This window comes from Cupressus sempervirens, chromosome 11 (assembly GCF_028749045.1).
Source record: "Cupressus sempervirens isolate cs-2001-9-10 chromosome 11, ASM2874904v1, whole genome shotgun sequence".
NCBI lineage: Eukaryota > Viridiplantae > Streptophyta > Pinopsida > Cupressales > Cupressaceae > Cupressus > Cupressus sempervirens.
The window spans coordinates 668818800-669395515 of NC_143128.1; positions in this window are offsets into that span (position 1 = coordinate 668818800).

The window sequence follows — 576716 nt, forward strand, 5'->3', positions numbered from 1 at the left end:
GCTTTAATGACGCTATAATGGTTAACGTTAATAAGATTATACATTAGATGTAGATTGTGTTATTCTCATAGATCTAATAGATTGTTGGATTACGTATGAGTTATTGAAAGCCAAATTAAAATCAATATAATGTTTAATATTATGTAAAACGAAACAAATGTCAAAATCAATTTAATAATGAATGTGCAAATTTAACGACCTATTTATACTCATTGACTTTAAACTTAAAAGGGATGTCAGGACATTGTTAGGAGACCTCATATCTGTTTTTCATTTGACCTATACTTTAACGGGTGCAAATTAACTTATCAACTTAGTGGTGTTATTTGTCTTTAAAAAAAAAGAAAATTTGTGTGTTTTTGCCCTCATGGGTTTGGGCATGACATTTTGGTATCAGAGCCTAGGTTTCAACACTAGGAACCTTAAACCATGGTGCTTCCTAAATTTAACTCAAACTTTTATTTGTGTAGATGCCGCCTGTTACTCGTAACCGGCGAGGCAGAGGTCGTAAGACTAGGGGTCGTAGAGTGGGACAGGAGGATGGACCACCACCACCTCCACCACCACTGAACCCGAACCAGGACATTATAGATGCACTTCAGACCTTGATCGGTGTAGTTTAGCAAAGAGTGGTACCTATAGTTTAGCCAGTTCAGCAGATTCCAGTAGTGGAAGCAGAGGGACCCGGAGGAGGCGGGCCCAGAGTCAGAGAGAGGACTAGGAGTCCCCCACCGAGACAGATAGAGGGTCAGGGTGATCATGAGGAAGAGTCCATACACCAGAGAGGACCCCCTTTTGACAGACCTCCTAGACATGTAGGGGATGACATCAGGGAATTGATTCGACTCGGACCACCATTGTTCACCGGTACCACTAAGGGTTCAGTAGCAGAGGCATGGTTGCAGAGCTTACAGCGGTGCTTTGGGTTACGCCCTTATGGGAGTAATCTAAAAGCACGCCTAGCAGTTCATTAGTTGAGAGGGGATGCACGTCTAGATTTAACCACGGTTGACTTGAGTTGACTAGTTTCGAAAAGAATTTTGAAATAATTAAACAAAATTATTTAATTAAATCGAGTACTTACTTCTAATTAATTAAACAAAGTTATTTAATTAAATGAGAAGCCATTCCTAATTAATTAAATGAAGTTATTTAATTAAATAAGAAAAGTGTCTCTAATTAATTAAAGATTACTTAATTAAATAGAAAAAGTAATTATGAGGGCATATCTGATTTTATTAAATTAAATATCTCAACAAAATCACTCTTCAGTTCAAAAAGGGAAATTTCCAGTTCACTATTGATAAAAAATGAGTTAAATCAGTTAACTCCTTTTTTCGACTCAAATTGAATCAGTTAACTCCTTATTTTACTCAAATTAAATCTGTTAACTCCCTTTAATTTGGAAATCTCCCTTTATGACTAAACTTCACCTTTAATCCTGACCGCTGATTGAAATCAATCTCAACCGTTGATGAATTCCAGGAAAGTCTATTTAAGAGACCTTCATCTCTTCATTTTGAAAGGTTGAATGAGAATTTGCATCAAATTGTTGCTAGAATTTGTCATGCCCAAACTACGAGGGCAAAAACACACAATTTTTTTTTAAAAATGATTAATAATTAAACATGCTCTAAGTTTGAAATGAAAGTGATAGTAGTTTTAGTAAAGGTTCTCTCCATTATGTCTTAAGATTATAAACATGACGGCGATTACATCGTTAAGATATTGAAGCTTTTGTTATAAGATTGATATTGATAAACTTATGTTCTTACATTTCTGATACAACATTATAGTAAAAGTTATATATAAAAAAAAATCAAATCTAAATTAACGATTATATCCATAATACCTAACAATTGAATGAATTGAAATCGAAACTAACTTACATCTATAATTTTTAAATTAAGACTAATAGATTTCTTATTATAACCATTACTTAATTAATATTAGATCTACTATAGATTTTAAATTACTAAAAGAAACTTTCTAAATTTAATACTTTTTATAAGCAACCAAACTAATCTACTAACTAACACTAACAAAATACAAGCAACTAAACTAAACTAATTTTAAACTAAAACTTTTTGAGTTAACATATATCTTTAAAACAATTAACATTAAAACAACATATTAATCAATTAACTAAAATTATTAATATTTAACAAATAACAAACAATAACATAAAACTTTAATAAATTAACTAACTTAAATACTAACATGCTAAAAACTAAAACAAATATTAACTTAACTACTTACTAACAAAAAAAATAGTAATTTAACTTAACATATACTAACTTCCCTATCTAACTCTACTTCTAACTAATCTAAAATTTTAACCACTAACTTATTTAAAGCATTAAATAAAACACAAATTAAAATTAACAATATACAACTAACATACTAACAACTAAGCTTATTAACCACTAACCTAACCACTAACTCTATCCTATACTACCTATACTCTACCCCCCCCCCCCCTACACCCCTACTCTACTCCCCAAATGGGGGCTTCCCAAAGGTTGGGTGCACTGCCCAACCTCACTGACCCTGCATAAATGGTACCCCACTTTCCATCCATGCAAGGACAAGCCCCAAGTTTTGCGCTCAGCAAGATACGGAGGAGATTTCCAAAAGTTTAAAAAAACTACTTGATTGCCATGTCTTTTAAAAAACTTTAATACAACAACCTCCATCCAAAGCAATGAGGTGAGTGTTGAGCTAAGGAACGGAGATGGGACATGGGGGGGCAGGGTGATGTCACCCCCCCCATGTACACTTCGACTTGCTAAACCATTCAAAACAAAAAAAACATTTTTAAAGCATTATTTTTAAAAAAGACGCCCATGGGAAGATGGAAAGGTATTTAAGACAAAAGATTATTAGGTAGCTTAGGATATTTAGTTTTTTTTTTTTGTTTTTTTTTGTTTTTAACATAAAGAATTTATAAGGAAATTATATCATTAAACAAAGATATATATGAATATAAATTTGAAGAATCTTTGAGAATATTCTCTGTTGTCCAAAACCATTAAAATGAGTCTCCCATACAAAAGACATAGAGTTTTTACTCTCTTAAACATTTTTTTTTTCTAAGTATAGATTAACAAAGCAAATGAATATATTTTTTTTCTTAAGGTGTATATATATATTTTTTAAAGATGTATATATTTATGGAATGGATTTAAACCATGGATTTATTGATTTCTCTAACAACTTGAATTGAACTATAAATCATAATTATTATTATTTTTTTCCTCAACATAGTTTTCATTTTGAACATATAAGAAACTTGAAAATTTTGCTAAATTTAAACCAACATCATTACATCTTATTTTGATATGCATCCATCTAATTTAAAATTATGATTAAATCACAAGACAAGCAATTATATTCAACACCAATTTTATTAGCAAACCTGATTCAAGGGATCGACGGGAAAGAATCAGGAAGAAAACCCGACTTCGTTGCCAATCTAACAAAGTTTGAAATACCAATTTACATAGGATATCAATCCCAAATTTCAACAACATAATTGAATTTTCTTCATGACCCTCATCAAGGGATTTATAATGTTTTCTGCAACACATTACTAGAACCATGGATGGAACAGAATCTGATCAGGTGACAACAAGCATGTCCAAGAAACAATTCAAACGTGTATATTCCTACAAGTTTTTCACAAAGGGATTCACAATGAATCAAAACTAGGAAAAGGTGGATTCTTCCAACCAGGAGAAGTCAAGCACAACACCAAATAGATGCCCAATCAAGGCTATATACCAAGAACTTCCGTTCGTCTATTTCAACATACCATAATCATACAAGGTTTGTGCTGACAGGTAGGGCCCCATAACACCCTACCCTTTCTCCCTCTTCTCATCCTGAGAAGAGACTCTACACTGGTTGGAGTCTGACTAAATAGACCTTTCCCAAAATTGGTCACTTCTGCCCTCTCCAAGAGTGAGTAATACCCAAACACCCATGCAAAAAAAATCTCAAAATTGCAAACATAAACATGAAAGGAAATCATCCAAAATAAACATAGTTTTCAAAGCTTCCCAACATACCCACAAACATAAAAACATTGAAACAACAACAAGGTAGCATAAGCATGAAACAAGAATGAAATCTGAACAAGGGAGATAAGAATTCCAACCTTCACAAAGAGGTAATGGCAATGAACAAGTTTGAGTAGAGCTTCCCTTTCCTTGCTTCAATCTTCAAGAACTCCTCTCTAAATGTAGAGATTGGGTAACAACCTAAACTAGTCCAATGAAGGCCTCTAAATAAGCCTCCAACTCAACCACCCAAAAGGAGTAATAACTACTTCCACCCACTAGCAATTCTAGAAACTTCTAACTCAACCTACACTATGATTAAACCCTAAGTGGAGATGAGGTGAGGTAACCCAAGATAACCACTTGCAATTTTCGCACAAAGGTAAAATGAGACTTTTTGAGTGATCTCCAAAGTCAACAAAGGGGGCTTAGGGGTTGGAAAAGACCCCCAACCCATACCTATACCCCTTGGGTATAATTATTTCATGTTTTAAAGCCTTAGGAATAGGTTTAGAGCCACACAAAGGCTAGGAAATAATTAGGACCAACTAATAACTCTAAAAAAAATAGATAAGTACTAATCCGAATTAAGGGTGACTAAACTTGATTAAGAACTCAATTAGCAAACTGACACTAACTTAAACAGACTTAGGTCCATGGGTTACACAACTAACCCTAAACAGCATACAGAAGAACATAACTAATTAACGAGTGTCAAGCGACACTAAGAGAACATAATTACGAACACTAACATTTACTAAACATAGAAAGATACATACATACATCTCACAATACAATACGTGAATTACGAACAACAAGGTAAAATTAGCACATAGAGATCATTTCTGTTCCTCCGTCGGTTTCCTCGACTAAAATATCTGCACACTCATTGCACACATCATTAGTCCCCAAAATCACATGTACACATATACGTATCAGAAATTCACATAAATTGAACCATACATCAATCAGGGTTTCTTCCATCCTACTTAATTCTTAACCATTAAAAATCTCTTAAATTTAAGTATCAATCGTACATTTACCGATTTCATCAACATACATATACATAAAACATTAAATGACAAACATCAATATATCTGAAAGTAACATCACATAGCATGAAATAATATAATATGTTCTAACTATCAGATAATGTCTCGACATCTCGAGTCGTGAGTGTGAAAATGATAAAATAACAACTAAGGCTACAAAGGGTCAGGGCGAGGCCTCACAGAATTGATACTCACATTTGCTCATATTCACATACGCAAAGATCAAGTTTGACGAAAAGTTGATCAGATTTAACGACGGCTAACTTGAGTTGACTACTTTCGAAAAGAATTTTGAAATAATTAAACAAAATTATTCAATTAAATGGAGTACTTACTTCTAATTAATTAAACAAAGTTATTTAATTAAATGAGAAGTCATTCCTAATTAATTAAATGAAGTTATTTAATTAAATAAGAAAAGTGTCTCTAATTAATTAAAGATTATTTAATTAAATAGAAAAAGTAATTATGAGAGCATATCTCATTTTATTAAATTAAATATCTCAACAAAATCTCTCTTCAGTTCAAAAAGGGAAATTTCCAGTTCACTATTGATCAAAAATTAGTTAAATCTGTTAACTCCCTTTATGACTGAACTTCACCTTTAATCCTGACCGTTAATTGAAATCGATCTCAACTCTTGATGAATTCCAGGAAAGTCTATTTAAGAGACCCTCATTTCTTCATTTTGAAAGGTTGAATGAGAATTTGCATCAAATTGTTGCTGGAATTCGTACTCGCAATTGCTCATATTCACATACACAAAGGTCAAGTTTGACAAAAAATTGACCAAATTTAACCACGGTTGAATTGAGTTGACTAGTTTCGAATTGAATTTTGAAATAATTAAATAAAATTATTTAATTAAATGGAGTACTTACTTCTAATTAATTAAACAAAGTTATTTAATTAAATGAGAAGCCATTCCTAATTAATTAAATGAAGTTATTTAATTAAATAAGAAAAGTGTCTCAAATTAATTAAAGATTACTTAATTAAATAGAAAACGTAATTATGAGAGCATATCTCATTTTATTAAATTAAATATCTCAACAAAATCTCTCTTCAATTCAAAAAGGGAAATTTCGAGTTCACTATTGATCAAAAATGAGTTAATTCAGTTAACTCCTTTTTCTACTCAAATTGAATCAGTTAACTCCTTATTTTACTCAAATTAAATCTTTTAACTCGCTTTAATTTGGAAATCTTGCTTTATGACTGAACTTCAACTTATATCCTGACCGTTGATTGAAATCGATCTCAACCGTAGATGAATTATAGGAAAGTCTATTTAAGAGACCCTAATATCTTCATTTTGAAAATTTGAATGAGAATTTGCATCAAATTGTTGCTGGAATTCATACCAATAGTTGCTCATATTCACATACGCAAAGATCAACTTTGACCAAAAGTTGACCAGATTTAACCACGGTTGACTTGAGCTTACTAGTTTCGAAAAGAATTTTGAAATAATTAAACAAAATTATTTAATTAAATGGAGTACTTACTTCTAATTAATTAAAAAAAGTTATTTAATTAAATGAGAACCCATTCCTAGTTAATTAAATGAAGTTATTTAATTAAATAAGAAAAGTGTCTCTGATTAATTAAAGATTATTTAATTAAATAGAAAAAGTAATTATGAGAGCATATCTCATTTTATTAAATTAAATATATCAACAAAATCTCTCTTCAGTTCAAAATGGAAAATTTTCATTTCACTATTGATCAAAAAGGAGTTAAATCTGTTAACTCCCTTTAATTTGGAAATCTCCCTTTATGACTGAACTTCACCTTTAATCCTGACCGTTGATTGAAATCGATCTCAACTCTTGATGAATTTCAGGAAAGTCTATTTAAGAGACCCTCATCTCTTCATTTTGAAAGGTTGAATGAGAATTTGCATCGAGTTTTTTCTGGAATTCATACTCACATTTGCTCATATTCACATACGCAAAGATCAAGTTTGACCAAAAGTTGACCAAATTTAACCACGGTTGACTTGAGTTACCTAGTTTCGAAAAGAATTTTGAAATAATTAAACAAAATTATTTAATTAAATGGAGTACTTACTTCTAATTAATTAAACAAAGTTATTTAATTAAATTAGAACCCATTCCTAATTAATTAAATGAAGTTATTTAATTAAATAAGCAAAGTGTCTCTAATTAATTAAAGATTATTTAATTAAATAGAAAAAGTAATTATGAGAGCATATAACATTTTATTAAATTAAATATCTGAACAAAATATCTCTTCAGTTCAAAAAGAGAAATTTTCAGTTCACTATTGATAAAAAATGAGTTAAACCAGTTAACTCCTTTTTCTACTTAAATTGAATCTGTTAACTCCTTATTTGATTCAAATTAAATATGTTAACTCCCTTTAATTTGGAAATCTCCCTTTATGACTGAACTTCACCTTTAATCCTGACCATTGATTGAAATTGATCTCAACCGTTGACAAATTCCATGAAAGTCTATTTAAGAGGCCCTCATCTCTTCATTTTAAAAGGTTGAATGGGAATTTGCATCAAATTGTTGCTGGAATTCATACTCACATTTGCTCATATTCACATACGCAAAGATCAAGTTTGACCAAAAGTTGACCAGATTTAACCACGGTTGACTTGAGCTGACTAGTTTCGAAAAAAATTTTAAAATAATTAAATGAAATTATTTAGTTAAATGGAGTACTTACTTCTAATTAATTAAACAAAGTTATTTAATTAAATGAGAAGGCATTCCTAATTAATTAAATGAAGTTATTTAATTAAATAAGAAAAGTGTCTCAAATTTATTAAAAATCACTTAATTAAATAGAAAAAGTAATTATGAGAGCATATCTCATTTTATTAAATTAAATATCTCAACAAAATCTCTCTTCAGTTCAAAAAGGAAAATTTTCAATTCGCTATTGATAAAAAATGAGTTAAATCAGTTAACTCCTTTTTCTACTCAAATTGAATCAGTTAACTCCTTATTTTACTCAAATTAAATATGTTAACTCCCTTTAATTTGGAAATCTCCTTTTATGACTGAACTTCACCTTTAATCCTGAACGTTGATTTAAATCGATCTCAACCATTGATGAATTTCAGGAAAGTCTATTTAAGAGACCCTCATCTCTTCATTTTGAAAGGTTGAATGAGAATTTGCATCGAATTGTTGCTGAAATTCATACTCACATTTGGTCGTATTCACATACGCAAAAATCAAGTTTGACCAAATGTTGACCAGATTTAACCACAGTTGACTTGAGTTGACTAGTTTCGAAAAGAATTTTGAAATAATTAAACAAAATTATTTAATTAAATGGAGTACTTACTTCTAATTAATTAAACAAAGTTATTTAATTAAATGAGAATCCATTCCTAATTAATTAAATGAAGTTATTTAATTAAATAAGAAAAATGTCTCTAATTAAATAAAGATTACTTAATTAAATAGAAAAAGTAATTATTAGAGCATATCTCATTTTATTAAATTAAATATCTCAACAAAACCTCTCTTCAGTTCAAAAAGGGAAATTTCCAGTTCACTATTGATCAAAAATGAGTTAAATCAGTTAACTCCTTTTTCTACTCAAATTGACTCAGTTAACTCCTTATTTTACTCAAATTAAATCTGTTAACTCCCTTTAATTTAGAAATCTCGCTTTATGACTGAACTTCACCTTTAATCCTGTCCATTGATTGAAATCGATCTCAACCGTTGATGAATTCTAGGAAAGTCTATTTAAGAGACCCTCATCTCTTCATTTTGAAAGGTTGAATGAGAATTTGCATCGAATTAGTACTGGAATTCATACTCATATTTGCTCATATTCACATACGCAAAGATCAAGTTTGATTAAAAGTTGACCAGATTTAACCACGGTTGACTTTAGTTGACTGGTTTCAAAAAGAATTTTGAAATAATTAAACAAAATTATTTAATTAAATGGAGTACTTACTTCTAATTAATTAAACAAAGTTATTTAATTAAATGACAAGCCATTCCTAATTAATTAAATGAAGTTATTTAATTAAATAAGAAAAGTGTCTCTAATTAATTAAAGATTACTTAATTAAATAGAAAAAGTAATTATGAGAGCATATCTCATTTTATTAAATTAAATATCTCAACAAAACCTCTGTTCAGTTCAAAAAGAGAAATTTCCATTTCACTATTGATCAAAAATGAGTTAACTCAGTTAACTCCTTTTTCTACTCAAATTGAATCAGTTAACTCCTTATTTTACTCAAATTAAATCTATTAACTCGATTTAATTTGAAAATCTTCCTTTATGGCTGAACTTCACCTTTAATCCTGACCGTTGATTGAAATCGATATCAACCGTTGATGAATTCCAGGAAAGTCTATTTAAGAGACCGTCATCTCTTCATTTTGAAAGGTTGAATGAGAATTTGCATCAAATTGTTGCTAGAATTCATACTCACATTTGCTCATATTCACATACGCAAAGATCAAGTTTGACCAAAAGTTGACCAGATTTAACCACGGTAGACTTGAGTTGACTAGTTTCGATAAGAATTTTGAAATAATTAAATGAAAGTATTTAATTAAATGGAGTACTTACTTCTAATTAATTAAACAAGGTTATTTAATTAAATGAGAAGCCATTCCTAATTAATTAAATGAAGTTATTTAATTAAATAAGAAAAGTGTCTCAAATTTATTAAAAATCACTTAATTAAATAGAAAAAGTAATTATGAGAGCATATCTCATTTTATTAAATTAAATATCTCAACAAAATCTCTCTTCAGTTCAAAAAGGAAAATTTTCAATTCGCTATTGATAAAAAATGAGTTAAATCAGTTAACTCCTTTTTCTACTCAAATTGAATCAGTTAACTCCTTATTTTACTCAAATTAAATATGTTAACTCCCTTTAATTTGGAAATCTCCTTTTATGACTGAACTTCACCTTTAATCCTGAACGTTGATTTAAATCGATCTCAACCATTGATGAATTTCAGGAAAGTCTATTTAAGAGACCCTCATCTCTTCATTTTGAAAGGTTGAATGAGAATTTGCATCGAATTGTTGCTGAAATTCATACTCACATTTGGTCATATTCACATACGCAAAAATCAAGTTTGACCAAATGTTGACCAGATTTAACCACAGTTGACTTGAGTTGACTAGTTTCGAAAAGAATTTTGAAATAATTAAACAAAATTATTTAATTAAATGGAGTACTTACTTCTAATTAATTAAACAAAGTTATTTAATTAAATGAGAATCCATTCCTAATTAATTAAATAAAGTTATTTAATTAAATAAGAAAAGTGTCTCTAATTAAATAAAGATTACTTAATTAAATAGAAAAAGTAATTATGAGAGCATATCTCATTTTATTAAATTAAATATCTCAACAAAATCTCTCTTCAGTTCAAAAAGGGAAATTTCTAGTTCACTATTGTTCAAAAATGAGTTAAATCAGTTAACTCCTTTTTCTACTCAAATTGAATCAGTTAACTCTTTATTTTACTCAAATTAAATCTGTTAACTCCCTTTAATTTGAAAATCTTCGTTTATGACTGAACTTCACTTTTAATCCTGACCATTGATTAAAATCGATATCAACCATTGATGAATTTCAGGAAAGTCTATTTAAGGGACCCTCATCTCTTCATTTTGAAAGGTTGAATGAGAATTTGCATCGAATTGTTGCTGGAATTCATACTCACATTTGCTCATATTCACATACGCAAAGATCAAGTTTGACCAAAAGTTGACCAGATTTAACCACGGTTGACTAGTTTCGAAAAGAATTTTGAAATAACTAAATGAAATTATTTAATTAAATGGAGTACTTACTTCTAATTAATTAAACAAAGTTATTTAATTAAATGAGAAGTCATTCCTAATTAATTAATTGAAGTTATTTAATTAAATAAGAAAAGTGTCTCTAATTAATTAAATATTATTTAATTAAATAGAAAAAGTAATTATGAGAGCATATCTCATTTTATTAAATTAAATATCTCAACAAAATCTCTCTTCAGTTCAAAAAGGGAAATTTTCAATTCACTATTGACAAAAAATGAGTAAAATGAGTTATCTCCTTTTTCTACTCAAATTGAATCAGTTAACTCCTTATTTTACTCAAATTAAATCAGGTAACTCCCTTTAATTTGGAAATCTCCCTTTATGACTGAACTCCACCTTTCATCCTCACCGTTGACATTAACGGAAGCAATAGCATTGTCCATCTGAAAGTAAACATAACATAAATAACAGATTACATTCTTTAAGATTCCTTAACATTGAATTGCATACATGAATCCATCTAGTACAACATCCACATGAAATAGTAATGATAAGGCCAATGTTTATACATTACATTTCAAATGCTCATTCATCCATTGTACATGTCACAGGGTATGACAAGCTCAAAAATATACATACATAGAATAAGGTACATCATCCTATTCTAATCCATGATACATCAAAGTAGAGATAATCACATGATACAACATCATAGAGAACGTATACATCCATCATAAAGATCAAACATAATAAACTAAGTGCACGGTTCCTCCCAACCGTTAATAGCATCATTAGACCATCATGGATCTTAGCCATCCCTCCGTGCGTAACATTTCAAATCCTCGAAGAGATCATCGGTATTAACATAGTAGGAATGTCACTCCTAATATATACAACATCATATGTAAAAAGTAATCTAACATGCAAATAAAAGCCTAAGATAACATCATCTAACATATGCTAATCATCAATGAAAAAGGATACATATCCACCATCATGAAGGACGCATCAACCATGATGTCTCAATGAATCTCAAAATGATAAGAGTGAAAAAGACACTACCACCTGACCACGTGGTACCAAAGTGGTCCACTCGCACTATGCTAAGGAGATAATCTCAAGTCCCAAACAAGTCCAGGAATCCTAAAAGTATACTAACTCAAAGGTTCCAAACACAAAATATGACATCTAATCCCAGAGGCACACAATGACATGTAGGAACCTACTATGCATGCGGAAAAGTGTCATCGCAATTATCACGTACAAGTTATCCTGGAAGTTAGGTAAACTCCACGGATCCATACTGATTTCATGCGGCCAATAGTATCCTCTCATACTGACGAGGCATACTACGAAATGCAAGGTCACAACCATGCGTCTCACTACTCCCATCCTAGCCTGTACAACCACTGAAGGCATGGGCAAGAAAAAAAATCTTATCTTTTTAAGTTCATTTTATTAGTATTAGGTGTGAATGTTATCACTTATTAATCCAACTTACAATGAGTTACCCTGGCAGCCTCTTAGGGCTCCGGCTCCCATTGCAAGCCACTTCCCGTCACTACATGCAGATATCCTACCCTAATGCTCATAGACTCATAAATCTCAAAATCACAAAAGATAATCCATAATAAAATCATCAAATATGCATAAAAGCATCAAATCTCCATGAGAAAACATCCATAGAAAATCATGAACAGAACAACTCTCTATTGGCAACTGAATTATCACTGATAATCAAATATCTAATGGTTCTCAATAATCAAAATATATATCTCAATCATACTGATCGAAGACTCCAAAAATGGTTGAGTCAAACATGTCACAACATGACATCATCAAGAACAAATCCACATCTCAGTCCCATCATGGCGACTAGAAAATAATCAAGGATAACTGATCGATGACCAAAATAATGGTTAGGTCAAGAGTCTCATACACAAGAATCTCAGCTATAATAATCAGTAATCACATCCAATACATAGAGCATTCCATCACAAACTATGGTTGGGTTTATAAAGATCGAGATTAAAACATCATCATGACATCACAATCACATAACCCCCTGTATATGAGCAATGTTAGTATGCTAATAGAAACCAAATTTAAATAAAACTTCTACAAACTAAAAAAATTTCATAAACTTCAAGATAGACTAAGATGAGCTCTCAATTAAGAATATGAGCCATTAATGGACTCTCTCAATAAGAAGCTCTCTTGTTGAGTGGCTTTGTCTAAATAGATATGATGTATGCTCAAGCTTATGCTTCAAAAAGGGCTTCAAATGGAGTTGGAATTTGGGTGTGAGTGTATGGTTTTGATGTAAAATGGCTTCTTAAAATGACATTATGACTTTACTTCATGGATTGTGTTAAAATGGCTTGGGAGAGGATTCCTTAAATAGGCAAAGGGCTTGAGGGATCAAGGGCTAGGATGTAAGGATGGGAAAAAGCTTATGGAAGGCTCAAATTGCATGAGAGGAGAGCACATAGATTGTGCTTCCTTACAGCCAATCAGGGAGTGACACATGTCACAGGGTGAGAGAATGGAGGAAAGGGAAAGGATGAGTCAACAAAGGAGACTCAAGGGATAAAATCTTCATAAAGACCCTCATAATGGCTTGTAAGAGCAATAAAAGGGCTTGGAAGAGTCATTTATGGCCTAGTGGGCTTCATAAAGTTTTATGGTTGAGATATTTTGAGGGAGATGAGAGCAATTTTGACTTGGGCTTGATTAGGAGGGTTTTAAGCTTGCTTAGGATTGTGCAAATGATTAGAGGATGGATTAGGATGGTTTAGAACTAGCTTAGGGATAGGCAAGTGGATGGCATTTAATGAGGGTGGGTGAAGGAGGAGATATTTGTTAACTTTGGCTTTGGGTTAGTAAGTTTTAATCCATGTTTAGAGAATGTGACAAGGTTAGGAGGGGATTAGGATTAGGTTTAAAGACATCTTCTAGAAGAGTCTAGACTTTGGATGAGGATAAAGACTTTCTAGAATAGTCTAGAACTTCCTAGGATGAGGATGAAGACTTTTTAGAAGAGTCTAGAACTTCTTAGGATGAGGATGAATTATATTTTTAAAAAATAAATAAAGTTTTATTTATTTCAAGGGTTTGGGTTGAGGAGATATTTATTAAAACTTTTTTAATAAACATGAGGATTAATATTTAATCTTAATTAAATATTTTGAGTTGGGATTAGGGGTAGGAAATGATGGGATTAGCCTTTAATCAAAATTAAAGAAGGATTAGAAGATTTTGGAAGAGGTTAGTGGTCTTAAAGAAATTGGCCAAGTTTTGGGCAAAAAATAAATTTTTTATTTATTTTGGGTTTTTTGGTCAATTTATTAATTAAATAATTAATAAATAAGGAAATAATGTTTAAATAAGATTTAAACATTTTTGGGAGGGATTCCTTAATTAAATATTTTTAATTAAGATAAAGGGATTTAATGGCATAAAAATAAATAAATAAATTAAAAAATTAATTAATTAATAAATGATGATGTCATCAGAAATTTTTTAGAAAATAAAAATACTTTATTTTCTAAAGGTTTCTAGGTGTCTACACCCCCAAGCCTCTGGTAGACGTCCTATACTGGTCAGTTCACTAGTCAACCCAAAACCCAAAACAATAGCATAAAGAATACACAATGTAAACACATGTTTTTGTTTTGCTAAGTTTTCAAATTTGAATTTAAAAGTCTCTGTTTACGTTTTTCCAAATTATATTAAGTGGAGAAATTTCACGCTTTTCCTAACTCATGTATTTGGTTGATAGATAAAAGTTTCTTCCCAAAACTATTAGACTCAATTTTCTAATTGATCTAATAATATTTTGTTTATATAACATTGTTTGAAAATTGACACTCTCAATGAATCAAAACTTCGATTATATATTCTAATAACTAATCTTAATTAAACTGAGTTTAATTAAATTAATTATTAATATCTCTTCATAATTGACAAGCTCAATATCAATATTTTAAATCATTAAAAGAGTGATCCATTAATTTAGAACTTTATAATACTCATTTATAATTAATTATATATACTAATATACTTACACACACACACACACACACACACACACACACATATTTATTTATATTTATATATATATATATACATACATAAATATATATATATATATATATATATATATATAATAACATTTAATAATTAATGATATTGCAACAAAATCGAGATTCATATCCAAATCTCATATGAAATAACGTTGCAAATAAAACTTTATATAATTTAAAATCAAACTCAAATTGCAATGCGATTTTAAAATCACGCGGCCCAATTCATCTGCACTGTAGGTACACTGCGGATCGCAGGTACACTGCAGTCGCAGGTACCCTGCGATCTCGCAGGCCTGCAGTGGGTGGGGTATATAATACCTACCCAACACCATATATATATATTTTTTTTTAAACACAATTTTCAATAACATTTTTTATAAAAATGTTCCCATGTGATATGAAATACTATTAACATGAAACTCTATCGCGATTTGACATTCGATTATTATATAAATAAATAAATATATGTATATATATACATATGTATGTATATATATATATATATATATATATATATATATATATATATATATGTATATATATGTGTATATATATATACATGCAAAGTTTATCACCATCATAGCACATACATATATATATATATATATGTATATAATGATATATACGTATATGTGTATGCAGATTCAAGAATATACACAGTTTACTTAGAAATTCTAATTTTCGAAATTTTTCTTTAAATCTTTGATCTTCAAATTTATCCAATAAATAATCTAATGGGTTTGGCTATGAATTTAAACCCTAGCCCCATTTTCTTCAAGATCTATGCATATAAAGATTTCCACATTCAATTGCCCATATTGAGAATGCATACAATAAAAATATGAAATTCTTTAGAAGACATATGGAAGACACGAAGAAGACATGGAATGCAAGATGCGAAAATAGCATAAATAAAATCACAAGAATCTACCCAGATTCCGATGCTAATTCGCTCTTCCTCAGAAAACTCGCAGAGCAAGCTCCCTTCTTCAGAATTCTCAAATCCTCCAATGCTCCAATTGTACTCCAAACGCTATGTCTAAGCTTCTAGTGATGCCTGAATATAAAGAGCTCTCAGGAAACCTCTAGAATGTTTCTAGAAATAGCTGGAAGGTGTCACCAACTAAGCGTGGGTCTTTTCCAACCTTTTCGATGAGCCATAGGGTTGTAGACACCATGTGCTTAATTGATGCACTAACCCCCATGTTGTTGACACATGAGAAATAGAGAAGTGCATTAATTCCCATGCAAGCTTATAACTCCAATCCACTTTTTATATAATTTCTATTTAAATATTTATAACTTTTATTTTAATTTTTGTAACTTTTATTTTTATTTTTTTATAACTTTTATTATTATTATTTGTTTATTACTTTATTATTATTTTATAATTATTATTAATTTCTAATTTCTAATTTTCTTTTATTTAATTCTTTTCTCTCAATTAATTCTCATTTAATTAATTATACTCAAAATATCAAAGATAATGATATTTTATTAATTTTTTCCAAAATAATTAATTTATTAATTAAATTTATTTATTAAGGCTTAATTAATAGAAAATTCACCATAGACCTCCAAGATAAAATATGAAAACCCATCATAGAACAAATCATACAAAATCAGTCTAAAGGGTTAAAAATTATGAAATATGTCATCCAACACATTCGGTGGGTACTCAACTCTGATACTTGTCCTAACCCACTAGGACAAATGGTTTAAGGGTTTGAGATTTGGACTTGAGAATTTATCTCCCTTCTCTTATCATTGAGATAGTATAATAGGGTACGCTCATCCTGGCAATTCAGGAAAGTCGATACCCAGTACCTGCAACCTACAGAAAAACCATGCATGTACATACAATATATAATGCTAAGCTAAACAGACAATGGAAAGAAGTGGTGCATCGTGTAGATCCTGACTAAGCAGGTGACTACAACTCCCTTCCTTAACCACATCAGAAACGTCATACAACATGAAAACACGCACACCATACACATGCAAGTATGAGGTAAGTATCTATAATAAAACACATAAGATAATAACCATCCATCTAATCATCAATAATAACTGAAAATAGTATAATGATCATCATGTATGCATGAAATGTAAAATCTAAATGATCTCATCATATAACCACTGAATCCATCACATAATGTCTGAGAGTGTCAAAACAATACCACTAATCCATCAACATAAAACTAGTCTATCATAATCTGATAATAATAACAATGTCCAGAAAAGATGTGAATGAGGGTAGGCACTACATCCACCCCCCCTTGGGTTAGGCTTACTCCTGGAAGCCTACAAATAAGTAGGGATATAACTCCCTCAATCTAGCTGCATCCTCCCAAGTAGCTGAAGAATCATCAGTAGGGTCCCATTGGACCCTTACCTGCTTGATGGTTCGACCTCTGAGGGTCAACCCCCACTGCTCCAGAATACGAACCGGCTCCAAAGCCAGTTGCCTATCCTCTACCTGCAATGCATTCCAATCAAGAACATGCACAATATCAGGAATATACTGCCTAAGCACTAAAACATGAAAAAAATCATGAATGCGAGCTAGGCTGGGTGGTAGAGCAAGATGGTAAGCAACCGGGCCAATCCTCTCCAAAATCTCGAATGGTCCCACAAAACAAGGTGCTAGCTTAGAACCCGTTCCATATCGAATCGGACGCTTTCGCGGTCTCACTCTCAAGAAAACCTTATCTCCCACAGCAAACTGCTTATCAGTCCTATGAGCATCGACATACTTCTTCTGCATATCCTGTGCCATAGTCAAATGCTCACAAATATGCACTACCTGTTGCTACATATCATGAACATCTTAGGACCCAACAGGATGCGATCCTCAAGACTGTCCCAACTCAATGGTGTACGATAAGGATGTCCATATAATGCCTGAAATGGAACCATACCAATAGAACTATGATACCCGTTGTTGTAAGAAAACTCCACTAGATAGAGATAATCCTCCTAATGTGTCTGCCTATCCATCATATACATCCGTAACATATCCTCCAAAACTTGGTTCACCCTCTTTGTCTAACCATCAGTCTTTGGATGAGATGCCAAACTAAAGTTTAACTGCGCTCCAAGCTCATGCTGTAGCCATGTACAGAATACATATGTGAATATAGGATCCCTGTCAGAAATGATCTTTCTAGGAATACCATGTAATCTCACAATATCATGCATGAAGATATTAGCTACAAAAGTTGTTGTGTAAGAAGACCTGATCGGTGACAAATGTGCCACCTTAGTCAACTGATGAATAGTAACCATGATAACATCATGACGTCGAACTATCATAGGTAATCCTACAATAAAATCCATGGAGATGATATCCCACTTCCAAGAAGGAATGAGATTAGGCTACAAAAGTCCAGCCAAGTGCTGATGTTCTGCCTTAACTCTCTGACACTCAAGGCACCTAGCCAAAAATCAGCAATATCTCGCTTCATCCCAGACCAATAGAACAAATGTCTCAAATCAGCATGCATCTTCTTGACACCTGGATGTGCTGAGTAAGGTGTACGATGGGCTTCTGCCAGTATCAAGGTGTGAAGCTCATCCAAAAATGACACATAAATCCTCCCCAAATGTCTCAAAAGACCATTTGACTCTCAAACATAACCTACAAACTTACCTTCCAAAGATCTTCCTGAATCTATCTCTCTACACACTTCTTGATACCAGGAATCTGTAGGAAGTGCCTGAAGAATCCGACTCCTCAAATCCACTCTAAGAATCATCGATGATAACACATGTCTCCTGCGACTCAAAGCATTCGCCACCACATTCTCTTTACCCTGAATGTACTTAACCTCAAAATCATACTCGCATAGAAACTCCATCCATCGCCTCTGGCAAGCATTCAAATTAGGCCGAGTAAAAATGTACTGAAGATTACGATGATCGCTGTGTAGCTCAAATCTGTGCCCCAACAAGAAATGTCTCCACCTCGTCAAAGCATGAACTACTGCTGCTAACTCAAGATCATGTGTAGGATAATTTAACTCATGATCCTTGAGCTTGCATGATTCATACGCAATCACCCGTCCATTCTGCATCAACACTGCCCCAATCCCTTCAAGAGAAGCATCTGTACATACCATGAAATCACCTTCTGGATCTAGTATAGCTAGAATCGGTGCACTAGTCAAAAGCTCCTTGAGCTTCTGGAAAGCTTCCTCACATTTCTCTATCCATATGAACTTCTTTCCTTTCCTTTGAAGAGAAGTGATAGGATGTGCTATCCTAGAGAAGTTCTAGACAAATCTGTGATAATAACCAGCTAAACCCATGAAACTACGAATTTTTGACACATTAGTCGGTGTAGGCCATTTTATTATCGCCTGAATCTTTGCAGGATCCACTGAAATACCATCACCTAAAATAACATGCCCTAAATACTGAATCTCCAATTTGAAGAATTCACACTTAGCTGCATTAGCATAAAGTTGATTGTCCCTCAAACACTGCAATACCAACCACAGGTGTTCCTCATGCTCCTTCTGCGTCTTAGAATATATCAATATGTCATCAAGAAACACAAGTACAAACCTGTCAAGATATGATCGAAAAACACCATTCATCAAACTCATGAAAATCAATGGAGCATTAGTCAATCCAAAAGGTACCACTGTGAACTCATAATGCCCATAACGAGTTCGAAAAGTAGTCTTTTGAATATCTGCTTCCTTAATGTGAAGCCGGTGGTATCCTGACTTAAGATCAATCTTGGAGAATACCATAGCTCCCTTGATCTGATCAAATAAGTCATCAATCCTAGGTAAAGGATACTTGTTCTTAATAGTCACCTTATTCAACTGTTTGTAGTCAATGCAAAGGCGTAAAGAACCATCTTTCTTCTTCACAAAGAGCACTGGAGCTCCCCATGGTGATACACTAGGTCGAATGCTCCCTTTGGCCAGAAGTTCCTCTAACTGAAGACTTAGCTAACCCAATTCCTGAGTAGTCATGCGATAAGGAGCTTTAGAGATAGGCTCCGCTCTAGGAATCAGATCAATACTAAAATCAATATTCCTCTTAGGAGGCATGCCTGGAATCTCACTTGGAAAAATATCTGCGTACTCCTGCAAAATCGGGTGATCCAAAGTCTTCCTCACAAGATCTTCCTCATCAAGATCATTTACCATAGTAGCAAATATCTGACATCCCTTACAAAAACTTTGCTTCATTTGCATAGCAGAAATCATCTGCAGAGATATAGGCCTCGGTATCCCAACTATCTTCACATCATTCCCTTGGTCATCTTGGCACATAATAATCTTCTTCCTATAATCTATACCGGCTTTATGAGATCCAAGCCAGTCCATGCCTAGAACCACATCATAGGAACCAAGGGGTATGACTCAAAGATCCACTGCCGTATCAAAGCTTCCTAAGCTAAGCCTACACTTATGAACTACAAAATCTGTCGAAACCTTAATGCCTGAGGCTAGTTCCACTTGCCAACCACGATCTTGCTTCACCGCATCTAGCTTACACTTAGAAACTATAGATGGTGAAATAAATGAATCTGTAGCTCCTGAATCAAACAATACTGAAAGAGATATACCTCTAATAGCTCCTGTAGTCTCAACCACTGTTCCCTGGTGATCTGCCTGACACTGATCAACTGCTGCAAATACTCTATGAGCTCTACCGGCATCACCAACTGTAGGCTCTGAAACTGTAGGCCTAGGTCCTAAAAATTGAGGTGCTCACTAAAGATACTGAGCTGCATAATGCCCAATCTAACCACATGAAAAATATTTCATATTTCTGTCGGAACCTCTTCCCATAGGTGGTACATCTGATTGCTAATGACTGTTCCTGCTCACAAAAGACTGGCTACTCTGAGCTGGTTGATTGGTCTGATTCTGTCTATTGCATTGAGCATTGCAGTTGTTCTTGGTGCTAGAACCTTTACCACCACCTTGAGCTTAAGAATTTGAGCCCTTCTATTGCTGTGTCTGTTGAGATTATTGCTAATACTGTTTCCCCTTAGAGAAAGAGAACTTCTTGTTACCACCTAAATTAAAGTTGCCTTTAGATCCTGATGCTGCTGACGCTCCTACAAAACCACCTTGACCAAGGTTGAAACTTTGCTCAACAAGGATAGCTTGATGCACCACATCCTTGAGGGTTTTTGGCTCAAATACCTTAACTCTCCCAATAATACAGTTATTCAAACCCCTAATAAAGTGTTGTGTCAACTAAGCTAAATTTTCACTAAACCCTGAAAAAGGCATAATCTCATAAAACTTACGCTCATACTTGGTCACTGACAAAGTGTACTGTCTGAGATTATGAAATTCATTAGCCCTTTGTTGTTTCTATTCCTCTAGTAGGAATCGTTCACAAAAACTCTCTAGGAATAACTCCCAAGTAACACTACTCATATCAATTCCCAACTTCTTCTCCTCAAATGTCCACCAAGTGGCCCCAAAATTCTCTAAATTAGTGATCGCAAACCTTGCCTTAACATTTTTGTCGAAATCCTGCATGGCAAAAATCCTATCGAGAGAAATAAGCCACTGCTCGGCCACATAACCAAAACCTTGCCCATTAAAAGGCTTAACCTTGGATCTTGAAAGATCCTTCATCTGAGTGGACACAATGGACCTCTGACGATCCTTCCGAGAACTTCTAGATCTGGGTCTATGCTCTTGTTCTGTCTGATGCATTTTAGGCTTTTCTTGAATAGGAGGTAGACATTCTAGAATAGTCTACATCATTTGTCTCAAATTGACCTCTTCAGACTTAGCTTGGTCCTCTCTATGGCTCTCTTCCTACTGTCTACTAGAGTGTTCTTCCCTGCTCTCTACACGAGCCGATCCCTCATGGGCAGACTCATGGGCACTGATAGTTCTGCCATGACCACGGCCTCTACCATGGCCTCTAACAGAAGACCTAGTCCCAGATACCATCCTACAATAGTACAAAGTACTATTAAAATCACATGTTGCCATAGACTATGTTTAGTTCTATGTTTAGGTTTAATTAAAATTTCTAGTTTTGAACCTAAGTGTTGAAGTATGAAAAATATTCAAGTAACAGTTTGAGTCCTGTTTCAGTTCACCTAGTTCAAGTTTGGAGAGTTACACTTAATAGTTCAAAGTTCTAGTTGTTCCAAAATACCAAGAGATCCCAATGTAGAAACTCGGGCTCTGATACCAAATGTAATGCCCTGCCAAGGGATCCAAAGAATTAACCTAGAATTTCACTAACATTTTTTTTTCCATAGAAGTAAACATCACATATAACTTATGCACATTAACGGAAGCAATAGCATTGTCCATCTGAAAGTAAACACAACATAAATAACAGATTACATTCTTTAAGATCCCTTAACATTGAATTACATACATGAATCCATCTAGTACAACATCCACATGAAATAATAATGATAAGGCCAATATTTATACATTACATTTCAAATACTCATTCATCCACTATACATGTCACAGGGTATGACAAGCTCAAAAATATACATACATAGAATAAGGAACATCCTATTCTAATCCATGATACATCAAAGTAGAGATAATCACATGATACAACATCATAGAGAACGTATACATCCATCATAAAGATCAATCATAATAAACTAAGTGCACGGTTCCTCCCAACCGTTAATAGCATCATTAGACCATCGTGGATCCTAGCCATCCCTCTGTGCGTAACATTCCAAATCACTGAAGAGATCATTGGTATTAACATAGTAGGAATGTCACTCCTAATATATACAACATAATATGTAGAAAGTAATCTAACATGAAAATAAAAGCATAAGAAAACATCATCTAACATATGCTAATCATCAATGAAAAAGGATACATATCCACCATCATGAAGGACGCATCAACCATGATGTCTCAATGAATCTCAAAATGATAAGAGTGGAAAATACACTACCACCTGACCGCGTGGTACCAAAGTGGTCCACTCCCACCGTGCTAAGGAGATAATCTCAAGTCCCAAACAAGCTATCAAAATCACATAGCACATATCTCTATAAGTCCAAGAATCCTAAAAGTATAATAACTCAAAGGTACCAAACACAAAATCTGACATCTAATCCCAGAGGCACACAATGACATGTAGGAACCTACTATGCAAGCGAGAAAGTGTCATCACAATTATCACGTACAAGTTACCCTGGCAGTTAGCTAAACTCCATGGGTCCATACTGATTTCATGCGGCCACTAGTATCCTTTCATACTGACAAGGCATACTACGGAATGCAAGGTCGCAACCATGCATCTCACTACTCCCATCCTAGCCTATACAAGCACTCAAGGCATGGGCGAGAACAAAACTCTTATCTTTTTAGGTTTATTTTGTTAGTATTAGGTGTGAATGTTATCACTTATTAATCCGACTTACAATGAGTTACCCTAGCAGCCTCTTAGGGCCCCGAACCCCATTGCAAGCCACTTTTCGTCACTACATGCAGATATCCTACCCTAATGCTCATGTACTCATAAATCTCAAAATAACAAAAGATAATCCATAGTAAAATTATCAAATATGCATAAAAGCATCAAATCTCCATGAGCAAACATCCATAGAAAATCATGAACACAACAACTCTCTATTGGCAACTGAAGTATCACTGATAATCAAATATCCAATTTTTCTCAATAATCAAAATATATATCTCAATCATACTGATCGAAGGCTCCAAAAATGGTTGAGTCAAACATGTCACAACATTACATCATCAAGAATAAATCCACATCTCAGTCCCATCATGGCGACTAGAAAACAATCAAGGATAACTGATCAATGACCAAAATAATAGTTAGGTCAAGAGTCTCATACACAAGAATCTCCACTATAACAATCAGTAATCACATCCAATACATAGAGCATTCCATCACAAACCATGGTTGGGTTTATAAAGATCGAAATTAAAACATCATCATGACATCACAATCACATAACCCCCAAGCCTCTGGTAGACATCCTATAATGGTCAACACTACTAAACCCAAAACCCAAAACAATAGCATAAAGAATACACACTGTAAACACATATTTTAGTTTTGCTAAGTTTTCAAATTTGAATTTAAAAGTCTCTGTTTACATTTTTCCAAATTATATTAAGTGGAGAATTATATTAAGTTATTTAATTAAATGAGAAGCCATTCCTAATTAATTAAATGAAGTTATTTAATTAAATAAGAAAAGTGTCTCTAATTAATTAAAAATTATTTAATTAAATAGAAAAAGTAATTATGAGAGCATATGTCATTTTATTAAATTAAATATCTCAACAAAATTTCTCTTCAGTTCAAAAAGGGAAATTTTCAGTTCACTATTGATTAAAAATGAGTTAAATGAGTTAACTCCTTTTTCTACTCAAATTGAATCAGTTAACTCCTTATTTTACTCAAATTAAATCTGTTAACTCCCTTTAATTTGGAAATCTCCCTTTATGACTGAACTTCACCTTTAATCCTAACCGATGATTGAAATCGATCTCAACTATTGATGAATTCCAGAAAAGTCCATTTAAGAGACCCTCATCTCTTCATTTTGAAAGGTTGAATGAGAATTTGCATCAAATTTTTGCTGGAATTCATACTCACATTTGCTCATATTCACATACGCAAAGATCAAGTTTGACCAAAAGTTGACCAGATTTAACCACAGTTAACTTGAGTTGACTAGTTTCGAAAAGAATTTTGAAATAATTAAACGTAATCATTTAATTACATGAAGTACTTACTTCTAATTAATTAAACAAAGTTATTTAATTAAATGAGAAGCCATTACTAATTAATTAAATGAAGTTATTTAATTAAATAAGAAAAGTGTCTCTAATTAATTAAAGATTACTTAATTAAATAGAAAAAGTAATTATGAGAGCATATCTCATTTTATTAAATTAAATATCTCAACAAAATCACTCTTCAGTTCAAAAAAGGAAATTTGAAGTTCACTATTGATGAAAATGAGTTAAATCAGTTAGCTCCTTTTTCCACTCAAATTGAATAAGTTAACTCCTTATTTTACACAAATTAAAATTGTTAACTTCCTTTAATTTTGAAATCTCCCTTTATGACTTAACTTCACCTTTAATCCTAACCGCTGATTGAAATCGATCTCAACCATTGATGAATTCCAGGAAAGTCTATTTAAGAGACCCTCATCTCTTCATTTTAAAAGGTTGAATGAGAATTTGCATCGAATTGTTGCTGGAATTCATACTCACATTTGCTCATATTCACATACGCAAAGATCAAGTTTGACCAAAGGTTGACCAGATTTAACCATGGTTGACTTGAGTTGACTTGTTTCGAAAAGAATTTTTAAATAATTAAAAGAAATTATACAATTAAATGAAGTACTTACTTCTAATTAATTAAACAAAGTTATTTAATTAAATGACAAGCCATTCCAAATTAATTAAATGAAGTTATTTAATTAAATAAGAAAATTGTCTCTAATTAATTAAAGATTATTTAATTAAATAGAAAAAGTAATTATGAGAGCATATCTCATTTTATTAAATTAAATATCTCAACAAACTCTCTCTTCAGTTCAAAAAGGGAAATTTCCAGTTCACTATTGATCAAAAATGAGTTAAATGAGTTAACTCCTTCTTCTACTCAAATTGAATCAGTTAACTCCTTATTTTACTCAAATTAAATCTGTTAACTCCCTTTAATTTTGAAATAGCCCTTTATGACTGAACTTCACCTTTAATCCTGACTGCTGATTGAAATCGATCTCAACTGTTGATGAATTCAAGGAAAGTCTATTTAACAGACCCTCATATCTTCATTTTGAAAGGTTGAACGAGAATTTGCATCGAATTGTTGCTGGAATTCATACTCACATTTGCTCATATTCACATACGCAAAGATCAAGTTTGACCAAAAGTTGACCAAATGTAACCACGGTTGACTTGAGTTGACTAGTTTCGAAAAATATTTTTAAATAATTAAACAAAATTATTTAATTAAATGGAGTACTTACTTCTAATTAATTAAACAAAGTTATTTAATTAAATGAGAAGCCATTCCTAATTAATTAAATGAAGTTATTTAATTAAATAAGAAAAGTGTCTCTAATTAATTAAAGATTACTTAATTAAATATAAAAAGCAATTATGAAAGCATATCTCATTTTATTAAATTAAATATCTCAACAAAATCTCTCTTCAGTTCAAAAAGAGAAATTTTATAGTTCACTATTGATCAAAAATGAGTTAAATCAGTTAACTCCTTTTTCTACTCAAATTGAATCAGTCAACTCCTTATTTTACTCAAATTAAATCTATTAACTCCCTTTAATTTGGAAATCTCCTTTTATGACTGAACTTAACCTGTAGTCCTGACCACTGATTGAAATCGATGTCAACCATTGATGAATTTCAGGAAAGTCTTTTTAAGAGACCCTCATCTCTTCATTTTGAAAGGTTAAATGAGAATTTGCATCGAATTGTTACTAGAATTCATACTCACATTTGTTCATATTCACACACGCAAAGATCAAGTTTGACCAAAAGTTGACCAGATTTAACCACGATTGACTTGAGTTGACTAGTTTCAAATTTTTTTAAAAATAATTAAACAAAATTATTTAATTAAATGGAGTATTTACTTCTAATTAATTAAACAAAGTTATTTAATTAAATGAGAAGCCATTCCTAATTAATTAAATGAAGTTATTTAATTAAATAAGAAAAGTGTCTCTAAATAATTAAAGATTACTTAATTAAATAAAAAAAGTAATTATGAGAGCATATCTCATTTTATTAAATATAATATCTCAACAAAATCTCTCTTCAGTTCAAAAACGGAAATTTCCAATACACTATTGATCAAAAATGAGTTAAATCAGTTAACTCCCTTTTCTACTCAAATTGAATCAGTTAAATCCTTATTTTACTCAATTAAATCTATTGACTCCATTTAATTTGGAAATGTCCCTTTATGATTGAACTTCACCTTTAATCATGACCGCTGATTGAAATCGATCTCAACCGTTGATTTATTCCAAGAAAGTCTATTGAAGAGACCCTCATCTCTTCATTTTGAAAGTTTGAATGAGAATTTGCATCAAATTGTTGTCGTAATTCATACTCACATTTTCTTATATTCACATACGCAAAGATCAAGTTTGAGCAAAAGTTGACCGAATTTAACCACGGTTCACTTGAGTTGACTAGTTTCGAAAAGAATTTTGAAATAATTAAATGAAATTATTTAATTAAATGAAGTACTTACTTCTAATTAATTAAACAAAGTTATTTAATCAAATGAGAAGCCATTCCTAATTAATTAAATGAAGTTATTTAATTAAATAAGAAAAGTGTCTCTAATTAATTAAAGATTACTTAATTAAATAGAAAAAGTAATTATGAGAGCATATCTCATTTTACTAAATTAAATATCTCAACAAAATCACTCTTCAGTTTAAAAAAGAAAATTTTCAGTTCACTATTGATCAAAAATGTGTTAAATTAGTTAACTCCTTTTTCTAATCAAATTGAATCATTTAACTCCTTATTTTACTCAAATCAAATCTATTAACTCCCTTTAATTTGGAGATCTCCATTTATGACTGAACTTCAAATTTAATCCTGACTGCTGATTGAAAACGATCTCAACCGTTGATGAATTCCAGGAAAGTCTATTGAAGAGACCCTCATCTCTTCATTTTGAAAGGTTGAATGAGAATTTGCATCGAATTTTTGTTGGAATTCATACTCACATTTGCTCATATTCACATATGCAAAGATCAAGATTGACCAAAAGTTGACCAGATTTAACCATGGTTGACTTGAGTTGACTAGTTTCGAAAAGAATTTTGAAATAATTAAATGAAATTATTTAATTAAATGGAGTACTTACTTCTAATTAATTAAACAAAGTTATTTAATTAAATGAGAAGCCATTCCTAATTAATTAAATGAAGTTATTTAATTAAATAAGAAAATTGTCTCTAATTAATTAAAGATTGGTTAATTAAATAGAAAAAGTATTTATGAGAGCATATCTCATTTTATTAAATTAAATATCTCAACAAAATCTCTCTTCAGTTCAAAAAGGGAAATTTTATAGTTCACTATTGATCAAAAATGAGTTAAATCAGTTAACTCCTTTTTCTACTCAAATTGAATCAGTTAACTCCTTATTTTACTCAAATTAAATTTTGTTAACTCCCTTTAATTTGGAAATCTCCCTTTATGACTGAACTTCACCTTTAATCCTAACCGATGATTGAAATCGATCTCAACTATTGATGAATTCCAGAAAAGTCCATTTAAGAGACCCTCATCTCTTCATTTTGAAAGGTTGAATGAGAATTTGCATCAAATTTTTGCTGGAATTCATACTCACATTTGCTCATATTCACATACGCAAAGATCAAGTTTGACCAAAAGTTGACCAAATTTAACCACAGTTAACTTGAGTTGACTAGTTTCGAAAAGAATTTTGAAATAATTAAACGTAATCATTTAATTAAATGAAGTACTTACTTCTAATTAATTAAACAAAGTTATTTAATTAAATGAGAAGCCATTACTAATTAATCAAATGAAGTTATTTAATTAAATAAGAAAAGTGTCTCTAATTAATTAAAGATTACTTAATTAAATAGAAAAAGTAATTATGAGAGCATATCTCATTTTATTAAATTAAATATCTCAACAAAATCACTCTTCAGTTCAAAAAAGGAAATTTGAAGTTCACTATTGATGAAAATGAGTTAAATCAGTTAGCTCCTTTTTCCACTCAAATTGAATAAGTTAACTCCTTATTTTACACAAATTAAAATTGTTAACTTCCTTTAATTTTGAAATCTTCCTTTATGACTTAACTTCACCTTTAATCCTAACCGCTGATTGAAATCGATCTCAACCATTGATGAATTCCAGGAAAGTCTATTTAAGAGACCCTCATCTCTTCATTTTGAAAGGTTGAATGAGAATTTGCATCGAATTGTTGCTGGAATTCATACTCACATTTGCTCATATTCACATACGCAAAGATCAAGTTTGACCAAAGGTTGACCAGATTTAACCACGGTTGACTTGAGTTGACTTGTTTCAAAAAGAATTTTCAAATAATTAAAAGAAATTATACAATTAAATGGAGTACTTACTTCTAATTAATTAAACAAAGTTATTTAATTAAATGACAAGCCATTCCAAATTAATTAAATGAAGTTATTTAATTAAATAAGAAAATTGTCTCTAATTAATTAAAGATTATTTAATTAAATAGAAAAAGTAATTATGAGAGCATATCTCATTTTATTAAATTAAATATCTCAACAAAATCTCTCTTCAGTTCAAAAAGGGAAATTTCCAGTTCACTATTGATCAAAAATGAGTTAAATGAGTTAACTCCTTCTTCTACTCAAATTGAATCAGTTAACTCCTTATTTTACTCAAATTAAATCTGTTAACTCCCTTTAATTTTGAAATAGCCCTTTATGACTGAACTTCACCTTTAATCCTGACTGCTGATTGAAATCGATCTCAACTGTTGATGAATTCAAGGAAAGTCTATTTAACAGACCCTCATATCTTCATTTTGAAAGGTTGAATGAGAATTTGCATCGAATTGTTGCTGGAATTCATACTCACATTTGCTCATATTCACATACGCAAAGATCAAGTTTGACCAAAAGTTGACCAAATTTAACCACGGTTGACTTGAGTTGACTAGTTTCGAAAAATATTTTTAAATAATTAAACAAAATTATTTAATTAAATGGAGTACTTACTTCTAATTAATTAAACAAAGTTATTTAATTAAATGAGAAGCCATTCCTAATTAATTAAATGAAGTTATTTAATTAAATAAGAAAAGTGTCTCTAATTAATTAAAGATTACTTAATTAAATATAAAAAGCAATTATGACAGCATATCTCATTTTATTAAATTAAATATCTCAACAAAATCTCTCTTCAGTTCAAAAAGGGAAATTTTATAGTTCACTATTGATCAAAAATGAGTTAAATCAGTTAACTCCTTTTTCTACTCAAATTGAATCAGTTAACTCCTTATTTTACTCAAATTAAATCTATTAACTCCCTTTAATTTGGAAATCTCCTTTTATGACTGAACTTCACCTGTAGTCCTGACCACTAATTGAAATCGATGTCAACCATTGATGAATTTCAGGAAAGTCTTTTTAAGAGACCCTCATCTCTTCATTTTGAAAGGTTAAATGAGAATTTGCATCGAATTGTTACTGGAATTCATACTCACATTTGTTCATATTCACACACGCAAAGATCAAGTTTGACCAAAAGTTGACCAGATTTAACCACGATTGACTTGAGTTGACTAGTTTCAAATTTTTTTAAAAATAATTAAACAAAATTATTTAATTAAATGGAGTATTTACTTCTAATTAATTAAACAAAGTTATTTAATTAAATGAGAAGCCATTCCTAATTAATTAAATGAAGTTATTTAATTAAATAAGAAAAGTGTCTCTAAATAATTAAAGATTACTTAATTAAATAAAAAAAGTAATTATGAGAGCATATCTCATTTTATTAAATATAATATCTCAAAAAAATCTCTCTTCAGTTCAAAAACGGAAATTTCCAATACACTATTGATCAAAAATGAGTTAAATCAGTTAACTCCCTTTTCTACTCAAATTGAATCAGTTAAATCCTTATTTTACTCAATTAAATCTGTTGACTCCATTTAATTTGGAAATGTCCCTTTATGATTGAACTTCACCTTTAATCATGACCGCTGATTGAAATCGATCTCAACCGTTGATTTATTCCAAGAAAGTCTATTGAAGAGACCTTCATCTCTTCATTTTGAAAGTTTGAATGAGAATTTGCATCAAATTGTTGTTGTAATTCACACTCACATTTGCTTATATTCACATACGCAAAGATCAAGTTTGAGCAAAAGTTGACCGAATTTAACCACGGTTCACTTGAGTTGACTAGTTTCGAAAAGAATTTTGAAATAATTAAATGAAATTATTTAATTAAATGGAGTACTTACTTCTAATTAATTAAACAAAGTTATTTAATCAAATGAGAAGCCATTCCTAATTAATTAAATGAAGTTATTTAATTAAATAAGAAAAGTGTCTCTAATTAATTAAAGATTACTTAATTAAATAGAAAAAGTAATTATGAGAGCATATCTCATTTTACTAAATTAAATATCTCAACAAAATCACTCTTCAGTTTAAAAAAGAAAATTTTCAGTTCACTATTGATCAAAAATGTGTTAAATTAGTTAACTCCTTTTTCTAATCAAATTGAATCATTTAACTCCTTATTTTACTCAAATCAAATCTATTAACTCCCTTTAATTTGGAGATCTCCATTTATGACTGAACTTCAAATTTAATCCTGACTGCTGATTGAAAACGATCTCAACCGTTGATGAATTCCAGGAAAGTCTATTGAAGAGACCCTCATCTCTTCATTTTGAAAGGTTGAATGAGAATTTGCATCGAATTTTTGTTGGAATTCATACTCACATTTGCTCATATTCACATATGCAAAGATCAAGATTGACCAAAAGTTGACCAGATTTAACCATGATTGAGTTGAGTTGACTAGTTTCAAAAAGAATTTTGAAATAATTAAATAAAATTATTTAATTAAATGGAGTACTTACTTCTAATTAATTAAACAAAGTTATTTAATTAAATGAGAAGCCATTCCTAATTAATTAAGTGAAGTTATTTAATTAAATAAGAAAATTGTCTCTAATTAATTAAAGATTGGTTAATTAAGTAGAAAAAGTATTTATGAGAGCATATCTCATTTTATTAAATTAAATATCTCAACAAAATCTCTCTTCAGTTCAAAAAGGGAAATTTTATAGTTCACTATTGATCAAAAATGAGTTAAATGAGTTAACTCCTTTTTCTACTCAAATTGAATCAGTTAACTCCTTATTTTACTCAAATTAAATTTTGTTAACTCCCTTTAATTTGGAAATCTCCCTTTATGACTGCACTTCACCTTTAATCTTGACCGCTGATTGAAATCCATCTCAACCGTTGATTAATTCCAAGAAAGTCTATTTAAGAGACCCTCATCTCTTCATTTTGAAAGGTTGAATGAGAATTTGCATCGAATTGTTGTTGGAATTCATACTCACATTTGCTCATATTCACATACGCAAAGATCAAGTTTGACCAAAAGTTGACTAGATTTAACCACGGTTGACTTGAGTTGACTAGTTTCGAAAACAATTTTGAAATAATTAAATGAAATTATTTGATTAAATGGATTACTTACTTCTAATTAATTAAACAAACTTATTTAATTAAATGAGAAGCCATTCCTAATTAATTAAATGAAGCTATTTAATTAAATAAGGAAAAGTGTCTCTAATTAATTAAAGATTACTTAATTAAATAGAAAAAGTAATTATGAGAGCATATCTCATTTTATTCAATTAAATATCTCAACAAAATCTCTCTTCAGTTCAAAAAGGGAATTTTTTAGTTCACTATTGATCAAAAATGAGTTAAATTAGTTAACTCCTTTTTCTACTCAAATTGAATTAGTTAACTCCTTATTTTATTTAAATTAAAATTGTTAACTCCCTTGATTTTGGAAATCTCCCTTTATGACTAAACTTCACATTTAATCCTAACCGCTGATTGAAATCGATCTCAACCATTGATGAATTTTAGGAAAGTCTATTTAAGAGACCCTCATCTCTTCATTTTGAAAGGTTGAATGAGAATTTGCATCGAATTGTTGCTAGAATTCATAGTCACATTTGCTCATATTCACATACGCAAAGATCAAGTTGTTACCCTGATAATGGTTTTTGACAATTGAGTGCCAACACACTTAATCACATTCTACAACATGTAAGCCGAGTACACCATGTAAGCCAAGCCACGACATAAGCCGAGTCAGGAAGGTATTCAGGTGCCGAGCAACTTTCAAATGCCGAGTGAAGATCAAGTTCAGAGTAAAGTTTAGATGGCGAGCAAAGTTTAGATTTCGAGTGAAGAACAGATGCCGAGTGATACAATTTTTTTGTAAGTGCTGAGTAATCTAGAAAATAGTGTGTGTCGAGCATCAGGAATGCTTCAAGAGCCAAGTAAGTCAGGATATCAGCATAGGAATTTGTACTTGCACATATTATGATTTAAATCATTTTTTACAGTCGCCATGAGGTAAATCTCGAAGGATTTAATGATAAGATCAAATCTTTTATCCTTCCTATGCAATCTACATGCAGCTAATAACAAAAATGATAAAAGCATGCAACCAATAGAAGAAGTGCAAACAATAAGCAAAAAATGAAGATTGAATATGGATCGTAGATCCATGCCTAACCCTAAATCCTCAAAAGTCTTTATAATGAAGATGAAATTTCATTTGTAAATATATATGATAATGAGTGGATGGGCAAGGGTATGAAAGGAAATCTATTTTTAGAAGTGAAAGTTATCAGATCACAAAGGATCAAGATCAGACAAAGTGGAACAGAGCCTGCATTCAGCAATCAAGGATTGTAATTAGTCAGGTTTATTGTGCCTAATACTTTCTAGCAATTGTTTTAGAATAAAAATCCTATGGTGTTAGGTTAGCTTAATAGCTATTTTGATAAATCCTTTAACTACGTGATAAAATCCTTTAATAAGGTAACACTTCATGTTAAGTGTTTGAAAGCCTCTAACCAGGTCACTACTGACATAGTGTAAAGCCTTTAACAGGGCAGACCATCAGAAGTGGTTAAACAATATTGCTGCAGTAATTTTTTGTGGATATCATCCCCACCCCAATTTTACCTTCTTATTCCTGGAGGGTTTCTGGGTTACCAAATTCCAGTGTTAAGTGTTATTGATGCATGTGTTTAGCTTCATGTTTACCTAATGTACTTACATGCATGCAATTTACTTTCACCTAAAAGTTTTATTGGATAAAGTGTGGTACTTCTGATTCACCCCCCCCCCCCTCTCAAAAGTACTCTTTCCATATTTGAATATTCCAACAATTGGTATCAGAGCGTCCAGGTTCTCACAAGGGAAAGCCTAACAGCTTGAAGGAAAAGATCTAAAGATGGAAGCTTTCAAACTTGGAAAGATCATTGAAAATCAGGTGATAGATGTACAACTTGCTCTGCATAGCTTGGAGGAATTTAGAAACAAGTTGAGAAACTCATTAAAAAAGAGGAAGGATCTGGCCATAGCTGAGAATGATATACACTACAAGGAGATTGATACCACCAACCTATTTTCCAACAAAGATACCAAAGAGTTTGATGCAGCAATAGCAGAACTGATGGAGAAAAACAAAATTCAAGCAGAGGAGATAAGATCTCTCAAGATGGAACATGAATCACAGGCCATAATGATATGTGAAATCACTGAACAAAAGAAAAGAGCAGTCGAAGATAAAGTCATGATGGAAAATGACAAAAGAAATCTTGCAAACAGACTTGAAGAAAAATGTACTGAATTGACAAGGATCTCAAACATGCAGATGGATACACTTGCTCAAATGATGAACCTTCATCATGAAATCAATGTGAAAGATATTGAGATCTCTACTTTGAAGATGTAGAATGCAAAAATGCAGAGTGAATTGAACAGAGAAAAAGAGGTAGCAGAGAATCTCAACAAATCAAGTGAAGCAATCAAGTATTTTGAACAGTTGCTGAAATCACCAAAACCTGCCCATGATACATTAGGACTAGGATACAATAGAATTGAAGTTGGAGAATCATCAAAGAATGTTGAACAAAGAAGTGATAAAGGTAAGAATTCAAAACACACTTGTCATTACTTTAATAAGAAGGGGTATACAACTAATGTGTGCAGGAGCAGAAGATTCAATCAATCAAATATACCCAAAAGTTTCTATCACAAGTGCAACATGTAAGGACATATGACACAAAATTGTAGATCTAATGTCACAAGGACTCAAAGATTTGATGGACATTGTTATAATTGCAAAAAGTATGGACATAGGGCATTTGAATGCAGATCAAAACCTATGTGGACATCAAATCAACTAGCAAAAATAGAAGGGAATGAAAGTAATCATCATTGGGATTACAACACCGGGTAAAGTTGTCATTATTGTGAAGAATATGGACATATACCGTAGAACTGCATGAGAACACATTTCAGAGGGAACTACAAAAGATGGTTGAATCAAACTACATGTTTCAGTTGTCTAAAAATTGGTCATATCAGCAGAAACTGTCCTACAAGATCAAAGGCACCCAACACTGAAGAAAATAAGGGAAAAGAAAAGGTTGATGTCGAAAAGATAAGGGAGAAAATGAGTAAGACTTGGAAAAAGAAGGAAGAGTGCAACACATCAAGTGAAGGGATCACTTCACCCAATGGGTTAAGTGATCACACTTCATCAAACTAAGTATGAGAAGTCTATAGGACTGATATACAAAGCTATATCATACATCAGTCCCAAGACAAAGAAGCTAAAGCAAGGTATAAATCTACATGAAACGAGATGTCAAGACAAAAACTAAATGTTGATGTTGAGCTGCCTTTGGATACCGAGTTAAACTCAAACAAATGCCGAACTCCCAACAATGACCGAGCTGATAACTGATGCTGAGTTGGATAACTCTAACGGAAGTCGAGTAAAGAGGAAATGTAGTGGATGCTGAGTTAGGTTAAAATTTCTTCAGAAGCCGAGTTGGCAGTTGAGCATTCAATGCGATAAAATTCGGGTATATTATCATGATTTCAATCAATTTTTTGCATCGTGATCAAGAAGCAAAGGAGAAGAAAGAGAGCTAAGCGACTTCATAGTAAGAATCCAATATTTCAAGCAAATTGCAAACTCATTCAACACATTTTTCATCGATCTAAAGGTATTTTCGTTTGTGCCAAGCTACGTAGTTTCATATTCATTCACTGTATAAACCTTAGTTCGCAATAATGGCATCAAGTTCAAAGAAAACCTAAGAAAAAGAGTCATTTGAAGTCCAGTTAGTTTCAAATGAAATGAAGCAACCTGATTTTTGCCCTATTCCCGAAGTTGCCTACAAAAATGACCCAGCTGGAGCTCTCTCCCACATTCCCCCAAAAGTTGTAATGGTTCAAGATGTGAGGAAATGTTACAATTGCAAAATTGGCACCATAGGAGACTTAGAAATTCATAATGGATATGATAAACTATGTGAAAACAAAGTACTGAAAAATGAGTTTTCAATAGTAGAAAGAAAAGGATTGACGAAAACCCTAGCATTTTCGACTGTTTTCAAAACAGAATGGATACGGATAATTTTGAGCTGAATACATGACGAAGCTTTTTGGTTAGAGTCAGGGCTAGTAAAGTTTACCAAGAAAAATGTTCATAGGGTTACTGGTATTCCAACCCTAGATTAGCCAAAGACCTTGTAAAGTGACAAAAGGGAAATAATAGAGAAAAATACAGGTGCAAAATGGAACAATAGAGGAATGACTATCGACACAGTCACAGATCCCCTACTAGACTTTGCTGTGAGAATTATCTCACACAAATTCTATCAATCAAGCAGGTTAAACAGTGTACCTTGTATAGCAATTGATGCTACATACAAGATAATCAATAGAGATCACACTTATGATCTGGCAGAGCTCATGTTTCAACAGATTAATGAAAATCTGGGAGCTATAAGGAAAAGCAAGGGAGCTCAATGCAAATTTGGATCAGTTTTGATGTGTATGTTCTTCTATCTGATGAAAGAATTTCCTTCTATAGGGAAAGTAAAATGGAATCCAGATAAAATGATTGTTGAACAAATTAATGAATATATAGAGCAAATGGGAGAAAATTTGGATACCTTGATGACAAGCTATTTTGAGGATTTCAAGAAATCCATGAAGCAAAGGTCAAGGATACCAGCTTCATTAGTAGAAAAGCATACTAATGACATATGTTTCTTAGTTGACATAGATTTCACTTACATTCAAGTAGTAATACCAAGGGTAAGATGGCTAAGGCCATTTGGATATGAAATCAATATTGATGAGGCATCAGCAGCAATAACTACATTATTGGCAGAGGAAGGAGATAAAAATGCACCAAATTTTGGCACTTATGATGTGGTAAGATCAAAAATAAACATGGAATTAAAAACTACTTCTATATTTAAGAAGAAAGATAAATTAATTAAGAAGATCAAGAAGAAGTTTGGCAAAGAAATTGAGGCTGAGGCAGAAGAAGAAGAAGATGACAGTGATGATGAGGATGAGCAGGAACAAGGGCCAATAGAACTAACCTAAGGTCTTGGAGAAGAAAAGGAGGAAGGTGTAGAGGAAGAAGAAGCCAAGGAAGCACCAACTGAAGCCCAGCCAAAGAAGAGAAAGGAAACAGAACAGCCTTCAGCCAAGCCCAGAACGAAGAAAGTTGTCACTCCATCACCTCAAAAGCCAACAACATGAGCATCAACAAGAGCCTCTACTCAAAAGGCTAAAGAGGAATTTGCCAAGAAGAAACAAGTCAAGGAATCACAAGAAGAGCTGAGGAAAAGAAGAAGGTATGTGGCTCAACCTGACACTAATGAAGAAGAGCAAATAGAAAAGGTAAGCAATTCATCAGTTAATATCCTATGTAAAAGGATTGCAAGTGGTGACTTGAATAATTTAAATAAAGTTGATTTTAGTAAATTTAATAAAGAAGAACAAAATAAGATAGAAGAAACAGTGTATGGAATGATGGAACAGTTCAAGTACACCCCACTTGAACTAGATGTTCAATTGCCAAAGGAGCTGTCAAAAATTATAGAAGACAGATGGCATTTTTGTCTAAAAATGGAGAAAGAGATGAGGGAATCAACCCTAGCCAGTATATTGCTGGATTTGACTAAGGAACAAGTAAAGAATGCAGTCAAAAGGCATAATAACAGCTTTACACCCAAATACAGGGCATTCTTTATACTTCAAAATAGGATAGAAGAAATTGTTCAAAGAATAATGAAATCATGGAAGAATCTATACAAAAAGGTTGAAGATATTCTTTAAGAAGAATACAAGGAAGAAGCTGTTGTTCTAGTAGAAGAGAGGAGGAAAAGAAGAGAAGAGAGGACAGTAGTAGAAAAAGGAGAAGAAGAGAAGAAAGTGGAAGTAGAAAAGAAGGAAGAAGAAGAGAAGAAGGAAGAAGAAAAGAAAGATGGAGAGGAGGAAGACACACAAAAATAGGATGAAATGGCAATAGTTGAGCAAGAGCAGCAACCAGATCAGAGTGTGCAAGACACACAATTGCCACCCCCTAGCCCTCCTCAAGCATCGATCTCACCTATAGACACTGTAACTATTGTTGATGTTACTGATACTTCTGATCAGAATATCAATCCATTAACTATAGAAGATATTAAGAGAATTCTTGACCAATCAACACAACAAGCTTTATTATGTTTAGATCCAATTTTGGTCAGTTTGGATGAGCTGCAAAAACTAGTAGAAAGTACAGTTAAAGATAAGGTGAATACACAAGAAGCACCTTCTATCGCAACTACTAGTAGTCAATTTGAAATACCAACTAGTATAGTTGATGCTGCAAGACAAAAGCAAAGTGTAGCTGTAGAAAAAGGAACAGGACAAAAAGAACGAACAGAATAAATAGGACAGACTATTACATCTAATCCTACAACACAAACACAAGGTGCACTTCCATAGATAACAATAATTGATCATGGTAGACAGAAGGAGGAGGAAATAGTAAAAACCCCTAAAGAATAGGAGGCAATTCAAACATTAATAAATTTTCCTACCTCGGGAACTCCTTCACACTAGCCATTACAAATTTTAGTACCATCATCTAGTACTGCCAGAGTTGCAAGGGTACTTCACTACGGAGACCCTGAATTAGATGAAGAGATAGTCATACCGAGCTATGACTCAAAATCAATAACCATTGATCAAATCAATGAGGTACAGGATATACTAAATAGAAGGAAAAGGCAGGAAATACTCAGGAAAGAGTATAAAAATAAGGAAACACTTTATGAGATCAAGGACATCATTATGGATGCCTTCAGTTTGCAATCACCAGATGAGTCGAAGCACATCACAGAGCAACTAACAGATATTGTTCACCAGGTGACAAATGAAGACCTAGAAACCAATGCAAAACTTATGGAATGGTCAGAAAGAAAATTTCAAGGGAAAGTGAATGAGAAAATATCAAGACAAATCGCACTTTCACAAGTAGAATTAGCAAAGCTTATTGATAAGGTGAAGAAGGTACTTGAGAATATATTCTCACTATATAAAAAGTTGTGTGATTTTTCATACTTGACACAAAAAACTAGCCAAAAGATACTGATCTTGGAAAGAAATTTAAACATTTCAAGCATGCAACTACCAAGTGATCCAACTCAAAGTGAGAAGCATTTTGCTCAATCACTTCACACTCACAAAGAAATAGTTGTCTTAACAGCAGATGAGGCTAATATTAAAGCCAAAGTAATACAGCTCCAATCCTCCACTACCCCACATTTAGAGATACTCCATAAAGAGCAAGTATATGCTGAAAATGTACTCAAGAAAGATCCAAATCTTTCTACATTAGATGGACTTATTCAACTTGCTACCAAGACTGCTATCCAGCATAAGTCATTAGAAATAACTTTGAACAATTGGGATGCAGCTCTCAGAATGATTATGGAGGTAAATAGCACATTTTTGGCTAAATATGGTCTTAACCCTTAAACACTCTTTGACATAAGTGTCAAAAAAGGGGAGATATATTTTGTAAAGGGGGAGATATAGATTAATAAGGGGAGAATAGATACAAAGGAGGAGCATTGATATACAAATAATATACAGATAAGGCACAATCAACTCAGGGGGAGTTACAAAATTTTTGAGGTATACATTGCCAAGTACAAATTTTGATCAAGTTTTCTTTAACACTCTGTATATACCAAACAGATTAGTTATTGTACTCATAAGGATGGTTAAGTGTTTTTGTCACTCATGTCAAAGCGGGAGATTGTTACCCTCATAATGGTTTTTGACAATTGAGTGCCAACACACTTAATCACATGCTACACCATGTAAGCTGAGTACACTATGTAAGTCGAGCCACAACATAAACTGAGTCAGGAAGGTATTCAACTGCCGAGAAACTTTCAGATGCCGAGTGAAGATCAGCTGTCGAGTAAAGTTTAGATGCCGCGCAAAGTTTAGATGCCAAGTGAAGAACAGATGTCGAGTGATATCAAGTGCCGAGTAGCATAAAGTGCTGAGTAGCATAAAGTGTCGAGTAATTCAAAAAAAAACATGTGCCGAGCATCAGGAATGCTTCAGGAGCCAAGTAAGTCAGGATATCAGCATAGGAATCTGTACTTGCACATATTATGATGTAAATCATTTTTACAGCCGACATGAGGTAAATCTCGAAGGATTTAATGATAAGATCAAATCTTTTATCCTTCCTATGCAATCTACATGTAGCTAATAACAAAAATGATAAAAGCATGCAACCAATAGAAGAAGTGCAAACAATAAGAGAAAAATGAAGATTGAATATGGATCGTAGACCCATACCTAACCCTAACTCCTCAAAAGTCTTTATAAGGAAGACAAAATTTCATTTGTAAATATATATGATAATGAGTGGATGGACGAGGGTATGAAAGGAAATCTATTTTTAGAAGCGAAAGTTATCAGATCACAAAGGATCAAGATCAGACAAAGTGGAACAAAGCCTGCATTCAGCAATCAAGGATTGTAATCAGTCAGGTTTATTGTGCCTAATACTTTCTAGCAATTGTATTAGAATAAAAATCCTATGGTGTTAGGTTAGCTTAATAGCTATTCTGATAAATCCTTTAACTAGGTGATAAAATCCTTTAATAGGGTAACACTTCATGTTAAGTGTTTGAAAGCCTCTAACCAAATCACTATTGACATAGTGTAAAGCCTTTAACAGGGCAGACCATCAGAAGTGGTTAAACAATATTGCTACAATAATTTTTTGTGAGTATCATCCCAACCTCTGTTTTACCTTCTTATTCTTAGAGGGTTTCTGGGTTACCAAATTCTAGTGTTAAGTGTTATTGATGCATGTGTTTAGCTTCATGTTTACCTAATGTACTTACATGCATGCAATTTACTTTCACCTAAAAGTTTTATTGGATAAAGTGTGGTACTTCTAATTCACCCCCCCCACCCCCTCCTCAAAAGTACTCTTTCCATATTTGAATATTCCAACATAAGTTTGACCAAAAGTTGACCAGATTTAACCACGGTTCACTTGAGTTGACGAGTTTCAAAAAAAAAATTGAAATAATTAAATGAAATTATTTAATTAAATGGAGTACTTACTTCTAATTAATTAAACAAAGTTATTTAATTAAATGAGAAGCCATTCCTAATTAATTAAATGAAGTTATTTAATTAAATAAGAAATGTGTCTCTAATTAATTAAAGATTATTTAATTAAATAGAAAAAGTAATTATGAGAGCATATCTCATTTTATTAAATTAAATATCTCAACAAAATCACTCTTCAGTTCAAAAAGGGAAATTTCTAGTTCACTATTGATAAAAAATGAGTTAAATCAATTAACTCCTTTTTCTACTCAAATTGAATCAGTTAACTCATTATTTTACTCAAATTAAATCTGTTAAGTCCCATTAATTTGGAAATCTCCCTTTATGACTGAACTTCACCTTTAATCCTGACCGCTGATTGAAATCGATCTCAACCGTTGATGAATTCCAAGAAAGTCTATTTAAGAGACCCTCATCTGTTCATTTTGAAAGGTTGAATGAGAATTTGCATCGAATTGTTGCTGGAATTCATACTCACAATTGCTCATATTCAGACATGTAAAGATCAAGTTTGACCAAAAGTTGACCAAATTTAACCTCGATTGACTTGAGTTGACTAGTTTCGAAATGTTTTTTGAAATAATTAAATGAAATTATTTAATTAAATGGAATACTTGCATCTAATTAATTAAACAAAGTTATTTAATTAAATGAGAAGCCATTCCTAATTAATTAAATGAAGTTAATTAATTATATAAGAAAAGTGTCTCTAATTAATTAAAGATTACTTAATCAAATAGAAAAAGAAATTAGCAGAGCATATCTCATTTTATTGAATTAAATATCTCCACAAAAACACTCTTCAGTTCAAAAGGGGAAATTTGTAGTTCACTATTGATCAAAAATGAGTTAAATCAGTTAACTCCTTTTTCTACTCAAATTGAATCAATCAACTCCTTATTTTACATAAATTAAACCTGTTAACTCCCTTTAATCTGGAAATCTCTGTTTATGACTGAACTTTAGCTTTAATCCTGACCGTTGATTGAAATCGATCTTAACCATTAATGAATTTTAGGAAAGTCTATTTAAGAGACCCTCATCTCTTCATTTTGAAAGGTTGAATGAGAAATTGCATCGAATTGTTGCTGGAATTCATACTCACATTTTCTCATATTCACATGCGCAAAGATCAAGTTTGACCAAAAGTTGACAAGATTTAACCACGGTTGACTTGAGTTGACTAGTTTTGAAAAGAATTTTCAAAAAATTAAATGAAATTATTTAATTAAATGGAGTACTTACTTCTAATTAATTAAACAAATTTATTTAATTAAATGAGAAGTCATTCCTAATTAATTAAATGAAGTTATTTAATTAAATAAGAAAAGTGTCTCTAATTAATTAAAGATTACTTAATTAAATAGAAAAAGTAATTATGAGAGCATATCTCATTTTATTAAATTAAATATCTTAACAAAATCTCTTTTCAGTTTAAAAAGGGAAATTTCAAGTTCAGTATTGATAAAAAATGAGTTAAATTAGTTAACTCCTTTTTCTACTCAAATAGAATTAGTTAACTCCTTATTTTACTAAAATTAAATCTGTTAACTCCCTTTAATTTGGAAACCTCCCTTTATGACTAAACTTCACCTTTAATCCCGATCGTTGATTGAAATCGATCTCAACCGTTGATGAACTCCAAGAAAGTCTATTTAAGAGACCCTCATCTCTTCATTTTGAAAGGTTGAATGAAAATTTGCATCAAATTGTTGCTGGAATTCATACTCACATTTGCTCATATTCACATACGCAAAGATCAAGTTTGACCAAAAGTTTACCAGATTTCACCACGGTTGACTTGAGTTGACTAGTTTCGAAAAGAATTTTGAAATAATTAAACGAAATTATTCAATTAAATTGAGTACTTACTTCTAATTAATTAAAAAAAGTTATTTAATTAAATGAGAAGCCATTCCTAATTAATTAAATGAAGTTATTTAATTAAATAAGAACAGTGTCTCTAATTAATTAAAGATTACTTAATTAAATAGAAAAAGTAATTATGAGAGCATATCTCATTTTATTAAATTAAATATCTCAACAAAATCTCTCTTCAGTTCAAAAAGGGAAATTTCCAGTTCACTATTGATAAAAAATAAGTTAAATCAGTTAACTTCTTTTTCTACTCAAATTGAATCAATTAACTCCTTATTTTACTCAAATTAAATCTGTTAACTCCCTTTAAATTTGAAATGTCCCTTTATGACTGAACTTCACCTTTAATCCTGACCGTTGATTGAAATCGATCTCAACCATTGATGAATTCCAGGAAAGTCTATTTAAGAGACCCTCATCTCTTCATTTTGAAAGGTTGAATGAGAGTTTGCACCAAATTTTTGCTAGAATTCATACTCACATTTGCTCATATTCAGATCAAGTTTGACCAAAAGTTGACCAGATTTAACCACGGTTGACTTGAGTTGACTAGTTTCGAAAAGAATTTTGAAATAATTAAACGAAATTATTTAATTAAATGGAGTACTTACTTCTAATTAATTAAACAAAGTTATTTAATTAAATGAGAAGCCATTCCTAATTAATTAAATGAAGTTATTTAATTAAATAAGAAAAGTGTCTCTAATTAATAAAAGATTACTTAATTAAATAGAAAAAGTAATTATGAGACCATATCTCATTTTATTAAATTAAATATCTCAACAAAATCTCTCTTCAGTTCAAAAGGGAAAATTTCCAGTTCACTATTGATCAAAAATAAGTTAAATCAGTTAACTCCTTTTTCTACTCAAATTGAATCAGTTAACTCTTTATTTTACTCAAATAAAATCTGTTAACTCCCTTTAATTTGGAAATCTCCCTTTATAACTGAACATCACCTTTAATCCTGACCGTCGATTGAAATCAATCTCAACCATTGAAGAATTTCAGGAAAGTCTATTTAAGAGACCCTCATCTCTTCATTTTGAAAGGTTGAATGAGAATTTGCATCGAATTGTTGCTAGAATTCATACTCACATTTGCTCATATTCACATACGCAAAGATCAAGTTTGACCAAAAGTTGACTAGATTTAACCACAGTTGACTTGAGTTGACTAGTTTCGAAATTTTTTTTGAAATAATTAAACGAAATTATTTAATTTAATGGAGTACTTACTTCTAATTAATTAAACAAAGTTATTTAATTAAATGAGAACCCATTGTTAATTAATTAAATGAAGTTATTTAATTAAATAAGAAAAGTGTCTCTAATTAATTAAAGATTATTTAATTAAATTAAAAAAGTAATAATGAGAGCAATCTCATTTTATTAAATTAAATATCTCAACAAAATCTCTCTTCAGTTCAAAAGGGGAAATTTCCAGTTCACTATTGATAAAAAATGAGTTAAATCAGTTAACTCCTTTTTCTACTCAAATTGAATCAAATAACTCCTTATTTTAGTCAAATTAAATCTGTTAACTCCCTTTAATTTGAAAATCTCTCTTTATGACTAAACTTCAACTTTAATCCTGACCGTTGAATGAAATCCATTTCAACCGTTGATGAATTTCAGGAAAGTCTATTTAAGAGACCCTCGTCTCTTCATTTTGAAAGGTTGAACGAGAATTTACATCGAATTGTTACTGAAATTCATACACACATATGCTTATATTCACATACACAAAGATCAAGTTTTACCAAAAGTTGACTAGATTTAACCACGGTTGACTTGAGTTGACTAGTTTCGAAAAAAAAATTGAAATAATTAAACAAAATTATTTAAATGAATGGAGTACATACACCTAATTAATTAAACAAAGTTCTTTAATTAAATGAGAAGCCATTCCTAATTAATTAAATGAAGTTATTTAATTAAATAAGAAAAGTTTCTCTAATTAATTAACGATTATTTAATTAAATAGAAAAAGTAATTATGAGAGCATATCTCATTTTATTAAATTAAATATCTCAACAAAATCTCTCTTCAGTTCAAAAAGGAAAATTTCCAGTTCACTATTGATAAAAAATGAGTTAAATCAGTTAACTCCTTTTTCTACTCAAATTGAATCAACTAACTCCTTATTTTACTCAAATTAAATTCCGTTAACTCCCTTTAAATTCGAAATCTCCCTTTGTGACTGAACCTCACCTTTAATCCTGACCGTTGATTGAAAGCGATCTAAACCGTTGATGAATTTCAGGAAAGTCTATTTAAGAGATGCTCATCTTTTTATTTTGAAAAGTTGAATGAGAATTTGCATCGAATTGTTGCTGAAATTCATACTCACATTTGGTCATATTCACATACGCAAATATCAAGTTTGACCAAAAGTTGACCAGATTTAACCACGGTTGACTTGAGTTGACTAGTTTCAAGAAAAAATTAAAATAATTAATCAAAATTATTTAATTAAATGTAGTGATTACTTCTAATTAATAAAACAAAGTTATTTAATTAAATGAGAAGCCATTCCTAATTAATTAAATGAAGTTATTTAATTAAATAAGAAAAGTGTCTCTAATTAATTAAAGATTATTTAATTAAATAGAAAAAGTAATTATGAGAGCATATCTCATTTTATTAAATTAAATATCTCAACAAAATCTCTCTTCAGTTCAAAAAGGAAAATTTCCAATTCACTATTGATAAAAAATGAGTTAAATCAGTTAACTCCTTTTCCTACTCAAATTGAATCAGTTAACTCTTTATTTTACTCAAATTAAATCTGTTAACTCCCTTAAATTTGGAAATCTCCCTTTATGACTGAACTTCACCTTTTAATCCTAATCGTTGATTGAAATCGATCTCAACCGTTGATAAATTTCAGGAAAGTCTATTTAATAGACCTTCATCTCTTCATTTTGAAAGGTTGAATAAGAATTTGTATCGAATTGTTGCTGAAATTCATACTCACATTTGCTCATATTCACATACACAAAGATCGAGTTTGACTAAAAGTTCACCAGATTTAACCACGGTTGACTTGAGTTGACGATTTTCGAAAAGAATTTTGTAATAATTAAACAAAATTATTTAATTAAATGGAGTGCTTGTTTCTAATTAATCAAACAAAGTTATTTAATTAAATGAGAAGCCATTCCTAATTAATTAAATGAAGTTATTTAATTAAATAAGAAAAGTGTCTCTAATTAATTAAAGATTATTTAATTATATAGAAAAAGTAATTATGAGAGCATATCTCATTTTATTAAATTAAATATCTCAACAAAATCTCTCTTCAGTTCAAAAAGGGAAATTTTCAGTTCACTATTGATGAAAAATAAGTTAAATCAGTTAATTCATTTTTCTACTCAAATTGAATCAGTTAACTCCTTATTTTACTCAAATTAAATATGTTAAGTCCCTTTAATTTGGAAATCTCCCATTATGACTAAACTTCACCTTTAATCTTGACCATTGATTGAAATCGATCTCAACCATTGATGAATTCCAGGAAAGTCTTTTTAAAAGACCCTCATCTCTTCATTTTGAAAGGTTGAAAGAGAATTTGCATCGAATTGTTACTGGAATTCATACTCACATTTGCTCATATTCACATACGCAAAGATCAAGTTTGACCAAAAGTTGACCAGATTTAACTACGGTTGACTTGAGTTGACTAGTTTCAAATTTTTTTATGAAATAATTATATGGATATATTTAATTAAATGGAGTACTTACTTCTAATTTATTAAACAAAGTTATTTAATTAAATGAGAAGCCATTCCTATTTAATTAAATGATGTTATTTAATTAAACAAGAAAACTGTCTCTAATTAATTAAAGATTATTTAATTAAATAGAAAAAGTAATTATGAGAGCATATTTCATTTTATTAAATTAAATATCTCAACAAAATCTCTCTTCAGTTGAAAAAGGGAAATTTCTAGCTCACTGTTGATCAAAAATGAGTTCAATGAGTTAACTCCTTTTTCTACTCAAATTGAATTAGTTAACTCGTTATTTTAGTCAAATTAAATCTGTTAACTCCCTTTAATTTGGAAATCTCCCTTTATGACTGAACTTCACCTTTAGTCCCGATCGTTGATTGAAATCGATCTCAACCGTTGATGAATTCCAGGAAAGTCTATTTAAGAGACCCTCATCTCTTCATTTTGAAAGGTTGAATGAGAATTTGCATCGAATTGTTGCTGGAATTCATACTCACATTTGCTCATATTCGCATATGCAAAGATCAAGTTTGATTAAAAGTTGACCAGATTTAACCACGGCTGACTACAGTTGACTAGTTTGGAAAAGAATTTTGAAATAATTAAATGAAATTATTTAATTTAATGGAGTACTTACTTCAAATTAATTAAACAATGTTATTTAATCAAATGAGAAGCCATTCCTAATTAATTAAATCAAGTTATTTAATTAAATAAGAAAAGTATCTGTAATCAATGAAAGATTATTTAATTAAATAGAAAAAGTAATTATGAGAGCATATCTCATTTTATTAAATTAAATATCTCGACAAAGTCTCTCTGTAGTTCAAAAAGGGAAATTTCCAGTTCACTATTGATCAGAAATGAGTTAAATCAGTTAACTCCTTTTTCTACTTAGATTGAATCAGTTAACTCCTTATTTTACTCAAATTAAATCTGTTAACTCCCTTTAATTTGAAAATCTCCCTTTATGACTGAACTTCAACTTTAATCCTGACCGTTGATTGAAATCGATCTCAACCGTTGATGAATTCTAAAAAAGTCTATTTAAGAGACACTCATCTCTTCATTTTGAAAGGTTGAATGAGAATTTGCATCGAATTGTTGTTGGAATTCATACTTACATTTGCTCATATTCACATACGCAAAGATCAAGTTTGACCAAAAGTTGACTAGATTTAGCCACGGTTGACTTGAGTTGACAAGTTTCGAAAAAAAATTTGAAATAATTAAACGAAATTCTTTAATTAAATGGAGGACTTACTTCTAATTAATTAAACAAACTTATTTAATTAAATGAGAACCCATTCCTAATTAATTAAATGAAGTTATTTAATTAAATAAGAAAAGTGTCTCTAATTAATTAAAGTTTATTTAATTAAATAGAAAAAGTAATTATGAGAGCATATCTCATTTTATTAAAGTAAATATCTCGACAAAATCTCTCTTCAGTTCAGAAAGGAAAAATTCCAGTTCACTATTGATAAAAAATGAGTTAAATCAGTTACCTCCTTTTTTTACTCAAATTGAATCAGTTAAGTCTTTATTTTACTTAAATTAAATCTGTTAACTCCCTTTAATTTGGAAATCTCCCTTTATGACTGAACTTCACCTTTAATCTTGACCGTTGATTGAAATCGATCTCAACCATTGATGAATTCTAGGAAAGTCTATTTAAGAGACCCTCATCTCTTCATTTTGAAAGGTTGAATGAGAATTTGCATCGAATTGTTGTTGGAATTCATACTCACATTTGCTCATATTCACATACGCAAAGATCAACTTTCATCAAAAGTTGACCAGATTTAACCACGGTTGACTTGAGTTGACTAGTTTCAAAAAAAATCTTGAGATAATTAAACAAAATTATTTAATTAAATGGAGTACTTACTTTTAGTTAATTAAACAAAGTTATTTAATTAAATGAGAAGCCATTCCTAATTAATTAAATGTAGTTATTTAATTAAATAAGAAAAGTGTCTCTAATTAATTAAAGATTATGTAATTAAATAGAAAAAGTAATCATGAGAGCATATCTCATTTTATTAAATTAAATATTTTGAAAAAATCTCTATTCAGTTCAAAAAGGGAAATTTCCAATTCACTATTGATCAAAAATGAGTTAAATCAGTTAACTTCTTTTTCTACACAAATTGAATCGGTTAACTCATTATTTTACTCAAATTAAATCTGTTAACTCCCTTTAATTTTGAAATCTCCCTTTATGACTGAACTTCACTTTTAATCCTGACCATTGATTGAAATCGATCTCATCCATTGATGAATTCTAAGAAAGTCTATTTAAGAGACCCTTATCTCTACATTTTGAAAGGTTGAATGAGAATTTGCATCCACTTGTTGCTAGAATTCATAGTCACAGTTGTTTATATTCACATACGCAAAGATCAAGTTTGACCAAAAGTTGACCAGATTGAACCACGGTTGACTTGAGTTGTCTAGTTTCGAAAAGAATTTTGAAATAATTAATCAAAATTATTTATTTAAATGGAGTACTTACTTCTAATTAATTGAATAAAATTATTTAAATAAATGAGAAGCCATTCCTAATTAATTAAATGAAGTTATTTAATTAAATAAAAAAAGTGTCTCTAATTAATTAAAGATTATTTAATTAAGTAGAAAAGGTAATTATGAGAGCAAATATCATTTTATAAAATTAAATATCTCAACAAAATCTCACTTCAGCTCAAAAAGGGAAATTTCCAGTTCACTATTGATTAAAAATGAGTTAAATTAGTTAACTCCTTTTTCTACTCAAATTGAATCAGCTAACTCCTTATTTAACTCAAATTACATTTGTTAGCTCCCTTTAATTTGGAAATCTTCCTTTATGACTGAAATTCACATTTAATCCTGACCGTTGATTGAAATCGATCTCAACCGTTGATGAATTTCAGAAAAGTCTATTTAAGAGACCCTCATCTCTTCATTTTGAAAGGTTGAGTAAGAATTTGTATCTAATTGTTGCTAGAATTCATACTCACATTTGCTCATATTCACATACGCAAAGATCGAGTTTGACCAAAAGTTGACCAGATTTAACCACAGTTGACTTGAGTTGACTAGTTTCAAAAAGAATTTTGAAATAATTAAACAAAATTATTTAATTAAATGGAGTACTTACTTCTAATTAATTAAACAAAGTTATTTAATCAAATGAGAAGCCATTCCTAATTAATTAAATGAAGTTATTGAATTAAATAAGAAAAGTGTCTCTAATTAATTAAAGATTATTTAATTAAATAGAAAAAGTAATTATGAGAGCATATTTAATTTTACTAAATTAAATATCTCGACAAAATCTCTCTTCAGTTCAAAAAGGGAAATTTCCAGTTCACTATTGATCAAAAATGATTTAAATCAATTAACTCCTTTTTCTACTCAAATTGAATTAGTTAACTTCTTATTTTACTCAAATTAAATCTGTTAACCCCCTTTAATTTGGAAATCTCCCTTTATGACTGAACTTCACCTTTGATCTTGACCGTTGATTGAAATCAATCTCAATCGTTGATGAATTCCAGGAATGTCTATTTAAGAGACCGTCATCTCTTCATTTTGAAAGGTTGAATGAGAATTTGCATTAAATTGTTGCTGGAATTCATACTCACATTTGCTCATATTCACAAACGCAAAGATCAAGTTTGACCAAAATTTGACCAGATTTAACCACGGTTGACTTGAGTTGACTAGTTTCAAATTTTTTTTTGAAATAACTAAACGAAATTAGTTAATTAAATGGAGTACTTACTTCTAATTAATTAAATAGAGTTATTTAATTAAATGAGAAACCATTCCTAAATAATTAAATGAAGTTATTTAATTAAATAAGAAAAGTGTCTTTAATTAATTAAAGATTATTTAATTAAATAGAAAAAGTAATTATGACTGCATATCTCATTTTATTAAATTAAATATCTCAACAAAATCTCTCTTCAGTTCAAAAAGGGAAATATTTAGTTCACTATTGATCAAAAATGAGTTAAATCAGTTAACTCCTTTTTCTATTCAAATTGAATTAATTAACTCCTTACTTTACTCAAACTAAATCTGTTAACTCCCTTTAATTTGGAAATCTTCCTTTATGACTGAACTTCACCTTTAATCCTGACCGTTGATCAAAATAGATCCCAACCATTCATCAATTCTAGGAAAGTCCATTTAAGAGACCCTCGTCTCTTCATTTTGAAAGGTTGAATGAGAATTTGCATCGAATTGTTGCTAGAATTCATACTCACATTTGCTCATATTCACATACGCAAAGATCAAGTTTGACCAAAAGTTGACTAGATTTAACCATAGTTGACATGAGTTGACTAGTTTTGAAAATAAAATTGAAATAATTAAACAAAATTATTTAATTAAATTGAGTACTTACTTCTAATTAATTAAACAAAGATATTTAATTAAATGAGAAGCCATTCCTAATTAATTAAACAATGTTATTTAATTAAAAGAGAAGTCATTCCTAATTAATTAAATGAAGTTATTTAATTAAATAAGAAAAGTGTCCCTAATTAATTAAAGATTATTTAATTAAATAGAAAAAGTAATTACGTAAACATATCTCATTTTATTAAATTAAATATCTCAACAAAATCTCTCTTCAGTTCAAAAAGGGAAATTTCCAGTTCACTATTGATCAAAAATGAGTTAAATCAATTAACTCATTTTTCTACTCAAACTGAATCAATTAACTTCTTATTTTACTCAAATTAAATTTGTTAACTCCCTTTAATTTGAAAATCTCCCTTTATGACTGAACTTCACCTTTAATCCTGACCGTTGATTGAAATCGATCTCAACCATTGATGAATTTCAGGAACGTCTATTTAAGAGACCCTCATCTCTTCATTTTGAAAGGTTGAATGAGAATTTGTATCAAATTTTTGCTAGAATTCATAATAACATTTGCTCATATTCACATACACAAAGATCAAGTTTGACCAAAAGTTCACCAGATTCAACCATAGTTGACTTGAGTTGACTAGTTTTGAATTTTTTTTTTGAAATAATTAAACAAAATTATTTAATTAAATGGAGTACTTACTTCTAATTAATTAAAAAAAGATATTTAATTAAATGAGAAGCCATTCCTAATTAATTAAACAATGTTATTTAATTAAACGAGAAGTCATTTCTAATTAATTTAATGAAGTTATTTAATTAAATAAGAAAAGTGTCTCTAATTAATTAAGGATTATTTAATTAAATAGAAAAAGTAATTACGAGAGCATATCTCATTTTATTAAATTAAATATCTCAACAAAATCTCTCTTCAGTTCAAAAAGGGAAATTTCCAGTTCACTATTGATATAAAATGTGTCAAATCAGTTAACTCCTTTTTCTACTCAAATTGAATCAATTAACTCCTTATTTTACTCAAATTAAATTTGTTAACTTCCTTTAATTTAAAAATCTCCCTTTATGATTGAACTTCGCCTTTAATCCTGACCGTTGATTGAAATCGATCTCAACCATTGATGAATTCTAGGAAAGTCTATTTAAGAGACCCTCATCTCTTCATTTTGAAAGGTTGAATGAGAATTTGCATCGAATTGTTGCTAGAATTCATACTCACATTTGCTCATATTCACATACGCAAAGATCAAGTTTGATCAAAAGTTGACCAGATTTAACCACGGTTGACTTGAGTTGACTAGTTTCAAAAAGAATTTTGAAATAATTAAACGAAATTATTTAATTAAATGGAGTACTTAATTCTAATTAATTAAACAAAGTTATTTAAGTAAATGAGAAGCCATTCCTAATTAATTAAATAAAGTAATTTAATTAAATAAGAAAAGTGTCTCTAATTAATTAAAGATTATTTAATTAAATAGAAAAAGTAATTATGAGAACATATCTCATTTTATTAAATTAAATATCTCAACAAAATCTCTCTTCAGTTCAAAAAGGGAAATATTCAGTTCACTATTGATAAAAAATGAGTTAAATCAGTTAACTCCTTTTTCTATTCAATTTGAATCAGTTAACTTCTTATTTTACTCAAATTAAATATGTTAACTCTCTTTAATTTGGAAATCTTCTTTTATGACTGAACTTCACCTTTAATCCTGACCGTTGATTGAAATCGATCTCAACCATTGATAAATTCAAGGAAAGTCTATTTAAAAGACCCTCATCTCTTCATTTTGAAAGGTTGAATGAGAATTTGCATCGAATTGTTGTTAGAATTTATACACACATTTGCTCATATTCACATACGCAAAGATTAAGTTTGACCAAAAGTTGACCAGATTTAACCACAATTGACTTGAGTTGACTAGTTTAAAAAAAATTCTAGAGATAATTAAACGAAATTATTTAATTAAATGGCGTACTTACTTATAATTAATTAAACAAATTTATTTAATTAAATGAGAAGCCATTCCTAATTAATTAAATGAAGTTATTTAATTAAATAAGAAAAGTGTCTCTAATTAATTAAAGATTATGTGATTAAATAGAAAAAGTAATTATGAGAGCATATCTCAATTTATTAAATTAAATATCTCGACAAAATCTCTCTTCAGTTCAAAAAGGGAAATTTTCAATTCACTATGGATCAAAAAGGAGTTAAATCAGTTAACTTCTTTTTCTACACAAATTGAATCAGTTAACTCCTTATTTTACTCAAATTAAATATGTTAACTCCCTTTAATTTGGAAATCTCCCTTTATGACTGAACTTCACCTTTAATCCTGACCATTGATTGAAATCGATCTCAACCATTGATGAATTCCAAGAAAGTCTATTTAAGAGTCCCTTATCTCTTCATTTTGAAAGGTTGAATGAGAATTTGCATCGAATTGTTGCTGGAATTCATAGTCACAATTGCTCATATTCACATACGCAAAGATTAAGTTTGACCAAAAGTTGACCAGATTTAACCACAATTGACTTGAGTTGACTAGTTTAAAAAAAATTCTAGAGATAATTAAACGAAATTATTTAATTAAATGGAGTACTTACTTCTAATTAATTGAATAAAGTTATTTAATTAAATGAGAAGCCATTTCTAATTAATTAAATGAAGTTATTTAATTAAATAAAAAAGGTGTCTCTAATTAATTAAAGATTATTTAATAAAGTAGAAAAGGTAATTATGAGAGCAAATCTCATTTTATGAAATGAAATATCTCAACAAAATCTCTTTTCAGCTCAAGAAGGAAAATTTTCAGTTCACTATTGATAAAAAATGAGTTAAATCAGTTAACTCCTTTTTCTACTCAAATTGAATCAGTTAACTCTTTATTTTACTCAAATTACATTTGTTAGCTCCCTTTAATTTGAAAATCTTCCTTTATGACTGAACTTCACATTTAATCCTGACCGTTGATTGAAATCGATCTCAACCGTTGATGAATTTCAAGAAAGTCTATTTAAGAGACCCTCATCTCTTCATTTTGAAAGGTTGAGTGAGAATTTACATCGAATTGTTGTTGGAATTCATACTCACATTTTCTCATATTCACATACACAAAGATCAAGTTTGACCAAAAGTTGATCAGATTTAACCACAGTTGACCTAAGTTAACTAGTTTCGAAAAGAATTTTGAAATAATTAAACGAAATTATTTAATTAAATGGAGTACTTACTTCTAATTCATTAAACAATTTTATTTAATTAAATGAGAAGCCATTCCTTATTAATGAAATGAAGTTATTTAATTAAATAAAAAAAGTGTCTCTAATTAATCAAAGATTATTTAATTAAATAGAAAAAGTAATTATGAGAGCATATCTCATTTTATTAAATTAAATATCTCAAGAAAATATCTCTTCAATTCAAAAAGGGAAATTTCTAGTTCACTATTGATCAAAAATGAGTTAAATCAGTTGACTCCTTTTTCTACTCAAATTGAATAAGTTAACTCTTTATTTTACTCAATTTAAATTTGTTAATTCCCTTTAATTTGGAAATCTCCCTTTATGTCAAAACTTCACCTTTAATAATGACTGTTGATTGAAATCGATCTCAACCGTTGATGAATTCTAGGAAAGTCTATTTAAGAGTCCCTCGTCTCTTCATTTTGAAAGGTTGAATGAGAATTTGCATCGAATTGTTGATGGAATTCATACTTACATTTGCTCATATTCACATACGCAAAGATCAAGTTTGACCAAAAGTTGACCAGATTTAACCACGATTGACTTGAGATGACTAGTTTCGAAAAGAATTTTGAAATAATTAAACAAAATTATTTAATTAAATGGAGTACTTACTTCTAATTAATTAAAAAAAGTCATTTAATTAAATGAGAAGCCATTCCTAATTAATTAAATGAGGTTATTTAGTTAAATAAGAAAAGTGTCTCTAATTAATTAAAGATTATTTAATTAAATAGAAAAAGTAATTATGAGAGCATATCTCATTTTACTAAATTAAATATCTCAACAAAATCTCTCTTCAGTTCAAAAAGAGAAATTTTCAATTCACTATTGATAAAAATGAGTTAAATCAGTTAACTCTTTTTTCTACTCAAATTGAATCAGTTAACTCCTTATTTTACTTAAATTAAATCTACTAACTCTCTTTAATTTGGAAATCTCCCTTTATGAATGAACTTCGCCTTTAATCCTGACCGTTGATTGAAATCGATCTCAACTGTTGATGAATTCTAGTGAAGTCTATTTAAGAGACCCTCATCTCTTCATTTTGAAAGGTTGAATGAGAATTTGCATCGAATTGTTGTTGGAATTCATACTCACATTTGCTCATATTCACATACGCAAAGATCAAGTTTGACCAAAAGTTGACCAGATTGAACCACGGTTGACTTGAGTTGACTAGTTTCGAAAAGAATTTTGAAATAATTAAACAAAATTATTTAATTAAATGGAGTACTTACTTCTAATTAATTAAACAAAGTTATTTGATTAAATTAAAAGCCATTCTTAATTAATTAAATGAAGTTATTTAATTAAATTAAAAAAAGTGTGCCTAATTAATTAAATATTATTTAATTAAATAAAAAAAGTAAATATGAGAGCATGTCTTATTTTATTAAATTAAATACCTCAAAAAAATCTCTCTTCAGTTCAAAAAGGAAAATTTCTAGTTCACTATTGATAAAAAATGAGTTAAATCAGTTAACCACTTTTTCTACTCAAATTGAATCATTTAACACCTTACTTTACTCAAATTAAATCTGTTAACTCCCATTAATTTGCAAATCTCCCTTTACGACTGAACTTCACCTTTAATCCTGACCGTTGATTGAAATCAATCTCAACCGTTGATGAATTTTAGGAAAGTCTATTTAAGAGACCCCCATCTCTTCATTTTGAAATGTTGAATGAGAATTTGCATCAAAATTTTTTTGGAATTCATACTCATATTTGCTCATATTCACATATGCAAAGATCAAGCTTGACCAAAAGTTGACCATATTTAACCACGGTTGACTTGAGTTGACTAGTTTCAAAAAGAATTTTGAAATAATTAAACAAAATTATTTAATTAAATGGAGTACTTACTTCTAATTAATTAAAGTAAGTTATTTAATTAAATGAGAAGCTATTTCTAATTAATTAAATGAAGTTATTTAATAAAATAAGAAAAGTGTCTCTAATTAATTAAAGATTATTTAATTAAATAGAAAAAGTAATTATGAGGGCATATCTCATTTTATTAAATAAAATATCTTAACAAAACCTCTCTTCAATTCAAAAAGGGAAATTTTCAGTTCACTATTGATCAATAATGAGTTAAATCAGTTAACTCGTTTTTCTACTCAAAATGAATCAATTAACTCCTTATTTTACTCAAATTAAATTTGTTAGCTCAGTTTAATTTGAAAATCTTCCTTTATGACTGAACTTCACCTTTAATCCTGACCGTTGATTAAAATCGATCTCAACCCTTGATGAATTCCAAGAAAGTCTATTTAAGAGACCCTCATCTCTTCATTTTGAAAGGTTGAATGAGAATTTGCATCAAATTGTTGTAGGAATTCATACTCGCATTTGCTCATATTCACATACGCAAAGATCAAGTTTGACCAAAATTTGACCAGATTTAACCACGGTTGACTTGAGTTGACTAGTTTCGAAAAGAATTTTGAAATAATTAAATGAAATTATTTAATTAAATGGAGTACTTACTTCTAATTTATTAAACAAAGTTATTTAATTAAATGAGAAGCTATTCTTGATTAATTAAATGAAATTATTTAATTAAATAAGAAAATTGTCGCTAATTAATTAAATATTATTTAATTAAATAGGGAAAGTAATTATGAGAGCATATCTCATTTTATTAAATTTAATATCTCCACAAAATCTCTCTTCAGTTCAAAAAGGGAAATTTCCAGTTCACTATTGATCAAAAATGAGTTAAATCAGCTAACTCCTTTTTCTACTCAAATTGAATCAGTTAACTCCTTATTTTACTCAAATTTAATCTGTTAACTCCCTTTAATTTGAAAATCTCCCTTTATGACTGAACTTCACCTTTAATCCTGACCGTTGATTGAAATCGATCTCAACCGTTGATGAATTCCAAGAAAGTCTATTTAAGAGACCCTCTTCTCTTCATTTTGAAAGGTTGAATGAGAATTTGCATCGAATTGTTGCTGGAATTCATACTCACATTTGCTCATATTCACATACGCAAAGATCAAGTTTGACCAAAGGGTGACCAAATTTAACCACGGTTGACTTGAGTTGACTAGTTTCAAAAATAATTTTGAAATAATTAAACAAAATTATTTAATTAAATGGAGTACTTACTTCTAATTAATTAAACAAAGTTATTTAATTAAATGAAAAGCCATTCCTAATTAATTAAATGAAGTTATTTAATTTCTGAGGCCTCACCCAATTCCTCATAGTACCAATGAGATAATTGCATTACGGTGATTTTAATCCTATGTTTGATACATTTTTAAGACTGTAGGGTTATGTCATTTTAATATCTGCATTTTGATGATCCGCAATTACCTCTGCATATTATGACCTAATTGATACATTTAATGATTCTATTTCATGTTGTAAGCTATTGACATTGCTTTAATAGAAATTGAATGGTAGAAATGCTTGTAATATGAGAAGGTAATGTTGAAGTTGAAATTAGAGTTAAAAGATAAATTTGCTTATGCACTGAGACCTAACCCGCATACCTAGGGATTCAATAGTTATGGATTCAGCATCTTGTCATAGAATATGAAGTTATTCATAATATTAAATTGACCATGTTATGTTGGTAAGTAAAGTTTAGTTTTATAGTATTTTGAACATTTTAAATGGAAATTGTTAGAAGAAGTAATGTAATTATAAGGAATGAAGTATGGAACTCAAATGTCGAATGTGATATGTAAGTTTTGATATTTTAATATTTTGAAGGTTATATTTGAAATGATTAAGAAAGGGAAAGTTAATTTGAGATGATGAAATATATGCAAATCTAATGTTGAATGAGATAATGATTTATTTTACATATGCTTATATGATTTTCTTGGACTACTGACGCTCGAGTTTAATGTGCAAGAATTTGACCATGGGTTAAAGGGGAATTAAGGCTCAAACTACTACAAACATGACATAACCAAGGTTGAATCAGTGGAAAAGATTCAAACCTAATTGTAATGTGTTTTATTTCATATATGTGAATTGTATGTGTGCGTAGTAGCCTAGTTCATGTATTATTGTAAAACAAGTCATTTTTTTTAATATAATGTGATATTTTGTGTGTGTCACTTGACACTTGTGCTCATTATGTGATATGACATGTTATTCGTCAATGGATCATGTGGCCACCTTATTTCGTGATAAATGTCTCAATTGAGGAATTTGATTATTGCCTTAGTCAATAAAAGGACAAGGTCATCACCTTGGGGAATTTGAAATTTGAATCACCTAGCTTTGGGAGGGTCATAAAGTAACTTTAAGGTAAGTTGGGATTAAAATTAACCCCACCCATATTAGTACTATAGGCTAGGGAGCTATTAATGACCTCTAGGGTGTCTAGTGGACCTAGGAGACCCCATGAAAATGACATTCTTTATGGAATCCGAAAATGAGAAGGATATATATATAGAGGTATGGCTAAATGAGAAACCACTTGGCCACTCTCTAATTTTAGAGACAATTAGGTTTTGGAGGGAGAGGAGGGGAGCTCTACTGCAACTATCCTTACCCTAGCTTGGACCAAGGTTGGTATCTCAAGCTTGCTTCCTTTCCTTTTTCTTTCTTTTAGCATGGTTAAGCCAATCTGCAAGTGTGGAGTTTATCAATGGAGTATGCATTGCATTGCATTGTGGAGTAGCAATCATGTGAGTGTTTGAATGGTGTTCATTCCATGTAGATTAGTGTGACACCATTGTGCATCTTGTTGTATTGTATGGAGTATTGTGAGTATGAGGTTTGGATTTCCTTTATTTCCTTGTTGCATTATGGGTGTTGATATTGTGTTGTGATAATGTGATGTGCTCTTGAAAATCTGTTGTTTTATTGCTACTTGGTTTTGTTTTCTTGTTGTGCTTGAGTGTTCTTATGGGTGTGGGACTTACACTCACCCTTGTGGGAAGGGAAGAGAAGTCCGAGGTGAATGGGCAGCAGTTGGATTACATAGTTGAGGACCTTGGAGTATGGGCTCCATTGTATGCCATTGTCATATTCATATTTTGCCTTGGGGGAGGATAAGAAAAAAAAAAAAAAAATGGTGAGGAAGGAAGTAACTGAAGTATGGGTTTGTAGGAAGCTAAAGCTGTTGGTTGTGTGTGGTGGAGGATGTTGTGTTGGTAGTGTGTGTGGTGGAAGATGTTTATGAAGCCCCGAAAGGGCATGATATTATGAAGCCCCGAAAGGGCCTTGTATTTTGTTGATTTAGCCCCAAAAGGGCATGAGTTTTATGGCAAATATGATATGAAATGGTAAACCTCCTTGTGTTTCCACCTTCACCCTATGTTCAAGGGTTCAATGGTGAGCCTTTGTGAAATATCCTTGGGATGGGATTTGTTGCAGTTTTGTTATGTGGTGTATATGTTTCTTACAACTGTGTATGTGGATTTTATTTGAGCCTTGTTCCCCTAGCATGGGGGTGGTCTCTTTGAGGCCTATGGTTGGGTGGAAAGCACCCATGGTCCTTGTTGTTTTGTTGTGATGCATTTGCAAGTTCTTAGAGAAAAATCTTGGAAACTTGGAGTCCTTGTTATCTTCCATGTGCATAGGAGGAGAAGACAATATTGCATTGAGATGAGATAGAGAGAAAAACTCCATTTTGTTATGTGAGCCTAAATGTATTGTAAGAGAAAGCTACTGTCTTGGTTTGATTGTCAATGGAAAGGTTGTGAGTGCTCATGTGTAGTAAAAGTATTTTCCATTGTGTATATTATGATATGTTGACTTCACCACCTTTTTGTGTATCATGAGGGTATCACTGAAGATAATTCATTGTAATAATATTGTTGTTTTATTGGATGGTAACACCAATCATAGATCCAAATTACTTGATGCTCTTGAGTGGAATGCAAAAGAAATTTGATATCATAGAAGAGATAATTTTCTTAGGAAGGATTATCCTGGTGGATTGCTATTATCATTTTAGTTCCATTGTTTACCAATTGTGAATGTACATTCAAATCTAGATTTGCATAAGAAAATAATGTTGGGAAAATGGTTTCTAAATTTCATAATTCATAGATAGGGATAATCTAGATAACTTTATATAAAGTCTTGTCATGAAATGTTGAGTTATTTGATTAAGTTAATGTTTTGAATGCTAAATGAATCACAATTTTAAAACTATACTTTGTTTATAATTATCTCCTAATTATCCTTGCAATAACTTACCTTGAATATCCTAGATTATAGAAGAAGAAAATCAAGTGATGATATAAAATATACAAGACTTAAGACATAAGCTTGCTGTAGGTGCACATTTTATCCTTTGGAAAATGTATGAGAAAGAAAAATAAATCTCTTCTCTTAATACAGACATTAAAATATTCAAGAGTATTCCTTAGACTCCTAGGACCCTATAACCTATAAAGCATATTTTAACATAATAAACTAACCATCATATTAATTGCATTAGAAGGGACCTCATATGAGACACATAACTCGAGTCAACACCCTATCAAATAAAAAGAAACTTTTTTTTAAAAAATATATACAATGCTCATGTTAAACAAACCTAAACTAGCACCAAGTAATATTTTAAACAAGACATAGCATGACAAACAACCTACTATATTATCTACCCTAGGCTAGCATGGGTTGGTGAATGATAAAACAATATAATATGCTATGGAGACCAAGGTATTTAATTTCTCTGACATGACCAAGACTTATTTCATCCACCTATTCCCTACGCGCTTTGTGCCTTCAAATATTATATTGGAATATTGTGCAAGTTTATGACATAATTCTAACAAGAGGGAATGGCTTCCATTTTGTCCTTGATGCCTTGATTTTCCTTCAAAGAAGTTATGGCATTTTATATGTCTTTCTTCACCCACCTAATTAAGACTAGGATAAACTCCATGCTGCCAACAATATGGGTCCAAGTAGCAAGTCGATTTAACATGGGAGTTCAAAATGCATATCTTCTAGTTCAAAATTAATAAGATTTGACTCATGGAAAAGGCACCTATGCTTGTCTTGGCCAAAACTTTGGTAAGTGAGTCTACCATGGAGGGAAACTCAAGGAATTTGCTTGGTCTATGGGTAAGTGAAGAAGATTATGGGGTAGTAGCACATGGGTAGTAAGGTGATTTGGAACTTTGCTAGAGAAAAATTATTTCATCTTCTTAAAAGAAATGTGAGTGGGGTCACGTTAATGGACTATGACTAATAGGGTATTTTAGATAGATGGATAGTTAATATGTTCATATACATTCATTTTTTTACCTTAGTATTAGTAAGGATAGATCATCTTTTAAAATCATTCTTTTATGATATATGTAGATATAAATGAATTGATCATTCTTTTCACTACAATTTCAATTGTAGTAGGTATTGACCCTAATATTAAAATGTGATGTCGCTTGCATTAGAGATATAATATGAATAATAAATAGATAATTCGATCTTAATAACTATGTCAATGAAAGATGTACGTTGGGATATGAAAAAAATAAAAATATACATCCATTGATTTTGGGAACATTTTAAATACTCTAGAAAAGTGTTAATTATGTATATATTGTTATTTGAATCGATTGCCTAGAGTAGCATAGTTGGCATCAAAGTTGATGATAGTTCTAATGGATGGTTAATCGAGGGTTACATGCATTGAAGAAATGTTAACTCATATCACAAATTAGTAAAGATGACATTGAAATGTGCAGTACAGATTGAAGTAGTAGGTATGAGTATTCTCTTTCCAAACCCTGGGTCCATAGATGTCAGAGGGATGTCCAACTCAGTGATGATATAATTGTAACACACATATGTCTTTTGGACGTTATTTAGGCTTATGAAATTAATTAATTAAGAATAATAATAATAATAATAATTTTAAAAATAAAAAAAATTGTGCTTAATGTACATTTAGGGTAAATTTAGGGCATGACATAATTAAAGAAGAAAAGTGTCTCTAATTAATTAAAGATTATTTAATTAAATAGAAAAAGTAATTATGAGAGCATATCTCATTTTATTAAATTAAATATATGAACAAAATATCTCTTCAATTCAAAAAGGGAAATTTCCAGTTCACTATTGATAAAAAATGAGTTAAATTAGTTAACTCCTTTCTCTACACAAATTGAATCAGTTAACTCCTTATTTTACTCAAATTAAATCTGTTAACTCCCTTTAATTTGGAAATCTCCCTTTATGACTGAACTTCACCTCTAATCCTGACTGTTGATTGAAATCGATCTCAACCGTTGATGAATTCCAGGAAAGTCTATTTAAGAGACCCTCATCTCTTCATTTTGAAAGGTTGAATGAGAATTTGCATCAAATTGTTGCTGGAATTCATACCCACATTTGCTCATATTCACATACGCAGAGATCAAGTTTGATCAAACGTTGACCAGATTTAACCATAATTGACTTGAGTTGACTAGTTTCAATTTTTTTTTAAAAACAATTAAACAAAATTATTTAATTAAATGGAGTACTTACTTCTAAATAATTAATCAAAGTTATTTAATTAAATAAGAAGCCATTCCTAATTAATTAAATGAAGTTATTTAATTAAATAAGAAAAGTGTCTCCAATTAATTAAAGATTACTTAATTAAATAGAAAAAGTAATTATCAGAGCATATCTCATTTTATTAAATTAAATATATCAAAAAAATCTCTCTTCAGATCAAAAACGGAAATTTCCAGTTAACCATTGATCAAAAATGAGTTAAATCAGTTAACTCCTTTTTCTACTCAAATTGAATCAGTTAACTCCTTATTTTACTCAAATTAAATCTATTAACTCCCTTTAATTTGGAAATCTCCCTTTATGACTGAACTTCAACTTTAATCCTGATTGTTGATTGAAATCAATCCCAACCATTGATGAATCCTAGGAAAGACTATTTAAGAGACCCTCATCTCTTCATTTTGAAAGGTTGAATGAGAATTTGCATCGAATTGTTGCTGGAATTCATACTCACGTTTGTTCATATTCACATACGTAGAGATCAAGTTTGACCAAAAGCTGACCAGATTTAACCACAATTGACTTGAGATGACTAGTTTTAAAAAGAATTTTGAAATAATTAAACAAAATTATTTAATTAAATGGAGGACTTACTTCTAATTAATTACAAAAAGTTATTTAATTAAATGAGAAGCCATTCCTAATTAATTAAATGAAGTCATTTAATTAAACAAGAAAAGTATCTCTAATTAATTAAAGATTATTTAATTAAATAGAAAAAGTAATTATGAGAGCATATCTCATTTTATTAAATTAAATATCTCAACAAAATCTCTCTTCAGTTCAAAAAGAGAAATTTTCAGTTCACTATTGATCAAAAATGAGTTCAATCAGTTAACTCCTTTTTCTTCTCAAATTGAATCAGTTAACTCTTTATTTTACTCAAATTAAATCTATTAACTTCCTTTAATTTGAAAATCTCCCTTTATGACTGAACTTCACCATTAATCTTGACCGTTGATTAGAATCGATCTCAACCGTTGATGAATTTCAGGAAAGTCTATTTAAGAGACCCTCATCTCTTCATTTTGAAAGGTTGAATGAGAATATGCATCGAATTGTTGCCGCAATTCATACTCACATTTACTCATATTCACATACGCAAAGATCAAGTTTGAAAAAAAGTTGACCAGATTTAACCACGGTTGACTTGAGTTGACTAGTTTCAAAAATAATTTTGAAATAATTAAACGAATTTATTTAATTAAATGGAGTACTTACTTCTAATTAATTAAAAAATTATATTTAATTAAATGAGAAGCCATTCCTAATTAATTAAATGAAGTTATTTAATTAAATAAGAAAAGTGTCTCTAATTAATTAAAGATTATTTAATTAAATAGAAAAAGTAATTATGACAGCATATCTCATTTTATTAAATTAAATATCTCAACAAAATCTCTCTTCAGTTCGAAAAGGGAAATTTTCAGTTCACTATTGATGAAAAATGAGTTAAATGAGTTAACTCCTTTTTCTACTCAAATTGAATCAGTTAACTCCTTATTTTACTAAAATTAAATCTGTTAACTCCCTTTAATTTGAAAATCTCCCTTTATGACTGAACTTCACCTTTAATATTGACCGTTGATTGAAATCGATCTCAACCGTTGATGAATTGCAAGAAAGTCTGTTTAAGAGACCCTCATCTCTTCATTTTGAAAGGTTCAATGAGAATTTGCATCGTATTGTTGCTGGAATTCATACTTCCATTTGCTCATATTCACCTATGCAAAGATCAAGTTTGACCAAAAGTTGACCAGATTTAACCACGGTTGACTTGAGTTGACTAATTTCAAAAAGAATTTTGAAATAATTAAATGAAATTATTTAATTAAATGGGGTACTTACTTATAATTAATTAAACAAAGCTATTTAATTAAATGAGAAGCCATTCCTAATTAATTAAATGAAGTTATTTAATTAAATAAGAAATTTTTTTCTAATTAATTAAAGATTATTTAATTAAATAGAAAAAGTAATTATGAGAGCATATCTAATTTTATTAAATTAAATATCTCAACAAAATCTCGCTTTAGTTCAAAGAGGGAAATTTCAAGTTCACTATTGATAAAAAATGAGTTAAATCGAATAACTCCTTTTTCTACTCAAATTGAATCAGTTAACTCCTTATTTTACTCAAATTAAATCTGTTAACTACGTTTAATTTGGAAATCTCCCTTTATGATTGAACTTCACCTTTAATCTTGACCGCTGATTGAAATCGATCTCAACCGTTGACGAATTCCAAGAAAGTCTATTTAAGAGACCCTCATCTCTTCATTTGAAAGGTTGAATGAGAATTTGCATCGAATTGTTGTCGAAATTCATACTCACATTTGCTCATATTCACATACGCAAAGATCAAGTTTGACCAAAAGTTGACCAGATTTAACCACGGGTGACTTGAGTTGACTAGTTTCGAAAAGAATTTTGGTATAATTAAACGAAATTATTTAATTAAATGGAGTACTTACTTCTAATTAATTAATTAAAGTTATTTAATTAAATGAGAAGCCATTCCTAATTAATTAAATGAAGTTATTTAATTAAATAAGAAAAGTGTCTCTAATTAATTAAAGATTACTTAATTAAGTAAAAAAATTAATTATGAGAGCATATCTAATTTTATTAAATTAAATATCTCAACAAAATCTCTCTTTAGTTCAAAATGAGAAATTTCGAGTTCACTATTGATAAAAAATGAGTTAAATCAGTTAACTCCTTTTTCTACTCAAATTGAATTAGTTAACTCCTTATTTTACTCAAATTATATCTGTTAACTCCCTTTAATTTGGAAATCTCCCTTTATGACTGAACTTCACCTTTAATCTTGACCATTGATTGAAATTGATCTCAACCCTTGATGAAATCCAGGAAAGTCTATTTAAGAGACCCTTATCTCTTCATTTTGAAAGGTTGAACGAGAATTTGCATCGAATTGTTGCTGGAATTCATACTCACATTTGCTCATATTCACATACGCAAAGATCAAATTTGACCAAAAGTTGACCAGATTTAACCACAGTTGACTTGAGTTGACTAGTGTCGAAAAGAATTTTGAAATAATTAAACAAAATTATTTAATTAAATGGAGTACTTACTTCTAATTATTTAAACAAAGTTGTTTAATTAGATGAGAAGTCATTCCTAGTTAATTAAATTAAGTTATTTAATTAAATAAGAAAAGTGTCCCTAATTAATTAAAGATTATTTAATTAAATAGAAAAAGTAATTATCAGAGCACATCTCATTTTATTAAATTAAATATCTCAAGAAAATCTCTCTTCAGTTCAAAAAGGGAAATTTCCAGTTCACTATTGGTAAAAAATGAGTTAAATCAGTTAACTCCTTTTTCTACACAAATTTAATCAGTTAACTCTTTATTTTACTCAAACTAAATCTGTTAACTCCCTTTAATTTGGAAATCTCCCTTTATGATTGAACTTCACCTTTAATCCTAACCGTTGATTGAAATCGATCTCAACCGTTAATGAATTCCAGGAAAGTCTATTTAAGAGACCCTCATCTCTTCATTTTGAAAGGTTGAATGAGAATTTGCATCGAATTGTTGCTAAAATTCATACTCGCATTTTCTCATATTGACATACGTAGAGATCAAGTTTGACCAAAAGTTGATCAGATTTAACCATGATTGAATTGAATAAACTAGTTTTAAAATTTTTTTTAAAATATTCAAATGAAATTATTTAATTAAATAGAGTACTTAATTCTAATTAATTAAACAAAGTTATTTAATTAAATGAGAAGCCATTCCTAATTAATTAAATGAAGTTATTTAATTAAATAAGAAAAGTGTCTCTAATTAATTAAAGTTTACTTAATTAAATAGAAAAAGTAATTATGAGAGCATATCTCATTTTATTAAATTATATATCTCAACAAAATCTCTCTTTAGTTCAAAAAGGGAAATTTCTAGTTCACTATTGATAAAAAATGAGTTAAATCAGTTAACTCCTTTTTCTACTCAAATTGAATCAGTTAACTCCTTATTTTACTCAAATTAAATCTGTTAACTCCCTTTAATTTGAAAATCTCCCTTTATGACCAAACTTCACCGTTAATCCTGACCATTGATTGAAATTAATCCCAACCATTGATGAATTCTAGGAAAGTCTATTTAAGAGACCCTAATCTCTTCATTTTGAAAAGTTGAATAAGAATTTGCATCGAATTGTTGCTAAAATTCACACTCACATTTGTTCATATTCACATACGTAGAGATCAAGTTTGACCAAAAGTTGACCAGATTTAACCATGGTTGACTTGAGTTGACTAGTTTTGAAAAGAATTTTGAAATAATTAAACAAAATTATTTAATTAAATGGAGTACTTGCTTGTAATTAATTAAACAAAGTTCTTTAATTAAATGAGAGGCCATTCCTAATTAATTAAATGAAGTTATTTAATTAAATAAGAAAAGTGTCTCTAATTATTTAAAGATTATTTAATTTAACAGAAAAAGTAATTATGAGAGCATATCTCATTTTATTAAATTATATATCTCAACAAAATCTCTCTTCAGTTCAAAAATGGAAATTTTCAGTTCACTATTGATCAAAAATGAGTTAAATTAGTTAACTCTTTTTTCTACTCAAATTGAATCAGTTAACTCCTTATTTTACTCAAATTAAATCTATTAACTCCCTTTAATTTGTAAATCTTCCTTTATGACTGAACTTCACCTCTAATCCAGACCGTTGATTGAAATCAATCTCAACTGTTGATGAATTTTAGGAAAGTCTATTCAAGAGACCCTCATCTCTTCATTTTGAAAGGTTGAATGAGAATTTGCATCGAATTGTTGCTGAAATTCATACTCACATTGGCTCATATTCACATACGCAGAGATCAAGTTTGATGAAAAGTTGACTAGATTTAACCATGGTTGACTTGAGCTGACTAGTTTCGAAAAGAATTTTAAAATAATTAAATGAAATTATTTAATTAAATGGAGTACTTACTTCTAATTAATTAAAAAAAGTTATTTAATTAAATAAGAAGCCATTCCTAATTAATTAAATAAAGTTATTTATTTAAATAAGAAAAGTGTCTCTAATTAATTAAAGATTATTTAATAAAATAGAAAATGTAATTATGAGAGCATATTTCATTTTATTAAATTAAATATCTCAACAAAATCTCTCTTCAGTTCAAAAAGGGAAATTTCCTGTTCACTATTGATAAAAAATGAGTTAAATCAGTTAACTCCTTTTTCTACTCAAATTGAATCAATTAACTCCTTATTTTACTCAAATTAAATATGTTAACTCTCTTTAACTTGGAAATCTCCTTTTATGACTGATCTTCACCTTTAATTCTGACCGTTGATTGAAATCGATCTGAACCGTTGATGAATTTCAAGAAAGTCTATTTAAGAGACCCTCATCTCTTCATTTTGAAAGGTTGAATGAGAATTTGCATCGAATTGTTGCTAGAATTCATACTCACATTTGCTCATATTCACATAGGCAAAGATCAAGTTTGACCAAAAGTTGACCAGATTTAACCACGGTTGACTTGAGTTGACTAGTTTCGAAAAGAATTTTGAAATAATTAAATGAAATTATTCAATTAAATGGAGTACTTACTTCTAATTAATTAAACAAAGTTGTTTAATTAAATGAGAAGTCATTCCTAATTAATTAAATGAAGTTATTTAATTAAATAAAATAAGTGTCCCTAATTAATTAAAGATTATATAATTAAATAGAAAAAGTAATTATCAGAGCACATCTCATTTTATTAAATTAAATATCTCAACAAAATCTCTCTTCAGTTCAAAAAGGGAAATTTCCAGTTCACTATTAATAAAAAATGAGTTAAATCAGTTAACTCCTTTTTCTACTCAAATTGAATCAATTAACTCCTTATTTTACTCAAATTAAATCTGTTAACTCCCTTTAATTTGGAAATCTCCCTTTATGACTGAACTTCACATTTAATCCTGACCGTTGATTGAAATCGATCTCAACCGTTGATGAATTCCAAGAAAGTCTATTTAAAAGACCCTCATCTCTTGATTTTAAAAGGTTGAATGAGAATTTGCATCAAATTGTTGATGGAATTCATACTCACATTTGCTCATACTCACATATGCAGAGATCAAGTTTGACCAAAAGTTGACCAGACTTAACTACGGTTGACTTGAGTTGACTAGTTTCGAAAAGAATTTTGAAATAATTAAACGAAATTATTTAATTAAATGAAGTACTTACTTCTAATTAATTAAACAAAGTTATTTAATTAAATGAGAAGCCATTCCTAATTAATTAAATGAAGTTATTTAACTAAATAAGAAAAGTGTCTGTAATTAATTAAAGATTATTTAATTAAATAGAAAAAGTAATTATGAGAGCATATCTCATTTTATTAAATTAAATATCTCAGCAAAATCTCTCTTCAATTCAGTAAGGGAAATTTCCAGTTCACTATTGATCAAAATGAGTTAAATCAGTTAACTCCTTTTTCTACTCAAATTGAATTAGTTAACTCCTTATTTTACTTAAATTAAATCTGTTAACTCCCTTTAATTTAGAAATCTCCCTTTATGCATGAAATTCATCTTTAATCTTGACCGCTAATTGAAATTGATCTCAACCGTTGATGAAGTCCAACAAAGTCTTTTTAAGGGTCCCTCATCTCTTCATTTTGAAAGGTTGAATAAGAATTTGCATCAAATTGTTGCTGGAATTCATACTCACATTTGCTCATATTCACATAAGCAAAGATCAAGTTTGACCAAAAGTTGACTAGATTTAACCATGGTTGACTTGGGTTGACTAGTTTTGAAAAGAATTTTGAAATAATTAAATGAAATTATTTAATTAAATTGAGTACTTACTTCTAATTAATTAAACAAAGTTATTTAATTAAATGAGAAGCCATTCCTAATTAATTAAATGAAGTTATTTAATTAAATAAGAAAAGTGTCTCTAATTAATTAAAAATTATTTAATTAAATAGAAAAAGTAATTATAAGAGCATATCTCATTTTATTAAATTAAATATCTCAACAAAATCTCTCTTCAGTTGAAAAAGGAAAATTTCCAGTTCACTATTGATAAAAAATGAGTTAAATCAGTTAACTCTTTTTTCTACTCAAATTGAATTAGTTAACTACTTATTTTACTGAAAACAAATCTATTAACTCCCTTTAATTTGGAAATCTCCCTTTATGACTGAACTTCACCTTTAATCCTGACCGTTGATTGAAATCGATCTCAACTGTTGATGAATTCCAGGAAAGTCTATTTAAGAGACCCTCATCTCTTCATTTTGAAAGGTTGAATGAGAATTTGCATCGAATTGTTGCTAGAATTCATACTCACATTTGCTCATATTCAAATACGCAAAGATCAAGTTTGAACAAAAGTTGACCAGATTTGACCACGGTTGACTTGAGTTGACTAGTTTTGAATAGAATTTTTAAATAATTAAACAAAATTATTTAATTAAATGGAGTACTTACTTCTAATTAATTACACAAAGTTATTTAATTAAATGAGAAGCAATTCCTAATTAATTAAATGAAGTTATTTAATTAAATAAGAAAAGTGTCTATAATTAATTAAAGATTATTTAGTTAAATAGAAAAAGTAATTATGAGAGCATATCTCATTTTATTAAATTAAATATCTCAACAAAATCTCTCTTCAATTTAAAAAGGGAAATTTCTAGTTCACTATTGATAAAAAATGAGTTAAATCAATTAACTACTTTTTCTACTCAAATTGAATTAGTTAACTCCTTATTTTACTCAAATTAAATTTTTTAACTTACTTTAATTTAATAATCTCCCTTTATGACTGAACTTCACCTTTAATCTTGACCGTTGATTGAAATCCATCTCAACCGTTGATAAATTGTAATGCCCCGCCAAGGGATCCAAAGAATTAACTTAGAATTTCACTAAGTTTGGTAACATTTTTTTTTTTTTTTTTAAAATAACATGAAAGTAAATACCACATATAACTTATACTTAATAACAGAAGCAATAGCAATGTTCATCTGAAAGTAAACATAACATACATAACCGATTACATTCTTTAAAGATCCCTGAACGTTGAATTACATACATGAATCCATCTAGTACAATATGCACATTAAATAATAATGATAAGTCCAATGTTTAAATATTACATCTCAAATGCTCATTCATCCTCTGTACATGTCACAGGGTATGACAAGCTCAAAGAATATACATATGTAGAATAAGATACATCATCCTATTCTAATCCATGATACATCAAAGTAAAGATAATCACATGATACACATGATACATCATTGTAGAAGACATATACATCCATCATAAAGATCAAACAAAATAAACTAAGTGCACAGTTCTGCCCAACTGTTAATAGCATCATTAGACCATCATGGGCCCTAGCCATCCCTCCGTGCGTAACATCCCAAATCACCGAAGGGATCATTAGTATTAACATAGTAGGAATGTCACTCCTAACATATACAACATCTTATGTAGAAAGTAATCTAACATGCAAATATAAGCATAAGATAACATCATCTAACATATGCTAATCATCAATGAAAGGATACATATCCACCATCACGAAGGACGCATCAGCCACGATGTCTCAATGAATCTCAAATGATAAGAGTGGAAAATACACTACCACTCGACCGCATGGTACCTAAATGGTCCACTCCCACCGTGCTGAGGAGATAATCTCAAGTCCCAAACAGGCTATCCATAACACATAGCACAAATCTCTATAGTCCCGAAATCCTAAAAGTATACTAACTGAAAGGTTCCAATCATGAAACTGACATCTACTTTCCAGAGGAACACAATGACATGTAGGAACCTTCTATGCAAGCGGGAAAGTGTCATTGCATTTATCTTGTACAAGTTACCTTGGAAGTTAGCTAAACTCTACGGGTCCATACAGATCTCATGCAGCCACTAGTATCCTCTCATATTGACAAGGCATACTATGGAATGCAAGGTCGCAACCATGCATTCTCACTACTCCCATCCTAGCCTATACAAGCACTCAAGGCATGGGCGAGAACAAAAACTCTTATCTTTTTAGGTTCATTCAGTTAGTATTAGGTGTTAATGTTATCACTTATTAATCCAACTTACAATGAGTTACCCTGGTAGCCTCTTAGGGCCCCGACCCCCATTGCAAGCCACTTCCCATCACTACATGCAAATATCCTACCCTAACGCTCATGGAATCATAAATCTCAAAATCACAAAGATAATCCAAAATAAAATCTTCAAATATGCATAAAAGCATTAAATCTCCATGAGCAAGTAACCATAGAAGATCATGACCACAACAACTCTCTATTGGCAACTGAAGTATCACTGATAATCAAAGTATCCAATGGTTCTCAATAACTAAAATATATCTCAATCATACTGATCGAAGACTCCAAAAATGGTTGAGCCAAATATGTCACCACATGACATCATCAAGAATAAATCCACATTACAGTCCCATCATGGCAACTAGGAAATAACCAAGGATAACTGATCGATGACCAAAAATAATGGTTAAGTCAAGTGTCTCATACATAAGAATCTCAACTATAACAATCAGTATTCACATCCAATACATAAAGCATTCCATCACATAACCATGATTGGGTTTATAAAGATCAAGATTAAAACATCATCATGACATCACAATCACATAACCCCCTAGCCTCTGGTAGACGTCCTAAACCGGTCAACTCTAGTCAACCCAAAACCCAAAATAATAGCATAATAATACACAATGTAAACACATGTTTTGGTTTTGCTAAGTTTCCAAATTTGAATTTAAAAGTCTCAGTTTACGTTTTCCCAAATAAATATCAAGTGGAGAAGTTTCACATTTTACCTAACCCATGTGTATGTTTGATAGATAAAAGTTTCTCCATTAGACTCAATTTTCTAATTGATTTATATGACATTGTTTGAAAATTGACATTCTCAATGAATCAAAACTTCGATTATATATTCTAATAAATAATCTTAATTAAACTGAGTTCAATTAAATTAATTATTATTATCTCTTCATAATTGACAAGCTCAATATCAATATTTTAACCATTAAAAGAGTGATCCATTAATTTAGAACTTTATAATAATCATTTATAAATAATTATATATACATATATACTTATATACATATATATATATATATATACATACATAAATATATATATATATATATACACAATAACATTTAATATCTAATAACAATGCAAACGAAATTGAAATTCATAATTAAATATCATATGAGATAACGCTTCTAATAAAATAAAACTTTTGCAATTTCAAACCAACGGTGATATAATAATCACCGCCGATACAATATATAAAACCTGTGGGTTGCAGAGTACATTGCGGTCGCAGGGACACTGCAGACCGTAGGTACTCTGCGGCCGTAGTCCGTATTAATGTGGCCGCTGGCGGCGGTGAGGAAATATATTTCCCCCCCGTCCATTCAAAATTTATTATATATATATATATATATATATATATATATATATATATATATTTTTTTTTTTTTTTTTTTTAAAGTTGCATTTTATTAAAATGCACCCGTCCAATGTAATCCGCGATACAACATTTTCTTGCGGTGAAACGTATATATGAATAATGCATATATATATATATATATATGAACATATATATACACAAAATTCCAATTCTCAAAATTTTTCTATAATCCTTTGATCTCAAATTTTATCCATTAAATCATCTGATGGTTTTGGCTACAAATTCAAACCCTAGCCCCATGTTCATTCCAGATCTAAGCATATAGAATTCTCAAATAAAATTAGCTACCATATTGAGAATTGCATAAGAAATTCCTCAGAAGACAGGAATGCATGATGCAAAAATAGCATAAGAAAAATCACAAGAATCTACCCGAATTCTGATGCTAATTCGCTTTTCCTTAGAAAATCCACAGAGCAAGCTCCCTTCTTCAAAGTTATTGAGTCCTCCAATGCTCCAATTGCTCTCCACGCTCTCTCCCTAAGCTTCTATGAATGCCTAAATATGAAGAGCTCTCAAGAAACCTTTAGAATGCTTCTTGAAACCGCTGAAAGGTGTCACCAACTAAACATGGGTCTTTTCCCACCTTTTTGGTGAGTCATAGACTTGTAAACACCTTGTGCTTAATTGATGCACTAACCCCTATATTGTTGACACATGTTAATTCCCATGCAAGCTTATAACTCTAATTTTCTTTTTAAATAATTTCTATTTAAATTTTATAACTTTCATTATAATTTTTATAACTTTTATTATTATTATTTTATTTATTACTTTATTATTATTTTATAACTATTATTAATTTTAATTTCTACTTTTTTTTTATTTAATCCATTTTCCCCAATAATTCACATTTAATTAATTACAATCAAAATATCAAAGATCATGATATTTTATTAATTTTATCAAATAAATAATCTATTAATTAAATCTATTTATTAAGACTTAATTAATGAAAAATTCACCATAGACCTCCAAGATAAAATATGAAAACCCATCATAGAACAAATCATACAAAATAAATCTAAAGGGTTAAAAATCATGAAATATGTCATCCGACACATTCGGTGATTATTCAACTCTGATACTTGTCCTAACTCACTAGGACAAATGGTTTTTAGGTTTGGGATTTGGACTTGAGAATTTATCTCCCTTCTCTTATCATTGAGATAGTATAATAGGGTACGCTCATCCTGGCAATTCAGGAAAGTCGATACCCGGTACCTACAACCTGCAGAAAAACCATGCATGTACATACAATATATAATGCTAAGCTAAATAGACAATGGTAGGAAGTGGTGCATCATGTACATCCTAACTAAGCAGGTGACTACGACTCCCTTCCTGAACCACATCAGAAATGCCATACAATAAGAAAACACACACACCATACACATGCAAGTATGGGGTAAGTAACCATAATAAAACACATGAGATAATAAACCATCTAACTAATCATCATTAATAACTGAAAACAATATAATGATCATCATACATACATGAAATGTAAAGTCTAAATGATCTCATCATATATCAACTGAATCCATATCATAATATCTGATAGTGTCAAAACAACACCACTAAACCATCAACATAAATCTAGTCTGCATAGTCTGATAACAATAAGTCTAGAAAGGATGTGAACGAGGGTAGGCACTACATCCACCCCCCCTTGAATTAGGCTTACTCCTGGAAGCCTACAAACAAATAGGGATATAACTCCCTCAATCTAGCTGCATCCTCCCAAGTAGCTAAAGAATCACCAGTAGGGTCCCATTGGACCCTTACCTGATCGATGGTTCGACCCCTGAGGGTCAACTCTCACTGCTCCAAAATACGAACTAGCTCTAAAGCTAGCTGCCCATCCTCTACCTGCAACACATTCCAATCAAGAACATGCACAATATCAGGAATATACTGCCTAAGCACTGAAACATGGAAAACATCATGAATGTGAGCTAGACTGGGCGGTAGAGCAAGACGGTAAGCAACTGAGCCAATCCTCTCCAAAATCTCGAATGGTCCCACAAAGCGAGGTGCTAGCTTAGAACCCTTTTCATACCGGATCAGACTCTTTCGTGGTCGCACTCTCAAGAAAATCTTATCACCCATAGCAAACTGCTTATCAATCCTATGAGCATTGGCATACTTCTTCTGCCTATCCTGTGCTATAGTCAAATGCTCATGGATACGCACTACCTATTGCTCCATATCATGAAGCATCTCAGGACCCAATAGAATGCGATCCTCGAGGCTGTCCCAACTCAAGGGTGTACGACAAGGACGTCTGTATAATGCCTGAAATGGTGCCATGCCAATAGAACTATGATACCCATTGTTGTAAGCAAACTCCACTAGGTAGAGATAGTCCTCCCAATGTGTCTACCTATCCATCACATACATCCGTAACATATCCTTCAAAACCTGATTCACCCTCTCTATTTGACCATCAGTCTCTGGATGATATGCCAAACTGAAGTTTAACTGCGCTCCAAGCTCATGCTACAGTGATGTCCAGAATGCAGATGTGAATATAGGATCCCTATCAGAAATGATCTTGCTAGGAATACCATGTAATCTCACAATATCACGCATGAAGACATTAGCTACAGAAGCTAATGTGTAGGAAGACTTGATCGGTGAAAAATGTGCCACCTTAGTCAACCGATCAATGGTAACCATGATAGCATCATGACGTCGAACAGTCATACGTAATCCTATAATGAAATCCATGGAGATGATATCCCATTTCCAAGAAGGAATGAGGTTAGGCTGCAATAGTCCTGCCGAGTGCTGGTGTTCTGCCTTGACTCTTTAACACTCAAGACACCTAGCCACAAAATCAGCAATATCTCACTTCATCTCGGACCAAAAGAACAAACGTCTCAAATTAGCATGCATCTTCTTGACACCTAGATGTCCTGAGTAAGGTGTATGATGGGCTTCTGCCAGAATCAAGGTGCGAAGCTCATCTAGTAATGGCACATAAATCCTCCCCAAATGTCTCAAAAGACCATCTGATTCTCCAACGTAACCTGCAAACTTACCTTCCAAGGGTCTCCCTGAATCTATCTCTCTGCACACTTCCTGATACTAGGAATCCATAGGAAGTGCCTGAAGAATCTAACTCCTCAAATCCACACTAAGAGTCATCGATGTTACCACATGTCTCCTGCGACTCAAAGCATCTGCCACCACATTCTCCTTTCCTTGAATGTACTTAACCTCAAAATCATACTCACATAAAAATTTCATCCATCGTCTCTGGCGAGCATTCAAATTAATCTGAGTAAAAATATACTGAAGACTACGATGATCACTATGTAGCTCAAATCTGTGCCCCAACAAGAAATGTCTCCACCTTGTCAAAGCATGAACTACTGCTACTAACTCAAGATCATGTGTAGGGTAATTTAACTCATGATCCTTGAGCTTGCATGATTCATACGCAATCACCCATCCATTCTGCATCAACACTGCTCCAATTCCTTCAAGAGAAGCATCTGTACACACCATGAAATCACCCTCTGGATTAGGTACGACTAAAATAGGTGCACTAGTCAAAAGCTCCTTGATCCTCTGAAATGCTTCCTCACATTTCTCTGTCCACACAAACTTCATACCTTTCCTCTGAAGAGAAGTGATAGGATGCTATCCTAGAGAAGTTCTGGACAAATTTGCGATAATAACCAGCGAAACCCATGAAACTACGAATCTTTGACACATTAGTCGAGGTAGGCCAATCTATTATCGCCTGATTCTTTGCAAGATCCACTGAAATACCATCACCTAATATAGCATGCCCTAAATAATGAATCTCCATTTTGAAGAATTCACACTTAGCAGCATTGGCGTAAAGCTGATTGCCTCTCAAACACTACAATACCAACCGCAAGTGTTCCTCATGCTCCTTCTGAATCTTAGAAAATATCAATATGTCATCAAGAAACACGAGAACAAAATTTTCAAGATATGATTGAAAAACACCATTCATCAATCTCATGAACACTGATGGAGCGTTAGTCAATCCAAAAGGTACCACTGTGAACTCATAATGCCCATAGCGAGTTCAAAAAGCGGTTTTGTGAATGTCTGCTTCCTTAATACGAAGCTGGTGGTATCCTGACTTAAGGTCAATCTTGGAGAATATTGTAGCTCTCTTGATCTAATCAAATAAGTGATCAATCCTAGGCAAAGGATACCTGTTCTTAATAGTCACCTTGTTCAACTGTTTATAGTCAATACAAAGGCGAAAAGAACCGTCTTTCTTCTTCACAAAGAGCACTGGAGCTCCCCATGGTGATACACTAGGTTGAATGCTCCCTTTGGCCAGAAGTTTCTCTAGCTAAAGACGTAGCTCGCCCAGTTCCTGAGTAGTCATATGATAAGGAGCTTTAGAGATAGGCTCCGCTCCAAGAATTAGATCAATGCTAAAATCAATGTCCCTCTTTGGAGGCATGCCTGGAATCTCACTTGGAAAGACATGTGTGTACTCCTGTAAAATTGGGTGATCTAAAGTCTTCCTCACAGGATCTTCCTCATCAAGATCATTTACCATAACAGCAAATATCTGACATCCCTTACGGAAACTTCACTTTAATTGCATAGCAGAAATCATCCGCAGAGATATAGGCCTTGGTATCCCAACTATCTTCACATCATTCCCTTGGTCATCTTGGCACAAAATAATCTTCTTCCTACAATCTATACTGGCTCTATGAGATCCAAGCCAGTCCATGCCCAGAACCACATCATAGGAACCAAGGGGTATGACTCGAAGATCCACTGTCATATCAAAGATCCCTAAGCTAGGCCTACACTTATGAACTACAGAATCTATGGAGACCTTAATCCCTGAGGCTAGTTCCACTTGCCAACCATGATCTTGCTTCACCACATCCAGCTTATGCTTAGAAACTATAGATGGTGAAATAAATGAATCTTTAGCTCCTGAATCAAAAAATACTGAAAGAGATATACCTCGAATAGAACCTGTGGTCTCAACCACTATTCCTTGATGATCTGCCTGACACTGATCAACTGTTGCAAAAACTTTATGAGCTCTCACTGCATCACCAACTGTGGGTTCTGAAGCTGTAGGCCTAGGTCCTAAAAACTGAGGTGCTCACTATGGACACTGAGCGGCATAATGTCCAATCTGACCACATGAAAAACAATATGTATTCCTGCCAGATCCTCTTCCCATAGGTAGTACATTAGATTGCTGGCAACTATTCCTACTTACAAAAGACTGGCTACTCTGAACTGAATCATTGGACCAATTCTGTTTATTGCGTTGAGCATTGTGGTTGTTCTTAAAGTTAGAACCTTTGCCACCACCTTGAGCTTGAGAATTTGATCCCTTCTGCTGCTGCGTTTGCTGAGACTGCTGCTGATACTGTTTCCCCTTAGAAAAGAAAGGCTTCTTGTTACCACCTAAATTGAAGTTGCCTTTAGATCTTGATGCTGCTAGTGCTCCTACAAAATCACCTTGACCAAGGTTGACACTTTTCTCAACAAGGATTTCTCGATGTACCGTATCCTTGAGGGTTTTTGGCTCAAATATCTTAACACCCCCAATTATACGGTTATTCAAACCCCTAATAAAGTGTTGTGTCAACTGAGCTGAATTTTCACTCAACCATAAAAAAGGCATAAGCTCATAAAACTTATGCTCATACTCGTTCACTGACATAGTGTACTGCTTAAGATTATGAAACTCATCTGCCCTTTGTAGTTTCCATTCCTTTGGTAGGAATTGTTCATGGAAACTCTCTAAGAATAGTTCCCACGTGACACTGCTCATATCGATTCCTAGCTTCTTCTCCTTAATCGTCCACCAAGTGGCCCCAAAATTCTCTAAATTAGTGATAGAAAATCTTGCTTTAACATTGCTATCAAAATCTTGCATGGCAAAAATCCTGTCGAGGAAAATCAGCCATTGCTCGGCCACATAACCAGAACCTTGCCCATTGAAAGGCTTGACCTTGGATCTTTAAAGATCCTTCATCTGAGTGGACACAATAGACCTCTGACGATCCTTCCGAGGACTTCTAGATCTAGGTCTATGCTCTTGTTCTATCTAATGCACTTTAGGCTATTCTTGAATAGGAGGTAGACATTCTAAAATAGTCTGCATCATCTGTCTCAAACCAACCTCTTTAGACTCAGCTTGGTCCTCTCTATGGCTCTCTTCCTGCTGCTTATTAGAGTGCTCTTCCCTACTCTCTACACGAGTCGATCCCTCATGGGAAGACTCATGGGCACTGACAGCTCTGCCATGACCACAACCTCTTCCTTGGCCTCTACCATGGCCTCTAACAAAAGACCCAGTCCCAGACACCATCTTACAATAGAACAAGGTACTACTACAATGAAAAGACACATGTTTGCAATAGACTAAGTTCAATTCTATGTTTAGGTTTAAGTAAAATCTCCAGTTTTGAAAACTAAGTGTTGAAGTATGAAAAATATTCAAGTAATAGTTCAGGTTCTGTTTCAGTTCACCTAGTTTCAAGTTGAAGAGATACACTTAATAGTTCACAATTCTAGTTGTTCCAAATTTCCCAGAGCTCCCAATGTAGAAACTCGGGCTCTGATACCAAATGTAATGCCACCCCAAGGGATCCAAAGAATTAACCTAAAATTTCACTAAGTTTGGTAACATTTAAAAAAAAAAAAAAAACATGAAAGTAAATACCACACATAACTTGTACTTAATAACAGAAGCAATATCAATGTCCATCTAAAAGTAAATATAACATACATAACCGATTACATTCTTTAAAGATCCCTTAACGTTGAATTACATACATGAATCCATCTAGTACAACATCCACATGAAATAATAATGATAAGTCCAATGTTTAAATATTACATTTCAAATGCTCATTCATCCTCTGTACATGTCACAGGGTATGACAAGCTCAAAGAATATACATATGTAGAATAAGGTACATCATCCTATTCTAATCCATGATACATAAAAGTAAAGATAATCACATGATACACATGATACATCATCATAGAAGACATATACATCCATCATAAAGATCAAACAAAATAAACTAAGTGCACGGTTCCTCCCAACCGTTAATAGCATCATTAGACCATGGTGGAACCTAGCCATCCATGTATATGTATAAATTATATATATATATATATATATATATATATATATGCAAATTTAAAAATATGAACATATATATACACAAAATTCCAATTCTCATAATTTTTCTATAATTCTTTGATCTCAAATTTTATCCATTAAATCATCTGATGGTTTTGGCTACAAATTCAAACCCTAGCCCCGTGTTCATTCTAGATCTAAGCATATAGAATTCTCAAATAAAATTAACTACCATATTGAGAATTGCATAGGAAATTCCTCATAAGACATATGGAAGACACAAAGAAGACAGGAATGCATGATGCGGAAATAGCATAAGAAAAATCACAAGAATCTACCTAGATTCTGATACTAATTCGCTTTTCCTCAAAAAACCCATAGAGCAAGCTCCCTTCTTCAAAGTTCTTGAGTCCTCCAATGCTCCAATTTCTCTCCACGCTCTCTCCCTAAGCTTCTACGAATGCCTGAATATGAAGAGCTCTCAAGAAACCGTTGGAATGCTTCTTGAAACCGTTGAAAGGTGTCACCAACTAAGCATGGGTCTTTTCCCACCTTCTTGGTGAGTCATAGAGTTGTAGACACCTTGTGCTTAATTGATGCACTAACCCCCGTGTTGTTGATACATCTTAATTCCCATCCAAGCTTATAACTCCAATTTACTTTTTAAATAATTTCTATTTAAATTTTATAACTTTCGTTATAATTTTTATAACTTTTATTATTATTATTTTATTTATTACTTTATTATTATTTTATAACTATTATTAATTTTAATTTCTAGTTTTCTTTTATTTAATTCCTTTTTTGCCAATAATTCACATTTAATTAATTACAATCAAAATATCAAAGATCATGATATTTTATTAATTTTCTCAAATAAATAGTTTATTAATTAAATCTATATATTAAGACTTAATCAATGAAAAATTCACCATAGACCTCCAAGATAAAATATGAAAACCCATCATAGAAGAAATCATACAAAATAAATCTAAAGGGTTAAAAATCATGAAATATGTCATCCGACACATTCGGTGGGTATTCAACTCTGATACTTGTCCTAACTCACTAGGACAAATAGTTTTTAGGTTTGGAATTTGGACTTGAGAATTTATCTCCCTTCTCTTATCATTGAGATAGTATAATAGGGTACGCTCATTCTGGCAATTTAGGAAAGTTGATACTCGTAACCTGCAACCTACAAAAAGACCATGCATGTACATACAATATATAATGCTAAGCTAAACAGACAATGCCAGGATGTGGTGCATCGTGTAGATCCTGACTAAGCAGGTGACTACAACTCCCTTCCTTAACCACATCAGAAATGCCATACAATAAAAAAACACGCAGACCATACACATGCAAGTATGGGGTAAGTAACCATAATAAAACACATGACATAATAAACCATCGAACTAATCATCATTAATAACTGAAAACAATGTAATGATAATCATACATACATGAAATGTAAAGTATAAATGATCTCATCATATATCAACTGAATCCATATCATAATATCTGATAGTGTCAAAACAACACCACTAAACTATCAACATAAAACTAGTCTACATAGTCTGATAACAGTAAGTCTAGAAAGGATGTGAACGAGGGTAGGCACTACATAAATTCTAGGAAAGTCTATTTAAGAGACCCTTATCTCTTCATTTTGAAAGGTTGAATGAAAATTTACATCGAATTGTTGCTGGAATTCATACTCACATTTGCTCATATTCACATACGCAAAGATAAAGTTTGACCAAAAGTTGACCAGATTTAAACACGGTTGACTTGAGTTGACTAGTTTCAAAAAGAATTTTGAAATAATTAAACGAAATTATTTAATTAAATTGAGTACTTACTTCTAATTAATTAAAGAAAGTTATTTAATTAAATGAGAAGCCATTCCTAATTAATTAAATGAAGTTATTTAATTAAATAAGAAAAGTGTCTCTAATTAATTAAAGATTATTTAATTAAATAGAAAAAGTAATTATGAGAGCATATCTCATTTTATTAAATTAAATATCTCAACAAAATTTCTTTTTAGTTCAAAAAGGGAAATTTCGTATTCACTATTGATCAAAAATGAGTTAAATTAGTTAACTCCTTTATCTACTCAAATTGAATCAGTTAACTCTTTATTTTACTCAAATTAAATCTGTTAACTCCCTTTAATTTGAAAATCTCCCTTTATGACTGAACTTCACCTTTAATCATGACCGCTGATTGAAATCGATCTCAACCATTGATGAATTTCAGGAAAGTCTATTTAAGAGACCCTCGTCTCTTCATTTTCAAAGCCTAAATGAGAATTTGCATCAAATTTTTGCTAGAATTCATACTCACATTTGCTCATATTCACATACACAAAGATCAAGTTTGACCAAAAGTTGATCAGATTTAACCACAGTTGACTTGAGTTGACTAGTTTCAAAAAAAAAATTGAAATAATTAAACGAAATCATTTAACTAAATGGAGTACTTACTTCTAATTAATTAAAAAAGGTTATTTAATTAAATGAGAAGCCATTCCTAATTAATTAAATGAAGTTATTTAATTAAATAAGAAAAGTGTCTCTAACTAATTAAAGATTACTTAATTAAATTGAAAAAGTAATTATGAGAGCATATCTCATTTTATTAAATTAAATATCTCAACAAAACCTCACTTTAGTTCAAAAAGGGAAATTTCCAGTTCACTATTGATAAAAAATGAGTTAAATCAGTTAACTCCTTTTTCTACTCAAATTGAATCAATTAACTAGTTATTTTACTCAAATTAAATCTATTAACTCGCTTTAATTTGGAAATCTCTCTTTATGACTGAACTTTACCTTTAATCGTGACCGTTGATTGAAATCGATCTCAACCGTTGATGAATTTTAGTAAAGTCTATTTAAGAGACCCTCATCTCTTCATTTTGAAAGGTTGAATGAGAATTTGCATCGAATGGTTGCTGAAATTCATACTCACATTTGCTCATATTCACATACGCCAAGTTCAACTTTGACCAAAAGTTCACCAGATTTAACCATGGTTGACTTGAGTTGAGGAGTTTCGAAAATAAAATTGAAATAATTAATCGAAATTATTTAATTAAATGGAGTACTTACTTCTAATTAATTAAAAGAAGTTATTTAATTAAATGAGAAGCCACTCCTAATTAATTAAATGAAGTTATTTAATTAAATAAGAAAAGTGTCTCTAATTAATTAAACATTATTTAATTAAATAGAAAAAGATATTATGAGAGCATATCTCATTTTATTAAATTAAATATCTCAACAAAATCTCTCTTAAGTTCAAAAAGGGAAATTTCCTGTTCACTATTGATCAAAAATGAGTTAAATCAATTAACTCCTTTTTTTACTTAAATTGAATCAATTAACTCCTTATTTTACTCAAATTAAATTTGTTAACTCCCTTTAATTTGGAAATCTCTCTTTATGACTGAACTTCACCTTTAATCCTGACCGTTGATTGAAATCGATCTCAACTGTTGATGAATTTTAGGAAAGTCTATTTAAGAGACCCTCATCTCTTCATTTTGAAAGGTTGAATGAGAATTTCCATCGAATTGTTGCTGAAATTCATACTCACATTTGCTCATATTCACGTACGCCAAGTTCAAGTTTGACCAAAAGTTGACCAGATTTAACCACGGTTGACTTGAGTTGAGGAGTTTCGAAAAAAATTTTGAAATAATTAATCGAAATTATTTAATTCAATGGAGTACTTACTTCTAATTAATTAAAATAAGTTATTTAATTAAATGAGAAGCCACTCCTACTTAATTAAATGAAGTTATTTAATTAAATAAGAAAAGTGTCCTTAATTAATTAAAGATTATTTAATTAACTAGAAAAAGAAATTATGAGAGCATATCTCATTTTATTAAATTAAATATCACAACAAAATCTCTCTTTAGTTCAAAAAAGGAAATTTCCAGTTCACTATTGATAAAAAATGAGTTAAATGAGTTAACTATCTTTTCTACTCAAATTGAATCAGTTAACTCCTTATTTTACTCAAATTAAATCTGTTAACTCCCTTTAATCTGAAAATTTCCTTTTATGACTGAACTTCACCTTTAATTCTGACCACTGATTGAAATCGATCTCAACCGTTGATGAATTTTAGAAAAGTATATTTGAGAGACCCTCATCTCTTCATTTTGAAAGGTTGAATGAGAATTTGCATCGAATTGTTGCTGGAATTCATACTCACATTTTCTCATATTCACATACGCAAAGATCAAGTTTGACCAAAAGTTGACCAGATTTAGCCACATTAGACTTCAGTTGACTACTTTTAAAAAGAATTTTGAAATAATTAAATGAAATTATTTAACTAAATGGAGTGCTTACTTCTAATTAATTAAACAAAGTTATTTAATTAAATATGAAAAGTGTCTCTAATTAATTAAAGATTACTTAATTAAATAGAAAAAGTAATTATGAGAGCATATCTCATTTTATAAAATTAAATATCTCAACAAAATCTCTCTTCAGTTCAAAAAGGGAAATTTCCTGTTCACTATTGATCAAAAATGAGTTAAATCAGTTAACTCCTTTTTCTACTCAAATTGAATCAGTTAACTCCTTATTTTATTCAAATTAATTCTGTTAACATCCTTTAATTTAGAAATCTTCCTTTATGACTGAACTTCACCTTTAATCCTAACCGCTGATTGAAATCGATCTCAACCATCGATGAATTTCAGGAAAGTCTATTTAAGAAACCCTCATCTCTATATTTTTAAAGGTTGAATGAGAATTTTCATCGAATTGTTGCTGGAATTCATACTCACATTTGCTCATATTCACATATGCAAAGATCAAGTTTGACCAAAAGTTGACCAGATTTAACCACAGTTGACTTGAGTTGACTAGTTTCCAAAATAATTTTGAAATAATTATACAAAATTATTTAATTACATGTATTACTTACTTCTAATTAATTAAACAAAGTTATTTAATTAAATGAGAAGCCATTCCTAACTAATTAAATTAAGTTATTTAATTAAATCAGAAAAGTGTCTCTAATTAATTAAAGATTATTTAATTAAATGTAGTGCCTACCCTCGTTCACATCTTTTCTAGACTCATTGTTGCTATTATTATCAGACTTTGATTGACTAGTATTATGTTGATGGATTAGTGGTATTTTTTTAAGACTATCAGACATTATGTTATGGATTCAGTGGTTATATGATGTGATCATTTAGAGTTTACATTTCATGCATACATGATGATCATTATATTATTTTCAGTTATTAATGATGATTATTTAGATGATTTATTATCTGATTTATTTCAGTATGGATACTTATCTCATACTTGCATGTGTATGGTGTGTGTGTTTTCTTATTGTATGGTGTTTCTGATGTGGTTAAGGAAGGGAGTTGTAGTTACCTGCTTAGTCGAGATTTACACGATGCACCACTTTCTGCCATTGTCTGTTTAGCTTAGCATAATATATTGTACGTACATGCATGATTTTTTTGTAGGTTGCAGGTACCGGGTATTGACTTCCCTGAATTGCCAGGATGAGCGTACCCTGTTACACTATCTCAATGATAAGAGAAGGGAGATAAATTCTCAAGTCCAAATCCCAAACTCTAAAACCATTTGTCCTAGTGAGTTAGGACAAGTATCAGAGTTGAATACCCACCGAATGTGTCGAATGACATATTTTATGATTTTTAACCCTTTAGACTGAATTTGTATGATTTGTTCTATGATGGGTTTTCATATTTTATCTTGGAGGTCTATGGTGAATTGTTTATTAATTAAGTCTTAATAAATAGATTTAATTAATAAATTATTTATTTGAGAAAATTAATATTAAATATCATGATCTTTGATATTTTGACTATAATTAATTAAATGAGAATTAATTGAGGAAAAAAAAATTAAATAAAAGAAAATTAGAAATTAAAATTAATAATAATTATAAAATAATCATAAAGTAATAAATAAATAATAATAAAATTTATAAAAATTAAAATAAAAGTTATAAAAAATTAAAATGAAAGTTATAAAATTTAAATAAGAATTATTTAAAAAGTAAATTGGAGTTATAAGCTTGTATGGGAATTAACACATTTTCTATTTCTCTTGAATCAACAACACGGGGGTTAGTGCATCAATTAAGCACATGGTGTCTACAACCCTATGGCTCATCTTGAAGGTTGGAAAAGACCCATGCTTAGTTGGTGACACCTTCTAGCTATTTTTAGAAGCATTCTAGAGATTTCCTGAGAGCTCTTTATATTCAGGCATCCCTAGAAGCTTGGATATAGCGTTTGGAGTGCAATTGGAGCATTGGAGGATTCGAGAGTTCTGAAGAAGGGAGCTTGCTCTACGAGTTTTCTAAGGAAAAGCGATTTAGCATCAGAATCCGGGTAGATTCTTGTGATTTTACTTATGCTAGTTCCGCATCTTGCTTTCCCTGTCTTCTTCGTGTCTTCCATATGTCTTCTGAGGAATTTCATATTTTTATTGTATGCATTTTCAATTTGGGCATATAAATTTATTTGAGAATTTTATATGCATAGATCAAAAAGGAAAACGGGGCTAGGGTTGAAATTCATAGTCAAACCCATTAGAATTAATTATTGGAAATTTTGGAGATCAAATGTCTATGGGGGAATTCTGAAAATTAGAGGTTTTTAATAAACTATGTATATACATGTTTATATTGGTCAAGTTTGCATACAGAAAACATTTATATATATATGCTATAAAACTTGATTAAAGTCTACGAATGCATATATACAAATACATACATAGATATTTATATATATATACTAAACAAGGGCATTTTATTATTCAATTTTGAACTGTGTCAATCGAGAAACGTTTTATTAAAAACGTTATATTTTATTAAGAATTCGCATCACGATTTATCTCTGCGAAAAGCGTTTTAAAAAAATGTTGTTTAAAGAAAAAAATAAATAAATAAATATGTTTGGGTGGGTACGTACCCCCCCCACCTTTATCTATCCACCGATATTTATATTGGTGGGTCGCAGGGTACCTGCAATGCAGTGTACCCGCGACAAAAGAACTGCCATACGGTAGTGGTGGCAGGGTACCTACGAATGCAGGGTACCCGCGATGGGTATGATCGGACGTCATCAGCGGCGATTCAAATATATCAATTGCTTTCGGCTTTGGTTATAAATTGTGATCGATTTTTATATAATTTTAAAAAAAGTTATTGTCAATTGATAATAATATATAAATATATATTTATGTATGTATGCATATATATATATATATATACATATATATATATATATATATATATATATATATATGTATGTATGTATGTATGTATGTATGTATGTATGTATGTATGTATGTATGTATGTATGTATATATAATTATTTTATTTAAAATGATTTATATAGATTGATCATTTTGTAAAGATAAAAGATTAAAAGAATATGATTAATAATTATAATGAGGAGATAATAATAATTAACTTAATTTAGTTAATTAAGGTTAATTATTAGAACGTGATATAAGTTTTGATGTATGCAAATTTTGTTCAATGGAAATGTCATTTTTCAAACAAAGTTTATATGAATAAAATATTATTAGATCAATTAGAAAATTGAGTCTAATGGAAAAAATTTTTATCTATCAAACAAATACATGGGTTAGGTAAAACGTGAAATTTCTCCACTTGATATAGTTTGGAAAACGTAAACCGAGACTTTTGCATTTGAATTCAAAATTGAAAACTTAGCAAAACTAAAACATGTGTTTACATTGTGTATTCTTTATGCTATTGTTTTGGGTTTTGGGTTGACTAGTGTTGACCAGTTATAGGACGTCTACCAGAGGCTTGAGGGTTTTGTGATTGTGATGTCATGAAGATGTTTTAATCACGATCTTTATAAACCCAACCATGGTTATGTGATAGAATGCTTTATGTATTGGATGTGAATACTGATTGTTATAGTTGAGATTTTTTATTTATGAGACATTTGACTTAACCATTAATTTTTTATTTGCTCATATTCACATACGCAAAGATCAAGTTTGACCAAAAGTTGACCAGGTTTAACCACGGTTGACTTGAGTTGACTAGTTTCAATTTTTTTTTGAAATAATTAAACAAAATTATTTAATTAAATGGAGTGCTTACTTCAAATTAATTTTAAAAACTTATTTAATTAAATGAGAAGCCATTCCTAATTAATTAAATGAAGTTATTTAATTAAATAAGAGAAATGTCTCTAATTAATTAAAGATTACCTAATTAAATAGAAAAAATAATTATGAGAGCATATCTCATTTTATTAAATTAAATATCTCAACAAAATCTCTCTTCAGTTCAAAAAGTGAAATTTTCAGTTCACTATTAATCAAAAATGAGTTAAATCAATTAACTCCTTTTTCTACTCAAATTGAATCAGTTAACTCCTTAATTTACTCAAATTGAATCTGTTCACTCACTTTAATTTTAAAATCTCCCTTTATGACTGAACTTCACCTTTAATCATGACCGTTGATTAAAATCGATCTCAACCGTCGATGAATTTCAGGAAAGTCTATTTAAGAGACCCTCATCTCTTCATTTTGAAAAGTTGAATGAGAATTTGCATCGAATTGTTGCTCGAATTCATACTCACATTTGCTCATATTCACATACGCAAAGATCAAGTTTGACCAAAAATTGACCAGATTTAACCACGGTTGACTTGAGTTGACTAGTTTTGAAAAGAATTTTAAAATAATTAAATGAAATTATTTAATTAAATGGAGTACTTACTTCTAATTAATTAAACAAAATTATTTAATTAAATGAGAAGCCATTCCTAATTAATTAAACGAAGTTATTTAATTAAATAAGAAAAGTGTCTCTAATTAATTAAAGATTATTTAATTAAATAGAAAAAGTAATTATGAGATCATATCTCATTTTATTAAATTAAATATCTCAACAAAATCTCTCTTCAGTTCAAAAAGGGAAATTTCCAGTTCACTATTGATCAAAAACGAGTTAAATAAATTAACTCATTTTTCTACTCAAATTGAATCAGTTAACTCCTTATTTTACTCAAATTAAATCTGTTAACTCCCTTTAATTTGGAAATCTCCCTTTATGACTAAACTTCACCTTTAATCCTGATTGTTGATTGAAATTGATCTCAACCGTTGATGAATTCCAAGAAACTATATTTAAGAGACCCTCATCTCTTCATTTTGAAAGGTTGAATGAGAATTTGCATCAAATTGTTGCTGGAATTCATACTCATATTTGCTCATATTCACATACGTAAAGATCAAGTTTGACAAAAAGTTGACCAAATTTAACTATGGTTGACTTGAGTTGACTAGTTTCAAAAAGAATTTTGAAATAATTAAATGAAATTATTTAATTAAATGGAATACTTACTTCTAATTAATTAAACGAAGTTATTTCATTAAATGAGAAGCCATTCCTAATTAATTAAATGAAGTTATTTAATTAAATAAGAAAAGTGTCTCTAATTAATTAAAGATTATTTAATTAAATAGAAAAAGTAATTATGAGAGCATATCGAATTTTATTAAATTAAATATCTCAAAAAAATCTCTATTCAGTTCAAATAGAGAAATTTCTAGTTCACTATTGATCCAAAATGAGTTAAATTGGTTAACTCCTTTTTCTACTCAAATTGAATCAGTTAACTACTTAGTTTACTCAAATTAAATCTGTTAACTCCTTTTAATTTGGAAATCTCCCTTTATGACTGAACTTCACCTTTAAGCCTGACCGTTGATTGAAATCAATCTCAACCATTGATGAATTCCAAGAAAGTCTATTTAAAAGACCTCATCTCTTCATTTTGAAAGGTTGAATGAGAATTTGCATCGAATTGTTGCTGAAATTCATACTCACATTTATTCATATTCACATACGCAAAGATCAAATTTGACAAAAATTTAACCATATTTAACCACGGTTGACTTGAGTTGACTAGTTTCAAAAAGAATTTTGAAATAATTAAACAAAATTATTTAATTAAATGGAGTACTTACTTCTAATTAATTAAACAAAGTTATTTAATTAAATAGGAAGTCATTCCTAATTAATTAAATGAAGTTATTTAATTAAATAAGAAAAGTGTCTCTAATTAATTAAAGATTACTTAATTAAATAGAAAAAGTAATTATGAGAGCATATCTCATTTTATTAAATTAAACTTATCAACAAAATCTCTCTTCAGTTCAAAAAGGGAAATTTCCAGTTCACTATTGATAAAAAATGAGTTAAATCAGTTAACTCCTTTTTCTACTGAAATTGAATCAGTTAACTCTTTATTTTACTCAAATTAAATCTGTTAACTCCCTTTAATTTGGAAATCTCCTTTTATGATTGAACTTCACCTTTAATCCTAACCGTTGATTGAAATTGATCTCAACCGTTGATGAATTTCAGGAAATTCTACTTAAGAGACCCTCATCTCTTCATTTTGAAGGATTGAATGAGAATTTGCATCAAATTATTGCTGGAATTCATACTCACATTTGCTCATATTCACATACGCAAAGATCAAATTTGACCAAAAGTTGACCATATTTAACCACGGTTGATTTGAGTTGACTAGTTTCGAAAAGAATTTTGAAATAATTAAACGAAATTATTTAATTAAATGGAGTACTTACTTCTAATCAATTAAATAAAGTTATTTAATAAAATGAGAAGCCATTTCTAATTAATTAAATGAAGCTATTTAATTAAATAAGAAAAGTGTCTCTAATTAATTAAAGATTACTTAATTAAATAGAAAAAGTAATTATGAGAGCATATCTCATTTTATTAAATTAAAGATCTCAACAAAATCTCTCTTCAGTTCAAAAAGGGAAATTTCCAGTTCACTATTTGTAAAAAATGAGTTAAATCAATTAACTCCTTTTTCTACTCAAATTGAATGAGTTAACTCCTTATTTTACTCAAATTAAATCTGTTAAATCCCTTTAATTTGGAAATCTCCCTTTATGACTGAACTTCACCTTTAATACTGACCGTTGATTGAAATCGATCTCAACCGTTGATGAATTCCAAGAAAGTCTATTTAAGAGACCCTCATCTCTTCATTTTGAAAGGTTGAATAAAAATTTGCATCGAATTGTTGCTAGAATTCATATTCACATTTGCTCATATTCACATACGCAAAGATCAGGTTTGACCAAAAGTTGACCAGATTTAACCACGGTTGACTTGAGTTGACTAGTTTCGAAAAGAATTTTGAAATAATTAAAAGAATTATTTAATTAAATGGAGTACTTACTTCTAATTAATTAAACAAAGTTATTTAATTAAATGAGTAGCCATTCTTAATTAGTTAGATGAAGGTATTTAATTAAATAAGAAAAGTGTCTCTAATTAATTAAAGATTCCTTAATTAAATAGTAAAAGTAATTATGAGAGCATATCTCATTTTATTAAATTAAATATCTCATTAAAATATCTCTTCAGTTCAAAAAAGGAAATTTTTAGTTCACTATTGATCAAAAATGAGTTAAATCAGTTCACTCCTTTTTTTACTCAAATTGAATCAGTTAACTCCTTATTTTACTCAAATTAAATCTGTTAACTCCTTTTAATTTGGAAATCTTCCTTTATGACTCAAGTTTACGTTTAATCCTGACCGTTGACTAAAATCGATCTCAACCGTTGATGAATTCCAGGAAAGTCTATTTAAGAGACTCTCATCTCTTCATTTTGAAAGGTTGAATGAGAATTTGCATCGAATTGTTGCTGGAATTCATACTCACATTTGCTCATATTAACGTACACAAAGATCAAGTTTGACCAAAAGTTGACCAGATTTAACCACGGTTGACTTGAGTTGACTAGTTTCGAAAAGAATTTTGAAATAATTAAACGAAATTATTTAATTAAATGAAGTACTTACTTCTAATTAATTAAACAAAGTTATTTAATTAAATGAGAAGCCATTCCTAATTAATTAAATGAAGTTATTTAATTAAATAAGAAAAGTGTCTCTAATTAATTAAAGATTATTTAATTAAATAGAAAAAGTAATTATGAGAGCATATCTCATTTTATTAAATTAAATATCTTAACAAAATCTCTCTATAGTTCAAAAAGGGAAATTTTCACTTCACTATTGATCAAATCTGAATTAAATCAGTTGACTCCTTTTTCTACTCAAATTGAATCAGTTAACTCCTTATTTTACTCAAATTAAAATCTATCTCAACCGTTGATGAATTCTAGGAAAGATTATTTAAGAGACCCTCATCTCTTCATTTTGAAAGGTTGAATGATAATTTGCATCAAATTATTGTTGGAATTCATACTCACATTTGCTCATATTCACATACGCAAAGATCAAGTTTGATCAAAAGTTGACCATATTTAACTACGGTTGACTTGAGTTGACTAGTTTCAAAAAGAATTTTGAAATAATTAAACAAAATTATTTAATTAAATGGAGTACATACTTCTAATTAATTAAACATAGTTATTTAAATAAATGAGAAGCCATTCTTAATTAATTAAATGAAGTTATTTAATCAAATAAAAAAAGTATCTCTAATTAATTAAAGCTTATTTAATTAAATTGAAAAAGTAATTATGAGAGCATATTTCATTTTATTAAATTAAATATCTTAACAAAATCTCTCTTCAGTTCAAAAAGGAAAATTTCCAGTTCACTATTGATCAAAAATGAGTTAAATCATTTGACTACTTTTTCTACTCAAATTGAATCATTTAACTCCTTATTTTACTCAAATTAAATCCGTTAGCTCCCTTTAATTTGAAAATCTCTATTTATGACTGAACTTCACCTTTAATCCTAACTGTTGATTGAAATCGATCTCAACTATTGATGAATTCTAAGAAAGTTTATTTAAGAGACCCTTATCTCTTCATTTTGAAAGGTTGAATGAGAATTTGCATCAAATTGTTGCTGGAATTCATACTTACATTTGCTCATATTCACATACGCAAAGATCAAGTTTGACCAAAAGTTGACCAGATTTAACTACGGTTGACTTGAGTTGACTAGTTTCGAATTTTTTTTTGAAATAATTAATCAAAATTATTTAATTAAATGGAGTACTTACTTCTAATTAATTAAACAAAGTTATTTAAATAAATGAGAAGCCATTCTTAATTAATTAAATGAAGTTATTTAATCAAATAAGAAAAGTATCTCTAATTAATTAAAGCTTATTAAATTAAATAGAAAAAGTAATTATGAGAGCATATCTCTTTTTATTAAATTAAATATCTTAACAAAATCTCTCTATAGTTCAAAAAGAAAAATTTCTAGTTCACTATTGATTAAAAATGAGTTAAATCAGTTGACTCCTTTTTCTACTCGAATTGAATCAGTTAACTCCTTATTTTTCTCAAATTAAATCCGTTACCTCCCTTTAATTTAAAAATCTCCATTTATGACTGAACTTCACCTTTAATCCTGACTGTTGATTGAAATCGATCTCAACTGTTGATGAATTCTAGCAAAGTCTATTTAAGAGACCCTTATCTCTTCATTTTGAAAGGTTGAATGAGAATTTGCATCGAATTGTTGTTGGAATTCATAGTCACATTTGCTCATATTCACATACGCAAAGATCAAGTTTGACCAAAAGTTGACCAAATTTAACCACGGTTGACTTGAGTTGATTAGTTTCGAAAACAATTTTGAAATTATTAAAAGAAATTATTTAATTAAATGGAGTACTTACTTCTAGTTAATCAAACAAAGTTATTTAATTAAATGAGAAGTCATTCCTAATTAATTAAATGAAGTTATTTAATTAAATAGAAAAAGTAATTATGAGAGGATATCTCATTTTATTAAATTAAATATCTCAACAAAATCTCTCTTCAGTTCAAAAAGGGAAATTTCTATTTCACTATTGATCAAAAATGAGTTAAATCAGTTGACTCCTTTTTCTACTCAAATTGAATCAGTTAACTCTTTATTTTACTCAAATTAAATCTGTTAACTCCCTTTAATTTGGAAATCTCCCTTTATGACTGAACTTCACCTTTAATTCCGACCATTGATTGAAATCGATCTCAACTGTTGATGAATTCCAGGAAAGGCTATTTAAGAGACCCTCATCTCTTCATTTTAAAAGGTTGAATGAGAATTTGCATTGAATTGTTGCTGCAATTCATACTCACATATGCAAAGATCAAGTTTGACCAAAAGTTGACCAGATTTAACCACAGTTGACTTGAGTTGACTAATTTTTAAATAATTAAATAAAATTATTTAATTAAATGGAGTACTTACTTCTAATTAATTAAACAAAGTTATTTGATTAAATGAGAAGCCATTCCTAATTAATTAAACGAAGTTATTTAATAAAATAAGAAAAGTGTCTCTAATTAATTAAAGACTATTTAATTAAATAGAAAAAGTAATTATAAGAGCTTATCTTATTTTATTAAATTAAATATCTCAATAAAATCTCTCTTCAGTTCAAAAAGGGAAATTTTCAGTTCACTATTGATCAAAAATGAGTTAAATTTGTTGACTGCTTTTTCTACTCAAATTGAATCAGTTAACTCCTTATTTTACTCAAATTAAATCTGTTAACTCCCTTTAATTTGGAAATCCCCCTTTATGACTAAACTTCACCTTTAATTCCGACCATTGATTGAAATCGATCTCAACCGTTGATGAATTCTAGGAAAGGCTATTTAAGAGACCCTCATCTCTTCATTTTGAAAGGTTGAATGAGAATTTGTATCGAATTGTTGCTGGAATTCATACTCACATTTGCTCATATTCGAATACACAAAGATCAAGTTTGACCAAAAGTTGACCAGATTTAACAATGGTTGACTTGAGTTGACTAGTTTCGAAAAGAATTTTGAAAAAATTAAACAAAATTATTTAATTCAATAGAGTACTTACTTATAATTAATTAAATAAAGTTATTTAATTAAATGAGAAGCCATTCCTAATTAATTAAATGAAGTTATTTAATTAAATAAGAAAATTATCTCTAATTAATTAACGATTATTTAATTAAATAGAAAAAGTAATTATGAGAGCATATCTTATTTTATTAAATTAAATATCTCAACAAAATCTCTCTTCAGTTCAAAAAGGGAAATTTTGAGTTCACTATTGATAAAAAATGAATTAAATCAGTTGACTCCATTTTCTACTCAAATTGAATCAGTTAACTCCTTATTTTACTCAAATTACATTTGTTAACTCCCTTTAATTTGGAAATCTTCCTTTATGAGTTAACCTCACCTTTAATCCTGACCGTTGATTAAAATCTATCTCAACCGTTGATGAATTTTAGGAAAGTCTATTTAAGAGACCCTCATCTCTTCATTTTGAAAAGTTGAATGAGAATTTGCACCGAATTGTTGCTGGAATTCATACTCACATTTGCTCATATTCGAATACACAAAGATCAAGTTTGACCAAAAGTTGACCAGACTTAACCATGGTTGACTTGAGTTGACTAGTTTCGAAAATAATTTTAAAATAATTAAACGAAATAATTTAATTAAATAGAGTACTTACTTCTAATTAATTAAACAAAGTTATTTAAATAAATGAGAAGCCATTCTTAATTAATTAAATGATGTTATTTAATTAAATAAGAAAAGTGTCTCTATTTAATTAAAGATTATTTAATTAAATAGAAAAAGTAATTATGAGAGCTTATCTAATTTTATTAAATTAAATATCTCAACAAAATCTCTCTTCAGTTCAAAAAGGGAAATTTCCATTTCACTATTGATAAAAAATGAATTAAATCAGTTGACTCTTTTTTCTACTCAAATTGAATCAGTTAACTCCTTATTTTACTCAAATTAAATTTGTTAACTCCCTTTAATTTGGAAATCTCCCTTTACGACTAAACTTCACCTTTAATCCTAACCGTTGATTGAAATCGATCTCAACTATTGATGAATTCTAGGAAAGTCTTTTTAAAAGACCCTCATCTCTTCATTTTGAAAGGTTGAATGAGAATTTGCATCGAATTGTTGCTAGAATTCATACTCACATTTGCTCATATTCACATACGCAAAGATCAAGTTTGACGAAAAGTTGACCAGATTTAACCACGGTTGACTTGAGTTGACTAGTTTCGAAAAGAATTTTGAAATAATTAAATAAAATTATTTAATTAAATGGAGTACTTACTTCTAATTAATTAAACAAAGTTATTTAATTAAATGAGAAGCCATCCCTAATTAATTAAATGAAGTTATTTAATTAAATTAAAAAACTGTCTCTAATTAATTAAAGATTATTTAATTAAATAAAAAAAGTACTTAGGAGACCATAACTCATTTTATTAAATTAAGTATCTCAACAAAATCTCTCTTCAATTCAAAAAGGGAAATTTCCAGTTCACTATTAATTAAAAATGAGTTAAATCAGTTGACTATTTTTTCTACTCAAATTGAATTAGTTAACTCCTTATTTTACTCAAATTAAATCTGTTAACTACCTTTAATTTGGAAATCTCCCTTTATGACTGAACTTCACCTTTAATCCTGACCGTTGATTGAAATCGATCTCAACCGTTGATGAATTTCAGGAAAGTCTATTTAAGAGACCCTCATCTCTTCATTTTGAAAGGTTGAATGAGAATTTCTATCGAATTGTTGTAGAAATTCATGCTCACATTTGCTCATATTCACATACGCAAAGATCAAGTTTGACCAAAATTTGACCAGATTTAACCACGGTTTACTTGAGTTGACTAGTTTCGAAAAGAATTTTGAAATAATTAAACGAAATTATTCAATTAAATGGAGTACTTACTTTTAATTAATTAAACAAATTTATTTAATTAAATGAGAAGACATTCCTAATTAATTAAATGAAGTTATTTATTTAAATAAGAAAAGTGTGTCTAATTAATTAAAGATTATTTAATTAAATAGAAAATGTAATTATGAGAGCATATTTCATTTGATTAAATTAAATATCTTAACAAAATCTCTCTTTAGTTCAAAAAGGGAAATTTCCAGTTCACTATTGATCAAAAATGAGTTAAATCAGTTGACTCCTTTTTCTACTCAAATTGAATCAGTTAACTCCTTATTTTACTCAAATTAAATCTGTTAAGTCCCTTTAATTTGGAAATCTCTATTTATGACGGAACTTCACTTTTAATACTGACTATTGATTGAAATCGATCTCAACCGTTGATGAACTTTAGGATAGTCTATTTAAGAGACCGTCATCTCTTCATTTTGAAAGGTTGAATGAGAATTTGCATTGAATTGTTGCTAGAATTCATACTCACATTTGCTCATATTCACATATGCAAAGATCAAGTTTGACCAAAAGTTGACCAAATTTAACCACGGTTTACTTGAGTTCACTAGTTTTGAAAAGAACTTTGAAATAATTAAACGAAATTATTTAATTAAATGGAGTACTTACTTCTAATTAATTAAACAAAGTTATTTAATTAAATGAGAAGCCATTCCTAATTAATTAAATCAAGTTATTTAGTTAAATAGGAAAAGTGTCTCTAATTAATCAAATATTATTTAATTAAATAGAAAAAGTAATTATGAGAGCATATCTCATTTTATTAAATTAAATATCTCAACAAAATCTCTCTTCAGTTCAAAAACGGAAATTTTTAGTTCACTATTGATCAAAAATGAGTTAAATCATTTGACTCCTTTTTCTACTCAAATTGAACCAGTTAACTTCTTATTTTACTCAAATTAAATCTGTTAACTCTTTTTAATTTCCAAATCTCCCTTTATGACTGAACTTCACCTTTAATCCTGACCGTTGATTGAAATCGATCTGAACCGTTGACGAATTCTAGGAAAGTCTATTTAAGAGACCCTCATCTCTTCATTTTGAAAGGTTGAATGACAATTTGCATCGAATTGTTGCTGGAATTCATACTCACATTTGCTCATATTTAAATACCCAAATATAAAGTTTGACCAAAAGTTGACCACATTTAACGACATTTAACCACGGTTGACTTGAGTTGACTAGTTTCGAAAAGAATTTTGAAATAATTAAACGAAATTATTTAATTAAATAGAGTACTTACTTCTAATTAATCAAACAAAGTTATTTAATTAAATGAGAAGCCATTCCTAATTAATTAAATGAAGTTATTTAATTAAATAAGAAAAGTGTCTTTAATTATTTAAAGATTATTTAATTAAATAGAAAAAGAAATTATGAGAGCATATCTCATTTTATTAAATTAAATATCTCAACAAAATCACTCTTCAGTTTAAAAGGGAAAATTTCCACTTCACTATTGATAAAAAATCTGTTAAATCAATTGACTCATTTTTCTACTTAAATTGAATCAGTTAACTCTTTATTTTACTCAAATTAAATCTGTTAACTCTTTTTAATTTGAAAATCTCCCTTTATGACTAAACTTCACCTTTAATCCTGACCGTTGATTGAAATCGATTCCAACCGTTGATGAATTCGAGGAAAGTCTATTTAAGAGACCCTCTTCTCTTCATTTTGAAAGGTTGAATGAGAATTTGCATCAAATTGTTTCTGGAATTCATACTCACATTTGCTCAGATTCACATACGCAGAGATCAAGTTTGACCAAAAGTTGACCAAATTTAACGACGGTTGACTTGAGTTGACTAGTTTAAAAAAAAATTTGAAATAATTAAACGAAATTATTTAATTAAATGGAGTACTTACTTTTAATTACTTAAACAAAGTTATTTAATTAAATGAGAAGCCATTCCTAAATAATTAAATGAAGTTATTTAATTAAATAAGAAAAGTGTCTCTAATTAATTAAAAATTATTTAATTAAATAGAAAAAGTAATTATGAGAGCATATCTCATTTTATTAAATTAAATATCTGTAGTGCCTACCCTCCTTCAGATCCTTTCTGGACATTGATGATATTATTATTAGACTTTGATGGACTAGTTTTCTATTGATGGTTTAGTGGTATTGTTTTGACACTATCAGATATTATGATATGGATTCCATTGATATATGATGAGATTATTTAGACTTTAAATTTCATGTATGTATGATGATCATTACATTTATTTCATGTATGTATGATGATCATTAAATTAAATATCTCAACAAAATCTCTCTTCAGTTTAAAAGAGAAAATTTCCAGTTCACTATTGATAAAAAATGAGTTAAATCAATTGACTCATTTTTTTACTTAAATTGAATCAGTTAACTCTTTATTTTACTCAAATTAAATCTTTTAACTCTTTTTAATTTGGAAATCTCCCTTTATGACTAAACTTCACCTTTAATCCTGACCGTTGATTGAAATCGATCTCAACTGTTGATGAATTTCAGGAAAGTTTATTTAAGAGACTCTCATCTCTTCATTTTGAAAGGTTGAATGAGAATTTGGATCGAATTGTTGCTGGAATTCATACTCACATTTGCTCATATTCACATACGCAAAGATCAAGTTTGACCAAAAGTTGACCAAATTTAACCACGGTTAACTTGAGTTGACTAGTTTCAGAAAAAAATTTGAAATAATTAAACAAAATTATTTAATTAAATGGAGTACTTACTTCTAATTAATTAAACAAAGTTATTTAATTAAATGAGAAGCCATTCTTAATTAATTAAATGAAGTTATTTAATTAAATAAGAAAAGTGTCTCTAATTAATTAAAGCTTATTTAATTAAATAGAAAAAGTAATTATGAGAGCATATCTCATTTTATTAAATTAAATATCTCAACAAAATCTCTCTTCAGTTCAAAAAGGGAAATTTTGAGTTCACTATTGATAAAAAATGAATTAAATCAGTTGACTCTTTTTCCTACTCAAATTGAATCAGTTAACTCCTTATTTTACTCAAATTAAATTTGTTAACTCCCTTTAATTTGCAAATCTCCCTTTATGACTGAACTTCACCTTTAATCCTGACCGTTGATTAAAATCTATCTCAATCGTTGATGAATTTTAAGAAAGTCTATTTAAGAGACCCTCATCTCTTCATTTTGAAAGGTTGAATGAGAATTTGCATTGAATTGTTGCTGGAATTCATACTCACATTTGCTCATATTCGAATACACAAAGATCAAGTTTGACCAAAAGTTGACCAAATTTAACCATGGTTGAGTTGAGTTGACTAGTTTCAAAATGAATTTTGAAATAATTAAACGAAATTATTTAATTAAATAGAGTACTTCTAATTAATTAAGCAAAGTTATTTAATTAAATTAGAAGCCATTCCTAATTAATTGAATGAAGTTATTTAATTAAATAAGAAAAGTGTCTCTATTTAATTAAATATTATTTAATTAAATAGAAAAAGTAATTATGAGAGCATATCTCATTTTATTAAATTAAATATCTCAACAAAATCTCTCTTCAGTTTAAAAGGGAAAATTTTCAGTTCACTATTGATAAAAAATGAGTTAAATCAATTGACTCATTTTTCTACTTAAATTGAATCAGTTAACTCTTTATTTTACTCAAATTAAATCTGTTAACTCTTTTTAATTTGGAAATCTCCCTTTATGACTAAACTTCACCTTTAATCCTGATCATTGATTGAAATCGATCCCAACCGTTGATGAATTTCAGGAATGTCTATTTAAGAGACCCTCATCTCTTCATTTTGAAAGTTTGAATGAAAATTTGCATTGAATTGTTTCTGGAATTCATACTCACATTTGCTCATATTCACTTACGCAAAGATCAAGTTTGACAAAAAGTTGACCCAATTTAACCACGGTTGACTTGAGTTGACTAGTTTCGAAAAAAATTTATTAATAATTAAACGAAATTATTTAATTAAATGGAGTACTTACTTCTAATTAATTAAACAAAGTTATTTAATTAAATGAGAAGCCATTCCTCATTAATTAAATGAAGTTATTTAATTAAATAAGAAAAGTGTCTCTAATTAATTAAAGATTATTTAATTAAATAGAAAAAGTAATTATGAGAGCATATCTCATTTTATTAAATTAAATATCTCAATAAAATCTCTCTTCAGTTCAAAAAGAGAAATTTCCAGTTCACTATTGATAAAAAATGAGTTAAATCAGTTGACTCCTTTTTCTACTCAAATTGAATCAGTTAACTGCTTATTTTACTCAAATTAAATCTGTTAACTCCCTTTAATTTGAAAATCTCCCTTTATGACTGAACTTCACCATTAATCCTGACCGTTGATTGAAATCGATCTCAACCGTTGATGAATTCCAGGAAAGTCTATTTAAGAGACCCTCATCTCTTCATTTTGAAAGATTGAATGAAAATTTGCATCGAATTGTTGCTGGAATTCATACTCACATTTGCTCATATTCACATACGCAAAGATCAAGTTTGACCAAAAGTTGACCAAATTTAACCACGGTTGACTTGAGTTGACTAGTTTCAAAAAAAAATTTGAAATAATTAAACAAAATTATTTAATTAAATGGAGTACTTATTTTTAATTAATTAAACAAAGTTATTTAATTAAATGAGAAGCCATTCCTAAATAATTAAATGAAGTTATTTAATTAAATAAGAAAAGTGTCTCTAATTAATTAAAAATTATTTAATTAAATAGAAAAAGTAATTATGAGAGCATATCTCATTTTATTAAATTAAATATCTGTAGTGCCTACCCTCGTTCACATCTTTTCTGGACATTGATGCTATTATTATGAGACTTTGATGGACTAGTTTTCTATTGATGGTTTAGTGGTATTGTTTTGACACTATCAGATATTATGATATGGATTCAGTTGATATATGATGAGATCATTTAGACTTTACATTTCATGTATGTATAATGATCATTACATTTATTTCAGTTATTAATGATGATTAGTTAGATGGTATATTATCTCATGTGTTTTATTATGGATATTTACCCCATACTTGCATGTGTATGGTGTGTGTGTTTTCTTATTGTATGGCGTTTCTGATGTGGTTAAGGAAGGGAGTCGTGGTCACTTGCTTAGTTGGGATCTACACGATGCACCACTTCCTGCCATTATCTGTTTAGCTTAGCATTATATATATTGTATGTACATGCATGATTTTCTTGTAGGTTGCAGGTACTGGGTATCGACTTCCCTGAATTGCCAGGATGAGCGTACCCTATTATACTATCTCAATGATAAGAGAAGGGAGATAAATTCTCAAGTCCAAATCCCAAACCCTTAAAACATTTGTCCAAGTGAGTTAGGACAAGTATCAGAGTTGAGAACCCAACGAATGTGTCAGATGACATATTTCATGATTTTTAACCCTTTAGACTGATTTTGTATGATTTGTTCTATGATGGGTTTTCATATTTTATCTTGGAGGTCTATGGTGAATTTTCCATTAATTAAGTCTTAATAAATAGATTTAATTAATAAATTAATTATTTTGGAAAAAATTAATAAAATATCACGATCTTTGATATTTTGAGTATAATTAATTAAATGAGAATTAATTGAGAGAAAAGAATTAAATAAAAGAAAATTAGAAAATAAAAATTAATAATAATAATAAAATAATAATAAAGTAATAAATAAATAAAATAATAAAAGTTACAAAAATTAAAATAAAAGTTATAAACATTTAAATAGAAATTATATAAAAAGTAAATTGGAGTTATAAGCTTGCATGGGAATTAACGCACTTTTCTATTTCTCATGTGTCAACAACACGGGGGTTAGTGCATCAATTAAGCACATGGTGTCTACAACCCTATGACTCATCTTGAAGGTTGGAAAAGACCTATGCTTAGTTGGTGACACCTTCTAGCTGTTTTCTAAAAGCATTCTAGATGTTTCCTGAAAGCTCTTTATATTGAGGCTTTCATAGAAGCTTAGACATAGCGTTTGGAGTGCAATTGGAGCATTAGAAGATTTGAGAATTCTGAAGAAGGGAGCTTGCTCTGCGGATTTTCTGAGGAAGAGCGAATTAGCATCAGAATTCGGGTAGATTCTTGTGATTTTACTTATGCTATTTCTGCATTTTGCATTCTTTGTCTTCTTCGTGTCTTCCATATGTCTTCTGAGAAATTTCATATTTTTATTGTATGCATTCTCAATACGGGCAATTGAATTTATGTGGAAATCTTTATATGCATAGATCTGAAAGAAAATGGGGCTAGGGTTTAAATTCATAACCAAACCCATTAGATTATTTATTGGATAAATTTGAAGATCAAAGATTTAAAAGAAAATTCTGAAAATTAGAATTTCTAAGTAAACTGTGTATATTCTTGAATTTGCATACACATATATGTATATATCATTATATAAATATATATATATGTATGTGCTGTGATGGTGATAAACTCTGCATGTATACACACACACACACACACACACACACATATATATATATACATATATACATATGTATACCCATATATATATACATACATACGTATATATATACATATATATTTATTTATATAATAATCGAATGTCAAATCGTGATAGAGTTTCATCTTAATAGTATTTCATATCGCATGGGAACATTTTTATAAAAAAAGTTATTGAAAATCGAGTTTAAAAAAAAAAAATATATATATATATATATATATATATATATATATATATATATATATATATATATATATATATATGATGTTGGGTGGGTATTATATACCCCACCCACCGCAGGCCTGCGAGACTGTAGTGTACCTACAATCCGCAGTGTACCTGCAGTGTGGATGTATTGGGCTGCGCAATTTTAAAATCACATTGCAATTTGAGTTTGGTTTTAAAGTTTTATTTACAACGTTATTTCATATGAGGTTTGGATATGAATCTTGATCTTGTTGCAATATCCTTAATTATTACATGTTATTATATATATATATATATATATATAAGTATATATGTATATATAATTAATTATAAATGAATATTATAAAGTTCTAAATTAATGGATCACTCTTTTAATGATTTAAAATATTGATATTGAGCTTGTCAATTATGAAGAGATATTAATAATTAATTTAATTAAACTCAGTTTAATTAAGATTAGTTATTAGAATATATAATAGAAGTTTTGATTCATTGAGAGTGTCAATTTTCAAACAATGTTATATAAACAAAATATTATTAGATCAATTGGAAAATTGAGTCTAATAGTTTTGGGGAGAAACTTTTATCTATCAAACAAATACATGGGTTAGAAAAAACGTGAAATTTCTCCACTTAATATAATTTGGAAAAACGTAAACTGAGACTTTTAAATTCAAATTTGAAAGCTTAGCAAAACCAAAACATGTGTTTACATTGTGTATTCTTTATGCTATTGTTTTGGGTTGACTAGTGTTGACCAGTATAGGACATCTACCAGAGGCTTGGGGGTTATGTGATGTGATGTCATGATGATGTTTCAATCTCGATCTTTATAAACCCAACCATGGTTATGTGATGGAATGCTCTATGTATTAGATGTGATTACTGATTGTGATAGTTGAGATTCTTGTGTATGAGACTCTTGAATTAACCATTATTTTGGTCATCGATCAGTTATCCTTGATTATTTTCTAGTCGCCATGATGGGACTGAGATGTGGATTTATTCTTGATGATGTCATGTTGTGACATGTTTGACTCAACCATTTTTGGAGTCTTCGATCAGTATGATTGAGATATATATTTTGGTTATTGAGAACTAATGGATATTTGATTATCAGTGATACTTCAATTGCCAATAGAGAGCTGTTGTGTTCATGATTTTCTATGGATGTTTGCTCATGGAGATTTGATGCTTTTATGCATATTTGATAATTTTATTATGGATTATCTTTTGTGATTTTGAGATTTATGAGTCCATGAGCATTAGGGTAGGATATCTGCATGTAGTGATGGGAAGTGGCTTGCGATGGGGGCCGAGGCCCTAAGAGGCTACCAGGGTAACTCATTGTAAGTTGGATTAATAAGTGATAACATTCACACCTAATACTAACTAAATGAATCTAAAAAGATAAGTGTTTTTTTCTCGCCCATGCCTTGAGCGCTTGTACAAGCTGGGATGGGAGTAGTGAGACACACGGTTGTGACCTTGCATTCCATAGTATGCCTCGTCAATATGAGAGGATACTAGTGGCCGCATGAAATCATTATGGACCCGTGGAGTTTAGCTAACTGCCAACATAACTTGTACGTGATAAATGCGATGACACTTTCTCGCTTGCATAGTAGGTTCCTACATGTCATTGTGTGCCTTTGGGATTAGATGTTAATTTTGTGATTGGAACTTCTGAGTTGGTATACTTTTAGGATTCCTGGACTTATGGAGATTTGTTCTATGTGATTTTGATAGCCTGTTTGGGACTTGAGATTATCTCCTCAGCACGGTGGGAGTGGACCACTTTGGTACCACGAGGTCGCGTGGTAGTGTATTTTTCACTCTTATCATTTTGAGATTCATTGAGACATCATGGTTGATTCATCCTCCATGATGGTGGATATGTATCCTTTTTCATTGATGATTAGCATATGTTAGATGATGCTATCTTATGCTTTTATTTTCATGTTAGATTACTTCTACATATGATATTGTATTTATTAGGAGTGACATTCCTACTATGTTAATACTGATGATCTCTTCGGTGATTTGGAATGTTACGCACAGAGGGATGACTAGGATCCACGATGGTCTAATGATGCTATTAACGGTTGGGAGGAATCGTGCACTTAGTTTATTATGTTTGATCTTTATGATGGATGTATATGTTCTCTATGATGTTGTATCATGTGATCATATCTACTTTGATGTATCATGGATTAGAATAGGATGATGTACCTTATTCTATGTATGTATATTTTTGAGCTTGTCATACCCTGTGACATGTATAGTGGATGAATGAGCATTTGAAATGTAATGTATAAACATTGCCCTTATCATTATTATTTCATGTGGATGTTGTACTAGATGGATTCATGTATGTAATTCACGTTAAGGGATCTTAAAGAATGTAATCTGTTATTTATGTTATGTTTACTTTCAGATGGACAATGCTATTGCTTCCTTTATTGTGCAAAAGTTATATGTGATGTTTACTATCATGAAAAGAAAAGAAAATTGTTTCTAGACTTAGTGAAATTCTAGGTTAATTCTTTGGATCCCTTGGCAGGGCATTACATTTGGTATCAGAGCCCAAGTTTCTACATTGGGAGCTCTGGGTATTTTGGAACAACTAGAACTTTGAACTATCAAGTGTATCTATTCAATTTGAAACTAGGTGAACTGAAACAGAACTTGAACTGTTACTTGTATATTTTTCATACTTCAACACTTAGTTTTCAAAATTGGAAATTTTACTTAAACCTAAACATAGAACTGAACATAGTCTATGGCAACATGTGATTTTAATAGTACTTTGGACTATTGTAGGATGGTATCTGGGACTAGGTCTTCTATTAGAGGCCATGGTAGAGGCCATGGAAGAGGTTGTGGTCATGGCAGAGCTGTCAGTGCCCATGAGTTTGCCCATGAGAGATCGGCTTGTGTACAGAGCAAGGAAGAGCACTCTAGTAGGCAGCAGGAAGAGAGCCATAGAGAGGACCAAGCTGAGTCTGAAGAGGTCGGTTTGAGACAAATGATGCAGACTATTCTAGAACATCTACCTCCTGTTCAAGAATAGCCTAAAGTGCATCAGATAGAACAAGAGCATAGACCCAGGTCTAGAAGTCCTCAGAAGGATCGTCAGAGGTCCATTGTGTCCACTCAGATGAAGGATCTTTCAAGATTCAAGGTTAAGCCTTTCAATGGGCAAGGTTCTAGTTATGTGGCCGAGCAGTGGCTTATTTCCCTCGACAAGATTTTTTCCATGCACGAGTTCAATAGCAATGTTAAGGCAAGATTTGTGATCACTAATTTAGAGAATTTTGGGACCACATGGTGGACAATTGAGGAGAAGAAGTTGGGAATCGATATGAGTAGTGTCACATGGGAACTATTCTTAGAGAGTTTCCAATAACAATTCCTACCAGAGGAATGGAAACAACAAAGGGCTGATGAATTTCATAATCTTAGATAGTACACTTTGTCAGTGACCGAGTATGAGCATAAGTTTTAGGAGCTTATGCCTTTTTTAGGGTTCAATGAAAATTTAGCTCAGTTGACACAACACTTTATTAGGGGTTTGAATAACCATATTATTGGGGGAGTTAAGGTATTTGAGCCAAAAACCTTCAAGGATGTGGTGCATCAAGCTATCCTTGTTGAGAAAAGTGTCAACCTTGGTCAAAGTGGTTTTGTAGGAGCGCCAGCGGTATCAGGATCTAAAGGCAACTTTAATTCAAGTGGTAACAAGAAGTTCTCTTTCTCTAAGGGGAAACAGTATCAGCAGCAGTCTCAATAGACACAGCAATAGAAGGGCTCAAATTCTCAAGCTCAAGGTGGTGGTAAAGGTTCTAACACCAAGAACAACCGCAATGCTCAATGCAATAGACAGAATCAGACCAATCAGCCAGCTCAGAGTAGCCAGTCTTTTGTGAGCAAGAACAGTCGCCAATAATCTAATGTACCACCTACAGGAAGAGGTTCTAACAGAAATACGAGATGTTTTTCATGTGGTCAGATTGGACATTATGTAGCTTAGTGTCCTCAATGAGCACCTCAGTTTTCAAGACCTAAACCTACAGTTTTAGAGCCTACAGTTGGTGATGCAGGTAGAGCTCATAGAGTATTTGCAGCAGTTGATCAGCGTCAGGCAGATCATCAAGGAATAGTGGTTGAGATCACAGGTGCTATTAGAGGTATATTTCTTTCAGTATTGTTTAATTCAGGAGCTATAGATTCATTTATTTCACCATCTATAGTTTCTAAGTGTAAGCTCGATGCGGTGAAGCAAGATCGTGGTTGGCAAGTGGAACTAGCCTCAGGCATTAAGGTTTCCACAGATTTTGTAGTTCATAAGTGCGGGCTTAGCTTAGGAAGCTTTGATACGGCAATGGATCTTTGAGTCATACCCCTTGGTTCCTATGATGTGGTTTTAGGCATGGACTAGCTTGGATCTCATAGAGCCAGTATAGATTGTAGGAAGAAGATCATTATGTGCCAAGATGACCAAGGGAATGACGTGTTGATAGTTGGGATACCGAGGCCTATATCTTTGTAGATGATTTTTGCTATGCAATTGAAGTGAAGTTTCCGTAAGGGATGTCAGATATTTTCTATTATGGTAAATGATCTTGATGAGAAAGATCCTATGAGGAAGAGTTTGGATCACCCTATTTTGCAAGAGTACGTGGATGTTTTTCCAAGTGAGATTTCAGGCATGCCTCCTAAAAGGGACACTGATTTTAGTATTGATCTGATTCCTGGAGCGGAGCCTATCTCTAAAGCTCCTTATCGTATGACTACATAGGAATTGGGTGAGCTATGTCTTCAACTAGAGGAACTTTTGGCCAAAGGGAGCATTCAACCTAGTGTATCACCATGGGGAGCTCTAGTGCTCTTTGTGAAGAAGAAAGATGGTTCCTTGCGCCTTTGTATCGACTATAGACAGTTGAATAAGGTGACTATTAAGAACAGGTATCATTTGCCTGGGATTGATGACTTATTTGATCAGATCAAAGGAGCTATAGTATTCTCCAAGATTGACCTTAAGTCAGGATACCACTAGCTTCGTATTAAGGAAGCAGATATTCACAACACCGCTTTTCGAACGCACTATGGGCATTATGAGTTCACAATGGTACCTTTTGGATTGACTAATGCTCCATCGGTTTTCATGAGTTTGATGAATGGTGTGTTCTGATCTTATCTAGACAGTTTTGTACTTGTGTTTCTTGATGACATATTGATATATTCTAAGACTCAGAAGGAGCATGAGGAACACCTGCGGTTGGTATTGCAGTGTTTAAGGGACAATCAGCTTTATGCTAATGCAGCTAAGTGTGAATTCTTCAAAATGGAGATTCAGTATTTAGGGCATGTCATTTCAGGAGATGGTATTTTAGTGGATCCTACAAAGATTCAGGCAATAATAGATTGGCCTACACCGACTAATGTGTCAAAAATTCATAGTTTCATGGGTTTAGCCAGTTATTATCGCAGATTTGTCTAGAACTTCTCTAGGATAGCACATCCTATCACTTCTCTTCAAAGGAAAGGAAAGAAGTTCGTATGGATAGAGAAATGCGAGGAAGCTTTCCAGAAGCTCAAGGAGCTTTTGACCAGTGCATTGATTCTAGCTGTACCGGATCTAGAAGGTGATTTCATGGTATGTACAGATGCTTCTCTTGAAGGGATTGGGGCAGTGCTGATGCAGAATGGACGGGTGATTGCGTATGAATCACGCAAGCTCAAGGATCATGAGTTAAATTATCCTACGCATGATCTTGAGTTAGCAGTAGTAGTTCATGCTTTGACAAGGTGGAGACATTTCTTGTTGGGGTACAGATTTGAGCTACACAGTGATCATTGTAGTCTTCAGTACATTTTTACTCACCTAATTTGAATGCTCACCAGAGGTGATGGATGGGGTTTCTATGCGAGTATGATTTTGAGGTTAAGTACATTCAAGGTAAGGAGAATATGGTGGCAGATGCTTTGAGTCACAAGAGACATGTGGTATCATCGATGACTCTTAGTGTGGATTTGAGGAGTCAAATTCTTCAGGCACTTCCTATGGATTCCTGGTATCAGGAAGTGTGCAGAGAGATTGATTCAGGAAGATCTTTAGAAGGTAAGTTTGCAGGCTACGTTCGAGAGTCAGATGCTCTTTTGAGACATTTGGGAAGGATTTATGTGCCATTTTTGAATGAGCTTCGCACCTTGATACTGGAAAAAGCCCATCGTGCACCTTACTCAGCGCATCCAAGTGTCAAGAAGATGCATGCTAATTTGAAACGTTTGTTCTTTTGGTCTAGGATGAAGCGAGATATTGCTAATTTTGTGGCTAGGTGCCTTGAGTGTTAGAGAGTTAAGGCAAAACATCAGCACCTGGCTGGACTTTTGCAGCCTAATCTCATTCCTTCTTGGAAGTGGGATATCATCTCCATGGATTTTATTGTAGGATTACCTATGACAGTACAGCGTCATGATGCTATCATGGTTACCATTGATCGGTTGACTAAGGTGGCACATTTCTCACTGATCAAGTCTTCCTACACAATAGCTTCTGTAGCTAATATCTTCATGCGTGATATTGTGAGATTACATGGTATTCCTAAAAAGATCATTTTTGACAGGGATCCTGTATTCACATCTGCATTCTAGACATCGCTGCAGCATGAGCTTGGAGCGCAGTTAAACTTCAGTTCGGCATATCATCCAGAGACTGATGGTCAAACAGAGAGGGTGAACTAAGTTTTGGAGGATATGTTATGGATGTATGTGATGGATAGGCAAACACATTGGGAGGATTATCTCTATCTAGTGGAGTTTTCTTACAACAACAGATATCACAGCTCTATTGGTATGGCACTATTTCAGGCATTATATGGACGCCCTTGTCATACACCATTGAGTTGGGACAATCTTGAGGATCGCATTCTGTAGGGTCTTGAGATGCTTCGTGATATGGAGCAACAAGTAGTGCGTATCCGTGAGCACTTGACTACAGCACAGGATAGGCAGAAGAAGTATGCCGATGCTCATAGGACTGATAAGCAATTTGTTGTGGGAGATAAGGTTTTCTTAAGAGTGCAACTGCGAAAGAGTCCAATTTGATACGGAAAGGGTTCTAAGCTAGCACCTCATTTTGTGGGACCATTCGAAATTCTAGAGAGGATTGGCTCGGTTGCTTACCGTCTTGCTCTATCACCCAGCCTAGCACACATTCATGATGTTTTCCATGTTTCAGTGCTTAGGCAGTATATTCTTGATATTGTGCATGTTCTTGATTGGAATGCGTTGCAGGTAGAGGACGGCTAGCTGGCTTTGGAGCCGGTTCGTATTCTAGAGCAGCGGGGGTTGACCATCAGGGGTCAAACTATCGAGCAGGTAAGGGTCTAATGGGACCCTACTAATGATTCTTCAGCTACTTGGGAGGATGCAGCCAGATTGAGGGAGTTATATCCCTATTTTTTTGTAGGCTTCCAGGAGTAAGCCTAACCCAAGGGGGGGTGGATGTAGTGCCTACCCTCGTTCACATCTTTTCTGGACATTGATGCTATTATTATCAAACTTTGACGGACTAGTTTTATGTTGATGGTTTAGTGGTATTGTTTTGACACTATCAGATATTATGATATGGATTCAGTTGATATATGATGAGATCATTTAGACTTTACATTTCATCTATGTATGATGATCATTACATTGTTTTCATTTATTAATGATGATTAGTTAGATGGTATATTATCTCATGTGTTTTATTATGGATACTTACCCCATACTTGCATGTGTATGGTGTGCGTATTTTCTTATTGTATGGCATTTCTGATGTGGTTAAGGAAGGGAGTCGTAGTCACCTACTTAGTCGGGATCTACATGATGCACCATTTCCTGCCATTGTCTGTTTAGCTTAGCATTATATATATTGTATGTACATGCATGGTTTTTCTGCAGGTTGCAGGTACTGGGTATCGACTTCCCTGAATTGCCAGGATGAGCGTACCCTATTATACTATCTCAATGATAAGAGAAGGGAGGTAAATTCTCCAGTCCAAATCCCAAACCTTTAAACCATTTTTCCAAGTGAGTTAGGACAAGTATCAGAGTTGAGTACCCACCGAATGTGTCGAATGACATATTTCATGATTTTTAACCCTTTAGACTGATTTTGTATGATTTGTTCTATGATGGGTTTTCATATTTTATCTTGGAGGTCTATGGTGAATTTTATATTAATTAAGTCTTAATAAATAGATTTAATTAATAAATTAATTGTTTTGGAGAAAATTAATAAAATATCATGATCTTTGATATTTTGAGTATAATTAATTAAATGAGAATTAATTGAGAGAAAAGAATTAAATAAAAGAAAATTAGAAATTAAAAATTAATAATAATAAAGTAATAAATAAATAAAATAATAAAAGTTACAAAAATTAAAATAAAAGTTATAAACATTTAAATAGAAATTATATAAAAAGTAAATTGGAGTTATAAGCTTGCATGGGAATTAACACACTTTTCTATTTCTCATGTGTCAACGACACGGGGGTTAGTGCATCAATTAAGAACATGGTGTCTACAACCCTATGGCTCATCTTAAAAGTTGAAAAAGACCCATGCTTAGTTGGTGACACCTTCCAGCTGTTTCTAGAAGCATTCTCGATGTTTCCTGAAAGCTCTTTATATTGAGGCATTCATAGAAGCTTAGACATAGCGTTTGGAGTGCAATTGGAGCATTGGAGGATTTGAGAATTCTGAAGAAGAGAGCTTGCTCTACAGGTTTTCTGAGGAAGAGCGAATTAGCATCAGAATTCGAGTAGATTCTTATGATTTTACCTATGCTATTTCTGCATCTTGCATTCCCTGTCTTCTTCGTGTCTTCCATATGTCTTTTGAGGAATTTCATATTTTTATTATATGCATTCTCAATATGGGCAATTGAACTTATGTGAAAATCTTTATATGCATAGATTTGAAAGAATTTTTATTGTATGCATTCTCAATATGGGCAATTGAATTTATGTGGAAATCTTTATATGCATAGATCTGAAAGAAAATGGGGCTAGAGTTTAAATTCATAACCAAACCCATTAGATTATTTATTGGATAAATTTGAAGATTAAGATTTAAAGGAAAATTCTAAAAATTAGAATTTCTAAGTAAACTGTGTATATTCTTGAATCTGCATACACATATACGTATATATCATTATATACATATATATGTATGTGCTGTGATGGTGATAAACTCTGCATGTGTATATATACACACACACACACACACACACACATATATACATATATATACCCACATATATACATACATACATACGTATATATATACATATATATATATATACATATATATACCCACATATATATACATACATACACACACACACACACACACACACACACACACACACACACACACACACACACACACACACACATATATATATATATAATAATTGAATGTCAAATTGCGATAGAGTTTCATGTTAATAGTATTTCATATCGCATGGGAACATTTTTATAAAAAAATGTTATTGAAAATCGCGTTTAAAATAATATATATATATGATGTTGGGTGGGTATTATATACCCCACCCACCGTAGGCCTGTGAGACCGTAGTGTACCTGCGATCCGCAGTGTACCTGCGGTGCGGATGTATTGGGCTGCGCGATTTTAAAATCGCATTTCGATTTGAGTTTGGTTTTAAAGTTTTATTTGCAACATTATTTCATATGAGGTTTGGATATGAATCTCAATTTTGTTGCAATATCATTCATTATTAAATGTTTTATATATATATACATACATATATATATATATATATATATATATATATATATATATATACATATATATATATGTATGTATATATATATATATATATATATACATACATATATGTGTGTGTGTGTGTGTGTGTATATATATATATATGTATATAAGTATATATGTATATATAATTAATTATAAATGAATATTATAAAGTTCTAAATTAATGGATCACTCTTTTAATGATTTAAAATATTGATATTGAGCTTGTCAATTATGAAGAGATATTAATAATTAATTTAATTAAACTCAGTTTAATTAAGATTAGTTATTAGAATATATAATTGAAGTTTTGATTCATTGAGAGTGTCAATTTTCAAACAATGTTATGGGTAAAAGCACAAACCTGTGTCACCTTTTATAAAGGAGAAGTGATATCAGAATTTAAAGTCTTCAACTTTAACGAAATAAAAGTGGCATTTGTGCTTAGAATTTGAAGATGATGTAAACTAATGAGATGTGTAAAATTGAATGAAGTTTATGTCTATAATTTTTTTTTTTAAAATTGAGTGAAAATTTTATTTATTTTTGAATTTTTAAAGTGTATTTTTTAATTTTTTTAAAATACTAAAAATATAGAGTTTTTTTCCCGTCAAACAAATATATGAAAATCTTCATATTTTGGTTTGATTTTGGAATATGTTAGATTTAACATGTATACCTGGTGCACCGAAAAATAAAAATAAAAATTTGGCTAATATTTTTGAAGTTATAACTGGTCAAAGTCAAAGTTATCAGAAATAGACAATTTTTTTCTCCTGTCAAATATTTTCCATCAAATCTACATATTTTTTTTTTAAAATTACATATTCTTGAAGAAGACTCTCTCCTCTAGTGCACCATTAAAAAAAAAAAAAAATTAACATGATTTACTATTTTTTTCTTATTTTTGAATAGACATCTTCCTGAATTTTAAGATACCTACTTGTAATATTTTTAAATTATAACATATTATTCATTATCAAAACTTTAAAAAAATTATACTATCATAATCGTGACTCCGAGAACTACTAAAGTATATTTTTAGTTTTAAAAAATACTTCAATTTAGTAGGTCAAATTGGCCTTCATGAAGAAAATGAAAGTAATGAAGAGGAAGAAATTGACAGTTCTATTGATAGAGACGAATTAGAAAGCATAAAAAATTTGATGGATTTGGATGAAGAACTACTTTTTAACCAAATTCCATCTAAACATATGATAAATGATAACACTCAAAAAGCATTGTCAAAACATGTGGGATGAATATTTCAAGGATAAAAGTATATTTGGACAGGCACAATTATTTGTCAAGTTATTTAGGAGAAGAGATATGAGACCTGTCTTAGAGTTGTTGGGTGTTGATAACAGGAAAAGCCATGCTCATAATATTAATAAAACAATAGTTGAAAATTTGCAAAATGCTTATAACAAAATTGGCAACACAACTCGAGGAGGTGATTTAAGTAATGCACGTAGAGCATTGATGACTACTATATCTAGTAGAAAATTGACACATAGAAAATAGGTATGTGCAATTTCTGATGTACTACATATATCTAGAAGAACTGTCCAGAGATACATCAAGAGGAGAAATATGCTAGATGATAACATTGAGAATAATTGGGTGACTATTTGTAGAGTTCCTCAAAAAGACAGGATTTCTGAAGAAGTAAAAAGACAAGTTATTGAATTTTGGACCACACATTCTCGTGTTTCTTCCAACAGGCATGATACTATACAAATTAAAGATCAAGAAACAGGGGCCAAAATTGAACATCCAAAACATTTCATAGATATAACTCAAAGTGAACTTTTTGAAGCATTCAAACAAGAATTTTCAAATGTCAAAATATGTCAAGGAATTTTTGAGAGTTTACGTCCTTCCTTTGTACGCATAAATAAGATGCGAGAAACTTGTTGTTGTAGAAATCATGTTGAATTTGGTCTACACTTGCAATCATTTAAAAAAAGTTATGGCAATACTTGATCCTAATATGGTCATCCCTAGCAGTACAACACAATTTGTGAGGTCCATATTATGTGATAAGTTAGAAGATTCAGATGAATTCAAAGTGCAATGCATCAAAAATCAGTGTGAAGTTTGTGCAGATTTACACAAATTTTTTCAAATTATGCAAGTTGAGAATATTAATGAATCCACACCAGTTTCATGGATGAGATATGAATATGAGACATACCAAAATAATAGAGGGGATGAATCCAGAAAAATTGTATTGAAGGAGAGTGAATTGCATTATGATAAGTTCATGGCCAAGTTTCGTCCATTGATATATCCACATATCCAACATTGTCATGGTGCACGATGGCAAGCTAAACAGTTTCGTGATTCCAAAAATTGTTTTCCACTTGGTTGTATACTTTTAATTGTAGATTTTTCTGAGAATTATACATTTGCACCTCATACAGAGCTCCAAAGCCAATATTATCATTCTGAACAAGTTGCAATATTTGTGCAAGTGACCTATAGACATGCACAATTTGAGGTGGATCAGATAGAAAGATTGGATGAAAATGAACGCATCATCATCAAAGAGGTTCATTTCTATATTAGCGATGATAAAGTTCATGACAGGAGTTATGTGGCTCATTATTTTGCAATGTTCTCTGAAGATCTCAGAAATTGAGGAATAAATGTTTCAGAGCACTGGATTTGGTCTGATGGATGTGTAGGTTAGTATACACCAAATAATTACACATTTATTTAACTTTATTTTAACTTGTATTTATTTGGACATGTCTATTTCTATTTAATATATGTACTTGGATAATTGTAGATACTTATCATGTTTCACGTTCACAGGACAATTCAAATCTACAAAAGCATTTAATTGGTTAGCAATGCAACATGCTAGAACCAATGTTAAGTTTTTATGGAATTTTTTTGAAAGTAGACACGGAAAAGGGGAGCATGATGGAGCAGGAGCATGTATAAAACGTGCACTTCGACAACATGAACTTGCAGGTAAATGTATGCATTTTTAAATGTACATGTTTAATAATCTAATAGCATATATTTTAAATTTTATATATACATGCATATTTTATGTACATACAGGGAATAGAATAGAGAGCGCAAATCAAATTGTTGAATGGTGCAAAGTTCATTTTTCTACTCGAGATACTGAATACAATAAGCATTACTTTTGGGAGGTGAAAGGTGAACTAAATTATATTTATTTTTAATGTCTTTTTCAAATCAAGTTGAGTTTTTAATTATATATTTATTTTGAAATATGACAATTAGTTTTTGTATTTGTAACAGATATAGATCGATCTAATCCTTACAATTGTCAAACGATTCCTGGAATTAGAAGTTTACATCAAGTGATGACTATAGGAAACCATAAACCTTCAGTACTTAAAGTAAGAGAGAAAACATGTTTTTGTGATGATTGCATTAAGGACAATGTAGTGAGTGCATGTGAAAATATTGAGAATGGATATGTTTCACATTGGGATTTGAAGGAGATAGTTAGAAAGCCTCCTTTTGAAGATGTTGACATTGACATTGACATTCATGATCCTGTATATTCAGCTGATTATGAGCGCATTTCTGATTTAGTTGTGGCAGGTTTGTGTGCATATATACATATATATAAATTAATATACATGTATATTTTTTTTAAAATTAATTTATATTTCTCTTTTTATATACATGCAGGAGATATTTTTGCAGTTTAAGCCTTACCAGATAAAGCAAAAAATGTGGACTATTATCTTTTAAGATGCACAAAAGCAAAACACAAGTTGCTAGAAGGAACTATAGATGATGATGAACAGTCATATCCAATTGGATAAGTTGTTATTGAAGGAACATATTATCAACAAACAAGGGTAATTGGTAGTGGTATTGAATTTATTGAATACAAGCCTGGAGAAAAGGTTTTACACTATAGCAACCATGTTATAGCGACCAAATTACAATTTGAAGTAGTACAAAGAAAAGGACGTCGTGGAAATCAAAAGTGGAAATTTCCTATTGAAGAACATGAAAAACTTCTAGAGATAATAAAAATTAGAGAGGATCCTAACAATACATTGTTTGTGGAGCTCTAGTTTACCTATGTACTTATTGTGGAGCTCTAGTTGAGTTATGCCTATATAGCTCTTATACTTTCATATTTAATATTGATAGGATATTTATTTTATATAAATTTTTGTACATTGAATAATTTATCTTGCATATGCAAAATTAGACATGTATTGTTATTTTTATTTAAATTCGACATGGATATCTCATTTAAGATCAGGTCTCTTAGGACCTCCCCTTAAGACAACCTTTTTATTATTTGTATGTATTTGTATGTGTACATATAATCTTTATATGTTCTTATATGATACATTCTTTATGTTTGTATATAATAGTTATATTAAGATTACATGTATATGTTATATGAACTATGTTACATATAATTACATGTACATTATATTTTATTAATTAAATATTGTTAATTATAGTTAATTAAGAATGTATGTCATTAAATATAGTTAATTAAGTTATTAAATATAGTTAATTTAAAGGTTAAATATAGTTAATTAAGGCATGCCATTAAATAGAGTTAATTAAGTCATTAAATAGAGTTAATTATTAAGACATTAAATAGAGTTAATTAGTAAGATATTAAATATAATTAGATTAAATATAGTTAATAGGATTAAATATAGTTAGTTATAGTTAATTAGGTTAAATATAGTTAATTATAGTTAATTAAGGCATGTCATTAAATAGAGTTAATTAAGTCATTAAATAGACTTAATTATTAAGACATTAAATATAATTAGATTTAATATAGTTAATTATAGTTAATTAAGGCATGTCATTAAATATAGTTAATACATGATCTACATTAAATATAATTAGACTAAATATAGTTAATTAAGACATGTCATTAAATATATGTTATATTGTTATGTACATTGACCATTAAAATTATATAGTTAATTACACTTAGATTAAGGCATTAAGATGAATAACTATACATATACATGTAAACTTGAATATTGAAAATATGAATAACATATAGAAACATGTGCATAACACATACATAAGTTACATAAAAAATGAAGACATCAAAAGATCAATAAAATAGATGTCTACATTAAAAGATCAATAACATACATGTGCATATATCTAGAGAATATAATGTACCCATATTAAATGTATAAAAATAGATCATGTAGATCAAATGTCTGGAAATAACATATATAAAACATCAAAATCTCCATATAAGCATGTATCTTGAAATAACATATAAAACATCATTTAGTGTCCATGATATAAACACGTATCTAGAAATACATATAAAACATCAAAGTGTCCATATAAACCATGTATCTGAAAATAACATATAAGACATCAAAGTGTCTGGATATAAAATGTATGCATATGGAAATAACATATAAAACATCAAACTATCCATATAAATATGTATCTAGACATAACATGTGTGTAGTAAAATAAAAGGCCACATATGATCTAATCAGCTACATCCCCCCTCCTGATCCTGGGGCTTGTCCTCAAAAGGGTCTATCAGCTACATCTGAACCCTGTGTCAAATGATAACAAGTAAGCCATTTAATTATGTGTACAAAAAAATTATATCAAGATCTACATGTATATAAATCAAATATATATATATATATATATATATATTGTAACATACCTGGGACTCACGACGTGTAGGATCTGTCGGCATTGTCAGCAGATCAGCAAAACGTAACATACTATCAGTCAAACCCTATAACACATACACAAACACACACATATACATTAATTTAAACATATAGACATATTATTTACTATAATAAAAATAAATCTAAACATATAGAGATATTTACCATAGCATTATGTAATGCTCTGCCGATCTGACTGATATCTGAATCATGTAATGAAAAAATAGTATCAGCATCCAAGTCAATAGTGCGGCCCTGATCTGAAAGCATGGAAGTAAATAGACCAGGCTGTATGGTGCCACTGAGATCCTGAGTAGGGGGGGTGCTGTAGGGTCCTGAGTAGCTGGGGCTGGTGCTGTAGCCTGGGCTTGTGTAGCAGTAGGAGTAGTAGAAGGTGCAGGAATGTCCTCCTGCCTCTGTGAATCCTCTGGGACTGCTGTACGTGACAAAATATGTCTAATCTGAGAGCTCATGTCATGATGTGGAATCCCTGAGACTGTAGATAATGCTCAATATGCATCTAAAAGATCAGATGCTAAATATGATGCCAAATGATGCAATGCATCCACCTCTAAGACTACAGAAATGTCTACAGGAGAAGGTATGTCTACAACTCCATAATCATCATCAATAGGTGTGCTACATGATGTAGCTGTGGGAGCGGTACCTCGAGACCATAGCATATATCGACTACATCAATTAGAAGAAATCTTGTGTAACTGTGTGGCGATGGTGGTGATGCTCGAAAAAATATGTGTCCTAATTGTGTCATCAGGAACACTCTCACCTACAGTAGCCATCTGTGGACCTCTCGGCATAACCAAAAGGTTTGGACCCACCATTTCCCGTTTGTTAACGGGCGCAGAAGTGTCCATGGGTCTAAATCTATTAGAAAGTCTCCCCTGACCCTTCCCAACATGCCGTGGATAATTTGTATAGTCAACATCATAGTGTAAATGAAATTCTACAAACAATTGTTTGCAGAAATATAGGGGGAACTCATCCTTCTGTGGCCATCTATGATGAGTAGCCAACCAACGAGGATACATCAATGGTGCAACGAGTGGATCAGTACACTTCATCGCAGAGTAGCCTCTGACTCTGCGACGATGTGCATAAGATGGAAACATGGTTTTCACAATTCCGGTGGAAACCTCAGTATCAATCTGTGTGTACTTCACAGTGCCAGTGACAGTGTGAGATAAAGAAGAATAAAATGTCTCAATGCTCATATCATCAAAATGGTTGTATGATTCAACTGTTTGAATCATACGAAATAACTCCTCTCACATCGCTATAACCTTCTTCCTATTAGGGAGGGTGGTAGAAGAGGAAAGCAAGCTATCCAAAACCTGCATAACACGAGATAATCTCGCCACTGTATCTCTAAATAACTATTGTCTATCATGGGTGGAGGTCGCTCTATGTGCTATACTAGACTCAGCACTCTGACCCCCACCACGAACACTGGCATCCCCTGAGGATGCAGGAGCACGATCCGCAGAACCGGATGCCATAGTGTATATATGAAAATAAATATGAGAATATGAATGTGAAGCTACAATCTGAGTGATAAATATCTAGAGATCTGCACATGCAATATATATACAAATATAAACATACAAGTCTATTTAAATTAAAATAATTAAAATTTAAATTTAATTTGAAACACATGTACATATAAATACACAACATTAAATGTATGGTGCTAAATGAACAATCATGTAACATACATATGTAATTTTAAAAAAATTATCTTAGAGACCATATCTAATGTACATTGTAACGTGCTCATGCAAATGTGAAAAATAAATATTCGTACATGTACATGTATATGCAATAAAAATAAAATAAAATTTCTTGATTAAATGATAACTAAGTGCACACATGTACATACATGATGAAAGGCCACACTACCCTTACTCACTCACAATCAAGAAAGCAACAATATGGAGACCAAAAAAAATGCTCCACAAGAATGCAACAATATAGAGATAGAGATGACAAAAATGCTTCACAAAACATCCATTAATACTTGAAAATTCACTACAAGAGCTTACACTTGAAAAGCTTCTATTTTTCGAACTTGATTACAAATGATAATAAGCCTTCCTTAAATAGGCACTTCTAACCTAAGACATTACAAACACAACCAATGTGGGATAAAAGGTAAATACAACTACCTTTAAATAAATATTAAATTCTCACCCAAATACAACTAAGCACCCAACAAATATTAAATACATGATTTATCCAAAATCTTCTAGAATTTCCACCTATACACCTCGATTAATGGAATGACAACTATTTTTATTATTTTCTATTTACGCCACCCATGCACCTTGAAAATAGAAATTCCTCTTTTCTCCTTTTTCCCTTATTTTATTTTTAAATTATTTTTCCTTCTATTTTCGTCACTTTCTCTCTCCTCTAGATTTTTTTTTTTTTTTTTTTTTTTTTTTTTTTTTAACTTTACATTCAACATGTCTCCCCTTTATTTTGGATGCAAGATGCTCCTGCATCAGACTCCCCGGGTCTGAAAAGATGTTCTAATAGCTGGAAGAACATCTTTCGGGATTCAGTACATAAATCCCAAACTAGTTCTTCACATATATGTCCTCCAAATCTTCAACTTGCACACTCTTTCCCTTGTTTTTCTTCTTCTCCTTTACATCCACCATAGGTGTTCTATAAGTTTGCTTCCCATGCTGATTTTCAATCTTCTCAAAATTTGCCAACTCAACTCAACTGCCAACACTCAAGTTTCTCCTACCAAGTGCTTCATTCTGCAAAGGAATCAAGGAAAACTTCCTACCACCTTTCTCAATAGTAAACACATTCCTAACACAATCATGCATAGCCCTACAATCATACTGCCAAGGTCTACCAAGTAACACATGACAACTATTCATATCCACAATATCGCACAATACTTGATCCTTATACTGCCCAATCTGAAAATCAACAAGACATTGCTCTCTCACTTCCAAAGCATGCTCACCTTGCAACCAGCCAATTCTATAAGGACAAGGATGTCTCAATCTCTTCAAACCAAGTTTTTGAACCATCTCCTCAGCAACAAGGTTATCAGTACTACCACTATCTATAATCACCTTGCAAACTTTCCCACCAGACTTACAACAAGTTTTGAACAAACTTGTCCTCTGACAAGAATCCAATGTCTTCTTACCCATTAGTACTCGCCGAGCCAACAAACTTTCTCCTTCCTCAGGCTGATTTTCCTGGACTTCAACCTCATTCACAATAGTAGCTGTCCTACCAATAGAACATTCAAAAGATCTATGCCCTTCTTGACCACACTTGAAACAATTACCTCTGAATACACCTCCACCTATCCTTCTTCTTTGTTCAATAGGTTTTGGTTCACCTTCTACTTTTGGTTTAGCTTGTACCGAACTATCTTGCTTCTCCTTCCCTCGGGAACTACCTTGATTCTTCCTCTTTAGCTTCTCCTCTACTCTCAAAGCATACTGATAAGCATCCTCAACTGTGGAAATATTTAGCATACCAACCTCATCTTGAATATTGAATCTCAAACCATTAATATACCGTGCTACCTTCTCCTTTGACAATTCTCTATGCCCAGACCGAATAGTCAACTTGTAGAACTCCTCAGTGTAATCCTTCACAGTCATATCCTTCTGTTTCAGATTCTGCAACCTCTTAAACAATTCAAGTTCATAATCAGCCGGAATGAACTTTGCCTTTAACTTGGTCACCATCAATTTCCATCTAGTGATCTTCATTTCACCTTCCTCTTCTCTATCTCTTTGCAGTTCCTTCCACCAAAGAGCAGCATGTCCCTTCAACTTAGTTTGTGCCAACCTTACTCTCAATGGATCTTCAATACCCTCAAGCTCAAAGTAGTCCTCTAATTCACCAATCCAATCAATTAGGTCTTCAAGATTCAAAGTACCTAAAAAATTAGAAACCTCCATCTTATGCTTCAACTTCAACTGAGATCCAGGTCGAGCAAACTGACTAGCCCTAATTCCAATAGGTCTCTCCTCATGATCACTTTTATCCTCACTAGTAGCTTCAAAGTCTTCAGCAACTTCGTCATATCTGTCTTCAGTACCCACATGCCTAGGTACACCACCCAAAGCACTCACAATTTCAGCAATCATGTCACTCTTTATCAATGCAATTTCTGATTTGACCTCTGCTCTTATCTTCTCTAAAATTCTTTCTTCCATCGCTTCACTAAGGTCATCATTTTCCTTGGGGTCCAATCTTCTTGGAGGCATCTTCCAAAAATTTAGCAAACCCTAAACAAATCCACCAATCTAAAAGATCAATCAACCACAAGATCAACCTTCTTTGCAAATCCTGGTGTAAACTGCCTCACGTTCGGCGATCTGTCCACACACTCAGGAACTCCCGCTCTGATACCACTTGATGAAAGGCCACACCACCCTTACTCACTCACAATCAAGAAAGCAACAATATGGAGACCAAAAAAAATGTTCCACAAGAATGCAACAATATAGAGATAGAGATGACAAAAATGCTTCACAAAACATCCATTAATACTTGAAAATTCACTACAAGAGCTTACACTTGAAAAGCTTCTATTTTTCGAACTTGATTACAAATGATAATAAGCCTTCCTTAAATAGGCACTTCTAACCCAAGACATTACAAACACAACCAATGTGGGATAAAAGGTAAATACAACTACCTTTAAATAAATATTAAATTCCCACCCAAATACAACTAAGCACCCAACAAATATTAAATACATGATTTATTCAAAATCTTCTAGAATTTCCACCTACACACCTCAGTTAATGGAATGACAACTATTTTTATTATTTTCTATTTACGCCACCCATGCACCTTGAAAATAGAAATTCCTCTTTTCTCCTTTTTCCCTTATTTTATTTTTAAATTATTTTTTCTTCTATTTTCGTCACTTTCTCTCTCCTCCAGATTTTTTTTTTTTTTTTTTTTTTCTTTTTTTAAACTTTACATTCAACATGTCTCCCCTTTATTTTGGATGCAAGATGCTCCTGCATCAATACATGCAATAAAAAAATATAATTCTTGACTAAAATCTAAATTTTGATGTAAATGCTTTGATGATTATGGCCCAGAGTGTAGATGACAATTAGGACATAGGGATAGAAAAATTTGTTACTAGATAAGTAAATGAGTTTAGTTAGCAAATGTTAATTTACAATTTAGAACTCATGACTTAATTTACTAGTTTGAATTAGAGTTAAGAATGTTAATAAAGTAAATGGGATATAGTTTTATTAAGGTTGATAGTAAGGTCAGTCTATTATGTGCTAGTTTAAACATATGAATACCTATTACAACTTATAACAGACGTAATGACCTAGTAGGAGTCCCTAGGTCCCCTTAACATATATATGAATAAAAATACCTAGAAATGTATCATGAGGTCCTATTACGACTCCTATGTCCCCTTAAGACACACATGTATGGATAACGTATTGAAAAATGCAGTTGACATAAGTGATCAAGTAATGTGTTGTTTGGTAATGTAAGACTCATTATTACCTGACAATACCTATTATGTGCTAGTAAACATATGAATACCTATTACAACCTATAACAGACGTAATGACCTAGTAGGAGTCCCTAGGTCCCCTTAACATATATATGGATAAAAATACCTAAAAATGTATCATGAGTTCGTTATGTGTCATGTGGTAATGTAAGAATCATCATTACCTAATAAGACCTATTATATCCTAATAATACATATTAAGATTTATTAGAACCTATAAAAAATAGTATGATCTATTACGACTCCTATGTCCCCTTAAGACACACATGTATGGATAACGTATTGAAAAATGCAGTTGACGTAAGTGATCAAGTAATGTGTTGTTTGGTAATGTAAGACTCATTATTACCTGACAATACCTATTATGTGCTAGTAAACATATGAATAACTATTACAACCTATAACAGATGTAATGACCTAATAGGAGTCCCTAGGTCCCCTTAACTTATGGATAAAAATACCTAAAAATGTATCATGAGGTCGTTATGTGTCATATGGTAATGTAAGAATCATCATTACCTAATAAGACCTATTATATCCTAATAATACATATTAAGATTTATTAGAACCTATAAAAAATAGTATGACCTATTACGACTCCTATGTCCCCTTAAGACACACATGTATGGATAAGGTATTGAAAAATGCAGTTGACATAAGTGATCAAGTAATGTGTTGTTTGGTAATGTAAGACTTATTATTACCTGACAATACCTATTATGTGCTAGTAAACATATGAATGTACCTATTACAACCTATAATAGACGTAATGACCTAGTAGGAGTCCCTAGGTCCCCTTAACATATAAATGGATAAAAATACCTAAAAATGTATCATGATGTCGTTATGTGTCATATGGTAATGTAAGAATCATCATTACCTAATAAGACCTATTATATCCTAATAATACATATTAAGACTTATTATCTAACCTATAAAAAATAGTATGACCTATTACAACTCCTATGTCCCCTTAAGACACACATGTATGGATAAGGTATTGGAAAACACAGTTGACATAAGTGATCAAGTAATGTGTTGTTTGGTAATGTAAGACTCATTATTACCTAACAATACCTATTATGTGCTAGTAAACATATGAATACCTATTACAACCTATAATAGATGTAATGACCTAGTAGGAGTCCCTAGGTCCCTTTAACATATATATGGATAAAAATACTTAGAAATGTATCATGAGGTCATTATGTGTCATTTGGTAATGTAAGAATCATTATTACCTAACAATAACTAGTTGTTAAAATGAACATCATCAATATCTAAGTGTGGTTCATTCTGTTAGTAGAGGGACTATCTTATGGTTAGAATGTGGTATGGGTTATGATTGTAGTTAATATAAGGTTATGTTAGAAGGTATATTTTTGTATATTTTAACCTAATGTTTTTGTATATTTTAACCTAATATTTTTTTATATTTTAACCTAATGTTTTTCTACACTTTTAACTAATGTTTTTCTATATTTTACTCTAATGTTTTTCCTAATATTTTTCTACACTTTTAATTAATGTTTTTCTACATTTTTATCTCATGTTTAACTACATTTTTGCTAACAAATTAATTTAAATACCATTCTTAAATAATCTAAATGTAATGCCCCGCTCGGGAACCCAAGAGAATTAAACCTAAGATGTTACAATGTTCACTAAACTATTTTTTTTTTAAAGTTTAAACAACATCAAATAACATTAATGTGGAAGCAATAAGAACATACATATCAAATACACATTTGCAATTACAGATACAGTTTCAATTCCTCAAGGATTCCTTTACGTTGAGTCACATTTAATAATTTTAAATTAATTAGTTTAAGTTTCAAGTACAATGTCTCATGATCATAAAGAAATAACAGATACATAATCACATAAGCAAAGCATAAGTATATCCAATACAATGATAGTACATCCACTAAATAACATCCACTGCACATGTTGCAGGGTATGTGAGAATAGATACAATACATCATAATACATGATAACATATATACATCAACTGAAAAGAAGTCTCTGAAATAAGAAATAGGAATGATAAAGTTACATCTCCTGCAATGAACATCTAATAGCTGGCAATGTGAAGGGGGACCCAAATGGTAAGAAGGCACTACCTCCCGACCGCGTGGTTACCTAGTCAGGCTTCCACTCCCACCGTGCAGGGAAGATAATGAATGATCCACATACGGCTATTAAACATAAAACATTCCTAGGCAAGGTACCCCTAATAGCCAAAACTACCTCAAAGGTAACACATACTACTCAAGAAGATAAAATAAACCAAAAGCAAGAACACTCAATCCAATACTGACACCACATAACCAAACATCATACACGAACCGAGTATAAAACAAATACCAAAATCATAAGATAAAGTCAACAAAAGATAATCACCTCAAGTCAAAAGTACAACATCCATGAATCACCAATCATCCTCAATGAAAGTAAGTAACCATAATAGACACATCCAGCAATGGATACACCACCAACAATAAGTACACCACCAGAGATACACAAAATCTACAGAGGAGACTCAGACTACATACTAGGGAGTGTCATCACATGGCTGCTTGAGTTACCCTGGACTGATCTCTTAAAAGACCCCGAACCCTCAAGCATTGAGTTACCCTAGACTGGTTACTTTGAATCCCAGACCCTCAACATCACACATATGGAAACTAGAAAGCCCTCTCAAGAAGACGAGGCACTCATCTCATTCCCATCCTTAGTCTATACAAGCACTCAAGGCATGGGTAGATCAAAAATCTCTAACTTATCTTTTTTAGTGTATTTTCCCCCCAAAAGTTTTAATTACTAGATTATCACTTATTACATAACTTGCATTAGGTTACCCTGGCACTGACCACTTTGGGTCTCGGACCCCTATGCAAGACACTCCCAAGTCACGTACCTAGACAACCTCTCCTAAGCACATAAAAACACAGTTGTGTCCCATACCACAACACTCATAATGATCAAACTTAGTTCTTTAACAGGCAACCTGATAATAAGATGGTTCTCTCATCCAAGAACACATAAAAGCTCCACAAGATAAACCTCATAAATATAATCTCAATTTGAATCACAAAACTCATCATAACAACTACCCACATAAATAGTATCAAAAAAATCCAACAAAGCCTCTGGTGTACATCCTAGACTGGTCAAGATCTAAACAACCCCAAAATTCAAAAGCATAGATAGTACAAGCAAACAGTATAATTTCATAGTTTGGGTTTGATTTGAAAGGACACAATAAGTAAAGTTTTAGTTTTTCAATGTTTGTGTTCATGTAACTAGTCTCATAGTTCAATTGATTGATAATATACTTTTGAGTTAATCTGAGGTTTCCATTTCTAGTTGAGCATATGTTTTAATCAAATAAAACCCATAGTTCACCCTTGCAAAAATATCTTGTTCCTATATCCAAATGAAACACACAATTACCCATAATTGATTTCAAGTTAAGTTCCCAAAACAACCCAAAGGTAATAATTAAATTTTCAATAATACTACGATTTTATTACAAATTAATATTACAATAATTAAGTAAAACTTATAACTTAGTTAAACAACTTTCGTTATTAACTAATTCTAATTAAATTATATTTAATTAGGTTAATAATATCCATATCAAATTTTAATCTCATGATTATAAATCACTTTGATAATAATTTAATTAAGATTTAAATTAAACATTATCATAATTTAAATCAATTAATTATATTAATAATAATAATTTATTACAACATAATTTAAATGATTAATAATAATAAATCATTAACATTTTATAAATGAAAAATTAATTAATAGTTAACACATATTAAATAACATTTAAAATTTAATAAAAACATATACTAATACTAATTAACAAATATATATATCATAAAAACTATGATTAAAACTTTATTTAAAACTTTCTAAATGTCAAACAATCTGCAAGTGATTTTAAATCGCTGTAGGGCTTAATAAAGCCACTGGCCAAGATGCCATGCGGCCACTTTACTGCCCCCCCCGATCGCAGTACCCTGTGACTTCACCATGCAAGTACACGCGAATGCCGCCGGTCGAATAGGTAAGTGGGGGGTAAGTTAGTTTAATTTAATTTTTTATTTATTTATTTTATTTTTGTATTAAGTTTTCCTTTTTGCCTTTCCCCCCATAGAATAACTCACATCATTTTATTTTTAGATTTATATAAATTTTAATCATAATTTATATATTAACACTTTTTTTTTAATATATGTATTTTAAAATTTTAATTTATTTAAATTGTGACAAAATAACCATCTAAATAAATAATCTAAAATTTTATTTTATTTTTAATAAAAATTTAATCCAAAACAATGCCCCCATCAATTATATAATTTATTTATTTATTTATTTTTATTTATTTTTATTTTTAAATAAATGATTGCCATTTAAATTTGGTAGGAGAAATTAAGTTGAACCAATCTAATTTTCAATCTACGATCAAATCTTTTCCAAGTTTAAATTTCTTAATCAAGAACAAATATTTTCATACCAGAAAAACAACACATGCAAAAGACACGGAGCAGACAGAAACTTGAAAAGCGAAAAACTACTATACAATTAAACTACGAGATCCTACCTGGATCTGATGCTAAACAGTGGCAGCTAGATAAAGATTCCTACTGCAAGTGAAAACCCTTCAAGCTACGAAAAACTTCCCTTCTTTTCCAAACCCTCTGATTTTCTCTTCAAACCTGTGTGTGCCCTGAAATTTGTGTCTGAAAAACTCCTTCCAAAAATGACCCCAAAAACCCTCTAATATAGAATTTAATTACCTTTAGGGTTTCTGTCTCCACAACTCTAAAATAATAATTATTTTATTTAATTAATTCTTCATGCACAATTAATTTCCTTTTAATTAAAATATTATTTTATTTTTCCTTCATGCACTTTAAGTGAATTGTTAAATTACTTTATTTAACTATCCACTTGACTTCTATTTTAATCAATTTATAACTTATAAATCTCATGCGCACTTAATGTGATTAAATATCTTTATTAATTTCACATGTTTAATCTTTTCAATTAATTTCTTTTATTTTCAACTCATGCATAAACCATGCGAACTATAATCTTTATGATAATTAAATATCTTTTCACTTTTAATTTCATTTTTAGAAACTTAATTGATAAAATATTTATTAACTTAAATAACAATAATATTTAGCATTTATTTTAAAATGCACTCTAAATATATTATTATTAAATTAAATAAATATAATCACGTTCTAAATTTAAACTTTAACTTTTATCTCCAATATTTAATTCTCTCTTATTTAATTACTTTCTCAATTAATTAAATATAATTAAATATTCATAATATCATAATAATTCTCCATTAAATTAAATCATTAATTTAATCTTTTAATTAGACTTAATTAATAGAAATTCATCAAAGGCTCACAAAACAACATACGCACAAAATACTCACGGGTTTAAAAAGGGTAGATAGTCTGTTACGAGTCCTCCTTGTAGGACAAGTATTATAGGCTTATGGCTAGGATTGGACCTGATCATTATCTTCCCATTCTCACCATTTGAGTATTTGTAATAGGGCACGCTCATCCTGGCAATTCAGGGAAGTCGATGCTCGATACCTGCATCCTGCATAAAATACAAGCATGTACATGTATATAATATATCTAAACTAAACAGACAATGGCAGGGAGTGGTTCATCGTGTAGATCCCAACTAGCAGGTGACTACGACTCCCTCCCTTAACCACATCAAACACGTCAGACAGAAAGATAAAATAAACATGCGCACCATACACATGCAAGTATGGGGTAAGTATCGTAAAAATCACAAGTCTAACATCAAATGCGTACATATAATAATGTATCTCTATCAATACAACATAATCATCATTAAAGACATCCTGTTAACATTTTTATGAAAGAAACCACATTTACTAATTAGGAATCATTAACACATCATTAACGTCATGTGAAATGAAATCAACAAGTATATATGTAATCCAAAACATGAAATAATATCTTAATATTACAAATCTAGTATCTCTAAACCTAATCAATGCATAAAATTAGCCTAAGGAATTTGACAATAATAACAGAAATGTGAACTAGGGGCAGGCACTACACTAAAATAATTTAAATAATTTAAACATATTAAAAAATAAATAATTTAAAGCATTCCACTCACAAAATACGTAAATAACAACTATTTTAAGTACGATTAACATCTACTAATCAAAAAATACGTTTAAAAACTATTAAAAAATAGGGAGGAAAAAACCACCAACCAGTTATGGCCGAAACCCTTAATCTGCTCTCCAAACATTCAGGAACCACAACAGTAACAATGATAGCTACAAGAGGTTTGCACCGAGTTTTATTCCGTTTCGGGGTTTTGGCCGTAACCCTTTTGGCCGAACTAGTTTCGGCTGGAACGGTACACACCACGTAGGTGCGTGAAACCGCCACGTGTGTACGGCCGGATCCGTTACAGCCGAAAGTGTTCCGGCTGAAACGGTACAAGATATCACAAAAGGTGACACAAGTTTGTGCTTTTATTACCCTTATATAAACAAAATATTATTAGATCAATTAGAAAATTGAGTCTAATAGTTTTGGGGAGAAACTTTTATCTATCAAACAAATACATGGGTTAGGAAAAACGTGAAATTTCTCCACTTAATATAATTTGGAAAAACATAAACTAAGACTTTTAAATTCAAATTTGAAAGCTTAGCAAAACCAAAACATGTGTTTACATTGTGTATTCTTTATGCTATTGTTTTGAGTTTTGGGTTGACTAGTGTTGACCAGTATAGGACGTCTACCAGAGGCTTGGGGGTTATGTGATTGTGATGTCATGATGATGTTTTAATCGTGATCTTTATAAACCCAACCATGGTTATGTGATGGAATGCTCTATGTATTGGATGTGATTACTGATTGTTATAGTTAAGATTCTTGTGTATGAGACTCTTGACCTAACCATTATTTTGGTCATCGATCAGTTATCCTTGATTATTTTTTAGTCACCATGATGGGACTGAGATGTGGATTTATTCTTGATGATGTCATGTTGTGACATGTTTGACTCAACCATTTTTGGAGTCTTCGATCAGTATGATTGAGATATATATTTTGGTTATTGAGAACCATTGGATATTTGATTATCAGTGATACTTCAGTTGCCAATAGAGAGTTGTTGTGTTCATGATTTTCTATGGATGTTTGCTCATGGAGATTTGATGCTTTTATGCATATTTGATAATTTTATTATGGATTATCTTTTGTGATTTTGAGATTTATGAGTCCATGAGCATTAGGGTAGGATATCTACATGTAGTGACGGGAAGTGGCTTGCAATGGGGGTCGGGGCCCTAAGAGGTTGCCAGGGTAACTCATTGTAAGTTGGATTAATAAGTGATAACATTCACACCTAATACTAACTGAATGAACCTAAAAAGATAAATTTTTTGTTCTCACCCATGCCTTGAGCGCTTGTACAGGCTAGGATGGGAGTAGTGAGACGCATGGTTGCGACCTTGCATTTTGTAGTATGCCTCGTCAGTATGAGAGGATACTAGTGGCCGCATGAAATTAGTATGGACCCGTGGAGTTTAGCTAACTGCCAGGGTAACTTGTACGTGATAAATGCGATGACACTTTCTCGCTTGCATAGTAGGTTCCTACATGTCATTGTGTGTCTTTGGGATTATATGTTAGTTTTTTGATTGGAACCTTTGAGTTAGTATACTTTTAGGATTCCTGGACTTATGGAGATTTGTGCTATGTGATTTTGATAGCCTATTTGGATCTTGAGATTATCTCCTCAGCACGGTGGGAGTGGACCACTTTGGTACCACGCGGTCGGGTGGTAGTGTATTTTCCACTTTTATCATTTTGAGATTCATTGAGACATCGTGGTTGATGTGTCCTTCATGATGGTGGATATGTATCTTTTTTCATTGATGATTAGCATATGTTAGATGATGCTATCTTATGCTTTTATTTGCATGTTAGATTACTTCTACATATGATGTTGTATTTATTAGGAGTGACATTCCTACTATGTTAATACCGATGATCTCTTCGGTGATTTGGAATGTTACGCACGGAAGGATGGCTAGGATCCACGATGGTCTAATGATGCTATTAATAGTTAGCAGGAACTGTGCACTTAGTTTATTATGTTTGATCTTTATGATGAATGTATATGTTCTCTATGATGTTGTATCATGTGATCATCTCCACTTTGATGTATCATGGATTAGAATAGGATGATGTACCTTATTCTATGTATGTATATTTTTGAGCTTGTCATACCCTGTGACATGTACATTGGATGAATGAGCATTTGAAATGTAATGTATAAACATTGCCCTTATCATTATTATTTCATGTGGATGTTGTACTAGATGGATTCATGTATGTAATTCACATTAAGGGATCTTAAAGAATGTAATTTGTTATTTATGTTATGTTTACCTTAAGATGGACAATGCTATTGCTTCCGTTATTTAGCAAAAGTTATATGTAACGTTTACTATCATGAAAAAAAAAAAATTTGTTTCTCAACTTAGCGAAATTCTAGGTTAATTCTTTGGATCCCTTCGCAGGGCATTACATATCTCAACAAAATCTCTCTTCAATTCAAAAAGGGAAATTTTCAGTTCACTATTGATAAAAAATGAGTTAAATAAGTTGACTCCTTTTTCTAATCATATTGAATCAGTTAACTCCTTATTTTACTCAAATTAAATCTGTTAACTCCCTTTAATTTGGAAATCTACCTTTATGACTGAACTTCACCTTTAATCCTGACCGTTGATTGAAATCGATCTCAACCATTGATGAATTCTAGGAAAGTGTATTTAAGAGACCCTCATCTCTTCATTTTGAAAGGTTGAATGAGAATTTGCATCGAATTGTTGCTAGAATTCATACTCACATTTGCTCATATTCACATACGCAAAGATCAAGTTGACCAAAAGTTGACAAAATTTAACCACGGTTGACTCGAGTTGAGTAGTTTCGAAAAGAAATGTGAAATAATTAAACGAAATTATTTAATTAAATGGAGTACTTACTTCTAATTAATTAAACAAAGTTATTTAATTAAATCAGAAGCCATTCCTAATAAATTAAATGAAGTTATATAATTAAATAAGAAAAGTGTCTCTAATTAATTAAAGATTATTTAGTTAAATAGAAAAAGTAATTATGAGAGCATATCTTATTTTATTAAATTAAATATCTCAACAAAATCTCTCTTTAGTTCAAAAAGGGAAATTTCTAGTTCACTATTGATCAAAAATGAATTAAATGAATTAACTCCTTTTTCTACTCAAATTGAATCAGTTAACTCCTTATTTTACTCAAATTAAATCTGTTAACTCACTTTAATTTAGAAATCTCCCTTTATGACTGAACTTCACCTTTAATCCTGACCGTTGATTGAAATCGATCTCAACCGTTGATGAATTCTAGAAAAGTCTATTTAAGAGACTCTCATCTCTTCATTTTGAAAAGTTGAATTAGAATTTGCATCGAATTACTGCTGGAATTCATACTCACATTTGCTCATATTCACATACGTAAAGATCAAGTTTGACCAAAAGTTGTCTAGATTTAACCATAGTTGACTTGAGTTGACTAGTTTAGAAAAGAATTTTAAAATAATTAAACAAAATTATTTAATTAAATGGAGTACTTACTTCTAATTAATTAAACAAAGTTATTTAATTAAATGAGAAGCCATTCCTAATTAATTAAATGAAGCTATTTAATTAAATAAGAAAAGTATCTCTAATTAATAAAAGATTATTTAATTAAATAGAAAAAATAATTATGAGAGCATATCTCATTTTATTAAATTAAATATCTCAACAAAATCTGTCTTCAGTTCAAAAAGGAAAATTTCTAGTTCACTATTGATAAAAAATGAGTTAAATCAGTTGACTCCTTTTTCTACTCAAATTGAATCAGTTAACTCCTTATTTTACAAAAATGAAATTTGTTAACTTCCTTTAAATTGGAAATCTCCTTTTATGACTCAACTTCACCTTTAATCCTAACCGTTGATTTAAATCGATCTCAACCATTGATGAATTCTAGGAAAGTCTATTTAAGAGACCCTCGTCTCTTCATTTTGAAAGGTCGAATGAGAATTTGCATCGAATTGTTGCTGGAATTCATACTCACATTTGCTCATATTCACATACGCAAAGATCAAGTTTGACCAAAAGTTGACCAAATTTAACCACGGTTTACTTAAATTGACTAGTTTCGAAAAAAAATTGAAATAATTAAACGAAATTATTTAATTAAATGGAGTACTTACTTCTAATTAATTAAACAAAGTTATTTAATTAAATGAGAAGCCATTCCTAATTAATTAAATGAAGTTATTTAATTAAATAAGAAAAGTGTCTCTAATTAATTAAAGATTATTTAATTGAATAGAAAAAGTAATTATGAGAGCATATCTCATTTTATTAAATTAAATATCTCAACAAAATATCTCCTTAGTTCAAAAAGGCAAATTTCTAGTTCACTATTGATAAAAAATGAGTTAAATCAGTTGACTCATTTTTCTACTCAAATTGAGTCAGTTAACTTCTTATTTTACTCAAATTAAATCTGTTAACTCCCTTTAATTTGGAAATCTCCCTTTATGACTGAATTTCACCTTTAATCCTGACCGTTGATTGAAATCGATCTCAATTGTTGATAAATTCCAGGAAAGTCTATTTAAGAGACTCTCATCTCTTCATTTTGAAAGATTGAATGAGAATTTGTATCAAATTGTTGCTAGAATTCATTCTCACATTTGCTCATATTGACATACGCAAAGATTAAGTTTGACCAGAAGTTGACCATATTTAACCACGGTTGACTTGAGTTGACTAGTTTTGAAAAGAATTTTGAAATAATTAGATGAAATTATTTAATTAAATGAATTACTTACTTATAATTAAACCAACAAAGTTATTTAATTAAATGAGAAGCCATTCCTAATTAATTAAATGAAGTTATTTAATTAAATAAGAAAAGTGCCTCTAATTAATTAAATATTATTTAATTAAATAACTTTGTTTAATTAATTAGAAGTAAGTACTCCATTTAATTAAATAATTTTGTTTAATTATTTAAAAATTCTTTTCGAAACTAGTCAACTCAAGTCAACCGTGGTTAAATCTGGTCAACTTTTGGTCAAACATTATCTTTACGTATGTGAATATGAGCAAATGTGAGTATGAATTTCAGCAACAATTCGATGCAAATTCTTATTCAACCTTTCAAAATGAAGAGATGAGGGTCTCTTAAATAGACTTTCCTAGAATTCATCAACGGTTGAGATTGATTTCAATCAACAGTAAAGATTAAAGGTGAAGTTCAATCATAAAGGGAGATTTCCAAATTAAAGGGAGTTAACGGATTTAATTTGAGTAAAATAAGGAGTTAACTAATTCAATTTGAGTAGAAAAAGGAGTTAACTGGTTTAACTCATTTTTTATCAATAGTGAACTGAAAATTTTCCTTTTTGAACTGAAGAGAGATTTTGTTGAGATATTTAATTTAATAAAATAAGATATGCTCTCATAAAATGAGATATGATCTCTTAATGACTTTTTTTATTTAATTAGATAATCTTTAATTAATTAGAGACATTTTTCTTGTTTAATTAAATAACTTCATTTAATTAATTAGGAATGTCTTCTCATTTAATTAAATAACTTTGTTTAATTAATTAGAAGTAAGTACTCCATTTAGTTAAATAATTTCGTTTAATTATTTCAAAATTCTTTTCGAAACTAGTCAACTCAAGTCAATTGTGGTTAAATTTGGTCAACTTTTAGTCAAACTTGATCTTTGCATATGTGAATATGAGAAAATGTGAGTATGAATTCCAGCAACAATTCGATGCAAATTCTCATTCAACCTTTCAAAATGAAGAGATTGGGGTCTCTTAAATAGGCTTTCTTAAAATTCATCAATGGTTGAGATCGATTTCAATCAACGGTCAGGATTAAAGGTGAAGTTCAGTCATAAAGGGAGATTTCCAAATTAAAGGGAGTTAACGGATTTAATTTGAGTAAAATAAAGAGTTAACTGATTAAATTTGAGTAGAAAAAGGAGTTAACCGATTTAACTCATTTTTGATCAATAGTGAACCTTAAATCTCCCTTTCTGAACTAAAGAGAGATTTTGTTGAGATATTTAATTTAATAAAATGAGATATGCTCTCATAATTACTTTTTCTATTTAATTAAATAATCTTTAATTAATAAGAGACACTTTTCTTATTTAATTAAATAACTTCATTTAATTAATTAGGAATGGCTTCTCATTTAATTAAATAACTTTGTTGAATTAATTAGAAGTAAGTATTCCATTTAATTATATAATTTCGTTTAATTATTTCAAAAAAAAATTTGAAACTAGTCAACTCAAGTCAACCGTGGTTAAATCTAGTCAACTTTTGGTCAAACTTGATCTTTGTGTATGTGAATATGAGAAAATTTGAGTATGAATTCCAGCAACAATTCGATGCAAATTCTCGTTCAACCTTTCAAAATGAAGAGATGAGGGTCTCTTAAATAGACTTTCCTGAAATTCATCAACGATTGAGATTGATTTCAATCAACGTTCAAGATTAAAGGTGAAGTTCAATCATAAAAGGAGATTTCCAAATTAAAGGGAGTTAATGGATTTAATTTGAGTAAAATAAAAAGTTAACTGATTCAATTTGAGTAGAAAAAGGAGTTAACCGATTTAACTCATTTTTGATCAATAGTGAACTGAAAATTTCCCTTTTTGAACTAAAGAGAGATTTTGTTGAGATATTTAATTTAATAAAATGAGATATGCTCTCATAATTACTTTTTCTATTTAATTAAATAATCTTTAATTAATTAGAGACACTTTTCTTATTTAATTAGATAACTTCATTTAATTAATTAGGAATGGCTTCTCATTCAATTAAATAATTTTGTTTAATTAATTAGAAGTAAGTAGTCCATTTAATTAAATAATTTCATTTAATTATTTAAAAATTCTTTTCGAAACTAGTCAATTCAAGTCAACCGTGGTTAAATCTGGTCAACTTTTCGTCAAACTTGATCTTTGCATATGATAATATGAGCAAATGTGAGTATGAATTCCAGCAACAATTCGATGCAAATTCTCATTCAACCTTTCAAAATGAAGAGATGAGGGTCTCTTAAATAGACTTTCCTGAAAATCATCAACGGTTAAGATCGATTTCAATCAACGGTCAGGATTAAAGGTGAAGCTCAATCATAAAGGGAGATTTCCAAATTAAAGGGAGTTAACGTATTTAATTTGAGTAAAATAAAGAGTTAAGTGATTCAATTTGATTAGAAAAAGGAGTTAACCGATTTAACTCATTTTTTATCAATAGTGAACTGAAAATTTCCCTTTTTGAACTGAAGAGAGATTTTATTGAGATATTTAATTTAATAAAATGAGATATGCTCTCATAATTACTTTTTCGATTTAATTAATTAGACACACTTTTCTTATTTAATTAAATAAATTCATTTAATTTATTAGGAATGGCTTCTTATTTAATTAAATAACTCTATTTAATTAATTAAATGTAAGTACTCCATTTAATTAAATAATTTCGTTTCATTATTTCAAAATTGTTTTTGAAACTAGTCAACTCAAGTCAACTGTGGTTAAATCTAGTCAACTTTTGGTCAAACTTGATCTTTGCGTATGTGAATATGAGCAAATGTGAATATGAATTCCAGCAACAATTCGATGCAAATTCTCATTCAACCTTTCAAAATGAAGAGATGAGGGTCTCTTATATAGACTTTCCTGAAATTCATCAATGGTTGAGATCGATTTCAATCAACGGTCAGGATTAAAGGTGAAGTTCAGTCATAAAGGGAGATTTTCAAATTAAAGGGAGTTAACGGATTTAGTTTGAGTAAAATAAGGAGTTAACTGATTCAATTTGAGTAAAAAAAGGAGTTAACTGATTTAACTCATTTTTTATCAATAGTGAATTGAAAATTTCCCTTTTTGAACTGAAGAGAGATTTTGTTGAGATATTTAATTTAATAAAATGAGATATCCTCTCATAATTACTTTTTATATTTAATTAAATAATCTTTAATTAATTATAGACACTTTTCTTATTTAATTAAATAACTTCATTTAATTAATTAGGAGTGGCTTCTCATTTAATTAAATGACTTTGTTTAATTAATTAGAAGTAAGTACTCCATTTAATTAAATAATTTTGTTTAATTATTTCAAAATTCTTTTTGAAACTATTCAACTCAAGTCAACTGTGGTTAAATATGGTCAACTTTTGGTCAAATTTGATCTTTGCGTATGTGAATATGAGCAAATGTGAGTATGAATTCTAGCAACAATTCGATGCAAATTCTCATTCAACCTTTCAAAATGAAGAGATGAGGGTCTCTTAAATAGACTTTCTTGGAATTCATCAACGGTTGAGATCGATTTCAATCAACGGTCAGGATTAAAGATGAAGTTCAATCATAAAGGGAGATTTTCAAATTAAAGGGAGTTAACAGATTTAATTTGACTAAAATAAGGAGTTAACTAATTCAATTTGAGTAGAAAAAGGAGTCAACTGATTTAACTCATTTTTGATCAATAGTGAACTTGAAATTTTCCTTTTTGAACAACATGTAATTCCACATTCACAACATCTACTTCCACATTCATATAAATTATAGGAAGTCTAAGATTGATAATATTCTTTTGTTCTAAATGCATCTTGGCAAATTAATTCTGAATGCTCAATCATCTACTGAACATTTCACATGGTATGACGATTTAAAAGGATATAAAAATGCAAAGATAATGATTCATCAATCTTATTAAATCCATGATACAAGTACATTCAAGTAATTGTAAACAAATAACGTGCATGATACATCCATTCATCACTAAGGATATAACTAACATCGTAAAAGACATCCATCTAACATAATTAATCTAAGTGTGCGGTTCCTCCCAACCGTCAATAGCATCATTAGACCATTGTGGGCCCCAGCCATCCCTCCATGCGTAACATCCCAAGTCACCGAAGAGATCATCGATATTACCAAACTAGGAATGTCACTCCTAAAACATACTACATCATACGCAGAAAGAAATCTAACATGTTACAACATATGCATGAGAAATCTAATCATATAAAATAAAGCATAAGATGATTCTACAAAGTAGATAACATCATTCATCACATGCTAATTATCAATATAAGAAACATGTCAGATATAACATTCAAGAACAAAATGAAGGTAAATGCCAGCTAAGATAACGCTGAAGGAGATAAACTCAAGACAAAATCCAAATGTCAAGAGTACATCATCCAAAAACCACAAATCATCATCAATGAAAATCAATAATCACAATAAGCATATTCAACAATAAGTACACCATTAGAGGTACACACAAACTCTACAAAGGAGACTTAGGTTACATTCTAGCGAGTGTCATCACATGGTTGCTTGAGTTACCCTGGACTGGTTTCTCAATAGACCCCGGACCCTCATGCGTTGAGTTACCCTGGACTAGTTAAAGGTGAAGTTCAGTCATAAAGGGAGATTACCAAATTAAAGGGAGTTAACGGATTTAATTTGAGTAAAATAAGGAGTTAACTGATTCAATTTGAGTAGAAAAAGGAGTTAACTCATTTAACTCATTTTTGATCAATAGTGAACTGGAAATTTCCCTTTTTGAACTGAAGAGAGATTTTTTTGAGATATTTAATTTAATAAAATGAGATATGCTCTCATAATTACTTTTTCTATTTAATTAAATAATCTTTAATTAATCAGAGACACTTTTCTTATTTAATTAAATAATTTCATTTAATTAATTAGGAATGGCTTCTCATTTAATTAAATAACTTTGTTTAATTAATTAGAAGTAAGTACTCCATTTAATTAAATAATTTTGTTTAATTATTACAAAATTCTTTTCGAAACTAGTCAACTCAAGTCAACCGTGGTTAAATCTGGTCAAACTTGATCTTTTCACATGTGAATATGAGCAAATGTGAGTATGAATTCTAGCAACAATTTGATGCAAATTCTCATTCAACCTTTCAAAATGAAGAGATGAGGGTCTCTTAAATAGATTTTCCTGAAATTCATCAACAGTTGAGATCGATTTCAATCAACGGTCAGGATAAAAGGTAAAGGGAGATTTACAAATTAAAGGGAGTTAACAGATTTAATTTGAGTAAAATAAATAGTTAACTGATTCAATTTGAGTAGAAAAAGGAGTTAACCGATTTAACTCATTTTTTATCAATAGTAAACTGGAAATTTTCCTTTTTGAACTGAAGAGAGATTTTGTTGAGATATTTAATTTAATAAAATGAGATATGCTCTCATAATTACTTTTTATATTTAATTAAATAATCTTTAATTAATTAGATACACTTTTCTTATTTAAGTAAATAACTTCATTTAATTAATTATGAATGGCTTCTCATTTAATTAAATAACTTTGTTTAATTAATTAGAAGTAAGTACTCCATTTAATTAAATAATTTCATTTAATTATTTCACAATTTTTTTCGAAACTAGTCAACTCAAGTCAACCGTGGTTAAATCTGGTCAACTTTTGGTCAAACTTGATCTTTGCGTATGTGAATATGAGCAAATGTGAGTATGAATTCCTGCAACAATTCGATGCAAATTCTCATTCAACCTTTCAAAATGAAGAGATGAGGGTCTCTTAAATAGACTTTCTTGGAATTCATCAACAGTTGAGATCGATTTCAATCAACGGTCAGGATTAAAGGTGAAGTTTAGTCATAAAGGGAGATTTTCAAATTCAAGGGAGTTAATGGATTTAATTTGAGTAAAATAAGGAGTTAACAGATTCAATTTGAGTAGAAAAAGGAGTTAACTGATTTAACTCATTTTTTACCAATAGTGAAATAAAAATTTCTCTTTTTGAACTGAAGAGAGATTTTGTTGAGATATTTAATTTAATAAAATGAGATATGCTCTCATAATTACTTTTTCTATTTAATTAAATTATCTTTAATTAATTAGAGACACTTCTCTTATTTAATTAAATAACTTCATTAAATTAATTAGGAATGGATTCTCATTTAATTAAATAACTTTGTATAATTAATTAGAAGTAAGTACTCCATTTAATTAAATAATTTTGTTTAATTATTTCAAAATTCTATTCAAAACTAGTCAACTCAAGTTAACCGTGGTTAAATCTGGTCAACTTTTTGTCAAACTTGATCTTTGCATATGTGAATATGAGCAAATGTGAGTATGAATTGCAGCAACAATTCGATGCAAATTCTCATTCAACCTCTCAAAATGAACAAATGAGGGTCTATTAAATAGAGTTTCCTGGAATTCATCAACGGTTGAGATCAATTTCAATCAACGGTCAGTATTATAGGTGAAGTTAAGTCATAAAGGGAGATTTCCAAATTAAAGGGTGTTAACGAATTTAATTTGGGTAAAATAAAGAGTTAACTAATTCAATTTGAGTAGAAAAAGGAGTTAACTGATTTAACTCATTTTTTATTAATAGTGAACTGGAAATTTTCCTTTTTGAACTAAAGATAGATTTTCTTGAGATATTTAATTTAATAAAATGAGACATGTTCTCATAATTACTTTTTCTATTTAATCAAGTAATCTTTAATTAATTAAAGACACTTTTCTTATTTAATTAAATAACTTCATTTAATTAATTAGGAATGGCTTCTCATTTAATTAAATATCTTTGTTTAATTAATTAGAAGTACTCCATTTAACTAAATAATTTTGTTTAATTATTTCAAAAAAAATTTTGAAACTCGTCAACTCAAGTCAACCGTGGTTAAATATGGTCAACTTTTGGTCAAACTTGATTTTTGCGTATGTGAATATGAGCAAATGTGAGTATGTATTCCAGCAACAATTCGATGTAAATTCTCATTCAACCTTTCAAAATAAAGAGATGAGTGTCTCTTAAATAGACTTTCGTATAATTCATCAATGGTTGAGATTGATTTCAATCAACAGTCAAGATTAAAGATGAAGTTAATTCATAAAGGGAGATTTCCAAATTAAAGGCAGTTAACAGATTTAATTTGAGTAAAATAAGGAGTTAACTGATTCAATTTGAGTAGAAAAAGGAGTTAACTGATTTAACTCATTTTTAATCAATAGTGATCTCAAAATTTCTCTTTTTGAACTGAAAGGAGAGTTTGTTGAGATATTTAATTTAATAAAATGAGATATGCTCTCATAATTACTTTTTCTATTTAATTAAATAATCTTTAATTAATTAGAGACACTTTTCTTATTTAATTAAATAACTTCATTTAATTAATTAGGAATGGCTTCTCATTTAATTAAATAATTTTGTTTAATTAATTAGAAGTAAGTACTCCATTTAAATAATTTCGTTAAATTATTTTAAAATTCTTTTCGAAACTAGTCAACTCAAGTCAACCGTGGTTAAATCTTTTCAACTTTTGGTCAAACTTGATCTTTGCGTATGTGAATATGAAAAAATGTGAGTGTGAATTCCAGCAACAATTCGATACAAATTCTCATTCAACATTTTAAAATGAAGAGATGAGGGTCTCTTAAATAGACTTTCTTGAAATTCATCAACGGTTGAGATTAATTTCAATCAACGGTCAGGATTAAAAGTGAAGTTCAGTCATAAAGGGAGATTTCCAAATTAAAGGGAGTTAACAGATTTAATTTGAGTAAAATAAGGAGTTAACAGATTCAATTTGAGTAAAAAAAGGAGTTAACTGATTTTACTCATTTTTTATCAATAGTGAACTAGAAATTTCCCTTTTTGAACTGAAGAGAGATTTTGTTGAGATATTTAATATAATAAAATGAGATATGCTCTCATAAACACTTTTTCTATTTAATTAAATAATCTTTAATTAATTAGAGACACTTTTTTTATTTAATTAAATAACTTCATTTAATTAATTAGGAATGGCTTCTCATTTAATTAAATAACTTTGTTTACTTAATTAGAAGTAAGTAGTCCATTTAATTAAATAATTTCGTTTAATTATTTCAAAACTATTTTCGAAACTAGTCAACTCAAGTCAAATGTAGTTAAATCTGGTCAATTTTTGGTCAAACTTAATCTTTGCATATGTGAATATGAGCAAATGTGAGTATAAATTCCAGTAACAATTCGATGCAAATTCTTATTCAACCTTTCAAAATGAAGAGATGAGAGTCTTCTAAATAGACTTTCTTGGAATTCATCAACGGTTGAGATTCATTTCAATCAATGGTCAGGATTAAAGGTGAAGTTCAGTCATAAAGAGAGATTTCCAAATTAAAGGGAGTTACCGAATTTAATTTGAGTAAAATAAAGAGTTAACTGATTCAATTTGAGTAGAAAAAGGAATTAACTGATTTAACTCTTTTTGATCAATAGTGAACTAGAAATTTTCCTTTTTCAACTAAAGAGAGATTTTGTTGTGATATTTAATTTAATAAAATGAGATATGCTCTCATAATTACTTTTTCTATTTAATTAAATAATTTTTAATTAATTAGAGACACTTTTCTTATTTAATTAAATAACTTCATTTAATTAATTAGGAATGGCCTCTCATTTAATTAAATAACTTTGTTTAATTAATTAGAAGTAAGTACTCCATTTAATTAAATAATTTCGTTTAATTATTTCAAAAAAATTTTCAAAACTAGTCAACCTAAGTCAATCGTGCTTAAATTTGGTCAACTTTTGGTCAAACTTGATCTTTGCGTATGTGAATATGAGCAAATGTGAGTGTGAATTGTAGCAACAATTCGATGCAAATTCTCATTCAACCTTTCAAAATGAAGAGATGAGGGTCTCTTAAATAGACTTTCTTGGAATTCATCAATGGTTGAGATCGATTTCAATCAACGGTCAGGATTAAAGATGAAGTTCAATCATAAAGGGAGATTTTCAAATTAAAGGGAGTTAACAGATTTAATTTGACTAAAATAAGGAGTTAACTGATTCAATTTGAGTAGAAAAAGGAGTAAACTGATTTAACTCATTTTTGATCAATAGTGAACTGGAAATTTTCTTTTTTGAACAACATGTACTTCCACATTCACAACATCTACTTCCACATCTACTTCCACATTCATATAAATTATAGGAAGTCTAAGATTGATAATATTCTTTTGTTCTAAATGCATCTTGGCAAATCAATTCTGAATGCTCATTCATCTACTGAACATTTCACATGGTAAGATGATTTAAAAGGCTATAAAAATGCAAAGATAATGATTCATCAATCTTATTAAATCCATGATACAAGTACATTCAAGTAATTGTAAACAAATAACGTGCATGATACATCTATTCATCACTAAGGATATAACTAACATCGTAAAAGACATCCATCTAACATAATTAATCTAAGTGCGCGGTTCCTCCCAACCGTCAATAGCATCATTAGACCATCGTGGGCCCCAGCCATCCCTCTATGCGTAACATCCCAAGTCACCGAAGAGATCATCGGTATTACCAAACAAGGAATTTCACTCCTAAAACATACTACATCATACGCAGAAAGAAATCTAACATGTTACAACATATGCATGAGAAATCTAATCATATAAAATAAAGCATAAGATGATTCTACAAAGTAGATAACATCATTTATCATATGCTAATCATCAATATAAGAAACATGTCAGATATAACATTCAAGAACAAAATGAAGGTAAATGCCAGCTAAGATAATGCTGAAGGAGATAAACTCAAGACAAAATCAAAATGTCAAGAGTACATCATCCAAAAATCACAAATCATCATCAATGAAAATCAATAATCACAATAAGCATATTCAACAATAAGTACACCATTAGAAGTACACACAAACTCTACAAAGGAGACTTAGGTTACATTCTAGCGAGTGTCATCACATGGTTGCTTGAGTTACCCTGGACTGATTTCTCAATAGACCTCGGACCCTCAAGCGTTGAGTTACCCTGGACTGGTTAAAGGTGAAGTTTAGTCATAAAGGGAGATTACCAAATTAAAGGGAGTTAACGGATTTAATTTGAGTAAAATAAGGAGTTAACTGATTCAATTTGAGTAGAAAAAGGAGTTAACCGATTTAACTCATTTTTGATCAATAGTGAACTGGAAATTTCCCTTTTTAAACTGAAGAGAGATTTTTTTGAGATATTTAATTTAATAAAATGAGATATGCTCTCATAATTACTTTTTCTATTTAATTAAATAATCTTTAATTAATTAGAGACACTTTTCTTATTTAATTAAATAACTTCATTTAATTAATTAGGAACAGCTTCTCATTTAATTAAATAACTTTGTTTAATTAATTAGAAGTAAGTACTCCATTTAATTAAATAATTTTATTTAATTATTACAAAATTCTTTTCGAAACTAGTCAACTCAAGTCAACTGTGGTTAAATCTGGTCAAACGTGATCTTTTCATATGTGAATATGAGCAAATGTGAGTATGAATTTCAGCAACAATTTGATGCAAATTCTCATTCAACCTTTCAAAATGAAGAGATGAGGGTCTCTTAAATAGATTTTCCTAAAATTCATCAACAGTTGAGATCGATTTCAATCAACGGTCAGGATAAAAGGTAAAGGGAGATTTACAAATTAAAAGGAGTTAACGGATTTAATTTGAGTAAAATAAAGAGTTAACTGATTCAATTTGAGTAGAAAAAGGAGTTAACCGATTTAACTCATTTTTGATCAATAGTAAAATGGAAATTTTCTTTTTTGAACTGAATAGAGATTTTGTTGAGATATTTAATTTAATAAAATGAGATATGCTCTCATAATTACTTTTTATATTTAATTAAATAATCTTTAATTAATTAGATACACTTTTCTTATTTAATTAAATAACTTCATTTAATTAATTATGAATGGCTTCTTATTTAATTAAATAACTTTGTTTAATTAATTAGAAGTAAGTACTCCATTTAATTAAATAATTTCATTTAATTATTTCACAATTCTTTTCGAAACTAGTCAACTCAAGTCAACCATGGTTAAATCAGGTCAACTTTTGGTCAAACTTGATCTTTGCGTATGTGAATATGAGCAAATGTGAGTATGAATTCCTGCAACAATTCGATGCAAATTCTCATTCAACCTTTCAAAATGAAGAGATGAGACTCTCTTAAATAGACTTTCTTGGAATTCATCAACAGTTGAGACCGATTTCAATCAACGGTCAGGATTAAAGGTGAAGTTCAGTCATAAAGGGAGATTTTCAAATTCAAGGGAGTTAACGGATTTAAGTTGAGTAAAATAAGGAGTTAACAGATTCAATTTGAGTAGAAAAAGGAGTTAACTGATTTAACTCATTTTTGATCAATAGTGAACTAAAGATTTTCCTTTTTGAACTGAAGAGAGATTTTGTTGAGATATTTAATTTAATAAAATGAGATATGCTCTCATAATTACTATTTCTATTTAATTAAATAATCTTTAATTAATTAGAGACACTTTTCTTATTTAATTAAATAACTTTATTAAATTAATTAGGAATGGATTCTCATTTAATTAAATAACTTTGTATAATTAATTAGAAGTAAGTACTCCATTTAAATAAATAATTTTGTTTAATTATTTCAAAATTCTTTTCGAAACTAGTCAACTCAAGTTAACCGTGGTTAAATCTGGTCAATTTTTTGTCAAACTTGATCTTTCCATATGTGAATATGAGCAAATGTGAGTATGAATTGCAGCAACAATTCAATGCAAATTCTCATTCAACCTTTCAGAATGAACAAATGAGGGTCTCTTAAATAGAGTTTCCTAGAATTCATCAACGGTTGAGATCAATTTCAATCAACGGTCAGTATTATAGGTGAAGTTTAGTCATAAAGGGAGATTTTCAAATTAAAGGGTGTTAACGGATTTAATTTGAGTAAAATAATGAGTTAACTAATTCAATTTGAGTAGAAAAAGGAGTTAACTGATTTAACTCATTTTTTATTAATAGTGAACTAAAAATTTTCCTTTTTGAACTGAAGATAGATTTTGTTGAGATATTTAATTTAATAAAATGAGACATGTTCTCATAATTACTTTTTCTATTTAATTAAATAATCTTTAATTAATTAGAGACACTTTTCTTATTTAATTAAATAACTTCATTTAATTAATTAGGAATGGCTTCTCATTTCATTAAATAACTTTGTTTAATTAATTAGAAGTAAGTACTCCATTTAATTAAATAATTTTGTTTAATTATTTCAAAAAAAATTTCAAAACTAGTCAACTCAAGTCAACCGTGGTTAAATATGGTCAATTTTTGGTCAAACTTGATTTGTGCGTATGTGAATATGAGCAAATGTGAGTATGTATTTCAGCAACAATTCGATGTAAATTCTCATTCAACCTTTCAAAATAAAGAGATGAGTGTCTCTTAAATAGACTTTCCTATAATTCATCAATGGTTGAGATTGATTTCAATCAACGGTCAAGATTAAAGGTGAAGTTAATTCATAAAGGGAGATTTCCAAATTAAAGGCAGTTAACGGATTTAATTTGAGTAAAATAAGGAGTTAACTGATTCAATTTGAGTAGAAAAAGGAGTTAACTGATTTAACTCATTTTTTATCAATAGTGATCTCAAAATTTCTCTTTTTGAACTGAAGGGAGATTTTGTTGAGATATTTAATTTAATAAAATGAGATATGCTCTCATAATTACTTTTTCTATTTAATTAAATAATCTTTAATTAATTAGAGACACTTTTCTTATTTAATTAAATAACTTCATTTAATTAATTAGGAATGGCTTCTCATTTAATTAAATAACTTTGTTTAATTAATTAGAAGTAAGTACTCCATTTAAATAATTTCGTTGAATTATTTCAAAATTCTTTTCGAAACTAGTCAACTGAAGTCAACTGTGGTTAAATCTTTTCAACTTTTGGTCAAACTTGATCTTTGCGTATGTGAATATGAGAAAATGTGAGTGTGAATTCCAGCAACAATTCGATACAAATTCTCATTCAACATTTCAAAATGAAGAGATGAGGGTCTCTTAAATAGACTTTCTTGGAATTCATCAATGGTTGAGATTAATTTCAATCAACGGTCAGGATTAAAAGTGAAGTTCCATAATAAAGGGAGATTTCCAAATTAAAAGGAGTTAACAGATTTAATTTGAGTAAAATAAGGAGTTAACAGATTCAATTTGAGTAGAAAAAGGAGTTAACTGATTTTACTCATTTTTGATCAATAGTGAACTAGAAATTTCCCTTTTTGAACTGAAGAGAGATTTTGTTGAGATATTTAATATAATAAAATGAGATATTTCAAAATTATTTTCGAAACTAATCAACTCAAGTCAAATGTAGTTAAATCTAGTCAACTTTTGGTCAAACTTGATCTTTGCATATGTGAATATGAGCAAATGTGAGTATAAATTCTAGTAACAATTCGATGCAAATTCTCATTCAACCTTTCAAAATGAAGAGATGAGAGTCTTATAAATAGACTTTCTTGGAATTCATCGACGGTTGACATTGATTTCAATCAACGGTCAGGATTAAAGGTGAAGTTCAGTCATAAAGAGAGATTTCCAAATTAAAGGGAGTTACCGAATTTAATTTGAGTAAAATAAGGAGTTAACTGATTCAATTTGAGTAGAAAAAAGAATTAACTGATTTAACTCTTTTTGATCAATAGTGAACTAGAAATATTCCTTTTTCAACTAAAGAGAGATTTTGTTGAGATATTTAATTTAATAAAATGAGATATGCTCTCATAATTACTTTTTCTATTTAATTAAATAATTTTTAATTAATTAGAGACACTTTTCTTATTTAATTAAATAACTTCATTTAATTAATTAGGAATGGCCTCTCATTTAATTAAATAACTTTGTTTAATTAATTAGAAGTAAGTACTCCATTTAATTAAATAATTTTGTTTAATTATTTGAAAATTCTTTTCAAAACTAGTCAACCTAAGTCAATCGTGCTTAAATTTGGTCAGCTTTTGGTCAAACTTGATCTTTGCGTATGTGAATATGAGCAAATGTGAGTATGAATTGCAGCAACAATTCGATGCAAATTCTCATTCAACCTTTCAAACTGAAGAGATGAGGGTCTCTTAAATAGACATTTCTGAAATTCATCAACGGTTGAGATCAATTTCAATCAACGGTGAAGATTAAAGGTGAAGTTCAGTTATAAACAGAGATTTCCAAATTAAAAGGAGTTAACTGATTTAATATGAGTAAAATAAGGAGTTAACTGATTCAATTTGAATAGAAAAAGGAGTTAGCCGATTTAACTTATTTTTTATCAATAGTGAACTGGAAATTTTCCTTTTTGAACTGAAGAGAGATTTTGTTGAGATATTTAATTTAGTAAAATGAGATATGCTCTCATAATTACTTTTTCTATTGAATTAAATAATCTTTAATTAATTAGAGACACTTTTCTTATTTAATTAAATAACTTCATTTAATTAATTAGGAATGGCTTCCCATTTAATTAAATAACTTTGTTTAATTAATTAGAAGTAAGTAGTCCATTTAGTTAAATAATTTCGTTTAATTATTTCAAAAAAAAATTTGAAACTAGTCAACTCAAGTCAACCGTGGTTAAATCTGGTCAATTTTTGGTCAAACTTGATCTTTGCATATGTGAATATGATCAAATGTGAGTATGAATTCTAACAACAATTTGATGCAAATTGTCATTCAACCTTTCAAAATGAAGGAATGACGGTCTCTTAAATAGATTTTTCTGGAATTCATCAACGGTTGAGATTGATTTCAATCAACGGTCAGTATTAAAGGTGAAGTTCAATCATAAAGGGAGATTTTCAAATTAAAGGGAGTTAACGGATTGAATTTGTGTAAAATAAAGAGTTAACTAATTTAATTTGAGTAGAAAAAGGAGTTAACCGATTTAACTCATTTTTTATCAATAGTGAACTGAAAATTTCCCTTTTTGAACTCAAGAGAGATTTTTTTGAGATATTTAATTTAATAAAATGAGATATGCTCTCATAATTACTTTTTTTATTTAATTAAATAATCTTTAATTAATTAGAGACACTTTTGTTATTTATTTAAATAACTTCATTTAATTAATTAGGAATGGATTCTCATTTAATTAAATAACTTTGCTTAATTAATTACAAGTAAGTACTCCATTTAATTAAATAATTTTGTTTAATTATTTTAAAATTGTTTTCAAAACTAGTCAACTCAAGTCAATCGTGGTTAAATCTGGTCAATATTTGGTCAAACTTGATCTTTGCATATGTGAATATGAGCAAATGTGAGTATGAATTTCAACAATATTTCAATGCAAATTCTCATTCAACCTTTCAAAATGAAGAGATGAGGGTCTCTTAAATAGACTTTCCTGAAATTCATCAATGGTTCAAATCGATTTCAATTAACGGTCATGATTAAAAGTGAAGTTCAGTCATAAAGGGAGATTTCCAAATTAAAGGGAGTTAACAAATATAATTTGAGTAAAATGAGGAAAATAAGGAGTTAACAAATTCAATTTGAGTAAAAAAAGGAGTTAACCAATTTAACTCATTTTTTATCAATAGTGAACTGAAAATTTCCCTTTTTGAACTGAAGAGAGATTTTGTTGAGATATTTAATTTAATAAAATGAGATATGCTCTCATAGTTACTTTTTCTATTTAATTAAATAACTTATTTAATTAATTAGGAATGGCTTCTCATTTAATTAAATGACTTTGTTTAATTAATTAAAAGTAAGTACTCCATTTAATAAAATAATTTCAAAAAAAAATTCGAAACTAGTAACCTTAAGTCAACCGTGGTTAAATCTGGTCAACTTTTGGTCAAACTTGATCTTTACGTATGTGAATATGAGCAAATGCGAGTATGAATTCCAGCAACAATTCGATGTAAATTCTCATTCAACCTTTCAAAATGAAGAGATGAGGATCTCTTAAATAGACTTTCCTTGAATTCATCAACAGTTGAGATCAATTTCAATCAACGGTCAGGATTAAAGGTGAAGTTCAGTCATAAAGGGAGATTTATAAATTAAAGAGAGTTAACAGATTTAATTTGAGTAAAATAAGGAGTTAACTGATTCAATTTGTGTAGAGAAAGGAGTCAACTGATTTAACTCATTTTTGATCAATAGTGAACTGAAAATTTCCCTTTTTGAACTGAAGAGAGATTTTGTCGAGATATTTTTAATTTAATAAAATTAGATATGCTCTCATAATTACTTTTTCTATTTAATTAAATAATCTTTAATTAATTAGAGACGCTTTTCTTATTTAATTAAATAGCTTCATTTAATTAATTAGGAATGGCTTCTCATTTAATTAAATAACTTTGTTTAATTAATTAGAAATAAGTACTCCATTTAATTAAATAATTTTATTTAATTATTTCAAAATTCTTTTCGAAACTAGTCAACTCAAGTCAGTCGTGGTTAAATCTGATCAGCTTTTGGTCAAAGTTGATTGTTACGTATGTGAATATTAGCAAATGTGAGTATGAATTCTAGAAACAATTCGATTCAAATTATCTTTCAACCTTTCAAAATGAAGAGATCAGGCTCTTTTAAATATACTTTCCTGAAATTCATCAACGATTGAGATCGATTTCAATCAACAATCAATATTAAAGGTGAAGTTCAGTCATAAAGGGAGATTTCGAAATTAAAGAAAGTTATCAGATTTAATTTGAGTAAAACAGGGAGTTAACTTATTCAATTTGAGTAGAGAAAGGAGTCAACTGATTTAGCTCATTTTTTATCAATAGTGAACTGGAAATTTCCCTTTTTGAACTGAAGAGAGATTTTGTTGAGATATTTAATTTAATAAAATGAGATATGCTCTTATAATTACATTTTCTATTTAATTAAATAATCTTTAATTAATTAAAGACACTTTTTCTTATTTATTTAAATAACTTCATTTAATTAACTAAGAATGGCTTCTCATTAAATTAAATAACTTTTTTTAATTAATTAGAATTAATAACTCCATTTAATTAAATAATTTCATTTAATTATTTCAAAAAAAAAATCGAAACTAATCAACTCAAGTCAATCGTGGTTAAATCTGGTCAAATTTTAATCAAACTTGATCTTTGCGTATGTGAATATGAGCAAATGTGAGTATGAACTCCAGCAACAATTCAATGCAAATTTTCATTCAACCTTTCAAAATGAAGAGATGAGGGTCTCTTAAATAGACTTTCCTCGAATTCATCAACAGTTGAGATCGATTTCAATCAGCGGTCAGGATTAAACGTGAAGTTCAGTCATAAAGGGAGATGTTCAAATTAAAGGAAGTTAACAGATTTAATTTGAGTAAAACAAGGACTTAACTGATTCAATTTGAGTAGAGAAAGGAGTCAACTGATTTAACTCATTTTTTATCAATAGTGAACTGAAAATTTCCCTTTTTGAACTAAAGAGAGATTTTGTTGAGATATTTAATTTAATAAAATGAGATATGCTCTCATAATTACTTTTCCTATTTAATTAAATAATCTTTAATTAATTAGAGACACTTTTCTTACTTAATTAAATAATTTCATTTAATTAATTAGGAATGGCTTCTCATTTAATTAAATAACTTTGCTTAATTACTTACAAGTAAGTACTGAATTTAATTTAAATAATTTTGTTTAATTATTTCAAAATTCTTTTCGAAACTAGTCAACTCAAGTCAATCGTGGTTAAATTTGGTCAACATTTGGTCAAACTTGATCTTTGCGTATGTGAATATGCGCAAATGTGAGTATGAATTCCAATAATATTTCAATGCAAATTCTCATTCAACCTTTCAAAATGAAGAGATGAAGGTCTCTTAAATAGACTTTCCTGGAATTCATCAACGGTTGAGATCGATTTCAATCAACGGTCAGGATTAAAGGTGAAGTTCAGTCATCAAGGGAGATTTTCAAATTAAAATGAGTTAACAGATTTAATTTAAGTAAAGTAAGGAGTTAACTGATTCAATTTGAGTAAAAAAAAGATTCAACTAATTTAACTCATTTTTTATCAATAGTGAACTGAAAATTTCCTTTTTTGAACTGAAGAGAGATTTTGTTGAGATATTTAATTTAATAAAATGAGATATGCTCTGATAATTACTTTTTTTATTTAGTTAAATAATCTTTAATTAATTAGAGACACTTTTCTTATTTAATTAAATAACTTCATTTAATTAATTAGGAATGGCTTCTCATTTAATTAAATAACTTTGTTTAATTAATTAAAAGTACTCCATTTAATTAAATAATTTCATTTAATTATTTCAAAATTCTTTTTGAAACTAGTCAACTCAATTCAACCGTGGTTAAATCTGGTCAACCTTGATCTTTGCGTATGTGAATATGAGCAAATGCGAGTATGAATTCCAGCAACAATTTGATGTAAATTCTCATTCAACCTTTCAAAATGAAGAGATGAGGGTCTCTTAAATAGACTTTCCTGAGATTCATCAACGGTTGAGATCGATTTCAATCAACGGTTAGGATTAAAGGTGAAGTTCAGTCATAAAGGGAGATTTCCAAATTAAAGGGAGTTGACAGATTTAATTTGAGTAAAATAAGGACTTAACTAATTCAATTTGAGTAGAAAAAGGAGTTAACTGATTTAACTCATTTTTTATCAATAGTGAACTAGAAATTTCCCATTTTCAACTGAAGAGAGATTTTGTTGAGATATTTAATTTAATAAAATGAGATATACTCTCATAATTACTTTTTCTATTTACTGAAATAATCTTTAATTAATTAGAGACACTTTTCTTATTTAATTAAATAACTTCATTTCATTAATTAGGAATGGCTTCTTATTTAATTAAATAACTTTATTTAATTAATTAGAAGCAAGTACTCCATTTAATTAAATAATTTCGTTTAATTATTTCAAAATTCTTTTCGAAACTAGTCAACTCAAGTCAACCGTGGTCAAATCTGGTCAACTTTTGGTCAAACTTGATCTTTGCATATGTGAATATGAGCAAATGCGAGTATGAATTCCAGCAACAATTCAATGCAAATTCTCATTCAACCTTTCAAAATGAAGAGATGAGGGTCTTTTAAATGGACTTTCTTAGAATTCATCAACAGTTCAGATCGATTTCAATCAACGGTCAGGATTAAAGGTGAACTTCAGTTATAAAGGGAGATTTCCAAATTAAAGGGAGTTAACAGATTTAATTTGAGTAAAATAAGGAGTTAACTGATTCACTTTGAGTAGAAAAAAGAGTTAACTCATTTAACTCATTTTTTATCAATAGTGAACTGAAAATTTGCCTTTTTGAACTAGAGAGAGATTTTTTTGAGATATTTAATTTAATAAAATGAGATATGCTGTTATAATTACTTTTGCTATTTAATTAAATAATCTTTAATTAATTAGAGACACTTTTCTTATTTAATTAAATAACTTTATTTAATTAATTAGGAATGGCTTCTCATTTTATTAAATAACTTTGTTTAATTAATTAGAAATAAGTATTCCATTTAATTAAATAATTTTGTTTAATTATTTTTTTAAAAAAAATTGAAACTAGTCAACTCAAGTCAACCGTGGTTAAATCTGGTCAACTTTTGGTCAAACTTGATATTTGCGTATGTGAATATGAGCAAATATTAGTATGAATTCCATAAACTATTCGATTCAAATTCTCATTCAACCTTTCAAAATGAAGAGATGAGGGTCTCTTAAATAGACTTTCCTAGAATTCATCAACGATTGAGATCGATTTCAATCAACGGTCAGGATTAAAGGTGAAGTTCAGTCATAAAGGGAGATTTCCAAATTAAAGGGAGTTAACAGATTTAATTTAAGTAAAATATGGAGTTAACTGATTCAATTTGAGTAGAAAAAAAGAGTTAACTAATTTAACTCATTTTTTATCAATAGTGAACTGGAAATTTCCCTTTTTGAACTGAAGAGAGATTTTTTTGAGATATTTAATTTAATAAAATGAGATATGCTTTCATAATTACTTTTTCTATTTAATTAAATAATCTTTAATTAATTAGAGACACTTTACTTATTTAATTAAATAACTTCATTTAATTAATTAGGAATAGCTTCTGATTTAATTAAATAATTTTATTTAATTAATTAGAAGTAAGTACTCCATTTAATTAAATAATTTTGTTTAATTATTTCAAAATTCTTTTCCAAACTAGTCAACTCAAGTCAACCATTGTTAAATCTGGTCAGCTTTTGGTCAAACTTGATCTTTGCGTATGTGAATGTGAGCAAATATAAGTATGAATTCTAGCAACAATTCGATGCAAATTCTCATTCAACCTTTCAAAATAAAGAGATGAGGGTCTCTTAAATAGACTTTCCTAGATTTCATCAACGGTTGAGATCGATTTCAATCAACGGTCATGATTAAAGGTGAAGTTTAGTCATAAAGGGAGATTTCCAAATTAAAAGGAGTTAACAGATTTAATTTGAGTAAAATAATGAGGTAACCGATTCAATTTGACTAGAGAAAGTAGTCAACTGATTTAATTCATTTTTGATTAATAGTGAACTTAAAATTTCCCTTTTTGAACTGAAGAGAGATTTTGTTGAGATATTTAATTTAATAAATTGAGATATGCTTTCATAATTACTTTTTCTATTTAATTAAATAATCTTTAATTAATTAGAGACACTTTTCTTATTTAATTAAATAACTTCATTTAATTAATTAGGAATGACTTCTCATTTAATTAAATAACTTTGTTTAATTAATTAGAAGTAAGTACTCCATTTAGTTAAATAAGTACATTTAATTATTTTTTAAAAAAAATTGAAACTACTCAACTCAAGTCAATCGTGGTTAAATCTGGTCAACTTTTGGTCAAACTTGATCTTTGCGTATCTGAATATGACCAAATGCGAGTATGAATTCTAGCAACAATTCGATGCAAATTCTTATTCAACCTTTCAAAATGAAGAGATGAGTGTCTCTTAAATAGACTTTCCTAGAATTCATCAACGGTTGAGATCGATTTCAATCAACGGTCAGAATTAAAGGTAAAGTTCAATCATAAATGGAGATTTTCAAATTAAAAGAAGTTAATAGACTTAATTTGAGTAAAATAAGGAGTTAACTGATTCTATTTGAGTAGGAAAAAGGAGTTAACTGATTTAACTCATTTTTTATCAATAGTGAACTAGAAATTTCTCTTTTTGAACTGAAGAGAGATTTTGTTGAGATATTTAATTTAATAAAATAAGATATGCTCTCATAATTACTTTTTCTATTTAATTAAATAATCTTTAATTAATTAGAGACACTTTTCCTATTTAATTAAATAACTTCATTTAAATAATTAGGAATGTCTTCTCATTTAATTAAATAACCTTGTTTAATTAATTAGAAGTAAGTACTCCATTTAATTAAATAATTTTGTTTAATTATTTCAAAATTCTTTTCGAAACTAGTCAATTCAAGTCAACCGTGGTTAAATCTGGTCAATTTTTGGTCAAACTTGATCTTTGCGTATGTGAATATGCGCAAATGTGAGTCTGAATTCCAGCAACAATTCGATGCAAATTCTCATTCAACCTTTCAAAATGAAGAGATGAGGGTCTCTTAAATAGACTTTTTTGAAATTCATCAATGGTTGAGATCGATTTCAATAAACGGTCAGGATTAAAGTTGAAGTTCAGTCATAAACAGAGATTTCTAAATTAAAGAGAGTTAACAGATTTAATTTGAGTAAAATAAGGAGTTAACTGATTCAATTTGAGTAGAAAAAGGAGTTAACTGAATTAACTCATTTTTGATCAATAGTGAACTGAAAATTTCCCTTTTTGAACTAAAGAGAGATTTTCTCGAAATATTTAATTTAATAAAATTAGATATGCTCTCATAATTACTTTTTCTATTTAATTAAATAATCTTTAATTAATTAGAGACACTTTTCTTATTTAATTAAATTACTTCATTTAATTAATTAGGAATGGCTTCTCATTTAATTAAATAACTTTTTTTAATTAATTAGAAATAAGTACTCCATTTAATTAAATAATTTCGTTTAATTATTGCAAATTCTTTTCGAAACTAGTCAACTCAAGTCAACCGTGGTTAAATCTGGTCATCTTTTGGTCAAACTTAATCTTTGCATATGTGAATATGACCAAATGTGAGTATGAATTCCAGCAACAATTCGATGCAAATTCTCATTCAACCTTTCAAAATGAAGAGATGAGGGTCTCTTAAATAGACTTTCCTGGAATTCATCAACGGTTGAGATCAATTTCAATCAATGGTCAAGATTAAAGGTGAAGTTCAGTCGTAAAGAGAGATTTCCAAATTAAAGGGAATTAACAGATTTAATTTGAGTAAAATAAGGAGTTAACTGATTCAATTTGAGTAGAGAAAGGAGTTAACTGATTTAACTCATTTTTGATCAATAGTGAACTGGAAATTTCCCTTTTTCAACTAAAGAGAGATTTTGTCGAGATATTTAATTTAATAAAATGAGATATGCTCTCATAATTACTTTTTCTATTTAATTTAATAATCTTTAATTAATTAGATACACTTTTCTTATTTAATTAAATAACTTCATTTAATTAATTAGGAATGACTTCTTATTTAATTAAATAACTTTGTTTAATTACGTAAAAGTAAGTACTCCATTTAATTAAATAATTTCTTTTAATTATTTCAAAATTATTTTCGAAACTAGTCAACTCAAGTCAACTGTCGTTAAATTTGGTCAACTTTTTGTCAAACTTGATCTTTGCGTATGTGAATATGAGCAAATGCGAGTATGAATTCCAGCAAAATTCGATGCAAATTCTCATTCAACCTTTCAAAATGAAGAGATGAGGGTCTCTTAAATAGACTTTCTTGGAATTCATCAACGGTTGAGATCAATTTTAATCAACGGTCAAGATTAAAGGTGAAGTTCAGTCATAAACAGAGATTTCCAAATTAAATGGAGTTAAAAGATTTACTTTGAGTAAAATAAAGAGTTAACTTATTCAATTTGAGTAGAAAAAGGAGTTAACTGATTGAACTCATTTTTGATCAATAGTGAAAAGGAAATTTTCCTTTTTGAACTGAATAGAGATTTTGTCGAGATATTTAATTTAATAAAATGAGATTTGCTCTCATAATTACTTTTTCTATTTAATTAAATAATCTTTAATTAATTAGAGACAATTTTCTTATTTAATTCAATAACTTCATTTAATTTATTAGGAATGGCTTTTCATTTAATTAAATAACCTTGTTTAATTAATTAGAAGTAAGTATTGCATTTACTTAAATAATTTTCTTTAATTATTTCAAAATTCTTTTTGAAACTAGTCAAATCAAGTCAACCGTGGTTAAATCTGGTTAGCTTTTGGTCAAACTTTATCTTTGCGTATGTGAATATGAGCAAATGTGAGTATGAATTCCAGCAACAATTCGATGCAAATTCTCATTCAACCTTTCAAAATGAAGAGATGAGGGTCTCTTAAATAGACTTTCCTAGAATTCATCAACGGTTGAGATCGATTTGAATCAATGATAAGGATTAAATGTGAAGTTCAATCATAAAGGGAGATTTCCAAATTAAAGGGAGTTAATAGATTTAATTTGACTAAAATAAGGAGTTAACTGATTCAATTTGAGTAGAAAAAGGAGTTAACTGATTTAACTAATTGTTGATCAATAGTGAACTAAAAATTTTCTTTTTTGAACTGAAGAGAGATTTTGAAGAGATATTTAATTTAATAAAATGAGATATGCTCTAATAATTACTTTTTCTATTTAATTAAATAATCTTTAATTAATTAGAAAAACTTTTCTTATTTAATTAAATAACTTCATTTAATTAATTAGGGATGGCTTCTCATTTAAGTAAATAACTTTGTTTAATTAATTAGAAGTAAGTACTCCATTTAATTAAATAATTTTGTTTAATTATTTCAAAATTCTTTTCGAAACTAGTCAACTCAAGTCAACCGAGGGTTAAATCTGGTCAACTTTTGGTCAATCTTGATCTTTGCGTATGTGAGTATGAGCAAATGTGAGTGTGAATTCCAACAACAAGTCGATGCAAATTCTCATTCAACCTTTCAAAATGAAGAGATTAGGGTCTCTTAAATAGACTTTTCTCGAATTCATCAACTGTGGTTAAATCTGGTCAACTTTTGGTCAAACTTGATCTTTGCGTATATGAATATGACCAAATGTGAGTATGAATTCTAGCAACAATTCAATTAAAATTCTCATTCAACCTTTCAAAATGAAGAGATGAGGGTCTCTTAAATAGAATTTCTTGGAATTCATCAATGGTTGAGATCGATTTCAATCAACGGTCAGGATTAAAGGTGAAGTTCAGTCATAAAGGGAGATTTCCAAATTAAAGTGAGTTAACAGATTTAATTTGAGTAAAATAAGGAGTTAACTGATTCAATTTGAGTAGAAAAAAGAGTTAACTAATTTAACTCATTTTTTATCAACAATGAACTAAAAATTCTCTTTTTGAACTGAAGAGAGATTTTGACAAGATATTTAATCTAATAAAATGAGATATGTTCTCATAATTACTTTTTTTATTTAAATAAATAATCTTTAATTAATTACGGACACTTTTCTTATTTAATTAAATAACTTCATTTAATTAATTAGGAATGACTTCTCATTTAATTAAGTAACTTTGTTTAATTAATTAGAAGTAAGTACTCTATTTAATTAAATAATTCTATTTAATTATTTTAAAATTCTTTTCGAAACTAGTCCACTCAAGTTAACCATGGTTAAATTTGGTCAACTTTTGGTCAAACTTGATCTTTGCGTATGTGAATATGACCATATGTGACTATGAATTCCAGCAACAATTCGATGCAAATTCTCATTCAACCTTTCAAAATGAAGAGATGAGGCTCTCTTAAATAGACTTTCCTGGAATTCATCAACGGTTGAGATCGATTTCAGTCAACGGTCAGGATTAAAGGTGAAGTTCAGTCATAAAGGGAGATTTCCAAATTGAAGAGAGTTAACAGAATTAATTTGAGTAAAATGAGTTAACTGATTCAATTTGAGTAGAAAAAGGAGTTAACCGATTTAACTCATTTTTTATCAATAATGAACTAGAAATTTCTCTTTTTGAGCTGAAGAGAGATTTTGTCGAGATATTTAATTTAATAAAATGAGATATGCTCTCATAATTACTTTTTCTATTTAATTAAATAATTTTTAATTAATTAGTGACACTTTTCTTATTTAATTCAATAACTTCATTTAATTAATTAGGAATGGCTTCTCATTTAATTAAATAACCTTGTTTAATTAATTAGAAGTAAGTACCCCATTTAATTAAATAATTTCGTTTAATTATTTTAAATTTTTTTTTTAAACTAGTCAACTCAAGTCAACCGTGGTTAAATCTGGTCAACTTTTGGTCAAACTTGATCTTTGTGTATGTGAATATGAGCAAATGTGAGTATGAATTCCAGCAACAATTCGATGCAAATTCTCATTCAACCTTTCAAAATGAAGAGATGAGGGTCTCTTAAATAGACTTTCTTGGAATTCATCAACGGTTGAGATCGATTTCAATCAACGGTCAGGATTAAAGGTGAAGTTCAGTCATAAAAAAAGATTTTCAAATTAAAGAGAGTTAACAGATTTAACTCATTTTTGATCAATAATGAACTGGAAATTTCCCTTTTTGAACTGAAGAGAGATTTTGTAGAGATATTTAATTTAGTAAAATTAGATATGCTCTCATAATTACTTTTTCTATTTAATTAAATAATCTTTAATTAATTAGAGACACTTTTCTTATTTAATTAAATAACTTCATTTAATTAATTAGGAATGGCTTCTCATTTAATTAAATAACTTTGTTTAATTAATTAGATGTACTTCATTTAATTAAATAATTTCGTTTAATTATTTTAAAATTCTTTTCGAAACTAGTCAACTCAAGTCAACCATGGTTAAATCTGGTCAACTTTTTGTCAAACTTGATCCTTGCGTATGTGAATATGAGAAAATGTGAGTATGAATTCCTACAACAATTCGATGCAAATTCTCATTCAACCTTTCAAAATGAAGAGATGAGGGTCTCTTAAATAGACTTTTCTTGAATTCATCAACGGTTGAGATCAATTTCAATCAACGGTCAGGATTAAAGGTTAAGTTCAGTAATAAAGGGAGATTTCCAAATTCAAGGGAGTTAACAGATTTAATTTGAGTAAAATAAGGAGTTAACTGAGTTAACTCATTTTTGATCAATAGTGAACTAAAAATTCCCTTTTTGAACTAAAGAGAGATTTTGTCGAGATATTTAATTTAATAAAATGAGATATGTTCTCATAATTACTTTTTTATTTAATTAAATAATCTTTAATTAATTACAGACACTTTTCTTATTTAATTAAATAACTTCATTTAATTAATTAGGAATGGCTTCTCATTTAATTAAATAACTTTAATTAATCAATTAGAAGTAAGTACTCCATTTAATTAAATAATTCTATTTAATTATTTCAAAATTCTTTTCGAAACTATTCAACTCAAGTCAACATTGGTTAAATTTGGTTAACTTTTGGTCAAACTTGATCTTTGCATATGTGAATATGAGCAAATGTGACTATGAATTCCAGCAACAATTCATTGCAAATTTTCATTCAACCTTTCAAAATGAAGAGATGAGGGTCTCTTAAATAGACTTTCTTGGAATTCATCAACGGTTGAGATCGATTTCAGTCAATGGTCAGGATTAAAGGTGAAGTTCAGTCATAAAGGGAGATTTCCAAATTAAATGGTGTTAACAAATTTAATTTGAGTAAAATAAAGAGTTAACTGATTCAATTTGAATAGAAAAAAGAGTTAACTAACTTAACTCATTTTTTATCAATAGTGAACTGAAAATTTCCCTTTTTAAGCTGAAAAGTGTAGTGCCTGCCCCTAGTTCGCATTTTGTTATCGTTGTTGAACTCTTTTAGAGTTAGTTTTATGTTATTGACTAGCAGCATTCTTTTGAGATTATCAGATATTGTGCTATGGATTCAGTTTATTATGTGATGAGATTACTTAGACTCTATATTTAATGTATGCATAATGATTATTTTTAGTATTCGCAATTATTGATGATGGACATTACATTGCTTTCAGTTATTAATGATGATTAGTAAGATGATTTATTATCATATGTGTTTTCTTATGGATACTTACCCCATACTTGCATGTGTATGGTGTGCATGTTTGCTTTGTGTGTTTGCTTTTGTATGGCATGTCTGATGTGGTTAAGGAAGGGAGTCATAATCACCTGCTAGTCGGGATCTACACGATGCACCACTTCTTGTCATTTCCTATTTAGTTTAGTATATATTATGCTTGTACATGCATGGTTTTTATGCAAGTTGTAGGTACCGAGTATCGACTTTCCTGAATTGCCAGGATGAGCGTACCCTATCACATTATCTCAATGATAAGAGAGGGGAGATAAATTCTCAACTCCAAATCTCAACCCTTTGAGCCATTTGTCCTAATTGGAAAATTAAGACAAGTATCTAGGTTGAGTACCCTTCGAATGCGTCAGACGATGTAATTCGTGATATAAACCTCTTGGTTTGATTTGTATTTATTTTGGCTATGATAGGTTTTTCGTATTTTTACCTTTGTGAGTCTTTGGAGTATTTTCTATTAATTAAGCCTAATTAAAAGATTTAATTAATGGTTTAATTATATAAAAAATTAATATGATATTTTAATATTTATTTTATTTAATTAATTAAAAAATTAATTAAATAAAATAATTAAATTTGAAAATAAAATAATTAAATTGGAAGATAAAAGTTATAATATTAAATTTGAAATGTGACAATATTTATTTTAATAATAATATATTTGGAGCTCATTTTTTAAATAAATAACTAAATAATATTACTATTAAAGTTAATAAATTTTTTAGCAATAAAGTTTTGAAAAATGAAATTTAAAAGTGGAAAATATATTTTAAATTATTAAAAGATTCTAAATCTCATATAATTAAAATATAAATATATTAAGATTGAAAAGTGGATATATTAAAGTTAGTGCATGAGACTTAATAAATAAATAAATTAAATTGGAAAGAGTAAAGTAAATTAGAGTTATAAGCTTGCATGGGAATTAACATGTGTCAACAACACGGGGTTTAGTGCATCAATTAAGCACAAGGTGTTTACAACTCTATGACTCATCAAAAAGGTTGGAAAAGACCCATGCTTAGTTGGTGACACCTTTCAGCGGTTTCAAGAAGCAATCCAAAAGTTTCTTGAGAGCTCTTTATATTCAGGCATTCATAGAAGCTTAGGGAGGGGGTGGAGAGCAATTGGAGCGTTGGAGGACTCAAGAACTTTGAAGAAGGGAGCTTGCTCTGCGGGTTTTCTGAGGAAAAGCGAATTAGCATCAGAATCTGGGTAGATTCTTGTGATTTATCTTATGCTATTTCTACATCATGCATTCCTGTATTCTTCGTGTCTTCCATATGTCTTCTAAGGAATTTCATATTTTTATTGTATGCATTTTCAATTTGGGCAATTAAATTTATTTGAGAATTTTATATGCATGGCTTAAAAAAAAAAAAAAAGGGTTTGGGTTCGAATTAGAATCAAATTGAAATAGATTTAAAAGTAGTTTCAAGATTTATGGCCAAATCCATTAGTGAAATTATTGGATAAATTTAGAGAACAATTACCTTTTTAAGAGAAAATTTTTAATTCATCACAAATTGCCCTGTCGCTGCCCCTTGGATAGACCCGAACTCAGTCATTCATAACTTTTTACCGTCCAATGGTTCATTAGGGAGATATGGCCGTCGTACTGAGACTGTTTTATTCAAGGACAGATATTTCTCCATTTCTCATAACCAAAAGTTCTTTATGCTTAAACTTCACAAAAATAATATATTCAAACATGGAATGAATTAAAGATATTATTGCAATTTTTCCTTATTAAAATCTTATTAATATGCATTAGTTTTATATAGTTTATTATCTAATCTAATTAAATCAAATTTAATTAAGATTAGTTAATAGTAGAAGAAGTGTAATTAATTATTAGTCAATTTAAGTAAATGGATTTTTAAATGAGAGAAAATTTTAAAAAAAAGATATTTTAATATAGTTTATATAGTGGACTTTTTATAATGTATATTGAATACTACTTAATATATATTAAACAATTTTAGAGTTGTTTAATGAAGATGATAATATTAAGAATTTTGAGATTATTTATGTTAAAATCTACAATGAGTCTTACTGGTTTGTGATAGAGATCTTTTTCAAATAACATTTATATAGAAAAAATATTATTAGAACAATTAGAAAATGGAGTCTAATGGTTGGTTTTAATATTGATTAAATAATTGTAAGATGATAATTTATATTATGTTGATTTAAATTTAGAAACTCTAAATGATATTGGATTAAGATTGAATTATTATGTTATTGGTTAATACGTTTGAATACTTTAATGGTATTAAGAGTTAGCTAATGAAGTTCTATGTAAAAGTTCTCTAAATTGATTATTTATAGTTGTGATAAGTTTATTATTTATTAATGTTTGTTGGGTCTAACAAACTATTAATAAATAGTAGTATAAATAGTTTAAATAGTTATCAACTAATACGAACAGAGTTACTCTACAGGAGATTAGTTAATGATTGAAGTATTGTAAAAGATATTAATCAAATTGAATTGGTTAATAATTTGGAAGATTATCAGTTAACTGAATCAATGTACATAGGAAAAACTTATTTGAGATAATAATACTTGGTATTGAAGATTTATTATAACTTGTTATTATTAAAATATAAATGAGAACATTGTTGCAGAGTGATGTATGTGATCATTAAAGATTTAATAATAAGATTCTCAATATAGCTTGTTATTAAATATTAACAAGTTATTATTATTGAATTATTAATATGATCATTTGAGTATTGAATTATAATTGACTTTTAACTTACATAATTCTAGTTAGTTATTAGTCAATTGATGTTAATTAGAATGTTGTTATGATTATACAATTATTAATTAAATCAATTAATGAGAGTTAATTAGATTTAATTAATAATTAAGTTATATAATAGAAATTTATTTGATATAATTCTTTTAACGAGATTGTAGATTATCTATATTGAAGTTGATAAGTCTTATTCTTATGACTTGAATTATGACTTTAGATATTGTATGGTTGTCAACGATAGTGACGATTAAATTCAAAGACTCAAACTTTAGTAATACTTAATTAAGTTTTTAATTGAAAACTAATAAGATGTTAATAGGTCATGGATGGTGTACCTATGTTAATAGATTGAGATAAATAAAATTATAATGTCTTATTCGAAGAATGATAATTGGTCCTTTTATAATATAACGAATAATGATCCTAGAAAAGTTGAAAGGTTAATCAATTAGAATATGGATCATAGATAAATTAAGAAAATTTAATGATGATCAGTTTAATGAGTAAATAGTTATCCTTAAGTTATTCTTAGAATGTAATTCTTAATAATGGAAGGATAATGCTATCGGGGAACAATTGGGTTGACTTGTAGGTCAAATGATGAAACTTAAGACACTTGAAAGTATACTTGCAAACAGAAAACTGGAAACCCCTACACATTAGTCAACTATGTGAATTTAGTAAACCAAAACATGTGTTTGCATCGTGTATTCTATATGCTCTTGTTTTGAATTTTGGGTTGACTAGTGTTGACCAGTCCTAGGTTGTTACCAGAGGCTCGGGGGTTATGAGATTGTGATGACATGTTGATCTTTACTAGTCTCAATCTTTATAAACTCAACCATGGTAATGTAATCGTGTGCTCTATGAAATGTTTGTATTTACTGATTATTATTGTTCATCAGTCTTCATGTGTGAAGCTGAGATGTATGTGTATGAGACACTTGAGCTAATCATTTTTGAGTCATCGATCAGTTATCCTTGGATTATTTTCTAGTCTCCATGATGGGACTGAAATGTTGATTTATTTATTGATGATGTCATGTTGTGACATGCTTTGACTCAACCATTTTGGAGTCTTCGATCAGTATATTTTGAGATATATTTTGGTTATTGAGAACCAATGGAAACTTATGATTATCAGTGATTGCTTCAGTTTTCAATAGAGAAATGTTGTGGTCATGATTTTTTATGGATGCTTTTCGGATGCTCATGGAGATTTGATGATTCTTATCTTGGAGGTTTGATGATTTTTATTATGGATATTTGATGCTTTTATGCATATTTGATAATTTTATTATGGATTATCTTTTGTGATTTTGAAATTTATGATTCCATGAGCTTAGGGTAGATAATCTACTTGTAGTGTCGGGAAGTGACTTGCAATGGGGGCTGGGGCCCTAAGTGGCTGCCAGGGTAACTCATTGTAAGTTTGGTTAATAAGTGATGACATTTACACAATAAATGGGGATTAAATGAACTTAAAAAGATAATTGTTTTGATGTTCTTGCCCATGCCTTGAGTGCTTGTACAGGCTAAGATGGGAGTAGTAAGAACGCATGGTTGTGACTGTGCATTCCGTAGTATGCCTCGTTAGTATGAGAGGATACTAGTGGCCGCATGAGATCAGTATGGACCCGTGGAGTTTAGCTAACTACCAGGGTAACTTGTATGTGATAAATGCGATGACACTTTCCCGCTTGCAGAGTAGGTTTCCTACATGTCATTGTGTGCCTCTGGAAATTAGATGTTGATTTTGTGTGTGTTGGAACCTTTGAGTTAGTATAATTTTAGGATTCCTAGACTATAGAAATTTGTGCTATGTGTTATGGATAGCTTGTTTGGGACTTGCGATTATCTCTTCACCACGGTGGGAGTGGACCACTTAGGTTCCATTCGATCGGGTGGTAGTGTTTTTCCACACTTATCATTTGAGATCCGTCTGAGAGACTGTAGTTGGAGCATTCTTGGTTGGTATTTATCTTCATTACGTTCTTGTAGCATTATGATTGATGATATATCTTATGATGGATGTATTTACTAGTATGTTTCTTATATTGATGATTTACATATGTTAGATGATGGTATCCTATGCTTTACTTTGTATGTTAGTAGGATGTGTTAGGAGTGACATTCCTACAATGTTAATACTGATGATCTCTTCGATAATTTGGGATGTTACGCACGGAGGGATGGCTAGGGCACACGATGGTCTAATGATGCTATTAACGGTTGGGAGGAATCGTGCACTTAGTTAGCTATGTCTGTGATTTATGGTTATCTCTTATAATGGATGTTTATATCTTTATGATGATGATGTATCATGTATGATATGTGATTTCATTTACTTTAATTGCATCATGGATTAATATTGGATGATGATGTACTTTATTTACATGGATGTATATTCTTTTAAGCCTTCATTCTGTGTGATATGTACAGTGGATGATTGAGCTAAACTAAAACATAATTACAAAAGGACACTTGTATATTGTTTAAGTACATTGGATGTATCATTGTTATTTCATAAAGATGAGATGTTAGATGAATAGTTAATTTAGATGCGATAATACGTTAAGGGATCTTTAAAGAATGTAGCCTGTTATGTATCTATGTTATGTTTATTTTCATTTAAATTGTTGCTATTGCTTTCGCAAATGTTATGAATGATTTTATCTTTCACGTTTAAAATTTATTTTTTTTGGCAAATTTAGCAAAATTCTTTGGATGCCTGGGCGGGCCATTACAAAGAGAGATTTTGTTAAGATTTTTAATTTAATAAAATGAGATTTGCTCTCATAATTACTTTTTCTATTTAATTAAATAATCTTTAATTAATTAGAGACACTTTTCTTATTTAATTAAATAACTTCATTTAAATAATTAGGAATGGCTTCTTATTTAATTAAATAACTTTGTTTAATTAATTAGAAGTAAGTACTCCATTTAATTAAATAATTTTGTTTAATTATTTCAAAATTCTTTTCGAAACTAGTCAACTCAAGTCAACCGTAGTTAAATCTGGTCAACTTTTGGTAAAACTTGATCTTTGCGTATGTGAATATGAGCAAATGTGACTATGCCTTCCAACAACAATTCGATGCAAATTCTCATTCAACCTTTCAAAATGAAGAGATGAGGGTCTCTTAAATAGACTTTCTTGAAATTCATCAACGGTTGAGATCGATTTCAATCAACGGTCAGGATTAAAGGTGAAAATCAGTAATAAAGCGAGATTTTCAAATTAAAGGGAGTTAACAGATTTAATTTGAGTAAAATAAAGAGTTAACTGATTCAATTTGAGTAGAAAAAAGAGTTAACTAATTTAACCCATTTTTGATCAATAGTGAACTGAAAATTTCCCTTTTTGAACTGAAGAGAGATTTTGTCAAGACATTTAATTTAATAAAATGAGATATGCTCTCATAATTACTTTTTCTATTTAATTAAATAATCTTTAATTAATTAGAGACACTTTTCTTATTTAATTAAATTACTTCATTTAATTAATTAGAAATGGCTTCTCATTTAATTAAATAACTTTGTTTAATTAATTAGAAATAAGTACTCCATTTAATTAAATAATTTCGTTTAATTATTGCAAAATTCTTTTCGAAACTAGTCAACTCAAGTCAACCGTGGTTAAATCTGGTCAACTTTTGGTCAAACTTGATCTTTGCGTATGTGAATATGAGCAAATGTGAGTATGAATTCCAGCAACAATTTGATACAAATTCTCATTCAACCTTTCAAAATGAAGAGATGAGGGTCTCTTAAATAGACTTTCCTAGAATTCATCAACGGTTGAGATCGATTTCAATCAATGGTCAGGATTAAAGGTGAAGTTCAGTCATAAAAGGAGATTTCAAAATTAAAGGGAGTTAACAGATTTAATTTGAGTAAAATAAGGAGTTAACTGATTCAATTTGAGTAAAAAAAAGAGTTAACTTATTTAACTCATTTTTTATCAATAGTGAACTGAAAATTTTCCTTTTTGAACTGAAGAGAGATTTTGTTGAGATATTTAATTTAATAAAATGAGATATGCTCTCATAATTACTTTTTCTATTTAATTAAATAATCTTTAATTAATTAGAGACACTTTTCTTATTTAATTAAATAACTTCATTTAATTAATTAGGAATGGTTTCTCATTTAATTAAATAACTTTGTTTAATTAATTAGAAGTAAGTACTCCATTTAATTAAATAATTTCGTTTAATTATTTTAAAATTCTTTTTGAAACTAGTCAACTCAAGTCAATCGTGGTTAAATCTGGTCAATTTTTTGTCAAACTTGATCTTTGCGTATGTGAATATGAGCAAATGTGAGTATGAATTCCAGCAACAATTCGATGCAAATTCTCATTCAACCTTTCAAAATGAAGAGATGAGGGTCTCTTAAATAGACTTTCTTGGAATTCATCAATGGTTGAGATCGATTTCAATCAACAGTCAGGATTAAAGGTGAAGTTCAGTCATAAAGGGAGATTTCCAAATTAAAGGGAGTTAATAGATTTAATTTGAGTAAAATAAGGAGTTAACTGATTTAACTCATTTTTGATCAATAATGAACTGAAAATTTTCCTTTTTGAACTGAAGAGAGATTTTGTCGAAATGTTTCATTTAATAAAATGAGATATGCTCTCATAATTATTTTTTCTATTTAATTAAATAATCTTTAATTAATTAGAGACACTTTTCTTGTTTAATTAAATAACTTCATTTAATTAATTAGGAATGGCTTCTCATTTAATTAAATAACTTTGTTTAATTAATTAGAAGTAAGTACTCCATTTAATTAAATAATTTCGTTTAATTATTTCAAAATTCTTTTCGAAACTAGTCAACTCAAGTCAACCGTGGTTAAATCTGGTCAACTTTTGGTCAAACTTGATCTTTGCGTATGTGAATATGAGCAAATGTGACTATGACTTCCAGCAACAATTTGATGCAAATTCTCATTCAACCTTTCAAAATGAAGAGATGAGGGTCTCTTAAATAGACTTTCCTAAAATTTATCAATGGTTGAGATCGATTTCAATCAACGGTCAGGATTAAAGGTGAAGTTCAGTCATAAAGGAAGATTTCCAAATTAAAGGGAGTTAACAGATTTAATTTGAGTAAAATAACGAGTTAACTGATTTGATTTGAGTAGAAAAAGGAGTTAACTTATTTAACTCATTTTTGATCAATAGTGAACTGGAAAATTCCCTTTTTGAACTGAAGAGAGATTTTGTTGAGATATTTAATTTAATAAAATGAGATATGCTCTCATAATTACTTTTTCTATTTAATTAAATAATCTTTAATTAATTAGAGACACTTTTCTTATTTAATTAAATAACTTGATTTAATTAATTAGGAATGGCTTCTCATTTAATTAAATAACTTTGTTTAATTAATTAGAAGTAAGTAGTCCATTTAATTAAATAATTTCATTTAATTATTTTAAAATTCTTTTCAAAACTAGTCAACTCAAGTCAACTGTGGTTAAATCTGGTCAACTTTTGGTCAAACTTGATCTTTGCATATGTGAATATGAGCAAATGTGAGTATGAATTCTAGCAACAATTCGATGCAAATTCTCATTCAACCTTTCAAAATCAAGAGATGAGAGTCTCTTAAATAGACTTTCCTGGAATTCATCAATGGTTGAGATTGATTTCAATCAACGGTTAGGATTAAATGTGAAGTTCAGTCATAAAGGGAGATTTCTAAATTAAAGGGAGTTAACATATTTAATTTGAGTAAAATAGGGAGTTAACTGATTCAATTTGAGTAGAAAAAGGAGTTAACTTATTTAACTCATTTTTTATCAATAGTGAACTAGAAATTTCCCTTTTTGAACTAAAGAGTGATTTTGTTGAGATATTTAATTTAATAAAATGAGATATGCTCTCATAATTACTTTTTCTATTTAATTAAATAATCTTTAATTAATTACAGACATTTTTATTATTTAATTAAATAACTTTATTTAATTAATTAAGAATGGCTTCTTATTTAAATAAATAACTTTGTTTAATTAATTAGAAGTAAGTACTCCATTTAATTAAATAATTTCATTTAATTATTTCAAAATTCTTTTCGCAACTAGTCAAGTCAAGTCAACCATGGTTAAATCTGGTCAACTTTTGGTCAAACTTGATCTTTGCGTATGTGAATATGGGCAAATGTGAGTATGAATTCCAGCAACAATTTGATGCAAATTCTCATTCAACCTTTCAAAATGAAGAGATGATGGTCTCTTAAATAGACTTTCCTAGAATTCATCAACGGTTGAGATCGATTTCAATCAACAGTCAGGATTAAAGGTGAAGTTCAGTCATAAAGGGAGATTTCCAAATTAAAGGGAGTTAATAGATTTAATTTGAGTAAAATAAGGAGTTAATTGATTCAATTTGAGTAGAAAAAAGAGTTAACTAATTTAACTCATTTTTGATCAATAGTGAACTAAAAATTTCCCTTTTTGAGCTGAAGAGAGATTTTGTTGAGATATTTAATTTAATAAAATGAGATTTGCTCTCATAATTACTTTTTCTATTTAATTAAATAATCTTTGATTAATTAGAGACACTTTTCTTATTTAATTAAATAACTTCATTTAATTAATTAGGAATGGCTTCTCATTTAATTAAATAACTTTGTTTAATTAATTAGAAGTAAGTACTCCATTTAATTAAATAATTTCGTTTAATTATTTTAAAATTCTTTTCGAAACTAGTCAACTCAAGTCAACCGTGGTTAAATCTGGTCAACTTTTGGTCAAACTTCATCTTTGCGTATGTGAATATGAGAAAATGTGACTATGAATTCTAGCAACAATTCGATGCAAATTCTCATTCAACCTTTCAAAATGAAGAGATGAGGATCTCTTAAATAGACTTTCTTGGAATTCATCAACATTTGAGATCGATTTCAATCAACTGTCAGGATTAAAGGTTAAGTTCAATCATAAAGGGAGACTTCAAAATTAAAGGGAGTTAACAGATTTAATTTGAGTAAAATAAGGAGTTAACTGATTCAATTTGAGTAAAAAAAGAGTTAACTCATTTAACTCATTTTTGATCAATAGTGAACTGAAAATTTCTCTTTTTGAACTGAAGAGAGATTTTGTCGAGATATTTAATTTAATAAAATGAGATATGCTCTCATAATTATTTTTTCTATTTAATTAAATAATCTTTAATTAATTAGAGACACTTTTCTTATTTAATTAAATAACTTCATTTAATTAATTAGGAATGGCTTCTCATTTAATTAAATAACGTTGTTTAATTAATTAGAGACACTTTTCTTATTTAATTAAATAACTTCATTTAATTAATTAGGAATGGCTTCTCATTTAATTAAATAACTTTGTTTAATTAATTAGAAGTAAGTACTCCATTTAATTAATTAATTTTGTTTAATTATTTCAAAATTCTTTTCGAAACTAGTCAAGTCAAGTCAACCGTGGTTAAATCTGGTCAACTTTTGGTCAAACTTGATCTTTGCTTATGTGTCACGCCTAATCTACGAGGGCAAAAACACACAATTTTTTTTTTTTTAAATAATTAAATTGATCTAAGTTTTGAAATGATTGATTACAGTTTAAGTAAAGGTTCTCTACATCATCTTAGTTTAAAACTCTTGTGGAGGAATGCATTGTCAGGATTTTGAAGTACTTCGTTATTAGATTGAAATCAATGTTTACTTAATTCATTATTACATTGCTTAAACAATCAAGTGAAAATTATTTTATTAACAATCCAAATGAAATTAGGTTTAGATAAATTGAAAAATCCAAATCAATAAACCCAATTTTAATCCTATATCAAAATAACCAATTAACCTTTCATACTTTATCTACTTAGAACGAACTAAAACAATTCTAATAATTAAAACCAAACCATAAATCTTAGACTTAAATTAAAGGTTACTAGTTTGAATTATACACTAGTCATAAATTTAATTTTACTAACAACTAACTAATTAAACTAACTAACGAAATCTAACATTAATCTAACCATATACAAAATGAGTGTCTAATCTTTCAATAGAACTTAACTTTACAATTTAAATAAAATTAAAACTATCTAATTAAATCATTAAATTAAATTAAAATTACAAAAGAAATATAATTATAAAATGTAAACAATAACTTAATAATTTACATGACAAGAATAAAACAATTAAATTAAAACAAACCAACTAACTTATCTTAATCTAAACTAACATCTAATACTAACTACATTTAAAACATTTAATAAAACACAGTTTTAAATAACCAATAAACTAACTAACATAAATAACTAAACTTATCTTATTTCTAACATTAAAAAAAAACATAAATTACATTTAATAAAAAACTACTAACATACTAACTAAACCTAACTCAACACTCTAAACCCTACTCCAAACTAACCCTCTACCCTAAACCCCACCTGCCAACCCTCCCACTTGGGCAGCGCTTCCCAAGGAAGTGCTTCCGAAGCACTATCCTTGGGATAGCGCTCTGCCCAATGAGATGAGCACAGACCCAAGGAGGAAGGGAGGCGCCAAACAACAAGGTCAAATGCATTGATTTAATTTAAACAACTTGCCATAAGAAAACCAACCGACGTGAGCACTCAATAAGGGATAAAGGAGATGGGTGAAACATTTATGGGGACAGGTGATGTAATCGATGGATATGATGACCATGTCAATCCCATCACCTAGGGAGAGTAGGATGGGAGCTAAGTATTAAATTTAAAAGTTAATTTGGTAAGAGTAGGATATTTAGGTAGATGATTATATATATGTTTTTTTTGAATTTCTTTTGAATTTTGAACATTAATATCTATATTTTCTTTTTATTTTGTTTTATTTCGAATTTTAAAAATAAGAATATTCTGGGGAATATTCTCTGTTACAAGGAGGCATTTAAATTTCCTCGCATACAAAAGGCAGAGAGTTTTACTCTCTTGCAACACTTTTTTTTTTTGATGAGAATTTCTAAGTATAGATTTCAAGCCATGTATTTTTTTTTTAAGGGTGTATATTTTTTTTTTGAAAGGCTTTAAACATTGATACAAAAGTTTAAGGTATATTAACACCATATTTAAGATGAACTCCTATGTAACTTGCATTTTAATAAAACAACCATAGACGTTAATTCCTTTCCTGAACATAGTTATCATTTGAACATATAAGGAACATATAAAGAACTTGAAAATTTTTTCAATCCAACTAAATCTACATCCATGATATAATTTTAATTTCCAGCATAGAAGTAAACTTGAAATTTTCCTAATTAAATCAACACCATTTCCATCTTATTTTGATGTGCATCCATCCAAAATAAAGTTTAAAAAATTACATCACATGACAAGCAATTATACTCAACACCAATTTTATTGGCAAACCTAATTCAAGGCTCAGCCGAGAAAGAATCAAGAAGAAAACTCGGCTTCATTGCCAATTACAACAAGGTTTAAAATACAATTTACAATAGGATCTCAATTCCAAATTTCAACAATTAAATCAAATTTTCTTCATGACCCTATTCAAGGTACCTATAATGTTTTCTACAACTCATTTCTAGAACCATGGAGGGAACAGAATCTGATCAGGTGACCAAAAGCATGAACAAGAACAATTCAAAACATGCATATTTATACAAGGTTTTCACAACAAGATCTACAATAAATCAACACTAGGGAAAGGTGGATTCTTCCAACTAGGAGAAGTCGAGCACAATACCAAATCAGATGCCCAATCGGGGCTATTAACCAAGAACTTCCATTCTTCCATTTAAAAATGCCATACTCATACGAGGTTTCTGCTGACGGGTAGGGGCCCATAACACCCTACCCTTTCTCCCTCTTCTCATCTTGAGAAGAGACTCTGCACTAGTTGGAGTCCAACTAAACAGACCTTTCCCAAAATTGATCACTTCTGCCCTCTCCAAGGGTGAGTAATACCAAAACACCCATGCAAGAAAAACCTCAAAATTGCAAACATAAACAAGAAAGGAAAACATTCACAATAACAAGGTTTTCAAATCTCCCCAACATACTCACAAACATACAAACATTGAAACAACAACAAAGTAGCAAAAGCATGAAACAAACATGAAAACTGAATAAGGGAGATGAGAATTTCCTACCTTCACAAAGAGGTAATGGCAAAGAACAAGTTTGAGTAGAGTTTCCACTTCCTTCCTTCAATCTTCAAAACTCCTCTCTAAATGTAGAGATTGGGTAACAACCTCCACAAGACCAAGAAGGGCCTCTAAATAGGCCTCCAACTCAACCACCCAAAGGCTCAATAACTACCCCACCCACTTGCAATTCTAGAAACTCCTAACTCAACCTACACTATGATTAAACCCTAAGTGGAGATGAGGTGAAGTAACTCAAGATAACCATGGTCAATTTTTGCACAAAGGCAAAAAGAGACATTTTGAGTGACCTCAAAAGTCAATAAAAGGGGCTTAGGGGTTGGAAAAGGCCCCTAACCCATACCCATACCCTTTGGGTATAATTATATCAAGTTTTAAGCCTTAGGAAAGAGGTTTAGAGCCAAATAAAATCTAAGAATAAAATATGACCATCTAACTACTCTAACTTTGTAGATTAAACACTAATCCAGATCAAGGGATGACTAACCTTGATTAAGAACCCAATAGCAAACTGACACCAACTAAACCAACTTGGGTCCAAAGGTTAAACAACTAACCCTAAACAACACACTAAAGCACATAAACATTTTACGAGTGTCAAGTGACACTGAAAGAACATAATTATGAACATTAACATTCACTAAACAAAGAAGATACATACATATATCTCACAAGACAATACGTGAATTACAAACAACAAGGTCTCCAAAATTAGCACAAGAAGATCAGTTATGTTCCTCTGTAGGGTTTCTCGGCTAAATATCTGCACACTCATTGCACACATCAATAGTCTCATAAAATTATATGTACATAATATATACGAATCCAAAATTCACATAAGTTAAAACATCATCAATAAGGGTTTCTTCATCCTGCTTAATTCTTAATCATTTAAAATCTCTTAAATCAAAGTCTCAATCTTACATTTACTGATTTCATCAACATACATATACATGAAACATTAAATGACAATCATCAAATATATCTGAAAGTAACATCACACAACATGAAATAATAAAGTATGTTCTAAGCATCAGATAATGTCTCGACATCTCAAGTCGTGAATATCAAAATAATAGTAATGTATCACTATGCTATGATGGGTCGGGGCAAGGCCTCACATCCTCTCCCACTAGGCATGAACTTCCTCCTAGAGTTCATAAAAAAGATATGGGTACTAAGATCGCATTTGTGCTGCATCCTCCCATGAAGCCATGATATCATCATACCAATCCCATTGGACCCTAACCTGGTCCAGCTCTCAGCCTCGAAGTGCTAGGGTCCGTCAGGCAATAATGCAGATAGGCTCTAGTGCTAGCTGTCCGTCCGACTCCACTTGTAAAGCATCCCAATCTATAATATGAGACTCATCATAAATGTATCCTCTAAGTACTGAAATATGAAACACATTGTGGATGCATGACAGGCTAGGTGGCAAAGCTAAACGGTATGCAACAGGTCCTATCCTCTCAAGGATCTCGAATGGCCCAACAAAACAGGGTGCCAACTTAGAGCCCTTTCCGAATCAAATCAGACTCTTGTGTGGTCGCACCCTCAAGAACACTCTATCACCAACCTGATACTCTCGATCTGTCCTCTTCACATTAGCATACTTCTTCTACCTATCCTGTGCCTCTCTCAAGCTTTGTCTAATCAGGGTCACCTGCTACTCCATCTCCTTTACTAACTAGGGACCAATAGATACTCGATCCTTGATCCTATCCCAACTCAAGGGTGTCCTGCACGATCTCTTATACAAGGCCTCATAAGGCGACATACCTATGGAAGAATGATGCCCATTGTTATAGGAAAACTTGACAAGATGTAGGTATTCCTCCCATTTGACCTGATGATCCATCACATACATACGTAGCATGTCCTCCAAAACTTGATTCACTCGCTCGATCTGGCCATCGATCTGAGGATGGTACATTGTACTAAAATTGAGCCTAGTGCCCAAAGCCAACTACAACTCTCTCCAAAATGAAGAAGTGAACAACGAGTCTCTATCGGAGATGATCTTACAGGGAACACCATGAAGTCTAACAATGTCTCGCAAGAACACCTGGGCTATATCTTGTGCTGTGAATGTAGTACGCATGGGTGAGAAATGGGTAACCTTGGTCAATGTGTCAACTATCACCAAAATGGCATCATGACGACGAGATGAGATAGGAAGACCAATAATAAAATACATAGATATAGTGTCCCATTTCTACACTGCAATCTCATGCCGCTGGAGAAGCCCACCAGGGTGACGATGCTCCACCTTCACCCTCTGGCACTCAAGGCATCTCGCAACCATGCTAGCAATCTGCACTCTCATGCCTGGCCAATGATACAACTCCCTCAAATCTGCATGTAACTTCTTAACACTGGGATGCGCTGCATAAGGTGCTCTGTGAGCCTCCAGTACAATGAGCTCACGCAAACCCCCAATGGAAGGTACATACATATGTCCCTTATGATGCAAAAGTCCATCGGACTCCAAAGAATACTCTGCAAACTTCCCTTCCAAGGGTCTCTAAGAAAGTACTAACTGACTAACTTCTACATAAAGCTCATCAGTTAGTAAGTGCTGTAAGATCCGCTCTCTCAAGTCAGTGCAAGTAGTCACAGATAAAAGCTCATGGCACCATCTACTTAAGGCATCTGCAACCACATTCTCCTTTCCCTTGATGTAATGAACATCAAAATCATACTCACACAGGAACTCCATCCACCTTCTTTTCCTAGCATTAAGGTTTGGCTGAGAAAATATGTACTGCAAGCTCTGGTGATCGAACTGAAGCTCGAATCTATGACCCAAAAGGAAATATCGCCATCTCACCAAGGCATGAACCATTGCCACTAGTTCTAGGTCATGAGTAGGATAATTGAGTTCATGAGTGTTCAACTTCCTAGTCTCAAAGGAAATAGGTCATCCTTCCTGCATAAGGACTGCCCCTAAACCATATAAAGATGCATTGGTGCACACCACAAAATCTGCAACAGGATCTGGTACTACAAGAATCGATGCACTCATGAGGGCTCTCTTGAGCTCTTGAAAAGCTCTATCACACTTTTTTGTCCACTTGTACTTCTTCCCCTTTTTTTCAAGAGATGTGATGGGGTGTTGCAATCTAGAGAATCCTAAAATGAAGTGTCGGTAATATCCTGTTAGCCCCATAAAGCTCCTCACTTCAGTAACACTGGTGGGTGCTGGTCAATCCATGATAGCCCTAATCTTTGATGGGTCTACTGAGACACCATCACCTGATATGACATGACCCAAATAATGTATCTCGGGTCTGAAGAATGCACACTTCAACAAGCTGCCAAACAACTGATTCTCTCTCAGCCTCTGCAATACCTGTCTCAGGTGCTCTTCATTCTCTCTCTCATTATGAGAATAAATCAGAATGTCATCAAGAAATACAACCACAAACTTATCCAAAAAGGTACAAAATACTCCATTCATGAGGCTCATGAATACAGCTGGAGCATTCATAAGGCCAAAAGGTACTACAGTGAACTCGTAGTGGCCATACCTAGTACGAAAAGCTATTTTGGGGATATCACTATCCACAATCCCCAACTGATGGTAACCCGACTTTAGGTCAATCTTTGAAAATACTCGAGCACCCTGCAACTAATCAAAGAAGTCATCGATTCTAGGAAGAGGATATCGGTTCTTGATGGTCACTTTGTTCAATTTCTGATAATCGATACACAACCTAAGTGATCCATCCTTCTTGACAAAGATCACTGGTGCACCCCAAGGTGACACACTAGGTCGAATATGCCCCTTCTCTAAGAGTTCCTCCAACTGAGCTTTTAGCTCACTAAGCTCATGAGTAGTCATCCTGTATGGTGCTCTCGAAACTAGCTTGGCTCCTGGCACTAGGTCTATATGAAAATCCACTGCTCGAGGTGGAGGCATACTACGAAGCTCTAAAGGAAACACATCTGCAAACTCCTGAAGGATTGGAAAATCATCAAGGGATGGCTCCCTCTCTGAATCTTCCTCTCTATCACTAATAGTGATAGCAAACAACTGACAACCCTTTCGCATGCATTGTCTAAGCTGCATAGCAAAAATCATATGAAGGGACACTGGCTTCTTCACTCCGAAGATCTCCCTAGAGATACCATAATAATCCACACATTCCACCCTCTTCTGTCGACAATCCATCTTGGCACTGTGGGCATAAAGCCAATCCATGCCAAGAACAACATCATAAGAACCTAGAGGGGTAATGTGTAGATCAGTCCTAGTGGACATGTCTCCAATGTGCATCTAACAACTCCGCACCAAGGAACTAACTGACACTCTGGCTCTTGAGGCTAACTCTACCTCCCAACTAACATCCTCTCTAACTGCCACTAGCCCGCAATGCTCCAGTAAAAATGGAGATATAAAAGAGTCAGTAGCCCTAGAATCAAATAAAATTGCAACCATACGGCCCTGTATAATACCTGTAGCCTCGATAACTGTGGCTTGATGCTCAGCCTAGCGGTTGTCAACCGCTGCAAAAACTCTATGGGATCTACCCATGTCACCAACTGTCGGCTCTGAAAAAGCCCTGCTCTGACCATTGGATGCCTGTCCCTACAGACACTCCCTAGCTATATGACCCATGCCACAACAAGTGTAGCATGGTCTGCGAGTATAAGATCATGCACCCTCTGACCCAGACTACTATGGGCCTCCTGACCTACTAGATCCATTGTATCCACCCCTAGAAGACTGCTAAGTCTTCACTGACTGTGACTGTGGGGCCTGTACTTTTTGATCCTACCTAAGTCCCTGTGACTTCCACTGCTTGGCGTTGGAGCCCTGATAACCCTGAGAAAGTTTCTGCTGCTGCTGCTACTAGGGTTTTGGCTACTGAGACTACTGGCCCTTAGAGGACCCTGCTGTATAGTTCTGATTCCGTTTTCAAGGGGGTTTCTTATTTGAAGAGTTTCGGTTCTGAGACCAATCCCGTGACTCCTACCTACCTCGAGTATCCTCAGCAACTAGTGCTATCTCCACTGCCTATCTAAAGGTGGTAGGGAAGGCCATCCGAACTGGTCCCTGAAGAGAGAAATTTAGCCCCATGATAAAGCGATGCACCAGTAGTTTCTCATCATAAAGGGAGATTTCCAAATTAAAGGGAGATAATAGATTTAATTTGAGTAAAATAAGGAGTTAACTGATTCAATTTGAGTAGAAAAAAGAGTTAACTCATTTAACTCATTTTTTATCAATAGTGAACTGGAAATTTCCCTTTTTGAAATGAAGAGAAATTTTGTTGAGATATTAAATTTAATAAAATGAGATATGCTCTCATAATTACTTTTTCTATTTAATTAAATAATCTTTAATTAATTAGAGACACTTTTCATATTTAATTAAATAACTTAATTTAATTAATTAGGAATGGCTTCTCATTTAATTAAATAACTTTGTTTAATTAATTAGAAGTAAGTACTCCATTTAATTAAATAATATCGTTTAATTATTTCAAAATTCTTTTCGAAACTAGTCAACTCAAGTCAATCGTGGTTAAATCTGGTCAACTTTTGATCAAACTTGATCTTTGCGTATGTGAATGTGAGAAAATGTGAGTATGAATTCCAGCAATAATTCAATTCAAATTCTCATTCAACCTTTCCAAATGAAGAGATGAGAGTCTCTTAAATAGACTTTCCTAGAATTCATCAACGGTTGAGGTCAATTTCAATCAACGGTCAGGATTAAACGTGAAGTTCAGTCATAAAGGGAGATTTCCAAGTTAAAAGGAGTTAACAGATTTAATTTGAGTAAAATAAGGAGCTAACTGATTCAATTTGAGTAGAAAAAGCAGTTAACTCATTTAACTCATTTTTTATCAATAGTGAACTGAAAATTTCCCTTTTTGAACTGAAGAGAGATTTTGTTGAGATATTTAATTTAATAAAATGAGATATGCTTTCATAATTACTTTTTTTATTTAATAAAATAATCTTTAATTAATTAGAGACACTTTTCTTATTTAATTAAATAACTTGATTTAATTAATTAGGAATGGCTTCTCATTTATTTAAATAACTTTGTTTAATTAATTAGAAGTAAGTACTCCATTTAATTAAATAATTTCGTTTAATTATTTCAAAAAAAAAATTGAAACTAGTCAACTCAAGTCAAATGTGGTTAAATCTGGTCAACTTTTGGTCAAACTTGATCTTTGCGTATGTGAATATGAGCAAATGTGAGTATGAATTCTAGCAACAATTCGATGCAAATTCTCATTCAACTTTTCAAAATGAAGAGCTGAGGGTCTCTTAAATAGACTTTCTTGGAATTCATCAACGGTTGAGATCGATTTCAATCAATGGTCAGGATTAAAGGTGAAGTTCAGTCATAAAGGGAGATTTCTAAATTAAAGGGAGTTAACGGATTTAATTTGAGTAAAATAAGGAGTTAACTGATTCAATTTGAGTAGAAAAAGGAGTTAACTGATTTAATTCATTTTTTATCAATAGTGAACTAGAAATTTCCCTTTTTGAACTGAGGAGAGATTTAGTTGAGATATTTAATTTAATAAAATGAGATATGCTCTTGTAAGTACTTTTTCTATTTAAATAAATAATCTTTAATTAGTTACAAACACTTTTCTTATTTAATTAAATAAAAATATTTAATTAATTAGGAATGGCTTCTCATTTAATTAAATAACTTTGTTTAATTAATTAGAAGTAAGTACTTTATTTAATTAAATAATTTCGTTTAATTATTTCAAAATTCTTTTCGAAACTAGTCAACTCAAGTCAACCGTGGTTAAATCTGGTCAACTTTTGGTCAAACTTGATCTTTGCGTATGTGAATATGAGCAAATGTGAGTATGAATTCCAACAACAATTCAATGCAAATACTCATTCAACCTTTCAAAATGAAAAGATGAGGGTCTCTTAAATAGACTTTCCTGAAATTCATCAACGGTTGAGACCGATTTCAATCAACGGTCAGGATTAAAGGTGAAGTTCAGTCATAAAGGGAGATTTCCAAATTAAAGGGACTTAATGAATTTAATTTGAGTAAAATAAGGAGTTAATTGATTCAATTTTAGTAGAAAAAGGAGTTAACTGATTTAACTCATTTTTTATCAATAGTGAACTAGAAATTTCCCTTTTTGAACTGAAGAGAGATTTTGTTGAGATATTTAATTTAATAAAATAAGATATGCTCTCATAATTACTTTTTCTATTTAATTAAATAATCTTTAATTAATTAGAGACACTTTTCTTATTTAATTAAATAACTTCATTTAATTAATTAGGAATGGCTTCTCATTTAATTAAATGACTTTGTTTAGTTAAATAGAAGTAAGTACTCCATTTAATTAAATAATTTCGTTTAATTATTTCAAAATTCTTTTCGAAACTAGTCAACTCAAGCCAACTGTGATTAAATCTGGTCAAGTTTTGGTCAAACTTGATCTTTGCGTATGTGAATATGAGCAAATGTGAGTATGAATTCTAGCAACAATTCGATGCAAATTCTAATTCAACCTTTCAAAATAAAAAGATGAGGGTCTCTTAAATAGATTTTTCTTGAATTCATCAACGATTGAGATCGATTTCAATCAACGGTCAGGATTAAAGGTGAAGTTCAGTCATAAAAAGAGATTTCCAAATTAAAGGGAGTTAACAGATTTAATTTGAGTAAAATAAGGAGTTAACTAATTCAATTTGAGTAGAAAAAGGAGTTAACTGATTTAACTCATTTTTTATCAATAGTGAACTAGAAATTTCCCTTTTTGAACTGAAAAGAGATTTTGTTGAGATATTTAATTTAATAAAATTAGATATGCTCTCATAATTACTTTTTCTATTTAATTAAGTAAATTTTAATTAATTGGAGACACTTTTCCTGTTTAATTTTAAATAACTTCATTTAATTAATTAGGAATGGCTTCTCATTTAATTAAATAACTTTATTTAATTAATTAGAAGTAAGTACTCCATTTACTTAAATAATTTCGTTTAATTATTTCAAAATTCTTTTCAAAACTAGTCAACTCAAGTCAACCGTGGTTAAATCTGGTCAACTTTTTGTTAAACATCATCTTTGCGTATGTGAATATAAGAAAATGTGAGTATGAATTCCGGTAACAATTCGATGCAAATTCTCGTTCAACCTTTGAAAATGAATAGATCAGGGTCTCTTAAATAGACTTTCCTGGAATTCATCAACGGTTGAGATCGATTTCAATCAACGGTCAGGATTAAAGCTGAAGTTCAGTCATAAAGGGAGATTTCCAAATTAAAAGGAGTTAACAAATTTAATTTGAGTAAAATTTTCATGCCCAAACTACGAGGCCAAAAACACACACAATTTTTTTTTGAATAATAATAATTAAAATGCTCTAAGTTTTAATATGATCTCATGCAAGAGAAGTGAAGGTTCACTATGATACATCTTAAGTTTGTAATCTTTACACCTGAATTAATCATCAATTTATCTTTCATCATTAACTCGATTAATTATTTTAACAATCAAATTTCTATTTTTAAAAGTTTTATCATATTGGTAATTTTATATACTTGTTCACAATAACTTTAAATTATTCGAAATAACTTTAGTTATTAGATCATTAATTAAACAAATTATTAATTAAGCTACTAAAATAAAAGCCATGAGACTTACCAACTTTAATTAAATCTAATTAATATTTACATCCAATGCTAACTACCTTTAAACTAAACTAATTTTAATAAAACAATTTACCAAAACAAATTAACAAAGATACTATTTAATACTAACATTTCTTATATCTAAAACTTAACTTAAATCTAGACAAAAATTTAATCGAAATTAAATTAAATCTAAACTAAATTAAATTTAAGTTTAATGTCATACTAACTTAATTTAATACTAGTCAAACAACTATCTTAAATTAAATATTAACTTAAAACGCAACTTAGTTTAGATTAAGCACTAACTAAAAACAAAATTTAACTTAAATTAGATATTGAATTCAATTTTACATATAACTAGATTGAAACTAATTAATATTCCAAAATTAATTAGTACCCTACACTAACACTATCTCAAGTTTTTTAATAAATTCTAATGAAGAAATTTCATTACTCTTAACATTAAGTTTAAAACTTTAACTTTGCTAATTTATATATATATATATATATATATATATATATATATATATATATATATATATATATATATATATATATATATATATATATATATATATATATATATATATATATATATATATATGTTGGCATTTTGTTATCATTGCTAAATTCTTTTAGAGCTAGTTTTATGTTGTTGGTTAGCAGCATTGTTTTGAGATTATCAGATATTGTGCTATGGATTGAGTTGATATGTGATGAGATTACTTAGACTCTACATTTCATGTATGTATGATTATTATTTTCAGTGTTTGCAGTTATTACTGATGATTAGTAAGATGATTTATTATCATATGTGTTTTCTTATGAATACTTACCCCATACTTGCATGTGTATGGTGTGTGTGTTTGCTTTGTGTGTTTGCTTTTGTATGGTGTGTCTGATGTGGTTAAGGAAGGGAGTCATAGTCACCTGCTAGTCGGGATCTACACGATGCACCACTTTCTGTCATTGCTTGTTTAGTTTAGTATATATTGTACTTGTACATGCATAGTTTTTATGCAGGTTACAGGTACCGGGTATCGACTTCCCTGAATTGCCAAGATGAGCATACCCTATCACATTATCTCAATGATAAGAGAGGGGAGATAAATTCTCAAGTCCAAATCCCAACCCTTTAAGCCATTTGTTCTAATTGAAAAATTAGGACAAGTATTCAAGTTGAGTACCCTCTGAATATGTCGGATGACATAATTCGTGATATTAACCCTTGATTTGATTTTGTATGTATTTTGGCTATGACAGGTTTTAATATTTTTACCTTGTGAATCTTTGATGTATTTTTTATTAATTAAGCCTAATTAAAAGATTTAATTAATAGTTTAATTTAATAAAAAATTAATATGATATTTTAATATTTATTTTATTTAATTAATTGAAAAATTAATTAAATAAAATAATTAAATTTGAAAATAAAAAGTTAAAAGTTATAATATTAAATTTGGAATGTGACAATATTTATTTTAATAATAATATATTTGGAGCTCATTTTTAAATAAATGACTAAATAATACTATTATTAAAGCTAATAAATATTTTAGCAATAAAGTTTTGGAAAATAAAATTTAAAAGTGGAAAATATATTTTAAATTATTAAAAGATTCTAAATCTCATATGATTAAAATATAAATATATTAAGATTGAAAAGTGGAGATATTAAAGTTAGTGCATGAGACTTAATAAATAAATAAATAAAATTGGAAAGAGTAAAGTAAATTGGAGTTATAAGCTTGCATGGAAATTAACATATGTCAACAACATGGGGGTTAGTGCATCAATTAAGCACAAGGTGTCTACAACTCTATGACTCATCAAAAAGGTTGGAAAAGACCCATGCTTAGTTGGTGACACCTTCCAGCTGTTCCAAGAAGCATTCCAAAAGTTTCTTGAGAGCTCTTTATATTCAGGCATTCATAGAAGCTTAGAGATATGGTGGAGAGAAATTAGAGCATGGGAGAACTCAAGAACTTTGAAGAAGGGAGCTTGCTCTGTGGGTTTTTTGAGGAAGAGTGAATTAGTATCAGAACTCGGGTAGATTCTTGTGATTTTACTTATGCTATTTCCGCATCATGCATTCCTGTCTTTATCGTGTCTGTTAGATGTGTTTGAATCTTCTTTATGATTGAATCTATGATCTGAATTAGAATCTAGATATTTTATTTGGTTGAGAAGAAAACAATAGAAAAACCTTAGATCCAATTAAGGAGAAATAATTAGATATGAATTAGGTTTGGGTTCGAATTTATATTAAATTAGAAAGACAAAATTTGGAATTAAAATAGAAATTTTATGGTGAGAATTCGAATGATTAGATGTAATCTTTCTATCAATTATATTTTTAGATGTGTATGAACAAACCCTTTTATGGTTAAATTTAGAGAACAATTATTTTAATAAAAAATTCTTAATTCATCACAAATTGTCCTGTCGTCGCCCCTTGGATAGACCCAAACTCAGTTATTCATAACTTTTTATTGTGATCGAATTTATTCGATCGCTCTAGTCAAAAGTGGCGCAACTTGGCCCTCTCCAACATATTTAAATTTCAGCCCAATCCAATGGTTCATTAGAGAGATATGGCCGTCGTACTGGGATCATTTTATTCAAGGACAGATATTTTTCCATTTTCCATAATCAAGAGTTCTTTATGCTTAAACTTCACAAAAATAATATATATCAAAGCATGAAATGAATTAAAGATATTATTGTAATCTCTCCTTATTAGAATCTTATTAGTATGCATTAGTTTTATATGGTTTATTATCTAATCTAATTAAATCAAATTTAATTAAGATTAGTTAATAGTAGAAGAAGTGTAATTAATTATTAGCCAATTTAAGTAAATAGATTTTTAAATGAGAGAAAATTAAAAGAAAAGAGATTTTAATATAATTTATATAATGGACTTTTTATAATGTATATTAAATACTATTTAATATATATAAAACAATTTTAGAGTTGTTTAATGAAGATGATAATGTTAAGAATTTGAAGATTATTCATGTTAAAATCTACAATGAGTCTTATTGGTTTGGGATAGGGATCTTTTTCAAATAACGTTTATATAGACAAAATATTATTAGAACAATTAGAAAAATGGAGTCTAATGGTTGATTTTAATATTGATTAAATAATTGTAAGATGATAATTTATATTATGTTGATATTGGATTAAGACTGAATTATTATGTTATTGGTTAACACATTTGAATACCTTAATGGAGTTAAGAGTTAGTCATATATTAACTAATGACTTTATGGAAAGATTCTATAGACCGAGTATTTATAGTTTGAGGAGTTATTATTTATTAATGTTTGTAAGGACTAGCAAACTATTAATAAATAATGGTTTAAATAGATATCAACAAATTTGATTAGAGTTAATCTAGTAGAGATTATTTATTGATTGAAGTTTCATAAAAGATAATAATTTTTGAAGTTGGATTATAATTGATTTTAATCAATTGATATTCATTGAGTTGTCAATATAATTATGCGATTGAGATTTATCTTGAAATGACTATCATTAGTACGAATTAATTAAGGAAACAATAGTATTCATAAAGAATGATGAATGTGATCTATTAATAAGATTCCCAATATAGCTTGTCTTTAAATATTAGCAAGTTATTATTATTGAACTATGAACCTGAATATTTGTGTATGGCTAACTTTTAGTTATTAGTCAACTAATATTCATTGGGTTGATAGTTTGGTTGTGAAATTATTAATTAAATCAATTAACTAGAGTTAATTGGATTTAATTAATAATTAAGTTATGTAATAGAGATTTAATTGATATAATTCTCTTAATGAGATTGTAGAAATATTGATATCAAGTTGATAGGTCTTATTCCGATGACTTGAATAACAACTTTGGATATTTTAATGGTGAAGACTTAGTAATATATAATTGAGAATGATTAGAATGATAAAAGGTCAAGGATTGTGAACCAATATTAATTGATCATTCTAATGAAGTTATAATCTCTTATTCGAAGAATGATAATTAGTCCTCTTATAATATAATGAATAATGATCTTAGAAAATTTGAAAGGTTAATCAATTAGAATTTGGATCATGGTTGAATATAGAGGACAATTTAATTAAAGGTCAATTCTTCGAATGTAATTCTTAATAACAGAAGGATAATGCTATCGAGGAACAAATGGGTTGACTTGTAGGTCAAATGATGAAACTTAAGACACTTGATAATATACTTGCAAACAGAAAACTGGAAATCCCTACACATTATTCAACTATGTGATTTTAATAAACCAAAATATGTGTCTACGTCGTGTATTCTATATGCTTCTTGTTTTGGGTTTTGGGTTAACTAGTGTTGACCAGTCCTAGGTTGTTACCAGAGGCTCGAGAGTTATGAGATGTGATGGCATGTTGATCTTATTTGGTCTCGATCTTTTAAGCCCAACCATGGTAATGTGATCGTATGCTCTACGAAATGTTTGTATTTGTTCATCAGTCTTCATGTGTGAAGCTGAGATGTATGTGTATGAGACACTTGAGCTAATCATTTTTGAGTCATCGATCAGTTATTCTTGGATTATTTTCTAGTCGCCATGATGGAACTGAAATGTGGATTTATTTCTTGATGATGTCATGTTGTGACATGTTTGACTCAACCATTTTGGAGTCTTCGATCAGTATGATTTTGAGATATTCTTGGTTTCTTATCGAGAACCAATGGACATTGTGATTTATTTTGAGATATATTTTGATTATTCAGAACTAATGGATACTAATGATTATCAGTGATGCCTTCAGTTGCCAATAGAGAACTGTTGTGGTCATAATTTTCTGTGGATGCTTTTCAGATGCTCATGGAGATTTGATGATTCTTATCTTGGAGGTTTGATGATTTTTATTATGGATATTTGATGCTTTTATGCATATTTGATGATTTTATTATGGATTATCTTTTATGATTTTGAAATTTATGATTCCATGAGCTTAGGGTAGGTAATCTACTTGTAGTGTCAGGAAGTGGCTTGCAATGGGGGCCGAGGCCCTAAGTGGCTGTCAGAGTAATTCATTGTAAGTTTGGTTAATAAGTGATAACATTTACACACTAAATGGGGATTAAATGAACCGAATAAGATAATTGTTTTAATGTTCTCACCCATGCCTTAAGTGCTTGTACACACTAGGATGTGAGTAGTGAGAACGCATGGTTGCAACCGTGCATTCTATAGTATGCCTCGTCAGTATGAGAGGATACTAGTGGCCGCATGAGATTAGTATGGACCCATGGAGTTTAGCTAACTTCCAGGGTAACTTGTACGTGATAAATGCGATGACACTTTCTCGCTTGCAGAGTAGGTTTCCTACATGTCTTTGTGCGCCTCTGGGAATTAGATGTCGATTTTGTGTGTGATTGAAACCTTTGAGTTAGTATACTTTTAGAATTTTTGGACTTATAGAGATGTATGCTTTGTGGATTGATAGCCTATTTGGGACTTGAGATCACCTCCTTAGCACGGTGGGAGTGGACCACTTAGGTTCCACACGGTTGGGTGGTAGTGTATTTTCCACTCTTATCATTTGAGATCTGTCAGAGACATCGTGGCTGGAGCATTCTTGGTTGGTATTTATCTTCATTATGTTCTTGGAGCATTATGATAGATGATATACCTTATGATGGATGTATTTGCTGGTATGTTTCCTATATTGATGATTTGCATATGTTAGATGATGGTATCATATGCTTTCCTTTGCATGATTAGTAGGATGTTTTAGGAGTGACATTCCTACTATGTTAATACCGATGATCTCTTCGGTGCTTTGGAATGTTACGCACGAAGGGATGGCTAGGATCCATGATGGTCTAATGATGCTATTAACGGTTGGGAGGAACCGTGCACTTAGTTTATTTTGTTTGATCTTTATGATGGATGTATATGTCTTCTATGATGATGTATCATGTGATTATCTCTACTTTGATGTATCATGGATTGGAATAGGATGATGTACCTTATTTCACATATGTATATTCTTTTAAGCCTTCATACCCTATGACATGTACAGTGGATGATTGAGCATTTGGAAATGTAATGTATGAACATAGGACTTATCATTATTATTCATGTGGATGTTGTACTAGATGGATTCATGTATGTTAGTTAGTTTAGATATAACTCAACGTTAAGGGATTCTTAAAGAATAAAATCGATTATGTATGTTATGTTTACTTTTAGATGGACATTACTATTGCTTCCATTATTATGTACAAGTTATATGTGGTATTTACTCTCATGTTATAAAAAAAAAAAAAAAATGTTACCAAATTTAGTGAATTCTAGGTTAATTCTTTGGATCCCTTGGCGGGGCATTACAATAATAATCACTTAAAATTAAAACTAACGATAATATAATTAAACTAAGACTAATTTCACTAAAAACCTATATTTAAAAGAAAGCATGTTTCTTAATCTTTCATAAACAATTAAACTAACTAAATAATTTAATAACATTATTAAAAACATATAAACTTACTTTAACTCTAACATAAATCCTAAAACTAAAACTAAATTAATTAACAACTAACTAATTTTAAAACTATCTAAATTTAACTATGACTCATCTTAACATATACTAAACTTATCCTAAAAACTAACACAAAAACTAACATACCTACACTAACCCTTAACTCAACCTAACACTAACCTACCTACTAACTTACCTTAATACTAACTCTACAAAGAACCTAACCTAACTAACCCCCAACACCCTACTCCCCTTACACCCTCCTCTTCCCATGCCTATCCTAGGCCTGCGCGCGCTAACCCACAATGTTGACCCTGTGTTAGCATTGTCCCCCCCACCCATCAACCCATCTTGTCATGGGTGAATGGCCGCCCAAACAAAACGCAAGCCCCAAATTTTTTTGAACCATAAAACAACTTGCCCACTACCAAAATAAACATGAGAAAAGGGATAAACAAGTGAGCGCTCCAAACAAGGAAAAAAAGAGGTGGATGGGAGATGGGGGCAGGGTGACGTCACCCCCCCCCCCCCCATGTTGATTCTGACTTGCACAAAACAACTTATTACATAGACCCTTTTTAAATATTAATTTCAAAACTGACGTCCATGGGGAGATGCATAAGCATTAAACTCTTAAAGTTTTGTAGGTAACATAGATATTTAGGATATTAGTTTTAAATTATGTTATACACCATTTCTATTATCATTATTATTTTAATTTTAATTTACAAGATTCTACAAATGATTTAAAAGAAGATATTTAAAAGAATATTCTCTATTATGAAAGGGGCATTTAAGTTATTTCCCCATACAAATTCCAGAGACTATTTGGCTCTTGGATACAACTTTTTTTTTTTTTGAAAAATTTATCTAAGTATAGAATTACAATCAATGCATGTATATATTTTTTTTGTCTAGATTTTTGTATAGAATTAAAACATGGATACAATAGTTTGAGGCATAATAGCACCATATTAATGTGATTTCTTATGCAACTTGAATTTGCAATATATCAACCATAGACATTAATTTCTTTCTTGAACATAATTATCATTTTGAACTTATAGGAAACATATGAAGAACTTGAAATTTTGCTCAATCAAACAGAATCTACATCCATGATATAATTTTTGTTTCCCACATAAAGTAAACTCAAAATTTTACTTAATTAAACCATCATCATTTCATCCTAATTCTTGATGTGCATCCATCTAAATTAAAATTATGATCGAATCACATGACAAGTAACATTACTCAATCACCATTTTTATTTGAAAACCTGATTCAAGGGCTCAGCCGGGAAAGAATCAGAAAGAAAACCTGGCTTCTTTGCCAATCCAACAAAGTTTGAAATACCAATTTACATATGATATTAATTCCAAATTTCAACAATATAAAATAATTTTCTTCATGACCCTCATCAAGGGATTTATAATGTTTTCTACAACACATCTCTAGAACCGTGGAGGAAACAAATATTTGATCGGGTGACAACCAAGCATAACCAAGAGACAATTAAACATGCATAATCATACATGGTTTACACAATAGGATTCACAATGAATCAAAACTAGGGAAAGGTGGATTCTTCCAATCAGGAGAAATCAAGCACAACACCAAACAGATGCCCAATCGGGGCTATATACCAAGAACTTCTGTTCTTCCATTTCAACATACCAAAATCATACAAAGTTTGTGCTGACAGGTAGGGGCCCATAACACCCTATCCTTTCTCCCTCTTCTCATCCTTAGAAGAGACTCTACACTGGATGGAGTCCGACTAAACAAACCTTTCCCAAAATTGGTCACTTCTGCCCTCTCCAAGGGTGAGTAATACCAAAACACCCATGCAAAAAAATCTCAAAATTGCAAGCATAAACATGAAAGGAAAATATCAAAAAAATAACATGATTTTCAAATCTTCCCAACATAGCCACAACCATACAAACATTCAAACAACAACAAGGTAGCATAAGCATAAAACAAGAATGAAATCTGAACAAGGGAGATGAGAATTCCAACCTTCACAAAGAGGTAATGGCAAATGAATAAGTTTGAGTAGAGCTCCCCTTTCCTTGCTTCAATCTTCAAGAACTCCTCTCTAAATGTAGAGATTGGGTAACAACCTCCACAAGTCTAAGAAGGGTCTCTAAATAAGCCTCAAACTCAACCACCAAAAGGAGCAATAACTATTTCCACCCACTAGCAATTCTAGAAACTCCTAACTCAACCTACACTATGGTTAAACCCTAAATGGAGATGAGGTGAGGTGACTCAAGATAGGCATGGTCAATTTTCGCACAAAGGCAAAATGAGACTTTTTGAGTGGCCTCAAAACTCAAAAAAAGGGGCTTAGGGATTGGAAAAGACCCCTAACCCATACCCATACCCTTTGGGTATAAAAATTTCATGTTTTAAGCCTTAGGAAAAAGGTTTAGAGCCAAAAAAAAGTTAGGAAATAATTAGGACCAACAAACAACTCTAACAAAATAGATTAAGCACTAATCTGAATTAAGAGATGACTAAATTCGATTAAGAACCCAATTAGCAACTAGCACTAACTTAAGGCAACTTGGGTCCAAAGGTTACACAACTAACCCTAATCAGCACACTAGAGAACATAAACAATTTACGAGTGTCAAGCGACACTAAAAGAACATAGTTACAAACACTAACATTCACTGAACACCGAAAGATACATACATACATCTCACAATACAATACGTGAATTACGAACAACAAGGTTTCCAAAATTAGCACAAAGAGATTAGTTTTGTTCCTTCGTAGGGTTTCTCGGTTGAATATTTGCACACTCATTGCACACATCAGTAGTTCTATAAAATCACATGTACATAAATGTATACATATCAGAAATTCTCATAAATTGAAACATACATCAATAAGGGTTCCTCTCATGCTATTCAATTCTTAACCATTTAAAATATCTTAAACCAAACTATTAATCCTACCTCTTACTTAATTCATCGACATACATATACATAAAACATTAAATGACAACATCAAATATCTAAAAGTGACATCACACAACATGAAATAATATAATATGTTCTAAGCATCAGATAATGTCTCGACATCTTGAGTCGTGAGTATCAAAATGATAAAGTAACATCTAAGGCTACGAAGGATCGGGGTGAGGCCTCACATCCCCCTCCACTAGGCATGAACTTCCTCCTGGAGTTCATCAAAAGATAAGGGTATAGAGATCGCATCTGCGCTGCATTCTCCCAATAAATCATAACCTCATCGCAACATTCCCCCTAGACCCTAACTTGGTCCAACACTCGACCTCGAGGAGCTAGGGTCTGTCGGACAATAATATGGATAGTCTCTAGCACTAACTAGCTGACCAAATCCACTTGAAGCCTCAATAACTGCTCCCTAATGTTCAATCTGGCAGTTGTCAATCGCTGCAAAAACTCTGTGAGACCTGTCCATGTCTCTAGCTGTCGGCTTTGAAAAAGCCCCTCTCTTACCACTGGATGACTATCCCTATGAACACTCTCTAGCTATGTGACCCATGCCTCCATAAGTATAGCATGGTCCTCGGGTATAAGATCATGCATCCTGTGATCTAGACTGCTGTGGACCTCCTGACCTGCTAGACCCACTGTAACCACCCCTGGAAGACTATTGAGTCTGTACTGACTGTGACTGTGGGGTATGTACTTTCTGATATTGCTGTGATTACCACTGCCTGGGCTTAGAGCCCTGATAACCCTGTGAGGGTACCTGCTATTGCTGAGACTGTTGGCCCTTAGAGGACCCTAGTGTATAGCTCTGATTCCCTTTCCAAGGGGGTTTCTGTCGGGTAGAATTTTGATTCTAAGACCAATCCCATGATTCCTATCTACCCCAAGTATCCTCTGCCACTAGTGCTATCTCCACTACCTGTTCAAAGGTGTTAGGGAAGGCCATCTGAACTGGACCCTGAAGTGAAAAATTCAAACCCATGATAAAGCGATGTACCGGTAGTTTCTCGTCCTTTATGTATTCCACATAAGGAAGGACCTCAAGAAACCTACTCTCATACTGAGCCACTGTAAGACCTCTCTGATAAAGAGAATGGAACTCCTCTATCTATTTCTGTCAAAAATGCTCTGACAAGTACCTCTCTCAGAACCTTTCTAGAAATGATTCCCATGTGAGGGTATCCATCCTCACTCCACCTATGATCTCCTCCTGATGCCACCAATTGGAGGCATCCCCTCTCAACTGATGAACTGCTAGGCGTGCCTTTAGATTACTCCCATAGGGTCGTAATCCAAAGCACCACTGTAGGCTCTGCAACCATGATTCTGCTACTGTCCCCTCGGTAGAACCAGTAAATAATGCTGGCCCAAGTCGGATTAATTCCCTGATATCATCTCCTACATGTCTAGGAGTTCTATCAAGTGGGGGTCTTCTCTGGTGTATTGACTCACCTTCATGCTCATCCTGCCCCTCTAACTATCTTAGTGGGGGACTTCTAGTCCTCTCTCTACCTCTGGGCCTGCTTCCATTGGGTCCCTCTGCTTCCACTACTGGGATCTGTTGAACTGGCTGAACTACAGGTACTACTCTCTGCTGAACTACACCGATCAAAGTTTGAAGTGCATCTGTAATGTCCTGATTCGAGTTCAATGGTGGTGGAAGTGGAGGTCGTGGTGGAGGTGGTCCATCCCCCTGTCCCGCTCTACCACCTCTCACCCTACAACCTCTGCCTCGTGGGTTGCTTCGAGTAACAGGAGGCATCCTACACAATTTAATGTTTAGATTAAATTTCAGAAGCATAAGGGTTTAAGGTTCCTAGTGTTGAAACATGGGCTGTGATACCAAAATGTCATGCTCAACCTACGAGGACAAAAACACACACAATTTTTTTTTGAATAATAATAATTAAAATTCTGTAAGTTTTAATCTGATCTCATGCAAGAGAAGTGAAGGTTCACTATGATACATCTTAAGTTTGTAATCTTTACACCTGAATTAATCATCAATTTATCTTTCATCATTAACTCGGTCAATTATTTTAACAATCAAATTTCTATTTTTAAAAGTTTTATCATATTTGGTAATTTTATATACTTGTTCACAATAACTTTAAATTATTCGAAATAACTTTAGTTATTAGATCATTAAGTAAACAAATTATTAATTAAGCTACTAAAATAAAATCCATGAGACTAACCAACTTTAGTTAAATCTAATTAATATTTACATCCAATGCTAACTACCTTTAAACTAAACTAATTTTAATAAAACAATTTACCGAAACAAATTAACAAAGATACTATTTAATACTAACATTTCTTATATCTAAAACATAACTTAAATCTAGACAAAAATTTAATCGAAATTAAATTAAATCTAAACTAAATTAAATTTAAGTTTAATCTCATACTAACTTAATTTAATACCAATCAAAAAACTATCTTAAAATAAATATTAACTTAAAACGCAACTTAGTTTAGATTAAGCACTAACTAAAAACAAAATTTAACTTAAATTAAATATTGAATTCAATTTTACATATAACTAGATTGAAACTAATTAATATTCCAAAATTAATTAGTACCCTACACTAACACTATCTCAAGTTTTTTAATAAATTCTAATGAAGAAATTTCATTACTCTTAACATTAAGTTTAAAACTTTAACTTTGCTATAATATATATATATATATATATATATATATATATATATATATATATATATATATATATATATATATATTTAAAAAAATAACCAAGCTACAAGATATAATAATCACTTAAAATTAAAACTAACCATAATATAATTAAACTCAGACTAATTTCACTACAAACCTATATTTAAAAGAAAGCATGTTTCTTAATATTTCATAAACAATTAAACTAACTAAATAATTTAATAACATTATTAAAAACATACAAACTTACTTTAACTCTAACATAAATCCTAAAACTAAATCTAAATTAAATAACAACTAACTAATTTTAAAACTATCTAAATTTAACTATGACTCATCTTAACATATACTAAACTTATCCTAAAAACTAACACAAAAACTAACATACCTACACTAACCCTTAACTCAACCTAACAATAACCTACCTACTAACTTACCTTAATACTAAATCTACAAAGCACATAACCTAACTAACCCGCAACAAAAATAAGGAGTTAAATGATTCAATTTGAGTAGAAAGAGGAGTTAACTAATTTAACCCATTTTTTAACAATAGTGAACTGGAAATTTCCCTTTTTGAACTAAAGAGAGATTTTGTTAAGATAATTAATTTAATAAAATGAGATATGCTCTCATAATTACTTTTTCTATTTAATTAAGTAATCTTTAATTAATTAGAGACACTTTTCTTATTTAATTAAATAACTTCATTTAATTAATTAGGAATGGCTTCTCATTTAATTAAATAACTTTGTTTAATTAATTAGAAGTAAGTACTCCATTTAATTAAATAACTTCGTTTAATTATTTTAAAATTCTTTTCGAAACTAGTCAACTCAAGTCAACCATGGTTAAACCTGGTTAACTTTTGGTCAAACTTGATCTTTGCATATGTGAATATGAGCAAATGTGAGTATGAATACCAGCAACAATTCGATGCAAATTCTCATTCAACCTTTCAAAATGAAGAGACGAGGGTCTCTTAAATAGACTTTCTTGGAATTCATCAACGGTTGAGATTGATTTCAATCAACGGTCAGGATTAAAGGTGAAGTTCAGTCATAAAGGGAGATTTCAAAATTCAAGTGAGTTAACAGATTTAATTTGAGTAAAATAAGGAGTTAATTGATTCAATTTGAGTAGAAAAAGGTGTTAACTGATTTAACTCATTTTTATCAATAGTGAACTGAAAATTTCCCTTTTTGAACAGAAGAGAGATTTTGTTGAGATATTTAATTTAATAAAATGAGACATGCTCTCATAATTAATTTTTCTATTTAAATAAATAGTCTTTAGTTAATTAGAGACACTTTTCTTATTTAATTAAATAACTTCATTTAATTAATTAGGAATGGCTTCTCATTTAATTAAATAATTTTGTTTAATTAATTACAAGCAAGTACTCCATTTAATTAAACAATTTCGTTTAATTATTTTAAAATTCTTTTCAAAACTAGTCAACTAAAGTCAACAGTGGTTAAATCTGGTCAACTTTTGGTCAAACTTGATATTTGCATATGTGAATATGAGCAAATGAGAGTATGAATTCCAGCAACAATTCGATGCAAATTCTCATTCAACCTTTCAAAATGAAGAGATGAGGGTATCTTAAATAGACTTTCGTTGAATTCATCAACGGTTGAGATCGATTTCAATCAATGGTCAGGATTAAAGGTGAAGTTCATTCATAAAGAGAGATTTTCAAATTAAAGAGAGTTAACAGATTTAATTTGAGTAAAATAAGGAGTTAACTGATTCAATTTTAGTAGATAAAGGAGTTAACTAATTTAACTCATTTTTTATCAATAGTGAACTGAAAATTTCCCTTTTTGAACTGAAGAGAGATTTTGTTGAGATATTTAATTTAATAAAATGCGATATGCTCTCATAATTACTTTTTCTATTTAATTAAGTAATCTTTAATTAGTTAGAGACACTTTTCTTATTTAATTAAATAACTTCATTTAATTAATTAAGAATGGCTTCTCATTTAATTAAATAACTTTATTTAATTAATTAGAAGTAAGTACTCCATTTAATTAAATAATTTTGTTTAATTATTTCAAAATTCTTTTCGAAACTAGTCAACTCAAGTCAACCGTGGTTAAATCTAGTCAACTTTTGGTCAAACTTGATGTTTGCATATGTGAATATGAGCAAATGTGAGTATGAATTCCAACAACAATTCGATGCAAATTTTCATTCAACCTTTCAAAATGAAGAGATGAGGGTCTCTTAAATAGACTTTCCTGAAATTCATCAATGGTTGAGATCGATTTCAATCAACGGTCAGGATTAAAAGTGAAGTTCAGTCATAAAGGGAGATTTCCAAATTAAAGGGAGTTAACATATTCAATTTGAGTAAAATAAAGAGTTAACTGATTCAATTTGAGTAGAAAAGCGAGTTAACTGATTTAACTCATTTTTTATCAATAGTGAAATAAAAATTTACCTTTTTGAACTGAAGAGAGATTTTGTTGAGATATTTAATTTAATAAAATGAGATATGCTCTCATAATTACTTTTTCTATTTAATTAAATAATCTTTAATTAATTAGAGACACTTTTCTTATTTAATTAAATAACTTCATTTAATTAATTAGGAATGGCTTCTCATTTAATTAAATAAATTTGTTTAATTAATTAGAAGTAAGTACTCCATTTAATTAAATAATTTTGCTTAATTATTTCAAAATTCTTTTTGAAATTAGTCAACTTAAGTCCACCGTGATTAAATCTGGTCAACTTTTGGTCAAACTTGATCTTTGCGTATGTGAATATGACCAATTGTGAGTATGAATTCGAAAAAAAATTCAATGCAAATTCTCATTCAACCTTTCAAAATGAAGAGATGAGGGTCTCTTAAATAGACTTTCTTGGAATTTATCAACGGTTGAGATCGATTTCAATCAACGGTCAGGATTAAAGGTGAAGTTCAATCATAAAGGAAGATTTCCAAATTAAAGTGAGTTAATAGATTTAATTTGAGTAAAATAAGGAGCTAACTGATTCAATTTGATTAGAAAAAGGAGTTAACTAATTTAACTCATTTTTTATCAATAATGAACTGAAAATTTCCCTTTTTCAACTGAAGAGAGACTTTGTTGAGATATTTAATTTAATAAAATGTGATATGCTCTCATAATTACTTTTTCTATTTAATTAAGAAATTTTTAATTAATTAGAGACACTTTTCTTATTTAATTAAATAACTTCATTTAATTAATTAGGAATGGCTTCTCATTTAAATAAATAACTTTGTTTAATTAATTAGAAGAAAGTACTCCATTTAATTAAATAATTTCATTTAATTATTTCAAAATTCTTTTCAAAACTAGTCAACTCGAGTCAATCGTGGTTAAATCTGGTCAACATTTGGTCAAACACGATCTTTGCGTATGTGAATATGAGCAAATGTGAGTATGAATTCTAGCAACAATTCGATGCAAATTCTTATTCAACCTTTCAAAATAAAGAGATGAGGGTCTCTTAAATAGACTTTCTTGAAATTCATCAATGGTTGAGATCGATTTCAATCAACGGTCATGATTAAAGGTGAAGTTTAGTCATAAAGGGAGATTTCCAAATTAAAGGGAGTTAACAGATTTAATTTGAGTAAAATAAGGAGTTAACCTATTCAATTTGAGTAGAAAAAGGAGTTAACTCATTTAACTCATTTTTTATCAATAGTGAACTAGAAATTTCCCTTTTTGAACTGAAAAGAGATTTTTTTGAGATAGTTAATTTAATAAAATGAGATATGCTCTCATAATTACTTTTTTTATTTAATTAAGTAAATTTTAATTAATTAGACACTTTTCTTATTTAATTAAATAACTTCATTTAATTAATTATAAATGGCTTCTAATTTAATTAAATAACTTTGTTTAATTAATTAGAAGTAAGTACTCCATTTAATTAAATAATTTCGTTTAATTATTTCAAAATTCTTTTCGAAACTAGTCAACTCAAGTCAACCGTGGTTAAATCTGGTCAACTTTTTGTCAAACTTGATATGAATATGAGCAAATGTGAGTATGAATTCCAACAACAATTCGATGCAAACTCTCATTCAACTTTTCAAAATGGAGAAATGAGGGTCTCTTAAATAGACTTTCCTAGAATTCATCAATGGTTGAGATCGATTTCAATCAACAGTAAGGATTAAAGGTGAAGTTCAATCATAAAGGGAGATTTCAAAATTAAAGGGACTTAACAGATTTAATTTGAGTAAAATAAGGAGTTAACTAATTCAATTTGAGTAGAAAAAAGAGTTAACTGATTTAACTCATTTTTTATCAATAGTGAACTGGAAATTTCCCTTTTTGAACTGAAGAGAGATATTGTAAGGATATTTAATTTAATAAAATGAGATATGCTCTCATAATTACTTTCTCTATCTAATTAAGTAATCTTTAATTAATTAGAGACACTTTTCTTATTTAATTAAATAACTTCGTTTAATTAATTTGGAATGGCTTCTCATTTAATTAAATAACTTTGATTAATTAATTAGAAGTAAGTACTCCATTTAATTAAATAATTTCGTTTAATTATTTCAAAACTAGTCAACTAAAGTCAACCATGGTTAAATTTGGTCAACGTTTGGTCAAACTTGATCTTTGCGTATGTGAATATGAGCAAATGTGAGTATGAATTCTAGCAACAATTCGATGCAAATTCTCATTCAACCTTTCAAAATGAAGAGATGAGGGTCTCTTAAATAGACTTTCCTGAAATTCATCAATGGTTGAAATCAATTTCAATCAACTGTCATGATTAAAGGTGAAGTTCAGTCATAAAGGGAGATTTCAAAATTAAAAGGAGTTAACAGATTTAATTTGTGTAAAATAAGGCGTTATCTGATTCAATTTGAGTTGAAAAAGGAGTTAATTTATTTAACTCATTTTTGATCAATAGTGAACTGGAAATTTCTCTTTTTGAACTGAAGAGTGATTTTGTTGAGATATTTAATTTAATAAAATGAGATATGCTCTAATAATTACTTTTTCTATTTAATTAAGTAATCTTTAATTAATTAGAGACAATTTCCTTATTTAATTAAATAACTTCATTTAATTAATTAGGAATGGCTTCTCATTTAATTAAATAACTTTGTTTAATTAATTAGAAGTAACTACTCCATTTGATTAAATAATTTCATTTAATTATTTTAAATTTTTTTTCAAAACTAGTCAGCTCAAGTCAACCGTGGTTAAATCTGGTCAACTATTGCTCAAACTTGACCTTTGCGTATGTGAATATGAGCATATGTGAGTATGAATTCTAGCAACAATTCGATGCAAATTCTCATTCAACCTTTCAAAATGAAGAGATGAGGGTCTCTTAAATAGACTTTCTTGGAATTCATCAACGGTTGAGATCGATTTCAATCAATGGTCAAGATTAAAGGTGAAGTTTAGTCATAAAGGGAGATTTCCAAATTAAAGGGAGTTAACAGATTTAATTTCTGTAAAATAAGAAGTTAACTGATTCAATTTGAGTAGAAAAAGAAGTTAACTTATTTAACTCATTTTTTATCAATAGTGGACTGGAAGTTTCCCTTTTTCAACTGAAGAGTGATTTTGTTGAGATATTTAATTTAATAAAATGAGATATGCTCTCATAATTACTTTTTCTATTTAATTAAGTAATCTCTAATTAATTAGAGACACTTTTCTTATTTAATTAAATAACTTCATGTAATTAATTAGGAATGGCTTCTCATTTAATTAAATATCTTTTATTAATTAATTAGAAGTAAGTACTCCATTTAATTAAATAATTTTGATTAATTATTTCAAAACTCTTTTCGAAACTAGTCAACTCAAGTCAATCGTGGTTAAATCTGGTCAACTTTTGGTCAAACTTGATCTTTGCGTATGTGAATATGAGCAAATGTGAGTATGAATTCCAGCAACAATTCGATGCAAATTCTCATTCAAGCTTTCAAAATGAAGAGATGAGGGTCTCTTAAATAGAGTTTCCTAGAATTCATCAACGGTTGAGATCGATTTCAATCAGCGGTCGGGATTAAAGGTGAAGTTCAGTCATAAAGGGAGATTTCCAAATTAAAGGGAGTTAACAGATTTAATTTGAGTAAAATGAGGAGTTAACTGATTCAATTTGAGTAGGAAAAATAATTAACTGATTTACCTCATTTTTTATCAATAGTGAACTGGAAATTTCTGTTTTTGAATTGAAGAGAGATTTTGTAGAGATATTTAATTGAATAAAATGAGATATGCTCTTATAATTACTTTTTCTATTTAATTAAGTAATCTTTAATTAATTAGAGACACTTTTCTTATTTAATCAAATAACTTCATTTAATTAATTAGGAATGGCTTCTCATTTAATTAAATAACTTTTTTTACTTAATTAGAAGTAAGTACTCCATTTAATTAAATAATTTCGTTTAATTATTTCAAAAATAAATTCGAAACTGGTCAACTCAAGTCAACCGTGGTTAAATTTGGTCAACTTTTGTTCAAACATGATCTTTGCTTATGTGAATATGAGCAAATGTGAGTATGAATTTCAGCAACAATACGATGTGAATTCTCACTCAACCTTTCAAAATGAAGAGATGAGGGTCTCTTAAATAGACTTTCCTGGAATTCATCAACGGTTGAGATTGATTTCAATCAGCGGTCAGGATTAAAGGTGGAGTTCCGTCATAAAGGGAGATTTTCAAATTAAAGGGAGTTAACAGATTTAATTTGAGTAAAATAAAGAGTTAACTGATTCAATTTGAGTAGAAAAAGGAATTAACTCATTTAACTCATTTTTTATCAATAGTGAACCAGAAATTTCCCTTTTTGAACTGAAGAGAGATTTTGTTCAGATGTTTAATTTAATAAATTTAGATATGCTCTCATAATTACTTTTTCTATTTAATTAAGTAATCTATAATTAATTAGAAACACTTTTCTTATTTAATTAAATAACTTCATTTAATTAATTAGGAATGACTTCTCATTTAATTAAATAACTATGTTTAATTAATTAGAAGTAAGTACTCCATTTAATTAAATAATTTTGCTTAATTATTTCAAAATTTCTTTTCGAAACTAGTCAACTCAAGTCAACCGTGGTTAAATCTGGTCAACTTTTGGTCAAACTTGATCTTTACGTATGTGAATATGAGCAAATGTGAGTATGAATTCCAGCAACAATTCGATGCATATTCCCATTCAATCTTTCAAAATGAAGAGATGAGGGTCTCTTAAATAGGCTTTCTTGAAATTCATCAACGGTTGAGATCGATTTCAATCAGCAGTCAAGATTAAAGGTGAAGTTCAGTCATAAAGGGAGATTTCCAAATTAATGGGAGTTAACAGATTTAATTTGTGCAAAATAAGGACTTACCTGATTCAAATTGAGTAGAAAAAGGAGTTAACTAATTTAACTCATTTTTTATCAATAGTGAACTAGAAATTTCCCTTTTTGAACTGAAGAGAGATTTTGTTGAGATATTTAATTTGATAAAATGAGATATGCTCTGATAATTACTTTTTCTATTTAATTAAATAATATTTAATTAATTAGAGACACTTTTCTTATTTAATTAAATAACTTCATTTAATTAATTAGGAATGGCTTCTCATTTAATTAAATAACTTAATATAATTTAGAAAAACGTAAACAGAGACTTTTAAATTCAAATTTGAAAACTTAGCAAAACCAAAACATGTGTTTACATTGTGTATTTTTTATGCTATTGTTTTGGGTTTTGGGTTGACTAGTGTTGACCAGTATAGGACGTCTACGAGAGGCTTGGGAGTTATGTGATTGTGATGTCATGATGATGTTTTAATCTCAGTTTTTATAAACCCAACCATGGTTTGTGATGGAAAACTCTATGTATTGGATGTGATTACTGATTGTTATAGTTGAGATTCTAGTGTATGAGACTCTTGACCTAACCATTATTTTGGTCATCGATCAGCTATCCTTGATTATTTTCTAGTCGCCATGATGGGACTGAGATGTGGATTTATTCTTGATGATGTCATGTTGTGACATGTTTGACTCAACCATTTTTGGAGTCTTCGATCAGTATGATTGAAATATATATTTTGGTTATTGAGAACCATTGGATATTTGATTATCGGTGATACTTTAATTGCCAATAGAGAGCTGTTGTGTTCATGATTTTCTATGGATGTTTGCTCATGGAGATTTGATGCTTTTATGCATATTTGATGATTTTATTATGGATTATCTTTTGTGATTTTGAGATTTATGAGTCCATGAGCATTAGGGTAGGATATCTATATGTAGTGACGAGAAGTGGCTTGCAATGGGGGTTGGGGCCCTAAGAGGCTGCCAGGATAACTCATTGTAAGTTGGATTAATAAGTAATAACATTCACACCTAATACTAACAAAATGAACCTAAAAAGATAAGAGTTTTGTTCTCGCCCATGTCTTGAGTGCTTGTACTGGCTAGGATGAGAGTAGTGAGATGCATGGTTGCGACCTTGCATTCCGTAGTATGCCTCGTCAGTATGAGCGGATAGTAGTGGCCACATGCAATCAGTATGAACCCATGGAGTTTAGCTAACTGCCAGGGTAACTTGTACATGATAATTGTGATGACACTTTCTCGCTTGCATAGTAGGTAGTATACTTTTAGGACTCCTGAACTTATAGAGATATGTGCTATGTGATTTTGATAGCTTGTTTGGGACTTGAGATTATCTCCTTAGAATGGTGGGAGTGGACCACTTTGGTACCACACGGTCGGGTGGTAGTGTATTTTCCACTCTTATCATTTTGAGATTCATTGAGACATTGTGGTTGATGCGTCCTTCATGACGGTGGATATGTATCCTTTTTCATTGATGATTAGCATATGTTAGATGATGTTATCTTATGCTTTTATTTGCATGTTAGATTACTTTCTACATATGATGTTGTATATATTAGGAGTGCCATTCCTACTATGTTAATACCGATGATCTCTTCGGTGTTTTGGAATGTTACGCACAGAGAGATGGATAGGATCCATGATGGTCTAATGATGCTATTAACAGTTGGGAGGAACGGAGCACTTAGTTTATTATGTTTGATCTTTATGATGGATGTATACATTCTCTATGATGTTGTATCATGTGATTAACTCTACTTTGATGTATCATGGATTAGAATAGGATGATGTACCTTATTCTATGTATGTATATTTTTTAGCTTGTCATACCCTGTGACATGTATAGTGGATAAATGAGCATTTGAAATGTAATGTATAAACATTGGCCTTATCATTATTATTTCATGTGGATGTTGTACTAGATGGATTCATGTATGTAATTCAATGTTAAGGGATCTTAAAGAATGTAATCTGTTATATATGTTATGTTTACTTTCAGATGGACAATGCTATTGCTTCCATTAATGTGCATAAGTTATATGTGATGTTTCCTTCTATGGAAAAAAAAAATGTTAGTGAAATTTTAGGTTAATTCTTTGGATCCCTTGGCAGGGCATTACATTTGGTATCAAAGCCCGAGTTTCTACATTGGGAGCTCTGGGTATTTTGGAACAACTAGAACTTTGAACTATTAAGTGTAACTTTCCAAACTTGAACTAGGTGAACTGAAACAAGACTCAAACTGTTACTTGAATATTTTTCATACTTCAACACTTAGGTTCAAAACTAGAAATTTTACTTAAACCTAAACATAGAACTGAACATAGTCTATGGCAACATGTGATTTTAATAGTGCTTTGTACTATTGTAGGATGGTATCTGGGACTAGGTCTTCTGTTAGAGGCCGTGGAAGAGGTCGTGGTCATGGCAGAACTATCAGTGCCCATGAGTCTACCCATGAGGGATTGGCTCGTGTAGAGAGCAAGGAAGAGCACTCAAGTAGACAGTAGGAAGAGAGCCATAGAGAGGACCAAGCTGAGTCTGAAGAGGTTAGTTTGAGACAAATTATGTGGACTATTCTAGAACATCTACCTCTTGTTCAAGAATAGCCTAAAGTGCATCAGATAGAACAAGAGCATAGACCCAGATCTAGAAGTCCTCGGAAGGATCGTCAGAGGTCCATTGTGTCCACTCAGATGAAGGATCTTTCAAGATCCAAGGTTAAGCCTTTTTACGGGCAAGGTTCTGGTTATGTGGCCGAGCAGTGACTTATTTCTCTCGATAGGATTTTTGCCATGCAGGAGTTCGATAGCAATGTTTAGGCAAGGTTTGCGATCACTAATTTAGAGAATTTTGGGGCCACTTGGTGGACAATTGAGGAGAAGAAGTTGGGAATCGATATGAGCAGTGTTACTTGGGAGTTATTCCTAGAGAGTTTTCGTGAATGATTCGTACCAGAGGAATGGAAGCAACAAAGGGCTGATGAATTTCATAATCTCAGACAGTACACTTTGTCAGTGACCAAGTATGAGTGTAAGTTTTATGAGCTTATGCCTTTTTTAGGGTTTAGTGACAATTCAGCTTAGTTGACACAACACTTTATTATGGGTTTGAATAACCGTATTATTGGGGGAGTTAAGGTATTTGAGCCAAAAACCCTCAAGGATGCGGTGCATCAAGCTATCCTTGTTGAGTAAAGTGTCAACCTTGGTCAAGGTGGTTTTGTAGGAGCGCCAGTGGCATCAGGATCTAAAGGCAACTTTAATTCAAGTGGTAACAAGAAGTTCTCTTTCTCTAAGGGGAAATAGTATCAGCAGCAGTCTCAACAGACACAGCAACAGAAGGGCTCAAATTCTCAAGCTCAAGGAAGTGGTAAAGGTTTTAACACCAAGAACAACTGCAATGCTCAATGCAATAGACAGAATTAGACTAATCAGCCAACTCAGAGTAGCCAGTCTTTTTTGAGCAGGAACAGTCGTCAGCAATCAAATGTACCACCTATGGGAAGAGGTTCCGGTAGAAATACGAAATGTTTTTCATTTGGTCAGATTGGACATTATGCAGCTTAGTGTCCTTAGCGAGCACCTCAATCTTCAGGACCTAGGCCTACAGTTTCAAAGCCTACATTTGGTGATGCCGATAGAGCTCATAGAGTATTTGCAGCAGTTGATCAGCGTCAGGCAGATCACCAGGGAACAGTGGTTGAGACCACAAGAGCTATTAGAGGTATATCTCTTTCAGTATTGTTTGATTTAGGAGCTACAGATTCATTTATTTCACCATCTATAGTTTCTAAGTGTAAGCTCGATGCGGTGAAGCAAGATCATGTTTGGCAAGTGGAACTAGCCTCAGGCATTAAGATTTCCATAGATTTTGTAGTTCATAAGTGTGGGCTTAGCTTAGGAAGCTTTGATACGGCAGTGGATCTTCGAGTCATACCCCTTGGTTCCTATGATGTGGTTCTAGGCATGGACTAGCTTGGATCTCATAGAGCCAGTATAGATTGTAGGAAGAAGATTATTATGTGCCAAGATGACCAAGGGAATGATGTGAAGATAGTTGGGATACCGAGGCCTATATCTCTGTGGATGATTTTTGCTATGCAAATGAAGTGAAGTTTTCGTAAGGGATGTCAGATATTTTCTATTATGGTAAATGATTTTGATGAGGAAGATCCTGTGAGGAAGACTTTGGATCACCCAATTTTTTAGGAGTACGCGGATGTTTTTCCAAGTGAGATTCCAGGCATGCCTCCTAAGAGGGACATTGATTTTAGTATTGATTTGATTCCTGGAGCAGAGCCTATCTCTAAAGCTCCTTATCACATGACTACTCAGGAATTGGGTGATCTACGTCTTCAGATAGAGGAACTTCTGGCCAAAGGGAGCAATCGACTTAGTGTATCACCATGGGGAGCTCCAATGCTCTTTGTGAAGAAGAAAGACGGTTCTTTACACCTTTGCATTGACTACAAACAGTTGAATAAGGTGACTATTAAGAACAGGTATCCTTTACCTAGTATTGATGACTTATTTGATCAGATCAAGGGAGCTACGGTATTCTCCAAGATTGATCTTAAGTCAGGATACCACCAGCTTCACATTAAGGAAGCAGATATTCACAAGACTACTTTTCAAACTCGTTATGGGCATTATGAGTTCACAGTGGTACCTTTTGGATTGACTAATGCTCCATCGATTTTCATGAGTTTGATGAATGGTGTTTTTCGATCATATCTTGACAGGTTTGTACTTGTGTTTCTTGATGACATATTGATATATTCTAAGACTCAGAAGGAGCATGAGGAACACCTGTGGTTGGTATTGCAGTGTTTGAGGGAAAATTAGCTTTATCCTAATGCAGCTAAGTGTGAATTCTTCAAATCGGAGATTCAGTATTTAGGGCATGTTATTTCAGGTGATGGTATTTCAATGGATCTTGCAAAGATTCAGGCGATAATAGAATGGCCTACACCGACTAATGTGTTAGAAATTTGTAGTTTCATGGGTTTAGCTAGTTATTATCGCAGATTTGTCTAGAACTTCTCTAGGATAGCACATCCTATCACTTCTCTTCAAAGGAAAGGAAAGAAGTTCGTATAGACAGAGAAATGTGAGGAAGCTTTCCAGAAGCTCAAGGAGCTTTTGACTAGTGCACCGATTCTAGCTGTACTGGATCCAAAAGGTGATTTCATGGTATGTGCAGATGCTTCTCTTGAAGGGATTGGGGCAGTGTTGATGCAGAATGGACGGGTGATTGCGTATGAATCACGCAAGCTCAAGGATCATTAGTTAAATTATCCTACACATGATCTTTAGTTAGTAGCAGTAGTTCATGCTTTGAAGAGGTGGAGACATTTCTTGTTGGAGCGCAGATTTGAGCTATACACTGATCATTGTAGTTTTTAGTACATTTTTACTCAGCCTAATTTGAATGCTCGCCAGAGGCGATGGATGGAGTTTCTATGTGAGTATGATTTTGAGGTTAAGTACATTCAGGGTAAGGAGAATGTGGTGGTGGATGCTTTGAGTCGCAGGAGACATGTGTTATCATCAATGACTCTTAGTGTAGATTTGAGGAGTCAAATTCTTCAGGCACTTCCTACGGATTCTTGGTATCAGGAAGTGTGTAGAGAGATAGATTCAGGAAGATCTTTGGAAGGTAAGTTTGCAGGTTACGTTCAAGAGTCAGATGGTCTTTTGAGACATTTGGGGAGGATTTATGTGCCATTTTTGGATGAGCTTTGCACCTTGATACTGGCAGAAGCCCATCGTACACCTTACTCAGCACATCCAGGTGTCAAGAAGATGCATGCTAATTTGAGATGTTTGTTCTTTTGGTCTGGGATGAAGTGAGATATTGCTGATCTTCGACTAGGTGCCTTGAGTGTCAGAGAGCTAAGGCAGAACATTAGCACCTGGCTGGACTTTTGCAGCCTAATCTCATTCCTTCTTGGAAGTGGGATATCATCTCCATGGATTTTATTGTGGGATTACCTATGATAGTTTGGTGTCATGATGTTATCATGGTTACCATTGATCGGTTGACTAAGGTGGCACATTTCTCACCGATCAGGTCTTCCTACACAGTAGATTCTGTAGCTAATATCTTCATGCGTGATATTGTGAGATTACATGGTATTCCTAGAAAGATCATTTTTGACAGGGAACCTGTATTCACAACTGCATTCTGGACATGGCTACAGCATGAGCTTGGATTGCAGTTAAACTTCAGTTCAGCATATCATCCAGAGACTGATGGTCAGACAGAGAGGGTGAACCAAGTTTTGGAGGATATGTTACGAATGTATGTGATGGATAGGCAGACACATTGGGAGGATTATCTCTATCTAGTGGAGTTTTCTTACAAGAACGGGTATCATATTTCTATTGGTATGGTGCCATTTCAGGCATTATATGGACATCCTAGTCATACACCATTGTGTTGGGACAGTCTTGAGGATCGCATCCTGTTGGGTCCTGAGATGCTTCATGATATGGAGCAACAGGTAGTGCGTATCCGTGAGCATTTGACTATGGCACAGGATAGGCAGAAGAAGTATGTTGATGCTCATAAGACTGATAAGCAGTTTGCTGTGGGAGATAATTTTTTCTTGACAGTGCGACCGTGAAAGAGTCTGATCCGATATGGAAAGGGTTCTAAGCTAGCACCTCATTTTGTGGGACCATTCAAGATTTTGGAGAGGATTGGCCTGGTTGCTTACTGTCTTGCTCTACCATCTAGCCTAGCTCGCATTCATGATGTTTTCCATGTTTCAGTGCTTAGGCAGTATATTCCTGATATTGTGCATGTTCTTGATTGGAATGTGTTGCAGGTAGAGGACGACCAGCTGGCTTTGGAGCCGATTCGTATTCTGGAACAGCGGGGGTTGACCCTCAGGGGTCAAACCATCAAACAGGTAAGGGTCCAATGGGACCCTACTGATGATTCTTCAGCTACTTGAGAGGATGCAGCTAGATTGAGGGAGTTATATCCCTACTTGTTTGTAGGCTTCCAAGAGTAAGCCTAACCCAAGGGAGGGTGGATGTAGTGCCTACCCTCGTTCACATCTTTTCTAGACATTGTTATTATTATCAGACTATGATAGACTAGTTTTATGTTGATCGATTAGTGGTATTGTTTTGACACTATCAGACATTATGTTATGGATTTAGTGGTTATATGATGAGATCATTTAGATTTTACATTTCATGCATACATGATGATCATTATACTATTTTCAGTTATTATTGATGATTAGATGGATGGTTATTATCTTATGTGTTTTATTATGGATACTTACCCCATACTTGCATGTGTATGGTGTGCGTGTTTTCATGTTGTATAGCATTTTTGATGTGGTTAAGGAAGGGAGTCGTAGTCACCTGCTTAGTCGAGATTTACACGATGCACCACTTCCTGCCATTGTCTGTTTAGCTTAGTATTTATATTGTATGTACATGCATGGTTTTTCTGTAGGTTGCAGGTACTGGGTATCGACTTCCCTGAATTGCCAAGATAAGCGTACCCTATTATACTATCTCAATGATAAGAGAAGGGAGATAAATTCTCAAGTCCAAATCCCAAACCCTTAAACCATTTGTCCTAGTGAGTTAGGACAAGTATCAGAGTTGAGTACCCATCGAATGTGTCGGATGACATATTTCATGATTTTTAACCCTTTAGACTGATTTTGTATGATTTGTTCTATGATGGGTTTTCATATTTTATCTTGGAGGTCTATGGTGAATTTTCTATTAATTAAGTCTTAATAAATAGATTTAATTAATAAATTAATTATTTTGGAGAAAATTAATAAAATATCATGATCTTTGATATTTTGAGTATAATTAATTAAATGAGAATTAATTGAGAGAAAAGAATTAAATAAAAAAAAATTAGAAATTAGAAATTAATAATAATTATAAAATAATAATAAAGTAATAAATAGATAATAATAATAAAAGTTATTAAAAAAATTAAAATAAAAGTTACAAAAATTAAAATAAAAGTTATAAATATTTAAATAGAAATTATATAAAAAGTGGATTGGAGTTATAAGCTTGCATGGAAATTAATGCACTTCTCTATTTCTCATGTGTTAACAACATGGGGGTTAGTGCATCAATTAAGCACATGGTGTCTACAACCCTATGGCTCATCTTGAAGGTTGGAAAAGACTCATGCTTAGTTGGTGACACCTTCCAGCTGTTTCTAGAAACATTCTAGAGGTTTCCTGAGAGCTCTTTATATTCAAGCATCCCTAGAAGCTTAGACATAGCATTTCGAGTGCAATTGGAGCATTGGAAGATTCAAGAATTCTGAAAAAGGGAGCTTGCTCTACGAGTTTTCTGAGGAAGAGCGAATTAGCATCAGAATCTAGGTAGATTCTTGTGATTTTACTTATGCTATTTCCGAATCTTGCATTCCCTGTATTCTTCGTGTCTTCCATATGTCTTCTGAGAAATTTCATATTTTTATTGTATGCATTCTCAATATAGGCAATTGAATGTGGAAATATTTATATGCATAGATCTGAAAGAAAATGGGGCTAGGGTTTAAATTCATAGCCAAACCCATTAGATTATTTATTGGATAAATTTGAAGATCAAAGATTTAAAGGAAAATTTTGAAAATTAGAATTTCTAAGTAAATTGTGTATATTCTTGAATCTGCATACACATATACATATATATCATTATATATATATATATATATATATATATATATATATATATATATATATATATATATATATATATATATATATATATATATATATATATATATATATATATATATAATGATATATATGTATATATGTATGTGCTGTGATGGTGATAAACTCTGCATGTATATATATATACACACACACACACACACACACATATATATATATACATATATATACTCATATATATATACATACATATGTATATATACACATATATATTTATTTATTTATATAATAATCGAATGTCAAATTGCGATAGAGTTTCATGTTAATAGTATTTCATATCACATGGGAACGTTTTTATAAAAAATGTTATTGAAAATCGTGTTTAAAAAAAAAAATACATATATGATGTTGGGCAGGTATTATATACCCCACCCACCGCAGGCTTGCGAGATCGCAGGGTACCTGTAACCGCAGTGTACCTGCGATCCGCAGTGTACCTGTGGTGCGGATGAATTGGGCCGCGCAATTTTAAAATCACATTGCGATTTGAGTTTGGTTTTAAATTATATAAAGTTTTATTTGCAACGTTATTTCATACAAGATTTGGATATGAATCTCGATTTTGTTGCAATATCATTAATTATTAAATGTTATTATATATATATATATATATGTATGTATGTATGTATGTATGTATGTATATATATATGTGTGTGTATATAAGTATATATGTATATATAATTAATTATAAATGAATATTATAAAGTTCTAAATTAATGGATCACACTTTTAATGATTTAAAATATTGATATTGAGCTTGTCAATTATGAAGAGATATTAATAATTAATTTAATTAAACTCAGTTTAATAAAGATTAGTTATTAGAATATATAATCGAAGTTTTGATTCATTGAGAGTGTCAATTTTCAAACAATGTTATATAAACAAAATATTATTAGATCAATTAGAAAATTGAGTCTAATAGTTTTGGGGAGAAACTTTTATCTATCAACCAAATACATGGGTTAGGAAAAACGTGAAATTTCTCCACTTAATATAATTTGGAAAAACGTAAACAGAGACTTTTAAATTCAAATTTGAAAACTTAGCAAAACCAAAACATGTGTTTACATTGTGTATTCTTTATCCTATTGTTTTGGGTTTTGCGTTGACTAGTGTTGACCAGTATAGGACGTCTACTAGAGGCTTGGGGGTTATTTGATTGTGATGTCATGATGATGTTTTAATCTCGATCTTTATAAACACAACCATGGTTTGTGATGGAATGCTCTATATATTGGATGTGATTACTGATTGTTATAGTTGAGATTCTTGTGTATGAGACTCTTGACCTAACCATTATTTTGGTCATCGATCAGTTATCCTTGATTATTTTCTTGTTGCCATGATGGGATTGAGATGTGGATTTATTCTTGATGATGTCATGTTGTGACATGTTTGACTCAACCATTTTTAGAGTCTTCGATCAGTATGATTGAGATATATATTTTGGTTATTGAGAACCATTTCATATTTGATTATCAGTGATACTTCAATTGTCAATAGAGAGTTGTTGTGTTCATGATTTTCTATAGATGTTTGCTCATGGAGATTTGATGCTTTTATGCATATTTGATGATTTTATTATGGATTATCTTTTGTGATTTTGAGATTTATGAGTCCATGAGCATTAGGGTAGGATATCTGCATGTAGTGACGGGAAGTGGCTTGCAATGGGGGTTGGGGCCCTAAGAGCTTGTCAGGGTAACTCATTGTAGGTTGGATTAATAAGTGATAACATTCACACCTAATACTAACAAAATGAACCTAAAAAGATAAGAGTTTTGTTCTCGCCCATGCCTTGAGTGCTTGTACAGGCTAGGATGGGAGTAGTGAGATGCATGGTTGCGACCTTGCATTCCATAGTATGCCTCGTCAGTATGAGAGGATACTATTGGCTGCATGAAATCAGTATAGACCCATGGAGTTTAGCTAACTGCTAGGATAACTTGTACGTAATAATTGCGATGACACTTTCCCGCTTGCATAGTAGGTTCCTACATGTTATTGTGTGCCTCTAGGATTAGATGTCAGATTTTGTGTTTGGGACCTTTGAGTTAGTATACTTTTAGGATTCCTGGACTTATAGAGATATGTACTATGTGATTTTGATAGCTTTTTTGGGACTTGAGATTATCTATTTAGCACGGTGGGAGTGGACCACTTTGGTACCACGCGGTCAGGTGGTAGTCTATTTTTCACTCTTATCATTTTGAGATTCATTGAGACATCGTGGTTGATGCGTCCTTCATGATGGTGGATATGTATCCTTTTTCATTGATGATTAGCATATGTTAGATGATGTTATCTTATGCTTTTATTTCCATGTTAGATTAATTTCTACATATGATGTTGTATATATTAGGAGTGACATTTCTACTATGTTAATACCGATGATCTCTTCGGTGATTTGAAATGTTACACACGGAGGGATGGCTAGGATCCACGATGGTCTAATGATGCTATTAACGATTGAGAGGAACCGTGCACTTAGTTTATTATGTTTGATCGTTATGATGGATGTATACATTCTCTATGATGTTGTATCATGTGATTATCTCTACTTTGATGTATCATGGATTAGAATAGAATGATGTACCTTATTCTATGTATGTATATTTTTGAGCTTGTCATGCCCTGTGACATGTACAGTGGATGAATGAGCATTTGAAATGTAATGTAAAAACATTGGCCTTATCATTATTATTTCATGTGGATGTTGTACTAGATGGATTCATGTATGTAATTCAACGTTAAGGGATCTTAAAGAATGTAATCTATTATTTATGCTATGTTTACTTTCAGATGGACAATCTTATTGCTTTCGTTAATGTGCATAAGTTATATGTGATATTTACATCTATGGAAAAAAAAATGGATCCTTTGGCAAGGCATTACAGTTTAATTAATAAGAAGTAAGTACTCCATTTAATTAAATAATTTCATTTAATTATTTGAAAATTTTTTTCGAAACTAGTCAACTCAAGTCAACCATGGTTAAATCTGGTCAACTTTTGGTCAAACTTGATCTTTGCATATGTGAATAAGACCAAATGTGAGTATGAATTTCAGCAACAATTCGATGTAAATTCTCATTCAACCTTTCAAAATAAAGAGATGAGGGTCTCTTAAATAGACTTTCCTGGAATTCATCAATGGTTGAAATAGATTTCAATCAACGGTTAGGATTAAAGGTGAAGTTCAGCCATAAACGGAGATTTCCAAGTTAAAGGGAGTTAACAAATTTAATTTGAGTAAAATAAGGAGTTAACTGATTCAATTTGAGTAGAAAAAGGAGTTAATTGATTTAACTCATTTTTTATCAATAGTGAACTGAAAATTTCCTTTTTTTAACTGAAAAGAGATTTTGTTGAGATATTTAATTTAATAAAATGAGATATGCTCTCATAATTACTTTTTCTATTTAATTAAGTAATCTTTAATTAATTAGGGACACTTTTCTTATTTAATTAAATAACTTCAGTTAATTAATTAGGAATGGCTTCTCATTTAATTAAATAACTTTGTTTAATTAATTAGAATTAAGTACTCCATTTAATTAAATAATTTCATTTAATTATTGCAAAATTCTTCTCGAAACTAATCAACTCAAGTCAACCGTGGTTAAATCTGGTCAACTTTTGGTCAAACTTGATTTTTGCGTATGTGAATATGAGCAAATGTAAGTATGAATTCCAGCAACAATTCGATGCAAGTTCTCATTCAACCTTTCAAAATAAAGAGATGAGGGTCTCTTAAATAGACTTTCCTTGAATTCATCAACGGTTGAGATCAATTTTATTCAACGGTCAGGATTAAAGGTGAAGTTTGGTCATAAAGGGAGATTTTCAAATTAAAGGGAGTTAACAGATTTAATTTGTGTAAAATAAGGAGTTAACTGATTCAATTTGAGTAGAAAAACGAGTTAACTTATTTAACTCATTTTTGATCAATAGTGAACTGGAAATTTCCTTTTTTGAACTGAAGAGAGATTTTGTTGAGATATTTAATTTAATAAAATGAGATATGCTCTGATAATTACTTTTTCTATTTAATTAAGTAATCTTTAATTAATTAGAGACACTTTTCTTATTTAATTAAATAACTTCATTTAATTAATTAGGAATGGCTTCTCATTTAATTAAATAACTTTGTTTAATTAATTAGAAGTAAGTACTTCATTTAATTAAATAATTTTGTTTAATTATTTCAAAAAAAAAATTGAAACTAGTCAGCTCAAGTCAACCGTGGTTAAATCTGGTCAACTTTTAGTCAAACTTGATCTTTGCGTATGTGAATATGAGCAAATGTGAGTATGAATTCCAGCAACAATTTGATGCAAATTCTCATTCAACCTTTCAAAATGAAGAGATGAGGGTCTCTTAAATAGACTTTCCTGGAATTCATCAATGTTTGAGATTGATTTCAATCAACGGTCGAGATTAAAGGTGAAGTTCAGTAATAAAGGGAGATTTTCAAATTAAATGGAGTTAACAAATTTAATTTGAGTAAAATAAGGACTTAACTGATTCAAGTTGAGTAGAAAATGGAGTTAACTGATTTAACTCATTTTTGATCAATAGTGAACTGGAAATTTCCCTTTTTGAATTGAAGAGAGATTTTGTTGAGATATTTAATTTAATAAAATGAGACATGCTTTTATAATTAGTTTTTCTATTTAATTAAATAATCTTTAATTAATTAGAGACAGATTTCTTATTTAATTAAATAACTTCATTTAATTAATTAGGAATGGCTTCCCATTTAATTAAATAACTTTGTTTAATTAATTATAAGTAAGTACTCCATTTAATTAACTAATTTTGTTTAATTATTTCGAAATTCTTTTCGAAACTAGTCAACTCAAGTCAACCATGATTAAATATGGCCAACCTTTGGTTAAACTTGATCTTTGCGTATGTGAATATGAGCAAATGTGAGTATGAATTCCAGCAACAATTAGATGCAAATTCTCATTCAACCTCTCAAAATAAAGAGATGAGGGTCTCTTAAATAGACTTTCTTGGAATTCATCAACAGTTGAGATCGATTTTAATCAACGGTCAGGATTAAATGTGAAGTTTAGTCATAAAGGGAGATTTTCAAATTAAAGGGAGTTAACGAATTTAATTTGAGTAAAATGAGTTAACTGATTCAATTTGAGTAGAAAAAGGAGTTAACTCATTTAACTCATTTTTTATCAATAGTGAACTGAAAATTTCCTTTTTTGAACTGAAGAGAGATTTTTTTGAGATATTTAATTTAATAAAATGAGATATGCTCTCCTAATTAATTTTTCTATTTAATTAAGTAATCTTTAATTAATTAGAGACACTTTTCTTATTTAATAAAATAACTTCATTTAATTAATTAAGAATGGTTTCTCATTTAATTAAATAACTTTGTTTAATTAATTAGAAGTAAGTACTCCATTTAATTAAATAATTTTGTTTAATTATTGCAAAATTCTTTTCGAAACTAGTCAACTAAAGTCAACCGTGGTTAAATCTGGTCAAATTTTGGTCAAACTTGATCTTTGCGTATGTGAATATGAGCAAATGTGAGTATGAATTCTAGCAACAATTCGATGCAAATTCTCATTCAACCTTTCAAAATAAAGAGATGAGGGTCTCTTAAATAGACTTTCCTAGAATTCATCAACGGTTGAGATCAATTTTAATCAACGATCAGGATTAAAGATGAAGTTTAGTCATAAAGGGAGATTTTCAAATTAAAGGGAGTTAACAGATTTAATTTGTGTAAAATAAGGAGTTAACTGATTCAATTTGAGTAGAAAAAGGAGTTAACTAATTTAACTCATTTTTTATCAATAGTGAACTGGAAATTTCCTTTTTTGAACTGAAGAGAGATTTTGATGAGATATTTAATTTAATAAAATGAGATATACTCTCATAATTACTTTTTCTATTTAGTTAAGTAATCTTTAATTAATTAGAGACACTTTTCTTATTTAATTAAATAACTTCATTTAATTAATTAGGAATGGCTTCTCATTTAATTAAATAACTTTGTTTAATTAATTAGAAGTAAGTACTTCATTTAATTAAATAATTTCGTTTAATTATTTCAAAATTCTTTTCGAAACTAGTCAACTCAAGTCAACCGTGGTTAAATGTAGTCAACTTTTATTCAAACTTGATCTTTGCATATGTGAATATGAGCAAATGTGAGTATGAATTCCAGCAACAATTTGATGCAAATTCAAATTCAACCTTTCAAAATGAAGAGATGAGGGTCTCTTAAATAGACTTTCCTGAAATTCATCAATGTTTGATATCGATTTCAATCAACGGTCAGGATTAAAGGTGAAGTTCAGTCATAAAGGAAGATTTCCAAATTAAATGGAGTTAACAGATTTAATTTGAGTAAAATAAGGAGTTAACTGATTCAAGTTGAGTAGAAAAAGGAGTTAACTGATTTAACTCATTTTTTATCAATAGTGAACTAGAAATTTCCCTTTTTGAACTGAAGAGAGATTTTGTTGAGATATTTAATTTAATAAAATGAGACATGCTCTTATAATTACTTTTTCTATTTAATTAAATAATCTTTAATTAATTAGAGACACATTTCTTATTTAATTAAATTACTTAATTTAATTAATTAGGAATGGCTTCCCATTTAATTAAATAACTTTGTTTAATTAATTAGAAGTAAGTACTCCATTTAATTAAATATTTTTGTTTAATTATTTCAAAATTCTTTTCGAAACTAGTCAACTCAAGTCAACTGTGGTTAAATCTAGTCAACTTTTGGTCAAACTTGATCTTTGCGTATGTGAATATGAGCAAATGTGAGTATGAATTCCAGCAACAATTCGATGCAAATTCTCATTCAACCTTTCAAAATTAAGAGATGAGGGTCTCTTAAATAGACCTTCCTGGAATTCATTAATGATTGAGATCGATTTCAATCAACGGTCAAGATTAAAGGTGAAGTTCAGTCAGAAAGGAAGATTTCCAAATTAAATGAAGTTAACGGATTTAATTTGAGTAAAATAAGGAGTTAACTGATTCAATTTGAGTAGAAAAAGGAGTTAACTGATTTAAGTCATTTTTTATCAATAGTGAATTGAAAATTTTTCTTTTTGAACTGAAGAGAGATTTTGTTGAGATATTTAATTTAATAAAATGAGATATGCTCTCGCAATTACTTTTTCTATTTAATTAAATAATCTTTAATTAATTAGAGACATTTTTCTTATTTAATTAAATAAATTCATTTAATTAATTAGGAATGGCTTCTCATTTAATTAAATAACTTTTTTTAATTAATTAGAAGTAAGTACTCCCTTTAATTAAATAATTTTGTTTAATTATATCAAAATTCTTTTCGAAACTAGTCAACTCAAGTCAACCGTGGTTAAATTTGGTCAACATTTGGTTAAACTTGATCTTTTATTAGGTGAATATGAGCAAATGTGAATACGAATTCCAGCAACAATTCGATGGAAATTCTCATTCAACCTTTCAAAATGTAGAGATGAGGGTCTCTTAAATAGACTTTCTTGAAATTCATCAACGGTTGAGATCGATTTCAATCAGCAGTCAGGATTAAAAGTGAAGTTCAGTCATAAAGGGAGATTTCCAAATTAAAGTGAGTGAACAGATTTAATTTGAGTAAAATAAGGAGTTAACTGATTCAATTTACGAAGAAAAATGAGTTAACTCATTTAACTCATTTTTTATTAATAGTGAACTGGAAATTTCCCTTTTTTAACTGAAGAAAGATTTTGTTGAGATATTTAATTTAATAAAATGAGATATGCTCTCATAATTACTTTTTCTATTTAATTAAATAATCTTTAATTAATTAGAGACACTTTTCCTTTGTAATTAAATAACTTTATTTAATTAATTAGTAATGACTTCTCATTTAATTAAATAACTTTTTTTAATTAATTAGAAGTAAGTACTCCATTTAATTAAATAATTTTGTTTAATTATTTCAAAATTCTTTTCGAAACTAGTCAACTCAAGTCAACTGTGGTTAAATCTAGTCAATTTTTGGTCAAACTTAACCTTTGCGTATGTGAATATGACCAAATGTGAGTATGAATTCCAGCAATAATTCGATGCAAATTCTCATTCAACCTTTCAAAATGAAGAGATAAGGGTCTCTTAAATAGACTTTCCTGGAATTCATCAACGGTTGAGATTGATTTCAATCAACGGTCAGGATTAAAGGTGAAGTTCAGTCAGAAAGGGAGATTTCCAAATTAAAGAGATTTAAACGATTTATTTTGAGTAAAATAAGGAGATAACTGATTCAATTTGAGTTAAAAAAGGAGTTAACTGATTTAACTCATTTTTCATCAATAGTGAACTAGAAATATTCCTTTTGAACTGAAGAGAGATTTTGTTGAGATATTTAATTTAATAAAATGAGATATGGTCTCATAATTACTTTTTCTATTTATTTAAATAATCTTTAATTAATTAGATACACTTTTCTTATTTAATTAAATAACTTCATTTAATTAATTAGGAATGGCTTCTCATTTAATTAAATAACTTTGTTTAATTAATTAGAAGTAAGTACTCCATTTAATTAAATAATTTTAATTAATTATTTCAAAATTCTTTTCAAAACTAATCAACTCAAGTCAACCGTGGTTAAATCTGGTCAACTTTTGCTAAAACTTGATCTTTGCGTATGTGAATATGAGCAAATGTGAGTATGAATTCCAGCAACAATTCGATGCAAATTCTAATTCAATCTTTCAGAATGAAAAGATGAGGGTCCCTTAAATAGACTTTCCTAGAATTCATCAACAGTTGAGATCGATTTCAAGCAACGGTCAGGATTGAAGGTGAAGTTCAGTCATAAAGTGAGATTTCCAAATTCAAGAGAGTTAACGGATTTAATTTGAGTAAAATAAGGAGTTAACTAATTCAATTTGAGTAGAAAAACTACTTAATTGATTTAACTCATTTTTTATCAATAGTGAATTGAAAATTTTCCTTTTTGAACTGAAGAGAGATTTTGTTGAGATATTTAATTTAATAAAATGAGATATGCTCTGATAATTACTTTTTCCATTTAATTAAATATTCTCTAATTAATTAGAGACACTTTTCTTATTTAATTAAATAACTTAATTTAATTAATTAGGAATGGCTTCTTATTTAATTAAATAACTTTGTTTAATTAATTAGAAGTAAGTACTCTATTTAATTAAATAATTTCATTTAATTATTTCAAAATTCTTTTTGAAACTAGTCAACTCAAGTCAACCATGGTTAAATCTGGTCAAACTTGATCTTTACGTATGTGAATAAGAGAAAATGTGAGTATGAATTCGAGCAACAATTCGATGCAAATTCTTATTCAACCTTTCAAAATGAAGAGATGAGGGTCTCTTAAATAGACTTTCCTAGAATTCATCAACGGTTGAGATCGATTTCAATCAACGGTCAGGATTAAAGGTGAAGGTCAGTCATAAAGGGAGATTTTCGAATTAAAGGGAGTTAACAGATTTAATTTGAGTAAAATAAGGAGTTAATTGATTCAATTCGAGTAGAAAGAGGAGTTAACTGATTTAACTCATTTTTTATCAATAGTGAACTAGAAATTTCCTTTTTTGAACTGAAGAGAGATTTTTTTAAAATATTTAATTTAATAAAATGCGATATGCTATCATAATTACTTTTTCTATTTAATTAAATAATCTTTAATTAATTAGAGACACTTTTCTTATTTAATTAAATAACTTCATTTAATTAATTAGGAATGGCTTCTCATTTAATTAAATAACTTTGTTTAATTAATTATAAGTAAGTACTCCATTTAATTAAATAATTTCGTTTAATTATTCAAAAATTCTTTTCAAAACTAGTCAACTCAAGTCAACCGTGGTTAAATCTGGTCAACTTTTGATCAAACCTGATCTTTGCGTATGTGAATATGAGCAAATGTGACTATGAATTTCAGCAACAATTCGATGCAAATTCTCATTCAACCTTTCAAAATGAAGGGATGAGGGTCTCTTAAATAAACTTTCCTGGAATTCATCAACGGTTGAGATCGATTTCAATCAACGGTCAGGATTAAAGGTGAAGTACCGTCATAAAGGGAGATTTCCAAATTAAATAGAGTTAACAGATTTAATTTGAGTAAAATAAGGAGTTAACTGATTCAATTTGAGTAGAAAAAGGAGTTAATTGATTTAACCCATTTTTGATCAATAGTGAACTAGAAATTTTCCGTTTTCAACTGAAGAGAGATATTGTTGAGATATTTAATTTAATAAAATAAGATATGCTCTCATAATTACTTTTTCTATTTAATTAAATAATCTTTAATTAATTAGAGACACTTTTATTATTTAATTAATTAGGAATGGCTTCTCATTTAATTAAATAACTTTGTTTAATTAATTAGAAGTAAGTACTCCATTTAAATAAATAATTTCGTTTAATTATTTCATTCTTTTTGAAACTAGTCAACTCAAGTCAACCGTGGTTAAATCTGGTCAACTTTTGGTCAAACTTGATTTTTGCGTATGTGAATATGAGCAAATGTGAGTATGAATTTCAGCAACAATTCGATGCAAATTCTTATTCAACCTTTCAAAATGAAGAGATGAGGGTCTCTTAAATAGACTTTCCTAAAATTAATCAACGGTTGAGATCGATTTCAATCAACGGTCAGGATTAAAGGTGAAGTTCAGTCATAAAGGGAGATTTCCAAATTAAAGAGAGTTAACAGATTTAATTTGAGTAAAATAAGGAGTTAACTGATTCAATTTGAGTAGAAAAAGGTGTTAACTGATTTAACTCATTTTTTATCAATAGTGAATTGGAAATTTCCCTTTTTGAACTGAAGAGAGATTTTGTTAAAATATTTAATTTAATAAAATGAGGTATGCTCTCATAATTACTTTTTCTATTTAATTAAATAATCTTTAATTAATTAGAGACACTTTTCTTATTTAATTAAATAAATTCATTTAATTAAATAGGATGGCTTCTCATTTAATTAAATAACTTTGTTTAATTGATTAGAAGTAAGTACTCCATTTAATTAAATAATTTCATTTAATTATTTCAAAATTTTTTTTGAAACTAGTCAACTCAAGTCAACTGTGGTTAAATCTGGTCAACTTTTGATCAAACTTGATCTTTGCGTATATGAATATGAGCAAATGTGAGTATGAATTCCAACAACAATTTGATGAAAATTCTCATTCAACCTTTCAAAATGAAGAGATGAGGGTCTCTTAAATAGACTTTCCTAGAATTCATCAACGGTTGAGATCGATTTCAATTAACAGTCAGGATTAAAGGTGAAGTTCAATCAAAAAGGGAGATTTAAAAATTAAAGAGAATTAACAGATTTAATTTGAGTAAAATAAGAAGTTAACTGATTAAATTTGAGTAGAAAAAAGAGTTAACTCATTTAACTCATTTTTTATCAATAGTGAACTGGAAATTTGCCTTTTTGAACTGAAGAGAGATTTTGTTTAGATATGCTCTCATAATTACTTTTTCTATTTAATTAAGTAATATTTAATTAATTAGAGGCACTTTTCTTATTTAATTAAATAACTTCATTTAATTAATTAGGAATGGCTTCTCATTTAATTAATTAGAAGTAAGTACTCCATTTAATTAAATAATTTCGTTTAATTATTTCAAAATTCTTTTCGAAACTAGTCAACTCAAGTCAAACGTGGTTAAATCTGGTCAACTATTGGTCAAACTTGATCTTTGTGTATGTCAATATGAGCAAATGTGAGTATGAATTCCAGCAACAATTCGATGCAAATTCTCATTCAACCTTTCAAAATGAAGAGATGAGGGTCTCTTAAATAGACTTTCCTGGAATTCATCAACGCTTGAGATTGATTTCAATCAGGGGCCAGGATTAAAGGTGAAGTTTAGTCATAAAGGGAGATTTCCAAATTAAAGGGAGTTAACAGATTTAATTTGAGTAAAATAAGGAGTTAACTGATTCAATTTGAGTAGAAAAAGGAGTTAACTGATTTAACTCATTTTTGATCAAAAGTGTACTGGAAATTTCCCTTTTTGAACTGAAGAGAGATTTTGTTGAGATATTTAATTTAATAAAATCAGATATGCTCTCATTATTACTTTTTCTATTTAATTAAATAATCTTTAATTAATTAGAGACACTTTTCTTATTTAATTAAATAATTTCATTTAATTAATTAGGAATGGCTTCTCATTTAATTAAATAACTTTGTTTAATTAATTAGAAGTAAGTACTCCATTTAATTAAATAATTTCGTTTAATTATTTCAAAATTCTTTTCGAAACTAGTCAACTCAAGTCAACCATTGTTAAATCTGGTCAACTTTTGGTGAAACTTGATCTTTGTGTATGTGAATATGAGCAAATGTGAGTATGAATTCTGTGAGGCCTCGTCCCGACCCTTCGTAGCCTTAGTTGTTATTTTATCATTTTGACACTCATGACTCGTGATGTCGAGACATTATATGATACTTAGAACATATTATATTATTTCATGTTATGTGATGTTGCTTTCAGATATATTGATATTTTTCATTTAATGCTTTATGTATATATATGTTGATGATATCGGTAAATGTACGATTGATACTTTGATTTAAAAGATTTTTAATGGTTAAGAATTAAGTAGGATGGAAGAAACCCTGATTGATGTATGGTTCAATTTATGTGAATTTTTGATACGTATATATGTACATGTGATTTTCGGGACTACTGATGTGTGCAATGAGTGTGCAGATATTTTAGTTGAGGAAACCGACGGAGGAACAGAACTGATCTCTGTGTGCTAATTTTATCTTGTTGTTCTTAATTCACGTATTGTATTGTGAGATGTATGTATGTATCTTTCTATGTTCAGTAAATGTTAGTGTTTGTAATTATGTTCTGTTAGTGTCGCTTGACACTCGTAAATTGGGTATGTTCTTCTGTATGCTGTTTAGGGTTAGTTGTGTAACCCATGGACCTAAGTCAGTATAAGGTAGTGTCAGTTTGCTAATTGAGTTCTTAATCGAGTTTAGTCACCCTTAATTCAGATTAGTACTTATCTATTTTTTTTAGAGTTATTAGTTGGTCCTAAGTATTTTCTAGCCTTTGTGTGGCTCTAAACCTATTCTTAAGGCTTTAAAACATGAAATAATTATACCCAAGGGGTATGGGTATGGGTTGGGGGTCTTTTCCAACCCCTAAGCCCCTTTTGTTGACTTTGGAGAACACTCAAAAAGTCTCATTTTACCTTTGTGCGAAAATTGCAAGTGGTTATCTTGGGTTACCTCACCTCATCTCCACTTAGGGTTTAATCATAGTGTAGGTTGAGTTAGGAGTTTCTAGAATTGCTAGTGGGTGGAAGTAGTTATTACTCCTTTTGGGTGGTTGAGTTGGAGGCTTATTTAGAGGCCTTCATTGGACTAGTTGAGGTTGTTACCCAATCTCTACATTTAGAGAGGAGTTCTTGAAGATTGAAGCAAGGAAAGGGAAGCTCTACTCAAACTTGTTCATTGCCATTACCTCTTTGTGAAGGTTGGAATTCTTATCTCCCTTGTTCAAATTTCATTCTTGTTTCATGTTTATGCCACCTTGTTGTTGTTTCAATGTTTGTATGTTTGTGGGTATGTTGGGAAGCTTTGAAAACCATGTTATTTTTGGATGATTTCCTTTCATGTTTATGTTTGCAATTTTGAGATTTTTCTTGCATGGGTGTTTGGGTATTACTCACCCTTGGAGAGGGCAGAAGTGACCAATTTTGGGAAATGTCTGTTTAGTCAGACTCCGACCAGTGTAGAGTCTCTTCTCAGGATGAGAAGAAGGAGAAAGGGTAGGGTGTTATGGGCCCCTACCTGTCAGCACAAACCTTGTATGATTATGGTATGTTGAAATGGAAGAACGGAATTTCTTGGTATATAGCCCTGATTGGGCATCTGTTTGGTGTTGTGTTTGACTTCTCCTGGTTGGAAGAATCCACCTTTTCCTAGTTTTGATTCATTGTGAATCCCTTTGTGAAAAACTTGTAGGAATATGCACGTTTGAATTGTTTCTTGGACATGCTTGCTGTCACCTAATTAGATTTTGTTCCATCCATGGTTCTAGTAATGTGTTGCAGAAAACATTATAAATCCCTTGATGAGGGTCATGAAGAAAATTCAATTATGTTGTTGAAATTTGGGATTGATATCCTATGTAAATTGGTATTTCAAACTTTGTTAGATTGGCAACGAAGCCAGGTTTTCTTCCTGATTCTTTCCCGACTGAGCCCTTGAATCAGGTTTGCCAATAAAATTGGAGTTGAATATAATTGCTTGTCTTGTGATTTAATCATAATTTTAAATTAGATGGATGCATATCAAAATAAGATATAATGATGTTGGTTTAAATTTAGCAAAATTTTCAAGTTTCTTATATGTTCAAAATGAAAACTATGCTGAGGAAAAATAATAATAATTATTATGATTTATAGTTCAATTCAAGTTGTTAGAGAAATCAATAAATCCATAGTTTAAATTCATTCCATAAATATATACATCTTTAAATAAAAAATTATACACCTTAAGAAAAAAATATATATTCATTTGCTTTGTTAATCCATACTTAGAAAAAAAAAAATTTTAAGAGAGTAAAAACTCTCTGTCTTTTGTATGGGAGACTCATTTTAATGGTTTTGGACAATAGAGAATATTATCAAAGATTCTCCAAATTTATATTTATATATATCTTTCTTTAATGATATAATTTCCTTATAACTTCTTTATGTTAAGAAAAAGAAAGAAAGAAAGAAAATAAACTAAATATCCTAAGCTACCTAATAATCTTTTGTCTTAAATACCTTTCCATCTTCCCATGGGCGTCTTTTTTTTAAATAATGCGTCCCATCTCCTTTCCTTAGCTCAGCGCTCACCTCATTGCTTTGGATGGAAGTTGATGTATTAAAGTTTTTTAAAAGACATGGCAATCAAGTTGTTTTTTTAAACTTTTGGAAATCTCCTCTATATCTTGATGAGCGCCCAACTTGGGGCTTGTCCTTGCATGGATGGAAAGTGGGGTACCACTGACGCAGGGTCAGTGAGGTTGGGCAGCGTGCCCAACCTTTGGGAAGCACCCATTTGGGGAGTAGAGTAGGGGTGTAGGGAGGGGGGAGGAGAGTATAGGTAGTATAGGATAGAGTTAGTGGTTAGGTTAGTGGTTAATAAGCTTAGTTGTTAGTATGTTAGTTGCATATTGTTAATTTTTAATTTTTGTTTTATTTAATGCTTTAAATAAGTTAGTGGTTAAAATTTTAGATTAGTTAGAAGTAGAGTTAGATAGGGTAGTTAGTATATGTTAAGTTAAATTACTATTTTTTTTTGTTAGTAAGTAGTTAAGTTAATATTTGTTTTGGTTTTTAGCATGTTAGTATTTAAGTTAATTAATTTATTAAAGTTTTATGTTTTTTATTTTTTGTTATTTGTTAAATATTAATAATTTTAGTTCATTGATTAATATGTTGTTTTAATGTTAATTGTTTTAAAGATATATGTTAACTCAAAAAGTTTTAGTTTAAATTTATTTTAGTTTAGTTGCTTGTATTTCGTTAGTGTTAGTAGATTAGTTAGGTTGGTTATAAAAAGTATTAAATTTAGAAAGTTCCTTTTAGTAATTTAAAATCTATAGTAGATCTAATGTTAATTAAGTAATGGTTATAATAAGAAATCTATTAGTCTTAATTTAAAAATTATATATGTAAGTTAGTTTCGATTTCGATTCATTCAATTAAATAACATTGTTTAATTAATTAAAAGTAAGTACTCCATTTAATTAAATAATTTACTTTAATTATTTCAAAATTCTTTTCGAAACTAGTCAACTAAAGTCAACTGTGGCTAAATATGGTAAACTTTTGGTCAAACTTGATCTTTGCGTATGTGAATATGAGCAAATGTGAGTATGAATTACAGTAACAATTCGATGCAAATTCTCATTCAACCTTTCAAAATGAAGAGATGAGGGTCTCTTAAATAGACTTTCTTAGAATTCATCAACGATTGAGATCGATTTCAATCAACGGTCAAGATTAAAGGTGAAGTTTAGTCATAAAGGGAGATTTCCAAATTAAAGGGACTTAAGAGATTTAATTTGAGTAAAATAAGGAGTTAACTGATTCAATTTGAGCAGAAAAAGGAGTTAACTAATTTAACTCATTTTTGATCAATAGTGAACTAGAAATTTGCCTTTTTGAACTGGAGAGAGATTTTGTTGAGATATTTAATTTAATAAAATGAGATATGCTCTCATAATTACTTTTTCTATTTAATTAAATAATCTTTAATTAATTAGAGACATTTTTCTTATTTAATTAACTTCATTTAATTAATTAGGAATGGCTTCTCATTTAATTAAATAACTTTCCTTAATTAATTAGAAGTAAGTACTCCATTTAATTAAATAATTTTGGTTTAATTATTTCAAAATTCTTTTCGAAACTAGTCAACTCAAGTCAACAATGGTTAAATCTGGTCAACTTTTGGTCAAACTTGATCTTTGAGTATGTGAATATGAGAAAATGTGAGTATGAATTGATGCAACAATTTGATACAAATTCTCATTCAACCTTTCAAAATGAAGAGATGAGGGTCTCTTAAATAGACTTTCTTGGAATTCATCAATGGTTGAAATCGATTTCAATCAACGGTCAGGATTAAAGGTGAAGTTCAGTCATAAAGGGAGATTTCCAAATTAAAAGGAGTTAACAGATTTAGTTTGAGTAAAATAAAGAGTTAACTGATTCAATTTGAGTAGAAAAAGGAGTTAACTGATTTAACTCATTTTTTATCAATAGTCAATTGGAAATTTCCCTTTTTGAACTGAAGAGAGATTTTGTTGAGATATTTAATTTAATAAAATGAGATATGCTCTCATAATTACTTTTTCTATTTAATTAAGTAATATTTAATTAATTAGAGACACTTTTCTTATTTAATTAAATAACTTCATTTAATTAGTTAGAAATGGCTTCTCATTTAATTAAATAACTTTGTTTAATTAATTAGAATTAAGTACTCCATTTAATTAAATAATTTCATTGAATTATTTCAAATTTCTTTTCGAAACTAGTCAACTCAAGTCAACCGTGGTTAAATCTGATAAGCTTTTGGTCAAACTTGATCTTTGCGTATGCGAATATCAGCAAATGTGAGTATGAATTCCATCAACAACTCGATGCAAATTCTCATTCAACCTTTCAAAATGAAGAGATGAGGGTATCTTAAATAGACTTTTCAGGAATTCATCAACGGTTGAGATCGATTTCAATCAGCGGTCAGGATTAAAGGTGAAATTCAGTCATAAAGGGAGATTTCCAAATTAAAGGGAGTTAACAGATTTAATTTGAGTAAAATAAGGAGTTAACTGATTGAATTTGAGTAGAAAAAGGAGTTAATTGATATAACTCATTTTTTATCAATAGTGAACTGAAAATTTCCCTTTTTGAACTGAACAGAGATTTTGTTAAGATATTTAATTTAATAAAATAAGATATTCTCTCATAGTTACTTTTTCTATTTAATTAAATAATCTTTAATTAATTAGAGACACTTTTCTTATTTAATTAAGTAACTTCATTTAATTATTTCAAAATTCTTTTCAAAACTAGTCAACTCAAGTCAACCGAGGTTAAATCTGGTCAACTTTTGGTCAAACTTTATCTTTGCATATGTGAATATGAAGAAATGTGAGTATTAATTCCAGTAACAATTTGATGCAAATTCTCATTCAACCTTTCAAAATGAAGAGATGTGGGTCTCTTAAATAGACTTTATTGGAATTCATCAACGGTTGAGATTGATTTCAATCAGCGGTCAAGATTAAACGTGAAGTTCAGTCATAAAGGATGATTTCCAAATTAAAGGGAGTTAACAGATTTAATTTGAGTAAAATAAAGAGTTAACTGATTCAATTTGAGTAGAAAAAGGAGTTAACTGATTTAACTCATTTTTGATCAATAGTGAACTGAAAATTTCCCTTTTTGAACTAAAGAGAGATTTTGTTGAGATATTTAATTTAATAAAATAATATATGCTCTCATAATTACTTTTTCTATTTAATTAAATAATCTTTAATTAATTAGAGACACTTTTCTTATTTAATTAAATAACTTCATTTAATTAATTAGGAATGGCTTCTCATTTAATTAAATAACTTTGTTTAATTAATTAGAAGTAAGTACTCCATTTAAATAAATAATTTTGTTTAATTATTTCAACATTCTTTTCGAAACTAGTCAACTCAAGTCAACCGTAGTTAAATATGGTCAACTTTTGGTCAAACTTGATCTTTGCGTATGTGAATATGAGCAAATGTGAGTATGAATTCTAGCAATAATTTGATGCAAATTCTCATTCAACCTTTCAAAATGAAGAGATGAGGGTCTTTTAAATAAACTTTCCTGGAATTCATCAACGGTTGAGATCGATTTCAATCAACGGTCAGGATGAAAGGTGAGGTTCAGTCATAAAGGGAGATTTCCAAATTAAATGGAGTTAACAGATTCAATTTGAGTGAAATATGGAGTTCACTAATTCAATTTGAATAGAAAAAGGAGTTAACTGATTTAACTCATTTTTGATCAATAGTGAACTAGAAATTTCCTCTTTTGAATTGAAGAGAGATTTTGTTGAGATATTTGATTTAATAAAATGAGATATGCTCTCATAATTACTTTTTCTATTAAATTAAATAATCTTTAATTAATTAGAGACACTTTTCTTGTTTAATTAAATAGCTTCGTTTAATTAATTAGTAATGGCTTCTCATTTAATTAAATAAATTTGTTTAATTAATTAGAAGTAAGTACTCCATTTAATTAAATAATTTCATTTAATTATTTCAAAAAAAAATTTGAACTAGTCAACTCAAGTCAACTGTGGTTAAATCTGGTCAACTTTTAGTCAAACTTTACCTTTGCGTATGTGAATATGAGCAAATGTGAGTATGAATTTCAGCAACAATTCGATTCAAATTCTCATTCAACCTTTCAAAATGAAGAGATTAGGGTCTCTTAAATAGACATTCTTGGAATTCATCAATGGTTGAGATCGATTTCAATCAACGGTCAGGATTAAAAGTGAAGTTCAGTCATAAAGGGAGATTTTCAAATTAAAGGGAGTTAACAGATTTAATTTGAGTAAAATAAGGAGTTAACTGATTCAATTTGAGTACAAAAAGGAGTTAACTAATTTAACTCATTTTTGATCAATAGTGAACTGGAAATTTCCCTTTTTGAACTGAAGAGAAATTTTATTAAGATATATAATTTAATAAAATGAGATATGCTCTCATAATTACTTTTTCTATTTAATTAAATAATATTTTATTAATTAGAGACACTTTTCTTATTTAATTAAATGACTTCATTTAATTAATTAGGAATGGCTTTTCATTTAATTAAATAAATTTTTTTAATTAATTAGAAGTAAGTACTCCATTTAATTAAATAATTTCGTTTAATTATTTCAAAATTCTTTTCGAAACTAGTCAACTAAAGTCAACCGTGGTTAAATCTAATCAACTTTTGGTAAAACTTGATCTCTGCGTATGTGAATATGAGCCAATGTGAGTATGAATTTCAGCAACAATTCGATGCAAATTCTCATTCAACATTTCAAAATGAAGAGATGAGGGTCTCTTAAATAAACTTTTCTGAAATTCATCAACAGTTGAGATCAATTTCAATCAACGGTCAGGATTAAAGGTGAAGTTCAGTCATAAAAAGAGATTTCCAAATTAAATGGACTACTTACTTCTAATTAATTAAACAAATTTATTTAATTAAATGAGAAGCCATTCATAATTAATTAAATGAAGTTATTTCATTAAATAAGAAAAGTGTCTCTAATTAATTAAAGATTATTTAATTAAATAGAAAAAGTAATTGTGAAAGCATATCTCATTTTATTAAATTAAATATCTCAACAAAATCTCTCTTCAGTTCAAAAAGGGAAATTTTCAATTCACTATTGATAAAAAATGAGTTAAATAAGTTAACTCTTTTTTCTACTCAAATTGAATCAGTTAACATCAACCGTTGATTTAAATGAAGTGTCTCTAATTAGTTAAAGATTATTTAATTAAATAGAAAAGTAATTATGAGAGCATATCTCATTTTATTAAATTAAATATCTCAACAAAATTTGTCTTCAGTTCAAAAAGGCAAATTTTTAGTTCACTATTGATCAAAAATGAGCTAAATCAGTTAACTCCTTTTTCTACTCAAATTGAATCAGTTAACTCCTTATTTTACTCAAATTAAATCTGTTAAGTCCCTTTAATTTGGAAATCTCCCTTTATGACTAAACTTCACCTTTAATCCTGACTGTTGATTGAAATCGATCTCAACCGTTGATGAATTCCAGGAAAGTCTATTTAAGAGACCCTCATCTCTTCATTTTGAAAGGTTGAATGAGAATTTGCATCGAATTGTTGTTGGAATTCATACTCACATTTGCTCATATTCACATACGCAAAGATCAAGTTTGACCAAAAGTTTACCAGATTTAACCATAGTTGACTTGAGTTGATTAGTTTCGAAAAGAATTTTGAAATAATTAAACTAAAATATTTAATTAAATGGAGTACTTACTTCTAATTAATTAAACAAAGTTATTTAATTAAATGAGAAGCCATTCCTAATTAATTAAAATGAAGTTATTTAATTAAATAAGAAAATTGTCTCTAATTAATTAAAGATTATTTAATTAAATAGAAAAAGTAATTATGAGAGCATATCTCATTTTATTAAATTGAATATCTCAACAAAATCTCTCTTCAGTTCAAAAAGGGAAATTTTCAGTTCACTATTGATAAAAAATGAGTTAAATCAGTTAACTCCTTTTTCTACTCAAATTGAATCAGTTAACTCTTTATTTTACTCAAATTAAATTTGTTAACTCCCTTTAATTTGGAAATCTCCCTTTATGACTGAACTTCACCTTTAATCCTGACCGTTGATTGAAATCGATCTCAATCGTTGATGAATTCTAGGAAAGTCTATTTAATAGACCCTCATCTCTTCATTTTGAAAGGTTGAGTGAGAATTTGCATCGAATTGTTGCTGAAATTCATACTCACATTTTTTCATATTCACATACGCAAAGATCAAGTTGTCATGCCCAAACTACGAGGGCAAAAACACACTCCAATTTTTTTTTATTTTTTTTTACTCAATCACCATTTTTATTTGGAAACCTGATTCAAAGGCTCAGCCAGGAAAGAATCAGGAAGAAAACCCGGCTTCATTGCCAAACCAACAAAGTTTAAAATACCAATTTACATAGGATATTAATCCCAAATTTCACCAATATAAAAGAATTTTCTTCATGACCCTCATCAAGGCATTTATAATGTTTTCTACAACACATCTCTTGAACCATGGAGAAAACAAATATCTGATCGGGTGACAACCAAGCATAACCAAGTGACAATCAAACAAGCATAATCATACAGGGTTTACATAATAGGATTCACAAAGAATTAAAACTAGAGAAAGGTGGATTCTTCCAACCAGGAGAAGTCAAGCACAACACCAAACAGATGCCCAATCGGGGCTATAAACCAAGAACTTCATTTCTTCCCTTTCAACATACCATAATCATACAAGATTCGTGCTGACAGGTAGGGGCCCATAACACTCTACCCTTTCTCCCTCTTCTCATCCTGAGAAGAGACTCTACACTGGTTGGAGTCTGACTAAATAGACCTTTTCCAAAATTGGTCACTTCTACCCTCTCCAAGGGTGAGTAATACCAAAACACCCATGCAAGAAAAATTTCAAAATTTCAACATAAACATGGAAGGAATAAATCCAAAAATAATATGATTTTCAAAGCTTCCCAACATACCCACAAATATACAATCATTGAAACAACAAGAAGGTAGCATAAGCATGAAACAAACATGAAAACTGAACAAGGAAGATTAGAATTTCCTACCTTCATAAGAAGTAATGGAAATGAACAAGTTTGAGTAGAGTTTCCCTTTCCTTCCTTCAATCTTCAAGAACTCCTCTCTAAATGTAGAGATTGGGTAACAATCTCCACAAGTCCAAGAAGGGCCTCTAAATAAGCCTCCAACTCAACCATCCAAAAGGATCAATAACTTCTCCCACCCACTTGCAATTCTAGAAACTCCTAACTCTACCCTCACTAAGGTTAGACAATAAAAGGGGGTGGGGTGAGGCATCTCATGGAACCAAGGTCAATTTTCACACAAAGGCAAAAAAAGACTTTTTGAGTGACCCCAAAAGTCAAAAAAAGGGGCTTAGGGGTTCGAAAAGACGCCTAACCCATACCCATACCCTTTGGGTATAATTATTTCATGATTTAAAGCCTTAGGAATAGGTTTGGAGCCAAACAAAAGTTAGGAAATAATTAGGACCAACAACTCTAAAATGCAAATTAAGCACTAATCTGGATTAAGGGAAGACTAACCTCGATTAAGAACCCAAAAGCAAACTGACACCAACAAAACCAATCTTGGGTCCAAAGGTTAAACAACTAACCCTAACAGCACACTAAAGCACATAAACATTTTACGAGTGTCAAGCGACACTAAAAGAACATAATTATGAACATTAACATTCACTGAACAAAGAAGATATATATTTATATATCAGAATACAATACATGAATTACGAACAACAAGGTTTCCAAAATTAGCACAAAGAGATTAGTTCTGTTCCTCCGTAGGTTTTCTCGGCTAAAATATCTGCACACTCATTGCACACATCAGTAGTCCCAAAAATCACATGTACATATGTATATATATACGTATTAGGAATCACATAAATTAAAACATCCATTTATAACCAAAAAAATTAGGGTTTCTTGCATTCTACTTATATCCTTAACCATAAAGATTCTAAAGTCGATGTGCTAATCATACATTTTACTTAATTCATCAACATATATATACATAAAGCATTAAATGACTAACATCAAATATTTGAAAATAATATCACACAACATGAAATAATATGATATGTTCAAGTATCTGATAATGTCTCGACATCTCAAGTCGTGAGTAACAAAAAGATAAAGTAATAACTAAGGCTACATAGGGTCAGGGTGAGGCCTCACATCCTCCCCCACTTGGCATGAACTTCCTCCTGGAGTTCATCAAAAGACAAGGGTATAGAGATCGCATCCACGCTGCATCCTCCCAAGAAATCATGACCTCATCACAACATTCCCACTAGACTCTAACTTGGTCCAGCTCTCGACCTCGAGGAGCTAGGGTTTGTTGGGAAATAATATGGATAGTCTCTAGCACAATCTGGCTGACCAACTCCACCTGTAGCCTGATGCTCAGTTTGGCGGTTGTCAACTACTGTAACTACTCTATGGGACCTGCCCATGTCTCCTACTGTTGGCTTTGAAAGAACCCCTCTCTGACCATTGGATGACTGTCCCTACGAACACTCTCTAGCTATATGACCCATGCCACCACAAGCATAGCATGGCCCTCGAGTATAAGATTGTGTATACTGTGATCCTGACTACTGTGGGCCTCCTAACCTACTAAACCCACTGTATCCACCCCTGGAAGACTGCTGAGTCTACACTGACTATGACTATGGGGTATATACTTTCTGATCCTGCTATAACTACCATTGCTTGGGCCTGAAACCGTGGTAACCCTGTGAGAGTTCCTGCTACTACTTCTAAGACTATTGGCCCTTAGAGGACCCTGGTGTATAGTTATGATTCCCTTTCCAAGGGGGTTTCTGTCGGGTAGAATTTCGGTTCTGAGATCGATCCCGTGATTCCTGTCTACCCCAAGTATCCTCTGCCACTAGTGCTATCTCCACTACCTGTCTAAAGGTGGTAGGGAAGGCCATCCGAACTGGACCCTAAAGTGAGAAATTCAAACCCATGATAAAGCGATGTACCCGTATTTTCTCATCCTTCATGTATAATACATAAGGAAGGAGCTCGAGAAACCTACTCTCATATTGTGCCACTGTAAGACCTCTCTGATAAAGAGAATGGAACTCCTCTATCTGTTTCTGTCGAAAATGCTCTGACAAGTACCTCTCTCAGAATCTTTTTAGGAATGATTCCCATGTGAGGGTATCCATCCTCACTCCACCTATGATCTCCTCCTGATGCCGCCAATTGGAGGCATCCCCTCTCAACTGATGAACTGCTAGGCGTGCCTTTAGATTACTCCCATAAGGGAGTAACCCAAAGCATTACTATAAGCTCTACAACCATGCCTCTGCTACTGTCCCCTCAATGGAACCTGTAAATAATGGTGGCCCGAGTCGAATCAATTCCTTGATGTCATCTCCTATATGTCTAGGAGGTCTGTCAAGTGGGGGTCTTCTCTGGTGTATCGACTCACCTTCATGCTCATCCTGCCCCTCTAACTCCCTCGGTGGGGGACTCCTAGTCCTCTCTCTGCCTCTAAGCCCGCCTCCTAGGGTCCCTCTGCTTCCACTACTGGAATCTGCTAAACTGGATGAACTAAAGGTACTACTCTCTGCTGAACTACACCGATCAAAGTCTGAAGTGCATCTATAATGTCCTGATTCGGGTTCGGTGGTGGTGGAGGTGGTCCATCCCCCTGTCCCGCTCTACCACCTCTCACCCTACGACCTTTGCCTCGTGGGTTACTTCGAGTAACAGGAGGCATCCTACACAATTTAATGTTTAGTTTTATGTTTCAGAAGCGTAAGGGTTTAAGGTTCCTAGTGTTGAAACACAGGCTCTGATACCAAAATGTCATTCCCAAACTACAAGGGCAAAAACATGATCTAAATTTTTTATTTTTTATTTTACTCAATCACCATTTTTATTTGGAAACCTAATTCAAAGGCTCAACTGGGAAAGAATCAGGAAGAAAACCCGACTTCATTGCCAAACCAACAAAGTTTGAAATACCAATTTACATAGGATATTAATCCCAAATTTCAACAATATAAAAGAATTTTCTTCATGACCCTCATCAAGGGATTTATAATGTTTTTTGCAACACATCTCTAGAACCATGGAGAAAACAAATATCTGATCGGGTGACAACCAAGCATAACCAAGAGACAATCAAACAAGCATAATCATACAGGGTTTACACAATAGGATTCACAATGAATCAAAACTAGGGAAAGGTGTATTCTTCCAACCAGGAGAAGTCAAGCACAACACCAAACAGATGCCCAATCGGGGCTATAAACCAAGAACTTATGTTCTTCCCTTTCAACATACCATAATCATACAAGGTTTGTACTGATAGGTAGGGGCCCATAACACCGTACCCTTTCTCCCTCTTCTCATCCTGAGAAGAGACTCTACACTGGTTGGAGTCCGACTAAACAGACCTTTTCCAAAATTGGTCACTTCTGCCCTCTCCAAGGGTGAGTAATACCAAAACACCCATGCAAGAAAAATCTCAAAATTTTAACATAAACATGAAAGAAAATCATCCAAAAATAACATGGTTTTCAAAGCTTCCCAACATACCCACAAACATGCAATCATTGTAACAATAAGAAGGTAGCATAAGCATGAAACAAACATGGAAACTGAACAAGGGAGATGAGTATTTCCTACCTTCACAAGAGGTAATGGCAATGAACAAGTTTGAGTAGAGTTTTCCTTTCCTTCCTTCAATCTTCAAGAACTCCTCTCTAAATGTAGAGATTGGGTAACAACCTCCACATGTCCAAGAAGGGCCTCTAAATAAGCCTCCAACTCAACCACCCAAAAGGATCAATAACTTCTCCCACCCACTTGCAATTCTAGAAGCTACTAACTCTACCCTCACTATGGTTAGACACTAAAAGGGGGTGGGGTGAGGCATCTCATGGAACCAAGGTCAATTTTCGCACAAAGGCAAAAAGAGACTTTTTGAGTGACCCCAAAAGTCAAAAAAAGGGGCTTAGGGGTTGGAAAAGACCCCTAACCCATACCCATACACTTTGAGTATAATTATTTCATGATTTAAAGCCTTAGGAATAGGTTTGGAGCCAAACAAAAGTTAGGAAATAATTAGGACCAACTAACAATTCTAAAATGCAAATTAAGCACTAATCTGGATTAAGGGAAGACTAACCTCGATTAAGAACCCAAAAGCAAACTGATACCAACAAAACCAATCTTGGGTCCAAAGGTTAAACAACTAACCCTAACAGCACACTGAAGCACATAAATAATTTACGAGTGTCAAGCGACACTAAAAGAACATAATTATGTACATTAACATTCACTGAACAAAGAAGATATATACATATATCTCAGAATACAATACGTGAATTACGAACAACAACGTTTCCAAAATTAGCACAAAGAGATCAGTTCTGTTCCTCTGTAGGTTTTCTCGGCTAAAATATCTGCACACTCATTGCACACATCAGTAGTCCCAAAAATCACATGTACATATGTATATATATACGTATCAGGAATCACATAAATTAAAACATCCATTTATAATAGAAAAAAAAAGGGTTTCTTGCATTCTACTTATATCCTTAACCATAAAGATTCTAAATTCGATGTGTTAATCCTACATTTTACTTAATTCATCAACATATATATACATAAAGCATTAAATGACGAACATCAAATATCTGAAAATAATATCACACAACATGAAATAATATGATATGTTCAAGTATCTGATAATGTCTCGACATCTCGAGTCGTGAGTAACAAAAAGATAAAGTAATAACTAAGGCTACGCAGGGTCAGGGTGAGGCCTCACACAAGTTTGACCAAAAGTTGACCAGATTTAATCACAGTTGACTTGAGTTGACTAGTTTCGAAAAGAATTTTGAAATAATTAAACGAAATTATTTAATTAAATGGAGTACTTACTTCTATGTCATGCCCAAACTACGAGGGCAAAAACACAAAAAAAAAATTTGACTTAATAATTAAAAAAAATCTCAAAGTTCGATAAGGTTGAGTTTAAAATCAATGGGTATGATTAGATCATCAAAATTAAAACTTTCATAGTTTAGTCGATTAATTAATTTAAACAAATCCAAATTTAGTTTATGCAAATTTTAACACATTGATGCTTCATTTACTTTAAAGGATAAAAAAAATTAATGATTAAATAGAAATAAGGATTAATACCCTTAAATCAATTGGATAACAATTATAATTCGAGGTTTGATTTTTTTTTTGAAACTTTTGCACTAAAGGATATCATCTAATTAAAGTAACATTTCATCCACCATTAAACTCAGATTAAGATTTCAATATTATTTAAATCCATTCTTAAATATCATAACAAACTTAAACTTTATAAAGATAAATTAGTCATAAAGATATAATTACATTTAGATTGACAATCTAACTTAATTAAGGTATTTCCATTGATAATAACAATTACCAAAAAAATAAAACTAAATAATACTAATACATCTAATACTAAAATTAACTAAAAAGAAACAAATATTTTTTAAACTAATCCTTTAAATTCTACTAACTTAATTTTTACTAACTTTTAAAATAACATAAAATAAAAAAAAACTATAAAAAAAATACTAACTAATGTAAATCTAACTAAACTAACCTACCTTCTAACCACACCCCCAAACTAATACCTATCTCTACCCCTCCTACACCCCAATCTAAACCCTATGCCCCACTTGCTTAGGCGCATCCCCAAGCAGGGTGCGCTGCCCCACGTAGGTCAAACCTGTCCCCTTGGCCCATCAACGTACGGAAACAGAGCCCAAGTTGGGCACTAAACAAGGTGGAGGAGGGTTTTAAAAAAATTGATTTGATTAACACATCAACCCCAAGGTGGATGTGACCGATGACATCATTCCTAAGATGACTTCTGATTTGTTAAATCAAATAAAAACTTTACTTTATACCCATTGTGTTGCGCCCAAAATGATGGGACTAGGGGGTGACGTCATCACTTCAAAATCTCATTTGGTCAAGTCTTAAGATATAGTCATATTAATTGGGAAAAGTTTTCCAGGTGAGGAGATGAGGATATTAGGATATTTAGCTTAGTTTAAAAATTTATTTTTTAAAAAAATATATTTAATTACCATTTCTTTTAATTTAATACAATATTTAATAGAACCAAGAGTAAAATAAGAGAATCTTTTAGATTCTCTATTACCAAAAAGGTAACAATTAGTTTCCAATACAAAAGACAGAGAGTTTACTCTCTTGAAACATACTTTTTTTTTTGACAAAATTTCTAAGTATGGATTTATAAGGCAATATATATATTTTTTTAGGTGTATAATTTTTTTTTATAAAGAGGTATACATATTGGAATGGATTTAAACCATGGATTTATTGATTTCTCAAACAACTTGAATTGAACTATAAATCATAATAATTATTATTTTTCTTTCCTCAACATAGTTTTCATTTTGAACGTATAAGGAACTTGAAAATTTGCTCAATCAAATTGAATCTACATCCATGATATAATTTTTCGTTTTCAACATAGGAGTAAACTTGAAATTTTTACCAATTTAAACATCATCAATTCCATCCAAATTTTAAAATTCATCCATCTAAATTTAGAATTTACAATTAGATCACATGACAAGCAATTATACTCAACACCAATTTTATTGGCCAACCTGATTCAAAGGCTCAGCTGGGAAAGAATCAGGAAGAAAACCCAGCTTCGTTGCCAATTACAACAAGGTTTAAAATACAATTTACAATAGGATCTCAATCCCAAATTTCAACAATTTAATCAAATTTTCTTCATGACCCTAATCAAGGGATTTATAATATTTTCTGCAACTCATTTCTAAAACCATGGAGGAAACAGAATCTGATCAGGTGACCAAAAGCATGACCAAGAACAATTCAAAACATGCATATTTATACAAGGTTTTCACAACAAGATCTAGAATAAATCAACACTAGGGAAAGGTGGATTCTTCCAACTAGGAGAAGTCAAGCACAACACCCAAACAGATGCCCAATTGGGGCTAATTATCAAGAACTTCCATTCTTCCATTTAGAAATGCCATACTCATACAAGGTTTGTGCTGATGGGTAGGGGCCCATAACACCCTACCCTTTCTCCCTCTTCTCATCTTGAGAAGAGACTCTACACTAGTTGGAGTCCAACTAAAAAGACCTTTCCCAAAATTGGTCACTTTTGCCCTCTCCAAGGGTGAGTAATACCAAAACACCCATGCAATAAAAATTTCAAAATTGCAAACATAAATATGAAAGGAAAACAACCAAAATAACATGGTTTTCAAATCTTCCCAACATACCCACAACCATACAAACATTGAAACAACAACAAAGTAGCATGAGCATGAAACAAAATATTAAAACTGAATAAGGGAGATGAGAATTTCCTACCTTCACAAAGAGGTAATGGCAAAGAACAAGTTTGAGTAGAGTTTCCACTTCCTTCCTTCAATCTTCAAGAACTCCTCTCTAAATGTAGAGATTGGGTAACAACCTCCACAAGTCCAAGAAGTGCCACCATCAGTTGAGGATTGTGGATAGTGATATCCCCAAGACAACTTTTCATACTAGGTATGGCCACTACGAGTTCACTGTGGTACCTTTTGGCCTTACAAATGCTCCAACTGTATTCATGAGCCTTATGAATGGAGTATTCCATACTTTTTTGGATAAGTTTGTGGTTGTGTTTCTTGATGACATTCTGATTTATTCTCATGATGAGAGAGAGCATGAAGAGCACCTGAGACAGGTATTGCAGTGGCTGAGAGAGAATCAGTTGTTTGGCAGCTTGTCGAAGTGTGCATTCTTCAGACCCGAGATACATTATTTGGGTCATGTTATATCAGGTGATGGTGTCTCAGTAGACCCATCAAAGATTAGGGCTATCATGGATTGGCCAGCACCCACCAGTATTACTGAAGTGAGGAGCTTTATGGGGCTAGCAGGATATTACCGACGCTTCATTTCAGGATTTTCTAGATTGGCACACCCCATCACTTCTCTTCAGAGAAAGGGGAAGAAGTACGAGTGGATAGAGAAGTGTGGTAGAGCTTTTGAAGAACTCAAGAGAGCCCTCATGAGTGCACCGATTCTTGTAGTACCAAATCCTATTGCAGATTTTGTGGTGTGCACCAATGCATCTTTAGTTGGTTTAGGAGCAGTCCTTATGCAGGAAGGACGACCTATCTCCTTTGAGTCTAGGAAGTTAAAGACTCATGAACTCAATTATCCTACTTATGACCTAGAACTAGCAGTAGTGGTTCATGCCTTAGTGAGATGGCGACATTTCCTTCTGGGTCATAGATTCGAGCTTCATTCCGATCACCAAAGCTTGCAGTACATATTTTCTCAGCCGAACCTTAATGCTAGGCAAAGAAGGTGGATGGAGTTTTTGTGTGAGTATGATTTTGATGTACATTACATCAAGGGAAAGGAGAATGTGGTTGCATATGCCTTAAGTAGAAGGCGCCATGAACTTTCATCTGTGACTACTTGCACTGACTTGAGAGAGCGGATCTTGCAGCACTTACCAGTTGATGAGCTTTATGCAGAAGTTAGTCAATTAGTACATTCTCAGAGACCCTTGGAAGGGAAGTTCGCAAAGTATTCCTTGGAGTCCGATGGACTTTTACGGCATAGGGGACGTATGTATGTACCTTTCATTGGGAGTTTGCGCGAGCTCATTGTACTTGAGGCTCACAGAGCACCTTATGCAGTGCACCCCGGTGTTAAGAAGTTACATGCAGATTTGAGGCAGTTGTATCATTGGCCAAGCATGAGAGTGTAGATTGCTAGCATAGTTGCGAGATGCCTCGAGTGTCAAAGGGTGAAGGCGGAGCACCGTCATCCTGGCGGGCTTCTCCAACCACATGAGATTGCAGTGTGGAAATGGGACACTATATCTATGGATTTTATTGTTGGTCTTCCTATGTCATCTCGTCGCCATGATGCCATTTTGGTGATAGTTGACACATTGACCAAGGTTGCCCATTTTTCACCTGTGCGTACTACATTCACAGCACGAGACATAGCTCAGGTGTTCTTGCGGGACATTGTTAGACTTCATGGTGTTCCCCGTAAGATCATATCTCACAGAGACTCTTTGTTCACTTCTTCATTTTGGAGAGAGTTGTAGTCAGCTTTGGGCACCAGGCTCAATTTTAGTACAACATACCATCCTCAGACCGATGGCTAGATCGAGCGAGTGAATCAAGTTTTGGAGGACATGCTATGTATGTATGTGATGGATCATCAGGTCAAATGGGAGGAATACCTATATCTTGTCGAGTTTGCCTATAACAATGGGCATCATTCTTCCATAGGTATGTCGCCTTATGAGGCTTTGTACGGGAGATCGTGCAGGATGCCCTTGAGTTGGGATAGGATCGAGGATCGAGTATCTATTGGTCCCCAGTTAGTAAAGGAGATGGAGCAGCAGGTGACCCTAATTAGACAGTGCCTGAGAGAGGCACAGGATAGGTAGAAGAAGTATGCAGATGCGAAGAGGACAAATCGAGAGTATCAGGTTGGTGATAGAGTGTTCTTGAAGGTACGACCACACAAGAGTCTGATTCGATTCAAAAAGGGCTCTAAGTTGGCACCCCGATTTGTTGGGCCGTTCGAGATCCTTGAGAGGATAGGACCTATTGCATACCGTTTAGCTTTGCCACCTAGCCTTTCACGGATCCACGATGTTTTTCATATTTCAGTAGTTAGAGGATACATTTATGATGAGTCTCATATTATAGATTGGGATGCTTTATAGGTGGAGTCAGACGGACAGCTAGCACTGGAGCCTATCCGCATTATTGCCCGACGGACCCTAGCACTTTGAGGCCGAGAGCTGGACCAGGTTAGGGCCCAATGGGATTGTTACAATGAGGTCACGGCTTCATGGGAGGATGCAGCGCAGATGCGATCTCAGTACCTGTAACTTTTCTGATGAACTCCAGGAGGAAGTTCATGCCTAGTGGGGGAGGATGTGAGGCCTTGCCCTGACCCATCGTAGCATAGTGATACATTACCCTTATTTTGTTATTCATGACTCGAGATGTTGAGACATTATCTGATGCTTAGAACATACTTTATTATCTCATGTTGTGTGATGTTACTTCAGATATATTTGATGATTGTCATTTAATGTTCATGTATATGTATGTTGATGAAATCAGTAAATGTAGGATTGAGATTTTCATTTAAGATATTTTAAATGGTTAAGAATTATGTAGGATGAAGAAACCTTTATTGATGTATGTTTTAATTTACGTAAATTTTGGATACATATACATTTATGTACATGTGATTTTTTGGGACTACTAATGTGTGCAATGAGTGTGCAGATATTTTAGCTGAGAAACCGTACGGAGGAACAGAACTGATCTCTATGTGCTAAATTTGAAAACCTTGTTGTTCGTAATTCACGTATTTGTATTGTGAGATGTATGTATGCATCTTCTTTGTTCAGTGATTGTTAATGTTCGTAATTATGTTCTTTCGGTATCGCTTGACACTCGTAAAATGTTTATGTGCTTCGATGTGTTGTTTAGGGTTAATTGTTTAACCTTTGGACCAAGTTGGTTTAAGTTAGTGTCAATTTTCTATTAGGTTCTTAATTAAGGTTAGTCATCCCTAATCTGGATTAGTGTTTATTTGCAAGTTAGAGTAGTTAGATGGACCTATTTTATTCCTAGATTTTATTTGACTCTAAACCTCTTTCCTAAGGCTTTTAAACATGTTATTATTCTAACCAAAGGGTATGGGTATGGGTTAGGGGTCTTTTCCAACCCCTAAACCCCTTTTTTTGACTTTTGAGGTCACTCAAAAAGTCTCTTTTTGCCTTTGTGCGAAAATTGATCATGGTTATCTTGAGTTACCTCACCTCATCTCCACTTAGGGTTTAACCATGGTGTAGGTTGAGTTAGGAGTTTCTAGATTTGTTAGTAGGTGGAGATAGTTATTGCTCCTTTTGGGTGGTTGAGTTGGAGGCTTATTTAGAGGCCTTCCTTGGACTAGTTGGTTGTTACCCAATCTCTACATTTAGAGAAGATTTCTTGAAGATTGAAGGAAGGAAGTGGAAAATCTACTCAAATTTGTTCATTGCCATTACCTCTTTGTGAAGGTAGGAAATTCTCATCTCCCTTATTCAGTTTTTATGTTTTGTTTCATGTTCATGTTACCTTGTTGTTGTTTCACTACTATATGGTTGTGGGTATGTTGGGAAGATTTGAAAACTATGTCATTTTGGTTGTTTCCTTTCTTGTTTATGTTTGCAATTTTGAGTTTTTTCCTTGCATGGGTGTTTTGGTATTACTCACCCTTGGAGAGGGCAGAAGTGACCAATTTTGGGAGAGGTCTGTTTAGTTGGACTCCAACCACTGTAGAGTCTCTTCTCAGGATGAGAAGAGGGATAAAGGGTAGGGTGTTATGGGCCCCTACCCGTCAGCACAAACCTAGTATGAATATGGCATGTTTAAATGGAAGAACAAAAGTTCTTGGTTATTAGCCCCGATTGGGCATCTGAATTGGTGTTGTGCTTGACTTCTCCTGTTGGAAGAATCCACCTTTCCCTAGTCTTGATTCATTGTGAATCCTATTCTGTAAACCATGTATGATTATGCATGTTTGATTTCATCTTGGTTATGCTTGGTTGTCACCCGATCAAATATTTGCTTCCTCCATGGTTCATGAAATGAGATTCAGAAAATAGTACAAACTCCTTGATTATGATCATGAAAAAAATTTGATATAATTGTTGAAATTTGGGATTGAGATCCTATTGTAAACTATATTTTAAACCTTGTTGTAAATGGCAACGAAGCTGGGTTTTCTTCCTGATTCTTTCCCGACTGAGCCTTGAATCAGGTTTGCCAATAAAATTGGTGTTGAGCATATTTGGTTATCATGTGTTTTAATTGTGTTTTAAATTTAATATGGTTGCACATTAAAAATAAGAATAACGGATAATGTCATGAATTGTGATATTTCAAGTTTTTAAATTGTTAAGGAAGAGCAATTTGATAGAATGAAATTTCCAAGTTGATGTATAAGTATTAGATGAATTAGGATTCCTACCTTGAGAACTCAAATTATCTCTTCTTTGTTAAATTTCCTTATGAACGAATCAATTGGACTAAGAGATTTTGTATCTCCTTAAATTTTTTAAGCATAAATCAGTTAGTTATCTTTAACCTTGCCATGGATTGCTTATCGGCTACATTAAGTTTTACGTAACTATACTTAGTCCAATAAGTAACTCACACTATCATTGTAATATCTTATCATGAGTAACTTAGACTATTGGAGTAGGAAACCAAATAGGAAGGAATTGATGATGTTAAATTTGACAAAATTTCCAAGCTTTCATATATGTTGAAAATGAAAACTATGATCATGCATGCAGTTTCACTTCTTATGATTGTTAGATCCAAACGATAAAGTATTGCATTATTGAATGAAACGAATAATTCAAACTCTTGATAGGTTATGGTTTTATCAAGTCATTATAAATTTTCCTAAAAAGGAAATTAATGACGAATTTAGTCCTTGAATCAATCTATTTTAGATGTGATAGAAATTGTATTGAATCCTACCTTAATCATCTAATAGACTTAAGAGATGCTCTATTAGTTTTGTAAGCCGTAAGAAATTTTAAGAATTAACTTGGGATAATATTAGCAATATGTTAGCTCTTCAAATTTTGATCCAACTTAAAGAATATTAAAATAACTTTACATTACATCCCTAAGAGAAAATTTCCAAAACACCCACCTATAGGATGCTGGAAATTGTATGCAGAAATAATTTATTCTCTTGGTGAACAGAGAATATTCCATTTTGATTCTTTATTTCAAATTTAATTAACAATCAATAAATTAATTATGAATAACTAAAGTAACTTATAATGGTCTTTAATATACTAAATATCCTTTCTCACCAATAAAACTTTATAACTTAAATGCCTTATCTCCTCCCTTAGCTGTCAGCATGAAAGGAGGAATTAAAAAAGTTTGAAAGTTATTAGTTATCATAGCGATGATGTCACCCTATCGCATCACATCCCTGCGGACCATGGAAAAGTTTTTAAATAAATTAGTTGCAAGCTTGTTTAACGTGTTTCCTAGCATTTTGTTTTGGGCACCTTTTTCTTGGTCTGTGCCTACCTTGTTTTGGGGCAGAGCGCTGCCCTTTGGTAAGCGCTTGGGTGGCGCTTGACCTTGGGAAGCGCTCACCCAAGGTAGGGGTAGATGGGCTTATAGGGGCAGGGGGTTAGTAGGTTAGAGTTAGCTTGTTAGGTGTAGGTTAGTATGTTTTTAATTATATTAGTTTGAGTTTTATTCAATGTTTTAAAATTTTGTTAGAATGTTAAGGGTTAGTTTAGATGTTAGTTAGGTTAGATTAGTTGTTTTAGTAGTTAGTTTGTTAATTTAGTTTGGGTTTTATTTAATGATTAAAATATGTTAGTGATTAAATTTTTAAATCAGAGTTGAGTTATTATTTTGGTTAGTCATTGCTTATGATGGGTAGTTATCATTGTTTAGAGTATTATAAATATTTATATTTTAATAGCTTTAAATTAGTATAGTTTTATTATTTATTTTGTCAATGAAATTTGGTTATTTATTCTTTTAATAGTATTTAATTAATTTAAAGATTGGATTACGTTAGATGTAGTTAGTTTAGTTTTACAATCAATTTAGTTGTTGATCAACTTAGAGAATCATAACGTAATGATTAGTTAAAAGATTAGTTGATTTCGAATATATACTTTCAATGAAACCTAACCTCGAATGCTTTTACATTGCCATTTAAATAATGGTATCATATTATTGTAAGTTAATATAAGAACATAAGTTACCATTATCAATCTTGAACAACATTTTAATATCTTATCGATATAATCATCCTCATGTTTATAATCTTAGAATGTAATGTAAAGAACCTGTACTAAAACTTCTATCTCAATCATTTCAAACTTAGAGCATGTTTAATTATTAGTTATTATTTAAAAAAAAAAATTGTGTGTGTTTTTGCCCTCGTAGTCTGGGCATGACATAAAATTGAATCAGTTAACTCCTTATTTTACTCAAATTAAATCTGTTAACTCCCTTTAATTTGGAAATCTCCCTTTATGACTGAACTTCACCTTTAATCCTGATAATTGATTGAAATTGATCTCAACCGTTGATGAATTCCAGGAAAGTCTATTTAAGAGACCCTCATCTCTTCATTTTGAAAGGTTGAATGAGAATTTGCATCGAATTGTTGCCGGAATTCATACTCACATTTGCTCATATTCACATACGCAAAGATCAAGTTTGACCAAAAGTTGACCAGATTTAACCACGGTTGACTTGAGTTGACTAGTTTTGAAAATAATTTTGAAATAATTAAATGAAATTATTTAATTAAATGCAGTACTTACTTCTAATTAATTAAACAAAGTTATTTAATCAAATGAGAAGCCATTCCTAATTAATTAAATGAAGTTATTTCATTAAATAAGAAAAGTGTTTCTAATTAATTTAAGATTATTTAATGAAATAGAAAAAGTAATTATGAGAGCATAGCTAATTTTATTAAATTAAATATCTCAACAAAATCTCTCTTCAGTTCAAAAAGGAAAATTTCCAGTTCACTATTGATCAAAAATGAGTTAAATCAGTTGACTCCTTTTTCTACTCAAATTGAATCAGTTAACTCCTTATTTTACTCAAATTAAATATGTTAACTCCCTTTAATTTGGAAATCTCTGTTTATGACTGAACTTCACCTTTAATCCTAACCGTTGATTGAAATCGATCTCAACCGTTGATGAATTCCAAGAAAGTCTATTTAAGAGACCCTCATCTCTTCATTTTGAAAGGTTGAATGAGAATTTGCATCAAATTTTTGTTGGAATTCATACTCACATTTGCTCATATTCACATATGCAAAGATCAAGTTTGACCAAAAGTTGACCAGATTTAACCACGGTTGACTTGAGTTGACTAGTTTCGAAAAAAAATTGAAATAATTAAACGAAATTATTTAATTAAATGGAGTACTTACTTTTAATTAATTAAATAAAGTTATTTAACTAAATGAGAAGTCATTCCTAATTAATTAAATGAAGTTATTTAATTAAATAAGAAAAGTATCTCTAATTAATTAAAGATTACTTAATTATATAGAAAAAGTCATTATGAGAGCATATCTAATTTTATTAAATTAAATATCTCAACAAAATCTCTCTTCAGTTCAAAAAGGGAAATTTCCAGTTCACTATTGATCAAAAATGAGTTAAATCGGTTAACTCCTTTCTCTACTCAAATTGAATCAGTTAACTCCTTATTTTACTCAAATTAAATCTATTAACTCCTTTTAAATTGGAAATCTCCCTTTATGACTGAACTTCACCTTTAATCCTGACCGCTGATTGAAATTGATCTCAACCGTTGATGAATTCCAGGAAAGTCTATTTAAGAGACCCTCATCTCTTCATTTTAAAAGGTTGAATGAGAATTTGCATCGAATTGTTGCTAGAATTCATACTCACATTTGCTCATATTCACATACGCAGAGATCAAGTTTGACAAAAAAATGACCAGATTTAACCATGATTGACTTCAGTTGACTAGTTTTGAAAAGAATTTTGAAATAATTAAACGAAATTATTTAATTAAATGGAGTACTTACTTCTAATTAATTAAACAAAGTTATTTAATTAAATGAGAAGCTATTCCTAATTAATTAAATAAAGTTATTTAATTAAATAAGAAAATTGTCTCTAATTAATTAAAGATTATTTAATTAAATAGAAAAAGTAATTATGAGAGCATATCTCATTTTATTAATTTAAATATCTCAACAAAATCTCCGTTCAGTTACAAAAGGGAAATTTTCAGTTCACTATTGATCAAAAATGAGTTAAATCAGTTAACTTCTTTTTCTAGTCTAATTGAATCAGTTAACTCCTTATTTTACTCAAATTAAATCTATTAACTCAGTTTAATTTGAAAATCTCCCTTTATGACTAAACTTCACCTTTAATCTTGACCTCTGATTGAAATCGATCTCAACCATTGATGAATTCCAAGAAAGTCTATTAAAAAGACCCTCATCTCTTCATTTTGAAAGGTTGAATGAGAATTTGCATCGAATTGTTGCTTAAATTCATACTCACATTTGCTCATATTCACATACGCAAAGATTAAGTTTGACCAAAAGTTGACCAGATTTAATCACGATTGACTTGAGTTGACTAATTTCGAAAAGAATTTTGAAATAATTAAATGAAATTAGTTTATTAAATGGAGTATTTACTTCTAATTCATTAAACAGAGTTATTTGATTAAATGAGAAGTCATTCCTAATTAATTAAATGAAGTTATTTAATTAAATCAGAAAATTGTCTCTAATTAATTAAAGATTACTTAATTAAATTCAAATAGTAATTATGAGAGCATGTCTCATTTTATTAAATTAAATATCTCAACAAAATCTCTCTTCAGTTCAAAAAGGGAAATTTGCAGTTCACCATTGATCAAAAATGAGTTAAATCGGTTAACTTCTTTTTCTACTCAAATTGAATCAGTTAAATCCTTATTTTACTCAAATTAAATCTGTTATCTCCCTTTAATTTTAAAATCTCCCTTTATTACTAAACTTCACCTTTAATCCTGACCGCTGATTGAAATCGATCTCAACCATTGATGAATTCTAGGAAAATCTATTTAAGAGATCCTCATCTCTTCATTTTGAACGGTTGAATGAGAATTTGCATCGAATTGTTGCTCGAATTCATACTCACATTTGCTCATATTCACATACCCAAATATCAAGTTTGACCAAAAGTTGACCAGATTTAACCACGGTTGACTTGAGTTGACTAGTTTCGAAAAGAATTTTGAAATAATTAAACGAAATTTCTTAATTAAATAGAGTACTTACTTCTAATTAATTAAACAAAGTTATTTAATTAAATGAGAAGCCATTCCTAATTAATTAAATGATGTTATTTAATTAAATAAGAAAAGTGTCTCTAATTAATTAAAGATTACTTAATTAAATAAAAAAAAGTAATTATGAGAGCATATCTCATTTTATTAAATTAAATATCTCAAAAAAATCTCTCTTCAGTTCAAAAAGGGAAATTTACTGTTCACTATTGATCAAAAATGAGTTAAATCAGTTAACTCCTTTTTCAACTCAAATTGAATCAGTTAACTCCTTATTTTACTCAAATTAAATCTGTTAACTCCCTTTAATTTGGAAATCTTCCTTTATGACTGAACTTTACCTTTAATCTTGACCGCTGATTGAAATCGATCTCAACTGTTGATGAATTTCAGGAAAGTATATTTAAGAGACCCTCATCTCTTCATTTTGAAATGTTGAATGAGAATTTGCATCGAATTGTTGCTGGAATTCATACTAACATTTGCTCATATTCACATACGTAAACATCAAGTTTGACAAAAATTTGACCAGATTTAACCATGGTTGACTTGAGTTGACTATTTTTGAATTTTTTTTTGAAATAATTAAAGGAAATTATTTAATTAAATAGAGTACGTACTTCTAATTAATTAAACAAAGTTATTTAATTAAATGAGAAGACATGCCTAATTAATTAAATGAAGTTATTTAATTAAATCAGAAAAGTGTCTCAAATTAATTAAAGATTATTTAATTAAATAGAAAAAGTAATTATGAGAGCATATCTCATTTTATTAAATTAAATATCAAAACAAAATCTCTCTTCAGTTCAAAAAGGGAAATTTTTATTTCACTATTGATCAAAAATGAGTTAGATGAGTTAACTCCTTTTTCTACTCAAATTGAATCAGTTAACTCCTTATTTTACTAAAATTAAATCTGTTAACTCCCTATAGTTTTGAAATCTTCCTTTATGACTGAATTTCACTTTTAATCCTTATCGCTGATTGAAATCGATCTCAATCGTTGATGAATCTCAAAAAAGTCTATTTAAGAGACCCTCACCTCTTCATTTTGAAAGTTTGAATGAGAATTTGCATCGAAGTGTTGCTGGAATTCATACTCACATTAGCTCATATTCACATACGCAAAGATCAAATTTGACCACAATTTGACCAGATTTAACCACGGTTGACTTGAGTTGACTAGTTTCGAAAAGAATTTTAAAATAATTAAATGAAATTATTTAATTAAATGGACTACTTACTTCTAATTAATTAAACAAAGTTATTTAATTAAATGAGATGTCATTCCTAATTAATTAAATGAAGTTATTTAATTAAATAAGAAAAGCGTCTCTAATTAAATAAAGATTATTTAATTAAATAGAAAAAGTAATTATGAGAGCATATCTCATTTTATTAAATTAAATATCTCAACAAAATCTCCCTTCAGTTCAAAAAGGGAAATTTCCAGTTCACTATTGATCAAAAATGAGTTAAATCAGTTAACTCCTCTTTCTGCTCAAATTGAATCATTTAACTCCTTATTTTACTCAAATTAAATCTGTTAACTCCCCTTAATTTGGAAATCTCCCTTTATGACTGAACTTCACCTTTAATCCTGACCGCTGATTGAAATCGATCTCAACCGTTGATGAATTCTAAGAAAGTCTATTTAAGAGACCCTCTTCTCTTCATTTTGAAAGGTTGAATGAGAATTTGCATCAAATTGTTGCTGGAATTCATACTCACATTTTCTCATATTCACATACGCAAAGATCAAGTTTGACCAAAAGTTTGCTAGATTTAACCACGGTTGACTTGAGTTGACTAATTTTTAAAAAAATTGAAATTATTTAGCGAAATTATTTAATTAAATGTAGTACTTATTTCTAATTAATTAAATAAAGTTATTTAATTAAATGAGAAGCCATTCCTAGTTAATTAATTAAAATTATTTAATTAAATAAGAAAAGTGTTCCTAATTAATTAAAGATTACTTAATTAAATAGAAAAAGTAATTATGAGAGCATATCTCATTTTATTAAATTAAATATCTCAACAAAATCTCTCTTCAGTTCAAAAAGGGAAATTTCTAGTTCACTATTGATTAAAAATGAGTTAAATCAATTAACTCCTTTTTCTACTCAAATTGAATCAGTTAACTCCTTATTTTACTCAAATTAAATCTTTTAACACCCTTTAATTTGGAAATCTACCTTTATGACTGAACTTTACTTTTAATCTTGACCACTGACTAAAATCGATATCAACCGTTGATGAATTTTAGGATAGTCTATTTAAGAAACACTCATCTCTTCATTTTGAAAGTTTAAATGAGAATTTGCATCGAATTGTTGCTGAAATTCATACTCACATTTGCTCATATTCATATACGCAAAGATCAAGTTTGACCAAAAGTTGACCAGCTTTAACCACGGTTGACTTGAGTTGACTAGTTTCAAAAAAAATTTTGAAATAATTAAACGAAATTATTTAATTAAATGGAGTATTTACTTCTAATTAATTGAACAAAGTTATTTAATTAAATGAGAAGCCATTCCTAATTAATTAAATGAAGTTATTTAATTAAATAAGAAAAGAGTCTCTAATTAATTAAAGATTATTTAATTAAATTGAAAAAGTAATTATGAGAGTATATCTCATTTTATTAAATTAAATATCTCAACAAAATCTCTCTTCAGCTCAAAAAGAGAAATTTCCAGTTCACTATTGATAAAAAATGAGTTAAATCAGTTAACTCATTTTCGTACTCAAATTGAATCAATTAATTCCTTGTTTTACTCAAATTAAACCTGTTAACTCCCTTTAATTTGGAAATCTCCCTTTATGACTGAACTTCACCGTTAATCCTGACCGTTGTTTGAAATCGATCTCAACTATTGATGAATTCCAGGAAATTCTATTTAAGAGACCCTCATCTCTTCATTTTCAAAAGTTCAATGAGACTTTGCATCGAATTGTAGCTAGAATTCATACTCACATTTGGTCATATTAATATACGCAAAGATCAAGTTTGACCAAAAGTTGACCAGATTTAACCACGGTTGACTTGAGTTGATTAGTTTCGAAAAGAATTTTGAAATAATTAAACAAAATTATTTAATTAAATGGAGTACTTACTTCTAATTAATTAAACAAAGTTATTTAATTAAATGAGAAGCCATTTCTAATTGATTAAATAAAGTTATTTAATTAAATAAGAAAAGTGTCTCTAATTAATTAAAAATTATTTAATTAATAAGAAAAAGTAATTATGAGAGCATATCTCATTTTATTAAATTAAATATCTTGACAAGATCTCTCTTCAGTTCAAAAAGGAAAATTTCCAGTTCACTATTGATCAAAAATGAGTTAAATCAGTTAACTCTTTTTTCTACTCAAATTGAATCAGTTAACTCCTTATTTTACTCAAATTAAATTTGTTAACTCCCTTTAATTTGAAAATCTCCTTTTATGACAGAACTTAACCTTTAATCCTGACCGTTGATTGAAATCGATATCAACCATTGATGAATTCGAGGAAAGTTTATTTAAGAGACCCTCATCTCTTCATTTTGAAAGGTTGAATGAGAATTTGCATCGAATTGTTGCTGGAATTTATACTCACATTTGCTCATATTCACATACGCAAATATCAAGATTGACCAAAAGTTGACCAGATTTAACCCTCGGTTGACTTGAGTTGACTAGTTTCGAAAGGAATTTTGAAATAATTAAATGAAATTATTTAATTAAATGGAGTACTTACTTTTAATTAATTAAACAAAGTTATTTAATTAAATGAGAAGCCATTCCTAATTAATTAAATGAAGTTATTTAATTAACTAAGAAAAGTGTCTCTAATTAATTAAAGATTATTTAATTAAGTAGAAAAAGTAATTATCAGAGCATATCTCATTTTATTAAATTAAATATCACGGCAAAATATCTCTTCAGTTCAAAAAGGAAAATTTCCAGTTCACTATTGATAAAAAATGAGTTAAATCAATTAACTCCTTTTTCTACTCAATTTGAATCAGTTAACTCCTTATTTTACTCAAATTAAATCTTTTAACTCGCTTTAATTTGAAAATCTCTGTTTATGACTGAACTTCACCTTTAATCCTGACCGTTGATTGAAATAGATCTCGACCGTTGATGAATTCTAGGAAAGTCTATTTAAGAGACCCTCATCTCTTCATTTTGAAAGGTTGAATGAGAATTTGCATTGAATTGTTGCTAGAATTCATACTCACATTTGCTCATATTCACATACGCAAAGATCAAGTTTGACCAAAATTTGACCAAATTTAACGACGGTTGACTTGAGTTGACTAGTTTCGAAAAGAAAATTGAAATAATTAAATGAAATTATTTAATTAAATGGAGTACTTAATTTTACTTAATTAAACAAAGTTATTTAATTAAATAAGAAGTCATTCCTAATTAATTAAATGAAGTTATTCAATTAAATAAGAAAAGTGTCTCTAATTAATTAAAGATTATTTAATTAAATAGAAAAACTAATTATGAGAGCATATCTCATTTTATTAAATTAAATATCTCGACAAAATCTCTCTTTTGTTCAAAAACAGAAATTTCTAGTTCACTATTGATAAAAAATGAGTTAAATCAATTAACTCCTTTTTCTACTCAATTTGAATCAGTTAACTCCTTATTTTACTCAAATTAAATCATTTAACTCCCTTTAATTTGAAAATCTTTGTTTATGACTGAACTTCACCTTTAATCCTGATCGTTGATTGAAATAGATCTCGACCGTTGATGAATTCCAAAAAAGTCTATTTAAGAGACCCTCATCTCTTCATTTTGAAAGGTTGAATGAGAATTTTGACCAGATTTAACCATGTTTAACTTGAGTTGACTAGCTTCGAAAAGAATTTTGAAATAATCAAACAAAATTATTTAATTAAATGGAGTACTTACTTCTAATTAATTAAACAAAGTTATTTAATTAAATGAGAAGCCATTCCTAATTAATTAAATGAGGTTATTTAATTAACTAAGAAAAGTGTCTCTAATTAATTAAAGATTATTTAATTAAATAAAAAAAAAATTTATGAGAGCATATCTCATTTTATTCAATTAAATATCTCAACAAAATCTCTCTTCAGTTCAAAAAGGAAAATTTCCAGTTCACTATTGATAAAAAATGAGTTAAATGAGTTAACTCCTTTTTCTACTCAAATTGAATCAGTTAACTCCTTTTTCTACTCAAATTGAATTAGTTAACTCTTTATTTTACTCAAATTAAATCTATTAACTTTCTTTAATTTGGAAATCTCCCTTTATGACTGAACTTCACCTTTGATCTTGACCGCTGATTGAGACTGATCTCAACCGTTGATGAATTCCAGGAAAGTGTATTTAAGAGACTCTCATCTCTTCATTTTGAAAGTTTGAATGTGAATTTGCATCGAATTGTTGCTGGAATTCATACTCACATTTGCTCATATTCACATATGTGAAGATCAAGTTTGACCAAAAGTTGACCAGATTTAACCACGGTTGACTTGAGTTGACTAGTTTTGAAAAGAGTTTTGAAATCATCAAACAAAATTATTTAATTAAATGGAGTACTTACTTCTAATTAATTAAACAAAGTTATTTAATTAAATTAGAAGCCATTCCTAATTAATTAAATAAAGTTATTTAATTAACTAAGAAAAGTGTCTCTAATTAATTAAAGATTATTTAATTAAATAGAAAAAGTAATTATAAGAGCATATCTCATTTTATTAAATTAAATATCTCAACAAAATCTCTCTTCAGTTCAAAAAGGAAAATTTTCAGTTCACTATTGATGAAAATGAGTTAAATCTGTTAACTCATTTTTCTACTCAAATTGAATCAAGTAACTCCTTATTTTACTCAAATTAAATCAATTAACTCTCTTTAATTTGGAAATCTCCCTTTATGACTAAACTTCACCTTTAATCCTGACCGTTGATTGAAATCGATGTCAACCCTTGATGAATCTTAGCAAATTCTATTTAAGAGACCCTCATCTCTTCATTTTGAAAGGTTGAATGAGAATTTGCATCGAATTGTTGTTGGAATTCATACTCACATTTGCTCATATTCACATACGCAAAGATCAAGTTTGACTAAAAGTTGACAAGATTTAACCATGTTTGACTTGAGTTGACGAATTTTGAAAAGAATTTTGAAATAATTAAACGAAATTATTTAACTAAATGGAGTACTTACTTCTAATTAATTAAACAATGTTATTTTATTAAATGAGAAGCCTTTGCTTATTAATTAAATGAAGTTATTTAATTAAATAAGAAAAGTGTCTCTAATTAATTAAAAATTACTTAATTAAATAGAAAATGTAATTATGAGAGCATATCTCATTTTATTAAATTAAATATCTCAACAAAATCTCTCTTCAGTTCAAAAAGAGAAATTTTCAGTTCACTATTGATCAAAAATGAGTTAAATCAGTTAACTCTTTTTTCTACTCCAATTGAATTATTTAACTCCTTATTTTACTCAAATTAAATCTATTAACTCACTTTAATTTGGAAATCTCCCTTTATGACTGAACTTCACCTTTAATGAGAATTTGCATCGAATTGTTGCTAAAATTCATACTCATATTTGCTCATATTCACATACACAAAGATCAAGTTTGGCCAGAAGTAGACCAAATATAACTGCGGTTGACTTGAGTTGACTAGTTTCGAAAAGAATTTTGAAATAATTTGTAATGCCCCACCAAGGAATCCAAAGAATTAACCTAAAATTTCACTAAGTTTGGTAACATTTTTTTTTTTATAACATGAAAGTAACATCCCAAATCACCGAAGAGATCATCGGTATTTACATAGTAGGAATGTCACTCCTAACACATCCTACTAACATACAAAGTAAAGTATAGGATACCATCATCTAACATATGCAAATCATCAATATAAGAAACATACCAGTAAATACATCCATCATAAGGTATATCATCAATCATAATGATCCAAGAACATAATGAAGATAAATACCAACCAAGAATACTCTAGCCACAGTGTCTTGGATGGATCTCAAATGATAAGAGTGGAAAAACACTACCACCCGACTGCATCGAACCGAAGTGGTCCACTCCCACCGTGCTGAGGAGATAATCTCAAGTCCCAAACTCGATCGAAAAGCATCCATAAAAAATCATGACCACAACAGTTCTCTATTAGCAACTGAAGGCATCACTGATAATAATAAGTATCCATTGGGTCTCATAATCAAAATATATCTCAAAATAAATCACAATATCCATTGGTTCTCAATAAGCAACCTAGAATATCTCAAAATCATACTGATCGAAGACTCCAAAATGGGTGAGTTAAATATGTCACAACATGACATTATCAAGAAATAAATCCACATTTCAGTCCCATCATGACGACTAGAAAATAATCCAAAGATAACTGATTGATGACTCAAAAATGATTAGCTCAAGTGTCTCATACACATACATCTCAACTTCACACATGAAGACTGATGAACAATAACAATCAGTAAATACAAACATTTCATAGAGCATACGATCACATTATCATGGTTGAGCTTATAAAGATCGAGATCAAATAAAATCAACATGCCATCACATCTCATAACCTCTGAGCCTCTGGTAACAACTTAGGACTGGTCAACACTAGTTAACCCAAAATCTCAAATAAAAAGAATATAGAATATACAATGCAGACACATGTTTTGGTTTACTAAATTCACATAGTTGAATAATGTGTAGGGGTTTCACTTTCCATTTTCAAGTGTAGGGGTTTCAGTTTCCATTTTCAAGCATACTTTTCATCCTTTGACCTACAAGTCAACCCATTTGTTCCCCGATAACATTATCCTTCCATTATTAAGAATTACATTCTAAGAATAACTTCAAGATAACTATTTACTCATTAACTGATCATCATTAAATTTTCTTAATTTATCTATGATCCATATTCTAATTTATTAAACTTTCAACTTTTTTAAGATCCTTATTCGTTATATTATAAAAAGACCAATTATCATTCTTTGAATAAGAGATTATAACCTTATTTATCTCAATCCATTAACATAGGTACACCATCCATGACCTATTAACATCTTATTAGTTTTCAATTAGAAATTTAATTAAGTATTACTAAAGTTTGAGTCTTTGAATTTAATCATCACCATCGTTGACAACCATACAATATCTAAAGTCATAATTCAAGTCATAAGAATAAGACTTATCAACTTCAATATAGATAATCTACAATCTCGTTAAAATAATTATATCAAATAAATCTCTATTACATAACTTAATTATTAATTAAATCTAATTAACTCTCATTAATTGATTTAATTAATAATTGTATAACTATAGCAACGTTCTAATTAACATCAGTTGACTAATAACTAACTAGAATTTTGTAAGTTAAAAGTCAACTACAATTCAATACTCAAATGATCATATTAATAATTCAATAATAATAACTTGTTAATATTTAATGACAAGCTATATTGAGAATCTTATTATTAAATCTTTAATGATCACATACATCACTCTGCAACAATGTTCTCATTTATATTTTAATAATAACAAGTTATAATAAATCCTCAATAACAAGTATTATTATCTCAAATAAGTTTTCCCTATGTACGTTGATTCAGTGATATGATAATCCTCCAAATTATTAACCAATTCAATTTAATTAATATCTTTTACAGTACTTCAATCATTAACTAATCTCCTTTAGAGTAACTCTGTTCGTATTAGTTGATAACTATTTAAACTATTTATACTATTATTTATCAATAATTTGTTAAACCCAACAACCATTAATAAATAATAAACTTATCACAACTATAAATAATCAATTTAGAAAACTTTTACATAGAACTTCATTAGCTAACTCTTAATACCATTAAGGTATTCAAACGTATTAACCAATAACACAATAATTCAATCTTATTCCAATATCATTTAGAGTTTCTAAATTTAAATCAATATAATATAAATTATCATCTTACAATTATTTAATCAATATTAAAATCAACCATTAGACTCTATTTTCTAATTGTTCTAATAATATTTTGTCTATATAAAAATTGTTTGAAAAAGATCCCTATCACAAACCAATAAGACTCATTGTAGATTTTAATATGAATAATCTTCAAATTCTTAATATTATCATCTTCATTAAACAACTCTAAAATTGTTTTATATATATTAAATAGTATTTAATATACATTATAAAAAGTCCACTATATAAACTATATTAAAATCTCTTTTCTTTTAATTTTCTCTCATTTAAAAATTAATTTACTTAGATTGACTAATAATTAATTATACTTTTTCTACTAATAACTAATCTTAATTTAATTTAATTTAATTAGATTAGATAATAAACCATATAAAACTAATGCATATTAATAAGATTCTAATAAGAAAATATTACAATAATATCTTTAATTCATTTCATGCTTTGATATATATTTTTGTGAAGTTTAAGCATAAAGAACTCTTGGTTATGAAAAATAGAGAAATATCTGTCTTTGAATAAAATAGTTTCCGTACGACGATCATATCTCCCTAATGAACCGTTGGATCGGGCTGAAATTTAAATATGTTGGAGAGGGCCAAGTTGCGCCAATTTTGAATGGAGCGATCGAATAAATTTAATCACGATAAAAAATTATGAATGACTGAGTTCGGGTCTATCCAAGGGTTAGCGACAGGACAATTTGTGATGAATTAAGAATTTTCTCTTAAAATAATTATTCTCTAAATTTACCCATTCATCCATCTAATAGGTTTGTCCATACGCATCTGAAAATACAATTTGATAGAAAGATTACATCTAATCATTCGAATTTTCAACTTAGAATTTCTATTTTAATTCCAAATCTTGTCTATCTAATTTTACAATATAAATTCGAACTCAAACTCGATTAAGATCTAATTATTTTTCTTTAATTGGATTTAAAAAATTTCTATTATTTTTTTCTCAACCAAATAAAATATCTAGATTCCAATTTATATCAAAGATTCAATTATAGAGAAGATTTAAACACATATAACAGACATGATGAAGACAGGAATGCATGATGCAGAAATAGCATAAGTAAAATCACAAGAATCTACCCGGATTCTGATGCTAATTCGCTCTTCCTCAGAAAACCCACAGAGCAAGCTCCCTTCTTCAGAGTTCTTGAGTCCTCTCATGCTCCAATTGCTCTCCACGTTATATCTAAGCTTCTATGAATGTCTGAATATAAAGAGCTCTCAAGAAACTTTTGGAATGCTTTTTGAAACAACTGGAACGTGTCACCAACTAAGCATGGGTATTTTCCAACCTTTTAAATAAGTCATAGAGTTGTAGACACCTTGTGCTTAATTGATGCACTAACTCTCGTGTTGTTGACACATGTTAATTCCTATGCAAGCTTATAACTCTAATTTATTTTACTCTTTCCAATTTAATTAATTTATTTATTAAGTGTCATGCACTAACTTTAATATCTCCACTTTTCAATCTTAATATATTTATATTTTAACCATATGAGATTTAGAATCTTTTAATAAAATATATTTTCCACTTTTAAACTTTATTGCTAAAATATTTATTAGCTTTAATAATAATATTATTTAGTCATTTATTTAAAAATGAGTTCCAAATATATTATTATTAAAATAAATATTGTCACATTCCAAATTTAATATTATAACTTTTATCTTCCAATTTAATCATTTAATTTAATTAATTTTTTAATTAATTAAATAAAATAAATATTAAAAATATCTTATTAATTTTTCATTTAATTAAATCTTTTAATTAGGCTTAATTAATAGAAAATACTCCAAAGATTCACAAGGTAAAAATATGAAAACCCATCATAGTCAAAATACATACAAAATCAAACCAAAGGTTTAATATCACGAATTATGTCATCCGACATATTCAGAGGATACTCAACTCAAATACTTGTCCTAATTTTTCAATTAGAACAAATAGCTTAAAGGGTTGGGATTTGGACTTGAGAATTTATCTCCCCTCTCTTATCATTGAGATGATGTGATAGGGTACGATCATCTTGGCAATTCAGGAAAGTCGATACCCGGTACCTGCAACTTGCATAAAAACTATGCATGTACAAACACAATATATACTAAACTAAACAGGCAATGGCAGGAAGTGGTGCATCGTGTAGATCCTGACTAGTAGGTGACTACGACTCCCTTCCTTAACTACATCAAACACACCATACAAAAGCAAACACACAAAGCAAACACGCATACCATACACATGCAAGTATGAGGTAAGTATCCATAAAAAAACACATATGGTAAATCATCTTACTAATCATCATTAATAACTAAAAGCAATGTAATAATCATCATCAATAATTGCGAACACTAAAAATAATCATCATACATACATAAAATGTAGAGTCTAAGTAATCTCATCACATAATAAACTTAATCCATAGCACAATATCTAATAATCTCATAACAATGATGCTAACCATCAGCATAAAACTAGCTCTAAAGAGCTCGACAATGACAGAAAAATTGCAACTTAGGGGCAGGCACTACATCCACCCCTCCTAAAATTAAGCTTACTCTTAGAATCCTACAAGAATGAAAAACTTAGATACTCACTATGCGGGTCCCATTGAACCCTTTCCCTCTGTAGGGAAACATGATTTCACTGAAAGTATTACAGCAATATGATTCTAGTTTAATGGTAAACCGAAAATCATATCGATCCAACATTCGTTCTTTTAACAACTACTAAAATAGATCCCTTAATACATTCTAAATAAGAGCAACTTAATACTTGCAAAGATAAACAAAGGTATACTATCTTACAACATAGATAGAAGATACATGTTTTGCAACTATAATGAGTTTCAATTTTCAGTTTTTTCCAAGTTTAGGTTTAATAAAATTTTAGTTTTGAAAACTAAGTGCTGAAGTATGAAAAATATGCAAGTAATAGTTTTAAGTTCTATTTCAGTTTACCTAGTTTCAAGTTTTCAGTTTTGAAATAGATACACATGATAGTTCAAAGTTTTCATTTTGTTTAACTAGTTAATAACTAGTGACATTCCAATATACCTAGAGCTCCCAATGTTGAAACTTGAGCTCTGATACCAAATGTAATGCTCCGCCAAAAGATTCAAAGAATTAACTTAAACTTTTACTAAGTTTAGTAACATTTTTTTTTATAACATGAAATTAAATACCACATATAACTTGTAGATAATAACGAAAGCAATACCAATGTCCATCTAAAAGTAAACATAACATACATAACCAATTTCATTCTTTAAGAATCCCTTAACATTGAGTTACATCTAAACTAACTAACATACATGAATCCATCTAGTACAACATCCACATGGATAATAATGATAAGTCCAATGTTCATACATTACATTTTCAAATGCTCAATCATCCACTGTATATGTCATAGAGTATGAAGGCTTAAAAGAATATACATATGTGAAATAAGGTACATCATCCTATTCTAATCCATGATACATCAAAGTAGAGATAATCACATGATACATCATCATAGAAGACATATACATCTATCATAAAGATCAAATAAAATAAACTAAGTGCACGATTCTTCCCAACCGTTAATAGCATCATTAGACCATCGTGGGCCCTAGCCATCCCTCTGTGCGTAACATCCCAAATCATCGAAGAGATCATCATTATTAACATAGTAGGAATGTCACTCCTAACACATCCTACTAACATACAAAGTAAAACATAGGATACCATCATCTAACATATGCAAATCATCAATATAAGAAACATACCAGTAAATACATCCATCATAAGGTATATCATCAATAATAATGATCCAAAAACATAATTAAGATAAATACCAATCAAGAATACTCCAGCCACGGTGTCTCGGATGGATCTCAAATGATAAGAGTGAAAAAACACTACCACCCGACCACATGGAACCTAAGTGGTCCACTCCATCTGTGCTGAGGAGTTAATCTCAAGTCTCAAATAGGCTATCCATAACACATAGCACAAATCTCTATAGTCTAGAAATCCTAAAAGTATACTAACTCAAAGGTTCTAATCACACACAAAATCGATATCTAATTCTCAGAGGCACACAAAGACATGTAGGAAACCTACTCTGCAAGCGGAAAAGTGTCATCGCATTTATCACGTACAAGTTACCCTAGCAGTTAGCTAAACTCCATGGATCCATACTGATCTCATGCGGCCATTAGTATCATCTCATACTGACGAGGCATACTACGGAATGCACGGTCGCAACCATGCGTTCTCACTACTCCCATCCTAGCCTGTACAAGCACTCAAGGCATGGGCGAGAACATCAAAAAAATTATCTTTTTAAGTTTGTTTAATCCCCATTTAGTGTGTAAATGTTATCACTTATTAACCAAACTTACAATGAGTTACCCTGGTAGCCACTTAGGGTCTCGGCCTCCATTGCAAGCCACTTTCCGACACTACAAGTAGATTACCTACCCTAAGCTCATAAAATCATAAATTTCAAAATCACAAAAGATAATCTATAATAAAATCATCAAATATGCATAAAAGTATGAATTATTCATAATAAAAATCATCAAACCTTCAAGATAAGAATCATCAAATCATCATGAGCAACCGAAAAGCATCCATAGAAAATCATGACCACAACAGTTCTCTATTGGCAACTGAAGGCATCACTGATAATCATAAGTATCTATTAGTTCTCAATAATCAAAATATATCTAAAAATATATGACAATATCCATTGGTTCTCAATAAGCAACCAAGAATATCTCAAAATTATACTGATCGAAGACTCCAAAATAGTTGAGTCAAACATGTCACAACATGACATCATCAAGAAATAAATCCACATTTCAGTCATATCATGGCGACTAAAAAAAAATCCTAGGATAACTGATTGATGACTCAAAAATGATAAGCTCAAGTGTCTCATACACATACATCTCAGCTTCACACATGAAGACTAATGAACAATAACAATTAGTAAATACAAACATTTCACAGAGCATATGATCTCATTACCATGGTTGAGCTTATAAAGATCGAGACCAAATAAAATCAACATGCCATCACATCTCATAACCCCCGAGCCTCTGGTAACAACCTAGGACTGATCAACACTAGTTAACTTATAGAATACACGATGTAGACACATGTTTTGGTTTAGTAAATTCACATAGTTGAATAATGTGTCGGAGTTTCATTTTCCATTTTCAAGTGTAGGGGTTTCAGTTTCTATTTTCAAGTATACTTTTCATCCTTTGACCTACAAGTCAACCCATTTGTTCTCCGATAGCATTATCCTTCCATTATTAAGAATTACATTCTAAGAATAACTTCAAGATAACTATTTACTCATTAACTGATCATCATTAAATTTTCTTAATTTATCTATGATCCATATTCTAATTGATTAACCTTTCAACTTTTCTACAATCCTTATTCGTTATATTATAAGAGGACCAATTATCATTCTTCGAATAAGAGATTATAACTTTATTTATCTCAATCCATTAACATAGGTACACCATCCATGACCTATTAATATCTTATTAGTTTTCAATTAGAAACTTAATTAAGTATTACTAAAGTTTGAGTCTTTGAATTTAATCGTCACCATCGTTGACAACCATACAATATCTAAAGCCATAATTCAAGTCATAAGAATAAGACCTATCAACTTCAATATAGATAATCTACAATCTCGTTAAAAGAATTATATCAAATAAATCTCTATTACATAACTTAATTATTAATTAAATCTAATTAACTCTCATTAATTAATTTAATTAATAATTGTATAACCATAGCAACGTTCTAATTAACATCAGTTGACTAATCAATAACTAGAATTCTGTAAGTTATAAGTCAACTATAATTCAATACTCAAATGATCATATTAATAATTCAATAATAATAACTTGTTAATATTTAATGACAAGCTATATTGAGAATCTTATTATTAAATTTTTAATGATCACATACATCACTCTGCAACAATGTTCTCATTTATATTTTAATAATAACAAGTTATAATAAATCCTCAATACCAAGTATTATTATCTCAAATAAGTTTTTTCTATGTACTTTGATTCCATTAACTGATAATCTTTCAAATTATTAACTAATTCAATTTAATTAATATCTTTTACAGTACTTCAATTATTAACTAATCTCCTTTAGAGTAACTTTGTTCGTATTAGTTGATAACTATTTATACTATTTATACTATTATTTATTAATAGTTTGTTAGACCTAACAAATATTAATAAATAATAAACTTATCACAACTATAAATAATCAATCTAGAGAACTTTTACATAGAACTTCATTAGTTAACTCTTAATACCATTAAGGTATTCAAACGTATTAACCAATAACACAATAATTCAATCTTAATCCAATATCATTTAGAGTTTCTAAATTTAAATCAATATAATATAAATTATCATCTTACAATTATTTAATCAATATTAAAATCAACCATTAGACTCTATTTTCTAATTGTTCTAATAATATTTTGTTTATACAAACGTTGTTTGAAAAATATCCCTATCACAAACCAATAAGACTCATTGTAGATTTTAACATGAATAATCTTCAAATTCTTAACATTATCATCTTCATTAAACAACTCTAAAATTGTTTTATATATATTGAATAGTATTTAATATACATTATAAAAAGTCCACTATATAAACTATATTAAAATCTCTTTTCTTTTAATTTTCTCTCATTTAAAAATTAATTTACTTAGATTGACTAATAATTAATTATACTTTTTCTACTAATAACTAATCTTAATTTAATTTAATTTAATTAGATTAGATAATAAACCATATAAAACTAATGCATATTAATAAGATTCTAATAAGGAAAGATTATAATAATATCTTTAATTCATTTCATGGTTTGATATATATTTTTGTGAAGTTTAAGCATAAAGAACTCTTAGTTATGAAAAATGGAAAAATATCTGTCTTTAAATAAAACAGTTCTAGTACGACGGTCATATCTCCCTAATGAACTGTTGGATCAAGCTGAAATTTAAATATGTTGGAGAGGGCCAAGTTGCGCCAATTCTGACTGGAGTGATCGAATAAATTCAATCACGATAAAATGTTATGAATGACTGAGTTCGGATCTATCCAAGGGGCAATGACAGGACAATTTGTGATGAATTAAGAATTTTTTCTTAAAATAATTGTTCTCTAAATTTACCTATTCATCCATCTAATAGGTTTGTCCATACGCATCTGAAAATACAATTTGATAGAAAGATTACATTTAATCATTCAAATTTTTAATTTAGAATTTTTATTTTAATTCTAAATCTTGTCTATCTAATTTTACAATATAAATTCAAACCCAAATCCAATTAAGATCTAATTATTTCTCCTTAATTGAATCTAAGATTTTTCTATTATTTTCTTCTCAACCAAATAAAATATCTAGATTCCAATTCATATCATAGATTTAATGATAGAGAAGATTCAAACACATATAACAGACACAATGAAGACAGGAATGCATGATGCAGAAATAGCATAAGTAAAATCACAAGAATCTACCCAAATTCTGATGCTAATTCGCTCTTCCTAAAAAAATTCTCAGAGCAAGCTCCCTTCTTCAGAGTTCTTGAGTCCTCTCATGCTCCAATTGCTCTCCACGCTATATCTAAGCTTCTATGAATGTCTGAATATAAAGAGCTCTCAAAAAATCTTTGGAATGCTTTTTGAAACAGCTAGAAGATATCATCAACTAAGCATGGGTTTTTTCTAACTTTTTTGATGAGTCATAGAGTTGTAGACACCTTGTGCTTAATTGATGCACTAACCCCCGTGTTGTTGACACATGTTAATTCTCATGCAAGCTTATAACTCCAATTTACTTTACTCTTTTCAATTTTATTTATTTATTTATTAAGTCTCATACATTAACTTTAATATCTCCACTTTTCAATCTTAATATATTTATATTTTAACCATATGAGATTTAGAATCTTTTAATAAAATATATTTTTCATTTTAAAATTTTATTGCTAAAATATTTATTAGTTTTAATAATATTATTATTTAGTCATTTATTTAAAAATGAGCTCTAAATATATTATTATTAAAATAAATATTGTCACATTCCAAATTTAATATTATAACTTTTATCTTCCAATTTAATTATTTTATTTTATTAATTTTTCAATTAATTAAATAAAATAAATATTAAAAATATCCTATTAATTTTTCATTTAATTAAATCTTTTAATTAGGCTTAATTAATAGAAAATACTCCAAAGATTTACAAGGTAAAAATATGAAAATCTATCATAGCCAAAATACATACAAAATCAAATCAAGGGTTTAATATCACGAATTATGTCATCCGACATATTCGGAGGGTACTCAACTCAGATACTTGTCCCAATTTTTCAATTAGAACAAATGGCTTAAAGGGTTGGGATTTGGATTTGAGAATTTATCTCCCCTCTCTTATCATTGAGATGATGTGATAGGGTATGCTCATCTTAAAAATTCAGGGAAGTCAATATCCGGTACCTGCAACCTGCATAAAAACTATGCATGTACAAATACAATATATACTAAACTAAACAGGCAATGGTAGGAAGTGGTGCATCTTGTAGATCTCGACTATCAGATGACTACGACTCCCTTCCTTAACTACATCAGACACAACATACAAAAGCAAACACACACACCATACACATGCAAGTATTGGGTAAGTATCCATAAGAAAACACATATGGTAAATCATCTTACTAATCATCAGTAATAACTGAAAGCAATGTAATAATCATTATCAATAATTGTGAACACTCAAAATAATCATCATACATACATAAAATTTAGAGTCTAAGTAATCTCACAACATAATAAACTGAATCCATAGCACAATATCTGATAATCTCATAAAAATGCTGCTAACCATCAGCATAAAATTAGCCCTAAAAAGCTCAACAATGACAGCAAAATTGCAACTTAGGGATAGGCACTACATAATTAAATAAAATTACCTAATTAAATGGAGTACTTACTTCTAATTAATTAAACAAAGTTATTTAATTAAATGAAAAGTCATTCCTAATTAATTAAATAAAATTATTTAATTAAATAAGAAAAATCTCTCTAATTAATTTAAAATTACTTAATTAAATAGAAAAATTAATTATGAGAGCATATCTCATTTTATTAAATTAAATATCTTAACAAAATCTCTCTTCATTTCAAAAAGGGAAATTTCCAGTTCACTATTGATCAAAAATGAGTTAAATGAGTTAAATCCTTTTTCTACTCAAATTGAATCAGTTAACTCTTTATTTTACTCAAATTAAATCTGTTAACTCTTTTTAATTTGAAAATCTTCATTTATGATTGAACTTCACCTTTAATCCTTACCGTTGATTGAAATCGATCTCAACCATTGATGAATTCTATGAAAGTATATTTAAGAGACCCTCATCTCTTCATTTTGAAAGGTTGAAAGAGAATTTGCATCGAATTGTTGCTAAAATTCATTCTCACATTTGCTCATATTCACATACGCAAAAATTAAGTTTGACCAAAAGTTGACCAGATTTAACCACGGTTGACTTGAGTTGACAAGTTTCGAAAAAAATTGAAATAATTAAACGAAATTATTTAATTAAATGGAGTACTTACTTCTAATTAATTAAATAAAGTTATTTAATTAAATGAGAAGCCATTCCTAATTAATTAAATGAAGTTATTTAATTAAATAAGAAAAGTGTCTCCAATTAATTAAAGATTACTTAATTAAATAGAAAAAGTAATTATGAGAGCATATCTCATTTTATTAAATTAAATATCTCAACAAAATCTCTCTTTAGTTCAAAAAAGAAAATTTTCAGTTCAATATTGATAAAAAATGAGTTAAATCAGTTAACTCCATTTTCTACTCCAATTGAATCAGTTAACTCCTTATTTTACTCATATTAAATCTGTTAACTCCTTTTAATATGGAAATCTCCCTTTATGACTGAAGTTCACCTTTAATCCTGACCGCTGATTGAAATCGATCTCAATCGTTGATGAATTCCAGGAAAGTCTATTTAAGAGACCCTCATCTCTTCATTGTGAAAGGTCGAATGAGAATTTGCATCAAATTATTGCTAGAATTCATACTCACATTTGCTCATATTCACATACGCAAAGATCAAGTTTGACCAAAAGTTGAATAGATTTAACTATGGTTGACTTGAGTTGACTAGTTTCAAAAAAAAATTTGAAATAATTAAACAAAATTATTTAATTAAATAGAGTACTTACTTCTAATTAATTAAACAAAGTTATTTATTTAAATGAAAAGCTATTCCTAATTAATTAAATGAAGTTATTTAATTAAATAAGAAAAGTGTCTCTAATTAATTAAAGATTACTTAATTAAATAGAAAAAGTAATTATGAGAGCATATCTCATTTTATTAAATTAAATATCTCAACAAAAATTTTCTTAAGTTCAAAAAGGGAAATTTTCAGTTCACTATTGATCAAAAATGAGTTAAATCAGTTAACGCTTTTTTCTACTCAAATTGAATCAGTTAACTCCTTATTTTACTCAAATTAAATCTGTTAACTCCCTTTAATTTGAAAATCTCTCTTTGTGATTGAACTTCACCTTTAATCCTGACCGTTGATTGAAATCGATCTCAACCATTGATGAATTCTAAAAAAGTCTATTTAAGAGACCCTCATCTCTTCATTTTGAAAGGTTGAATGAGAATTTGCATCGAATTGTTGCTAAAATTCATACTCACATTTGCTCATATTCATATAGGCAAAGATCAAGTATGACCAAAAGTTGATCAGATTTAACCACAGCTGACTTTAGTTGACTAGTTTCAAAAATATTTTTGAAATAATTAAACGAAATTATTTAATTAGATGGAGTACTTACTTCTAATTAATTAAATAAAGTTATTTAATTAAATGAGAAGTCATTCTTAATTAATTAAATTAAGTTAATTAATTAAATAAGAAAAGTGTCTCTAATTAATTAAAGATTACTTAATTAAATAGAAAAAGTAATTATGAGAGCATATCTAATTTTATTAAATTAAATATCTCAACAAAATCTCTCTTCAGTTCAAAAAGGAAAATTTTCAGTTCACTATTTATAAAAAATCAGTTAAATGAGTTAATTCTTTTTTCTACTCAAATTGAATCAGTTAACTCCTTATTTTACTCAAATTAAATCTATTAACTTTCTTTAATTTAGAAATCTCCCTTTATGACTGAACTTCACTTTTAATCTTGACCGATAATTGAAATCGATCGCAACCGTTGATGAATTCCAAGAAAGTCTATTTAAGAGACCCTCATCTCTTCATTTTGAAAGGTTGAATAAGAATTTGCATCGAATTGTTGCTAGAATTCATACTCACATTTTCTCATATTCACATACACAAATATCAAGTTTAACCAAAAGTTGACCAAATTTAACCGCAGTTGACTTGAGTTGACTAGTTTCGAAAAAAAAATTGAAATAATTTGTAATGCCTCGGCAAGGGATCCAAAGAATTAACCTAAAATTTCACTAAGTTTGGTAACATTTATTTTTTTTTTTATAACATGAAAGTAAATACCACATATAATTTGTACATAATAACGGAAGCAATAGCAATGTCCATCTAAAAGTAAACATAACATACATAACCGATTTCATTCTTTAAGAATCCCTTAACGTTGAGTTACATCTAAACTAACTAACATACATGAATCCATCTAGTACAACATCCACATGGATAATAATGATAAGTTCAATGTTCATACATTACATTTTCAAATGCTCAATCATCCACTGTACATGTCACAAGGTATGAAAGCTTAAAAGAATGTACATATGTGAAATAAGGTACATCATCCTATTTCAATTCATGATACATCAAAGTAGAGATAATCACATGATACATCATAGAAGACATATACATCTATCATAAAGATCAAACAAAATAAATTAAGTGCACGGTTCCTCCCTACCGTTAATAGCATCATTAGACCATCGTGGACCCTAGCCATCCCTCCGTGCGTAACATCCCAAATCATCGAAGAGATTATTGGTATTAACGTAGTAGGAATGTCACTCCTAACACATCCTACTAACATACAAAGTAAAGCATAGGATACCATCATCTAACATATGCAAATCATCAATATAAGAAACATACCAGTAAATACATCCATCATAAGGTATATCATAATTCATAATGATTCAAGAACATAATGAAGATAATTACCAACCAAGAATACTCCAGCCACGGTGTCTCGGATGAATCTCAAATGATAAGAGTGGAAAAATACTACCACTTGACCACGTGGAACCTAAGTGGTCAACTCCCGCCGTGTTGAAGAGATAATCTCAAGTCTCAAATAGGCTACCCATAACACATAGCACAAATCTCTATAGTCCAGGAATCTTAAAAGTATAATAACTCAAAGGTTCCAATCACACACAAAATCAACATCTAATTCTCAGAGGCACACAATGACATGTAGGAATCCTACTCTACAAGCGGGAAAGTGTCATCACATTTATCACGTACAAGTTACCCTGGCAGTTAGCTAAACTCTATGGGGCGGCCACTAGTATCCTCTCATACTGACGAGGCATATTACGGAATGCACGGTCGCAACCATGCGTTCTCACTACTCTCATCTTATCCCATACAAGCACTCAAGGCATGGGCGAGAATATCAAAAAAAATATCTTTTTAAGTTCATTTATTCCCTATTTAGTGTGTAAATATTATCACTTATTAACCAAACTTACAATGAGTTACCCTGGTAGCCACTTAGGGCCCCGGCCCCCATTGCAAGCCACTTTATGACACTACAAGTAGATTACCTACCCTAAGGTCATGGAATCATAAATTTCAAAATCACAAAAGATAATCCATAATAAAATTATCAAATATGCATAAAAGAATCAAATATCCATAATAAAAATCATCAAACCTCCAAGATAAGAATCATCAAATCTCCATAAGCAATCGAAAAGCATCCATAGAAAATCATGACCACAACAGTTCTCTATTGGCAACTGAAGGCATCACTGATAATCATCAGTATCCATTGGTTCTCACAATCAAAATATATCTCAAAATAAATCACAATATCCATTGGTTCTCAATAAGCAACCAAAAATATCTCAAAATCATACTAATCGAAGACTTCAAAATGGTTGATTCAAACATGTCACAACATGACATCATCAAGAAATAAATCCACATTTTAGTCCCATCATGGCGACTAAAAAATAATTCAAAGATACTTGATTGATGACTCAAAAATGATTAGCTCAAGTGTCTCATACACATACATCTCAGCTTCTCACATGAAGACTGATGAATAATAACAATCAATAAATACAAACATTTCATAGAGCATATGATCACATTACCATGGTTGAGCTTATAAAGATTGAGACCAAATAAAATCAACATGTCATCACATCTCATAACCTCCGAGCCTCTGGTAACAACCTAAGACTAGTCAACACTATTTAACCCAAAACCCAAAACAAAAAGCATATAGAATATACGATGCAGACACATGTTTTGGTTTACTAAATTCACATAGTTGAATAATGTGTAGGGGTTTCACTTTTGATTTTCAAGTGTAGGGGTTTCAGTTTCCATTTTCAAGTATACTTTTCATCTTTTGACTTACAAGTCAACCCATTTGTTCCCTGATAGCATTATCCTTTCATTATTAAGAATTGCATTCTAAGAATAACTTAAGGATAACTATTTACTCATTAACTGATCATCATTAAATTTTCTTAATTTATCTAGGATCCATATTATAATTGAATAACCTTTCAGCTTTTTTAGGATCTTTATTCGTTATATTATAAGAGGACCAATTATCATTCTTCGAATAAGAGATTATAACTTTATTTATCTCAATCCATTAACATAGGTACACCATCCATGACCTATTAATATCTTATTAATTTTCAATTAAAAACTTAATTAAGTATTACTAAAGTTTGAGTCTTTGAATTTAATCGTCACCATCGTTGACAACCATACAATATCTAAAGTCATAATTCAAGTCATAAGAATAAGACCTATCAACTTCAATATAGATAATCTACAATCTCGTTAAAAGGCTTAAATCAAATAAATCTCTATTACATAACTTAATTCTTAATTAAATCTAATTAACTCTCATTAATTGATTTAATTAATAATTGTATAACCATAGCAACGTTCTAATTAACATCAGTTGACTAATAACTAACTAGAATTCTGCAAGTTAAAACTCAACTATAATTCAATACTCAAATGATCATATTAATAATTCAATAATAATAACTTGTTAATATTTAATGACAAGCTATATTGGAAATCTTATTATTAAATTTTTAATTATCACATACATCACTCTGCAACAATGTTCTCATTTATATTTTAATAATAACAAGTTATAATAAATTCTCAATAACAAGTATTATTATCTCAAATAAGTTTTCCCTATGTACGTTGATTCAGTTAACTGATAATCCTCCAAATTATTAACCAATTCAATTTGATTAATATCTTTTACAGTACTTCAATCATTAACTAATCCCCTTTCGAGTAACTCTGTTCGTATTATTTGATAACTATTTAAACTATTTATACTATTATTTATTAATAGTTTGTTACCCAACAAACTATTAATAAATAATAAAATTATCACAACTATAAATAATCAATCTAAAGAACTTTTACATCGAACTTCATTAGCTAACTCTTAATACCATTAAGGTATTCAAACGTATTAACCAATAACATAATAATTCAATCTTAATCCAATATCATTTAGAGTTTCTAAATTTAAATCAACATAATATAAATTATCATCTTACAATTATTTAATCAATATTAAAATCAACCATTAGGCTCTATTTTTTAATTGTTCTAATAATATTTTGTCTATACAAACGTTGTTTGAAAAAGATCCCTATCACAAACCAATAAGACTCATTATAGATTTTAACATGAATAATATTCAAATTTTTAACATTATCATCTTCATTAAACAACTCTAAAATTGTTTTATATATATTAAATAGTATTTAATATACATTATAAAAATTTCACTATATAAATTATATTAAAATCTTTTTTCTTTTAATTTTCTCTCATTTAAAAATCTATTTACTTAGATTGACTAATAATTAATTACACTTCTTCCACTAGTAACTAGATTAGATAATAAACCATATAAAACTAATACATATTAATAAGATTCTAATAAGGAAAGATTACAATAATATCTTTAATTCATTTCATGCTTTGATATATATTTTTGTGAAGTTTAAGCATAAAGAACTCTTGGTTATGAAAAATAGAGAAATATCTGTCTTAAAATAATTGTTCTCTAAATTTACCCATTCATCCATCTAATAGGTTTGTTCATACACATCTGAAAATACAATTTGATAAAAAGATTACATCTAATCATTCGAATTTTCAACTTAGAATTTTTATTTTAATTCCAAATCTTGTCTATCTAATTTTACAATATAAATTCAAACCCAAACTCGATTAAGATCTAATTATTTCTCTTTAATTGGATCTAAGATTTTTCTATTATTTTTTTCTCAACCAACTAAAATATCTAGATTCCAATTCATATCATAGATTCAATCATAGAGAAGATTCAAACACATATAACAGACACGATAAAGACAGGAATGCATGATGCGGAAATAGCATAAGTAAAATCATAAGAATCTACTCAGATTTTGATGCTAATTCGCTCTTTCTTAGAAAACCCACAGAGAAAGCTCCCTTCTTCAGAGTTCTTGACTCCTCTCATGCTCCAATTGCTCTCCACGCTATATTTAAGCTTCTATGAATACCTGAATATAAAGAGCTCTCAAGAAACCTTTGGAATGCTTCTTGAAACAGCAGAAATGTGTCACCAACTAAGTATGGGTCTTTTCCAACCTTTTTGATGAGTCATAGAGTTGTAGACACCTTGTGCTTAATTGATGCACTAACCCCCATGTTGTTGACACATGTTAATTCTTATGCAAGCTTATAACTCCAATTTACTTTACTCTTTCCAATTTTATTTATTTATTTATTAAGTCTCATGCACTAACTTTAATATATCCACTTTTCAATCTTAATATACTTATATTTTAATCATATGAGATTTAGAATCTTTTAATAAAATATATTTTTCACTTTTAAACTTTATTGCTAAAATATTTATTAGCTTTAATAATTACCATATGCAAAGATCAAGTTTGACCAAAAGTTGACTAGATTTAACCACGATTGACTTGAGTTGACTAATTTGGCAAAGAATTTTGAAATAATTAAATGAAATTATTTAATTAAATGAAGTACTTACTTCTCATTAATTAAACAAAGTTATTTAATTAAATGAGAAGCCATTCCTAATTAATTAAATGAAGTTATTTAATTAAATAAGAAAAGTGTCTTTAATTAAATAAAGATCACTTAATTAAATAGAAAAAGTAATTATGAGAGCATATCTCATTTTATTAATTTAAATATCTCAACAAAATCTCTCTTCAGTTCAAAAAGAGAAATTCTCAGTTCACTATTGATAAAAAAATGAGTTAAATCAGTTAACTCTTTTTTCTACTCAAATTGAATCAGTTAACTCCTTAATTTACTCAAATTAAATCTGTTAACTCCCTTTAATTTGGAAATCTCCCTTTATGACTGAACTTCACCTTTAATCCTGACCGTTGATTGAAATCAATGTCAACTGTTGATGAATTCCAAGAAAGTCTATTTAAGAGACCCTCATCTCTTCATTTTGAAACGTTGAATGAGAGTTTGCATCGACTTGTTGTTGGAATTCATACTCACATTTTCTCATATTCACATACGCAAAGATCAAGTTTGACCAAAAATTGACCAAATTTAACCACGGTTGACTAGTTTCGAAAAGAATTTTGAAATAATTAAACGAAATTATTTAATTAAATGGAGTACTTACTTCTAATTAATTAAACAAAATTATTTAATTAAATGAGAAGCCATTCCTAATTAATTAAATGAAGTTATTTAATTAAATAAAAAAAGTGTCTATAATTAATTAAAGATTATTTAATTAAATAGAAAAAGTAATTATGAGAGCATATCTCATTTTATCAAATTAAATATCTCAACAAAATCTCTCTTCAGTTCAAAAAAAGAAATTTCTAATTCACTATTGATCAAAAATGAGTTAAATCAGTTAACTCCTTTTTCTACTCGAATTGAATCAGTTAGCTCCTTATTTTACTCAAATTAAATCTGTTAACTCCCTTTGATTTGGAAATCTCCCTTTATGACTGAACTTCACCTTTAATTTTGACCGTTGATTGAAATCGATCTCAACCGTTGATGAATTCCAGGAAAGTCTATTTAAGAGACCCTCATCTCTTCATTTTGAAGGTATGAATGAGAATTTGCATCGAATTGTTGCTGGAATTCATACTCACATTTGCTCATATTCACATACGCGTAAATCAAATTTCACCAAAAGTTGACCAGATTTAACCACGGTTGACTTGAGTTGACTAGTTTCGAAAAAAATTGCAAATAATTAAATGAAATTATTTAATTAAATGGTGTACTTACTTCTAATTAATTAAACAAAATTATTTAATTAAATGAGAAGCCATTCCTAATTAATTAAATGAACTTATTTAATTAAATAAGAAAAGTGTCTCTGATTAATTAAGGATTATTTAATTAAATAGAAAAAGTAATTATAAGAGCATATCTCATTTTATTAAATTAAAGATCTCAACAAAATCTCTCTTTAGTTCAAAAAGGGAAATTTCCAGTTCACTATTGATCAAAAATGAGTTAAATCAGTTAACTCCTTTTTCTACTCGAATTGAATCAGTTAACTCTTTATTTTACTAAAATTAAATCTGTTAACTCTATTTAATTTGAAAATCTCCCTTTATGACCGAATTTCATGTTTCATCCTAACTGTTGATTGAAATCGATCTCAGTCGTTGATGAATTTAAGGAAAGTCTATTTAAGAGACCCTCATCTCTTCATTTTGAAAGGTTGAATGAGAATTTGCATCGAATTGTTGCTAGAATTCATACTCACATTTGCTCATATTCACATACGCAAAGATCAAGTTTGACCAAAAGTTGACCAGATTTAACCACGGTTGACTTGAGTTGACTAGTTTCGAAAAAAATTTAGAAATAATTAAACGAAATTATTTAATTAAATGGAGTACTTACTTCTAATTAATTAAACAAAGTTATTTAATTAAATGAGAAGCCATTCCTAATTAATTAAATGAAGTTACTTAATTAAATAAGAAAAGTGTCTCTAATTAATTAAAGATTATTTAATTAAATAGAAAAATTAATTATAAGAGCATATCTCATTTTATTAAATTAAATATCTCAACAAAATCTCTCTTCAGTTCAAAAAGGGAAATTTCCAGTTCACTATTAATCAAAATTGAGTTAAATCAGTTAACTCCTTTTTCTACTCAAATTGAATCACTTAACTCCTTATTTTACTCAAATTAAATCTGTTAACTCCCTTTAATTTGGAAATCTCCTTTTATGACTGAACTTCAGCTTTAATCTTGACCGTTGATTGAAATCGATCTCAATCGTTGATGAATTTAAAGAAAGTCTATTTAAGAGACCCTCATCTCTTCATTTTGAAAGGTTGAATGAGAATTTGTATCGAATTGTTGCTGGAATTCATACTCACATTTGCTCATACTCACATATGTAGAGATCAAGTTTGACTAATAGTTTACCAAATTTAACCACGGATGACTTGAGTTGACTAATTTCAAAAAAAAAATTAAAATAATTAAACGAAATTATTTAATTAAATGGAGTACTTACTTATAATTAATTAAACAAATTTATTTAATTAAAAGAGAAGCCATTCCTATTTAATTAAATGAAGTTATTTAATTAAATAAGAAAAGTGTCTCTAATTAATTAAAGATTATTTAATTAAATAGAAAAAGTAATTATGAGAGCATATCTCATTTTATTAAATTAAATATCTCAACAAAATCTCTCTTCAGTTCAAAAAGGGAAATTTTCAGTTCTCTATTGATTAAAAATGAGTTAAATCAGTTAACTCCTTTTTCTACCTGAATTGAATCAATTAACTCTTTATTTTACTCAAATTAAATCTGTTAAATCTCTTTAATTTGGAAATCTCCCTTTATGACTGAACTTCACCTTTAATCCTGACCGTTGATTGAAATCGATCTCAACCGTTGATGAATTACAAGAAAGCCTATTTAAGAGACCCTCATCTTTTCATTTTGAAAGGTTGAATGAGAATTTGCATCGAATTGTTGCTAGAATTCATACACTCTTTTACTCATATTCACATATGCAAAGATCAAGTTTGACCAAAAGTTGACCAGATTTAACCACGGTTGACTTGAGTTGACTAGTTTCGAAAAGTATTTTGAAATAATTTAACAAAATTATTTAATTAAATGGAGTACTTACTTCTAATTAATTAAATAAAGTTATTTAATTAAATGAGAAGCCATTCCTAACTAATTAAATGAAGTTATTTAATTAAATAAGAAAAGTGTCTCTAATTAATTAAAGATTATTTAATTAAATAGAAAAATTAATTATAAGAGCATATCTCATTTTATTAAATTAAATATCTCAACAAAATCTCTCTTCAGTTCAAAAAGGGAAATTTCCAGTTCACTATTAATCAAAATTGAGTTAAATCAGTTAACTCCTTTTTTTACTCAAATTGAATCACTTAACTCCTTATTTTACTCAAATTAAATCTGTTAACTCCCTTTAATTTGGAAATCTCCCTTTATGACTGAACTTCAGCTTTAATCTTGACCGTTGATTGAAATCGATCTCAATCGTTGATGAATTTAAGGAAAGTCTATTTAAGAGACCCTCATCTCTTCATTTTGAAAGGTTGAATGAGAATTTGCATCGAATTGTTGCTGGAATTCATACTCACATTTGCTCATACTCACATATGTAGAGATCAAGTTTGACTAAAAGTTGACCAGATTTATCCACGCTTGACTTGAGTTGACTAGTTTCGAAAAGTATTTTGAAATAATTTAACGAAATTATTTAATTAAATGGAGTACTTACTTCTAATTAATTAAACAAAGTTATTTAATTAAATGAGAAGTCATTCCTAATTAATTAAATGAAGTTATTTAATTAAATAAGAAAAGTGTCTCTAATTAATTAAAGATTATTTAATTAAATAAAAAATGTAATTATGAGAGCATATCTCATTTTATTAAATTAAATATCTCAACAAAATCTCTATTTAGTTCAAAAAGGGAAATTTTCAGTTCTCTATTGATCAAAAATGAGTTAAATTAGTTAACTCTTTTTTCTACTCAAATTGAATTAGTTAACTCCTTATTTTACTCAAATTAAATCTGTTAACTCCCTTTAATTTGGAAATCTCCCTTTATGACTGAACTTCACCTTTAATCCTGACCGTTGATTGAAATCGATCTCAACCTTTGATGAATTCCAGAAAAATCTATTTAAGAGACCCTCATCTCTTCATTTTGAAAAGTTGAATGAGAATTTGCATCGAATTGTTGCTGAAACTCATACTCACTTTTTCTCGTATTCACATATGCAGCGATCAAGGTTGACCAAAATTTGACCAGATTTAACCATACTTGACTTGAGTTGACTAGTTTCGAAAAGAATTTTAAAATAATTAAACAAAATTATTTAATTAAATGGAGTACTTACTTCTAATTAATTAAACAAAGTTATTTAATTAAATGAGAAGCCATGTCTAATTAATTAAATGAAGTTATTTAATTAAATAAGAAAAGTGTCTTTAATTAATTAAAGTTTATTTAATTAAATAGAAAAAGTAATTATGAGAGCATATATCATTTTATTAAATTAAATATCTTAACAAAATCTCTCTTCAGTTCAAAAAGGGTAATTTTCAGTTCACTACTGATAAAAAATGAGTTAAATCAGTTAACTCCTTCTTCTACTCAAATTGAATCAGTTAACTCTTTATTTTACTCAAATTAAATCTATTAACTCCCTTTAAATTGGAAATCGCCGTTTATGACTGAAATTCACCTTTAATCCTGACCGTTGATTGAAATCGATTTGAACCGTTGATGAATTTCAGGAAAGTCTATTTAAGAGACCCTCATCTCTTCATTTTGAAAGGTTGAATGAGAATTTGCATTGAATTTTTGCTGGAATTCATACTCACATTTGGTCATATTCACGTACGCAGAGATCAAGTTTGACAAAAAGTTGACCAGATTTAACCACGGCTGACTTTAGTTGACTAGTTTTGAAAAGAATTTTGAAATAATTAAATGGAGTACTTACTTCTAATTAATTAAACAAAGTTATTTAATTCAATGAGAAGCCATGTCTAAATAATTAAATGAAGTTATTTAATTAAATAAGAAAAGTGTCTCTAATTAATTAAAGATTATTTAATTAAATAGAAAAAGTAATTATGAGAGCATATCTCACTTTATTAAATTAAATATCTCAAGAAAATCTCCCTTCAGTTCAAAAAGGGAAATTTCCAATTCTTTATTGATCAAAAATGAGTTAAATCAGTTAACTCCTTTTTCTATGCAAATTGAATCAGTTAACTCTTTATTTTACTCAAATTAAATCTGTTAACTCCCTTTAATTTGGAAATCTCCCTTTATGACTGAACTTCACCTTTAATCTTGACCATTGATTGAAATCGATCTCAACAGTTGATGAATTTTAGGAAAGTCTATTTAAGAGACCCTCATCTCTTCATTTTGAAAGGTTGAATGAGAATTTGCATCGAATTGTTGCTGAAATTCATACTCACATTTTCTCGTATTCACATATGCAGCGATCAAGGTTGAACAAAATTTGACCAGATTTAACCACACTTGACTTGAGTTGACTAGTTTCGAAAAAAATTTTGAAATAATTAAACGAAATTATTTAATTAAATGGAGTACTTACTTCTAATTAATTAAACAAAGTTATTTAATTAAATGAGAAGCCATTCCTAATTAATTAAATGCAGTTATTTAATTAAATAAGAAAATTGTCTCTATTTAATTAAAGTTTATTTAATTAAATAGAAAAAGTAATTATGAGAGCATATCTCATTTTATTAAATTAAATATCTTAACAAAATCTCTCTTCAGTTCAAAAAGTGTAATTTTCAGTTCACTACTGATAAAAAATGAGTTAAATCAGTTAACTCCTTCTTCTACTCAAATTGAATCAGTTAACTCCTTATTTTACTCAAATTAAATCTGTTAACTCCCTTTAAATTGGAAATCGCCGTTTATGACTGAACTTCACCTTTAATCTTGACCGTTGATTGAAATCGATTTGAACCGTTGATGAATTTCAAGAAAGTCTATTTAAGAAACCCTCATCTCTTCATTTTGAAAAGTTGAATGAGAATTTGCATCGAATTGTTGCTCGAATTCATACTCACATTTGCTCATATTCACAAACGTAAAGATCAAGTTTGACAAAAAGTTGACCAAATTTAAGCAATGTTGACTTGAGTTGATTAGTTTCGAAAAAAAAATTGCAATAATTAAACGAAATTATTTAATTAGATGGACTATTTAATTCTAATTAATTAAACAATGTTACTTAATTAAATGAGAAGCCATTTCCTTTTTAATTAATGAAGTTATTTAATTAAATAAGAAAATTGTCTATAATTAATTAAAGATTATTTAATTAAATAGAAAAAGTAATTATGAGAGCATATCTCATTTTATTAAATTAAATATCTCAACAAAATCTCTCTTCAAATCAAAAAGGGAAATTTTGAGGTCACTATTGATCAAAAATGAGTTAAATTAGTCAACTCCTTTTTCTACTCAAATTGAATCAGTTAACTCCTTATTTTACTCAAATTAAATCTGTTAACTCCCTTTAATTTGAAAATCTCTCTTTATGACTGAACTTCACCTTTAATCCTGACCGTTTTTTAAAATCGATATCAATTGTTGATGAATTCTAGGAAAGTCTATTTAAGAGACCCTCATCTCTTCATTTTGAAAAGTTGAATGAGAATTTGTATCGAATTGTTGCTGGAATTCATACTCACATTTGCTCATATTCACATACGCAGAGATCAAGTTTGACAAAAAGTTGACCAGATTTAACCACTGTTGACTTGAGTTGATTAGTTTCAAAAAAAAATTTGCAATAATTAAACAAAATTATTTAATTAAATGGACTACTTACTTCTAATTAATTAAACAATGTTATTTAATTAAATGAGAAGCCATTTCCTTCTTAATTAAATGAAGTTATTTAATTAAATAAGAAAAGTGTCTCTAATTAATGAAAGATTATTTAATTAAATAGAAAAAGTAATTATGAGAGCATATCTCATTTTATTAAATTAAATATCTCAACAAAATCTCTCTTCAGATCAAAAAGGGAAATTTCCAGTTCACTATTAATAAAAAAATGAGTTAAATCAGTTAACTCCTTTTTCTACTCAAATTGAATCAGTTAACTCTTTATTTTACTCAAATTAAATCTGTTAACTCCCTTTAATTTGGAAATCTCCCTTTATGATTGAACTTCACCTTTAATCTTGGCCGTTGATTGAAATCGATATCAATCATTGATGAATTATAGGAAAGTCTATTTAAGAGACCCTCGTCTCTTCATTTTGAAAGGTTGAATGAAAATTTGCATTGAATTGTTGCTGGAATTCATACTCACATTTGCTCATATTCACATACGCAGAGATCAAATTTGACCAAAAGTTGATCATATTTAACCACGGTTGACTTGAGTTGATTAGTTTCAAAAAAAAATTTGCAATAATTAAACTAAATTATTTAATTAAATAGAGTACTTACTTCTAATTAGTTAAACAAAGTTATTTAATTAAATGAGAAGCCATTTCCTACTTAATTAAATGAAGTTATTTAATTAAATAAGAAAAGTGTCTCTAATTAATTTAAAATTATTTAATTAAATAGAAAAAGTAATTGTGAGAGCATATCTCATTTTATTAAATTAAATATCTCACTAAAATCTCTCTTTAGTTCAAAAAGGGAAATTTTCAGTACACTATTGATAAAAAATGAGTTAAATCAATTAACTCCTTTTTCTACTCAAATTGAATCAGTTAACTCCTTATTTTACTCAAATTAAATCTGTTAACTTCCTTTAATTTGAAAATCTCCCTTTATGACTTAACTTCACCTTTAATCCTGACCGTTGATTGAAATCGATCTCAACCGTTGATAAATTCCAAGAAAGTCTATTTAAGAGACCATCATCTCTTCATTTTGAAAGGTTGAATGAGAATTTGCATGGAATTGTTGCTTGAATTCATACTCACATTTGCTCATATTCACATTTGCAAAGATCAAGTTTGACCAAAAGTTGACCAAATTTAACCACGGTTGACTTGTGTTGATTAGTTTCGAAATTTTTTTTGCAATAATTAAACAAAATTATTTAATTAAATGGAGTACTTACTTCTAATTAATTAAACAAAGTTATTTAATTAAATGAGAAGCCATTTCCTACTTAATTAAATGAGGTTATTTAATTAAATAAGAAAAGTGTCTCTAATTAATTTAAAATTATTTAATTAAATAGAAAAGGTAATTATAAGAGCATATCTCATTTTATTAAATTAAATATCTCAACAAAATCTCTCTTCAGTTCAAAAAGGAAAATTTTGAGTTCACTATTGATCAAAAATGAGTTAAATCAATTAACTCCTTTTTCTACTCAAATTGAATCAGTTAACTCCTTATTTTACTCAAATTAAATCTGTTAACTCCCTTTAATTTTGAAATCTCTCTTTATGACTGAACTTCACCTTTAATCCTGACCGTTGATTGAAATCAATCTCAACCGTTGATGAATTTCAGTAAAGTCTATTTAAGAGACCCTTATCTCTTCATTTTGAAAGGTTGAATGAGAATTTGCATCGAATTGTTGCTAGAATTCATACTCACATTTGCTCATATTTACATACGTAGAGATCAAGTTTGACCAAAGGTTGACCATATTTAACCACGTGTCATGCCCAAACTACGAGCGCAAAACACACACACAAATTTTTTTTTATTATATATAATTAATACTTAAACGTGCTCTAAGTTTGAAAAGATTGATTACAGTTTAAGAAAAGTTTCTCTACAACATTCTTGGTTTAAAAACTTTTGTGGAGGAATACATCGTCAGGATTCTGAAGTACATTGTTATTAGGTTGATATAAATGTTTACTGATTCGTTATTATATTGCTTAAACAATCATGCGAAAATTATTTTAATAACAATCTAAAGAAGATTGGGTTTAGATTATTTGAATAACTTAAGCTATTAGGACACTAATTAAACAAATTTTCAAAGATACTATTAATACCAACATTTCTTAAATCTCCAACTTAGCTTAATCTTCAACAAAAATTTAATCGAATATAAATTAGATCTAAACTAAATTTAATATTAATTTCATATTAAGCTAATTTATCTTAAAACTAACTAACTAAATCTATAGTTGATCTAATAATTCATAAAAGAACGTCTAATCTATTAAATAGAACTTAACTTTACAATTTAAATAAAATTCAAAGACTATTAATTAAAACATGAAACTAAACTAGCATTACTAAAGCAATATATATAAAATTTAAACAACATACTTTAATCAAATTACACTTTAAACTAATAAAAACTAAAAACTAAATACTAACACCACTTACTAAATATAGCTTAATAATAATAAAACTAATAAATAAACTCACTAACATATTTTAACATTAAATAAAACCCAATTAAATTTAACAACCTAACTACTAAAACAACTAATCTAACCTAACTAATATCTAAACTAACCCCCTTAACATTCTAACATAATATTAAAACATCAAAAAAAAACTTAACTAAAAAAATAATTAAAACTAACTAACAAAACTTAATGCTAACCTATACCTAAAACACCTACCCCCTAAAACGCCTACCCCCTCCACCTATCAAAACGTCCTCCCATGCTTCCCTGCGCAAAGGACCACGTGACTGACGGTCTACGTCAGTCCTGTCTCATCCCCCCCACCCACAAAGGACCCCAGGCTGACGTGAGGCAAGATGTAAATTTTTTTTAAACAAATCACTCAACTTCCCATCCAAGGAAAGAATGAGCGCACATTTTGGGAGGAGAAAATAAAGGGGGGATGTGACATGGGGACAGGGTGATGTCACCCTCCCCATGTCCATTGTTCACTTTGCCTCCAACTACTGCGCCTAGGTAAGAGTTAAGGGTTATGTCTAAAAGTTTATTTGGTATGGTAGGATATTAAGATAGATATAAGTTTTATATTAATTGAGATATTCATGTTTTATTTTTTTGATTATTTATTTATATTTTTTTTTGAATTTAAATATGAACAAAAGATCTACAGATAATATTCTTTGTTCTACCATGATTTAATTTTCTTTCCCATGCAAAATCCAGAGAGCATTTTGCTCTTGGAAATTTTCTTTTGAAGCTTTATTTTTTATAAGCATAGATTACAAGGTAATGGATATATTTATTTTCTTTTCTTCTACAAGGAATATATTAATAGAACAGATTTATAACAAGAAGTTAATATTCGGGTCACAATAATGCATGGTAAATTTGATCTCCTAAATAACTTGAATTGCAATAAATCAACCATAGCCATTGTTTTCTTTCCTCAATCATAATTTTCATTTTGAACATAAAAGGAACTAAAAAATTTTGCTTAACTAAACCATCATCATTTCATCCTATTTTTGATGTGCATCCATCCAAAATAATGTGTTACAAAATTTAATCACATGACCAACAATTATGCTCAAAACACCAATTTTATTGGCAAACCTGATTCAAGGCTCAGCCAGGAAAGAATCAGGAAGAAAACCCAGCTTCGTTGCCATATACAATAAGGTTTTAAAATACAATTTACAATAGGATCTCAATCTTAAATTTCAACAATTTTATCAAATTTTCTTCATGATCAAATCAAGGAGTTTGTAATATTTTCTGAATCTCATTTCAAGAACCATGGAGGAAACTAATATCTGATCGGGTGACAACAAAGAAGAACCAAGAGAACATCAAGCATGCATAATCATACATGGTTTACACAATAGGATTCACAATAAATCAAGACTAGGGAAAGGTGGATTCTTCCAACAGGAGAAGTCAACCACAACACCCATTCAGATGCCAAATCGGGGCTAATAACCAAGAACTTCCGTTCTTCCATTTATACTTGCCATACTCATACCAGGTTTGTGCTGACGGGTAGGGGCCCATAACACCCTACCCTTTATCCCTCTTCTCATCCTGAGAAGAGACTCTACACAGGTTGGAGTCCAACTAAATAGACATTTCCCAAAATTGGTCACTTCTGCCCTCTCCAAGGGTGAGTAATACCAAAACACCCATGTAAGGAAAACTCACAATTGCAAACATAAACAAGAAAGGAAAACAACCAAAATCACATGGTTTTCAAATCTTCCCACATACCCACAACCATACAACAGTGAAACAACAACAAGGTAACATGAACATAAAACCAAACATAAAAACTGAATAAGGGAGATGAGAATTTCCTACCTTCACAAAGAGGTAATGGCAATGAACAAGTTGAGTAGAGTATCCCTTTCCTTCCTTCAAGCTTCAAGAAAACTTCTCTAAATGTAGAGATTGGGTAACAACCAACTAGTCCAAGGAAGGCCTCTAAATAAGCCTCCAACTCAACCACCCAAAAGGAGCAATAACTATTTCTACCCACTAGCAACTCTAGAAACTCCTAACTCAACCTACACTATGGTTAAACCCTAAGTGGAGATGAGGTGAGGTAACTCAAGATAGCCATGGTCAATTTTCGCACAAAGGCAAAAAGAGACTTTTTGGGTGACATCAAAAGTCAAAAAAAGGGGCTTAGGGGTTGGAAAAGACCCCTAACCCATACCCATACCCTTTGGTTAGAATAATAACAAGTTTTAAAGCCTAGGAAAGAGGTTTAGAGTCAAATAAAATCTAGGAATAAAATAGGTCCAACTTATTACTTTAACTTGCAAATAAGCACTAATCCGGATTAAGGGATGACTAACCTTGATTAAGAACCTAATAGAAAAATTGACACTAACTTAAACCAACTTGATCCAAAGCTTAAACAATTAACCCTAAACAGCACACCGAAGCACACAAACATTTTACGAGTGTCAAGCGACACTAAAAGAACATAATTACGAACATTAACATTCACTGAACAAGGAAGATGCATACATACATCTCACAATACAATACGTGAATTACGAACAACAAAGTTTCCAAATTTAGCACATGGAGATCAATTTTGTTCCTCCATAGGGTTTCTCGGCTAAATATCTGCACACTCATTTCACACATCAGTAGTCCCGTAAAATCACATGTACATAATGTATACGTATTCAGAAATTCACATAAATTAAAACATACATCAATAAGGGTTTCCTTATCCTACTTAATTCTTAATCATTAAAAATCTCTTAAATCAAAGTCTCAATCCTACATTTACCGAGTTCATAAACATACATATACATGAAACATTAAATGACAATCATCAAATATATTATAAAATAACATCACACAACATGAAATAACAAAATATGTTCTAAGCATCAGATAATGTCTCGACATCTCGAGTCGTGAATATCAAAAAAAATAATAGTAACGCATCGCTATGCTACGATGGGTCGGGGCGAGGCCTCACACCACAGTTGACTTGAGTTGACTAGTTTCGAAAAGAATTTTGAAATAACTAAACGAGATTATTTAATTAAATAGAGTACTTACTTCTAATTAATTAAAAAAATTTATTTAATTAAATGAGAAGCCATTCCTAATTAATTAAATGAAGTTATTTAATTAAATAAGAAAAGTGTCTCTAATTAATTAAAGTTAAATAGAAAAAGTAATTATGATAGCATACCTCATTTTATTAAATTAAATATCTCAACAAAATCTCTCTTCAGTTCAAAAAGGGAAATTTCTAATTCACTATTGATCAAAAATGAGTTAAATCAGTTAACTCCTTTTTCTACTCGAATTGAATCAGTTAACTCCTTATTTTACTAAAATTAAATCTGTTAACTCTATTTAATTTGAAAATCTCCCTTTATGATCGAACTTCATCTTTCATCCTAACCGTTGATTGAAATCGATCTCACCCGTTGATGAATTCCAGGAAAGTCTATTTAAGAGACCCTCATCTCTTCATTTTTAAAGGTTGAATGAGAATTTGCATCAAATTGTTGCTGGAATTCATACTCACATTTGCTCATATTCACATACGCAGAGATCAAGTTTGACCAAAGGTTGACCAGATTTAACCACGGTTGACTTGAGTTGACTAGTTTCAAAAAAAATTTGAAATAATTAAACGAAATTATTTAATTAAATGGAGTACTTACTTCTAATTAATTAAACAAAGTTATTTAATTAAATGAGAAGCCATTCCTAATTAATTAAATGAAGTTATTTAATTAAATAAGAAAAGTGTCTCTAATTAATTAAAGATTATTTAATTAAATAGAAAAAGCAATTATGAGAGCATATCTTATTTTATTAAATTAAATATCTCAACAAAATCTCTCTTCAATTCAAAAAGGGAAATTTCCAGTTCACTATTGATCAAAAATGAGTTAAATCAGTTAAATCATTTTTCTACTAAAATAGAATCAGTTAACTCCTTATTTTACTCAAATTAAATCTGTTAACTCCCTTTAATTTGGAAATCTCGCTTTATGACTGAACTTCACCTTTAATCCTGACCGTTGATTGAAATCGATCTCAATTGTTGATGAATTTCAGAAAAGTCTATTTAAGAGACCCTCATCTCTTCATTTTGAAAGGTTGAATGAGAATTTGCATCGAATTGTTGCTGGAATTCATACTCACATTTGCTCATATTCACATACGCAGAGATCAAGTTTGACCAAAAGTTGACCAGATTTAACCACGGTTGACTTGAGTTGACTAGTTTCAAAAAAAATTTGAAATAATTAAACGAAATTATTTAATTAAATGGAGTAATCACTTCTAATTAATTAAACAAAGTTATTTAATTAAATGAGAAGTCATTCCTAATTAATTAAATGAAGTTATTTAATTAAATAAGAAAAGTGTCTCTAATTAATTAAAAATTATTTAATTAAATAGAAAAAGTAATTATGAGAGCATATCTCATTTTATTAAAGTAAATATCTCAACAAAATCTCTCTTCAGTTCAAAAAGGGAAATTTCTAGTTCACTATTGATAAAAAAATGAGTTAAATCAGTTAAATCTTTTTTCTACTCAAATTGAATCAGTTAACTCTTTATTTTACTCAAATTAAATTTGTTAACTCCCTTTAATTTGGAAATCTCCCTTTATGACTGAACTTCACCTTTAATCCTGACCATTGATTGAAATCGATCTCAATCGTTGATGAATTCCAGGAAAGTCTATTTAAGAGACCCTCATCTCTTCATTTTGAAAGTTTGAATGAGAATTTACATCAAATTGTTGCTGGAATTCATACTCACATTTTCTCATATTCACATACGCAGAGATCAAGTTTTACCAAAAGTTAACCAGATTTAACCACGGTTGACTTGAGTTGACTAGTTTCAAAAAGAATTTTGAAATAATTAAACAAAATTATTTAATTAAATGGAGTACTTACTTTTAATTAATTAAACAAAGTTATTTAATTAAATGAGAAGCCATTCCTAATTAATTAAATGAAATTATTTGAATAAATAAGAAAAGTGTCTCTAATTAATTAAAGATTATTTAATTAAATAGAAAAAGTATTTATGAGAGCATATCTCATTTTATTAAATTAAATATCTCAAGAAAATCTCTCTTCAGTTCAAAAAGGGAAATTACCAGTTCACTATTGATCAAAAATGAGTTAAATCAGTTAACTCCTTTTTCTATTCAAATTGAATCAATTAACTCCTTATTTTACTCAAATTAAATCTGTTAACTCCCTTTAATTTGGAAATCTCCCTTTATGAATTAACTTCACCTTTAATCCTGACCGTTGATTGAAATTGATCTCAACCGTTGATGAATTTTAGAAAAGTCTATTTAAGAGACCCTCATCTCTTCATTTTGAAAAGTTGAATGAGAATTTGCATCGAATTGTTGTTGGAATTCACACTCACATTTCCTCATATTCACATACGCAGAGATCAAGTTTGACCAAATGTTGACCAGATTTAACCACGCCTGACTTAAGTTGACTAGTTTCGAAAAGACTTTTAAAATAATTAAACAAAATTATTTAATTAAATGGAGTACTTACTTCTAATTAATTAAACAAAGTTATTTAATTAAATGAGAAGCCATTCCTAATTAATTAAATGAAGTTATTTAATTAAATATGAAAAGTGTCTCTAATTAATTAAAGATTATTTAATTAAATAAATAAAGTAATTATGAGAGCATATCTCATTTTATGAAATTAAATATCTCAACAAAATCTCTCTTCAGTTCAAAAAGAGAAATTTTCAATTCACTATTGATAAAAAATGAGTTAAATGAGTTAACTCCTTTTTCTATGCAAATTCAATCAATTAACTCCTTATTTTACTCAAATTAAATCTGTTAACTCCCATTAATTTAGAAATCTCCCTTTATGACTGAACTTCACCTTTAATCCTGACCATTGATTGAAATCGTTCTCAACCGTTGATGAATTCTAGGAAAGTCTATTTAAGAGACCTTCATCTCTTCATTTTGAAAGGTTGAATGAGAATTTGCATCGAATTGTTGCTGGAATTCATACTCACATTTTCTCATATTAACATACGCAGAGATCAAGTTTGACCAAAGGTTGCCCAGATTTAACCACGATTGACTTGAGTTGACTAGTTTCAAAAAGAAATTTGAAATAATTAAACAAAATTATTTAATTAAATGGAGTACTTACTTCTAATTAATTAAAAAAAGTTATTTAATTAAATGAGAAGCCATTCCTAATTAATTAAATAAAATTATTTAATTAAATAAGAAAAATGTCTCTAATTAATTAAAGATTATTTAATTAAATAGAAAAAGTAATTATGAGAGCATATCTGATTTTATTAAATTAAATATCTCAACAAAATCTCTCTTCAGTTCAAAAAGGGAAATTTCCAGTTCACTATTGATCAAAAATGAGTTAAATTAGTTAAATCTTTTTTCTACTCAAATTGAATCAGTTAACTCCTTATTTTACTCAAATTAAATCTGTTAACTCCCATTAATTTGGAAATCTCCCTTTATGATTGAACTTCACCTTTAATGTGAGGCCTCGCCCCGACCCTCTGTAGCCCTAGTTGTTATTTTATCATTTTGATACTCATGACTCGAGATGGTCGAGACACTATCAGATACTTGAACATATCATATTATTTCATGTTGTGTGATGTTGTTTTCAGATATTGATGTCTGTCATTTAATGCTTTATGTATATGTATGCGATGAATTAAGTAAAATGTAGGATTAACACATTGATTTTGGAATCTTTATGATTAAGGATATAAGTAGGATGCAACAAACCCTAATTTATGTATGTTTCAATTTATGTAAATTTCTGATACGTATGTATGTACATGTGATTTTCGGGACTACTGATGTGTGCAATGAGTGTGTAGATATTTTAGTCGAGGAAACCAACAGAGGAACATAACTGATCCCTATGTGTTAATTTTTGAAACCTTGTTGTTCGTAATTCACGTATTGTATTGTGAGATGTATGTATGTATCTTTCTGTGTTCAGTAAATGTGAATGTTCGTAACTATGTTCTTTCAGTGTCGCTTGACACTCGTGATTTGTTCGTGCTCTTCAGCATGTTGATTAGGGTTAGTTGTGTACCCTTTGGACCTAAGTTAGTTTTAGTTAGTGTATCCTTGCTAGTTTGGTTCTTAATCGAGTTTAGTCACCCTTAATCCAGTTTAGTGCTTAATCTACATTTTAGAGTTGTTAATTGGTCTTAATTTATTTTCTAGCCTTTGTGTGGCTCTAAACCTATTCATAAGGCTTTAAAACATGAGATAATTATACTCAAGGGCTATGGGTATGGGTTAGGGGTCTTTTTCAATCCCTAAGCCCCTTTTGTTGACTTTAGAGATCACTCAAAAAGTCTCTTTTTGCCTTTGTGCGAAAATTGACCATGGTTATCTTGAGTTACATTACCTCACCTCCACTTAGGGTTTAACCATAGTGTAGGTTAAGTTAGGAGTTTCTATAATTGCTAGTGGGTGGAAATAGTTATTGCTCCTTTTGGGTGGTTGAGTTAGAGGCTTATTTAGAGGCCCTTCTTGGTCTTGTGGAGGTTGTTACCCAATCTCTAGATTTAGAGAGGAATTCTTGAAGGTTGAAGGAAGGAAAGGGATACTCTACTCAAACTTGTTCATTGCCATTACCTCTTTGTGAAGGTTGGAATTCTCATCTCCCTTGTTCAGATTTCATTCTTGTTTCATGCTTATGCTACCTTGTTGTTGTTTCATTGTTTGTATGTTTGTGGGTATGTTGGGAAGCTTTGAAAACCATGTTGTTTTGGATGATTTCTTTTCATGTTTATGTTATTTTTTTGATGTTTTTCTTGCATGGGTGTTTTGGTATTACTTACCCTTGGAGAGGGCAGAAGTGACCAATTTTGAGAAAGGTCTATTAGTCGGACTCCAACTAGTGTAGAGTCTCTTCTCAAGATGAGAAGAGGGAGAAAGGGTAGGGTGTTATGGGGCCCTACCTATCAGCACAAACCTTGTATGATTCTGGTATGTTGAAATGGAAGAACGGAAGTTCTTGGTATATAGCTCTGATTGGGCATCTGGTTGGTGTTGTGCTTGACTTCTCCTGGTTGGAAGAATCCAGCTTTCCCTAGTTTTGATTCATTGTGAATCCTATTGTGTAAACCATGTATGATATGTGTGTTTGATTGTCTCTTGGTTATGCTTGGTTGTCACCCGATCAGATTCTGTTTCTTCCACAGTTGTAGAAATGTGTTGCAGAATTGGATATAGAACCCTTGTTGAGGGTCATGAAGGAAATTTCATTTAAGTGTTGTATTTCAGGATTGAAATCCTATGTAATTTGTATCTCAAAACTTTGATATAATGGCAACGATATCGAGTTTTCTTACTGGTTCTTTTCCGATGGAGCCTTGAACCAGGATGCATAATAGAGAAAGAAAAGAAAAGAAAAATTATGAAATGCTCTTTGCAATGTTTACTTGTGAACTCAAATTTTGGCATATGTATGTGATACAATAGTTGGTAGATAATGCCATTGAATTATGGATGTTCAAGTTTCAATTATGATAATGAAGAGAAAAAAATTGATATGATGAAGTTTTAAATTTGATGTATAACTATGATGATGAAATCAAAAAAAAAAAAAAAAGCCCACTTTGTGAATTCTAAGTTTCCCTCATTCCTTGATAAATTTCATAAATGGATACAAGAAAATTGATTTAAAATTATGCACCACCTTTTTAACCCGGTGTATAGTATCATACTCCTCATGAGTCCTTCAAAATAAAACCAATTGGATTAAGAGGTTTTGTATTCCTTGAATCAAAAACAAGAATTAGAACATGTATCATGTTCTTTGATGAATATATGTAAAGCATACATTTTTTTTATAAAAGACTAAGAGACTATGCATATGCACTCTCTTGCATTGGTATGTTAGTTTAAAGAACCTATGCTAACAATAGATTATATTAAATCATGATTTAACACAATGGTATGCATATTTATAACATATCCTTGCTTATTCAAAAAAAAAAATTGCTTCAAAATAAATATGCACTTCCAGGAGTAAAAACTCTCTGGAAAATGCATGGGGAGAACATTTAAATCCCTCCAAAGTCTGCAGAGCATATTCCCTAGATGATTCCCTTTAAGACATAAAATAAAACAAAATCAGTTTAAAGCATATTATACATGATAAAGTTTTAAAAGGAATTCAAAAAGATTATGCATAACATCATATATCCTAAATACCCTATCTACCAAATAAACTTTAAAACATAATTACACCACCCATAACCCTTAAATCTAAGTGTATCATATGGAGACAAAGTCAGCCATTGAAAGTACGGATGACATCACCCCTCTTTAACGTCAGTCTAAGCACAAATCTTTTGGTTGTCGTGCACGTTTTATGGAAGGGCGAATTGACAAGTTGGAATTTTAAACTCTTGCATAAAACTTTAACCTTTTTTTTCCCCCTTAACTCCTCCTTCATCCTTCCTTGCACTCGCCTAATGATTGTTGGCAGTGCGTTGGCAGGTCTGCGCAGGCTCTCACGCACTTGGGGCAGCGTGTTGGGGAAAAGACTGAGGCGTGGGTAGAAAGGAGGGGCATGGTTTTAGGATTACGAGGGGCAGTTTAGGTTAGTTTTTTAATAGAAGTTAATGCTAGTTAGTTAGTGTAGGTATTATGTTAGAGTTAGGTTAGTATGTTAGTTAGTCTTTTTTTTATATAGACTTAATTAAATAGTTTTAGTGGTAAGTTGTTTGTTTTATATTTAGATTAGTTTGTTCATATTAGTAGTTGTTAATTTTATTGTGATTAGTTATGTTATGTTTGTTAGTATTAGTATTAAGTTTAGATTTAGTTAGTTTTTTGTATTAATTATTTAGTTGTTTAAATATGTTTGTTTAAATTTCTATATATATATATATATATATATATATATATATATATATATATATATATATATATATATATATATATATATATATATATATTTTTTTTTTTAAGTAGTATTAATTTATTAGTATATTTTAGTATTAGTCATTAAAATTAATATTAAATGTAATATAGTTTAGGTTTTAATTAGTTAGTTTTTTGCTAAATAGATATTCATTTTATTATAGTTTAGTAGATATATATATATTTTTTTTTAAGTTGTATTAATTTATTAGTATATTTTAGTATTAGTCATTAAAATTAATATTAAATGTAATATAGTTTAGGTTTTAATTAGTTAGTTTTTTTTAAAATAGATATTCATTTTATTATAGTTTAGTAGCAATTATAGTTTTAATTTGGCGTTAATAGAATGGTGATCCTATTAGAATTAAAAGGGTAAGTTTAATTTTTCTATAAATTGTGTATCGTGCTAGATTATAGGTTCTATCATCATTTAACTTGTAGAACTATAGTTCTCCTCTAATGTTTTCATTTAACTAGTTTTAATCTATTATTGATTTATATTTAGTTAGTATGTATTAGATTTAGATAGTTGTTAGTAAATGAAATTTAAATTTAGTAAGATTAGATGGTTAATTTTTATGTTAAGATAGTTGAAATGTTTAAAGTTAATAAACTTTAGATATATATATATATATATATATATATATATATATATATATATATATATACATATATATATATATATATACATATATATATACATATATACATATATATACATATATATATACATATACATATATACATATACATATATATATATATACATATGTATATATATATATATATATATGTATATATGTATATATATATGTATATATGTATATATATATGTATACATATGTATATGTATATATATATACATATATATATATATATATATATTCAGTTTCAATTTTAGTTAAATTTTTTTTCTTAAAACTGACCTTACAATATCAGTTAGATTATCAATCAATATTTTTCTAAGAGATTTATAGTTGTCTTTGATTTAGATATCTTTCAATAAATCTAAACTCGAAGACATTTACATTTCCATTTAAATAATTATTTCTTATTGTTGAAAGTTAATGTAAGAACATAAAGTTATCGATATCAATCTAATAATGAAAGTTTCAAAATTTTATCGATGTTATCGACCTCATGTTTATAATCTTAAGACGTAATGTAGAGAAACTGTTCTAAAACTTTTATCAATCATTTCAAACTTAGAGCATGTTTAATTAATAATTATTATTCTAAACAAATTTTGGAGTGTGTTTTTCCCCTCGTAGTTTGGGCATGACATTTAATCCTGACCGTTGATTGAAATCGATCTCAACTATTGATGAATTCCAGGAAAGTCTATTTAAGAGACCCTCATCTCTTCATTTTGAAAGTTTGAATGAGAATTTGCACCAAATTGTTGCTGGAATTCATACTCACATTTTCTCATATTCACATACGCAGAGATCAAGTTTTACCAAAAGTTAACCAGATTTAACCATGGTTGACTTGAGTTGACTAGTTTCGAAAAGAATTTTGAAATAATTAAACAAAATTATTTAATTAAATGGAGTACTTACTTTTAATTAATTAAACAAAGTTATTTAATTAAATGAGAAGCCATTCCTAATTAATTAAATGAAATTATTTAATTAAATAAAAAAAGTGTCTCTAATTAATTAAAGATTATTTAATTAAATAGAAAAAGTAATTATGAGAGCATATCTCATTTTATTAAATTAAATATCTCAAAAAAATCTCTCTTCAGTTCAAAAAGAGAAATTACCAGTTCACTATTGATAAAAAATGAGTTAAATCAGTTAACTCCTTTTTCTACTCAAATTGAATTAGTTAACTCCTTATTTTACTCAAATTAAATCTGTTAACTCCCTTTAATTTGGAAATCTCCCTTTATGACTTAACTTCACCTTTAATCCTGATCGTTGATTGAAATCGATCTCAACCATTGATGAATTTCAGGAAAGTCTATTTAAGAGACCCTCATCTCTTCATTTTGAAAAGTTGAATGAGAATTTGCATTGAATTGTTGTTGGAATTCATAATCACATTTGCTCATATTCACATATGCAGAGATCAAGTTTGACCAAAGGTTGACCATATTTAACCACGCTTGACATGAGTTGACTACTTTCGAAAAGAATTTTGAAATAATTAAACGAAATTATTTAATTAAATGGAGTACTTACTTCTAATTAATTAAACAAAGTTATTTAATTAAATGAGAAGCCATTCCTAACTAATTAAATGAAGTTATTTAATTAAATAAGAAAAGTGTCTCTAATTAATTAAATATTATTTAATTAAATAGATAAAGTAATTATGAGAGCATATCTCATTTTATTAAATTAATCATCTCAACAAAATCTCCTTTCAGTTCAAAAAGGAAAATTTCCATTTCACTATTGATCAAAAATAGTTAAATCAATTAACTCCTTTTTCTACTCAAATTGAATTAGTTACCTCCTTATTTTACTCAAATTAAATTTGTTAACTCCTTTTAATTTGTAAGTCTCCTTTTATGATTGAACTTCACCTTTAATCCTAACTGTTGATTGCAATTGATCTCAACTGTTGATGAATTCCAGGAAAGTCTATTCAAGACACCCTAATTTCTTCATTTTGAAAGGTTGAATGAGAATTTACATCGAATTGTTGCTAGAATTCATACTCACATTTGCTCATATTCACATACGCAAAGACCAAGTTTGACCAAAAGTTGACCAGATTTAACCACGGTTGACTTGAGTTGACTAGTTTCGAAAAGAATTTTGAAATAATTAGACGAAATTATTTAATTAAATGGAGTACTTATTTCTAATTAATTAAATAAAGTCATTTAATTAAATGAGAAGCCATTCCTAATTAATTAAATGAAATTAATTAATTAAATATGAAAAGTGTCTCTAATTAATTAAAGATTATTTAATTAAATAGAAAAAAGTAATTATGAGAGCATATCTCATTTTATTAAATTAAATATCTCAACAAAATCTCTCTTCAGTTCAAAAAGGGAAATTACCAGTTCACTATTGATAAAAAATGAGTTAAATCAGTTAACTCCTTTTTCTACTCAAATTGAATCAGTTAACTCCTTATTTTACTCAAATTAAATCTGTTAACTCCCTTTAATTTGGAAATCTCCCTTTATGATTTAACTTTACCTTTAATCCTAACCGTTGATTGAAATCGATCTCAACCGTCGATGAATTCCAGGAAAGTCTATTTAAGAGACCCTCATCTCTTCATTTTGAAAGGTTGAATGAGAATTTGCATCGAATTGTTGTTGAAATTCATACTCACATTTGCTCATATTCACATACACAGAGATCAAGTTTGACCAAAAGTTGACCAGATTTAACCACGCTTGACTTGAGTTGACTAGTTTCGAAAAAAAATATAAAATAATTATATGAAATTATTTAATTAAATGGAGTACTTACTTCTAATTAATTAAACAAAGTTATTTAATTAAATGAGAATCCATTCCTAATTAATTAAATGAAGTTATTTAATTAAATAAGAAAAGTGTCTCTAATTAATTAAAGAATATTTAATTAAATAAAAATAGTAATTATGAGAGCATATCTCATTTTATTAAATTAAATATCTCAACAAAATCTCTCTTCAGTTCAAAAAGGGAAATTTCTAGTTCACTATTGATCAAAAATGAGTTAAATGACTTAAATCATTTTTCTACTCAAATTGAATCAGTTAACTCCTTATTTTACTCAAATTAAATCTGTTAACTCCCTTTAATTTGAAAATCTCCCTTTATGACTGAACTTCACCTTTAAACCTGACCATTGAATGAAATCGATCTCAACCGTTGATGAATTCCAGGAAAGTCTATTTAAGAGACCCTCATCTCTTCATTTTGAAAGTTTGAATGAGAATTTGCATCAAATTGTTGCTGGAATTCATACTCACATTTTCTCATATTCACATACACAGATATCAAGTTTTACCAAAAGTTAACCAGATTTAACCACGGTTGACTTGAGTTGACTAGTTTCGAAAAGAATTTTGAAATAATTAAACGAAATTATTTAATTAAATGGAGTACTTACTTTTAATTAATTAAACAAAGTTATTTAATTAAATGAGAAGCCATTCCTAATTAATTAAATGAAATTATTTAAATAAATAAGAAAAGTGTCTCTAATTAATTAAAGATTATTTAATTAAATAGAAAAAGTAATTATGAGAGCATATCTGATTTTATTAAATTAAATATGTCAAAAAAATCTCTCTTCAGTTCAAAAAGGGAAATTACCAGTTCACTATTGATCAAAAATGAGTTAAATCAGTTAACTCCTTTTTCTACTCAAATTGAATCAGTTAACTCCTTATTTTACTCAAATTAAATCTGTTAACTCCCTTTAATTTGGAAATCTCCCTTTATGAATTAACTTCACCTTTAATCCTGACCGTTGATTGAAATTGATCTCAACCGTTGATGAATTTCAGGAAAGTCTATTTAAGAGACCCTCATCTCTTCATTTTGAAAAGTTTAATGAGAATTTGCATCGAATTGTTGTTGGAATTCATACTCACATTTTCTCATATTCACATACACAAAGATCAAGTTTGACCAAACGTTGACCAGATTTAACCACGCCTGACTTGAGTTGACTAGTTTCGAAAAGAATTTTAAATTAATTAAATGAAATTATTTAATTAAATGGAGTACTTACTTTTAATTAATTAAACAAAGTTATTTAATTAAATGAGTAGCCATTCCTAACTAATTAAATGAAGTTATTTAATTAAATAAGAAAAGTGTCTCTAATTAATTAAAGATTATTTAATTAAATAGATAAAGTAATTATGAGAGCATATCTCATTTTATGAAATTAAATATCTCAACAAAATCTCTCTTCAGTTCAAAAAGGGAAATTTCCATTTCACTATTGATCAAAAATGAGTTAAATCAATTAACTCCTTTTTCTACTCAAATTGAATCAGTTAACTCCTTATTTTACTCAAATTAAATCTGTTAACTGCCTTTAATTTGGAAGTCTCCCTTTATGATTGAACTTCACCTTTAATCCTAACCGTTGATTGAAATTGATCTCAACCATTGATGAATTCCAGGAAAGTCTATTCAAGAGACCCTAATTTCTTCATTAATTGTTGCTAGAATTCATACTCACATTTGCTCATATTCACATACACAAAGATCAAGTTTGACCAAAAGTTGACCAGGTCTAACCACGGTTGACTTGAGTTGACTAGTTTCGAAAAGAATTTTGAAATAATTAGATGAAATTATTTAATTAAATGAAGTACTTATTTCTAATTAATTAAACAAAGTTATTTAATTAAATGAGAAGCCATTCCTAATTAATTAAATAAAATTATTTAATTAAATAAGAAAAGTGTCTCTAATTAATTAAAGATTATTTAATTAAATAGAAAAAGTAATTATGAGAGCATATCTAATTTTATTAAATTAAATATCTCAAGAAAATCTCTCTTCGGTTCAAAAAGGTAAATTACCAGTTCACTATTGATCAAAAATGATTTAAATTAGTTAACTCTTTTTTCTACTCAAATTGAATCAGTTAACTCCTTATTTTACTCAAATTAAATCTGTTAACTCCCTTTAATTTGGAAATCTCCCTTTATGACTTAACTTCACCTTTAATCTTGACCGTTGATTGAAATCGATCTCAACCGTTGATGAATTCTAGAAAAGTCTATTAAAGAGACCCTCATCCCTTCATTTTGAAAGGTTGAATGAGAATTTGCATCAAATTGTTGTTGAAATTCATACTCACATTTGGTCATATTCACATACGCAAAGATCAAGTTTGACCAAAGGTTGACCAGATTTAACCACGGTTGACTTGAGTTGACAAGTTTTGAAAACAATTTTGAAATAATTAAACGAAATTATTTAATTAAATGGAGTACTTACTTCTAATTAATTAAACAAAGTTATTTAATTAAATGAGAAGCCATTCCTAATTAATTAAATGAAGTTATTTAATTAAATAAGAAAAGTGTCTGTAATTAATTAAAGATTATTTAATTAAATAGAAAAAGTAATTATGAGAGCATATCTCATTTTATTAAATTATATATCTTAACAAAATCTTTATTCAGTTCAAAAAAAAAAAATTCCAATTCACTATTGATCAAAAATGAGTTAAATGAGTTAACTCCTTTTTCTACTCAAATTGAACCAGTTAACTCCTTATTTTACTCAAATTAAATCTATTAACTCCCTTTAATTTGGAAATCTCCCTTTATGACTGAACTTCACCTTTAATCCTGACCGTTGATTGAAATCGATCTCAATCGTTGATGAATTCTAGGAAAGTCTATTTAAGAGACCCTCATCTCTTCATTTTGAAAGGTTGAATGAGAATTTGCATCGAATTGTTGCTGGAATTCATACTCACATTTGCTCATATTCACATGCGCAAAGATCAAGTTTGACCAAAAGTTGACCAGATTTAACCATGGTTGACTTGAGTTGACTAGTTTCGAAAAGAATTTTGAAATAACTAAATGAAATTGTTTAATTAAATGGAGTACTTACTTTTAATTAATTAAACAAAGTTATTTAATTAAATGAGAAGACATTCCTAATTAATTAAATAAGAAAAGTGTCTCTAATTAATTAAAGATTATTTAATTAAATAGAAAAAATAATTATGAGAGAATATCTCATTTTATTAAATTAAATATCTAAACAAAATCTCTCTTCAGTTCAAAAAGGTAAATTGTCAGTTCACTATTAATCAAAAATTAGTTAAATCAGTTAACTCCTTCTACTCAAATTGAATCAGTTAACTCCTTATTTTACTCTAATTAAATTTGTTAACTCCCTTTAATTTGAAAATCTCCCTTTATGACTGAACTCCACCTTTAATCCTGACCGTTTATTGAAATTGATCTCAACCGTTGATGAATTTCAGGAAAGTCTATTTAAGAGTCCCTCACCTCTTCAATTTGAAAGGTTGAAGGAGAATTTGCATCAAATTGTTGCTGGAATTCATACTAACATTTGCTCATATTTACATACACAGAGATCTAGTTTGACCAAAAGTTGACCAGATTTAACCACGGTTGACTTGAGTTGACTAGTTTCAAAAAGAATTTTGAAATAATTAAACGAAATTATTTAATTAAATGGAGTACTTACTTCTAATTAATTAAACAAAGTTATTTAATTAAATGAGAAGCCATTGCTAATTAATTAAATCAAATTATTTAATTAAATAAGCAAAGTGTCTCTAATTAATTAAAAATTATTTAATCATATAGAAAATATAATTATGAGAGCATATCTCATTTTATTAAATTAAATATCTCAACAAAATCTCTCTTCAGTTCAAAAAGGTAAATTTTCAGTTCACTATTGATCAAAAATGAGTTAAATGAGTTAACTCCTTTTTCAACACAAATTCAATCAGTTAAATCCTTATTTTACTCAAATTAAATCTGTTAACTCCCATTAATTTGGAAATCTCCCTTTATGACTGAACTTCACCTTTAATCCTGACCGTTGATTGAAATCGATCTCAACCGTTGATGAATTCTAGGAAAGTCTATTTAAGACACCCTCATCTCTTCATTTTGAAAGGTCGAATGAGAATTTGCATCGAATTGTTGCTGGAATTCATACTCACATTTGCTCATATTAACATACGCAGAGATCAAGTTTGACCAAAGGTTGCCTAGATTTAACCACGGTTGACTTGAGTTGACTAGTTTCGAAAAAAAAATTGAAATAATTAAATAAAATTATTTAATTAAATAGAGTACTTACTTCTAATTAATTAAATAAAGTTATTTAATTAAATAAGAAGTCATTCCTAATTAACTAAATCAAATTATTTAATTAAATAAGAAAAGTGTCTCTAATTAATTAAAGATTATTTAATTAAATAGAAAAAGTAATTATCAGAGCATATCTCATTTTATTAAATTAAATATCTAGTCAACTTTTGGTAAAATTTGATCTTTGCGTATGTGAATATGATCAAATGTGAGTATGAATTCCAGCAACAATTCAATGCAAATTCTCATTCAACCTTTCAAAATGAAGAAATGAGGGTCTGTTAAATAGACTTTCCTTCAATTCATCAATGGTTGAGATCGATTTCAATCAACGGTCAGGATTAAAGGTGAAGTTCAGTCATAAAGGGAGATTTCCAAATTAAAGGGAGTTAACGGATTTAATTTGAGTAAAATAAGGAGTTAACTGATTCAATTTGAGTAGAAAAAGGAGTTAACTCATTTAACTCATTTTTTATCAATAATGAACTAGAAATTTCCCTTTTTGAACTGAAGAGAGATTTTGTTGAGATATTTAATTTAATAAAATGAGATATGCTCTGATAATTACTCTTTCTATTTAATTAAATAATCTTTAATTAATTAGAGACACTTTTATTATTTAATTAAATAACTTCATTCAATTAATTAGGAATGGCTTCTCATTTCATTAAATAACTTTATTTAGTTAATTAGAAGTAAGTACTCCATTTAATTAAATAATTTCATTTAATTATTTCAAAATTCTTTTCGAAACTAGTCAACTGAAGTCAACTGTGGTTAAAACTGGTCAACTTTTGGTCAAACTTGATCTTTGCGTATGTGAATATGAGCAAATGTGAGTATGAATTCAAGCAACAATTCGATGCAAATTCTCATTCAACCTTTCAAAATGAAAAGATGAGGGTCTCTTAAATAGACTTTCCTGGAATTCATCAACGGTTGAGATCGATTTCAATCAGCGGTCAGGATTAAAAGTGAAGTTCAGTCATAAAGGAAGATTTTCAAATTAAAGGGAGTTAACAGATTTAATTTGCAAAAAATAAGGATTTAACTGATTCAATTTGACAAGAAAAAAGATTTAACTCATTTAACTTGTTTTTTATCAATAGTGAACTGGAAATTTCCCTTTTTGAACTGAAGAGAGATTTTGTTGAGATATTTAATTTAATAAAATGAGATATGCTCTCATAATTACTTCTTCTATTTAATTAAATAATCTTTAATTAATTAGAGACAATTTTCTTATTTAATTAAATAACTTCATTTAATTAATTAGGAATGGCTTCTCATTTAATTAAATAACTTTGTTTAATTAATTATAAGTAAGTACTCCATTTAATTAAATAATTTCATTTAATTATTTTAATATTTTTTCGAAACTACTCAACTCAAGTCAACCGTGGTTAAATCTGGTCAACTTTTGGTCAAACTTGATCTTTGCGTATGTGAATATGAGCAAATGTGAGTATGAATTCCAGCAACAATTCTGTGCAAATTCTCATTCAACCTTTCAAAATGAAGAGATGAGGGTCTCTTAAATAGACTTTCTTGAAATTTATCAATGGTTGAGATCGATTTCAATCAATGGTCAAGATTAAATGTCAAGTTCAGTCATAAAGGGAGATTTCCAAATTAAAGGGAGTTAACAGATTTAATTTGAGTAAAATAAGGAGTTAACTGATTCAATTTGAGTAGAAAAAGGAGTTAACTGATTTAACTCATTTTTTATCAATAGTGAACTGGTAATTTCCCTTTTTGAACTGAAGAGAGATTTTTTTGAGATATTTAATTTAATAAAATGAGATATGCTCGCATAACTACTTTTTCTATTTAATTAAATAATTTTTAATTAATTAGAGACACTTTTCTTATTTTATTAAATAACTTCATTTAATTAATTAAGAATAGCTTCTCATTTAATTAAATATCTTTGTTTAATTAATTAGAAGTAAGTACTCTATTTAATTATTTCAAAATTCTTTTCGAAACTTTTCAACTCAAGTCAACCTTCGTTAAATCTGGTCAACTTTTGGTCAAACTTGATCTTTGCGTAAGTGAATATGAGCAAATGTGAGTATGAATTTCAATAACAATTCGATGCAAATTCTCATTCAACCTTTCAAAATGAAGAGATGAGGGTCTCTTAAATATACTTTCCTGAAATTCATCAACGGTCGAGATCGATTTCAATCAGCGGTCAAGATTAAAGGTGAAGTTCAGTCATTAAGGGAGATTTCTAAATTAAAGGGAGTTAACAGATTTAATTTGAGTAAAATAAGGAGTTAACTGATTCAATTTGAGTAGAAAAAGGAGTTATCTGATTTAACTCATTTTTGATCAATAGTGAACTGAAAATTTCCCTTTTTGAACCGAAGAGAGATTTTGTTGAGATATTTCATTTAATAAAATGAGATATGCTCTCATAATTACTTTTTCTATTTAATTAAATAATCTTTAATTAATTAGAGACACTTTTCTTATTTAATTAAATAACTTCATTTAATTAATTAGGAATGGCTTCTCATTTAATTAAATAACTTTGTTTAATTAATTAGAAGTAAGTACTCCATTTAATTAAATAATTTTGTTTAATTATTCCAAAAAAAATTTTGAAACTAGTCAACTCAAGTCAACCGTGGTTAAATCTAGTCAACTTTTGGTCAAACTTGATCTCTGCGTATGTGAATATGAGCAAATGTGAGTATGAATTCTAGCAACAATTCGATGCAAATTCTCATTCAACCTTTGAAAATGAAGAGATGAGGGTCTCTTAAATAGACTTTTCTGGAATTGATCAACAGTTGAGATCGATTTCAATCAGCAGTCAGGATTAAAGGTGAAATTCAGTCATAAAGGGAGATTTCCAAATTAAAAGGAGTTAACAGATTTAATTCAAGTAAAATAAGGAGTTAACTGATTTAATTTGAGTAGAAAAAGGAGTTAACTAATTTAACTCATTTTTTATCAATAATGAACTGGAAATTTCCCTTTTTGAACTGAAGAGAGATTTTGTTGAGATATTTAATTTAATAAAATGAGATATGCTCTCGTAATTACTTTTTCTATTTAATTAAATAATCTTTAATTAATTAGAGGCAGTTTTCTTATTTAATTAAATAACTTCATTTAATTAATTAAGAATGGCTTCTCATTTAATTAAATGTGAGGCCTCGCCCGACTCATCGTAGCATAGTGATGCATTACTATTATTTTTTTGATATTCACGACTCAAGATGTCAAGACATTATATGATGCTTAGAACATATTTCATTATTCATGTTGTGTGATGTTATTTTTAGATATATTTTATGATTTTCATTTAATGTTTCATCCATATGTATGCTGATGAAATCAGTAAATATAGGATTGAGACTTGGATTTAAGAGACTTTAAATGATTAAGAATTAAGTAGGATAAAGAAACCCTTATTGATGTATGTTTTAATTTATGTAAATTTTTTAATACGTATAGATTTATGTACATTTGATTTTATGGGACTACTGATGTGTGCAATGAGTGTTCAGATATTTAGCCGAGAAACCCTACGGATGGAACAGAACTGATCTCTTTGTGCTAATTTTTGAAAACCTTATTCTTCGTAATTCACTTATTTGTATTGTGAGATGTATGTATGCATCTTCTTCATTCAGTGAATGTTAATGTTCGTAATTATGTTCTTTCAGTGTCGCTTGACACTCGTAAAATGGTTATGTGCTTCAGTGGCTGTTAGGGTTAATTGTTTAACCTTTGGACCAAGTTGGTTTAGGTTAGTGTCAGTTTTTCCATTAGGTTCTTAATTTAGGTTAGTCATCCCTTAATCTGGATAGTGCTTATTTGCATATTAGAGTAGTTAGAAGGACCTATTTTATTCCTAGATTTTATTTGACTGTAAACCTCTTTCCTAAGGCTTAAAACTTGATATAATTATACCCAAAGGGTATGGGTATGGGTTAGGGGTCTTTTCCAACCCCTAAGCCCCTTTTTTTGACTTTTGAGGTCACTCAAAAAGTCTCTTTTTGCCTTTGTGCGAAAATTGACCATGTCTATCTTGAGTTACCTCACCTCATCTCCACTTAGGGTTTAACCATGGTGTAGGTTGAGTTAGGAGTTTCCAGATTTATTAGTAGGTGGAGATAGTTATTGCTCCTTTTGGGTGGTTGAGTTGGAGGCTTATTTAGAGGCCCTCCTTGGACTAGTTGGTTGTTACCCAATCTCTACATTTAGAGAGGAATTCTTGAAGGTTGAAAGAAGGAAAGGGATACTCTACTCAAACTGGTTCATTGCCATTACCTCTTTGTGAAGGTAGGAAATTCTCATCTCCCTTATTCAGTTTTTATGTTTTGTTTCATGTTCATGTTACCTTGTTGTTGTTCCACTGTTGTATGGTTGTGGGTATGTCGGGAAGATTTGAAAACCATGTCATTTTCGTTGGTTTTCTTTCTTGTTTATGTTGCAATTTTGAGTTTTCCTTGCATGGGTGTTTTGGTATTACTCACCCTTGGAGAGGGCAGAAGTGACCAATTTTGGGAAAGGCCTGTTTAGTTGGACTCTAACTAGTGTAGAGTCTCTTCTCAGGATGAGAAGAGGGAGAAAGGGTAGGGCGTTATGGGCCCCTACCCGTCAACACAAACTTGGTATAAGTATGGCATGTTTAAATGACAGAACGGAAGTTCTTGGTTAATAGCCCCGATTGGGCATCTGATTTGGTGTTGTGCTTGACTTCTCTTGGTTGGAAGAATCCACCTTTCCCTAGTATTGATTCATTGTGGATCTTTTTTGTGAAAACCATGTATGATTATGCATGTTTGATTTTCTTTTGGTTCTGCTTGGTTGTCACCCGATCAGATATTGGTTTCCTCCATGGTTCTAGAAGTGAGTTGCAGAAAACATTATAAATCCCTTGATTAGTGTTATGAAGAAAATTTGATTAAATTGTTGAAATTAGGATGGAAACCCTATGTATCTTGTAATTTCAATTTTGATTGTGAAGTGGCCACAACGTCGGGTTTTCTTCCTGGTTCTTTCCCGGCCGAGCCCTTGAATCAGGTTGATAATAAATAAGTGATTGAGTAAATTTTGCTTCTCTTAAAATTTTCGTATTCTATGTTGTCATATGAATGTGTATCAAAGATAAGATGAAACAAGGATGTTCAATTTTGCAAGATTCGAATGGTAAATGTATGGTATTTCCTTTGAGTTTGGTATGATCTAGTTTATGGATGGTGTGTTGAAAGTGAATTTGCAAGAACATGTAGGAAAGAATTATGTCATGATATCCAAACTTAAATCTGAAAACATGATAGAGGAAAGAACTTGGTGTGTTTTGATACTCCCATCAAAATGAATAGAGCATTATCATTTTGATCTCTTTATTTCTCAATTGCGTTAAGACTAGTTTAGTCACTATGTTTTCCAATTTTGATCCATCAGTTATAATAGATGGTTAAATGAATTATGTAGATGATTGTTCCTTGTATGGTGGGTATCATTGCAATGCATAGAATTTGGGGCTCATGAAAAAAATTATTAACCAGAAAACTCATGAGAGTTTTAAGTAGATTTTGATTATCTTTCAATAAGTTGCTTTGTTAAGCATGTTGTATAATAGATGATTAGTGAATATCCTTAAGAATTAAAACACTAATCCCATAAGACTCCATAAATAAATAAAAAACTTAAACCAACAAGTGAGTTTCAAAATGCTTGTAAAAAAGCCTGTAGTAGCACATAAATCATTCTAGAATTTGTATGGCAAACACATATATAGTTGATTCTATTACAGGCTAATAAAATAATATACCCCCCAATGAAATAATAATATATAAAAAAACAATGCTTAAAAAAAATATTTATATCTAAGCTACTAAAGTCTTTTCTTACCATATAAACTTTATGCATTAATTCCTTGCATCCACTTGAAGCCAGCTCGTAGGAAGGTTATGATTAACCTTTTTGGTAATGGAGAGGATGTCAATCTTAGGTGATGTCACCCTGTACTTGTGCAGGGGTCGATTTCCTTTTTGGAAAGCGCTGAGATTTTAAACCAAACAATGGAATTTATGCTGAAGACATCCTTTGGATCGGTTGGTGGAAGTACCTATGTTCTAGGTGTTGCTGGAGTAGTGTCATCCTATGTGATGATGTCACCTGCCATGCCTTCCCTTTTTATGGACGTTGGTTTTGGGTTGTGTGAAGGTGTGTTTAAAGATTAAATTTTGTTTTCAACCCATCTTCCTCACCAATCACCTTTTAAGGGAGCTTTTGGTTGGTGGAATTTCTGTCCCATGTACTTGGGTTAGGTCCACTTGGGTCTGCGTATTGCAAACCCTCAGTTTGCGTGGGTATGCTTGGGATTCGCCCAAGCCCTTCTTGGGTGAGAGGTGTGTAGGATGGAGAGTAGGGTATAGGGAAAAATAAGAGGTTAGTATAGGAAGTTAGTAATAGGTTTTAGGGGTTAGTTAGGTTAGTTTATTTTAGTAGTTAGTTTAACTTAAGTTAGTAATTAAAATATTAAATTTAGAATTGTGTTATTCTTTTTTTAGTTTTTAAGTTAGTTATTGTAATTAGTTTAGTATAATAAATTGTTCATGTAGTTACTTTTGTTATTGATAATACTTGTAATTAGTTAGTATTTAATGTAATTAAGTTGTTAGTATTGTTTTAAGTTCATTTAGTTGTTAGTAAAATTATTAATTATAAATTAGATTATAGTTTTAAATAAATTGTTATTAAAATAAAAGTGCATTTAATTGTATATTAGGCATTATTTTAATATGTTGTTAAGTTGAGTAGTTAGCATACTTAATTTTCCTTAAAATTGCTTGAGATTTATTATAAATGGTTATATTGTTCTTAAAACAAAAGTTCGTATTATTTTGCCTTGAAATGCTTTAGGTTAGTAAAGGTGGTAAAATTAAGTGAGATTGTTAGATTTAACTTTAATGTTAATTATTCATCTAGAGAATTATTTTGTTTTGTGAGATTAGAAAATTTGATTTAATCATTCTAAGTTATAATAGATTGCTCTTTAATTAAAATAACAAGGTAGCTTTTGACGATATTAGATTTGTATCGAGAGTTCATATTTAACGAATCAATTCCTCCTCCAGACTATAAACTTAAGACGTTATGCAGAGAACCTATACTTAAAATGTTATCTCAATCTTTTCAAACTTAGAGCATGTTTAATTATTAATTATTATTTTTAAAAATTAAAAAAAAATTTGTGTGTTTTTGCCCTCGTAGTCTGGGCATGACATTAAATAACTTTGTTTAATTAATTAGAAGTAAGTACTCCATTTAATTAAATAATTTCCTTTAATTATTTCAAAATTCTTTTCGAAACTAGTCAACCGTGGTTAAATCTAGTCAACTTTTGGTCAAACTTGATCTCTGCATATGTGAATATGAGCAAATGTGAGTATGAATTCCAGCAACAATTCGATGCAAATTCTCATTCAACCTTTGAAAATAAAGAGATGAGGGTCTCTTAAATAGACTTTCCTGGAATTGATCAACGGTTGAGATCAATTTCAATCAGCAGTCAGGATTAAAGGTGAAATTCAGTCATAAAGGGAGATTTCCAAATTAAAAGGAGTTAACAGATTTAATTTGAGTAAAATAAGGAGTTAACTGATTTAATTTGAGTAGAAAAAGGAGTTAACTCATTCAACTCATTTTTTATCAATAGTGAACTGGAAATTTCCCTTTTTGAACTGAAGAGAGATTTTGTTGAGATATTTAATTTAATAAAATGAGATATGCTCTCATAATTACCTTTTCTATTTAAATAAATAATCTTTAATTAATTAGAGACACTTTTCTTATTTAATTAAATAACTTCATTTAATTAATTAAGAATGGCTTCTCATTTAATTAAATAACTTTGTTTAATTAATTAGAAGTAAGTACTCCATTTAATTAAATAATTTCTTTTAATTATTTCAAAATTCTTTTCAAAACTAGTCATCTCAAGTCAACTATGGTTAAATCTGGTCAACTTTTGGTCAAACTTGATCTCTGCGTATGTGAATATGAGCAAATGTGAGTATGAATTCCAGCAAAAATTTGATGCAAATTCTCATTCAACCTTTCAAAATAAAGAGATGAGGGTCTCTTAATTAGACTTTCCTAGAATTCATCAACGGTTGATATCAATTTCAATCAGCGGTCAGGATTAAAGGTGAAGTTCAGTCATAAAGGGAGATTTTCAAATAAAAGGAAGTTAACAGATTTAATTTGAGTAAAATAAGGAGTTAACTAATTCAATTTCAGTAGAAAAAGGAGTTAACTCATTTAACTCATTTTTTATCAATAGTGAACTGGAAATTTCTCTTTTTGAACTGAAGAGAGATTTTGTTGACATATTGAATTTGATAAAATGAGATATGCTCTCATAATTACTTTTTCTATTTAATTAAATCATTTTTAATTAATTAGAGACACTTTTCTTATTTAATTAAATATCTTTATTTAATTAATTAGGAATGGCTTCTCATTTAATTAAATAAATTTGTTTAATTAATTAGAAGTAAGTACTCCATTTAATTAAATAATTTCGTTTAAATATTTCAAATTTTTTTTCAAAACTAGTCAACTTAAGTCAACCGTGATTAAATCTGGTCAACTTTTGGTCAAACTTGATCTCTATGTATGTGAATATGAGCAAATGTGACTATGAATTCCAGTAACAATTCGATGCAAATTCTCATTCAACCTTTCAAAATGAAGAGATGAGGGTCTCTTTAATAGACTTTGCTAGAATTCATCAATGATTGAGATCGAATTCAATCAGCGGTCAGGATTAAAGGTGAAGTTCAGTCATAAAGGGAGATTTCCAAATTAAAGGGAGTTAACAGATTTAATTTGAGTAAAATAAGAAGTTAACTGATTCAATTTGAGTAGAAAAAGGAGTTAACTGATTTAACTCATTTTTTATCAATAGTGAACTGAAAATTTCCCTTTTTGAACTGAAGAGAGATTTTGTTGAGATATTTAATTTAATAAAATGAGATATGCTCTCGTAATTACTTTTTCTATTTAATTAAGTAATCTTTAATTAATTAGAGACACTTTTCTTATTTAATTAAATAACTTCATTTAATTAATTAGGAATGGCTTCTCATTTAATTAAATAACTATTTTTAATTAATTAGAAGTAAGTACTCCATTTAATTAAATAATTTCGTTTAATTATTTCAAAATTCTTTTCGAAACTAGTCAACTCAAGTCAACTGTGGTTAAATCTGGTCAACTTTTGGTCAAACTTTATCTTTACATATGTCAATATGAGCAAATGTGAGTATGAATTCCAGCAACAATTCGATGCAAATTCTCATTCAACCTTTCAAAATGAAGAGATGAAGGTCTCTTAAATAGACTTTTCTGGAATTCATCAACGGTTGAGATCGATTTCAATCAACAGTCAGGATGAAAGGTGAAGTTCAGTCATAAAACAAGATTTCCAAATTAAAGGGAGTTAACAGATTTAATTTGAGTAAAATAACTAGTCAACTGATTCAATTTGAGTAGAAAAGGGAGTTAACTAATTTAACTCATTTTTGATCAATAGTGAACTAAAAATTTTCCTTTTTGAACTAAAGTGAGATTTTGTTGTGATATTTAATTTAATAAAATCAGATATGCTCTCATAATTACTTTTTCTATTTAATTAAGTAATCTTTAATTAATTAGAGTCACTTTTCTTATTTAATTAAATAACTTGATTTACTTAATTAGTGTAACACCCCGCTCGGGAACCCAAGAGAAATAAACCTAACATGTTACAATGTTTACTGAACTATTTTTTTTTTTTTTTGAAGTTTAAACAACATCAAGATAACATTAATGCGGAAGCAATATGAACATACACAACAAATACACATTTGCAATTACAGATATAGTTTCAATTCGTCAAGAGTTCCTTTACGTTGAGTCACATTTAATATTTTTAAATTAATTAGTTTAAGTTCCAAGTACAATGTCTCAAGATCATAAAGGAATAACATATACATAATCACATAAGCAAATGCATAAGTATAAACAATACAATGAAAGTACATCCACTAAATAACATCCACTGCACATGTCGCAGGGTATGTGAGAATAGATACAATACATCATAATACATGATAGCATAAATACATCATTTGAAAAGAAGTTTTTGAGATAAGAAATAAGAATGATAAAGGTACATCTTCTACAACGAACATCCAACAGCTGGCAATGTGAGGGGAACCCAAATGGTAAGAAGGCACTACCTCCCGACCGCATTGTTACCTAGTCAGGCTTCCACTCCCACCGTGCAGGGAAGATAATGAGCGATCCACAAACGGCTATCAAACATAAAACATTCCTAGGCAAGGTACCCCTAATAGCCAAAACTTCCTCAAAGGTAACACATGCTACTTAAGAAGATAAAATAATCCAAAAGTAAGAACACTCAATCCAATACCGACACCACATAACCAAACATCATACACGAACCAAGTATAAACCAAATACCAAGATCACAAGATAAAGTCAACAAAAGATAATCCTTCTCAAGTCAAAAGCCACATGTCAAAAGTACAACATCCATGAATCACCAATCATCCTTAATGAAAGTAAATATCCATAATAAACACATCTGACAATAATAAGTACACCACATCCAACAATAAGTACAGCACCAAAGGTACACAAAATCCACAAAGATCTACAGAGGAGACTCAGGCTACATACTAGGGAGTGTCATCACATGGCTGCTTAAGTTACCCTGGACTGATCTCTTAAGAGACCCCGGACCCTCAAGCGTTGAGTTACCCTGGACTAGTTACTTTGAACCCCGGACCCTCAACATCACACATATGAAAACTAAAAAGCCCTCTCAAGAAGACGAGGAACTCTTCTCATTCCCATCCTTAGTCTATACAAGCACTCAAGGTATGGGTAGATCAAAATCCCTAACTTATCTTTTTAGTGTGTTCCCCCCCCCCATAAATTTTAATTACTAGATTATCACTTATTACATAACTTGCATTAGGTTACCCTAGTACTGACCACTTTGGGTCCCGAACCCCTATACAAGCCACTTCCAAGTCATGTACCTAGATAACCTCTCCTAAGCACATAAAAACACAGTTGTGTCCCATAACACAACACCCATAAAGATCAAACTCAGTTCCTTAACAGGCAACCTGATAATAAGATGGTTCTCCCACCCAAGTAAACATAAATGCTTCATAAAGTAAACCTCCTAAATATAATCTCCAATATGAATCACAAAACACATCATGACAACTAGCCACATAAACGGTATAACAGAAAATTTCACAAAACCTCTGGTGTACATCCTAGATTGGTCAACACCTACTCGACTCCAAAATTTGAGTGCATAGATATTACAAACAAACAATACAGTTCATAGTTGGGTTTGATTTTAAAAGACACAATAGAGTCAAAAATAAAGTTTTCAATTTGCATTTCAATGAACGTTTAAGTGTATAAAATTTTCAGTTTATCCTACAAGTCAACTGATTAATTAATTTGGATAAACTATAAAATTACCCCCATTTATATAATATCAATTAATTATTAAAATAATAATGATTGTTCTTCCAATAAAATTAATTATTTCAATTTCATTAAAGCCAATATCATTAATATTAAAATAATTCTAAATTCCGCTAAGTACTCTCTTATAGTAATTAATTTTAATTAAATTTCATTTAATTGAACTAATTAATAATATAAAATTAAAATAATCTTACTCATTTATAAAAATAATAAATGTTAATAAATTCATCATAACATTCATTAGACCAAATACTAAATAATCATATAATTTACATTATAAAAACTTGTTAATAAAATATTATTAAATATTAATAAAATTAACATATTAAAAATTCATTAATAAATAATAACAAAGTTTATGTAAAATTTATTATTAAATATTAATAAGTATTAATAAACTTTAATAATAAATAAATAAAAACAAAATAAAATAAAATGAGAATGGACATGTTTTAAGGCCCGTCGGCCTGTGCTGCTCTGCGGCCGCGGGTACGACTGCTGTTGCGCAGCAGTCTTGCCTGTCGCGCTCAGCCCTAAAGGCTATGGATAGGGTGTGGGATGTAGGGATGTGGTGGCCCTGCCTCCCCCCCTAAATTATATATATATATATATATATATATATATATATATATATATATATATATATATATATTTTTTTAATTTTTTTAATTTAATTTTTTTTTTATATGAAAAATAAATAAAACCATTCCCATAAATTTTAAATTATATATATATATATATATTTTAAACCTATCTTGCAATTATGGTCTAATAGAAGAGTTTCTATTAACCATATATATAAATATATAATGTACAAAGTCCTATTTCAATTTTCAAATTCTTCCCAACCATCTGATAAAATTTACTTTTAAACCTCAAACCCTCTTTCAATTATTTAATAGATTCTCGTATTGTTTGATTTCTTATTCAATCTTATGCAATCCTTTAAAATAAATTCAACGAAGTATCCATCTAAGCCATGTACAGATATTTCTTAAACAAGAACAATATTGCATACCCGAAACACAACACATGCAAAAGACACGGAGCAGACAGAAATTTGAAAAGCAAAAACTACTATACAATTAAACCACAAGATCCTACCTGGATCTGATGCTAAACAGTGGCAGCTAGATAAAAATTCCTACTGCAAGCGAAACCTTCAAGCTACGAAAGACTTCCCTTCTTTTCCAAACCCTCTGATTTTCTCTTCAAACTTGTGCGTGTCTTGAAATCTGTGTCTATAATAATGACCCCAAAACCCTCTAATATAGAATCTAATTACCTTTTAGGGTTTCTGTCACCACCAGTCTAAAATAATAATTACTTTATTTAATTAATTCATTCATGCACAATTAATTTTCTTTTAAAATTAAAATATTCTTTTATTATTCCTTCATGCACTTTAAGTGAATTGTTAAATTTCTTTATTTAACTTTCCACTTTACTTTACTTTAAATTAATTTATTAACTTTAATCTCATGCACACTATAATAAAATATCCTTATTAGGTTCACATATTTATCTTTTAATTAATTCTTATATTTAAAACTCATTCATGCGAACTTAAATCTTTTCCATAAATTAATATCTTTTAACTTCTTAATTTATTTTTGAACGTTTTAAATTTGATAAATATTTATTAACTTAAATAACAATAATATTTAGCATTTATTTAAAAATGAACTCTAAATATATTATTATTAAATTAAATAAATATTATCTCGTTCTAAATTTATTCTTAAAACTTTTATCTTCAATTTAATTCTTTATATTTAATTAATTTCTCAATTAATTAAATATAATTAAATATTCAAAATATCATAATAATTTTCCATTAAATTAAATCATTAATTTAATCTTTTAATTAGACTTAATTTAATAGAAAATACATCAAACACTCACAAAACAACATACACATAAAATAATCACGGATTTAAAAAGGGTAGACATTCTGTTACGAGTCCTCCTTGCAAGACAAGTATTATAGGCTTATGGCTAGGATTGGACCTGATCATTATCTTCTTATTCTCACCATTTGAGTATTTGTAATAGGGCACGCTCATCTTGGCAATTCAGGGAAGTCGATGCCCGGTACCTGCATCCTGCATAAAAGACAAGCATGTACATGTATATAATATATATAAACTAAACAAACAATGGCGGGGAGTGGTTCATCATGTAGATCCCGACTAGCAGGTGACTATGACTCCCTCCCTTAACCACATCAAACACTTCAGATAGAAAGATAAAATAAACACGCGCACCATACACATGCAAGTATGGGGTAAGTATCGTAAAAATCACAAGTCTAATATCAAATGCGCACATGTAATAATGCATCTCTATCAATACAACATAATCATCATTAAAGATATCACGTTAACATTGTTACAAAAGAAACCACATTTACTAATTAGGAATCATTAAGACATCATTAACGACACATGAATGAAATCAACTAAGCAACAATAACTGATACATTTGTAATCAAAGTCCTGAAATAATATCATAATATTACAAATCTAATATCTCTAAATCTAATCAAAGGATAAAATCAACCTAAAAGAATTTGACAATGATAACAGAAATGTGATCTAGGGGCAGGCACTACATCCACCCCCCCTAGAATTAGGCTTACTCCTGGAAGCCCATTACTAAGAGACATGAATCAAACTCATAAACTCAAAACTAAGGTCCACGATCGGGACAATTGGTCGCTCTATGACCATATTGTCCACAAAAGTAGTAATCTCCACTAAAGCCTCCCTGAGCCCCAGGTGCACGCAACTAATCACAACTACCAACACTAGCATCCTCACTGAGAGCTCAAGGAACTCGATCCAACCTATTGCGCATACTACGGTTCCAGTTGCGATAGTTCCCTAACTGTGAACCACCACTGTTACCATGGAAGAACTTTCTTCCCGGCTTCTCTTGATTACCTTTAGAGAAGTTAGGAGAATTTCTAGAACTTCTAGCCCCTTGAGACTGGTTAACCCTCAATGCTCCTGAATAAAGTGCCCCACTAGCCTGGACACCTGGTAGGCCACCTTGGCCTGAAGTCACACTCACCTCAACCAAAGTAGCTCGCAATATAACATCCTTAAGGGTTTTAGGTTGGAAAATCTTAACACCCCCAATGATGTTAGCATTAAGCCCTCTAATGAAATGTTGGACCATCAATGGTGAGCTATCACTAACTCTCGCATAAGACATAAGCTCGAAGAACTTACGCTCATACTCCACCACAGTCTTGGTACCCTATCTCAAGTCATGGAACTCATCTGCCCTCTGAAGTTGCTACTGCTCTGATAGAAATCGCTCATGGAAGTGTTCAAGGAACAACTCCCATGTGACCGTCTGCATATTTATCCCAAGTTTCTTCTCCTCTATATTCCACCAATTTTCTGCAAAGAGCTCTAAGTGGGTGATGGCATATCTTGCTTTAACATTGGAGTCAAAGTCTTGCATGAAAAAACATCTATCTAGTGCAATCAACCAATTCTCAGCATCATATCCAGTACCTTCTCCATTAAAAGGTTTAATCTTAACCTGTAATAGGTCCTTCATCTGGATGGACTGGCTAGACCGCCTGATGCTCTCTAGGTTCCTCCCTCTAGGACTCATGGACCTATCTCTATCTCCATGCTCTAAATTATGAGCTCTATCCTGCAAAGGTAGGTGTGCTAGGATCTCCTTGACCAAGTCTCTAGTGATCGGTCCTTCTGTCTCAGCATCTTGCTTAACACTACCATCCTCCCTAACCTCTTCTTGAATAGGGTCCCCTGAATGGAACAAGGAAGGAATATGGGGACTAACTCTCCCACGACATCTACCACAACCTGAGCTACGACCCCCAGCAATGGATCTAGAATCAGAAGTCATCTCTCCTACAACACCCACACACAACAACGACATCTAAGAATCCATCATAACCATAGGGTCATAACTAACTGACATAAAAGCAATAATCCGAAAAGTTTTATAAGTTTTCTAGTTCCATGTTCAAAATTTGTATCATTTCAGAGTTTAATGTTCAACTGTTTGGTTTCAAGTTTGATGTCAATATAAGTTTGTCATTTAAATAAGTTGCAAGTTTACTAATTGCTCAAGTGATGGCGCACATAATGCCCAGAGTTCCCAATGTTGAAACTCAGGCTCTGATACCAGATGTAACACCCCGCTCGGGAACCCAAGAGAAATAAACCTAACATGTTACAATGTTTACTGAACTATTTTTTTTTTTTTTTTGAAGTTTAAACAACATCAAGATAACATTAATGTGGAAGATATATGAACATACACAACAAATACACATTTGCAATTACAGATATAGTTTCAATTCGTCAAGAGTTCCTTTACGTTGAGTCACATTTAATATTTTTAAATTAATTAGTTTAAGTTCCAAGTACAATGTCTCAAGATCATAAAGGAATAACATATACATAATCGCATAAGCAAATGCATAAGTATAAACAATACAACGAAAGTACATCCATTAAATAACATCCACTGCACATGTCGCAAGGTATGTGAGAATAGATACAATACATCATAATACATGATAGCATATATACATCATCTGAAAAGAAGTCTTTGAGATAAGAAATAAGAATGATAAAGGTACATCTTCTACAACGAACATCCAACAGCTGGCAATGTGAGGGGAACCCAAATGGTAAGAAGGCATTACCTCCCGACCGCGTGGTTACCTAGTCGGGCTTCCACTCCCACCGTGCAGGGAAGATAATGAACAATCCACAAACGGCTATCAAACATAAAACATTCCTAGGCAAGGTACCCCTAATAGCCAAAACTACCTCAAAGGTAACACATGCTACTCAAGAAGATAAAATAATCCAAAAGTAAGAACACTTAATCCAATACCGACACCACATAACCAAACATCATACACGAACCAAGTATAAACCAAATACCAAGATCACAAGATAAAGTCAACAAAAGATAATCCTCCTCAAGTCAAAAGCCACATGTCAAAATTATAGCATCCATGAATCACCAATCATCCTTAATGAAAGTAAATATCCATAATAAACACATCCAACAATAATAAGTACACCACATCCAACAATAAGTACAGCACCAGAGGTACACAAAATCCACAAAGATCTATAGAGGAGACTCAGGCTACATACTAGGGAGTGTCATCACATGGATGCTTAAGTTACCCTAGACTAATCTCTTAAGAGACCCCGAACCCTCAAGCGTTGAGTTACCCTCGACTGGTTACTTTGAACCCTGGACCCTCAACATCACACATATGGAAACTAGAAAGCCCTCTCAAGAAGACGAGGCACTCTTCTCATTCCCATCCTTAGTCTATACAAGCACTCAAGGTATGGGTAGATCAAAATCCCTAACTTATCTTTTTAGTGTGTTTCCCCCCCATAAATTTTAATTACTAGATTATCACTTATTACATAACTTGCATTAGGTTACCCTAGTACTGACCACTTTGGGTCCCGGACCCCTATGCAAGCCACTCCCAAGTCATGTACCTAGACAACCTCTCCTAAGCACATAAAAACACAGTTGTGTCCCATACCACAACACCCATAAAGATCAAACTCGGTTCCTTAACAGGCAACCTGATAATAAGATGGTTCTCCCACCCAAGTACACATAAATGCTTCATAAAGTAAACCTCCTAAATATAATCTCCAATATGAATCAAAAAAAACATCATGACAACTAGCACATAAACGGTATAACAAAAAATTTCACAAAACCTCTGGTGTACATCCTAGATTGGTCAACACCTACTCGACTCCAAAATCCGAGTGCATAGATATTACAAACAAACAATACAGTTCATAGTTGGGTTTGATTTGAAAAGACACAATAGAGTCAAAAATAAAGTTTTCAATTTGCATTTCAATGAACGTTTAAGTGTATAAGATTTTCAGTTTATCCTACAAGTCAACTCATTAATTAATTTGGATAAACTATAAAATTACCCCCATTTCTATAATATCAATTAATTATTAAAATAATAATGATTGTTCTTCCAATAAAATTAATTATTTCAATTTCATTAAAGCCAATATCATTAATATTAAAATAATTATAAATTCCGCTAAGTACTCTCTTATAGTAATTAATTTTAATTAAATTTCATTTAATTAAACTAATTAATAATATAAAATTAAAATAATCTTACTCATTTATAAAAATAATAAATGTTAATAAATTCATCATAACATTCATTAGACCAAATACTAAATAATCATATAATTTACATTATAAAAATTTGTTAATAAAATATTATTAAATATTAATAAAATTAACATATTAAAAATTCATTAATAAATAATAACAAAGTTTATGTAAAATTTATTATTAAATATTAATAAGTATTAATAAACTTTAATAATAAATAAATTTAAAAAATTAAAAAAAAATGAGAATGGACATGTTTTAAGGCCCGTCGGCCTGCGCTGCTCTGCGGCCGCAGGTACGACTGCTGCCGTGCAGCAGTCTTGCCTGCCGTGCTCAGCCCTAGAGGCTATGCATAGGGTGTGGGAGGTAGGGATGTGGTAGCGCTGCCTCCCCCCCTAAATTTTATATATATATATTTTTTTTTAATTTAATTTTTTTTTTATATGAAAAATAAATAAAACCATTCCCATAAATTTTTAATATATATATATATATATATATATATATATATATATATATATATATATATATATATATCTTGCAATTATGGTCTAATAGAAGAGTTTCTATTAACCATATATATAAATATATAATGTACAAAGTCCTATTTCAATTTTCAAATTCTTCCCAACCATCCAATAAAAAAGTTTGTCTAACATTCGAATTTCTCAATTAAATTTACTTTTAAACCTCAAACCCTCTTTCAATTATCTAATAGATTCTCGTATTGTTTGATTTCTTATTCAATCTTATGCAATCCTTTAAAATAAATTCAACGAAGTATCCATCTAAGTCATGTACAGATATTTCTTAAACAAGAACAATATTGCATACCCGAAACACAACACATGCAAAAGATACGGAGCAGACAGAAATTTGAAAAGCAAAAACTACTATACAATTAAACCACGAGATCCTACTTGGATCTAATGCTAAATAGTGGCAGCTAGATAAAAATTCCTACTGCAAGCGAAACCTTCAAGCTACGAAAGACTTCCCTTCTTTTCCAAACTCTCTGATTTTCTCTTCAAACCTGTGTGTGTCCTGAAATCTGTGTCTATAATAATGACCCCAAAACCCTCTAATATAGAATCTAATTACCTTTTAGGGTTTCTGTCACCACCAGTCTAAAATAATAATTACTTTATTTAATTAATTCATTCATGCACAATTAATTTTCTTTTAAAATTAAAATATTCTTTTATTATTCCTTCATGCACTATAAGTGAATTGTTAAATTTCTTTATTTAACTTTCCACTTTGCTTTACTTTAAATTAATTTATTAACTTTAATCTCATGCACACTATAATAAAATATCCTTATTAAGTTCACGTATTTATCTTTTAATTAATTCTTATATTTAAAACTCATTCATGCGAACTTAAATCTTTCCCATAAATTAATATCTTTTAATTTCTTAATTTATTTTTGAACGTTTTAAATTTGATAAATATTTATTAACTTAAATAAAAATATTATTTAGCATTTATTTAAAAATGAACTCTAAATATATTATTATTAAATTAAATAAATATTATCTCGTTCTAAATTTATTCTTAAAACTTTTATCTTCAATTTAATTCTTTATATTTAATTAATTTCTCAATTAATTAAATATAATTAAATATTCAAAATATCATAATAATTTTCCATTAAATTAAATCATTAATTTAATCTTTTAATTAGACTTAATTTAATAGAAAATACATCAAACACTCACAAAACAACATACGCATAAAATACTCACAGGTTTAAAAAGGGTAGATAGTCTGTTACGAGTCCTCCTTGCAAGACAAGTATTATAGGCTTATGGCTAGGATTGGACCTGATCATTATCTTCCCATTCTCACCATTTGAGTATTTGTAATAGGGCACACTCATCCTAGCAATTCAGGGAAGTCGATGCCCGGTACCTGCATCCTGCATTAAAGACAAGCATGTACATGTATATAATATATCTAAATTAAACAAACAATGGCGGGGAGTGGTTCATCGTGTAGATCCCGACTAGCAGGTGACTACGACTCCCTCCCTTAACCACATCAAACACTATAGACAGAAAGATAAAATAAACACGCGCACCATACACATGCAAATATGGGGTAAGTATTGTAAAAATCACAAGTCTAATATCAAATGCGCACATGTAATAATGCATCTCTATCAGTACAACATAATCATCATTAAAGATATCACGTTAACATTGTTACAAAAGAAACCACATTTGCTAATTAGGAATCATTAAGACATCATTAACGACACATGAATGAAATCAACTAAGCAACAATAACTGATACATTTGTAATCAAAGTCATGAAATAATATCATAATATTACAAATCTAATATCTCTAAAGCTAATCAAAGCATTTAATCAACCTAAAAAAATTTGACAATGATAACAGAAATGCGATATAGGGGCAGGCACTACAATTAGGAATGGCTTCTCATTTAATTAAATAAATTTTTTTAATTAATTAAAAGTAAGTACTCCATTTAATTAAATAATTTCATTTAATTACTTCAAAATTATTTTCGAAACTAGTCAACTCAAGTCGACCATGGTTAAATCTGGTCAACTTTTTGTCAAACTTGATCTTTGCGTATGTGAATATGAGCAAATGTGAGTATGAATTCCAGCAACAACTCGATGAAAATTCTAATTCAACTTATGAAAATGAAGAGATGAGGGTCTCTTAAATAGACTTTCCTAGAATTCATCAGCGGTTGAGATCGATGTCAATCAACAGTCAGGATTAAAGGTGAAGTTCAGTCATAAAGGAAGATTTCCAAATTAAAGGGAGTTAACGGATTTATTTTGAGTAAAATAAGGAGTTAACTGATTCAATTTGAGTAGAAAAAGAAGTTAACTGATTTAACTCATTTTTGATCAATAGTGAACTGAAAATTTCCCTTTTTGAACTGAAGAGAGATTTTGTTGAGATATTTAATTTAATAAAATGAGATATGCTCTCGTAATTACTTTTTCTATTTAATTAAATAATCTTTAATTAATTAGAGACATTTTCTTATTTAATTAAAAAACTTCATTTAATTAATTAGGAATGGCTTCTCATTTAATTAAATAACTTTGTTTAATTAATTAGCAGTACTCCATTTAATTAAATAATTTCGTTTAATTGTTTCAAAATTCTTTTTGAAACTAGTCAACTCAAGTCAACCGTGGTTAAATCTGGTCAACTTTTGATCAAACTTAATCTTTGCGTATGTGAATATGAGCAAATGTGAGTATGAACTCCAGCAACAATTTGATGCAAATTCTCATTCAACCTTTCAAAATGAAGACATGAGGGTCTCTTAAATAGACTTTTTTGGAATTCATCAATGGTTGAGATCGATTTCAATCAACAGTCAGGATTAAAGGGGAAGTTCAGTCATAAAGGGAGATTTTCAAATTAAAGGGGTGTTAACAGATTTAATTTCAGTAAAATAAGGAGTTAACTAATTCAATTTGAGTAGAAAAATGAGTTAACTGATTTAACTCATTTTTTATCAATAGTGAACTGAAAATTTTCCTTTTTGAACTGAAGAGAGATTTTGTTGAGATATTTAATTTAATAAAATGAGATATGCTCTCATAATTACTTTTTCTATTTAATTAATTAGAGACAGTTTTCTTATTTAATTAAATAACTTGATTTAATTAATTAGGAATGGCTTCTCATTTAATTAAATAACTTTGTTTAATTAACTAAAAGTAAGTACTCCATTTAATTAAATAATTTCATTTAATTATTTTTAAAAAAATTTTGAAACTAGTCAACTCAAGTCAACCGTGGTTAAATCTAGTCAACTTTTGGTCAAACTTGATCTCTGCGTATGTGAATATGAGCAAATGTGAGTATGAATTTCAGCAAAAATTTGATGCAAATTCTCATTCAACCTTTGAAAATGAAGAGATGACGGTCTCTTAAATAGACTTTCTTGAAATTGATCAACGGTTGAGATCGATTTCAAGCAGCAGTCAGGATTAAATGTGAAATTCAGTCATAAAGGGAGATTTTCAAATTAAAAGGAGTTAACAGATTTAATTTGAGTAAAATAAGGAGTTAACTAATTTAATTTGAGTAGAAAAAGGAGTTAACTAATTTAACTCATTTTTTATCAATAGTGAACTAGAAATTTCCCTTTTTGAACTGAAGAGAGATTTTGTTGAGATATTTAATTTAATAAAATGAGATATGCTCTCATAATTACTTTTTCTATTTGATTAAATAATCTTTAATTAATTAGAGACACTTTTCTTATTTAATTAAATAACTTCATTTAATTAATTAGGAATGGCTTCTCATTTAATTAAATAACTTTGTTTAATTAATTAGAAGTAAGTACTCCATTTAATTAAATAATTTCATTAAATAATTTCAAATTTTTTTTCAAAACTAGTCAACTATGGTTAAATCTGGTCAACTTTTCATCAAACTTGATCTCTACGTATGTGAATATGAGCAAATGTGAGTATGAATTCCAGCAACAATTCGATGCAAATTCTCATTCAACCTTTCAAAATGAAGAGATGAGGGTCTCTTAATTAAACTTTCTTGGAATTCATCAACAGTTGAGATCGATTTCAATCAGCGGTCAAGATTAAAGGTGAAGTTCAGTCATAAAGAGAGATTTCCAAATTAAAGGAAGTTAATAGATTTAATTTGAGTAAAATAAGGAGTTAACTGATTCAATTTGAGTAGAAAAAGGAGTTAACTGATTTAACTCATTTTTTATCAATAGTGAACTGGAAATTTCTCTTTTTGAACTGAAGAGAGATTTTGTTGACATATTTAATTTGATAAAATGAGATATGCTCTTATAATTACTTTTTCTATTTAATTAAATAATCCTTAATTAATTAGAGACAATTTTTTTATTTAATTAAATATCTTTATTTAATTAATTAGGAATGGCTTCTCATTTAATTAAATAACTTTGTTTAATTAATTAGAAGTAATTACTCCATTTAATTAAATAATTTCGTTTAAATATTTTTAATTTTTTTTTGAAACTAGTCAACTCAAGTCAACCGTGGTTAAATCTGGTCAACTTTTGGTCAAACTTGATCTCTGCATATGTGAATATGAGCAAATGTGAGTATGAGTTTCAGTAACAATTTGATGCAAATTCTCATTCAACTTTTCAAAATGAAGAGATGAGGGTCTCTTAAATAGACTTTGCTAGAATTTATCAACGATTGAGATCGAATTCAATCAGCGGTCAGAATTAAAGGTGAAGTTCAGTCGTAAAGGGAGATTTCCAAATTAAAAGGAGTTAACAGATTTAATTTGAGTAAAATAAGAAGTTAACTGATTCAATTTGAGTAGAAAAAGGAGTTAACTCATTTAACTCATTTTTTATCAACAGTAATGCCCCGCCAAGGGATCTAAAGAATTAACCTAGAATTTCACTAAGTTTGGTAACATTTTTTTTTATATAACATGAAAGTAAATACCACATATAACTTGTACATAATAACGGAAGCAATAGCTATGTCCATCTAAAAGTAAACATAAAATACATAACCGATTTCATTCTTTAAGAATCTTTTAACGTTGAGTTACATCTAAACTAACTAACATACATGAATCCATCTAGTACAACATCCACTTGAATAATAGTGATAAGTCCAATGTTCATACATTACATTTCCAAATGCTCAATCATTCACTGTACATATCATAGGGTATGAAGGCTTAAAAGAATATACATATGTGAAATAAGGTACATCATCCTATTCCAATCCATGATACATCAAAGTAGAGATAATCACATGATACATCATCATAGAAGACATATACATCCATCATAAAGATCAAACAAAATAAACTAAGTGCACGGTTCCTCCCAACTATTAATAGCATCATTAGACCATCATGGATCCTAGCCATCCCTTCGTGCTTAACATTCCAAAGCACCGAAGAGATCATCAGTATTAACATAGTAGGAATGTCACTCCTAAAACATTCTACTAACATGCAAAGTAAAGCATAAGATACCATCATCTAACATATGCAAATCATCAATATAGGAAACAAACTAGAAAATGCATCCATCATAAGGTATATCATTTATCGTAATGCTCCAAGAACATAATGAAGATAAATACCAACAAAGAATGCTCCAGCCATGGTGTCTCCGACAGATCTCAAATGATAAGAGTGACAAAACACTACCACCCGACCGCGTGGAACCTAAGTGGTCCACTCCCACCGTGCTGAGGATATAATCTCAAGTCCCAAATAGGCTATCCATAACACATAGCACAAATCTATATAGTCCAGGAATCCTAAAAGTATACTAACTCAAAGGTTCCAATCACACACAAAATCGACATCTAATTCCTAGAGGCACACAAAGACATGTAGGAAACCTACTATGCAAGCAAGAAAGTGTCATCACAATTATCACGTACAAGTTACCCTAGCAGTTAGCTAAACTCCACGGGTCCATACTAATCTCATGCGGCCACTAGTATCCTCTCATAATGACGAGGCATACTACGGAATGCACGGTCGCAACCGTGCATTCACACTACTCCTATCCTAGCCTGTACAAGCGCTCAAGGCATGGGCGAGAATATTAAAACAATTATCTTTTTAGGTTCATTTAATCTCCATTTAGTGTGTAAATGTTATCACTTATTAACCAAACTTAAAATGAGTTACCCTGGTAGCCACTTAGGGCCCCGGCCCCCATTGCAAGCCACTTTCCGACACTACAAGTAGAATACCTACCCTAAGCTAATGGAATCATAAATATTAAAATCACAAAAGATAATCCATAAAAAAATCATCAAATATGCATAAAAGCATCAAATATCCATAATAAAAATCATCAAACTTCAAAGATAAGAATCATCAAATCTTCATGAGCATCCGAAAAGCATCCATAGAAAATCATGACCATAACAGTTCTCTATTGGCAACTGAAGGCATCACTGATAATCATAAGTATCCATTGGTTCTCAACAAGCAACCAAGAATATCTCAAAATCATACTGATCGAAGACTCCAAAATGGTTGAGTCAAACATGTCACAACATGACATCATCAAAAAAAAATCAACATTTCAGTCTCATCATGGCGACTAAAAAGTAAACCAAGGATAACTAATCGATGACTCAAAAATGATTAGCTCAAGTGTCTCATACACATACATTTCAGCTTCACACATGAAGACTGATGAACAAATACAAACTGTAAATACAAACATTTCATAGAGCACACGATCACATAACCATGGTTGGGCTTATAAAGATCGAGACCAAATAAGATCCACATGCCAACACATCTCATAACCCTCGAGCCTCTGGTCACAACCTAAGACTGGTCAACACTAGTTAACCCAAAACTCAAAACAAGAAGCATATAGAATACATGATGCAGACACATATTTTGGTTTTGCTATCTTACATAGTTGAATCAAGTGTAGAGGTTTCCAGTTTTCTGTTTGCAAGTATATTTTTAAGTGTCTTAAGTTTCATCATTTGACCTACAAGTCAACCCATTTGTTCCCCGATAGCATTATCCTTCTATTATTAAGAATTACATTCGAAGAATAACTTAAGGATAAATATTCACTAAACTTATCATCATTGACTTTTAATTAAATTGTCCTCTATATTTAACCATGGTCCAAATTTTAATTGATTAACCTTTCAACTTTTCTAAGATCATTATTTGTTATATTATAAGAGGACCAATTATCATTCTTCGAATAAGAGATTATAACTTCATTAGAATGATCAATTAATATCGGTTCACAATCCTTGACCTTTTATTGTTTTAATAATTCTCAATTATATATTACTAAGTCTTCACCATTAAAATATCTAAAGTCGTTATTCAAGTCATCGAAATAAGACCTATCAACTTGATATCAATATTTCTACAATCTTATTAAAAGAATTATATCAATTAAATCTCTATTACATAACTTAATTATTAATTAAATCATATTAACTCTAGTTAATTGATTTAATTAATAATTTTATAACCAAACCATCAACCCAATGAATATTAGTTGACTAATAACTAAAAGTCAGCCATACACAAATATTTAGGTTCATAGTTCAATAATAATAACTTGCTAATATTTAATAACAAGCTATATTGAGAATCTTATTAATAGATCACATTCATCATTCTTTATGAATACTATTGTTTCCTTAATTAATTCATACTAATGATAGTCATTTCAAGATAAATCTCAATTGCATAATTATATTGACAACTCAATGAATATCAATTAATTAAAATCAATTATAATTCAACTTCAAAAATTATTATCTTTTACTAAACTTCAATCAATAAATAATCTCTACTAGATTAACTCTAATCAAATTTGTTGATATCTATTTAAACTATTATTTATTAATAGTTTGCTAGTCTTTAAATATTAATAAATAATAATTCTTCAAACTATAAATACTCGGTCTATAGAATCCTTCCATAAACTCATTAGTTAATATTTGACTAACTCTTAACTCCATTAAGGTATTCAAACGTGTTAACCAATAACATAATAATTCAATCTTAATCCAATATCATTCAGAGTTTCTAAATTTAAATCAACATAATATAAATTATCATCTTACAATTATTTAATCAATATTAAAATCAACCATTAGACTTCATTTTTTTAATTGTTCTAATAATATTTTGTCTATATAAACGTTATTTGAAAAAGATCCCTATCACAAACCAATAAGACTCATTATAGATTTTAATATGAATAATCTTCAAATTCTTAACATTATCATCTTCATTAAACAACTCTAAAATTGTTTTATATATATTAAATAGTATTTAATATAAATTATAAAAAATTCACTATATAAACTATATTAAAATCTTTTTTCTTTTAATTTTTTCTCATTTAAAAATCCATTTACTTAGATTGGCTAATAATTAATTACACTTCTTCTACTATTAACTAATCTTAATTAAATTTGATTTAATTAGATTAAATAATAAATAATATAAAGCTAATACATATTAATAAGATTCTAATAAGAAAATATTACAATAATATCTTTAATTCATTTCATGCTTTGATATATATTATTTTTTTGAAGTTTAAGCATAAAGAACTCTTGGTTATGGAAAATGGAGAAATATCTGTCTTTGAATAAAATAGTTCCAGTACGACAGTCATATCTCCCTAATGAACTGTTGGATCGTACTGAAATTTAAATATGTTGGAGAGGGCCAAGTTGTGCCACTGCTGACTGGAGCGATCGAATAAATTCAATCACGATAAAAAGTTATGAATGACTGAGTTTGAGTCTATCCAAGAGGCAGCAACAGGACAATTTGTGATGAATTAAGAATTTCTTCTTAAAATAATTGTTCTCTAAATTTAACCATAAAAGGGTTTGTTCATACACATCTAAAAATATAATTGATAGAAAGATTATATCTAATCATTCGAATTCTCACCATAAAATTTCTATTTTAATTTCAAATCTTGTCTTTTTAATTTAATATAAATTCGAACCCAAACCCAATTCATATCTAATTATTTCTCTTCAATTGGATCTAAGGTTTTTCTATTGTTTTCTTTTCAACTAAATAAAATATTTAAATTTCAATTCATATCATAGATTCTATTATAGAGAAGATTCAAACACATATAACAGACACGATGAAGACATGAATGCATGATGCGGAAATAGCATAAGTAAAATCAATAAAATCTACCCAGGTTCTGATGCTGATTCGCTCTTCTTCAGAAAATCCGCAGAGCAAGCTCCCTTCTTCAGAGTTCTTGAGTTCTCCCATGTTCCAATTGCTCTCCACGCTATCTCTAAGCTTCTAAGAATGCCTGAATATAAAGAGCTCAAGAAACCTTTGGAATGCTTCTTGAAACAGTTGAAAGGTGTCACCAACTAAGCATGAGTCTTTTCCAATCTTTTTGATGAGTCATAGAGTTGTAGACACCTTGTGCTTAATTGATGCACTAACCCTCGTGTTGTTGACACATGTTAATTCTCATGCAAGCTTATAACTCCAATTTACTTTACTCTTTTCAATTTAATTTATTTATTTATTAAGTCTCATGCACTAACTTTAATATCTCTACTTTTCAATCTTAATATATTTATATTTTAATCATATGAGATTTAGAATCTTTTGATAATTTAAAATATATTTTTCACTTTTAAATTTTATTTTTTTAAACTTTATTGCTAAAATATTTATTAGCTTTAATAATATTGTTATTTAGTCATTTATTTAAAAATGAGCTCCAAATATATTATTATTAAAATAAATATCGTCACATTCCAAATTTAAATCTTTAACTTTTATTTTCAAATTTAATTATTTTATTTAATCAATTTCTCAATTAATTAAATAAAATAAATATTAAAATACCATATTAATTTTGTATTTAATTAAATCATTAATTAAATATTTTAATTAGGCTTAATTAATAGAAAATACATCAAAGGCTCATAAGGTAAAAATACGAAAAATCCATCATAGCCAAAATACATACAAATCAAACCAAGGGGTTTAAATCACAAATTACATCATCTGACGCATTCGTAGTGTACTCAACTTAGATACTTATCTTAATTTTTCAATTAGAACAAATGGTTTAAAGGGTTGGGATTTGAACTTCAGAATTTATCTCCCCTCTCTTATCATTGAGATAATGTGATAAGGTACGCTCATCCTAGCAATTCATGGAAGTACATACCCAGTACTTGCAACTTGCATAAAAACTATGCATGTACAAGCACAATATATACTAAACTAAATAAGCAATGGTAGGAAGTGGTGCATCGTATAGATCTCGACTAGCAAGTGACTACAACTCCCTTCCTTAACCACATCGAACACAAAGCAAACACACACACCATACACATGCAAGTATGGGGTAAGTATCCATAAGAAAACACATATGATAATATATCATCTTACTAATCATCATTAATAACTCCAAACACCAAAAATAATCATCATACATACATTAAATGTAGAGTCTAAGTAATCTCATCATATATCAACTGAATCCATAGCACAATATCATATAATCTCAAAACAATACTGCTAAACAACAACATAAAACTAGCTCTAAAAGAGTTCAACAATGATAACAAAATGCGAACCAGGGGTAGGCACTACAAATAGTGAATTAGAAATTTCTCTTTTTGAACTGAAGAGAGATTTTGTTGAAATATTTAATTTAATAAAATGAAATATGCTCTCATAATTACGTTTTCTATTTAATTAAATAATCTTTAATTAATCAGAGACACTTTTCTTATTTAATTAAATAACTTCATTTGATTAATTAAGAATGCCTTCTCATTTAATTAAATAACTTTGTTTAATTAATTAAAAGTAAGTGCTCCATTTAATTAAATAATTTCGTTTAATCATTTCAAAATTCTTTTCGAAACTAGTCAACCGTGCTTAAATCTGGTCTACTTTTCATCAAACTTGATCTTTGTGTATGTGAATATGCGCAAATGTGAGTATGAATTCTAGCAACAATTTGATGCAAATTCTCATTCAACCTTTCAAAATGAAAAGATGAGGGTCTCTTAAATAGACTTTCTTGAAATTCATCAACGGTTGAGATCGATTTTAATCAACGGTCAGGATTAAACGTGAAGTTCAATCATAAAGGAAGATTTCTAAATTAAAGGGAGTTAACAGATTTAATTTAAGCAAAATAACTAGTTAACTGATTCAATTCGAGTAGAAAAAGGAGTTAACTCATTTAACTCATTTTTTATCAATAGTGAACTGGAAATTTCCCTTTTTGAACTTAAGAGAAATTTTGTTGAGATATTTAATTTAATAAAATGAGATATGCTCTCATAATTACTTTTTCTATTTAATTAAATAATTTTTAATTAATTAGAGACACTTTTTTTTATTTAATTAAATAACTTCATTTAATTAATTAAGAATAGCTTCTCATTTAATTAAATAACTTTATTTAATTAATTAGAAGTAAGTACTCCATTTAATTAAATAATTTTGTTTAATTATTTCAAAAAAAAATTTGAAACTAGTCAACTCAAGTCAACCGTGGTTAAATCTGGTCAACTTTTGGTCAAACTTGATATTTGCGTATTTAAATATGAGCAAATGTGAGTATGAATTCCAGCAACAATTTGATGCAAATTCTCATTCAACCTTTCAAAATGAAGAGATGAGGCTATTTTAAATAGACTTTCCTGGAATTCATCAAAGGTTGAGATCAATTTCAATCAACAGTCAGGATTAAAGGTGAAGTTGAGTCATAAAGGAAGATTTCTAAATTAAAAGAAGTTAACAGATTTAATTTGAGTAAAATAAGGAGTTAACTGATTCAATTTGAGTAGAAAAAAGAGGTAACTAATTTAACTCATTTTTTATCAAATGTGAACTAAAATTTTTCCTTTTTAAACTATAAAGAGATTTTGCTGAGATATTTAATTTAATAAAATGAGATATGCTCTCATAATTACTTTTTCTATTTAATTAAGTAATCTTTAATTAATTAGAGACACTTTTCTTAATTAATTAAATATATTCGTTTAATTAATTAGGAATGGCTTCTCATTTAATTAAATCACTTTGTTTAATTAATTAGAAGTAAGTACTCTATTTAATTAAATAATTTTCATAAAGGAGATTTTCAAATTAAAAAGGGAGTCAACGGATTTAATTTGAGTAAAATAAGGAGTTAACTTATTCAATTCGAGTAGAAAAAGGGGTTAACTGTTTTAACTCATTTTTCATCAATATTGAACTGGAAATTTTCCTTTTTGAACTGAAGAGAGATTTTGTTGAAATATTTAATTTAATAAAATGAGATATGCTCTCGTAATTACTTTTTCTATTGAATTAGATAATCTTTAATTAATTAGAGACACTTTTCTTATTTAATTAAATAACTTCATTTAATTAATTAGGAATGGCTTCTCATTTAATTAAAGAACTTTGTTTAATTAATTAAAAGTAAGTACTTCATTTAATTAAATAATTTTGTTTAATTATTTCAAAAAAATTTCCAAAATCGTCAACTCAAGTCAATCGTGGTTAAATTTGGTCAACTTTTGGTCAAACTTAATCTTTGCGTATGTGAATATGAGCAAATGTGAGTATGAATTCCAGCAACAATTCGATGCAAATTCTCATTCAACCTTTTAAAATGAAGAGATGAGTGTCTCTTAAATAGACTTTCCTGAAATTCATCAACGGATGAGATTGATTTTAATCAACGGTCAGGATTAAAGGTGAAGTTCAGTCATAAAGGGAGATTTCCAAATTAAAGAGAGTTAACAGATTTAATTTGAGTAAAATAAGGAGTTAACTGATTCAATTCGAGTAGAAAAAGGAGTTAACTAATTTAACTCATTTTTTACCAATAGTGAACTCGAAATTTTTCTTTTTGAACTGAAGGGAGATTTTGTTGAGATATTTAATTAAATAAAATGAGAAATGTTGTCATAATTATTTTTTCTATTTAATTAAATAATCTTTAATTAATTAGAGACACTTTTTTTATTTAATTAAATAACTTTATTTAATTAATTAGGAATCGCTTCTCATTTAATTAAATAACTTTGTTTAATTAATTAAAAGTAAGTACTCCATTTAATTAAATAATTTTGTTTAATTATTTCAAAATTCTTTTCAAAACTAGTCAACTCAAGTCAACCGTGGTTAAATCTGGTCAACTTTTGGTCAAACTTCATCTTTACGTATGTGAATATGAGCAAATATGAATATCAATTCCAACAACAATTCGATGCAAATTCTCATTCAACCTTTCAAAATGAAGAGACGAGGCTCTCTTAAATAGACTTTTCTGAAATTCATCAACGGTTAAGATCAATTTTAATCAACAGTCAGGATTAAAAGTGAAGTTCAATCATAAAGAGAGATTAACAAATTAAAGTAAGTTAACAGATTTAATTTGAGTAAAATAAGGAGTTAACTGATTCAATTTGAGCAGAAAAAGGAGTTAACTGATTTAACTCATTTTTGATCAACGGTGAACTGAAAATTTCCCTTTTTAAACTATAGAGAGATTTTTTTGAGATATTTAATTTAATAAAATGAGATATGCTCTCATAATTACTTTTTCTATTTAATTAAGTAATCTGTAATTAATTAGAGACATTTTTCTTATTTAATTAAATAACTTCATTTAATTAATTAAGAATGGCTTCTCATTTAATTAAATAACTTTGTTTAATTAATTAAAAGTAAGTACTCCATTTAATTAAATAATTTCGTTTAATTATTTTTAAAAAAAATTTGAAACTAGTCAATTCAAGTCAACTGTGGTTAAATCTGATCATCTTTTGGTCAAACTTGATCTTTGCGTATGTGAATATGAGAAAATGTGAGTATGAATTCTAGCAACAACTTGATGCAAATTCTCATTCAACCTTTCAAAATGAAGAGATCAAGGTCTCTTAAATAGACTTTTCTAGAATTCACCAATGGTTGAGATCGATTTCAATCAACGGTCAGGATTAAAGGTGAAGTTCAGTCATAAAGGGAGATTTTCAAATTAAAGGGAGTTAACAGATTTAATTTGAGTAAAATAAGGAGTTAACTGATTCAATTTGAGTAAAAGAAGGAGTGAACTGATTTAACTCATTTTTTATCAATAGTGAACTGAAAATTTTCCTTTTTGAACTTAAGAGAGGTTTTGTTGACATAATTAATTTAATAAAAGTAGATATGCTCTCATAATTACTTTTTCTATTTAATTAAATAATCTTTAATTAATCAGAGACACTTTTCTTATTTAATTAAATAACTTCATTTAATTAATCAGGAATGGCTTCTCATTTAATTAAATAACTTTGTTTAATTAATCAAAAGTAACTACTCCATTTAATTAAATAATTTCATTTAATTATTTCAAAAAAAAATTTGAAACTAGTCAATTCAAGTCAACCATGGTTAAATCTAGTCAACTTTTGGTCAAACCTTTTCATTGCGTATGTGAATATGAGCAAATGTGAGTATGAATTCTAGCAACAACTCGATGCAAATTCTCATTCAACCTTTCAAAATGAAAAGATGAGGGTCTCTTAAATAGACTTTCTTGGAATTCATCAACGGTTGAGATCGATTTCAATCAACGGTCAGGATTAAAGGTGAAATTCAGTCATAAAAGGAGATTTCCAAATTAAAGGGAGATTTCCAAATTAAAGGGAGTTAATAGATTTAATTTGAGTAAAATATGGAGTTAACTGATTCAATTTGAGTAGAAAAAGTAGTTAACTGATTTAACTCATTTTTTATCAATAGTCAACTAGAAATTTCTCTTTTTGAACTAAAGACATATTTTGTTGAGATATTTAATTTAATAAAATGAGATATGCTCTCATAATTACTTTTTCTATTTAATTAAGTAATCTTTAATTAATTAAAGACACTTTTATTATTTAATTAAATAACTTCAATTAATTAATTAGGAATGGCTTCTAATTTAATTGAATAACTTTGTTTAATTAATTAGAAGTAAATACTCTATTTAATTAAATAATTTCGTTTAATTATTTTAAATTTCTTTTCGAAACTAGTCAACTCAAGTCAACCGTGGTTGAATCTGGTCAACTTTTGGTCAAACTTGATCTTCGCGTATGTGAATATGAGCAAATGTGAGTATGAATTTCAGCAACAATTTGATGCAAATTCTCATTCAACCTTTCAAGATGAAGAGATGAGGGTCTCTTAAATAGACTTTTCTGGAATTCATCAACGGATGAGATCGATTTCAATCAACGGTCAAGATTAAAGGTGAAGTACAGTCATAAATGGAGATTTCCAAATTAAATGGAGTAAACAGATTTAATTTGAGTAAAATAAGGAGTTAACTGATTCAATTTGAGTAAAAAAATGAGTTAACTGATTTAACTCATTTTTTATCAATAGTGTACTAGAAATTTCTATTTTTGAACTGAAGAGGAATTTTGTTGAGATATTTAATTTAATAAAATGAGATATGCTCTCATAATTACTTTTTCTATTTAATTAAGTAATCTTTAATTAATTATAGACACTTTTCTTATTTAATTAAATAACTTCATTTAATTAATTAGGAATGGCTTCTCATTTAATTAAATAACTTTGTTTAATTAATAAGAAGTAAGTACTCCATTAAATTAAATTATTTCGTTTAATTATTTCAAAATTCTTTTCGAAACTACTCAACTCAAGTCAACCGTAGTTAAATCTAGTCAATTTTTTGTCAAACTTGATATTTGCGTATGTGAATATGAGCAAATGTGGGTATGAATTTCAGCAACAATTCGATGCAAATTCTCATTCAACCTTTCAAAATGAAGAGATGAGGGTCTCTTAAATAGACTTTCTTGGAATTCATCAAGGGTTGAGATCGATTTCAATCAATGGTCAGGATTAAAGGTGAAGTTCAGTCATAAAGGAAGATTTCTAGATTAAATTGAGTTAACAGATTTAATTTGAGTAAGATAAAGAGTTAACTGATTCAATTCAAGTAGAAAATTGAGTTAACCGATTTAACTCATTTTTGATCAACAGTGAACAGGAAATTTCCCTTTTTGAACTGTAGAGAGATTTTGTTGATATGTTTAATTTCATAAAATAAGATATGCTTTGATAATTACTTTTTCTATTTAATTAAATAATACTTAATTAATTGGAGACCCTTTTCTTATTTAATTAAATAACTTCATTTAATTAATTAGGAATGGCTTCTCATTTAATTAAATAATTTTGTTTAATTAATTAGAAGTAAATACTCTATTTAGTTAAATAATTTCGTTTAATTATTTCAAAATTCTTTTCGAAACTAGTAAACTCAAGTCAACCGTGGTTAAATCTGGTCAATTTTTGGTAAAACTTGATTTTTGCGTATGTCCATATGAGAAAATGTGAGTATGAATTCCAGCAACAATTCGATGAAAATTCTCATTCAACCTTTCAAAATGAAGAGATGAGGGTCTCTTAAATAGACTTTCTTGGAATTCATCAACGGTTGAGATCGATTTCAATCAACGGTCAGGATTAAAGGTGAAGTTCAGTCATAAAGGAAGATTTTCAAATTAAAGGGAGTTAACAGATTTAATTTGACTAAAATAAGGAGTTAACTGATTCAACTCGAGTAAAAAAAAGAGTTAACTAATTTAACTCATTTTTTATCAATAGTGAACTTGAAATTTCTCTTTTTGAACTGAAGAGAGATTTTGTTGAGATATTTAATTTAATAAAATGAGATATGCTCTCATAATTACTTTTTTTATTTAATTAAATAATCTTTAATTAATCAGAGACATTTTTCTTATTTATTTAAATAACTTCATTTAATTATTTAAGAATGGCTTCTCCTTTAATTAAAAAAATTTCTTTAATTAATTAAAAGTAAGTACTCCATTTAATTAAATAATTTCGTTTAATTATTCCAAAAAAAAATTTGAAACTAGTCAACTCAAGTCAACCGTGGTTAAATCTGGTCAACTTTTGGTCAAACTTGATCTTTGAGTATGTGAATATGAGCAAATGTGAGTATAATTTCAGCAACAATTCGATGCAAATTCTCATTCAACTTTTCAAAATGAAGAGATGAGGGTCTCTTAAATAGACTTTCCTGGAATTCATCAACGATTGAGATCAATTTCAATCAACGGTCAGTATTAAAGGTGAAGTTAAGTCATTAAGGGAGATTTGTAAATTAAAGGGAGTTAACAGATTTAATTTTAGTAAAATAAGGAGTTAACTGATTCAATTTGAATATTAACTCATTTTTATATCAATAGTGAACTGAAAATTTCCATTTTTGAACTGAAGAGAGATTTTGTTGAGATATTTAATTTAATAAAATTAGATATGCTCTCATAATTACTTTTTCTATTTAATTAAATAATCTTTAATTAATTAGAGACACTTTTTTTATTTAATTAAATTACTTCATTTAATTAATTAGGAATGGCTTCTCATTTAATTAAATAACTTTGTTTAATTAATTAGAAGTAAGTACTCCATTTAATTAAATAATTTCATTTAATTATTTCAAAAAAAATTTCAAAACTCGTCAACTCAAGTCAACCGTGGTTAAATTTGGTCAGCTTTTGATCAAACTTGATGTTTGCATATGTGAATATGAGCAAATGTGAGTATGAGTTCCAGCAACAATTCGATGCAAATTCTCATTGAACCTTTCAAAATGAAGAGATGAGGGTCTCTTAAATAGACTTTCTTAGAATTCATCAACGGTTGAGATCGATTTCAATCAACGGTCAGGATTAAATATGAAGTTCAGTCATAAAGCGAGATTTCCAAATTAAAGGGAGTTAACAGATTTAATTTGAGTAAAATAAGGAGTTAACTAATTCAATTTGAGTAGAAAAAGGAGTTAACTGATTTAACTCATTTTTTATCAATAGTGAACTGGAAATTTCCCTTTTTGAAATGAAGAGAGATTATCTTGAGATATTTAACTTAATAAAATGAGATATGCTCTCATAATTACTTTTTTTATTTAATTAAATAATCTTTAATTAATTAGAAAAAAACTTTTCTTATTCAATTAAATAACTTCATTTAATTATTTAGGAATGGCTTCTCATTTAATTAAATAACTTTATTTAATTAATTAAAAGTAAGTACTCCATTTAATTAAATGATTTCGTTTAATTATTTCAAAATTCTTTTCGAAACTAGTCAACTCAAGTCAACCGTGGTTAAATCTGGTCAACTTTTGGTCAAACTTGATCTTTGCGTATGTGAATATGAGCAAATGTGAGTATGAATTTCAGCAACAATTCGATGCAAATTCTCATTCAACCTTTCAAAATGATGAGATGAGGGTCTCTTAAATAGACTTTTCTTGAATTCATCAACGATTAAGATCGATTTCAATCAACGGTCAGGATTAAAGGTGAAGTTCAGTCATAAAGGGAGATTTCCAAATTAAAAGTAGCTAACAGATTTATTTTGAGTAAAATAAGGAGTTAAGTGATTCAATTTGAGTAAAAAAAGGAGTTAACTAATTTAACTCATTTTTTATCAATAGTGAACTGAAAATTTCCCTTTTTGAACTGAAGAGAGATTTTGTTGAGATATTTAATTTAATAAAATGACATATGCTCTCATAATTACTTTTTCTATTTAATTAAATAATCTGAAATTAATCAGAGACACTTTTCTTATTTATTTAAATAACTTCATTTAATTAATTAGGAATGGCTTCTCATTTAATTAAATAACTTTGTTTAATTAATTAGAAGTAAGTACTCCATTTAATTAAATAATTTCATTTAATCATTTCAAAATTCTTTTCGAAACTAGTCAACTCAAGTCAACCGTAGTTAAATTTGGTCAACTTTTGGTCAAACTTGATCTTTGCGTATGTGAATATGAGCAAATGTGAGTATGAATTCCAGCAACAATTCGATGCAAATTCTCATTCAACCTTTCAAAATGAAGAGATGAGGGTCTCTTAAATAGACTTTCCTGGAATTCATGAACGGTTGAGATCGATTTCAATCAACGTTCAGGATTAAAGGTGAATTTCAGTCATAAAGTGAGATTTTCAAATTAAAGGGAGTTAATAGATTTTATTTGAGTAAAATAAGGAGTTAACTGATTCAATTTGAGTAGAAAAAGGAGTTAACTCATTTAACTCATTTTTGATCAATAGTGAACTGAAAATTTCCCTTTTTGAACTAAAGAGAGATTTTGTTGAGATATTTAATTTAATAAAATGAGATATGCTCTGATAATTACTTTTTCTATTTAATTAAGTAATCTTTAATTAATTAGAGACACTTTTTTTATTTAATTAAATAATTTCATTTAATTAATTAGGAATGGCTTCTCATTTAATTAAATAACTTTGTTTAATTAATTAGAAGTAAGTACTCCATTTAATTAAATAATTTCGTTTAATTATTTCAAAAAAAATTTGAAACTAGTCAACTCAAGTCAATCGTGGCTAAATCTGGTCAACTTTTGGTCAAACTTGATATTTGCGTATGTGAATATGAGCAAATGTGAGTATGAATTCCAACAACAATTCGATGCAAATTCCTATTCATCCTTTCAAAATGAAGAGATGAGGGTCTCTTAAATAGACTTTCCTGGAATTCATCAATGGTTGAGATCAATTTCAATCAACGGTCAGGATTAAAGGTGAAGTTCAGTCATAAAGCGAGATTTCCAAATTAAAGGGAGTTAATAGATTTAATTTGAGTAAAATAAGGATTTAACTGATTCAATTAGAGTAGAAAAAGGAGTTAACTCATTTAACTCATTCTTTATCAATAGTGAACTGGGAATTTCCTTTTTTGAACTAAAGAAAGATTTTGTTGAGATATTTAGTTTAATAAAATGAGATATGCTCTCATAATTATTTTTTCTATTTAATTAAGTAATCTTTAATTAATTAAAGACACTTTTCTTATTTAATTAAATAACTTCATTTAATTAATTAGGAATGGCTTCTCATTTAATTAAATAACTTTGTTTAATTAATTAGAAGTAAGTACTGCATTTAATTAAATAATATCGTTTAATTATTTTAAAATTCTTTTTGAAACTAGTCAACTCAAGTCAACCATGGTTAAATCTGGTCAACTTTTGGTCAAACTTGATTTTTGCGTATGTGAATATGAGCAAATGTGAGTATGAATTTCAGCAACAATTCGATGCAAATTCTCATTCAACCTTTAAAAATGAAAAGATGAGGGTCTCTTAAATAGACTTTCCTGGAATTCATCAACTGTTGAGATCGATTTCAATCAACGGTCAGGATTAAAGGTGAAGTTTAGTCATAAAGTGAGATTTCCAAATTAAAGGGAGTTAACAGATTTAATTTGAGTAAAATAAGGAGTTAACTTATTCAATTTGAGTAGAAAAAAGAGTTAACTAATTTAACTCATTTTTTATCAATAGTGAACTGGAAATTTCCCTTTTTGAACTGAAGAGAGATTTTGTTTAGATATTTAATTTAATAAAATGAGATATGCTCTCATAATTACTTTTTATATTTAATTAAGTAATTTTTAATTAATTAGAGACACTTTTCTTATTTAATTAAATAACTTCATTTAATTAATTAGGAATGGATTCTCATTTAATTATATAAATTTGTTTAATTAATTAGAAGTAAGTACTCCATTTAATTAAATAATTTCATTTAATTATTTCAAAATTCTTTTCGAAACTAGTCAACTCAAGTCAACCGTGGTTAAATCTAGTCAACTTTTGGTCAAACTTGATCTTTGCGTATGTGAATATGAGAAAATGTGAGTATGAATTTTAGCAACAATTCGATGCAAATTCTCATTTAATGTCATGCCCAAACTACGAAAGCAAAAACATACCAAAAAAAAAATTGATAATAATTAATAATTTGTCATGCTCTAAGTTGAAAAGATAGATAAAAATTTTAGTACAGGTTCTCTACATTACGTCTTAAGATTATAAATATGAGGGCGATTGCATCGTTAAGATATTGAAACTTTTTTTATAAGATTGATATCGATAAACTTATGTTCTTACATTTCTTATACAACATTATAGTAAAAGTTTTTTTTTTTTTTAAAGATGTAGATGACTACAAAATTAGTTTAATGAAACAACTAAGAAAATAACATCGACATTAAATCTTATTTTCAATAGGCAATAACCTGAAGTCTAAAACTAATTAGTACTCAAAAATTTAGACTTACTTCAATACCCAAACTAAATACATTTTTTTAAAAAAATTAATTAAAAGAAATCAAATCTAACTTAACGATTATATCCATAAAATCTGACAATTGAATGAATCAAAATCGAAACTAACTTACATCTTTAATTTTAACTTAAGACTAATTTATCATTATTAACTAATCTTTTATCTACCCATTAAGTTACAACTTTCTAAGTTAATTAAACAACTAAATTAATCTAAAAACTAAACTATCTAAATCTAATAATAAGTTAGCCATAATTCTATCCTTAATTAGAAGATAATCAAATTCTAATGTAATTCTATAAAAATTTAAAGCAATAATTTTTTTTTTCAAATAACTATTAAACAAACATAATAAAACACAACTAATCCTATAGATTAAACAAAAAAAAACATATAACTTAAACTTTAAAACTTAAATAAAATAAAACTAATTAACTAAAACAAGCTAGCAACTAAGTTAATAATTAATTTTAAACAATTAAACAAAATTTATAACAACTTTTTAATAACCACTTATTAACTAAAGTTAACATACACTCACAAACATATACTAAACTAATTTAACTAACCTCTAATAACCCCTTATCATTCTAACTAAAAAAAACATTTAATAAAACATAACTAAATTAATACAAACAAGCTAACCTACATACTAACCTAATTCTAACACCTAACAAGACTAACTCTAATCTACTAACCCTCTGCCCGCCCCTATGATCACCTACCCCTACCTTGGGTGAGCGCTTCCCAAGGTCAATCGCTGCCCAAGCGCTGACCAAGGACAGTGCTCTGCCCAAAGCCAAAGCAGGCGCAGGCTTAAACAAAAAGAGAGATGCCCAAAACAATCAAAGCAAAAAAAAAAAAAAAAAAACTCATAACCAAATTCAAACTTTTCCAAGGGTTTGCAACATAGGTTGATGTGACCGGGTGACGTCATCTGTATGATGACTAATGACTTTGCAATAAAACATATTTCTTAAACAAAACTTATTCAATATCATGGGAACTGATGCCCAAGAAGGGATGGAAGCATTAAACACATAAAGTTTTCTAGGTACGAAAAGTAGATATTAAGGATATTAGCTTAGTTGAAAATTTCTTTTTTTTTTATTTGTCTTTGTTAATTCCATTACTATATTTAATTAGAAATAAAAAAATATCTAAAATAAACAAGAAGGATAATAAGAGAATCTCTTAGATTCTCTGTCTCAAGGGGGAGCATTTAAATTGCTCCCCATACAAAAATCCAGAGTGTTGTTGCTCTCTTGGTACTTTTTTTTTTTATAGCTAAATTTTTCTAAGTAAAGATTTACAAGCAATGTATTTGATTTTTCTAAAATAGGTATTATTATTTTATGTTCTTAATGGCTTTAAAACATAGGTTCAAAAGTTTGTTCACAACAATACAATATTTATTTGATCTTCTAATAGGTACGAAATTGAATTAAAAAAATTAATCATATCCATCTTCCTTTCTTAACATACTTAAACTCAAAATTTGCATAATTGAATGTCATCATTTTCATCCTATTTTTTATATGCATCCATCTAAACTAAAATTGCGATTAAATCACATGATAAACAATTATACTCAAACACCAATTTTATTGGCAAACCTGATTCAAAGGCTCAGCCAGGAAAGAATCAGGAAGAAAACCCAGCTTCGTTGCCAATCCAACAAAGTTTTGAGATACAATTTACATGGGATTTCAATCCTGAATTACAACACTTAAATGAAATTTCCTTCATGACCCTCAACAAGGGTTCCATATCCAATTTTGCAACACATTTCTACGAACCATGGAGGAAACAAAATCTGATCAGGTGACAACCAAGCATAACCAAGAGACAATCAAACATGCATATTCATACATGGTTTACACAATGTGATTCACAATGAATCAAAACTAGGGAAAGGTGGATTCTTCAAACCAGGAGAAGTCAAGCACAAAACTAACAAATGCCCAATCAAGGCTATATACCAAGAACTTTCGTTCTTCCATTTCAACATACCATAATCATACAAAGTTTGTGCTGACAGGTAGGGGCCCATAACACCCTACCCTTGCTCCCTCTTCTCATCCTGAGAAGAGACTCTACACTGGTTGGAGTCCGACTAAACATACCTTTCCCAAAATTGGTCACTTCTGCCCTCTCCAAGGGTGAGTAATACCAAAACACCCATGCAAAAAAAATCTCAAAAAAAAAATTGCAAACATAAACATGAAAGGAAATCATCAAAAAAATAACATGGTTTTTAAGCTTCCCAACATACCCACAAACATACAAACATTGAAACAACAACAAGGTAGCATAAGCATGAAACAAGAATGAAATCTGAACAAGGGAGATGAGTATTCCAACCTTCACAAGAGGTAATGGCAATGAACAAGTTTGAGTAGAGTTTCCTTCTCCTTCTTTCAATCTTCAAGAACTCTTCTCTAAATATAGAGATGGGGTAACAACCTCTACTAGTCCAAGAAAGGCCTCTAAATAAGCCTCAAACTCAACTACCCAAAAGGATCAATAACTACACCCACCCACTTACAATTCTAGAAACTCCTAACTCAACCCACACCATGGTTAAACACTAAGTGGAGGTGGTGTGATGAAACTCATGGTAGCCACTTGCAATTTTCGCACAAAGGCAAAAAGAGACTTTTTGAGTGGCCTCAAAAGTCAAAAAAAGGGGCTTAGGGGTTGAAAAAGACCCCTAACCCATACCCATACCCTTTTGGTATAATAATTTCATGATATAAAGCCTTAGGAATAGGTTAGAGCCAAACAAAAGCTAAAAAATAATTAGGACCAACTAACAACTCTAAAATGCAAATTAAGCACTAATCCAGATTAGGGATGACTAACCCTGATTAAGAACTCAATTAGCAAACTGACACTAACTTAAACTGACTTTGGTCCAAAGGCTACATAGCTAACCCTAACTAGCATGCTAAGGAGCACAAACAATTCACGAGTGTCAAGTGACACTAAAAGAACATAGTTATGAATATTAACATTCACTGAACACAGAAATAAAATACATACATCTCACAGTACAATACTTGAATTACGAACAACAAGGTTTCAAAAATTAACACATAGGGATAAGTTTTGTTCCTCCGTTAGTTTTTTCAACTAAAATATCTGCACACTCATTGCACGCATCAGTATTCCCAAAAATCACATGCACATATGTATATATATACGTATTAGGAATCACATAAATTAAAACATCCATCTATAACAAAAATCAAGGTTTCTCTCATCCTATTCAATTCTTAACCATTTAAAATATCTTAAACCAAAATGTTAATCCTACCTTTTACTTAATTCATTGACATATATATAAATAAAACTTTAACTGATGGACATCAAATATCTGAAAATAACATCACACAACATGAAATAATATGATATGTTCTAACCATTAGATAATGTCTCAACATCTTGAATAGTGAGTATAAAAAAGATAAAGTAATAACTAAGGCAAAGAAGGGTCGGGGCGAGGCCTCACATTCAACCTTTCAAAATGAAGAGATGAGGGTCTCTTAAATAGACTTTTCTGGAATTCATCAATGGATGAGATCTATTTTAATCAACGGTCAGGATTAAAGGTGAAGTTCAATCATAAAGGGAGATTTCCAAATTAAAGGGAGTTAACAAATTAATTTGAGTAAAATAGGGAGTTAACTGATTCAATTTGAGTAGAAAAAGGAGTTAACTGATTTAACTCATTTTTTATTAATAGTGAATTGAAAATTTCCCTTTTTGAACTGAAGAGAGATTTTGTTGAGATATTTAATTTAATAAAATGAGATATGCTCTCATAATTACTTTTTCTATTTAATTCAATAATCTTTAATTAATTAGAGACAATTTTTTTATTTAATTAAATAACTTCAATTAATTAATTAGGAATGGCTTCTCATTTAATTAAATAACTTTGTTTGATTAATTAGAAGTAAGTACTCCATTTAATTAAATAATTTCGTTTAATTATTTCAAAATTTTGTTCGAAACTAGTCAACTCAATTCAATCGTGGTTAAATCTGGTCAACTTTTGGTCAAACTTAATCTTTGCATATGTGAATATGAGCAAATGTGAGTATGAATTCCAGCAATAACTCGATGCAAATTCTCATTCAACCTTTCAAAAGGAAGAGATGAGGGTCTCTTAAATAGACTTTCCTTGAATTCATCAACGGTTGAGATCGATTTCAATCAACGGTCAGGATTAAAGGTGAAGTTCGGTCATAAAAGAAGATTTCTCAATTAAAGGGAGTTAACAGATTTAATTTGAGTAAAATAAGGAGTTAACTAATTCAATTAGAGTAGAAAAAGGAGTTAACTGATTTAACTCATTTTTAATCAATAGTGAACTGGAAATTTCCCTTTTTGAACTATAGAAAGATTTTGTTGAGATATTTAATTTAATAAAATGAGATATGCTCTCATAATTACTTTTTCTATTTAATTAAGTAATCATAATTAATTAGAGACACTTTTCTTATTTAATTAAATAACTTCATTTAATTAATTAGGAATGGCTTCTCATTTAATTAAATAACTTTGTTTAATTAATTAGAAGTAAGTACTCCATTTAATTAAATAATTTTGTTTAATTATTTCAAAAAAAATTTCGAAACTAGTCAACTAAAGTCAACCATGGATAAATCTGATCAACTTTTGGTCAAACTTGATCATTGCGTATGTGAATATGAGCAAATGTGAGTATGAATTCCAGCAACAATTCGATGCAAATTCTCATTCAACCTTTCAAAATGAAGAGATGAGGGTTTCTTAAATAGACTTTCCTGCAATTCATCAACAGTTAAGATCGATTTCAATCAACGGTCGGGATTAAAGGTAAAGTTCAGTCATAAAGGGAGATTTCCAAATTAAAGGGTGTTAACAGATTTAATTTGAGTAAAATAAGGAGTTAACTGATTCAATTTGAGTAGAAAAAGAAGTTAACTGATTTAACTCATTTTTGATCAATAGTGAACTGAAAATTTCCCTTTTTGAACTGAAGAGAGATTTTGTTGAGATATTTAATTTAATAAAATGAGATATGCTCTCATAATTACTTTTTCTATTTAATTAAGTAATTTTTAATTAATTAGAGACACTTTTCTTATTTAATTAAATAACTACATTCAATTAATTAGAAATGGCTTCTCATTTAATTAAATAACTTTGTTTAATTAACTAGAAGTAAGTACTCCATTTAATTAAATAATTTCGTTTAATTATTTAAAAATTATTTTCAAAACTAGTCAACTCCAGTCAACCGTGGTTAAATCTGGTCAACTTTTGCTCAAACTTGATCTTTGCGTATGTGAATATGAGCAAATGTGAGTATGAATTCCAGCAACAATTCGATGCAAATTCTCATTCAACCTTTCAAAATGTAGAGATGAGGGTCTCTTAAATAGAATTTTCTGGAATTCATCAACGGTTGAGATCGATTTCAATCAACGATCAGGATTAAAGGTGAAGTTCAGTCATAAATGAAGATTTCCAAATTAAAGGGAGTTAACAGATTTAATTTCAGTAAAATAAGGAGTTAACTGATTTAATTTGAGTAGAAAAAGAAGTTAACTCATTTAACTCATTTTTTATCAATAGTGAACTAGAAATTTCCCTTTTTGAAATGAAGAGAGATTTTGTTGAGATATTTAATTTAATAAAATGAGATATGCTCTCATAATTACTTTTTCTATTTAATTAAATAATCTTTAATTAATTAGAGACACTTTTCTTATTTAATTAAATAACTTCATTTAATTAATTAGGAATGGCTTCTCATTTAATTAGATAACTTTGTTTAATTAATTAGAAGTACTCCATCTAATTAAATAATTTTGTCTAATTATTTCAAAATTCTTTTTGAAACTAGTCATCTCAAGTCAACCGTGGTTAAATCTAGTCAACTTTTGGTCAAACTTGATCTTTGCGTATGTGAATATGAGCAAATGTGAGTATGAATTCCAAAAAAAACTCGATGCAAATTCTCATTCAACCTTTCAAAATGAAAACATGAGGGTCTCTTAAATAGACTTTCCTAAAATTCATCAACGGTTGAGATCGATTTCAATCAACGGTCAGGATTAAAGGTGAAGTTCAGTCATACAAGGAGATTTCCAAATTAAAGAGAGTTAACATATTTAATTTGAGTAAAATAAAGATTTAACTTATTGAATTTGAGTAGAAAAAGGAGTTAACTGCTTTAACTCATTTTTGATCAATAGTGAACTGGAAATTTCCCTTTTTGAACTGAAGAGAGATTTTGTTAAGATATTTAATTTAATAAAATGAGATATGCTCTCATAATTACTTTGTCTATTTAATTAAATAATCTTTAATTAATTAGAGACACTTTTCTTATTTACTTAAATAACTTCATATAATTAATTAAGAATGGCTTCTCATTTTTATAAATAACTTTGTTTAATTAATTAGAAGTAAGTACTCCATTTAATTAAATAATTTTGTCTAATTATTTCAAAATTCTTTTCGTAACTAGTCAACTCAAGTCCACCGTGTTTAAATTTGGTCAACTTTTGGTCAAACTTGATCTTTCCATATATGAATATGAGCAAATGTGAGTATGAATTCTAGCAACAATTCGATGCAAATTCTCATTCAACCTTTCAAAATGAAAAAATGAGGGTCTCTTAAATATACTTTCCTGAAATTCATTAACGGTTGAGATCGATTTCAATCAACGGTCAGGATTAAAGGTGAAGTTTAGTCATCAAGGGAGATTTTCAAATTAAAAGAGTTTAACAAATTTAATTTGAGTAAAATAAGGAGTTAACTGATTCAATTTGAGTATAAAAAGGAGTTAACTGATTTAACTCATTTTTTATCAATAGTGAATTGGAAATTTCCTTTTTTGAACTGAAGAGAGATTTTGTTGAGATATTTAATTTAATAAAATGAGATATGCTCTCATAATTACTCTTTCTATTTAATTAAATAATCTTTAATTAATTATAGACACTTTTCTTATTTAATTAGATAACTTCTTTTAATTAGTTAGGAATGGCTTCTCATTTAATTAAATAACTTTGTTTAATTAATAAGAATGGAGTACTCTATTTAATTAAATAATTTCGTCTAATTATTTCAAAAGTCTTTTCTAAACTAGTCAACTCAAGTCAACCATGGTTAAATCTGGTCAACTTTTTGTCAAACTTAATCTTTGCGTATGTGAATATGAGCAAATGTGAGTATGAATTCCAGCCACAATTCGATGCAAATTCTCTTTCAACATTTCAAAATGAAGAGATGAGGGTCTCTTAAATAGACTTTCTTGAAATTCATCAACAATTGAGATCGATTTCAATCAACGGTCAGGATTAAAGGTGAAGTTCAGTCATAATGGGAGATTTCCAAATTAAAAAGAGTTAACAGATTTAATTTGAGTAAAATAAGGAGTTAAATGATTCCATTTGAGTAAAATAAGGAGTTAACTGATTCAATTTGAGTAAAAAAAGGAGTTAACTGATTTAACTCATTTTTTATCATTAGTGAACTGAAAATTTCCCTTTTTGAACTAAAGAGAGATTTTGTTGAGATATTTAATTTAATAAAATGAGATATGCTCTCATAATTACTCTTTCTATTCAATTAAATAATCTTTAATTAATTAGAGACACTTTTCTTATTTAATTAAATAACTTCATTTAATTAGTTAGCAATGGCTTCTCATTCAGTTAAATAACTTTGTTTAATTAATTAGAAGTGAGTACTCCATTTAATTAAACAATTTCATTTCATTATTTGAAATTTTTTTTTGAAACTAGTCAACTCAAGTCAACCGTGGTTAAATCTGGTCAACTTTTGGTCAAATTTGATTTTTGCGTATGTGAATATCAGCAAATATGAGTATGAATTCCAGCAACAATTAGATCCAAATTCTGATTCAACCTTTCAAAATGAAGAGATGAGGGTCTTTTAAATAGACTTTCTTGAAATTCATCAACGGTTGAGATCGATTTCAATCAACGGTCAGGATTAAAGGTGAAGTTCAGTCATAAAGGGAGATTTTCAAATTAAAGGGAGTTAACAGATTTAATTTGAGCAAAATAAAGAGTTAATTAATTCAATTTGAGTAGAAAAAGGAGTTAACTGATTTAACTCATTTTTGATCAATAGTGAACTGGAATTTTCACTTTTTGAACTGAAGAGAGATTTTGTGGAGATATTTAATTTAATAAAATGTGATATGCTCTCATAATTACTTTTTTTATTTAATTAAATAATCTTTAATTAATTAGAGACACTTTTCTTATTTAATTAAATAACTTCATTTAATTAGTTAGGAATGGCTTCTCATTTAATTAAATAACTTTGTTTAATTAATTAGAAGTAAGTACTCCATTTAATTAAATAATTTCATTTAATTATTTTAAGATTTTTTTTGAAACGAGTCAACTCAAGTCAACCGTAGTTAAATCTGGTCAACTTTTGGTCAAATTTAATCTTTACGTATGTGAATATGACCAAATGTGAGTATGAATTCCAGCAACAATTCGATGCAAATTCTCATTCAACCTTTCAAAATGAAGAGATGAGGATCTCTTAAATAAACTTTCTTGGAATTTATCAACGGCTAAGATCGATTTCAATCAACGGTCAGAATTAAAGGAGAAGTTCAGTCATAAAGGGGGATTTTCAAATTAAAGGGAGTTAACAGATTTATTTTGAGTAAAATAAGGAGTTAACTAATTCAATTTGAGTAGAAAAAAGAGTTAACTGATTTAACTCATTTTTGATCAATAGTGAACTTGAAATTTCCCTTTTTGAACTGAAGAGAGATTTTGTTGAGATATTTAATTTAATAAAATGACATATGCTCTCATAATTACTTTTTCTATTTAATTAAATAATCTTTAATTAATTAGAGACACGTTTCTTATTTAATTAAATAATTTCATTTAATTAGTTAGGAATGGCTTCTCATTTAATTAAATAACTTTGTTTAATTAATTAGAAGTAAGTACTCCATTTAATTAAATAATTTTTTTTAATTATTTCAAAATTCTTTTCGAAACTTGTCTACTCAAGTCAACCGTGGTTAAATCTGGTCAACTTTTGGTAAAGCTTGATCTTTGCGTATGTGAATATGAGCAAATGTGGGTATGAATTTCAGCAACAATTCGATGCAAATTCTCATTCATCCTTTCAAAATGAAGAGATGAGGATATCTTAAATAGACTTTCTTGGAATTCATCAACGGTTGAGATCTATTTCAATCAACGGTCAGAATTAAAGGTGAACTTCAGTCATAAAGGAGGATTTCCAAATTAAAGAGAGTTAACAGATTTAATTTGAGTAAAATAAGGAGTTAACTGATTCAATTTGAGTAGAAAAATGAGTTAACTCAACTAACTCATTTTTTATCAATAGTGAACTGGAAATTTCCCTTTTTGAACTAAAAAGAGATTTTGTTGAGATATTTAATTTAATAAAATGAGATATGCTCTCATAATTACTTTTTCTATTTAATTAAATACTCTTTAGTTAATTAGAGACACTTTTCTTATTTAATTAAATAACTTCATTTAATTAGTTAGGAATGGCTTCTCATTTAAATAATAAGTTTGTTTAATTAATTAGAAATAAGTACTCCATTTAATTAAACAATTTTGTTTAATTATTTGAAAATTCTTTTCGAAACTAGTCAACTCAAGTCAACCGTAGTTAAATCTGATCAACTCTTGGTCAAATTTGATCTTTGCGTATGTGAATATGAGAAAATATGAGTATGAATTCACGCAACAATTAGATGCAAATTGTCATTCAACCTTTCAAAATGAAGAGATGAGGGTCTCTTAAATAGACTTTCCTAGAATTCATCAATGGTTGAGATCGATTTCAATCAACGGTCAGGATTAAAAGTGAAGTTCAGTCATAAAGGAATATTTTCAAATTAAAGAGAGTTAACATATTTAATTTGAGTAAAATAATGAGTTAATTGATTCAATTTGAGTAGAAAAAGGAGTTAACTGATTTAACTCATTTTTTATCAATAGTGAACTGAAATTTTCTCTTTTTGAACTGAAAAGAGATTTTGTGTAGATATTTAATTTAATAAAATGAGATATGCTCTCATAATTACTTTTTCTATTTATTTAAATAATCTTTAATTAATTAGAGACACTTTTCTTATTTAATTAAATAACTTCATTTAATTAGTTAGGAATGGCTTCTCATTTAATTAAACAACTTTGTTTAATTAATTAGAAGTAAGTACTGCATTTAATTAAATAATTTCCTTTAATTATTTCAAAAAAAAATTGAAACTAGTTAACTCAGGTCAAACGTGGTTAAATCTGGTCAATTTTTGCTCATACTTGATTTTTGCATATGTGAATCTCAGCAAATGTGAGTATGAATTCTAGCAACCATTCGATGCAAATTCTCATTGAACCTTTCAAGATGAAGAGATGAGGGTCTCTTAAATAGACTTTTTTTTAATTCATCAACGGTTGAGATCGATTTCAATCAACGATCAGGATTAAAGGTGAAGTTCAGTCACAAAGGGAGATTTCCAAATTAAACGGAGTTAACAGATTTAATTTTAGTAAAATAAGGAGTTAATTGATTCAATTTGAGTAGAAAAAGGAGTTAACTGATTTAACTCATTTTTTATCAATAGCGAACTGAAAATTTCCCTTTTTTAACTGAAGAGAGATTTTGTTGAGATATTTAATTTAATAAAATGAGATATGCTCTCATAATTACTTTTTCTATTTAATTAAATAATCTTTAATTAATTAGAGACACTTTTCTTATTTAATTAAATAACTTCATTTAATTAATTAGGAATGGCTTCTCATTTAATTAAATAACTTTGTTTAATTAATTAGAAGTAAGTACTCCATTTAATTAAATAATTTCGTTTAATTATTTCAAAATTCTTTTTGAAACTAGTCAACTCAAGTCAATCGTGGTTAAATCTAGTCAACTTTTGGTCAAACTTGATCTTTGCATATGTGAATATGAGCAAATGTGAGTATGAATTCTAGCAACAATTCGATGCAAATTCTCATTCAACCTTTCAAAATGAAGAGATAAGGGTCTTTTAAATAGACTTTCCTGGAATTCATCAACGGTTCAGATCGATTTCCATCAACAGTCAGGATTAAAGGTGAAGTTCAGTCATAAAGGGAGATTTCCAAATGAAAGTGAGTTAACAGATTTAATTTGAGTAAAATAAGGAGCTAACTGATTCAATTTGAGTAGAAAAAGGAGCTAACTGATTTAACTCATTTTTTATCAATAGTGAACTGGAAATTTCCCTTTTTGAACTTAAGAGAGATTTTGTTGAGATATTTAATTTAATAAAATGAGATATGCTCTCATAATTACTTTTTCTATTTAATTAAATAATATTTAATTAATTAGAGAGACTTTTCTTATTTAATTAAATAACTTCATTTAATTAATTAGGAATGGCTTCTCATTTAATTAAATAACTTTGTTTAATTAATAAGAATGTGAGGTTTTGCCCCGACTCATCGTAGCATAGTTATACATTACTATTATTTTGAAATTCATGACTCAAGATGTCGAGACATTATCTGATGCTTAGAACATACTTTATTATTTCATGTTGTGTGATGTTACTTTCAGATATATTTGATGATTGTCATTTAATGTTTCATGTATATGTATGTTGATGAAATCAATAAATGTAGGATTGAGACTTTGATTTAAGAGATTTTAAATGATTAAGAATTAAGCATGATGGAGAAACCCTTATTGATGTATGTTTTAATTTATGAGAATTTTTGATACGTATACAATTATGTACATATGATTTTATGGGACTACTGATGTGTGCAATGAGTGTGCAGATATTTAGCCGAAAAACCCTACGAAGGAACATAACTGATCTCCTTGTGCTAATTTTTGAGACCTTGTTGTTCGTAATTCACGTATTGTCTTGTGAGATATATGTATGTATCTTCTTTGTTCAGTGAATGTTAATGTTCGTAATTATGTTCTTTCAATGTTGCTTGACACTCGTAAAATGTTTATGTGCTTCAGTGGCTGTTTAGGGTTAGTTGTTTAACCTTTGGAGCCAAGTTGGTTTAGTTGGTGTCAGTTTGCTAATTGGGTTCTTAATCGAGGTTATTCATCCCTTAATCCGAATTAGTGTTTAATCTGCAAAGTTGGAGTAGTTAGATGGTCCTATTTTATTCCTAAATTTTATTTGGCTCTAAACCTCTTTCCTAAGGCTTAAAACTTGATATAATTATACCCAAAGGGTATGGGTATGGGTTAGGGGTCTTTTCCAATCCCTAAGCCCCTTTTATTGACTTTTGAGGTCACTCAAAAAGTCTCTTTTTGCCTTTGTGCGAAAATTGACCAATGTTATCTTGAGTTACTTCACCTCATCTCCACTTAGGGTTTAATCATAGTGTAGGTTGAGTTAGGAGTTTCTAGAATTGCAAGTAGGTAGGGGTAGTTATTGAGCCCTTGGGTGGTTGAGTTGGAGGCCTATTTAGAGGCCCTTCTTGGACTTGTGGAGTTTGTCACCCAATATCTACATTTAGAGAGGAGTTCTTGAAGATTGAAGGAAGGAAATGGAAACTCTACTCAAACTTGTTCTTTGCCATTACCTCTTTGTGAAGGTAGGAAATTCTCATCTCCCTTATTCAATCTTTATGTTTTGTTTCATGCTCATGCTACTTTGTTGTTGTTTCAATGTTTGTATGGTTGTGGGTATGTTGGGAAGATTTGAAAACCATTTTATTTTGGTTGTTTTCCTTTCATGTTTATGTTTGCAATTTTGAGATTTTTCTTGGATGGGTGTTTTGGTATTACTCACCCTTGGAGAGGGCAGAAGTGACCAATTTTGGGAAAGGTCTGTTTAGTTGGACTCCAACTAGTGTAGAGTCTCTTCTCAGGATGAGAAAAGGGAGAAAGGGTAGGGTGTTATGGGCCCCTACCCGTCAACACAAACCTCATATGAGTATGGCATTTCTAAATGGAAGAACGAAAGTTCTTGATAATTAGCCCCGATTGGGCATCTGTTTGGGTGTTGTGCTTGACTTCTCCTAGTTGGAAGAATCCACCTTTCCCTAGTGTTGATTTAGTGTAGATATTTTTGTGAAAACCTTGTATAAATATGCATGTTTTGAATTGTTCTTGGTCATGCTTTTGGTCACCTGATCAGATTCTGTTTCCTCCATGGTTCTAGAAATAAGTTGCAAAAAATATTATAAATCCCTTGATTAGGGTCATGAAGAAAATTTGATTAAATTGTTGAAATTTTGGATTGAGATCCTATTGTAAATTGTATTTTAAACCTTGTTGTAATTGGCAACGAAGCCAGGTTTTCTTCCTGATTCTTTCCCAGCTGAGCCTTTGAATTAGGTTGGCCAATAAAATTGGTGTTGAGTATAATTGCTTGTCATGTGATCTAATTGTAAATTCTAAATTTAGATGGATGAATTTTAAAATTTGGATGGAATTGATGATGTTTAAATTGGTAAAAATTTCAATTTTACTCTTATGTTGAAAACGAAAATTATATCATGGATGTAGATTCAATTTGATTGAGCAAATTTTCAAGTTCCTTATACGTTCAAAATGAAAACTATGTTGAGGAAAGAAAAATAATAATAATTATGATTTATAGTTCAATTCAAGTTGTTTGAGAAATCAGTAAATCCAGGGTTTAAATCCATTCCAATATGTATACCTCTTTATAAAAAAAAAATTATACACCTAAAAATATATATATATTGCCTTATAAATCCATACTTAGAAATTTTATCAAAAAAAAATGTATGTTTCAAGAGAGTAAACTCTATGTCTTTTGTATTGGAAACTAATTGTTACCTTTTTGGTAACAGAGAATCTAAAAGATTCTCTTATTTTCCTCTTGGTTCTATTAAATATTGTATTAAATTAAAAGAAATGGTAATTAAATATATTTAAAAAAAAAGAAACTTTTAAACTAAGCTAAATATCCTAATATCCTCATCTCCCCACCTAGAAAACTTTTCCCAATTAATATGACTATATCTTAAGACTTGACCAAATGAGATTTTGAAGTGATGATGTCACCCCCTTGTCCCATCATTTTGGGCGTAGCACAATGGTTATAAAGTAAAGTTTTTATTTGATTTAACAAATCAGAAGTCATCTTAGGGATGATGTCATCAGTCACATCCACCTTGGGGTTGACGTGTTAATCAAATCATTTTTTTTAAAACCCTCCTCCATCTTGTTTAGCGCCCAACTTGGGCTCTTTTTCCATAAGTTGATGGGCCAAGGGGATAGGTCTGACTTGTGTGGGGCAGCGCACCTTGCTTGGGGATGCACCCAAGCAAGTGGGGCATAGGGTTTAGATTGGGGTGTAGGGGGGGTAGAGATAGGTGTTAGTTTGGGGGTGCGGTTAGAAGGTAGGTTAGTTTAGTTAGATTTACATTAGTTAGTATTTTTTTTATAGTTTGTTTTTATTTTATGTTATTTTAAATGTTAGTAAAAATTAAGTTAGTAGAATTTAAAGGATTAGTTTAAAAAATATTTGTTTCTTTTTAGTTAATTTTAGTATTAGATGTATTAGTATTATTTAGTTTTATTTTTTTGGTAATTGTTATTATCAATGGAAATACCTTAATTAAGTTAGATTGTGAATCTAAATGTAATTATATCTTTATGACTAATTTATCTTTATAAAGTTTAAGTTTTTTATGATATTTAAGAATGGATTTAAATAATATTGAAATCTTAATTTGAGTTTAATGGTGGATGAAATGTTACTTTAATTAGATGATATCCTTTAGTGCAAAAGTTTCAAAAAAAAATCAAACCTCGAATTATAATTGTTATCCAATTGATTTAAGGGTATTAATCCTTATTTCTATTTAATCATTAATTTCTTTTATCCTTTAAAGTAAATGAAGCATCAATGTGTTAAAACTTGCATAAACTAAATTTGGATTTGTTTAAATTAATTAATCGACTAAACTATGAAAGTTTTAATTTTGATGATCTAATCATACCCATTGATTTTAAACTCAACCTTATCGAACTTTGAGATTTTTTTAAATTATTAAGTCAAAAAAAATTTTGTGTTTTTGCCCTCGTAGTTTGGGCATGACATAGAAGTAAGTACTCCATTTAATTAAATAATCTCGTTTAATTATTTCAAAATTCTTTTCGAAACTAGTCAACTGTGGTTAAATCTAGTCAACTTTTGGTCAAACTTGTGTGAGGCCTCACCCTAACCCTGTGTACCCTTAGTTATTACTTTATCTTTTTGTTACTCACGACTTGAGATGTTGACACATTATAAGATACTTGAACATATCATATTATTTTATGTTGTGTGATATTATTTTCAAATATTTGATGTTCATCATTTAATGCTTTATGTATATATATGTTGATGAATTAAGTAAAATGTAGGATTAACACATCGACTTTAGAATCTTTATGGTTAAGGATATAAGTAGAATGCAAGAAACCCTAATTTTTTTTGTTATAAATGGATGTTTTAACATATGTGATTCCTGATACGTATATATATACATATGTACATGTGATTTTTGGGACTACTGATGTGTGCAATGAGTGTGCAGATATTTTAGCCGAGAAAACTTACAGAGGAACATAACTGATCTCTTTCTGCTAATTTTGGAAACTTTGTTGTTCGTAATTCACGTATTGTATTCTGAGATATATGTATATATCTTCTTTGTTCAGTGAATGTTAATGTTCGTAATTATATTCTTTTAGTATCGCTTGACACTCGTAAATTGTTTATGTGCTTTAGTGTGTTGTTAGGGTTAGTGTTTTAACCTTTGCACCCAAGATTGCTTTTGTTGGTGTCAGTTTGCTTTTGGGTTCTTCATCGAGGTTAGTCTTCCCTTAATCCAGATTAGTGCTTAATTTGCATTTTAGAGTTGTTAGTTGGTCCTAATTATTTCCTAACTTTTGTTTGGCTCCAAACCTATTCCTAAGGCTTTAAATCATGAAATAATTATACCCAAAGGGTATGGGTATGGGTTAGGGGTATTTTCCAACCCCTAAGCCCCTTTTTTTGACTTTTGGGGTCACTCAAAAAGTCTCTTTTTGCCTTTGTGCGAAAATTGACCTTGGTTCCATGAGATGCCTCACCCCACCCCCTTTTAGTGTCTAACCATAGTGAGGGTAGAGTTAGGAGTTTCTAGAATTGCAAGTGGGTGGGAGAAGTTATTGATCCTTTTGGGTGGTTGAGTTGGAGGCTTATTTAGAGGCCCTTCTTGGACTTGTGGAGGTGGTTACCCAATCTCTACATTTAGAGAGGAGTTCTTGAAGATTGAAGGAAGGAAAGGAAAACTCTACTCAAACTTGTTCATTGCCATTACCTCTTGTGAAGGTAGGAAATTCTCATCTCCCTTGTTCAGTTTCCATGTTTGTTTCATGCTTATGCTACCTTCTTGTTGTTTCAATGATTGTATGTTTGTGGGTATGTTGGGAAGCTTTGAAAACCATGTTATTTTTGGATGATTTCCTTTCATGTTTATGTTGAAATTTTGAGTTTTTTCTTGCATGGTTATTTTGGTATTACTCACCCTTGGAGAGGGCAGAAGTGACCGATTTTGGAAAAGGTCTATTTAGTCAAACTCCAACCAGTGTAGAGTCTCTTCTCAGGATGAGAAGAGGGAGAAAGGGTAGGGTGTTATGGGCCCTACCTGTCAGCAAAAACCTTGTATGATTATGGTATGTTGAAAGGGAAGAATGGAAGTTCTTGGTTTATAGCCCCAATTGGGCATCTGTTTGGTGTTGTGCTTGACTTCTCCTGATTGGAAGAATCCACCTTTCACTAGTTTTGATTCATTGTGAATTCTATTGTGTAAACCCTGTATGATTATGCTTGTTTGATTGTCTCTTGGTTATGCTTGGTTGTCACCCGATCAGATATTTGTTTTCTCCATGGTTCTAGAGATGTGTTGCAGAAAACATTATAAATCCCTTGATGAGGGTCATGAAGAAAATTCTTTTATATTGTTGAAATTTGGGATTAATATCCTATGTAAATTGGTATTTCAAACTTTGTTGGTTTGGCAATGAAGCCGAGTTTTCTTCCTAATTATTTCCCAACTGAGCCTTTGAATCAGGTTTCCAAATAAAAATGGTGATTGAGTAAAATAAAAAATAAAAAATTTGGAGTACATTTTTGCCCTCGTAGTTTGGGCATGACATTTTGGTATCAGAGCCTGTGTTTCAACACTAGGAACCTTAAACCCTTACGCTCCTTAAACATAAAACTAAACATTAAATTGTGTAGGATGCCTCCTATTACTCGAAGCAACCCATGAGTCAAAGGTCATAGGGCGAGAGGTGGTAGAGCGAGATAGGGGGATGGACCACCTCCACCACCACCACCTCCACCTCCACCACCATCGAACCTGAATTAGGACATTATAGATGCACTTCAAACTTTGATCAATGTAGTTCAGCAAAGAGTAGTACCTGTAGTTCAGCCAGTTCAGCAGATTCCAGTAGTGAAAGCAGAGGGACCCAGAGGAGGCGGGCCCAAAGGTAGAGAGAGGACTAGGAGTCCCCCACCGAGGCAGTTAGAGGGGCAGGATGAGCATGAAGGTGAGTCGATACACCAGAGAAGACCCCCACTTGATAGACCTCCTAGACATATAGGAGATGACATCAAGGAATTCATTCGACTCAGGCCACCATTATTTATGGGTTCTACTAAGGGGACAGTAGCAGAGGCATGGTTGCAGAGCTTATAGCATTACTTTGGATTACGCCCTTATGGGAGTAATCTAAAGGCATGCCTAGCAGTTCATCAGTTGAGAGGGGATGCCTCCAATTGGTGGCATCAGGAGGAGATCATAGGTGGAGTGAGGATGGATGCCCTCACATGAGAATCATTCCTAGAAAGATTCTGAGAGAGGTACTTGTCAGAGCATTTTCGACAGAAATAGATAGAGGAGTTCCATTCTCTTTATCAAAGAGGTCTTATAGTGGCACAGTATGAGAGCAGGTTTCTCAAGCTCCTTCCTTATGTGGAATACATGAAGGATGAGAAACTACAGGTACATCGCTTTATCATGGGTTTGAATTTCTCACTTTAGGGTCCAGTTCGGATGGCCTTCCCTACCACCTTCAGACAGGTAGTGGAGATAGCACTAGTGGCAAAGGATACTCGGGGTAGACAGGAATCACGGAATCGATCTCAAAACTGAAACTCTACCCGGCAGAAACCCCCTTGGAAAGGGAATTAGAACTATACACCAGGGTCCTCTAAGGGCTAACAATCTCAACAGTAGTAGCAGGAACTCTCACAGGGTTACCAAGGTTCCGGGCCCAAGCAGTGGCAGTTACAGCAGGATCAGAAAGTATATACCCCACAGTCACAATCAGTGCAGACTCAACAGTCTTCTAGGGGTGGATATAGTGGTTTTAGTAGGTTAGGAGGCCCATAGCAGTCAGGATCACAGGATACACGATCTTATACTCGAGGGCCATGCTATGCTTGTGGTGGCATAGGTCATATAGCTAGAGAGTGTCCGCAGGGACAGTCATCCAGTGGTCAGAGAGGGGTTCTTTCAAAGCTGACAGTAGGAGACATGGGCAGGTCCCACAGAGCTTTTATAGCAGTTGACAACCACCAGACTAAGCATCAGGCTATAGGTGGAGTTGGTCAGCCAGATTGCTCTAGAGACTATCCATATTATTTCCCGAAAAACCCTAGCTCCTCAAGGTCGAGAGATGGACCAAGTTAGGGTCTAGTGGGAATGTTGTGATGAGGTCATGATTTCTTGGGAGGATGCAGCACGGATGCGATCTCTATACCCTTGTCTTTTGATGAACTCTAGGAGGAAGTTCATGCCAAGTGGGAGAGGATGTGAGGCCTCGCCCTGACCCTACGTAGCCTTAGTTATTACTTTATCTTTTTGTTACTCATGACTCGAGATGTCGAGACATTATCAGATACTTGAACATATCATATTATTTTATGTTGTGTGATATTATTTTAAGATATTTGATGTCCGTCATTTAATGCTTTATGTATATATATATATGTTGATGAATTAAGTAAAATGTAGGATTAACACATCGACTTTAGAATCTTTATGGTTAAGGATATAAGTAGAATGCAAGAAACCATAATTTTTTTTGTTATAAATGGATGTTTTAATTTATATGATTCCTGATAGGTATATATATACATATGTACATGTAATTTTCGGAATTACTGATGTGTGCAATGAGTGTGTAGATATTTTAGCCGAGAAAACCTACGAAGGAACATAACTGATCTCTTTCTGCTAATTTTGGAAACCTTGTTGTTCGTAATTCACGTATTGTATTCTGAGATATATGTATATATCTTCTTTGTTCAGTGAATGTTAATGTTCGTAATTATGTTCTTTTAGTGTCGCTTGACACTCGTAAATTGTTTATGTGCTTCAGTGTGCTGTTAGGGTTAGTTGTTTAACCTTTGGACCCAAGATTGGTTTTGTTGGTGTCAGTTTGCTTTTGGGTTCTTAATCGAGGTTAGTCTTCCCTTAATCCGAATTAGTGCTTAATTTGCATTTTAGAGTTGTTAGTTGGTCCTAATTATTTCCTAACTTTTGTTTGGCTCCAAACCTATTCCTAAGGCTTTAAATCATGAAATAATTATACCCAAAGGGTATGGGTATGGGTTAGGGGTCTTTTCCAACCCCTAAGCCCCTTTTTTTGACTTTTGGGGTCACTCAAAAAGTCTCTTTTTGCCTTTGTGCGAAAATTGACCTTGGTTCCATGAGATGCCTCACCCCACCCCCTTTTAGTTTCTAACCATAGTGAGGGTAGAGTTAGGAGTTTCTAGAATTGCAATTGGGTGGGAGAAGTTATTGATCCGTTTGGATGGTTGAGTTGGAGGCTTATTTAGAGGCCCTTCTTGGACTTGTGGAGGTGGTTACCCAATCTCTATATTTAGAGAGGAGTTCTTGAAGATTGAAGGAAGGAAAGGAAAACTCTACTCAAACTTGTTCATTTCCATTACCTCTTGTGAAGGTAGAAAATTCTCATCTCCCTTGTTCAGTTTTCATGTTTGTTTCATGCTTATGCTATCTTCTTGTTGTTTCAATGATTGTATGTTTGTGGGTATGTTGGGAAGCTTTGAAAACCATTTTATTTTTGAATGATTTCCTTTCATGTTTATGTTGAAATTTTGAAATTTTTCTTGCATGGGTGTTTTGGTATTACTCACCCTTGGAGAGGGCAGAAGTGACCAATTTTGGAAAAGGTCTGTTTAGTCGGACTCCAAATAGTGTAGAGTCTCTTCTATGGATGAGAAGAGGGAGAAAGGGTAGGGTGTTATGGGCCCCTACCTATCAGCACAAACTTTGTATGATTATGGTATGTTGAAAGGGAAGAACGGAAGTTCTTGGTTTATAGCCCCGATTGGGCATCTGTTTGGTGTTGTGCTTGACTTCTCCTGATTGGAAGAATCCACCTTTACCTAGTTTTGATTCATTGTGAATCATATTGTGTAAACCCTGTATAATTATGCTTGTTTGATTGTCGCTTGGTTATGCTTGGTTGTCACCCGATCAGATATTTGTTTTCTCCATGGTTCTAGAGATGTGTTGCAGAAAACATTATAAACCCCTTCATGAGGGTCATGAAGAAAATTCTTTTATATTGTTGAAATTTGGGATTAATATCCTATGTAAATTGGTATTTCAAACTTTGTTGGTTTGGCAATGAAGCCGAGTTTTCTTCCTGATTCTTTATTGGCTGAGCCTTTGAATCAGGTTTCCAAATAAAAATGGTGATTGACTAAAAAAAAAAAAAAAAATTGGAGTGTGTTTTTGCCCTCGTAGTTTGGGCATGACAACTTGATCTTTGCGTATGTGAATATGAAAAAATGTGAGTATGAATTCCAGCAACAATTTGATGCAAATTCTCATTCAACCTTTCAAAATGAAGAGTTGAGGGTCTCTTAAATAGACTTTCTTGGAATTCATCAACGGTTGAGATTGATTTCAATCAACGGTCAGGATTAAAGGTGAAGTTCAGTCATAAAGGGAGATTTTCAAATTAAAAAGAGTTAACAGATTTAATTTGAGTAAAATAAGGAGTTAACTGATTCAATTTGAGTAGAAAAAAGGAGTTAACTGATTTAACTCATTTTTGATCAATAGTGAACTGGAAATTTCCCTTTTTGAACTGAAGAGAGATTTTGTTGAGATATTTAATTTAATAAAATGAGATATGCTCTCATAATTACTTTTTCTATTTAATTAAATAATCTTTAATTAATTAGAGACACTTTTCTTATTTAATTAAATAACTTCATTTAATTAATTAGGAATGGCTTCTCATTTAATTAAATAACTTTGTTTAATTAATTAGAAGTAAGTACTCCATTTAATTAAATAATTTCATTTAATTATTTCAAAATTCTTTTTGAAACTAGTCAACTCAAGTCAACCGTGGTTAAATCTGGTCAACTTTTGGTCAAACTTGATCTTTGCGTATGTGAATATGAGCAAATGTGAGTATGAATTCCAGCAACAATTCGATGCAAATTCTCATTAAAACTTTCAAAATGAAGAGATGAGGGTCTCTTAAACAGACATTCTTAGAATTCATCAACGGTTGAGATCGATTTCTATCAACGATCAGGATTAAAAGTGAAGTTCAATCATAAAAGTAGATTTTCAAATTAAACGGAGTTAACAGATTTAATTTGAGTAAATTAAGGAGTTAACTGATTCAATTTAATTAGAAAAATGAGTTAACCGATTTAACTCATTTTTTATCAATAGTGAACTGGAAATTTTGCTTTTTGAACTGAAGAGAGATTTTGTTGAGATATTTAATATAATAAAATGAGATATGCTCTCATAATTACTTCTTTTATTTAATTAAATAATCTTTAATTAATTAGAGACACTTTTCTTATTTAATTAAATAACTTTATTGAATTAATTAAGAATCGGTTCTCATTTAATTAAATAACTTTGTTTAATTAATTAGAAGTAAGTATTCCATTTAATTAAATAATTTCGTTTAACTATTTTAAAATTCTTTTCGAAACTAGTCAACTCAAGTCAACCGTCGTTAAATCTGGTCAACTTTAGGTCAAACTTGATCTTTACGTATGTGAATATGAGCAAATGTGAGTATGAATTCCAGCAACAATTCGATGCAAATTCTCATTCAACCTTTCAAAATGAAGAGATGAGGGTCTCTTAAATAGACTTTCCTAGAATTCATCAACAGTTGAGATCGATTTCAATCAACTGTCAGGATTAAAGGTGAAGTTTAGTCATAAAGGGAGATTTTCAAATTATAGGGCGTTAACAGATTTAATTTCAGTAAAATAAGGAGTTAACTGATTCATTTTGAGTAGAAAAAGGAGTCAACTAATTTAACTCATTTTTTATCAATAGTGAACTGGAAATTTTCCTTCTTGAACTGAAGAGAGATTTTGTTGAGATATTTAATTTAATAAAATGAGATATGCTCTCATAATTACTTTTTCTATTTAATTAAATAATCTTTAATTAATTAAAAAAACTTTTCTTATTTAATTAAATAATTTCATTTAATTAATTAGGAATGGCTTCTCATTTAATTAAATAACTTTGTTTAATTAATTAGAAGTAAGTACTGTTGGCATAAAGTTATTTGCCATTAGTGACAACACTTTTCTCACAGTCCAAACCGAGCATCGAAGACACAGTTCAAACCGAGTGTTGAAGACTCAGTTCAAACCGAGCGTTGGTGACAACAGTTCAAACCGAGCAGATAGAAGCAGTATTAACCGAGTAAAGTTGCACTTAGTGTTAACCGAGTAAATTTGCACTTAGTGTTAACGAGTGAAGTTGCACTTAGTGTTAACCGAGTGAAAATGCACTTAGTGTTAACCGAGTGTAGTATTAACCGAGTAAAGAAGGACTCAACGTTAACTGAGCTCAGTCGGTAAGCAAAGAAGTTAGTTTCTATCGAGTGACACTATATCTACCGAGTCACCAATGGTTACCGAGTTCCAGGCAACGTTGTATGACTAGTATGAACCACGCCCCTACCTCTACCTAGTGCATGACGATGCCATGTAACGTGGTGGTTGCCGTGTATCAGAAGGTCATCATGTCTGTCTGAAGAACCCGAGTTTATTTTACCATATGGCCGACTCAGTTGTATTTTGTTTACTTGTGTTCAGCCGACCTTGCATCTATTATTACTGGAATGGTATAAATAATACTTTACATTTTGTAAAAAGGAGACAACAATAATAATAATAACAATGAAAGGATGTGTGATGCGAATTTAGCAGCAGAATAGTATATTAGCAAGGTCTACAAGGTGCAGCAAAGACTTCATAAATCACAAGAGGTGATCAATTATAAAAGATCTAATCAAGTCATATATAGATCTGATTGGTTCATCCTAACAGGTGAATCATCTTGTAAATCCTCTAACCAGGTAGACTTAACAGTCTTTGTATAAAATCTCCTAACAGAGTGCATACTTATAAAGTGTGTTTCAAATCCTTTAACAAGGTGGATCTAGCAATCCTTCATGCTCTTAATAGGGCAGATCACCAGAAGTGATCATTGTATGCCTTAACCGGCTAACTTCCTACTGCAGTAAAGAAGATTTGTGGGTTTCATCCCCACCCCAGTTTTACTTTCTATTTATGTTGAATTGATTAAAAGGTGTATTGTTACTGATTCACCCCTCCCCTCTCAGTAACCTGTTATATCTTTAATATTTCCAACAATTGGTATCAAAGCTTTTTTGGTTCTCAGGACAAAGCTTGACAGCTTGAGCAAAGATCAAAGTCAATGGAGATATTCAGACTGGAGAAAGTTATAGAAAATGAAAAGTTAGATCTAGAAATGGCCATGGTTCAACTCAAAGAAGCAAAGGAACATCTTTCTCAATCCCTAAAAAGAAGAAAGGAACTTGAAAAACAAATGAATGACCATCTTTATGTTGAAGAAAGGATTGAAGATCTGTTACCATCAAGCAATTCAGAAGAAGCTGACAAAGCAATCAAAGAACTTCTAGGAAAGAATGGATCTCTGCAAGAAGAGGTAAGAAAGCTTAAGAGAGAACAAGAAATATAGTCAATCAGGCTATGTGAAGTTTTGGATCAAAGAAACAAAGCACAAGAAGAACTGGAAGATAGAAGTCATGAAATCTACAATCAATCTCATCAGCATGATGATCTTATAGACCAACTTGCCAATGCAAATGAAGAAATCAAGATTCTCAGAGCACAAAATGAAAGAATAAGGAATGATTTAAACACTGAAAAGCAAATCAATGAAAGTCTACAGAGTGACTTAAGATCTGAGAGACAAATCAATGAAAGCTTGGAAAATTACCTAATCTCTGAAAGGCAAGTCAATGAAAGGATGATGAAATCTCAGGCAGATGTGAATCAATTAAATGAGCAGAATCTTCATAGACAAACAGGAAAAGCTGGTCTTGGATACAAGGAAGCTGGTGAATCCTCCAAACAAGGTGAAAAAAGGAATAAAAAACTCACTTGTAATCACTATGGCAAGTTAGGTCATACATCAAACAAATGCTGGAGCAATGGGAAAGCAAAATTCAATGGTAAATGCTTCAACTGCAATCAGCATGGTCACAAGGCAAATGAGTGTAAAGAAAAACCAAAATTTGAGGGCAATTGTCACAAATGAAAAAAGCATGGTCATAAGGCATTCCAGTGCAAATCCAAATCATTCAATCCAGCTAAACAACTTTTCAAAGCTATATTCGGATGGGACTACAACACCTGGTGCAGATGTCACTATTGTGGAGAATATGGACATACTGACATAAATTGTGTTAGACATCACCTAAGGAAGAAGGACACTACTGTAAGGTGCTATACATGTACAAAACTTGGTCATATAGCTAAAAATTGCATGAATATCAAAAAAATTGAAGATGAGAAGAAAATCAAAGCAGACAACATTCGAAAACAAATGAAACAGCAATGGATTCCAAAATCTACCGAGCAAGATAAGTCAGATAGAAATGTCACTCAAGAAATGGGTGACTCCACCATTTCCAATTAATATTCATTTAAGAAATATTGGAACTGCATCTTCCAAGATTTATCCTAAGCAGCTCCAAAGGAAGAAGAATGATCAAATCAGTCTTTTAGATACACTTTGATTCCAAGTCTGTTCAACACTTTACCGAGTTCGGTCGATTGTAACAAAGCTTCATTAACCGAGTAGCAGTTACCGAGTTGAGTCAGTAAGAGACTTTACCGAGTTCGGTCGGACGCAACAAAGTTTCATTAACCAAGTTGTCTCAACCAAGCGAGGTCAGTTCGTGACCTAACCGAGTTAGGTCGGTACTTCAATATTTTCATTCGATCGCCGAGTTGATAATATCTACCGAGCTAGTGGATGACAACCTGTCATTTCATCTACCATTGTACCAAAACATTTATGGAAAATTTGTTATCAAAAGGGGAAAAATTTGATCTTAATTTTTACTGCGAACAAAGAGCTAAGTTATCTTCTGCGATTTCAGAACGAGCTTAAAACATTCTCGAGCGAATTTTTCAAAAGAGTGAAAGAATCAGTTCAGAATTCTTCTACACCTACCAAGTAGCAATGGCATCCAGAAGTCGCAGCTCCAAGACCAAGAAAGGTTCAGAAATGTTGCTTAAAGGAGAAGAATGGAAGGCGCCGAACTTCAAACTGGCACCAGCTATTGCAGAATCACTGGACCCTAACGGTGCTCAATCTCAAATCCCTACAAAGGTACTTCTTATTAATGATATCCGCTCTCATTTCAAATGCTCCATTCAAGAACTTGGAAACCTAGAAATTGATAATGCCCTAGGTGAAATGAGCATAAATGGAAACCTAAAACCCGAACATAAACATCTTGAAACAAAAGGGTTAACCCATATTTCGCACTTGCCAAGGAAATTTCATGTAAAATGGGTTAGGTATGTACTCAGTCGGGTTCACAATGGCCAATTTTGGTTAGAGCAACCAGTGCCCATCACAAAGAAAATGATTAGCAAAATTGTTGGACTCCCTATGTTGAGCAAAGCCAAGACTACCAAAACCCTAGGTCGAGAAGAATTGCAGAGACTGACCCAAGCAGAATGGGATGGTAGGGGACTTAAGCTCAGTACAGTAGCTGTCGTTGAATTGAGATTTGGTATTCACGTCATTGCTCACAAAATCTACAGTTCAAGCCGTCCAAACAATGTATCCTGTGAAGCTGTGGATTTGGCATACAAAATAGTAAAGAAGAATGTAGAATTTGATTTATCAGAATTGCTTTTGTCCCAATTCAATAAGAATATGGAAAGCATAAGAACTTCCAAAAACAATCCCTGCAAATTCGGTTCACTTTTGATTTGTTTATTTTTCTATATTCAAAAGTCTTTTCCATCAAAGGGGTCAGTAGTATGGAGTAAAGATATTCCAATTCTTTATCAACTTTTGGTCAAACTTGATCTTTCCGTATGTGAATATGAGCAAAAGTGAGTATGAATTCCAACAACAATTCAATGCAAATTCTCATTCAACCTTTCAAAATGAAGAGATGAGGGTCTCTTAAATAGACTTTCCTGGAATTCATCAACGGTTGAGAACGATTTCAACCAACAGTCACAATTAAAGGTGAAATTCAGTCATAAAGGGAGATTTCCAAATTAAAGAGAGTTAACAGATTTAATTTGAGTAAAATAAGGAGTTAACTGATTCAATTTGAGTAGAAAAATGAGTCAACTAATTTAACACATTTTTGATCAATAGTGAATTGGAAATTTTCCTTTTTGAATTGAAGAGAGATTTTGTTGACATATTTAATTTAATAAAATGAGATATACTCTCATAATTACTTTTTCTATTTAATTAAATAATCTTTAATTAATTAGAGACACTTTTCTTATTTAATTAAATAACTTCATTTAATTAATGAGGAATGGCTTCTCATTTAATTAAATAACTTTGTTTAATTAATAAGAAGGAAGTACTCCATTTAATTAAATAATTTCATTTAATTATTTCAAAATTCTTTTCAAAACTAGTCAACTCAAGTCAACTGTGGTTAAATTTGGTCAAATTTTGGTCAAACTTAATCTTTGCGTATATGAATATCAGCAAATGTGAATATGAATTCTAGCAACAATTCGATGCAAATTCTCATTCAACCTTTCAAAATGAAGAGATGAGGGTCTTTTAAAAAGACTTTCTTGGAATTCATCAACGGTTGAGATCGATTTCAATCAACGGTCAAGATTAAAGGTGAAGTTCATTCATAAACGGAGATTTTCTAAATTAAAGGGAGTTAACGAATTTAATTTGAGTAAAATAAGGAGTTAACTTATTCAATTTGAGTAGAAAAAGGAGTCAACTGATTTAACTCATTTTTTATCAATAGTGAACTGCAAATTTTCCTTTTTGAAATGAAGAAAATTTTTATTAAGATATTTAATTTAATAAAATGAGATATGCTCTCATAATTACTTTTTCTATTTAATTAAGTAATATTTAATTAATTAGAGATACTTTTCTTATTTAATTAAATAACTTCATTTAATTAATTAGGAATGGCTTCTCACTTAATTAAATAACTTTGTTAAATTAATTAGAAGTAAGTACTCCATTTAATTAAATAATTTCGTTTAATTATTTTAAAATTCTTTTCGAAACTAGTCAACTCAAGTCAACCGTGGTTAAATCTGGTCAACTTTTGGTCAAACTTGATCTTTTCGTATGTGAATATGAGCAAATGTGAGTATGAATTCTAGCAACAATTCGATGCAAATTCTCATTCAACCTTTCAAAATTAAGAGATGAGGGTCTCTTAAATAGACTTTACTAGAATTCATCAACGGTTGAGATTGATTTCAAACAACGGTCAGGATTAAAGGTGAAGTTCAGTCATAAAGGGAGATTTCCAAATTAAAGGGAGTTAACTGATTCAATTTGAGTAGAAAAATGAGTCAACTTATTTAACTCATTTTTTATCAATAGTGAACTGAAAATTTTCCTTTTTGAACTGAGGAGAGATTTTGTTAAGATATTTAATTTAATACAATGAGATATGCTCTCATAATTACTTTTTCTATTTAATTAAATAATCTTTAATTAATTAGAGACACTTTTCTTATTTAATTAAATAACTTCATTTAACTAATTAGGAATGGCTTCTCATTTAATTAAATAACTTTGTTTAAATAATTAGAAGTAAGTACTCCATTTAATTAAATAATTTCGTTTAATTATTTCAAAATTCTTTTCGAAACTAGTAACCTCAAGTCAACCGTGGTTAAATCTGGTCAACTTTTGGTCAAACTTGATCTTTGCATATGTGAGTATGAGCAAATGTGAGTATGAATTCCAGCAACAATTCGATGCAAATTCTCATTCAACCTTTCAAAATGAAGAGATGAGGGTCTCTTAAATAGACTTTCCTGGAATTCGTCAACGGTTGAGAACGATTTCAACCAGCCGTCAAGATTAAAGGTGAAATTAAGTCATAAAGCGATATTTTCAAATTAAAGGGAGTTAACAGATTCAATTTGAGTAAAATAAGCAGTTAACTGATTCAATTTGAGTAGAAAAATGAGTCAACTGATTTAACTCATTTTTTATCAATAGTGAATTGGAAATTTTCTTTTTTGAATTTAAGAGAGATTTTGTTGAGATATTTAATTTAATAAAATGAGATATACTCTCATAATTACTTTTTCTATTTAATTAAATAATCTTTAATTAATTAGAGACACTTTTCTTATTTAATTAATTAACTTCATTTAAATAATTAGGAATGGCTTCTCATTTAATTAAATAACTTTGTTTAATTAATTAGAAGTAAGTACTCCATTTAATTAAATAATTTTGTTTAATTATTTCAAAATTCTTTTCAAAACTAGTCAACTCAAGTCAACCGTGGTTAAATCTGGTAAACTTTTGGTCAAACTTGATCTTTGCATATGTGAGTATGAGCAAATGTGAGTATGAATTCCAGCAACAATTCGATGCAAATTTTCATTCAACCTTTCAAAATGAAGAGATGAGGGTCTCTTAAATAGACTTTCCTAGAATTCATCAAAGGTTGAGATCGATTTGAATCAACGGTTAGGATTAAAGGTGAAGTTCAATCATAAAAGTAGATTTCCAAATTAAAGGGAGTTAACAGATTTAATTTGAGTAAAATAAGGAGTTAACTAATTAAATTTGATTAGAAAAATGAGTCAACTGATTTAACTCATTTTTTATCAATAGTGAACTGGAAATTTTCCTTTTTGAACTGAGGAGAGATTTTGTTAAGATATTTAATTTAATACAATGAGATATGCTCTCATAATTACTTCTTCTATTTAATTAAATAATCTTTAATTAATTAGAGACACTTTTCTTATTTAATTAAATAAATTCATTTAACTAATTAGGAATGGCTTCTCATTTAATTAAATAACTTTGTTTAAATAATTAGAAGTAAGTACTCCATTTAATTAAATAATTTCATTTAATTATTTCAAAATTCTTTTCGAAACTAGTCAACTCAAGTTAATCGTAGTTAAATTTGGTCAATTTTTTTGTCAAACTTTATCTTTGTCTATGTGAATATTAGCAAATGTGAGTATGAATTCCAGCAACAATTTGATAAAAATTCTCATTCAACCTTTCAAAACGAAAAGATGACGGTCTCTTAAATAGACTTTCTCAGAATTCATCAACGGTTGAGATCGATTTCAATCAACGGTCAGGATTAAAGGTGAAGTTCAGTCATAAAGGGAGATTTTCAAATTAAAGAGAGTTAACGGATTTAATTTGAGTAAAGGAGTTAACTAATTCAATTTGAGTAAAAAAAGGAGTTAACAGATTTAACTCATTTTTTATCAATAGTCAACTGAAAATTTCCCTTTTTAAACTGAAGAGATATTTTGTAGAGATATTTAATTTAATAAAATGAGATATGCTCTCATAATTACTTTTTCTATCTAATTAAATAATCTTTAATTAATTAGAGACACTTTTTTTGTTTAATTAAATAATTTCATTTAATTAATTAGGAATGGCTTCTCATTTAATTAAATAACTTGTTTTAATTAATTAGAAGTAAGTACTCCATTTAATTAAATAATTTTGTTTAATTATTTGAAATTTCTTTTCGAAACTAGTCATCTCAAGTCAACCATGGTTAAATCTGGTCAACTTTTGGTCAAACTTGATCTTTGTGTATGTGAATATGAGCAAATGTGAGTATGAATTCTAGCAACAATTTGATGCAAATTCTCATTCAACTTTTCAAAATTAAGAGATGAAGGTCTCTTAAATAGACTTTCCTGAAATTCATCAACGGTTGAGATTGATTTCAAATAATGGTCAGGATTAAAGGTGAAGTTCAGTCATAAAGGGAGATTTCCAAATTAAAGAGAGCTAACAGATTTAACTTGAGTAAAATAAGGAGTTAACTGATTCCATTTGCGTAGAAAAATGAGTTAATTGATTTAACTCATTTTTTATCAATAGTGAACTAGAAATTTCTCTTTTTGAACTGAAGAGAGATTTTGTTGAGATATTTAATTTAATAAAATGAGATATGCTCTCATAATTACTTCTTCTATTTAATTAAATAATCTTTAATTAATTAGAGACACTTTTCTTATTTAATTAAATAACTTCATTTAATTAATTAGGAATGGCTTTTCATTTAATTAAATAACTTTGATTAATTAATTAGAACTAAGCACTCCATTTAATTAAATAATTTCGTTTAATTATTTCAAAATTCTTTTCGAAACTAGTCAACTCAAGTCAACCATGCTTAAATCTGGTCAACTTTTGGTCAAACTTGATCTTTGTGTATGTGAATATGAGCAAATGTGAGTATGAATTCCAGCAACAATTCGATGCAAATTCTCATTGGACCTTTCAAAATGAAGAGAAAAGGGTGTTAACAGATTTAATTTGAGTAAAATAAGGAGTTAACTTATTCAATTTGAGTAGAAAAAGGAGTTAACTGTTTTAACTCATTTTTTATCAATAGTGAACTGGAAATTTCCCTTTTTGAACTGAAGAGAGATTTTGTTGAGATATTTAATTTAACAAAATGAGATATGCTCTCATAATTACTTTTTCTATTTAATTATATAATCTTTAATTAATTAGAGATAAATTTCTTATTTAATTAAATAACTTCATTTAATTAATTAAGAATGGCTTCTCATTTAATTAAATTACTTTGTTTAATTAATTAGACGTAAATAGTCCTTTTAATTAAATAATTTCGGTTAATTATTTCAAAATTCTTTTCGAAACTAGTCAACTCAAGTCAATCGTGGTTAAATCTGATTAACTTTTCATCAAACTTGATCTTTGCGTATGTGAATATGAGCAAATGTGAGTATGAATTCCAGCAACAATTCGATGCAAATTCTCATTCAACCTTTCAAAATGAAGAGATGAGGGTCTCTTAAATAGACTTTCCTGAAATTCATCAACGGTTGAGATCGATTTCAATCAACAGTCACGATTAAAGGTGGAGTTCAGTCATAAAGGGAGATTTTCAAATTTAAGGGAGTTAACAGATTTAATTTGAGTAAAATAAGGAGTTAACTGATTCAATTTGAGTAGAAAAAGGAGTTAGCTAATTTAACTCATTTTTTATCAATAGTGAACTGAAAATTTCCCTTTTTGAACTGAAGAGAGATTTTGTTGAGATATTTAATTTAATAAAATGAGATATGCTCTCATAATTACTTTTTCTGTTTAATTAAATAATCTTTCATTAATTAGAAACACATTTATTATTTAATTAAATAACTTCATTTAATTAATTAGGAATGGCTTCTCATTTAGTTAAATAACTTTGTTTAATTAATTAGAAGTAAGTGCTCCATTTAATTAAATAATTTCATTTAATTATTTCAAAATTCTTTTCAAAATTAGTCAACTCAAGTCAACTGTGGTTAAATCTGATCAACTTTTGGTCAAACTTGATCTTTGCGTATGTGAATATGAGCAAATGTGATTATGAATTCCAGCAACAATTCGATGCAAATTCTCATTCAACCTTTCAAAATGTAGACATGAGGGTCTCTTAAATAGACTTTCTTGGAATTCATCAACGGTTGAGATCGATTTCAATCAACGGTCAGGATTAAAGGTGAAGTTCAGTCATAAAAAGAGATTTCCAAATTAAAAGGAGTTAACATATTTAATTTGAGTAAAATAAAGAGTTAACTGATTCAATTTGAGCAAAAAAATGAGTTAAATGATTTAACTCATTTTTTATCAATAGTGAACTAGAAATTTCCCTTTTTGAACTGAAGAGAGATTTTGTTGAGATATTTAATTTAATAAAATAAGATATGCTCTCATAATTACTTTTTCTATTTATTAAATAATCTTGAATTAATTAGAGACACTTTTCTTATTTAATTAAATAACTTCATTTAATTAATTAGGAATGGCTTCTAATTTAATTAAATAACTTTGTTTAATTAATTAAAAGTAAGTACTCCATTTAATTAAATAATTTCGTTTAATTATTTCAAAATTCTTTTCGAAACTAGTCAACTCAAGTCAACCGTGGTTAAATCTGGTCAACTTTTGGTCAAACTTGATCTTTGCGTATGTGAATATGAGCAAATGTGAGTATGAATTCTAGCAACAATTTGATGCAAATTCTCATTCAACCTTTCAAAATGAAGAGATGAGGGTCTCTTAAATAGACTTTCTTGGAATTCATCAACGGTTGAGATCGATTTCAATCAACGGTCAGGATTAAAGGTGAAGTTCAGTCATAAAGTGAGATTTCCAAATTAAAAGGAGTTAACAGATTTAATTTGAGTAAAATAAGGAGTTAACTGATTCAATTTGAGTAGAAAAATGATTTAACTGATTTAACTCATTTTTGATCAATAGTGAACTCGAAATTTTCCTTTTTGAACTGAAGGGAGATTTTTTTGAGATATTTAATTTAATAAAATGAGATATGCTCTCATAATTACTTTTTCTATTTAATTAAATAATCTTTAATTAATTAGAGACACTTTTCTTATTTAATTAAATAACTTCATTTAATTAATTAGGAATGGCTTCTCATTTAATTAAATAACATTGTTTAATTAATTAGAAGTGTGAGGCCTCGCCCCGACCCTTCGTAGCCTTAGTTGTTATTTTATCATTTTGACACTCACGAATCAAGATGCCGAGACATTATCTGATACTTAGAACATATTATATTATTTCATGTTACTTTTAGATATATCTATGTTTTATGTATATGTATGTTGATGAAATCGGTAAATATACGATTGATGCTTTGATTTAACAGATTTTAAATGGTTAAGAATTAAGTAGGATGGAAGAAACTTTGATTGATGTATGGTTCAATTTATTTGAATTTCTGATACGTATATATTTACATGTGATTTTCGGGACTACTGATGTGTGCAATGAGTGTGCAGATAATTTTAGCCGAGGAAACCGACAGGGGAACAGAATTGATCTCTATGTGTTAATTTTGGAAACCTTGTTGTTCATAATTCGCGTATTGTATTTTGAGATGTATGTATGTATCTTTTCATGTTTAGTAAATGTGAATGTCTCGTAATTATGTTCTTTTGGTGTCGCTTGATACTCATAAATTGTTTATGTTCTTTGCGTGCTACCTAGGGTTGTTGTGTAGCCTTTGTATCTAAGTCAGTTTTAGTCAATGTCAGCTTGCTAATTTGCTTCTTAATTGAGTTTAGTCATCCCTAATCTGGATTAGTGCTTAATCTGCTTTTTGAGAGTTGTTAGTGGGTCCTAATTATTTCTTAGCCTTTGTGTGGCTCTAAACCTATTCTTAAGGCTTAAATCATGAAATTGTTATACCCAAAGGGTATGGGTATGGGTTAGGGGTCTTTTCTAACCCCTAAGCCCCTTTTTTTGACTTTTGAGGCCACTCAAAATGTCTCTTTTTGCTTTTGTGCGAAAATTGACTATGGTTCCATGAGATGCCTCACCCCACCTCCTTTTGGTGTTTAACCATAGTGTAAGTTGAGTTAGGAGTTTCTAGAATTGCTAGTGGGTGGAAATAGTTATTGCTCCTTTTGGTGGTTGAGTTGAGGCTTATTTAGAGGCCCTTCTTGGACTTGTGGAGGTGGTTACCCAATCTCTACATTTAGAGAGGAGTTCTTGAAGATTGAAGCGAGGAGAAGGAAACTCTACTCAAACTTGTTCATTGCCATTACCTCTTTTGAAGGTTGGAATTCTCATCTCCCTTGTTCAGATTTCATTCTTGTTTCATGCTTATGCTACCTTGTTGTTGTTTCAATGTTTGTATGGTTGTGGGTATGTTGGGAAGCTTTGAAAACCATGTTATTTTTGGATGATTTCCTTACATGTTTATGTTTTCAATTTTGAGATTTTATTGCATGGGTGTTTTGGTATTACTCACCCTTGGAGAGGGCAGAAGTGATCAATTTTGAGAAAAGTCTATTTAGTCGGACTCCAACCAGTGTAGAGTCTCTTCTCAGGATGAGAACAGGGAGAAAGGGTAGGGTGTTATGGGCCCCTACCTGTCAGCACAAACCTTGTATGATTCTGGTATATTGAAATGGAAGAATGAAAGTTCTTGGTATATAGCCCCGATTGAACATTTGTTTGGTGTTGTGCTTGACTTCTCCTAGTTGGAAGAATCCACCTTTTCCTAGTTTTGATTCATTGTGAATCCTATTGTGTAAACCATGTATGAGTTTGTATGTTGATTGTCTCTTGGTTATGCTTGGTTGTCACCCGATCAGATTTTGTTTCCTCCATGGTTCTAGTAATATGTTGCAAAATTGGATATGGAACCCTTGATGAGGGCCATGAAGGAGATTTAATTTAAGTGATGTAATTCAGGATTGAAATCCTATGTTAGTTATATCTCAAAACTGTGTTGTAATGGCAACGATGCCGAGTTTTCTTCCTGGTTCTTTCCCGGCTGAGCCTTTGAATCAAGTTTGCCAATAAAATTGGTGTTTGAGTAAAAAAATTTATCTTGTGATTTAAATCATAATTTAAAAATAGATGGGGTTAACCGGCTTTCCTAGTTTCGATCGAAACTAGGTGGATAGTTTCAATCGAAACTAGGAAAGCGGTTTGCTAACCGCGTGGTCAAGCTCCCAATAGTTTCGATAGAAACTAAGAAATTTTTTTTCTATCAAAAGTTTGTAAAATAATTTCGATAGAAACTAAGTTTCTATCGAAACTAGCTAGTTAGAAGCCACCATGAATAGTTTGAAGTTTTTTCAATGATTTCCTTTCTTCGGAGCTGAATTACCAGGTTCAAATGGAGCACTAAAGACCTAAAATTGTACATGATTGAAGTACTCTGAACTAGCTTTCTAATGACTATGAATTTGGTGCTTTTCAAATTTTTTAGGTATATATTTTTTAACATGAATTAAATATAGGTTTATTGTAAAAAATAAACTATGATATTCAACGCTCATGGAAAAATAGTAAATATAAAAATAAAATTTTTAAAAAATAAGTACGGTCTTCGTATTTGAGTCACCTTCCAATCAAATTTTACTTTTTAAAAATTTGGTAAATATATAATAAGTTACATGTGTCAAAAGCCACGTATGTCTAAATTAGTGTTATGCCAACTTTAAACTACAATAAAATATGAAATACTAATGATAAAGATATAAGACCAACTCTACGGTTTAGGTATGGATGTTAAAAAACTAAGTTCAAAAGAATCACATTGATATCTATTGAAGAAAAAAAGTTATGTGTGTCAAAAACAGTGTCACTCTTTAAAAATCAGGTTTTTGATATCATACCAATTTTCGTAGGAGAAAAAATAATTCAATAAAATAATTTTTTTTTCAAAAAAAAAAAAATAGATTTAGAATTTAGACACAAAATCCTAAAAGACTCTAGTTTACTTCATCTTCAAATTCCTAACCGTTAAACATGAATTTGCATTTGAAAGTGAACGTTTTCTTAAAAATTCAGAGTTCAGTGTTAGTTTAGGCAAAAAAGTGTAACCCACTATTGTGGGTTCACCCAGATGGATGCACATCAGGAATAAGGTGTTTTGATGATGGTTTAATTGAGCAAATTTTCAAGTTTCTTTATTTGTTTAAAATGAAATTGTGTTAAGAAAAATAAAATAATGGATATGGTTGATATAATTTAATTCAAGTTTGTTTAGAAAATCAATTTAATCATGCACTGTTGTGAAATGATCATTAACTTCACGTTTAAGTCCATTCAATTCTACTCCCTTTTAGAAAGGATGGAAGGACATTGCTCAAAGTATGATATGTGAATGCTACTACATGAGTTCAAGTGTGAATGGAATCATATGTGAATGCTCTCATAATTAATTTTTCTATTTAATTAAATAATCTTTAATTAATTAGAGACACTTTTTTTATTTAATTAAATAACTTCATTTAATTATTTAGGAATGGCTTCTCATTTAATTAAATAACTTTGTTTAATTAATTAGAAGTAAGTACTCCATTTAATTAAATAATTTTGTTTAATTATTTCAAAAAAAATTCGTAACTAGTCAACTCAAGTCAACCGTGGTTAAATCTGGTCAACTTTTGATCAAACTTGATCTTTGCATATGTGAGTATGAGCAAATGTGAGTATGAATTCCAGCAACAATTTGATGCAAATTCTCGTTCAATCTTTCAAAATGAAGAGATGAGGGTCTCTTAAATAGACTTTCTTGGAATTCATCAACGATTGAGATCGATTTCAATCAACGGTCAAAATTAAAGGTGAACTTCAGTCATAAAGGGAGATTTCCAAATTAAAGGGAGTTAACAGATTTAATTTGAGTAAAATAAGGAGTTAACTGATTCAATTTGAGTAGAAAAAGGAGTTAACTGATTTAACTCATTTTTTATCAATAGTGAACTGGAAATTTCCCTTTTTGAACTGAAGAGAGATTTTGTTGAGATATTTAATTTAATAAAATGAGATATGCTCTCATAATTACTTTTTCTATTTAATTAAATAATCTTTAATTAATTAGAGACACTTTTCTTATTTAATTAAATAACTTCATTTAATTAATTAGGAATGGCTTCTCATTTAATTAAATAACTTTGTTTAATTAATTAGAAGTAAGTACTCCATTTAATTAAATAATTTCGTTTAATTATTTCAAAATTCTTTTCGAAACTAGTCAACTCTAGTCTACCATGGTTAAATCTGGTTAACTTTTGGTCAAACTTGATATTTGCGTATGTGAATATGAGCAAATGTGAGTATGAATTCCAGCAACAATTCGATGCAAATTCTCATTCAACCTTTCAAAATGAAGAGATGAGGGTCTCTTAAATAGACTTTCCTTGAATTCATCAACGGTTGAAATCGATTTCAATCAACGGTCGAAATTAAAGAAGAAGTTCAGTCATAAAGAGAAATTTCCAAATTAAAGGAAGTTAATAGATTTAATTTGAGTACAATAAGGAGTTAACTGATTCAATTTGAGTAGAAAAAGGAGTTAACTTATTTAACTCATTTTTTATCAATAGTGAACTGAAAATTTCCCTTTTTGAACTGAAGAGAGATTTCGTTGAGATATTTAATTTAATAAAATAAGATATGCTCTCATAATTACTTTTTCTATTTAATTAAATAATCTTTAATTAATCAGAGACACTTTTCTTATTTAATTAAATAACTTCATTTCATTAATTAGGAATGGCTTCTCATTTAATTAAATAGCTTTGTTTAATTAATTAAAAGTAAGTACTCCATTTAATTAAATAATTTTATTTAATTATTTCAAAAAAAATTTTAAAACCAGTCAACTCAAGTCAACCGTGGTTAAATCTGGTCAACTTTTGGTCAAACTTGATCTTTGCATATGTGAATATGAGCAAATGTGTGTATGAATACCAGCAACAATTCGATGCAAATTCTCATTCAACCTTTCAAAATAAAGAGTTGAGGGTATCTTAAATAGACTTTTCTGGAATTCATCAACGGTTGAGATCGATTTCAATCAACGGTCGGGATTAAAGGTGAACTTCAATCAGATAGGGAGATTTCCAAATTAAAAGAAGTTAACAGATTTAATTTGAATAAAATAAAGAATTAACTGATTCAATTTGAGTAGAAAAAGGAGTTAACTTATTTAACTCATTTGTGATCAATAGTGAACTGGAAATTTCCCTTTTTGAACTGAAGAGAGATTTGGTTGAGATATTTAATTTAATAAAATGAGATATGCTCTCATAATTACTTTTTCTATTTAATTAAATAATCTTTAATTAATCAAAGACACTTTTATTATTTAATTAAATAACTTCTTTTAATTAATCAGGAATGGCTTCGCATTTAATTAAATAACTTTGTTTAATTAATTAGAAGTAAGTACTCCATTTAATTAAATAATTTCGTTTAATTATTTCAAAATTCTTTTCGAAATTAGTCAACTCAAGTCAACCGTGGTTAAATTTGGTCAACTTTTGGTCAAACTTGATCTTTGCGTATGTGAATATGAGGAAATGTGAGTATGAATTTCAGCAACAATTCGATCCAAATTCTCATTCAACCTTTCAAAATGAAGAGCTGAGGGTCTCTTAAATAGACTTTTCTTGAATTCATCAACAATTGAGATCGATTTCAATCAACAGTCAGGATTAAAGGTGAAGTTCAGTCATAAAGGGAGATTTCTAAATCAAAGGGAGTTAATAGATTTAATTTGAATAAAATAAGGAGTTAACTGATTCAATTTGAGTAGAAAAATGAGTTAACTTATTTAACTCATTTTTTATCAATAGTGAACTGGAAATTTCTCTTTTTGAACTGAAAAGAGATTTTGTTCAGATATTTAATTTAATAAAATGAGATATGCTCACATAATTACTTTTTTTATTTAATTAAATAATCTTTAATTAATTAGAGACACTTTTCTTATTTAATTAAATAACTTCATTTAATTAATTAGGAATGGCTTCTCATTTAATTAAATAACTTTTTTTAATTAATTAGAAGTAAGTACTCCATTTAATTAAATAATTTTGTTTAATTATTTCAAAATTCTTTTCGAAACTAGTCAACTCAAGTCAACCGTGGTTAAATCTAGTTAACTTTTGGTCAAACTTAATCTTTGCGTATGTGAATATTAGCAAATGTGAGTATGAATTCCAGCAACAACTCGATGCAAATTCTCATTCAACCTTTCAAAATGAAGAGATGAGGATCTCTTAAATAGAAATTTTTGGAATTCATCAACGATTGAGATCGATTTCAATCAACGGTCAGGATTAAAGGTGAAGTTCAGTCATAAAGGGAGATTTCCAAATTAAAGGGATCTAACAGATTTAATTTGAGTAAAATAAGGAGTTAACTGATTCAATTTGAGTAGAAAAAGGAGTTAACTCATATGACTCATTTTTTATCAATAGTGAATAGAAAATTTCTCTTTTTGAACTGAAGAGAGATTTTGTTGAGATATTCAATTTAATAAAATGAGATATGCTCTCATGATTAATTTTTCTATTTAATTAAGTAATCTTTAATTAATTAGAGACACTTTTCTTATTAAATTAAATAACTTCATTTAATTAATTAGGAATGGCTTCTCATTTAATTAAATAACTTTGTTTAATTAATTAGAAGTAAGTACTCCATTTAATGAAATAATTTCGTTTAATTATTTCAAAATTCTTTTCGAAACTTGTCAACTCAAGTCAACCATGGTTAAATCTATTTAATTAGGTAATTTTTAATTAATTAGAGACACTTTTCTTATTTAATTAAATAGTTTCATTTAATTAATTAGGAATGGCTTCTTATTTAATTAAATAACTTTGTTTAATTAATTAGAAGTACTCCATTTAATTAAATAATTTCATTTAATTATTTCAAAAAAAAATTTGAAACTAGTCAACTCAAGTCAACCGTGGTTAAATCTGGTTAAATTTTGGTCAAACTTGATATTTGCGTATGTGAATATGAGCAAATGTGAGTATGAATTCCAGCAACAATTCGATGCAAATTCTCATTCAACCTTTCAAAATGAAGAGATGAGGCTCTCTTAAATAGAATTTTTTGGAATTCATCAATGGTTGAGATCGATTTCAATCAATGGTAACGATTAAAGGTGAAGTTCAGTCATAAAGGGAGATTTCCAAATTAAAGAAAGTTAACATATTTAATTTGAGTAAAATAAGGAGTTAACTGATTCAATTTGAGTAGAAAAAGGAGTTAACTCATTTAACTCATTTTTATCAACAGTGAACTAGAAATTTCCTTTTTTGAACTATAGAGAGATTTTGTTGAGATATTTAATTTAATAAAATGAGATATGCTGTCATAATTACTTTTTATATTCAATTAAGTAATCTTTAATTAATTAGAGACACTTTTCTTATTTAATTAAATAATTTCATTTAATTATTTTAAAATTCTTTTTGAAACTAGTCAACTCAAGTCAACCGTGGTTAAATCTGGTCAACTTTTGGTCAAACTTGATCTTTCCGTATGTGAATATGAGCAAATGTGTGTATGAATTCCAGCAACAATTCGATGCAAATTCTCATTCAACCTTTCAAAATGAAGAGATGAGGGTCTCTTAAATAGACTTTGTTGGAATTCATCAACGGTTGAGATCGATTTCAATCAACGGTCATGATTGAAGTTGAAGTTCAGTCATAAAGGGAGATTTCCAAATTAAAATGAGTTTATAGATTTAATTTGAGTAAAATAGGGAGTTAACTGATTTAATTTGAATAGAAAAAGGAGTTTACTGATTTAACTCATTTTTTATCAATAGTGAACAAAAAATTTTCCTTTTGGAACTGAAGAGAGATTTTGTTGAGATGTTCAATTTAATAAAATGAGATATGCTCTCATAATTACTTTTTCTATTTAATTAAGTAATCTTTAATTAATTAGAGACTCTTTTCTTATTTAATTAAATAACTTCATTTAATTAGTTAGGAATGGCTTCTCATTTAATTAAATAACTTTGTTTAATTAATTAGAAGTAAGTACTTCATTTAATTGAATAATTTCGTTTAATTATTTCAAAATTCTTTTCGAAACTAGTCAACTCAAGTCAACCGTGGTTAAATCTATTTAATTAAGTAATCTTTAAATAATTAGAGACACTTTTCTTATTTAATTAAATACCTTTATTTAATTAATTAGGAATGGCTTCTCATTTAATTAAATAATTTTTTTTAATTAATTAGAAGTAAGTACTTCATTTAATTAAATATTTCTTTTTAATTATTTTTAAAAAAAATTGAAACTAGTCAACTTAAGTCAACCGTGGTTAAATCTAGTCAACTTTTGGTGAAACTTGATCATTGTGTATGTGAATATGAGCAAGTGTGAGTATGAATTCCAGCAACAACTTGATGCAAATTCTCATTCAACTTTTCAAAATCAAGAGATGAGGGTCTCTTAAATAAACTTGTCTGAAATTTATCAACGGTTGAAATCGATTTCAATCAACAGTCAGGATTAAATGTGAAGTTCAATCATAAAGGGATATTTTCAAATTAAAGAGAGTTAACAGATTTAATTTGAGTAAAATAAGGAGTTAACTGATTCAATTTGAGTAGAGAAAGGAGTGAACTGATTTAACTCATTTTTTATCAATAGTGAACTTGAAATTTTCGTTTTTGAACTGAAGAGAGATTTTGTTGAGATATTTAATTTAATAAAATGAGATATGCTCTCATAATTACTTTTTCTATTTAATTAAGTAATTTTTAATTAATTAGAGACACTTTTCTTATTTAATTAAATAAGTTCATTTAATTAATTAGAAATGGCTTCTCATTTAATTAAATAACTTGGTTTAATTAATTAGAAGTAAGTATTCTATTTAATTAAATAATTTCGTTTAATTATTTCAAAATTCTTTTCGAAACTAGTCAACTCAAGTCAACCGTGGTTAAATCTGATCAACTTTTGGTCAAATTTGATCTTTGCGTATGTGAATATGAGCAAATGTGAGTATGATTTCCAGCAACAATTCGATGCAAATTTTTATTCAACCTTTCAAAATCAAGAGATGAGGGTCTCTTAAATAGACTTTCATGGAATTCATCAACGGTTGAGATCAATTTCAATCAACGGTCAAGATTAAAGGTGAAGTTCAGTCATAAAGGAAGATTTCCAAATTAAAAGGAGTTAACAGATTTAATTTGAGTAAAATAAGGAGTTAACTATTTCAATTTGAGTAGAAAAAGGAGTTAACTGATTTAACTCATTTTTTATCAACAGTGAACTGAAAATTTCTCTTTTTGAACTGAAGAGAGATTTTTTTGAAATATTTAATTTAATAAAATGAGATATGCTCCGATAATTATTTTTTCTATTTAATTAAGTAATCTTTAATTAATTAGAGACACTTTTCTTATTTAATTAAATAACTTCATTTAATTAATTAGGAATGGATTCTCATTTAATTAAATAACTTTCTTTAATTAATTAGAAGTAAGTACTCCATTTAATTATATAATTTTGTTTAATTATTTTTTAAAAAAATTCGAAACTAGTCAACTCAAGTCAACCGTGGTTAAATCTGGTCAACTTTTGGTCAAAATTGATCTTTGCGTATGTGAATATGAGCAAATGTGAGTATGAATTCTAGGAACAACTCGATGCAAATTCTCATTCAACCTTTCAAAATGAAGAGATGAGGGTCTCTTAAATAAACTTTCCTGGAATCCATTAACGGTTGAGATCAATTTCAATCAACAGTCACGATTGAAGGTGAAGTTCAGTCATAAAAGGAGATTTCCAAGTTAAAGGGAGTCAACAGATTTAATTTGAGTAAAATAAGGAGTTAAATGATTCAATTTGATTAGAAAAAGTAGTTAACTAATATAACTCATTTTTTATCAATAGTGAACAGAAAATTTCCCTTTTGAAACTGAAGAGAGATTTTGTTGAGATATTTAATTTAATAAAATGAGATATGCTCTCATAATTACTTTTTCTATTTAATTAAGTAATCTTTAATTAATTAGAGACACTTTTCTTATTTAATTAAATAACTTTATTTAATTAGTTAGGAATGGCTTCTCATTTAATTAAATAACTTTGTTTAATTAATTAGAAGTACTCCATTTAATTAAATAATTTTTTTTAATTATTTCGAAACTAGTCAACTGTAGTTAAATCTGGTCAACTTTTGGTCAAACTTAATCTTTGCGTATGTAAATATGAGCAAATGTGAGTTGTAGTGCCTACCCCTGGTTCGCATTTTGTTATCATTGCTGAACTCTTTTAGAGCTAGTTTCATGTTGATGGTTAGTAACATCATTAATGCGATTATCAGATATTGTGCTATGGATTCAGTTGATATGTGATGAGATTACTTAGACTCTACATTTCGTGTATGTATGATGATTATTTTCAGTGTTTGCAGTTATGAATGATGATTAGTAAGATGATTTATTATCATATGTGTTTTTTTATGGATACTTACTCCATACTTGCATGTGTATGGTGTGCGTGTTTGCTTTGTGTGTTTGCTTTTGTATGATGTGTCTGATGTGGTTAAGGAAGGGAGTCGTAGACACCTGCTAGTCGAGATCTACACGATGCACCACTTTCTGCCATTGTCTGTTTAGTTTAGTATATATTGTGCTTGTACATGCATAGTTTTTATGCAGGTTGCAGGTACCGAGTATCGACTTCCCTGAATTGCCAGGATGAGCATACCGTATCACATTATCTCATTGATAAGAGAGGGGAGATAAATTCTCCAGTCCAAATTCCAACCCTTTAAGCCATTTGTTCTAATTGAAAAATTAGGACAAGTATCTAAGTTGAGTACCCTCTGAATGCATCAGATGATGTAATTCGTGATATAAACCCCTTGGTTTGATTTGTATGTATTTTGGCTATGATGAATTTTTCATATTTTTACCTTTGTGAGTATTTGGAGTATTTTCTATTAATTAAGCCTAATTAAAAGATTTAATTAATGGTTTAATTAAATTAAAAAATTAATATGATATTTTAATATTTATTTTATTTAATTAATTGGAAAATTAATTAAATAAAATAATTAAACTTGAAAATAAATAAATTAAATTGGAAAGAGTAAAGTAAATTGGAGTTATAAGCTTGCATGGAAATTAACATGTGTCAACAACACGGAGGTTAGTGCATCAATTAAGCACAAGGTGTCTACAACTCTATGACTCATCAAAAAGGTTGAAAAAGACCCATGCTTAGTTGGTGACACCTTCCAACTGTTTCAAGAAGCATTCCAAAAGTTTCTTGAGAGCTCTTGATATTCAGGCATTCATAGAAGCTTAAATGAAAAGTTTAATGGGAGCTACAAGCTAAAAAAAAATAGAAGCTTCAAAGCTTACATGCATAGGAGAAGATTCATATGCTCATATATTTTCTACTTGCTTCTATGCTCCTTCCAGCACTTCTAATCATTTGGAAGATTTGATCGGCTTGGATTTTTGAAAGAATTGCGAATGATGGAGAAGGAAATGATTTTCTATGGACTTCTGAGGCATGGAAAATTAGCATCAGTGTCCAGGTGCACTCGTGATATTCTCATATTCCCTTTGCACTCTTTCTCTTTCTATCTTCATCATATCTGTTTTATGTGTCTGAATACTCTCTGTATTTGAAATTAGAATCTAGATATTTTATTTGGATGAGAAGAAAACAATAGAAAAACCCTAGTTCCAAATGAGAAAGAAATTAGATCTTAATCGGATTTGAGTTCGAATTTATTTTGTGAAATTAGATAGACAAGATTTGAAATTAAAATAGAAATTCTAAGTTGAAAATTTGAATGATTAGATGTAATCTTTCTATCAAATTATATTTTCAGATGTGTATGGACAAAGCTATTAGATGGATGAATGGGTAAATTTAGAGAACAATTATTTTAAGAAGAAATTCTTAATTCATCACAAATTGTCTTGTCGCTACCCCTTGGATAGACCCAAACTCAGTCATTCATAACTTTTTGTTGTGATCGAATTTATTCGATCGCTCTGGTCAGAATCGGCACAACTTGGCCCTCTCCAACATATTTAAATTTCAACCCAATCCAACGGTTCATTAGGGAGATATTGCCATCGTACTGAGACTTTTATTCAAAGACGAATATTTCTTCATTTTCCATAACCAAGAGTTCTTTATGCTTAAACTTCACAAAAATAATATATCAAAGTAATATAATTAAAATTTAATAATTATTTAATTAGTCTAAAGACTAATAAAAATGTTCTAAATGAATTAATAGAAATTTTTAATGGAAAGTTTGTGGAAAGAGTTGATGGATAGAGATATTGAATTCAATAGAGAATGGATGACTTTTAATATTAATTATTTAATGTATATTAAATACTATTTAATATATAGTTAAGAGGTGGTAATTTATAAAAGTGTTTGATGATGATTATTAAGAGACTCAAATTTTAATGATATTGGATTTAGATTTAAATAAGAATTATTATATTGACAAGGAGTCATAGTTACATTATAACATTGTTATAACATAGCTACGATTTGAATTATTATATTGGTTATAAATTATTGATTTTTCTTAAAGATTAGTTAAATATTAACTAATGGGGCTTATGGAAATATAGTTTGATAAGTTTATTATTTATTAATGTTTGTTGGGTTTAACAAACTATTAATAAATAATAGTTTAAATAGTTATCAACAAATTTGATTAGAAATAATCTAGTGGAGATTATTTAATGATTAAAGTTTTGTAAAAAGATATTAGTTTTTGAGATTTGAAGTATAATTGATCAATTGATATTCTTTGAGCTGATATCATAACCATGATATTAATAATTAAGTTGTGTGATAGAGAGTTATTTGAAAAGAATGACGAATGTGGTCATTATAGATAAGATTCCCAACATAGCTTGTTATTAAATATTAACAAGTTATTATTATTGAACTATGAATATGAATATTTGTGTACTAGATTATAGTTGACCTTAATCTTATAGAATTCTAGTTAGTTATTAGTCAACTGATATTAATTGGAACAATGCTATGGTTATACAACTATTAATTAAATCAATTAACTAGAGTTAATTAGATTTAATTAATAATTAAATTATGTAGTAAAGATTTAATTGATATAATTCTTTAAAAAGATTGTTAAAATATTGGTATCAAAAGTTGGTAAGTCTTATGACTTGAATTATGATTTTAGATATTTTAATGGTGAAAATTTAATAACATATAATTAAATATTAGGTCATGAAATTGTGTACCTAAGTTAATTGGTGGATTTAATTGATCATTTTAATAAAGTTATAATCTTTCTATTTGAAGATTGATAATTAGTTTTTTTATAAATGAATAATGATCCTTTGATTATGTTAAAAAGTTGAATTAATGATAAGGAAGAGTTATTCAATTAGTAACTTTGATCTTAGCAAATAAAGCGAATGATTTAATTAAAGGCCAATAAGTAAATACTTATCCTTAAGTTATTCTTAGAATGTAATTCTTAATAATGGAAGGATAATGCTATCAAGGAACAAATGGGTTGATGATGAAACTTAAGACACTTAAAAATATACTTGCAAACAGAAAACTGGAAACCTCTACACTTGATTCAACTATGTAAGATAGCAAAATCAAAACATGTGTCTACATCGTGTATTCTATATGCTTCTTGTTTTAGATTTTGGGTTAACTAGTGTTGACCAGTCCTAGGTTGTTACCAGAGGCTCGGGGGTTATGAGATGTGATGGCATGTTGATTTTATTTAGTCTCGATTTTTATAAGCTCAACCATGGTAATGTGATCGTATGCTCTATGAAATGTTTGTATTTACTGATTGTTATTCTTATCAGTCTTCATGTGTGAAGCTGAGATGTATGTGTATGAAACACTTGAACTAACCATTTTTGAGTCATCGATTAGTTATCCTTGAATTACTTTCCAGTCACCATGATGAGACTGAAATGTTGATTTATTTTTTGATGATGTCATGTTGTGACATATTTGACTCAACCATTTTGGAGTCTTCGATCAATATGATCTTGAGATATTCTTGGTTGCTTGTTGAGAACCAATGGATATTGTGATTTATTTTGAGATATATTTTGGTTATTGAGAACCAATGGATACTTATGATTATCAGTGATACCTTCAGTTGCCAATAAAGAACTGTTGTGGTCATAATTTTTTATGAATGCTTTTCCAGATGCTCATGAAAAATTGATGATTCTTATCTTGGAGGTTTGATGATTTTTATTATGGATATTTGATGCTTTTATGCATATTTGATGATTTTCTTATGGATTATCTTTTGTGATTTTGAAATTTATGATTCCATGAGGTTAGGGTAGGTAATCTACTTGTAGTGTCAAAAAGTGGCTTGCAATGGAGGCTAGGGCCCTAAGTGGATGCTAGGGTAACTCATTGTAAGTTTGGTTAATAAGTGATAACATTTACACACTAAATGGGGATTAAATGAACTTAAAAAGATAATTGTTTTGATGTTCTCGCCCATGCCTTTAGTGCTTGTACAGGCTAGGATGGGAGTAGTGAGAATGCATGGTTGCGATTGTGCATTTCGTAGTATGTCTCGTCAGTATGAGAGGATACTAGTGGCCGCATAAGATCAGTATGGACCCGTGGAGTTTAGCTAACTACTAGGGTAACTTGTACATGATAATTGCAATGACACTTTCTTGCTTGCATAGTAGGTTTCCTACATGTCATTGTGTGCCTCTGAAAATTAGATGTCGGTTTTGTGTGATGAAACCTTTGAGTAGTATACTTTAGGATTCTTGGACTTATAGAGATTTATACTTTGTGGTTTTGATAGCCTATTTGAGACTTGAGATTATCTCCTTAGCATGGTGGGAGTGGACCACTTAGGTTCCACGCGGTCGAGTGGTAGCGTTTTATCACTCTTATCATTTGAGATCCGTCGGAGACACCGTGGCTGGAGCATTCTTGGTTGGTATTTATCTTCATTATGTTCTTGGAGCATTATGATAGATGATATACCTTATGATGGATGTATTTACTGGTATGTTTCCTATATTGATGATTTGCATATGTTAGATGATGGTATCCTATGCTTTACTTTACATGTTAGTAGGATGTTTTAGGAGTGACATTCCTACTATGTTAATACCGATGATCTCTTTGGTGCTTTGGAATGTTACGCATGGAGGGATAGCAAGGATCCACGATGATCTAATGATGCTATTTATGATTGGGAGGAACCGTGCACTTAGTTAATTATATTTTGTGATGTATGGTTATCTCTTATGATGGATGTTTATATCTTCTATGATGATGTATCATGTATTGTTTATGGTTTCATTTATTTTTATTGCATCATAGACTAATATTGGATGATGATGTTTTTTATTTATATGGATGTATATTCTTTTATGCCTTTCATACCTTGTAACATGTACAGTGGATGATTGACCAATTCTAAAGTGTAATTACTAAAAAGACACTTGTAATTTTGTTAAGAACATTGGATGTATCATTGTTATTTCATAAGGATGGGATGTTAGATGAATAGCTAATTTAGATGTGATACAACGTTAAGAGATATTTAAAGAATATAACTTGTTATGTTATGTTATGTTTACTTTCAGTTGGATGTTACTATTGCTTCCGCAAATGTTATGAATGGTTTATCTTTCATGTTTTTTTTTAAAAAATTGTTTGGCGAACTTAGTGAAATTCTTTGGATCCCTTGGCGAGGCATTGCATGAGTATGAATTCCAGCAACAACTCGATGCAAATTCTCATTCAACAATTCAAAATGAAAAAATGAGGGTCTCTTAAATAGACTTTTTTGGAATTCATCAACGGTTGAGATCGATTTCAATCAACGGTCAGAATTAAAAGTGAAGTTCAGTCATAAAGGGAGATTTCCAAATTAAAGGGAGTTAATAGATTTAATTTGAGTAAAATAAAGAGTTAACTGATTCAATTTGAGTAGAAAAAGGAGTTAACTGATTTAACTCATTTTTGATCAACAGTGAACTGGAAATTTTTCTTTTTCAACTGAAGAGAGATTTTGTCGAGATATTTAAATTAATAAAATGAGATATGCTCTCATAATTACTTTTTCTATTTAATTAAATAATCTTTAATTAATTAGAGACACTTTTCTTATATAATTAAATAACTTCATTTAATTAATTAGGAATGACTTCTCATTTAATTAAATTTTGTTGTTTAATTAATTAGAAGTAAGTACTCCATTTAATTAAACAATTTTGGTTAATTATTTTTTAAAAAAATTTGAAACTAGTCAACTCAAGTCAACCGTGGTTAAATCTGGTCAACTTTTGGTCAAACTTGATCTTTGCGTATGTGAATATGAGCAAATGTGAGTATGAATTCCAGCAACAACTCGATAAAAATTCTCATTCAACCTTTCAAAATGAAGAGATGAGGGTCTCTTAAATAGACTTTACTGGAATTCATCAACTGTTGAGATCGATTTCAATCAACGGTCAGGATTAAAGGTGAAGTTCAGTCATAAAGGAAGATTTTCAAATTAAAGGGAGTTAACAGATTTAATTTGAGTAAAATAAGGAGTTAACTGATTCAATTTGAGTAGAAAAAAGAGTTAACTGATTTAACTCATTTTTTATCAATAGTGAACTGGAAATTTTCCTTTTTGAACTAAAGAGAGATTTTGTTGAGATATTTAATTTAATAAAATGAAATATGCTCTCATAATTACTTTTTCTATTTAATTAATTAATCTTTAATTAATTAGATAAACTTTTCTTATTTAATTAAATAACTTCATTTAATTAATTAGGAATGGTTTCTCATTTAATTAAATAACTTTGTTTAATTAATTAGAAGTAAGTACTCCATTTAATCAAATAATTTCGTTTAATTATTTCAAAATTCTTTTCGAAACTAGTCAACTCAATTCAACCATGGTTAAATCTGGTCAACTTTTGGTCAAACTTGATCTTTGCGTATGTGAATATGAGCAAATGTGAGTATGAATTTCGGCAACAACTCGATGCAAATTCTCATTCAACATTTCAAAATGAAGAGATGAGGGTCTCTTAAATAGACTTTCTTGGAATTCATCAACGGTTGAGATCGATTTCAATCAACGGTCAGGATTGAAGATGAAGTTCAGTCATAAAGGGAGATTTCCAAATTAAAAGTAGTTAACAGATTTAGTTTGAGTAAAATAAGGAGTTAACTTATTCAATTTGAGTAGAAAAAAGAGTTAACTGATTTAACTCATTTTTGATCAATAGTGAAAAGAAAATTTCCCTTTTTGAACTGAAGAGAGATTTTGTTGAGATATTTAATTTAATAAAATGAGATATGCTCTCATAATTACTTTTTCTATTTATTTAAATAATTTTTAATTAATTAGAGACACTTTTCTTATTTAATTAAATAACTTTATTTAATTAATTAAGAATGACTTCTCATTTAATTAAATAACTTTGTTTAATTAATTAGAAATAAGTATTCCATTTAATTAAATAATTTCATTTAAATATTTTAAAATTCTTTTCAAAACTAGTCAACTCAAGTCAACCATGGTTAAATCTGGTCAACTTTTGATCAAATTTGATATTTGCGTCTGTGAATATGAGCAAATGTGAGTATGAATTCCAGCAACAACTCGATGCAAATTCTCATTCAACCTTTCAAAATGAAGAGATGAGGGTCTCTTAAATAGACTTTTCTGAAATTCATCAACGGTCTAGATCGATTTCAATCAACGGTCAGAATTAAAGGTGAAGTTCAGTCATAAAAGGAGATTTCCAAATTAAAGGGAGTTATAAGATTTAATTTGAGTAAAATGAGGAGTTAACTGATTCAATTTGAGTAGAAAAAGCAGTTAACTGATTTAACTCATTTTTTATCAATAGTGAACTGAAAATTTCCCTTTTTCAACTGAAGAGAGATTTTGTTGAGATATTTAATTTAATAAAATGAGATATGCTCTCATAATTACTTTTTCTATTTAACTAAATAATCTTTAATTAATTAGAGACACTTTTCTTATTTAATTAAATAACTTCATTTAATTAATTAGGAATGGCTTCTCATTTAAATAAATAACTTTGTTTAATTAATTAGAAGTAAGTACTTCATTTAATTAAATAATTTCATTTAATTATTTCAAAATTCTTTTCGAAACTAGTCAACTCAAGTCAACTGTGGTTAAATCTAGTCAACTTTTGGTTAAACTTGATCTTCGCGTATGTGAATATGAGCAAATGTGAGTATGAATTCTAGCAACAATTCGATACAAATTCTCATTCAACCTTTAAAAATGAAGAGATGAGGGTCTCTTAAATATACTTTCCTAGAATTCATCAATGATTGAGATCGATTTCAATCAACGGTCAGGATTAAAGGTGAAGTTCAGTCATAAAGGGAGATTTCCAAATTAAAGGGAGTTAACAGATTTAATTTGAGTAAAATAAGGAGTTAACCGATTCAATTTGAGTAGAAAAAGGAGTTGACTGACTTAACTCATTTTTGATCAATAGTGAACTGAAAATTTCCCTTTTTGAACTGAAGACAGATTTTGTTGAGATATTTAATTTAATAAAATGAGATATGCTCTCATAATTACTTTTTCTATTTAATTAAGTAATCTTTAATTAATTAGAGATACTTTTCTTATTTTATTAAATAACTTCATTTAATTAATTAGGAATGGCTTCTCATTTAATTAAATAACTTTGTTTAATTAATTAGAAGTAAGTACTCCATTTAATTAAATAATTTCGTTTAATTATTTCAAAATTCTTTTTGAAACTAGTCAACTCAAGTCAACTATGGTTAAATCTAGTCAACTTTTGGTCAAACTTGATCTTTGTGTATGTGAATATGAGCAAATGTGAGTATGAATTTCAGCAACAATTCGATGCAAATTCTCATTCAACCTTTCAAAATGAAGAGATGAGGGTCTCTTAAATAGACTTTCCTGGAATTCATCAACGATTGAGATCGATTTAAATCAACGATTAGGGTTAAAGGTGAAGTTCAGTCATAAAGGGAGATTTTCAAATTAAAGGGAGTTAACAGATTTAATTTGAGTAAAATAAGGAGTTAACTGATTCAATTTGAGTAGAAAAAGGAGTGAACTGATTTAACTCATTTTTTATCAATAGTGAACTTGAAATTTCTCTTTTTGAACTGAAGAGAGATTTTGTTGAGATATTTAATTTAATAAAATGAGATATGCTCTCATAATTACTTTTTCTATTTAATTAAATAATCTTTAATTAATTAGAGACACTTTTCTTATTTAATTAAATAACATCATTTAATTAATTAGGAATGGCTTCTCATTTAATTAAATAACTTTGTTTAATTAATTAGAACTAAGTACTCCATTTAATTAAATAATTTCGTTTAATTATTTCAAAAAAAAAATTGAAACTAGTCAACTCAAGTCAACCGTGGTTAAATTTGGTCAACTTTTGGTCAAACTTGATCTTTGTGTATGTGAATATGAGCAAATGTGAGTATGAATTCCAGCAACAATTTGATGCAAATTCTCATTCAACCTTTCAAAATGAAGAGATGAGGGTCTCTTAAATAGACTATCCTTGAATTCATCAACGGTTGAGATCGATTTCAATCAGCGGTCAGGATTAAAGGTGAAGTTTAGTCATAAAGGGAGATTTCCAAATTAAAGGTAGTTAACAGATTTAATTTGAATGAAATAAGGAGTTAACTGATTCAATTTGAGTAGAAAAATGAGTTAACTAATTTAACTCATTTTTGATCAATAGTGAACTGGAAATTTCCCTTTTTGAACTGAAAAGAGATTTTGTTGAGATATTTAATTTAATAGAATGAGATATGCTCTCATAAATAATCTTTAATTAATTAGAGACACTTTTCTTATTTAATTAAATAACTTCATTTAATTAATTAGTAATGGCTTGTCATTTAATTAAATAACTTTCTTTAATTAATTAGAAGTAAGTACTCAATTTAATTAAATAATTTCATTTAATTATTTCAAAATTATTTTCAAAACTAGTCAACTCATGTCAATCCAGGTTAAATCTGGTCAACTTTTGGTCAAACTTGATCTTTGCGTATGTGAATATGAGCAAAGGTGAGTATGAATTTCAGTAACAATTCGATGCAAATTCTCATTCAACCTTTCAAAATGAAGAGATGAGGGTCTCTTAAATAGACTTTCTTGGAATTCATCAACGGTTGAGATCGATTTCAATCAACGGTCAGGATTAAAAGTGAAGTTCAGTCATAAAGGAAAAATTCCAAATTAAAGGGAGTTAAAAGATTTAATTTAAGTAAAATAAGGAGTTAACTGATTCAATTTGAGTAGAAAAAGGAGTTAACTAATTTAACTCATTTTTGATCAATAATGAACTGAAATTTTTCCTTTTTGAACTAAGGAGAGATTTTGTTGAGATATTTAATTTAATAAAATGAGATATGCTCTCATAATTACTTTTTCTATTTAATTAAGTAATCTTTAATTAATTAGAGACACTTTTTTTATTTAATTAAATAACTTCATTTAATTAATTAGGAATGGCTTCTTATTTAATTAAATAATTGTGTTTAATTATGTAGTGCCCGCCCCTAGATCGCATTTCTATTATCATTGTCAAATTCTTTTAGGTTGACTTTATGCTTCGATTAGCTTTAGAGATACTAGAATTGTAATATTATGATATTATTTCATGAATTTGATTACAAATGTATCAGTTATTATTGCTTAGTTGATTTCATTCATGTGTTGTTAATGATATTTTAATGATCCTAGTTAGTAAATGTGATTTCTTTTATAAAAATGTTAACAGGATGTCTTTAATGATGATTATGTTGTATTGATAGAGATGCATTATTATATGTACGCATTTGATTTTAGATTTGTGATTTTTATACTTACCCCATACTTGCATGTGTATGGTGTGTGTGTTTATTTTATCTTTCTGTCTGAAGTGTTTGATGTGGTTAAGTGAGGGAGTCATAGTCACCTGCTAGTCGGGATCTACACGATGAACTACTCCCCGCCATTGTCTGTTTAGTTTAGATATAACTATATACATGTACATGCTCATTTTTTATGCAGGATGCAGGTACCGGGCATCGACTTCCCTGAATTGCCAGGATGAGCATGCCCTATTACAAATACTCAAATGGTGAGAATGGGAAGATAATGATCAGGTCCAATCCTAGCCATAACCTAAAATACTTGTTCTATAAGGAGGACTCATAACAGACTGTCTACCCTTTTTAAACCCATGAGTATTTTGTGCATATGTTGTTTTGTGAGTCTTTGATGAATTTCTATTAAATTAAGTCTAATTAATAAATTAAATTAATAATTTAATTTAATGAAAAATTATTATGATATTATGAATATTTAATTATATTTAATTAATTGAGAAATTAATTAAATATAACGAATTAAATTGAAGATAAAAGTTTTAAGAGTAAATTTAGAATGTGATAATATTTATTTAATTTAATAATAATATATTTAGAGTTCATTTTTAAATAAATGCTAAAAATTATTGTTATTTTAGTTTAATAAATATTTCTCAAGTTAAACGTTCAAAAATATATTAAAAGGAGAAAGATATTAAATTATGAAAAAAATTTAAGTTCGCATGAATGAGTTTTAAATATAAGAAATTAATTTAAAAGATAAAATATGTGCACATGATTAAGATATTTTAATAAAGTGCGCATGAGATTAAAGTTATAAATTAATTTTAAAAGTAAAGTAAAGTGGAAAGTTAAATAAAGTAATTTAACAATTCACTTAAAGTGTATGAAGGAATAATAAAATAATATTTTAATTAAAAAAAAAATTAATTGTGTGTTAAAGAATTAATTAATTTAAAATAATTGTAATTTAGAAGTGGTGGTGACAAAAACCCTAAAAGGTAATTAGATTCTATATTAGAGGGTTTCGGGTCATTATTGCACACACAGATTTCAGGGCACACACAGGTTTATAGAGAGCAACTCGAAGGGTTTGGAAGGAAAAGAATTTTACGTGGCTTGAAAAATTTTGCTTGCAGTAGGAATTTTGCATCTAGTTGTCAGAGGTTAGCATCAGATCCAGGTAGGATCTCGTGGCTTGATTGTATAGTGGTTTTCACTCTTCAAGTTTCTGTCTGCTCTGTGTCTTTTGCATATGTTGTTTATCTGGTATGCAATATTGTTCTTGTTTGAGAAATATCTGTACATGGCTTAGATGGGGACTTCGCTGAGTATATTTTAGGGAATTGTATTTTAATATGAATAAGATTGAATAAGAAATCAAACAAATGCGAGAATCTATTGGATATTGAAATCGGGCTTGAGATTTAAAAGATAAATGTTGTCCTTTTTCAATAAATTTTAGGAATGGAAATTAATCCGGAAATGGACTTGAAAGAGAAGAAAATTCTAGGTTAGAAATTCACTTGATTAACGATATCTTTTCTATGGAAATTATCTCCTACTTATCAAAATATTTCTATCGGGTTATATTTATAAAAGTGTATTAAAAAATATATATATATTTTTTTTAAAAAAGATTTTAGAAAGGAGAGTTTTATTAGTTTTTATTAAACTTTATATAAATTAAAATTTATAAAACATAATTATAAAAAAAAAAATTTAAAAAGGCTATATAATAAATTAATTTCTTTTATATAAAAAAATAATTATTATTATAAATAAATAAATAAAAACCGAATTCATTGCACCCCCCACCTTACTTACCTCTCATTGGTCGATGGCGGGCCTGCAAACATAGAGTACATACCTGCGATGCAGGAGGTACTAGTACATGGCCGCACGGCTAAGTATTAAGCCGACAGCCTGCGATTATATTAAATCGCATGGTTTTTGAACAGACATATGTTAAGTTTGGAATGTGAAAAAGTTTAAGTATAATATTAAATATTAATAATTTTATTAAAAGATTATTATTATTATTATAAATTAATCATAATTTATTAAACAATTTTATTTATTATTATTTTATTAAAATTAAATTATATTTATTTTAATTTATTGAATATTGATTCAATTAGAATTAAAATGGTATTTAAGTTGTTAATTATTAATGTTAGTAAATTTAAGTTATTTTAAATTACTAAATATATTTAAATATAGCTATTTGAAATTATCAATTTATTAATAGTTTTGTTAAAATTTAATAAATCGATAGTTAATGACATATTAAAATGAGTGCTTAGTCAGATAATTATTAATTAATTTAATTAAAATTGGTTTAACTAAATTTAACTAATGATGAGTATTGTTAATAAAATTATAGATCTATTTTAATATTATTTTTAATAATATTGTTTAGATCTTAATTACTTATTTATTTCAATAAGTTAAATAAATAATTTCTCTTTGAGTATTTTGGAAAAATTGATTTAAAGCCCAGTATAGGGGTGATTGCGTAATTATGTAAACAAAAGAATAGGTTAATGGAAGGAGTAAACAATGGATTGTATCTACTTGAAAACGTACATTGAACACAAAACTAAAACTTTATGTTTTAAAAACTAACGCAAACTATGAAACTATACTGTTTTGCTTATATTGTCTATGCTTTGGGATTTTGGTGTTGATTAGATGTTGACCAGTCTAGGACATACACCAGAGGTTTTGTGGAATTTTTGTTATACCATTTATGTGGCTAGTTGTCATGATGTGTTATGTGATTCAAAGTGAGATTTTATTTGTGAGATTTACTTGTGGAGATTATGTGTACTTGGATGGAAGAACCATCTTGTTTTCGGGTTGCCTGTTAAGGAACCGAGTTTGATCTTTATGAATGTTGTGGTATAGGACACAACTGTGTTTTTTTATGTGCTTAAGAGAGGTTGTCTAGGTACGTGACTTGGGAGTGGCTTGCATAGGGGTCCGGGACCCAAAGTGGTCAGTACCAGGGTAACCTAATGCAAGTTATGTAATAAGTGATAATCTAGTAATTAAAACTTTTGGGGGAAAACACACTAAAAAGATAAGTTAGAGATTTTTGATCTACCCATGCCTTTAGTGCTTGTATAGACTAAGGATGGGAATGAGATGAGTGCCTCGTCTTCTTGAGAGGGCTTTCTAGTTTCCATATGTGTGATGTTGAGTGTCCGGGGTTCAGAGTAACCAGTCCAAGGTAACTCAACGCTTGAGGGTCTGAGGTCTTTTAAGAGATCAGTCTAAGGTAACTCAAGCAACCATGTGATGACACTCCCTAGTATGTAGCCTGAGTCCCCTCTGTAGATCTTTGTGGATTTTGTGTGCCTCTGGTGGTGTATTTATTGTTGGATGTGTTTATTGTGGTTATTACTTTCATTGAGGATGATTGTTGATTCATGGATGATGTACTCTTGATATGTGATTTTTTACTTGAGGTGATTATCTTTTGTTGACTTTATCTTATGATTGTGGTATTTGGTTTATACTTGGTTCGTGTATGATGTTTGGTTATGTGGTGTCGGTATTGGATTGAGTGTTCTTACTTTTAGATTATTTTATCTTCTTTAGTAGCATGTGTTACCTTTGAGATAGTTGTGGCCTTTAGGAGTTCCATGCCTTGGAATGCTTTATGTTTGATAGTCGTATGTGGATCGTTCATTATCTTTCCTGCACGGTGGGAGTGGAAGCCTGAATAGGTAACCACACGGTCGGGAGGTAGTGCCTTCTTACCATTTGGGTCCCCCTTTTACATTGCCAGCTGTTGGATGTTCGTTGCAGAGATGTACCTTTATCATTTTTATTTCTTATCTTGGAGATTTCTTTTCTGATGATGTATATATGTTATCATGTATTTTGATTTGTTGTATCTATTTTCACATACCCTGCGACATGTGCAGTGGATGTTATTTAGTGGATGTACTTTCATTGTATTAGATATACTTATGTGATTATGTATTTTTTATTTCTTTATGATCATGAGACATTGTACTTGGAAAATTAAACTGATTAATTTAAAATTATTAAATGTGACTCAACGTAAAGGAACCTTTGAGGAATTGAAACTATATCTGTAATTGCAAATGTGTATTTGATATGTATGTTCTTATTGCTTCCGCATTAATGTTATCTTGATGTTGTTTAAACTTCAAAAAAAAAATAGTTCAATAAACATTGTAACATGTTAGGTTTAATTCTCTTGGGTTCCCGAGCGGCGCGTTACAAATTAATTAGAAGTAAGTACTCCATTTAATTAAATAATTCCGTTTAATAATTTCAAAATTCTTTTCAAAACTAGACAACTCAAGTCAACTGTGGTTAAATCTGGTCAACTTTTTGTCAAACTTGATCTTTGCGTATGTGAATATGAGCAAATGTGAGTATGAATTCCAACAACAATTCGATACAAATTCTCATTCAACCTTTCAAAATGAAGAGATGAGGGTCTCTTAAATAGACTTTCTTGGAATTCATCAACGGTTGAGATCGATTTCAATCAGCGGTCAGGATTAAAGGTGAAGTTCAGTCATAAAAGAAGATTTCCCAATTAAAGGGAGTTAACATATTTAATTTGAGTAAAATAAGGAGTTAACTGATTCAATTTGAGTAGAAAAAAGAGTTAACTCATTTAACTCATTTTTTATCAATAGTGAACTGGAAATTTTCCTTTTTGAACTGAAGAAAGATTTTGTTGAGATATTTAATTTAATAAAATGAGATATGCTCTCATAGTTACTTTTTCTATTTAATTAAGGAATCTTTAATTAATTAGAGACACTTTTCTTATTTAATTAAATAACTTCATTTATTTAATTAGGAATGGCTTCTCATTTAATTAGATAACTTTGATTAATTAATTAGAAGTAAGTACTCCATTTAATTAAATAATTTAATTTAATTATTTCAAAATTCTTTTCGAAACTAGTCAACTCAAGTCAACCGTGGTTAAATTTGGTCAACTTTTGGTAAAACTTGATCTTTGCGTATGTGAATATGAGCAAATGTGAGTATGAATTCCAGCAACAATTTGATGCAAATTCTCATTCAACCTTTCAAAATGAAGATATGAGGGTCTCTTCAATAGACTTTCCTAGAATTCATCAACGGTTGAGATCGATTTCAATCAACGATCAAGATTAAAGGTGAAGTTCAGTCATAAAGGGAGATTTCCAAATTAAAGGGAGTTAACAGATTTAAGTTGAGTAAAATAAGGAGTTAACTGATTCAATTTGAGTAGAAAAGAGAGTTAACTGATTTAACTCATTTTTGATCAATAGTGAACTGAAAATTTCCCTTTTCGAACTGAAGAGAGATTTTGCTGAGATATTTAATTTAATAAAATGAGATATGTTCTCATAATTACTTTTTCTATTTGATTAAATAATCTTTAATTTATTAGAGACACTTTTCTGATTTAATTAAATAACTTCATTTAATTAATTAGGAATGCCTTCTCATTTAATTAAATAACTTTTTTTAATTAATTAGAAGTAAGTACACCATTTAATTAAATAATTTCATTTAATTATTTCAAAATTCTTTTCGAAACTAGTCAACTCAGTTCAACCGTGGTTAAATCTGGTCAACTTTTAGTAAAACTTGATCTTTGCGTATGTCAATATGAGCAAATGTGAGTATGAATTCCAGCAACAATTCGATGCAAATTCTCATTCAACCTTTCAAAATGAAGAGATGACGGTCTCTTAAATAGACTTTCCTAGAATTCATCAACGGTTGAGATCGATTACAATCAACGGTCAGGATTAAAGGAGAAGTTAAGTCATAAAGGGAGATTTTCAAATTAAAAGGAGTTAACATATTTAATTTGAATAAAATAAGGAGTTAACTGATTTAATTTGAGTAGAAAAAGGAGTTAACTGATTTAAATCATTTTTGATCAATAGTGAGCTGGAAATTTCACTTTTTGAACTAAAGAGAGATTTTGTTGAGATATTTAATTTAATAAAATGAGATATGCTATCATAATTACTTTTTCTATTTAATTAAATAATCTTTAATTAATTAGAGACACTTTTTTTATTTAATTAAATAACTTCATTTAATTAATTAGGAATGGCTTCTCATTGAATTAAATAACTTTGTTTAATTAATTAGAAGTAAGTACTCCATTTAATTAAATAATTTCATTTAATTATTTCAAAAAAAAAATTGAAACTAGTCAACTCAAGTCAACCATGGTTAAATCTGGTCAACTTTTGGTCAAACTTGATCTTCGCGTATGTGAATATGAGAAAATGTGAGTATGAATTCCAGTAACAATTCGATGCAAATTCTCATTCAACCTTTCAAAATGAAGAGATGAGGGTCTCTTAAATAGACTATCCTTGAATTCATCAACGGTTGAGATCGACATCAATCAGTGGTCAGGATTAAAGGTGAAGTTAAGTCATAAAGGGAGATTTCCAAATTAAAAAGAGTTAACATATTTAATTTGAATAAAATAAGGAGTTAACTGATTCAATTTGAGTAGAAAAAGGAGTTAACTCATTTAACTCATTTTTTATCAATAGTGAACTGAAAATTTCCCTTTTTGAACTGAAGAGAGATTTTGTTGAGATATTTAATTTAAGAAAATGAGATATGCTCTCATAATTACTTTTTCTATTTAATTAAATAATCTTTAATTAATTAGAGACACTTTTCTTATTTAATTAAATAACTTTATTTAATTAATTAGGAATGGCTTCTCATTTAATTAAATAACTTTGTTTAATTAATTAGAAGTAAGTACTCCATTTAATTAAATAATTTTGTTTAATTATTTCAAAATTCTTTTCAAAATTAGTCAAATCAAGTCAACTGTGGTTAAATCTGGTCAACTTTTGGTCAAACTTGATCTTTGCATATGTGAATATGAGCAAATGTGAGTATGAATTCCAACAACAATTCGATGCAAATTCTCATTCAACCTTTCAAAATGAAGAGATGAGGGTCTCTTAAAAAGACTTTCCTGAAATTCATCAATGGTTGAGATCGATTTCAATCAACGGTCAGGATTAAAGGTGAAGTTCAATCATAAAGGGAGATTTCCAAATTAAAAGGAGTTAACAGATTTAATTTGAGTAAAATAAGGAGTTAACTGATTCAATTTGAGTAGAAAAAGGAGTTAACTCATTTAACTCATTTTTGATCAATAATGAATTGGAAATTTCCCTTTTTGAACTGAAGAGAGATTTTGTTGAGATATTTAATTTAATAAAATGAGATATGCTCTCATAATTACTTTTTCTATTTAATTAAATAATTTTTAATTAATTAGAGACACTTTTCTTTTTTAATTAAATAACTTCATTTAATTAATTAGGAATGGCTTCTCATTTAATTAAATAACTTTGTTTAATTAATTAGAAGTAAGTACTCCATTTAATTAAATAATTTTGTCTAACTATTTAAAATTTTTTTTCGAAACTAGTCAACTCAAGTCAACCGTGGTTAAATCTGGTCAACTTTTGGTCAAACTTGATCTTTGCGTATGTGAATATGAGCAAATGTGAGTATGAATTCCAGCAACAATTCGATGCAAATTCACATTCAACCTTTCAAAATGAAGAGATGAGGGTCTCTTAAATAGACTTTCCTAGAATTCATCAACGATTGAGATCGATTTCAATCAACGGTCAGGATTAAAGGTGAAGTTCAGTCATAAAGAGAGATTTCCAAATTAAAGGGAGTTAACAGATTTAATTTGAGTAAAATAGGGAGTTAACTGGTTCAATTTGAGTAGAAAAACGAGTTAACATATTTAACTCATTTTTGATCAATAGTGAACTGGAAATTTCCCTTTTTGAACTGAAGAGAGATTTTGTTGAGATATTTAATTTAATAAAATGAGATATGCTCTCATAATTACTTTATCTATTTAATTGAATAATCTTTAATTAATTAGAGACGCTTTTTTTATTTAATTAAATAGGAAAAGTGAAATTCAGTCATAAAGGGAGATTTCCAAATTAAAGGGAGTTAACAGATTTAATTTAAGTAAAATAAGGAGTTAACTGATTCAATTTGAGTAGAAAAAGGAGTTAACATATTTAACTCATTTTTTATCAATAGTGAACTGGAAATTTCCCTTTTTGAACTGAAGAGAGATTTTGTTGAGATATTTAATTTAATAAAATGAGATATGCTCTCATAATTACTTTATCTATTTAATTAAATAATCTTTAATTAATTAGAGACACTTTTCTTATTTAATTAAATAACTTCATTTAATTAATTAGGAATGGCTTCTCATTTAATTAAATAACTTTGTTTAATTAATTAGAAGTAAGTACTCCATTTAATAAAATAATTTTGTTTAATTATTTCAAAAAAAATTTCGAAACTAGTCAACTCAAGTCAACCGTGGTTAAATTTGGTCAACTTTTGGTCAAACTTGATCTTTGCGTATGTGAATATGAGCAAATGTGAGTATGAATTCTAGCAAAAATTCGATGTAAATTCTCATTCAACCTTTCAAAATGAAGAGATAAGGGTCTCTTAAATAGACTTTCCTTGAATTCATCAATGGTTGTGATCGATTTCAATCAACGGTCAGGGTTAAAGGTGAAGTTAAGTCATAAAGGGAGATTTCTAAATTAAAGGGAGTTATGTAGTGCCTACCTTCGTTCACATATTTTCTAGACTCATTGTTGCTATTATTATCAGACTATGTTTTATGTTGATGGTTTAGTGGTGTTGTTTTGACACTATCAGATATTATGATAGGGATTCAGCTGATATATGATGAGATCATTTAGACTTTAGATTTCATGTATTAATGACTATCATTACATTGTTTTTAGTTATTAATGATGATTAGTTAGATGATTTATTATCTCATGTGTTTTATTATGGTTACTTACCCCATACTTGCATGTCTCTGGTTTGCGTGTTTTCTTATTGTATGGCATTTTGATGTGGTTAAGGAAGGGAGTCGTAGTCACCTTCTTAGTCGAGATCTACACGATGCACCACTTCCTGCCATTGTCTGTTTAGCTTAGCATTATATATTGTATGTACATGCATAGTTTTTTTGCTGGTTGCAGGTACCGGGTATCGACTTCCCTGAATTGCCAAGATGAGCATACCCTATTATACTATGTCAATGATAAGAGAAGGGAGATAAATTCTCAAGTCCAAATCCCAAACCTAAAAACCATTTTTCTTAGTGAGTTAGGACAAGTATCAGAGTTGAATACCCACTGAATGTGTCGGATGACATATTTCGTGATTTTTTAACCCTTTAGATTGATTTTGTATGATTTGTTCTATGATGAGTTTTCATATTTTATCTTGGAGGTCTATGGTGAATTTTCCATTAATTAAGTCTTAATAAATAGATTTAATTAATAAATTATTTATTTGAGAAAATTAATAAAATATCATGATCTTTGATATTTTGATTGTGATTAATTAAATGTGAATTATTGAGGAAAGGAATTGAATAAAAGAAAACTAGAAATTAAAATTAATAATAATTATAAAATAATAATAAAGTAATAAATAAAATAATAATAATAAAAGTTATAAAAATTAAAATGAAAGTTATAAAATTTAAATAGAAATTATTTAAAAAGTAAATTGGAGTTATTAGCTTGCATGGGAAGTAACATGTGTCAACAACACGGGGGTTAGTGCATCAATTAAGCACAAGGTGTCTACAACTCTATGACTCATCAAAAAGGTTGGAAAAGGCCCATGCTTGGTTGGTGACACCTTCCAGCTGTTTCAAGAAGCATTCCAAAGGTTTCTTGAGAGCTCTTTATATTCAGGCATTCTTAGAAGCTTAGGGATAGCGTTTGGAGTGCAATTGGAGCATTGGAGGACTCGAGAACTCTGAAGAAGGGAGGAGATTGCTCTACGAATTTTCTAAGGAAGAGCGATTTAGCATCAAAATTCGGGTATGATTTTACTTATGCTATTTCTGCATCATGCATTCCCTATCTTCTTCATGTTTTCCATATGTCTTCTGAGGAATTTCGTATTTTTTTTTATGCATATGGGTAGTTTAGTTTATTTGAAAATTTTATATGCATAAATCTGAAAAGAACATGGGGCTAGGGTTTAAATTCGCAGCCAAAACCATTAAATGATTTAATGGATAAATTTTGAGGCCAAATGGTTTATAAGAAAATTCTAAAAATTAAAATCTTTAAATAGATTGTGTATATGCTCATTGTAAAATATACATGTTTATATTTTCGTATCTGCATACATATATATATATATATGTGTGTGTGTGTGATACTTAATTAAATTTTGCGAATATATATATATATATGTAAGTTCTTTTAAAAAGAATCTACAAACGTTTCTTTAAAAATTATATATGAGAAATCGTTATTTGAAACATTTTTCAAAAATATATAATATATTTATAAGTCTGAAATCGTTCATAGTAAACGATTTGTGAAAAATATATTCGTATGCGATACGTATGCAAAATTTTTGTTTTCAAAACCTTCGTTTTAAGAAGGGCGGGGGTTTTTATTCCACCCAACCCATTCTTTAGAGCCGCAGGCAGCAGGCCTGCTGTCGCAGGTACTACGACTGTCATCGCAGGCCTTGCGACAGAGGCAGGCTGCACGGCGCTGCCGTATATAAATGGTGGTGCGAGTATAAACTCACCTTTGTTTATAAATACATTCGGCTTTTTTATAAGTCCCTTAAACAAAATTTGATTTTGTATTAAAATTAAATATTAATTGTTATATGTATTAGTAAATATTGTTATATGTTATTTATTATATATATATATATATATATATGTAAATATATGTGTATATATATATAATATTTATATATATATATATATATATATATATATATATATATATATATATATATATATATATATATATATATATGTAAATATATGTGTATATATATATAATATTTATATATATATATATATATATATATGTATATATATGTATATATATGTAATAATAATGAAATTTTAATATTCAAAGTTATTTAGAGTTTTTAAATAAATAATATGGGTTTTAATTAATCAAAATTACTTAATTAGAATTTAGTTTAATTAAGGTAAATTTAAAAGTTATAACATTTAAATTATCAAATATTTTAGCCCTTTTCAATACTATAAATTGAGTTATGATAACTCAATACCAGAATAACGTATAATGTATATTCTTAAAAACATTTAGATAATTGAGTTCTAAGAGTTAGAGGGAAAAACTTTTATCTATCAACAATTACGTGGGCTAGGAAAACATACAAAATGTTTCTCCATTCATTATCCAACTTGGAACGTAAACTGAGACTTTTGCATTTAAGTTGTAAACTTAGCAAAACCTGTGTATTCTTTATACTATTGTTTTGGGTTTTGGGTTGACTAGTGTTGACCAATTATAGGACGTCTACTAGAGGCTTGAGAGTTATGTGATTGTGATGTCACGATGATGTTTTAATCTCGATCTTTATGAACCCAACCATGGTTATGTGATGGAATGCTCTATGTATTGGATGTGAATACTGATTGTTATAGATGAGACACTTGACTTAACCATTATTTTTGGTCATCGATCAGTTATCCTTGGTTATTTTCTAGTCGCCATGATGGGACTAAAATGTGAATTTATTTTTGATGATGTCATGTAGTGACATGTTTGATTCAACCATTTTTGGAGTCTTCGATCAATGTGTTTGAGATATATTGTTGGTAATTGAGAACCGTTGGATACTTTTGATTATCAATGATGCTTCAGTTGCCAATAGAGAGTTGTTGTGGTCATGATTTTCTATCGATGTTTGCTCATGAAGATTTGATGCTTTTATGCATATTTGATGATTTTATTATGTATTATCTTTTATAATTTTGAGATTTATGAGTCCATGAGCATTAGGGTAGGATATCTGCATGTAGTGTCGAGAAGTGGCTTGCGATGGGGGTCGGGGCCCTAAGAGGTTGCTAGGGTAACTCATTGTAAGTTGGATTAATAAGTGATAACATTCACACCTAATACTAACTAAATGAACCTAAAAAGATAAGTGTTTTGTTCTCGCCCATGCCTTGAGTGCTTGTATAGGCTAGGATGGGAGTAGTGAGAACGCATGGTTGCGACCTTGCATTCCATAGTATGCCTTGTCAGTATGAGAGGATACTAGTGGCCGCATAAGATTAGTATGGACCCGTGGAGTTTAGCTAACTGCCAGGGTAACTTGTACGTGATAAATGCGATGACACTTTTCCGTTTGCATAGTAGGTTCCTACATGTCATTGTGTGCCTCTGGGAAGTAGATGTCAGTTTTGTGATTGAAACCTTTGAGTTAGTATACTTTTAGGATTCTTGGACTATAGAGGTTTGTGCTATATGTTATGGATAGCCTGTTTGGGACTTGAGATTATCTTCTGAGCACGGTGGGAGTGGACCACTTAGGTACCACGCAGTCGTGTGGTAGTGTATTTTCCACTCTTATCATCTGAGATTCATTGAGACATCGTGGCTGATGCGTCCTTCATGATGGTGGATATGTATCCTTTCATTGATGATTAGCATATGTTAGATGATGTTATCTTATGCTTATATTTGCATGTTAGATTTCTTTCTACATATGATGTTATATATGTTAGGAGTGACATTCCTACTATGTTAAAACCGATGATCTCTTCGATGATTTGGGATGTTACACACGGAGGGATGGCTAGGGCCCACGATGGTCTAATGATGCTATTAACGGTTGGGAAGAACCGTGCACTTAGTTAGTTATGTTTGATCTTACGATGGATGTATATATATTCTATGATGATGTATCATGCGTATCATGTGATTGTCTTTGATGTATCATGGATTAGAATAGGATGATGTAACTTATTTCACATATGTATATTCTTTTAAGCGTTCATACCCTGTGACATGTACAGTGGATGATTGAGCATTTGGAAATGTAATGTATGAACATTGGACTTATCATTATTATTTCATGTGGATGTTGTACTAGATGAACTCATGTATGTTAGTTAATTTAGATGTAACTAAACGTTAAAAGATTCTTAAAGAATGAAATCAGTTATGTATATTATGTTTACTTTTAGATGGACATTGGTAGTGCTTCTGTTATTATGTACAAGTTATATGTGGTATTTACTTTCATGTTATTTTTTTTATAAAAAAAAATGTTACCAAACTTAGTGAAATTCTATGTTAATTCTTTGGATCCCGTGGCGGGGCATTACAAGTTAACAGATTTAATTTGAGTAAAATAAAGAGTTAACTGATTCAATTTGAGTAGAAAAAGGAGTTAACTCATTTAACTCATTTTTTATCAATAGTGAACTAGAAATTTCTCTTTTTGAACTGAAGAGAGATTTTGTTGAGATATTTAATTTAATAAAATGAGATATGCTCTCATAATTACTTTTTCTATTTAATTAAATAATCTTTAATTAATTAGAGACACTTTTCTTAGTTAATTAAATAACTTCATTTAATTAATTAGGAATGGCTTCTCATTTAATTAAATAACTTTGTTTAATTAATTAGAAGTAAGCACTCCATTTAATTAAATAATTTCGTCTAATTATTTCAAAATTCTTTTCGAAACTAGTCAACTCAAGTCAACCGTAGTTAAATCTGGTCAACTTTTGGTCAAACTTGATCTTTGCGTATGTAAATATGAGCAAATGTGAGTATGAATTCTCGCAACAATTCGATGCAAATTCTCATTCAACCTTTCAAAATGAAGAGATGAGGGTCTCTTAAAGAGACTTTCTTGAAATTCATCAATGGTTGAGATCGATTTCAATCAACGGTCAAGATTAAAGGTGAAGTTCAGTCAAAAAGGGAGCTTTCCAAATTAAAAGGAGTTAACAGATTTAATTTCAATAAACTAAAAAGTTAACTGATTCAATTTGAGTAGAAAAATGAGTTAACTAATTTAACTCATTTTTTATCAATAGTGAACTGGAAATTTCCCTTTTTGAACTGAAGAGAGATTTTGCCGAGATATTTAATTTAATAAAATGAGATATGTTCTCATAATTACTTTTTCTATTTAATTAAATAATCTTTAATTAATTAGAGACACTTTTCTTAATTAATTAGAGACACTTTTCTTATTTAATTAAATAACTTCATTTAATTAATTAGGAATGGCTTCTCATTTAATTAAATAACTTTGTTTAATTAATTAGAAGTAAGTATTCTATTTAATTAAATAATTTTGTCTATTTATTTCAAAAAAAAATTTGAAACTACTCAACTCAAGTCAACCGTGGTTAAATATGGTCAACTTTTGGTCAACCTCGATCTTTGCGTATGTGAATATGAGCAAATGTGAGCATGAATTCCACCAACAATTCTATGCAAATTCTCATTCAAACTTTCAAAATGAAGAGATGAGGGTCTCTTAAATAGACTTTTCTGGAATTCATCAACGGTTGAGATCGATTTCAATCAATGGTCAGGATTAAAGGTGAAGTTCGGTCATAACAGCAGATTTCCAAGTTAAAGGGGGTTAACAAATTTAATTTGAGTAAAATAAGGAGTTAACTGATTCAATTTGAGTAGAAAAAGGAGTTAACTGACTTAACTCGTTTTCTATCAATAGTGAACTGGAAATTTCCCTTTTTGAATTGAAGACAGATTTTGTTGAGATATTTAATTTAATAAAATTAGATATGCTCTCATAATTACTTTTTCTATTTAATTAAATAATCTTTAATTAATTAGAGACACTTTTCTTATTTAATTAAATAACTTCATTTAATTAATTAGGAATGGCTTCTAATTTAATTAAATAACTTTGTTTAATTAATTAGAAGTAAGTACTCCATTTAATTAAATAATTTCATCTAATTATTTTTAAAAATAATTCAAAACTAATCAAATCAAGTCAACCGTGGTTAAATCTAGTCAACTTTTGGTCAAACTTGATCTTTGCGTATGTGAATATGAGAAAATGTGAGTATGAATTCCAGCAACAATTCAATGCAAATTCTCATTCAGACTTTCAAAATGAAGAGATGAGGGTCTCTTAAATAGACTTTCCTGAAATTCATCAACGGTTGAGATCGATTTCAATCAACGGTCAGGATTAAAGGTGAAGTTCAGTCATAAAGGGAGATTTCCAAATTAAAAAGAGTTAACAGATTTAATTTGAGTAAAAACAAGGAGTTAACTGATTCAATTTGAGTAGAAAAATGAGTTAACTTATTTAACTCATTTTTTATCAATAGTGAACTGGAAATTTCCATTTTTTGAACTGAAGAGAAACTTTGTTGAGATATTTAATTTAATAATTTGAGATATGCTCTCATAATTAATTTTTCTATTTAATTAAATAATCTTTAATTAATTAGAAACACTTTTCTTATTTAATTAAATAACTTCATTTAATTAATTAGGAATGGCTTTTCATTTAATTAAATAACATTGTTTAATTAATTAAAAGTAAGTACTCCATTTAATTAAATAATTTTGTCTAATTATTTCAAAATTCTTTTCGAAACTAGTCAACTCAAGTCAACCGTGGTTAAATCTGGTCAACTTTTGGTCAAACTTGATCTTTTCGTATGTGAATATGAGCAAATGTGATTATGAATTCCAGCAACAATTCGATGCAAATTCTTATTCAACCTTTCAAAATGAAGAGATGAGGGTCTCTTAACTAGACTTTCTTGGAATTCATCAACGGTTGAGATCGATTTCAATCAACGGTTAGGATTAAAGGTGAAGTTCAGTCATAAAGGGAGATTTTCAAATTAAAGGGAGTTAACAGATTTAATTTGAATAAAATAAGGAGTTAACTAATTCAATTTGAGTAGAAAAAGGAATTAAATCATTTAACTCATTTTTCATCAATAGTGAACTAGAAATTTCCCTTTTTGAACTGAACAGAGACTTTGTTGAGATATTTAATTTAATAAAATGAGATATGCTCTCATAATTACTTTTTCTATTTAATTAAATAATCTTTAATTAATTAGAGACACTTTTCTTATTTAATTAAATAACTTTATTTAATTAATTAGGAATGGTTTCTCATTTAATTAAATAACTTTGTTTAATTAATTAGAAGTAAGTACTCCATTTAATTAAATAATTTCGTTTAATTCTTTCAAAATTCTTTTCGAAACTAGTCAAGCGTGGTTAAATCTGGTCAACTTTTGGTCAAACTTAATCTTTGCGTATGTGAATATGAGCAAATGTGAGTATGAATTCCAGAAACAATTCAATGCAAATTCTCATTCAAACTTTCAAAATGAAAAGATGAGGGTCTCTTAAATAGACTTTCTCGGAATTCATCAACGGTTGAGATCGATTTCAATCAACGGTCAGGATTAAAGGTAAAGTTCAGTCATAAAAGGAGATTTCCAAATTAACGAGAGTTAACAGATTTAATTTGAGTAAAATAAGGACTTAACTGATTCAATTTGAGTAGAAAAAGGAGTTAACTGATTTAACTCATTTTTTATCAATAGTGAACTGGAAATTTCCCTTTTTGAACTAAAGAGAGATTTTGTTAAGATATTTAATTTAATAAAATGAGATATGCTCTCATAATTATTATTTTTATTTAATTAAATAATCTTTAATTAATTAGAGACACTTTTCTTATTTAATTAAATAGCTTCATTTAACTAATTAGGAATGGCTTCTCCTTTAATTAAATAACTTTGTTTAATTAATTAGAAGTAAGTACTCCATTTAATTAAATAATTTCGTTGAATTATTTCAAAATTCTTTTCGAAACTAGTCAACTCAAGTCAACCGTGGTTAAATCTAGTCAACTTTTGGTCAAACTTGGTCTTTGCATATGTGAATATGAGCAAATGTGAGTATGAATTCCAGTAACAATTCCATGCGAATTCACATTCAACCTTTCAAAATGAAGAGATGAGGGTCTCTTAAATAGACTTTCCTGGAATTCATCAACGGTTGAGATCGATTTCAATCAACGGTCAGGATTAAAGCTGAAGTTTAGTCATAAAGGGAGATTTCCAAATTAAAGGGGGTTAACGGATTTAATTTGAGTAAAATAAGGAGTTAACTAATTCAAGTTGAGTAGAAAAAGGAGTCAACTGATTTAACTCATTTTTTATCAATAGTGAACTGAAAATTTTCCTTTTTGAACTAAAGAGAGATTTTGTTCAGATATTTAATTTAATAAAATGAGAGATACTCTCATAATTACTTTTTCTATTTAATTAAATAATCTTTAATTAATTAAAGACACTTTTCTTATTTAATTAAATAAATTCATTTAATTAATTAGGAATGGCTTCTCATTTAATTAAATAACTTTGTTTAATTAAATACAAGTACTCCATTTAATTAAATAATTTCTTTTAACTATTTCAAAATTATTTTCGAAAGTAGTCAACTCAAGTCAACCGTGTTTAAATCAAGTCAACTTGTGGTCAAACTTGACCTTTGCGTATGTGAATATCATCAAATGTGAGTATGAATTCTAGCAACAATTTGATGCAAATTCTCATTCAACCTTTCAAAATGAATAAATGAGGGTCTCTTAAATAGACTTTCCTAAAATTCATCAACTGTTGATATCGATTTCAATCAACGGTCAGGATTAAAGGTGAAGTTCAGTCATAAAAGGAGATTTCCAAATTAAACAGAGTTAACAGATTTAATTTGAGTAAAATAAGGAGTTAACTGATTCAATTTGAGTATAAAAAAGAGTCAACTAATTTAACTCATTTTTTATCAATAGTGAACTGAAAATTTCCCTTTTTGAACTGAAGAGAGATTTTGTTGAGATTTTTAATTGAATAAAATGAAATATGCTCTCATAATTACTTTTTCTATTTAATTAAATAATCTTTAATTAATTAGAGACACTTTTCTTATTTAATTAAATAACTTCATTTAATTAATTAGGAATGGCTTCTCATTTAATTAAATAACTTTGTTTAATTAATTAGAAGTAAGTACTTCATTTAATTATTTAAAAATTCTTTTCAAAACTAGTCAACTGAAGTCAACCGTAGTTAAATCTGGTCAACTTTTGGTCAAACTTTATATTTGCGTATGTGAATATGAGTAGATGTAAATATGAATTCCAGCAACAATTCGATGCAAATTCTCATTCAACCTTTCAAAATGAAGAGATGAGGGTCTCTTAAATAGACTTTCCTTGAAATCATCAATGATCGAGATCGATTTCAATCAACGGTCAAGATTAAAGGTGAAGTTCAGTCATAAAGGGAGATTTTCAAATTAAAGGGAGTTAACAAATTTAATTTGAGTAAAATAAGGAGTTAACTGATTCAATTTGTGTAGAAAAAGGAGTCAGCTGATTTAACTCATTTTTGATCAATAGTGAAATGGAAACTTCCCTTTTTGAACTGAAGAGAGATTTTGTTGGGATATTTAATTTAATAAAATGAGATATGCTCTCACAATTACTTTTTCTATTTAATTAAATAATCTTTAATTAATTAGAGACACTTTTCTTATTTAATTAAATAACTTCATTTAATTAATTAGGAATGGCTTCTCATTTAATTAAATAACTTTGTTTAATTAATTAGAAGTAAGTACTCCATTTAATTAAATAATTTCGTTTAATTATTTCAAAATTCTTTTCAAAACTAGTCAACCATGGTTAAATCTGGTCAACTTTTGGTCAAACTTGGTCTTTTCATATGTGAATATGATCAAATGTGAGTATGAATTCCAGCAACAATTCGATGCAAATTCTCATTCAACCTTTCAAAATGAAGAGATGAGGGTCTCTTGAATAAACTTTTTCGAAATTCATCAACGGGTGAGATCGATTTCAATCAACAGTCAGGATTAAAGGTGAAGTTCAGTCATAAAGGAAGATTTCAAAATTAAAGGGAGTTAATAGATTTAATTTGAGTAAAATAAGGAATTAACTAATTCAATTTGAGTAGAAAAAGGAGTTAATTGATTTAACTCATTTTTGATCAATAGTGAACTCGAAATTTCCCTTTTTGAACTAAAGAGAGATTTTGTTAAGATATTCAATTTAATAAAATGAGATATGCTCTCATAATTATTTTTTCTATTTAATTAAATAATCTTTAATTAATTAGAGACACTTTTCTTATTTAATTTAATAACTTCATTTAATTAATTAGGAATGGCTTCTCATTTAATTAAATAACTTTGTTTAATTAATTAGAAGTAGGTACTCCATTTAATTAAATAATTTCATTTAATTATTTCAAAATTCTTTTCAAAACTAGTCAACTAAAGTCAACTGTGGTTAAATCTGGTCAACTTTTGGTCAAACTTGATCTTTGCGTATGTGAATATGAGCAAATGTGAGTATGAATTCCAGCAACAATTCAATGTGAATTCACATTCAACTTTTCAAAATGAAGAGATGAGGGTCTCTTAAATAGACTTTCTTAGAATTCATCAACGGTTGACATCGATTTCAATCAACGGTCAGGATTAAAGGTGAAGTTCAGTCATAAAGGAAAATTTTCAAATTAAAAGGAGTTGACAGATTTAATTTGAGTAAAATAAGGAGTTAACTAATTCAATTTGAGTAGAAAAAGGAGTCAACTGATTTAACTCATTTTTTATCAATAGTGAACTTGAAATTTTCCTTTTTGAACTGAAGAGAGATTTTTTTCAGATATTTAATTTAGTAAAATGAAATATGCTCTCATAATTACTTTTTCTATTTAATTAAATAATCTTTAATTCGTTAGAGACATTTTTCTTATTTAATTAAATATCTTCATTTAATTAGTTAGGAATGGCTTCTCATTTAATTAAATAATTTCTTTTAATTTTTTCAAAATTCTTTTCGAAACTATACAACTCAAGTCAACCATGGTTAAATCTAGTCAACTTTTGGTCAAACTTGATCTTCGCGTATGTGAATATGAGCAAATGTGAGTATGAATTCCAGCAGCAATTCGATGCAAATTCTCCTTCAACCTTTCAAAATGAAGAGATGAGGGTCTCTTAAATAAACTTTCTTCAAATTCATCAAAGGTTGAGATCGATTTCAATCAAAGGTCAGGATTAAAGGTGAAGTTCAGTCATAATGGGAGATTTCCAAATTAAAAGGAGTTAACAGATTTAATTTGAGTAAAATAAGGAGTTAACTGATTCAATTTGAGTAAAAAAAGGAGTTAACTGATTTAACTCATTTTTTATCAATAGTGAACTGGAAATTTCCCTTTTTGAACTAAAGCGAGATTTTTTTGACATATTTAATTTAATAAAATGAGATACGCTCTAATAATTACTTTTTCTATTTAATTAAATAATCTTTAACTAATTAGAGACACTTTTCTTATTCAACTAAATAACTTCATTTAATTAATTAGGAATGGCTTCTCATTTAATTAAATAACTTTATTTAATTAATTAGAAGTAAGTACTCCATTTAATTAAATAATTTCATTTAATTATTTCAAAATTCTTTTCGAAACTAGTCAACTCAAGTCAACCGTGGTTAAATCTGGTCAACTTTTGGTCAAATTTTTTATTTGCGTATGTGAATATGAGCAAATGTGAGTATGAATTGTAGCAACAATTCGATGCAAATTCTCATTCAACCTTTCAAAATAAAGAGATGAGGGTCTCTTAAATAGACTTTCCTGAAATTCATGAACGGTTGAGATCGATTTCAATCAACGGTCAGTATTAAAGGTGAAGTTCAGTCATAAAGGGAAATTTCCAAATTAAAGAGAGTTAACAAATTTAATTTGAGTAAAATAAGAAGTTAATTGATTCAATTTAAGTAGAGAAAGGAGTTAATTGATTTAACTCATTTTTTATCAATAGTGAACTAGAAATTTCCCTTTTTGAACTGAAGAGAGATTTTGTTGAGATATTTAATTTAATAATATGAGATGTGCTCTCATAGTTACTTTTTCTATTTAATTAAATAATCTTTAATTAATTAGAGACACTTTTCTTATTTAATTAAATAACTTCATTTAATTAATTAGGAATGGCTTCTCATTTAATTAAATAGCTTTTCTTAATTAATTAGAAGTAAGTACTCTATTTAATTAAATAATTTCGTTTAATTATTTCAAAATTCTTTTCGAAACTAGTCAACTCAAGTCAACCGTGGTTAAATCTAGTCAACTTTTGGTCAAACTTGATCTTTGCGTATGTTAATATGAGCAAATGTGAGTATGAATTCTAGCAACAATTCGATGCAAATTTTTATTCAACCTTTCAAAATGAAGAGATGAGGGTCTCTTCAATGGACTTTTTTACAATTCATCAACGGTTGAGATCGATTTCAATCAACGGTCAGGATTAAAGGTGAAGTTCAGTCATAAAGGGAGACTTCCAAATTAAAGGGAGTTAACAGATTTAATTTGAGTAAAATAAAGAGTTAACTGATTCAATTTGAGTAGAGAAAGGAGATAACTGATCTAACTCATTTTTTATCAATAGTAAACTGAAAATTTCCCTTTTTGAACTGAAGAGAAATTTTGTTGAGATATTTATTTCAATAAAATGAGATATGCTTTCATAATTACTTTTTCTATTTAACTAAATAATCTTTAATTAATTAGAGACACTTTTCTTATTTAATTAAAGAACTTCATTTAATTAATTAGAAATGCCTTCTCATTTAATTAAATAACTTTGTTTAATTAATTAGAAGTAAGTACTCCATTTAATTAAATAATTTCGTTTAATTATTTCAAAATTTTTTTCTAAACTAGTCAACTCAAGTCAAATGTGATGGAATCTAGTCAACTTTGGGCCAAACTTGATCTTTGCATATGTGAATATGAGCAAATGTGAGTACGAATTACAGCAATAATTCGATGCAAATTCTCATTCAACCTTTCAAAATGAAGAGATGAGGGTCTCTTAAATAGACTTTTCTTAAATTTATCAACGGTTGAGATCGATTTCAATCAACGGTCAGGATTAAAGCTGAAGTTCAGTCACAAAGGGAGATTTAAAAATTAAATGGAGTTAACAGATTTAATTTGAGTAAAATAAGGAGTTAACTGATTCAATTTGAGTAGAGAAAGGAGTTAACTGATTTAACTCATTTTTTATCAATAGTAAACGAGAAATTTCCTTTTTTGAAATGAAGAGAGATTTTGTTGAGATATTTAATTTAATAAAAAGAGATATGCTCTCATAATTACTTTATCTATTTAATTAAATAATCTTTAATTAATTAGAGACACTTTTCTTATTTATTTAAATAACTTCATTTAATTAATTAGTAATGGCTTCTCATTTAATTAAATAACTTTGTTTAATTAATTAAAAGTAAGTACTCCATTTATATAAATAATTTTGTTTAATTATTTCAAAATTCTTTTCGAAACTAGTCAACTCAAGTCAATCGTAGTTAAATCTGGTCAACTTTTGGTCAATTTTGATATTTGCGTATGTGAATATGAGCAAATGTGAGTGTGAATTCTAGCAATAATTCGATGCAAATTCTCATTCAACCTTTCAAATTTAAGAGATGAGGGTCTCTTAAATAGACTTTATTGGAATTCATCAACGGTTGAGATCGATTTCAATCAACGGTCATAATTAAAGGTGAAGTTCAATCATAAAGAGAGATTTCCAAATTAAAGGGAGTTAATAGATTTAATTTGAGTAAAATGAGGAGGTAACTGATTCAATTTGAGTAGAGAAAGGAGTTAATTGATTTAACTCATTTTTGATCAATAGTGAACTGAAAATTTTCCTTTTTGAACTGAAGAGAGATTTTGTTGAGATATTTAATTTAATAAAATGAGGTATGCTCTCATAATTACTTTTTCTATTTAATTAAATAATCTTTAATTAATTAGAGACACTTTTCTTATTCAATTAAATAACTTAATTTAATTAATTAGGAATGGCTTCTCATTTAATTAAATAACTTTGATTAATTAATTAAAAGTAAGTACTCCATTTAATTAAATAATTTTGTCTAATTGAAATTTTGTTGAGATATTTAATTTAATAAAATGAGATATGCTCTCATAATTACTTTTTCTATTTAATTAAATAATCTTTAATTAATTAGAGACACTTTTCTTATTCAATTAAATAACTTCATTTAATTAATTAGGAATGGCTTCTCATTTAATTAAATAACTTTGATTAATTAATTAGAACTAAGCACTCAATTTAATTAAATAATTTCGTCTAATTATTTCAAAATTCTTTTCAAAACTAGTCAACTCAAGTCAACCGTGGTTAAATCTGGTCAACTTTTTGTCAAACTTGATATTTGTGTATGTGAATATGAGCAAATGTGAGTTTGAATTCCAGCAACAATTCGATGCAAATTCTCATTTAACCTTCCAAAATGAAGAGATGAGGGTCTCTTAAATAGACTTTCCTAGAATTCATCAACGGTTGAGATCGATTTTAATCAACGGTCAAGATTAAAGGTGAAGTTCAGTCATAAAGGGAGATTTCCAAATTAAAGGTAGGTAACAGATTTAATTTGAGTAAAATAAAGAGTTAACTGATTCAATTTGAGTAGAGTAAGGAGTTAACTAATTTAACTCATTTTTTATCAATAGTGAACTAAAAATTTCTCTTTTTGAACTGAAGGGAGATTTTGTTGAGATATTTAATTTAATAAAATGAAATATCCTCTCATAAATACTTTTTCTATTTAATTATATAATCTTTAATTACTTAGAGACTCTTTTCTTATTTAATTAAATAACTTCATTTAATTAATTAGGAATGGCTTCTCATTTAATTAAATAACTTTGTTTAATTAATTAGAAATAAGTACTCTATTTAATTAAATAATTTTGTTTAATTATTTCGAAATGCTTTTCAAAACTAGTCAACTCAAGTCAACCGTGGTTAAATCTGGTCAACTTTTGGTCAAACTTAATTTTTGGGTATGTGAGTATGAGCAGATGTGAGTATGAATTCCAGCAACAATTCAACGCAATTTCTCATTCAACCCTTCAAAATGAAGAAATGAGGGTCTCTTAAATAGACTTTCCTAGAATTCATCAACGGTTCAGATCGATTTCAATCAACGGTCAGGATTAAAGGTGACGTTCAGTCATAAAGAGAGATTTTTAAATTAAACAGAGTTAACAGATTTAATTTGAGTAAAATAAGGAGTTAAATTACTCAATTTGAGTAAAGAAAGGAGTTAACTGATTTAACTCATTTTTGAACTGAAGATAGATTTTTGTTGAGATATTTAATTTAATAAAATGAGATATGCTCTCATAATTACGTTTTCTATTTAATTAAATAATCTTTAATTAATTAGAGACACTTTTCTTATTTAATTAAATAACTTCATTTAATTAATTAGGAATGGCTTCTCATTTAATTACATAACTTTGTTTAATTAATTAGAAGTACTCCTTTTAATTAAATAATTTTATTTAATTATTTCAAATTTTTTTTGAAACTAGTCAACTCAAGTCAACTGTGGTTAAATCTGGTCAACTTTTGGTCAAACTTGATCTTTGCGTATGTGAATATGAGCAAATGTGAGTATGAATTCCAGAAACAATTCGACACAAATTCTCATTCAACCTTTCAAAATGAAGAGATGAGGGTCTCTTAAATAGACTTTCCTGCAATTCATCAACATTTGAGATCGATTTCAATCAACGGTTAGGATTAAAGGTGGCGTTCAGTCATAAAAGGAGATTTCCAAATTAAAGGGAGTTAACAAATTTAATTTGATTAAAATAAGGAGTTAACTGATTCAATTTGAGTAGAAAAAGGAATTAACTCATTTAACTTATTTTTTATCAAGAGTGAACTGGAAATTTCCCTTTTTGAACTGAAGAGTGATTTTGTTGAGATATTTAATTTAATAAAATGAGATATGCTCTGATAATTAGTTTTTCTATTTAATTTAATAATCTTTAATTAATTAGAGACACTTTTCTTATTTAATTAAATAATTTCATTTAATTAATTAGGAATGGCTTCTCGTTTAATTAAATAACTTTGTTTAATTAATTAGAAGTAAGTACTCCATTTAATTAAATAATTTCGTTTAATTATTTCAAAATTCTTTTCGAAACTTGTCCACTTATGTCAACTGTGGTTAAATCTGGTCAACTTTTGGTCAAACTCGATCGTTGCGTATGTGAATATGAGCAAATGTGAGTATGAATTCCAACAACAATTTGATGCAAATTCTCATTCAACCTTTCAAAATGAATAGATGAGGGTCTCTTAAATAGACTTTCCTGGAATTCATCAATGGTTGAGATCGATTTCAATCAACAGTCAGGATTAAAGGTGAAATTCCATCATAAAGGGAGATTTCCAAATTAAAGGGAGTTAACAGATTTAATTTGAGTAAAATAAGGAGTTAACTGATTCAATTTGAGTAGAAAAATGAGTTAACTCATTTAACTCATTTTTTGATCAATAGTGAACTGAAAATTTCATTTTTTGAACTGAAGAGAGATTTTGTTAAGATATTTCATTTAATAAAATGAGATATGCTCTCATAAATACTTTTTCTATTTAATTAAATAATCTTTAATTAATTAGAGACACTTTTCTTATTTAATTAAATAACTTCATTTAATTAATTAGGAATGGCTTCTCATTTAATTAAATAACATTGTTTAATTAATTAGAAGTAAGTACTCCATTTAATTAAATAATTTCGTTTAATTATTTCAAAATTCTTTTCGAAACTAGTCAACTCAAGTCAACAATGGTTAAATCTGGTCAACTTTTGGTCAAACTTGATCTTTGCCTATGTGAATATGAGCAAATGTGAGTATGAATTTCAGCAACAATTCGATGCAAATTCTAATTCAACCTTTCAAAATGAAGAGATGAGGGTCTCTTAAATAGACTTTCCTAGAATTCATCAACGGTTGAGATTGATTTCAATCAGCGATCAGGATTCAAGGTGAAGTTCAGTCATAAAGGGAGATTTCCAAATTAAAGGGAGTTAACAGATTTAATTTTAGTAAAATAAGGAGTTAACTGATTCAATTTGAGTAGAGAAAGGAGTTAACTCATTTAACTCATTTTTGATCAATAGTGAATTGAAAATTTCCCTTTTTGAACTGAATGAGATTTTGTTGAGATATTTAATTTAATAAAATGAGATATGCTCTCATAATTACTTTTTTTATTTAATTAAATAATCTTTAATTAATTAGAGACACTTTTCTTATTTAATTAAATAACTTCATTTAATTAATTAGGAATGGCTTCTCATTTAATTAAATAACTTTGTTTAATTAATTAGAAGTAAGTACTCCATTTAATTAAATAATTTCGTTTAATTATTTCAAAATTCTTTTCGAAACTAGTCAACTCAAGTCAACTGTGGTTAAATCTGGTCAACTTTTGGTCAAACTTGATTTTTGCATATGTGAATATGAGCAAATGTGAGTATGAGTTCCAGCAACAATTCGATGCAAATTCTCATTCAACCTTTCAAAATGAGGAGATGAGGGTCTGTTAAATAGACTTTCCTAGAATTCATCAACGGTTGAGATCGATTTCGATCAACGGTCAGGATTAAAGGTGAACTTCAGTCATAAAGGGAGATTTCTAAATTAAAGGGAGTTAACAGATTTAATTTGAGTAAAATAAGGACTTAACTGATTCAATTTGAGTAGAAAAAGGAGTTAATTGATTTAACTCATTTTTGATCAATAGTGAACTGGAAATTTCCCTTTTTGAACTGAAGAGAGATTTTGTTGAGATATTTAATTTAATAAAATGAGATATGCTCTCATAATTACTTTTTCTATTTAATTAAATAATCTTTAATTAATTAGAGACACTTTTCTTATTTAATTAAATAACTTCATTTAATTAATTAGGAATGGTTTCTCATTTAATTAAATAACTTTGTTTCATTAATTAGAAGTAAGTACTCCATTTAATTAAATAATTTCGTTTAATTATTTCAAAATTCTTTTCGAAACTAGTCAACTCAAGTCAACCGTGGTTAAATCTGTTCAACTTTTGGTCAAGCTTGATGTAATGCCTTGCCAAGGGTTCCAAAGAATTAACCTAGAATTTCACTAACGTTACTGGCATTTTTTTTTTAAAAAAATAAATACCATATATATAACTCATGCACAATAACGGAAGCAATAGCATTGTCCATCATAACATACATAACAGATTACATTCTCTAAGATCCCTTAACGTTGAATTACATACATGAATCCATCTAGTACAACATTCACATGAAATAATAATGATAAGTCCAATGTTTATACATTACATTTTAAATACTCAATTATCCACTGTACATTTCACAGGGTATGACAAGCTTAAAAAAATATACATACATAGAATAAGGTACATCATCCTATTCTAATCCATGATACATCAAAGTAGAGATAATCACATGATACAAACACATATACATCCATCATAAAGATCAAACATAATAAACTAAGTGCACGGTTCCTCCCAACCGTCAATAGCATCATTAGACCATCGTGGATTCTAGCCATCCCTCCGTGCGTAACATTCCAAATCATCAAAGAGATCATCAGTGTTACATAGTAGGAATGTTACTCCTAATATATACAACATCATATGTAGAAAGTAATCTAGCATGCAAATAAAAGCATAAGATAACATCATCTAACATATGTTAATCATCAGTGAAAAAGGATACATATCCACCATCATAAGGGACGCATCAGCCACAATGTCTCAATGAATCTCAAAATGATAAGAGTGGAAAATACACTACCACCCGACCGCGTGGTACCTATGTGGCCCACTCCCATCGTGCTAAGGAGATAATCTCAAGTCCCAAACAGGCTTTCAAAATTATATAACACATATCTCTATAAGTCCAAGAATCCTAAAAGTATACTAACTCAAAGGTTCCAAACACAAAATATGACATCTAATCCCAGAGGCACACAATGACATGTAGGAACCTACCATGCAAGCACGAAAGTGTCATCACAATTATCACGTACAAGTTACCCTGGTAGTTAGCTAAACTTCATGGGTCCATACTAATTTCATGCGGCCACTAGTATCCTCTCATACTGACGAGGCATACTACGGAATGTAAGGTCGCAACCATGCATCTCACTACTCCCATCCTAGCCTGTACAAGCACTCAAGGCATGGGCGAGAACAAAACACTTATCTTTTTAGGTTCATTCAATTAGTATTAGGTGTGAATGTTATCACTTATTAATCCAACTTATAATGAGTTACCCTGGCAGCCTCTTAGGGTCCCGACCCCCATTGCAAGCCACTTCCCGTCACTACATGCAGATATCCTACCCTAATGCTCATGGACTCATAAATCTCAAAATCACAAAAGATAAACCATAAAATCATCAAATATGAATAAAAGCATCAAATCTCCATGAGCTAACATCCATAGAAAGTCATGAACACAACAGCTCTCTATTGGCAACTGAAGTATCACTGATAATCAAATATCCAATGGTTCTCAATAACCAAAATATATATCTCAATCATACTGATTGAAGACTCCAAAAATGGTTGAGTCAAACATGTCACAACATGACATCACCAATAATAAATCCACATTTTAGTCCCATCATGGCGACTAAAAAAATAAACCAAGGATAACTGATCGATGACCAAAATAATGGTTAAGTCAAGTGTCTCATACATAAGAATCTCAACTATAACAATCAGTAATGACAACCAATACATAGAGCATTCCATCACATAACCATGGTTGGGTTTATAAAGATCGAGATTAAAACATCATCATGTCACCATAATCACATAACCCCCAAGCCTCTGGTAGACGTCCTATACTGGTCAACACTAGTCAACCCAAAACCCAAAACAATAGCATAAAGAATACACAATGTAAACACATGTTTTGGTTTTACAACTTGAGTTTAAATGTAGAGATCTCAGTTTAAGTTTCCAAGTTTGAAGAATGAATGGGAAAACACTCATATTGTTTTGGATAAATAAAAGTTTTCCTTATTAGAATTAAAAATCCATTTTCCAATTTATAATATTTGTTTGATACATCTCCCACCAAACTATAAATTTCTTATTTAATAATTTAAAATAATTAAATTATTAAATAGTTGAAAGTTATTAAAGAGTCACCTTTATGAAAATAAATCTTCAATATAAATCATTGATCAAATAATAACTTAAATTTATGAATAACTTATTTACACACACACACACACACACACACACATATGTAAATATATTAATACGTTTTCATAAAATCGATTTAACAATTTCGATTGACACCATATTATATAGCAATGTGAATTGATTGTTTATAAAAGTTTTAACATAACATTTATTTTTGCATAACATTAACATCAATTAAACCCTCCCAAAATTTTATAATAGATCCATAATAAATATATACATATGCATATATATATATATATATATATATATATATATGTATGTATGTATGTATATGTATGCAGATCTGAATATATAACCATGTTTGCTTTTTTTTTTTTTCACAAAGATTATATCTACAATTATGAATGCATATAAAATTTTCCAATAAAATTAATCTACCCATATTGAGAATGCATATAAATATGAAACTTCTCAAAAGACATATGGAAGACACGAAGAAGACAGGGAATGCGTGATGCGAAAATAGCATAAGTAAAATCACAAGAATCTACCCGAATTCTGATGCTAAATCACTCTTCCTCAGAAAATCTGCAGAGCAAGCTCCTCCCTTCTTTAGAATTCTTGAGTCCTCCAATGCTCCAATTGCTCTCCCAACACTGTGTCTAAACTTCTATGAATGCCTGAATATAAAGAGCTTTTAGGAAACATCTAGAATGCTTCTAGAAACAGCTGGAAGGTGTCACCAACTAAGCATGGGTCTTTTCCAACCTTCAAGATGAGCCATAGGGTTGTAGACACCATGTGCTTAATTGATGCACTAACCCCCATGTTGTTGACACATGAGAAATAGAGAAGTCTGTTAATTCTCATGCAAGCTTATAACTCCAATTTACTTTCTATATAATTTCTATTTAAATATTTATAACTTTCATTTTAACTTTATAACTTTTATTATTATTATTTATTTGTTACTTTATTATTATTTTATTATTATTTTTATTTTTAATTTCTAATTTTCTTTTAATTCTTTTCCCTCAATTAATTCCCATTCAATTAATTATAATCAAAATATCAAATAAGATGATATTTTATATTAATTTCCTCAAATCATTAATTTATTAATTAAATCTATTTATTAAGACTTAATTAATAGATAATTCACCATAGACCTCCAAGATAGAATATGAAAACTCATCATAGAGAAAATCACTCAAAATCAGTCTAAAGGGTTAAAAATCATGAATTATGTCATCCGACACATTCGGTGGGTAAAATATCCAGATACTTGTCCTACCTCACTAGGACAATTGGTTTAAGGGTTTGGGATTTGGACTTGAGAATTTATCTCCCTTTTCTTATCATTGAGATAGTATAATAGGGTACGCTCATCCTGGCAATTCAGGAAAGTCGATACCCAGTACCTGCAACCTGCAGAAAAACTATGCATGTACATAAAATATTTATAATGCTAAGCTAAATAGACAATGGCAAGAAGTGGTGTATCGTGTAGATCCCAACTAAGCAGGTGACTATGACTCCCTTCCTTAACCACATTAGAAATTCCATACAATAATAAAACACGCACACCATACACATGCAAGTATGGGGTAAGTATCCATAATAAAACACATAAGATAATAAACCATCCATCTAATCATCAATAATAACTAAAAACAATATAATGATCATCATGTATGCATGAAATGTAAAGTCTAAATGATCTCATCTTATAACCATTGAATCCATAACATAATGTCTGATAATGTCAAAACAATACCACTAATCTATCAACAGAAAACTAGTCTATCATAGTCTGATAATATTAACAATATCCAAAAAAGATGTGAACGAGGGTAGGCACTACATCCACCCCCCCTTGGGTTAGGCTTACTCCTGGAAGCCTACAAACAAGTTGGGATATAACTCCCTCAATCTAGCTGCATCCTCTCAAGTAGCTGAAGAATCATCAGGAGGGTCCCATTGGACCCTTACCTGCTCGATGGTTCGACCCCTGAGGGTCAACCTCTACTGCTCCAGAATACGAACTGGCTCCAAAACCAGCTACCTGTCCTCTACCTGCAACACATTCCAATCAAGAACATGTACAATATCAGGAATATACTGTCGAAGCACCGAAACATGGAAAACATCATGAATGCGAGCTAGGCTGGGCGGTAGAGCAAGGCGGTAAGCAACCAGGCCAATCCTCTCCAAAATCTTGAATGGTCCCACAAAGCGAGCTGCTAGCTTAGAACCCTTTCCATATCGGATCGGACTCTTTCACGGTCGCACTCTCAAGAAAACCTTATCACCCACAGCAAATTGCTTATCAATCCTATGAGCATCGGCATACTTCTTCTGCCTATCCTGTGCTATAGTCAAATGCTCATGGATACGCACTACCTGCTGCTCCATATCATGAAGCATCTCAGGTCCCAACAGGATATGATCCTCAAGACTGTCCCAACTCAATGGTGTACAACAAGGACGCCCATATAATGCCTAAAATGGTGCCATACCAATAGAACTATGATATCCATTGTTGTAAGCAAACTCCACTAAGTAGAGGTAATCCTCCCAATGTGTCTGCCTATCCATCACATACATCCGTAACATATCCTCCAAAACTTGATTCACCCTCTCTGTCTGACCATCAGTCTCTGGATGATATGCCGAACTGAAGTTTAACTGCGCTCCAAGCTCATGCTGCAGTGATGTCCAGAATGCAGATGTGAATATAGGATCCCTATCAGAAATGATCTTTCTAGGAATACCATGTAATCTCACAATATCACGCATAAAGACATTAGCTACAGAAGCTGCTGTGTAGGAAGACCTAATCGGTGAAAAATGTGCCACCTTAGTCAACCGATCAACGGTGACCATGATAGCATCATGACGTCGAACTGTCATAGGTAATCATACTATGAAATCCATGGAGATGATATCCCACTTCCAAGAAGGAATAAGATTAGGCTGCAAAAGTCCAGCTGGGTGCTGATGTTCTGCCTTAACTCTTTGACAGTCAAGGCACCTAGCCACAAAATCAACAATATCTCGCTTCATCCCAGACCAAAAGAACAAACGTCTCAAATCAACATGCATCTTCTTGACACCTAGATGTGCTGAGTAAGGTGTACGATGGGCTTCTGCCAAAATCAAGGTGCGAAGCTCATCCAAAAATGGCACATAAATCCTCCCCAAATGTCTTAAAAGACCATCTGATTCTCGAATGTAACCTGCAAATTTACCTTCCAAAGATCTTCCTGAATCAATCTCTCTACACACTTCCTGATACCATGAATCTGTAGGAAGTACCTAAAGAATCTGACTCCTCAAATCCACACTAAGAGTCATCGATGATGCCACATGTCTCCTACGACTCAAAGCATCTGCCACCACATTCTCCTTACCCTGAATGTACTTAACCTTAAAATCATATTCGCATAGAAGCTCCATCCATCGCCTCTGGCGAGCATTCAAATTAGGCTGAGTAAAAATGTACTGAAGACTACGATGATCGCTATGTAGCTCAAATCTGTGCCCCAACAAGAAATGTCTCCACCTTGTCAAAGCATGAACTACTGCCACTAACTCAAGATCATGTGTAGGATAATTTAACTCATGATCCTTGAGCTTGCGTGATTCATACGCAATCACCCGTCCATTATACATCAACACTGCCCCAATCCCTTCAAGAGAAGCATCTGTACATACCATGAAATCACCTTTTGGATCAGGTACAGCTAGAATCGGTGCATTGGTCAAAAGCTCCTTGAGCTTCTAGAAAGCTTCCTCACATTTCTTTGTCCATACGAACTTCTTTGCTTTCCTTTGAAGAGAAGTGATAGGATGTGCTATTCGTGAGAAGTTCTAGACAAATCTACGATAATAACCAGCTAAAACCATTAAGCTATGAATCTTTGACACATTAGTCAGTGTTGGCCAATCTATTATCGCCTGAATCTTTGCAGGATCTACTAAAATACCATCACCTGAAATAAAATGCCCTAAATACTGAATCTCCATTTTGAAGAATTCACACTTAGCTGCATTGGCATAAAGCTGATTGTCCCTCAAACACTGCAAAACCAACCGCAGGTGTTCCTCATGCTCCTTCTGAGTCTTAGAATATATCAATATGTCATCAAGAAACACAAGTACAAACCTATCTAGATAAGATCGAAACACACCATTCATCAAACTCATAAAAATTGATGGAGCATTAGTCAATCCAAAAGGGTACCACTGTGAACTCATAATTCCCATAATGAGTTCGAAAAGCAGTCTTGTGAATATCTGCTTCCTTAATGCGAAGCTAGTGGTATTTTGACTTAAGATCAATCTTGGAGAATACTGTAGCTCCCTTGATTTGATCGAATAAGTCATCAATCCTAGGTAAAGGATACTTGTTCTTAATAGTCACCTTATTCAACTGTCTATACTCAATACAAAGGTGCAAAGAACCGTCTTTCTTCTTCACAAAGAGCACTGTCATGCTCAAAAACACCAACAAGTTACATTTTAATATTTAAGAGTGATAATAGGATTAAATGTAATAGAAAAGTATTCAAATAAATTCACTAAACTTCCTCATGCACATGTATAATTATAAAATTTAAACACAACTCAAATGCAAATTTTCTTAACATATTTAAACTTAAAATTGCATAGATTGATATATATCACTATGTTACCTAATTAACTTCAATCAAAAGAGTATAATTACCAAATATACAATTACTGTAGGAAGAGTGACACATCATCATTTTATCCATATAACTAAAAATTATGATTAAATCTCAAAAGAAGCAATAATACTCAACCATTATTTTATTGGTAACCTGATTCAAAGGCTCGGCCGGGAAAGAACCAGGAAGAAAACCTGGCTTCGTTGCCATTACAAAAAAGTTTTGAAATACAAATTACATAGGATATCAATTCCAAATTACATCAATTTAATTGAATTTTCTTCATGACCCTCATCAAGGGATTCATAACAATTTCTGCAACACATTTCTAGAACCATGGAGGGAACAGAATTTTGATCAGGTGACAACAAGCATGACCAAGAACAATTCAACCATGCATATTCACACAAGGTTATCACTATATGATTCACAATGAATCAACACTAGGGAAAGGTGGATTCTTCCAACTAGGAGAAGTCAAGCACAACACCAAACAGATGCCCAATCGGGGCTATAAACCAAGAACTTTCGTTCTTCCATTTCAACATACCATAATCATACAAGGTTTGTGCTGACAGGTAGGGGCCCATAACACCCTACCCTTTCTCCCTCTTCTCATCCAACTAAACAAGCCTTTCCCAAAATTGGTCACTTCTGCCCTCTCCAAGGGTGAGTAATACCAAAACACCCATGCAAGAAAAATCTCAAAATTGTAAACTTAAACATGAAAGGAAATCATCCAAAATAACATGGTTTTCAAATCTTCCCAACATACCCACAAACATACAATCATAGAAACAACAACAAGGTAGCATAAGCATGAAACAAACATGAAAACTAAATAAGAGAGAAGATAATTTCCTACCTTCACAAAGAGGTAATGACAATGAACAAGTTTGAATAGAGTTTCCACTTCCTTCCTTCAATCTTCAAAAGAAAACTCCTCTCTAAATGTAGAGATTGGGTAACCCCCTCTACTACTCCAAGAAGGGCCTCTAAATAAGCCTCCAAATCAACCACCAAAAGGATCAATAACTTCTCCCCACCCACCTACAAATCCAGAAGTTCCTAACTCAACCCATACCATGGTTAACCACTAAGTGGAGGTGAGGTGATGCAACTCATGGTAACCATAGTCAATTTTCGCACAAAGAAAAAAGGAGACTTTTTGAGTGACCTCAAAAGTCAAAAAAGGGGCCTAGGGGTTGGAAAAGACCCCTAACCCATACCCATACCCCTTGGGTATAAATATTCCATGTTTTAAAGCCTTAGGAAAAGGTTGAGAGCCAAACAAAAGCTAAGAATTAATTAGGACCAACTAACAACTCTAAAATGCAAATTAAGCACTAATCTGGATTAAGGGTGTCTAAACTCGATTAAGAACCAAATTAGCAAAAGACACCAACCTAATCCGACTTAGGTCCAAAAGTTACACAGCTAACCCTAACTAGCACGTTGAAGAACATAAACATTTCACGAGTGTCAAGCGACACTAAAAGAACATAGTTACAAACATTAACATTTACTAAACATGAAAGATACTTACATACATCTCACAATTAATTTAATTAAAAACAACAAGGTTTCCACAATTAACACATAGGGATCAGTTTTGTTCCTCCATTGGGTTTCTCGGCTAAAATATCCTGCGCACTCATTGCACACATCAGTAGTCTTGTAAAATCACATGTGCATATGTATATACATATCAGAAATTCACATAAATTGAAACATACATCAATTAGGGTTTCTTTCATCCTACTTATATCCTTAATCATAAAGATTCCAAAATCAAAGTATCAATCCTACGTTTACTAATTTCATCAACATACATATACATAACACATTAAATGATGAACATCAAATATCTGGAACTCACATCACACAGCATGAAATAATATAATATGTTCTAAGCATCAGATAATGTCTCGAAATCTTGAGTTGTGAGTATCAATAGCCCCAAAAATCTATCATGTCCCCTTTTCAAATAATTAAAAAATAATAATATTTGCTAAGGCAGGCAGGCCCAATAAAGTGAAGTTTCGGAAAAAGGGGGTTAATCTTTGGAAACCGTTGGACTAATAAATGAAAATTATTATTAAAATATGTTTCATTAACCTCTCTTGGATGTGAGTTACAGTTATGCCCTCTTTTAAGGGGTTTGAAGGCATTTTGGGCAGATTCCAGAACTTGATTTTTGCTCATTCTTTGTTATTCTTCAGAGGCTGTCAAACCTGTGGAGAAGGAGACCCAAGAACGGGAGTTTGCAGGTTTCTAGGGAGACCCAAGAACGAGAGTTTGCAGGTTTCCAAGAAGGCTAAGGATGGGAGTTTGAAGCCATTCCATGTGCATGCTCATACAGAGTTTTCCTTTGTGCTGAACAGTGCAGATTTGTGGGTTTTCGGGTGTGTTTTTTGTATGAGTTTGGTGTTTTCAGTTGAGTATTTCATATCAGTTTGGGTTGCTGTTGTATTTCAGACTTTAAGGTGTTAAAATAGAGCTGAATATATGTATTTGGACGTGATTAAACTTTTGAGATAGATTATTAGTGTTTTTGTGGTGTTTCCGAGCATTTTTGTGTTAATTTTGGGAGCCCGATGAGCATAGTTTTTGTCCTACATTTGAGAACTGTTGTGTAAAGGCTATATGGATCTGGAAATGTCATTTTGTAGGATGTTATGCTGCTGAAATTTCTGTAAAAATGTCCACTTTCAAATTTATTAATAATAGGTGAAGCTGTGAAGCTTTTGGCACAATTTCTGGCATACCCGATTTGGGGTTTCTGGAGAAATTTGGTGGATCTTTGTGATATTAGTTGTTTGATCTTAAAGATCTGATTAGAGGTTGGAAATATCATATAAAACCAGTAAAGGGACATTTCAGTGGTATCAGAGCAATGATCTTGCCAGCCTGAGGGTTTGTAGAAGTTGAATGTCTGTTTTGACAACTACCCAGATCTTGCATTTCAGTTTTTAGAACTACCCAAATCTTGCATGTCATAATTTATGGTTGCATGTTGCTTCTAATCAGCTACATGTCAAAATTTATGGTTGCATGCTACTTCTAATCATTTTCATGTTAGTTCTTGGTGAATTTGGTGGTTGTAGAAGTTTGCATGTCAGTTTTGACAACTACCCAAATCTTGCATGTCAATTTTGACAACTACCCAGATCTTGCATGTCAATTTTGACAACTACCCAGATTTTGCATTTTTGACAACTACCCAGATCTTGCATGTCATAATTGATGATTGCATGTTGCTTCTAATCAGATGCATGAAAAAATTTATGGTTGCATGCTACAGCTAATCATTTGCATGTTAGTTCTTGGTGAATTTGGTGGTTGCATATTGCTTCTAATCAATTGCATGTCAAAATCTAGGGTTGCATGCTACTTCTAATCATTTGCATGTTAGTTCTTAGTGTTTGAAGAATTTATATCCTATTGGGGTTACACTCTACTTTATCCAAAATGGACAAGTATAGTACAGAGTCTCAGAGGACACGATCTTGGACAATTGATATCCAGAGTCAAAACAGTAGAAAGGATGGTTATTTAGACATTCGAGATAAACTTATGAAAATAAGCCATGACATGTCTGAACAGTTGGTTGAGCACCACCGTATAATGAATGACATGTTGTCCGACCTAGCTAAGGTGGATAAGTTGACTGGATTTCTATTTGGCAGATTTTCTCACAAGACAGATGACACAATTCCCAAGAACTTGCATGAGGAGTTTGAGAAACTAGCTGATAGCCAGGTAGAGGTCTCAGATTCTACTCTGCCACAGGAGGTGGTGGGAAAGGATATTACATAGATTGATAGTAACAGTCAACTTGATACTCAAATTGAGACAATTGTTTACAGGTTGTCAAAGGGTGATGCCACAAGTATTCAGGATGGTATAGTTATAACAGGCAGTGACTACAGTGTAGTGGGTTCAGATGATGATTATGAGGATGTTGTTGTGCAGGATGGTGAGATACCTGGTAGAGATGAGCAGACATTGAGCATTCATGACTTTGCTGAGAAAGAGTACCAGGAACAGTTAGATGGTTCATCACATGAGGTTGAGGTTGGTAGTACTTCACATGATTTGTCCAGCCAGTTGAAGGTGAACAAAGATAGTATTGTGACTTCATTATCTCATCATGATAGGTATGTGGAGTTAGTTGGTATTGGTCATATTACTCAGGTGAGGAGTTTGCTTGAGTTATCAGTTGATTCTAGTTTACGGATATCCACTCGAGATTGTTATATTGGCGTTTGGGATTCAGTTGACTGGAGATCTTTAACACTTTTTGGTAGCAGTGTTTGTTTGGGTGCTATCATGGATTTGATTAGCAGATTACACGATGTTGTCTTTTCTTGTGCCAGTATCTTGTTTGATGTTGATATTAGTTTTTATACACCGATGTTGGGCTTTGTTCATATATCCAATCGACCATACTTGCTAAAATGTGTTGATGATATTTCATATTTGGCAGTGTGTATAGATGAGTCCCAGGATCATATTGGCATTGATGACATCCAGGAGGATGCAGTGGGCAGTTTTGAAGACTTAGTTTCCTTGGGTATAGAGGAGTTGGACAGCAATGCTAATGTTTTTGATACTCTGTATGTTGATATGAGCTTTAGATTTGATTCACAGGATACGGATGGTAATACTCTAGAGACTAGTAAGTTTGAGGATACTCCTTTAGACAGTGCATCAGAGGAGGTTTGTAAGAGACAGTCAAGCCAGTGCCATCATGTGTGTAATCAGTTGAGAGTTAGTGACCGAGACATTGCTATCACTTGCCAGCATTTCGATGCTGCTCGTCAGTTGTTAGCAATTTATGGATGGGGTTCTCCTACTAGTGATGAGCAAGAAGGAAGTTATCTTTCTTTGATAGAGATCCACTCTTTATGGGAGGCTATTCGGATTTTGAGACAGAATTATATGCAGTTGGTAGCCGACAGAGATTATCTTATGGAGTGGGGAAGTACAGCATATCATGCATTGTTGGCCAAGGAAGATGAGGTGAGTGAGCTTACTAAGCAGCTTGAGGTGACTTCTGAGATTCTTGAGAGTACACAGTTGGCTTTCAAGGATTCACAGTTTCATTTGGCTAAGGTGACCATGGAGTTAGAGCGACTACAGTCTTTACCTGATTCTATACAGTCACAAGCTATGGTGTTTAGTGATCCGAGGATGTCCATGGCTGAGATTGTCAGAGATAGTGGAGATGGGGATGCATCCATCCTTGATACTAACATTGGCATATCAGGTTCATTCCCACTAGAGTCAGGTTCAGTTGAGTTGGGTGTTGTATGCCTGACATGGTGGTGGCCTCTAGTACTGATGGCACGAAGACTAGAGATGTATCAAAGATCATGTGTGATGTTGGTGAGTCGGCAGTTGGCATGGTTCCTGCTAGTAATACTACTCCCTTGGTGATATCTTCGGAGGTAGTAGTAAGTTTCAGCATGGTTAATGATCAATATCAGTTAGTTTCATCTAGATTATAGTCTGAGCCACTGACTGAGATTGGCGAATTCTATCGGCATTACACTATGAGGTACGCTCATCAATTTACCTTTGATGACCATGTTGATGAGATTATGATACAGAGATGTACTTTGGTTCCTAGTGCTTATCATCAGTTATGGAATAGTTTGATGCCTCAGGATGAGAGTTGTGATGGGCACGACATGGCAATAGGTCCTGCAGTTGATAGCTTGATAATACATGACTTAGAGCAGGAGTTTTGGAGTGATGCTTCAGCAGGTGTTGTTATTGATTCTATTCCTTTGGCTATGACATCTCCTGACTTAGCTAGTGATTAGTCACAGTGGGTTATATCACTTGTTCATGGTGAGCTGTTGACTAAGGTTGGTTTTTTTAATCAACATTATATTGCAGGGTATGTACATCAGTTAGCATTTGATCCTTGTTTTGAGGAGTTGATGGCAGGCAAATTTGATTTGGATTCCATTTCTTACTCTTTATCTTGTAATGTCTTTTCACCATCAGCAGTGCATGGGAGTTATGGTTATGAGATAGTGGCCGGTGATTTGCAGAGTTTTGTTGACTACAGGAGTTGTACAGTGTGTGGATTCTCCATACTTGGTACAGTTTCATTCGAGAGCGTTCACCATTGTTGCAGAGTTGGATTGTACATTCTGTATAGGCCAGTGGGATGCGTTGATGGTATTTACTGTGTTGGTAGTTTGATTTGTTCACTTTACTTGGGTTCTGATGCTCTAAGAGTTTGTGTCTCATGGGTTTTTGACTGTGGTAGTGGTGATTTTGGAGTTTGGTAGAGCTATAATTGTCAATTTGATTATGGATTCCTCTTGGTCATATTGCAGAGGATATTGCAGGAGCCTGTGTTAATTGGTAGTAGCATAGTTCATGACTACATTTGGGATCCAGGTGGATTGATTGGTTTATTGTTCAGCCATTGCTTGAGGACAAGCAATGTTTGGGAGGGGAGGACTTGTCATGTCCCCTTTTCAAATAATTAAAAAATAATAATCTTTGCTAAGGCAGGCAGGCCCAAGAAAGTGAAGTTTCGGAAAAAGGGGGTTAATATTTGGAAACTGTTGGACTAATAAATGAAAATTATTATTAAAATATGTTTCATTAACCTCTCTTGGACATGAGTTACAGTTATGCCCTCTTTTAAGGGGTTTGGAGGCATTTTGGGCAGATTCCAGAACTTGATTTTTGCTCATTCTTTGTTATTCTTCAGAGGCTGTCAAACCTGTGGAGAAGGAGACCCAAGAACGGGAGTTTGTAGGTTTCCAGGGAGACCCAAAAATGGGATTTTGCAGGTTTCTAGGAAGGCTAAAGACGGGAGTTTGAAGCCATTCCATGTGCATGCTCATACAGAGTTTGCCTTTGTGCTGAACAGTGCAGATTTGTGGATTTTCGGGTGTGTTTTTTGTATGAGTTTGGTCTTTTCAGTTGAGTATTTCATATCAGTTTGGGTTGCTGCTGTATTTCAGACTTTAAGGTGTTAAAATAGAGCTGAATATATGTATTGGGACGTGATTAAACTTCTGAGATATATTATTAGTGTTTTTGTGGTGTTTCCGAGCATTTTTGTGTTAATTTTGGGAGCCCGATGAGCATAGTTTTTGTCCTACATTTGAGAACTGTTGTGTAAAGGCTATACGGATCTAGAAATTTCATTTTGTAGGCTGTTATGCTACTGAAATTTCTGTAAAAATTTCCACTTTCAGATTTATTAATAATAGGTGAAGCTATGAAGCTTTTGGCACAATTTCTGGCATACCCGATTTGGGGTTTCTGGAGAAATTTGGTGGATCTTTGTGATATCAGTTGTTTGATCTTAAAGATCTGATTAGAGGTTGGAAATATCATACAAAATCAGAGAAAGGGACATTTCAAAATCACACATATATTCAAAGCTTATTTGGATCCTTACATAAATCAAAACATGAATCTCTCACATAATTAACTGTTTGATTGATTTCTACTCACATTTAATCATCAAAAATCACATAATCAATAAAACATAACTTATTCATTTATTTAGATTAAAATACTAGAAAATCATCATTAGGCATGCATATACCTAACATCATAACTCAGTAATTCCTAGTATCCTGAACATTAATAACATACTAATTTAATCCAATCATTTATTTAAACACTTAAAGCTTAACTAAACTCTTATCATAAACTAAGTAATCTAGTTATTTAAAATAAAATAACTCTCATAAACCTTAACCACATGATAAAACCAATAATAAAACGAACTATATCACATCTAACATTAACTACTAACATTAAAAGAAAACACTAAGATCATATAAGTCAACTCTTGTTAACTTTAACATTTTACAAAATCACTAACTTAATTAAGATGACTTACCATTAACAAATTTTTTTTTTTTTTTTGTTTTTTTTTTTTTTTACTTACTAACTAAGCTTAATTATAATCTAACTACCTAACTTAAACACCAACTAACAATCCTAACCCATAACTAATAACATTATTAAATAAGGTTAAAACAACTAATATTAAAGTAACATCTAACACCTTTTTAATTACTAATTACTAAAATATTGATGCAAAAAAAAAAATATTCACAACAAACTTAACATCTATTATCTCTACCTCTAACACAACTAACTTTCATAATACAAATTTTAGAATAACATTATACATTTCTAACTACTAACTTAAGCTAACTATTAATCATAATAACAAACTAACTAACTTTAATAACTTACCTATTAACTAACCTAAATATAATCTCACACTAACAAAAATCTAACATTAAAAACTTAAAAAAGCAACTCCTAACATTTAACAACTTAAATACAATACTGAACTAACCCCCTAACTCTCTACCCCTATTAACCTTTCCTAACCACTAACCTCCCAAACATCTTCCACCGCCCGACTATGTCACATCGCCCAAGTGGGAGGGCACGCTATCCCCACCCACAATCCATGTGGGCTCATTGCCCCACTCAACTCACATCGACCAAGGAGACGTGAGTGTTGGAGGCGCCATACTTTGAAATGATGGTCGACTTTTCCTTTAGAGAAGAGCTAAGAGAGATTGAGTCTCTTCTTGCAACTAATGGGTCACAATTGCACATGATAATAATGAAGTGTTCCAAACATTTCAATGAAAGGTGATTCTTTAGGCACTGATCTATTTTTCTTTCGAGTGCATGTTCTTAGTCTAAAATTCATATGATCACAAACCCATGTTAATAGCTTTGAAACTAATACTTGTATGAAATGGCCAATAAATTACCAGCCATAGACCATAATTGGATAGAGTAATCTGCACACAAATGTAATAAAGACAAAAGTAGGAAAACACATTGGCCAAGGCTTCGTCCCCTCATGTTGGCCATGGCTCTGCCCGCATGGGAAGTACAATAGCCAAAGGGAGAAGGAAATATTCTAAAAAGAAACAGAGCATTAACTTATCATTGACTTTTATACAATATTTGGATGCTTGCAAAAAGTTTCCTCTTGGACGCAGGCCTGTTCTGGCAGCCCCTAAGCGCAGATCCTGTTCATGCAACTTGCCTTTAAAGTTTGAATATTTTGCACCATGGTGGTAGGCATAATCATGAAGAAGGGTGGTAGTTTGAAGTTTGGGAGAAGCTAGCACCAAGTCAAACTGTCACCTCAAGTGGACTTGGGTGCTTCCCAAGCAAGCTCACGTGGCCCAGGTGGGCTTGGGCGAATTTCAAATTGCAGATTTGTTTTCCCCGCTTACCTCTTCAGTAATTACAAAGACAACACAACATTATATATTGTGTCTTCATCTTGTGTGGTAATGTACTTTTCCTTAATGGCTCTATAATTCATAAGTAAAAACATCCTTAGGTTGGCAAGCATAGTAAAGCAATTTGCCCATGCATATGTCAGATGTAACAATGCAGGTTATTGCCTTAGGAGTAATTTAGTTTAGGGAAATGTTGGCAAAAGAGCTTTTTCAGTGCCGTTTACCACTCCTGCCACTGCAAAGAAGATAGACTTGATGAACACGTATATGTAGGGATGGGTAGACAGGTAGCTCGCTAACCAAAGAAGCCATTGCCCAAAAAGAAACCATTTAATGTGATTTCCATAAAAGCTAAGCTCTAACTCCTTTTAACTCCTTACAAATGCCTTGGGCGGCTTCCTCGTCTCCACACGTGATCCCAAGAACCTCCTTTGACTTGGTGGAAGGGGATTTATACACCATTTTAATGCTTAGACAAGTAGATTAATTCGCATGCCACGTGGTCAGTATAGAAGGAAAGGTGCACTTTCTTGCAGGAGGGGTGACATCATCCTTTTAAAAGCTTTGACATAGCGTAAAAATGTTGGTGAGCATTTAAGGGTCATAAGGTGAAACTTAGGATAGATATTTAGGATATTTGTTTGAAACTGCATGCAATCACTTCCCTTTTTATTTTCAGCGATAAACTTGGCATGGAGCACGTGATCCAAGATTCCAAACCGACCCCTCCTCTACACTGCCCAAGAAAGGTTGAAACTCGACGCTTGAAAAGGATAAAGATGGGTTAAAGGTGGCCCATAAAATAATTTAGGATGTTGCCTTCCCACATCGACCAAACTCCCTCCATGTGTCGCCAGTGGGTTGCTTGGAGGGTTTTACATGGACCTAGGCCTGTACTGGCAGCCCCCAAGTGCAGACCCTGTCTAGGCGACTTTGCTTTAAAGCTTAAACGTGATTGGATGGATGGTGACGTTAACCAAGGACAACTATAAATATTTATGACTAAAAGTTTATTTGGTTTAGGATAGGATAAGATGAGGCTAATAGTTTCAGATCTTTATTTATTTATCTATTTATTTTTAATTCTTTTTTTTTTTTTGAATTATTTAATATATAAAGAATTAGAATAGAATATTCTCTGTTTCAAAGAGGATTAAAAAATTTCCTCATACAAAAAGCAGTGAGCTTTTTGCTCTAAGAATGTAAAATTTTTCACAAGTCTTATATTTTTTTTCTAAGAGTAGAATTTTCAAATTTTTATATAGCCAAGGGGGACTTTTTTTTTTTAAATTCGAATTATAATATAGAGTTTAAATGTCTTATTAATACAATAACATAAGATTATTTCCCCTTCCAATCAAATACACAAATGCGAGAGAAGGTTTATTTTATAAATTTTTGAACATCCACACTTTACATGGACCCATTGTTGCCCCAGTGTTACGAAACCTAGCGCTCTGATACCAAAATGTCATGCCCAAAAACACCAACAAGTTACGTTTTAATATTTAAGAGTGATAATAGGATTAAATGTAATAAACAAGTATTCAAATAAATTCACTAAACTTCCTCACGCACATGTATAATTATAAAATTTAAACACAACTCAAATGCAAATTTTCTTAACACATTTTAAACTTAAAATTGCATAGATTGATATATATCACTATGTTACCTAATTAACTTCAATCAAAAGAGTATAATTACCAAACACACAATTACTGTAGGAAGAGTGACACATCATCATTTCATCCATATAACTGAAAATTACAATTAAATCTCAAGAGAAGCAATAATACTCAACCATTATTTTATTGGTAACCTGATTCAAAGGCTCAGCCTAGAAAGAACCAAGAAGAAAACGCGGCTTCGTTGCCATTACAAAAAAGTTTTGAAATACAAATTACATAGGATATCAATCCCAAATTACATCAATTTAATTGAATTTTCTTCATGACCCTCATCAAGGGATTCATAACAATTTCTGCAACACATTTCTAGAACCATGGAGGGAACAGAATTTTGATCAGGTGACAACAAGCATGACCAAGAACAATTCAACCGTGCATATTCACACAAGGTTATCACTATATGATTCACAATGAATCAACACTAGGGAAAGGTGGATTCTTCCAACTAGGAGAAGTCAAGCACAACACCAAACAGATGCCCAATCGGGGCTATAAACCAAGAACTTCCATTCTTCCATGTCAACATACCATAATCATACAAGGTTTGTGCTAACAGGTAGGGGCCCATAACACCCTACCCTTTCTCCCTCTTCTCATCCTGAGAAGAGACTCTACATTGGTTGGAGTCCGACTAAATAGACCTTTCCCAAAATTGGTCACTTCTGCCCTCTCCAAGGGTGAGTAATACCAAAACATCCATGCAAGAAAAATCTCAAAATTCTAAACTTAAACATGAAAGGAAATCATCCAAAATAACATGGTTTTTAAATCTTCCCAACATACCCACAAACATACAATCATAGAAACAACAACAAGGTAGCATAAGCATGAAACAAACTGAAAACTAAATAAGAGAGAAGAGAATTTCCTACCTTCACAAAGAGGTAATGGCAATGAACAATTTTGAGTAGAGTTTCCACTTCCTTCCTTCAAATTTCAAAAGAAAACTCCTCTCTAAATGTAGAGATTGGGTAAGCCCCTCTACTACTCCAAGAAGGGCCTCTAAATAAGCCTCCAACTCAACCACCAAAAGGATCAATAACTTCTCCCCACCCACTTACAAATCTAGAAGTTCCTAACTCAACCCATAGCATGGTTAACCACTAAGTGGAGGTGAGGTGATGCAACTCATGGTAACCATAGTCAATTTTCGCACAAAGGCAAAAAGAGACTTTTTGAGTGACTTCAAAAGTCAAAAAAAGGGACCTAGGGGTTGGAAAAGACCCCTAACCCATACCCATACCCCTTGGGTATAAATATTCCATATTTTAAAGCCCTAGGAAAAGGTTGAGAGCCAAACAAAAGCTAAGAATTAATTAGGACCAACTAACAACTCTAAAATGCAAATTAAGCACTAATCTAGATTAAGGGTGTCTAAACTCGATTAAGAACCAAATTAGCAAAAGACACCAACCTAATCCGACTTAGGTCCAAAAGTTACACAGCTAACCCTAACTAGCACATTGAAGAACATAAACATTTCACAAGTGTCAAGCAACACTAAAAGAACATAGTTACAAACATTAACATTTACTAAACATGAAAGATACTTACATACATCTCACAATTAATTTAATTACAAACAACAAGGTTTCCACAATTAACACATAGGGATCAGTTTTATTCCTCCATTAGGTTTCTTGGCTAAAATATCCTGCACACTCATTGCGCACATCAGTAGTCTTGTAAAATCACATGTACATATGTATATACATATCAGAAATTCACATAAATTGAAACATACATCAATTAGGGTTTCTTTCATCCTACTTATATCCTTAATCATAAAGATTCCAAAATCAAAGTATCAATCCTACGTTTACTAATTTCATCAACATACATATACATAACACATTAAATGATGAACATCAAATATCTGGAAGTCACATCACACAGCATGAAATAATATAATATGTTCTAAGCATCAGATAATGTCTCGACATCTCGAGTTGTGAGTATCAATAGCCCCAAAAATCACACATATATTCAAAGCTTATTTGGATCGTTACATAAATCAAAACATGAATCTCTCACATAATTAACTGTTTGATTGATTTCTACTCACATTTAATCATCAAAAATCACATAATCAATAAAACATAACTTATTCATGTAACGCCCCGCCAAGGGATCCAAAAGAATTAACCTAAAGTTTCACTAAGTTTGCTAAACATTTTTTTTTTTTTAAGTAAGAATGTATAACATACACATCAAACACATAGTAGCGGAAGCAATAACATGAATCATCGATAAACATACATCGCAAGTTACATCTCTTAAGGATCCCAAGACGTTGAGTCACGTTTAAATTTGATTAATTCTAAGTCTAACAACTATCACATACATATGAAAGAATAATCAGAAACTCCAATGTCCATAATATACATTTGTTTCGAATGCTCCTTGGCAAATTAATTCGGAATGCTCAATCATCCACTGTACAAGTCACAGGGTATGAAAGGCTTAAAAGAATATACATATGTAAAAATAGAAATGCATCAACCTCCACGAATCCATGATACAAAGTATAGTAAAAATATATGAAACTATTCACCATACATGATACATCCATACATCCATAATGATAAAACATCTATCATAAAATCTAACCATCCATCATAATAATCCAAGAACATAGTGAAGGTAAATGCCAACCAAGAAAACTCCGGTTACGGTGACCACGGAATGGATCTCAATGGTAAGAGTAAAAAGCACTACCACCCGACCGCGTGGAACCTAAATGGTCCACTCCCACCGCGCTGAGGAGATAGTCTCAAGTCCCAAATAGGATAACAAAATCTATAATCATAAATACTCTCTAAGTCCAGGAAATCCTATAAGTATGCTAACTCAAGGGTTCCTAAAAAGATCGACATCTAAACCCAGAGGTACCACAAAGACACGTAGGAAACTTACTATGCAAGCAGGAAAGTGTCATCGCAAAAGTCATGTAGAAGTTACCCGAGCAATCCTGGGTCCCCAGTGATCCCTACGGCCACTAGTATCCTCTTGTACTGACGAGGCATACTACGGAATGCAAGGTCGTAACCAAGCATTCTCTCTACCCCATCCTAGTCTGTACTAGCACTCAAGGTATGGGAGAGAACATACAATTATCTTGTTAGGTTCATTTTCTCTCATTTAGTGTAAATGTTTTCACTTATTAAAATGACTTACAATGGGTTTCTCCAGGCAGCCTCTTAGGGCCCTGATCCCCATTGCAAGCCACTTTCCGATTCTACACATAGATAACCTACCATATGCTCATGAAATCATAAATCAAAGAATCATAATAAAATCACCTCAGTCCTACACAAGCAACTGAAAAAACATCATAAAAGATAAGCCACAAAAATTACATCAGTTCTTCATGAGAAACAGATAAGCATCAAATAATAATCATATGATCACAACAGTTCTCTATCAGCAACTGAAGACATCAATGATAAATCACAAAATCCAATGGTTCTCCAATGAGCAACCAGAAAGTATCCTAATAATAAATCACAATATTGATCAAAGACTCCAAAATGGTCAAGTCAACACATGACATCATCAAGAACATAACAAACACTTCAGTCCTCTCAAGCAACCGAAAAGCAATCCAAGTATAACTGATCGAGACTCAAAAATGGTTATCAAATATAACTGATCGAGACTTAAAAATGGTTAAGTTAGGTATCTCAAATACATACACCTCAGCTTCACACAAGGAAACTGGAAAGCAATAACAAACAGTAAATACATCCATCATAGAGCATACTATCACATTACCTTGGTTGGTTTGAAAAGATCGAGAACAAATCATCATAACATCACATTCACAACTTTGAGCCTCTGGTAACAACCTAAACTGGTCAACGCTAAACCAACCCCATAACACTCAAATCATAAACAATATATATATAGAAAACATCATAGTCTCACAATTGGTTTTGATTTGAAAACATACAGTTGAGTTAAACAATAAGGTTTCAGTTTTCAATGTTTATATTCAAGTAAAAAGTCTTATAGTTCAATTTGATTGATAATATACTATTGAGTTAATGTGAGGTTTCCTTTTCCAGTTGAACGTATGTTTTAAACAAATAGAACCCATAGTTCACCTTTACAAATTACCCCGTTCCTATCTCCAAATGAAACACCTACTTACCCCTAATTGATTTCAAGTCAAAGTCCTAAAACAATCTAAGGGTAATAATTAAATTATAAATAATACTTGTTGATTTTTAATTATAGTAATCTACGCTTTCATTAAAATCAATATTATAATATTAAACTTGCTTAAACAAATTTTTGATTTAATTAATCTTAATTTAAATCAAACTTTAAATAAAATTAATTAATAATACATAAAAGAACCATATTACATTTATTAATAATTTATTTATTTATAAAATTATTAATAAATAATAATAAATTTTCAATATAATTTAAAATTTAATATAGTTTAAATTAAATAATAATTATATTAATTAAAACAATTTTATTTAAAACGTTTTAACAAAAAAATCAAATAACATAAATAAATCAAAATTTACTTTACTTTTCTTTTTTAAAAACGACGTGTTTAAAGGCCCGCCGGCCTGCCTCACCCTGCGACCGCAGGTGTTACTGCTGCCGCAGGTAGCAGTACCACCTGTCGCTGCAGCGTGGATGTGGGGCGTGGGAAGTGGTGGCCCCGCCCCACTCCAATATATTTTATTATATATTTTTTTAAATTTAAATTTTCATCTCCTTTTTAAATATATATAAAATAAATTATATTTTATTTTAAATTAGTTTTGTTTAATTTTATTAAAACAATTTCCTCCAAAGGAAATATATATATAAAATAAATTATGTTTTATTTTAAATTAGTTTTGTTTAATTTTAAATTCAAAACCCTTACCAAATTAAATCTTAATTTCTTAAATCTAGAAAACAAGGGTTCTAATAACTCTTCCAGTCTCCATGGATACAGAAATTATTGATAAGCAATTAATAATTCACAATATTGAAAAGTTAAAACTTTTATCACAGAGAATTCGGATTTACAAACCCCAGACACGAAGAAGACAGGAAAGGATAATTGCGTATTTAATGGATAATAAAAAACATAAGACCCTACCTGATCCTGATGCTATTATGCAATCTCCAAGAACTGTAAGAGAATTCGCTCCTCTCAATAACCTTCTTCCGAAAATCTTTTCTTAGTATTAGCCTTCTGAAAAATTCGCTTCCAAAAGTTGTCTCCCCCAAAAATTCCTGTCCAAATTCGTGTGTCCCCAAAAATGAACCCCCAAAGTTGTGATAAGAAGTTTTCTCCTCAAATCGGGGCACTAATTGTGCGTTCACCCGAGAAGACTCTTTGCACCACTGAGTTAACTCCCGATTAACTTTTATTATCTTTTATTTTATTTTGCATTCATCTTTTCATGCACATTAAGTTGAATTATTAAATAACTTTATTTAATATTCCACTTGACTTCTATTTTAAATTAATTTATTACTTTAATCTCGTGTGCACTTTATGAAATTAAAATAACATTATTATTTTCTATTATTTAATCTTTTAATTTATTTCTCATGTTTAAACTCATGCTTAGATCATGCGATCTAGAATTCTTAATAATTTAATATCTTTCAACTTTTTTAAAATTTATTTTAGAAACTTAATTGATAACATATTTAATTAAATTAAATAACAATAATATTTAGCATTTATTTAAAAATGAACTCCAAATATATTATTATTAAATTAAATACATATTATCATGTTCTAAACTTATCTTTGAACTTTTATCTTCAAATTTAATTCTTTTATTTAATTAATTTCTCAATTAATTAAATATTAAAGATTTCATATTAATCCTCCATTAAATTAAATCATTAATTAATCTTTTTAATTAGACTTAATTAATAGAAACTACACCAAGGACTCATAAAGCAACATACGAAAACCCATCATAGAAAAACACATACTAAATCAGACAAAAAGGGTTATAATCACGAAATTACATCATTTGATGCATTCGGAGGGTACTTAACTCAGATATTTGTCCTAATTATCAATTAGGACAATTGGCTAAAGGGTTTAGGATTTGGACTTAAGAGTTTATCTCCTCTCTCTTACCATTGAGATAATGCGATAGGGTACGCTCATCCTGGCAATTCAGGGAAGTCGATACCCAGTACCTACAACCTGCATAAAATCCACACATGTACAAACACAATATTCTAAGCTAAACAGACAATGGCAGGAAATGGTGCATCGTGTAGATCCCGATTAGCAGGTGACTATGACTCCCTTCCTTAACCACATCATAAACACCATACATAAATAAAACAAACACGCACACCGTACACATGTAGTATGGGGTAAGTATCCATAAGAAAGCACATGTGATAATAAACCATCTAACTAATCATCATCGATAACTGAAAATATTGAATAATCATCATACATGCATGAAATATAGAGTACCAAGTAATCTCATCATATAATAAACTAAGTGTAAAACAACATATGATAATCTCTAAAATAATAATACTAATCATCAAACATAAATTGGCCTAAAAGAGTTTGGCAAGGATGACAGAAATGCGACTTAGGGGCAGGCACTACAATTCATTTATTTAGATTAAAATGCTAGAAAATCATCGTTAGGCATGCATATACCTAACATCATAAGCATATTCATTTAAGGAATACTAAACTATCATGACATAAAACTTAATTGTTAGGATGTCAAAATCAACACCTTTATCATCAGGTGAAAATGCCTCGTATCCTCTTTAGTAAAATTTTAATGTTTAAACAGTCAAGATAATGTAGTTTGTTCTTGCATTACTTAATTATTTAAAACATGAATGTATTAGGATATCAATTCTTATTAGGACATCTAAACCATAAAACATTATTCCACATCCATTCTAATCACCTACAACAAATTGAACAAGGAAGTTCATATTTAATAAGTACATGTGAGGAGGGGCCTTACAAGCACTGGAGCTCCCCATGGTGATACACTAGGTCGAATGCTCCCTTTGGCCAGAAGTTCCTCTAGCTAAAGACGTAGCTCACCCAATTCTTGTGTTGTCATGCGATAAGAAGCTTTAGAGATAGGCTCCGCTCCAGGAATCAGATCAATACTAAAGTCAAAGTCCCTCTTTGGAGGCATGCCTCGAATCTCACTTGGAAAAAATATTTGCGTACTCCTGCAAAATCGGGTGATCTAAAGTCTCCCTCATGGGATCTTCTTCATCAAGATCATTTACCATAACAACAAGTATTTGACATCCCTTCCGAAAACTTCACTTCAATTGCTTAGCAGAAATCATCCGCAGAGATATAGGCCTCGGTATCCCAACTATCTGTACATCATTCCCTTGGTCATCTTGGCACATAATAATCTTCTTCCTGCAATTTATACTGGCTCTATGAGATCCAAGCCAGTCCATGCCTAAAACCACATCATAGGAACCAAGGGGTATGATTCGAAGATCCACTGCAGTATCAAAGCTTCCTAAGCTAAGCCCACACTTATGAACTACAGAATCTGTGGAGACCTTAATGCCTGAGGCTAGTTCCACTTTCCAACCACGATCTTGCTTCACCGCATCTAGCTTACACTTAGAAACTATAGATGGTGAAATAAATGAATCTGTAGCTCCTGAATCAAACAATATTGAAAGAGATATACCTCTAATAGCACATGTGGTCTCAACCACTATTCCCTGATGATCTTCCTGACACTGATCAACTGCTGCAAAAACTCTATGAGCTCTACCTACATCACCAACTGTAGGCTCTGAAACGGTAGGTCTAGATCTTGAAAACTGAGGTGCTCGCCGAGGACACTGAGCTGCATAATGTCCAATCTGAACATGTAGTGCCTGCCCCTAGTTCACATTTTGTTATCATTGCTGAACTCTTTTAGAGCTAGTTTCATGTTGATGGTTAGTAACATTATTATGAGATTATCAGATATTGTGCTATGGATTCAATTGATATGTGATGAAATTACTTAGACTCTACATTTCATGTATGTATGATGATTATTTTCAGTGTTTGTAGTTATTAATGATGATTAGTAAGATGATTTATTATCATATGTGTTTTCTTATGGATACTTACCCTATACTTGCATGTGTATGGTGTGCATGTTTGCTTTGTGTGTTTGCTTTTGTATGATGTGTCTAATGTGGTTAAGGAAGGGAGTCGTAGTCACATGTTAGTTAGGATCTACACGATGCACCACTTCCTGCCATTGCTTGTTTAGTTTAGTATATATTGTGCTTGCACATGCATGGTTTTTATACAGGTTGCAGGTACCGGGTATCGACTTCCCTGAATTGCTAGGATGAGCGTACCCTATCACATTATCTCAATGATAAGAGAGGGGAGATAAATTCTCAAGTCCAAATCTCAACCCTTTAAGCCATTTGTTCTAATTGAAAAATTAAGACAAGTATCTAAGTTGAGTACCTTCCGAATGCGTCAGATGATGTAATTCGTGATATAAACCCCTTGGTTTGATTTGTATGTATTTTATCTATGATGAGTTTTTTGTATTTTTACCTTTGTGAGTCTTTGGAGTATTTTCTATTAATTAAGCCTAATAAAAAGATTTAATTAATGGTTTAATTAAATAAAAATTAATATGATATTTTAATATTTATTTTATTTAATTAATTGAAAAATTAATTAAATAAAATAATTAAATTTGAAAATAAAAGTTAAAAGTTTAAGTTTGGAATGTGACAATATTTATTTTAATAACAATATATTTGAAGCTCATTTTTAAATAAATGACTAAATAATATTATTATTAAAGCTAATAAATATTTTAGCAATAAAGTTTTAGAAAATGAAATTTAAAAGTGGAAAATATATTTTAAATTATTAAAAGATTCTAAATCTCATATGATTAAAATATAAATATATTAAGATTGAATAGTGGAGATATTAAAGTTAGTGCATGAGACTTAATCAATAAATAAATTAAATTGGAAAGAGTAAAGTAAATTGGAGTTATAAGTTTGCATGAGAATTAACATGTGTCAAAAATATGAGGGTTAGTGCATCAATTAAGCACAAGGTGTCTACAATTCTATGACTCATCAAAAGAATTGGAAAAGACCCATGCTTAGTTGGTGACACCTTTCAGTGGTTTCAAGAAGCATTCCAAAAGTTTCTTGAGAGCTCTTGATATTCAGACATTCATAGAAGCTTAAAAGAAGAGCTTAATGAAAGCTACAAGCTTAATGGAAGCCACGAGCTACAAGCAAAAAGGAGAAGCTTCAAAGCTTACATGCAGGGGAGAAGATTCATATGCTCATATATTTTCTACTTGCTTCTATGCTCCTTCTAGCACTTCTAATCACTTGGAGGATTCGATCGGCTTGAATTCTTGGAAGAATTGCGAATGATGGAGAAAGAAGAGATTTTCTATGGACTTCTGAGGCATGGCAAATTAGCATTAGTGTCCAGGTGCACTCGTGATATTCTCATATTCCCTTTGCACTCTTTCTCTTCCTGTCTTCATCATATATGTTTTATGTGTCTGAATACTCTCTGTGATTGAATCTACTATTTGAAATTGGAATATAGATATTTTATTTAGATGAAAAGAAAACAATAGAAAATCTCTAGTTCCAAATGAGAAAGAAATTAGATCTTAATCGGGTTTGGGTTCGAATTTATATTGTAAAATTAGATAGACAAGGTTTGAAATTAAAATAGAAATTCTAAGTTGAAAATTCGAATGATTAGATGTAATCTTTCTATCAAATTATATTTTTAGATGCGTATGGACAAACCTATTAGATGGATGAATGGATAAATTTAGAGAACAATTATTTTAAGTGGAAATTCTTAATTCATCACAAATTGTCCTGTCACTGCCCCTTGGATAGACCCGAATTCAGTCATTCATAACTTTTTATTGTGATCGAATTTATTCGATCGCTCCAATCAGAATTGACGCAACTTGGCCCTCTCCAATATATTTAAATTTCAGCCCGATCCAACGGTTCATTAGGGAGATATGGCCATCGTACTGAGACTGTTTTATTCAAGAACGGATATCTCTTCATTTTCCATAACCAAAAGTTCTTTATGCTTAAACTTCACAAAAATAATATATTAAAGTAATATAATTAGAATTTACTAATTATTTAATTATTCTAAAGACTAATAAGAATGTTCTAAATGAATTACTGGAGATTTTTAATGGAAATTTTGTGAATGGAGTTGATGGATAGAGATATTGAATTCAATAGAGAATGAATGACTTTTAATATTAATGTTAAGAGGTGGTAATTTATAAAAGTGTTTAATGATGATTATTAAGAGACTCAAATTTTAATGATATTGGATTTAGATTTAAATAAGAATTATTATATTGACAAGGAGTCATAGTTACATTATAACATTGTTATAACATAGCTACGATTTGAATTATTGATATGCCTTAAAGGTTAGTTAAATAATAACTAATGGGGCTTATGGAAATATAGTTGAATGAGTTATTATTTATTAATGTTTGTTGGGTCTAACAAACTATTAATAAATAATGGTTTAAATAGTTATCAACAAATTTGATTAAAGATAATTTAGAGGAGATTATTTAATCAATTAAAGATATTATTGCAATCTTCCCTTATTAGAATCTTATTAATATGCATTAGTTTTATATGGTCTATTATCTAATCTAATTAAATCAAATTTAATTAAGATTAGTTAATAGTAAAAGAAGTGTAGTTAATTTTTAGTCAATCTAAGTAAATGGATTAAAAGAAAAGATATTTTAATATAGTTTATATAGTGGACTTTTTATAATGTATATTGAATACTATTATACAATTTTAGAGTTGTTTAATGAAGATGATAATGCTAAGAATTTGAAAATTATTCATGTTAAAATCTATAATGAGTCTTATTGGTTTTTGATAGGGATATTTTTCAAACAACTTTTATATAGACAAAATATTATTACAACTATTAGAAAATGGAGTCTAATGGTTGATTTTAATATTGATTAAATAATTGTAAGATGATAATTTATATTATGTTGATTTAAATTTAGAAATTCTAAATGATATTGGATTAAGATTGAATTATTATGTTATTGATTAATACGTTTGAATACCTTAATGGTATTAAGAGTTAGCTAATGAAGTTCTATGTAAAAGTTCTCTAGATTGATTATTTATAATTGTGATAAGTTTATTATTTATTAATGTTTGTTGGGTCTAACAAACTATTAATAAATAATAATATAAATAGTTTAAATAGTTATCAACTAATACGAACAGTGTAACTCTAAAAGAGATTAGTTAATGATTGAAGTATTGTAAAAGATATTAATCAAATTGAATTGGTTAATAATTTGAAGGATTATCAGTTAAATGAATCAACGTACATAGAGAAAATTTATTTGAGATAATAATACTTGGTATTGAGGATTTATTATAACTTGTTATTATTAAAATATAAATGAGAACATTTTTGCAGAGTGATGTATGTGATCATTAAAGATTTAATAATAAGATTCCCAATATAGGTTGTCATTAAATATTAACAAGTTATTATTATTGAATTATTAATATGATCATTTGATATTGAATTATAGTTGACTTTTAACTTACAAAATTTTAGTTAGTTATTAGTCAACTGATGTTAATTAGAACGTTACTATGGTTATACAATTATTAATTAAATCAATTCATGAGAGTTAATTAGATTTAATTAATAATTAAGTTATGTAATAGAGATTTATTTGATATAATTCTTTTAACGAGATTGTAGATTATCTATATTGAAGTTGATAGGTCTTATTCTTATGACTTGAATTATGACTTTAGATATTGTATGGTTGTCAACGATGGTGATGATTAAATTCAAAAACTCAAACTTTAGTAATACTTAATTAAGTTTCTAATTGAAAACTAATAAGATGTTAATAGGTCATGGATGGTGTACCTATGTTAATGGATTGAGATAAATAAAGTTATAATCTCTTATTTGAAGAATGATAATTGGTCCTCTTATAATATAACGAATAATGATCTTAGAAAAGTTGAAAGGTTAATCAATTAGAATGTGGATCATAGTTAAATAAAGAGAATAATTTAATTAAAGGCCAATAAGTAAATACTTATCCTTAAGTTATTCTTAGAATGTAATTCTTAATAATGGAGGGATAATGCTATCGGGGAACAAATGGGTTGACTTGTAGGTCAAATGATGAAACTTAAGACACTTGAAAATATACTTGCAAACAGAAAACTGGAAACCCCTACACTTGATTCAACTATGAGATTTTAGCAAAATTAAAACATGTGTTTGCATCGTGTATTTTTTATGCTTCTTGTTTTGAGTTTTGGGTTGACTAGTGTTGACCAGTCCTAGGTTGTTACCAGAGGCTCGGAGGTTATGAGATGTGATGGCATGTTGATCTTATTTGGTCTCGATCTTTATAAGCCCAACCATGGTAATGCGATCGTATGTTCTATGAAATGTTTGTATTTACTGATTGTTATTGTTCATCAGTCTTCATGTGTGAAGCTGAGATGTATATGTATGAGACACTTGAGCTAATCATTTTTGAGTCATCAATCAGTTATCCTTGGATTACTTTCTAGTCGCCATGATGAGACTGAAATGTTGATTTATTTCTTGATGATGTCATGTTGTGACATGTTTGATTCAACCATTTTGGAGTCTTTGATCAGTATGATTTTGAGATATATTTTGGTTATTGAGAACCAATGGATACTTATGATTATCAGTGATACCTTCAGTTGCCAATAGAGAATTGTTGTGGTCATGATTTTCTATGGATGCTTTTTTAGATGCTCATGATTTGATGATTCTTATTGTGGATATTTGATGCTTTTATCATGTATATTTGATGATTCTTTTTATCTTTTGGATTTTCTTTACAGTCGCTTGTATAGGACTGTGGTGATTTTTATGATTCCATGAGCTTAGGGTAAGTAATCTACTTGTAGTGTCGGGAAGTGGCTTGCAATGGGGGTCAGGGCCCTAAGTGGCTGCTAGGGTAACTCATTGTAAGTTTGGTTAATAAGTGATAACATTTACACACTACATGAGAATTAAATGAACCTAAAAAGATAATTGTTTTGGTTCTTGCCCATGCCTTGAGCGCTTGTATAGGCTAGGATGGGAGTAGTGAGAACGCATGGTTGTGACCGTGCATTCCGTAGTATGCCTCGTCAGTATGAGAGGATACTAGTGGCCGCATGAGATCAGTATGGACCTGTGGAGTTTAGCTAACTACCAGGGTAATTTGTACGTGATAATTGCGATGACACTTTTCCGCTTGCATAGTAGGTTTCCTACATGTCATTGTGTGCCTCTGAGAATTAGATGTCAGTTTTGTGTGATTGAAACCTTTGAGTTAGTATACTTTTAGGATTCATGGACTATAGAGATTTGTGCTATGTGTTATGGATAACATGTTTGGGACTTGAGATTATCTCCTCAGCACTTTAGGAGTGGACCACTTAGGTACCACGCGGTCGGGTGGTATTGTATTTTCCACTCTTATCATTTGAGATTCATTGAGACATCGTGGCTGATGCATCCTTTGTGATGGTGGATATGTATCCTTTCATTGATGATTAGCATATGTTAGATGGTGTTATCTTATGCTTATATTTGCATGTTAGATTACTCTCTACATATGATGTTGTATATGTTAGGAGTGACATTCCTACTATGTTAATACTGATGATCTCTTCGGTGATTTGGGATGCTATGCACGGAGGGATGACTAGGACCCACGATGGTCTAATGATGCTATTAACAGTTGGGAGGAACCATGCACTTAGTTTATTTTGTTTGATCTTTATGATAGATGTATATGTCTTCTATGATGATGTATCATGTGATTATCTCTACTTTGATGTATCATGGATTGGAATAGGATGATGTACCTTATTTCACATATGTATATTCTTTTAAGCCTTCATACCCTGTGACATGTACAGTGGATGATTGAGCATTTGAAAATGTAATGTATGAACATTGGACTTATCATTATTATTCAGGTGGATGTTGTACAAGATGGATTCATGTATGTTAGTTAGTTTAGATGTAACTCAACATTAAGGGATTCTTAAAGAATGAAATCGGTTATGTATGTTATGTTTACTTTTAGATGGACATTGCTATTACTTCCGTTATTATGTACAAGTTAGATGTGGTATTTACTTTCATGTTATTAAAAAAAAAAAAATGTTACCAAACTTAGTGAAATTCTATGTTAATTCTTTGGATCCCTTAGCGGGGCATTACAGACCACATGAAAAGCATTCCGTATTTTTGCCATAACCTCTTCCCATAGGTGGTATATTTGATTGCTGACGACTGTTCCTGCTCATAAAAGATTGGCTACTTTGAGCTGGCTGATTGGACTAATTCTATTTATTGCGTTGAGCATTGCGGTTGTTCTTGGTGTTAGCACCTTTGCCACCGCCTTGAGCTTGAGAATTCGATCCCTTCTATTGCTGTGTTTGTTGAGACTGCTGCTGATACTATTTCCCCTTAGAGAAAGAAAACTTCTTGTTACCACCTAAATTGTAGTTGCTTTTAGATCCTAATGCCGCTGGCAGTCCTACAAAACCACCTTGACCAAGGTTGACACATTGCTCAACAAGGATAGCTCGATGCACCACATCCTTGAGGGTTTTTGGTTCAAATACCTTAACTCCCCCAATAATACGGTTATTCAAACCCCTAATAAAATGTTGTGTCAACTGAGCGGAATTTTTATTGAACCCTTAAAAAGGCATAAGCTCATAAAACTTACGCTCATACTCGGTCACTGACAAAGTGTACTGTCTAAGATTATGAAATTCATCAGCCCTTTGTTGTTTCCATTCCTCTAGTAGGAATCGTTCACAGAAACTCTCTAGGAATAACTCCCATGTAACACTGCTCATATCAATTCTCAACTTCTTCTCCTCTATTGTCCACCAAGTGGCCCAAAAATTCTCTAAATTAGTGATCGCAAATCTTGCCTTAACATTGTTGTCGAACTCCTACATGGCAAAAATCCTTTCGAGGAAAATAAGCCACTGCTCGGCCACATAACCAGAACCTTGCCCATTCAAAGGCTTAACCTTGGATCTTGAAAGATCCTTCATCTGAGTGGACACAATGGACCTCTGACATTCCTTTCGAGGACTTTTAGATCTGGGTCAATGCTCTTGTTCTGTCTGATGCACTTTAAGCTGTTCTTGAACAGGAGGTAGATGTTCTAGAATAGTTTGCATCATCTGCCTCAAACCGACCTCCTTAGACTCAGCTTAGTCCTCTCTACAGCTCTCTTCCTGTTGCCTACTAGAGTGCTCTTCCATGCTCTCTACATGAGTCGATCCCTCATGGGCAGACTCATGGACACTGATAGCTCTACCACGACCACGACCTCTACCATGGCCTCTAACAGAAGACCTAGTCCAAGATAACATCCTACAACAGTACAAGGTGTTAAGTTCAGTTCTATGTCTAGGTTTAAGTAAAATTTTCAGTTTTTAAACTAAGTGTTGAAGTATGAAAAATATTAAAGTAACAGTTTGAGTCCTGTTTCAATTCACCTAGATCAAGTTTGGAAAGTTACACTTAATAGTTCATAGTTCTAGTTGTTCTGAAATACCCAGAGCTCCTAATGTAGAAACGCGAGCTCTGATACTTGATCTTTGCATATGTGAATATGATAAAATGTGAGTATGAATTTTAGCAACAATTCGATGCAAATTTTCATTCAACCTTTCAAAACGAAGAGATGAGGGTCTCTTAAATAGACTTTCCTGAAATTCATCAGAGGTTGAGATCGATTTCAATCAACGGTCAGGATTAAAGGTAAAGTTCAGTCATAAAGGAAGATTTTCAAATTAAAGGGAGTTGACAGATTTAATTTGAGTAAAATAAGGAGTTAACTGATTCAATTTGAGTAGAGAAACGAATTAACTAATTTAACTCATTTTTTATCAATAGTGAACTAGAAATTTCTCTTTTTGAACAGAAGAGAGATTTTGCTGAGATATTTAATTTGATAAAATGAGATATGCTCTCATAATTACTTTTTCTATTTAATTAAATAATCTTTAATTAATTAGAGACACTTTTCTTATTTAATTAAATAACTTCATTTAATTAATTAGGAATGGCTTCTAATTTAATTAAATAACTTTGTTTAATTAATTAGAAGTAAGTACTCCATTTAATTAAATAATTTCGTTTAATTATTTCAAAATTCTTTTCGAAAATAGTCAACTCAAGTCAATCGTGGTAAAATCTGGTCAACTTTTGGTCAAACTTGATCTTTGTGTATGTGAATATCAGCAAATGTGAGTATGAATTCTAGCAACAATTCGATGCAAATTCTCATTCAACCTTTCAAAATGAAGAGATGAGGGTCTCTTAAATAGACTTTCCTGAAATTCATCAACGGTTGAGATCGATTTCAATCAGTGGTCAGGATTGAAGGTGAAGTTTAGTCATAAAGAGAGATTTCCAAATTAAAGGGAGTTAACAGATTTAATTTGAGTAAAATAAGGAGTTAACTGATTCAATTTGAGTAGAAAAAAGAGTTAGCTGATTTAACTCATTTTTGATCAATAGTGAATTGAAAATTTTTCTTTTTGAACTGAAGAGAGATTTTGTTGAGATGTTTAATTTAATAAAAAGAGATATGCTCTCATAATTACTTTTTCTATTTAATTAAATAATCTTTAATTAATTAGAGACACTTTTTTTATTTAATTAAATAACTTCATTTAATTAATTAGGAATGGCTTCTCATTTAATTAAATAACTTTGTTTAATTATTTCAAAATTCTTTTCGAAACTAGTCAACTCAAGTCAACCGTGGTTAAATCTGGTCAACTTTTGGTCAAACTTGATCTTTGCGTATGTGAATATGAGCAAATGTGACTATGAATTCCAGCAACAATTCGATGCAAATTCTCATTAAACCTTTCAAAATGAAGAGATGAGGGTCTCTTAAATAGACTTTCCTAGAATTCATCAATGGTTGAGATCGATTTCAATCAGCGGTCAGGATTAAAAGTCAAGTTCAGTCATAAAGGAAGATTTTCAAATTAAAGAGAGTTAACAGAATTAATATGAGTAAAATAAGGAGTTAACTGATTCAATTTGAGTAGAGAAAGGAGTCAACTGATTTAACTCATTTTTGATCAACAGTGAACTGAAAATTTCCCTTTTTGAACTGAAGAGAGATTTGGTTGAGATATTTAATTTAATAAAATGAGATATGCTCTCATAATTACTTTTTCTATTTAATTAAATAATCTTTAATTAATCAGAGACACTTTTCTTATTTAATTAAATAACTTCATTTAATTAATTAGTAATGGCTTCTCATTTAATTCAATAACTTTGTTTAATTAATTAGAAATAAGTACTCCATTTAATTAAATAATTTCGTTTAATTATTTCAAAATTCTTTTCGAAACTAGTCAACTCAAGTCAACCGTGGTTAAATTTGGTCAACTTTTGGTCAAACTTGATCTTTGCGGTTGTAAATATGAGCAAATGTGAGTAAAAATTCTAGCAATAATTTGATGCAAATTCTCATTCAACCTTTCAAAATGAAGAGATGAGGATCTCTTAAATAGACTTTCCTTGAATTCATCAACGGTTGATCGATTTAAATCAGCGGTCAGGATTAAAGGTGAAGTTCAGCCATAAAGGGAGATTTCCAAATTAAAGGGAGTTAACAGATTTAATTTGAGTAAAATAAGGAGTTAACTGATTCAATTTGAGTAGAGAAAGGAGTCAAATGATTTAACTCATTTTTTGTCAATAGTGAACTGAAGATTTCCATTTTTCAACTGAAGAGAGATTTTGTTGAGATATTTAATTTAATAAAATGAGATATGCTCTCATAATTACTTTTTCTATTTAATTAAATAATCTTTAATTAATTAGAGACACTTTTCTTATTTAAGTAAATAACTTCATTTAATTAATTAGGAATGGTTTCTCATTTAATTAAATAACTTTGTTTAATTAATTAGAAGTAAGTACTCCATTTAATTAAATAATTCTGTTTAATTATTTCAAAAACTTTTTCGAAACTAGTCAACTCAAGTCAACCGTGGTTAAATCTGGTCAAACTTGATTTTTGCGTATGTGAATATGAGCAAATGTGAGTATGAATTCCAACAACAATTCGATGTAAATTTTCATTCAACCTTTCAAATTGAAGAGATGAGGGTCTCTTAAATAGACTTTCCTATAATTCTTCAACGGTTGAAATTGATTTCAATCAGCAGTCAGGATTAAAGGTGAAGTTCAGTCATAAAGGGAGATTTCCAAATTAAAGGGAGTTAACGGATTTAATTTGAATAAAATAAGGAGTTAACTAATTCAATTTGAGTACAGAAAGCAGTCAACTGATTTAACTAATTTTTGATCAATAGTGAATTGAAAATTTCCCTTTTTGAACTGAAGAGAAATTTTGCTGAGATATTTAATTTAATAAAATGAGATATGCTCCCATAATTACTTTTTCTATTTAATTAATTAGAGACACTTTTCTTATTTAATTAAATAACTTCATTTAATTAATTAGGAATGGCTTCTCATTTAATCAAATAACTTTGTTTAATTAATTAGAAGTAAGAACTCCATTTAATTAAATAATTTCGTTTAATTATTTCAAAATTCTTTTCGAAACTAGTCAACTCAAGTCAACCGTGGTTAAATTTGGTCAACTTTTTGTCAAACTTGATCTTTGCGTATGTAAATATGAGCAAATATGAGTATGAATTCTAGCAACAATTTAATGCAAATTTCCATTCAACCTTTCAAAATGAAGAGATGAGGGTCTCTTAAATAGACTTTTCTGGAATTCATCAACGGTTGAGATCGATTTCAATCAACGGTCAAGATTAAAGGTGAAGTTCAGTCATAAAGGGAGATTTTCAAATTAAAGGTAGTTAACAAATTTAACTCATTTTTGATTAATAGTCAACTGAAAATTTCCCTTTTTGAACTGAAAAGAGATTTTGTTGAGATATTTAATTTAATAAAATGAGATATGCTCTCATAATTACTTTTTCTATTTAATTAAATAATCTTTAATTAATTAGAGACACTTTTATTATTTAATTAATTAGGATTGGCTTCTCATTTAATTAAATAACTCCTTTTAATTAATTAGAAGTAAGTACTCCATTTAATTAAATAATTTTGTTTAATTATTTCAAAATTATTTTCGAAACAAGTCAACTCAAGTCAACCGTAGTTAAATCTTGTCAACTTTTCGGTCAAACTTGATCTTTGCATATGTGAATATGAGCAAATTACTTTTCTTAACTTTTCTTATTTAATTAAATAAATTTATTTAATTAATTAGGAATGGCTTCTCATTTAATTAAATAACTTTGTTTAATTAATTAGAAGTAAGTACTCCATTTAATTTTAAAAAATTGTTTAATTATTTCAAATTTTTTTTCGAAACTAGTCAACTCATGTCAACCGTAGTTAAATCTTGTCAACTTTTGGGCAAACTTGATCTTTGCGTATATGAATATGAGCAATTTAATTACAGACACTTTTCTTATTTAATTAAATAACTTCATTTAATTAATTAAGAATGGCTTCTCATTTAATTAAATAACTTTGTCTAATTAATTAGAAGTAAGTACTCTACTTAATTAAATAATTTCGTTTAATTATTTCAAAATTCTTTTCGAAACTAGTCAACTCAAGTCAACCGTGGTTAAATGTCGTCGACTTTTGGTCAAACTTGATCTTTGTGTATGTGAATATGAGCAAATGTGAGTATGAATTCCAACAACAATTCGATGCAAATTCTCATTCAATCTGTCAAAATGAAGAGTGAGGGTCTCTTAAATAGACTTTTTTGGAATTCATCAACGGTTGAGATCGATTTCAATCAACGGTCAAGATTAAAGGTGAAGTTCAGTCATAAAAGGAGATTTCCAAATTAAAGGGAGTTAACGGATTTAATTTGAGTAAAATAAGGAGTTAATTGATTCAATTTGAGTAGAAAAAGGAGTTAACTAATTTAACTCATTTTTTATCAATAGTGAACTGGAAATTTCCCTTTTTGAACTGAAGAGAGATTTTGTTGAGATATCTAATTTAATAAAATGAGATATGCTCTCATAATTAGTTTTTCTATTTAATTAAAAAATCTTTAATTAATTAGAGACACTTTTCTTATTTAATTAAATAACTTCATTTAATTAATTAGGAATGGCTTCTCATAATATTAAATAACTTTGTTTAATGAATTAGAAGTAAGTACTCCATTTAATTAAATAATTTCATTTAATTATTTCAAAATTCTTTTCGAAACTAGTCAACTGAAGTCAACCGTGGTTAAATCTGGTCAACTTTTAGTCAATCTTGATCTTTGCGTATGTGAATATGAGCAAATGCGAGTATGAATTTTAGCAACAATTCGATGCAAATTCTCATTCGACCTTTCAAAATGAAGAGATGAGGGTCTCTTAAATAGAATTTCCTCGACTTCATCAACGGTTCAGATCAATTTCAATCAATGGTCAGGATTAAAGGTGAAGTTTAGTCATAAAGGGAGATTTTCAAATTAAAGCGAGTTAACAGATTTAATTTGAGTAAAATAAGGAGTTAACTGATTCAATTTGAGTAGAAAAAGGAGTTAACTGATTTAACTCATTTTTTATCAATAGTGAAATAAAATTTTCCCTTTTTGAACTGAAGAGAGATTTTGTTGAGATATTTAATTTAATAAAATGAGATATGCTCTCATAATTACTTTTTCTATTTAATTAAATAATCTTTAATTAATTAGAGACACTTTTCTTATTTAATTAAATAACTTCATTTAATTAATTAGGAATGGCTTCTCATTTAATTAAATAACTTTGTTTAATTAATTAGAATTAAGTACTCCATTTAATTAAATAATTTTCCTTTAATTATTTCAAAATTCTTTTCAAAACTAGTCAATTCACGTCAACCGTGGTTAAATCTGGTCAACTTTTGGTCAAACTTGATCTTTGCATATGTGAATATGAGCAAATGCGAGTATGAATTCCTCCAACAATTCGATGCAAATTCTCATTCAACCTTTCCAAATGAAGAGATGACGGTCTCTTAAATAGACTTTCCTGAAATTAATTAATGGTTGAGATCGATTTCAATCAACGGTCAGGATTAAACATGAAGTTCAGTCATAAAGGGAGATTTCCAAATTAAAGGGAGTTAACAGATTTAATTTGAGTAAAACAAGGAGTTAACTGGTTCAATTTGAGTAGAAAAAGGAGTTAACTGATTTAACTCATTTTTTATCAATAGTGAATTGGAAATTTTCTTTTTTGAACTGAAGAGAGATTTTGTTGAGATATTTAATTTAATAAAATGAGATATGCTCTCATAATTACTTTTTCTATTTAATTAAATAATCTTTAATTAATTAGAGACACTTTTCTTATTTAATTAAATAACTTCATTTAATTAATTAGGAATGGCTTCTCATTTAATTAAATAACATTGTTTAATTAATTAGAAGTAAGTATTCCATTTAATTAAATAATTTCATTTAATTATTTCAGCAACAATTCGATGCAAATTTCAGCAACAATTCGATGCAAATTCTCATTCAACCTTTCAAAATGAAGAGATGAGGGTCTCTTAAATAGACTTTCCTGGAATTCATCAACAGTTGAGATCGATTTCAATCAACAGTCAGGATTAAAAGTGAAATTCTGTCATAAAGGAAGATTTCCAAATTAAAGGGAGTTAACAGATTTAATTTGAGTAAAATAAGGAGTTAACTGATTCAATTTGAGTAGAAAATGGAGTTAACTGATTTAACTCATTTTTGATCAATAGTGAACTAAAAATTTCGCTTTTTGAACTGAAGAGAGATTTTGTTGAGATATTTAATTTAATAAAATGAGATATGCTCTCATAATTACTTTTTCTATTTAATTAAATAATCTTTAATTAATTAGAGACACTTTTCTTATTTAATTAAATAACTTCATTTAATTAATTAGGAATGGCTTCTCATTTAATTAAATAACTTTGTTTAATTAATTAGAATTAAGAACTCCATTTAATTAAATAATTTTCTTTTAATTATTTCAAAATTCTTTTCAAAACTAGTCAATTCACGTCAACCGTGGTTAAATCTGGTCAACTTTTGGTCAAACTTGATCTTTGCATATGTGAATATGAGCAAATGCAAGTATGAATTCCTCCAACAATTCGATGCAAATTTTCATTCAACCTTTCAAAATGAAGAGATGAGGGTCTCTTAAATAGACTTTCCTGAAATTCATCAATGGTTGAGATCGATTTCAATCAACGGTCAGGATTAAACATGAAGTTCAGTCATAAAGGGAGATTTCCAAATTAAAGGGAGTTAACAGATTTAATTTGAGTAAAACAAGGAGTTAACTGGTTCAATTTGAGTAGAAAAAGGAGTTAACTGATTTAACTCATTTTTTATCAATAGTGAACTGGAAATTTTCCTTTTTGAACTGAAGAGAGATTTTGTTGAGATATTTAATTTAATAAAATGAGATATGCTCTCATAATTACTTTTTCTATTTAATTAAATAATCTTTAATTAATTAGAGACACTTTTCTTATTTAATTAAATAACTTCATTTAATTAATTAGGAATGGCTTCTCATTTAATTAAATAACATTGTTTAATTAATTAGAAGTAAGTATTCCATTTAATTAAATAATTTCATTTAATTATTTCAGCAACAATTCGATGCAAATTCCAGCAACAATTCGATGCAAATTCTCATTCAACCTTTCAAAATGAAGAGATGAGAGTCTCTTAAATAGACTTTCCTGGAATTCATCAACAATTGAGATCGATTTCAATCAACAGTCAAGATTAAAAGTGAAATTCTGTCATAAAGGAAGATTTCCAAATCAAAGAGAGTTAACAGATTTAATTTAAGTAAAATAAGGAGTTAACTGATTCAATTTGAGTAGAAAATGGAGTTAACTGATTTAACTCATTTTTGATCAATAGTGAACTAAAAATTTCTCTTTTTGAACTGAAGAGAGATTTTGTTGAGATATTTAATTTAATAACATGAGATATGCTCTCATAATTACTTTTTCTATTTAATTAAATAATCTTTAATTAATTAGAGACACTTTTCTTATTTAATTAAATAACTTCATTTAATTAATTAGGAATGGCTTCTCATTTAATTAAATAACTTTTTTTACTTAATTATAATTAAGTACTCCATTTAATTAAATAATTTTCATTTAATTATTTCAAAATTCTTTTCGAAACTAGTCAATTCACGTCAACCGTGGTTAATTCTGCTCAACTTTTGGTCAAACTTGATCTTTGCATATGTGAATATGAGCAAATGCGAGTATGAATTCCTCCAACAATTCGATGCAAATTCTCATTCAACCTTTCAAAATGAAGAGATGAGGGTCTCTTAAATAGACTTTCCTGAAATTCATCAACGGTTGAGATCGATTTCAATCAACGGTCAGGATTAAACATGAAGTTCAGTCATAAAGGGAGATTTCCAAATTAAAAGGAGTTAACAGATTTAATTTGAGTAAAACAAGGAGTTAACTGATTCAATTTTAGTAGAAAAAGGAGTTAACTGGTTTAACTCATTTTTGATCAATAGTGAACTGAAAATTTCCCTTTTTGAACTGAAGAGAGATTTTGTTGAGATATTTAATTTAATAAAATGAGATATGCTCTGATAATTACTTTTTCTATTTAATTAAATAATCTTTAATTAATTAGAGACAATTTTCTTATTTAATTAAATAACTTCATTTAATTAATTAGGAATGGCTTCTCATTTAATTAAATAACATTGTTTAATTAATTAGAAGTAAGTACTCCATTTAATTAAATAATTTCGTTTAATTATTTCAGCAACAATTCGATGCAAATTCCAGCAACAATTCGATGCAAATTCTCATTCAACCTTTCAAAATGAAGAGATGAGGGTCTCTTAAATAGACTTTCTGTGAATTCATCAACGGTTGAGATCGATTTGAATCAACGGTCAAGATTAAAAATGAAGTTCAGTCATAAAAGAAGATTTCCAAATTAAAGGGAGTTAACAGATTTAATTTGAGTAAAACAAGGAGTTAACTGATTCAATTTGAGTAGAAAAAGGAGTTAACTCATTTAACTCATTTTTTATCAAGAGTGAACTGAAAATTTCCCTTTTTGAACTGAAGAGAGATTTTGTTGAGATATTTAATTTAATAAAATGAGATATGCTCTGATAATTACTTTTTCTATTTAATTAAATAATATTTAATTAATTAGAGACACTTTTCTTATTTAATTAAATAATTTCATTTAATTAATTAGGAATGGCTTCTCGTTCGATTAAATAACTTTGTTTAATTAATTAGAAGTAAGTACTCCATTTAATTAAATAATTTCGTTTAATTATTTCAAAAAAAATTTCGAAACTTGTCCACTCAAGTCAACTGTGGTTAAATTTGGTCAACTTTTGGTCAAACTCGATTGTTACGTATGTGAATATGAGAAAATGTGAGTATGAATTCCAACAACAATTCGATACAAATTCTCATTCAACCTTTCAAAATGAAGAGATGAGGGTCTCTTAAATAGACTTTCCTGTAATTCATCAACGGTTGAGATTGATTTCAATCAACAGTCAGGATTAAAGGTGAAATTCTGTCATAAAAGAAGATTTCCAAATTAAAGGGAGTTAACAGATTTAGTTTGAGTAAAATAAGGAGTTAACTTATTCAATTTGAGTAGAAAATGGAGTTAACTAATTTAACTCATTTTTGATCAATAGTGAACTGAAAATTTCGCTTTTTGAACTGAAGAGAGATTTTGTTGAGATATTTAATTTAATAAAATGAGATATGCTCTCATAATTACTTTTTCTATTTAATTAAATAATCTTTAATTAATTAGAGACACTTTTCTTATTTAATTAAATAACTTCATTTAATTAATTAGGAATGGCTTCTCATTTAATTAAATAACATTGTTTAATTAATTAGAAGTAAGTACTCCATTTAATTAAATAATTTCATTTAATTATTTCAAAATTCTTTTCGAAACTAGTCAACTCAAGTCAACAATGGTTAAGTCTGGTCAACTTTTAGTCAAACTTGATCTTTGCGTATGTGAATATGAGCAAATGTGAGTATGAATTCTAGCAACAATTGGATGCAAATTCTCATTCAACCTTTCAAAATGAAGAGATGAGCATCTCTTAAATAGACTTTCTTGGAATTCATCAACGGTTGAGATCGATTTCAATCAACGGTCAGGATTAAAGGTGAAGTTCGGTCATAAAGGGAGATTTCCAAATTAAAGGGAGTTAACAGATTTAATTTGAGTAAAATAAGGAGTTAACTGATTCAATTTGAGTAGAAAAAGGAGTTAACTAATTTAACTCATTTTTGATCAATAGAGAATTGGAAATTTCCCTTTTTGAATTGAAGAGAGATTTTGTTGAGATATTTAATTTAATAAAATGAGATATGCTCTCATAATTACTTTTTTTATTTAATTAAATTTTTTTTAATTAATTAGAGACAATTTTCTTATTTAATTAAATAACTTCATTTAATTAATTAGGAATGGCTTCTCATTTAATTAAATAACTTTGTTTAATTAATTAGAAGTAAGTACTGCATTTAATTAAATAATTTCGTTTAATTATTTCAAAATTCTTTTCGAAACTAGTCAACTCAAGTCAACCGTGGTTAAATCTGGTCAACTTTTGGTCAAACTTGATCTTTGCATATGTGAATATGAGCAAATGTGAGTATGAATTCCAGCAACAATTTGATGCAAATTCTCATTTAACCTGTCAAAATGAAGAGATGAGGGTCTCTTAAATAGACTTTTCTAGAATTCATCAATGGTTGAGATCGATTTCAATCAACGGTCAGGATTAAAGGTGAAGTTCAGTCATAAAGGGAAATTTCCAAATTAAAGGGAGTTAACAGATTTAATTTGAGTAAAATAAGGAGTTAACTGATTCAATTTGAGTAGAAAAAGGAGTCAACTGATTTAACTCATTTTTGATCAATAGTGAACTGGATATTTCCCTTTTTGAACTGAAGAGAGATTTTGTTGAGATATTTAATTTAATAAAATGAGATATGCTCTCATAATTACTTTTCTATTTAATTAAATAATCTTTAATTAATTAGAGACACTTTTCAAGTATTTAATTAAATAACTTCGTTTAATTAATTAGGAATGACTTCTCATTTAATTAAATAGCTTTGTTTAATTAATTAGAAGTAAGTACTCTATTTAATTAAATAATTTCATTTAATTATTTCAAAATTCTTTTCGAAACTAGTCAACTCAAGTTAACCATGGTTAAATCTGGTCAACTTTTGGTCAAATTTAATCTTTGCGTATGTGAATATGAACAAATGTGAGTATGAATTCCAGCAACAATTCGATGCAAATTTTCATTCAACCTTTCAAAATGAAGAGATGAGGGTCTCTTAAATAGACTTTCTTAGAATTCATCAACGGTTGAGATCGATTTCAATCATCGGTCAGGATTAAAGGTGAAGTTTAGTCATAAAGGCAGATTTCCAAATTAAAGGGAGTTAATATATTTAATTTGAATAAAATAAGGAGTTAACTGATTCAATTTGAGTAGAAAAAAGAGTTAACTCATTTAACTCATTTTTGATCAATAGTGAACTGAAAATTTTCCTTTTTCAACTGAAGAGAGATTTTGTTGAGATATTTAATTTAATAAAATGAGATATGCTCTCATAATTACTTTTTCTATTTAATTAAATAATCTTTAATTAATTAGAGACACTTTTCTTATTTAATTAAATAAATGTCATGCCCAGGTCACCAACAAGTTTTGTTTTAAAATTTAAAAGTGATAATAGGATAAAATGTAATAAACAAGTATTCAAATAAATTCACTTAACTTCCTCATGCACATGTATAATTATAAAAATTAAGCACAACTCAAATGCAAATTTTTTTAACATATTTTAAACTTAAAATTGCATAGCTAAGTATATATCAACATGTTATCTGATAATTCTAATTTAAACGAATGTGATTACCAACCATAAAAATGTGCAGTAAGGTAACACCATCACATCTGATTTTTAAATTACATATGCAAAACTGAAAACAAAGCTATAAGACTCAATGCAAACATATTTACTCAAACACCATTTTATTGACAAACTTGATTCAAAGGCTCAGCCGGGAAAGAACCAAGAAGAAAACTTGGCTTCGTTGCCATTACCACAAAGTTTAGAAATACAAATTACATAGCATTTCAATCATGAATTACAACAATTCAATTGAACTTTCTTCATGACCCTCATCAAGGGATTCATAATAAAATCTACAACACATTTCTACGAACCGTGGAGGAAACAAAATCCGATCAGGTGATAACAAGCATGACCAAGAAACAAATCAGACATGCATATTCATACAAGGTTTTTACTATATGATTCACAATGAATCAACACTAGGGAAAGGTGGATTCTTCCAACTAGGAGAAGTCAAGCACAACACCAACAGATGCCCAATCGGGGTTATAAACCAATAACTTCCATTCTTCCATTTCAACATACCATAATCATACCAGGTTTGTGCTGACAAGTAGGGGCCCATAACACCCTACCCTTTCTCCCTCTTCTCATCCTGAGAAGAGACTCTACACTGGTTGGAGTCCGACTAAATTGACCTTTCCCAAAATTGGTCACTTCTGCCCTATCCAAGGGTGAGTAATACCAAAACACCCATGCAAGAAAATCTCAAAATTTCAAACATAAACATGAAAACAAATCATCCAAAATAACATAGTTTTCAAATCTTCCCAATATACCCACAATCCTACAAACATTCACACAACAACAAGGTAGCATAAGCATGCAACTAACATGAAATCTGATCAAGGGAACTGAGAATTCCTACCTGCACAAAGAGGTAATGACAATGAACAAGTTTGAGTAGAGCTTTTCCCTTCCTTGCTTCAATCTTCCAAGATTGCTCTCTAAATGTAGAGATTGGGTAACAACTTCCACTAGTCCCAGAAGGGCCTCTAAATAAGCCTCAAACTTAACCACCAAAGGGATCAATAACTTCTCCCACCCACCTAAAAATCTAGAAGCTCCTAACTCAACCCATACTATGGTTAACCACTAAGTGGAGGTGAGGTAAGGCAACTCATGGTAACCACTTGCAATTTTCGCACAAAGGCAAAATGAGACTTTTTGAGTGATCTCAAAAGTCAACAAAAGGGGCTTAAGGGTTGGAAAAGACCCCCAACCCATACCCATACCCATTGAGTATAATTATTTCATGTTTTAAAGCCTTAGGAATAGGTTTAGAGCCAAACAAAAGCTAGGAAATAATTAAGACCAACTAACAACTCTAAAATGCAGATTAAGCTCTAATCTGGATTAAGGATGACTAAACTCGATTAAGAACCAAATTAGCAAAAGATATTAACTTAATCCAACTTAGGTCCAAGGGTTACACAGCTAACCCTAACTAGCACGCTATAGAGCACAAACAATTCACGAGTGTCAAGCGACACTAAAAGAACATAGTTACGAACATTAACATTTACTGATTGCAGAAAGATACATACATACATCTCACAATAAATTTGATTACGAACAACAAGGTTTCCATAATGAGCACATAGGGATCAGTTCTGTTCCTCTGTCGGTTTCCTCAGCTAAAATATCTGCACACTCATTGCACACATTAGTAGTCCCAAAAATCACATGTACATATGTATATACACATATTAGGAATCACATAAATTAAAACATCCATCTATAACAAAATAAAGGTTCCTTTCATCCTATTCAATTCTTAACCATTTAAAATATCTTAAACCAAAATGTTAATCTTACATTTTTACTTAATTCATCAACATACATATACATAAAACCTTAAATGACGAACACCAATATCTAAAAATAACATCACACAACATAAAATAATATAATATGTTCAAGTATCTGATAATGTCTCGACATCTCGAGTCGTGAGTATCAAAATGATAAAGTAACAACTAAGGCTACAAAGGGTCGGGGGGAGGCCTTACATCATTTAATCATCAGTAATTACTTACTCAATATGACATATAACTTATTCACTAATTCAGGTTAAGTACAAGAATTATCATTGTTAGGCATGCATATACCTAAAAATCATAACATCACCAATAGTGAATATTGAACAATCTAAATGCATAGAATCCTAATCATTGAGGTAACAAAATCAATAACATCATCATTAAGTGAAACACCTTCTATTATTGTTAGTGCCAACATAGTTGTTCTCTAATATTTAAGTATTAAAGCATGGATGTATCTGTTGTTCTCAATTTTTATTAAGACATCTAAAAATTTACAACATTACTCCATATCCATTCAAATCTCCTACAACAGATTTGACAGAGAAATTCATATTTAATAAGTACATGCGAGGAGGGACCTTACAATAACTTCATTTAATTAATTAGGAATGACTTCTCATTTAATTAAATAATTTCGTTTAATTATTTCAATTTTTTTTTGAAACTAGTCAACTCTAGTCAATCGTGGTTAAATTTGGTCAACTTTTGGTCAAACTTGATCTTTGTGTATGTGAAAATGAGCAAATGTGAGTATGAATCCCAACAACAATTCGATGCAAATTCTCATTCAACTTTTCAAAATGAAGAGATGAGGGTCTCTTAAATAGACTTTCCTAGAATTCATCAACGGTTGAGATCGATTTCAATCAACGGTCAGGATTAAAGGTGAAGTTCAGTCATAAAGGGAGATTTCCAAATTAAAAAGAGTTAACAGATTTAATTTGAGTAAAATAAGGTGTTAACTGATTCAATTTGAGTAGAAAAAGGAGTTAACTGATTTAACTCATTTTTGATCAATAGTGAACTAGAACTTTCCCTTTTTGAACTAAAGAGAGATTTTGTTGAGATATTTAATTTAATAAAATGAGATATGCTCTCATAATTACTTTTTCTATTTAATTAAATAATCTTTAATTAATTAGAGACACTTTTCTTATTTAATTAAATAACTTCATTTAATTAATTAGGAATGGCTTCTCATTTAATTAAATAACTTTGTTTAATTAATTGGAAGTAAGTACTCCATTTAATTAAATAATTTTGTTTAATTATTTCAAAAAAAAATTTGAAACTAGTCAACTCAAGTCAACCGTGGTTAAATCTGGTCAACTTTTGGTCAAACTTGATCTTTGCGTATGTGAATATGAGCAAATGCGAGTATGAATTCCAGCAACAATTCGATGCAAATTCTCATTCAACCTTTCAAAATGAAGAGATGAGAGTCTCTTAAATAGACTTTCTTGAAATTCATCAACGGTTGAGATCGATTTCAATCAATGGTCAAGATTAAAGGTGAAGTTCAATCATAAAGAGAGATTTTCAAATTAAAGGGAGTTAACATATTTGATTTGAGTAAAATAATGAATTAACTGATTCAATTTGAGTAGAAAAAAGAGTGAATTGATTTAACTCATTTTTTTATCAATAGTGAACTGGAAATTTCCCTTTTTGAACTGAAGAGAGATTTTGTTGAGATATTTAATTTAATAAAATGAGATATGCTCTCATAATTACTTTTTCTATTTAATTAAATAATCTTTAATTAATTAGAGACACTTTTCTTATTTAATTAAATAACTTCATTTAATTAATTAAGAATGGCTTCTCATTTAATTAAATAACTTTGTTTAATTAATTAGAAGTAAGTACTCCATTTAATTAAATAATTTCGTTTAATTATTTCAAAATTCTTTTCGAAACTAGTCAACTCAAGTCAACCGTGGTTAAATCTGGTCAACTTTTGGTCAAACTTGATCTTTGCGTATGTGAATACGAGCAAATGTGAGTATGAATTCCAGCAACAATTCGATGTGAATTCTCATTCAACCTTTCAAAATGAAAAGATGAGGGTCTCTTAAATAGACTTTTCTGAAATTCATCAACGGTTGAGATCGATTTCAATCGACGGTCAGCATTAAAGATGAAGTTCAGTCATAAAGGGAGATTTCCAAATTAAAGGGAGTTAACAGATTTGATTTGAGTAAAATAAGGAGTTAATTGATTTAATTTGAGTAGAAAAAAGAGTTAACTGATTTAACTCATTTTTGATCAATAGTGAACTAGAATTTTTCCTTTTTGAACTGAAGAGAGATTTTGTTGAGATATTTAATTTAATAAAATGAGATATGCTCTCATAATTAATTTTTCTATTTAATTAAATAATCTTTAATTAATTAGAGACACTTTTCTTATTTAATTAAATAACTTCATTTAATTAATTAGGAATGGCTTCTCATTTAATTAAATAACTTTATTTAATTAATTAGAAGTAAGTACTCCATTTAATTAAATAATTTTGTTTAATTATTTCAAAATTTTTTTCGAAACTAGTCAACTCAAGTCAACCATGGTTAAATCTGGTCAACTTTTTGTCAAACTTGATTTTTGCGTATGTGAATATGAGCAAATGTGAGTATGAATTCTAGCAACAATTCGATGCAAATTCTAATTCAACCTTTCAAAATGAAGAGATGAGGGTCTCTTAAATAGGCTTTTTTGGAATTCATCAACGGTTGAGATCGATTTCAATCAACGGTCAGGATTAAAGGTGAAGTTCAGTCATAAAGGGAGATTCTCAAATTAAAGGGAGTTAACAGATTTAATTTGAGTAAAATAAAGAATTAACTAATTCAATTTGAGTAGAAAAATGAGTGAACTGATTTAACTCATTTTTATCAATAGTGAACTGGAAATTTTCCTTTTTGAACTGAAGAGAGATTTTGTTGAGATATTTAATTTAATAAAATGAGATACGCTCTCATAATTACTTTTTCTATTTAATTAAATAATCTTTAATTAATTAGAGACACTTTTCTTATTTAATTAAATAACTTCATTTAATTAATAAGAAATGGCTTCTCATTTAATTAAATAACTTTGTTTAATTAATTAGAAGTAAAAACTCTATTTAATTAAATAATTTTGTTTAATTATTTCAAAATTCTTTTCGAAACTAGTCTACTCAAGTCAACCGTGGTTAAATCTGGTCAACTTTTGGTCAAACTTGATCTTTGCGTATGTGAATATGAGCAAATGTGAGTATGAATTCCAGTAACAATTCGATGCAAATTCTCATTCAACCTTTCAAAATGAAGAGATGAGGGTCTCTTAAATAGACTTTTCTGGAATTCATCAACGGTTGAGATTGATTTCAATCAAAGGTCAGGATTAAAGGTGAAGTTCAGTCATAATCGGAGATTTCCAAATTAAAGGGAGTTAACTAATTTAATTTGAGTAAAATAAGTAGTTAACTGATTCAATTTGAGTAGAAAAAGGAGTTAACTGATTTAACTCATTTTTTATCAATAGTGAACTGAAAATTTTACTTTTTGAACTGAAGAGAGATTTTGTTGAGATATTTAATTTAATAAAATGAGATATGCTCTCATAATTACTTTTTCTATTTAATTAAATAATCTTTAATTAATTAGAGACACTTTTCTTATTTAATTATGTTAGAAGTTGTAATCTTTCCTTGGTGTGCTTATAAACCAAGGTTAGATCTCCTTTCTTTATTGTTATAATATATTAGGATATAAGCCAAGGTATCCTAATATATTTCTTTTTTGTCCTTTTTTTCACTACATCTTATTTTGTCCTCTAGTGGAATATGTGAGGACAAATATATATTGTAATTTGTAATTTAGATTATTCCTTTTTAAGAAGAATCTCACACTTGGCCTCACACACTTATGAATGGTGGCATTCATAGACATGGGAGTTACATTCTAACTCCTCTCTATCATCTCTATTTAAGAGATGACCCTCCTCTCTCATTTCTTAAGAATGAGGTTTCTTCCTCTTCTCAATTATTGTAAGAGCATCTCTCTCTCTCTCTCTCTCTCTCTCTCTCTCTCTCTTTCTCTCTCTCTCTCTCCCCTTAGGCTTTTCATGCCTCATTCATAATGTCACAAGGGGTTTTCTTTGCTTTCTCCTTTCCAAATATCTTGTCTCATGGTGTTGGAGCTTGAAGCTTTCTCTCTCTTATCTTAAGGTAATATCTTATCATGCATTTACTCACTTAGATTCTTTCCTGGTTTTGCTTATTTACATATTTTTTTTTCCATTTCTAACAAATTAAATAACTTCATTTAATTAATAAGAAATGGCTTCTCATTTAATTAAATAACTTTGTTTAATTAATTAGAAGTAAGAACTCCATTTAATTAAATAATTTCGTTTAATTATTTCAAAATTCTTTTCGAAACTAGTCAACTCAAGTCAACCGTGGTTAAATCTGGTCAACTTTTGGTCAAACTTGATCTTTGCATATGTGAATATGAGCAAATGTGAGTATGAATTCCAGCAACAATTCGATGCAAATTCTCATTCAACCTTTCAAAATGAAGAGATGAGGGTCTCTTAAATAGACTTTTCTGAAATTCATCAACGGTTGAGATCGATTTCAATCAACGATTAGGATTAAAGGTGAAGTTTAGTCATAAGGGGAGATTTTCAAATTAAAGGGAGTTAACAGATTTAATTTGAGTAAAATAAAGAGTTAACTGATTCAATTTGAGTAGAAAAAGGAGTTAACTGATTTAGCTATTTTTTGATCAATAGTGAACTGGAAATTTCTCTTTTTGAACTGAAAAGAGATTTTGTTGAGATATTTAATTTAATAAAATGAGATATGCTCTCATAATTACTTTTTCTATTTAATTAAATAATCTTTAATTAATTAGAGACACTTTTCTTATTTAATTAAATAACTTCAATTAATTAATTAAGAATGGCTTCTCATTTAATTAAATAACTTTGTTTAATTAATTAGAAGTAAGTACTCCATTTAATTAAATAATTTCGTTTAATTATTTCAAAATTCTTTACGAAACTAGTCAACTCAAGTCAACCGTGGTTAAATCTGGTGAACTTTTGGTCAAACTTGATCTTTGCGTATGTGAATATGAGCAAATTTGAGTATGAATTCCAACAACAATTCGATGCAAATTCTCATTCAATGAGTAGAAAAATGAGTTAACTGATTTAACTCATTTTTGATCAATAGTGAACTGGAAATTTCTCTTTTTGAACTGAAAAGAGATTTTGTTGAGATATTTAATTTAATAAAATGAGATATGCTCTCATAATTACTTTTTCTATTTAATTAAATAATCTTTAATTAATTAGAGACACTCTTTTTATTTAATTAAATAACTTTATTTAATTTGTTAGGAATGGCTTCTCATTTAATTAAATAACTTTGTTTAATTAATTAGAAGTAAGTACTCCATTTAATTAAATAATTTCATTTAATTATTTCAAAATTCTTTTCGAAACTAGTCAACTCAAGTCAACCGTGGTTAAATGTAGTCAACTTTTGGTCAAACTTGATCTTTGCGTATGTGAATATGAGCAAATGTGAGTATGAATTCCAACAACAATTCGATGCAAATTCTCATTCAACCTTTCAAAATGAAGAGATGAGAGTCTCTTAAATAGACTTTCCTGGAATTCATCAACAGTTGAGATCAATTTCAATCAACGGTCAGGATCAAAAGTGAGGTTCAGTCATAAAAGGGAGATTTCCAAATTAAAGGAAGTTAACAGATTTAATTTGAGTAAAATAAGGAGTTAACTGATTCAATTTGAGTAAAAAAAGGAGTAAACTGATTTAACTCATTTTTGATCAATATTGAACTGAAAATTTTCCTTTTTGAACTGAAGAGAGATTTTGTTGAGATATTTAATTTAATAAAATGAGATATGCTCTTATAATTACTTTTTCTATTTAATTAAATAATCTTTAATTAATTAAAGACACTTTTCTTATAATTTAATTAAATAACTTCATTTAATTAATTAGGAATGGCTTCTCATTTAATTAAATAACTTTGTTTAATTAATTAGAAGTAAGTACTGCATTTAATTAAATAATTTTGTTTAATTATTTCAAAATTCTTTTCGAAACAAGTCAACTCAAGTCAACCGTGATTAAATCTGGTCAACTTTTGGTCAAACTTGATCTTTGCGTATGTGAATATGAGCAAATGTGAGTATCAATTTCGGCAACAATTCGATGCAAATTCTCATTCAACCTTTCAAATTGAAGAGATGAGAGTCTCTTAAATATACTTTTTTAGAATTCATCAACGGTTGAGATCGATTTCAATCAACGGTCAAGATTAAAGGTGAAGTTCAGTCATAAAGGGAGATTTCCAAATTAAAGGGAGTTAACAGATTTAATTTCAGTAAAATAAGGAGTTAACCGATTAAATTTGAGTTAAAAAATGAGTTAATTGATTTAACTCATTTTTGATCAATAGTGAACTAGGAATTTCTCTTTTTGAATTGAAGAGAGGTTTTGTTGAGATATTTAAATTAATACAATGAGATATGCTCTCATAATTACTTTTTTCTATTTAATTAAATAATCTTTAATTAATTAGAGACACTTTTCTTATTTAATTAAATAACTTCATTTAATTAATTAAGAATGGCTTCTCATTTAATTAAATAACTTTGTTTAATTAATTAGAGGTAAGTAATCCATTTAATTAAATAATTTCGTTTAATTATTTCAAATTTTTTTTTGAAATTAGTCAACTCAAGTCACCCGTGGTTAAATCTGGTCAACTTTTGGTCAAAATTGATCTTTGCTTATGTGAATATGAGCAAATATGAGTATGAATTCTAGCAACAATTCGATGCAAATTCTCATTCAACTTTTCAAAATGAAGAGATAAGGGTCTCCTAAATAGACTTTCTTGGAATTCATCAACGGTTGAGATTGATTTCAATCAACGGTCAGGATTAAAGGTGAAGTCCAGTCATAAAGCGAAATTTTCAAATTAAAGGGAGTTAACAGATTTAATTTAAGTAAAATAAGGAGTTAACTGATTCAATTTGAGTAGAAAAAATAGTTAACTGATTCAACTCATTTTTGATCAATAGTGAACTGAAAATTTCCCTTTTTGAACTGAAGAGAGATATTGTTGAAATATTTAATTTAATAAAATGAGATATGCTCTCATAATTACTTTTTCTATTTAATTAAATAATCTTTAATTAATTAGAGACACTTTTCTTATTTAATTAAATAACTTCATTTAATTAGTTAGGAATGGCTTCTCATTTAATTAAATAACTTTGTTTAATTAATTAGAAGTAAGTACTCCATTTAATTAAATAATTTCGTTTAATTATTTCAATTTTTTTTTCGAAACTAGTCAACTCAAGTCAACCGTGGTTAAATATGGTTAACTTTTGGTCAAACTTGATCTTTGCGTATGTGAATATGAGCAAATGTGAGTATGAATTCCAGCAACAATTCGATGCAAATTCTCATTCAACCTTTCAAAATGAAGAGATGAGGGTTTCTTAAATAGACTTTCCTGGAATTTATTAACGGTTGAGATCGATTTCAATCAACGGTCAGGATTAAAGGTGAAGTTCTATCATAAAGGGAGATTTTCAAATTAAAAGGAATTAACAGATTTAATTTGAGTAAAATAAGGAGTTAACGGATTCAATTTGAGTAGAAAAAGGAGTTAACTGATTTAACTCATTTTTGATGAATAGTGAATTGGAAATTTTCCCTTTTGAACTGAAGAGAGATTTTGTTGAGATATTTAATTTAATAAAATGAGATATGCTTTCATAATTACTTTATCTATTTAATTAAATAGAAACACTTTCTTTATTTAATTAAATAACTTCATTTAATTAGTTAGGATTGACTTTTCATTTAATTAAATAACTTTGTTTAATTAATTAGAAGTAAGTACTCTATTTAATTAAATAATTTCATTTAATTATTTCAAATTTTTTTTTGAAACTAGTCAACTCAAGTCAACTGTGGTTAAATTTGGTCAATTTTTGGTCAAATTTGATATTTGCGTATGTGAATATGAACAAATGTGAGTATGAATTTCAGCAACAGTTCGATGCAAATTCTCATTCAACCTTTCAAAATGAAGAGATGAGGGTCTCTTAAATAGACTTTTTTGAAATTCATCAATGGTTGAGATCGATTTCAATCAACAGTCAAGATTAAAGGTGAAGTCTTGTCATAAAGGGAGATTTTCAAATTAAAGGGAGTTAACAGATTTAATTTGAGTAAAATAAGGAGTTATCTGATTCAATTTGAGTAGAAAAAGGAGTTAACTGATTTAATTCATTTTTGATCAATAGTGAACTGAAAATTTCTTTTTTTGAACTGAAGAAAGATTTTGTTGAGATATTTAATTTAATAAAATGAGATATGCTCTCATAATTACATTTTCTATTTAATTAATTACTCTTTAATTAATTAGAGACACTTTTCTTATTTAATTAAATAACTTCATTTAATTAGTTAGGAATGGCTTCTCATTTAATTAAATAATTTTGTTTAATTAATTAGAAGTAAGTACTCTATTTAATTAAATAATTTCGTTTAATTATTTCAAATTTTTTTTCGAAACTAGTCAACTGAAGTCAACCGTGGTTAAATATGGTCAACTTTTGGGCAAATTTGATCTTTGCATATGTGAATATGAGCAAATGTGAGTATGAATTTCAGTAACAATTCGATGCAAATTTTCACTCAACCTTTCAAAATGAAGAGATGAGGGTCTCTTAAATAGACTTTTCTGAAATTCATCAACGGTTGAGATCGATTTCAATGAACGGTCAAGATTAAAGGTGAAGTTCAGTCATAAAGGGATACTTCCAAATTATAGGGAGTTAACAGATTAATTTGAGTAAAATAAGGAGTTAATTAATTCAATTTGAGTAGAAAAAAGAGTTAACTGATTTAACTCTTTTTTCGTCAATAGTGAACTGAAAATTTCCCTTTTTGAACCGAAGAGAGATTTTGTTGAGATATTTAATTTATCAAAATGAGATACGCTCTCATAATTACTTTTTCTATTTAATTAAATAATTTTTAATTAATTAGAGACACTTTTCTTATTTAATTAAATAACCTCATTTAATTAATTAGGAATGACTTCTCATTTAATTAAATAACTTTGTTTAATTAATTAGAAGTAAATACTTCATTTAATTAAATAATTTTGTTTAATTATTTCAAAATTCTTTTTGAAACTAGTCAATTGAAGTCAACCGTGGTTAAATCTGGTCAACTTTTGGTCAAACTTGATTTTTGCGTATTTTAATATGAGCAAATGTGAGTATGAATTCCAGCAACAATTTGATGCAAATTCTCATTCAATCTTTCAAAATGAAGAGATGAGCCTCTCTGTCATGCCCAGACTACGAGGGCAAAAACATAGAACTTTTTTTTTGAATAATAACTAATAATTAAACATGCTTTAAGTTTGATATGTTTGAGATAGAAGTTTTTGTACAGGTTCTTTACCTTATGTCTTAAGATTAGAACATGAGGAAAATCACATCGCTAAGATATTAAAACTTTTGCTATAAGATTGATATCAATCTTAAGTTACGTTATTACATTAACTTCACAATAACATACTGAAGTTATTTAAATGACAATCTAAATAAATTTTAGGTAAAAATTAATTGAAAAAGCTGATCAAGGTCTAATTACTCGAAAAATCATGTCTACCCGATCATATAACTATACTAAAATTTACTTAATGCAAATCTCAAATTTTTATTTTATTTTTATTTATTTAAACTCATAACGCTATATAAGAATTAAACATATCAAAAGATAATAACAATATAAGTTACTCTTAACTTTTAAAACAATTAATCCTAAAACAATTATAATTAAACAAACATAGTTATTAACTAACTAAATAACTAAATGATTATAAATCAACTTCAATATAATGCTAACTTAAAACTTGATTAAATTAAACAAATTTCTCTTTAACAAATTTAAACTTAAACAACATAATCAAACAACTAACCAATTAATACTAAACTATCTAAATCTAAACGAAACCATATTTTAAATTACTAACTACATTAAATCTGAAAATTACATTTAAATTAAATACTACTAACTAAACCTACCTACTAACTAACACCTAACCACTAACCCTCAACCCTACTAACCCTACCAAACCCCCTACCTTAAGATCTTACCTACACCCTAGCGCCTAACATCCACTTGGTCCTTGGGCAAGGACTGACACGCTGCCCAAGCGCTGATTGGGCGCTCCATGAGCCAGCGCCCTTGCCAAAAAGGGTATAGGCAAATCCCCTAAGGCAGCGACCTAGGGTGAAGGCTTAGCAAAAAAAATAATAATAAATTGACACAAAGTTTGGATACTGCCATCCCATCCTCACTTGAGATAAGCGCGCCAAAACAGAGGGAAAAAGGTGGTGGGTGATGTCACCCTAAACAAAGCATTGACCAAAATACTTTTTTTTTTTGTTTAAAACAAAACCCATCAAGTTCACCTCTTAAAATCTGACGCCCAACAAGAGAAAAGAGATAAAGCGTTAATGTGATAAAGTTTTATAGGTGAGATAAAAGATATTTAGATTATATTTTTAAAGACCATTATAAGTTGCTTAAGATATTCCTAATTAATTTATTGATTATTCATTAAATTTGAAATAAAGAATCAAATGGAATACTCTCTGTTCAACAAAAGAATAAATTATTTCTCCATACAATTTCCAGAATCCTGTAGGTGGGTGTTTTGGAAATTTTCTTTAAGGGATGGTATGAAAAGTTATTTTACTCTCTTTTTTGTTGGATCAAAAATTGAAAGGCTAACATATTGCTAATGTTATCCCAAGTATTAATTCTTAAAGTTTCTTATGGCTTACAACATTAATAGTGCTTCTTTTAAATCTATTAGATGATTAAGGTAGGATTCAATGCAATTTCTATCACATCTAAATAGATTGATTCAAGGACTAAATTCGTTGTTAAATTCCTTTTTTTTTAAGGCAAATCTATAATGACTTGATACAACCATAACCTATCAAGAGTTTGAATTATTCGTTTCATTCAATAGTGCAATACTTTATCATTTGGATCTAACAATTATACAAAGTGAATCTGCATGCATGATCATAGTTTTTGTTTTCAACATTATGAAAGCTTCGAATTTTATCAAATTTAACATCATCAATTCCTTCCTACTTGGTTTCCTACTCCAATAGTCTAAGTTACTCATGATAAGATATTAAAATGATAGTGCGAGTTACTTATTGGACTAAGTATGGTTTAGGATGATAATTCATATAACAATCAACATAAAAGTTAATGCAGCCGATAAGCAATCCATGGCAAGGTTAAAGATAACTAATTGATTTATGCTTTAAAAATTTAAGGAGATACAAGATCTCTTAGTCCAATTGATTCGTTCATAAGGAAATTTAACAAAGAAGAGATAATTGAGTTCTCAAGGTAGGAATCCTGATTCATCTGATACTTATACATCAACTTGGAAATGCATTCTATCAAATTGTTCTTCCCTAACAATTTAAAAACTTGAAATATCATAATTCATAACATTATCCGTTACTCTTATTTTTTTATTTTTTTATGTGCAACCATATTAAATTTAATACACAATTTAAATCACATGATAACCAAATATGCTCAACACCAATTTTATTGGCAACCCTGATTCAAAGGCTCAGTCGGGAAAGAATCAGGTACAAAATCCGGCTTCGTTGCCATTTACAATAAGGTTTAAAATACAAATTACAATAGGATCTCAATCCCAAATTTCAACAATTATATCAAATTTTCTTCATGATCATAATCAAGGAGTTAAAATTGTTTTCTGAATCTCATTTCAAGGACCATGGAGGAAACCAATATCTGATCGGGTGACAACCAAGCAAAACCAAAAGAAAATCAAACATGCATAATCATACATGGTTTACACAATAGGATTCACAATGAATCAAGACTAGGGAAAGGTGGATTCTTCCAACAGGAGAAGTCAAGCACAACACCAATTCAGATGCCCAATCGGGGCTAATAACCAAGAACTTCCGTTCTTCCATTTAAACATGCCATACTCATACCAGGTTTGTGCTGACGGGTAGGGGCCCATAACACTCTACCCTTTTTCCCTCTTCTCATCCTGAGAAGAGACTCTACACTAGTTGGAGTCCAACTAAACAGACCTTTCCCAAAATTGGTCACTTCTGCCCTCTCCAAGGGTGAGTAATACCAAAACACCCATGTAAGGAAAACTCAAAATTGCAAACATAAACAAGAAAAGAAAACAACCAAAATGACATGGTTTTCAAATCTTCCCACATACCCACAACCATACAACAGTGAAACAAAAACAAGGTAACATGAACATGAAACCAAACATAAAAACTGAATAAGGGAGATGAGAATTTCCTACCTTCACAAAGAGGTAATGGCAATGAACAAGTTTGAGTAGAGTATCCCTTTCCTTCCTTCAAGTTTCAAGAAATCTTCTTTAAATGTAGAGATTGGGTAACAACACACTAGTCCAAGGAAGGCCTCTAAATAAGCCTCCAACTCAACCACCCAAAAGGAGCAATAACTATTTCCACCCAGTAGCAACTCTAGAAACTCCTAACTCAACCTACACTATGGTTAAACCCTAAGTGGAGATGAGGTGAGGTAACTCAAGATAACCACGATCAATTTTCGCACAAAGGCAAAAAGGGACTTTTTGAGTGACCTCAAAAGTAAAAAAAAAGAGCTTAGGGGTTGGAAAAGACCCCTAACCCATACCCATACCCTTTGGTTAGAATAAAAGCATGTTTAAAAGCCTAAGGAAAGAGGTTTAGAGTCAAATAAAATCTAGGAATAAAATATGACCATGTAACTACTCTATCATGCAAAAAAAGACACTAATCCGGATTAAGGGATGACTAACCTTGATTAAGAACCCAATAGAAAACTGACACTAACTTAAACCAACTTGGTCCAAAAGTTAAACAATTAACCCTAATAGCACACCGAAGCACATAAACATTTTAGGAGTGTCAAGCGACACTGAAAGAACATAATTACGAAGATTAACATTCACTGAACAAGGAAAATGCATACATACATCTCACAATGCAAATATGTGAATTACGAACAACAAGGTTTTCAAATTTAGCACATAGAGATCAGTTTTGTTCCTCCATAGGGTTTCTCAGCTAAAATATTTGCACACTCATTGCACACATCAGTAGTCCCGTAAAATCACATGTATATAAATGTATATGTATTAAGAAATTCTCATAAATTAAAACATACATCAATAAGGGTTTCTTTATCTTATTTAATTCTTAACCATTTAAAATATCTTAAATCAAAATCTCAATCCTACATTTACTGATTTCATCAACATACATATTCATGAACATTAAATGATAATCATCAAATATATCTGAAGTAACATCACACAACATGAAATAATAAAATATGTTCTAAGCATCAGATAATGTCTCAACATCTCGAGCCGTGAATATCAAAAAAAATAATACTAATGCATCACTATGCTACGATGGGTCAGGGCGAGGCCTCACACTCTCTTAAATAGACTTTCTTGGAATTCATTAACGATTGAGATTGATTTCAATCAACGGTCAAGATTAAAGGTGAAGTTCAGTCATAAAGGGAGATTTCCAAATTAAAGGGAGTTAACAAATTTAATTTGAGTAAAATAAAGAGTTAATTGATTCAATTTGAGTAGAAAAAGGAGTAAACTGATTTAAATCATTTTTGATCAATAGTGAACTGAAAATTTCCCTTTTTGAACTAAAGAGAGATTTTGTTAAAATATTTAATTTAATAAAATGAGATATGCTCTCATAATTACTTTTTCTATTTAATTAAATAATCTTTAATTAAATAGAGACACTTTTCTTATTTAATTAAATAACTTCATTTAATTAATTAGGAATGGCTTCTCATTTAATTAAATAACTTTGTTTAATTAATTAGAAGTAAGTACTCCATTTAATTAAATAATTTCGTTTAATTATTTCAAAATTCTTTTCGAAACTAGTCAACTCAAGTCAACCGTGGTTGAATCTGGTGAACTTTTTGTCAAACTTGATCTTTGCGTATGTGAATATGAGCAAATGTGAGTACGAATTCTAGTAACAATTCAATGCAAATTCTCATTCAACTTTTCAAAATAAAAAGTTCAGCCTCTCTTAAATAGACTTTCCTGAAGTTCATAAACGGTTGAGATCGATTTCAATCAACGGTTAGGATTAAAGGTGAAGTTTAGTCATAAAGGGAGATTTCCAAATTAAAAGGAGTTAACAGATTTAATTTGAGTAAAATAAGGAGTTAACTGATTCAATTTGAGTAGAAAAAGGAGTTAACTGATTTAACTCATTTTTGATCAATAGTGAACTCGAAATTTCCCTTTTTGAACCGAAGAGAGATTTTGTTGAGATATTTAATTTAATAAAATGAGATATGCTCTCATAATTATTTTATCTATTTAATTAATTAGAGACACTTTTCTTATTTAATTAAATAACTTCATATAATTAATTAGGAATGACTTATCATTTAATTAAATAACTTTGTTTTATTAGTTAAAAGTAAATACTCCATTTAATTAAATAATTTTGTTTAATTATTTCAATTTTTTTTTGAAACTAGTCAATTCAAGTAACCCGTGGTTAAATCTGGTCAACTTTTGGTCAAACTTGATGTTTGCGTATGTGAATATGAGAAAATGTGAGTATGAATTCCAACAACAATTCGATGCAAATTTTCATTCAACTTTTCAAAATAAAGAGATGAGGGTCTCTTAAATAGACTTTTCTAGAATTCATCAACAGTTGAGATCGATTTCAATCAACGGTCAGGATTAAAGGTGAAGTCCAGTCATAAAAGGAGATTTCCAAATTAAAGGGAGTTAACAGATTTAATTTGAGTAAAATAATGAGTTAACTGATTCAATTTGAGTAGAAAAAGGAGTCAACTGATTTAACTCATTTTTGATCAATAGTGAACTGGAAATTTCCCTTTTTGAACTTAAGAGAGATTTTGTTGAGATATTTAATTTAATAAAATGAGATATGCTCTCATAATTACTTTTTCTATTTAATTAAATAATCTTTAATTAATTGGAGACACTTTTCTTATTTAATTAGATAATTTCATTTAATTAATTAGGAATGGCTTCTGATTGAATTAAATAACTTTGTTTAATTAATTACAAGTAAGTACTCCATTTAATTAAATAATTTCGTTTAATTATTTCAAAATTCTTTTCGAAACTAGTCAACTCAAGTCAACCGTGGTTAAATATGGTTAACTTTTGGTCAAACTTGATCTTTGCGTATGTGAATATGAACAAATGTGAGTATGAATTTCAGCAACAATTCGATGCAAATTCTCATTCAACCTTTAAAAATGAAGAGATGAGGGTATCTAAAATAGACTTTCTTAGAATTCATCAACGGTTGAGATCGATTTCAAACAACGGTCAAGATTAAAGGTGAAGTTCAGTCATAAAGGGAGATTTCCAAATTAAAGGGAGTTAATAGATTTCATTTGATTAAAATAATGAGTTAACTGATTCAATTTGAGTAGAAAAAGAAGTCAACTGATTTAATTCATTTTTGATCAATAGTGAACTGAAAATTTCCCTTTTTGAACTGAAGAGAGATTTTGTCGAGATATTTAAGTTAATAGAATGAAATATGCACTGATAATTAATTTTTCTATTTAATTAAATAATCTTTAATTAATTAGAGACACTTTTTTTATTTAATTAAATAACTTAATTTAATTAATTAAGAATGGCTTCTCATTTAATTAAATAACATTGTTTAATTAATTAAAATTAAGTACTCCATTTAATTAAATAATTTTATTTAATTATTTCAAAAATCTGTTCGAAACTAGTCAACTCAAGTCAACCGTGGTTAAATTTGGTCAACTTTTGGTCAAACTTGATCTTTGCGTATGTGAATATGAGCAAATGTGAATATGAATTCCAGCAACAATTTCATGTAAATTCTCATCCAACCTTTCAAAATGAAGAGATGAGGGTCTCTTAAATAGATTTTCCTGAAATTTATCAACGGTTGAAATCGATTTCAATCAACGGTCAGGATTAAAGGTGAAGTACAGTCATAAAGGGAGATTTTCAAATTAAAAGAAGTTAACAGATTTAATTTGAGTAAAATAAGGAGTTAACTAATTCAATTTGAGTAAAAAAAGGAGTTAACTAATTTAACTCATTTTTGATCAATAGCGAACTGAAAATTTCCTTTTTTGAACTGAAGAGAGATTTTGTTGAGATATTTAATTAAATAAAATGAGATATGCTCTCATAATTACTTTTTCTATTTAATTAAATAATCTTTAATTAATTAAATACACTTTTCTTATATAATTAAATAACTTCATTTAATTAGTTAGGAATGACTTCTTATTTAATTAAATAACTTTGTTTAATTAATTAGAAGTAAGTACTCCATTTAATTAAATAATTTTGTTTAATTATTTCAAATTTTTTTCGAAAGTAATCAACTGAAGTCAACCGTGGTTAAATCTGGTCAACTTTTGGTCAAACTTGATCTTTGCGTATGTGAATATGAGCAAATGCGAGTATGAATTTCAGCAACAATTCGATGCAAATTCTCATTCAACCTTTCAAAATGAAGAGATGAGGGTCTTTAAAATAGACTTTCCTGGAATTCATCAACGGTTGAGATCAATTTGAAACAACGGTCAGGATTAAAGGAGAAGTTCAGTCATAAAGGGAGATTTCCAAATTAAAGAGAGTTAACAGATTTAATTTGATTAAAATAAGGAGTTAACTGATTCAATTTCAGTAAAAAAAGGAGTCAATTGATTTAACTCATTTTTGATCAATAGTGAACTGAAAATTTTTCTTTTTGAATTGGAGAGGGATTTTGTTGAGATATTTAATTTAATAAAATGAGATATGCTTTCATAATTACATTTTAGATTTAATTAAATAATCTTTAATTAATTAGAGACACTTTTCTTATTTAATTAAATAGCTTCATTTAATTAATTAGGAATGGCTTCTCATTCAATTAAATAACTTTGTTTAATTAATTAGAAGTAAGTACTCCATTTAATTAAATAATTTCATTTAATTATTTAAAAATTTCTTTTTGAAACTAGTTAACTCAAGTCAACCGTTGTTAAATCTGGTCAACTTTTGCACAAATTTGATCTTTGCGTATGTGAATATGTGCAAATGTGAGTATGAATTCTAGCAATAATTCGATGCAAATTCACATTCAACCTTTCAAAATGAAGAGATGAGGGTCTATTAAATAAACTTTCCTGGAATTCATTAACGGTTCAGATTGATTTCAATCAGCGGTCAGGATTAAAGGTGAAGTTCAGTCATAAAGGAAGATTTTCAAATTCAAGAGAGTTAACAGATTTAATTTGAGTAAAATAAGAAGTTAACTAATTCAATTTGAGTAGAAAAAGGAGTCAACTGATATAACTCATTTTTGATCAATAGTGAACTAGAAATTTCTCTTTTTGAACTAAAGAGAGATTTTGTTAATATATTTAATTTAATAAAATGAGATATGTTCTCATAATTACTTTTTTTATTTAATTAAATAATCTTTAATCAGTTAGAGACACTTTTCTAATTTAATTAAATAACCTCATTTAATTAATTAGGAATGGCTTCTCATTTAATTAAATAACTTTGTTTAATTAATTAAAAGTAAGTACTCCATTTAATTAAATAATTTCGTTTAATTATTTCAAAATTCTTTTCGAAACTAGTCAACTCAAGTCAACCGTGGTTAAATCTGGTCAACTTTTGGTCAAATTTGATCTTTGCGTATGTGAATATGAGCAAATGTGAGTATGAGTTCCAGCAACAATTCGATGCAAATTCTCATTCAACCTTTCAACATGAAGAGATAAGGGTCTCTTAAATAGACTTTTTTGGAATTCATCAACGGTTGAGATAGATTTCAATCAGCGGTCAGGATTAAAAGTGAAATTCAGTCATAAAGAGAGATTCCAAATTAAAGGTGATTAACAGATTTAATTTGAGTAAAATAAGGAGTTAACTGATTGAATTTGAGTAGAAAAATGAGTTAATTGATTTAAGTCAGTTTTGATCAATAGTGAACAGGAAATTTTCCTTTTTGAATTGAAAAGAGATTTTGTTGAGATATTTAATTTAATAAAATGAGATATGCCCTCATAATTACTTTTTCTATTTAATTAAATAATTTTTAATTAATTAGAGACACTTTTCTTCTTTAATTAAATAACTTCATTTAATTAATTAGGAATGGCTTCTCATTTAATTAAATAACTTTGTTTAATTAATTAGAAATAAGTACTCCATTTAATTAAATAATTTCATTTAATTATTTCAAAATTCTTTTCAGAACTAGTCAACTCAAGTCTAGTGTATTTAAATTTGGTCAACTTTTGGTCAAAATTGATCTTTGCGTATGTGAATAAGAGCAAATGCGAGTATGAATTCTAGCAACAATTCGATGCAAATTCTCATTCAACCTTTCAAAATGATGAGATGAGGGTCTCTGAAATAGACTTTGTTGGAATTAATCAATGGTTGAGATCGATTTCAATCAATGGTAAGAATTAAAGGTGAAGTTCAGTCATAAAAGGAGATTTCCAAATTAAAGGGAGTTAACATATTTAATTTGAATAAAATAAAGAGTTAACTAGTTCAATTTGAGTAGAAAAAGGAGTTAACTGATTTAATTCATTTTTGATCAATAGTGAACTGAAAATTTCCCTTTTTGAACTGAAGAGTGATTTTGTTGAGATATTTAATTTAATAAAATGAGATATGCTCTCATAATTACTTTTTCTATTTAATTAAATAATCTTTTATTAATTAAAGACACTTTTTTTAATTAATTAAATAACTTCATTTAATTAATTAGGAATTGCTTCTCATTTAATTAAATAACTTTGTTTAATTAATTAGAAGTAAGTACTCCATTTAATTAAATTATTTCATTTAATTATTTGTAAATTCTTTTCAAAACTAGTCAACTCAAGTCAACCAGAGGTTAAATCTTGTCAACTTTTGGTCAAACTTTCTCTTTGCATATGTGAATAAGAACAAATGTGAGTATGAATTTCAGCAACAATTTGGTGCAAATTCTCATTCAACCTTTCAAAATGAAGTGATGAGGGTCTCTTAAATAGACTTTTCTATAATTCATCAACGATTGAGATCGATTTCAGTGAATGGTCAATTTGAGTAGAAAAAAGAGTTAACTGATTTAACTCATTTTTGATGAATAGTGAACTAGAAATTTCCCTTTTTGAACTGAAGAGAGATTTTGTCGAGATATTTAATTTAATAAAATTAGATATGCTCTCATAATTACCTTTTTTATTTAATTAAATAATCTTTAATTAATTAGAGACACTTTTCTTATTTGATTAAATAACTTCATTTAATTGATTAGAAATGGCTTTTCATTTAATTAAATAACTTTGTTTAATTAATTGGAAGTACTCCATTTAATTAAATAATTTTTTTTAATTATTTCAAAATTCTTTTCGAAAATAGTCAACTCAAGTCAACCGTGGTTAAATTTGGTCAACTTTTGGTCAAACTTAATCTTTGCGTATGTGAATATGAGCAAATGTGAGTATGAGTTCCAGCAACAATTCGATGAATATTCTCATTCACTCTTTCAAAATGAAGAGATGAGAGTCTCTTAAGTAGACCTTTCTGGAATTCATCAACGGTTGAGATCGATTTCAATCGACGGTCAGTATTAAAGGTGAAGTTCAATGATAAAGGGAGTTAACAGATTTAATTTGAATAAAATAAGGAGTTAACTGATTCAATTTGAATAGAGAAAGCAGTTAACTGATTTAACTCATTTTTAATTAATAGTGAACTAGAAATTTCCTTTTTTGAACTGAAGAGAGATTTTGTCGAGATATTTAATTTAATAAAATGAGATATGCTCTCATAATTACTTTATTTATTTAATTAAATAATCTTTAATTAATTAGAGATACTTTTCTTATTTAATTAAATAACTTCATTTAATTAATTAGGAATGGCTTCTCATTTAATTAAATAACCTTGTTTAATTAATTAGAAGTAAGTACTCCATTTAATTAAATAATTTCGTTTAATTATTTAAATTTTTTTTTCGAAACTAGTCAACTCAAGTCAACCGTGGTTAAATCTGGTCAACTTTTGGTCAAACTTGATTTTTGCGTATATGAATATGAGCAAATGTGAGTATGAATTCCAGCAACAATTCGATGCAAATTCTCATTCAACTTTTCAAAATGAAGAGATGAGGGTCTCTTAAATAGACTTTCCTGGAAGTCTTCAACGGTTGAGATTGATTTCAATCAACGGTCAGGATTAAAGGTTAAGTTCAGTTATAAAGGGAGATTTCCAAATTAAAGAGAGTTAACAGATTTAATTTGAGTAAAATAAGGAGTTAACTGATTCAATTTGAGTAGAAAAAGAAGTTCACTGATTTAACTCATTTTTGATCAATAGTGAACTGAAAATTTTCCTTTTTGAACTAAAGAGAGATTTTGTTGAGATATTTAATTTAATAAAATGAAATATGCTCTCATAATTACTTTTTCTATTTAATTAAATAATCTTTAATTAATTAGAGACACTTTTCTTATTTAATTAAATAACTTCATTTAATTAATTAGGAATGATTTCTCATTTAATTAAATAACTTTGTTTAATTAATTAGAAGTAAGTACTTTATTTAATTAAATAATTTCGTTTAATTATTACAAATTTTTTTTTCTAAACTAGTCAACTCAAATCAACCGTGGTTAAATCTGGTCAACTTTTGGTCAAACTTGATCTTTGCGTATGTGAATATGAGCAAATGTGAGTATGAATTCCAACAACAATTCGATGCAAATTCTCATTCAACCTTTCAAAATGAAGAGATGAGGGTATCTTAAATAGACTTTCTTGGAATTTATAAACGGTTGAGATCGATTTCAATCAACGGTCAGTATTAAAGGTGAAGTTCAGTCATACAGGGAGATTTTCAAATTAAAGGGAGTTAACAGATTTAATTTGAGTAAAATAAGGAGTTAACTGATTCAATTTGAGTAGAAAAAGGAGTTAACTGATTTAACTCATTTTTGATCAATAGTGAACTGAAAATTTCTCTTTTTGAGCTGAAGAGTGTAGTTTCTGCCCTTAGTTCACATTTTGTTATCGTTTCTGAACTCTTTTAGAACTAGTTTTATGTTATTTACTAGCAGCATTCTTTTGAGATTATCAGATATTGTGTTATGGATTCAGTTTGTTATATGATGAGATTACTTAGACTCTACATTTCATGTATGTATAATGATTATTTTTAGTGTTCGCAATTATTGATGATTATCATTACATTGCTTTCAGTTATTAATGATGATTAGTAAGATGATTTATTATCATATGTGTTTTTTTATGGATACTTACCCCATACTTGCATGTGTATGGTGTGCGTGTTTGCTTTGTGTGTTTACTTTTATATGGCGTGTCTGATGTGGTTAAGGAAGCGAGTCGTAGTCACCTGCTAGTCGGGATCTACACGATGCACCACTTCCTGCCATTGCCTGTTTAGTTTTGTATATATTATGCTTGTACATGCATGATTTTTATGCAGGTTGCAGGTACTGAGTATCGACTTCCCTGAATTGCCAGGATGAGCGTACCTATCACATTATCTCAATGATAAGAGAGGGGAGATAAATTCTCAAGTCCAAGTTCCAACCCTTTGAGCCATTTGTCAAATTAGGACAAGTATCTGAGTTGAGTACCCTCTGAATTCTTCAGATGATGTAATTCGTGATATAAACCCCATGGTTTGATTTGTACGTATTTTGGCTATGATAAGTTTTTCGTATTTTTACCTTTGTGAGTCTTTGGAGTATTTTCTATTAATTAAGCTTAATTAAAAGATTTAATTAATAGTTTAATTAAATAAAAGTTATAATATTAAATTTGGAATGTGACAATATTTATTTTAATAATAATATATTTGGAGTTCATTTTTTAAATAAATAATATTACGATTAAAGCTAATAAATATTTTAGCAATAAAATTTTGTAAAATAAAATTTAAAAGTGGAAAATATATTTTAAATTATTAAAAGATTCTAAATCTCTTATGATTAAAATATAAATATATTAAAATTGAAAAGTGGAGATATTAAAGTTAGTGCATGAGACTTAATAAATAAATAAATTAAATTAGAAAGAGTAAAGTAAATTGGAGTTATAAGCTTGCATGAGAATTAACATGTGTCAACAACACGGGGGTTAGTGCATCAAGTAAGCATAAGGTGTCTACAACTCTATGACTCATCAAAAAGGTTGGAAAAGACCCATGTTTAGTTGGTGACACATTTCAGCGGTTTCAAGAAGCAATCCAAAAATTTCTTGAGAGCTCTTTATATTCAGGCATTCATAGAAGCTTAGGGAGGGGGTGGAGAGCAATTGGAGCATTGGAGGACTCAAAAACTTTGAAGAAGGGAGCTTGCTCTGCTAGTTTTCTGAAAAAAAATGAATTAGCATCAGAATCCGGGTAGATTCTTGTGATTTTTCTTATGCTATTTCCGCATCATGAATTCCTGTCTTCTTCGTGTCTTCCATATGTCTTTTGATAAATTTCATATTTTTATTGTATGCATTTTCAATTTGGGCAATTAAATTTATTTGAAAATTTTATATGCATAGATTTAAAAAAAAAAGAAAAAGGGTTTGGGTTCGAATTAGAATCAAATTGAAATAGATTTGAAAATAGTTTCAAGATTTATGGCCAAATTCATTAGTGAAATTATTGGATAAATTTAGAGAACAATTACCTTTTTAAGAGAAATTTTTTAATTCATCACAAATTGCTCTATCGGTGCCTCTTGGATAGGCCCGAACTCAGTCATTAATAACTCTTTACTGTGATTGAATTTATTCGATCGCTCCAATCAGAATTGGTGCAACTTGGCCCTTTCCAACATATCTAAATTTCAGCCCGATCCAACGGTTCATTAGGGAGATATGGCCGTCGTACTGGGACTGTTTTATTCAAGGACAGATATTTCTCTATTTCCCATAACCAAGAGTTCTTTATGCTTAAACTTCATAAAAATAATATATCAAAATATGGAATGAATTAAAAAAATTATTGCAATTTTTCCTTATTAGAATCTTATTAATATGCATTAGTTTTATATGGTTTATTATCTAATCTAATTAAATCAAATTTAATTAAGATTAGTTAATAGTAGAAGGAATGTAATTAATTATTAGTCAATCTAAGTAAATGAATTTTTAAATGAGAGAAAATGAAAAGAAAAAATATTTTAATATAGTTTATATAGTGGACTTTTTATAATGTATATTGAATACTATTTAATATATATTAAACAATTTTAGAGTTGTTTAATGAAGATGATAATGTTAAGAATTTTGAGATTATTCATGTTAAAATCTACAATGAGTCTTATTGGTTTGTGATAGAGATTTTTTTCAAACAACGTTTATATAGACAAAATATTATTAGAACAATTAGAAAATGGAGTCTAATGGTTGATTTTAATATTGATTAAATAATTGTAAGATGATAATTTATATTATGTTGATTTAAATTTAAAAACTCTAAATGATATTGGATTAAGATTGAATTATTATGTTATTGGTTAATACGTTTGAATACCTTAATGGTATTAAGAGTTAGCTAATGAAGTTCTATGTAAAAGTTCTCTAAATTGATTATTTATAGTTGTGATAAGTTTATTATTTATTAATGTTTGTTGGGTCTAACAAATTATTAATAAATAATAGTATAAATAGTTTAAATAGTTATCAACTAATACGAACAGAGTTACTCTAAAGAAGATTAATTAATGATTGAAGTACTATAAAAGATATTAATCAAATTGAATTGGTTAATAATTTGGAAGATTATTAGTTAACTGAATCAACGTACATAGGGAAAACTTATTTGAGATAATAATACTTGGTATTGAGGATTTATTATAACTTGTTATTATTAAAATATAAATGAGAACATTGTTGCAGAGTGATGTATGTGATCATTAAAGATTTAATAATAAGATTTCCAATATAGCTTGTCATTAAATATTAACAAGTTATTATTATTGAATTATTAATATGATCATTTGAGTATTGAATTATAGTTGACTTTTAACTTACAGAATTCTAGTTAGTTATTAGTCAACTGATGTTAATTAGAACGTTGTTATGGTTATACAATTATTAATTAAATCAATTAATGAGAGTTAATTAGATTTAATTAATAATTAAGTTATGTAATAGAGATTTATTTGATATAATTCTTTTAACGAGATTGTAGATTATCTATATTGAAGTTGATAAGTCTTATTCTTATGACTTGAATTATGACTTTAGATATTGTATGGTTGTCAACGATGGTGACGATTAAATTCAAAGACTCAAACTTTAGTAATACTTAATTAAGTTTCTAATTGAAAACTAATAAGATGTTAATAGGTCATGGATGGTGTACCTATGTTAATGGATTGAGATAAATAAAGTTATAATCTCTTATTCGAAGAATGATAATTGGTCCTCTTATAATATAACGAATAATGATATTAGAAAAGTTGAAAGGTTAATCAATTAGAATATGGATCATAGATAAATTAATTTTTTTTAATGATGATCAGTTTAATGAGTAAATAGTTATCCTTAAGTTATTCTTAGAATGTAATTCTTAATAATGAAAGGATAATGCTATCGGAGAACAATTGGGTTGACTTGTAGGTCAAATGATGAAACTTAAGACACTTGAAAGTATACTTGCAAACAGAAAACTGGAAACCCCTACACATTATTCAACTATGTGAATTTAGTAAACCAAAACATGTGTTTGCATCGTGTATTCTATATGCTCTTGTTTTGGCTTTTGGGTTGACTAGTATTGACCAGTCCTAGGTTGTTACCAGAGGCTCGAGGGTTATGAGATTGTGATGACATGTTGATCTTTACTGGTCTCGATCTTTATAAACCCAACCATGGTAATGTGATCGTGTGCTCTATGAAATGTTTGTATTTACTGATTATTATTGTTCACCAGTCTTCATGTGTGAAGCTGAGATGTATGTATATGAGACACTTGAGCTAATCATTTTTGAGTCATCGATCAGTTATCCTTGGATTATTTTCTAGTCGCCATGATGGGACTGAAATGTTAATTTATTTATTGATGATGTCATGTTGTGACATGCTTTGACTCAACCATTTTGAAGTCTTCGATCAGTATGATTTTGAGATATATTTTGGTTATTGAGAACCAATGGAAACTTCTGATTATCAGTGATGCCTTTAGTTGCCAATAGAGAACTGTTGTGGTCATGATTTTCTATGGATGCTTTTCGGATGCTCATGGAGATTTGATAATTCTTATTTTGGAGGTTTGATGATTTTTATTATGGATATTTGATGCTTTTATGCATATTTGATGATTTTATTATGGATTATCTTTTGTGATTTTGAAATTTATGATTTCATGAGCTTAGGGTAGGTAATCTACTCGTAGTGTCGGGAAGTGGCTTGCAATGGGGGACGGGGCCCTAAGTGGCTGCCAGAGTAACTCATTGTAAGTTTGGTTAATAAGTGATAATATTTACAGACTAAATGGAGATTAAATGAATTTAAAAAGATAATTGTTTTGATGTTCTTGCCCATGCTTTGAGTGCTTGTACAGGCTAGGATGAGAGTAGTGAGAACGCATGGTTGCGATCGTGCATTCCGTAGTATGCCTCGTTAGTATGAGAGGATACTAGTGGCCACATGAGATCAGTATGGACCCGTGGAGTTTAGCTAACTGCTAGGGTAACTTGTACGTGATAAATACGATGACACTTTCTCGCTTGTAGAGTAAGTTTCTTACATGTCATTGTGTGCCTCTGGAAATTAGATGTCGATTTTGTGTGTGTTGGAACCTTTGAGTTAGAATACTTTTAGGATTCCTAGACTATAGAGATTTGTGCTATGTGTTATGGATAGCCTATTTGAGACTTGAGATTATCTACTCAGCATGGTGGGAGTTGACCACTTAGGTTCCATGCGGTCAGGTGGTAGTGTTTTTCCACTCTTATCATTTGAGATCCGTCTGAGACACCGTGGCTGGAGCATTCTTGGTTGGTATTTATCTTCATTATGTTCTTGTAGCATTATGATTGATGATATATATTATGATGGATGTATTTACTGGTATGTTATATTGATGATTTGCATATGTTAGATGATGATATCTTATGCTTTAGTTTGTATGTTAGTAGGATGTGTTAGGAGTGACATTCCTACAATGTTAATACCGATGATCTCTTCGGTGATTTGGAATGTTACACACGAAGGGATGGCTAGGGCTCACGATGGTCTAATGATGCTATTAACGGTTGGGAGGAACCGTACACTTAGTTAGTTATGTCTGTGATTTATGGTTATCTCTTATGATGGATGTTTATATCTTTATGATAATGATGTATCATGTATGATATGTGATTTCATTTACTTTAATTGCATCATGGATTAATATTGGATGATGATGTACTTTATTTACATGGATGTATATTCTTTTAAGCCTTCATATCTTATGACATGTACAGTGGATGATTGAGCTAAACTAAAATATAATTACAAAAGGACACTTGTATATTGTTTAAGTACATTGGATGTATCATTGTTATTTCATAAGGATGAGATGTTAGATGAATAGTTAATTTAGATGTGATACAACGTTAAGGGATTTTTAAAGAATGTAGCATGTTATGTATATATGTTATGTTTATTTTAATTTGAATTGTTGCTATTGCTTCTGCAAATGTTACGAATGGTTTTATCTTTCATGTTTAAAAAAAAAATTGTTTGGAAAACTTAGCAAAATTCTTTGGATCCCTTGGCGAGGCATTAGAAAGAGAGATTTTGTTGAGATATTTAATTTAATAAAATGAGATTTGCTTTCATAATTACTTTTTCTATTTAATTAAATAATCTTTAATTAATTAGAGACACTTTTCTTATTTAATTAAATAACTTCATTTAAATAATTAGGAATGGCTTCCCATTTAATTAAATAACTTTGTTTAATTAATTATAAGTAAGTACTCCATTTAATTAAATAATTTTGTTTAATTATATCAAAATTCTTTTCGAAACTAGTCAACTCAAGTCAACCGTGGTTAAATCTGATCAACTTTTGGTCAAACTTGATCTTTGCGTATGTGAATATGAGGAAATGTGACTATGAATTCCAACAACAATTCGATGCAAATTCTCATTCAACTTTTCAAAATGAAGAGATGAGGGTCTCTTTAATAGACTTTCTTAGAATTCATCAATGGTTGAGATCGATTTCAATCAACGGTCAAGATTAAAGGTGAAGTTCAGTCATAAATGGAGATTTCAAAATTAAAGGGAGTTAACAGATTTAATTTGAGTAAAATAAGGAGTTAACTGATTCAATTTGAGTAGAAAAAAGAGTTAACTAATTTAACTCATTTTTGATCAATAGTGAACTGAAAATTTTCCTTTTTGAACTGAAGAGAGATTTTGTCGAGATATTTAATTTGAAAAAATGAGATATGCTCTCATAATTACATTTTCTATTTAATTAAATAATCTTTAATTAATTAGAGACACTTTTCTTATTTAATTAAATAACTTCATTTAATTAATTAGGAATGACTTCTCATTTAATTAAATAACTTTGTTTAATTAATTAGAAGTAAGTACTCCATTTAATTAAATAATTTCGTTTAATTATTTTAAAATTCTTTTCGAAACTAGTCAACTCAAGTCAACTGTGGTTAAATCTTGTCAACTTTTGGTCAAACTTGATCTTTGCGTATGTGAATATGAGCAAATGTGAGTATGAATTCCAGCAACAATTCGATGCAAATTCTCATTCAACCTTTCAAAATGAAGAGACGAGGGTCTCTTAAATAGACTTTTCTGAAATTCATCAACGGTTGAGATCGATTTCAATCAACGGTCAGGATTAAAGTTGAAGTTCAGTCATAAAAGGAGATTTTCAAATTAAAAGGAGTTAATAGATTTAATTTGAGTAAAATAAGGAGTTAACTGATTCAATTTGAGTAGAAAAAAGAGTTAACTTATTTAACTCATTTTTTATCAATAGTGAACTGGAAATTTCCCTTTCTGAATTGAAGAGAGATTTTGTTGAGATATTTAATTTAATAAAATGAGATATGCTCTCATAATTACTTTTTTTATTTAATTAAATAATCTTTAATTAATTAGAGACACTTTTCTTATTTAATTAAATAACTTCATTTAATTAATTAGGAATGACTTCTCATTTAATTAAATAACTTTGTTTAATTAATTAGAAGTAAGTATTCTATTTAATTAAATAATTTCGTTTAATTATTTCAAATTTTTTTTCGAAACTAGTCAACTCAAGTCAACCATGGTTAAATCTGGTCAACATTACTTGATCTTTGCGTATGTGAATATGAGCAAATATGAGTATGAATTCCAGCAACAATTCGATGCAAATTCTCATTCAACTTTTCAAAATGAAGAGATGAGGGTCTCTTAAATAGACTTTTCTGGAATTCATCAATGATTGAGATCGATTTCAATCAACGATCAAGATTAAAGGTGAAGTTCAATCATAAAGGGAGATTTCCAAATTAAAGGGAGTTAACAGATTTAATTTGAGTAAAATAATGAGTTAACTGATTCAATTTGAGTAGAGAAAAAAGTTAACTGATTTAACTCATTTTTGATCAATAGTGAACTGGAAATTGCCCTTTTTGAACTGAAGAGAGATTTTGTTGAGATATTTAATTTAATAAAATGAGATATGCTCTCATAATTACTTTTTCTATTTAATTAAATAATCTTTAATTAATTAGAGACACTTTTTTTATTCAATTAAATAACTTCATTTAATTAACTAGGAATGGCTTCTCATTTAATTAAATAACTTTTTAAAATTAATTAGCAGTAAGTACTCCGTTTAATTAAATAATTTCGTTTAATTATTTCAAAATTCTTTTCGAAACTAGTCAACTCAAGTCAACTGTGGTTAAATCTGGTCAACTTTTGGTCAGACTTGATCTTTGCGTATGTGAATATGAGAAAATGTGAGTATGAATTCCAACAACAATTCAATGCAAATTCTCATTCAACCTTTCAAAATGAAGAGATGAGGGTGTCTTAAATAGACTTTCATGAAATTCATCAACGATTGAGATCACTTTCAATCAACGGTCAAGATTAAAGGTGAAGTTCAGTCATAAAGGGAGATTTCAAAATTAAAGGGAGTTAACAGATTTAATTTGAGTAAAATAAGGAGTTAACTGATTCAATTTGAGTAGAAAAAGGAGTTAACTGATTTAACTCATTTTTTATCAATAGTGAATTGAAAATTTTCCTTTTTGAGCTGAAGAGAGATTTTTTTGAGATATTTAATTTAATAAAATGAGATTTTCTCTCATAATTACTTTTTCTATTTAATTAAATAATCTTTAATTAATTAGAGATACTTTTCTTATTTAATTAAATAACTTCATTCAATTAATTAGGAATGGCTTCACATTTAATTAAATAACTTTGTTTAATTAATTAAAAGTAAGTACTCCATTTAATTAAATAATTTTGTTTAATTATTTCAAAATTCTTTTTAAAACTAGTCAACTCAAGTCAACCGTGGTTAAATCTAGTCAACTTTTGGACAAACTTGATCTTTGCGTATGTGAATATGAGCAAATGTGACTATGAATTCCAGCAACAATTCGATGCAAATTCTCATTCAACCTTTCAAAATGAAGAGATGAGGGTATCTTAAATAGACTTTCTTAGAATTCATCAACGTTTGAGATCGATTTCAATCAACGGTCAGGATTAAAGGTGAAGTTCAGTCATAAAGGGAGATTTCCAAATTAAAGGGAGTTAACAGATTTAATTTGAGTAAAATAAAGAGTTAACTGATTCAATTTGAGTAGAAAAAAGAGTTAACTGATTTAAGTCATTTTTGATCAATAATGAACTTGAAATTTCCCTTTTTGAATTGAACAGAGATTTTGTCGAGATATTTAATTTAATAAAATGAGATATGCTCTCATAATTACTTTTTCTATTTAATTAAATAATCTTTAATTAATGAGAGACACTTTTCTTATTTAATTAAATAACTTCATTTAATTAATTAGGAATGACTTCTCATTTAATTAAATAAGTTTGTTTAATTAATTAGAAGTAAGTACTCCATTTAATTAAATAATTTCGTTTAATTATTTCAAAATTCTTTTCAAAACTAGTCAACTCAAGTCAACCGTAGTTAAATCTGGTCAACTTTTGGTCAAACTTGATCTTTGCTTATGTGTCACGCCCAATCTACGAGGGCAAAAACACACAATTTTTTATTTAAAATAATTAAATTGATTTAAGTTTTGAAATGATTGATTATAGTTTAAGTAAAGGTTCTCTAAATCATCTTAGTTTAAAACTCTTGTGGAGGAATGCATCATCAGGATTTTGAAGTACTTTGTTATTAGGTTGAAATCAATGTTTACTTAATTCGTTATTACATTGCTTAAACAATCAAGTGAAAATTATTTTAATAACAATCCAAATGAAATTGGGTTTAGATAAATCAAAAAATCCAAATCAATAAACCCGATTTTAATCCTATATCAAAATAGCCAATTAACCTTTCATACTTTATCTACTTTGAACGAACTAAAACAATTCTAATAATTAAAATCAAACCATAAATCTCAGACTTAAATTAAAGGTTACTAATGTGAATTATACACTAGTCATAAATTTAATTTTACTAACAACTAACTAACGAAATCTAACATTAATGTAACCATATACAAAATGAGTATCTAATCTTTCAATAGAACTTAACTTTACAATTTAAATAAAATTAAAACTATCTAATTAAATCATGACATTAAACTAAAATTACAAAAGAAATATAATTATAAAATGTAAACAATAACTTAACAATTTACATGACAAGAATAAATCAATTAAATTAAAACAAACCAACTAACTTATCTTAATCTAAACTAACATCTAATACTAACTACATTTAAAACATTTAATAAAACATAGTTTTAAATAACCAATAAACTAACTAACATAAATAACTAAACTTATCTTATTTTTAACATTAAAAAAAAACACAAATTACATTCAATAAAAAACTACTAACATACTAACTAAACCTAACTCAACACTCTAAACCCTACTCCAAACTAACCCTCTACCCTAAACGCCACCTGCCAACCCTGCCACTTGGGCAGCGCTTCCCAAGGAAGCGCTTCCGAAGCACTGTCCTTGTGACAACGCTTTGCCCAATGAGAGGAGCGCAGGCCCAAGGAGGAAGGGAGGCGCCAAACAACAAGGTCAAATGCATTGATTTAATTTAAACAACTTGCCATAAGCAAACCAACCAACGTGAGCGCTCAGTAAGGGATAAAGGAGATGGGTGAAACATTTATGGGGACAGATGACATCATCGATGGACATGATGACCCTGTCAATCCCATCGCCTAGGGAGAGTAGGATGGGAGGTAAGTATTAAATTTAAAAGTTAATTTGGTAAGAGTAGGATATTTAGGTAGATGATTATATATATGTTTTTTTTGAATTTCTTTTGAATTTTGAAAATTAATATCTATATATTTTTTTTTTTTTTTTAATTTCGAATTTTAAAAATAAGAATATTTTGGGGAATATTCTTTGTTGCAAGGAGGCATTTAAATTTCCTCCCATACAAAAGGCAGAGAGTTTTACTCTCTTGCAACGTTTTTTTTTGTTTGATGAGAATTTCTAAGTATAGATTTCAAGCCATGTATTTTTTTTTTAAGGATGTATATTTTTTTTTTGAAAGGCTTTAAACATTGATACAAAACTTTAAGGTATATTAACACCATATTTAATATGAACTCGGTCTATGTAACTTGCATTGCAATAAAACAACCATAGACGTTAATTCCTTTCTTGAACATAGTTATCATTTGAACATATAAGGAACATATAAAGAACTTGAAAATTTGCTCAATCCAACTAAATCTACATCCATGATATAATTTTCATTTCCAACATAGAAGTAAACTTGAAATTTGCCTAATTAAATCAACACCATTTCCATCTTATTTTGATGTGCATCCATCCAAAATAAAGTTTACAAAATTACATCACATGACAATAAATTATACTCAACACCAATTTTATTGGCAAACCTGATTCAAGGCTCAGCCTAGAAAGAATCAGGAAGAAAACCCGACTTCATTGCCAATTACAACAAGGTTTAAAATACAATTTACAATAGGATCTCAATCCCAAATTTCAACAATTAAATCAAATTTTCTTCATGACCCTATTCAAGGTATTTATAATGTTTTCTGCAACTCATTTCTAGAACCATGGAGGGAACAGAATCTGATCAAGTGAACAAAAGCATGAACAAGAACAATTCAAAACATGCATATTTATACAAGGTTTTCACAACAAGATCTACAATAAATCAACACTAGGGAAAGGTGGATTCTTCCAAATAGAAGAAGTCGAGCACAACACCAAATCAGATGCCCAATCGGGGCTATTAACCAAGAACTTTCATTCTTCCATTTAAAAATGCCATACTCATACGAAGTTTGTGCTGACAGGTAGGGGCCCATAACACCCTACCCTTTCTCGCTCTTCTCATCTTGAGAAGAGACTCTGCACTAGTTGGAGTCCAACTAAACATACCTTTCCCAAAATTGGTCACTTCTGCCCTTTCCAAGGGTGAGTAATACCAAAACACCCATGCAAAAAAAATCTCAAAATTGCAAACATAAACAAGAAAGGAAAACATCCACAATAACAAGGTTTTCAAATCTCCCCAACATACCCACAAACATACAAACATTGAAACAACAACAAAGTAGCAAAAGCATGAAACAAACATGAAAACTAAATAAGGGAGATGATAATTTCCTACCTTCACAAAGAGGTAATGGCAAAGAACAAGTTTGAGTAGAGTTTCCACTTCTTTCCTTCAATTTTCAAAACTCCTCTCTAAATGTAGAGATTGGGTAACAACCTCCACAAGACCAAGAAGGGCCTCTAAATAGGCCTCCAACTCAACCACCCAAGGGCTCAATAACTACCCCACCCACTTGCAATTCTAAAAACTCCTAACTCAACCTACACTATGATTAAACCCTAAGTGGATATAAGGTGAAGTAACTCAAGATAACCATGGTCAATTTTCGCACAAAGGCAAAAGAGACTTTTTGAGTGACCTCAAAAGTCAATAAAAGGGGCTTAGGGGTTGAAAAAGACCCCTAACCCATACCCATACCCTTTGGGTATAATTATATCAAGTTTTAAGCCTTAGAAAAGAGGTTTAGAGCCAAATAAAATCTAGGAATAAAATAGGACCATCTAACTACTCTAACTTTGCACATTAAACACTAATTTGGATTAAGGGATGACTAACCTCGATTAAGAACCCAATAGCAAACTGACACCAACTAAACCAACTTGGGTCCAAAGGTTAAACAACTAATCCTAAATAGCACACTAAAGCACATAAACATTTTACGAGTGTCAAGCGACACTGAAAGAACATAATTACGAACATTAACATTCACTGAACAAAGAAGATACATACATATATCTCACAAGACAATACGTGAATTACGAACAACAAGGTCTCCAAAATTAGCACAAGGAGATCAGTTCTTTTCTTCAGTAGGGTTTCTCGGCTAAATATCTGCACACTCATTGCACACATCAATAGTCTCATAAAATCACATGTACATAATGTATACATATTAGAAATTCACATAAATTAAAACATACATCAATAAGGGTTTCTTCATCTTGCTTAATTCTTAATCATTTAAAATCTCTTAAATCAAAGTCTTAATCTTACATTTACTGATTTCATCAACATACATATACATGAAACATTAAATGACAATCACCGAATATATTTGAAAGTAACATCACACAACATGAAATAATAAAGTATGTTCTAAGCATCAGATAATGTCTCGACATCTTGAGTCGTGAATATCAAAATAATAGTAATGTATCACTATGCTATGATGGGTCGGGGCGAGGCCTCACATCCTCTTCCACTAGGCATGAACTTCCTCCTGGAGTTCATAAAAAAGATACAGGTACTGAGATCGCATCTGTGCTGCATCCTCCCATGAAGCCATGACCTCATCGTAACAATCTCATTGGACCCTAAACTGGTCTAGCTCTCGACCTCGAAGTGCTAGGGTCCGTCAGGCAATAATGTGAATAGGCTCCAGTGCTAGCTGTCCGTCCGACTCCACCTGTAAAGCATCCTAATCTATAATATGAGACTCATCATAAATGTATCCTCTAAGTACTGAAATATGAAACACATCGTGGATGCGTGACAAACTAGGTGGCAAAGCTAAACGGTATGCAACAGGTCCTATCCTCTCAAGGATCTCGAACGGTCCAACAAAATGGGGTGCCAACTTAGAGCCCTTTCCGAATCCAATCAGACTCTTGTGTGGTCACACCCTCAAGAACACTCTATCACCAACCTGATACTCTCGATCTGTCCTCTTCGCATTAGCATACTTCTTCTACCTGTCCTATGCCTCTCTTAGGCGCTGTCTAATCAGGGTCACCTGCTACTCTATCTCCTTTACTAACTGGGGACCAATAGATACTCGATCCTCAATCTTGTCCCAACTCAAGGGTGTCCTGCATGGTCTCCCATACAAGGCCTCATAAGGCCACATACCTATGGAAGAATGATGCCCATTTTTATAGGAAAACTCGACAAGATGTAGGTATTTCTCTCATTTGACCTGATGATCCATCACATACATACGTAGCATGTCCTCCAAAACCTGATTCACTCGCTCGATCTAGCCATCAATCTGAGGATGGTACACTGTACTAAAATTGAGCCTAGTGCCCAAAGCCAACTGCAACTCTCTCCAAAATGAAGAAGTGAACAATGAGTCTCTATCGGAGATGATCTTACGGGGAACACCATGAAGTCTAACAATGTCCCGCAAGAACACCTGGGCTATATCTCGTGCTGTGAATGTAGTACGCACGGGTGAGAAATGGGAAACCTTGGTCAATGTGTCAACTATCACCAAAATGACATCATGGCGACGAGATGAGATAGGAAGACCGACAATAAAATACATAGATATAGTGTCCCATTTCCACACTGCAATCTCATGCGGCTGGAGAAGCCCACCAGGGTGACGATGCTCCGCCTTCACCCTTTGGCACTCAAGGCATCTCACAACTATGCTAGCAATCTGCACTCTCATGCCTGGCAAATGATACAACTCCCTCAAATCTGCATGTAACTTCTTAACACCGGGGTGCACTGCATAAGGTGCTCTGTGAGCCTCCAGTACAATGAGCTCGCGCAAACCCCCAATGGAAGGTACATACATACGTCCCTTATGACGCAAAAGTCCATCAAACTCCAAGGAATACTCTGCAAACTTTCCTTCCAAGGGTCTCTGAGAAAGTACTAACTGACTAACTTCTACATAAAGCTCATCAGTTGGTAAGTGCTGTAAGATCCGCTCTCTCAAGTCAGTGCAAGTAGTCACAGATAAAAGCTCATGGTGCCTTTTCCTTAAGGCATCTACAACCACATTCTCCTTTCCCTTGATGTAATGAACATCAAAATCATACTCACACAGGAACTCCATCCACCTTCTTTGCCTAGCATTAAGTTTCGGCTGAGAAAATATGTACTGCAAGCTCTGGTGATTGGAATGAAGCTCGAATCTATGACCCAGAAGAAAATGTCGCCATCTCACCAAGGCATGAACCATTGCCGCTAGTTCTAGGTCATGAGTAGGATAATTGATTTCATGAGTCTTCAACTTCCTAGACTTAAAGGAAATAGGTCGTCCTTACTGCATTAGGGTTGCCCCTACACCATCTAAAGATGCATCGGTGCACACCACAAAATCTGCAATAGGATCTGGTACTGCAAGAATTGATGCACTCGTGAGGGTTTTCTTGAGCTCTTGAAAAGCTCTATCACACTTTTCTGTCCACTCATACTTCTTCCCCTTTCTCTGAAGAGATGTGATGGGGTGTGCCAATCTAGAGAATCCTAAAATGAAGCGTCGGTAATATCCTGCTAGCCCCATGAAGCTCCTCACTTCAGTAACACTGGTGGGTGTTGGCCAATCCATGATAGCCCTAATATTTGATGGGTCTACTAAGACACCATCACCTGATATGACATGACCCAAATAATGTATCTGCATAGTAGAAATCATATGAAGGGACACTGGCTTCTTCACTCCGAAGATCTCCCTAGAGATACCATAATAATCCACACATTCCACCCTCTTATGTTGACAATCCATCTTGGCGCTGTGGGCATAAAGCCAATCCATGCCAAGAACAACATCATAAGAACCTAGAGGTGTAATGCGTAGATTAGTCCTAGTGGACATGTCTCCAATCTGCATCTAACAACTCTGCACCAAGGAACTAACTGACACTCTAGCTCTTGAGGCTAACTCTACCTCCCAACAAACATCCTGTCTAACTGCCACTAGCCCGCAATGCTCTACCACAAATGGAGATATAAAAGAGTCAGTAGCCCCGGAATCAAATAAAATTGCAACCATATGGCCCTATATAATACTTGTAGCCTCGATAACTGTGGCCGAATGCTCAGCCTGGCAGTTGTCAATCGCTGCAAAAACTCTATGGGATCTACCCATGTCATCAACTATCAGCTTTGAAAAAGCCCTGCTCTGACCATTGGATGCCTATCCATGTGGACACTCCCTAGCTATATGACCCATGCCACCACAAGTGTAGCATGGTCTGCGAGTATAAGATCGTGCACCCTGTGAACTAGACTGCTATGGGCCTCCTGACCTACTAGATCCACTATATCCACCCCTAGAAGACTGCTGAGTCTTCACTGACTGTGACTATGGGGCTTGTACTTTTTGATCCTGCCTAGGTCCCTGTGACTGCCACTTCTTGGGCTTGGAGCCCTGATAACCCTGAGAAGGTTTCTGCTGCTGCTGCTACTAAGATTTTCGCTGCTGAGACTGCTGGCCCTTAGAGGACCCTGCTGTATAGTTCTGATTCCCTTTCCAAGGGAGTTTCTGCTGGGAGGAGTTTCAATTTTGAGACCGATCCCGTGACTCCTGCCTACCTCGAGTATCCTCAGCAACTAGTGCTATCTCCACTGCCTATCTAAAGGTGGTAGGGAAGGCCATCCGAACTGGTCCCTGAAGAGAGAAATTCAGCCCCATGATAAAGCGATACACCCGTAGTTTCTCGTCCTTCATGTATTCCACATAAGGAAGGACCTCGAGAAATTTGCTCTCGTACTGTGCCACTGTAAGGGCTCTTTGATAAAGAGAATGAAACTCCTCAATCTATTTCTGTCAAAAATGCTCTAACAAGTACCTCTCTCAGAATCTTTCTAGGAAAGATTCCCATGTGAGGGTGTCCATCCTCACTCCACCTATGATCTCCTCCTAATGCCACTAGTTGGAGGCATCCCCTCTCAACTAATGAATTTCTAGGCATGCTTTTAGATTACTCCCATTAGGGCGTAACCCAAAGCACTGTTGTAGGCTCTGCAACCATGCCTCTGCTACTGTTCCCTCAGTGGAACCGGTAAATAATGGTGCCCCAGGTCGAATCAATTCCCTGATATCATCTTCTACATGTCTAGGAGGTCTGTCAAATGGGGGTCCGCTCTGGTGTATGGACTCTTCCTCGTGTTCACCCTGACCCTCTAACTGCCTCAGTGGGGGAATCCTAGTACTCTCTCTGACTCTAGGCCTGCCTCCTCCGGGTCCCTCTGCTTACACTACTAGAATCTACTGAATTGGCTGACCTACAGGTACTACTCTCTGCTAAACTACACTGATCAAAGTCTGAAGTGCATCTATAATGTCCTGGTTCGGGTTCGGTGGTGGTGGAGGTGGTGGTGGTGGAGGTGGTCCATCCTCCTATTCCGCTCTACTACCCCTAGCCATACGACCTCTACCTCGCTGGCTATGAGTAACAGGCAACATCTACACAATTAAAAGTTTGAGTTAAATTTAGAAAGCACAATGGTTTAAGGTTTCTAGTGTTGAAAACTAGGCTCTGATAGTATGTGAATATGAGCAAATGTGAGTATGAATTCTAGCAACAATTCGATGCAAATTCTCATTCAACCTTTCAAAATGAAGAGATGAGGGTCTCTTAAATAGACTTTCCTAGAATTCATCAACGGTTGAGATCGATTTCAATCAACGGTCAGGATTAAAAGTGAAGTTCAGTCATAAAGGGAGATTTTCAAATTAAAGGGAATAAACAGATTTAATTTGAGTAAAATAAGGAGTTAACTGATTCAATTTGAGTAGAAAAAAGAGTTAACTCATTTAACTCATTTTTGATCAATAGTGAACTGGAAATTTCCCTTTTTGAATTGAAGAGAGATTTTGTTGAGATATTTAATTTAATAAAATGAGACATGCTCTCATAATTACTTTTTCTATTTAATTAAATAATCATTAATTAATTAGAGACACTTTTCTTATTTAATTAAATAACTTCATTTAATTAATTAGGAATGGCTTCTTATTTAATTAAATAACTTTTTTTAATTAATTAGAAGTAAGTACTCCATTTAATTAAATAATTTCGTTTAATTATTTCAAATTTTTTTTTGAAACTAGTCAACACAAGTCAATCGTGGTTAAATCTGGTCAACTTTTGGTCAAACCTGATCTTTGCGTATGTGAATATGAGCAAATGTGAGTATGAATTTCAGCAACAATTCGATGCAAATTCTCATTCAACCTTTGAAAATGAAGAGATAAGGGTCTCTTAAATAGACTTTCTTGGAATTCATCAATGGTTGAGATCGATTTCAATCAACGGTCAGGATTAAAAGTGAAGTTTAGTCATAAAGGAAGATTTCCAACTTAAAGGGAGTTAACAGATTTAATTTGAGTAAAATAAGGAGTTAACTGACTCAATTTGAGTAGAAAAAGGAGTTAACTGATTTAACTCATTTTTGATCAATAGTCAACTGGAAATTTTCCTTTTTGAACTGAAGAGAGATTTTGTTGAGATATTTAATTTAATAAAATGAGATATGCTCTCATAATTAGTTTTTCTATTTAATTAAATAATCTTTAATTAGTTAGAGGCACTTTTCTTATTTAATTAAATAACTTCATTTAATTAATTAGGAATGGCTTCTCATTTAATTAAATAACTTTGTTTAATTAATTAGAAGTAAGTACTTCATTTAATTAAATAATTTCGTTTAATTATTTCAAAATTCTTTATCAAACTAGTCAACTCAAGTCAACCGTGGTTAAATCTGGTCAATTTTTGGTCAAACTTGGTCTTTGCGTATGTGAATATGAGCAAATGTGAGTATGAGTTCCAACAACAATTTGATGCAAATTCTCATTCAACCTTTCAAAATGAAGAGATGAGAGTCTCTTAAATAGACTTTCCTAGAATTCATCAACGGTTGAGATCAATTTCAATCAACGGTAAGGATTTAAAGGTGAAGTTCAGTCATAAAGGAAGATTTTCAAATTAAAAAGAGTTAACATATTTAATTTGAGTAAAATAAAGAGTTAACTGATTCAATTTGAGTAGAAAAAGGAGTTAACTGATTTAACTCATTTTTTATCAATAGTGAACTGAAAATTTCTCTTTTTGAACTGAAGAGAGATTTTGTTGAGATATTTAATTTAATAAAATGAGATATGCTCTCATAATTACTTTTTTTATTTAATTAAATAATCTTTAATTAATTAGAGACACTTTTCTTATTTAATTAAATAACTTCATTTAATTAATTAGGAATGGCTTCTCATTTAATTAAATAACTTTGTTTAATTAATTAAAAGTAAGTACTCCATTTAATTAAATAATTTCGTTTAATTATTTCAAAATTCTTTTCGAAACTAGTCAACTCAAGTCAACCGTGGTTAAATCTGGTCAACTTTTGGTCAAACTTGATCTTTGCATATGTGAATATGAGCAAATGTGAGTATGAATTCCAGCAACAATTCGATGCAAATTCTCATTCAATCTTTTAAAATAAAGAGATGAGGGTCTCTTAAATAGACTTTCGTGAAATTCATCAACAGTTGAGATTGATTTCAATCAACGGTCAGGATTAAAGGTGAAGTTTAGTCATAAGGGAGATTTCCAAATTAAAGGTAGTTAACAGATTTAATTTGAGTAAAATAAGGAGTTAACTGATTCAATTTGAGTAGAAAAAGGAGTTAACTGATTTAACTCATTTTTTATCAATAGTGAACTAGAAATTGTCCTTTTTGAACTGAAGAGAGATTTTGTTGATGTAGTGCCTGCCCCTAGTTCATATTTTGTTATCATTGCTGAACTCTTTTAGAGCTAGTTTCATGTTGATGGTTAGTAACATTATTATGAGATTATCAGATATTATGAGTTTCAAACTTGATCTTTACGTATGTGAATATGAGCAAATGTGAGTATGAATTCCAGCAACAATTCGATGCAAATTCTAATTCAACCTTTCAAAATGAAGAAATGAGGATCTCTTAAATAAACTTTCTTGAAATTCATTAACGATTGAGATCAATTTCAATCAATGGTCAAGATTTAAAGGTGAAGTTCAGTCATAAATAGAGATTTCTAAATTAAAGGGAGTTAAAAGATTTAATTTGAGTAAAATAAGGAGTTAACTGATTCAATTTGAGTAGAAAAATGAGTTAACTCATTTAACTCATTTTTGATCAACAGTGAACTGGAAATTTCCCTTTTTTAAACTAAAGAGAGATTTTGTTGAGATATTTAATTCAATAAAATGAGATATGCTCTCATAATTACCTTTTCTATTTAATTAAATAATCTTTAATTAATTAGAGACAGTTTTTTTATTTAATTAAATAACTTCATTTAATTAATTAAGAATAGCTTCACATTTAATTAAATAGTTTTTTTTCATTAATTAGAAGTAAGTACTCGATTTAATTAAATACTTTCGTTTAATTATTTCAAAATTCTTTTCGAAACTAGTCAACTCAAGTCAACCGTGGTTAAATGTGGTCAACTTTTAGTCAAACATGATCTTTGCATATGTGAATATGAGCAAATGGGAGTATGAATTTCAGCAACAATTCGATGCAAATTATCATTCAACCTTTCAAAATGAAGAGATGAGGGTCTCTTAAATAGACTTTCCTAGAATTCATCAACGGTTGAGATCGATTTCAATCAACGATCAGGATTGAAGGTGAAGTTTAGTCAGAAAGGTAGATTTTCAAATTAAAGGGAGTTAACAGACTTAATTTGAGTATAATAAAGAGTTAACTGATTCAATTTGTGTAGAAAAAGGAGTTAACTCATTTTTTATCAATAGTGAACTGAAAATTTTCCTTTTTGAACTGAAGAGAGATTTTGTTGAGATATTTAATTTAATAAAATGAGATATGCTCTCATAACTACTTTTTTTATTTAATTAAATAATCTTTAATTTATTAGAGACACTTTTCTTATTTAATTAAATAACTTCTTTTAATTAATTAGGAATGGCTTCTCATTTAATTAAATAAGTTTGTTTAATTAATTAGAAGTAAGTACTCCATTTAATTAAATAATTTCGTTTAATTATTTTAAATTTTTTTTTGAAACTAGTCAACTCAAGTCAATCGTAGTTAAATTTGGTTAACTTTAGGTCAAACTTGATCTTTGCGTATGTGAATATGAGCAAATGTGAGTATGAATTTCAGCAACAATTTGATACAAATTCTCATTCAACGTTTCAAAATGAAGAGATGAGGGTCTTTTAAATAGACTTTCCTGAAATTCATCAACGGTTGAGATCGATTTCAATCAACGGTCAGGATTTAAAGGTGAAGTTCAGTCATAAAGGGAGATTTTTAAATTAAAGGGAGCTAACAGATTTAATTTGAGTAAAATAAGAAGTTAACTGATTCAATTTGAGTAGAAAAAGGAGTTAACTGATTTAACTCATTTTTTATCAATAGTGAACTGGAAAATTTCCTTTTTGAACTAAAGAGAGATTTTGTTGATGTAGTGCCTGCCCCTAGTTCGCATTTATTTATCATTGCTGAATTTTTTTAGAGCTAGTTTTATGTTGATGGTTAGTAACATTATTATGAGATTATCAGATGTTGTGCTATGGATTCAGTTGATATGTGATGAGATTACTTAGACTCTACATTTCATGTATGTATGATGATTATTTTCACTGTTTTTAGTTATTAATGATGATTAATAAGATGATTTGTTATCATATGTATTTTCTTATGTATACTTACCCCATACTTGCATGTGTATGGTGTGTGTGTTTGTTTTGTGTGTTTGCTTTTGTATGGTGTGTCTGATGTGGTTAAGGAAGGGAGTCGTAATCACCTGTTAGTCGGGATCTACACAATGCACCGCTTCTTGCCATTGCCTATTTAGTTTAATATATATTGTGCTTGTACATGCATGGTTTTTATGTAGGTTGCAGCTACCGGGTATCGACTTCCCTGAATTGCCAAGATGAGCGTACCCTATCACATTATCTCAATGATAAGAGAGGGGAGATAAATTCTTGAGTTCAAATCCCAACCCTTTAAGCTATTTGTTCAAATTGAAAAATTAGGACAAGTATCTAAGTTGAATACTCTCCGAATGCGTCAGATGATGTAATTCGTGATATAAACCCCTTGGTTTGATTTGTATGTATTTTGGCTATGATGAGTTTTTCGTATTTTTACCTTTGTGAGTCTTTGGAGTATTTTCTATTAATTAAGCCTACTTAAAAAATTTAATTAATGGTTTAATTAAATAAAAAATTAATATGATATTTTAATATTTATTTTACTTAATTAATTGGAAAATTAATTAAATAAAATAATTAAATTTAAAAATAAAATAATTAAATTGGAAGATAAAAGTTATAATATTAAATTTGGAATGTGACAATATTTATTTTAATAATAATATATTTGGAGCTCATTTTTAAATAAATGACTAAATAATAATATTATTAAAGCCAATAAATATTTTTGCAATAAAGTTTTGGAAAATGAAATTTAAAAGTGGAAAATATATTTTAAATTATTAACAGATTCTAAATTTCATATGATTAAAATATAAATATATTAAGATTGAAAAGTGGAGATATTAAAGTTAGTGCATGAAACTAAATAAATAAATAAATAAAATTGAAAAGAGTAAAGTAAATTGGAGTTATAAGCTTGCATGGAAATTAACATGTGTCAACAACATGGGAGTTAGTGCATCAATTAAGCACAAGGTGTTTACAACTCTATGACTCATCAAAAAGGTTGGAAAAGACCAATGCTTAGTTGGTGACACCTTTCAGCTGTTTTAAGAAGCATTCCAAAAGTTTTTTGAGAGCTCTTTATATTCAGGTATTCATAGAAGCTTAGAGATAGCGTGGAGAGCAATTGGACCATGAGAGGACTCAAGAACTCTGAAGAAGGGTGCTTGCTCTGCGGGTGTTTTGAAGAAGAGCGAATTAACATCAAAATTCAGATATATTCTTGTGATTTTACTTATGCTATTTTTGCATCATGCATTCCTGTCTTCATCGTGTCTGTTATATGTGTTTGAATCTTCTCTATGATTGAATCTATGATATGAATTGGAATCTAGATATTTTATTTGGTTGAGAAGAAAACAATAGAAAAATTCTAGTTTCAAATGAGAAAGAAATTAGTTTTTTATCGGGTTTGAGTTCGAGTTTATATTAAATTAGAAAGACAAGATTTGAAATTAAAATAAAAAATTTATGGTGAAAATTCGAATGATTAGATGTAATTTTTCTATCAATTATATTTTTAGATGCATATGAACAAACCCTTTTATGGTTAAATTTAGAGAAGAATTATTTTAAGAAGAAATTCTTAATTCATCACTAATTGTCCTGTTGCTGCCCCTTGGATATACCCGAACTCAGTCATTCATAACTTTTTATCGTGATCGAATTTATTCGATCGCTCCAGTCAGAAGTGGCGCAACTTTGCCCTCTCTAACATATTTAAATTTTAGCCCGATCCAACGGTTCATTAGGGAGATATGACTGTCGTATTGAGACTGTTTTATTCAAAGACAAATATTTTTCCTTTTCCCATAACCAAGAGTTCTTTATGCTTAAACTTCACAAAAATAATATATCAAAACATGGAATGAATTAAATATATTATTGCAATCTTCTCTTATTAGAATCTTATTAATATGCATTAGTTTTATATGGTCTATTATCTAATCTAATTAAATCAAATTTAATTAAGATTAGTTAATAGTAAAAGTGTAATTAATTATTAGTCAATCTAAGTAAATGAATTTTTAAATGAGAGAAAATTAAAAGAAAAGATATTTTAATATAGTTTATATAGTGGACTTTTTATAATGTATATTGAATACTATTCAATATATATTAAACAATTTTAGAGTGGCTTAATGAAGATGATAATGTTAAGAATTTGGAGATTATTCATGTTAAAATTTACAATGAGTCTTATTGGTTTGTGATAGGGATCTTTTTCAAACAACGTTTATATAGACAAAATATTATTAGAACAATTAGAAAATGGAGTCTAATGGTTGATTTTAATATTGATTAAATAATTGTAAGAGGATAATTTATATTATGTTCATTTAAATTTAGAAACTCTGAATGATATTGGATTAAGACTGAATTATTATGTTATTGCTTAATACGTTTGAATACCTTAATGGAGTTAAGAGTTAGCTAAATAATAACTAATGAGTTTATGGAAGGATTCTATAGATTGAGTATTTATAGTTTGAGAAGTTTATTATTTATTAATGTTTGTAAGAACTAGCAAACTATTAATAAATAATAGTTTAAATAGATATCAAAAAATTTGATTAGAGTTAATCTAGTGGAGATTATTTAATGATTAAAGTTTTGTAAAAAGATATTAGTTTTTAGTTTGAAGTATGATTGATTTTTAATCAATATTCATTGAGTTGTCAATATAATTATGTGATTGAGATTTATCTGGAGATGACTATCATTAATACAAATTAATTAAGGAAACATTAGTATTCATAAAGAATGATGAATGAGATCTATTAATAAGATTTCTAATATAGCTTGTCATTGAATATTAGCAAGTTATTATTATTGAACTATGAACATGAATATTTGTGTATGACTGACTTTTAGTTATTAGTCAGTTAATATTCATTGGGTTGATGGTTTGGTTGTGAAATTATTAATTAAATCAATTAACTAAAGTTAATTAGATTTAATTAATATTTAAGTTATGTAATGAAGATTTAATTCTTTTAATAAGATTGTAAAAATATTGATATCAAGTTGATAGGTCTTATTCTTATGACTTGAAATATGATTTTAGATATTATATGATTGTCAACGATGATGACGATTAAATTAAAAGACTCAAACTTTAGTAATACTTAATTAAGTTTTTAATTAAAAATTAATAAGATGTAATAGGTCATGGATGGTGTACCTATGTTAATGGATTGAGATAAATAAAGTTATCATATTCTTATTCGAAGATTGATAATTGGCTTTCTTATAATATAACGAATAATAATTTTAGAAAAGTTGAAAGGTTAATTAATTAGAATATGGATCATGGTTAAATATAGAGGACAATTTAATTAAAGGTTAATGATGATAAGTTTAGTGAATATTTATCTTTAAGTTATTCTTAGAATGTAATTCTTAATAATGGAAGGATAATGCTATCGAGGAACAATTGGGATGACTTGTAGGTCAAATGATGAAATTTAAGACACTTGAAAGTATACTTGCAAACAGAAAACTGAAAATCCCTACACATTATTCAACTATGTAAATTTAGTAAACCAAAACATGTGTTTGCATCTTGTATTCTATATGCTCTTGTTTTGGGTTTTGGGTTGACTAGTGTTGATCAGTCCTAGGTTGTTACCAGAGGCTCGGAGGTTATGAGATTGTGATGACATGTTGCTCTTTATTGGTCTCGATCTTTATAAACCCAACCATGGTAATGTGATTGTGTGCTCTATGAAATGTTTGTATTTACTGATTGTTATTGTTCATCAGTCTTCATGTGTGAAGCTGAGATGTATGTGTATGAGACACTTGAGCTAATCATTTTTGAGTCATCGATCAATTATCCTTGGATTATTTTTTAGTCGCCATGATGGGACTGAAATGTTAATTTATTTATTGATGATGTCATGTTGTGACATGCTTTGACTCAACCATTTTGGAGTCTTCGATTAGTATGATTTTGAGATATCTTGGTTGCTTGTTTGAGAACCAATGGATACTTATGATTATCAGTGATGCCTTCAATTGCCAATAGAGAACTGTTGTGGTCATGATTTTCTATGGATGCTTTTCAGATGCTCATGGAGATTTGATGATTCTTATTGTGGATATTTGATGTTTTTATGCATATTTGATGATTTTATTATGGATTATCTTTTATGATTTTGAGATTTATGATTCCATGAGCTTAGAGTAGGTTATCTACTTGCAGTGTCGAAAAGTGGCTTGCAATGGGGGCCGGGGTTCTAAGTGGCTGCTAGGGTAACTCATTGTAAATTTGGTTAATAAGTGATAACATTTACACACTAAATGGAGATTAAGTGAACCTAAAAAGATAATTGCTTTGATGTTCTCGCCCATGCCTTGAGCGCTTGTACAAGCTAGGATGGGAGTAGTGAGAATGCATGGTTGCGACCGTGCATTTCGTAGTATGCCTCGTTAGTATGAGAGGATATTAGTGGCCGCATGAGATCAATATGGCCCCATGGAATTTAGCTAACTGCAAGGGTAATTTGTACGTGATAAATGCGATGACACTTTCCCGCTTGCAGAGTAGGTTTCTTACATGTCATTGTTGTGCCTCTGAAAATTAGATGTCGATTTTGTGTGATGGAACCTTTGAGTAGTATACTTTGAGACTCTTGGACTTATAGATATTTATACTTTGTGATTTTGAAAGCCTATTTGGAACTTGAGATTATTACCTCAGCACGGTGGGAGTGGACAACTTAGGTTCCATGCGGTCGGGTGGTAGTGTATTTTCCACTCTTATCATTTGAGATCCGTCCAAGACACCGTGGCTGGAGTATTCTTGGTTGGTATTTATTTTTATCATTATGATAGATGATATACCTTGTGATGGATGTATTTACTGATATGTTTCCTATATTGATGATTTGCATATGTTAGATGATGGTATCCTATGCTTTACTTTGCATGTTAGTAGGATGTTTTAGAAGTGACATTCCTATTATGTTAATACCGATGATCTCTTCGGTGCATTGGAATGTTACGCACGGAGGGATGGCTAGGATCCACGATGGTCTAATGATGCTATTTACGGTTGGGAGGAACCGTGCACTTAGTTATTTATGTTTTTGATATATGGTTATCTCTTATAATGGATATTTATATCTTTATGATGATGATGTATCATGTATGATATGTGATTTTATTTACTTTAATTGCATCATGGATTAATATTGGATGATGATGTACTTTATTTACGTGGATGCTTTATTCGTTTAAGCTTTTTCATACCTTGTGATATGTATGGTGGATGATTGAGCAATCTGAAATGTAGTTACAAAAAAGACACTTGTAATATTGTTTAAGTACATTGGATGTATCATTGTTATTTCATAAGGATGTGATGTTAGATGAATAAGTTATGATTAGATGTGATTCAACGTTAAGAGATCTTTAAAGAATGTAATATATTATGTTATGTAATTTGTACTTTTATTCGAATTGTTTCTATTACTTCCGCAAGTGTTGTGAATGGTTTATCTTTCATGTTTAAAAAAAAAATTGTTAGGTAAACTTAGTGTGCTTCTTTGGATCCCTTGGCGGGGCATTACATTTGGTATCAGAGCCCGAGTTTCAACATTGGGAGCTCTGGGTATATATTTGAATACCACTAGTTGTTAACTAGTTGAACAAAATAAAAACTTTAAACTATCATGTGTATCTCTTTCAAACTGAAAACTTAAAAACTAGGTGAACTGAAATAGAACTTGAAACTGTTACTTGCATATTTTTCATACTTCGACACTTAACTTTCAAAACTGAAAATTCTACTGAAAACTTAAACGAAAGCAAAACTGAAAATTGAAAACTTATTCTAGTTGCAAAACATGTATCTTTTATCTAAGTTTCAAGGTAGTATACCTTTGTTTATCTTTGTAAGCATTAGGTTGCTCTTGTTAAGAATGTATTAAGAGATATCTTTTAGTAGTTGTTAAAAGAATGATGTTGGATCGATATGATTTTTGATTTACTATTAAACCAGAATCATATTGCTCTAAGTGTGTTGTAAAATTCTCAGTGGAATCATTTTCTCCTGTAGGGAGGAAAAGGGTTCAATAAGACCCACACAGTGAGTTCTTCAGTATTATCATTCTTGTAGGCTTCCAAGAGTAAGCCTAATCCCAAGGGGGTGGATGTAGTGCCTGCTCCTAGTTTGCATTTTGTTATCATTGCTGAACTCTTTTAAAGCTAGTTTCATGTTGATGGTTAGTAACATTATTATGAGATTATCAGATATTGTGCTATGGATTCAATTGATATGTGATGAGATTACTTAAATTCTACATTTCATGTATGTATGATGATTATTTTCAGTTTTTGTAGTTATTAATGATGATTAGTAAGATAATTTATTATCATATGTATTTTTTTATGGATACTTACCCCATACTTGCATGTGTATGGTGTGCGTGTTTGCTTTTGTATGGTGTGTCTGATGTGGTTAAGGAAGGAAGTTGTAGTCACCTGCTAGTCGAGATCTACACGATGCACCATTTCTTGCCATTGCCTGTTTAGTTTAGTATATATTGTGCTTGTAAATGCATGATTTTTATTCAAGTTGCAGGTACCGGATATCGACTTTCTTGAATTGCCAAGATGAGCGTACCTTATCACATTATCTCAATGATAAGAGAGGGGAGATAAATTCTCGAGTCCATATCCCAACATTTTAAGCTATTTGTTCTAATTGAAAAATTAGGACAAGTATCTAAGTTGAGTACTCTCCGAATGCGTCAGATGATGTAATTCGTGATATAAACTCCTTGGTTTGATTTGTATGTATTTTGGCTATGATGAGTTTTTCGTATTTTTACCTTTGTGAGTCTTTGGAGTATTTTCTATTAATTAAGCCTAATTAAAAGATTTAATTAATGGTTTAATTAAATAAAAAATTAATATAATATTTTAATATTTATTTTATTTAATTAATTAAAAAATTAATTAAATAAAATAATTAAATTTGAAAATAAAATAATTAAATTTGAAAATAAAATATTTAAATTGGAAGATAAAAGTTATAATATTAAATTTGGAATGTGACAATATTTATTTTAATAATAATATATTTGGAGCTCATTTTTAAATAAATGACTAAATAATATTATTATTAAAGTTAATAAATATTTTAGCAATAAAGTTTTGAAAAATGAAATTTAAAAGTGAAAAATATATTTTAAATTATTAAAAGATTCTAAATCTCATATAATTAAAATATAAATATATTAAGATTGAAAAGTGGAGATATTAAAGTTAGTGCATGAGACTTAATAAATAAATAAATTAAATTGAAAAGAGTAAAGTAAATTGGAGTTATAAGCTTGCATGGGAATTGACATGTGTCAACAACACGGGGGTTAGTGCATCAATTAAACACAAGGTGTCTACAACTCTATGACTCATCAAAAAGGTTGGAAAAGACCCATACTTAGTTGGTGACACCTTCCAGCTGTTTCAAGAAGCATTCCAAAGGTTTCTTGAGAGCTCTTTATATTCAGGCATTTATAGAAACTTAGAGATAGCGTGAAGAGCAATTGGAGCATGCGAGGACTCAAGAACTCTGAAGAAGGGAGCTTGCTCTGCGAGTTTTTTGATGAAGAGCGAATTAGCATCAGAATCCGGATAGATTTTTGTGATTTTACTTATTCTATTTTTGCATCATGCATTCCTATCTTCATCGTGTCTATTATATGTGTTTGAATCTTCTCTATGATTGAATCTATGATATGAATTAGAATCTAGATATTTTATTTGGTTGAGAAGAAAATAATAGAAAAACCTTAGTTCCAAATGAAAAAGAAATTAGATTTTAATCAGGTTTGGGTTCGAGTTTATATTAAATTAGAAAGATAAGATTTAAAATTAAAATAGAAAATTTATGGTGAAAATTCGAATGATTAGATGTAATATTTCTATCAATTATATTTTTAGATTCATATGAACAAACCCTTTTATGGTTAAATTTAGAAAACAATTATTTTAAGAGGAAAATTTTAATTCATCACTAATTGTCCTGTTGCTGCCCTTTGGATAGACCCGAACTCAGTCATTCATAAATTTTTTATCATGATCGAATTTATTCGACCGCTCCGGTCAAAACTGACGTAACTTGGCCATCTCCAACATATTTAAATTTTAGCCCGATCCAACGGTTCATTAGGGAGATATGACCGTCGTACTGGGACTGTTTTATTCAAATACAGATATTTCTTCTTTTCTCATAACCAAGAGTTCTTTATGCTTAAACTTTACAAAAATAATATATCAAAACATAGAATGAATTAAAGACATTATTGCAATCTTCACTTATTAGAATCTTATTAATATGCATTAGTTTTATATGGTCTATTATCTAATATAATTAAATCAAATTTAATTAAGATTAGTTAATAGTAGAAGAAGTGTAATTAATTATTAATTAATTTAAGTAAATAGATTTTTAAATGAGAGAAAATTAAAAGAAAAGATATTTTAATATAGTTTATATAGTGAACTTTTTATAATGTATATTGAATACTATTTAATATATATTAAACAATTTTAGAGTTGTTTAATGAAGATGACAATGTTAAGAATTTTGAGATTATTCATGTTAAAATCTACAATGAGTCTTATTGGTTTGTGATAGAGATTTTTTTCAAACGTTTATATAGACAAAATATTATTAGAACAATTAGAAAATGAAGTCTAATGGTTGATTTTAATATTGATTAAATAATTGTAAGATGATAATTTATATTATGTTGATTTAGATTTAGAAACTCTGAATGATATTGGATTAAGACTGAATTATTATGTTATTGCTTAATATGTTTGAATACCTTAATGGAGTTAAGAGTTAGCCAAATAATAATTAATGAGTTTATGGAAGGATTCTATAGATTAAGTATTTATAGTTTGAAGAATTTATTATTTATTAATGTTTGTAAGAACTAGCAAACTATTAATAAATAATAGTTTAAATAGATATCAACAAATTTGATTAGAGTTAATCTAGTGGAGATTATTTAATGATTAAAGTTTTGTAAAAAGATATTAGTTTTTAGTTTGAAGTATGATTGATTTTTAATCAATATTCATTGAGTTGTCAATATAATTATGTGATTGAGATTTATCTTGAGATGACTATCATTAATATGAATTAATTAAGGAAATATTAGTATTCATAAAGAATGATGAATGGGATCTATTAAAAAAAATTTCAATATAGCTTGTCATTGAATATTAGCAAATTATTATTATTGAATTATGAACATGAATATTTGTGTATGACTTACTTTTAGTTATTAGTCAATTAATATTCATTGGGTTGATAGTTTGGTTGTGAAATTATTAATTAAATCAATTAACTAAAGTTAATTAGATTTAATTAATATTTAATTTATGTAATGAAGATTTAATTCTTTTAATAAGATTGTATAAATATTGATATCAAGTTGATAGGTCTTATTCTTATGACTTGAAATATGATTTTAGATATTATATGATTGTCAACGATGATGACGATTAAATTAAAAGACTCAAACTTTAGTAATACTTAATTAAGTTTCTAATTGACAACTAATAAGATGTAATAGGTCATGGATGGTGTACCTATGTTAATGGATTGAGATAAATAAAGTTATCATATTCTTATTCGAAGATTGATAATTGACTTTCTTATAATATAACGAATAATGATCTTAGAAAAGTTGAAAGGTTAATCAATTAGAATATGGATCATGGTTAAATATAGAAGACAATTTAATTAAAAGTCAATGATGATCAGTTTAGTGAATATTTATCTTTAAGTTATTCTTATAATGTAATTCTTAATAATGGAAGGATAATGCTACCGGGGAACAATTGAGTTGACTTGTAGGTCAAATGATGAAACTTAAGACACTTGAAAATATACTTACAAACAGAAAACTGGAAACCCCTACACATTATTCAACTATGTAAATTTAGTAAACCAAAACATGTGTTTGCATCGTGTATTCTATATGCTCTTGTTTTGGGTTTTGGGTTGACTAGTGTTGATCAGTCCTAGGTTGTTACCAGAGACTCTGGGGTTATGTGATTGTGATGACATGTTAATCTTTATTGGTCTCGATCTTTATAAACCCAATCATGGTAATGTGATCGTGTGCTCTATGAAATATTTGTATTTACTGATTGTTATTGTTCATCAGTCTTCATGTGTGAAGCTGAGATGTATGTGTATGAGACACTTGAGCTAATCATTTTTTAGTCATCGATCAGTTATCCGTGGATTATTTTCTAGTCGCCATAATGGGACTAAAATGTTGATTTATTTATTGATGATGTCATGTTGTGACATGCTTTGACTCAACCATTTTAGAGTCTTCGATCAGTATGATTTTGAGATATTCTTGGTTGTTTGTTTGAGAACCAATGGATACTTATGATTATCAGTGATGCCTTCAGTTGCCAATAGAGAACTGTTGTGGTCATGATTTTCTATGGATGCTTTTTAGCTGCTCATGGAGATTTGATGATTTTTATCTTGGAGATTTTATGATTCTTATTGTAGATATTTGATGCTTTTATGCATATTTGATGATTTTATTATGGATTATCTTTTGTGATTTTGAGATTTATGATTCCATGAGCTTAGGGTAGGTTATCTACTTGTAGTGTCAGAAAGTGGCTTGCAATGGGGGCTAGGGCCCTAAGTGGCTGCCAAGGTAACTCATTGTAAGTTTAATTAATAAGTGATAACATTTACACACTAAATGGGGATTAAATGAACTTAAAAAGATAATTGCTTTGATGTTCTCGCCCATGCCTTGAGCGCTTGTACAGGCTAGGATGGGAGTAGTGAGAATGCATGATTGCGACCGTGCATTTCGTAGTATGGCTCGTTAGTATGAGAGGATACTAGTGGCCGCATGAGATCAATATGGACTCGTGGAGTTTAGCTAACTGTTAGGATAACTTGTACGTGATAAATGCGATGACACTTTCCTGCTTGTAGAGTAGGTTTCCTACATGTCATTGTTGTGCCTCTAGGAATTGGATGTCGATTTTGTGTGATGGAACCTTTGAGTAGTATACTTTAGGATTCTTGGACTTATAGAGATTTATACTTTGTGGTTTTGATAGCCTGTTTGGGACTTGAGATTATCTCTTCAGCAGGGTGGGAGTGGACCACTTAGGTTCCACGCGGTCAAGTGGTTGTGTATTTTCCACTCTTATCATTAGAGATCCATCCGAGACACCGTGGCTGGAGTATTCTTGGTTGGTATTTATCTTCATCATTATGATAGATGATATACCTTGTGATGGATGTATTTACCAGAATGTTTTCTATATTGATGATTTGCATATGTTAGATGATGGTATCCTATGCTTTACTTTGCATGTTAGTAGGATGTTTTATGAGTGACATTCCTACTATGTTAATACCGATGATCTCTTCGGTGCATTAGAATATTACGCACGGAGGGATGGCTAGGATCCACGATGGTCTAATGATGCTATTTACAGTTGGGAGGAACCGTGCACTTAGTTATTTATGTTTGTGATATATGGTTATCTCTTACAAAAGATATTTATATTTTTATGATAATGATGTATCATGTATGATATGTGGTTTCATTTACTTTAATTGCATCATGGATTAATATTGGATGATGATGTACTTTATTTACGTGGATGCTTTATTCCTTTAAGCTTTTTCATACCATGTGATATGTATGGTGGATGATTGAGCAATCTGAAATGTAGATACAAAAATGACACTTTTAATATTGTTTAATTGGATGTATCATTGTTATTTCATAAGGATGTGATGTTAGATGAATAAGTTCTGATTAGATGTGATTCAACGTTAAGGGATCTTTAAAGAATGTAATCTGTTATGTTATGTTATGTGTACTTCTATTCGAATTGATTTTATTGCTTCTGCAAGTCTTGTGAATGGTTTATCTTGCATGTGTAATTTTTTTTTTTTTACGTAAACTTAGTGTAATTCTTTGAATCCCTTGCCGGTGCATTATAGGTGAGATATTTAATTTAATAAAATGAGATATGCTCTTATAATTAATTTTTCTGTTTAATTAAATAATTTTTAATTAATTAGAGATACTTTTCTTATTTAATTAAATAACTTCATTTAATTAATTAGGAATGGCTTCCCATTTAATTAAATAACTTTGTTTAATTAATTAGAAGTAAGTACTTCATTTAATTAAATAGTTTCGTTTAATTATTTCAAAATTCTTTTCGAAACTAGTCAACTAAAGTCTACCGTGGTTAAATTTGGTTAACCTTTGGTCAAACTTGATCTTTGCGTATGTGAATATGAGCAAATGTGAGTATGAGTTCTAGCAATAATTCGATGCAAATTTTTATTCAACCTTTCAAAATGAAGAGATGAGGGTCTCTTAAATAAACTTTCTTGGAATTCATCAACGGATGAGATCGATTTCAATCAACGGTCAGGATTAAAGGTGAAGTTCAGTCATAAAGGGAGATTTCCAAATTAAAGGGACTTAACATATTTAATTTGAGTAAAATAAGGAGTTAACTGATTCAATTTGAGTAGAAAAACTAGTTAACTGATTTAACTCATTTTTGATCAATAGTGAACTGAAAATTTCCCTTTTTGAACTGAAGAAAGATTTTGTTGAGATATTTAATTTAATAAAATGAGATATGCTCTCATAATTACTTTTTCTATTTAATTAAATTTTTTTAAATTAATTCGACACATTTTTCTTATTTAATTAAATAACTTCATTTAATTAATTAGGAATGGCTTCTCATTTAATTAAATAACTTTTTTTAATTAATTAGAAGCAAGTACTAAATTTAATTAAATAATTTCATTTAATTATTTTAAAATTACTTTCAAAACTAGCTAACTCAAGTCAACCGTGGTTAAATCTGGTCAACTTTTGGTCAAACTTGATCTTTGCATATGTGAATATGAGCAAATGTGAGTATGAATTCCAGCAACAATTCGATGCAAATTCTCATTCAAACTTTCAAAATGAAGAGATGAGGGTCTTTTAAATAGACTTTTCTGTAATTCATCAACGGTTGAGATCGATTTCAATCAACGGTCAGGATTAAAGGTGAAATTCAGTCATAAAGGGAGATTTTCAAATTAGAGGGAGTTAACAGATTTAATTTGAGTAAAATAAGGAGTTAACTGATTCAATTTGAGTAGAAAAAAGAGTTAACTGATTCAACTCATTTGTGATCAATAGTGAACTGGAAATTTCCCTTTTTGAACTGAAGAGAGATTTTGTTGAGATATTTAATTTAATAAAATGAGATATGCTCTCATAATTACTTTTTTTATTTAATTAAATAATCTTTAATTAATTAGAGACACTTTTCTTATTTAATTAAATAACTTCATTTAATTAATTAAGAATGGCTTTTCATTTAATTAAATAACTTTGTTTAATTAATTAGAAGTATGTACTCCATTTAATTAAATAATTTCGTTTAATTATTTCAAATTTTTTTTTCGAAATTAGTCAACTCAAGTCAGCCATGGTTAAATCTGGTCAACTTTTGGTCAAACTTAATCTTTGCGTATGTGAATATGAGCAAATGTGGGTATGAATTCTAGCAACAATTCGATACAAATTCTCATTCAACCTTTTAAAATAAAGAGATGAGGGTCTCTTAAATAGACTTTCTTAGAATTCATCAACGATTGAGATCGATTTCAATCAACGGTTAGGATTAAAGGTGAAATTCAGTCATAAAGGGAGATTTTCAAATTAAAGGGAGTTAACAGATTTAATTTGAGTAAAATAAGGAGTTAACATATTCAACTTGAGTAGAAAAAGGAGTTAATTGATTTAACTCATTTTTGATCAATAGTGAACTACAAATTTCCCTTTTTGAACTGAAGAGAGATTTTGCTGAGATATTTAAATTAATAAAATGAGATATGCTCTCATAATTACTTTTTCTATTTAATTAAATAATCTTTAACTAATTAGAGACACTTTTCTTATTTAATTAAATAACTTCATTTAATTAATTAGGAATGGTTTCTCATTTAATTAAATAATTTTGTTTAATTAATTAGAAGTAAGTACTCCATTTAATTAAATAATTTCAAAAAAAATTTTGAAACTAGTCAACTTAAGTCAACTCTGGTTAAATCTGGTCAACTTTTGGTCAAACTTGATCTTTGCGTATGTCAATATGAGCAAATGTGAGTATGAATTCCAACAACAATTCGATGCAAATTTTCATTCAACCTTTCAAAATGAAGAGATGAGGGTCTCTTAAATAGACTTTCTTGGAATTCATCAATGGTTGAAATCGATTTCAATCAACTGTCTAGATTAAAGGTGAAGTTCAGTCATAAAAGGAGATTTCTAAATTAAAGGGAGTTAACAGATTTAATTTGAGTAAAAGAAGGAGTTAACTGATTCAATTTGAGTAGAAAAAGGAGTTAACTCATTTAACTCATTTTTGATCAATAGTGAACTGAAAATTTCCCTTTTTGAACTGAAGAGAGATTTGGTTGAGATATTTAATTTAATAAAATGAGATATGCTCCCGTAAGTACTTTTTCTATTTAAATAAATAATCTTTAATTAATTAGAGACACTTTTCTTATTTAATTAAATGACTTCATTTTATTAATTAGTAATAACTTCTCATTTAATTAAATAAATTTGTTTAATTAATTAGAAGTAAGAACTTCATTTAATTATTTCAAAATTCTTTTTGAAATTAGTCAACTCAAGTCAATCATGGTTAAATCTAGTCAACTTTTGGTCAAACTTGATCTTTGCATATGTGAATATGAGCAAATGTGAGTATGAATTCCCGCAACAATTCGATGCAAATTCGCATTCAACTTTTCAAAATGAAGAGATGAGAGTCTCTTAAATAGACTTTCCTAGAATTAATCAATGGTTGAGGTCGATTTCAATCAACGATTAGAATTAAAAGTGAAGTTCAGTCATAAAAGGAGATTTCCAAATTAAAGGGAGTTAACAGATTTAATTTGAGTAAAATAAGGAGTTAACTGATTCAATTTGAGTAGAAAAAGGAGTTAACTGATTTAACTCATTCTTGATCAATAGTGAATTAGAAATTTCTCTTTTTGAGCTAAAGAGAGATTTTGTTGAGATATTTAATTTAATAAAATAAGATATGCTCTGATAATTACTTTTCTTATTTAATTAAATAATATTTAATTAATTAGAGACAATTTTCTTATTTAATGACATAACTTTATTTAATTAATTAGGAATGGCTTCTCATTTAATTAAATAACTTTGTTTAATTAATTAGAAGTAAGTACTCCATTTAATTAAATAATTTCGTTTAATTATTTCAAAATTCTTTTCGAAACTACTTAACTCAAGTCAACCGTGATTAAATCTGGTCAGCTTTTGGTCAAACTTGATCTTTGCATATGTGAATATGAGCAAATGTGAGTATAAATTCTAGCAACAATTCGATGCAAATTCTCATTCAACCTTTCAAAATGAAGAGATGAGGGTCTATTAAATAGACTTTCCTAGAATTCATCAACAGTTGAGATCGATTTCAATCAACAGTTAGGATTAAAGGTGAAGTTCAGTCATAAAGGAGATTTCCAAATTAAAGGGAGTTAACGGATTTAATTTGAGTAAAATAAGGAGTTAACTGATTCAATTTGAGTAGAAAAAGGAGTTAACTCATTTAACTCATTTTTTATCAATAGTGAACTGGAAATTTCCCTTTTTGAACTGAAGAGAAATTTTGTTGAGATATTTAATTTAATAAAATGAGATATGCTCTCATTTTTACTTTTTCTATTTAATTAAATAATCTTTAATTAATTAGAGACACTTTTCTAATTTAATTAAATAACTTCATTTAATTAATTAAGAATAGCTTCTTATTTAATTAAATAATTTTGCTTAATTAATTAGAAGTAAGTACTCCATTTAATTAAATAATTTTGTTTAATTATTTCAAAATTCTTTTCGAAACTAGTCAACTCAAGTCAACCGTGGTTAAATCTGGTCAACTTTTGGTCAAATTTGATCTTTTCGTATGTGAATATGAGAAAATTTGAGTATGAATTCCAGCAACAATTCGATGCAAATTCTCGTTCAACCTTTCAAAATGAAGAGATGAGGGTCTCTTAAATAGATTTTCCTGTAATTCATCAACGGTTGCGATCGATTTCAATCAACGATTAGGATTAAAGGTGAAATTCAGTCATAAAGAGAGATTTTCAAATTAAAAGGACTTAACAGATTTAATTTGAGTAAAATAAGGAGTTAACTGATTTAATTTGAGTAGAAAAAGGAGTTAACTGATTTAACTCATTTTTTATCAATAGTGAACTGGAAATTTCCCTTTTTGAACTGAAGAGAGATTTTGTTGAGATATTTAATTTAATAAAATAAGATATTTTCTCATAATTACTTTTTATATCTAATTACATAATCTTTAATTAATTAGAGACACTTGATCTTTGCGTATGTGAATATGAGAAAATGTGAGTATGAATTCCAGCAACAATTTGATGCAAATTCTCATTCAACCTTTCAAAATGAAGAGATGAGGGTCGCTTAAATAGACTTTCCTGAAATTCATCAACGGTTGACATCGATTTCAATCAACGGTCAGGATTAAAGGTGAAGTTCAGTCATAAAGGGAGATTTGCAAATTAAAGGGAGTTAACAGATTTAATTTGAGTAAAGTCAGGAGTTAACTGATTCAATTTGAGTAAAAAAAACAGTTAACTAATTTAGCTCATTTTTTATCAATAGTGAACTGAAAATTTCTCTTTTTGAACTGAAGAGAGATTTTGTTGAGATATTTAATTTAATAAAATGAGATATGCTCTCATAAATACTTTTTTTATTTAATTAAATAATCTTTAATTAATTAGAGACACTTTTGTTATTTAATTAAATAACTTCATTTAATTAATTAGGAATGACTTCTCATTTAATTAAATAACTTTGTTTAATTAATTAGAAGTAAGTACTCCATTTAATAAAATAATTACATTTAATTATTTCAAAATTCTTTTCGAAACTAGTCAACTCAAGTCAATTGTGGTTAAATCTGGTCAACTTTTGGTGAAACTTGATCTTTGAGTATGTGAATATGAGCAAATGTGAGTATGAATTTCTGTAACAATTCGATGCAAATTCTCATTCAACCTTTCAAAATGAAAAGATGAGGGTCTCTTAAATAGACTTTCTTAAAATTCATCAACGATTGAAATCGATTTCAATCAACGGTCAGGATTAAATGTGAAGGTCAGTCATAAAGGGAGATTTCCAAATTAAAGGGAATTAGCAAATTTAATTTGAGTAAAATAAGGAGTTAACTGATTCAATTTGAGTAGAAAAAGGAGTTAACTGATTTAACTCATTTTTGATCAATAGTCAATTAAAAATTTCTCTTTTTGAACTGAAGAGAAATTTTGTTGAGATATTTAATTTAATAAAATGAGATATGCTCTCGTAATTACTTTTTTTATTTAATTAAATAGTCTTTAATTAATTAGAGACACTTTTTTTATTTATTTAAATAACTTCATTTAATTAATTAGGAATGGCTTCTCATTTAATTAAATAGCTTTGTTTAATTAATTAAAAGTAAGTACTCCATTTAATTAAATAATTTCGTTTAATTATTTCAAATTTTTTTTCGAAACTAGTCAACTCAAGTCAATCGTGGTTAAATCTGGTCAACTTTTGGTCAAACTTGATCTTTGCGTATGTGAATATGTGCAAATGTGAGTATGAGTTCCCGCAAGAATTCGATGCAAATTCGCATTCAACCTTTCAAAATGAAGAGATGAGAGTCTATTAAATAGACTTTCTTAGAATTTATCAACAGTTGCGGTCGATTTCAATCAACGGTTAAGATTAAAGGTGAAGTTCAGTCATAAAGGGAGATTTCCAAATCAAAGGGAGTTAACAGATTTAATTTGAGTAAAATAAGGAGTTAACTGATTCAATTTGAGTAGAAGGAGTTAACTGATTTAACTCATTTTTTATCAATAGTGAACTGGAAATTTCCTTTTTTGAACTGAAGAGAGATTTTGTTGAGATATTTAATTTAATAAAATGAGATATGCTTTCATAATTACTTTATTTATTTAATTAAATAATCTTTAATTAATTAGAGACACTTTTCTTATTTAATTAAATAATTTCATTTAATTAATTAGGAATGGCTTCTCATTTAATTAAATAACTTTGTTTAATTAATTAGAAGTAAGTACTCCATTTAATAAAATAATTTCATTTAATTATTTCAAAATTCTTTTCGAAACTAGTCAACTCAAGTCAACCGTGGTTAAATCTGGTCAACTTTTGGTCAAAATTTATCTTTGCATATGTGAATATGAGCAAATGTGAGTATGAATTTTAGCAACAATTCGATGAAAATTTTTATTCAACCTTTCAAAATGAAGAGCTGAGGGTCTCTTAAATAGAGTTTCGTAGAATTCATCAATGGTTGAGATCGATTTCAATCAACGGTCAGGATTAAAGGTGAAGTTCAGTCATAAAGGAAGATTTCTAAATTAAAAGGAGTTAACGGATTTAATTTGAGTAAAATAAGGAGTTAACTGATTCAATTTGAGTAGAAAAAGGAGTTAACTGATTTAATTCATTTTTGATCAATAGTGAAATGGAAATTTTCCTTTTTGAACTGAAGAGAGATTTTGTTGAGATATTTAATTTAATAAAATGAGATATGCTCTCGTAAGTACTTTTTCTATTTAAATAAATAATCTTTAATTAATTAGAGACACTTTTGTTATTTAATTAAATAACTTCATTTAATTAATTAGGAATGGCTTCTCATTTAATTAAATAAATTTGTTTAATTAATTAGAAGTAAGTACTTCATTTAATTAAATAATTTCGTTTAATTATTTCAAAATTCTTTTCGAAACTAGTCAACTCAAGTCAACCGTGGTTAAATCTGGTCAACTTTTGGTCAAACTTGATCTTTTACGTATATGAATATGAGCAAATGTGAGTTTGAATTCCAGCAACAATTCGATGCAAATTCTCATTCAACTTTTCAAAATGAAGACATGAGAGTCTCTTAAATAGACTTTCCTGGAATTCATCAACGTGTCATGCCCAAAAACTCGAAGCCAAAAACACACACAATTTTTTTTTTTGAATAATGATAAAATTACTCTAAGTTTGAAAATGATTGTGATTATAGTTTAAGTCAGTTTCTCTACATTACGTCTTAAGATTATAAACAAGAGGATGGTTATATTATTAAGATTTGAAACTTTAGTTATAAGATTCATATCGATAAACTTATGTTCTTACATTAACTTTTAATAATAAGAAAACAATTATTTAAATGACAAAGCAAATGTATTCGAGTTTAGATTCATTGAGAATGTATAATCAAAATCAACTATAAAACTCTTAGACAATAATCAATTTACAAACTAATCGATATTGAGAAGTCACTTTAAGGAAAAACAATTTAACTAGAATTAAAACATATTATATATATATAATTTATTAACTTTAAACATTTCAACTATTTTAACATAAAAATTAACTATCTAATCTTACTAAATTTGCATGATCATAGAACCTAAAATTTAGTATTAATTTATCATGATGCTTATATCAAAATTTAACTTAACCTTGTAATTCAAATAAAATCACCATTCAGATACCAATTCGATTTATGCTAAATTAAAACTATGATTGCAACTAAACTATATTAAAAAGATAAATTTATTTAAAAGAAATACTAACTAAATTAAAATCTAAAATATATTACATTTAATATAATTTTGATACTAAACTAACTTAATAAATAAGTAACTTAATTCTAAACCCTAACTAAATTACTTATCACAAAACTAACAAACTAAAAAAATTTAAAAAACTTAAAATTTAAATTAACTTAACACAATACCCTAACACCTAACTAAATCTAACTAAAATTAACTCCTAAAACTATAGATCAAAAACTAACTTATATTAAAACTAAAGTAAATATCCACTAACACCTATAACTTAAACAAACCTACATAATCTTAAATTTAATTAAATTAATTAACAACTAAGTAAGTAAAACATAAACTAGCAATGAATTAATATTATTAAATAAAAACTAAACTAAATAAAAATAAAAATAAAACTTAATACTCAACTAACCTACCTACTCTAACCACTAACCATCCATCCTACTACCCTACCAATCCCCCCATTCCCCACTTACTTGGGCGAATTCCCAAGTGGGGGTGCGCTGCCCCACGCCTGCAAGCGCAGTCACCAGTGGGATACGCTGACACAAGTACTGTCAGGTCTGTCCCCATCCCCCGCGCAAGGCAGAGCCTACCATGATGTAAGCGCAGGATAAAGAGGGGATAAAGCCTTCTAAAACCACCAATCACTTCAATGAATTTCAAACCAAATGATGACCTGCGAAAAGGTTAAAAGGTGGGTTGACATCACCCCAAGACCCACGTTATAAGATTTATTAACATATTCCTTTCAAGCCCATCTCCAAAGGTAGGCGCTAGTGCAGAATAGTTAATGCCAAAAGTTATCTTGGTAAGTTTTAGGATATTTAGGATAGAAATACTTTTGAAAAAGTTTATTTTAATGATGGTCTATTATTTTATTAGTCTGTAATAGAGTGAACTATATTAGTGATTGCCATACAAATTCCAGAAGGATAAATGTGCTTCTATAGGCCTCTTATAATATGCATTTTTGAACTTTACTTGTTGGCTTAGATCTTACTATGCAGCTTTATAGGATTGATGTTTTTAATTCATAATGATATTAATCTACCACCTTTTTATGCATTATGCTCAACAAAATCAACTATTGCAAGATCATCAAAATCTACGTAAATTTCTTATGAATTCCTGCTTAATAATTTTCATGAACCTTAGATGCTATGTATTTCAATGATACCTACATTACATGAAATAATCATCCACATATTCATTTAACTATCTATTATAACTAATGGAGCAAAATTGAAATAACATAGTGACTAAACTAGTCTTAAGGCAATTGAGACAATAAAGAGATCAAAATGATAATGCTCCATTCATTTTGATGGGAGTATCAAAACGCACCACGTTCTTTCCTCTATCGTGTTTTCAGATTTAAGTTGGATATCTTGACATAATTCTTTCCTTCATGTTCTTGCAAATTCACTTTCAACACAACCTTACATAAACTAAATCATACCAAACTCAAGGAAATACCATACATTTACAATTTGAATCTTGCATAATTGGATATCATTATTTCATCTTATCTTTGATACACATTCATATGACAACATAGAATACGAAAATTTTAAGAGAAGCAAAATTTACTCAATCACTTATTTTATTATCAACCTGATTCAAGGGCTCAGCCGGGAAAGAACCAGGAAGAAAACCCGACTTTGTTGCCATTTACAATAAGGTTTAAAATACAATTTACAATAGGATCTCAATCCCAAATTTCAACAATTAAATCAAATTTTTCCTCATGATCAAAATCAAGGAATTTGTAATGTTTTCTGAATCTCTTTTCAAGAACCATGGAGGAAACCAATAACTGATCGGGTGACAACCAAGTAGAACCAAAAGAAAATCAAACATGCATAATCATACATGGTTTACACAAGGGATTCACAATGAATAAAAAACTAGGGAAAGGTGGATTCTTCCAACAGGAGAAGTCAAGCACAACACCAATTCAGATGCCCAATCGGGGCTAATAACCAAGAACTTCCGTTCTTCCATTTAAACATGCCATACTCATACCAAGTTTGTGCTGATAGGTAGGGGCCCATAACACCCTACCCTTTTATCCCTCTTCTCAACCTGAGAAGAGACTCTACACTGGTTGGAGTCCAACTAAACAGACCTTTCCCAAAATTGGTCACTTCTGCCCTCTCCAAGGGTGAGTAATACCAAAACACCCATGCAAGGAAAACTCAAAATTTCAACATAAACAAGAAAGGAAAAACAACCAAAATAACATGGTTATCAAATCTTCCCAACATACCCACATCCATATAAACAGTGAAACAACAACAAGGTAACATGAACATGAAACAAAACATAAAACTGAATAGGGGAGATGAGAATTTCCTACGTTCACAAAGAGGTAATGGCAATGAACAAGTTTGAGTAGAGTATCCCTTTCCTTCCTTCAACCTTCAAGCATTCCTCTCTAAATGTAGAGATTGGGTAACAACCTCAACTAGTCTAATGAAGGCCTCTAAATAAGCCTCCAACTCAACCACCCAAAAGGAGCAATAACTACACCCACCCACTTACAATTCTAGAAACTCCTAACTCAACCTACACTATGGTTAGACACTAAAAAGGAGGTGGGGTAAGACAACTCATGGCAACCACTTGCAATTTTTGCACAAAGACAAAAGTAGACTTTTTGAGTGGCCTCAAAAGTCAAAAAAAGGGGCTTAAGGGTTGGAAAAGACCCCTAACCCATACCCATACCCCTTGGGTATGATTATTTCATGTTTTGAAGTCTTAGGAATAGGTTTAGAGCCATCCAAAAGCTAAGAATAAAATTAGGACCAACTAACAACTCTAAAAAGCAGATTAAGCACTAATTCAAATTAAGGAATGACTAACCTCGATTAACAACTCAATTAGCAAACTGACACTAACTTAAACTGACTTAGGTCCATGGGTTGCATAGCTAGCCCTAACTAGCATGCTGAGGAGCACAAACAATTCACGAGTGTCAAGCGACACTGAAAGAACATAGTTACGAACATTAACATTTACTGAACACAAAGAGATACATACATACATCTCACAATACAATATTTCAATTACGAACAACAAAGTTTCCAAAATTAGCACATGGAGATCAGTTTTGTTCCTCCGTCGGTTTCCTCGACTCAAATATCTGCACACTCATTGCACACATCAGTAGTCCCAAAAAATCACATGTACATACATACGTATCAAAAATTTAAATAAATTGAAACGTACATAAATCAGGGTTTCTTGCATCCTACTTATATCCTTAATCATAAAGATTCCAAATCAATGTGTTAATCCTACATTTTACTTAATTCAGCACATACATATACATAAAGCATTAAATGACGGACATCAATATCTGAAAACAACATCACACAACATGAAATAATATGATATGTTCAAGTATCTGATAGTGTCTCGACCATCTCGAGTCGTGAGTAACAAAATGATAAAATAACAACTAGGGCTACGGAGGGTTGGGGCGAGGCCTCACACAACGGTTGAGATCAATTTCAATCAACAGTCAGGATTAAATATGAAGTTCAGTCATAAAGGGAGATTTCCAAATTAAAAGGAGTTAACGGATTTAATTTGAGTAAAATAAGGAGTTAACTGATTCAATTTCATTAGAAAAAGGAGTTAACTGATTTAACTCATTTTTTATCAATAGTGAACTGAAAATTTCCTTTTTTGAATTGAAGAGAAATTTTGTTGAGATATTTAATTTAATAAAATGAGATATGCTCTCATAATTACTTTTTCTATTTAATTAAATAATCTTTAATTAATTAGAGACACTTTTCTTATTTAATTAAATAACTTCATTTTATTAATTAAGAATGGCTTCTCATTTAATTAAATAACTTTGTTTAATTAATTAGAAGTAAGTACTCCATTTAATTAAATAATTTTGTTTAATTATTTCAATTTTTTTTTTGAAACTAGTCAACTCAAATCAACCGTGGTTAAATCTAGTTAGCTTTTGGTCAAACTTGATCTTTGCGTATGTGAATATGAGCAAATGTGAGTATTAATTCCAGCAACAATTCGATGCAAATTCTCATTCAACCTTTCAAAATGAAGAGATGAGAGTTTCTTAAATAGACTTTTTTGGAATTCATCAACGGTTGAGATCGATTTCAATCAACGGCCAGGATTAAAGGTGAACTTCAGTCATAAAGAGAGATTTCCAAATTAAAGGGAGTTAACGGATTTAATTTGAGTAAAATAAAGTGTTAACTGATTCAATTTGAGTAGAAAAAGAAGTTAACTGATTTAACTAATTTTTGATCAATAGTGAATTGCAAATTTTCTTTTTTGAACTGAAGAGAGATTTTGTTGAGATATTTAATTTAATAAAATGAGATATGCTCTCATAATTACTTTTTCTATTTAATTAAATAATCTTTAATTAATTAGAGAAACTTTTCTTATTTAATTAAATAACTTCATTTAATTAATTAGGAATGGCTTCTCATTTAATTAAATAACTTTGTTTAATTAATTAGAGGTACTCCATTTAATTAAATAATTTCATTTCATTATTTCAAAATTCTTTTCGAAACTAGTCAACTCGAGTTAACCGTGGTTAAATTTGGTGAATTTTTGGTCAAACTTAATCTTTTCGTATGTGAATATGAGCAAATGTGAGTATGAATTCCAACAACAATTCGATGCAAATTCTCATTCAACCTTTCATATATGTGGAAAACGAAAATTCTATTATGAATGGAAAATTAGTTTTTGTGATTAATGGAGTTAAATCAATCCTTGCATTATTGATTAAAATGGATAATTCCAAATTTCTTGGTATATTAAGTTGTAACAAGTTCTTATAGATTTTCTTTGAAAGGAAAAATTTAATCCCCTCTTGGTAATATATCACTTTAAAATTTTATACTTAGAAAATTATTCACCTTAAAAATATATATATACATGCATTGCTTGTAATTCTACACTTAGATAAATTTTCAAAAAAAAGTTGTATCCAAGAGCCATATAGTCTCTAGAATTTGTATGGGGAAACAACTTAAATGCCACTTTCATTACAGAGAATATTCTTTTAAATATCCTCTTTTAAATCATTTGTAAAATCTTGTAAATTAAAATTAAATTTATAATGATAATAGAAATTGTGTATAGCATAATTTAAAATTAATATAATCTAAATATCCTTTCTTACCATAAAAACTTTATCTCATCAATGCTACCTTCTGCCTTGGGCGTCATTTGGAAGGCAGGTTTAAAAAAGAAATGTTTTAATTTTTATGCAAGTCAAGTGTCATCATATGTGATGACGTCACCTACCATGCCTTCCCTTTATGGACGCTGGTTTTGGTTTGTGCGTAGGTTTGTATAAGATTTAATTTTGTTTTCAACCCATCTTCCTCAACAATCACCTTTTAAGGGAGCTCTTGTTAGGTGGACTTGCTGTCCCATGTACTTGGGTCAGGTCTACGTGGGTCTGCGTGTTGCAGACCCTCGATTTGCGTGGGTGTGCTTGGGGATTCACCCAAACCCTTCTTGGGTGAGAGGAGTGTAGGGTGGAGTGTAGGGTAGAATGTAGGTGGTGACGAGTGGTTGGAAAGTAGGATAGTCTTAGGTTAGTGTAGGATATTTTAGATTTAGTTAGTTATTTATTTATTTGATTTTAGTTTCTTTATTAATATTTTCTAATAGTTAGTTTAAAATGTAATCTTAATTTGTTAAGTAATAAGTTGTGTTAGTTTAGGTTAGATGTTGTGTTATTTTAAAGTTAGTAGAAAATTAAGTTAGCTTACAATAATATTGTTTTAATGTAATATAGTTTAGATTTTAATTAGTTGGTATTTGTAGATACATGTATATTCTAGTTTAGTTTAGCTATAATATAGTTTTAATTTGGCGTTAATAGAATGGTGATCTTATTAGAATTAAAAAGGTAAGTTTAATTTTGTTATAAATTGTGTATTGTGCTAAATTATAGGTTCTATCATCATTTAACTTGTAGAACTATAATTCTCTTCTAATGTTTTCTTTTAACTAGTTTTAATGTATTATTGATTTATATTTAGTCAGTACGTATTAGATTTAGTTAGTTTTGTTCTTAGATTAATTTAGTTATTTTTTTTATCAAATGTTAGATAATTTTCAATTAGTTTTAGATTAATAATTATTAGTTGAGATCAGTCTACATATTATGTTGATTAAAATATGGATTAGTATTAATTATGTTAGTTTGGTAGTGTTTCTTTTTATATATGCATTCCTAATTAAATGGTTATATAGTTAAGTGTTAATCGATTAAGTTTTAAATCTGTTTAGTAAAGTAGCTTAATTTAAGGGTCATTGGTTAATTAAAATTTTTTTTTAAGTAGATTTTAATTGCTTGGATATTTGACCCAAAAATCTCGTAGTCATCTACACTTTTAATTTAAACAATTTTAACTATGATGTTGTATAAGACATGTAAGAACATAAGTTACAATTATAAATCTTAGAACAACGTTTTAATATCTTATCGATGTAATCGTCCTTAGTTATTATCCTTAGACGTAATGTAGAGAACCTGTACTTGAAATGTTATCTCAATCTTTTCTCTTAGAGCATTTTAGTTAACATTTTTAAAATTAAAAAAAAAAATTAATTGTGTTTTTGCCCTCGTATTTTCGGCATCACATAATTAGGAATGGCTTCTCATTTAATTAAACAACTTTCTTTAATTAATTAGAAGTGAGTACTCCATTTAATTAAATAATTATATTTAATTATATCAAAATTCTTTTCGAAACTAGTCAACTCAAGTCAACCGTAGTTAAATCTGGTCAACTTTTGGTCAAACTTGATCTTTGCGTATGTGAATATGAGCAAATGTGAGTATGAATTTCAGCAACAATTCGATGAAAATTCTCATTCAACCTTTCAAAATGAAGAGATGAGGGTATCTTAAATAGACTTTTCTAAAATTCATCAACAGTTGAGATCGATTTCAATCAACGGTCAGGATTAAAGGTGAAGTTCAGTCATAAATGGAGATTTCCAAATTAAAGGGAGTTAACAGATTTAATTTGAATAAAATAAGGAGTTAACTGATTCAATTTGAGTAGAGAAAGGAGTTAACTCATTTAACTCATTTTTGATCAATAGTGAACTGAAAATTTTCTTTTTTGAATTGAAGAGAGATTTTGTTGAGATATTTAATTTAATAAAATGAGATATGCTCTCATAATTACTTTTTCTATTTAATTAAATAATCTTTAATTAATTAGAGACACTTTTCTTATTTAATTAAATAATTTCATTTAACTAATTAGGAATGGCTTCTCATTTAATTAAATAACTTTGCTTAATTAATTAAAAGTAAGTACTCCATTTAATTAAATAATTTCATTTAATTATTTTAAATTTTTTTTCGAAACTAGTCAACTCAAGTCAACCATGGTTAAATCTGATCAACTTTTGGTCAAAATTGATCTTTGCGTATGTGAATATGAGCAAATGTGAGTATGAATTCCAACAACAATTCGATGCAAATTCTCAGTCAAACCTTTCAAAATGAAGAGATGAGGGTGTCTTAAATAGACTTTCCTAGAATTCATCAATGGTTGAGATCGATTTCAATCAACGGTCAGGATTAAAGGTGAAGTTCAATCATAAAGGAAGATTTCCAAATTAAAGGGAGTTAACAGATTTAATTTGAGTAAAATAAAGAGTTAACTGATTCAATTTGAGTAGAAAAAGGAGTTAACTGATTTAACTCATTTTTGATCAATAGTGAATTAGAAATTTCCCTTTTTGAACTGAAGAGAGATTTTGTTGAGATATTTAATTTAATAAAATGAGATATGCTCTCATAATTACTTTTTTTATTTAATTAAGTAATCTTTAATTAATTAGAGACAATTTTTTTATTTAATTAAATAACTTCATTTAATTAATTAGGAATGACTTCTCATTTAATTAAATAACTTTTTTTAATTAATTAGAAGTAAGTACTCCATTTAATTAAATAATTTAGTTTAATTATTTCAAAATTCTTTTTAAAACTAGTCAACTCAAGTCAACCGTGGTTAAATCTGTCAACTTTTGGTCAAACTTGATCTTTGCGTATGTGAATATGAGCAAATGTGAGTATGAATTCCAGCAACAATTCGATGCAAATTCTCATTCAACCTTTCAAAATGAAGAGATGAGGGTCTCTTAAATAGACTTTTATGGAATTCATCAACGGTTGACATCGATTTCAATCAACGGTCAGGATTAAAGGTGAAGTTCAGTCATAAAGGGAGATTTTAAAATTAAAGTGAGTTAATAGATTTAATTTGCGTAAAATAAGGAGTTAACTGATTCAATTTGAGTAGAAAAAGGAGTTAACTGATTTAACTCATTTTTGATCACTAGTGAACTGGAAATTTCCCTTTGTGGACTAAAGAGAGATTTTGTTGAGATATTTAATTTAATAAAATGAGATATGCACTCATAATTACTTTTTCTATTTAATTAAGTAATCTTTAATTAATTATAGATACTTTTCTTATTTAATTAAATAACTTCATTTAATTAATTAGGAATGGATTCTCATTTAATTAAATAATTTTGTTTAATTAAGTAGAAGTAAGTACTCCATTTAATCAAATAATTTCGTTTAATTATTTCAAAATTCTTTTCGAAACTAGTCAACTAAAGTGAACCGTGCTTAAATCTGGTCAACTTTTGGTCAAACTTGATCTTTGCGTATGTAAATATGAGCAAAAGTGAGTATGAATTCCGACAACAATTCAATACAGATTCTCATTCAACCTTTCAAAATGAAGAGATGAGGGTCTTTTAAATAGACTTTCTTGAAATTCATCAACGGTTGAGATTGATTTCAATCAACAATCAGGATTAATGGTGAAGTTCAATCATAAAGGGAGATTTCCAAATTAAAGAGAGTTAACAAATTTAATTTGAGTAAAATAAGGAGTTAATTGATTCAATTTGAGTAGAAAAATGTGTTAACTAATTTAACTCATTTTTGATCAATAGTGAACTGAAAATTTTCCTTTTTGAACTAAAGAGAGATTTTGTTGAGATATTTAATTCAATAAAATGAGATATGCTCTCATAATTACTTTTTCTATTTAATTAAATAATCTTTAGTTATATAGAGACACTTTTCTTATTTAATTAAATAACTTCATTTAATTAATTAGGATTGGCTTCTCATTTAATTAAATAATTTTGTTTAATTAATTAGAAGCAAATACTCCATTTAATTAAATAATTTCGTTTAATTATTTCAAATTTTTTTTGAAACTAGTCAACTCAAGTCAACAGTGGTTAAATCTGGTCAACTTTTGGTCAAACTTGATCTTTGCGTATGTGAATATGAGAAAATGTGAGTATGAATTCCAGCAACAATTCGATGCAAATTCTCATTCAACCTTTCAAAATGAAGAGATGAGGGTCTCTTAAATAGACTTTTTTGGAATTCATCAACGGTTGAGATCGATTTCAATCAACGGTCCGGATTAATGGTGAAGTTCAGTCATAAAGGGAGATTTTCAAATTAAAGGGAGTTAACAAATTTAATTTGAGTAAAATAAAGAGTTAACTGATTCAATTTGAGTAGAAAAAGGAGTTAACTAATTTAACTCATTTTTGATCAATAGTGAATTGGAAATTTCATTTTTTGAACTGAAGAGAGATTTTGTTGAGATATTTAATTTAATAAAATGAGATATGCTCTCATAATTACTTCTTCTATTTAATTAAGTAGTTTTTAATTAATTAGAGACACTTTTCTTATTTAATTAAATAACTTCATTTTATTAATTAGGAATGGCTTCTCATTTAACTAAATAACATTGTTTAATTAATTAGAAGTAACTACTCCATTTAATTAAATAATTTGGTTTAATTATTTCAAAATTCTTTTCAAAACTAGTCAACTCAAGTTTACCGTGGTTAAATCTGGTCAACTTTTGGTCAAACTTGATCTTTGCGTATGTGAATATGAGCAAATGTGAGTGTGAATTCTAGAACCAATTCAATGCAAATTCTCATTCAACCTTTCAAAATGAAGAGATGAGGGTCTCTTAAATAGACTTTACTAGAATTCATCAACTGTTGAGATCGATTTGGATCAACGGTCAAGATTAAAAGTGAAGTTCAATCATAAAGGGAGATTTCCAAATTAAAGGGAGTTAACAGATTTAATTAGAATAAAATAATGAGTTAACTGATTCAACTTGAGTAGAAACAAGAGTTAACTGATTTAACTCATTTTTGATCAATAGTGAACTGGAAATTTCCCTTTTTGAACTAAATAGAGATTTTGTTGAGATATTTAATTTAATAAAATAAGATATGCTCTCATAATTACATTTTCTATTTCATTAAGTAATCTTTAATTAATTAGAGACACTTTTCTTATTTAATTCAATAACTTCATTTAATTAATTAGGAATGGCTTCTCATTTAATTAAATAACTTTGTTTAATTAATTAAAAGTAAGTACTCCATTTAAATAATAATTTCGTTTAATTATTTCAAAATTCTTTTCGAAACTAGTCAACTCAAGTCAACCATAGTTAAATCTGGTCAAATTTTGGTCAAACTTGATCTTTGCATATGTGAATATGAGCAAATGTGAGTGTGAATTCCAGCAACAATTCGATGCAAATTCTCATTGAACCTTTCAAAATAAAGAGATGAGGGTCTCTTAAATAGACTTTCCTGGAATTCATCAACGGTTGAAATCAATTTCAATTAATGGTTAGGATTAAAGGTGAAGTTCAATCATAAAGGGAGATTTTCAAATTAAAGAGAGTTAATGGATTTAATTTGAGTAAAATAAAGAGTTAACTGATTCAATTTGAGTAGAAAAGGTGTTAGCTGATTTAACTCATTTTTATTCAATAGTGAACTGAAAATTTTTCTTTTTGAAATGAAGAGAGATTATGTTGAGATATTTAATTTAATAAAATAAAATATGCTCTCATAATTACTTTTTCTATTTAATTAAGTTATCTCTAATTAATAAGAGACACTTTTCTTATTTAATTAAATAACTTCATTTAAATAATTAGGAATGACTTGTCATTTCATTAAATAACTTTGTTTAATTAATTAGAAGTAAGTACTCCATTTAATTAAATAATTTGGCTTAATTATTTCAAATTTTTTTTCGAAACTAGTCAACTCAAGTCAACCGTGGTTAAATCTGGTCAACTTTTGGTCAAACTTGATCTTTGCGTATGTGAATATGAGCAAATGTGAGTATGAATTCCAACAACAATTTGATGCAAATTCTCATTCAACCTTTCAAAATGAAGAGATGAGGGTCTCTTAAATAGACATTCCTAAAATTCATCAATGGTTGAGATCGATTTCAATCAACGGTCAGGATGAATGGTGAAGTTCAGTCATAAAGGGAGATTTCCAAATTAAAGGGAGTTAACGGATTTAATTTGAGTAAAATAAGGAGTTAACTGATTCAATTTGAGTAGAAAAATGAGTTAACTGATTTAACTCATTTTTTATTAATAGTGAAGTGGAAATTTCCCTTTTTGAACTGAAGAGAGATTTTGTTGAGATATTTAATTTAATAAAATGAGATATGCTCTCATAATTACTTTTTCTATTTAATTAAAAAATATTTAATTAATTAGAGACACTTTTCTTATTTAATTAAATAACTTCATTTAATTAATTAGGAATGGCTTCTCATTTAATTAAATAATTTTGTTTAATTAATTAGAAGTAAGTATTCCATTTAATTAAATAATTTCGTTTAACTATTTGAAAATTCTTTTCGAAACTAGTCAACTCAAGTCAACCGTGGTTAAATCTGGTCAACTTTTGGTCAAACTTGATCTTTGCGTATGTAAATATGAGCAAATGTGAGTATGAATTCCAGCAACAATTCGATGCAAATTCTCATTCAACCTTTCAAAATGAAGAGATGAGGGTCTCTTAAATAGACTTTCCTAAAATTGATCAATGGTTGAGATCGATTTCAATCAACGGTCAGGATGAATGGTGAAGTTCAGTCATAAAGGGAGATTTCCAAATTAAAGGGAGTTAACGGATTTAATTTGAGTGAAATAAGGAGTTAACTGATTCAATTTGAGTAGAAAAAGGAGTTAACTAATTTAACTCATTTTTTATCAATAGTGAACTGGAAATTTCCCTTTTTGAACTGAAGAGAGATTTTGTTGAGATATTTAATTTAATAAAATGAGATATGCTCTCATAATTACTTTTTTTATTTAATTAAAAAATATTTAATTAATTAGAGACACTTTTCTTATTTAATTAAATAACTTCATTTAATTAATTAGGAATGGCTTCTCATTTAATTAAATAACTTTGTTTAATTAATTAGAAGTAAGTATTCCATATAATTAAATAATTTCTTTTAACTATTTCAAATTTCTTTTCGAAACTAGTCAACTCAAGTCAACCGTGGTTAAATTTGGTCAACTTTTGGTCAAACTTGATCTTTGCGTATGTAAATATGAGCAAATGTGAGTATGAATTCCAGCAACAATTCGATGCAAATTCTCATTCAACCTTTCAAAATAAAAAGATGAGGGTCTCTTAAATAGACTTTTCTAAAATTCATGAACGGTTGAGATCGATTTTAATCAACGGTTAGGATTAAAGGTGAAGTTCAGTCATAAAGGAAGATTTCCAATTTAGAGGGAGTTAACAGATTTAATTTGAATTAAATAAGGAGTTAACTGATTCAATTTGAGTAGAAAGATGAGTTAACTGATTTAACTGATTTTTGATCAATAGTAAACTGAAAATTTCCCTTTTTGAATTGAAGAGAGATTTTGTTGAGATATTTAATTCAATAAAATGAGATATGCTCTCATAATTACTTTTTCTATTTATTTAAATAATCTTTAATTAATTAGAGACACTTTTCTTATTTAATTAAATAATTTCATTTAATTAATTAGGAATAGCTTCTCATTTAATTAAATAACTTATTTAAATTAATTAGAAGTATGTACTCCTTTTAATTAAATAATTTTGTTCAATTATTTCAAATTTTTTTTGAAACTAGTCAACTCAAGTCAACCGTGGTTAAATCTGGTCAACTTTTGGTCAAACTTGATCTTTGTGTATGTGAATATGAGAAAATGTGAGTATGAATTCTATCAACAATTCGATACAAATTCTCATTCAACTTTTCAAAATGAAGAGATGAGGGCCTGTTAAATAGACTTTCCTGGAATTCATCAACGGTTGAGATCGATTTCAATCAACGGTCACGATTAAAGGTGAAGTTCAGTCATAAAGGAAGATTTCCAAATTAAAGGGAGTTAACAGATTTAATTTGAGTAAAATAAAGAATTAACTAATTCAATTTGAGTAGAAAAAGGAGTTAACTGATTTAACTCATTTTTGATCAATAGTGAACTCGAAATTTTCCTTTTTGAACTGAAGAGAGATTTTGTTGAGATATTTAATTTAATAAAATAAGATATGCTCTCATAATTACTTATTCTATTTAATTAAATAATCTTTAATTAATTAGAGACACTTTTCTTATTTAATTAAATAACTTCATTTAATTAATTAGGAATGGCTTCTCATTTAATTAAATAACTTTGTTTAATTAATTAAAAGTAAGTAATCCATTTAATTAAATAATTTCATTTAATTATGTCAATTTTTTTTTCGAAACTAGTCAACTCAAGTCAACCGTGGTTAAATCTGGTCAACATTTGGTCAAACTTGATATTTGCTTATGTGAATATGAGCAAATGTGAGTATGAATTCCAGCAACAATTCGATGTAAATTCTCATTCAATCATTTCAAAATGAAGAGATGAGAGTCTCTTAAATAGACTTTCTTGGTATTCATCAACGGTTGAGATCGATTTTAATCAACAGTCAGGATTAAAGGTGAAGTTCAGTTATAAAGGGAGATTTCGAAATTAAAGGGAGTTAACGGATTGAATTTGAGTAAAATATGGAGTTAATTGATTCAATTTGAGTAGAAAAAGGAGTTAACTGATTTAACTCATTTTTGATCAATAGTGAACTAGAAATTGCCCTTTTTAAACTGAAGAGAGATTTTGTTGAGATATTTAATTTAATCAAATGAGATATACTCTCATAATTACTTTTTCTATTTAATTAAATAATCTTTATTTAATTAGAGACACTTTTCTTATTTAATTAAATAACGTCATTTAATTAATTAGGAATGGCTTCTCATTTAATTAAATACATTTGTTTAATTAATTAGAAGTAAGTACTCCATTTAATTAAATAATTTCGTCTAATTATTTCAAAATTCTTTTCAAAAGTAGTCAACTCAAGTCAACCGTGGTTAAGTCTGGTCAACATTTGGTCAAACTTGATCTTTGCGTATGTGAATATGAGCAAATGTGAGTCTGAATTCCAGCAACAATTCGATGCAAATTCTCATTCAACCTTTCAAAATGAAGAGATGAGGGTCTCTTAAATAGACTTTCCTGAAATTCATCAACGGTTGAGATCGATTTCAATCAACAGTCAGGATTAAAGATGAAGTTCAGTCACAAAGGAAGATTTCCAAATTAAAGGGAGTTAACGGATTTAATTTGAGTAAAATAAGTAGTTAACTGATTCAATTTTAGTAAAAACGGAGTTAACTGATTTAACTCATTTTTTATGAAAAGTAAACTGAAAATTTCCCTTTTTGAACTGAAGAGAGATTTTGTTGAGATATTTAATTTAATGAAATGAGATATGCTCTCATAATTACTTTTTCTATTTAGTTAAGTAAACTTTAATTAAGTATAGACACTTTTCCTATTTAATTAAATAACTTCATTTAATTAATTAGGAATGGCTTCTCATTTAATTAAATAACTTTGTTTAATTAATTAGAAGTAGGTACTCCATTTAATTAAATAATTTCGTTTAATTATTTCAAAATTCTTTTCCAAACTAGTCAACTCAAGTCAACCATAGTTAAATCTGGTCAACTTTTGGTCAAACATCATCTTTGGGTATGTGAATATGAGCAACTGTGAGTATGAATTTCAGTAACAATTTGATGCAAATTCTCATTCAACCTTTCAAAATGAAGAGATGAGGGTCTCTTAAATAGACTTTCTTGGAATTCATCAACGGTTGAGATTGATTTCAATCAATGGTCAGGATTAAAGTTGAAGTTCAATCATAAAGAGAGATTTCCAAATTAAAGGGAGTTAACAAATTAATCATCAATTTATCTTTCATCATTAACTCGGTTAATTATTTTAACAATCAAATTTCTATTATTTAAAATTTTATCATATTGGTAATTTTATATACTTGTTCACAATAACTTTAAATTATTCAAAATAACTTTAGTTATTAGATCATTAATTAAACAAATTATTAATTAAGCTACTAAAATAAAATCCATGAGACTAACCAACTTTAATTATATCTAATTAATATTTACATCCAATGCTAACTACATTTAAACTAAACTAATTTTAATAAAACAATTTACCGAAACAAATTAACAAAGATACTATTCAATACTAACATTTTTTATATCTAAAACTTAACTTAAATCTAGACAAAAATTTAATCGAAATTAAATTAAATCTAAACTAAATTAAATTTAAGTTTAATCTCATACTAACTTAATTTAATACCAGTCAAACAACTATCTTAAAATAAATATTAATTTAAAAAGCAACTTAGTTTAGATTAAGCACTAACTAAAAACAAAATTTAACTTAAATTAAATACTAAATTCAATTTTACATATAACTAGATTGAAACTAATTAATATTCCAAAATTAATTTGTACCCTACACTAACACTATCTCAAGTTTTTTAATAAATTCTAATGAAGAAATTTCATTACTCTTAACATTAAGTTTAAAACTTTAACTTTGCTAATATATATATATTTTAAAAAATAACTAAGCTACAAGATATAATTGTAGTGCCTGCCCTTGGTTCGCATTTTGTTATCATTGTTGAACTCTTTTAGAGCTAGTTTTATGTTGTTGGTTAGCAACATTGTTTTGAGATTATCAGATATTGTGCTATGGATTCAGTTGATATGTGATGAGATTACTTAGACTCTACATTTCATGTATGTATGATGATTATTTTTAGTGTTTGTAGTTATTAATGATGATTAGTAAGATGATTTATTATCATATGTGTTTTCTTATGGATACTTACCCCATACTTGCATGTGTATGGTGTGCGTGTTTGCTTTGTGTGTTTGCTTTTGTATGGTGTGTCCGATGTGGTTAAGGAAGGGAGTCGTAGTCACCTGCTAGTCAGAATTTACACAATGCACCACTTTCTACCTTTGCCTATTTAGTTTAGTATATATTGTGCTTGTACATGCATAGTTTTTATGCAGGTTGCAGGTACCGGATATCGACTTCCCTGAATTGCCAGGATGAGCGTACCCTATCACATTATCTCAATGATAAGAGAGGGGAGATAAATTCTCAAGTCCAAATCCCAACTCTTTAAGCCATTTATTCTAATTAAAAAATTAGGACAAGTATCTGAGTTGAGTACCCTCTGAATATGTCGGATGACATAATTCGTGATATTAACCCTTGATTTGATTTTGTATGTATTTTGGCTATGACGGGTTTTCATATTTTTACCATGTCAATCTTTGATGTATTTTCTATTAATTAAGCCTAATTAAAAGATTTAATTAATGGTTTAATTTAATAAAAAATTAATATGATATTTTAATATTTATTTTATTTAATTAATTAGAAAATTAATTAAATAAAATAATTAAGTTGGAAAATAAAAAATTAAAAGTTATAATATTAAATTTGGAATATGATAATATTTATTTTAATAATAATATATTTGGAGCTTATTTTTAAATAAATGACTAAATAATATTATTATTATAGCTAATAAATATTTTAGCAATAAAGTTTTATAAAATGAAATTTAAAAGTGAAAAATATATTTTAAATTATTAAAAGATTCTAAATCTCATATGATTAAAATATAAATACATTAAAATTGAAAAGTGGAGATATTAAAGTTAGTGCATGAGACTTAATAAATAAGTAAATTAAATTGGAAAGAGTAAAGTAAATTAGAGTTATAAGCTTGCATGAGAATTAACATGTGTCAACAACACGGGGGTTAGTACATCAATTAAGCACAAAGTTTCTACAACTCTTTGACTCATCAAAAAGATTGGAAAAGACCCATGCTTAGTTGGTGACACCTTCCAGTTGTTTCAAGAAGCATTCCAAAGGTTTCTTGAGAGCTCTTTATATTCAAGCATTCATAGAAGCTTAGAGATAGGGTGGAGAGCAATTGGAGCATGGGAGAACTCAAGAACTCTGAAGAAGGGAGCTTGCTCTGCGGATTTTCTGAAGAAGAGCGAATTAGCGTCAGAACTCGGGTAGATTCTTGTGATTTTACTTATGCTATTTCCGCATCATGCATTCCTGTCTTCATCGTGTCTGTTATATGTGTTTGAATCTTCTCTATGATTGAATCTATGATATGAATTGGAATCTAGATATTTTATTTTGTTGAGAAGAAAATAATAGAAAAACCTTAGATCCAATTAAGGAGAAATAATTAGATATGAATTGGGTTTGGGTTCAAATTTATATTAAATTATAAAGACAAAATTTGGAATTAAAATAGAAATTTTATTGTGAGAATTCGAATGATTAGATGTAATCTTTCTATCAATTATATTTTTAGATGTGTATGAACAAACCCTTTTATGGTTAAATTTAGAGAACAATTATTTTAAAAAGAAATTCTTAATTCATCACAAATTGTCTTGTCGCTGCCCCTTGGATAGATCCGAACGCAGTCATTCATAATTTTTTATTGTGATCGAATTTATTCGATCGCTCTAGTCAGAAGTGGTGCAACTTGGCCCTCTCCAACATATTTAAATTTCAGCCCGATCCAAAAGTTCATTAGGGAGATATGGCCATCATACTGAGACTGTTTTATTAAAAGACAGATATATCTCCATTTTTCATAACAAGGAGTTCTTTATGCTTAAACTTCACAAAAATAATATATATCAAAGCATGAAATGAATTAAAGATATTATTGTAATATTTTCTTATTAGAATCTTATTAATATGCATTAGTTTTATATGGTTTATTATCTAATCTAATTAAATCAAATTTAATTAAGATTAGTTAATAGTAGAAGAAGTGTAATTAATTATTAGCCAATCTAAGTAAATAGATTTTTAAATGAGAAAAAATTAAAAGAAAAGAGATTTTAATATAGTTTATATAATAGACTTTTTATAATGTATATTAAATACTATTTAATATATATAAAACAATTTTAGAGTTGTTTAATGAAGATAATAATGTCAAGAATTTGAAAATTATTCATGCTAAAATCTACAATGAGTCTTATTGGTTTGTGATAGGGATCTTTTTCAAACAACGTTTATATAGACAAAATATTATTAGAATAATTAGAAAAATAGAGTCGAATGGTTGATTTTAATATTGATTAAATAATTGTAAGATGATAATTTATATTATGTTGATATTGGATTAAGACTGAATTATTATGTTATTGGTTAACACGTTTGAATACCTTCATGGAGTTAAAAGTTTGTCAAATATTAATTAATGAGTTTATGGAAGTATTCTATAGACCGAGTATTTATAGTTTGAGGAGTTATTATTTATTAATGTTTGTAAGGATTAGCAAACTATTAATAAATAATGGTTTAAATAGATATCAACAAATTTGATTAGAGTTAATCTAGTAGAGATTATTTATTGATTGGAGTTTAGTAAAAGATAATAATTTTTGAAGTTGGATTATAATTGATTTTAATCAATTGATATTCATTGAGTTGTCAATATAATTATGCGATTGAGATTTATCTTGAAATGACTATCAGTAGTACGAATTAATTAAGGAAACAATAGTATTCATAAAGAATGATGAATGTGATCTATTAATAAGATTCCCAATATAGCTTGTCATTAAATATTAGCAAGTTATTATTATTGAACTATGAACCTGAATATTTGTGTATGGCTGACTTTTAGTTATTAGTCAACTAATATTTATTGAGTTGATGGGTTGGTTGTAAAATTATTAATTAAATCAATTAACTAGAGTTAATAGGATTTAATTAATAATTAAGTTATGTAATAGAGATTTAATTGATATAATTCTTTTAATGAAATTGTAGAAATATTGATATTAAGTTGATAGGTCTTATTCCAATGACTTGAATAACGACTTTAGATATTTTAATGGTGAAGACTTAGTAATATATAATTGAGAATTATTAAAACGATAAAAGGTCAAAGATTGTGAACCGATATTAATTGATCATTCTAATGAAGTTATAATCTCTTATTCGAAGAATGATAATTAGTCCTCTTATAATATAACGAATAATGATCTTAGAAAAGTTGAAAGGTTAATCAATTAGAATTTGGATCATGGTTAAATATAGAGGACAATTTAATTAAAGGTCAATTCTTCGAATGTAATTCTTAATAACAGAAAGATAATGCTATCGGGGAACAAATGGGTTGACTTGTAGGTCAAATGATGAAACTTAAGACACTTGATAATATACTTGCAAACAAAAAATTGGAAATTCTTACACATTATTCAACTATGTGATTTTAATAAACCAAAACATGTGTCTGCATCGTGTATTCTATATGCTTATTGTTTTGGATTTTGGGTTAACTAGTGTTGACCAGTCCTAGGTTGTTACCAGAGGTTCGAGAATTATGAGATGTGATGGCATGTTGATCTTATTTGGTCTCGATCTTTTAAGCCCAACCATAGTAATGTGATCTGATGCTCTATGAAATATTTGTATTTGTTCATCAGTCTTCATGTGTGAAACTGAGATGTATGTGTATGAGACACTTGAGCTAATCATTTTTGAGTCATCGATCAGTTATCTTTGGATTATTTTCTAGTCGCCATGATGGGACTGAAATGTGGATTTATTTCTTGATGATGTCATGTTGTGACATGTTTGACTCAACCATTTTGGAGTCTTCGATCAGTATGACTTTGAGATATTCTTGGTTGCTTATTGAGAACCAATGGACATTGTGATTTACTTTGAGATATATTTTGATTATTGAGAACCAATGGATACTTATGATTATCAGTGATGCCTTCAGTTGCCAATAGAGAACTGTTGTGGTCATGATTTTCTATGGATGCTTTTCGGATGCTCATAGAAATTTGATGATTCTTATCTTGGAGGTTTGATAATTTTTATTATGGATATTTGATGATTTTATGCATATTTGATGATTTTATTATGGATTATCTTTTTTGATTTTGAAATTTATGATTTCATGAGCTTAGGGTAGGTAATCTACTTGTAGTGTCGGGAAGTGGCTTGCAATGGGGGTCGGGGCCGTAAGTGGATGTTAGGGTAACTCATTGTAAGTTTGGTTAATAAGTGATAACATTTAGACACTCAATAGATATTAAATGAACTTAAAAAGATAATTGTTTTGATGTTCTCGTCCATGCCTTGAGTGCTTGTACAAGCTAGGATGGGAGTAGTGAGAACGCATAGTTGCGACCATGCATTCCGTAGTATGCCTCGTCAATATGAGAGGATACTAGTGGCCGCATGAGATCAGTATGGACTCGTGGAGTTTAGCTAACTGCCAGGATAACTTGTACGTGATAAATGCGATGACACTTTCCCATTTGCAGAGTAGGTTTCCTACATGTCTTTGTGTGCCTTTAGGAACTAGATGTCAATTTTTTGTGTGATTGGAACTTTTGAGTTAGTATACTTTTAGGATTCCTAGACTTATAGAGATTTATGCTTTGTGGATTGATACCCTGTTTAGGATTTGAGATTAGCTCCTTAGCACAGTGGGAGTGGACCACTTAGGTTCCACGCGATCGGGTGGTAGTGTATTTTCTACTCTTATCATTTGAGATCCGTCGGAGACACCGTGGCTGGAGCATTCTTGGTTAGTATTTATCTTCATTATGTTCTTGGAGCATTATGATAGATGATATACCTTATGATGGATGTATTTTCTGGTATGTTTCCTATATTGATGATTTGCATATGTTAGATGATGGTATCCTATGCTTTACTTTGCATGATTAGTAAGATGTTTTAAGAGTGACATTCCTACTATGTTAATACCGATGATCTCTTCGGTGCTTTGGAATGTTACGCATGGAAGGATGGCTAGGATTCACAATGGTCTAATGATGCTATTAACGGTTGGGAGGAACCGTGCACTTAGTTTATTTTGTTTGATCTTTATAATGGATGTATATGTCTTCTATGATGATGTATCATGTGATTATCTCTACTTTGATGTATCATGGATTAGAATAGGATGATGTACCTTATTTCACATATGTATATTCTTTTAAGCCTTCATACCCTATGACATGTACAGTGGATGATTGAGCATTTGGAAATATAATGTATGAACATAGGACTTATCATTATTATTCATGTGGATGTTGTACTAGATGGATTCATGTATGTTAGTTAGTTTAGATGTAACTCAACGTTAAGAGATTCTTAAAGAATGAAATTGGTTATGTATGTTATGTTTACTTTTAGATGGACATTGCTATTGCTTTCGTTATTATGTATAAGTTATATGTGGTATTTACTTTTATGTTATAAAAAAAAAAAAAATGTTACCAAACTTAGTGAAATTCTAGGTTAATTCTTTGGATCTCTTGGTGGAGCATTACATTTGGTATCAGAGCCCGAGTTTCAACATTGGGAACTCTGGGTATATTGGAATGTCACTAGTTGTTAACTAGTAAAACAAAATAAAAACTTTGAACTATCATGTGTATCTCTTTCAAACTGAAAACTTGAAAACTAGGTAAATTGAAATAGAACTTAAAACTGTTAATTGCATATTTTTCATACTTCAACACTTAGCTTTCAAAATTAAAAATTCTGCTGAAAACTTAAACGAAGGTAAAACTAAAAATTGAAAACTTATTCTAGTTGCAAAATATGTATCTTTTATCTAAGTTTCAAGGTAGTATACCTTTGTTTTTCTTTGCAAGCATTAAGTTGCTCTTGTTTAGAATGTATTAAGAGATATATTTCAGTAGTTGTTAAAGGAATGATGTTGGATCGATATGGTTTTTGATTTACTATTAAACCAGAATCATATTGCTCTAAATGTGTTGTAAAATTCTCAGTGGAATCATATTCCCCTGTAGGGAGGAAAAGGGTTCAATGAGACCTGCATAGTGAGTATCTTAGCTTTTCATTCTTGTAGGCTTCCAAGAGTAAGCCTAATCCTAGGGGGGGTGGATGTAGTGCCTACCCCTGGTTCGCATTTTTTTTATCATTGCTGAACTCTTTTAGAGCTAGTTTGATGTTGTTAGTTAGCAACATTGTTTTGAGATTATCAGATATTGCGCTATGGATTCAGTTGATATGTGATGAGATTACTTAGACTCTACATTTCATGTATGTATGATGATTATTCTTAGTGTTTGCAATTATTAATGATGATTAGTAAGATGATTTATTATCATATGTGTTTTCTTATGGATACTTACTCCATACTTGCATGTGTATGGTGTGCGTGTTTGCTTTCTCTATACGATGCACCACTTTCTGCCATTGCCTGTTTAGTTTAGTATATATTGTGCTTGTATATGCATAGTTTTTATGCAAGTTGCAGGTACCAGGTATCGACTTTCCTGAATTGCCAAGATGAGCGTACCCTATCACATTATCTCAATGATAAGAGAGGAGAGATAAATTCTCAAGTCCAAATCCCAACCCTTTAAGCCATTTGGTCTAATTGAAAAATTAGGACAAGTATTCGAGTTGAGTACCCTCCGAATATGTCGGATGACATAATTCGTTATATTAACCCTTGGTTTGATTTTGTATGTATTTTGGCTATGACGGGTTTTCATATTTTTACCTTGTGAATCTTTGATGTATTTTCTATTAATTAAGCCTAATTAAAAGATTTAATCAATGGTTTAATTTAATAAAAAATTAATATGATATTTTAATATTTATTTTATTTAATTAATTAAAAAATTAATTAAATAAAATAATTAAATTTGAAAATAAAAATTTAAAAGTTATAATATTAAATTTGGAATGTGACAATATTTATTTTAATAATAATATATTTGGAGCTCATTTTTAAATAAATGACTAAATAATATTATTATTAAAGCTAATAAATATTTTAGCAATAAAATTTTAGAAAATGAAATTTAAAAGTGCAAAATATATTTTAAATTATTAAAAGATTCTAAATCTCATATGATTTAAATATAAATATATTAAGATTGAAAAGTGGAGATATTAAAGTTAGTGCATGAGACTTAATAAATAAATAAATAAAATTGGAAAGAGTAAAGTAAATTGGAGTTATAAGCTTGCATGAGAATTAACATGTGTCAACAACACGGGGGTTAGTGCATCAATTAAGCACAATGTGTCTACAACTCTATGACTCATCAAAAAAGTTGGAAAAAACCCATGCTTAGTTGGTGACGCCTTCCAATTGTTTCAAGAAGCATTCCAAAAATTTCTTGAGTGCTCTTTATATTCAGGCATTCATAGAAGCTTAGAGATAGGGTGGAGAGCAATTGGAGCATGGGAGAACTAGAGAACTCTGAAGATGGGAGCTTGCTCTACGGGTTTTCTGATGAAGAGCGAATTAGCATTAGAACTTGGGTAGATTCTTGTGATTTTACTTATGCTATTTTCAAATCATGCATTCCTATCTTCATCGTGTCTGTTATATGTGTTTGAATCTTCTCTATGATTGAATCTATGATATGAATTAGAATCTAGATATTTTATTTGGTTGAGAAGAAAACAATAGAAAAACTTTAGATCCAATTAAGGAGAAATAATTAGATATGAATTGGGTTTGGGTTCGAATTTATATTAAATTAGAAAGACAAAATTTGGAATTAAAATAAAAATTTTATGGTGAGAATTCGAATGATTAGATGTAATATTTCTATCAATTATATTTTTAGATGTGTATGAACAAACTCTTTTATGGTTAAATTTAGAGAACAATTATTTTAAGAAGAAATTCTTAATTCATCACAAATTGTCCTGTCGCTGCCCCTTGGATGGATCCGAACTCAGTCATTCATAACTTTTTATTGTGATCGAATTTATTCAATCGCTCCGGTCAGAAGTGACGCAACTTGACCTTCTCCAACATATTTAAATTTCAGTATGATCCAATAGTTCATTAGGGAGATATGACCATCGTACTGAGACTGTTTTATTCAAGGACAAATATTTTTCCATTTCCCATAACCAAGAGTTCTGTATGCTTTAACTTCACAAAAATAATATATATCAAAGCATGAAATGAATTAAAAATATTATTGTAATCTTTTCTTATTAGAATCTTATTAATATGTATTAATTTTATATGGTTTATTATCTAATCTAATTAAATCAAATTTAATTAAAATTAGTTAATAGTAGAAGAAGCGTAATTAATTATTAGCCAATCTAAGTAAATGGATTTTTAAATGAGAGAAAATTAAAAGAAAAGAAATTTTAATATAGTTTATATAATGAACTTTTTATAATGTATATTAAATACTATTTAATATATATAAAACAATTTTAGAGTTGTTTAATGAAGATGATAATGTTAAGAATTTGAAGATTATTCATGTTAAAATCTACAATGAGTCTTATTGGTTTGTGATAGGGATCTTTTTTCAAACAACGTTTATATAGACAAAATGTTATTAGAACAATTAAAAAAATGGAGTCTAATGGTTGATTTTAATATTGATTAAATAATTGTAAGATGATAATTTATATTATGTTGATATTGGATTAAGACTGAATTATTATGTTATTGGTTAACACGTTTGAATACCTTAATGGAGTTAAGAGTTATTCAAATATTAACTAATGAGTTTATGGAAAGATTTTATAGACCGAGTATTTATAGTTTGAGGAGTTATTATTTATTAATATTTGTAAGGACTAGCAAACTATTAATAAATAATGGTTTAAATAGATATCAACAAATTTGATTAGAGTTAATCTAGTAGAGATTATTTATTGATTGAAGTTTAGTAAAAGATAATAATTTTTGAAGTTGGATTATAATTGATTTTAATCAATTGATATTCATTGAGTTGTCAATATAATTATGCGATTGAGATTTATCTTGAAATGACTATCAGTAGTACGAATTAATTAAGGAAACAATAGTATTAATAAAGAATGATGAATGTGATCTATTAATAAGATTCCCAATATAGCTTGTCATTAAATATTAGCAAGTTATTATTATTGAACTATGAACCTGAATATTTGTGTATGGCTGACTTTTAGTTATTAGTCAACTAATATTCATTGGGTTGATGGTTTGGTTGTGAAATTATTAATTAAATCAATGAACTAGAGTTAATAGGATTTAATTAATAATTAAGTTATGTAATAGAGATTTAATTGATATAATTCTTTTAATGAGATTGTAAAAATATTGATATCAAGTTGATAGGTCTTATTCCGATGACTTGAATAATGACTTTAGATATTTTAATGGTGAAGACTTAGTAATATATAATTGAGAATTATTAGAACGATAAAAGGTCAAAGATTGTGAACCGATATTAATTGATCATTCTAATGAAGTTATAATCTCTTATTCAAAGAATGATAATTGGTCCTCTTATAATATAACGAATAATGATCTTAGAAAAGTTGAAAGGTTAATCAATTAGAATTTGGATCATGGTTAAATATAGAGGAAAATTTAATTAAAGGTCAATTCTTCGAATGTAATTCTTAATAACAGAAGGATAATGCTATCGAGGAACAAATGGGTTGACTTGTAGGTCAAATGATGAAACTTAAGACACTTGATAATATAATTGCAAACAGAAAATTGGAAATCCCTACACATTATTCAACTTTGTGATTTTAATAAACCAAAATATGTGTCTGTATCGTGTATTCTATATGCTTCTTATTTTGGGTTTTGGGTTAACTAGTGTTGACCAGTCCTAGGTTGTTACCAGAGGTTCGGGAGTTATGAGATGTGATGGCATGTTGATCTTATTTGGTCTCAATTTTTTAAGCCCAACCATGGTAATGTGATCGTATGCTTTATGAAATGTTTGTATTTGTTCATCAGTCTTCATGTGTGAAGCTGAGATGTATGTGTATGAGACACTTGAGCTAATCATTTTTGAGTCATCGATCAATTATCCTTGGATTATTTTCTAGTCACCATGATGGAACTGAAATGTGGATTTATTTCTTGATGATGTCATGTTGTGACATGTTTGACTCAACCATTTTGGAGTCTTCAATCAGTATGATTTTGAGATATTCTTGGTTGCTTATTGAGAACCAATGGAAATTGTGATTTATTTTGAGATATATTTTGATTATTGAGAACCAATGGATACTTATGATTATCAGTGATGCCTTCAGTTGCCAATAGAGAATTTTTATGGTCATGATTTTCTATGGATGCTTTTCGGATGCTCATGGAGATTTGATGATTCTTATCTTGGAGGTTTGATGATTTTTATTATGAATATTTGATGATTTTATTATGGATTATTTTTTTGATTTTGAAAGTTATGATTCCATGAGCTTAGGGTAGGTAATCTACTTGTAGTGTCGGGAAGTGGCTTGCAATGGGGGCTGGGGCCCTAAGTGGCTGCTAGGGTAACTCATTGCAAGTTTGGTTAATAAGTGATAACATTTACACACTAAATGGGGATTAAATGAACTTAAAAAGATAATTGTTTTGATGTTCTCGTCCATGCCTTGAGTGCTTGTACAGGCTATGATGGGAGTAGTGAGAATGCATGGTTGCGACCGTGCATTCTGTAGTATGCCTCGTCAGTATGAGAGGATACTAGTGGCCGCATGAGATCAGTATAGACCTGTGGAGTTTAGCTAATTGCCAGGGTAACTTGTATGTGATAAATGCGATGACACTTTCTCGCTTGCAGAGTAGGTTTCCTACATGTCTTTGTGTGCCTCTGGGAATTAGATGTCGATTTTGTCTGTGATTGAAACCTTTGAGTTAGTATACTTTTAGGATTTTTGGACTTATAGAGATTTATGCTTTGTGGATTGATAGCCTATTTGGGACTTGAGATTATCTCCTTAGCACGGTGGGAGTGGACCACTTAGGTTTCACGCGGTCGAGTAGTAGTGTATTTTCCACTCTTATCATTTGAGATCCGTCGAAGACACCGTGGCTGGACCATTCTTGGTTGGTATTTATCTTCATTATGTTCTTGGAGCATTATGATAGATGATATACCTTATGATGGATGTATTTGTTGGTATGTTTCCTATATTGATGATTTGCATATATTAGATGATGGTATCCTATGCTTTACTTTGCATGATTAGTAGGATGTTTTAGGAGTGACATTCCTACTATGTTAATACCGATGATCTCTTCGGTGCTTTGGAATGTTACGCATAGAGGGTTGGTTAGGATCCACGATGGTCTAATGATGCTATTAACGATTGGGAAGAACCGTGCACTTAGTTTATTTTGTTTGACCTTTATGATGGATGTATATGTCTTCTATAATGATGTATCATTTTATTATCTCTACTTTGATGTATCATGGATTGGAATAGGATGATGTACCTTATTTCACATATGTATATTGTTTTAAGCCTTCATACCCTGTGAGATGTATAGTGGATGATTAAGCATTTGAAAATGTAATGTATGAACATAAGACTTATTATTATTCATGTGGATGTTGTACTAGATGGATTCATGTATGTTAGTTAGTTTAGATGTAACTCAACGTTAAGGGATTCTTAAAGAATGAAATTGGTTATGTATGTTATGTTTACTTTTAGATGGACATTGCTATTGCTTTCGTTATTATGTACAAGTTCTATATGGTATTTACTTTCATGTTATAAAAAAAAAAAAAATGTTACCAAATTTAGTGAAATTCTAGGTTAATTCTTTGGATCCCTTGGCGAGGCATTACAATAATAATCACTTAAAATTAAAACTAACCATAATATAATTAAACTAAGAGTAATTTCACTACAAACCTATATTTAAAAGAAATCATGTTTCTTAATCTTTCATAAACAATTAAACTAACTAAATAATTTAATAACATTATTTAAAACATACAAACTTACTTTAACTCTAACATAAATCCTAAAACTAAAACTAAGTTAATTAAAAACTAACTAATTTTAAAACTATCTAAATTTAACTATGACTCATCTTAACATATACTAAACTTATCCTAAAAACTAACACAAAAACTAACATACCTACACTAACCCTTAACTCAACCTAACACTAACCTACCTACTAACTTACCTTAATACTAACTCTACAAAGCACCTAACCTAACTAAGCCCCAACACCCTACTCCCCTTACACCCTCCTCTTCCCATGCCTATCCTAGGCCTGCGCGCGCTGACCCACAATGCTGACCCTACGTTAGAATTGTCCCCCCCCACCCATCAACCCATCTTGTCATGGGTGAAGGGCCGCCCAAACAAAATGCAAGCCCCAAAATTTTTTGAACCATAAAACAACTTTCCCACTGCCAAAATAAACATGAGAAAAGGGATAAACAAGTGAGCACTCCAAACAAGGAAAAAAAAAGGTGGATGGGACATGGGGGTAGGGTGACATCACCCCCCCCATGTTGATTCTGACTTTCACAAAACAACTTATTACATAGACCCTTTTTAAATATTAATTTCAAAACTGACGTCCATGGGGAGATGCATAAGCATTAAACTCTTAAAGTTTTTTAGGTAACATAGATATTTAGGATATTAGTTTTAAATTATGTTATACACCATTTCTATTATCATTATTATTTTAATTTTAATTTACAAGATTTTACAAATGATTTAAAAGAAGATATTTAAAAGAATATTCTCTGTTATGAAAGGGGCATTTAAGTTGTTTCCCCATACAAATTCCAAAGACTATTTGGCTCTTGGATACAACCTTTTTTTTTGGAAAAATTTATCTAAATATAGAATTACAAGCAATGCATGTATATATTTTTTTTGTCTAATTTTTGTATATAATTAAAACATGGATACAATAGTTTGAGGCATAATAGCACCATATTAATGTGATTTCTTATGCAACTTGAATTTGCAATATATCAACCATAGACATTAATTTCTTTCTTGAACATAATTATCATTTTGAACATATAGGGAACATATGAAGAACTTGAAATTTTGCTCAATAAAACTGAATCTACATCCATGATATAATTTTCGTTTCCCACATAAAGTAAACTCAAAATTTTACTTAATTAAACTATCATCATTTCATCCTAATTCTTGATGTGCATCCATCTAAATTAAAATTACGATCGAATCACATGACAAGTAACATTACTCAATCACCATTTTTATTTGGAAACCCGATTCAAGGGCTCAGCCGAGAAAGAATCAGAAAGAAAATCCGACTTCGTTGCCAATCCAAAAAAGTTTGAAATAACAATTTACATAGGATATTAATCCCAAATTTCAACAATATAAAAGAATTTTCTTCATGACCCTAATGAAGTGATTTATAATGTTTTCTAGAACACATCTCTAGAACCGTGAAGGAAACAAATATCTGATCGGGTGACAACCAAGCATAACCAAGAGACAATCAAACATGCATAATCATACATGGTTTACACAATAGGATTCACAATGAATCAAAACTAGGGAAATGTGGATTCTTCCAACCAGGAGAAATCAAGCACAACACCAAACAGATGCCCAATCGACACTATATACCAAGAACTTTCGTTCTTTCATTTCAATATTACCAAAATCATACAAGGTTTGTGCTGATAGGTAGGGGCCCATAACAACCTACCCTTTCTCTCTCTTCTCATCTTGAGAAGAGACTCTACACTAGATGGAGTCCGACTAAACAAACCTTTCCCAAAATTGGTCACTTCTGCCCTCTCCAAGGGTGAGTAATACCAAAACACCCATTCAAGAAAATCTCAAAATTGCAAATATAAACATCAAAAGAAAACATCAAAAAAATAACATAGTTTTCAAATCTTTCCAACATACCCACAACCATACAAACATTCAAACAACAACAAGGTAGCATAAGCATAAAACAAGAATGAAATCTAAACAAGGGAGATGAGAATTCCAACCTTCACAAAGAGGTAATAAAAAATGAATAAGTTTGAGTAGAGCTCCCCTTTTCTTGCTTCAATCTTCAAGAACTCCTCTCTAAATGTAGAGATTGGGTAACAACCTCCACAATTCTAAGAAAGGCCTCTACTCAACCACCAAAAGGAGCAATAACTATTTCCACCCACTAGCAATTCTAGAAACTCCTAACTCAACCTACACTATGGTTAAACCCTAAATGGAGATGAGGTGAGGTGACTCAAGATAGCCATGGTCAATTTTCGCACAAAGGTAGAATGGGACTTTTTGAGTGGCCTCAAAAGTCAAAAAAAGGGGCTTAGGGGTTGAAAAAGACCCCTAACCCATACCCATACCCTTTGAGTATAAAAATTTCATGTTTTAAGCCTTAGGAAAAAGGTTTAGAGCCAAACAAAAGTTAAAAAATAATTAGGACCAACAAACAACTCTAACAAAATAGATTAAGCACTAATTCAAATTAAGGGATGACTAACCTTGATTAAGAACTCAATTAGCAACTGGCACTAACTTAAGCCAACTTGGGTCCAAAGGTTACACAACTAACGCTAATCAGCACATTGGAGAACATATACAATTTACAAGTGTCAAGCGACACTAAAAGAACTTAGTTACGAACACTAACATTCACTGAACACCGAAAGATACATACATACATCTCACAATACAATACGTGAATTACGAACAATAAGGTTTCCAAAATTAGCACAAAGAGATCAGTTCTGTTCCTTCATAGGGTTTCTCGGCTGAATATCTGCACACTCATTGCACACATCAGTAGTCTTGTAAAATCACATGTACATAAATGTATACGTATCAAAAATTCTCATAAATTAAAACATACATCAATAAGGGTTCCTCTCATGCTATTCAATTCTTAACCATTTAAAATATCTTAAACCAAACTATTAATCCTACCTCTTACTTAATTCATCGACATACATATACATAAAACATTAAATGACAACATCAAATATCTAAAAGTGACATCACACAACATGAAATAATATAATATGTTCTGAGCATCAGATAATGTCTCGACATCTCGAGTCGTGAGTATCAAAATGATAAAGTAATATCTAAGGCTACAAAGGGTCGGGGTGAGGCTTCACATCCTCCTCCACTAGGCATGAACTTCCTCTTGGAGTTCATCAAAAGATAAAGGTATAGAGATCGCATCCGTGCTGCATCCTCCCAAGAAATCATGACCTCATCGCAACATTCCCCCTAGACCCTAACTTGGTCTAGCTCTCGACCTCGAGGAGCTAGGGTCTGTCGGGCAATAATATGGATAGTCTCTAGCACTAACTGGCCGACCAACTCCACTTGAAGCCTCAATAACTGCACCCTGATGTTCAATCTGGCAGTTGTCAACCGCTGCGAAAACTCTGTGAGACCTGCCCATGTCTCCAACTGTCAGCTCTGAAAAAGTCTGTCTCTGACAACTGGATGACTGTCCTTGTGAACACTCTCTAGCTATGTGACCCATGCCTCCACAAGTATAGCATGGTCCTCGGGTATAAGATCGTGCATCCTGTGATCCAGACTGCTGTGGACCTCCTGACCTGCTAGACCCACTGTAACCACCCCTGGAAGACTACTGAGTCTGCACTGACTGTGACTATGGGGTATGTACTTTCTGATCTTGCTGTGACTACCACTGCCTGGGGTTAGAGCCCTGATAACCCTGTGAGGGTACCTGCTGCTGCTGAGACTGTTGGCCCTTAGAGGACCCTGGTGTATAGCTCTGATTCCCTTTCCAAGGGGGTTTCTGTCAGGTAGAATTTTGGTTTTGAGATCGATCCCGTGATTCCTATCTACCCTGAGTATCCTCTACCACTAGTGCTATCTCCACTACCTATCTGAAGGTGGTAGGGAAGGCCATCCGAATTGGACCCTGAAGTGAAAAATTCAAATCCATGATAAAGCAATGTACCCGTAGTTTCTCATCCTTCATGTATTCCACATAAGGAAGGAGCTCGAGAAACCTGCTCTCATACTAAGCCACTGTAAGACCTCTCTAATAAAGAGAATGGAACTCCTCTATTTGTTTCTGTCGAAAATGCTCTGACAAGTACCTCTCTCGGAACCTTTCTAGGAATGATTCCCATGTGAGGGTATCCATCCTCACTCCACCTATGATCTCCTCCTGATGCCACCAATTGGAGGCATCCCCTCTCAACTGATGAATTGCTAGGCATGCCTTTAGATTACTCCCATAGGGTCGTAATCCAAAGCACCGCTGTAGGCTCTACAACCATGCTTCTGCTACTATCCCCTCAGTAGAACCAGTAAATAATGGCGGCCCAAGTTGGATCAATTCCCTGATATCATCTCCTACATGTCTAGGAGGTCTGTCAAGTGGGGGTCTTCTCTGGTGTATTGACTCACCTTCATGCTCATCCTACCCCTCTAACTGTCTCGGTGGGGGACTTCTAGTCCTCTCTCTACCTCTGGGCCCGCCTCCACCAAGTCCCTCTGCTTCCACTACTGGGATCTCTTGAACTGGCTGAACTACAGGTACTACTCTCTGCTGAACTACATCGATAAAAGTCTGAAGTGCATCTATAATATCCTGATTCGAGTTCGGTGATGGTGGAGGTGGAGGTGGTCCATCCGCTTGTCCCACTCTACCACCTCTCGCCCTACGACCTCTACCTCGTGGGTTTCTTCGAGTAACAGGAGGCATCCTACACAATTTAATGTTTAGATTAAATTTCAGAAGCGTAAGGGTTTAAGGTTCCTAGTGTTGAAACACGGGTTCTGATACCAAAATGTCATGCCCAAACTACGAGGACAAAAACACACACAATTTTTTTTTGAATAATAATAATTAAAATGCTCTAAGTTTTAATCTGATCTCATGCAAGAGAAGTGAAGGTTCACTACGATACATCTTAAGTTTGTAATCTTTACACCTGAATTAATCATCAATTTATCTTTCATCATTAACTCGGTTAATTATTTTAACAATCAAATTTCTATTTTAAAAAGTTTTATCATATTGGTAATTTTATATACTTGTTCACAATAACTTTAAATTATTCAAAATAACTTTAGTTATTAGATCATTAATTAATTAAATTATTAATTAAGCTACTAAAATAAAATCCATGAGACTAACCAACTTTAATTAAATCTAATTAATATTTACATCCAATGCTAACTACCATTAAACTAAACTAATTTTAATAAAACAATTTACCGAAACAAATTAACAAAGATACTATTTAATACTAATATTTCTTATATATAAAACTTAACTTAAATCTAGACAAAAAATTAATTGAAATTAAATTAAATCTAAACTAAATTAAATTTAAGTTTAATCTCATACTAACTTAATTTAATACCAGTCAAACAACTATCTTAAAATAAATATTAACTTAAAACACAACTTAGTTTAGATTAAGCACTAACTAAAAACAAAATTTAACTTAAATTAAATACTGAATTCAATTTTACATATAACTAGATTGAAACTAATTAATATTCCAAAATTAATTAGTACCCTACACTAACACTATCTCAAGTTTTTTAATAAATTCTAATGAAGAAATTTCATTACTCTTAACATTAAGTTTAAAACTTTAACTTTGCTAATATATATATATATATATATTAAAAATAACTAAGCTACAACATATAATAATCACTTAAAATTAAAACAAACCATAATATAATTAAACTAAGACTAATTTCACTACAAACCTATATTTAAAAGAAAGCATGTTTCTTAATCTTTCATAAACAATTAAACTAACTAAATAATTTAATAACATTATTAAAAACATACAAACTTACTTTAACTCTAACATAAATCCTAAAACTAAAACTAAATTAATTAACAACTAACTAATTTTAAAACTATCTAAATTTAACTATGACTCATCTTAACATATACTAAACTTATCCTAAAAACTAACATGCCTACACTAACCCTTACCTCAAACTAACACTAACCTACCTACTAACTTACCTTAATACTCACTCTACAAAGCACCTAACCTAACTAAACCCCAACAAAAATAAGGAGTTAACTGATTCAATTTGAGTAGAAAAATGAGTTAACTGATTTAACTCATTTTTGATCAATAGTGAACTGTAAATTTTCTTTTTTGAACTGAAGAGAGATTTTGTTGAGATATTTAATTTAATAAAATGAGATATGCTCTCATAATTACTTTTTCTATTTAATTAAGTAATCTTTAATTAATTAGAGACACTTTTCTTATTTAATTAAATAACTTCATTTAATTAATTAGGAATGGCTTCTCATTTAATTAAATAACTTTGTTTAATTAATTAGAAGTACGCACTCTATTTAATTAAATAATTTCGTTTAATTATTTCAAAATTCTTTTCGAAACTAGTCAACTCAAGTCAACCGTGGTTAAATCTGGTCAACTTTTGGTCAAACTTGATCTTTGCGTATGTGAATATGAGCAATTGTGAGTATGAATTCCAACAACAATTCGATGCAAATTCTCATTCAACCTTTCAAAATGAAGAGATGAGGGTCTCTTAAATAGACTTTCATGGAATTCATCAATGTTTGAGATTGATTTCAATCAAAGGTCAGGATTAAAGGTGAAGTTCAGTCATAAAGGGAGATTTTCAAATTAAAGTGAGTTAACATATTTAATTTGAGTAAAATAAGGAGTTAACTGATTCAATTTGAGTAGAAAAAGGAGTTAACTTATTTAACTCATTTTTGATCAATAATGAATTGGAAATTCCCCTTTTTAAACTGAAGAGAGATTTTGTTGAGATATTTAATTTAATAAAATGAGATATGCTCTCATAATTACTTTTTCTATTTAATAAAGTAATCTTCAATTAATTAGAGACACTTTTCTTATTTAATTAAATAACTTCATTTAATTAATTAGGAATGGCTTCTCATTTAATTAAATAACTTTGTTTAATTAATTAGAAGTAAGTACTCCATTTAATTAAATAAGTTCGATTAATTATTTTAAAAAGAAATTTGAAACTAGTCAACTCAAGTCAACCATGGTTATATCTGGTCAACTTTTGGTCAAACTTGATCTTTGTGTATGTTAATATGAGCAAATGTGAGTCTGAATTCTAGCAACAATTCGATGCAAATTCTCATTCAACCTTTCAAAATGAAAAGATGAGGGTCTCTTAAATAGACTTTCCTAGAATTCATCAACGGTTGAGAATGATTTCAATCAATAGTCAGGATTAAAGGTGAAGTTGAGTCATAAGGGGAGATTTCCAAATTAAAGGGAGTTAATGGATTTAATTTGAGTAAAATAAGGAGTTAACGGATTCAATTTGAGTAGAAAAAGGAGTTAACTGATTTAACTCATTTTTTATCAATAGTGAACTGGAAATTTCCCTTTTTGAACTGAAGAGAGATTTTGTTGAGATATTTAATTTAATAAAATGAGATATGCTCTCATAATTACTTTTTCTATTTAATTAAGTAATCTTTAATTAATTAGAGACACTTTTCTTATTTAATTAAATAACTTCATTTAATTAATTAGGATGGCTTCTCATTTAATTAAATAACTTTGTTTAATTAATTAGAAGTACGCACTCCATTTAATTAAATAATTTCGTTTAATTATTTCAAAATTCTTTTCGAAACTAATTAACTCAAGTCAACCGTGGTTAAATCTGGTCAACTTTTGGTCAAATTTGATCTTTGGTTATGTGAATATGAGCAAATGTGAGTATGAATTCCAACAACAATTCGATGCAAATTCTCATTCAACATTTCAAAATGAAGAGATGAGGGTCTCTTAAATAGACTTTCCTGGAATTCATCAAGGTTGAGATCGATTTCAATCAACGGTTAGGATTAAAATTAAATTTCAGTCATAAAGGTAGATTTCCAAATTAAAAGGAGTTAACATATTTAATTTGAGTAAAATAAGGAGTTAACTGATTCAATTTGAGTGGAAAAAGGAGTTAACTGATTTAACTCATTTTTGATCAATAGTGAACTGAAAATTTCCATTTTTGAACTAAAGAGAGATTTTATTGAGATATTTAATTTAATAAAATGAGATATGCTCTCATAATTAATTTTTCTATTTAATTAAATAATCTTTAATTAATTAGAGACACTTTTCTTATTTAATTAAATAACTACATTTAATTAATTAGGAATGGCTTCTCATTTAATTAAATAACTTTGTTTAGTTAATTAGAAGTGAGTACTCCATTTAATTAAATAATTTCATTTAATTATTTCAAAATTCTTTTCGAAACTAGTTAACTCAAGTCAACCGTGGTTAAATCTGGTCAACTTTTGGTCAAACTTGATCTTTGCGTATGTGAATATGAGCAAATGTGAGTATGAATTTTAGTAACAATTCGATGCAAATTCTCATTCAACCTTTCAAAATGAACAGATGAGGGTCTCTTAAATAGACTTTCCTGGAATTCATCAACGGTTGAGATCGATTTCAATCAACGGTCAGGATTAAAGGTGAAGTTCAGTCATAAAGGGAGATTTCCAAATTAAAGGGAGTTAACGGATTTAATTTGAATAAAATAAGCAACTAACTGATTCAATTTCAGTAGAAAAAGGAGTTAACTGATTTAACTCATTTTTGATCAATAGTGAACTGGAAATTTCCCTTTTTGAATTGAAGAGAGATTATGTTGAGATATTTAATTTAATAAAATGAGATATGCTCTCATAATTACTTTTTCTATTTAATTAAATAATCTTTAGTTAATTAGAGACAATTTTCTTATTTAATTAAATAACTTCATTTAATTAATTAGGAATGGCTTCTCATTTAATTAAATAACTTTGTTTAATTAATTAGAAGTAAGTACTCCGTTTAATTAAATATTTTCATTTAATGATTTCAAAATTCTTTTCGAAACTAGTCAACTCAAGTCAACCGTGGTTAAATCTGATGAACTTTTGGTCAAACTTGATCTTTGCGTCTGCGAATATTAGCAAATGTGAGTATGAATTCCAGCAATAATTCGATGCAAATTCTCATTCAACCTTTCAAAATGAAGAGATGAGGTTCTCTTAAATAGACTTTCCTGGAATTCATCAACGGTTGAGATCGATTTCAATGAACGGTCAGGATTAAAGGTGAAGTTCTGTCATAAAGGGAGATTTCCAAATTAAAGAGAGTTAACAGATTTAATTTGAGTAAAATAAGGAGTTAACTGATTAAATTTGAGTAAAAAAAAGAGTTAACTGATTTAACTCATTTTTGATCAATAGTGAACTAGAAATTTCTCTTTTTGAACTGAAGAGAGATTTTGTTGAGATATTTAATTTAATAAAATGAGACATGTTCTCATAATTACTTTTTCTATTTAATTAAGTAATTTTTAATTAATTAGAGACACTTTTCTTATTTAATTAAATAACTTCATTTAATTAATTAGGAATGGCTTCTCATTTAATTAAATAACTTTGTTTAATTAATTAGAAGTAAGTACTCCATTTAATTAAATAATTTCGTTTAATTATTTCAAAATTCTTTTCGAAACTAGTCAACTCAAGTCAACCGTGGTTAAATCTGGTCAACTTTTGGTCAAACTTGATCTTTGCGTATGTGAATATGAGGAAATGTGAGTATGAATTGCAGCAACAATTCGATGCAAATTTTTATTCAACCTTTCAAAATGAAGAGATGAGGGTCTCTTAAATAGACTTTCTTGGAATTTATCAACGGTTGAGATCGATTTCAATCAATGGTCAGGATTAAAGGTGAAGTTCAGTCATAAAGGGAGATTTCCAAATTAAAGGGAGTTAACATATTTAATTTGAGTAAAATAAAGAGTTGACTAATTCAATTTGAGTAGAAAAAGGAGTTAATTGATTTAACTCATTTTTGATCAATAGTGAATTAGAAATTTCCCTTTTTGAACTGAAGAGAGATTTTGTTGAGATATTTAATTTAATAAAATGAGATATGCTCTCATAATTACTTTTTCTATTTAATTAAGTAATCTTTAATTAATTAGAGACACTTTTCTTATTTTATTAAATAATTTATTTTAATTATTTATGAATTCTTTTCGAAACTAGTCAAGTCAAGTCAACCGTGGTTAAATCTGGTCAAGTTTTGGTCAAACTTGATTTTTGCGTATGTGAATATGAGCAAATGTGAGTATGAATTCTAGCAAGAATTCGATGCAAATTCTCATTCAACCTTTCAAAATGAAGAGATGAGGGTCTCTTAAATAGACTTTCCTGAAATTCATCAACGGTTGAGATCGATTTCAATCAACGGTCATGATTAAAGGTGAAGTTCAGTCATAAAGGGAGATTTTCAAATTAAAGGGAGTTAACTGATTTAATTTAAGTAAAATAAGGAGTTAACTGATTCAATTTGAGTAGAAAAAGGAGTTAACTGATTTAACTCATTTTTGATCAATAGTGAACTGGAGATTTCCCTTTTTGAACTAAAAAAAGATTTTGTTGAGATATTTAATTTAATAAAATGAGATATGCTCTCATAATTACCTTTTCTATTTAATTAAGTAATCTTTAATTAATTAGAGACACTTTTCTTATTTAATTAAATAACTTCATTTAATTAATTAGGAATGGCTTCTCATTTAATTAAATAACTTTGTTTAATTAATTAGAAGTAATTACTCCATTTAATTATATAATTTCGTTTAATTATTTCAAATTTTTTTTCGAAATTAGTCGACTCAAGTCAACCGTGGTTAAATCTGGTCAACTTTTGGTCAAACTTGATCTTTGCGTCTGTGAATATGAGCAAATGTGAGTATGAATTCCAGCAACAATTCGATGCAAATTTTCATTCAACCTTTCAAAATGAAGAGATGAGGGTCTCTTAAATAGACTTTCCTAGAATTCATCAACGGTTGAGATTGATTTCAATCAACGGTCGGGATTAAAGTGTTGGAAACATTCAAGATAGAACAAGTTACTGAGAGGGGAGGGGTGAATCAGTAACAGTACAACTTTTAAGTTAATTCAGTATAACTCAGGTTCTTCAGACAGACTTGATGACCTTCTGATACACGACATCCACTACGTTACACAGCATCATCATGCACTCAGTAGAAGTAGGGGCTCGGTTCATGCTAGTCATACAACATTGCCTAGAACTCGGTAACCATTGGTGATTTGGTAGATATAGTGTCACTCGGTAAAAACTAATTTCTTTGTTAACCGATTGAGCTCTGTTAATATTGAGTCCTTCTTCACTCGGTCAATACTGAGTCCATCTTTACTCCGTTAACACTAAGTACATCTTCACTCGGTTAACACTGTGTCCATCTTTACTCGGTTAACATTGCTTCTATCTTTACTCGGTTAACATTGCGTGCAACTTTCTTGGTTTGAACTGTGTCTTTGATGCTTGATTTGACCTGTGTCTTTGACGCTCGATTTGAACTGTGTCTTTGATGCTCAGTTTGAACTGTGTCATGAGTGTTGTCACTAATGGCAAATACCTTTATGCCAACAATCTCCCCCTTTGGCATTAGTGACAAAAAAAATTATGAATCAAAGTTTATGTGCAAAATCAAAATGACATACAGTTCAAAATTTAGTTTTTGCAAATCTTGCAACACATCCTTTTATTTACATATATCTCCCCCATACAATATGTACAGTATTTATAAGTCAATACATATATCTTTTTCACAGTTAGCTCTTGAAGTCTATCTCCCCCTTTTTGACAATAATGCCAAACAGTATATATTTACACGGAGATTCCAAAATTAGAGATAAATTCTGAATGTACTTTGAGAATAAGAGCCAAAGTCTTATCCCAATTTGCTTGCAAAATTTTGCTGGTGGAGAGTGCAATTCGAACTTCTGCAGAGAGTTCAATCATGTGATCTGCAATAGAGAAGTTGTTGTCATGGATCAATGTTTTAGAATGAGCAATATACTTCTGCATTGTGTCCATGACAGGAAGGATCATATTCTGGATGTCAATCAGAGTAGACCTGATCCTTGCTTCCTCTCTCAGCAATTCTGCCTGTTTCTCTGACAAAAACCTTATTCTCAGATGATGGGATGAACTTGCACTGTGGTCAGATTGCAACATTTGGGCACTGACCTTCATATCCGCATCAATTTTATTCAACTTTTCTCTTATTTCCTTAGTAAACTCGGTAACATCACGAAGTTTTCCAAAAAGTGAAGTTACATTATAAAAAGAATGTTCAAAATTACTCAAAATTGTAGACAATTCTACCTGTTTTACTGCAATATGCTAAGCAATGTGCTTAAGCACCTTATTATCAAATTTTTTCTCTATCTTTTCAATCAATTTCTCTTGGCCGGAACTGTCCTCATTAAATTTATATACAACCTCTTCTAATTGAATGAAAATGTGTTGAGTAGAACTACTTCAACACCTATAGCATCTGTTATGATATTCTTAGCATTCTCAATAATGCTATATTCCTGGTCTCTCTCATGCGTCAGCTGTTTTTGCCTAGCTTTCTGTTCTAATAGTTGACTGAGCATTCTCATTTCATCAACTGATGCAGTATCTAGATCTATCTTAGGAATGACAATGTCCTTATCCAGATCTATTTCCTCATCCACTGCCTTACTGGAAAACATGTATCTCTTTGGTTTTTCTGCAGTGACTGCACCTTTGCCCTTTGAAATTGAAACAATAGTTGATGATGCTGGACTAGCTGACAAAACTGGAATAGGACTAACTAGAGAAAGACTGAGAGAAGTGCTAATAGTATCAAAAATTGGTGTGGCTCCCAAAATTTCTATACAGGATGGAGTGGGAGAACTAACAATTGCCAAAATTGGAGCAGGAGAAGTCAAAATTGTAGTACCTATAGGTACACTTATTGTACACTCTGTAGTAGAAGTTGATATACTTGAAAAACTTACTGCTGTGACTGAAGATAACTCGGTCAAAGAAGGTGGCTGCAGCTCGGTTAATGAAGTGGTAGACACTTGCATAGATGGTACCTGGAGCTGAGAGGAGGCAAGTGAAGATTGATCAATTGATGAGGCTATTGAGCTCACAATCTCACCAGTAGAAGCTATCTCCACAGTTGATGTACCTATTTTAGGTGGAGAGTGACGAAGAGATGCAATGACTTCGGCTGCAATTATTAGTGGATCTTCTTCCTCCTTAGCTTGTTCTGCTTCTTCCTTCATTTCTCTTTCAGATTCTTCCTCAACTTCTAACATTAATGATTGCAGGTCTTTTGGAATGTCTTCAATGTCATCACAATCATCATCATCATCATCATTATCATCATTATCATCACTGCTGTCATTGTCCTTGATTTCAACAGTATCATCACTGGGTTTGTGTAGATGATAGATATTTTTCCACATGTTTTTTGGATCATTTACTACATGCTCAATGTCTTTGACAAGTATCAAACAAGTGTGGAATCTAATCATCATGTTACCTTCGTGGTCTTTCAATGATTTCTTCACTTTAGCATCAGTGAGACTCGGCAGGAGATTCCTCAGGGTCTGCTCATAAATGTCTTTGACAGTCTTGGTTGCAGCTTCCCATCTTGGTTGCAACCTCTCCAATAGCTCTTTGGAGATCTGAGAGGCTATCTGGTCTGGGGAGTATTTCCATTTACCCATTTTGTTCAGTACCAGTTCCTCAATCTGCATTTTCTCCTATTCTGTTTTGGTTTCAAACTTTAATGCTTTGAAGTTTGTGAAGCTAGCTCCTGCATCTAATTGCTTCAGTCTTGCCTCAAGGGTGAGTGGAGGCTTAACAAGTACAGGTTCCTTCTTTCCCTGTCTTGTTCTCCGAGAGAACACTGCAGTACTTTTCTTTGTAAGTTTGGTGATAGTCACCTTACCTTTCTTTCGTTGAGGCTCTTCTTCTTTTTCAGACTCGGTTTCCTCCTCTTCTTCATCTTCTCCTCTCCCTTCTGTTATCATGAGAGGGCCAACATCTATTTTTAGTTTGGCTATGTTCCTCTTTCCTTTGCTAATGGCCTGAGGGATTTTAATTTGAAGCTCAATTCTGGCCTTAGCTTCATCATATGTTTCAAAAATTGGTTGCCTTGGGTCTACAGGTTCATTTACCAGTGCTTCTATGATGTCCCTGGTTTCATCAATATTTACCTCATAGGGAAGAGGTTTCACCCATGCTACCCGAGGCCTGACTACCTGTATGTATACCTTGTCATAGTCTACCATGAAACATACATCTTCCTTTTACTCTTCGACAAGTCTTGGAGGAATTCGGAACCTATTGTTCATTCTTTCCTTAAATTCTTCAAAATAACTATCCAAAACACTGTCAAAATTTTCACCTAATTCGGCAATGAATTCATTAATTTGATAAAGAATTGGGATATCCTTTTCCCATACTATTGATCCTTTAGATGGAAAGGACTTTAAAACATAGAAAAACAAACAAATCAATAGTGAACCAAATTTAGAGGAGTTGTTCTTGGAAGTCCTTATGCTTTCCATATTTTTATTGAATTGGGACAAAAGCAATTCCGATAAATCAAACTCTACATTCTTCTTTACTATTTTATATGCCAAATCCACAGCTTCACAGGATACACTATTTGGACGGCTTGAATTGTAGATTTTATGAGCAATGATGTGAATGCCAAATCTTAATTCAAC